The 576716-nt window shown below is 43.5% G+C and overlaps 5 protein-coding genes and 2 non-coding genes across 7 annotated transcripts; 3 read left to right on the top strand and 4 right to left on the bottom strand.

Annotated features, from left to right (window-relative positions):
- Positions 1-27660: 27660 nt before the first annotated feature.
- On the top strand, positions 27661-141797 carry Uba3 (Ubiquitin-like activating enzyme 3). The gene is made up of 10 exons (XM_080274847.1): positions 27661-27743; positions 35956-36102; positions 46733-46934; positions 48103-48250; positions 57568-57684; positions 58377-58560; positions 67863-68068; positions 109288-109392; positions 111818-111932; positions 141122-141797. The coding sequence occupies exons 2-10, from the start codon at positions 35967-35969 to the stop codon at positions 141208-141210; spliced, it is 1302 nt and encodes a 433-aa protein (XP_080130973.1). The 5' UTR covers positions 27661-27743; positions 35956-35966; the 3' UTR covers positions 141211-141797.
- Positions 141798-143785: 1988 nt separating this feature from the next.
- Positions 143786-166029, bottom strand: LOC145403196 (ADP-ribosylation factor-like protein 6). Its single transcript, XM_080275009.1, has 4 exons — positions 165989-166029; positions 148558-148930; positions 145880-146052; positions 143786-144875 (listed from the first exon to the last, which is right to left on the bottom strand). The coding sequence occupies exons 2-4, from the start codon at positions 148733-148735 to the stop codon at positions 144654-144656; spliced, it is 573 nt and encodes a 190-aa protein (XP_080131135.1). The 5' UTR covers positions 148736-148930; positions 165989-166029; the 3' UTR covers positions 143786-144653.
- LOC145403342 (uncharacterized) lies at positions 163135-163548 on the bottom strand. The gene has a single exon (XM_080275132.1). The coding sequence runs from the start codon at positions 163546-163548 to the stop codon at positions 163135-163137; it is 414 nt and encodes a 137-aa protein (XP_080131258.1).
- A 571-nt stretch (positions 166030-166600) lies between the features above and the next one.
- LOC145403343 (E3 ubiquitin-protein ligase MARCHF6) lies at positions 166601-368959 on the top strand. Its single transcript, XM_080275133.1, has 19 exons — positions 166601-166625; positions 192086-192256; positions 215031-215247; positions 215438-215579; positions 228014-228163; positions 228218-228269; positions 257421-257636; positions 260677-260845; positions 272378-272516; positions 273481-273660; positions 289489-289640; positions 290141-290324; positions 328260-328377; positions 328417-328500; positions 329280-329437; positions 330085-330219; positions 358512-358646; positions 366475-366714; positions 368747-368959. Exons 1-19 carry the CDS (start codon positions 166601-166603, stop codon positions 368957-368959), a joined length of 2880 nt encoding a protein of 959 aa, XP_080131259.1.
- Positions 368960-400306: 31347 nt separating this feature from the next.
- On the bottom strand, positions 400307-540643 carry LOC145403344 (uncharacterized). Its single transcript, XM_080275134.1, has 11 exons — positions 540593-540643; positions 523872-524610; positions 519385-519530; positions 496887-497129; positions 494806-494991; positions 474370-474589; positions 454052-454252; positions 437780-437928; positions 431138-431269; positions 409051-409155; positions 400307-400816 (listed from the first exon to the last, which is right to left on the bottom strand). Exons 1-11 carry the CDS (start codon positions 540641-540643, stop codon positions 400631-400633), a joined length of 2358 nt encoding a protein of 785 aa, XP_080131260.1. The 3' UTR covers positions 400307-400630.
- Positions 449065-449183, bottom strand: LOC145403515 (5S ribosomal RNA). The gene has a single exon (XR_013898032.1). It is a non-coding gene; the product is annotated as a 5S ribosomal RNA (ribosomal RNA).
- On the top strand, positions 537334-537452 carry LOC145403493 (5S ribosomal RNA). Its single transcript, XR_013898012.1, has one exon. It is a non-coding gene; the product is annotated as a 5S ribosomal RNA (ribosomal RNA).
- Positions 540644-576716: the final 36073 nt, after the last annotated feature.

Raw genomic sequence — 576716 nt, forward strand, 5'->3', positions numbered from 1 at the left:
TGTCCTCTCCTATGGAAGCAGAATCCCTGCAAAGTATCATCAGTTATCGTCACCGTACCTCTTCCTTGTCTACCTTTGTCACTGCAGATATACATTCCCCCCCTTCCTCACTCTCCCTTACTCCCAATCTTCCCACCTCTCCTGCACTTTCCCCTCCCATTTCTACCTCTCCAGCACTTCCTCTTTCCCTCTCTTCTGCTTCTCATTCTTCCTCTATTCAACCACCCGTCTCCTCTATGGTCTTTACGTCCTCCCTATCTTCCCCCATTTCTTCCATTCTTGATTTACCTATGCCTCCTAGATACTCTCTCCCTCAACGCCGCAGGCAGTCTCTGAGCTCTTCCCACACTTGATTTTCCACAGTTCTAGCACTCCTTCAGTGGAATATTAGAGGCTTGCGTGCTCATCGTATGGACTTTCGTTTTCTTATTTCCTCCCATTATCCTCTTCTTATCTACCTTCAGGAAACCTTTCTTCATCCTACCCTTGTTCCTATTCCTGGCAATACTTTTCTGGATCCCCTCCTACACATGACACTGCCCATCTTATCCGCAATGATGTCCCCTTTGAACCTCTTCCTATTTCTTCATCTGTCCCTCATACTTCAGCTCGTGTCTTTCTCCGTCGGTGGATCACTGTTAGCTCTCTCTGTTTCTCTCCTTCTGTTCCTATTGATTTTCCCAGCTTCGTCATGTTCCTTCATTTCCTTCCTTCCCCAATTCTTCTTGGTGACTTCAGTTGCCGACATTCTCTGACGGATGACTCTGTGATCACCACTAGGGGACGTTTATTAGAACAATTTCTTTCTTCTCAAGATCTTTTTATCCTTGACACAGGCACTCCTACTCACTTTGATCTCCGTACTCGTGCTCTCTCTTGTTTGGATCTGTCCTTTTGTTCACCTTCAATTTCTCTCCATTTTCATTGGTTGGTATTAGAAGATACCCTTTTTAGTGATCACTTCCCCATTAAACTCTCTCTTGCCTCTTCCTGTCCTCATCCTCATCCCCCTTGTTGGCAGTTCCATGCTGCTGACTGAGAGTTATTTTCTTCTCTTACAGTGCCCACGCTTCCTCGCTCATCTTTTCGTTTCCACAAGATATGTTGTCCTTTTTCCTTGTCCAGGTTTTAAGTGCTGCTCTCACTGCCATTCCCCGTGATACGCGACCGTCAACTGCCAAACGTGTTCCTTGGTGGACTCCTGCTTGTTCACGATCTCTTCGTGTGAAGCGTGCCGCTAGGAAAAGTTTTCGCCGTAAACACTCCACCCCCGATCGGATTCGTAGCCTCCTGATATTTCGCCGAGCATCCGCTGCCTTCCGTCGTACCATTCGCCAGGCTAAACGTTCTAGCTGGAGAGACTATGTTTCTTCCATCTCTGTAAATATGCCTACTGCAGCAATTTGGTCCCGACTTCGTAGATTATCAGGCAAACATATCCCACCCCAAGCCCCGGTTCTTCATATCGATTGCCAGTTTGTAGCTGATGCTTCGTTAGTTGCAGACGCTTTAGGTAATTGTTTTAGTCTCATTAGTAGTGGGTCTCATCTCTCCCAAGAATTTCGTCGCCTTAAATATGATTCTGAATCCGTACCGATTTCTTTTATGTTGTCTGCTGAGGGAGCTCTTAACGCTCCCTTTTCTCTTCGTGAATTATCGTCTTCACTCAAGTCTTGTAAGAATACGAGTGAGGGGCTTGATGGTGTTCATTGTGCTATGTTAAAACACCTCTCCTGGCCCTTATAAATCCTGGACGAAAGGTTTCATTCCTTCTAGTTGGCGTACAGCAATCATCCTCCCATTTCTTAAACCTGGTAAACCTGGACACCATCCTCAAGATTACCGTCCCATAGCCCTGACTAACTGTTTACGGTATGTAAACTGCTTGAACGGATGGTCAATACTAGGCTCATGTGGCACCTTGAGTCCTGTAGTCTTCTTTCTCCCTTGCAGTTTGGGTATCTCGAAGCATGCAGCACCTTAGATCCCCTTCTCAAACTCGAATATTTCATCCATTCTGCTTTTTCCCTCCACCAGTCGGTCATTACCGTCTTTATTTATTTAGAAAAACCCTATGTTACGGCATAGAGGTATCATATTCTTCATTGCCTGCGCTGCCTTGGTTTGCGTGGTAACATGGGTGTTTTTCTTTAGAATTTTCTTTCCCTCCGTACCTTTCGTGTCTGTCTAAGAGACCATCTTTCCCGTGTCTTTACCCAGCAAGAAGGTGTCCCGCAAGGCTGTGTCCTTAGTACTACCCTATTTGTTATTGATATAAATAGCATTGTCTCATCTCTACCCCTTTCTGTTTCGGCCTCTCTGTATGTTGATGATTTAGCTGTTTATGTTGCTGATTCAGATTTGCCTCGACTCCATTTCCTTCTTCAGTCTGCCATTGATGCAGCTTCCACATGGGGTACTACTCATGGTTTTCGTTTTTCAACCTCTAAGTCCTGTGCAGTAACGTTTACTCTTTTGCGAACCATGCCACTTACATAATATCCCTCTTCCCTACCGATCCTCTGCCACATTTCTTGGCCTCACATTTGATTCTCGGTTAAATTGGAATGCACATATCTCTTCCCTCAAGTCTTCTACTCTTCATCGTCTTCGTTTGCTACAAACGCTGTCTCATCTTTCATGGGGTGCTGATCGCGTCACACTTCTTCGTCTTCACTCTGTCTTTATTCTTTCCGAACTCGATTATAGTTGCCAGGTTTACTCTTCTGCCTCCACCCGCACTCTTTGAAAGCTGGATCCTGTTCCTCGTACTGGTCTTCGTTTAGCTATTGATGATTTTCGGTCGACTTCTGCTAGAAGTCTTTGTGCTGAGTGGGGCATTCCCCCTCTCTTATCGTCGTTCTCTTCTCAATGTCAGGTCCTATACACGTCTTCTTCAGTTCCCTACAAATAAATTACTCCGCCCTCCCAGCCTTCTTCAGCGCTCTTTTCACTCGGCCTCCCGTCTCCTTCCATTTCCCCTTCCCTTCGGGTCCTCACCCTTTCTATGTCAATTGATTTTACCTTTCCTTTACTCATCCATTGCTTCCAGTTTCTTTCCCACCCTGGCTTCTGCCTCGTGCTGTGGTCTGCCCTTCTTTTCTCTTTTGTTGTAAGTCTTTTCTTCCCTCAGAAATCTTTCACTCCCATTTTCTCGAATATGTCCTGTCACTCTTCTGTTAGGCATATCTTCAATGAAGGCTCTAAATTTTGTCATGGTGCTGGGTTTGCTGTTGTGTTCCCTGACTCCTCCTTTCGCAGTACGCTTCCCTCCATTGCCAGTATCCTTACTGCAGAGCTGTTTCTTATTGTTTTTGCTTTGAAATTTCTTCTGAGGTTCTCTTCTTCCACCTTTGTCATATTCTCCGATTTTCTCAGTGAGCTCACTTCCTTACTCACCAAGTCGCCTTCTCATCCTCTAATCACCCAGATTCAGGAGTGGCTGTTCCATCTTTCTGTCAAGAAAAAGTCGGTTCGCTTCTGCTAGGTTCCTAGCCATATTGGTATTACCGGTAATGAACAGGTTGACTAGTTGGCGCGCTCTGCTGCTTTCTCCTCTAGGGCCTCCCTCCGCTCCACACCAGCTTCTGATTGTTTTCCTCTCCTAACCCGCCGCTTCCGTGATCATTGGCAATCCTCCTGGGACCAACAGGTTCACAACAAACTTCACAGTGTTAAACCCCTTCCTTGGCACGCATCAATCCACCGCAATCGTCGATGGGAAACAATCCTTGCTCGTCTTCGCTCAGGTCATACACGCCTAACTCATGGTCATTTGATGAGTCATGATCCTCAGGCCACAATGCTCACACTGTGGCTGCCCTATTCCGTCATCTTTTTCTTGATTGTCCGTCTACATTCCAACAACGTCTTGCAGCGTTGCCCTTCCTTTCCTCACTTCGTTGGTCCCCACAACTTACTGATTTCCTAGGTGACTCTCCCACTGTTTCTATTTCCAGTATTATCACTTTTCTTAGTACACTTCATATCACACATTTAATATCATTATCTACCCCTCTCCCTTCTATCTGAGTGCCATATATAGCCATATTTTGGCTTGGTGCTAGTTTTTTTTTTTTTTTTTTTCATTATTCCTTCCTTCCTTATTATATTCGTATATCCAGGTGGCTTTATTCGGATTTGGAGATACTTTTCAGACTCGAGGGGTTAGATACAGGCTTCTTTAACCCCATCATGGAAGTGTCCCCTAGCTGAATCAAATCACCGGGAGGCCCTCAGGCACTACTTCTTTGATTTTCAATAGAATGATTACTGTTTCTGTGGCCGGAAGCTATCTGAGTGTGCCTTGCGCATTACGGAGGTTATTCTCTCGGGAATGGAAGCAAACATTCGCTTCTCATGTCCTTTGACTAATGCAAGAAAACATTTGTTTAATCATGCGTGTTCTAATGCTGTCCGCAACAAGGGGAGGGCCTATAAAAGGTACCGGAGTCAACTCACCCCTGAATCACATCTTTTTTATGTTTCTGCCCGTAATCGTGCTAAGTCTGTTCTCTGCTTGGCTAAAAATAATTTCATCCGTACTAAATGCTTTCAACTCTCCAACTCGAATTCTTCCCGCTTCTTCTGGCACCTTGCCAAAAACCTTTCTAACAACTTTACCTCATCATCCTTCCCTCCTCTTTTCTACTCTGATGGCTTTCTGTAGCTATTTCTTCTATTGATAAAGCAGATCTCTTCGCTCAGACTTTCTCCTCCAATTCCACCTTAGACAATTCCTGTGCTGTTCCTCCATCACTTCCCCCTTCTGCCTTCCTCATGGCTGACATTAAAATTTCTTCAGATGATGTATTTTCTGCCATCATTGGTCTCAATACTAACAAGGCATATGGGCCTGATGAAGTCCTTCCTGTTGTCCTCAAGAACTGTGCTTCTGTGCTTACACCCTGCCTAGGTAAACTCTTTCGCCTTTGTCTTTCAACTTGCACCTTTCCTTCTTGCTGGAAGTTTGCTCTCATTCAGCCAGTCCCAAAGAAGGGTGACCATTCCCAACCCTCTAACTATTGTCCAATTGCTTTAACATCCTGTGTCTCAAAAGTTTTAAAGCATCTTTCCTATCACAACCTTCTTTCTGATCGTCAGTATGGTTTCCGTCAGGGACGCTCCACTGGCGATCTTCTCACCTACCTTTCAGACTCCTGGTCATCCTCCTTTCGGGACTTTGGCGAAAGCTTTGCCATTGCACTTGACATCTCAAAGGCTTTCGATCGAGCCTGGCATAAATCTTTAATTTCCAAACTGTCCTCTTACGGTTTCTATCCTTCTATCTGTGCCTTCATCTATAGCTTCCTTTCTGGTCGTTCTATAGCTGCTGTTGTAGACGGCCATCGATCGTTCTTCTCCTAGATCAGAGGTCAGCAACCCTTAAAGCTAGGAGAACCATTTATTTTATAGTTTCTTAAAAATGTATTACTCTCGGAGTCGCAATAAAAAAAAAAAAGTCTCATAAACCGAAATCTGCAGTAATTCTATATCTAAACAAAACATTACGGTGATATTGTTCGATCTACTTATAGTATAGATCTTTTCAAAGTTGAATATAGTAGATCTTTTCAAAGGTGAATTAAAGATCAAATGTTGCCTTGCATGTGTTATATGATGCCTTTTTCCTGAAAGAATAAATGATTATTTATGAAGCTCCTGGAGCCGCAAAAGTGTCCTAAAAGAGCCGCATGCGGCTCCTGAGCCGCAGGTGTTCGACCTCTGTCCTAGATCTGCCAACAGTGGTGTTCCTCAGGCCTCTGTCCTATCACCAACTCTCCCTTTCATTCATTAATGATCTTCCAAGCTGTACATCTAACCCTATCCACTCCTACGTTGATGACTCCACCCTTCACCTTTCCATTCGGTTCCCGCAACGTCCATCTCAGCATTTACTTCAACAAGCAAGGGATGAGGCTATGGCACACTTAATGTCTGACTTGGCTCGTGTCTTTGACTGGGGTAAAAATAATCGTGTTGTTTTTAATGCATCAAAGACTCAGTTTTTGCACCTATCAGCCCCTCAGAACCTTCCACAGGAGTACCCACTAATGTTTAATAATATCCACCTCAATCCTGCATCATCCTTGAACATGACTGGGGTTTCATTCACTCGGGACTTATCTTGGAAAGATCATATTGCATCTCTTGTAAAATCTGCTTCCAAGAGATTGGGTGTACTAAGCTGACTCCTTGCCTTCTTTATCCCTGCACAGTTGTTGACTTTATACATTTTTATTCGCCCATGTTTAGAGTACAACTCTCATGTGTGGGGAGGCTCCCAACATACAGCTCTCCTCAACAGGGTAGAGTCAAAGACTTTTTGTCTCATCAGCTCTCCTCCTCGTACAGGCTTCCTTCAACCTCTGTCTCTTTGCCGCACTGTTGCCTCTCTATCTCTTTTCAGTCACTACTTCAATGGTTACCGCTCCTTTGAACTGTCTGTTTGCATCCCTCCACCTCTACAATGGGTGCGTAGCACCCGTCTAGCAGCTAACTCTAATCCCTTTTCTGTCCAGCTCTCTAATGCAAGAGTTAACCATTACTCCCAGTACTCCATTTATGCAGCAGGTCAACTCTGGACCTGTCTCCCTCTGTCTGTATTTCCTACTTCCTATGATCTCCAGTCTATCAAATGCATTGTGTCCAGGCATCTCGAAATGAATGGACCTTGAATTTGGCTCTCTTTTGTATTGTTTTTTTCTTGGAAGGAACTGTTTTGTGGACTCTAGCCTTTGGTTCCTTCTTCCTCCTCGCATATATATATATATATATATATATATATATATATATATATATATATATATATATATATATAGAGAGAGAGAGAGAGAGAGAGAGAGAGAGAGAGAGAGAGAGAGAGAGAGAGAGAGAGAGAGAGAGAGAGAGAGAGAGAGAGAGAAAGAGAGAGAGAGAGCCTCTGTGGTACAGTGGTAGAGTGTGGGTTTCGCACGCAGGTGAGCGCAGGTTCGCCTCCCGCCAGAGTTGTAAAAACTTTGGGAAGCGTTCACCAAGCCACTTGCTACGTTGGCGGACACAAGGGGTGCTGTGGTTGAACCAGTTAGTATGCTTCCACCCAGTCGGCTTAAGGCGGGCCGATTACACTTGGTTCACAGACTACACACACGTCCAAAGCCACTACAACACTACAATCACACTCACAAGCACTTCTCACCCTACATACAGTACAGTCTCTACCAGACAGCCTAAGCCACTGGGTAGAGATGCATTGGCTGTATCGTCCCTGCTTCGGTAGGGATAGGCCGGTCTTGCAGTGGACCTCGCCGGCTGATGATTTTATATATATATATATATATATATATATATATATATATATATATATATATATATATATATATAAGTAAGATGAACAGAAACATTTGGATCAGGAGCTTCAGGGCCCTGTGGTTATTGTCCTTGGTGTGAAGCGGTGTAGTGATGTGTGTAGTGTGATGGGAAAGCGATGTGTGCAGTGTGATGAGAAAGTGATGTGTGTAGTGTTATGGAGAAAGTGATGTGTTTTGTGATAGGAGAGAATGAAGTGGTGTGATGAGAATGTTGTGGTGTGTTTTGTGATGAGAGAATAATGTGTGTGTGTGTGTGTGTGTGTGTGTGTGTGTGTGTGTGTGTGTGTGATCGCTTAAGTCTGCTGGAGTGAAGCGCCTAACGTCTGAATCCTTCTTAGCGGGCTATTGCATGAGGTGTTATTACTCTTTTCTAACGTCCGAAAATTGTTAGTGAGAGACGGACGGGCAAAGCCGCTGCTGGAGATGCTCCTGCATCTCAAAATGCGTTATCACAGTGAGGAAGCTGTTTCTTCATCGCAGTGAGGAGGTAGTTTCCTTTTCGACCTCAATCCCAGCGTTATGAAGATCGTGTGTGTGTGTGTGTGTGTGTGTGTGTGTGTGTGTGTGCGCGTGCGCGTGCGTGTGCGTGCGCGTGCGTGCGTGCGCACGCGCTGGTTCGTTCGTTCTCTCGTGTTCAGTATTAGAGATCAAACTGGAAGGGTTAGATTGTCTTTAACCCCACCAAACTGATGACAGTATTAAAGGTTCTTGCTATCAGCAGAATATATTGTTCAAGTTTCCCCTCGTTTTCTCGCTCGTTGTTGTCTTGGGGAGGCTTCGGAGACGTCGATTGGGACCTGACGTATTGGGAGCTATAGCGGGGTACCTTACTCTGTTCTGCTCTCTCCGCACTCCTTGGGTCCCTGTCGCTCCCTTAGCTAATTTTGCGAGGCTCTTTTTCTTATACTATTGTTTCTTCCTTCCTCTTCTCCTGTTCTCGCCAGACAATGGAGGCGTTCTGGTGATGTTACAAGTCCCCGCCCTTTTTGTCATCTCAGGCGGGACTGTTGCCTCCCCACGTGTTTGCCGTGCGTGGCGTCCCGAATTTTCCCTGTGCCCCTCCATCTGGGAGTTAAGTCCACCATGGGGCAGGGTGTCGTTCCCCGTGGTGGGCAACATGTCGATGCTGCCCATTTACGCTGCGGTTTCGGATCTCCCTCGCCTCCAATCCCTTATTCAGTCCGCCATTACAGCAGCCTCCACTTGGGCTACCACTCATGGTTTTCGTTTCTCTCCCTCCAAGTCTTATGCAATGTCGTTTACCCGTTCCCGTACTATACCTCAGCCACCTCTTTATCTGTATGACACCCCTCTTCCTTATCGGTCTTCTGCAACCATTCTTGGTCTTGTCTTTGACTCACGGTTAAACTGGAATGCGCTTATTTCTTCTTTTCGTTCTTCCTCTTTTCATCGTCTTCGCCTACTTCATACTCTGTCTCATCTTTCGTGTAGCGCTGATCGCACCACGCTTCTTCGTCTCCACTCTGTCCTTATTCTATCTAAATTCGATTATAGGTGTCAAGTCTATTCTTCTGCCTCTGCCCGTACTCTTTCAAAACTTGATTCCCTTCATCATAGTGGCCTTTGTTTAGCCATAGGTGTTCTTTGGTTGACCCCGCCCACAAGCTTTTGCGTCGAATCGGGCGTTCCCCCTCTCTCCTCTCGTCGCTCTTTCCTTGCAGTTAAGTCTTGTGCACGCCTGCTTCAGTTTCCTTTTAATAAATTGCTCAGCTCCACTCTCCCTCTCTCCGCCGTTCCTTTCATTCTGCCTCTCATCTTCTCCTTCCTTTCTCCCTTCGTGTCCCTGCTCTTCTTCAGTCTGTTGGTTTCACCTTTCCACCCATTCTTCCCCTTCGTCTAGCTGTTTCTCTCTTCCCACGGCTTCTCTCTCCTCCAGTGGTCCGTCCGTTTCTCCCTGGCTCTTGCTCTCTTCTTTCTCCTGTCTGTCTTCGCCCTCAGTTTCTTGAACACGTCTTTTCACTCTTCTGCCACTCCTACCTTTACCGATGGTTCCAAATGTCGTCGTGGTGTTGGGTTTGCTGTTGTCTCTCATGAGTCTTCTTTTTCCAGTCCCCTTCCTTGTGTTGCGGGAGTTCTCACGGCAGAACTTTACACTGTTCTTTTCGCTCTGAAGTCTCTGTTTCGTTCCTCCTCCTCTTTTGTTATCTTCTCCGATTCTTGCAGTGTGCTTTCTTCTCTACGGACTCCTTCTTCTCATCCCCTTGTCACCCAAATTTAAGAGTGGCTCCTCGTTTTTTTTTTTCCTGTGCAAAAGAAGTCGATTCAGTTTTGCTGGGTCCCTTGTCATGTTGGCATTGCCAGTAATGAACGTGCAGACTCACTGGCTCGTTCTGCTGTTCTGTCTCTCACATCATCTCCTCGACCCATTCTCGCTGTTGATTGCTTACCCATTCTTATTCGCCTCTTCCTTGACCTATGGCAAACTTCCTGGGACTCCCAGGTCACCAACAAGCTTAATCTCATTAAACCCTCTGTTCTTCCTTGGTCTATTTCCACTCACCCCAATCGTCGACGAGAGATTATCCTTGCTCGTCTTCGCTTGGGTCACACCCACCTCACTCACGAGCACTTAATGAGTGGTGACCCCCCGCCACTTTGTTCACGTTGTAACTGTCCCTTGACTATCTGACACCTTTTTCTCGACTGCCCGTTTACACTTCTCAACCGTCGCTCTGCTTTTTCTTTCCTCTTGTTATTACCCCGCCCCTCGCTGTTTGCTGATTTCCTCTTACTTCTGTTCCTAATGTTAGTGCTTTTCTTTCTGCTTTGCGTGTTTTGCATCTAATTTAATTGTCCTACATTCTTTGCTGCCTTAGTGCCACATATCCTCTCTAGGCTTGGTGCTAGTTTCTTCTCACTCACTATTCATTCATTCATTTGTTCAGGTTTAATATTCATCGAACCGAAGGGGTGGGATATAGGGTTTGTTTATCATATCCCTAACAGAGGTCCCCCAAAAGCTAAATAAAATCGTATAGGTTGCAAGAATAACAACATTGGATTGAAAGGGTTAATCACTGCGAAATCTTCCTCAACTGAGGAAAATTCACAGAAGTAGTAGTCTGAGTCAAGTGAATTATGCGGCTCTGAAGGCGCGATTCCACCGGGGCAACACAGGCTGACGCTGCCACCCGGGACCAACACTCCTTCAATACCCTGTTGAGGATTCTCCCCAGTGCCATCAGAGAGCATATCACGATCTATGACCCGATGGGGGACCTTGATAAAGACGTCCAGCTGGTTAGGCACCTCCTCACCACCCACACCACCCCGCAACACATCAGCGCTGTTAGCGAGTCCCAACCCATAAACCATCACAGCCCAAACACCGGACACCCCAGCAACACTGTTCCTTCAGCACCACCCACCATGCCAGGGGCACTCCCCACAAAGAGGCACCCCACCCCTAAGGAGAACACCAACCTCATCTCCATCAGCCCTTGGGAGTTCTCTGCTTGTAGTCATCGGTGCCCTACCCATGACATACAAGAACAGCTGAAGGCTGCCTGGTGCTGATCAACCACCCAGGAGTGCTGGTCTAATCCATAGAGCATGACTGTACCGAGAACGATGCCCCCACCACCGACTACTCCGACCCGGGGGAAACAGAGCACGGTGAGGAAGACGCCCCACAGCAGCTGGATTTTTAGGACTGCCCCCACACCTCCCCACGGTTTTGAGGGTCACCTCAAAAAAAATACTGCCTCCCATTCTACGACAAGATGAGACTGAATGGGGTAAAAGCAAGGCTACTGGTCGATACAGGAATGGCCAGGTCCTGCCTCTACCACCACTTCTACTCCCGCTTTACCTCGTCGTTCGGCCCACTCCTCCCCCCTTCAGCTCATCTCTTAGACGTGGGGGATGGCCCCCTGCCCATACGTGGGGAGACCCGGGCCCTACATGCTGACACCCATCAAAATGTGTCTACTCAACATCAGTTCATTATCTTCGACTCAACCTGCCGTGCCTATGATGGCTATCTGGGACTGGACCTCATGCAGAAGCTGCACGCCAGCATTGATTGCCACAAGCAGCGCCTCCACTTCATGAAGACTACAGATCCCCCCACTCAACCACACTGCACATGCATCCCCCCCTTCCCCCCACCATGTCCTCCACCCTACCCCCTACAATCCCTAACCCCCCCACCTCCCTGCCCACCACCTTCCCTGCCATCATCGCCTCCACCCTTACCATCTCCCCCCAGCACGAGGCCTGGCTGCACCTGCACAGGCCCACTGGAAACTCCATCCTGTTTTCTCCAGCCTACCTTCAGGAGCCGCATCCACCTTCCTCCCCCCTCCCCCCTCCCCCCACCTCGGGGAAGTGTGCATCACCAACATCTCCACCACCCCCTTCACCCTACCCAAAGGATAAGTGGTTGGTGAGATGGAGGAAGCTGAGCCGTGTGCCTCACCCCCCTCGTCCCCTGTCACCCTCCCCCTTCTACCTGAACACCTCTCCACACCAAGCTGACAGCCTTCAATGCCTCCTCTTGGACTTTCAAGACATCATTTCGTCAGGACCGACAGACATCGGCCACACCACATACCTGGTACATGAGATCCACACCACAGGACCACCTATTTGCCAACTGTCTTGGAGAAAAACAAACAAACGACGGGCTTAAGAAGACTGGCAGGTCCAGGACATGCTCAATGCCAGCGTCATATCTCCATCCACCAGTCCTTGGTCCTCCCCAGTCGTCTTGGTTAAAAAGAAAGACGGCACCATGCACTTCAGTGTGGATTATAGGCGATTAAATGACGTAACCACCAAGGACACTACACCGCTTGCTGGCGCAGTGGTAACGTTCTCGCTTGCCATTTGGTAGACGGGAGTTCGCGCCTTGCTCAGGTTGCGAAAAGTTTCACTGACGAATTGGTGGTTACTGTCCTCCTTGAGCAAGGGGACGGGTGTGTGGGTGTGTGAAGATCACAGCCTTGCCCTTAGATCGGACTATATGAGCTCTCAGTTCCCTTCCGGGAGGGTAAAATGCTGATGATCACGACCATCAAGTGATCCTGACTGACCCGGTGAATTACCCCTGCCCAGGATAGATGACTCTCTCGACTCCCTGTATGGAGCATCCTGGTTCTCCAACCTCGACCTGCAATCAGGATACTGGCAGGTCCCGGTACATCCTGAAGACAGGGGTAAAACAGCATTTTCCACTAGCAACAGAAAATATTACGAGTTCAACATCCTCCCTTTTGGCCCATGCAACGTCCCATCTACATTCTCCCGGCTAATGGAAACAGTTCTTGGCAGCCTCACCTGGGAGATATCCTTGGCATACCTTGACGATGTCAATATTTTCAGCCGGACATGGGCCGACCACCTCCATCGCTTTCAACCAGTCTTCATCAGGATCTGGCAGGCAGGGCTCAAGCTCAGGCCACCAAAATGCATCCTAGCTCAACGGTCTGTCTCCTTCCTGGAAAAGTCATCTCCAAGGAAGGCATAGCACCCAACCCGGACAAGCTGCATGTGATCGCAGACCTCCCCCTACCCCGAGATGTCCATGAGGTCCGCGCCTTCATCAACCTCGCATCTTACTACCGGTGCTTTGTGAAGGGCTTTTCCATCCTACATGACATGACAAGAAAGGGCAAACCTTTTACCTGGACTAGAGATCATGTGCAAGCTTTTCACCTCATAACTCAACTTATCACAGCCCCGATCGTCGCATTCTCCAACTACACCCTGCCCTTTCACCTATACACTGATATATCCTTAGTAGCAATCAGTGCCGTCCTGGCCCAAGTCCAAGAAGGACGAGAACACATCATCACATGTGCCAGCTGTACCCTCAACAGGCAGAAGAGAACTACGCCACCACCAAACGGGAATGCCTGGGAATCATCTGGGCTTTGTACCACTTCCATGCCTAGCTGTCCAGCACCCACGTCACCATAATCATGGACCATCAGTCCCTTCAGTGGCTATGCCAGTCAGAGACCCACAATGCCCAACTGAACAGGTGGAGAGAAGCACTCAAAGAGTTCAGCTTCGACATGGCATACCGGCCAGGAAAACTACACACAAATGCCGACGCCCTATCCAGACTACCCATCAATGCCATCAGCGCTGCCCCCAGCCTCCTACAGTAATGGCAAAACAGAGATCAGCCTGGGTGGATTCCACACCAAATATTCTCTAAGCTCCACTGGCATGGCAACCACATGTTCACACACTCGGGGGACAGAGCGCTCGATCCAGACACCGCCTTGGACACCATGACCCATTTACACTCAGAGAATGGAATACATCTCAGAACTAAGAAACTACTTCAAATTTTCAACGACATGTATTGGACACCAAGCCCCTCTCACTTAGCCAAACAAGTTGTCCAGGCCTGCCGGACTAGTGCACTCGGTAAGGGTGCCACAAGGACACCTGCCCTGTCCGGCAACATCACTGCCAATAAGCCGTGGCAACTCCTATCCGTGGACGTAGTCAGACCCATTCCACCCAAATCAGGCTACAAATACATCACATCTTTCGTAGACACATACTCGAAATTCCTGATTGCCTGTCCAGCCAAAGAACACCACGCTGTTGCCGTGGCAGATGCCCTCATCCGCCACGTGTTCCCCTACTTCGGCATTTCCCAGGTCCTCCACTCAGACAACCAGCAAGGTATGGAGGGAACTTGCCGATATCTTCGGATTCAAACTCTCTCACTTCTCCCCATACTGGCCACAGGGTAATGGCATATGCGAGAGAAGCCACCGCACCCTACTCAACCAAGTATGAACCGGGATACAAGAAACACAGAACGAAGACTGGCCAGCCCATGTAAAAATTGTGCAATGGGGAATGGACACCTGCCCCCTTGAAGATGGCATTACCCCTCATGAACCAGTATTCGGAGAAACACCGCTCCTCCTGCCAGTCTGCCATCAGCTACAACCACCCGCCACCTCCCCCACGTCTGACCCCCTTCACCTCCTCAAGAGCTGACTACACCACCTACAAAACAACCAGGACCTCCAACCTGACACCACCTTCCACAGTCCTTACAAGCCCGGCGACTCTGTCATAGTGGTCCAATTGCCGGTCCCTACCAAACTGTCACCCCAATTCATGGGACCATTCACAATCATAAACATCCCCAACCCCTACCAACTTACCATTCAATACCACAACACCACCCGCACCTACCACAATCGACACATGCGTCCTTTCTGACCACCTCTGACCCCTCCACCATGCCATGCTCACCCTCCTGCCCAGCACACAGCACCACCGCCCTGCCCCCCTGACCACCCCACTGACTCATATACATGCTATTTCACACCTTTGCACTCCTCACCCTCACCCAGTCCTCCCTCCACAATCACGTCTCCCACCATACCCCCCTCCGACTCCTCGCCCTCTCCCCAGACCCCACACTCGCCTCTGGTGACCTCACCTCCCACCTCAACCATCACGGCCACACCACCATCCCCATTCCCTACACCACGTGGCCAAGACTCCACGCCACCTTCACCTGCCCTCACCCCATCACTCCCAGAACCGGACACCTCACAGCCACACGCCCCTCACCTTCATTCACTCCTCATCCCACACCCACATCCCACACCAGGCTCCACACTAGTCCCCCTTCCTTAACCACTACCACCACACTACCACATAACACAACAACCACACCGCCCAGATCAAGAACCCCCCCACCCCCAGCCACCCAACGCACCATATGGCCCAAGCTCCTTACCACCCACGCCCGTACCAACCACCACTACAACCAGATCAGGCCGCCTCTCCCGCCCACCTGCAAGATACACCCCAACACCCTCACCACCATCAACACCACCCACACGATCCTACCCCAGTTCACCCACACCCAACACCTCCCCCTGCACCCTAAAAATGCACCACACAGGATGGAAAATTCCAGTAGCCCAGCCCACCAGGACGATTAAGGTTCCCCCCCCCCCGACCTCATAAAACCCGGGGGACCTCACTCGTCTCCAGTATTCAGCCTACAGCCACCGGTCAGTCACGTTACTCCCTGCCACCTGAGATGAATATCAGACATATGCTGTGGACCTCCACCCAGGGAGACAAGCATTGACTGAAGGGAACATCACAGCTACTGCACCTCCTGCAGGAGCCAACCCATACATACACCCTGGAAATCATCTACCATCCACACCAGGAGCCAAACTGCCCAACACACCACTGGATCAAACTACTTCACCACCTCACACCCTCCCACCAGACGTCCACATCAGACACCTAACACTTCCAGCCATGGGGACGTGACTTTTTCAAACACGATGGTGGTGAAATACCCACCAAAGGGGAGACCACAGAGAGGTGTGCAGATTGGAGGAAGAAACACCCACCCCAGGAGGAGACCACGGGGAGGCATGTAAGGACCCCAAGCCAGATGGGCCCACGTCCCCCGCCACCATGCACCCCTTTGCCCCTCAACAGAGGCAGCAGGGAATACTCTGCTCCACTGCACTACACTCCAGCCGGACCAATACACGCCAGTATCAGGGTGGGACTAGTGCTCACACAGTCCCCAGTAGGACCAAGGCAACGTCCACCAGACTTGCCGAACAAGGAACGTCCACCGGACGTCCCTCACCCACAGACCCCGCAGGAAGCAGGACCATGGTAATGTCCACCGGACATGTCGGAGAAGGAATGTCCACCAGACTTGCTGAAGAAGGAACATCCACTGGACTTCCCTCACCTGCCATCCCAGGGACAAGTGGAACCACGGCAACGTCCGCAGGACTTTCCGGGAGGGAACTTGCTCCGGACTTCCCTCATCTACTACCCCTGAGGCTCCTGTCGAGCGTAGCATCGCTTGCTTGCCTTACCCTTGCAGAGGCCGAACAGGATGCCCCTCCCACTCCCCCCACACCCCTAGGGGCAGAGTCTGCTCCCCGGCAGAGTCCCTGTTGGAGAGTGTCTGGAGCAGCCCCATCGTGAGCATGGGAGTGTGCTCACTGCAGCTGGCACCTCGACGTCACGAGTCACTGTCGGACTCCCTGAGTATGAGAGGCCCCAGGCAGACCCTGATGGCCTCCCCACGCCAGCGAGACTGCAGCCCCCAGCCGTCGAGGGACACCATGAGGACTCCAGGCTGGGACCTACCCAGACCTCCCGGCAAGATGCCCACCTCCCCCAAGGGCGAGCCGCGTGCCTGCCTGCCATGTTTGGCCCCAGTCTCGAGGGCCACCACAAACACCAAGGCCCCACCAGAAGGGAGCCTCCCATTAAGCCCCACCCCACAGCCCACACTGGATGATCCACTTCGTGACCAGAGACCTGTGCCTTTCACGGGAGGGCACACCTGATGGGCTGCCTCCCACACCTGGCTGCCACATGCAACTACCTGGTCTCCCGTAGCCCAGCCCCCTATCCTTATGTACTAATATTGTATTTGTATTGTGCCATATGTACTGTGTCCTGCACTGTATATTTTTATGGTAATATACATGTAAAACTGGTTAGCCTGTGTTTGAGCCCTGTTCCTTTTGTTGCATGCTCTAGACCCAGTCCTGAAAAAGAACCCAAGTCAGCTACCCATGCTCTGAGGACAAGGAGTTAAACTCAGAGTACACAGCATAAGACATTGGTCGTTGTTCCGAGGCCAGAACATGAAGGCTTCAGTATTCCCACTACAATCACTTACTATCATCATTTGCATGTGCTGGGATTATTCTTTTCCATGAGCTCTTGAAAGAAAGCATGATGTACTGTCATTCATTCGAACACTCGCCGGTTCAGTGGTAACGTTCTTGCCTAGCATCTGCTAAAATGGGTGAAATACAAGCGTGGTGGGATGAGCCCGACACCACCACCCTAGGAGGAGAGAGTGAGGGGGTGATACCCACCCCACAAGGAGACAATGGAGGGGCTGAATTACCTGGGTGGATGTCCAGGCAACAATGGCGCATCTCCCTCGTGACCCGGTGCCCCTCTTCCGCACAGCCAGACCACCTGGCAGTGTACAGAAAAAGTACACTACTCTCCAGCAGAGGGAATGCTCACCAGAATCGGGGTGGGACTTGCAGTGGTTAGTTCCCAGGCACACCCTCAGATGCCGAGTCTTCTGGATCAGCTCCACACCTAACTGAGGACTCAGGAGGAGCCTCTAGGGTTGCTATTCCCCTGCCTAGACTGAAGGAGGACACACTTCGTCGGTGCTGTGGTGAAAGCCGAGAGAGTACGTTCGACCTCTTCCTCCCGACATTACAGGCATAAGACCTTCCCACATGGAAGGAGGGCACGCTCTGTCGGAGCTGTGGCAAAAGCCGAGAGAGTACGTCCGACCTCTTCCTCCTGATGTCCCTGGGACAGGTAACCCCAACCCGACGAAGGGAGGGCATGCTCCATCAGGGCTGTGGCGAAAGCCTACAGTGTACGGCTGACCTCTTCCTCCCGATGTCTCCAGGGCAGGAGGCCCTAGTCCTACGACAGGAGTGCCCCCACACCCCTGATCCACGTAGGAGCACAGGCAGTGCCAGATGGGGCTGCCTGACAAAAGGAGTCATCTCTGGCTCGCTCCACCGCCCTGGTGTTAGAGCAAGGTGCCACTCTTTCCAGCTTTCTCCCTGGAAGGCTGGAGTCTCTCCCCTACAGGCTCCCCACCTGAGTCTGAACCAGACAAGGCACCCCCGAGGCCCGGAATCCAGTCCCTGCAGCCCGGGCCACCCCAGACAATGACGGGCTCCACCAGGACCAGAGGCCGCAGCCCTACCCTGTCGGCCTTCCCCTGCAGCAGAGGCTGCAGTCCCTGGAGCCAGCGGGCCTCCCCAGGTGCTCGCCCAGGCCGAAGGGCCTCCCCCGCCGCAAGTGGCCGCAGTTCTCCCCTGTCGGCCGCCCTGGACCGAGGTACAGGCCACCCTTCCTTGGCGGCACCCTCCTCCCGGTTGACCCTCAGGGCGGGCCTCCACCAGGCCCTCCCCTAGACCCCAAAGACTACCAATGGCCAACAGCGTACAGCCCGACTTCTGGCCCAGAAGTCTGAAAGCCCAGCCTCCTGCAGGACCGAAATCCCAGCCTCCTGCAGGACCAATGCGGTGAGAAAGGCGCCCCAGACGCCGCCCCATTACTCCCGGACTAGTGGCAACTCCATGGGCCCCACTGTTCTGCACAGCTCCCCGGACGGCCCACCTCCCATGCCTGGCCACCACCTGGAGCTCCCTGCATAGGCCCTCTCCTCCGTGGGCCGTGGTTTCCTCTCCGCCAGAACTGTGAGTGACAGGGCTTGGATTATATACCTCCCCAGTGTTGTGAACTCTCCCTCCTTTTTCAGCAAACTACAAGTCAACCATTCTCCTGTGTTCCTCTCCCCTATCCCCATAAACAACACCCCCCTCCGTCAGTGTTCACTCCTCCTTGCTGACGAGTCGAGCCCCTGTGAATCACGTGCGGAGTGTATAACCCCAGCCTCGGGTTGAGACCCCCCCCCCTTCGGACAGGACAGACTAGGCCATTTCACTCACGTAACACAGCAATATCTCAGTACTGGAACCTCCCCCTCCTCTCCTCCCTGCCCTCGGCCCGGCCCCACAGAGAGAAAACCTCCTTACATTCAGTAAGCCCCTCGCCCTCCCCCACTTCCCCCCAGTGTGACCTACGGTATATTCTTGACCTGTGTGACGCGTATATAGAGGCTAAGTTAGCTAGGGACTGCTGTACATGTCACGCAAAGATGATGTATTAGCTAGGACCCGTCTATGTCACGCGAGCACCTAGGCTTAAGAGTTGTTCCTGTGGGTATACTGGGTTGTGTTGTATGTAAACCTCTCTGTGTTGATGTATTATCTATATTGGCGAAATATTGCCTATGATACTGTGAGGAAATAACCCAGATGTGAGACAAAGATGCTGAACTAGGTGGACAGTAATTCAGACCAATATCTGTGTAAGGCATTGTGTAATTTCGACTCTGGTCACAGAATATTGTGTGTGGAATTGTTTCTCTATTAATATATTGGTGTATTTGTTCACTCGTGGTATTTGTGTTTCCCTTCCTTGCTAGTGCTGACCCGGTCAGGAATCAAGGACCCAGAATTGCACCGTGACTGGACCAGAGAAGTCGGGACACAGAACAAGCTACATAACACTGGTGGCTTGCTGTGGTTCTTGACCCGGCGGTAAAACAGCAAGGAACGGAAATTCCGCAACCATGGTGGCCAAACCACACATCCAACTCCCAAAGTTCGACGCCGAACTCTACAATATACACACATACATGTCTATGATCAAAGCCATACTAGACATAAGCTTTGAGAATGATCGCGAAAAGATAGCAGTCACACTCCCCCACCTTGAAAAAATTGTCTTGAGCATAGCCATAAAAATAGTCCCGGAACTGAAATGGGACCAATTTCAACAAATCGTGACCCAAGCTGTCACGCCCTCCCTAGGGAAAGTCGTCGCCATCTCCCAGTTAGACGCAATAACTTACAACAGGAACTTGGACGACACCCTCATTCAAACGTGACGTCTCGTCGCCCCTACCTACCCGGAGGCAGACCCACAAACCCGGGACCAACATATGTTTAATACCCTCCTATGAATACTCCCCAGTGAGGTCAGGGAACATTTTACCATTTACGACCTGACTGGGGATATTGACAAAGATATCCAGTTGGTGAGGCACCTACTCGCTGCCCGCTCCGCGCCCCAACAGATAGGGGCAGTGAGCAGAATCCTCACCCGCAAGCTGCCCCCCAACAAGCCCGACACCAACCCCACACCCGCAGCCCCAGGAACCGCCAGCCCTTCCCCAAGCCACGCCCATCAGGAAGCAACCTACTCCCAGGGAAACGTCCAATCTCATCTCCATCAACCCCTGGGAGTTCACGGCATGCAGTCACTGCCGCCCCATACACAATATTAGAGGGCAACTAAAAGCCGCCCAGCGAAGAGCTGCTAACCAGGGGCGTCGCAAAGTGTCGGCCATTGAAGATGATCCGCCCAATGAACCCACCCCCATAGAGGCCCCCAACACCGACGAGGCAGACACAGGTGGCAAGGGGGAAGGCGCTTTACCCCAACTGGAATTTTAGGACCGCCCCCGCACCTCCCCATGGTGGCAGGGGCCACGTCACACAAGTATCGCCCCCCGGCCTACAACAAGGCCAGGTTAAACGGGGTGAAAGCTTGACTGCTGATTGACACAGGAGCAGCAAGATCGTGCCTATACCATCACTTCTACTCCCGTCATGCCAGAGCCTTCGCCCCTCTCCTCCCCACCTCGGCCCACCTCGTAGATGCAGGGGACAGCCCCCTGCCCATCCATGGGGAAACCCGGACTTTTCGTGTCCAAACTCACCAAAAAGCAACCGCACAACACCAGTTTGTTATATGTGACTCCTCCTGTCGTGCCTACGACGGGTATTTGGGGTTGGATCTGTTGCAGAAACTCCGGGCCAACATCGACTGTCACGGAAGGCGGTTGCATTTCCATAAAGCACCAAATCCACCCCCTCAAGCTCTGTGCACGTGCCACATCGTAAACTCCCCCTCTCCCCCCTCCCTCCTTCCACCCCCCACCCCTTAGAGTCGCCCCTGCACCTACCACCTCGTCCCCACCCACCTTCCCAGCTACATTATCCTCCACCGTAACCATTCCCCACCACCACGAGACATGGCTCCCTTTGCATCGACCTGCCGGCACCCACATAGTATTCTCCCCAGCTGCCCCAGCGGGCGCCATCGCCTCCTGCCTCCTTTCTTCTACCTTCCTCCCCCCACACCTGACTGCTGTCATGCGGCTAATCTCTCCGCCTTGCCCCTTACCCTCCCCAAGGGTCTAATAGTAGGCGAGATAGAAGAGGCAGAGCCCTGTGCCGTCCCCCCCTCGTCCTCTAACTCCCCGACCCTCCCCCCACTCCCTGACCATCTCTCCCCTCAACAAACCACCGACCTGTGACTCCTTCTCCTGGACTTTCAGGACATCTTCTCGTCAGGACCCACCGACATCGGCCACACCACCATCCTGTCCCACGAGATACACATGACGGGCCCCCCTATCTGGCAACCTGCTTGCCAGAAAAAACCCATGCAATGGGCAGAGGAAGACCAGCAGGTCCAGGACATGTTAGATGCCGGCATAATATCTCCATCCACCAGCCCGTGGTCCTCTCCTGTCGTCCTTGTCAAAAAGAAAGACAGGACACTGAGATTCTGCGTGGACTACTGTCGCCTGAATGATGTCACTATCAAGGACGCCACTCCACTACTGAGGATCGATGACTCCCTGGATTCACTTTACAGGGCCTCTTGGTTCTCCACCTTAGATTTACAATCAGGATACTGGCAGGTCCCTGTGCACTCAGAGGACCAACAAAAGACTGCCTTCTCTACCAGCAATGGGAAGCACTATGAATTCAACGTGCTCCCTTTCGGCCTCTGCGATGCCCCAGCAACATTCCCCCGCCTCACGGAGTCCGTCCTCAGCAGCCTCACATGGGAAATCTGCTTCGCCTACCTTGACGACGTCATCATATTCAGCAGGACCTGGCCCGACCACCTTCACCGCCTCCGCCAGGTTTTTTTCCCGAATACGTCATGCTGGGCTTAAACCCCGGTCATCAAAATGTGTCCTAACCCAGCGATCTGTCTCCGTCCTAGGACACATCATATCAAAGGAAGGCATTGCACCGGACCCAGAGAAACTTAGAGCCATAGCCGACCTCCTCCTGCCACAAGACATGCACGACATGTGTGCCTTCATAGGCCTCACCTCCTATTATTGGCGTTTCATAAAAGGCTTTGCTACCATCGCTAAACTGCTACATGATCTCACCAAGAAGGGGGAGCCATTCACTTGGACTGAGGAACGCCTACAAGCCTTCCGGATCCTCAATGACAAGCTCGTCACAGCCCCCGTAGCGGCATTCCCAGATTATACCATCCCATTCCGCCTCTACACTGATGTCTCACTGGTGGCCATAGGCACTGTACTAGCACAGGTACAAGACGGCAGGGAGCACATCATCGCCTGTGCCAGTCATACCTTCAACCAGGCTGAACGAAACTGCACAGCCATGAAGTGGGAGTGCCTCGGTATCATCTGGTCACTAGAATACTTCCGTGCATACCTGGTGGGCACCCACGTAACCATCATCACCGATCACCAATCACTACAATGACTCTGCCAATCCGACATAAAAAATGCACAGATGATCCACTGGAGGGAGACCTTGGAAGAATTCGATTTTGATATCTCGAACCGACCTGGAAAACTCCACACGAACGCAGATCCCCTCTCTAGATTCCTCGTGAGTGCCATCCAATCTGTGCCCACCCTACTGCAATGGTGGCAAGCCAAAGACCGCCCAGACTGGATGCCAACCCATCTGTTTTCCAAACTACAAAGATCCGGTGACTTGTTGTAAACCCAGTCCAGCCACATAGCCCTCGACCCTGAGGCCACGATAGACATCCTCACCCATCTCCACTCTGACAACGGGATACACCTTGGCACCAAAAAATTGCTCCAGGCATTTAATGACATCTTCTGGGCCCCACACCCATCTAAATTAGTGCAACAAGTAATCCAAGCCTGCTGAGCATACTCCCTCGGGAAGGACACCACCCATACACCAGGCCCCTCGGGTCACCTAGTGGCCAGCAAACTGTGGCAGCTGCTATCAACCGATGTGGCTGGCCCCCTTCCCCCTAAGTCAGGCTACCGCTACATCATTACGTTTGTAGACACCTACTCTAAATTCCTAGTCGCCTGTCCGGCGAAAGAACACCACACCCTCACCATCACAGATGCAATGATCCGCCACGTGTTTCCATACTTCGGGATTCCCCAAGTTCCCCACTCCGATAATGCACCTGAGTTTACAGGTAAAGTCTGGAAAGAACTATCCACCCTCTTTGAATATAACATTTCACACACATCCCCCTACTGGCCACAAGGAAATGGCACTTGTGAGAGCAGCCATCGCACTCTACTCAACCAGGTGCGCACTCGCATTCAAGCCACCCAGGACGATGATTGGTCGGCCTACATTAAAATTATACAATGGGACTTGAACACCTGCCCGCATGAAGATGGCATCACACCACGTGAAAGACTATTTAGCGAGCCGCCCCTACTGCTCCCCCTCCGCTGCCACCTCCAACCCCCCACCAACCCCACCTCCTCCGACCCCTTATCTACCTCAAGCAGAAACTCAAACACCTACAGGCCATGCAAGACCTAACCCCAGTCGACACACCGGCTAATCCCTACAAGTCTGGCGACCTCCTCATGGTTGCCACCCTACCTACCCCCCACAAATTTGCCCAACGCTACACGGGCCCTTATGAAATAGTCAACGTCCCCAACCCCTACCAGGTCACCATTAACTACCACAACACCACCCACACCTATAGAAACTGACACGTGCGATGATCCTCACTGCCAAACACACCACCATCACCGAACCGGAACTCACCCAACCTCCCCACCTCCACCCCCCCGACTCAGGAAAATTCCTACGCCTGCTACCTGTCCCCTTCCTTCTCAAACAACACCCCCGCCGCCTCTATCATCCCCACGCCCGCCACAACCCCCGTCACTCTCACCTGCACCCCCAACATCCTCACCCACCCCACAATCCACCACCACCCCTCCCCATCTCTCGGAATCGCCTTCCGTCACGCCCAGCCCCCTCCAACAATCCCCAAGTCCTGCACCTGCGCCCATCACCACCACCCCAACCCTTATCTCACCACAACACACCCCATCACGAACATCACCCTCGACGCCACCCCCGCCCGCCATGCCCCCAGTACACCCGCCTTTCAACCCTTCCTCCCCACCCACACCTGTTCTGACAGCCATCCGCACCCAATCCGGCCGCCTATCATGCCCACCCGTCCGCTACACCCACACACCCTCTCTGCCCTCCACCCCTGCCCCTACTATTGCCCCCCTTCTCCGTAAATCCCGCCATCCCCTAGAGAACATCCCAATTGCCCGCCCCACTAAGCCGATTACCTCGACATGCCCCCATAAATAAGCCAACATGCTTGCCCTCTCCAGTCTTCAGCCAGACTTCTTCCCGGCCACCCAGTCCCCACCACTCTAGATGAAAATCATTCTTGTCCTCTGGACCCCACTCCAAGGGTGCAAGCGCTGCATCCATTGCACTGACCAACTCCTCTGCTTCCTATGACAAACACCGACGCCATCAGCTCTCACCATCAGGTACTCCCCACATCTCCAGCCAAACCAGCAAACCACCCACTGGACAAATTTCCTCCGCCACCTCACGCCTGCACACCACACCGCCACCTCTGACACGTTCCAACTCCAGTCATGAGGATGTGACTTTTTAACCCATGACGGTGGTGAAATACAAGCGTGACGAGATGAACCCGACACCACCACCCCAGAAGAGAGAGTGAGGGGGTGATACCCACCCCACAAGGAGACAATGGAGGGGCTGAATTACCTGGGTGGATGTCCAAGCAACAACGGCACATCTCCCTCGCTACCCGGCGCCCCTCTTCCACGCAGCCAGACCACCCGGCAATGTATGGAAAAAGTATACTACTCTCCACAGAGGGAATGCTTACCAGAATCGGGGTGGGACTTGCAGTGGCAAGTTCCCAGGCACACCCTCAGACACCGAGTCTTCTGGATTGGCTCCACACCTAACTGAGGACTCAGGAGGAGCCTCTAGGGTTGCTATTCCCCTGCCATGACTGAAGGAGGGCACGCTTCGACGGAGCTGTGGCAAAAACCAAGAGAGTACGTCTGACCTCTTCCTCCCGACATTACAGGCACAAGACTTTCCCACATGGAAGGAGGGCATGCTCCATCGAAGCTGTGGTGAAAGCCGAGAAAGTATGTCCGACCTCTTCCTCCTGACGTCCCTGGGACAGGTAACCCGAACCCGACGAAGGGAGTGCATGCTCCGTCAGAGCTATGGCGAAAGCCTAGAGTGTACGGCCGACCTCTTCCTCCTGATGTCTTCAGGGCAGGAGGCCCTAGTCCTACGACAGGGGTGCCCCCACACCCCTGATCCACGTAGGAGCACAGGCAGTGCCGGATGGGGCTGCCTGACGAAATGAGTCACCTCTGGCTCGCCTAACCGCCCTGGTGTTAGAGCAAGGTGCCACTCTTTCCAGCTCTCTCCCTGGAAGGCTGGAGTCTCTCCCCCTACAGGCTCCCCACCTGAGTCTGGACCAGACAAGGCACCCCCGAGGCCTGGAATCCAGTCCCTGCAGCCCGGGCCACCCCAGACAATGACGGGCTCCACCAGGACCAGAGGCTGCAGCCCTACCCTGTCGGCCTCCCCCTGCAGCAGAGGCTGCAGTCCCTGGAGCCAGTGGGCCTCCCCAAGTGCTCACCGAGGCCAAAGGGCCTCCCCCGCTGCAAGCAGCTGCAGTTCTCCCCTGGCAGCCGCCCTGGACCGAGGTACAGGCTGCCCTACCTCTGCGGCACCCTCCTCCCAGTTGACCCTCAGGGCGGGCCTCCACCAGGCCTTCCCCTGGACCCCAGAGATGACCAAGGGCCAACGGTGCACAGCCCGACTTCTGGCCCTCTTCGGGCCCAGTCCCGAGAGCCCTGCCTCCTGCAGGGCCGACGCGGCGAGAAAGCTGCCCTAGACGCCGCCCCATTACTCCCGGACTAGTGGCAACTCCATGGGCCCCATTGTTCTGCACAGCTCCCCAAACGGCCCGCCTCCCATGCCTGGCCGCCACCTGGAGCTCCCTGCATAGCCCCTCTCCCCCGTGGGCCGTGGTCTCCTCACCGTTAGAACTGTGAGTGACAGGGCTCGGATTATATACCTCCCCAGTGTTGTGAACCCTCCCTCCTTTTTCAGTGAACTACAAGTGAACCATTCTCCTGTGTTCCTCTCCCCTATCCCCATACGCGACACCCCCCCTCCGTCAGTGTTCCCCCCCTTGCTGACGAGTCGAGCCCCTGTGAATCACGTGCGGAGTGTATAACCCCAGCCTCGGGTTGAGACCCCCCCCCCCTTCGGACAGGACAGACTAGGCCATTTCACTCACGTAACACAGTAATATCTCAGTACTGGAACCTCCCCCTCCTCTCCTCCCTGCCCTCGGCCCGGCCCCACAGAGAGAAAACCTCCTTACATTCAGTAAGCCCCTCGCCCTCCCCCACTTCCCCCCAGTGTGACCTACGGTATATTCTTGACCTGTGTGACGCGTATATAGAGGCTAAGTTAGCTAGGGACTGCTGTACATGTCACGCAAAGATGATGTATTAGCTAGGACCCGTCTATGTCACGCGAGCACCTAGGCTTAAGAGTTGTTCCTGTGGGTATACTGGGTTGTGTTGTATGTAAACCTCTCTGTGTTGATGTATTATCTATATTGGCGAAATATTGCCTATGATACTGTGAGGAAATAACCCAGATGTGAGACAAAGATGCTGAACTAGGTGGACAGTGATTCAGACTAATATCAGTGTAAGGCATTGTGTAATTTCGACTTGTCATAGAATATTGTGTGTAATTGTTTCTCTATTAATACATTGGTGTATTTGTTCACTCGTGGTGTTTGTGTTTCCCTTTCTTGCTAGTGCTGACCCAGTCAGGAATTAAGGACCCAGAGTTGCATCGTGACTGGACCCGAGAAATCGGGACAGAACGCGCTGCATAACAATGGGGGTTCACGCCTCGCTCGGGATGCGAAAAGTTTCAATGACGAAGCGGATGGGTACTGTCTCCCTTGAGCAAGGGGATGGGTGTGTGCTTGTGTGTGAATGTCACCGCTTTGCCCTTAGGTCGGACTATATGAGCTCTCAGCTCTTTCCCGGGAGGGTAAAAAGCTGATGATCACAACCATCACGTGATCCTGACCGACCCGGTGAATTACAAGCTCGTTCAGGTTCGATTATGCTTGTCAGATTGGCCGCCCATGCTGCACTAGAAAACAGCAGTCAGCACTGATATCGTCTGTCTTCAGGAAACCAAACTCGCAAAGGACGCCAGCTATTCACTGTTTGTAATTTAAGACATCAAATTATCAACTGCATTCCAATTACGTGTTTTCTATATCCTTACTACAACTGGACAGTTTTTATTCGGGTTAGCAGTGAAAATCTAACCCCCAAAAGATGAGCAGAGGCTACAGACCCTGTAGAATAGTCTGCGGAGGAAGCAGCACCAGCGAAGAAAATGAAATATTATAGATTGCTTATTAAAGACCACAGCCGTATTAACGTTACACATAAAAAAAAAAAAAACAGACTATATCAGTGGTGGTATATCTAAATTGTAACGACTACTTTACAACATTTATTGCATCCTCTCGGCTGCGTGGATGTGAAGGAGCGGCTCAGCGGCCTGCCATAGCTGGAGTGTAAACATTGTACAGTTTGTGTTTTCAACTGATCTGCTGTAGTTATAATAGGTACAGTCACAGATGTATCTTGGTAAACATACGTTTCACATGAAGCAGTAGAAGCACCTCACCAAATGAAGTTTTCCTGATAGTTTGTTATATTTGTATTATTTTGGGGGTGGTAAATAAACATTTCTTGGTAAATCTGTTTCCACGTTGTTTTTAGCTTATGTTCGGCCGTGACAACTCGTTTGATTCGTCAGCGTAATGGTGGAAGGAACTGTCCTAACCTGAGTGTGTAACTAAACCTAACCTAACCTAGCTTAACTAAGAAATGATAACCTAACCCAGCCCAACCTAACTTAACCTAACATATCCTCCATTTGGGAAGTAGGAAAGCAATATACACCTTTGAGTACACTGAGTAAGATTCTTCCATTGCATCAGAAACAAACAGCTGTAGGTACCCTCAATAAAAAAATCATTGGCACTTTGGGGTCGGACAGGATTTGCAATGCTTCGTCACTGGTTCAGTCGGTGGTGTTGTCATGCCTGTTTAATTCACAGAAATGATTGAGTTGCCATGTAGTACAATGTTACTGTGACAGATCGAGCTATACATCTGTAAAATGTACTGTAAGATAAAAACACAAATGAAGGATGCAAGGCGACATAATCATATCATTTCCCATAAATCATTGGCCATGTATCATAATGGCTCGCACTGAAAGGGTGCCGATACTTTTTTTTATCAAGGGTACGTTTCAAGGAACGTGATGATAATAACATGGGGGAAAGTTTTCAGCAGAAAAATACAGAAAACAAACTGGAGGAATATGAATTGGTAAGGTCTTTCTGCAGTTTTATTTTACAACTACACAATATGGAACCCAGTAAAATAGGGGTCATAGATAGTTACGCCATCAAAAAAATAGAAATTTTTCTTAAATACGATACTGTTCACAAATATGGTATATAATAGCCGAGATATTAATACCGGTACCTAAAAACCTACCTCTTCTCCTGAGCATCATATGCGTGTTTTCATATAACGGTACTGTACCCATTTACACCTGACTTTGGGCACGTGCTCCATCCTGCCTTTTTTTTGGTTTCAGCCAGTTAGAGGGGACCTGACTATATTAGCCAGTGAAATTGAACCACACTCCTACAGAGGCTAATGCAAGGGGATTCAAAATCAGTTTGAAGATAGCCACCACAGAGGATGGGTGTGTTGCTTCTTCTCTGTGCAATTTGATAATGTCCACTGCTGAGGATGGGTGTGTTGCTTCTTCTCTGTGCAATTTGATAATGTCCACCGCTGAGGATGGGTGTGTTGCTTCTTCTCTGTGCAGTTTGATAATGTCCACCGCTGAGGATGGGTGTGTTGCTTCTTCTCTGTGCAATTTGATAATGTCCACCGCTGAGGATGGGTGTGTTGCTTCTTCTCAGCAGTTTGGAAATGTCCGCTGCTGAGGATGGGTGTGTTGCTTCATCTCTGTGCAACTGTTGTGATCTGGACTATTTTACCATGATTAAGCTGTTTCATTCCAGTAAAGAAGAACCTGTGCAGTGTCTGTGTAATCAGAAGTAACAGTGTGATGTTAGGTTAGGTTAGTGTAGCTTGTTAGTGTGATGTTAGGTTAAGTTAGGTTAGTGTAGCTTCTTGGGCAACATGCTTCTGGTGTGTTTTGCTGTGTTTTGGATGATTTTTCCTTGAATTTTATTGGATTTGCTACATTCACAGGTGGAGGGGGGGAAATAGGCACAAGGAAACATTTCCAACAAAAATAAATGTCAAAATCATTCAAAACACACAAGAAAAAATTGTTGCCTAACAGTATGGGTGTATGGTGTACTTGTAGAATTTTACCCTTTCTGCTGCTCCAGGTAAAGTGTACATTTACTGTACCTGTATCTTTATAAATCCTAAATACATAGCTATTGTTGGGGAATTATTATTTTATTAGTAGCTCAGCAGCCTTCATAATCGAATTAATGATATTGAATGAAATGTTTGCCACTTTCTAGATTGAGTATAGTGACTGTTAGTTTTCTGCATTTCAGTATGACAGGCAGAAAAGTTGGAATGAACAGTGGACAAACTGCAGGAGAGCTCCGATTATCAAGTGATCAATATTCAAAAATGTTATAATAGACATTTTCTTTCATAGTTTTAAATTCATTTATGACACCCAGATTCTATCTATCTATCTATTGCCAGACACCTTAATCCCTTATACGGGGTGGCCACAAACAAATTGCCTCCACGTCACCCTGTCTCCAGCCATTTCACTGCCCTGCTCCCAAATCACACACCCCTCTCTCATATACCTCTCCCCTCCATTTCATCCTTGGCCTTCCCCTCCCTGTCTCCCCTTCCTCCTCACTCACATAAACTCTCCTCATCAGTCTCTCATTGTCCATCCTCTCTGCACAGCCAAACCACCTCAGTGTGTTTCTCTTAATGATTCCTGTCACATCCACATCCACACCACACTGCTCCTTCAGATCCTCATTTGTCAGTCTGTCTCTCCAAGTGACTCCACAGGCTCCTCTCAGATAACTCATTCCCACTGCTCTCACTCTTGACTGGTGTCCCTCCAACAACGTCCAAGCTTCACTTCCATACGTCAGAGTTGGTATCACAATACTGTCTTGTAATAACTTTTTCACATCCATGCTCACTTCCCTGTTTCTTATCACAGCCTTCAAGGACCCAGCAACCTTTCTTCCTTGTTGTACCCTTTCAAGCACTTCACCCTCCAAACTTCCATCCTTACTCATCACACTACCCAAATACTTAAATGTACTCACATTTTCCATTTCCCCATCATCCAGCCTCACTGTACATTCATTGACTTCACCTCTCTCGAAGACCATAACTTTACTCTTCCCTACATTCACCTTTAAATTCCGTTTCTTACACACTCCTCTAAACTCAACCACCAGGCCTTGCAGCTCCCCTTCGTCTTCACTTAACAACACAGTATCATCTGCAAGCAGCAGGAAAGGGAGTGTCCAAACACTGCCCTCTCTCATTAGGGCCACTCAAACATGCACTGCCCTACCTTGTACCTCTTTTATGACCCCATCCATATACAGATTGAACAACCTTGGAGACATGACACATCCCTGTTTCAGCCCAACCTTCTTTCTATCTATCTATCTATTGCCAGACGCCATAATCCCTTAAGGGTGGCCATTTGACTTTGAGTTATTGGTTTTATGGGGAGGGGCACTAACCCTCCATCAACCCACTTGTTGATACGTAGGGAGCACGTATGGGTTGGTTATATGGTTACCACCCACCGTTGTAAATGGTTTCTTGGCTTACAGGAAACCATTTGGCTTGTCACTCAATGTAAAGCCACCTGTAAAGAAAAGAAGAGCAATAAGAAGTGACAGGAAAGATGGGAGATATAGGAAGAGAGGAGGGCAGGCACAGAAAAAGAATGATAAAGGATAAGGAAGAAGTAGGCAGCACTACATCAAGTGAGTGGATGATGGTCGCCACCACCTACCATCAACATTCAAATAGAAAAATTCATTCAGTTCACTATCTACATGCACTGCAGCCTTCACCCTCATACATGCTCTTCCCAGCATTCAACAGCTTCCCATCTACTCCATATATTCTTAATGCTTTCCACAATCCTTCTCTATCCACCCTATCATGTGCTTTCTCCAAATCCATGAAGGCTGCATACAACTTCTTTCCCTTCTCTAGACACTTTTCCACTAAAGATCTAAGAATGAATATCTGATCTACACAACCTTTTCCCTTCCTAAAGCCTCCCTGTTCTTCGCCAACTAATTTCTCTGTTATTTCCCTAACTCTGTCAATAAGTATCCTACCGTATACTTTTCCTATTACACTCAGAAGATTCTGCAGAAATATAATTTGTGTAACTAAAGATTGTATATTTCATTGATGACACCCAAATTCTCCAAAAATAAGATGCTACTCAAGAGCATGAAGTTAGGTTTGTTGACCCTAGAAGTGGTGTCTTTTAGAGGGCAATGGGTTGATTTGGACTTGAAACTCATTTGTCCCAAAATTGTTCTGGTTAGTTAGGTTAGATTAAATTGAGTTAGGTTTGGCTGAATCAGATTAGGTTATGGTAAGCTGTGGTAGGTTAGGTTTTGTTTAAGTATGTCAGGTTAGGTTAGGATAAGTTGTGGTAGGTTAGGTTGGTAGGGACAAAAAAATAGTGACGGATTGACTTTGGCACCGAATCAACCTTGAAATCTGACCTGGCGTTTTGCCGATTGTTACAGCTTGTGAGTAAAACTGGTGATATTATAGTTGATACCTTTGATAATATACATTTCCGCAACTTCGTATAGCTATCACAAAGATTATTATTTTATAATTTACTGAGAAAAAAATACAGTGGTAAATTTTATTCATGGGAGCTCTCCTGCAGTTTCTTGGTTATGGAAGTGCCCTATTTCATTGGAAATTTAAGTCATCTTTCCAACCACTTCTTTAATTTAACTTCACTGTGCTGTATAATTGCTTAACTCTTACAGTACCATATTGTGAAACTTTATTTCAGTTATTCTTACTGCCTACCCTGCAGATTGTTTACAATAGGAAGTTGACCATTATCCTGAGATATTTTTTGCTGGCTGTTATGGTCATATGCTTGTTTTAAATACAAGTCCAGTGGACTGCAGGCAGAAGTTACTTATCTCCTACAGTCCACCATCTTCCATTTGGGGTATAGGGGGTTGGTCAAGGAACATCTGCATAACCAGGCAGCTGACCCTCCCAGTTATATCAGCGCCACCTCATGAATACTTCCCCTTATCAGCTCCATTTGTATAGTTAGAACAAAAGACATGGTCACTTGGGAAGTTTCTACTTGTCTGTCCGTCTGTCTCTAGCCAGACCCCTCCATCCCGTCAGGGGTGGCCACAAAGAAATTGTCTCCATGTTGCCATGTCCTCATCCATTTCACTGTTCTTCCCTCAGCTTACATCCCCCTCTTTTATGTACCCCTCCACTCCATCCTTCCATCTTATCCTCAGTCTCCTCCCCCCTCACCCCCTCACTCACATACAGTCTCCTCATTAGTCTCTAGGTTAATCCTGTTCTTCCTGATAAAACAATCAGTTAGTTACATCAAGAAATAGATAATTGCAGTAGTTTGTGTGTCAATCTACTGTACTGGCACAGGTGGGTCCCGTCATACAAGCATCTGTCACACAAGAAACTGACAATACGAGAATGGGCTGTTGAAATCCAAATTCATTGATGCTAGCACAAAAATCTGACTTTGCCATGGGGATCAGTTAACCTGATCCTATTTTTCCCATAAGCCATGTACAGGCATACCCCGGTTTAACAGTGTAATTGGTTAAGTAAAACCCCATCGTTAGGCAGGGTATCGTATATCTAGGTATTTTTAACATGTAAAGCAGTGTGGAACATTTACCAGCTTTGGGATCCTCTCAAACCAAGCCCAAAACCCACCCAAATGTGCCCTAAAACAAGTTTGAAGCCAATCTAAATGGCCCAACAGCTGTCAAGGAAGCTAATCTAAGCCTAACATCTGTAAATAACTCACTAAAACCAACAAATAAAATCTGAAAATTGTCAAATATAAGTCTGGAAACAATCAAGCTTAGTAAACTGTACCCCAAAATGACAATGTTTACCCCACTTATGGCTAAAACACATTTATCTAAGTCTAAAAACAGTTTATAAATCAACCTAAACACACAATTTTAGACTAAAATATCAAATTCAGTTTTAAAAAATCAAAACCCATAGTTAAACCGGGATTTGGCCATCATTAGGCAGTGAATGGTGGTATTTCTACTCCCATCGTTAAACTGGGGTATCGCATGTAGGGGTATTGTATGTCGAGGTATTACTGTACTCCGTTATATGAGTTTTTTCCTTCTTATTTTTCACCCTGTTATACAAGTGTTTATTATCCAAGCAGCCATCTGTTAACATATCTCACTCATAATGGGACCTGCCTGTACTTCCTAACCTGCTAAATCAGTTTGTGATTAATCCCAGTAGGTTTGTTCTCATAAAGTTGTCTTACAAAAACAACAATATTGTTTCATTGTACTGTACACATGGTAGACCAGTTTGTTATGTCCTCTAAATGTACTGCCATTTATTTATTTTTTATCCCCTTAGTAATGGCATCCTTTACCTTTGCTAGCTATACTGAAACATTGTAACTGCTGTATCAGTTTTACTTGTGCTAAACATGTGGATAATATTTGTGATGAAATAACATAGCATTACATTTGTTGTGAAAAATAGTGTTTTCTAGGTAGTAAATTTTCATCTATATCTGTCTATTGCCAGATGCCTCAATCCCATAAGGGGTGGCCACAAACAAATTGCCTCCATGTCACCCTATCCCCTGCCATTTCACTGCCCTGCTTTCAGCTCACCCCCCCCCCCCTGTCATATGCCTCTCCATCCCTCCATCTCATCCTTGGCCTCCCCCTCCCTCCCCTCCCCTCCACCTCACTCACATACATTCTCCTTGTCAGTCTTTCACTCTCCATTCTCTTCACATGGCCAAACCACCTTACTGTGTTTTCCTGATGCTTCCTATCACATCCACATCCACATCACAACGCTCCTTCACATCCTCATTTGCCAGTCTGTGTCTTCATGTGTCTCCACAGGCTTCTCTCAAATAACTCATTTCCACTGCTCTCACTCTTGACTTCTGTCCCTTCAACAAGATCCAAGCTTCACTTCCATACATTAGAGTAGGTATCACAATACTGTTATGTAGTAACTTTTTCACTTTCATGCTCACTTCCCTGTTTCTTATCACTGCTTTTGTGGAGCCAGCAACCTTTCTTCCTTGTTGTACCCTTTCAAGCATTTCATCCTCCAAACTTCCATCCTTACTCATCACACTACCCAAGTACGTGAACATCATCATCATCATCATCATCCAATCCTAAATTGCCTCATGAGGAGCGTAGGAGCCCGGGGCTAGGCAGTTGGTCCCGACATTTAAGATGAGAGTGACCAGCCTCACTCATCCCTGAGTGGCATTATGTGAGCAGTCAACCCCAACCATCCCTTGGATATAAACCTTCACTGGCTCAATCTTATTGGAGCACAATAATTACCCACTAAACCACCAGGTGCCAAAATTTGGTTATATGGTTACCACCCAGCGTAGTAAATGGTTTCCTGGTGTACAGGAAACCATTCGGTTTGTCACTCAGTGTAGAGTCACCCACAGGCAGAAGGAAGAGGAAAGAATGAAGGAAAGAAAGACAGAAGAGGGAGTGTAAAGTAATCCATAGGCAGAAGGACAAGGAAAGAATGAAGGAAAGTAAGACAGAAGAGGATGGAAGGAAAGAAGGATGGAGGAAAGGAAAGGGCAGATACCCGACAGCAGCACTACATCGAGTGAGTGGATGGTGAACGCCCCCGTCTACCACAAAGTATGTAAACGCACTCGCAATTTCCATTTCCTCCTCATCCAACCTCACTGTACATTCACTGACTTCGCTCCTTTCGAAGACCATAACTTTACTCTTCCCCTCTCATCAGGGCCACCTTAACATCCACTGCCCTACCTTGTATCTCTTATATAACCCCATCCATGTACAGATTGAACAACCATAGAGACATGATACATTCCTGTTTCAGTCCAACCTTCAAGTAGAAACATTTATTCAGTTCATTGTCGACATGCACTGCAGCCTTAGCACCCTCATACATACTCTTCACCGCATTCAGCAACTTCCCATCTATTCCATATATTCTTTAATACTTTCTACAATCCTTGTCTATCCACCTTGTCATATGCTTTCTCCAAAAAATTTATTTTCATATTAACATTATATTCTTTCTTTTCCAATGTTTCTCAAGCATACGATCTCAATAAAGGAAAAAATTATTGGAGTGTTGTTGGTTTTTCATGGTTCTCTACAAAATACAACTCCTGAATCCACTTTACACTAATAATAATGATGCCTCTCACATGACAGCAAGTTTACCTCATGCACCTTTTTCTTCACAACACAGACAATCCTTTAATGTAACCTCAACAAAAGATTTCAGGTAGAATCAGGCAGAAGTGGCCAGTTTCCTTTAGTCCACCTGGTTCATGTCAAGATAAGCCACAAGCCATAGAAGAAACAGTTTTTCTGTTTTTATATACAGGTATTCTTATTCATATTTCTGAATCCTTCCCACCTCATTAAGATTGTGACAATGATGATGGGGATGATGATAATGAAAATAATTGCTCTCAATGTGTTGTGTTGCTTACAGAGGCTTGAAGGATGCTGGACTGGGGTGAACGATGGGGTGAGGTGCGGAAGCTGCTGGAGCGGCCAGGACCTTTCACTCATCCAGACTTTGAGCCCTCACCCGACACACTCAAGATGCTGCAGGAAAATATCAAAGTTCTCATCATAGGTAGGCCCCCAAACATTATGGTCTACTGGTTTATATTTCACTTGTTTGCTAGGGATCTCCTGACTGTGCAGTAGCATATCAAAGTTAGTGTACCAGAACCATACACAGCCAGTTCTCATTGTAAGTCAGCGATGTGTTCCAAAGTGTCACAGATTTTTCCCTGCAGTTGGTGTTGTAAATTTAGAGAAACTGAAAAATCAACATTATAGTTAGCTAGCAAAGAAACCAATAATCAAATTTTCCAAAAAGTTATCCCACAGTGCACATAGGAAGTCATATGGTTTTTATGACACCACCGGCTCCATTAAGGCTTACTAAAGATTGTGGATATAGTACCTCAGACACCAGGCCACCTTATGAGTTGCTACTTGCACACAGTAGGCCCATGGTACAGGTGAAGCTTATTGATATTTGAGGTATATATTAATTTCCCACACCCACCCTCTCTTGACGTATCACAGTTTGTGGACACATATTACTGAAAACAGGCCTTGTTTTTTCATGCACCTTTGATCCTTTCATTCAAAGGACATACTTTTTATTTGATCCGTACTATCTTCAGACAATTTTATACAGTAAAGAAAACTTTTGGAATTGGATTGGTTAGGTATAGTGTCCATTGACACTTTTGCTAATAGAGGTCTTTCCTAAGCTGAATAAAGTTGTCTGAAGATGGTAAGAAGGAAATAAGGAATGCATAATTGTACTGAAAAGATTAAATACCATACACAGTAGGCATATGGTCAAGGTCAAGCATGTCCATCCTCAAGGTTCTTGATATCCCCCTCCTATGTGTTTGTGGATGCCATATCTTTGTAAGCAAGCCACCTTTTGTTGTGCAGTTTTACACACAATACACCAATAGTAAAATGAAAGCCAATCAGTATTTAAAGTTCTTAGTCCCCTGTTCTTTCACCTTATTATTTAGACTCTTCTGCATCCAATTACCAAACTCTACTATCCTTTCTCTTAGTCTCAACCTTAACATATTACCCTCCTGGTAAACTCCCCCACCTTCTTGATCTGTGAGTCCCATAATTGTCTCTCTTACTTTCACTTATCCTGCTTCACTAAGCCTCATCCTTAGTACACCATCATACCTGTACACCACCCTTACTTCAGATCAAGGATACATGCTGTGAAATTACTTCAGTATTGTGCTGTGACACCTTTCTTGACTTTATTCCTACTAATGCCAGACAGTTTTATTCATCTTAAAGGAAACCAGTCAGTAAAGAAACTAACAGTGGCTTCCATCAACACCTTTGGTTTGATGATCTCTTTGTCTTATCATTCTTGTTAATGACAGATTATTTTATTAACTTTAGAAAGGCCTTATATTGAAGGGTCTTTCCATCCAACTTCCTTTCCCTTTTGGCCCATGAAGAGCATATGGGCCTGGGGCCAGGCTTCTTATCCCTGACAATAGGAGCCCCCACAAACTCCTGAAAGTTGCCAGTGTTCGCCTGATCACTAAGGTGTGTGGGGTCACTACCCACTCAGAGCTGGTATACCTTCCTTAAATAAAATTTCTGTCGGGATTATTACTCACGCATGAAGCATTATACCCATATTATATTCATCATAGATATTTTACTGATGCTGTAAATGAGATTTACAGTGAAAAGCTCTCCATGGAGTTTGCTAAAAAGCATGAAAGCTTATTGTGTGATTTTGCATTCAGCACATATTTACCAAGTGTTATGAAAATCAGCTGTTGGAAAAATATATCATGCAGTTTGCAAAGATCGTAATCTTTCATAAGGCAAATTATGACATGATTCTGTCCATTATACACTTAAAAATAGTAAGAATTGTACAGCCGAAATCTTACAGGACCGATATCAGCCAACCTGAATTTTTAAAGGCATGATATTCCTATTGCTTTGAGAAAATGTCTCAATTCTGCTACAGTCTATTTTTCCACATATATTTTACCCACGCAGTGGACCATGACACTATGTTTTCTGGAATCATCAGGTAATTTAAAAGGCGCGGGAGTCAGGTGTGGTGTATACACACCGTCAGCGCCGCCCTGGGACCCTGGCGGTGGGCACACAAACTACGCCACGCTACCCATAAGAAAGTGCCTCCATATGAGCTCATTAGATTCATATGATCTTCGATTGTTTAAGTACCATATTTCCTTCATTTCTTATGTAAGATACAATTTCTTTATAGTCATTTACAACTTTTCCTTACATATGTACATTCACCACCTGAAAAAATGCCTTTGATCAATCCTCAGGGAACATAATAATTGCATGTAGACTGTCCCTAAACTGAGATGGATGCAACCTTCCATTTCTATTATATTTTGATAAAGAAGCCATTTTTTTCTCCAGTATTATATGTAGATAAATAAAAAAATATCCTATTTTCAGTAAAGTTACACAAAAATTGTATTATGGAGGGTAATTCAGGTTGACTCCACTTTTGCATTTTACATAAAGTTATCTGGCGAGCAATGGCATCTTTTTCCATTTTTAGGGGGTTCCTATTAAGGTGAGGATGGCCAGCCTTATTCATGCCTGAGTGGCATTATATGAGCACTAAACCCCAGTCACCCCACAGGTGTTGAATTTCACAGGACCCATCTGGCTGAAGTTCTTTAACCCACTAGACCACCTGATGTCATGTGGTCATGTGGGTGTATGGTTACCACCCAGCTTACTAAATGATTTCTTGGGTTGCAGGAAAGTGCTTGGCTTGTCATTCATTGTAGTGACCTGAGGCACCACTTCATTGAGTGAATGGATGGTGGGCACCTCAAGTTTGAAAAGTGTGCCATAAGCTGAAGTAAAATCATCAGATGACAAGAATTGAGTGAAAAAGATGTCCCTGGGCTCAGTGTTTTAAGGATTTGGGAATGATAGGCTGTACCATCTTACAATAATTCCTCATTATCTGACTTTTTGATGTTCATCTGTTATATTGAGTCAGTGGTAAATTACCAAGAGACAACCTACTGTATTTCAAATGCTGCCTTTAAAGCTATCTATCTATCTATATATCTATAACCTGACGCCCTAATCCTGCAAAGGGTGGCCGCAGACAAAATGCCTCCAAGGTGCTCTGTCACCCACCATTTGACTACCCTCCCCCCAACTCACCCCCCTCTCCCTCATATACCTCTCAACTCCATCCCTCCACCTCATCCTCAGTGTACCCCTCCCTCTCCCTCCCTCCACCTTACCTATATACACCCTCTTAGTCAGTCTTTCATTCTCCATTCTCTCCACATGTCCAAACCACCTCAGAGTATTTCTCATAATCTTCTCAACCACATCCACATCCACCCCACAACGTTCCTTCACTTCTTAATTTGTCAACCTGTCCCTCCATGTCACTCCACATGCTCCTCTCAAGGAGCTCATTTCCACTGCTCTCACTCTTGACTTGTTCCCCTCTTGCAAGGTCCATGCCTCACATCCATACATCAGGGTAGGGATCACAATACTATCATGCAGTGACTTCTTAACTTCCATACTCACCTTCCTATTTCTCATCACTGCTTTCAGTGAACCAACAACCTTCCTTCCCTGTTGTACCCTTTCACGCACTTCATCCCCCAAAGTTCCATCCTTACTCATCACACTACCCAAGTACTTGAATGCACTTACATTCTCCATATCCTCACCATCCAACCTCACAGTACATTCTGTGACTTCATTCCTCTCAAACACCATAACTTTACTTTTGTTTACATTAACTTTCAGCTTCCTCCTCGTACACAGTCCCAAATTCATTCACCAAACCTTGCAACTCCCATTCATCTTCACTCAACAATACTGTATCATAAGCAAACAGCAACAACGGAATCTTCCAAATCTCACCCTCATTCATTAGAGCCAGCCCCACATCCACTGCCCTACCTTGTGCCTCCTTTACAACCCCATCCATGTATATATTAAACAGCCATGGAGACATCACACAGCCCTGTTTCAGTCCCACATTGAGATCAAAGAACTCACTCAGCTCACCATCCACTCGCACCGTAGCCCTAGCTCCTTCGTACATACTCTTCACAGCAATCAACAATTTCCCCTCCACTCCATATATCCTTAATACCTTCCACATACCTTGCCTATCTATTCTGTCATAAGCTTTCTCCAAGTCCATGATGGCAGCATACACTTTCTTTCCCGTCTCTAGATATTTCTCCACTAAACATCTTAGAACAAATATCTGATCTACACACCCTTTTCCCTTCCTAAATCCCCCTTGTTCTTCTCCAACTAGCTCCTCTGTCATATGCCTAACCCTATCAATGAGTATTCTACCATATATTTTACCAGTCACACTAAGAAGGGAAATACCCCTATGGTTACGACATACTTCTCTCTCCCCTTTTCCTTTGAATAAAGGAACAATTATACCTGATTTCCAGTCCTCTGGAGCCCTTCCCTCTTCCCAAGCCAATCTACACAACTTCCATATCCTCTCCACAACAATCTCACCCCCATACCTCGTCATTTCACCACACACTCTATCAATTCCTGGGGCCTTTCCCAACTTGATCTTCTTCATTGCTTCCACTACCTCCGCCTTACTGATCTCTTCCTCCCTCCTCTCATCTCTTCTCTCCCAGCCATTCCCCAACCACTTATACTCGCACTGCTACCGCTCTCTACATTCAACAAATCCTCAAAGTGATCCTTCCATCTCCTCAATTTCTCTCTCTTCTCCACCAACAGTCTGTTATTCCTATCTTTCACTCCCCTACTATTTCCTCTTTCACACTGCCTTACTGTCTTTACCTCCTTCCAAAACAATTTCTTACTCTCTCTCCATTTCACACTCAGATTTCTCCCAAACTCTTCATCCACTTTCTTCTTACTCTCCTTCACTAGTCTCTTCACCTCCCTTCTCCTGCTCACAAATACCTTTCTCTTCTCTCTCTCATCTTCTCCCCTACCTCTACTCGCTAACCATTCACTATATGCCTTCTTCTTTTGTTCCACAGCTTGTTTCACCTCATCATTCCACCATGCTGTCCGTTGCACACCCTTGCATCTCCTCCTCACTCCACAAACCACCTCACACGCTGCGCCTATCTCTTCCGTAAATATCTTACATACGTCTTCCACCCCTTCCATCTGCTCGAGCTCATACCTTCCCAGTCTTTCTTCTACTATGCTCTTATACTCTGCCACTTTCTCACTGTCTTGCAAAATCTCCACTCTTCTCACAGGAGCTGTTTCCTCCTGTCTTCCCCTTTGTCTCCTCATCCATTTTCTTTGCAGCTTTACCTTGGCCATCACTAAGTGATGGTCCGAGACTCCATTCCCCCACCCTTTCCACACTCTTGCATCCAACACTTGTCTTCTCATTCGCTCATCCACACGCACGTAATCTATCATTGCCTTTTCTTTCAACAAGTTCACCATCCATCCTCGTCATTACTCTCCATGTATACCCGTGGATCATCTTATGCCGGAAGTAGGTGTTGGCTGTTGCCAACCCCCTACCAGCACAGATGTCCACCAAAGCACTACCATTCCCATCTACTTCAACTGGCACACCCCACTGACCAACCACTCCATCCACTCGTACATTCCCAACTTTGCCATTCATGTCTCCAATCAAAAGCACTCTCTCGCTCCTCTCAGATTTGTCCATACAGTACATGCTTCTACTCTCGCCCAAAACTCATCTTTCACTCTTGCCACTTGGTCCTCTGTCGGAGCATACACTTATACAATCGCCCATGCTTGTATACCTACTTTCATCCTCACCCATACAATCCTTGCACCCACTGTTCCATACTCTCTTATATTCTCCTTCCACTTCTTGCTTATCATCAGACACTCTCCCTCTCTTGCCCTCTCATTCTTATTAACTCCCGCACATATACCTAAACCATATTCCCATTCTCTCACCTTTTCACCTTTTTCCATTTAGTTTCAGTCAATCCACATATATCCACTCTTGCATCCTCAAGCACCTGAACAATCTCTCTCTCTTTCACTTCATCATTCACTCCTCTCACATTCCATGTTCCCACCCTCAGAATGTCCTTTGTCCGTTCCTTAGTCGTCAATGTATGGTCCATCCTGGTCCGAGGCGCTTTATTCGCTTGTTTAGTTAGTTCTTTTTTATGGGGTGGGGCACTAACTCACCACCAACCCTTTTAGTCGCCTCATGCGACAAGCAGGGATACTGGGGGAGTATTCTTGAAACCCCCCTACCCCCAGGGGGTAGTCAATTCTCCCCTTTTACAACATATATTTTATGATATGAAATTTTAATATTTTGGAAGACATCCATGACCCTAATTAGGACATGCTGAACTACTTATGCATTGGTAGGTTGTACACAGGCATAGACACCTCTACTAGTGGATGATGCCCTTTTCAGAGTGCTCATGCCATCTGTTGATGATATAGTTAAATTTAGGCTAGACTTATCATATTGGAGAGGGTTAAATGAAGCCCTAATAAACCCCTGAGAATGCACGAGACCTTTCCTACATTGTATAAATCAACTGGTAAAAGGAAACATATACTAAATACAGTATAAGGTGACCAGAGTCCCGCTTTTAGGCGGGACAGTCCCTCTTTTTGGACGTCCGTCCCGCTTTTTTAGCAAATTATCTTAATTGTCCTGCTTGTAGAAACTTACTGTTGCATTAGATATAACATGACCTTCTTTTATGAAATGAGGATGAATTAGAAAAATTATGCATAATCCTAACCAAGTGAAATACCGAATTATTAAAATAAAATCTGTAATGCTCACTAGCTGGTAACTGTGGTCGACCCATTCACTGTACCATATGGTATGTTCAGAGTTCGTAGGAGACGTTGTGTTTGATTAGCAGCCTCAGTTTGAGGCGTTGCGCAGCAGCGGTCGCTGTCACATTAGGCAATTTCTATCTGTCTCTCTATCTATCTATCTATGTATCTATTTGTTTCTATCTACCTATCTATTTATATCTATATCTATATCTATCTATCTATATTCATACAGACAGACAGACACACACACACACACACACACACACACACACACACACACACACACACACACAATTGAGGAAGTAAGGAGGATAGGGCCTTATAAGAAAGGGGAAACAAGACCAATGAGAGTCAAGTTTACATCAGAAAGTGTAATAAATGAGATACTTAAAGTGACCTGGAAATTAAGCAAAGAGGCGGGGATGGAAAATATTATAATAAGAAAAGATCTGAATGAAGAAGAAAGAGAAGTTTTAAAATCATTAAAGGAAGAAGTAAAGGAAAAAAATGATAAGAGGACAGAGGAAGAATGTAATACTTTTTTTTGGAGAGTATTGGATATGAAAGTAAGGAAATGGTATTTAAGGAAATAGAAGTGAAGGAAACTAGGGGGGATGGTTGTGAAAGATCAGAAGTTGAGGAAGTGGTACGGACAGAGAGTAGGAGAGAAGAGGGTATTAATAATGTCAAAAATAATTTGAAGGTGATATATACTAATGTTGATGGTTTCATATCGACAAGGATCGAAATTAATGATTTCTTGAGAAAACATGAACCTGATGTCATGTGCTTTGTAGAGACCAAATTAAGAGAAGATATTGATGTTCATTTGGGAGATGGTAAATACAAACTGTGGAGAAAAGACAGAAAAGAAAAAAAGGGAGGAGGAGTGATGATAGCAGTGAAGAACAACATAAATGTAGATACTGTGGAAATGGGAGAAGGCAGGGCTGAAGTGATATATATGAAATTAGAAACTGGAGAGAATGTTAAAAGAGATATGGCGGTAGTGTATGTTCCCCCAAAGACGAGAACATGGAAGGATGACGAATACCATGAGATGTTGTCAGATATGGCTAGCTACTTGCAAAAAATAATTGAGAAAAGCAATAATATAATTTTGGTGGGTGACTTTAATTGTAAAGAGGTGAACTGGGAGGAATGGTACTCGGGAGGCGGCGAGGATTCGTGGGGTACTATGTTATTAAATATAATAATGAATAATGTGATGACGCAGTGGGTAAAAGAAGAGACACGGTTTCGAGGTGAGGACACACCAGCAAGGTTAGATTTACTGTTCACCAAAGAACCCGATGTAATAGAATCATTGGAATATCTCTGTCCTTTGGGAAAAAGTGATCACGTGGTCATTGAGTTCCAGATGTTAATAGGAAACGTCGAGCCAAGAGACGAGCTTCATAGACAGGGAAGATACAACTTTGGCAAAGCAAATTTTACAGGATTGAGAAACTTTTTTGAAAATGCGGATTGGAGAAAATTCAGAGAAACAAGAGAGATACAGAGGAAGTGGGATATCTTTCTAGACCTCTATAATTTGAGAGTGGAAAAATTTGTACCAAGAGTAAGAGGGAAAGAAAACAGGAAAAAGGAGTGGTTTAATAGAAGGTGTATGATAGCCAAAAAAGAGAGAGATAAGGCGTGGAACAATTGGAGAAAGAGAGGTAACGACAGAACAAAGGAAGAATATAAAAGAACAAGAAACGAATACACAAGAATACGTAGGGAAGAAGAAAGGAATTTTGAAAAAGGTATAATTGACAAATGCAAGGATGAACCCAAACTGTTTTATAGATTTGTTAATGGCAAACTGAAACAAAAGGAAGGAATCACCAAGCTGAAAGTAGATGGAGAGGTCTTTAAGGATGCGGCAATGCAAGCAGAAATAATGAACAAACGTTTCCAGTCAGTTTTCACTAAAGAAAAGGAGCTTGTGGAAGGGGAGGGAGTGATTAGAAATGTTCCGGTGATGAAAGATATAAAAGTGGAGGTGCAGGAAGTGTATAAATTACTGGAAACTCAAGATGTAAGGAAAGCCCCAGGACCTGATGGAATTTCTAATTGGGTACTGAAGGAATGCAGAGAACAACTGGCGGATAAAATTCACGGCTTAATTGTATGCTCACTGGAAGAGGGGAAAGTGCCAAAAGAATGGAAGAGGGCAAATGTGGTACCAATTTACAAGGGAGGAAACAGGGAAGAACCCCTGAATTATAGACCAGTGTCTCTAACCAGCATGGTCGCAAAATTGTGTGAGAGAATCCTGAAAGACAGATGGATAAAATATCTGGAAGAGATGAATATTTTGGCTGAATGTCAGTTTGGATTCAGAAGTGGAAGGTCATGTGTTTCAAACTTGTTGAGCTTTTACTCAAGAGCGATTGATGTGGTACAGGAGAGAGATGGTTGGGTGGATTGTGTGTACTTAGACTTAGAGAAGGCCTTTGACAAGGTACCTCATAAGAGACTAATGTGGAAACTAGAATATATAGGAGGACTAAAGGGGAAACTTCTGGAATGGATGAGAGACTTTTTGAGAGACAGACAAATGAGGACAGTAATAAAGGAAAAGATGTCTGGATGGAGGGAAGTAACAAGTGGAGTCCCTCAAGGCTCAGTGTTGGCACCAGTAATGTTCCTGATTTACGTAAATGATATGGTAGATGGAGTGAACAGTTATGCGAGTCTGTTTGCTGATGATGTAAAGATCTTGAGAAAGATAGAGGTTGAGGAGGATTGTAAAATACTGCAGGAGGATTTGGATAGGATACACAATTGGAGCCGGACGTGGGAAATGAAATTTAATGTAAAGAAATGTAAAATATTGGAAATGGGTAAAAGTAGCAGGAGACCATCACTGAATTATTTTTTGGGTAATGAATTAATCACAAAAAGGAGAGAAGAGAAAGATTTGGGAGTGCTGGTCCAAGATAGTTTGTCACCAGAAAAGCACATTAACAAGATAGTTGGAGAGACTTATAAACTCTTGACTAACATAAGAGTAGCATTTCATTATATGGATGAGGAAATGATGAAAAAATTGATAGTGGCCATGATCCGCCCCAGATTAGAATATGCAGCTTTAGTGTGGTCCCCACACAAAAAGAAAGATATAAACAAGATTGAGAGAATACAAAGAACAGCAACCAAGATGGTCCCCAGCCTGACAGACCTGGTATACAGAGAGAGGCTGGAAAAACTGGATTTGCCTTCGTTAGAGGAAAGGAGAAAGAGGGGAGACATGATTGCGGTGTTCAGGACCATGGTTGGAGTAGATAAAATTGACAAAGAAGATCTGTTTGTATGGGATAAGAGAGCAACAAGAGGACACGGAATGAAATTGAAAAAGTCAAGCTGCTTGAAGGATATCAAGAAATATAGCTTTCCTTACAGAAGTATAGACTTATGGAATAGCCTGGACAAAGAGATCGTCCAGTCTAAAAACTTAAACGAGTTTAAAGTTAAATTCGACTTATTGAGAAACAGCGACGGAAACCCACGAGCATAGTACATTCCGTGTATATCACAATTAGGTATATTCTTAAATATTTGGAACGACTTAGACAAAGAGGTGGTGCATGAGAAAAACATTCATGTGTGTAAAGGTAGACTTGATAAATGTGGATATGGAGACAGGACAACACGAGCATTGCTCAATTCCTGTATACTACAAATAGGTAAATACAAATAGGCAAATAGGTAAATACACGCGTGCTCGCGCGCGTCCTGCTTTTAGGTCCAATAAATCTGGTCACCTTAACTAAATAGAACATCACCCAGATTCAAAGGATTAATGAAGACAGCCTATACTCCCCCAAATTATTTATTCACTGTGTTGTCAGTAGTACCATGCCTCATTTTCCACACAACAGGAGCAGGTGGCTTAGGATGTGAGCTTCTAAAAGACCTGGCACTGATGGGCTTTACCAACTTACATGTTATTGATATGGACACCATCGACCTCTCCAACCTGAACCGGCAGTTTCTCTTCCGAAAGAAGGACATTGGCCGACCCAAGGCAGAGGTGGCGGCAGAATTCATCAACAACCGCATCCAGGGCTGCCATGTCACTCAGTATCCTTGAAGCTGCAGGGGATTAGCCATTTGCTTTTCTTCTTCCTGGCAATTGTCTTTAATGGACATAACATGAGACTACTGTATAGATACTCTGTCCACTTTAATTTGACCTATAGATGCCATTTCTCCAACCTGAATGGTGAGTGGTAACATGAAATTAACATTAGAATATGATGCTGCTCAAAAAGGAAGTGCTGTGCATGTGGTGAGAGCCATAATATGCACTTATTTGGCCATAGTTTTTTTTTTTTTTTTTTTTTTTTTTTTTTTTTAAGTCCATCCCCTTCCTTCCCTGACCCAAAGATTGTGGAGTTGGAATCCCTACCTCCTGCAGTCAGGATTATGTCCATAATCCCATAAATATGGTGACATACTTCTATTCTGACCATGTCAGATGATTTCATCCAGCTTAGGAGAGCACATTAGTAGTGAAAGGTATTAATAAAGACTGTGCTGAGTGTTTGCTGCTCAAAAAGTCTCTCCTAAGCTGAACAAAACTGTCAGGAGGTAGCAAAAAAAAAAAAAAAAAAAAAAAAAAAAAAAAAATCACTGAAATAGTTAGGCTGCTTTTTTTTTTTACTTTGTTTTGGTGGACTTTCGCTGATCTGCCCCAAATTAGGTAGCAGTAGTTCATCAAAGATGGCTGCATAATATTGATGTTGAATATATTACATATTTTTCTTTTGCTTTTCTTCTTATTAAAATATTGGTTACTTTCAGCCAGTGGATGTCATGTTACTGTGTTTTTGCTGCCACCAGCCAATTTTATTCAGACTGGTAGAGGACAGATATATTTAACTTAAAAATGACAGTTTCGTGAATCATATTAACTACGCTAAGAAAAGGTAATAATTCATCAGCACCAAATATAATGAAGCACTTAAGCAACGTTGGGTCTGGTTAGTACTTCGATGGGTGACCGCCTGGGAACACCAGATGCTGTTGGCATCCCTACGTGTCAAGTGGGGTTGGTGGAGGATTAGTGCCCCTCCCTGTAAAACAATTAACTCTATGCCCTTGGCCACCCCGTTTGGGATACATAGCGTCTGGCAATGAATGAATGAATGAAAAACTTTTGAGTGAAAAAACATTCAAATAAGGACTAGCTATGCTCCATTCCCAGACCAAATTCCCTCATCGCCTGTCCTTAACCACGCCCTCCCAGCTACTTCAACAAGATACAGGACTTTGGTGAGGACTTCTACCGAGGGTTCCACTTGGTTGTGTGTGGCCTGGACTCCATCGTGGCAAGACGCTGGATCAATGGGATGCTGCTGTCATTGCTCTGCTATGAAGATGGCATGTTAGATCAGGTCAGTGTGGAGCAGAGTGGTGGTGGTAGTAGTAGTAGTCGCAGCACTAGGCTCATCCGAACATGAACCAAGTGGACTGCAGACTGAAGTTTCCCTCTTCCTGCAACTCACCATTTTCCTTTTGGGAGCTAGGAAAGGAATTGAGGAACATTTGCAAAGCCAGGCAGCATAGCAGCATGGTTTTATCACTTCTGCCAGAGTATAATGGTAAACCGTATTGTATATTGTATTCCCCTTGTCTGTGATGGGTCTCCTCTAAGCGAAATATTATTATTTCCTATGGTAACTATCTATGTGGTTGTGTCCAGGAATATAAGAGGAAGATTGTTGGATGTGTGAGTTTTGAGAGGGGAGGGTGGAGGTATGTGTGACCACTACCTGGTGGAGGGAAAGTTGAAAGTAGGTATGAGTCAGGTGAGAGCTAGGAGAGCTGGGTATAGTAGGGAGGTTTTGAAAGTGAGTTGGATAAAAGAGAGTAGATGGTAGAATATCAGGAGAAGTTGAAAGAGACGTGGAACACAGTGAAAGATCAGGAAAATGGCAGTGTGGAGGAGGAATGGCAGTTGTTTAAGAGTGCTGTGGTGAGGTATGCAGAAGAGGTGTGTGGTGTGAGACGAGTGGGTGGTGGTGCAAGAATGGGATGTGAATGGTGATGCGAGGAAGTAAATATGGCTGTAGCTGAGAAAAGATGTGCATGTGAAGTGTGGCTACAGAGGATGAATGAGATGTCATATGAGAGGTATAAGGAAAAGAGGAATAGGGCAAAAGGACTGTGTGTGATGCTAAACTGGCTGCAGATGAGAGGTGGGGTAGGCGGTTGACTGAGAACTTTCAGCAGAATATTAATTGTTATGTTAGGAGGTGAAGAGGGTACGAGGGGGAGAGTTTGGGAAGGAAGAGCAAGTAAAAGCAGAGGATGGAAGGATGTTACTTGAGATGAATGCAGTAAGAAAGAGATAGGCAGAGTATTTTGAAAGATTGTTAAATGTAGAGAAGGAAAGGGAGGGTGAGATTGTGACAGATGGAAGGGTGCAAGGAGTAAATGTGTTGGGAGAGTTGAATTATTCTTTGATCAGGATGGAGGAAGTGCAGGAGGCAGTAAAGGAGTTGAAAGCAGGAAGAGCTGCAGGTATGGATGGGTCAGCTGTGGAATGTCTGAGGCAAGTTAAACTGTTTATTGAGTGACAAGTAAGATTGCTGAATATGTGTATGGTGAGCGGTATTGTACCAGTTGACCCGGCAAGTGCGTGTGTAGTTCCACTGTATAAAGGTAAGGGTGATAATTATGAATGTACGAGTTGTAGGGGTATAAGTCTGTTGAGTGTTGTAGGTAAGGTGTATGGTAGTGTTGATTAAGAGAGTTAGAGAGGGTACAGATGGAGTGATTGGTGATGAGCAGTGTGGCTTTAGGAGAGGGAGGGGATATGTGGATCAGCTGTTTGCTGTGAGACAGGTGCGTGAAAAGTATTTAGCGAAAGGTAAGGATGTGTTTTGGGTGTTTGTGGATTTAGCAAAAGTGTATGATAGAATTGATAGGGAGGCCTTGTGGACTGTTTTGATTTTGTATGGATTTGATGGTAGGTTACTAAAAGGAATGAAAAGTTTTTATGTAAATAGTAGAGCATCTGTAATAGTGGAAAATACTGTGAGTGAATGGTTTCCCATGACAGTGGGGCTGTGGTATGGATGTATGATGTCACCTTGATTGTTTAGTATTTATATGGATGGTGTTGTAAGGGAGGTGAATGTGAAAGTGTTAGGTGGAGGTTTGAGTCTGGTGAATGCTGATGGTAGAGAGTGGAATCTGAATCAGCTGCTGTAGTAGTAGTAATAGTAGTTGTTCCCTAGGCAGTCTGACCGAACAGCCCCGAGTCCCTAAGGAAGACCATGGCCGAAACCGGGCTTTCCCACAGAGCTCTCAAAAAGTGTATGTTATGTTGTTGGCGTAGATGATTGTGTGCAATGCAGTCTTCTATAATGTGCTTAATAGTATGGGATGCTGTGTTGCATTCTGGACATGCATCAGTGACGGAGTCATCCAGCCTCTTCTGGTAACTGAAGAGGACTGGATGGTGCCCACATCTCAGCCTGGCCAGGTGGACCCTGTCCTCACGAGGGAGATAGGATTCGGAGGGATGGACATGAGGAGGCCGTGCATGCAGCTGTGTGTTGTCTTTAAGTGACTGAATGGAGCCGTGAGTGATTTAAGTATGAATATGGTTCTGGAAGCTGGTCTGAGGCAGGCGAGGGGGAAGAGATGACAGTATTTGTGTATGATATCGTGTGCTGGGTGTTGTTTTGATGTTCCTTGGTGTGGGTGGATGTGCTGCCATGTACAGTAGTGGATATTGTGAGTTTGTGGAGGCTGCAGCAAGAATTTGGGTGCCTCTCATGTCTAGGTGATCCTTGACTTTGAGGACTTTGGTTTCTTGATGTAGGTGGTCTGTGGGTGTAGTAGCTGTACAGCCTGTGATTATTATTAGACCCATGTTCTGTATGGTCTGTAGAGTGTTGTAGTGTGTTTTCGTGAGGTTAGGAGCCCAAGCAGAGCTTGCATAATTCGTCACTGAGCGTATATATTGTTTGTATACTGTGGTGGTGTTATCTTTGTTGTGTCCAAAGGTTGTGTGGGCAAGTGACCTCAAGGCATTGAGTCTTGATGTTATTTTATTTTTAATGTTTGTCATCGTCATCATCATCATCATCATCATCATCATCATCCAATCCTACATTGTCCCATGAGGAGCTTAGGAGCCCGGGGCTAGGCAGTTGGTCCTGACATTTAAGATGAGAGTGACCAGCCTCACTCATCCCTGAGTGGCATTACATGAGCAGTCATCCCCAACCACCCCTTGGATATAAACCTTCACCGGCTCAATCCGATTGGAGCACAATAATTACCCACTAAACCATCAGGCTCCAAAATTTGGTTATATGGTTACCACCCAGCATAGTAAATGGTTTCCTGGTGCACAGGAAACCATTTGGCTTGTCACTCAGTGTAGAGTCACCCACAGGCTGAAGGAAGTGGAAAAAATGAAGGAAAGAAAGACAGAAGAGGGAGTGTACAGTCACCCGTAGGCAGAAGGACAAGGAAAGAATGAAAGAAAGAAAGACAGAAGAGAATAGAAGGAAAGAAGGATGGAGAGGAAAGGGCAGACACCTGAGAGCAGCACTACATCGAGTGAGTGAATGGTGAGCGCCCCCACCTACTTAATGTTTGTGATGTGTTGTTTAAATGACATTGATGTATTGTGTGTTATACCAGGGATTTTGTGTGTGTGTGTGTGTGTGTGTGTGTGTGTGGAAGGGGGGGTAGAGGAGTGTTGCATAAGGTGAGGTGTGGAATGTGACTGTGTACTGCTGTCCAGTTTGTGAGAAGGGTTACTGTAGACTTGGCTGGGGCTATTTTGAACCTGTTTGTGGTGAACCATTCGTGTAATGTGTTGAGGTAAGGTTGGAGGATGTGTGCAGCTGTGTTTGCATTTTGGTGTGTACAGGTGAGTGTTGTCATGTGCATAGGAAGCTATGTGTATCTGTGGTGTGTGGTGTGTGGGTATGTCGTGCATGTATGGATTACAGGGTGTAGGGGACAAAACAGATCCTTGGAGGATGCCATTTGTGAAGTTTCTGATGTTCTAAGACTGACCGGCAAATGTTACATGTGCACATCTGCCTGCTAAATAGTTTGCCAGCCATCTTTTTGTGTTATTGTGCATGTTTGTGTTGAATATTTTGTTTGTGAGGTTGTGGCGGGGGATGGCATCAAAGGCTTTGCTAATGTCTAGTGTGACTAGGAGTGTTCTGTGTGGTGGCCTAGCTGAATTAATGCCATCAAAAACTTTCTCTGTAAGGTCTGTAAGAAGAGTGTTTGTGGAGTGTAGTGGCCTAAAGCCATGTTGTGATTGGGCTAGGGGGGTGTGAGGTGTAACTAGTAGTATCAGTCATTCAGTGACTTTAGAGGGGGTGCAGAGGAGAGTGATGGGGTGGTGTGAGGAAGGTAACGTGGGGTCTTTGTTGGATTTAGGGATAGTGATGATAATGCCATGCTTCCAGATGGTGGGTATTGTGTTGTGTGAGTAGCTGTAGTTTGGTATGTTGGTGAGTGCTTGTATGCCTTGTGGTCCAAGGTGTTTAAGGTGAATGTTGCTTATGTTGTCTGGTCCACAGGCAGATGAGTGCTTAAAGTTGTTAATGATGTGCTTCGTCTGGATGTAAGTGAAAGGTTCGTAGGCTGAGTCTGTGGGGAACTGTCTCTTACGTCGGATGATACGTCGGTCTTCGGAATGGGGGTTCAGATGGCTGACTTGTGAAAAGTGATTGATGAGAGTGTTTGCTTGTAGTTTGTTTGAGGGTATGGTGTCTGTTGTTGTGATGGCAGCGTGTGATTGTGTGGTGTTGCTGTTGGAAAGTGTGATGCTGGTTAGTGTTTTGTAGAGTTTGCTGATGTTTGTTTTGTGGTCAAGTGTTTGGAGGTAATTTTTCCAGTGTAGTGTTTGCTGTTCTGATATTGTTTATTTGAGCGTTGAGTTCTTGTATTTGTTGTACGGTGTCTTGTGTTTGGGGTCTTGAGGAGTGTCATAGTGTGTCCCATTGACCAATGAGGCCTTTAATTTCTGGTGTGAAGTTGGGGTTGTCTCTCTTTCTGTTGTCTCTAGGGATGTGTCTTTTATTTGCATTTTATATAATTGTATTGAACGTGTGCACAGCGGTGTTGATGTTTGTGATGGGTGTACTGTTTAATGTTTCGAAATGTTGTTCTGTTTCAGTTGTGAAGGCCTCCCTGTTGGCGTTCTTATAATTAGTGTATGTGGCCAGCTGGGGTGATTCTGGTTTTGATAGTGATGATTGGGAGGTGATCAGATCCAATGGTTTTGACCACTCTCTAGGATGTTGTGGGGGCAAGGTTTGGGGAACAGAAGGTGATGTCTGGGGATGATGGGAGGAAGAGGACTTTGTTTGGGATATGGGTATGTTGTTGATTACTCAGTATGAAAAGATGATCTGTGTGGGATTAAAGTACCAGCCCTCAGTCTGTGTCGGGATTGTTGACATGCCAGGCTGATGCCTCGGCGTTGAAGTCACCACCCAGGATGATGTTGGGTATGTTAATGATGTGGTGTATTTGTGGAGAGTAATTATGTGGTACTGTGGGGGACAATTAGGGGGATATGTTTGTTGGCGATTGTTATATGTGATTTGTTACCAGTGCATATTTTAAAGAAAAAGTGAGCAGATGGAGAGAACACTTTAAGGAATTGTTGAACATACAGGATGGAAGTAATGCGAGTATAAGTGGCTGGGGAATGGCTGGGAGAAGGAGGGAGGTGAGAAGACAGGAAGAAATCAGTAGGATAGAAGTTGTGGAAGCAGTGAAGAAAGTTAAATTGGGGAAAGCCCCAGGAATTGATGGAGTGTGTGGTGAAATGCTGAAGCATGGGGGAGAGATTGTAGTAGAATGGATGTGGAAGTTGTGTAGATTGGCCTGGGAGGAAGGTAGAGTCCCGGAGGATTGGAAGTCAAGTATAATTATTCCCTTGTACAAAGGAAAAAGGGAAAAAGAAGTGTGTGGTAATCGTAGGGGCATTTGTCTTCATAGTATACTGTAATAGGAAAAGTGTATGGTAGGATACTTATTGACAGAGTTAGAGAAAGAATAGAGGAATTAGTTGGAGAAGAACAGGGAGGCTTTAGGAAGGGAAGAGGTTGTGTAGATCAGATATTCATTCTTAGATCTTTAGTGGAAAAGTTTTTAGAGAAGGGAAATTGTATGCGGCTTTCATGGATTTGGAGAAAGCATATGACAGGGTGGATAGACAAGGATTGTGGAAAGTATTAAGAATATATGAAGTAGATGGGCGTTGTTGAATGCTGTGAAGAGTATGTATGATGGTGCTAAGGCTGCAGTGCGTGTGGATGGTGAACTAAGTGAATTTTTCTCTTTGAAGGTTGGGTTTAAACAGGGATGTGTCATGTTTCCATGGTTGTTCAATCTGTACATGGATGGGTAATAAAAGAGGTACAAGGTAGGGTAGTGGATGTTGGGGTGGCCCTGGTGAGAGAGGACAGTGTTTGGAAACTCCCTGTACTGTTGTTTGCAGATAATACTGTGTTGTTGAATGAAGACGAAGGGGAGCTGCATGGCTTGGTGGATGAGTTTGGGAGAGTGTGTAAGAAGTGGAATCTAAAGGTGAATGTAGGAAAGAGTAAAATGATGGTCTTTGAGAGAGGTGAAGTCAGTGAATGTACAGCGAGGTTGGATGGTGAGGAATTGGAAAATGTGAGTACGTTTAAGTACTTGAGTAGTGTGATGAGTAAGGATAGAGGTTTGGAAGGTGAAGTGCTTGAAAGGGTACCGCAGGGAAGAAAGGTTGCTGGTTCTTTGAAAGCAGTGATAAGAAACAGGGAAGTGAGCATGGAAGTGAGAAAGTTACTACGTGACAGTATTGTGATACCAACTCTAACGTATGGAAGTGAAGCTTGGATGTTGTTGGAAAGACACAAGTCAAGAGTGAGAGCAGTGGAAATGAGTTATTTAAGAGGAGCCTGTGGAGTCACATGGAGAGACAGCCTGACGAATGAGGATATAAAGGAGCGTTGTGGTGTTGATGTGGATGTGATAGGAAGCGTTATGAGGAACACACTGAGGTGGTTTGGCCACGTGGAGAGGATGAAGGGTGAAAGACTGACGAAGAGAGTGTATGTGAGTGAGGTGGAGGGGGGAAGAGGGAGGGGGAGGCCGAGGATGAGATGGAGGGATGGGGTGGAGAGGTATATGAGAGAGGGGTGTGTGAGTTGGGAGCAGGGCAGTGAAATGGCAGGGGACAGGGCGACGTGGAGGCGTTTTGTTTGTGGCCACCCCAAACGGGATTGAGGCGTCTGGCAATAGATAGATAGATAGACAGCATATTTTAATTGATTGCATATCTGTTGAGGTGTTATGTGGGGGGAGAAGTGACTGTGTGTGTGCACTAGTATCTGGGAAGTTAATGGATTTGTGTACCAGGATGCTGAGTCCACCGCCACCACCATGGGCCCGGTCTTGTTGAATGGTGGTGAAGTTATGAAATGTAGGTGTTTTTTGTGTTCTGTGTAGTTTTGTTTCTTGTAAGATGGCAATGTGTATGTTTTGTTGTTTGATGAATTGTGTGAGTTCTTGTTTTTTGGTATTTATGCCATTTATGTTTAACACCAGATGCTGTTGGCATCCCTACGTGTCAAGTGGGGTTGGTGGAGGATTAGTGCCCCTCCCTGTAAAACAATTAACTCTAAGCCATTGGCCACCCCGTCTGGGATACATGGCGTCTGGCAATGAATGAATGAATGAATGTTTAATTGAAGGATGTTTATGTTGTGTGTGCGATGTGTGTTGGCTGCTGCAGCACGGGGGGGAGGTGGTGGTGTGGGTGGAGGGGAAAGGGTAGGAGAAGGTTGTGGTGGAGGTAAGGGTTGGGGTGGATTAGGATGGGGTGGAATGGGAGAGGTTGGGGGATTGGATGGTGTAGGAAGGATTGGTGGGTTAGGCTGAGGGGTTGTGGAAGAAGTAGGAGTAGGGTTGGTGGGGGGGGGTAGTGGGTGGGAGGAAGGAACATAAGGAGCAGGTCCAGGTGTTTGTGTAATGTTTTCTGGATGGAAGTGTTGTGCAGGTGTAGTGGGTCCAGTTCTTGCAGGAACTTCACTGAACTGAACCCTTTGTCTGCTGGCTCGATGTGATAGGTTTTGAGCATGTTGGACATATGTATTTGTTGGTGGGTCTTGGATTGCTCTCAGTGTCCCTGGCTAGAAGAAGCTGTCGAGAAATGACCGCCGGGGAGGCATTTCTCGGTGCAGAAAAAATGGTGTTGTCGTACATGTTGTGCTGAGAGGTGTGGTACTTACCTGGGCAACCGAAGCCACTCCCAGGCACTCGGGCCCCGTGAGGGGCTGGGAGATTTTGCGGTGGTTTGGCCGCCATACTCTCCTCCTCTTCTCTTCAACAGCCTCTGGGGGGTAGACCCACGGCAAAGACGCCACCATTCCAGCTGCTGTTTGTGGATGATACTGCACTGGTGGCTGATTCGGAGGAGATATTGAGACACTTGGTAGAGGAGTTTGGAAGGGTGTATAAAAGAAGGAAATTGAGAATCAGTGAGAATAAGAGTAAAGTGCTGAAGTGTATGAGGTTGGTAGATGGTAGGAGGATTAATATAGTTCTGAATGGTGAGTTGCTTGAGAAGGTAGAGTGTGTTAAGTATTTAGGGTCACATGTTGCTCTTGATGGAAGATTAGATATAGAGGTGAAGTTTAGAATGATTGAAGTAGGAAAGGTGCTGGGAGGAATGAAAAAAGTGTTTAGATGTTGTTCACTTAGAATAGATATATAGAGAAGGCTGTATGAGGGTGTAATGGTACCGACTGCATTATAGGGGCTGAAACATGGAATATGGGTGTAGCAGAGAGGAAGAGTTTGAATGTAATAGAGATGAGGTGTCTGAGGAATATGTGTGGAGTGATGCATATGGATTGAGTGAGAAATGATGAAGTGCGAAGGAGAACTGGAGTTATGTGGGAAATGGCTGAACGAGTTGAACAGAAAGTGTTGCGATGGTTTGGGCATATGGAGAGAATGGATGAAGAGTGATTGGTGAAAAAGATAACTGGATCAGATGTGAGAGGTTTAAGGCTGAAAGGAAAACAACGAATAGAATGGATAGTCAGAGTGAAGTGAATGTTAGATGTGAGAGGGATGTCTATAGAGCAAGGATGAGTGGCTGTGCAAGATAGGGATGACTGAAGAGATATTGTGAATGAATAAATGGTGACGCGGCCTTGAGGGGATATTCTCCCGCAGTTGGTCTGATTAGCTGACCAGGTGAGGTGTGGGTAAGGAGATGGGTCCATTATGATGTGGCAGGGGTAAACCAACTTTGCTGTTGGGCCCTGCTGCTGATGTTGCTGCTTGCACTGTGCAGTTGACCCTTGTGTGGTGTGGTGAGGTAAGGATCTGTCTCTTCTCCCCTTGGGGCTAAGTACAAGTAAATATGTGTGTGTGTGTGTGTATACATGAGTAAATTGGGAGTATGTCATCCTATCTCGGCTACCCCCACTCTTTTGGGGAAAGCAGCCTAGGTAAATAGATAGATAGATCTGTGTATCTGGGTACTTAAAATTTATTTATCCAGATGCTTTAATCCCAAAAAGGTGGCTAAGGACAAATTACTCTTATGTTAACTAGTCCTCTGCCATCAGGCTGCCCCTCCTTCAACTCACACCACCATTACCCATATGGCTCTCAACTCTTTAACATAAACATAATATTAGCCTTCAATATGTTGCAGAGTTCAGTAATCCCACTGGTAGATGGAGGGACAGAAGGGTTCAAAGGTAATGCTCGCGTGGTGTTACCGGGCCTGACCGCCTGCATCGAGTGCACTCTTGATCTTTTCCCTCCCCAGGTTTGTGCATTTGAGCTTTGGTGCATGTGTATTACAGAAGTAGTCCTCTGATTATACCTTTGGCTGGCTGATGCCATTACATTACAGTGATGTTCAAAGATACTGTATCATAGTTGCGTACATTTATATAGCTATGTACCCTTTCCTTTGGCTTTTACTGGTTGTACAGTACTGTACAGTATTATCACAAACAGTACATTGCATGTAAATGACATTATGCTGTACTCAGTTACATCAGTTCACTGCATGGGATGGTCCTGCAGTGGTGGTTGCTTGCCTATGGTTGATGGGTCTGCTTAGCCAGACAGACTAGGGTTGATCAACAACAATAACTATGGTAGCCCTCATTTATAGTTGTTTCACTTGAAGTTTTTTCATTTGAAGCTGATGAATTGACACATGTTTTTCATTTTAAGTTGCTCATGACTATTTACAAAATTGTTTTGAAATCAGAAATTAGCTTTTTTATGAGTGGTTTCACTTTAAGTTGTATTTTTGTCTGCACACATCCTTGATATAAGTGAAGATTGGTTATGTTTAGGTCAGGAAAGGTAATAATTCTTTTAAAGTCTTTATTGACAAACTTAGCAGTATGTACTGTACACTGTTAATTAAGGACATCAACTCAGATGTCATATCTGTTGTTGGGTATTACTGATAAAGAAAATTTGTACTTATTCTCCCCTCTGCAGGTAAATTTCCCACTGTGTACGATAGCCCACACGCCACGACTGCCAGAACATTGTATTGAATATGTGCGGATCCTTCTCTGGCCTAAAGAGAACCCCTTCAATGAGGAAACACCCATTGATGGTGATGACCCACAGCACATCAATTGGATCTTTGAGAAGGCACAGAAGAGAGCAGCGGAGTATGGTGAGTCCTGATATCACGGTGCCATGAAATATTCAAATGGAAGAATCATGCCCACATTTAGAAAAGTTATTTATTGAGGAAACACAACAGTTTTGGCCTGACTGGGACCCTCCAGGTGTCTCCCCAGTAAATAAATAGGGTGGATGTGTGCTGGGGGGATGTACTGTAAATATGGTTGCCGTTATACAGTGGTAGAGATTGTATGTTTTGTTATAGATGCAGTTTTATTATATCTGGTTGATTATTGGGTCATTTTTTGCTATTGTATTGTCACCTGCATGTGAATTATGTGACAGTGGTTTTTTGTGGGTTCTGCAAAAATTTGGAAAGAAAATGGTCATCCAGTCAGTCCTTGCATTAAGTCAAGGTTGTCTGTATCTGTATATCTTTAGTCATAATCCTGGAAGGGGTGGCCACAAATGAATTGCCTCTTTGTCTTTCTGTCCCTCGCCATCAGATTGCCTTTTCTTCAGCTCACACCCCCTCACTCATTTATACAGGCAGAACATTAAATAAACAGCTTCAAGTGAGACATGGAGCCTCTATGGTACAGTGGTAAAATGTGCGTTTTCGTACACTGAAGAACGAGGGTTCGCACCCCACCAGGGTAAAAAACTTTGGGAGCGTTCTTCTGGCCACGTACTGCATTGGCGGACACGAGGGGTGCTCTGGTTGAACCAGTGTCGCACACTGTAAAGTATGCTTTCACCCAGTCAGCTTTCACGGGCCGATTACATTTGGTTCACAGACTACACACACATCCAAAGCCATTCCAACACAACAATTACACTTACAAACACTTCTCACCCTACATACAATCTCTACTAGATAGCCTAAGCCACTTGGTAGAGGTGCATTGGCTGTATCGTCCCCACTTCGGTAGGGATAGGCCGGTCCTGCAGTGGACACTCAAACAGCTGATGAGATGAGATGAGATGAAGTGAGACATGGTCCTCTTTCATGATTGATGGGTTGAAACCACAGTAACACATTAATTTCTAAATTCATAGCAATTTTATGATAACTTGCAAGCAGCTTTAAGTGAACAAAGGTGTTAATTTGTCAGTAACATAATGGTCCATCAAATTCAAGTGAAATCACCCTGGGTGGAGCAGCTGTGGTGTCCACCCAGGAGCCAGATTTGCTCCTATTTTACTGCACCTTGCCATGGGAAGGACCTTGGTCTGACCTTGGCGAGGTGGTGTATACCACAAAGGAATGTTGGATCTCTACACTGTATGTACTGTACTGTGCTTTGCCTGTAGTATTACCCCACAGAAGCAGATACTTACCTTTGGTTGACAGATCTACTCAATCAAACATACTGAGGTTAAGCAGCAACAGCCCAGTGTACATTATGATGTTTGAGAACCCACTGTACACACTAAAGTCTATGTAAGCCATGAACAACAGTGACCCAAAACATACCCATCCTAATTTTGGGGGGAAAATGGGATGATAAGGAAGATGATATGAATGATAGCCAGCCCTTTATGTTGTTCTAAACTACAACATACTTTCTGATTATCATCATCATCATCATCCAGACCTCTTTTCCCACCCTAGGGCAGGGTGAGGAGTAGCAACGTCCAGACAGCCCAAACTTGCCCGGTCCAATGGGCCATGCCTCCATTCACTCATCATTCAAGCCCCTGGAATCCTGGCTGTATCTGATATGCCTGAAACATTCACCACATTCTGTAACCTCACATAAATGTATCCGATTAAGTCAATCCGGACACAGCCACGTTAAAAGGGGTGCCAAATCCCTGATCATGCACTTCTTCTCACAACTTTCATCCAGCCAACTCGATCTCTTGTCAGTTCCCTAGCCTCACCGACTTCCAAACCTCTCTTCCTCACATACTCATCTACCATATCTCTCCACCTTCTCCTTGGCCTGCCTCACCTCCTCCCTTCTTCAAATTTGCTCAGATATACCTTTTTCACCACTCTATTGTTGTCCATTCTCTCCACATGACCATACCATCTCAGTACACTGTCTTCGATTCTGGTGTCCACCGACTTCCTCACTGCACATCTTTCACAAATCACATTATTTCGTATCCTATCTACCCTCTGTATTCCACATATGTTCCTCGGCAGTCCCATCTCCACTGCTCTTACTCTTGATTTTTAATTTTCATACCACACCATAGTCTCACATCCATATGTTAAAGTTGTCACTAACACTCCATGTAAACCTCATGCAGCTGCAACACTCAAGCCTCTGTTTCTTATCAAGGCCTTCATTGCACCAGCTACTTTTCTTCCATGTGTCATTCTACTTTCAACTTCTTTAGCACATTTTGCTCTCTTTTCTATCACTGTACCCAGGTATTTGAACTCTCGCCAATTCCAGTCTCTCTCCACCTGCTGTAACATCACACTGGGAGTCACCTTCTCTCTCTCAATAACCATCACTTTACTCTTTTCTACATTTACTCTCAAGGCACAATGCTTACAGACGTCAGGAAAACTCTGCACTAGCCTGCCAAGTTCTTGTCCGGTACTTGCAAGCAGTACTGTATCATCAGTATACAACAAATTTAAGATATTCCATCCATCACCATTCATTACCAACGCCATCCCTCTGTCCACTACTCGTGTTTTTACTTCTCTCATCACCCCATCCATATATATATTGAACAACCATGGGGACATCACACAACTTTGTCGCACGCCCACACTTATCGTGAACAATTCACTTAGATGCCCATTAACCCTTACACATGCTTCACTACCATCATTAAAAACTCTTGAGGGCACCTAGCAGCTTACCCTGTACACCGTACATGTGCGAAACTTTCCATAATCCTTCTCTGTCCACTTTGTCGTATGCTTTTTCCAGATGCATGAATGCCATAAACACCTTATGGTCCTTCTCAGAAGCCTTCTGTCTCACTGCAAATATTTGATCCATGCATCCTCTGCCACTTCTAAAGCCACCCTGTTCATCACTCACTAGGACTGTGATATCTCTGTTACTTTCGTTTTCGTTTTCGTTTTCGTTTTTAAAGGCTCCAACATGCTTGCATGTGTCGGCCTTGGTCACCTAATGGCGGCTCTCCATGCTGCACGATCCATTGCAGCCTCCCTGTTCAGTCCCTTAACCCTAAGGTCACACTTAATGACCTCGTCCCATGTCTTTCTCGGTCTACCCCTCATAACCCCACCCCCAATATTAACACTTCTCACCTTCCTCACCCAACTATCATCCCCCATCCTCTCCACATGTCCAAACCACCTCAATCTACCTCTCCTCATCACAACACCAATACACTCCAGTCCCATCCTACCTCTCAACTCTTCCATTGTAAACCCAGCCCCTCCAGGCCTTGGACGCAGGGACGCACTGCACATCCACCTAATCATTGTCATTTCTGTACGTCTGAGCCGGCAAATGTCTTCCTCCTTCACTGCCCAGGTCTCACTGCCATACAGCATTACACTCCTAACACACGCTGCATACAAACACCCCTTAGCACGTAGGGAGAGCCCCCTCAATGTCAGGAGAGGCAAGAGCTCCCTGAACTTCTTCCAACCACTTCTCACCCTAGCCACAGAGCTAGCTCCAGCCCCACCTCCAGCACACAACATGTCTCCTAAATAACAAAACTCTTCCACACACTCAAGAGATTCACCAGCAAGTTCAATTCTTTCACGTCTGACGATCTCCACCTGCTCACCCCGGCACGCCGTACACATAAAATCAGCATTATCTTGCAGTCTACCTCTGATACCACTACATCTCTTATGCACCCATTTATCACACACACCGCACAAGATGGAATTACTTCCCACGCCCTTGTGGCAAACTGCACATGGCCACTCTCCCTCGTCTTTGACAGTACCGCCACCAACCCTAGATATCATCACTTTTGTTTTATCTGCATTTACCCTTAAACCCTTTTGCCCCATACCATCTCTCCACTTCCTAAACCTTTCCTCCGCCTCCCTTTCATTCTCTGCAATCAACACCAAATCATCAGCATACAACAACTCCCACGGGAGTCCGTTTCTAAAGTCACGTGAAAGGGCTTCAAGTACCATGATAAACAACATGGGACTCAAGACTTACCCCTGATGCACACCAACATTCACGGAAAACTCATCACTCAAATCTCCATTCACTCTCACCTGGGTGTGAGCACCCACATACATGGCCATAACCACCCTAACCAGCCACTCCTCCAAGCCAAGCTTTCTCATTGCCCACTTCACCACCTCTATAGGGACTCTGTCAAAGGCCTTTTCCAAATCAACAAAAACAAAATAAAGATCCCTTCTCCTACCAATATATTTTTCCTGAAGCTGTCGAACAATGAATATTGCATCAGTGGTCCCCCTACCTGGCATAAACCCAAACTGCATCTCATCAATATTCACTCTTTCTCTAATCATACCTTCTAAAACTCTCTCCATTACCTTCATTATCTGATCTAAAAGCTTTATACCTCTATAATTCCCTCTTTCCAGGGCATCACCCTTCCCTTTATACACATTTACAATTACACTCTTCAGCCAATCATCTGGGACAACACACTCATAAATAATCCTATTTATCAGGTCAGTGACTAAACTCACCCCTATATCGCCCGAGGCCTTCAACATTTCGGCAGTCAACCCAGACACACCTGCTGCCTTCCCCACCCTCATCCTGCCTATTGCCTCACTCACAGTAGCAGTATCAATCAAAGGCCAAGGGCCAGACACTGGATCTGCTGGCTCCAAACCTTCCCTGTCCCAGTCAAACTCCTCATTCAACAACCGGTTATAATGCTCTCTCCATGCATCTTTAATATCCTCACTGTTCACCACTACCCTTCCTTCATCATTCTTCACACACTGCTCACCTATGATATCCTGATTATCCCTCTTCACCTGACCTGCCACCCTAAATATATTTTTCCTTTCCCCATGATTTAGGTTATCAAGTAATTGTCTCTGTGACTCAGACTTTGCCCTGTATACCTCTCTCCTAGCCCTACGCTTGGCAGCCAAATATTCCTCTTTGCTACCACCCTTCTTCCATTCCCGGAAAAGCCTTCTTTTCTCCTTAATTGCAGCTTCTACACCCTCATCCCACCATGAAGTTACTTTATGTCTTGGTGGTCCTCTTGTCCAGCCGCATGTTACATCAGTAACTCTCAAGAAATTGTTCTTGAGGGCTCTGTACTGTTCATTAACGCCTCTGTCTACAGCTCCCTGTTCAGCCACCACTCTCCTCAACTCGCTATAGAAGGCATCCCTTACTACTTGGTTTTTCAGCTTCCATATTTTCCTCCTAGGTACATAAGTCCTCTTTTTCATCATTTGTTCTTTAAGCACCATATCACAAATCAGTAGTTTGTGCTGCTGCACACACTCCTCACTTCCTATAACTTTAACATCCCTCACTAACCTCCTATCGGCCCTCCTAACCAGAAAATAATCTATCTGACTGCTATTTCCCCCAGACTCATACGTAATTAACCTACTGTCTCTTTTCCTAAAATATGTGTTGCACACAATCATGTCCGTTGCCTCCCCAAACTCGAGTATCCTCTCCCCTTCTGCATTCCTTAGACCATATGCACAGCCCCCATGCACTCCTTCATAACCTTGGGCTGCTTCACCTACATGACCATTTAAGTCCCCTCCCAAAATCACTATCTCATCATCCCGCATACCACCCACTAACTTTCACAATAATAATTCTTCTATGTACCTTCCCTACCACACTCAATAAACTTATTCCACGATACTTTTTGCACTCACTTCTCTGACCTTTATTTTTGTACAGGGGTACAATCACAGCCTTTTACCACTCTACAGGCACAGTTTCACTCATCCATGCATTCTTACATATCTCCAACAAGCACTTCATTCCATTCTCTCCACTACACTTAAGCATCTCTGCACACACCTCATCAACCCCAGCTGCTTTCCCATTTTTCAGCCGCTTCACAGCACTCTCCACCTGTGCGAGTGTCACGTCTCCCGGCACTGCATTCCTTCTCTGCACACCCCCAAAACCAATCATGTTTACAGCCGCTCTGCTTTCTCTATTCCCATTCAACAGGCTTTCAAAATATTCTTTCCATCTGGTCCTTATTTCATCCCCATGGGTTAATTATCTACCACCTACATCCTTCACACCATCACATTTCTTTCCGCTTTCACTTCTACATTTCCACGCCTCTTTCCAGAATAACTTCCTATTTTCGGAGTAGTTCATGGTGGATGGGGGTGCCCATCATCCACTCACTCAGTGTAGAGATGCCATATGATCTCTTCTCTGAGTGACAAGGGAAATGGTTTCCTGTACCCAGGAAACCATTTACTGTGCTGGGTGGTAACCATATAACCGGGGTTTCTGGCAGGGTTAAGTGTCCCCCAGACTCCTCTATCCAAAATCACTTAATCATGGCAGTCGTTTCAGAGAGCCTCGGAGGGCCCAATACCTGCCCAGGGCCCCAACCAAATGGGCAGAGTCGTATGGCCATGTGGAATGTGAGAGGTGTGAATGAGGAGAGCAAGAGGGTGGAAGTGGTGAATGTGTTCAAGAGTGCGAGATATGCCTTGATGGCATTGTGTGAAACAAAGATGAAAGGGTGTGAAGTGGAGGAGTGGGAGGGTGTGAAATGTGTAAGATCAGGAATGAATGGGCAAGGAAGATACAAGGAAGGAGTTGCTTTGTTGATGAATGAGGTGTGGCAGAGTGGAATGAGAGACTACAAATGTTTCAGCTCGAAGTATATGTATATCAATTCAAGTTTGAGAAGGTGAAAGTGGCAGTGATTGTAGCATATGCACTGTGTGAGGACAGGAGTGAGAGAGAGTAAAACAGGTTTTGGGTTGAGCTGGATGAAGTAGTGGGAGTAATGCCCAGGAGCTATAAAGTGATCGTATTGGGGTATATGAATGGAAGAGTAGGCACTGGTCCTGAGGATGACACAACGAGTTGTTATGGAGTACCAGGAGAAAATGATAATGGGAAGATATGTGTCAGGAGAGGAGGTTGTGCATTTGTAACCCATATTTCAAACACAAAGATGCACATAAATATACATGGTATAGAGGGAATGGGGATCGTGTTGAAAGAAGCCTGATTGATTACATGCTCGTAGAGAGCTCTATGATGAGAATGGTTGCTGATACGAGGGCCGTGGGAGAACGATGTGGAGGTCTGTCAGATCATATGATTGTAGTATGCATCAAGCTGAGAGGAGTGAGGTGGATCAGGAGAGAGAGGAGCAGTCAGGGAGAAAGACTGAAAGTTCGAAGCTGAGGATCAAAGAAATGGCAGATGATTACAAAACCAAAGCAGAGGAGGAGTTAGAATCAGCAAATTAGAATTAAATGGATCTGGACAGCCTGTGGAATGCATATAGGGATTGCTTAGGAATGCTAAAGCAGTGTATGGTGTGGCAAGAGTAACAACAAAGAAGAAAGGTATGGCATGGTGGGATGAGGAGGTTAAGAGAGCGCTGGAGGAAAAGAGGAAGAAGTGGCTGGAGTGGTTACAGTTCAGGGGTTCATTTGAAATAAGAACTGAATATATTGAGAGCTAGATATTCATTCTTAGATCTTTAGTGGAAAAGTTTCTAGAGAAGGGAAAGAAGTTGTATGCGGCTTTCATGGATTTGGAGAAAGCATATGACAGGGTCGATAGACAAGGATTGTGGAAAGTATTAAGAATATATGGAGTAGATGGGAAGTTGTTGAATGCTGTGAAGAGTATGTATGATGGTGCTAAGGCTGCAGTGCATGTGGATGGTGAACAAAGTGAATTTTTCTCTTTGAAGGTTGGGTTTAAACAGGAATGTGTCATGTCTCCATGGTTGTTCAGTCTGTACATGGATGGGGTAATAAAAGAGATACAAGGTAGGGTAGTGGATGTTGGAGTGGCCCTGGTGAGAGAGGGTAGTGTTTGGAAACTCCCTGTACTGTTGTCTTTCAGATGATACTGTGTTGTTGAGTGAAGATGAAGGGGAGCTGCAAGGCTTGGTGGATGAGTTTGGGAGAGTGTGTAAGAAACGGAATTTAAAGGTGAATGTAGGAAGAGTAAAGTGATGGTCTTTGAGAGAGGTGAAGTCAGTGAATGTACAGTGAGGTTGGATGGTGAGGAATTGGAAAATACTCGTATGAGTACGTTTAAGTACTGTACTTGGGTAGTGTGATGAGTAAGGATGGAGGTTTGGAGGGTGAAGTGCTTGAAAGGGTACAGCAGGGAAGAAAGGTTGCTGGTTCTTTGAAAGCAGTGATAAGAAACAGGGAAGTGAGCATGGAAGTGAAAAAGTTACTACACGACAGTATTGTGATACCAATTCTAACGTATGGAAGTGAAGCTTGGACATTGTTGGAAGGACACAAGTAAAGAGTGAGAGCAGTGGAAATGCGTTATTTAAGAGGAGCCTGTGGAGTCACATGGAGAGACAGGCTGACAAATTGAGGATATAAAGGAGCGTTGTGGTGTGGATGTGGATGTGATAGGAAGCGTTATGAGGAATACACTGAGGTGGCTTGGCCACGTGGAGAGGATGGAGGGTGAAAGACTGACGAAGAGAGTGTATGTGAGTGAGGTGGAGGGGGGGAGAGGGAGGGGGAGGCCGAGGATGAGATGGAGGGATGGGGTGGAGAGGTATATGAGAGAGAGGGGTGTGAGTTGGAAGTGGGGCAGTGAAATGGTGGGGGACAGGGTGACGTGGAGGCGATTTTTTTGTGGCCACCCCAAACGGGATTGAGGCGTCTGGCAATAGATAGATAGATAGGAGCACATAAAGAGACTAGTGAAGAGGAAAAAGAAGGAGGTAAATGATGATCTAGGAAGAAAAATGAATACTTTCTGATTATAAATATTGTTATATTTATATATTTATGTATCTATTTATTTTTCTATGTGTATTATTGACTATAGGCTTGATGATCATTTCCCTGAGGCCCAGGAGTCCTCCTATGTACTGTACCACTCATGTTGTTAACAATATGCTGTTGCTGGTTGATGATAGTGATGATGATTACAGTAGTGATGTTAGCCTAATGATGGTGGTGGTGGTGATACTGGTGATGGTAGTAGTGGTGGTGGTGATGATATGAGAACCATCCCTCATAATGATTGCAGTAAACAGTAACGCACTTCCTCACAGGTACCAGGGATGTGAATCACTGTTTGATACAGGGTGTGTTGTGGTTATAAACAGCAGTGACCCACAACCTACTCATCCCATTTATTAATTCAGGAAGTAGGATAATGTCAGTGATGATGATAGAAAAACGTTTATGGTGATGATGATGATGAATAGCAAATCTGGTGACAGGTATCAGTGGTGTAACGTACCGGCTGACACAGGGTGTGGTGAAGCGTATCATTCCCGCTGTGGCCTCCACCAATGCCGTCATTGCTGCCGCCTGTGCCACCGAGGTATTCAAGCTGGCCACCTCTGCGTGTACACCCATGAACAATTACTTTGTCTTCAATGATACCGATGGCATTTATACATACACTTATGAACAGGAAAAGAAGGTACGTGTAGTAGATATTCACCCCTTCACTTCAAAATATCATTTCAAATCTGGATTAAATCAGTTAGCTACATCATTGCCAAAATACAGTTAAAAATGCATGCACTTAGGCTTCCAGAATTTTCTTACCAATGCCCATTTTACACATATGAACAATAGTATTTCTCATATTGGGTTTTCTTGTGCATTTTATGCAAATGAACTGTATTTTCTGCAGGGTTTTTCATATGCATTATACATGTATGAAGATTGCCATTTTAAAAATCAAAATATCAACTACAATATGAAGTGGTTAGTGGGGGAGCTCACCATCCACTCACTCGATGTAGTGCCGCTCTCGGGTGCCTGCCCTTTCCTCTCTTCCTTCCCTCTTTTCATCCTTACTCTTCTGTCTTCCCTTCCTTCCTTCTTTCCTCTTCCATCTATCTGTAGGTGACTGTACACTGAGTGATAAGCCAAATGGTTTCATGTACACCAGGATACCATTTATTGTGGTGGGTGGTAACCATATGACCAAATTATGATGCCGGATGGTTTAGTGGGCAATTAACCTGTGGATTGCGCAATTACTGTACCATTTTTTATCCCACCCTGTGGTGTGCAAAAAACGAAGGAAATTTTTTTTTTTCTAGTTTTTGTTTATTATAAACTTGAAGATAAACATCCAGGGCATTATCTGGTGAAAAGAAAAAATCTCTCTCTCTCTGTCTTTGTGTAGGGCCATGCGTAAGTTTACGTATGGGAGTAGTGAAAAAATGAAAAAAAAAATCAATTTTTGTTGTTGTTTTTGTTAATCATAAAAGTTGGACTACAAATGTGGGCGATTGTGTTCGTGTATGCGCCAACGCAAGATCGTGCAAGCAGAGTGAGAGAAGAATTCTGGACAAATGTGGAAGTGGGCATGGAAAAGTTTGAAAGGAATGAGAGAGTGTTTTTGATTGGTGATATGAATGGTAAAGTAGAGAATATGAAGGTGGATGGAGTAGTTGGTGAGTGGGGTGTGCCTGCTGAGATAGATGAGAATGGCAGTGCTTTAGTGGACGTTTGTGCCGAGAGGGGGTTGGTGATAGCCAATACCCTCTTCAGGCACAAAATGAACCACAGGTATACATGGCGAATGATGAGAAGGGTGAGTGGTGAACTGAATGAAAGGAAGGCAGTGATTGATTATGTATGTGTGGCTGAAAGGATGTGTAGGTGTGTAATTGATGCAAGAGCATACAGTATAGAAGTTGGGGGAGTGGACTTTGTGATGGTCAGAATCAAGGTCCAAGTAAAATGGAGAAATAGAGGAAGGGAAGGACAGGAGGAAGGAGTAGATGCAAGGAGAGTGGAAAGGTTACAGGAGGATGAGAAAAAGCCAGAATATAAGAGAGAAGTGGAGGAACGATTGGGAAAATATGGATTGGAGCAGATGGGGGATGTGGAAGGTGTGTGCAAGATATTCACAGAAGAATTATGTGCAGCATGTGAGGTAGTGTGTGGGATGAAGAGAAGGAGAAAGGGGGTGCAAGGAACAGCATGGTGGATTGAAGAGGTGAGACAGGCTGTAGCACAAAAGAAAAAAGCATATAATGAATGGATGAGAAATAGGGGTGTGGAAGAAGTTGAGAGACAGAAGAGAGAGTTACTGTATATGTAGAAAGGATGAGAGAAGTGAAAAGATTAGTAAGAGAGAGTGAGAAGAGAGTGGATGAGGAATTTGGAAGGAATTTGAGTGTAAAGTGGAGGGACCATAAGAAAATGTTCTGGAAAGAGGTAAAGAGAGTTAGACAAGGTGGCAAATGAAGTTAGTAGGGGAATGAAAGATAAAAATGGTAGATTACTGTTAGAGAAGGGAGAAAAAGTGAGCAGATGGAGAGAACACTTTACAGAATTGTTGAACATAGTGAAAGTAATGCGAGTATAAGTGGCTGGGGAATGGCTGGGAGAAGGAGGGACGTGAGAAGACAGGAAGAAATCAGTAGGATGGAAGTTGTGGAAGCAATAAAGAAAGTCAAAATGGGGAAAGCCTCAGGAATTGATGGAGTGTGTGGTGAAATGCTGAAGCATGTGGGAGAGATAGTGGTAGCATGGATGTGGAAGATGTGCAGATTGGCCTGGGAGGAAGGTAGAATCCCAGAGGATTGGAAGTCAGGTATAATTATTCCCTTGTACAAAGGAAAGGGGGAATAAGAAGTGTGTGGTAATCATAGGGACATTTGTCTTCTTAGTGTAATAGGAAAAGTATATGGTAGGATACTTATTGACAGAGTTAGGGAAATAACAGAGGAATTAGTTGGAGTGTGTGGTAATCATAGGGACATTTGTCTTCTTAGTGTAATAGGAAAAGTATATGGTAGGATACTTATTGACAGAGTTAGGGAAATAACAGAGGAATTAGTTGGAGAAGAACAGGGAGGTTTTAGGAAGGGAAGAGATTGTGTAGATGAGATATTCGTTCTTAGATCTTTAGTGGAAAAGTTTCTAGAGAAGGAAAAGAAGTTGTATGCAGCCTTCATGGATTTGGAGAAAGCATATGACAGGGTGGATAGACAAGGATTGTGGAAAGTATTAAGAATATATGGAGTAGATGAGAAGTTGATGATTGCTGTGAAGAGTATGTATGAGGGTGCTAAGGCTGCAGTGTGTGTGGATAGTGAAGTGAGTGAGTTTTTCTTTTAGAAGGTTGGATTGAAACAGGGATGTGTCATGTCTCTATGGTTGTTCAGTCTCTACATGGATGGGGTTATAAAAGAGATACAAGGTAGGGCAGTGGATATTGGAGCGGCCCTAGTGAGAGAGGGCAGTGTTTGGAAACTCCCTATACTGTTGTTTGTTGTTAAGTGAAGACAAAGGGGAGCTGCAAGGCTTGATGGATGAGTTTGGGAGAGTGTGTAAGAAACAGAATCTAAAGGTGAATGTAGGGAGGAGTAAAGTTATGGTCTTTGAGAGAAGTGAATTCAGTGAATGTACAGTCCGGTTGGATGAGGAAGAAATGGAAAATGTGAGTATGTTTAAGTACTTGGGTAGTGTGATGAGTGAGGATGGAAGTTTGGAGGGTGAAGTGCTTGAAAGGGTATAACAAGGAAGAAAGATTGCTGGTTCCTTGAAAGCAGTGATAAGAAACAGGGAAATGAGCATGGAAGTGAAAAAGTTACAACATGACAGTATTGTGATACCAACTCTAATATATGGAAGTGAAGCTTGGACCATGTTGGAGGGACAGAAGTCAAGAGTGAGAGCAGTGGAAATGAGTTATTTGAGAGGAGCATGTGGAGTCATATGGAGAGACAGACTGACAAATGAGGATGTGGAGGATCGTTGTGGTGTGGATGTAGATGTGATAGGAAGCGTTAGGAGGTATCCACTGAGGTGGTTTGGCCATGTGGAGAGGATGGAGAGTGAGAGATTGATGAGGAGAGTGTATGTGAGTGAGGTGGAGGGGAAGAGAGGGAGGGGGAGACCAAGGATAAGATGGAGGGATGGAGTGGAGAGGTATATGAGAGAGGGGGATGTGAGCCTGGAGAGGTATATGAGAGAGGGGGATGTGAGCCGGGAGCAGGGCAGTGAAATGGCAGGGGACAGGGTGACGTGGAGGCGATTTGTTTGTGGCCATCCCGTATGGGATTAAGGTGTCTGGTATTAGATGAATAGATAGATTTATTATAAACTTGAAGATAAACATCCAGGGCATCATCTGGTGAAAAGAAAAAATCTCTCTCTCTCTTTCCATCTTCGTGTAGTGCCATTTGTAAGTTTGCATAGGGGCTGAGTTGTTTATGGTAATGCACGACCAGCACAGCCTGAGCTGTGGCTCGCAGTGTGACACTACCCAGCCTGAGCTGTGGCTCGCGGTCCACGGGGTAAGGCACTCCAGTCAGATTGAGCTGGTGCAGATTTATATCCAAGGGGTGGTTGGGGTTTACTGCTCGCTTAATGCCACTCAGAGATGAGTGAGACTGGTCATTCATCGTTAATGTCAGGACCAACTTTCCTAACCCTGGGCTCCTGTGTGCCTCATGGGACACCATTGGATTAGATGATGAATGAATGAATGAAAAATGTTAATTATCATTATGTTTTCTTGTGTCTGGTAGTGTAGCATATTAGCAGTACAGTATGTGTAGAGGAGGGTAGAGAGGGCCATTGAAGGAAAATGGAAGGGGTGGGGGAAGATGAAAAAATGTACTGTATATTATCTGAGGCAAGTTAAACCGTTTGTGATGTAAGAATTGCCTGGCCCTGGAGCCCAGACTGGGTTAAAAGTCAGAAGTGAGAGTAGGGTGGAGTCACCTTGGATTGCAGTATTAGTAGGAAACTATTTTGCATAAAATCTGAAATATGCTGGGTATAAAAAATTAACATCTGTTTGTTTTGTTATTTTGTTTTTGATGATTCCAAAATGCTTGCATGGTCACCTGATGGCAGCTGTCCATGCTACTTGATCTCTGGAAGCTTCCCTATTTAGTCCCATATCTCTGAGGTCACACTCAGTGACCTCATCCCAGGTCTTTTTTGGTCTACCTTTAACATTAACAGTTCTCACTGTTTGCACCCTATTATCATCCCCCATCCTCTTCACATGCCCAAACCATCTCAGTCTACCTCTCCTCATCACAGCACCAGTACACTCCAGTCCCATCCTATTTCTCTTCTCTTCCATTGTAAATGTAGCCCCCTCGGGCCTCTCACTCAGGGATGCACTGCATATCCACCTAACCTTTACCATTTCTGTACTCTCGGGCCTGCGAAAATCCTCATCCTTCACTTCCTAGATCTCACTACCATACAGCATTACACTCCTAGCACATGCTGCATACAAATATCCCATAGCACAGAGGGAGAGCTCTCTCGATGTCAGGAGAGGCAACAGTTCCCTGAACTTCTTCCAACCACTCTTCATTCTTTCCACAGAGCTAGCTCCAGCCCCACCTCCAGCACAGAATATGTCTCCCAAATGACAAAACTCTTTCACATACTCAAGAGACTCACCAGCAAGTTCAATCCTTTCACGCCTAGCAAACTCCACATGCTCTCCCCGACACACCACCCATTGAAATCAGCGTTATCTCGCAGTCTACCTCTAATACCATTGCATCTCTTATGCACCCAGTTATCACAAACACAGCACAAGATGGAATTACTGTACTTCACATGCCCTTGTTGCAAATCGGACATGGCCACTTCCCCTCTTCTTTGACAGTACCGCCACAAGCCCTAGATACCGTCACTTTTGTTTTATCTGCATTAAATTTACCCTTAAGTCCTTTTGCCCCATACCACCTCTCCATTTCTTAAATCATTCCTCCTCCTCCCTTTCCTTCTCTACAGTCAACACCAAATCATCAACGTACAACATCTCCCATGGGAGTCCATTTCTGAAGTCACGTGAGAGGGCTTCAGGTACCTTAATAAACAACAAGAGGCTCAAGACTGACCCCTGATGCATACCAGCATTCACGGAAAACTCCCCACGCAAACTCCATTCACCCTTATGTGGGTGCGGGCCACCCACATACATGGCCATAACAACCCTAACCAGCCACTCCTCGTTCCCAAGCTTTATCATTGCTCACCTCACAACCTCTTTAGGGACTCTGTCAGAGACCTTCTCCAAATCAACTAAAACAAAGTACAGTTCCCTTTTCTTTCCTATATATTTTTCCTGAACCTGTTGAGCAATGAATATGGCATTAGTGGTCCCTTTGCTTGGCATAAACCCAAACTGCATTTCATCAATATTCACTCTTTCTACAATCATACCTTCTAGAACTCTCTCCATTACCTTCATTATTTGGTCCTAAAGCTTTATACCTCTATAATTTCCTCTATAAAGGGCATCGCCCTTCCCCTTTTACACATTTACAATTACTCTCTTCAGCCAGTCATCTGGGACAACTGACTCGTATATAATCATATTTATCAAATCAGTTACTAGCCCCACTCCTGCATCTCTTGAGGCTTTCAACATTTCTGCAGTCAACTCAGACACACTGGCTGCCTTCCCCACCAGTATCCTACCTATTGCCTTGCTCACAGTAGCTGCGTCAATCAAAGACCAAGGGCCAGACACTGGATCTGCTGGCTCCAAACCTTCTCTGTCCCAGTCAAACTCCTCATTCAACAACCAGTTGTAGTGCTTTCTCCAGGCATCTTTCATATGTCCACTGTTCACCACTACCTTTCCTTCATCATTTTTCACACACTGCTCACCTGTGGTATGCCTATTCTCCCTCTTCATCTGATTTGCCACTTAAATATCATATTCTTCCTTTCCCCACAGTGAAATTTGTCAGTGAAACTTATTGTGGTTTCCCCTCTTTAGAACTGCTGTTGAGGTTAATGCAGTATTTGCAAGATAATGAAAAAAAAAAAAAAAGAAAAACTAAAAGCGTAGCATTTTTTATGGAGATTTACCCGGAGGGAGGTGATGATCCACACAGACCTATAGGCACCACCGAAGTAATAATAAGCAGGCACATAAATACACCAGTCAGTCCAAATGTTTCCTGCATTTGCTATGCTATTTTCTTGGAAGATATAAGGAAAATATTAGATTGAAAAATCATGTTTCTAAGTAAAATTCCCGGACATTAATGAATATGAATTGAAAATTTGTGGTAGGTGGGGGGTGCCTATCATCCTCCCACTTAGTGTAGTGTTGCTCTGTTTTTTAGGGTAATTATAAATCATAATAGATAGATAGATAGAGAGACAGATAGAAGCAGGGAGTCAGATGATAAGGTATTGTGTCTGCGAGAATCGAGCAATGCTAAACATGCTTACACACTCTTAACTCAAGGAATGCTTTATAGGCACACGACAGTGCCTAGTGACCATACACACACATACACACATACTCACACACAGGCTTCTAGAACTTTCCACTCACAAGGAACACACGTGATACGTCTCCTGCTACACCAGAATTTAGGAAAGAGAGGTCAGAAGGAGACAGGCCATAGAACAGACAGGTCGCAGGGAGAAGGGCTTAGCAACTTGAGAGAGAGACAGAGAGAGCAAGACAGAGAGATAGCTAGCTGGACTCTACTTTATACTCCGCTCTGTGTGAGAGACTGTTAATATTTCCAAGACAAATAAAAATAGTCCCATACTATTCTTTACCTCTCCTGTCACTACATGACAAATGGGAAAGAAGATTATCTACTTACAAGCTACTCCAATATAACAACCGCTCGCCCACAAGTCTCATATATATAAAACTCCACTACAAGTAACTACAAAGTCTTTTATGACATTTTCACAAAGGAACTACAAAGTCCTTTTATGACATTTGGTGGCAGTTTTTTATGACATTTGGTAGCAGCGAACGTATACGAACCTCGTCTACGAATCAACATTGAATTCCTACAAAATATCAAGATTGAAAACAAAAAAATACCTCTCACAACCAACAACTCGACCAGCTCCTGACAATATTCTCTCCAACCAGCCCCCTCCGTCTCCACGATCATCACGCTGATTTAGAAGTGATCACACGACGCCTTGCAAGTAGTTTAACAAAATATTGATACGATCTTGCAATTCCTATGACGAACCAACGAACTACAACCATCTACAATCAACTACAAGTAACAACTCTACGTCGTCTGTATAATCTTGTACACGCACCTACAAGTAGCGGCAGTCTTCATCCTACAACGAGTAAATCACAAGAAAAAAGGACTACGAATACCTCGAGGAAGAAAAACGGTACAAACAAACGTAGAGTGAGACACGACTCATAACTCATCTTACTCACTCGTCTTCACTCAAGTTACTCATCGCTACTCATTCACTCACCACAGCTACCAGTGTGGGAAGTCGACGTCATCATGCGTGCTTGCTGAAAAGACGCCACGTCGGTCAACACACCACCTGCAGCACCACTCACACCATTCCCACCACGGTAAAAATTAGTGAGTTACATAGTTACTTCATTTATACAATACACAGTGATAGACAATAAGCTTCTGCACAAACATATAAAACATGCTGTATAGTTACAGCTTAAATACACATACTGTACTTACTTCAGTTATCTGCATAACTCAAACACTAAATAATCACCAACAATAAATATTCTACACTGTATATATTGATTCATTTATTATAACATTTATTTACTACCAACGAGTGTTACCATTTATACCTACATAAAATACGTGTTGCATACATACAGCTATACATTATTATATCTACAAAGTGATAAAGAAAATATACCATCACAGTTACTCAGTGAGCGATTAAAATAACTGTATTAAACATTTATTAATTAAAGCTACCTAGTGGAAACATATAAATTAAGTTACAAGGTAAACTAGAGAAAAAAAAAAATGGCCAACACAAATGACGTTAGCAAGAGTGAACATCTTCGACACAATCGTGAAGACAATGATTTCCACACAGTGCTGACACACACATTACTCACGATAGGTACAAGTGAACAACAACTCAGTGTATATAGTTAATACTGTATATAGTGTATATATATATATTTTTTTTTATATAAAATAACAAAATATGGGACTATATTATATCATTTTCAGTAATACCTGTGCAATATAAACTAAACTTTAAAAAAGTATCCCAAGGAAATTAGCCAGTAATTATGCAACCATGAACAACATGGAAAAAGCGTACACAAGCGAAGAAAAACAAACTATAGAAAATCAATACATACAAAAAAAAAAAAAAAAGAAAGAAAGAAAGAAAAAAAGTAAGAAAGAAAAAAGAGAAATAGAGTAAGATCACATAACAAACAAATGAAAATAAGTGTACGTGTTACTACAAATGCCAAAATACCACATAAACTACAAACAAAAAAGCAAATTGTTGTCTCCACAAGCAAGTGGCATGACACATCATCACTATCATCGACCGCAGCATGATCGGATTCATATGTCAGGACTGCAGTTATTATAATTATGTAACGACAAACGATTGCATTATGTTACACTTGCTACAATTATGTAACTACAAACAATATGTACCATTTATGTAACAGTTGCATTAACAAGATGTAACTTTTATGTAACTTTAACTACAATTATGTAACTACAAACGATATGTAACAATTATGTAATGACAAACGATTGCATTATGTTACACTTGCTACAATTATGTAACTACAAACAATATGTACCATTTATGTAACAGTTGCACTAACAAGATGTAACTTTTATGTAACTTTAACTACAATTATGTAACTACAAACGATATGTAACAATTATGTAATGACAAACGATTGCATTATGTTACACTTTGCCAATTAACAGTTGCATTAACAAGATGTAACTTTTATGTAACTTTAACTACAATTATAAGGCCAAGACACTTATGTAACAGTTGCATTAACAAAATGTAACTACAGTTATAAGGCCAACACAATTATGCATTTCACTACAATAACCCAAGTACATACTGTATTACAGTTAAATAATTTACTTTAATGCATTTATTCAAATATGTATACAACTTGTTTAAAAGGTAATATTACTGAATAATCACTATTTACTATAAATATTATATGTATACAATATTCATACAATTATGTTACTTTTACAATATTATGTATTTCACTTAATTAGCTTATAAGTTCATTATAATGTGTATATAATATGTATTAATATGTTATGACTATTAACTGTCGATGGTACGCCATTTTCGCATGACCGAGCATATATTAGGAGTCCATATTATAATTACAAATCATAATAGATAGATAGATAGAGAGACAGATAGAAGCAGGGAGTCAGATGATGAGAAGGTATTGTGTCTGCGAGAATCGAGCAATGCTAAACATGCTTACACACTCTTAACTCAAGGAATGCTTTATAGGCACACGACAGTGCCTAGTGACCATACACACACATACACACATACTCACACACAGGCTTCTAGAACTTTCCACTCACAAGGAACACACGTGATACGTCTCCTGCTACACCAGAATTTAGGAAAGAGAGGTCAGAAGGAGACAGGCCATAGAACAGACAGGTCGCAGGGAGAAGGGCTTAGCTACTTGAGAGAGAGACAGAGAGAGCGAGACAGAGAGATAGCTAGCGGGACTCTACTTTATACTCCACTCTGTGTGAGAGACTTTGTTAATATTTCCAAGACAAATAAAAATAGTCCCATACTATTCTTTACCTCTCCTGTCACTACATGACAAATGGGAAAGAAGATTATCTACTTACAAGCTACTCCAATATAACAACCGCTCGCCCACAAGTCTCATATATATAAAACTCCACTACAAGTAACTAGAAAGTCTTTTATGACATTTTCACAAAGGAACTACAAAGTCCTTTTATGACACATTGAGTGGCAAGCTAAATGTCTTCCTGTAAACCAGGAAAGCATTTACAATGTTGGGTGGTAACTTTATAACCAACCAACACGTGTTCCCTACGTGACAGCAAGTGGGTTGGCAGAGGGTTAGTGCCCCTCCCCGGTAAATAACTAACTAAAAATACGAACAAGAAGGCTCGGGCCAGGATTGACCAGAAGGTGACGACTAAGGACTGAACAAAGAACATGGTACGGATAGCTACATGGAATGTAAGGGGTGCAAATGATGAGGTGAAAGAAAGAGAGATTGTCCAGGTGCTTGAGGGTGCAAAAGTGGATGTATGTGGATTAACTGAAACTAAATGGAGAGGTGAGAGTGTGAGAAATTGGGAGTTTGGATGGGATATATGCACAGGAGTAGGTGAGAATGAGAGGGCAAAAGAAGGAGTGTGTATCCTTGTGAGTAACAGATGGAAGGAGAATATAAGAGAGTATGGATCAGTTGGCTCAAAGATTGTATGGGTAAGATTGAAAGTTGGACTACCAATGTGAGCGATTGTGTGCGTGTATGCGCAAACGCAAGATCGTGCAAGCAGAGTGAGAGAAGAGTTTTGAACAAATGTGGAAGTGTGCATGGAGAAGTTTGGAAGGAATGGGAGAGTGTTTTTTATTGAAGATATGTAGGAGGAGGCCGTAGCACGGGCCGAACAGGGTAGTACTCCCTAGGGGAATGGGAATGCTGGTGATAGGGAGAGCTGGAACTCCTGTTTCACTAGCTATCTAACCATCCCCCTTTGCTAACCTTTTCAGTGTGACAGTAACATGGAGAGTAGACCAGCATACTCTCCCAAACATTTCCTCTAGCTATTTATGCACTACCACATGCACTTTATATTTCACACACCGCTCGCTGGTGCAGTGGTAACGTTCTCGCTTGCCAACTGGTGGACGGGAGTTCGCGGCTCGCTCAGGTTGCGAAAAGTTTCACTGATGAAGTGGGTGGTTACTGTCCCCCTTGAGCAAGGGGACAGGTGTGTGTGGTTGTGAAGGTCACAGCCTTGCCCTTAGATCGGACTATATGAGCTCTCAGCTCCCTTCCGGGAGGGTAAAAAGCTGACGATCACGACCATCAAGTGATCCTGACCGACCCGGTGAATTACAACGTATCCCACTACGTTACAGGGGTTGGCGCCAGCAAGGGCATGCGGCCAGAAAACTCTGCCCCCGCTACCTATTGGCAGACTTCTGGGGGGAGGCATGGTGGGGGTTCCGCTGGCATAGATCCTGGGTCTAGGGCGAAATGGGGCTCGGGCCTGTGCTAGAGGGTACAGGGCATTGCGGTTCCCAGGCTGCCGCTTCCGCCCAATAGAGAGGGGCCCGAACCTGGGAGTAGCGCCCCAGGAGGCTGCCCTATCAGTGGGTGTATAATGGCGGGATAGTTGCAGTGCCAAGGTCCGCTTGGAGGGTGTCCCTGCAGCTGTCCTGGCAGGGTCCCCCGAGGCCACTACCACAGCCACTGGTAAGCTGGTGGGCTAGGGGTCCCAGATCCATTGCCTGGACCTGGGACTGTGCAGTAAGTGGGGCCTGTGCTATGTCTATCCCCCTTTATTAATATTTAATACTGAAGATGATAAAACAAAATAAGTTTCAGAGCAAGCCTGAGGACAGTAAATCACCCAAGGGGATGAGGGTGGGTTCACGGAATGTGGGAAGTTTGAGGGGAAGAGCGGAGGAAGTCGTTGAGGCATTCAGTAGGAGGCGGGTGGATGTGCCGTGTTTGCAGGAAGTCCGGTACAGGGGTGGATCAGCCAGAAAGATTGTTGGGAAGGACTGTTGCTATAAGTTGTTTTGGCAGGGGGGGATAGACGGATATGGAGGTGTTGGTGTGATGGTTGCGGAGAAATGGGTGGAATATGTTATGAATGTTTTGAGAGTAAGCGATAGGATATTAGTATTGAAAATTCTGTTGGGTAGAAAGATAGCTGCGATTATATCGGCATATGCTCCACAGGCAGAATTGGATGAAGCAGAGAAAGATAGATTTGGGGATGATTTAATACGTGTAGTGGATGGTATGCGGGATGATGAGATAGTGATTTTGGGAGGGGACTTAAATGGTCATGTAGGTGAAGCAGCACAAGGTTATGAAGGAGTGCATGAGGGATGTGCGTATGGTATAAGGAATGCAGAAGGGGAAAGGATACTCGAGTTTGGGGAGGCAACGGACATGATTGTGTGCAACACATATTTTAGGAAAAGAGACAGTAGGTTAATTACATATGAGTCTGGGGGAAATAGCAGTCAGATAGATTGTTTTCTGGTTAAGAGGGCTGATAGGAGGTTAGTGAGGGATGTTAAAGTTATAGGAAGTGAGGAGTATGTGCAGCAGCACAAACTACTGATTAATGATATGGTGCTTAACCCCTACACCTCGGGCATGTTTACCAATGTTTTGTGTGTGCCGCGGGGTTACTCGGGCTCCGACACACTCTCAAAAAATATTTGCCAAAAATCAGTTATTAGTCCTAGAATATTAAAATTACATATGCTTATGACATATACCTTCAGCTTTCTCCTGGAATGTTTATTGAGCCTTCATCGGTTACCGTAGGACTTGTGGAGACCTCTGAAGTTGGGTAACGAAGTCTCCACTTTACACTTCCCGACAACCCGTAATATGATTACCACAGCCAGATATTAACACTATAAACACTACTCTATGATTTTCAAGTAGTTTGGGATCCATACTCCAAAAAAAAAAAACACTGTGAAAGCAATGAAAATTACGAGCGCGTCTGACCGTTGCACTTGCGCTAGTTCGCTCTTGGTACTCTGTCATTTATTATTCATAAAACCCCTCACACTTTATATTTCTATTACTATATAACACTTATATATATCTACAGTCTTTATCCATAAGTTTCCTTCAGTAGTATTAGTTTATTGTCACTGTAGGGATTCAATTTCTTTCAGTAAAATACGTAGCATTCACTTTCTCGTCCTGTATACTAGCACTGAGAGTGAATGTCACTTTCACCTTCACTCTCATAACTCATAGTACTCAGACATGCTAGAGTGAAACTTTCACTTTCATTACTCCTAGGGTATATACTCGTATTCTTATAATACTACTCATTTACATTTCTATTTACGTTCTCCATTTTTTTTACGTTATTTACATTTTTATTTTATTTACACTGTGTTATGCACTGTCACTTGAGGTAACTTATAAAACTATTTTCCACTGTTCACGTATATTTACATTCATTACTTTCACTTGCTGTTTACACATTATTTACACATTATTTACAATTCCACTTGCACTGTTTTACTCAATAGAAAGATCGTAGTTACTCTTTTATCAATTGTCAGCCCTTTACCTCTTTCTACACGAGGTTTAGTAGGGGGTAAAGGTCACAGGGCCCTTTGCATGGGGGTGGAAAGGCCCTGAAGCTAGCAAGAGCGAACAGACGTACCCCCACACTGGAAGATGAGAGTGAACTGTTAAGGGTGGGCCGGGGTGGAGGCCTACCTAGGGAAATCAGCACTGCCAACGTTTAGCCTCTTGACACAGCTATTTATAGCAATGAAATGATTGGCAGGAAATCTAGACAATACATTATAAATTAGGTAATTCCAGGTGAATGTAAATATCACTTAGGCTTCTCCCTTCCCTCCTGATACTGTATTTGGCAGCCAAGTGGAGGGCTAGAAGAGAGGTATACAGGGCAAAGTCTGAGTCACAGAGACTAGTACTTGATAACCAAAATCATGGGGAAAGGAAAAATATGATATTTAGGGTGGCAGGTCAGATGAAGAGGGATAATCGGGATATTATAGGTGAACAGTGTGTGAAGAGTGATAAAGGAAGGGTAGTGGTGAACAGTGAGGATATTAAAGATGCATGGAGAGAGCATTATAACCGGTTGTTGAATGAGGATTTTGACTGGGACAGGGAAGGTTTGGAGCCAGCAGATCCAGTGTCTGGCCCTTGGCCTTTGATTGATGCTGCTATTGTGAGTGAGGCAATAGGGAGGATGAAGGTGGGGAAAGCAGCAGGTGTGTTTGGGTTGACTGCCGAAATGTTAAAGGCCTCAGGCAATATAGGGGTGAGGTTAGTCACTGATGTTGTTATTTGTTGTTTAAAGATTTTCCTTTGCTGTGCAGGAGATCGGGCCTTATATTGGCCCGGTCAGTGGAGGTTTGGCTGTATGAGTAGAGTTATTTGGGGCTTAACTAGTCACTGACCTGATAAATAGGATTATTAATGAGTGTGTTGTCCCAGATGATTGGCTGAAGAGTGTAATTGTAAATGTGTATAAAGGGAAGGGTGATGCCCTGGAAAGAGGAAACTATAGAGGTATAAAGCTTTTAGATCAGATAATGAAGGTAATGGAGAGAGTTTTAGAAGGTGTGATTAGAGAAAGAGTGAATATTGATGAGATGCAGTTTGGGTTTATGCCAGGTAGGGGGATCACTGATGCTATATTCATTTTTCGACAGCTTCAGGAAAAATATATTGGTAGGAGAAGGGATCTTTATTTTTTTTTTGTTGATTTGGAAAAGGCCTTTGACAGAGTCCCTAGAGAGGTGGTGAAGTGGGCAATGAGAAAGTTTGGCTTGGAGGAGTGGCTGGTTAGGGTGGTTATGGCTATGTATGTGGGTGCTCACACCCAGGTAAGAGTGAATGGAGATTTGAGTTATGAGTTTTCCGTGAATGTTGATGTGCATCAGGGGTCAGTCTTGAGTCCCATGTTGTTTATCATGGTACTTGAAGCCCTTTCACGTGACTTTAGAAACGGACTCCCATGGGTGTTGTTGTATGCTGATGATTTGGTGCTGATTGCAGAGAATGAAAGGGAGGCAGAGGAAAGGTTTAGGAAGTGGAGAGATGGTATGGGGCACAAGGGCTTAAGGGTAAATGCAGATAAAACAAAAGTGATGATATCTAGGGTTGGTGGCGGTACTGTCAAAGACGAGGGAGAGTGGCCATGTGCAGTTTGCCACAAGGGCGTGGGAAGTAATACCATCTTGTGCGGTGTTTGTGATAAATGGGTGCATAAGAGATGTAGTGGTATCAGAGGTAGACTGTGAGATAATGCTGATTTTATGTATACGGTGTGTCGGGGTGAGCAGGTGGAGATTGTTAGATGTGAAAGGATTGAACTTGCTGGTGAATCTCTTAAGTGTGTGGAAGAGTTTTGTTATTTGGGAGACATGTTGTGTGCTGGAGGTGGGGCTGGAGCTAGCTCTGTGGCTAGGGTGAGAAGTGGTTGGAAGAAGTTCAGGGAGCTCTTGCCTCTCCTGACATTGAAAGGACTCTCCCTACGTGCTGAGGGGTCTTTGTATGCAGCATGTGTTAGGAGTGTAATGCTGTATGGTAGTGAGACCTGGACAGTGAAGGAGGAAGATATTTGCCGGCTTAGACGTACAGAAATGACAATGATTAGGAGGATGTGCAGTGCGTCCCTGCGTGCAAGGCCTGGAGGGGCTGGGTTTACGATGGCAGAGTTGAGAGGTAGGATGGGACTGGAGTGTATTGGTGTTGTGATGAGGAGAGGTAGATTGAGATGGTTTGGACATGTGGAGAGGATGGGGGATGATAATTGGGTGAGGAAGGTGAGAAGTGTTAATATTGGGGGTGGGGTTATGAGGGGTAGACCGAGAAAGACATGGGACGAGGTCATTAAGTGTGACCTCAGGGTTAAGGGACTGAACAGGGAGGCTGCAACGGATCATGCAGCGTGGAGAGCTGCCATTAGGTGACCAAGGCTGACACATGCAAGCATGTTGGAGCCTTTAAAAACGAAAACGATATGAATGGAAAAGTAGGGAATGTGAAGGTGGATGGAGTAGTTGGTGAGTGGGGTGTGCCTGCAGAGATGGATGAGAATGGCAGTGCTTTAATGGACATTTGTGCCAGGAGGGGGTTGGTGATAGCCAGTACCCTCTTCAAGCACAAAATGATCCACAGGTATACGTGGCAAGTGATGAGAAGGGTGGATGGTGAACTGAATGAAAGGAAGGCAGTGATTGATTACGTATGTGTGGATGAGAGGATGAGAAGGTGTACTGTATAATGGATGCAAGAGTATATAGAGGTTGGGGGAGTGGACTCTGACCACCACTTGGTGGTGGTCAGAATCAGGTGTATAATGGATGCAAGAGTATACTGTATAGAGGTTGGGGGAGTGGACTCCAAACAAAATGGAGAAATAGAAGATGGGAAGAACAGGAGGAAGTAGCTTATACAAGGAGGGTGGAAAGGTTACAAGATGATGAAAAAAGGGCAGAATGCAAGAGGGATGTGGAGGAGTGATTGGGGAAATATGGATTGAAGCAGATGGGGGATGTGGAAGGTGTGTGCAAGATATTCACAGAAGAAATCTGTGCTTCATGTGAGGTGGTGTGTGGGGTGAAGAGAAGACGAAAGGGGGTGCAAGGAACAGCATGGTGGAATGAAGAGGTGAGACAGGCTGTGGCACAAAAGAAGAAAGCATATGATGAGTGGATGAGAAATGGCTGTGAAAGAAGTTGAGAGATGGAAGAGAGAGTTGTATGTAGAGAGGAAGAGAGAGGTGAAAAGATTAGTGAGAGAGAGTAAGAAGATAGTGGATGAGGAATTTGGAAGGAATTTGAATGTAAAGTGAAGGGATTGTAAGAAAATATTCTGGAAAGAGGTAAAGAGAGTTAGACAGGGTGCCAAAGAAGTTATCTGGGGAGTGACAAATAAAAATGGTAGATTACTGGTGGAGAAGGGAGAAAAAGTGAGTAGATGGAGAGAACACTTTCAGGAATTGTTGAACATAGAGAATGAAAGTAATGCAAGTATAAGTGGCTGGGGAATGGCTGGGAGAAGAAAGGAAGTGAGAAGAGAGGAAGAAGTCAGTAGGATGGAGGTTGTGGAAGTGATGAAGAAAGTTAAAAGGGGAAAATCCCCAGGAATTGATCGAGCGTGTGGTGAAATGCTGAAGCATGTGGGAGAGATAGTAGTAGCATGGATGTGGAAGATGTGCAGATTGGCCAGGGAGGAAGGTAGAATCCCAGAGGATTGGAAGTCGGGTATAATGATTCCCCTGTACGAAAGAAAAGGGGAAAAAGAAGTATGTGGTAATCATAGGGGCATTTGTCTTAGTGTAATAGGTAAAGTATATGGTAGGATACATATTGACTGAGCTAGGGAAATAACAGAGGAATTAGCTGGAGAAGAACAGGGAGGTTTTAGGAGGGGCAGAGGTTGTGTAGATCATTTTTTTTTTTTTTTTTTTTAATAACAGAACGGAGGAAGGAAAAACAAATGAATAAATAAAAATAATCCATTCACCAGATTACTGGTGTCCTCTGTTCATAAAATTTCGGTAACAGTTAGACTTGAACTGCTGTGGGTTGAAATTTGGAGGGAAACAACTCTGGGGAAGCGAGTCCCAGAGAGACGCAGTTCGGGGAATGAAAGAATTCTGATAGGCAGAAGCTCTGCAATATGGCTGAGTGACATTCCAGTCATGAGCGCTACCAGATGCCCGTGTAGCATGAGGGAAGGCATGGAGAGGTGGCATCATGGACGCAACTTCGTATGAGCATATGCCAAAAAAATATCTGTAAAATAATGCAAGGGAGGCAACATTCCTTCTTACTTGCTGGGGAGGTAGTTTATTTGTAATGGCAGGGTTGTTAATGATTCTAACAGCTTTGTTCTGAATTTGGCTAGTTGTTTTAATGCAACCTCTCCACAACCATTCCACAAGGGTGAGCAGTATTCAAGCTGAGAACACACATTACTCTTATAAATTATAGCTAACTGCTCATCAGCGAAGAAGTTACGGACTCTGTACAATAATCCAAGTTTCTTTGAGGCGAATTTAGCAAGTGATCTGACATGAGAGGTCCAGCTGAGGGCATTGTTAAGTGAGATGCCAAGGATTTCAATACTTTTGGAGATGGGAATATTAGTAACATTGATGGTAATGTACGAATCTGGCAATATCTGTGTATTGGTAAACTGTATATATTTAGTTTTACTAGCATTAAAAGAGACAAGGTTGTTTTGTCTCCATTCACTGATCGTAGATAGATCTTGATTTATGGAGATGGCTGTACTGAGTTGAGAGGTAGAGATATTAGACTTTGTAAATGGGTGTCTGAGTGTGAATGAACTATATAGTGTTAGTCATCAGCATATGAGCGAATGGGATTGTGGGTGACAGATAAGAGGGGGAGGCCGAGGATGAGATGGAGGGATGGGGTGGAGAGGTATATGAGAGAGGGGGGGGTGAGCTGGGAGCAGGGGAGTGAAATGGCGGGGGACAGGGCGACTTGGAGGCGATTTGTTTGTGGCCACCCCAAACGGGATTGAGGCGTCTGGCAATAGATAGATAGATAGATAGAAATAGGGTTGGTGCCAGAACTGATCCCTGCGGCACGCCGGCGTTAATTGAGTGGAAATTGGAATATACATCATCTACTTTTACTCTTATTTTCCTGTCACTAAGATATGAAGATATCAAAGGAACAAAAGACGTTAGTCCATAGCAAAGGAATTTGGACAGCAGGGAACGGTGCCATACTGTGTCGAAAGCTTTAGAAATATCAAGAGCTACTGCATGAGTTTCTCCATGTAGATCAATTGATTGATGGATGGTATGAGTTAGGAGATTGAGTATGTCAATGGTGGATCTTTTGTGGCAAAAACCATATTGTCTATCACTAATTAAGTTGTTGGATTCAAGATGTTTAACAGTGTGCTTATTAATTAATGTTTCAATTACCTTACCAAGAGAAGTTGTGACAGCTATTGGTCTGTAATCGGGGGGGTCAGACGAACTTCCTTCCTTCGGAATTGGGTGGATATTGGCTTCTTTCCATGAATTTGGGAATAAAGAAGTACATATGCATAGTCTGAATAATTTAGCTAGAACAGAGGCAAGTTCAGGGGAACACTTTTTCAGTTGGCGGAATTCCATCTGGGCCTGGAGCTTTGTTGGTAGGTAAATTGTCTAGGATGGATTTTACGTATCTTGTCTGTATTTTAAGTGGGGCAGTGTTGGGAGAGTCAGGTTCTAGTACTGGGACATTCTGGCTGGTATCGTCTATGGTAGAGTTTCTGGCAAAGGTACTAGCAAAGATATCTGCTTTCCCATGCGGGTCATTTGTAATGTTGCCATCTGGAGATTTTAGTGGAGGAATGGAAGATGACTTGTTAAAGTTATTATTGAAAGAATTAAGAGTTGACCAGAATATTCTATTGTCATTAGGGTTGTTAAGTAGTTTTGATGCTTGCTTTTGAAGAAAGTTTGTTTAGATAGATTTAATACAGCTTTTGCATGATTTAACGTTCTCCCTATGTGTGAAGTGGGGTTGGTGGAGGATTAGTGCCCCTCCCTGTAAAACAATTAACTCTAAGCCCTTGGCCACCCCGTCTGGGATACATGGCGTCTGGCAATTTTTTTTTTTTTTTTTTTTTTTTTTTTTTTTTTTGCATGATTTCTAGCAATTTTAAATTGGGAGAGTGATTCAGATGTTTTTTATTTTAAGTAAGAGTTATATGCTAATGACTTTTGGGCTGTTGCTCTGGCACAGTTGCCATCAGACCATTTTGGAGAGTTCGATCTTTTAGAGAACTGTTGACTTGGTATGAATAAATCCATACCAGCTAGTATTAAGTCGCAAATATGGGACTGGGTAGAATTGGGATCACAAGAGAAGAAAGACTGCCATGGAATGTCAGCAAGATACTTTCTAAATCCATCCCAGTTTGCCCTATCAAAGTGCCATCGGGTCACCCTGACAGGTTCAGAACGGGGAGGTGTGGGAGGGTTAACTAATGAGGCTTTGATGAGATTGTGGTCAGAGGATCCAAGTGAGATTGTAGTCAGAGGATCCAAGTGGTGACAGTACCTCTATCCTGTATTGATCTGGAAGAATTGTCAGGAATAGATCCAAGAGATGGGCATTATGGTCAGGATTATCAGGTATTCTGGTTGGTTGCTTTATCAGTTGCGTGAGAATAAATGATTCTGCAAACAGCTCGCATTCTAGACCAGCGTTGTCAGTCCTGGCAGAATGCAATAACCATTCAACATTATGTATGTTAAAATTACCCAAAATGGTAATTTCGGTGCTAAGAGCAAGGTTAAGGTTGCTCAACTGAGTGGTTATGGAATCAGATACACTGGGTTCCGAAGAAGCATTGGGGGAACGATAAACTACACGGATATATTTGGTAATGTTTTTACAATTTAGTTTATATAATGAGTAATCAAAACTGGATGAAGTGAAGTTTAAAACAGTGTCAACTGCATATTGGGATTTGATATAAGAACAGGTGCTGCCCTTGTTATGGAAGATTGTAAGGAGATGGTAACCGGGAAAACAAAATGGAGATATATCGGTAGAGGGTGAGATTTGTGGTTCTGTGAGGAAAAGGGCCAAAGGGGATACGGACTGAAGGAAAAAATGAACTGAGTTTAAATTTGTGGTAAGGCCGTGGTTGTTGGTGAAGAATAAGGCCGCACTTTCACCTCTTCGCTGACGAGCATGGCTGGAAATAGCAACAGTCACTGCCGGCACAGTCGCTTGATGGTGACCGGGAGGACCTTGTGCCGCCAGCCTTATCCTGCCGGTGGTGGCAATCCGAGGTACCACCTCATTTGATAGTGAGATTGCAGTGGCCATTACTAAGGACAGTGAATAGAAGGTGTGATATGTTATGCACATGTAGTGTGGTGTAGACAGTTGAAGGTAGAGGTATTATGAGAGCATGCTGGCCTACTCTCTGTGTAGATATTCATTCTTGGATCTTTAGTGGAAAAGTTTTTAGAGAAGGGAAAGAAGTTGTATGCAGCCTTCATGGATTTACGGAAGGCATATGAGAGGGTTAATAGGTAAGGATTGTGGAAGGTATTAAGAATGTATGGAGTAGATGGGAAGTTGTTGAGTGCCGTGAAGAGTATGTATGAGGGTGCTAAGGCTGCAGTGCGTGGAGATAGTGAACTGAGTGAATTTTTCTATTTGAAGGTTGGATTGAAACAGGGATATGTCATGCCTCCATGGTTGTTCAGTCTGTATATGGATGGGGTTATAAAAGAGATACAAGGTAGGGCAGTGGATGTTGGAGCAGCCCTATTGAGAGAGGGCAGTGTTTGGAAACTCCTTGTACTGTTGTTCACAGATGATACTGTGTTGTTTAGTGAAGACGAAGGGGAGCTGCAGGGCTTGATGGATGAGTTTGGGAGAGTATGTAAGGAACGGAATCTAAAGGTGAATGTAGGGAAGAGTAAAGTTATGGTCTTCAGGAGAGGCGAAGTCAATGAATGTACATTGAGGTTTGGTGAGGAGGAAATGGAAAATGTGAGTGCGTTTAAGTACTTGGGTAGTGTGATGTGTGAAGATGGAAGTTTAGAGGGTGAGGTGCATGAAAAGGTACAGCAAGGAGGAAAGGTTGCTGGTTCCTTGAAAGCAGTGGTAAGAAACAGGGAAGTAAGTATGGAAATGAAAAAGTTACTACATTACAGTATTGTGATACCTACTGTAATGTATAGAAGTGAAGCTTGGACCTTGTTGGAGGGACAGAAGTCAAGAGTGAGAGCTGTGGAAATGAGTTATTTGAGAGGAGCACGCGGAATCATGGAGAGACAGACTGACAAATGAGGAAGTGAAGGATCGTTGTGGTGTGGATGTGGTGATAGGAAGCATTATTAGAAGCACATTGAGGTGGTTTGGCCATGTGGAGAGGAAGGAGAGTGAGAGACTAATGAGGAGAGTGTATGTGAGTGAGGTGGAGGGAGGGGAGAGAGAGGGGTAGGCCAAGGATGAGATGGAGGGATGGAGTGGAGAGGTATATGAGAGAAGGGGGTGTGAGCTGGGAGCAGGGCAGTGAAATGGTGGGGGGCAGGGCGACATGGATGCGATTTGTTTGTAACCACCCCTTACGGGATTAAGGCGTCTGGCTATAGATAGATAGATAGATCTGAAAATGAGAGAGGGGAAATTTTGTTAAGCTATTAAGTCTATTAGTTGCCCATCTGGTTGGTATTGGGAGAACTCGCTTTACCATGCTGTCTGTAATTACTGTACTTCCTACTCTGCAGTAGATGGGAATGCAAAGGCATCTTCTCCATCTGACCAGTTTCTGAACCTGAGATACATCTTCATTCACAACAAACTTCTCTTTTGCCCATGCCATTGACAGCTTTCTTTCAGTTTCATTTTTTTCCTTTCTTTCAGGTTCATTTTCTGTCAAAGCACATGATTAATGTAACTCACTCTCTTTCCTTCACCTGTACATTTCATTTGGTTGCCTTGCAAATATAAATATGTATGTATCATGTTATAATAAATAAATAACCATGAATCTTCTAATAACTAAGCAAAGAAAATCATAAACAAATGTGGGTGTGATGTTCCATATATGAGTGCAATGTACTGTACATTCCTAAATCTTCATGTAAGGACCATGACATGTGGAGTAGGAAGTAAATTACATCATTACATTAAAACCACTGTCACAGCATTTATGCCGTACTCATTTTCATTGTTATATCACAAGTATTCATCATCTGTAACCATATTACTGTGGTATAGAGTAGTTTCAAGACACAAGGAAGTATTAATTTACTGGTGGAAATTTTCATCAGAGGGAAGGGAAATAAAAACCTCATCCACCACCACATCATGTAGGAGGTAAACATACAAAATGGTGAGCTGTTTTGCTCTCCCACAGCACTGCCAGAGCTACTGGTTTCATTTGCATCACTGTATATACAGTAATCCCTCGATTATCCAGCGTAATAAAGCCTTCGGTACGTCTGGATATGGATGAATTTTGGATACAGGGTAATACCCTACCAGCCTATAACCTGCATATTATGTACAGTGCCCCTCCTAATTGTGGCAGCATTCTTTGGTCTTTCAGTTATTTAGACATCAACACACTAATGGGAATATCCAATAAAATGCTAGATACTGAGAAAACAATGCATAAACAACAAAAATCCACAAATACCCTACATGTGTGTACAGTACAGTACCACTTCAAATTGTGGCAGTGTTCTTCGGTCATCCAGTTATTTAGACATCAGAACATACATGGGAATATGCAGTACAGTATAATGCTAGACACTAAGAAAACAATGAATAAACAACAAAAATCCACAAATACATAAATGGAGATGAAGGTTGCAAAAAGATTCTGAATAAAGTACAGTACAGTACTGTACTGTACTTAACCCTCAAAGACCGCAAATATCCCAGCCCCCCTATCCCCAGGTCCGCAAAGAGGGTCCGATTTTTTAACTTTCACCAAGGTAAAATCTTTTGTTACAGGTTTCAAAAGCATTAATTTACATACCTGAAAATGTATGTTTCACTCTCATATGACTTAGTTACCACAATATCAACCATCAAAAAATGTCAAAAATAAAAATTGTTACCCCTTGTGTATAGAGAGAGAAAAAAAATTGCACCAAATTAAATTTTGGTCTTATAGCTCTGAAGAGCATAATTTTACACACCAGTAAATGTATATTTTTTCACTCTTGTATGTGTAATGATTACTGGACAATTGACTGTTAAAAATAAAAAAAAGTCACTCCTCACAATGAGTGAGAATGGGACATCTTTGAGAAATAACTAGATAAGGGGAAATAGGGAGGAGGAGGGAGTGTGGGGGGGCATCAAGAGGGGGAGAAAGGGAAGGAATATGTCTGCCACACACACACATCGTATATGGTCTAGAGAGGGTATGTGGGGTAGTTTTGGTGGGAGGGGACATAGAAGGCAGGATCCAAGGGGGGAAAGGGAGGTGGAGAGATGGCCTGGGGAAGGCGGGGGGGTCCCCACACCCGGAGAGGAGGCTGGATCATGCCTCCCACCACGTGATCTCTTAGTTTCCATTGGCCAGGTCCCATTACATCATAAATGAGGTGGTGCTACCTACTGCCATTTTTTGCAGGGTTGGTGATTTTTTTTTTTTTTTTACATCAGAGAAAAAAAAAATCAATGATTTCTTTTATTCATTTTATTTAATTTTTTTATTTATTTGACTTTTCTGTTTAATTATTTAGCTAATGTTTCAAAAGCAGTATAGTGAATACTGTTAACTTTATGTCCTGTCTGTCCACTGATGGTTCAGGCTGAAAGTCACTGCCTAGAATCCAGATACTGTACATACCTGTTCAAGTCCTGTCCGTACACTACCGGTACCGGTTAAGGCTGAGTTGCCAGTGGTAATGAAGATGGCATATTCCAAAGCTGATTATATTACCACACAGTGAAATCTTAAGCTGATATAATTATGACATGGCCTTAAGTGACCAGGCATAGCCTACCTATTCTTATGGCTTTGGTTTTTTATTTATGGCTTATTATTTCAGATGTACAAACAATTTCAGTACTTAGTTACACAAATGTAAAAATATTTTTTCTGTCACACAATGTAGCAGTTTTTAATGGCACCATTCTCAAAATCTGCTAACTTAGTGCTTAAGTATCTGAATATATGAATGCCAACACAGAGTTATACACAGCTTTTATAAACCTTGAGATTTTATTTTTGTTAACTTTTAGGGAAAAAAAATACAAAAATTAAAAATATAATTTTTAGCAAAGAAAAAAAAATCAACGATTTAATCATGTGATTAAATCAATTTGATTTAATCAATGCCAACCCTGATTTTTTGGTAGCCCTTGTACGATCGACAGCTATAGGACTTTTTGCGACATTTTTCGTAACTGTCGTTCAACAGCCTTAAGCCTTTAGGGGTTAACACCCAGTAAATGGTGAACAGGCGTCGTAACCTGCTAGCCTCTAGCTGGTGTACAGCAGTCTCGTGTGCTCTGGCGGCTAATGTAATCACTAGTGGTGGCTGTATCGATGCCAAAATATTGATACAGTACTTCCGATACTAACTGTTTATCTGCAAGTATCGATACTGATGGCTAGGTATCGATTACCATGAGTACTAAAATAGACTTTCCAATTAAAAGAAAATGTGTTTTAAAAAATACTATTTAATTGGGAAGTGATGATTTTAAGACATTAGCGCACTGAATGGCAGTTTTGGTGCTCATATTCCCCTAAAGTAGTGGCCATAGAATTATTTTGGCCTGGACTGAGCCGATTGAGTAATTTATTAAAGGTTTAGGTAGTTCAACAGACTGGAAAGGTACACCGTTAATTACAAAATTACAGTACACCCATACCCTGTTATCTGCCGCTTCGCTAGGCCGAACACAAGAAATAGGGAAACATTCCCATAATCCGAACAGTTTGAATGTCCGTCACCTCACTAGTCCGACACCCCGCCTCCCTAGGTTTGAAACAAGGCCCTCCCAGTCCTCCTGTCCTCCCTCCATCCCCTTTCTTCCCCCCACATCCCTCCCTTTCCCCTGCCGTCCCCATGCCCCCACCCTCCACCACCCCCACTTTGTATGCTGTCAGGCATGTCTCCCTCCTTTTCCCCCTATTATCCTCCACCACTGGTTGTCTCCATCTCCATCCCTCCATTCTCCCCCATCCCTGCTTGTCTCCTGTGTGTGTGTGTTCTTACCTAATTGTATCTCTACAGGAATGAGTCAAGCTCGTACTGTCCCGTGTATGAAACCATTTTTATCATACATATCCTTGAATTCATGAATAGTTTTGGCACACACTGCTTCATTCGGTAGTGCATTCCACTGATCAGTTGCCCTATTTGGGAAACTGAATTTCCTTACGTCTTTATCACCTCTAATTTCATGCAGTTTTTTGCAATGCACTCTTGCTGATGCCTCCCCATATGATATATATTCATTTATGACTATTTTCTCTTTCCCTGAGATGCATTTATATAGCATAATCATGTCTCCCCTTCTCCTTCTTTCCTGCAGCGTTGGTAGATTCAGTCTTTCCAGTCATTCTCCATAGCTTAGATCCCTTAAGCATGGTACCAATCTTGTGGCTGCCCTTTGCACTTTTTCAGTCTTATCTATTAGTTTTTTGAGATGAGGATTCCAGACTACTGATGCATACACCAGGGCTGTTGTGATGAATGATGTTATTATCTTCCTCATCATATCTTCATTTATATAAGTGGTCGGTGGGGGCGCTCACCATCCACTCACTCGATGTAGTGCTGCTCTCAGGTGTCTGCCCTTTCCTCTCCTTCCTCTTTTCCTTCTTCCTCTTCTGTCTTTCTTTACTTCATGCTTTCCTCATCCTTCTGCCAACAGGTGACTTTACACTCCCTCTTTTGTCTTTCTTTCCTTCATTCTTTCCTGTTCCTTCTGCCAGTGGGTGACTCTACACTGAGTGACAAACCAAATGGTTTCCTGTTCACCAGGAAACCATATACTATGCTGGGTGGTAACCATATAACCAAATTATGGCACCTGGTGGTTTAGTGGGTAATTGTGGTGCTCCAATCGGATTTAGCCGGTGAAGGTTTATATCCCAGGGATGGTTGGGGTTGTTGCTCACATAATGCCACTCAAGGATGAGTGAGGCTAGTCACTCTCATCTTAAATGTCAGGACCAACTTGCCTAGCCCCGGGCTCTTACACTCCTCACGGGGCAACGTAGGATTGGATGATGGATGGATGGATGGATGGAATGCTATTCTCATATTAGCAAGCAGTGTATACATGTTACATACCTTCTCACTGATATGATCATCTGAAGATAGTCTGTTATTGATAATTACTCCTAGGTCCTTCTCCCTTTCTGATATGTGTAGGGTTGATCTTCCTAACTTATAATCTCAATCTGGTCTTTTCTCACTTTTACCAAATTTAATTACATGACTTTTATCCACATTAAATTCCATTTGCCATTTATTGCTCCATTCATGAAGCTTGTTCAATTCTTCTTGCAGATCTTTGCAAAAATCTATGTTAGTAATTTTCCTTTGAATTTTTGCATCATCTGTAAACATATTTAGACAGCTTCCATTTCCCATGTTACTGTCTATGTCATTGATATATACTAAAACATAATTGGTGCCAGCACTGAGCCCTGTGGCACTCCACTGGTCACTTCCCTCCATGATGAGTAATTTCCCCATAATATTGTTCTCATTTCCCTTTTTCTGAGAAAATCCTGCATCCAGCAGTAGAGGTTGCCTTGGATACCTCCTTGATGGTACAGTTTCCATAAAAGTCTTTGGTGTGGTACACTGTGAAATGCTTTCTTAAAATCTAAATAGATACGGTCAACCCATCTTTCTCTTTTCTGTAATGTTTCTGTAACTCTGTCATAGTAGCTTAACAGATTAGTAACACATGATTTTCCCTTCCTAAACCCGAATTGCCTCTCTGTTATCATGCTGTGTTCTTCTAGATGTTTTATCCAAACTTCCCATATCAGCTGCTCTAGTATCTTTCTTGCAACGCTGGTCAGTAGTAGTAGTAGTAGTTGTTCCCTAGGCAGTCTGGCCGAACAGCCCCGAGTCCCTTAGGAAGGCCATAGCCGAGACCGGGCTTTCCCACAGAGCTCTCAAAGAGTGTATGTTGTGTTGTTGGTGTAGGGGATTGTGTGCAATGCAGTCTTCCATAATGTGCTTAATAGTATGGGGTGCTGTGTTGCATCCTGGACAGGCATCAGCGACAGAGTCATCCAGCTTCTTCTGGTAGCTTAAGAGGGCTGGATGGTGCCCACATCTCAGCCTGGCCAAGTGGACCCTGTCCTCACAAGGAAGATAGGATTTGGAAGGGTGGATGTCAGAAGGCCGTGCATGCAGCTGTGTGTTGTCTTTAAGTGACTGAATGGAGCAGCGAGTGATCTGAGTGTGGATATGCTTCTGGAAGCTGGTCTGAGGTGGGCGAGTGGGGAGAGATGACAGTATTTGTGTATGGTATCGTGTGCTGGGTGTTGTTTTGATGTTCCTTGGTGTGGGTGGATGTGCTGCCATGTACTGTAGTGGATGTTGTGGATTTGTTAAGGTTGCAGGAAGAAACTGGGTGCCTCTCATGTCTAGGTGGTCCTTGACCTTGAGGACTTTGGTTTCTAGATGTAGGTGGTCTGTGGGTGTAGTAGCTGTGCAGCCTGTGATTATTTTTAGGGCCTTGTTTTGTATGGTCTGTAGTGTGTTTTGGTGAGGTTAGAACCCTAGGCAGGGCTTGCATAATTCATCACTGAACATATGTATTGTTTGTATACTGTGGTGGTGGTTTCTTTGTTGGGTCCGAATGTTGTATGGGGAAGTGACCTCAAAGCATTGAGTCTTGGTGTTATTTTATTTTTAATGTTTGTGATGTGTTGTTTGAATGACATTGATGTATTGTATGTTACACCAAGGATTTGGGGGGGGGGTAGGGGAGTGTTGTTTATGGTGAGGTGTGGGATGTGATTTTGTTCTGCTGTCCAGTTTGTGAGAAGAGTCACTGTAGATTTGGCTGGGGCTATTTTGACCCTGTTTGTGGTGAACCATTCATGTAGTGTATTGAGGTAAGGTTGAATGATGTGTGCAGCTGTGTTTGAGTTTTGGTGTGTACATGTAAGTGTTATATCATCTGCATAGGAAGCTATGTGTATCTGTGGTGTGTGGGGTGTGGGTATGTCATGCATGTATAGATTAAAGAGTGTAGGGGACAAAACAGATCCTTGGGGGATCCCGTTTGTGAAGTTTCTGATGTTAGAAGACTGACCGGCAAATGTTACATGTGCACATCTGCCTGCTAAGTAGTTTGCCAGCCATCTTTTTGTGTTATTGTGCATGTTTGTGTTGAGTATTTTGTTTGTGAGGTTGTGGCGGGGGATGGCATCAAAAGCTTTGCTAATGTCTAGTGTGACTAGGAGTGTTCCGTGTGGTGGCCTAGCTGAATTCATGCCATCAAAAACTCTCTGTGTAAGGTCTGTAAGAAGAGCGTTTGTGGAGTGTAGTGGCCTAAAGCTATGTTGTGACTGGGCTAGGGGAATGTGAGGTGTGACTAGTTGTAGTATCAGTCGTTCAGTGACTTTAGAGGGGGTGCAGAGGAGTGTGATGGGGCGATGTGAGGAGGGTAACGTGGGGTCTTTGTTGGGTTTAGGGGTAGTGATGATATTGCCATGCATCCAGATGTTGGGTATTATGTTGTGTGAGTAGCTGTAGTTTGATATGTTGGTGAGTGCTTGTATGCCTTGTGGTCCTAGGTGTTTAAGGTGAATGTTGCTTATGTTGTCTGGTCCACAGGCAGATGAGTGCTTGAGGTTGTTAATGATGTGCTTCGTCTGGTTGTGAGTGAAAGGTCCGTAGTCTAGGTCTGTGGGGAACTGTCTCTTACGTCTGATGCTACGTCGGTCTTCCGGATAGGGAGTTAGATGGCTGACTTGTGAAAAGTGATTGATGAGATTGTTTGCTTGTTGTTTGTTTGAGGGTATGGTGTCTGTTGTTGTGATGGCAGCATGTGATTGTGTGGTGTTGCTGTTGGAAAGTGTGATGCTGTTTAGTGTTTTGTAGAGTTTGCTGATGTTTGTTTTGTGGTCAGGTGTTTGGAGGTAATTTTTCCAGCTTAGTGTTTGCGGTTCTGATATTTTGCTGTTTATTTGAGTGTTGAGTTCTTGTATTTGTTGTATGGTGTCTTGTGTATGGGGTGTTGAGTGTCGCTGCGTGTCTCGTTGTCTGATGAGGCCTTGAATTTCTGGTGTGAAGTTTGGGTTGTGTCTCTTTCTGTTGCCTCTAGGGATGTGTCTTTTATCTGCATTTTGTATGATTGTATTGAAAGTGTGCAAAGCGGTGTTGATGTTTGTGATGGGTGTACTGTTTAGTGTTTCGAAAGTGATACTGGTCGGTAGTTGAGTGGATCCTGTCTATTCCCTTTCTTGAATAGAGGAACAATGTTTGCTTTCTTCCAAATGTTAGGTAGTTTACCTTGACCTAAGGATTCCTTAAATATTAAATACAATGGTCTGCTTAGCTCTTCCGCACATTCATGTAGCACCCAACCTGAAATTCCGCTAGGACCATTTGCTTTTCCTTTGTCCAATTTATGTAACTACTCCTGTACTTCTTTCTCTTATATTTGTATATCTGGTAATACATGTGGGCATGCATATTCCATATCATCTCTCTCCAAATTTTTTCTTTTGTAAAAACTGATTGAAAGTTTTTATTTAGTGCTTCACAGAGATATTTTTCTTGTGTATAGATGATTCCCTCATCCATAATGGACTGTATGTTTTCTTTAACTTTGGTTTTACTCTGGATGCACCTGTAAAAAAGCTTAAGTTGATCACTACTTTTATTTACAATATCCTTCTCAGACTGTCTCTGAGCCTCCCTCCTTATCTTTGTATAATCATTTCTTGCCTGTTTATAGTTGTTATTATTCTCTCTCTGTATTGTGTCTTCTGTATCTATTCCACAGCAAGTCTCTTTTTTCTTTTGCTTTTTTACACTCTGTTAAACCATTTTCTTATTTTCATTTCTGTTGCTTTGTGCTGTGGGATGTAATTTTGGACTCTTGTTCCATAAAGATCACAGAATTTTCTATACATAATATTAAATCTTGTTCTCTAAATACCTTTCCCACTCTATTTCTAAGAAGTACTTCTTGAGGTCATAATTATTGCCCTTTTATAATTTGGACTCTATTTGTAACTCTCATTGCTGGTAACATCATATGCAATCCAGAAGGCACAATTTAATACTACATGGTCACTTTTGCCAAATGGGGGGTAATATATTGTCAGTTTCATTTTCTTGCCTGGTAAATATGAGGTCTAGTATGGATGCATCATGAAGTCCTCTTTTTCTGGTGTTTTCCTTTACATGCTGTGTTAGGAAGAACTCCTGCACATGATCTAAGAGCTTTTGATCCCGACTGCTTTCATGGCATTTTACATCTAGAGTATTCCAATTTATATTTGAATTGAAGTCTCCAGTTAATACAGTTCCTTCAGATTTCTCTTCCATTCTATGTAATAATGTTCTTAAACTCAGAATTGTACTTTCTGCCAGGTCTTCATATTTGCCTTTTTCCCAGGTGTTTGTTTTAGGTGGCATGTATAAATTTGCCACAAATAAGTTCCTTTCAAATATGTTAATTTCCAATGCAACGTATTCTGCTTGTGAGGGTATATCTAGTTTTATTTCTTTGACCTGCAGATTTTTTTTTGTTAAGATTATAGTTCCCCCTCCCTTTCATAAATTTCTGTCTCTTCTCCATATATTGTATTCCTCTACTGTAATTTTAGGGTATCATTTGGAAGTGTGTGTGAAAGGAGGAAATTGAAAGTAAATGAGAATAAGAGTAAAGTGATGAAGTGTACGAGGTTGATAGATGGTAGGGGGATGAATATAGTTTTGAATGGTGAGTTGCTTGAGGAGGTAGATTGTTTTAAATATCTAAGGTCACATGTTGCTGTGGATGGAAGAATAGATGCAGAAGTGAAGTTTAGAATAAATGAAGCAGGGAAGGTGCTGGGAGGAATGAAAAAAGTGTTTAAATGTCGTTCGCTTAGAATGGATGTAAAAAGAAGGCTGTATGAGGGTGTTGTGGTACCGACTGCATTATATGGGGCTGAAACATGGAATATGGGTGCAGCAGAGAGGAAAAGTTTGAATGTAATGGAGATGAGGTGTCTGAGGAGTATGTGTGGAGTGACACATATGGATCGGGTGCGAAATGATGAAGTGCGAAGGAGAACTGGAGTTGTTCGGGAGATGGCTGGTAGAGTTGAGCAGAGGGTGTTGCGATGGTTTGGGCATATGGATAATGAGCGATTGGTGAAAAAGATAACTAGATCTGATGTGAGAGGTGTAAGGCTGAGAGGAAGACCACGAATAGGATGGATGGACAGTGTGAAGAGAGCGCTGGATGCGAGAGGGATGTCTGTTGAGCAAGGAAGAGTGGCTGTGCGTGACAGAAATAAATGGTGAGAAATTGTGAATGAATAAGTGATGACGCAGCCCTGAGGGGATATTCTCCCGCGTTTGGTCTGATCAGCTAGTCAGGTCAGGTGTGGGTAAGGGGATGGGTCTGTTATGATGTGGCAGGGGTAAACCAGTTCTGCTGTCGGGCCCTGCTGTGGATGTCACTGATTGCGTTGCGCAGTTGACCCTCGTGCGGTGTGGTGCGGTGAGGATCTGTCCGTTCTCCCCTTTGGGGCTAAGATGCGAATGAATGTGTTTGAATGGATGAGTAAATGGGGAGTGTGTCGTCCTGTCTCGGCTACCTCCCTTTCCTTGGGGGAAGCAGCCTGGGTATATAGATAGATAGATAGTTTGATATCATTGGGGTTAATTTTGTTTCAATTAGGCAAATAATGTGTGATTACTTTTCTTTGATATAGTCTTCTATCTTTAATAATTTAGATACCATTCCATCTGTTGTACTGTACATTCCAGTACATCAGCCTAACCATCTTGTTTACATACTTGCCATAATTTGAGTCTACTACCTTCCTCCTCTCTGTTCCCTGTTGGTTATGTACCACTTTCTTACCTGCAGTCTAATTACTTTGTAAAAAAAAAGTACTCTTCTCTTCTTCTGATCTTCCCTCATTCTTTCTTTTTGCCTCCTCCCTCTTCTCTTTTAGTATTCCCAGTTCCTCTTGAGTTAGGCATCATTTTATGCATACTTTTTTAAAATCCTCTTTTTCCATGGGTTTGCATTTTTTAGTATTGCCTCCACAGTGTTCACACTCTAGAAGGTTACTTTCTGGGGCCTTGACTTATTTCTTTCATATCTCCCTAGCCTTTTGTGTTCCTCTATGTCTGTTACAGATTTCCTCTGATACATCCTGAAATATGCTCATTACATTTGCCATCTCCTTTTTGTCTCCTGAAATTTTTTTTAACCCCTTAACCGCAGGGCGTCACTTTCGTGACGCTTGGGAGCAAGGGATCATACCGCGGTGTGTTGCTTTTGTGATTCTGTGTTATTTTGAATTCACCCGGGCTTCCAAGTGGGGGCTTGTATCATCTGTCAGTACTGCCAGTGTCCAACACTAGTCAGCACTCCTAATCTCATCTGTACTCCCATCCATTGTTGACAATTTAGCCATTTCTCTCCGTTCTTGACTCCCCTCCCTACCCCCCCCTCCATTACCCTATCCTCTCGCCTGCCCGGCCGTGCTACGCCAAGTAAATCTTCCCTGGAATTTTTCACAGATTTCATCCATTGAAATAAGCCCTATGCCCTATTCTTATACCAAATAATATATACAAGAAAGAAATAAGGTAAGTGAGAGTGCCATACACCTGGAATTGGCTAATTATCACCTGACAACACCTCACGTGCACTCGTTCGCTAATTTTCGCTGTTTTTTTCCCCTTGAAATATGCCGTATAATCTATTTTCATAATAAATATACAGTAATCCCTCTAATATCCGGACGCCCAATATCCGAACATCCCCACTAACCGAACCTTATCGTCCTGGGATCAAACATTCCCAAAATGGTCCGAAAATCCAAAAAAATTGGGGAAAAAAATCGATTTTTTGCCGTCCGTAATTTGAACTTGCCGCGCGCGCCGCGTGAGAGCATTGTTTTGGTTCGTCATTCCTCTGACGTCCGATAGAGCGCCGCTGCATCCTCCCCACTTCCCGCCTGTCTCTCACCGCGACAAGACCTACGCTCTTCGCCATGGCTGCCCACGTGCTCGCTTTTGTGGTGGTGCCGTACTTGCTGCAAGGCCTCCTGCTGCTCTCTGCCCTACTCTTAGTGTGTGTGATGATGGCCCCGCCTCCTGAGAAAAGGAAGAGAGTGGTGTTGACTCTGGAGAAGAAACGGGAGATATTGGAGAAGGTTGATGCGGGTTGGTCTTCCTCTCGCATTCTCCGCGAGTTCAACCTGGCCCGGTCGACTTTGTTTGATATCAAGCGTTCCCGAGACAAGCTCATGCAGTACACGGCTGACTTCTCGTCGAGAAGCAAACGCAACGTGGAGAAGAAGGTTATGTTTACCCCCAAGTATGCAGAGATCGACCGCTCCACGTTGATTTGGTCTCGACAGCAACGTGCAGCTGGTGTGATGGTACGTGGAACGGAGCTGAAGGCTGCTGCTGAGAAGTTTGCAAGGCTTCACGACGCCCTAGACTTCAAGGCATCCGAGGGTTGGCTCTTCGCGTTCAAGTTGCGACATGGCCTTACTAACCGTAAAGCACATGGCGAAGCATTGGACGCTAACGAGGATGGAGTGGACGAGTTTCGGCACAAGGTGAAAGGCTTGATCGACAGGGAGGGCCTCACTCTCGGTCAAGTCTATAACGCTGACGAAACTGGCCTATTCTATCGCTCGGTGCCAACGAACACTCTCGCCGATGAGACGGAGAAGCGTGTACCTGGCCACAAGCTTTCTAAGGAACGGATATCTGCTTTGTGTTGTGCCAATGCTAACGGCATGCACCGGCTTAAGCCCGTTATTGTTGGCCGTGCAAAGCAGCCTCGGTGCCTTCGTGGGGTGATGGATGTCCTTCCTGTCGTATGGTACCATTCTTTGAAAGCATGGTTCACAGCTGTGATTTTCAAAGACTGGTTTCACCATCACTTCGTCAAGGAGGTCATACATTACCAGACGAAGACACTGGGAATTCCTCGCGACCAGGTAAAGGCTCTCCTTCTCCTCAACAATGCACCTGCCCACCCGTGCGACAAGGACTTGGTTGCTGAGAATGGCCGTATTAGGTGCATGTTTCTGCCACCTAATACGACTGCTCTCATTCAACCAATGGACCAAGGAGTGATCGTGGCAACAAAGCGCCTGTACCGTCGGAAGTTCCTGGACGAGGTGATGGTGGTTCTCGAGGACGAGGACGAGCGCAGGGAAGGACGTGACACTCGAGGCAAGCGGACTTTGGAAAACCTTCGCCGCTACAACATCAAGTCTGCGCTGTACAACTGGGCTAGTGCATGGAAGGAAGTCCCTGTGAAAACTCTTGAAAATGGTTGGTCTCGTCTGCATCTCGGAACAGATGTGGAGTACGATTTCCTAGGGTTTGACGTGGATGATTTCCATGCACGGCTACGTACGCACGGCGACGATGTTGATGTGGACGATGTTCGTGAGTGGTTGGACGATGACGAGGGCGATCCTGGGTATTAGACGTTGTCTGATATCGAGATCGCGTCTTCGGTTGCTGGTGTCAGTCCCGAACTTGAAGATTCCGACGACGAAGGCGATGATGATGCAGACTCCGCCCAGCAGGACACTACTCCAGCCATCCCCAAGCTGAGCGCACTCCGGGAACATCTAGAGTTCGTCCTAGACTACCTGGAACACCCGGACTGCGACAGGGAGATGGGGCCCTTGGGACTCGTGGAGGAAGTGCGTGCTTTCCGGCAGCGCATCATCAATCGCCAGAATCGTCAGTCCTTGCGTCAGTCAACGATTGACAGTTTTTTCAGGCCCGTGACCCCCGCTGTGCCAAGCCCTGGTTCCACTCCGTTGCCTCCCCAAGACAGGCCCTCATGCTCCGAGCCACAGCCCAGCACATCAGCTACAGTGGAGTCACCGCTCGACGTGAGTTTGCGGCTGTCTTCAGAGTCTTCTGTAGTCGGTACGCCATCACCACTACCCACCGATGCACCCCTTGGACGCCTGCCAGTGATACTCTCGGGCTCTGACAGTGAATAAACAGCAAGAACTTCTCCACTAGACCACACGGGAATTTTGAGTGTTGTGCAGTGAAAAAAACGGTGTGTTGTGTTAAGGTTTTCAAGTTGGGAGAAAAGACTAAGTAGAAAAGAAATTTAACGTAACTAACCTTCTTTGTTTTGGCTTTGGAAACTTAAAAAAACTTGGGAAAAGTTAATGTGCAACACTTAAATTTAATGGAACATTATTTGGACTAAAGTGAACACTGTGAAAAGAACGGACTTCTGTGTGTTAGTGACTAAGTTCAGTGGAAGACTTCAGGAAGAGTGTAGTGCAAGTGCTTCAGGAAATCGTTCTTACTGTCAGAGTCCGAGAGGAGGCGGTTATTCATCGAGGTGGCCAGGGATTTGCTGTAAGTAGCCAAAATGTTTCATGTTGTACTATTTTCCATACTATATTTACCAGAATGTTTCATATTGTATTTTTTCCCATACTATACTTACCAGAAAGTGTCATACTGTACTTCTTTCCATACTAAACTTACCTCATGCATGTGCAGTAGGAATGTGTTTTTCAGAGTTCGGTTAGGTTAGGTTCGGTTAGAGTCCATAAGTACCAGAATGTTTATTAATGTATGAACATACTTCTAAACCCACATTTTATGTGTCTATTGCATTTATTTCAGTCATTTATGTGCCTTATTGGTGTGATTTGGGTGTTAAATAGGTGCTATGCATGTCCGGAGGGAGTTGTATAGGTGTTTCTCTGTGTTAGGGTCCGTAAGTACAAGTCCATAAGCTGGGGCCCAATATCCGGACAAAACCAATATCCGAACCTACCGATGGCTCTATTGATCCGGATATTGGAGTGATTACTGTACATATATGGAGGGAAGGGAGAAGCGTAAGTGATATTTACATTCACCTGGAACTACCTAATTTATAATGTATTGTCTAGATTTCCTGCCAGTCATTTCAGTGCTATACATAGCTGTTTCAAGAGCTAACATTGGTAGTACTGAATATCCCCTAAGTAGGCCTCCACCCGGCCCTTCCTTATCAGTTTACTCTCATCTTCCGAAGTGGAGGTACGTCTGTTTCGTCTTGCTGACTTCAGGGACTTTTTCATCCCCATGCAAAGGGCCCTGTGACCTTTACCCCCTACTAAACCTCGTGTGGAAAGAGGTAAAGGGCTGACAATTGATAAAAGAGTGACTACGATCTTTCTATTGAGTAAAACAGTGCAAGTGGAATTGTAAATAATGTGTAAACAGCAAGTGAAAGTAATGAATGTAAATATACGTGAACAATGGAAAATAGTTTTATAAGTTACTTCAAGTGACAGCGCATAACACAGTGTAAATAAAATAGAAATGTAAATAACTTATAATTATTCCCTTGTACAAAGGAAAAGGGGAAAAAGAAGTGTGTGGTAACCATAGGGGCATTTGTCTTCTAAGTATAATAGGAAAAGTGTATGGTAGGATACTTATAGACGGAGTTAGAGAAAGAACAGAGAAATTAGTTGGAGAAGAACAGGGAGGCTTTAGGAAGGGAAGAGGTTGTGTAGATCAGATATTCATTCTTAGATCTTTAGTGGAAAAGTTTCTAGAGAAGGGAAAGAAGTTGTATGCGGCTTTCATGGATTTGGAGAAAGCATATGACAGGGTGGATAGACAAGGATTGTGGAAAGTGTTAAGAATATATGGAGTAGATGGGAAGTTGTTGAATGCTGTGAAGAGTATGTACGATGGTGCGAAGGCTGCAGTGCGTTTGGATGGTGAACCAAGTGAATTTTTCTCTTTGAAAGTTGGTTTGAAACAGGAATGTGTCATGTCTCCATGGTTGTTCAATCTGTACATGGATGGGGTAATAAAAGAGGTACAAGGTAGGGTAGTGGATGTTGGAGTGGCCCTGGTGAGAGAGGATAGTGTTTGGAAACTCCCTGTACTGTTGTTTGCAGATGATACTGTGTTGTCGAGTGAAGACGAAGGGGAGCTGCAAGGCTTGGTGGATGAGTTTGAGAGTGTGTAAGAAACGGAATCTAAAGGTGAATGTAGGGAAGAGTAAAGTGATGGTCTTTGAGAGAGGTGAAGTCAGTGAATGTACAGTGAGGTTGGATGGTGAGGAATTGGAAAATGTGAGTACGTTTAAGTACTTGGGTAGTGTGATGAGTAAGGATGGAGGTTTGGAGGGTGAAGTGCTTGAAAGGGTACAGCAGGGAAGAAAGGTTGCTGGTTCTTTGAAAGCAGTGATAAGAAACAGGGAAGTGAGCATGGAAGTGAAAAAGTTACTACATGACAGTATTGTGATACCAATTCTAACATACGGAAGTGTAGCTTGGACATTATGGGAAGGACACAAGTCAAGAGTGAGAGCAGTGGAAATGAGTTATTTAAGAGGAGCCTGTGGAGTCACGTGGAGAGACAGGCTGACGAATGAGGATATAAAGGAGCGTTGTGGTCTTGATGTGGATGTGATAGGAAGCGTTATGAGGAACGCACTGAGGTGGTTTGGCCATGTGGAGAGGATGGAGGATGAAAGACTGACGAAGAGAGTGTATGTGAGTGAGGTGGAGGGGGGAAGAGGGAGGGGGAGGCCAAGGATGAGATGGAGGGATGGGGTGGAGAGGTATATGAGAGAGGGGGGTGTGAGTTGGGAGCAGGGCAGTGAAATGGCGGGGGACAGGGCGACTTGGAGGTGATTTGTTTGTGGCCACCCCAAATGGGATTGAGGCATCTGGCAATAGATAGATAGGTAGATAATAAAATAGAGAACGTAAATAGAAGTGGAAATGAGTAGTATTATAAGAATACGAGTATATACCCTAGGAGTAGTGAAAGTGAAAGTTTCACTCTAGCATGTGTGAATACTATGAGTTATGAGAGTGAAGATGAAAGTGACATTCACTTTCAATGCTAGTATACAGGACAAGAAAGTGAATGCTACGTATTTTACTGAAAGAAATTGAATCCCTACAGTGACAATAAACTAATATTACTGTAGGAAACTTATGGATAATGACTGTAGATATATATAAGTGTTATATAGTAATAGAAATATAAAGTGTGAGGGGTTTTATGAATAATAAATGCCAGAGTACCAAGAGCGAACTAGCGCAAGTGCGTCGGTCAGACACGCTCATAATTTTCATTGCTTTCACAGTGCGGTTTTTTTTGGAGTATGGATCCCAAACTACTTGAAAATCATAGAGTAGTGTTTATAGTGTTAATATCTGGCTGTGGTAATCATATTACGGGTTGTCGGGAAGTTTAAAGTGGTGACTTCGTTACCCAACTTCAGAGGTCTCCACAAGTCCTACGGTAACTGACGAAGGCTCAACAAACATTCCAGGAGAAAGCTGAAGGTATGTGCCATAAGCATATGTAATTTTAATATTCTAGGACTAATAACTGATTTTTGGCAAATATTTTTTGAGAGTCTGTCGGAGCCCGAATAACCCCGCAGCACACGCAAAACATCGGTAAACATGCCCGCGGTGTAGGGGTTAATTGATCCTCTTCTATACCGGTGATTACTATAGATTTATTGATATCTGATGAATCTTTGACCAATTTTGGGTTGTTTTGGATTATTTTTTTCACTTCCTATCTAATGCTCTTTTCTTTGACTCGTGTTTCTAAGTCTCTTTCACTATTTCAGCATGCATAGTTTCCACATCATCTTTATTATAATTTTGCATCAGTTCATTCACCCGGGTTATCTTCTCAGTATCATTATTTTGGTCTCTCAGACTATTTGCTTGCCTAACTGTCTCTGTATCATTTTTGAATTCCTCCATAATACAGTACTCTCATGGTTGACAACTGTACTTGCCATTTCACTGATCTTCCTTTTAAGTGAACCTACCTCAACTGTCAGCTCATCTATTGTTGTGTCTTTCCTGTTAAATTCCTTTACTTGTTTTTCATTTTCCTCCACTGCATGCACAGTTGCTTCTTAATTCCATCCTTTTCACCCTGAAATTCCCTTTCCAATCTGTGTTTGTATGTGTGTGTGTGTGTGTGTGTGTGTGTGTGTGTGTGTGTGTGTGTGTGTGTGTGTGTGTGAGTGAGATTGGTGAGTGAGTGAGTGAATGAGTGAGTGAGTGAGTGAGAGACTAGGGAAGGGGTAGTAGGGCTGTTTGGTTTTCTTGCCTCTTTCCCTGTCCCCCAACCCTCCCCCACCCCTACTTGTCTCCCTCCCCCACCCCTGCTTGTCTTTCTCCCCATTCCCCCCTCCCTCCCCCCACCCCTGCTTGGAGCACTTCAAGGCTTGTCTCCCTCTCTCTCCCCCTGCTTGTCTGTCCACCCCTTTTTGTCTCCATCCCTCCGCCCTCCCCCATCCCTGTTTGTCTTCCAAGTGTGTGTGTGTGTGTGTGTGTGTGTGTGTGTGTGTGTGTGTGTGTCAGACTATGGGAGGGGTAGTAGGGCTATTTGGTTTTCTTGCCTCCTTCCCTGTCCACCCACCCTCCCCCAAACCCACTTGCCTCCCTCCCCCACCCCTACTTGTCTCCCTCCCCATCCCCTCACCCCTACTTGGAGTGCTGCCAGGCATGTATTGAAAATGTATCAGTTAGAGTATATTTATGGTAGGGATTGTTAAACATTGCAAATCTCTACATTTCTAAAAATTACTTTAATGTAAATTCCAGACTGTGTTTTTCTTGAAGTAACTCTAATAGCACGTGATCTCAATGCTAAGAAGAGTCAGCTAAAACAAGAAGGTAAATGTAATACAAATGGATGTCGGCTCTTACAGTTTTTAGGTGATCACCTAGATGCAGACCTGCTGGGGATGAGAGAAGCAATTCACATCAGTGGAGGGAGGCTGGATTACACCTGTTTGATGAATAGTCAAGGGTTTCCGGGAGAGTGTCAGGTTGTCACCGAAATGATGAGTGACCACTTTCCTTGGCAATAAGCATACCACTGGGAAAAAGACAGCTTAATTCCAGCAGAAAAAGAGTAGTGTTGCCAAGGGAAAAAATAGAGAGGTTTAAAGCTGATGCACGTTCTTGGTACTCAAATTATCAGCCAAACTGAAAAAAACGTGGTTATATGGTTACCAGCCAGCATAATAAACGGTTTCCCGGGAACAGGAAACCATTTGACATGTCACTCAGTGTAAAGACCATAAGGCAACACTACTGTGCATTGAGTGAGTGGATGATAGTAATTCATTCATTGCCAGATGCCATGTATCCCAAACGGGGTAGCCAACGGCTTAGAGTTAATTGTTTTACAGGGAGGGGCACTAATCCTCCACCAACCCCACTTGACACGTAGGGATGCCAACAGCATCTGGTGTTCCCAGGCGGTCACCCATCCAAGTACAAACCAGACCCAACGTTGTCATACTGTAATAAAATAGTAAGAAAGCTTAACAAGTAGTGGGTAGAAGAGTGTGTGCTTGAGGTTAGAGAGAGAGAGAGCAGTAAATTTTACTTTATTGCAGGAGGACTGTGTGGCATGCAGTCAGGTACCACAGGAACTGGAAGTGAAGGCAACAGACAAACTGCAGGACATCATAACTATGCTTAAAGAATCATTAGTATATCAGGTTAGTTTTCTTCACTCTCTACACCATAGTAGTTAGTTATACAGTATTTATTTGTTACCATAAACTGCTCATCTTGAGAGAGCTCCCTCAAATTATATAGAATCATGTGACAGTAGCATAAGTGCACAGTATACCCTCATCATACAATTGGGATGCCTTTCTGAGTTCTCACGTAAAGTTTGTGTTGTTTGCAGGCAAAATGCTACCAATACTTCGGTACCTTTGTGAGTACAAAATTTAGAATAGAGTGAGATGCTTGACAACCAGAAATATGAGTCACCCTTTCACAAACTCAGGTTTCTCTAATTTCAAAACAGTTTGCTCTGTAGATGAGACAACAGTGTCTGGGACCTCAGTCTCCTTGAAAGGCAGAAACCCAGGCTACAATTCTGTTATTCTATTGTTTTAAAAAAAAAAAAAAAAAAAAAAAAAAAAAAAAGCAGCCATCCAGTACGTGTGGTGGCTCAGGTAAGTTGTGTAACACACCTGTACAGCTACTGCAAATTGACTTAAGACCTCCCCCCACAAGGTATTAAAAAAAACAGAAATCATAGTATATCACAATGTTTGTTCATGAAATGCCATTCATTAATATGAAATCATGTTTCCCTTGTTTTTCAGGACCAGTTGGATGCATTTTGGCATGGAATCACTTAGATCTAAAGTAATCTAAGGACATTTCTTTGCACCAAACATTTGTCAGTTTAGTCCTGAGGTTGTCCAGATTGGGTGTCTTCTTCTCTGCCATGATTTTCTTCATCTTTGCACAGCAGTTTTCTATCAGATTTTGATCCTGACTTTTGCCAGGCCAGTCAAGGACCTCAATCCGATTATCCTGAAGCCATTTTGTCACCTTTCTTGACTTGTGACATGGAGTTGAATCGTGCATGAAAAATTTGCACCCATGAATAGCAAAAAGTTTAACAAATGATCTTTCAGAACTTGAATGTACTGGCCACCATTCATCATCAAGTTCTTAGGAAGAAAGCAGAGACCTCTCCTTCCCATTTCACCTGAGAAACACCCCCATACCATTACTGATTATGAGTCCTTAACAGTCGGCACCATGTAAGCAGGGTCATATCAACTACGAGAGGCAGGGCGACGAACCTTGGCAGAATGCACCTGGAACACTTGAAATGTGCTTTCATCAGAAAACATAAATTTTCTCCACTCATCCAGTGTCCAGTGTGCATACTTCATGGCAAACTGAATGCGCTACTTCTTCATGCAGTCAGTGAGAAGAGGTTTCTTGGCTGCGGTGCAGCTTGGCAAACCCAGCTCCTTCTGCAAGCGGTGTTGGATAGTTCGAATTGAGACATCTTGTAACAGCTGGGGATGGATTCTCTTCAATTCTGCTGCTGTCAGTCAAGGATTCTTGATTGCTTCCCTCCTCAGAAGCGTATCTGTACCTCTGGAAGTCGTCCTCTTCTTTCCACCACAATGCTTGTGCTCTGGTACGACATCAGGTGGCGTGCTGCGTGCTGCAGCAAGACTCTTCATGACGGTTGACTTTGCGCGTCCAATACGTTCACAAATCATGTTGATAGGGACATTATCATGCCTCCATGGAATGATACGGACCCTCTCATTCCTTGAGCAGTACTTTCCAGGCATGACAACTCCATCTGGGAACCAAACCTTCACACTCTCAGCAAGGTGCTGTCTACCACAAGAAAACTTGGGTTCATTGCATAGGACAGCCCTGCAGGGGTAATTGTTTGCCTGGGTTTGAAGGGTTAGCTTTTGCTGACAGACGAGGGTTACTCAACAACGACAGTAATGAAAGGCTTTTCGTAAGTTGAATGAAATTTTCTGATAACAGCAAGATTTAAACTGAAAAGGACAACACCAATATTCAGGGGGTGTATGGGCATTTTTTCTGGTACTTTCTTCCAACTAATAGCTTAAAAGGGCATCAAGTGATGCAGCTTACAATGAGAGCACAATGTATGAAAAAGCCTTGATTTGAAAGAGTTAATGAAAAGTAATTAGGAAAGAATGTGTAAATGGTATGAGAGAATTATACCACATATCATTGGGTGGTGCACAGATGGATATGTAGCGTATCAGGAAGATACAAGAGTTTTGGCCTGATGTGAACTTTCTTTAGGTATGAGATTCATGAAAAAGGTTCATGTTAGACTGAATTGTTTTTTCTGTTTATTTATCATTTACTCCATTTTGCCCCAGGTACATGGGGACCTGGTAGTAGGCCACTCAGTCCCAACATTTAAACCAAGATGTATCAGCTGCATCTCCCAAAGTGGCATTATGTGATCATTGAACACTATGCACCACGTCTGGTTGGAGCACTTTAAATTACTGAACCACATTTCCATATGTGAGTATAATTTTTCCCCATAGATGCTTCATGGCACAATAATATGAAGGGGCATTATTCTAAATGGTATGTTATTTCCAGATGAAGAGTCCAGGACTGCAAGCAATGATCGATGGCAAGACGAAATCCCTGTATCTCCACTCACCAGCATCCATCGAGGAGAAGTTACGACCCAACCTTAAGAAAACTGTGGAAGGTAAGTTGGTTAAGATAGTACAGTATAATTTTGTATACAGTAGACATAGTAACATGCTACAAAATCCTGTATGTGTTTGTGTGTGTGTGTGTGTGTGTGTGTCCGGCTCTGGGCATAGGCTTCACAGCCTGCTATCAAGGCCCAGCAGTCCTCCTACATACCATACACCTCTACATGTCACCACTTCGGCGCTAACACCCACTGTCCATATTGAATACATGCTAGGGCTGTCTCATACAGGACTGGTGTATTGGTATTAGCGGGGGTATTTTTACGACATGTCGGCGGGTCTTCTGGTAGCTCAGTAAAGCCTGATTTAATGAAATTCAAATCCTTAAACTGTTCCCTGCCCCAGCCGGGATTCGAACCTGGGTCCGTTAGGACTGCAGGCCACCTCTCTACTGATTGAGCCAGAGTGCATAGTGTGTTATTTACCCTTTCATTGTACTGTATTGTGATAACTTTCGTTTGCAATTTCCTGACAGTTTTTTCAGCATAGGAGAGCATTTTCATTACCATCAAAGATAAAGCAGGATCCAGAAAAAGAGAGAAGAAAGTACTCCTGCACACATACAGTATAGTACGTATGCAACAGAGTGCTTTAATTTATTATTATGCTATTTCAGTCCCATATGTATCTTTTTCATTAAAAAATTCAGTCAAAAAAACCTATAAAAATCCCATCAGTGGATTACAAGACTGGAGAGGGAAGGGAATCGTGAGCTGGTACCAAATTACTGATGTCCTGCCATATAATGTGCACTTTTTTCCCAAAAATTTTAACTCACAAGTCATCCTGTGCATTATACTACAAAGGTTGTAGTTTGGGATTGGCCTGCAGGTTAAAGTAACTGGTACCAACAAAACCCTATTCATGAGAATGGCGAAAATAGTGACGATTATATATATGAGAGTCAAAGCCACCGAGTCATTTCAATTAATTCAGTGGCCTTACTAATTGAAAATTAAGATTTAAATAATGCAGACTTGGATGAGTGTGCATTATCATAAATACACCATAAAACAATGAACTAAGCATTCTGTGGGTTTGATATGCACACACAAGGAACAATAATTGCCCTATGCCAAATGCGTTGGTAGATTTTAAACAAAGGACAGCTGATCGCATGCTATGAAATTCAAGCTGTCGGTGAAAGATTCGTATGTTTGTATATTTTCACTTTAATAATTTAATGCAAAATTATTTTCCTTCACAATTTATTGGTGGATGTTGAATATGAATAATTAGCAAATTAAATTTAGTTCTCTCACTCTCTCTCTCTCTCACACGCACGCACATACACATGCACATTTGTGCACACACACACGAGACACGAGAGTGAGAAGATGTGCCGTGCATTGCTCCACACTGCACCGGGTCAAACTTGGCCCGGAAATGGCCATACCTAAAAATTATCTTTATATGAGTCAAGCTCAGTACTAGGTCCAACTAAATAGTATTCTAATATAAAAAAAAAAAAGGAAGTTTAAGTATAAGTGTTGTTCCAACAACACAATACAACGAAGTAGGCATCAGTGCTGAACAAGGAAATCGCTGATTCATTGTTAACTGTTTTGTCTCCGACGGAGAGGAATGCAAAACTGTAAGTAGAAGCTTTCTGTTATTACCAGAAGATGTCCACCATCTTTAGCAAATCACCTTTGGAAGGAGTTAAGAAAAAGGACAAAGGTAGAAAGCAGGATAATGATTATTTCTGCAAGGAACTTGTGGAAATGGAGACGCATAATAAACTGGTAGAACGAGTGCACAAACTAGAGAAGGTTTTTCTGAGTGAAATAGATGAAATTAAAAAACAGTTGCACATGCAGAAGGAAGAATATGAAAATTTAGTAAAGGAGATTAATAAGAAAGACACAACAATTGATGAATTATCGTTGAGATACGTACACTTAGAAGGAAGATTAGTGAAATGGCAAGCACAATTGTCAACCATGAGAGTATTATGGAAGAGTTCAGAAGTGATACAGAGACAATAAGGCAGGCAAGCACTCTAATAGATCATAGTAGTGATATTGAGGAGAAGATAACCCAGGTAAATGAAGTGATGCAAAGCTACAAAAATGATGTGGAAACCACATGTGCTGAAATGGTGAAAGTAAAGAAAGACTTAGAAACAAGAGTTGAAAAAAAGAGCATTAAAAAGGAAGTGAAGAAAATAATCCAAAACGATCCAAAATTGGTCAAAGATTCAGCAGACATCAACAAATCTATAGTAATCACAGGTATAGAGGAAGAAGAAATAAGAAATAAGATTTTGAGAGACGAAAAGGAGATGGCAAATGTAATGAACGTATTGAAGGAAGTGTCCGAGGAAATCTGTAGTAAAGACACAGAGGAACACAAAAGACTAGGGAAATATGAGAGAAATAAGTCAAGGCCCCTGAAGGTAACCTTCCAGAGTGTAAACACTGTGGAGGAAATACTGAAAAATGCAAACAAACTTATGGAAAAAGAGGACTTCAAAAATGTATGGATAAAAAGATGCCTAACTCGGGAGGAACTTGGATTACTAAAAGAGAAGAGGGAGGAGGCTAAAGCAAAGAATGAGGGAAGATCAGAGGACGAGAAGAACACATTTTTTTACAAAGTACAGTAATTGGACTGCAGGTTCGAAAGTGGTACATAAACAGGAGGGAATAAAAAGGAGAAAGATAGTAGGCCCACGTCATGACAGGTATGTAAACAAGATGATTAAGTTGATGTACTCAAATGTAAATGGAATAGTATCTAAATTACTAGAGATGAACGATTATATCAAAGAAAAGGAACCACATATTGTTTGCGTAACTGAAACAAAATTAACACACCAAGGATATCAAACAATACACCAAACCTAGAGGAATACAATATATGGAGAAGAGATAGGAACATAAAAAGAGGAGGAAGAATTATAATATTAAAAAAAAAAAATCTGCTACTCAAGGAAATAGAACTAGACGTACCTTCACAGGTAGAATTGATTGCAGTAGAGATTAGTGCATCTGAAAGGAAAGTAATTGTGGCAGATTTATACATGCCGCCCAGATCAAACATTTGGGAAAAAGGAGAATATGGAGACCTGGCAGAGGAAACAATTCAAAGTTTAGGAGCATTACTACATAGAATGGACGAGAAATCTGAAAGATTTGTACTAACTGGTGATTTCAATACAAATATAAACTGGAATACTCTAGATATAAAAAGCCAGGAAAGCTGTTGGCAACTAAAGCTCCTAGACCTTGTGCAGGAGTTTTTCCTAACACAGCATGAAAAAGAAAGCACCAGAAAAAGAGGACTTGACATACCATCAGTACTAGATCTTATATTTACTAGGCAAGAAAATCTATCTATCTGTTGCCAAACGCCTCAATCCCGTTCGTGGTGGCCACAAACAAATCGCCTCCACGTCGCCCTTTTCCCCGCCACTTCACTGCCCTGCTCCCAACTCACACCCCCCTCTCTCATATACCTCTCCACCCCATCCCTCCATCTCATCCTCGGCCTCCCCCTCCCTCTGCCCCCCTCCACCTCACTCACAAACACTCTCTTCGTCAGTCTTTCACCCTCCATCCTCTCCACATGGCCAAACCACCTCAGTGTATTCCTCCTAACGCTTCCTATCACATCCACATCCACACCACAACGCTCCTCTATATCCTCATTTGTCAGCCTGTATCTCCATGTGACTCCACAGGCTCCTCTTAAATAAGTCATTTCCACTGCTCTCACTCTTGACTTGTGTCCTTCCAACAACGACCAAGCCTCACTTCCATACGTTAGAGTTGGTATCACAATACTGTCATGTAGTAACTTTTTCACTTCCATGCTCACTTCCCTGTTTCTTATAACTTCTTTCAAGGAACCAGCAACCTTTCTTCCCTGCTATACCCTTTCAAGTACTTCACCCTCCAAACCTCCATCCTTACGCATCACACTACCCAAGTACAGTAATCCCTCTAGTATCTGACGTAATAGAGCCATAGGCAGGTCCGGATAGTGGTCCTGTCCAGATATTGGGCCCCAGCTTATGGACTTGTACTTATGGACCCTAACTCAGAGAAACACCTATACAACTCCCTCTGGACATCCACAGCACCTACATATTTAAGACCCAAATCACACCAATAAGGCACATAAAAGACTGAAATAAATGCAAAAGAAGCATAAAATGAGGTTTTTGAGGTAGGTTCATACAATATTCAACATTCTGGGTACTTACAAGTCCCTGGCTCCTGAACTGGTAGTTATGGACCCTAACCTAGCCTAACTCAGAAAAACACCTTCCTACTGCACATGCATAGCACCTAAGACACAGCATATTCACACCAATAAGGGACATAAAAGAGTGAAATGAGGTGTTTGAGGTAAGTATAGTATGGAAAATACAGTAGAGTACAGTATGAAACATTCTGCCTACTTACAGCAAGTCCATGGCCATCTTGATGAATAACCGCCTCCTCTCGGACTCTGACAGTAAGAAGGATTTCCTGAAGCACTTGCAGTACACTGTTCATGAAGTCTTGCACTGAACTTAGTCATTCGCACTCAGAAGTCCGTTCTCTGCACAGTGCGCACTCTTGTCTAACGTATGCTCCATTGTAACTTAATAAGTGTTGCACTCTACACTTTAACTTTTTCCACTCTTATAACCATTATCTAAAGCAAAAACACACGTCTGTTTATGTTAAATTTAGTTCAAAAATTGTCTTTTCACTCACAACTGTAAATCCTTAACACAGTGCACTGTTTTTTTCACTGCACAACACTGTAAATTCCCGTGTCGTCTAGTGGAGAAGTGCTTGGTGTCTGTTCACTGTCAGAGTCTGAGAGTATTACTGGCAGGTGACCTAGGGGTGCGTTGCTGGGTCGTGGTGATGGCGTACCCACTGCAGACGACTCTGGAGACAGACGCAAACTCACGTCGAGCGGTGACTCCACCGTGGTTGATGTGCTGGGCTGTGGCTCGAAGCATGAGGGCCTGTCTTGGGGAGGCAACGGAGTGGAGCCAGGGCTGGGCACAGCGAGGGTCACGGGCCTGACAAACTGTCAATCGTTGATTGACGGAAGGAACGACGATTCTGACGATTGATGATGCGCTGCCTGAAAGCACGCACTTCCTCCACAAGTCCCAAGGGCCCCATCTCCCTGTCGCAGTCCGGGTGTTCCAGGTAGTCGAGAACGAACTCTAGGTGTTCCCGGAGTGCGCTCAGCATGGGGATGGCTGGAGTTGTGTCATGCTGAGAGGAGTCCTCATCATCATCGCCGTCCTCGTCGGAATCTTCAAGCTGGGTACTGACACCCGCAACTGAAGATGCGATCTCGATATCAGACAAGGTCTGATACCCAGGATCACCCTCATCATCATCCAACCATTCACGCACATCGTCCACATCAACATCGTCGCCATGCGTACTTAGACGTGCATGGAAGTCATCCACGTCAAAACCTAGGAAATCGTACTCCACATCCGTTCCGAGAAGCAGACGAGACCAACCATTTTCTAGAGTCTTGACAGGGACTTCCTTCCATGCACTGGCCCAGTTGTAGATTGCAGACTTGATGTTGTAGCGGCGAAGGTTTTCCAAAGTCCCCTGGCCTTGCGTGTCCCGTCCCTCCCTGCACTCGTCCTCGTCCTCGAGAACAACCATCACCTCGTCCAGGAACTTCCGTCATTATAGGCGCTTTGTTGCCACGATCACTCCTTGGTCCATTGGTTGGATGAGAGCAGTTGTATTAGGTGGCAGAAACATGCACCTAGTCCGGCCATTCTCAGCCATCAAGTCCTTGTCGCACGAGTGGCCAGGTGCATTGTCGAGGAGAAGGAGGGCCTTTACCTGGTCGCGTGGGATTCCCAGTGTCTTCGTCTGGTAATTGATGACCTCCTTGACGAAGTGGCGGTGGAACCAGTCTTTGAAGATCTGGGCTGTAAACCATGCCTTCAAAGAATGGTACCAGATGACAGGAAGGACATCCATCACCCCATGAAGACACCGAGGCTGCTTTGCACGGTCAACAGTAACGGGCTTAAGCTGGTGCATGCCGTTAGCATTGGCACAACACAAAGCAGATATCCGTTCCTTGGAGAGCTTGCAGCCAGGTACACGCTTCTCCGTCTCCTCAGCTAGAGTGTTCGTTGGCAAAGAGCGATAGAATAAACCAGTTTCGTCAACATTGTACACTTGATCGAAAGTGAGGCCCTCCCTGTCGATCAAGCCCTTCACCTTGTGCCGAAACTCGTCAACTCCATCCTCGTTAGCGTCCAAAGCTTCGCCATGTCGTAACTTGAACACAAAGAGCCAACCCTCGGATGCCTTGAAGTCTAAGGCGTCGTGAAGCCTGGCGAACTTCTCAGCAGCAGCCTTCAGCTCTGTTCCATGTACCATCACACCAGCAGCACGTTGCTGTCGATACCAAATCAACGTGGAGCGGTCGATTTCAGCAAACTTTTTGGGAGTAAACATCACCTTCCTCTCCACATTGCGTTTGCTTCTCGACGAAAAGTCAGCCGTGTACTGCATGAGTTTGTCTCGGGATCTCTTAATATCAAACAAAGTAGATCGGGCCAGGTTGAACTCGCGGAGGATGCGGGAAGACCACCACCCCGCATCTACTTTCTCCAATATCTCCCGCTTCTTCTCCAGAATCAATACCACTCTCTTCCTCTTCTCAGGTGGCGGGGCCATCATCACACACACGAAGGAGAGGCACGAGAGCAGCAGGAGTGCCTGCAGCAGGTAAGGCACCACCACAAAAGCGAGCATGTGGGCAGCCATGACGACGAGCGTGCACTTGCGACGAGAGACAGGCGGAAAGTGGGGAGGATGCAGGGGAGCTCTAGCGGACATCGGAGGAATGACGCGCCACGACAAAGCTGTCCCGTGCCCCGCACACCAAGTTCAAATTACGGGTGGGATTTTTTTTTTTTTTTTTTTTTTTTTTTTTTTTTTTTGAGAATATTGGATCCCGGGACGATCATGTCCTGTTAGTGGGGATGTTCGGATATTAGAGGGATTACTGTACTTAAACGTACTGTACTTACATTTTCCAATTCCTCACCATCCAACCTCGCTGTACATTCACTGACTTCACCTCTCTCAAAGACCATCACTTTACTCTTTCCTACATTCACCTTTAGATTCCGTTTCTTACACACTCTCCCAAACTCATCCACCAAGCCTTGCAGCTCCCCTTCGTCTTCACTCAACAACACAGTATCATCTGTAAACAACAGTACAGGGAGTTTCCAAACACTACCCTCTTTCACCAGGGCCACTCCAACATCCACTACCCTACCTTGTACCTCTTTTATTACCCCATCCATGTACAGATTGAACAACCATGGAGACATGACACATCTCTGTTTCAACCCAACCTTCAAAGAGAAAAATTCACTCAGTTCACCATCCACACGCACTGCAGCCTTAGCACCATCATACATACTCTTCACAGCATTCAACAACTTCCCATCTACTCCATATATTCTTAATACTTTCCACAATCCATGTCTATAGACCCTGTCATATGCTTTCTCCAAATCCATGAAAGCCACATACAACTTATTTCCCTTCTCTAGAAACTTTTCCACTAAAGATCTAAGAATGAATATCTGATCTACACAACCTCTTCCCTTCCTAAAGCCTCCCTGTTCTTCTCCAACTAATTCCTCTGTTCTTTCTCTAACTCTGTCAATAAGTATCCTACCATTCACTTTTCCTATTATGCTGAGAAGACAAATGCCCCTATGATTACCACACACTTCTTTTTCCCCTTTTCCTTTGTACAAGGGAATATTTATACCTGACTTCCAATCCTCCGGGACTCTACCTTCCTCCCAGGCCAATCTGCACATCTTCCACATCCATTCTACTACTATCTCTTCCCCATGCTTCAGCATTTCACCACACACTCCATCAATTCCTGGGGCTTTCCCTAATTTAACTTTCTTCATAGCTTTCACAACTTCTATCCTACTGATTTCTTCCTGTCTTCTCACCTCCCTCCTTCTCCCAGCCATTTTCCAGCCACTTATACTCAGATTACGTCCATCCTTTATGTTCAATAATTCCTGAAAGTGTTCTCTCCATCTGCTCACTTTTCCTCTCTTCTCCACTAGTAATCCACCATTTTTATCTTTCACTTCCCTGCTAACTTCACTTACACCTTGTCTTACTCACTTTACCTCTTTCCAGAACATTTTCTTGCAGTCCCCCCTCTTTACACTCTAATTCCTTCCAAATTCCTCATCCACTCTCTTCTTACTTTCTTTTACTACTCTTTTCACCTCTCTCTTCCTTTCTACATATAACTCTCTCTTCCGCCTCACTACTTCTTCCACGCCCCTATTTCTCATCCATTCACTGTATGTTTTCTTCTTTTGAGCCACAGCTTGTCTCACCTCTTCATTCCACTACGCTATTCCTTGCACCCCCCTCCGTCTTCTCTTCATTCCACACACCACATCACGTGCTGCACATATTTCTTCAGTGAATATCCTGCACACACCTTCCACGTCCCCCATCTGCCCCGATTCATATTTGGCCAATCGTTCCTCCACTTCTCTCTTATATTCTGCCTTTTTCTCATCCTCTTGTAACCTTTCCACTCTCCTTGCAAATACTCCTTCTTCCTGACCCTCCCTTCTGCTATTTCTCCATCTTTTTTGGATCTTGATTCTGGCCACCACCAAGGAGTGGTTAGAAAGTCCACTCCCCCAACCTCTATAAGCTCTTGCATCCGTTACACATCTTTGCATCCTTTCATTTACACACACATAATCAGTCATTGCCTTCTTTTCATTCAGTTCACCACCCACCCTTCTCATCACTCGCCATGTATACCTGTGGATCTTTTTATGCCTGAAGAGGGTATTGGCTATCACCAACCCCTTCCCAGCACAAATGTCCACTAACACACTGCCATTCTCATCTATCTCAGCAGGCACACCCCGCTCACCAACTGTTCCATCCACCTTCACATTCCCTACTTTACCATTCATATCACCGATCAAAAACTCTCTCTCATTCCTTCCAATCTTTTCCGTGCACACTTCCACATTTGTCCAGAACTCTTCTCTCACTCTGCTTGCACGATCTTGCGTTGGCGCATACACGCACACAAACACCCACATTTGTATTCCAGCTTTTAATCTTACCCACACAATCCTTGACCCAACTGATCCATACTCTCTAATGTTCCTCTTCCATATTTTACTCACAACTATACACACTCCTTCGTTTGTCCTCTCATTCTCACCAACTCCTGCACATATATTTCATCCATACTCCCATTGTCTCACAGTCTCACCTCACCATTTAGTTTGAGTTACTCCACATACATCAACTTTTGCACCCTCAAGCACCTGGACAATCTCTCTCTCTTTCACCTCATCATTCGCACCTCTCACATTCCATGTTGCAATTACCATGTCCTTTGTCCGGTCCTGGGTCGTCATCTTTTGGTCAGTCCTTGTCCGAGGCTTCTTGTTCGACTTTTTAGTTAGTTGTTTTCCGGGGAGGGGCACTAACCCTCCGCCAACCCTTTTAGTCGCCTTGTACGACAAGCAGGGATACTGGGGGAGTATTCTTGAAAAAAAACCCTACCCCCAGGGGGTATTAAATTACAACTTCAGGATTTCATATGATATAGTTAATGGTAATGAAAGTTACAAAAAGAGCCTTAACTACAAGGAGAGCAACTATCATGACCTATAGAAATACTTAGAAACAGATTGGGAAAAAGAGCTTAAAGGACAAGATTTAAATGTTATATATAGAAAAATCTGTGAACTTTATGAAACAGGAGTCCAGAAGTACATCCTGCAGCACAAAGAAGCAGAAAGGGGAAGAAAATGGTTTAATACAGAATGTAAAAATTCAAAAGAAAAAAAGGGATTTGTTAGGGAATAAATACAGAAGACACAGTAGTGAAAGGGCATATGACAACTATAAACAGGCAAGAAATTATTATACAAGAATAAGAAGGGAAGCCCAAAAACAGTTCGAGGAGGACATCATAAATAAAAGTAGTGATCAACCGAAGCTATTTTACAGGTATATCAGAAGCAAAACCAAAGTAAAAGATAAAATACAATCCATTAGAGATGAGGGAATCACCTACACACAAGAGACGGATATTTGTGAAGCACTAAATAAGAATTTCCAATCAGTTTTTACAGAAGAAAATAATTTTGAGAGGGATTGTATAGACCATGTATGTCCACACATACTACCAGATATACAAATATCAGAAAAAGAAATACAGGAGGAGCTAAGTAAATTAGACAAAGGAAAAGCAAATGGTCCTGATGAAATTTCATGTTGGGTGCTACATGAATGTGCAAAGGAGTTAAGTAAACCATTATTTTTAATTTTCAAGGAATCCTTGGGACAAGGAAAACTACCTGATATTTGGAAGAAAGCAAACATTGTTCCCTTATTCAAGAAAGGGAATAGACAAAATCCACTCAACTACCGACCAATATCACTAACCAGTGTTGTAAGCAAGGTATTAGAAAAGCTGATAAGAAAAGTTTGGGTATTATATACAAGAAATGTTACAATTCTTGTAATTGTAAAAATAATGTATGTGTGTCGAGCGCTAGTGAATTCCCAAAAGGAAGAACTGGTGCTTTTGAGAAACAAAAGGCCAGATTATTCTATCTATCTGTCTATCTATTGCCAGACGCCTCAGTCCCGTTCGGGGTGGCCCCAAACAAATCACCTCCACGTCGCTCTGTCCCCCGCCATTTCACTGCCCCGTTCCCAACTCACCCCCCCCCCCTCTCTCATATACCTCTCCACCCCATCCCTCCATCTCATCCTCGGCCTCCCCCTCTCTCTTCCCCCCTCCCCCTCACTCACATACGAGGGGTGATTAGAAAGAAATGACAGTGAGTCCATAAACTTTTATTAGCATGAAGAACTATCAAACTATGACTCACATTCCTTCAAAGTACTCCCCTCCAACCTCTATGCAGCGTTCCATTCTCTTTCTCCACTTCATGAAGCAAGCGTGGTACTCTGAAGACGGTATACTTCGGAGTTCTGAATTGACGGTCCGTGCCAAGTCTTGGATGCGATGAAATTGCTTCCCAGCGATGGCAGATTTAATTTTTGGAAACAACCAAAAGCCACAGGGAGCCAGGTCAGGAGAGTAGGGTGGGTGGGGGAGCAGAGTTATACCTTGTTGTTCCAGGTACTGCATAGTGAGGCGAGCTTTGTGGGGTGCAGCATTGTCGTGGTGCAGCAAAAGGCGAGACCGACGGCGGGTGGGTGCGGTGTTGGCCTTGTGTTCCAAGACTTGTGGAAGGACCTGGTCTGTGTAGTATTGGGCTGTGATAGTGGACTTTTCAGGCATCACATCCACGCATATTGGTCCTTGAGAATTGAAAAAGATGGTGAAAAGGCGCTTCCGGCTGCGAAATCCTTCCTTCAAAATCTGAGGTCGAGGGTCTTCATCGCCCAGCCACACCATGTTTGACTGCTTGTCACGGGTTGTGAAGAATGAAATCCAACACTCATCTCCAGTAGCAACATCTGAGAACCGTTTTGGACCATTTGGTTCAAATTCAGCAAGCCAGACACGACAAATCCTCACCCGTTCAGCCTTTTGCTCATCAGTCAACAAATGGGGTATCCATCGACAACACTTCTTCCTCAGGTGTAATTGTTCATGCACGATGTCATATGCACTCCCATAACTGATATCAAGCTCCAAGGCTAAGAACCTAAGAGTTACAGTTGGATCCTCGTCAATGATGGACCGTGCACGGACAGTTGTTGCTTCGGTCCACGGATGTCCGGGGCGTCCAGAGCGTTGTTCATCTTTCAGTTCAGTTTTTCCTGCTGTGAAAGCACGAATCCAGCGGGAAACAGTTTCCAGGGAAGGAGTAGTGTCTGGATAAACTTGTAATAATTCCCCTCGAATCTCTGTTACTTTCTTTCCCAGTTTCCACCTCGTAAAAATGTAGAACCTGCAGCCTTCTTTCGAGTAATCCATGTTTCTGGCCAGAGAGCAAAAACAAGAGTGAAGCATTCACTCACAACAATAAAACAAGAAAAGTCAGGCATACGGCGACAAGTTCAAACTCGTAAGGACAGGCAACTCTGCACTCTCCTTGCTCCCCTACCTCCCATCATTCAAGGTTTTCATGTTATAGCACGAACTGTCATTACTTTCTGATCACCCTTCGTACACTCTCCTCGTCAGTCTTTCACCCTCCATCCTCTCCACATGCCCAGATTATTATTATTATTATTATTAAATCATCTAGAAGAACACAATATGGTAACAGAAAGAGAGTTTGGTTTCAGAAAGGGAAAATCATGTGTTACTAATATGTTGAGCTACTATGGTAGAGTAACAGAAACATTACAGAACAGAGAAGGATGGGTGGACAGTAGCTATTTAGATTTCAAGAAAGCATTTGACGGAGTACTGCACCAAAGACTTTTATGGAAACTGTACCATCAAGGAGGAATCCAAGGCAAACTGTATTTTTGGATGCAAGATTTTCTCAAAAAAAGGGAAATGAGAACAGTACTAAGGGGAAATTACTCATCATGGAGGGAAGTGACTAGCGGAGTTCACAGGGCTCAGTGCTGGCACCAATTAGGTTTTTAGTATATATAAATGATATAGAGTGTAACATTGGAAATGAAAGCTATCTAAATATGTTTGCTGATGGAAAAATACAAAGTAGAATTACTAACACAGACTCATGTAAAGAGCTACAAGAAGAATTAAATAAACTTCATGATTGGAGCAATACATTGCAAATGGAATTCAGTATGGACAAGTGTCATGTAATCAAGTTTGGTAAAAGTGGAAAAAGACCTGATTGGGATTCTAAGTTAGGAAGCAAAACCCCACATACATCAGAAAAAGAGAAGGACCTAGATGTGATTATCAATAACAGACTATCTCCTGCTGACCACATCAGTGAGAAGGTACAGAACATGTATACACTGCTTGCAAATATGAGAATAGCATTCACATACATAAATGAAGGCATGCTAAGAAAGATAATAACATCATTCACCAGACCAACCCTGGAGTTTGCGTCAGTAGTCTGGAGTCCTCATCTCAAAAAACACATAGATAAGATTGAAAAAGTTCAAAGGGCCGCTACAAGATGGGTATCAAGCTTAAGGGATCTAAGCTACGAAGAAAGACTAGAAAAACTTAATCTACCTACACTGCAGGAGAGAAGGAAAAGAGGAGACATGATTATGCTATACAAATGCATATCAGGGAAGGAGAAAGTAGACATAAACGATTACATAACCTATGGGGATGCATCAGCAAGAGGACACTGGAAAAAAATGCTTAAAAAGGGAGGCGATAAAGTTGTAAGGAAATTTAGTTTCCCAAATAGGGCAGTTGATCAGTGGAATGCACTACCAAATGAACTGTGTACCAAAACAATTCACAAATTTAAGGATATGTACGATAAAAATGGTTTAAGACACGGGACAGTACGAGCTTGACTCATTCCTATAAAGGTAGAATTAGGTAAGAACAATTAGGTAAGAACACACACACACACACACACACACACACACACACACACACACACTGTAAAGTTTGAAGTGCAGGAGGTATACAAATTACTGGAAATTACCTGAAACTCAAGATGGGAGGAAGGCCCCAGGACCAGACAGGATCTGCCAAAACAGTTCATAAATTCAAGGATATGTACGATAAAAATGGTTTAAGACACGGGTCAGTACGAGCTTGACTCATTCCTGTAAAGATACAATTAGGTAAGAACACACACACACACACACACACACACACACACACACACACATAAATAAATCAGCTTAAGAGGGAGAATAAGATGTTAGAAGAAGAAAGGGACAGGATGAAAAACAGACTAGATGAGTATGAATCCAAATCAAGAATACAGGACTATCACATTAAAGAAATCAAGGAGCAACATGAGAGATGGAAGAAAATTCAGGAAGAAGGAAATGTAAATCTGAAAGAGATTGTAGAACAACAAAGCAAGGAAAGTGTGGAGAGGGAAGTCGTTAGGGTGTTGAGAAGTAGAGAATCTTTAGTTAGAGATGTAGCAGATAAGAAAAAATGTGTAATAATTTCAGGAGTTAAAGAAAAACGTATGACAGTAAGATCAGAAAGAGAAAGAGAAGAACTGAGGAAGGTTAAAGAAATAATATCATTGGTCATGGAGGAAAACAACGAAGCTCAAGAAGAGATTGAAGAGGTGTTTAGGTTAGGAAAGTACAAGGAAGGAGGGTCAAGACATTTGAAGGTAAAGTTTAAGTCCCAGGCAACAGTAAATGAAATTATCAGTAGAACATGGAAACTATTAGACAAGGAAGGATTAAAAAATGTTTGGATAAGGAGAGATGCAAATGAGGAAGAAAGCTAAGATAAAGAAGTTAGTAAAGGAAGCAAAGGTAAAAAACGAACAAAGAACGGAAGAAGAGAAGACAGTGTTTTATTGGAGAGTCATGGATCAGAAATTAAGGAAGTGGTATCGGCGGAGAGAAGGAGAAAAGAGGGTATAAAAAATATAAAAAAAAATTGGAAGGTGGCATATACTAATGTTGATGGTTTAATATCAGCAAGGCTAGAAATGAACGATTTTTTGAGGGTGCATGAACCTGATGTTATGTGCTTTGTAGAGACCAAGTTAAGAGAAGATATTGATGTTCATATGGGAGATGGTAAATACAAACTGTGGAGAAGAGACAGAAAAGAAAAAGCGGGAGGAGGAGTGATGATAGCAGTGAAGAACAACATAAATGTAGATACCTTGGAAATGGGAGAAGGCAGGGCCGAAGTGATATATATGAAATTAGAAACTGAAGAGAATAGCAAGAGAGATATGGCACTAGTGTATGTTCCTCCCAAGACAAGAGCATGGAGTGATGATGAATACCAGGAAATGTTGTCAGAGATGGCTAGTTATTTACATAAAGTGATTGAGAAAAGGAACAATATACTTTTAATGGGTGACTTCAATTGTAAAGAGGTGAACTGGGAGGAATGGGACTCAGGAGGCAGTGAAAATTCGTGGGGCACTATATTATTAAATATAACAATGAACAATGTGATGACGCAATGGGTCAAAGAAGCAACACGGTTCCGAGATGAGGACACACCAGCAAGACTAGATTTACTGTTTACCAAAGAACCTGATGTAATAGAATCCTTGGAATATCTGTGTCCTATTGGAAAAAGTAATCATGTGGTCATTGAGTTCCAGATGATAACAGGGAACGTGGAGCCAAGAGATGAGCTTTATAGGCAGGGAAGATACAACTTTGGGAAAGCAAACTTTACTGGATTGAGAAATTTTTTTAAAAATGCAGATTGGAGAAAATTCAGAGAAACAAGAGAGATACAGAGGAAGTGGGATATTTTTCTAGGCCTCTATAATTCGGGAGTGGAAAATTTTGTGCCAAGAGTAAGGAGGAAAGAAAACAGGAAAAAGGAGTGGTTTAATAGAAGGTTTATGATAGCAAAAAAAGAAAGAGACACGGCATGGAAAAACTGGAGAAAGAGAGGTAACAACAGAACAAAGGAAGAATATAAAAGAACTAGAAATGAATACACTAGACTACATAGAGAGGAAGAAACGAATTTTGTAAAAGGTATAATAGACAAATGTAAGGATGAACCCAAACTGTTTTATAGATTTGTCAATGGCAAACTGAAATAAAAGGAAGGAATCACCAAACTTAAAGTAGAAGGAGAGGTCTATAAAGATCCAGCAATGCAAGCAGAAATAATGAACAAATGTTTCCAATCAGTTTTCACCAGTGAAAAGGAGTTTGTGAAAAGGGAGGGAGTGACTAGAAATGAAGTGATAAAAGATATAACAGTGGAGGTACAGGAAGTGTATAAATTATTGGAAACTCAAGATGTAAGGAAAGCCCCAGGACCAGATGGAATCTCTAATTGGGTACTGAAGGAATGCATAGAACAACTGGTGGATAAGATTCACAGTTTAATTGTGTGTTCTCTGGAAGAGGGGAAAGTGCCTCAAGAATGGAAGAGGGCAAATGTGGTACCAATTTATAAGGGAGGAAACAGGGAAGAACCCCTGAATTATAGACCAGTGTCCCTAACCAGCATGGTTGCAAAATTATGTGAGAGAATTCTTAAAGATAGATGGATAAAATATCTGGAAGAGATGAATATTTTGGCTAATAGTCAGTTTGGATTTAGAAGTGGAAGGTCATGTGTTTCCAACTTGTTGAGTTTTTACTCAAGAGCGATTGACGTGCTACAGGGGAGAGATGGTTGGGTGGATTGTGTGTATTTAGATTTGGAGAAGGTCTTCGACAAGGTACCCCATAAGAGACTAGTGTGGAAACTAGAGCATATACAGTAGGAGGATTGAAGGGGAACCTCCTAGAATGGATGAGAGACTTCTTGAGAGACAGACAAATGAGGACAGTAATAAAGGATAGGATGTATGGATGGAGGGAAGTAACAAGTGGAGTCCCACAGGGCTCGGTGTTGGCACCAGTAATGTTCTTGATTTACGTAAATGATATGGTAGATGGTGTGAACAGTTATGCAAGTCTGTTTGCTGATGATGCAAAGATCTTGAGGAAGGTAGAGGTTGAGGAGGACTGTAAAATGCTGCAGGAGGATCTGGATAGGATACACGATTGGAGCTGGACGTGGGAAATGAAATTCAATGCTAAGAAATATATAATTTTGGAAATAGTTAAAAGTTCCAAGAGGCCATCATTGAATTATTCGATGGGTAATGAACCAATCACAAAAGCGAGAGAAGAGAAAGATTTGGGAATGCTGGTCCAAGACAGTTTGTCACCTGAAAAACATATTAACAAGACAGTTAGCGAGACGTATAAACTCCTGACTAACATAAGAGTAGCTTTTCATTATATGGATGAGGTGATGATGAAAAAATTGATAGCGACCACGATTCGCCCCAGGTTAGAATATGCAGCAGTAGTGTGTTCACCACAAAAAAAGAAAGATATAAACAAGATTGAGAGAATACAAAGAACAGCAACTAAAGTGATCCCCAGTCTGGCAGATCTGTCATACAGAGAGAGGCTAGAAAAGCTGGATTTGCCTTCCTTAGAAGAATGGAGAAAGAGAGGCGACATGATTGCAGTGTTCAGGACCATGGTGGGAGTAGATAAAATTGACAAAGAAGATCTGTTTTTATGGGATAAAAGAGCAACAAGAGGATATGGTATGAAACTGAAGAAACGAAGCTGCTTGAAGGATATCAAGAAATATAGTTTTCCTTATAGATGTACAGTAGAGACCTGTGGAATAGCCTGGACAAAGAGGTCATCCAGTCTAAAAACTTAAATGAGTTTAAAGGTAAATTTGACTTATTGAGAAACAGAGACGGGACCCCATGAACGTAGCTCATTTCCTGTATATCACAATTAGGTAAACACACACACACACACACACACACACACACGATATAAAGGTTGAAGTGCAGGAAGTATACAAATTACTGGAAATTACCGGAAACTCAAGATGGGAGGAAGGCCCCAGGACCAGACGGGATCTCTGATTGGATACTAAAGGAATGCAGAGAACAACTGGTGGATAAGATTCACGGTTTAATTTTGTGCTCACTGGAAGACGGGAAATTGCCTCGGGAATGGAAGAGGGCCAGTGTGGTACCAATTTATAAGGGAGGAAACAAGGTATTACCCCTGAATTACAGACCCTTGTCCCTGATCAGCATGGTTGCAAAACTGTGTGAGAGAATTCTGAAAGACAGATGGATAAAATATCTGGAGGAGATGAACATTTTGGCAGAAAGTCATTTTGGATTCAGAAGTGGAAAGTTGTGTGTTTCCAACTTGTTGAGCTTCTACTCAAGAGCAATAGACATGCTACAAGAGAGAAATAGTTGGGTGGATTGTGCGTACAGTAATCCCTCTACTACCCAATGTAAAATGGAGCCAAAGGCATGTCCGGAAAGTGGTCCCGTTCAGAAAGTGGGCCCCTAGCTCCTGGACTGGTACTTAAGGACCCTAACCCAGCCTAACTTTGAAAGCCACCTAAATAACTCCCTACTGGACATGCATAGCACCTATTTAAACCTATTTAAGACACTATTCACACCAATAATGGACATAAAGCATGAAATAAATGAAAAGGAACCAAAGAATGAGGAATTAGAAGTGACTGTACCTCAACCAGGGTACTTACAGCATATTTGTGGCTGGCTTTTCTAAGGTTATGGCAGTGGTGAAAATGCTCTTGAAGCATGTACAGTAATCCAATGTTGTGCGCACTTAGATCTTTGCACTGTTACTTACAATTGTTTAACACTGCACATTGTTCTTAACTGCATCATGCCAGTTTCAACTGCCAATTTACACTCAGCAGTTAATCTTTTGCACTCTAAATTCAAATTTCTTAACACTGCACAACACTGTTAATTCCCATGTGGTCTAGTGGTGAGGTATTGCAGTTTATTCACTGTTTATTTTTAAAAAATGAGTATGTGTGGCTTCCATTGCAATAGGCATCTACTCGCCATCGAAGTTAGGCCGTAACTGTTGGGAGTGTTGGTGACGGGGAAACAGAGTTGCCAGATCACAATGGCCACATTACCAAACTCCTCAATTTTCATTACCAAATTTAACTTTTCATTACCAAATTCGTAAAGCTAGCATTTATTCTTCACTAATTATATATGCAAGTGGAAATACATGTAATCACTCTTTTCATTATTAACAGCATGTTGATTATTTTCACGCTATGTTGCCTAGCAGACTAATCAGAGAAAGCAAACAATCCACCATCTCCATCCTGTGTATCCTCATGCATGTGAAAAATCCATTTGGTAATGCATTATTCTGATTCATTACCAAATGAATTTTTCATTACCAAATTGGCCCACATTTGGTAATGAAAAATACCAAATGGCAACCCTGACAGGGGAGGGGGGAGGGGGGAGGAAGGAAGGGGTGAAGGGGCCGTGGTGTAAACCAGCTGTTCGGTGCCGTGCAACAATTTCAAATTATGGGTGGGAAAAAATTTGGATTTTTTGGTGATTTTTTTCCTTTTTTGGCCGTTTTTAGGTTCCCAAGGTCCAGGCCCTTAATGTCCGGTAAGTGGGGTGTCCGGAAAGTGGGCGTCCGGAAAGTACATGGATTACTGTATTTAGATTTGGAGAAAGCTTTTGACAAGGTACCCCACAGGCCGACTAATGTGGAAATTGGAACACATAAGAGTACTGAAAGGAAACCTCTTAGAGTGGATGAGAGACTTCTTGAGAGACAGGCAAATGAGGATAGTAACAAAAATCAGGATGTCTGGATGGAGGGCTGGGTGTTAGTGCCTGTAATGATCCTGATTTATGTAAATGATATGGTAGATGGAATGAACAGTTATGCAAGTCTGTTTGCTGATGATGTGAAGATCATGAGGAGAGTAGAAGTTGAAAAAGACCATAGAATGCTAGAGGAAGACCTGAACAGGATTCATGATTGGAGCCAGATGTGGGAAATGAAATTCAGTGCAAAAAATGTAAAATACAGTATTGGAAATGGGTAAAAGTACCAAGAGAATATCACTGAATTATTTGATAGGTACTGAACCAGTCACAAAAGCAAGAGAAGAAAAGGACTTGGGAATGCTGGTCCAGGATAATTTGTCACCTGAAAGACACATTAACAAGATAGTTAGAGATGTAAAATCTCGTGACTAACATAAGAATAACATTTCATTACGTGGATGAGATGATGAAAAAATTGATAGTGGCTATGATCCTTCCCAGGTTGGAATATGCATCAGTAGTGTGGTCCCCACATAAATAGAAAGATATAAACAAGATTAAGAGAATACAGAGAACAGCAACCAAGATGTTCCTTAGCTTGGCAAATCTGTCATACAGGGAAAGGCTGGAAAAACTAGACCTGCCTTCCTTAGAAGAAAGGAGAGAGAAAGGTGACATGAATTTAGTGTTCAGTGCCAGGATGGGAGTAGAAAAAATTAACTGAGAAGATCTGTTTGTATGGGATGGAAGAGTAACAAGAGGACACAGAGTGAAACTAAAAAATCCAAGTTGCTTGAAGGATGTCAAGAAGTATGGTTTTCTATATAGATGCATAAAGCTGTGGAATAGCCTGGACAAAGAGATCATCCAGTCTAAAAACTTAAAAGTTCAAAGCAAAATTTGACTTAACTGAGAAGCAGAGACAAGACCCCACAAGCATAGCTCATTTCCTGTATGTTACAACTAGGTACACACACACACACACACACACACACACACACACACACACACACACATGAACATAGATTTATCCAAGGCCTACTTGTAGTGGTTATTTGCAGTGTAATTGCTTCCTGAAAGGTAAGAATACACACATAAGTTAGTAAATAGACTATTTATTGAGAAAAAGAGCCATTCAGACCAAGCAGTATGTTATTGTGTATGAGTGTACGGCTGAAGAATGCTCTGTATTGAACGATCTTTGTTTGGTAATGTCATGATGCCCGGGAAATTACTGAACAGCATGGTGTTCAGCTTTAACGAACATTTGGCTTCAGTGTCAAGGGCCTGGTACCAATTAGTTTGTTATATCGAGAGTTTACTACATATATATATATATATATATATATATATATATATATATATATATATATATATATATATATGCAGTATGATATATAGATAGATATAGATAGATAGATTGATCTATAGCCCGACATCCCAATCCCACAAAGATTGGCTGCAGACAAAATGCCTCCAAGTCTCTGTCAGCCACCATTTGACTGCCCTCCCCCCAGCTCACTCCCCCCTCCCTGATATACCTCTCAACTCCATCCCTTCACCTCATCCTCAGTCTCCCCCTCCCTCTCCCGCCCTCCACTTGACCTGCATACACCCTCTTAGTCAGTCTTTCATTCTCCATTCTCTTCACATGTCCACACCACCTCACTGTATTTCTCCTAATTTTCTCAGTCACATCCACATCCACCCCACAATGTTCTTTCACTTCTTCATTCACCAACCTGTCCCTCCATGTCACTCCACATGCTTCTCTCAGATAACTCATTTCCACTGCTCTCACTCTTGACTTGTTCCCCTCTGTAGTCTATTTGATTGACCTGCTCAGCTAAGATGCATGGGACGAGTAGGGTGTGTTTGAATCGTGGCTGCTGATTGGCTGCTGATGATTTAAATCAACACCTCTTCTTATTATAACATATATATATATATATATATATATATATATATATGTGTGTGTATATATATATATATTTTTTAACTGCCTGCAATACAAGCTGCCAGTTTAAATATGGAATAATTTTTGAAGCTGAAGAGGTCAAAATTAGCTTTAAAAGTTTACTGTTATCAAAGAAAATTAAAGTTGATTATAAAGTTTCATAAAACGATGAGTGATGTTTGAAAAAGTATCCACCCACGGTGTACATTCACGTCTAGATGTTGCACTGTATCCACACACACAGTGTACGTCTGCGTCCGCATGTTGCTCTATAATATTCACCCATGGTGTACACGTACTTCCGCGTGTTGCACAACAGTACATGCCTGCATTTACATCAATGACGGTGGCCAATCAGCAGCCATGTATCAGACACACCCTACTGGCTGCATACATCTTCACTGCACACGTCAATCAACATCAGTCAAATAGACTATAGCAAGGTCCATGCCTCGCTTCCACACATCAGGGTAGGGATCACAGTTCTATCATGCAGTGATTTTTTAACATCCATACTCACCTCCCTGTTTCTCATCACCCCTTTTAGTGAACCAACAACCTTCCTTCCCTGCTGTACCCTTTCAAGCTCTTCATCCCCAAAACTTCCATCCTTACTCATCACACTACCCAAGTACTTTAATGCACTCACATTCTCCCTATCCTCACCAGTCAACCTCACTGTGCATTCTGTGACTTCATTCCTCTCAAACACCATAACTTTACACTTGTTTACATTAACTTTTAGATTCCTCTTCTTACACACTGTCCCAACTTCATTCACCAAACCTTGCAGCTCCCATTCATTTTCACTCAACAATACTGTATCATCAGCAAACAGCAACACTGGAATCTTCCACACCTCACCCTCATTCATTAGAGCCACCCCCACATCCAATGCCCTACCTTGCACCTCCTTTACAACCCCATCCACGAGTATACAGTAATCCATTTTATATCCGACATGATTCAGCCAAAGACGTGTTCAGAAATTGGGCCCTTCTGGATATTGGGCCCCTGCCTCCTGGACTGGTACTTGGGGACCCTAACCCAGCCTAACTCAGAAAAACACCTACATAACTCCCTACTGGACATGCATAGCACCTATTTAAGACCCTATTCACACCAATAAGGGACATAAAAGAGTGAAATAAATGCAAAGGAACCAGAGAAAGAGGTTTTGGAGGTGAGTGGGGAAAATACAGTACACTATCAAACATTCTGGGTACTTACAACTAGTCTGTGGCCATCTCGATGAATAACCCGCCCCCTTTCAGACTCTGTCAGTAAAAGGGTGCACCTGAAGCATCTACAGTAATCAAGTCTTGCACTGCACGTAGTCATTTGCACTCTAAATATAAATTTCTTAACACTGTGCATTCTTTTCCCACTTGTGCGCTATTGAACTTTCCTGTAACCAGTGTTGCACTCTGCACTTAACTCTTTGCACTCTGAACTCTAATTTCTTAACTCTGCGCATTCCTTTCTCAGTTGCCTAAATTCCTGTGTGGTCTAGTGGCAAGTTCTTGCTGTTTATTCACTGTCAGAGTCCGAGAGTAGCGTGTCGCCGGGATGTGGTGATGGACAACCCACTGCAGACGACTCTGAAGACAGGCGCAAACTCACGTCCAGTGGCGACTCTACCATGGTTGATATGCTAAGCTGTGGTTCGGGGGTGGAAGGCCTGTCTTTGGGATGCAGTGGTGTGGAGCCAGGGCTGGGCACGGCAGGGGTAACAGGCCTGAAAAAACTGTCAATCATTGATGGACGCAAGGAACGACGATTCTGGTGATTGATGATGTGCTGCCCGAAAGCGTGCACTTCCTCCACAAGTCCCAAGGGCCCCATCTCCCTGTCGCAGTCCGGGTGTTCAAGGTAGTCCAGAACGAACTCTACATGCTTCTGGAGTGCGCTCAGCCTGGGGATGGCTGAAGTAGTGGCATGCTGAGAGTTGTCTGCATCATCGTTGCTTTCCTCATTGGAATCTTCAAGCTGGGTACTTGTACCTGCAGCTGAAGATGCAATCTCGATATCAGACATGATCTGATACCCAGGATTGCCCTCATCATCATCCAACCGCTCACACACTTCGTCCACATCAACATCGTCGCCAGCCACACGAAGACATGCATGGAAGTCATCCACATCAACGTAGAAAGTCGTGCACCACATTGACTCCGAGAAGCAGACGAGACCAACCACTTTACAGAGTCTTGACAGAGACTTCCTTTCATGCACTGCCCCAGTTGTAGATGGCAGACTTGATGTTGTAGTGGAGAAGGTTTTCCAAAGTCTGCTGGCCCGGAGTGTCCTGTCCCTCCCTGCACTTGTCCTCGTCCTCGAGAACAACCATCGCCTTGTCCAGGAACTTCCGACAGTACAACCTCTTCGTTGCCACGATCACTCCTTGGTCCATTGGTTAGATGAGAGCAGTTGTATTTGGTGGCAGAAACACGCACCTAATGCGGCCATTCTCAGCCACCAACTCCTTGTCGGATGGATGCGCAGGTGCATTGTTCAGAAGAAGGAGGGCCTTTACCTGGTTGCGTGGGATTCCCAGTGTGTTCATCTGGTAATGGATGACCTCCTTGATGAAGTGCTAGTGAAACCAGTCTCTGAAGATCTTGGCTGTGAACCGAGCCTTCACACCCCACGAAGACACCGAGGCCGCTTTGCACGGCTAACAGTAACAGGCTTGAGCCGGTGCATGGCGTTAGCATTGGCACAACACAGAGCAGATATCCATTCCTTGGAGAGCTTGCGGCCAGGTACACGCGTCTCCATCTCTTCAGCTATAGTGTTTGTCGGCAGCAAGCGATAGAATAGACCAGTTTCGTCAGCTTTGTAGACATGACCGAGAGTGAGGCCCTCCCTGTCGATCAAACCCTTCACCTTCTGCCAAAACTCCTCTACTCCATCCTCGTTGGCCTCCAGAGCTTCGCCATGGGCCTTACAGTTGGTAAGGCCATGCCGTAACGTGAAAGCAAAGAGCCAACCCTTGGATGCTTTGATGTCTGGGCATCGTGGAGCCTTGCGAACTTCTCAGCAGCAGCCTTCAGCTCTGTACCACGCACCAGCACACCAGCAGTACGTTGTTGATGATACCAAATCAGCGTGGAGCAGTCGATTTCTGCAGGCCTGGGAGGGTACATAACCTTCCTCTCCACGTTGTGTATGGTCTTCGATGTGAAGTCAGCGGTGTACTGGGTAAGTTTGTTGCGGGATTTCTTGATATCAAACACTGTAGAGCGGGCCAGGTTGAATTCACGGAGGATGTGTGAGGTTCACCATCCCACATCCACCTTGTCCAATATCTCCCTTTTCTTCTCCAGAGTCAGAACCACTCGTTTCCTCTTCTCGGGCAGTGGGGCCATCATCACTTACACAAAGAAGAGGCAGGAGAGGAACAGCAGAACCTGCAGGGGGTAGGGCACCACCATGAAAGCGAGCACGTGGGTGGCCATGGTGACGAGCGTGCACTCATGATGAAGTACGGGCGAAAAACGGGGAGGATGCAGGTGCGCTGTAGCGAAACTACGCACCAAAACACAGCTGGTCCATGCTGCGCGCCAGGTTCAAATTACAGGGGGAAAAAAAGTCGTATTAAAAAAAAAAAAATTGTTTTTTGGGCAGTTTGGGGGTTACGAAGTCTTGGGTCGAAAATGTCCTTAAATTGGGGTGTCCGGGAATTGGGCGTCCGGATATTACAGGGATTACTGTATTAAACAGACATCACACATCCCTGTTTCATGTCCCACCTTTAAATCAAAGGACTCACTCAGCTCACCATCCACTCACATCGTAGCTCTAGCTCCCTTTTACATACTCTTCACGGCACTCAACAATTTCCCCTTCACTCCATATATTCTTAATACCTTCCACATACCTTGCCTATCTACCCTGTCATATGCTTTCTCCAAGTCCATGAAGGCAACATACACTTTCTTCCCCTTGTCTAGATACTTCTCCACTAAGCATTTTAAAACAAATATCTGATCTACACACCCTTTTCCCTTCCTAAATCCCCCTTGTTCTTCTCCAACTAGCTCCTCTGTTGTATGCCTAACCCTATCAATGAGTATTCTATCATATATTTTTCCAGTCACACTAAGAAGGCAAATACCCCTATGGTTACCACATACTTATCTCTCCCCTTTTCCTTTGTATAAAGGAACAATTATACCTGATTTCCAGTCCTCTGGAACCCTTCCCTCTTCCCAAGCCAGTCCACACAACTTCCATATCCACTCCACAACAATCTCACCCCCATACCTAAGCATTTCACCACACACTCCATCAATTCCAGGGTCCTTTCCCATCTTGATTTTCTTCATAGCTTTTTCTACTTCTGCCCTCCTGATCTCTTCCTCCCTCCTCTTATCTCTTCTTCTCCCAGCCATTCCCCAACCATTTATACTCGCACTGCTCTCACTCTCTACGTTCAACAAATCCTCAAAGTGCACTTTCCATCTTCTTATTTTCTCTTTCTTTTCCACCAACAATCTGTTATTCCCATCTTTCACTTCCCTACTGTTTCCTTGTTCACACTGTCTTACTTCTTTACCTCCTGCCAAAACAATTTCTTACTCTCCCACCATTTCACACTCAGATTCCTCCCAAACTCTTCATCCACTCTCTTCTTGTCTCCTTCACCAATCTCTTCACCTCCCTTCTCCTGCTCACATATACCTCTCTCTTCTCTTTCTCATCTTCTTCCCTACCTATACTCACTAGCCAGTCATTAAATGCCATTTTCTTTTGTTCCACTGCTTGTTTCACCTCATCATTCCACCATGCTGTCCCTTGCACATCCCCGCATCTCCTCCTCACTCCACAAACCACCTCGCATGCTGCGCCTATCACTTCCATGAATATCTTGCCTACTTCTTCCACCCCTTCAATCTGCTCTAACTCATATCTTCCCTATCTTTCTTCCACTATTCTCCTATACTCTGCCATTTTCTCACTCTCTTGCAACTTCTCCACACTTTTCACAGGAGCAGTTTCCTCCTGTCTTCCCCTTTGTCTCTTCACAGTACATACAGTAGATAGATACTACAGTCAAGTCGCCTATGGCACGGACTTCTATGCCACGGTTTTCTATGACACGACAAGGTGACAGACTCCCCCAAAACGAACCACGTGCATAAACTACCTATGGCACGGGTGTGGCAAGGTTTGAAACGCGCTGGCAAATTCCCCTGGCAGCACACTCCCCTGTTAGTAAACAAAGAAGGTGGCGACCACTTCAGTTCAGTATTACAAGTGCTTCAACTGTGGACTTTTTTCTCTCCTATGAGGAGGTTAAACTTCACCAAATTCATTGTGTTAAGTAATGAAACATTAAAGATTCATTGGGTATTGTGACTAGTTTATAGGTTTGTTCGTAAAACCGCTTTGAACAGGTTAGTGACGAAGCACCTATCTCTGAGCTAAGATGAAGTATAATGCCTCCCATCATCATCATCATGTATATAAGAATGATTATTAATGTGTTAAATGTGAGTTTTGTCAACACTTGAGCATACAGACTTTATCAAATAAACTTCTTCAATCAGCGCTTGACCAGGCAGCCTTTGCCATCTTTAATGTTTTGGTCGATCAACTGATCTGTGTCAACTTGACCGAGCCTTTTTTCGCTCGATCTGCTGCGCATGGTATTGCCCAAGTAGACACAAGGCTGATCACCCTCCTGTCTATTGTGTCTGTTGTTACATGTGACTGATTGCTTGATTGTGTGCGTGTTTAAAGTGGGGAAAAATGGGGAAAAGTGGGATGAAAATGGGGACTTTGGGCGAATGTCCGGAACCAAATTCCATTTTTCCCATAGGCTTAGTTATTTGTGTGGCACAGTTTTCTGTGGCACAGGCACGGTCCAGAACCAGTTAGCTGTGTCTTAGACGACTTGACTGTGTATATATATATATATATAAATATAAATATATATATATATATATATATATATAAATATATATATATATATATATAAATATAAATATATATATATATATATATATATATATATAGTTATGTTTCATTTAGTTTTTGAAGGTTCCAACATGCTTGTATGCGTTGGCCTTGGTCACCTAATGGCGGCTTTCCATGCTGCTTGATCTATGGCAGCCTTCCTGTTGAGGCCCTTAACCCTGAGGTCACACTTAATGACCTCATCCCACATCTTTCTCGGTCTGCCCCTCGCAACTCCACCCCCAATATTAACACTTCTTACCTTCTGCACCCATTTATCATTCCCCATCCTCTCCACATGCCCAAACCATCTCAATCTACCTCTCCTCATCACATCACCAATACACTCCAATCCCATCCTATCTCAATTCTTCCATCGTAAACCCAGCACCCCCAGGCCTTGCACGCAGGGACGCACTGCACATCCACCTAAGCATTGTCATTTCTGTACGTTTGAGCCTGTGAATATCCTCTTCCTTTACTGCCCAGGTCTCACTACCATACGGCATCACACTCCTAACACATGCTGCATACAAAGATCCCACAGCATGTAGGGAGAGTCCTCTCAATGTCAGGAGAGCCAACAGCTCCCTGAACTTCTTCCAACCACTTCTCACCCTAGCCACAGAGTTACATCCAGCCCCACCTCCAGCACATAACATGTCTCCCAAATGACAAAACTCTTTCACACACTCAAGAAACTCACCAGTAAGTTCAATCCTTTCATGCCTGACAATCTCAACCTGCTCTCCCCGACACACCGCACACATAAAATCAGCATTATCTTGCAGTCCACCCTTAATACCACTACTTCTCTTGTGCACCCATTTATCACAAACACTGCACAAGATGGAATTGCATCCTATGCCCTTGTGGCAAATTGCACATGGCCACTCTCTCTCTTCGTTGACTGTACCGCCACCAACCCTAGATATCATCACTTTTGTTTTATCTGCATTTACCCTTAAGCCCTTGTGCCCCATACCATCTCTCCACTTCCTGTATATGTATATACTGTATCTATGTATATATATATATACAGTAAGTATGTGTATGTATGTATGTACAGTAATCACTTGATTATCTGGACATCCACCATCCGTACAGTCCATTATCCCTACGCTGTGATCTGGCTGTATTAAACCATTAATCGTACATTTTTAAAAAATATCTTGACAAAATTCTCGCCACCGGGGTGAAATTTTGGCTGTGGGAGCATTTCTTGTCCAGCTGGGCTAGAATAGCCCAGTGGCACTGCACCACCTGGCTCCGTAATTCACCCAGCGTCCACTAGAGGCCCCCTCAGTTGTTCTCATTTCCCTCATGACACCCACTGAGTAAGCATCTCTGTGAAAGTTGTCATGGCGGTGCACATGATTGCTTTTGGTGTGATTTCCTACCTGCTTCAGGCATTGCTGTTCCTCACATGCCTCCTCCTAGGGTCTGTGATGATGGCCCCTTCACCAGGGAAAAGAAAGAGGGTAGTGTTGACATAGAGTCATGGAGCTAGCAGGTTATTCTGCATGACACCCTGTGAGGAGTTGTGAGTGTTACCTTAATTTTAGTCTAGCTGACTGTACTGTTTCTTGATTTTATTCTAGCCTCCTGTATTGTTCCATGATTTTATTCTGTTTTATCAAGATTTTATTCCATTTTACCATAATCCGGACAAATCCACTTTCCGGACATGCCTTTGGCATTATTATGTTGGATAATTGTGTGATTACTGTAAATAATATATACTGTATATATATAGATAGATAGATGGATGATGTAGATAGATATTTTGCCTTGTTTGCTACCCCATCATACCAAAAGATAAGAGATTAAAAAAAGAATGCATATGTATTGCAGTTTTCTCCTGATTATAAATGAAAGAGTTTGAAGACGGTTTGTAAGTAGGTGCTTACAAAAGTAATGTAAAATATAGTGTATTGAATGTAAATGAAAACAAAATAGAATAAGAAAACCTAAATATAAATTGTTTTGATGTGGTGTTACAGAGCTGGGCCTTTGTAATGGCATGGAGGTGGCAGTAGCTGATGTCACCTCACCATCGACTGTACTCTTCAAAGTAAAAATCAAGATGTAGGCCACACCCAGCGCAACTGTATGCAAATGCCAGTTATTTATCATTGCCACTTATGTGATCTAGCCTAACCCTAGAGTGCTGCTGGTAGGGCTGTAAAAGAGTTGGATGTTGGATGAATGAAATTGTGATCTGAATATTATTTAAAACTTGTTTTAATATATGCACTGGACCAGTTTAGAGAGAAAACCGAATTAATCCCAAAAGAACAACTGGAATCTAGAATATTATTATGGTTACTAACAAACACTTTTCTTTAGGTAAGTGCACCTTGCCCTAATAGGAATTTTATTAAAGCTATGGTCAGACAGTTTTATTCAGTTGAGGTAAAAACCCTGCTTTTACAGATGGTTAAGCTGCTTTCATATCTAGTAATGAAGCATCAAGGAATGCATAGCAGTGCACTAATAACACAGAGCATTTTCCCAAAGATCCAGATGTAGGGAGGTGACACTGAAATCAGATGTCATCAGTGTTGGTGTGATTGTTGAAATTTAGAAGTTTTAGTTATGATGAATAAGTTTAATGTCCTCTTGTATGTTTTGTTTATTTCTGAATCTAAATATTAGGTATAAGAGTCAATTAAATTATAATCCTCATCTGGCTTTCTTCAATCGCCTGTCCTTGTATAATGTTAATTACTGGTACTGCTGGAGATTTTTGACAAGTGACCATCTTCTGTTCATCTTTTAGTACAGTGATGTCCTCAACACCTGTAGCATTGATAAAGGTCCTCAATACTGGATATACCTTTTTGTATTGCCTTTATAAGGTAATAGAGGTTTATCTAGTGCAGATGATTTACATGAACACTACAGGTGTTGACGACATCAATGATGGTGCCAAACTTAGTGAAATGAAGTAGTGTAATTTCACAAGCTGGTTTTCTCAGTCATGCCCTGATTATAGTGTAGGTACATAAATCTGGGAAGAAACAAATTGCCAACATCATAAAGTGGGGTAGAGTGCATGGTATGAAGGGTTGAGCATAGATTAACATCAAGAAGAGCATGTGGTCACAAAGTTCTACGCACCAACTAAAATCTTAAAATAGGAGCAGTGCCTTAGCTGCTCAAAGAAAAAGAGTAAATGGTGTAAAAACTGCACCAAACATTGAAGGTAATTAAGATTAGTATAGCAAACTAAGCTTTATTATGCCAACTGGACGGAATGTTGTCAGATCAGGTAAGTTAAGGTATAACTGTATCACAATTTCCTAAGATACAAGTACTTTACCAGTAAATGGACGGATTGTGTAAGCACATTAATCCAAGGACACAGTTACATGAACAATACAAATCTGAATATTATACTCCAGAAGCATCCATTTTCTTAGCTGCTGGTATTGACTAAAAAATAACTTTTAATTTGTATTGTTTTGCATGGGCTATTTTCTTGGGAATGACGATTATGATATTTCAGTTGGATATAAATAAACATCAATAATGACAAGCATTTCAGTACTAACTGTGACTCTGAAACGAACATTTGATGATACAATAATCTTTGTGCATCCTGTCTGTGAGATAAGATACAGATAAACTTAAAATCATAAACAGTGAGGTTGAAATAAATATACAGTGATTCAAAACTAAAACTAATAAACAGTGTGCCTGAAAAACATAGTCTACAATATTAAAGCTCCACATAAAAGTACATTACTGGTACAGTAACTTCAAAATTTACACTTAGCTACATAGAAGCATCTTTCCTTGTTATAAATTATTAAACAAGTAGAACAGAACTGTACTAAGTACTGTACTGTAATCATTATATGCGTGGATCACAAGTGTTGTCAACCATGAACTGAGGTAAATGATGACTAGATGTTTTATCACTGAAGCTGCAGTCACAAGCACTGTATGTCTATCGGCATGATAATACAGTACAACAATGTTCTTCATTAACCCTTATGGACACCTGGACATATCTCTGCATTTAGGAATTTCCTTTCTTAAAAACAATCAGCTACAGGTTTTTCATTGGGGATTTGGTGAAAACAGAAAAAAATTATTTTTAAAAATTATTTTTTCACAAAATACATACAAGTTACATGACACGGGTTATTTTTCTTTGGTGGGAAATATACAAGTCCTCACAAAAGTTACAGAGTTACATACAAGCATAAAACTCCTCAGTATTCCAAGGATCTGCAAAACCCAGCACTAAAATGAACACATTTCATCATTTTATGCCAAAAAATTATATCCCTCTGGGTGAAAATTGGTGAAACTGATTTATTAAAATACACTTCTGAAGGTGGTTATGTCATTCTTAGCTTGGAATAAAAAAAAATAAATAAATAAAAGTATATCCCCAAGTTTTAAGTCTAGCAACAGACATCACTATGGACTGGGCTGGTGGTGTGCCAATGGGTTAACAACTCCATAAAGCAATCAGACGACTAGAAAGGCAGATGACTAGAAAACAATACAGAAAAAAAAAAATCCATAAGCTATATATTTAATGTTTGGTGACAACATTATTGCTTGGCACAGCAGCATACTGCAGTCAACAAACTGGAATGTACTTAGAAAACAGACTTGTCCTCTGTATTTGAAGAAAAAAAATATATGTAAACAGAAATAATATGAAATTAATGTCAATATTCTGGTAGGTATACTAAACCTGTAACAATAATATCCAGGATGATTACGAATATAACCTTTTAAACTAACATGAACTACGGTGATGCAAATTACAACTCAAACCTGTGCATATATGAGGCAGTTGGAATGTTGTTCTGTGAATACTGAAGCAGCTGTAACAGGAAGGGTCTCTAAAAATGAAGGTTTAATCCTTTTAGTCAAATGACATATATTTTACCTAATTTTTGCTATCTCCAACTGATTTTATTCACATTTGGAAAGATTTCCAGAACTGGAGGGGTTAGACATAATATTCACTGAACACTTCACAAGTAGAAGTCTTTCCTAACATGATTAAAATTTCCTGGTTGCCTGAATAATGTGAAAAATACATTAATCATGGCAACAGTAAATGAATGCCACAAGCCAAGTTTTCTCTATAAAGCCCTGCATTACCTATAATCACTACTTCATCCCTGAAGATCAATGGAATGTCAAAAAGATAAATATAGAAAAAATATTGTTCCTACCCCATGACTGAAAGATGGAACCTTAAGCACTACATTAAGACTTACAGCATTTTTTTTTTTCCTTCACTGAGATGGTCTTATTTTTTAAATTATTCTTGCAACCTTCTGATTATTTTGTCCACCTCGGGGGAGACTTTTTGAACTGGATTACATCACTTTCAATGACCCCTTTCCATATGAGAGGGCTTTCTAAAGTTGAATAAGACTCAATAAATGACAAAAGTCACCTTAAAAAAAAAACAAAAAAAAAAAAAAAAAACAAAAGATTCAGGTGAGTGTGACAGGGATGAAGAATGAAGGGAAAGGTGGCTCACTCCCTGCCACAAGCTTACTTGTTGTTGTTACTAAAATTTTCTTTGATTTGATTGGTGAGCCACTCTACCCCTTCATGGAGACCATCCCCAGTGATGGCATTTGAAGCGGTGATGTGCCAGGGTTTGTCAGAGATGCGCTCCAGTCCCAGTGCACTTGACACCTTCACGCTACTCACGGCCTCACGCATGTCCATCTTATTAGCAAAGAACAGGATAGGTATGCGCCGGTTGCGGATCTGAAGGGTAATATGAGCAGTTAGTAGCAGCTTGGTAAAACACAGAGCTGTTTCATACAGCCTACAATCATTCTGGCAACAGTGAGTTTTATGTATCAATCCCTGACCTTTAAAATTCTGTACTGTAAAAATATGGAACAGACTGATAATTTAGTTTAGAAAAACTTTCACAACTATAGTTCAACACAGTGAAGATCTGTTACTGTATTAGTTACACAGTACTACCCTCACTACTTTCGAGAAATTATTTGCCTTATATAACCATATTATGGCACCTGGTGGTTGAGTAGGTAATGAAGGCACTCCAATCGGATTGAGTCTGTGTAGGTTTATATCCAAGGGGTGGTTGGGGTTTTTTGCTCACATTATGCCACTCAGGGATGAGTGAGGCTGGTCACTCTCATCTTAAATGTCAGGACCAATTTGCCGAGCCCTGGGCTCCTACACTCCTCACGGGGAAACACTGGACTAGATGATGGATATACAATATATGGTGCACCATGCAGTTTGAAATATGGACTCATGGCAATACTTTGCCAAGAAGTGAAAGTTAAGAAATTAAAGGCCATAACATGCATAATCAAGTATAAGTCAGTACGGTATGCTGTTGCTGTTGTGACCCTAGGATCTTTGGATGTAAACCCAATGGAGTGCAGAAAATGAGTCACTTCAGGCAGGCATTGCCAAGGACCACTTGTTGAGTTTATGCTGAATGATAGTCCTGTATGTGATGTGAGGTGCACAAGGTGAATTAATATACTGCGGTGTGCAGGGCTTCATTACAATGGGACAATGGTGGACTATCTGCAAGATATATTTTATACTGTGAGAGTATGGTGCATGAGGTGGGTCTGTGTGTTGTGGTGTTGGGGGCTGCATTACTGTGAGAGTGTAGTGGATTATTCATGAAATGTATTTTGTGTTACTATGGAAGCACAGAAGGGTAATGGCTGCACATCAGTCTGACTAGGTGCAGTCATGTATCTCTGTGATGAGCAGTATACCTCAGGGTGTTGCAGCAGGATATCCAGCTCATCTTTGGCCACCACAAGCCTAAGTTTGTCACTGGAGTCCACCACAAAAATGATCCCCTGGCAGTCGTGGTAGTAGTGCTCCCACAGGCTGCGGTACCGACCCTGTCCTGACATGTCAAACGCAGTGAACCCAACATTTCGTGCTGAAACACAAATGGATCATTTACAAAGGGTAAAAATGGAAAGTACTGAATGTGATATTATATAACTTTTTGTACATTACCATTAACTTCATGTAAAATTTCTTACACAACACATCTTAAAAAAAAAAAAAAAAAAAAAAAAAAAAATCAGATACAAACTACAGTATAACTGTGCACCAACCCACTTTGGAAGTTTAAGCTATACCAAAATCATCTAAATGATGTGAGTCAAACAAATGAAAACTGCCATTCAACTGATGAGTGAGATGTTCCATCTGTAGGTGTATTACTGGGGTGGGGGGGTGGGGACTTTACAGGGAGGTGTAAAAAAGGTATGTAGATATAAACACCAATGTATACAAGATACTCAATGATCTGCTGTTCATGGATGCTCATCAGAATGGTCAAAGAGGGTGAGCTGTTTGTTTTCTGATAAAAATTTGGCTGATCAGGGCTACAGTACTGTACAGGTATATTGTACAGTATCATTAACTCACAGCTCCCACTGATTTCATTTTATTCTTACCATCTGCTGATGATATCTTTAAGCTTAGCTATACTTTAGGACATTCTATTGTTGCTGGAGAGGTTTAATATAGCCTTAAAAAAAACCCTTCAGTAAGTAAGGCATGTCCAAAATTGAATAAAATAGTCTGACAGTAGCAGGAATAAGCTGAATGTCATCATTCAGACTGAAGGGTTTAATGACCATGGCTGTACTGTACAGTAGTAGGTGTTTTTGCTCTTGTGGTCCCTAATACAATGGCATGCAAACCCAAAATTCCTGTAGGTGTATCACTACAATGCACTTGGTTGCACATGAAGTTCACAGATGATAAATACAGTATGTATTAGGTACAGTACAATGCTGCTTAGCATATCTACAGATAATTTTTCAACTTCCATATCAGTGCATAAAAATAAATCCATAGTGGTAAATACTGTATACAGTGACTGATTTTACATAAAAAGTTGTATTAAGCTTAGCATGGGTTCTGTGCCAGCATCACTAAAGCCTCTACAGTAGCAGGCTGTCAACAGCCCTACTACTGACCAAATACTAAATTTACAAATTTCCATTGCCGTAAAGAAGCTGCAGCAGTGCTACTGTACTTGTACAACCACATAGTCATAATTTTAGACATTAATGACTGGTAATTGTCTGCACTGATGAATAAAGGCAAGAGTTTTTCTCTTTTACTTGCTCTTCCTGACTTATCCTTCAATTTTTATTGTATAACAAATGCCTGGTAAAGACTTGTTCTGCAAAATGACCACTGCTTTCTGAACCTAAAGGCATTTGTTTACCAGTGAGAGCAGTTGCCAGGGTCTTTAAATTTAAAACTACAGTCAACAGTGATAATTTCTGTCAGATAACCAGTTCACTGTTCACTCAAAACAGTGACATTAGTTTCAGATATACGAGATAAAAAACTGCACTGTATAGTGTACTTCCATACAGTAAGCAATTCATGCAGCATGATGTGTCACTCTGGTCTCTGCATGAAGCTCAGTGGCAAGGATATACTTGCAAGAGTTACTGTACTCACACACAATTCCTTCTGAACAGTTACATAACGCACACATCTCGCAGGTCATGCAACAAATAAAAGCATGACTTAATAGCTATGTCTTATTACTACTGTGGTGTATATGATAAGCTTCTATATTTACCATACATATTAACAAGATGTAACACTATACAGTATCAGTAAACAGCTTCAACTGCAATGTACTGTATTGCAATGGCGGTGACCCCTATGTAGGAATTTAAAGCACACCGATCTATATGGTGACTAATAACTATTTCGTTAAGAACCTGTAACATAAAATATGAAAGAGATATTTGCAGTGATGGTATTGAAAGAAAGACAGGGGTGAGTTCCATAATAATATACTTTTACCATTTCAGAAATGTATACAGCACAACAGATTCCTGGCTGCATGACATGTAATTTGACTAATGCTGAGGACTTTTGCCGGAAATGCAGATGATAGTATGGATGAAAGTCCTTGACACTGCAGCTTGACTGCTGCAGTTTGGCCTGACCTGTGGAACTGTTAATGTATGTGTACTTACAATAATTCATTTAAAGGCTGCCTTTTGGCGGGCCTCCACTCAACGTCGTCACTTCCTATCCTCAGAAATGAGTCATAACTCGGGTGCCGATGGCCCGACTGGACTGGAAATTGTTTTATTCTCCATGTTAGAGAAAATTAACAGTGTGTTGCTCTAACAAAAATCTGCACTACAAGCGACATTTTTGCTATGCTACGGTAACAAACAAACAAACATACAGAAATTGGATCATTATAATATACAGCTGATAGATTCTACTCCAGCACAACAGAAACTGGGTGGATATACAGTTGGGATGATGATGTAGATAAAATACTAAAATGCAATAGTGTGTTGTCATACAGTTCACTGTATAGTGTTTATGAATGGTAGTGTATTAAACCACTAAAATACTGAAAAAACAATAATGCTTTGTCAGTACTTACCCTTAAACTTTTCCACATTAAACCCCACAGTAGGCACAATGTCTGTGGTCTTCTGGTCCTCTGACTTAAAGTGATTAAGCATGGTGGACTTGCCAGAGTTGTCCAGGCCAATGACCAGCACACTTGCCTCACGCTTCTTCAGCCCAAGAGCAAAGGCCAGCTTATCAAACATTCCCATTGTGTGGGTATGTGTTTTTTCTTTTACTTTTTTTTTGTTTGTCTTTTGTTTTAAAATCTGAAATTAAAGGAAGCTGATCTTTTCCTGATATTCATCTAAAACACCGTGTAACTTCTATCTTGACTGGTGTAACACTACAGTGCAACTTCAGAACTTAAGCCTCTTCATTTTGGATCTTGTGACAAACTGTTAAACCTGTAAAAAGAAAAAAATGGTACCGTACTTCACATTTTTTCATAATGAGTGAAAAATGGTGACAACAGTGAAAACCTGGTACATTAATATATCGGTACCCAAAGAATCCAATATATGCCTTTTTGTACACGTCAGATTCAAAAAATTGTCTTATTGGGCATAATTTGTATCAGGTGACACAATACATCTGCTATGAGCACTACTACTGTAACACTAGATGGCTGGTTTCAAACATTACTGTATACAATGTTACATCATTGCAATTATTAACCTGAATGACTATTCTTCATCCACTTTCCAATCCTTTATGTCTCCTCAGGAGCAGACAGCCTATATCTGGTACAGTAATTACTTGATTGAGCCAGTAAGGGTTTATATCTAAGATGTGGTTTGAATTTATTGTTCACATAATGTCAAACAAGCACAAGTAAGGCTGGTCACCCTTGCCTTAAACACTGGATGATGGATCATAATTAAAATATTGGAAAAAATCTTGAGCTCTGTACATTGTTACTATGCAATGTTCAGTATAACTTGTTGAAACATTTAAGTGGAAAGTGTAATGCACCTGCATAATGTATGAACACTAACCCCTTCACCATCAAGACACATTTTTGTCGTTGTGGCTTGGGATATTCTGGATAAAAACATATCGGAGGACAGAAATCTGGTTACCTTAGCCAAGCCCTCTCAGAGATCTACTGCTTAGATTGAGATTGCATTTGTGCTGGGTGAGTGAAATGCATGAGGTTAGTATATGTTATGGGGTGAGGGATGCAGCAGAGCTGGGACCAACTCAGATTAGTAGAACCAAATATGCTAAGTCTCAGTGTCTGTTTTCTCATTCTTATGTCCTCACTTCTCCTCTCTAAACCTGAGACTAGATCAGATGAGCGGATGTACTGTAGTTCCGATGGAATTACTTTACCAGAGTAGACTACGAGTAATATAATGGTAGCTGCCACAGCTGGACCAGGCCAGATTTCTGGAATTAGTCTGGGTCAGACTTTCACTGTCTGATTCCAGCTCTAGTGAGGAGCTGCATTACAGTGGGGGCTGAGTATTGAGTTTGTGAAATGTAATTTCTGTTCGTATGGTACTTAAATAGAGGTGAAGTGGCCACAACATAGTTTGGTTTGGTAAACTTTTGTCTCTCTGAGAAGGGTAGCTTCTGTGAGATGAATAACTGGTGGGACTGCAATGAGGATGTTGTTACTGGCAAATAGTTTGGATGGCTGTGATGAACCTGTGTTTGTGCAGTTTTAAGGTGAGAGATAGAGAAGCGATGTTTCCGAGGCATTCTGTGTAGTGTAAAGAAGTTAATATTTGTCTGTTTGAGTTGGGAAACAGAACTCCAAACAACTGCAAAATGGGATGAATATTGGGCTGATTTAACATGTAGAGTATACAGATGCATTTCAGAGCCTTGGGTTTCCCCCCGAAACAAGTCCTAAACCCATCCAAATGAGTCCAAAAACTAATTTCTTGCTAACCTAAACCTCTAATGGCTTTAAAACAAGCTAACTGAGCCTAAAAGCAGTTTATAACTCACCTAAACTGAAAAATAAAATCTGAAAATCATCAAAAATATGTTTGGAAAATGTCAAACTTAGTAAACTGTACCCCAGAATGACAATGTTCACCCCACCTATGACTAAAACACATTAATCCAGTGTTTCTCAACTGGTGGTCCATGGTAACTTTTTGGGTGGTCCACAGGATATTCACTATATTTGGTATTAAGCTGGAAATTGGTGCATATATTTTCAAATTTATTGAAAATGCAGTACGAAAAATTTTATCAAAATAAATAATTGTCCATTCATTTTCTTGTATTATTCCTATTTATGAATTATTTTTCAAACCACAATGTTTGATGTCTGTGCTTTATTTATCATTACTCAAAAATGAAATGGTCCACAAAATTTTTTTAATTGGGCTGGTGGTCCGTGGCCTGAAACGAGTTGAGAACCATTGCATTAATCTAAGTCTAAAAACAGTTTATAAATCAACCAAAACACAAAATTTTAGTCTAAAACATGATCATAATCGGTAAAAAAAAAAAAAAAAAGTTACACTGGGGTTAGGCCATCGTTCATTGGGGTAAGGTGGTATTTCTACCCCCATCACTATGCTGGGGTATCACATCTAGGGGGGTATCGTATCTCGGGGTCTGCCCGTACAGTAAAGTCTCAATATAACTGACTTCAATATACAGTACCAGAATTCACTTTCATCGGAGTCGAGGAGCCGACTGGACTAAATTTTTATACAGTAATCCCTTATTTATCCGGATATAATAGAGCCAAAGGTGTCCGGGTAATGGCAACATCTGGCTAATGAACACTATTCCCCTACTATACCCAGACCTCACCTACAGTATGCGGTACCTAACCTATACCTAACCTATTTGTACTGTATTTGTACAGTGCCTCTGTTTACTTTGGCAGTGTTTTCTGGTCACTCAGGGATATTTAGAAATCAAAATACACAAGGGAATATCCAAAGTAATGCTAAACATCAAGAAAACCATGCAAAAAAAAAAAAATCAATGAAAACCAAAAAACATCCTACCTATACACTATTGTATGTATAGTACCCCTCCTAATTTGGGCACTGTTTTCAGGTCAACCTGCCATATTTAAACATCAAAACACACATAGGAATATCCAAAGTAATGCTAAACACTAAGAAAGAAAATAATAATTAAAAAAAAAAAACACTGAAAACCAAAAAACATCATACCTATACACTACTGTGTGTACAGTTCCCCTCCTAATTTTGGCACTGTTTTCCTGTCATTCTGCCATACTGAGACATCAAAACACACACAGGATTATCCATATTATTGCTAAACATCAAGAAAACAATGCATAAATGGCAAAAAAAAAAAAAAAAAAATTCCACATCCAATTATGCCATCAGAAATTGGGTATATTGGTATAAATGGAATACCATCATCTTTGCTGCTTTTTATACTATAAGATAATAAAAACAATTAAAACTGATAAGTAAAAGTACAGAAATACAGTGAGAATAAAGTATTGAGGAGTAAAACACCTTCATACAACTTCCCATCGTCCTAGTGTAAAATTTTGCCAGCACCCTCGAAGAGTTAGGCATATGTCTAGATGCAGAATTTCATGAGCTTTCTCATGGATTTTGTGGAATTTTGATACAACCAATAGTAGCTGAGTAAAAAAAAAACTTTAAAAACTCACAAGTCTTTGTCATCACCATGGAGGGGGGTACGGGGTGGGGGGAGCCAGGAAGTGAGGGGGAGAAGTGAGGCCGTGGTCAAGATTTTCACCCTTCTGTCATGAAGCAGATGGGTACTTTCACCATACATTTACTCGTGGCTTGCAGTCTGTTAGACGCCCAGTGGCCATGAGGAAACACAACTCCCAGTGACCGGGCGATTTTGGACGTTCGGTAGAGAGGCGGACAGCCACTGTCACCGAACATGTACTCGTGGCTTGTGGTCTGTTGCAATCTCAGTTGCAGTTAGGAAAGACTTAGCCCAGAGACCATGCGACCTTGGACATTCGGTGGGGATGTGTACAGCCATTTTGACACCACTTGTGGGTAACAGTCGTATTGCTTGGGTGCTGGAGGTTTGTTTGGGGTGACTGGATGAGTGCATGACTTTGACCGTTCAGTACATTGGCGGACGGATATTTCAACTCTGGTTGTGGGTTATGGCCTACTTCCCACTCACGGCTTGAGCCCAGTGGCCAAGATACCGAATGTTTGAACATGCCAGCTGGCCGGTCAAAGTTCTCGGGGACTTTTACATCCAGATAATAGCAAGTAAATTCGGATAATGGTTTATCAGAGCCAAGGCCCAGCATCTGGATAATAAACACGTCTGGATACTGTATGTCCAGATAAATGAGGGAATACTGTATGTCAGAAAAAGTCTGATAAAGCCAGAAGCAGTCTGGACTGGCTGACCACTTCAGCTATACAGTATTCACCACAATAAGGTAAATAAAAGACATGATTATCAGTGTACAGTACAGTATTTTTATATATATTATACCATTTGATTACTGCTGTGAATGTATAATACAGTGCAGTACTGCAATGGTGCTGAAAACAGTTTAAAAAACCATTGCTGCAATCCAGACTAATGTCTGCTATGTTGGAAAAAGTCTGGGTTAGCAGGGGTAAGTCCAGATGTCACTATTATTGGACTTTTGCTTTTATCAGAATGGCTTGGACCCCAATAACAATGAGTCCTTGATAAATGAAAACCCGAAGTACGAATTTTCGATGTTACGAAAGTGATGAGTATAGGACAAATTCTACAATGTGAAAGTATCTGTCTCAATGATACAAAAAGCGATACAAAAGGAAATACGAAAAATTCAAAATGGGCGCTCACTTACGACGAGGAAACGAACTAACTACTCCCTGGTAAACAGTGTTTCGCACGCTTCTCAGTTGAGTCCACGGTTTTGGGACAATTCGCCGTCAGGTCGATTCCCCATCATTTATTTACATATCAGTTTATTTAGCAAGCATATTAGTTTTCAATTTATATGAGTTATAAAGATGATGGTGGTTTATTCATTTTATAATAAATGTAAAATATGGCATCAAATAGTTGGTATTAACAGAAAAAAAATATAAATACTGTACGTTGAAATGTGAATCAGGTGACGTACGATGTTTCACTTCATCATACATAAGGCTACATATGAGATATTGGCATTTATATAAATGCCTAAAAAACTCAAGTCAACGATCAACATACTCTAAAATTATACAAATAATCTTCATATTACGGGCCATTTTCACAGTCGTCCCCAATGCAGTCCCCGACAGCCTATGGTACTTGCCTCCGAACGCACATTTTCATTTTCACAGTCGTCCCCAACCAGCCTTCTGAGGTCTCTGTTGGGAACAGCATTCGGGACGGCCCGAATAAATTACTGGAACATTCTTGGGGGACCTTTAGCCTCCCCAACAGACGGTCCCGAAAGTAAAAAAGTAAAAGACTAAATTACATGAAACATATTTTCATTATTCTATCTATCTATCTATTGCCAGACGCCTCAATCCCGTCTGGGGTGGCCACAAACAAATTGCCTCCAAGTAGCCCTGTCCCCTGCCATTTCACTGCCCTGCTCCCAACTCACACCCCCCTCTCTCATACACCTCTCCACCCCATCCCTCCATCTCATCCTCGGCCTCCCCCTCCCTCTTCCCCCCTCCACCTCACTCACATACACTCTCTTCGTCAGTGTTTCACCCTCCATTCTCTCCACATGGCCAAACCACCTCAGTGTGTTCCTCATAACGCTTCCTATCACATCCACATCCACACCACAACGCTCCTTTATATCCTCATTCGTCAGCCTGTCTCTCCATGTGACTCCACAGGCTCCTCTGAAATAACTCATTTCCACTGCTCTCACTCTTGACTTGTGTCCTTCCAACAACATCCAAGCTTCACTTCCATACGTTAGAGTTGGTATCACAATACTGTCATGTAGTAACTTTTTCACTTCCATGCTCACTTCCCTGTTTCTTATCACTGCTATCAAAGAACCAGCAACCTTTCTTCCCTGCTGTACCCTTTCAAGCACTTCACCCTCCAAACCTCCATCCTTAATCATCACACTACCCAAGTACCTAAACGTACTCACATTTTCCAATTCCTCACCATCCAACCTCGCTATACATTCACTGGCTTCACCCCTCTCAAAGACCATCACTTTACTCTTCCCTACATTCACCTTTAGATTCCATTTCTTACACACTCTCCCAAACTCATCCACCAAGTCTTGCAGTTCCCCTTCATCTTCACTCAACAACACAGTATAATCTGCAAACAACAGTACAGGGAGTTTCCAAACACTATCCTCTCTCACCAGGGCCACTCCAACATCCACTACCCTACCTTGTACCTCTTTTATTACCCCATCCATGTACAGATTGAACAACCGTGGAGACATGACACATCCCTGTTTCAACCCAACTTTCAAAGAGAAAAATTCACTTAGTTCACCATCCACACGCACTGCAGCCTTCGCACCATCGTACATACTCTTCACAGCATTCAACAACTTCCCATCTACTCCATACATTCTTAACACTTTCCACAATCCTTGTCTATCCACGCTGTCATATGCTTTCTCCAAATCCATGAAAGCCGCATACAACTTCTTTCCCTTCCCTAGAAACTTTTCCACTAAAGATCTGAGAATGAATATCTGATCTACACAACCTCTTCCCTTCCTAAAGCCTCCCTGTTCTTCTCCAACTAATTGCTCTGTTCTTTCTCTAACTCTGTCAATAAGTATCCTACCATACACTTTTCCTATTACACTAAGAAGACAAATGCCCCTATGATTACCACACACTTCTTTTTCCCCTTTTCCTTTGTACAAGGGAATAATTATACCTGACTTCCAATCCTCCGGGACTCTACCTTCCTCCCAGGCCAATCTGCACATCTTCCACATCCATTCTACTACTATCTCTCCCCCATGCTTCAGCATTTCACCACACACTCCATCAATTCCTGGGGCTTTCCCCGATTTAACTTTCTTCATTGCTTCCACAACTTCTATCCTACTGATTTCTTCCTGTCTTCTCACCTCCCTCCTTCTCCCAGCCATTCCCCAGCCACTTATACTCGCATTACTTCCATCCTCTACATTCAACAATTCCTTAAAGTGTTCTCTCCATCTGCTCACTTTTTCTCCCTTCTTCACTAGTAATCTACCATTTTTATCTTTCACTCCCCTGCTAACTTCACTTCCACCCTGTCTTACTCTTTTCACCTCTTTCCAGAACATTTTCTTACAGTCCCTCCACTTTATACTCAAATTCCTTCCAAATTCCTCATCCACTCTCTTCTTACTCTCTCTTACTAATCTTTTCACCTCTCTCTTTCTTTCTACATATAACTCTCTCTTCCGCCTCTCAACTTCTTCCACGCCCCTATTTCTCATCCATTCATTGTATGCTTTCTTATTTTGTGCCACAGCCTGTCTCACCTCTTCAGTCCACCACGCTGTTCCTTGCACCCCCCTCCATCTTCTCTTCCTTCCACACACCACATCACATGCTGCACATATTTCTTCTGTAAATATCCTACACACACCTTCCACGTCTCCCATCTGCTCCAATTCATATTTGCCCAATCGTTCCTCCACTTCTCTCTTATACTCTGCCTTTTTCTCATCCTCTTGTAACCTTTCCACTCTCCTTGCAACTACTTCCTCTTGTCTTTCCCTTCTTCTATTCCTCCATCTTACTTGAATCCTAATTCTGGCCACCACCAAGAAGTGGTCAGAAAGTCCACTCCCCCAACCTCTATATGCTCTTGCATCCATTACACATTTCGCATCCTTTCATCCACACACACATAATCAATCATTGCCTTCCTTTCATTCAGTTCACCACCCACCCTTCTCATCACTCGCCATGTATACCTGTGGATCATTTCATGCCTGACGAGGGTACTGGCTATCACCAGCCCCCTCCCAGCACAAATGTCCACTAACGCACTCCCATTCTCATCTATCTCAGCAGGCACACCCCACTCACCAACTATTCCATCCACCTTCACATTCCCAACTTTACCATTATTTCAATACTATATCCATCCATCCATCCGTCATCCAATCCTACGTTGCCCCAAGAGGAGTGCAGAAGCCCAGGGCTAGGCAGTTGGTCCTGACATTTAAGATGAGAGTGACCAGCCTCACTCATCCCTGAGTGGCATTACATGAGCAATAAACCCCAATCACCCCTTGGATATAAATCTTCACCAGTTCAATCTGACTGGAGCACAATAATTTCCCACTAAACCACCAGGTGCCAAAATTTGGTTATATGGTTACCACCCAGCGTAGTAAATGGTTTCTTGGTGTACAGGAAACCATTTGCCTTGTCACTCAGTATTGAGTCACCCACATTGATACCCACTATAATATTTCTGGGGTAAAAAACACACCCAGTATTGAAAAAATATATACGTTTGTGTATTTTTAGGAGACTTTCTACTATGTATCCGAATGCTAGCCTTTCGCAGACTGGTGGAGGCTCCACAACAAACGGACCCGAAAAAAACACAAGAATCATTGTTTAATGCATATTTTCGTGAAAATTCTAATATCTGATGCCCGATGTAAAAACTGATGTAGCTAACACCCCATTTAGAAAAGAAAATGTTCATGTATTAATAGTATATATCTGTTAATAACCCACACCATCACTCATTAGACGTTATTCATGTTACTTCATGGTTATTTTTACTTAAGCCTTTTTTACAATACTTAGCATTCATCAGGATTCAGTTTACTTCCGATTTCAAGTAGGAGCGTTGTGAGGTTGCCGTTAGTTAGCTCTTCATTCCAATGACGTTTCCTATTCGTTATTTTTCCTGCATTCTTACGAATATCTTCACTCCTGAATATATTAGTATGAACTGAATGAAGTGGATTTTCCAGCCATGTTATTAATCACATTCATTACATTCCAATTTCTAAATATTCTCTTCGTATGGAAAGTGTTTTCACCACCCAGAACTACCAACCCTACCGCATCAACACAGACAGACTTCCCCAAGTTAGTAAGCTCCCGAAAGCCATTCGGAGCAACTGTGAAACCCAAAGGTGCTTTGGGTTCGGGCCCGACACATGTTCAGGCCCAAAAGGTTAGGGACGACTGTGAAAACGGCCCTAAGTCTACATTCTCAGCTAATCAATCTCAACTGATTGCATCCAAAAATTACAATAAAAATTACTGAAGACAGCTATGGGAGATGCCAGATTATAATTCAAAGTCGACTACGGCGCGGCAGAAGCAAGTTAATTATTGACTACAAGGGCAAATTATAAATAACATCCAAAACCTATGCTGTTGAATGAACACAGACCTTTACAGTTCCCCATGAAATTAGTTATTATAGTATTAATCAATTAATATTAAAGTAATCCCTCTAATATCCGAACGCTCAATATCCGAACATCCCCACTAACCGGACATAATCGTCCCGGGATCCAATATTCCCAAAATGGTCCGGAAAAAAAAAAAAAAAAAAAAAAAAAAAAAAAATCCGCCCGTAATTTGAACTTGGCGCGGGCGGCGCGGGACAGCTTTGTTGTGGCGCATCATTCCTCCGACGTCCAATAGAGCGCCGCTGCATCCTCCCCACTTTCCACCTGTCTCTCGTCGCGAATGCACGCTCGTCGTCATGGCTGCCCACTTGCTCGCTTTTGTGGTGGTTCCTTACCTGCTGCAGGCACTCCTGCTGCTCTCGGGCCTCCTATTACAGTAGTATGTGTGATGATGGTCCCGCTGCCTGAGAAGAGGAAGAGAGTGGTGTTGACTCTGGAGAAGAAACGGGAGATATTGGAGAAAGTAGATGCAGGGTGGTCTTCTTCCCGCATCCTCTGCGAGTTCAACCTGGCCCGATCTACTTTGTTCGATATCAAGAGATCCCAAGACAAACTCATGCAGTACACGGCTGAATTCTCGTCAGCCGTGTACGGAGGAGGGGGTGAGTTGGGGGGAGGGTAGTCAAATGGTGGGTGACAGAGCGACTTGGAGGCGTTTTGTCTGTGGCCACCCTTTGCGGGATTAGGGCATCGGGCTATAGATAGATAGATAGACCCTTCTCTATCATTTTACCTTGTTATTTTCGCAATATACTGTATGTTGCTGCCTGTCTGTCATGAGTGTGGGAAAGTATGATATTTTCTGCCTGGGTAAGGAAAAAAGGGTACAGCTGGATGTTTCCCAACACTTTACACTGTCAGAATTGCGAGACTACCTGCCATTCGCACCTCGCATGAGCTGATTAGCAGGAAGGGAAGGAAGTTCTTTCCACCCAAGAAAGCATCACGTGAACACAGAAAACTATCCTGTTATGCTTGTAATAGGCAAAGAATATGTAAAATGATTCAAAACAATGCAACAAACCTGAGCAAATTGGTAAAGATACCAAACAAAAACGAATTTTTCTTTTATTTTCATGTCTTTTTTGTTTATGCCTGTGTTTATTTATGATCGTAAACAGGGTGGCTGTGTGCATTTTGAAAGGGAGGAAAAAGATGACATCTTCTGTCTGGGTCGAGATAATGGGCGTAACTATGTGGGTTTAGGCATGACAATGAGTGAAAAAATCATACATCCACTCGTCACAGCAGATGGTGAACTGACAGTGACAGATGAGGTGTGACAGCGTGAAGGTCAGTCTCATGTCCCGGATGTTCGTTCACTTCTCAAAAGTTTTCACAGTTTTCTACAAGTCGCACTGCATCGAATGATCCAAACCATTACAACAAACCTGAGCAAACAGGTAAAGATACCAAGACAAAAATGTATTTTTCACTTATTATCATGTCTTTTTTGTTTGTGCCTGTATTAATTCATAATTGTAAACGGGTGGTTGTGTGTGTTTTGCAAGAGAGGACAAAGATGATATTTTCTGCCTGGGTCGAGATAATGGGTGTAGTTGTGCTTGTTTGGGCATGGCCAGGAGCGAAAAAATTGAAAATCCACTCATCACAGCAGCAGGCTCTGAACTGCTTGATAAGGTGTGTGGAAGTGTAGTGTAGGTCAGTCTGAAGATGTTCAGAACATTCGTTCACTTCCCCAAAATTTTTGCAGTTTTTATAGGCCTCGCTCAAACGAAGCCTGTGGCCATTTATCGGCTAAACGTCATTTGATGCCGGCGGCCATTGACGGGTTAAGCTGCAATATCTAGAAATTCATAGGATCAGGGGCTTGTTTGAGTGACTGTTAGTTCTAGATAGCTCTCTATGACTCTTGTCTTCCACTGATATTCTTTGTTCTAAACTGTACTACTGTAAAACAGTTCCCAATTACTCATAGGATACCTGGCTACCTACAACTTTTAAGGCATACAACAACACTATGCAGTTTTGTCAGCAAAATCAACTGTACCAAGGTCAGTTCCAACATAGGGTTTCTTTAAAGAAAGCTTACCTATGTTTAGTGAGTAACAAGATGATACCTCTTGTAGTGTTCCATCTCCTAGACCTGTGTCAAACACTTATTTGCCTAATACATTCATCACACCTGGACTTGAAACTGGCTATTATGGGTCCATTCTAGTCATTTATTACCCTACCTGCAAACCAGTTTCCTTTCACTGCTGCCCTCCAGCAGGCTGGTTTAGACAATTTAATGTCTCTTAACTGGTTAGGGTTCTTCCGGAAGAACTAGGAGAAGGGGATGTCCTCATATCCATGGAGTAGTTTACAAATTTCTATCTTCATATGGTATGATACTGTAACTACATTAAATGTGTTATTAATTTTGTTGTCCTACACTGCATTCTTTCTAGTACAGTAAGTAAATGTCTTGAATCAGATGTGGAGATCAGCACCGCATCCTGTAATCCAAAAATGGTCATATGAGGGACAAGTAAAGTGGAAGTACAATCTTCTTGTTCGGGAAATGTATATTTCTTTTGATTATCCCAAGTCAGCTGTTGACTTTTTCTGCAACCTTTGTAACATGTCAAAAATTTTAGGTCACAAGAGACCAGCATGCCAAGGACTTTCTCCAGACTAGATCTGTGTAAACTCAGCCTTCTAGCTTTTACTCTCACAGTGCACTGTCTGCATATTTTTGCATTAAGGGTGAGCAGCCATTTCTTGCTCAATACTTCCAAGTTCTTGATGTTTCGGCAGTGCTTCGATATCCACTTGGGTGATTATAACTTCACGGTTCTCTGCATCATCTGCAAAGAGACTGGCAGTAGATTCCAAACAGATGTTAAAGTCAATTTTTAAACGGTACATGATGAAGAGGACTAGGCCCAATACCAATCTCTGAGGCACAACACTATGACCGGCAACCAATCTGAAATCTGCCACTCACACTGACCATGTGGAACCTGACAAATAAGGAATTCTTGATCCACTCCAGGATTCCACCTCCTATTCCCATGACTTTTAACTAACATATCAACCTCTGGTGAGGAACCTTGTTGAATGCCTTTTCATATTCCAAATAGTTCATATCAATACAGCTTTGGTTGTCTACCGTACTGCATTTACAGCATCATTCAAGTAACATGTCTGTGAAATAACTGCTTTTGTTCCTGAATCCATGTGGATCATTTAAGAGGATACGGTATCTTCATGTGGGTGCCTTATGAGCTACATATCTATCTATCTACGGCCAGACACAATAATCCCGTAAGGGGTGGCCATTTGATTTAGAGTTACAGTATTTGTTTTACGGGAAGGGGCACTAACCCTCCACCAACCCACTTCCTGACATGTAGGGAGCACGTATGGTTACCATCAAGCATTGTAAATGGTTTCTTGGCTTTCAGGAAACCATTTGGCTTGTCACTCAATGGAAAGCCACCTGTAAATGAAAGAAAAGCAATAAGAAGTGACAGGAAAGATGAGAGAAATAGGAAGTGAGGAGGGTAGGTACAGAAAAAGAATGATAAAGGCTAAGGAAGAAGTAGGCAGCACTACATCAAGTGAATGGATGATGGTCTTGGTGTATTATGTTCCATCACTTTTGAAATGATGTTGGTCAAAGACACTAGTTAGAGAGTCACTTTTTGGTGTAATGTTGGCCCTCTTCCAATCAAGGGGAAGTTCACCTGTTGCTATCAGTGAATGAAATATGTCCAGTAGCAGATCACATACACATGGATGTGCTTTAAGAACTAACTACTAGGGATATTCCATCTGGTGCAGGTGTCTTGTTTGTTAAGAGTTCATCTAGTCATGCTTCACAATGTCTCTGTTTACTTTTACTGTTCTTCTTTGTACTGCCTGAAAGGTTACAGCTGAAACTGGAGTAGGCTGAGTATTGCCCTCCCTAATAAATATATTGTTGATGGCTTGATTCATGACTTATACCATTTCCAGGTCATCTTTGGTTAAGGTTCCTTATTCATGTACGGTAGTCAAATGAGTTATAGTCAAATTTTTTGTTACAGATTAAATGTGCACACAGAAATGTTTTGCATCTCTTGTTGAGTGTAATGCACTCTCTTCTCCTAGGCTAATTATGGTATATCTGCTAGGTGGTGGTGACCATCATCCACTTACTTGATGCTGCACTGCCTATGTCTTCCTTTACCTTTAACTATCATTCTTTTTCTGTGTCTGTCCTCCTCTCTTCCAGTTTCTCCCATCTTTCCTGTCACATTTTATTGATCTTCTTTCCTTTTCTGGTGGCTTTACATTGTGTGATATGCTTAATGGCACTTCTTCCTTCACCTTATCATTCTTTTTCTGTCTATCCTCCTCTCTTCCAATTTCTCCCTTCATTCCTATCACTTTTTATTATCTTTTTTTCCTTTTCTAGTGGCTTCACATTGAATGACAAGCCGAATGGTTTCCTGTAACCCAGGAAACCATTTACAGCACTGGGTGGTAACCATATAACCAACCCATACATGTTCCCTCTGTGTCAAGAAGAGGGTTGGTGGAGGGTTAGTGTCCCTCCCTGTAAAAGAACTATGTAACTCAAATACAAGGGACAAGCTAAGCCTAGATAGATCGTATAGCCCTGTTAGGGTTATAGGAGTGATATCCCTCTCAGCAAAGGCAGCTACCCAGATGGGGCACAAACTCTTGACCTCATAGTCTCAAGTCAAAAGCTCTACTACTGAGCCACCCTGCTCCCCAAACTCGAATACAAACAGTCACCCCTTACAAGATTATGGTGTCTGGCTATAGACAGAAATACAGATCCTCTCACAACCCCACTAACTACGAGTATGTTTCTTATACTGGTAGCATAATTTTAATTATCCTATGCTGTAACTAAACTGGTTTGATTTTTATACCTAATATTTCAGTAGTGACAATGGATCCCTTTGGTAAACTTTGGCTTACCTATGAATGCTTACCTATGAACAGATAATGGGGAATTAAGAAGTTGACTTCTTGTGTTGATCCCCACCTCTTAAGATTTGTCAGCCAGTACTACATCCCTATTATTGACATGTTTATCATAACGGCTTTTGAAGGTGGCTATTGTAGGCGTGCTTACCACACTCTCTGGGAGTGCATTCCAAATGTCTATAATCCAGATGGCGAACCAGTTTCCTTTCAGGGATGTTCGCCAATGGTCTGGTTTTGCTAATTTCAGGGAGTGTCCTCGCAGATTGTTGGTGTTCTTCTTAAAGAATCTGGAATACGGGACATCCTTGAAGCCATGCAGCAGCTTATACGTCTCTATCATGTCCCCCCGACTCTTCTTTCTTGGAGTGTCTGGAGACCTAGTTTCTTGCATATATTTTCATAGGGCATGTGTTTTATATTTGGCACTAGTCTTGTCGCCCTTCTTTGGATCTTCTCGAGAGTCTGGATGTCCCTCGTCAGGTATGGGGACCAACACTGAGCCCCATAGTCCAAGCTTGGATGCACAAAGGAGAGGTAGAGTGGTACCAGTACTTCCTTGCTTAGTACAGTGAAATTCCTCTTGATAATTCCCAGGTGGCTGTTGGCCTTGGCTGCAACTTGGGCCACATGGGCTGACGGTTTCAAGCTGCTTGACACCAAGATACCGAGGTCCTTTTCCTGCGCTGACTTCCTTAGCGTTGTCCCGTTCAGCTGGTAGTCCACTTGGGGGTTGTTATGACCAATGTGCATTGATGCACATTTGTCAACATTAAACTTTAGAAGCTATACGTCGCTCCACTTGTTTAGTCGCTCCATATCTCTCTGAAGGGCTTGAGCATCTGCATCTGTCTTGATGGTGGCATAAATCTTGGCATCATCGACAAACAAGCTCACCGTTGACTCGAGGTTGATCACTAGGTTGTTAACCCGCCCCGTCCCGGAGACGTGAATTCACGTCCTCACATGATGTGCACTCATATCCCAAAAATGTAAATTAACGCGGCAACATTGCAAGGTCCCTAATTTGCACAATTTTCAATTTAATTTGCACAATTTTCAATTTTCGCGAGTGATTTTTGGCACGTATACACGGGACACTTTCCTCTACAAGATGCCAGGCAGGGACAATGCCTTACCCAGCATGACCTCCTCCCCCCCCTGCATGCCCTTTTCTCAGCAATTCACCTGTTATCAGTGACCTGGCCAGTAAAGCCATGTCATGCCACGGTACGAAATTCAGGGCCAGAGTGATTCCCCAATCGATGACAATGTGGAGGACAAACATTAGAGGAAGAAACAGTCAGAAATGATGATCAGGTAATGTGGCAAAAAAAAGGTCAGGAATCGTGATGAGTTAGTGAGTGAAACAATGCTTATAATGCCTATATTACCATTTGAAAACCAATATACTCTCGTACTACATATAAATTCGTACCAAATAAATAAATAAATACCGTTTATGAGTGGTGTGGAATAGTTTCCTCCCATAGAACTCGTTTTCTTTGCAGCCAGCCTGATAGAAAACCCTGTAAGGTAAGGAGGTACTCCTATCTGGACTGAGTATTTTAAACCTCAGGTGAGTGATTTCTCTATGAATTTTCGATGTTTCTCACCGAAAGCGGATGTTTGAGCAAAAAAAAAAAAAAAAAAAAAAAAAAAAAAAAAGGTCCAAAAATGTCGGGACTGGGGCGTACCACTGGCCAGAAAACGTCAGGATGGGGGGGGGGGGTTAATATACACAAGGAATAATACTGGCCCCAACACCGACCCCTGAGGGACCCCATTCAGCACAGGTAACCAGTCTGACATAGAACTACGAATGGTCACTCGATGGTGCCTCTCCGACAGAAAGCTCCTGATCCAATCCAGCATGCTCCCTCCTATGCCTAGTTCTTCAAGCTTGGCCAGCAGTCTCTCACGGGGAATGCGGTCAAAGGCCTTCTCACAATCCAAATAGTTGACACTGACACAATCCCCATTGTCTACAGCATTGTTCACATCATCAAGGTAACATAGCAGATTGGTGATGCAACTCCTATTGTTTCTAAAACTATGTTGTGCATCTGTTAAAAGGTGATTTTCATGGAGGTGCTCTATAATTCCCTTTCTAATGATGGCTTCTAACAGTTTTGATACTATGCTGGTTAGCGACACCGGTCGGTAATTAAGGGGATCCATCCTACTGCCCTTCTTGCAAATAGGTGTGATGTTAGCCATTTTCTAGTCATTCGGAACATCTCCATTCTCCAAGGAGGCTTTTAAGATATCTAACAGTGGGTCACATAAACATTCTGCAAATTGTTTTAGAACCAGAGGTGACACCCCATCAGGTCCTGGTGCTTTACTTGGGTTCAGTTCCCGTAATCGTTTCTTAACTTCCTATCTTGGGTCCATGATAAGTACCGTTTGGAGCAGGAGTTGGTTGGGTGGTGTCTTCCCTTACAAACACTCTGTTAAAGGCAATTCTAAAAATCTATCTATTGCCAGACGCCATAATCCCGTACGGGGTGGCCATTTGACTCTGAGTTATTTATTTTACAGGGAGGGGCACTAACCCTCCACCAACCCACTTGACACGTAAGGAGCACGTATGGTTTGGTTATATGGTTACCACCCAGCGTTGTAAATGGTTTCTTGGCTTACAGGAAACCATTTGGCCTGTCACTCAATGTAAAGCCACTTGTAACGGAAAGAAAAGCATTAGGCCTAAGTAGTGACAGGAAAGATGGGAAGAGAGGAGGGCAGGCACAGAAAAAGAATGATAAAGGCTAAGGACGAAGTAAGCAGCACTACATCAAGTGAGTGGATGATGGTCGCCACCACCTACCACTAATTCTAAATACTGTATGTATACTTAAATGTATGTACTGAAATGACATAGATCTGAAGATAACAATGGATGTTAATGCCTATATTTTTCGACAAGGTGTCTACCTGTATATTGGTGTAAAGGTTACCTTCACAATGGATCTAAGCTACCGAATACAACCTACAAAACCAATGGTCAGTCTCTTGGCTGTCAGGTATCGATTACAAAACTCAAAGCGTCTAGCGTCAACGTTCAATGCCAATCTGGAGTTTTACCCTTCAATGCATTTTAAGTCAATAAAATAATTTTGTAAAATTTAAGTATAATTCAAATAACGTGATAATACATAACCTCACGAGCTTGTTCAGAAAAATAACGTACGACCTGAGGTGGTGCGTCGTCTGCAGGGAGTGTAAACAAACACAGCTGGCACGCGACAGATCAAGTGATGGGAAGTGATGCCACAACCCCTCGCTTGCATCACCTTAGCCAGCCATACACTGGATAGGATTTTAAAAGATGCTTGAGTAGTTGTTGTAACTGTGCATGCTTGTGGCATTTGTAGTAATTTCATTGTTGCTGAAGTTATGTAAGATAATTTTAGATATGATTTTCGATCAATCACTTTAACCGTTAGCAGATAGGAGACGGGTAATCTTGATACACCATTAAATTGCTGAATATAAATGTCAAAATTCATATTCCTCTTTCTGATTGTTTACATTTGTGCAAAGAAAAATGGCAAGTGCAAAAAACTGACCGCGATACTCGAGAAAGTTCTGTACGAGGTTATGCTAATCAGTGTATACTCACACATACCAGCCAGTTAATTTTAGGGCCAGACCTAAATTGTACGGGATAACTTTACTGTGAGCAATAAAAATACAATTCAAGCGCAACACAAGAGTTTGAAGTACATGTGGAGGCGGTAGGGGGGTGTGGTAACAGTGGGCGCTGCTCTCTTGTTTGTTATGTGTTGACGACAGGGCGAAAATGGAGGAGGACTCTCAAAATCAAGGTACAGCTTTAACCCGGTTTTTCCTTCTCTCAGGGCACTAGGTTCCTTGGGGCCGTCGTTTGCCTCTGGTGTGCTGAGTAGGGTATGATCTGAGAGTCGTGGTGGCGTGAGAGATGCCTGGTAGTGTGGTAGGGTGTGTGTCTTCTGCAACCTTGACTTCCTTTCCTACTTGAGATGAAAATCCATCCCACTAACTCACTGCATATATTATTTATATATTTGGCATTAGCTACGGATGGTTATATACGACATTTTTGTAATATGAACTGGTGAGAAAATAACTATTTGCTCAATGCAAAGTATCAACACTTTTTCAGAAATTATGCATAATGTTCCTCCCCATGATGATGGTTACAGGTCTTTTTGGTATTTAGTTTATTTAGCTTAGAAGGTGTTGTTATCAACCAGGCCCAAGTGGAATAGAATCCTTTGATACAAAACAGGCTTTGTGGCACATGTAGCTGCATATTACATAAAATTTAACAGCATTTTTTGAAAGGGACACATTGCAAGCTACCACAATTACATTTTTGTGAAAATTTCCTCATTTCACAAGTACTGTACTGAATGTCAAAAAAAAAAAAAAATAAAAAAAAAAATAAACCAGGTAAGCAAATTATATCAAACTACAGTACTTTGCCCACCTAATCTAAGGCACACATGGGTATTTTTGTAATCAGCCACCATAGCTTGCACATGGCAAAGCTGATGGAGTAGGCAGGATGGTAGTCAGACCATCTGTAGCAATTTTTAACATATTGGACTATTAACATGAGAAAACATTAAAAGTACTGGTAGATGTTCCAGTTAGGTTGTTGGGATGTGTGATTTTTTTTCGTGAGACCATATTGTAGTGGGTGGGGACATTCATGATCCACCCACCTAGTGAGGCCTAGTTGTACTTTGTTTTTAGGGTAGCTCTACATTGAGTGGCAAGCTAAATGATTTCTTGTAAACCAGGAAAGCATTTACAGCACTGGGTGGTAACCTTATAACCAACCAACACGTGTTCTGTATGTGACAGTAAGTGGGTTGGGGGAGGGTTAGTGCCCCTCCCCGGAAAACAACTAATTGAAAATATGAACAAGAAGCCTCGGACCAGGACTGACCAAAAGGTGACGACTAAGGACCGAACAGAGGACATGGTATGGATAGCTACTTGGAATGTAAGGGGTGCAAATGATGAGGTGAAAGAGAGATAGTCCAGGTGCTTGAGGGTGTGGAAGTGGATGTATGTGGATTAACTGATACTAAATGGTGAGGTGAGAATGGGAGTATGGATGGGGTATATGCATGGGAGTAGGTGAGAATGAGAGGGCAAGAGAAGGAGTGTGTATCCTTGTGAGTAACAGATGGAAGGAGAATATAAGAGAGTATGGATCGGTTGGCTCAAGGATTGTGTGTGTAAGATTGAAAGTTGGATTACAAATATGGGCGATTGTGTGCGTGTATGTGCCAGTGCGTGGATGGGGTATATGCATGGGAGTAGGTGAGAATGAGAGGGCAAGAGAAGGAGTGTGTATCCTTGTGAGTAACAGATGGAAGGAGAATATAAGAGAGTATGGATTGGTTGGCTCAAGGATTGTGTGTGTAAGATTGAAAGTTGGATTACAAATATGGGCGATTGTGTGCGTGTATGTGCCAGTGCGAGATCATGCAAGCAGAGTGAGAGAACAGTTCTGGATAAATGTGGAAGCGTGCATGGAAAAGTTTGAAAGGGATGAGAGAGTGTTTTTGATTCGAGATATTAATGGAAAAGTAGGGAATGTGAAGGTGGATGGAGTAATCGGTGAGTTTTTTTTTTTTTTTTTTTAATGTGAGGAAGAAGGAACCAAAGGCCGTGAACCCGCAATTATTGTTCCTTCCAAGAGAAAAACAAAATAGAAGAGAGAGCCAAATTCAAGATCCGATCATTTCGAGATGCCTGGACACACTGCGTTTGAAAGACTGGAGATCCTAGGAAGCAGGAAATACAGACAGAGGGAGACAGTTCTAGAGTTGACCTGTTGCTTAAATGAAAGACTAGGAGTAACGGTTAACTCTTGCATTAGAGAGTTGGACAGAAAAGGGATGAGAGTTTTTTGTTAGATGGGTGCTACGCGCCTGTCGTAGAGGTGGCGGAATGCATGCAGACAGTTCAGAGGAGCAGTGACCATTGATGTAGCGATAGAAAAGAGATAAAGATGCAACAGTGCGACGAAGAGACAGAGGTTGAAGGGAGTCAGTAAGAGGAGGAGGGTTAATGAGATGAAAAGCCCTTGACTCCACCCTAATGAGAAGAGCTGTATGTGGGGAGCCTCCCCACACATGAGAGTTGTACTCCACACAGGGGTGGATAAAACCCCTGTATAGAGTCAGCATTTGTGCAGGGGTAAAGAAGGAGCGGAGGCGGCTTAGTGCACCTAATCTCTTGGAAGCAGATTTTACAAGAGATGTAATATGATCTTTCCAAGATAAGTCCCAAGTAAATGATACCCCGAGCATGTTCAAGGATGATGCAGGATTAAGCTGAATATTATTAAACATTAGTGGGTATACCTGCGCAGAGCTGGGAATAGCACCGCTATTAGAAGCGGCGCTACATAGCGCCGCTACTATTTTAATAGCGATGGTGGTAACACCATTACTTTTTTTAGCCAGTAGCGGAACTGAGAGCGCCGCTACTTTTTGGCTGTACTCACGCGTTACTGCGCTCCTCGCTACTCACGCGACAAATACAGGTCTGGAGTTGGTGAGTACATACAGATATGCCGACAGTTTGGTTGCATTTATTAATGACGAAAAATAATACTTTCGTCAATTCTGTCAATTAAGGATATCAGCTAGATGTAGGCAATGCTAAAACACACACACACACACACACACACACACACACACACACACACACACACACACACACACACACACACCTACCTCTAACTATCCCCGTCTCTAACTCCCGCTCTCTCCCTCACTCTCTCTTTCAGACTAATTCTTACTCACTATGTTATTATTTCTTACTTTCATTTTAAGGTAATGGAATGTGGTTGAGAAGATTAGGAGAAATACACTGAGGTGGTTTGGACATGTGGAGAGAATGGAGAATGAAAGACTGACTAAGAGGGTGTATGTAGGTGAGGTGGAGGGAGGGAGAGGGAGGGGTAGACCGAGGATGAGGTGGAGGAATGGAGTTGAGAGGTATATGAGGGAGGGGGCGGTGAGTTGGGGGGAGGGTAGTCAAATGGTGGGTGACAGAGTGACTTGGAGGCGTTTTGTCTGCAGCCACCCTTTGCGGGATTAGGGCGTCGGGCTATAGATAGATAGATAGAAAAGACATTGCTATTGTATAGCATTTAAAAGAAAGCCCCTGTTCATTTTTACTTTCGTTTTCGTACGTATCTTAAATAGGTATCACTGAAAATATTATAAAGCTGTATAATATGCATCAATGGTAGGCCACCTTTTTTGGCCTTTTATTTACGTACAAGTATGTTACTTTCAGTAGGTATACTAGGTTACAATGTAAAAGAACATTTTTAACATTATACAGTAAATAGCTTTTTCCTGTACCTTCGGCTCTAAGCTTCATTAAAGTGACACCGACATGTATATTTTTTTTTTTTTTTTTTTAATTTTCAATATAAGTATATACTGATATTACTGGTACACAACATAATCACTCAGACTGACTAATATTATCAAAACAGTATATAGTGTATTGCTGTATCACTGCTTTTTGTTAACCTTTCCTTCGTGTACCTTTTTCCTATCCAAAGTAGCGGGAGCGGGAGCGATGCTACATTTCGTATCAAGTAGCGAAACCAGTAACGCGGCTACTTTTTTCAAGCTAGTAACGGGAATAGGAGCGCCGCTACTTTTTATTAGTAGCGTTCCCAGCACTGTACCTGCGGAATATTTTGTCGGGTTGATAGGTGTAAAAACTGAGTCTTTTATGCATTAAAAACAACCAGATTATTTTTACCCCAGTCAGAGATACGAGCCAAGTCAGACATTAGGTGTGCCATAGCCTCGTCCCTTGTTTGTTGAAGTAACCGCTGAGATGGACGCTGCGGGAACCGAATGGATAGGTGAAGGGTGGAGTCATCAGCTTATGAGTGGATAGCGTTAGATGTACAGCTTAAAAGGTCATTGATGAATAAATGGAAGAGAGTTGGTGATAGGACAGAGCCCTGAGGAACACCACTGTTGATAGATCTAGGAGAAGAACGATGGCCGTCTACAACAGCGACTATAGAACGTCCAGAAAGGAAGCTAGAGATGAAGGCACAGATAGAAGGATAGAAACTGTAAGAGGGCAGTTTGGAAATTAAAGATGTATGCCAGACTCGTTTGAAAGCCTTTGAGATGTCAAGTGCAATGGCAAAGCTTTCGCAAAAGTCCTGAAAGGAGGATGACCAGGAGTCTGAAAGGTAGGTGAGAAGATCGCCAGTGGAGCATCCATGACGGAACCCATACTGACAATCAGAAAGAAGGTTGTGATAGGAAACATGCTTTAAAATTTTTCTATTAAGAATTGACTCGAAAACTATTGAGATACAGGATGTTAAAGCAATTGGATGATAATTAGAGGGTTGGGAATGGTCACCCTTCTTTGGGACTGGCTGAATGAAAGCAAACTCCCAGCAAGAAGGAAAGGTATAAGTTGATAGACAAAGGCAAAAGAGTTTGCCTAGGCTGGGTGTAAGCACAGAAGCACAGTTCTTGAGAACAACAGGAGGGACTCCATCAGGCCCATATGGGGTGTGCCTGCTGAGGTGGATAAGAATGGCAGTGCTTTAGTGGACATTTGTGCCAGGAGGGGGTTGGTGATACCCAGTACCCTCTTCAGGTACAAAATTATCCATAGGTATACATGGTGAGTTATGAGAAGAGTGGGTGGTGAACTGAATGAACGGAAGGCAATGATTGATTATGTGTGTGTGGATGAAAGGATGAGAAGGTGTGTAACGGATGCATGAGTATATAGAGGTTGGGGGAGTGGACTTTGGTCAGAATCAAGGTCCAAAGGAAATGGAGAAATAGAAGTAGAGAATAACAGGAGGAAGTACAGTAGTTCATGCAAGGAGAGTGCAAGTGTTGCAAGAGGATGGAAAAAAGGCAGAATGTAAGAGGGAGGTGGAGGGGCGATTGGGTAAATATGGATTGAAGCAGATGGGGGATGTGGAAGGTGTGTGCAAGATATTCACAGAAGAAATGTGTGCAGCATGTGAGGTGGTGTGCGGGTTGAAGAAAAGACAAAAGGGGGTGCAGGGAACAGCATGGCGGAATGAAGAGGTGAGAGAGGCTGTGGCACAAAAGAAGAAAGCATATACCGTATATAGTGAGTGGATGAGAAACGGGGGTGGAAGAAGTTGAGAGATGGAAGAGAGAGTTATATGTAGTGAGGTGAAAAGCGTAAGAGAGAGTAGATAGAGAGTGGATGAGGAATTTGGAAGGAATTTGAGTGTAAAGTGGAGGGAATGTAAGAAAATGTTCCAGAAAGAGGTAAAGAGAGTTAGACAGGGTGCTAAAGAAGTTAGCTGGGGAGTGAAAGATAAAAATGGTAGATTACTAGTAGAGAAGGGAGAACAAGTGAGCAGATGGAGAGAACACTTTAAAGAATTGATGAGCATAGAGAATGAAAGTAATGCGAGTGAAAGTGGCTGGGGAATGGCTGGGAGATGGTTGGATGTGAGAAGAGAGGAAGAAATCAGTAGGATGGAAGTTGTGGAAGCAATGAAGAAAGCTAAAATGGGGAAAGCCCCAGGAATTGAGGGAATGTGTGGTGAAATGCTGAAGCATGGGGGAGAGATAGTAGTAGAATGAATGTGGGAGATGTGGAGACTGGCCTGGGAGGAAGGTAGAGTTGTGGAGGATTGGAAGTCAGGTATAATTATTCCCCAGTACAAAGGAAAAGGGAGAAAAGAAGTATGTGGTAATCATAGGGCCATTTGTTGTCTTAGTGTAATAGGAAAAGTATATGGTAGGGTACTTATTGACAGATTTAGGGAAATAACAGAGGAATTAGTTGGAGAAGAACAGGGAGGTTTTAGGAAGGGCAGAGGTTGTGTAGATCAGATATTCATTCATAGATCTTTAGTGGAAAAGTTTCTCAAGAAAGGAAGGAATTTGTAAGCGGCCTTCATGGATTTGGAGAAAGCAAACCGGTATGACAGGGTGGATTGTGGAAAGTACGGTATTAAGAATATATGGAGTAGATGGGAAGTTGTTGAATGCCTGAAGAGTATGTATGAGGGTGCTAAGGCTGCAGTGCGTGTGGATAGTGAAGTGAGTGAATTCTTCTATTTGAAGGATGGATTGAAACAGGGATGTGTCTTGTCTCCATGGCTGTTCAATCTGTATATGGATGGGGTTTTAAAAGACATACAAGGTAGGGCAGTGGATGTTGGAGCAGCCCTAGTGAGAGAGGGCAGTGTTTGGAAACTCCCTGTACTGTTGTTTGCAGATGATACTGTGTTAAGTGAAGACGAAGGGGAGCTGTACAGCTTGGTGGATGAGTTTGGGAAAGTGTGTAAGAAATGGAATCTAAAGGCGACTGTAGGGAAGAGTAAAGTTATGGTCTTCGAGAGAAGTGAAGTCATCAAATGTACAGTGAGGTTGGATGAGGAGGAAATGGAAAATGTGTGTGTGTTTAAGTACTTGGGTAGTGTGATGAGTAAGGATGGAAGATTGGAGGGTGAAGTGCTTGAAAGGATACAACAATGAAGAAAGGTTGCTGACTCCATGAAAACAGTGATAAGAAACAGGGAAATGAGCATGGAAGTGAAAAAGTTACTACATGACAGTATTGTGATACCAACTCTAATGTATGGAAGTGAAGCTTGGACCTTGTTGGAGGGACAGAAGTCAGGAGTGAGAGCAGTGGAAATGAGTTATTTGAGAGGAGCATGTGGAGTCACATGGAGAGACAGAATGACAAATGAGGAAGTGAAGGAGCGTTGTGGTGTGGTTGTTGATGTGATAGGATGCGCTAGGAGAAACACATTGAGGTGGTTTGGCCATGTGGAGAGTATGGAGAGTGAGAGGCTGACGAGGAGAGTGTATATGACTGAGGTGGAGGGGGGGAGAGGGAGGGGGAGGCCACGGATGAGATGGAGAGATGGAGTGGAGAGGTATATGAGAGAAGGGGGTGTGAGCTGGGAGCAGGGCAGTGAAATGGCGGGGGACAGGGCGACATGGAGGCAATTTGTTTGTGGCCACCCTTTATGGGATTAAGGTGTCTGGCAGTAGATCAATAGATGGACCTTTTTTTGTTTGTATTTAAGTGGTAGCAGTATTGCAAATGCTTTGGTTTTGAATTGGGTTGTGATTAAGAAATAGCATTTACACACAAAAAATTACCATTGAACCATATATGAAGTATAGGGTACCTTAGCTACCATATGAAGTCAACAAAAGTCAGTTGCCAGATAATGACTTTCTGTATTTTGGTATCCCTTTCATTTGATGACTTTCTTAGATTTTTTTTTTTTTTTTTTTTTTTTTTTCCACGTTGAGGTATTAAAAAGAAAACTGATAACTCTGAAGAGGCTGATTGAAGACAGTTGTGCTGGGCAGAATCATATGACATTAGTTGAAATAGCTTACCTACTCTAAGCTTATCTAGGCTAGTTGGAAATGAAAAAAGAAAAAATCTAAAAGATAGATAGAGGCTAAAGGGATTATTTTGATGTTTCTAACCCCTAAAGCCAGGGGACGTCTCCCCCTCCCCCTTGCCCCCACAAATTTATTTTAGCTTGAATCGGGGCTGAAGGAATGTCACACTGGAGAGGTTGATGAATTACTATCTATCTCTGTATTACCAGATGCATTAATCCCATGAGGGGTGACCACAAATAAAAATTGCCTCCTTAATTACACTTCCCTCTCTCACTTATGTATCTCTCCATTCCAACCCTCCACCTCTTCAGCTTCTGCCGTCTTCTATCCCCTTCTACCTGATTTACACACCTGGTACACTCATCTAGTCAGTAGCCCATTCTTGATCCTTTCCACATGGCCAAACCATAACTGAGTATAGCATTTCTCCTTGTGCTTTACGAGCGCATCCGCTTCAACATATAACACTCCTATACTTCTTTTTTCTGTCTGTCTGTCTATCGACATATGTCATCATGCTCCCTTCAAGGACTCATTTCTTCTTCTTGTAGTAATGAAAGGATTGGTAAATGCTGTAAATAGCGCTTAGCTATAGTTTGTAAAGTCTGTAGTTAGATAAATAAAGTCATCTGGAGAGAGCAATGATAGAGTATGACCTAGCTATATCATCAGTGGTTGGGAAGAATTAAGAGAGAGCTTTTTTTCTGCAAGAGGGATTGTTTGGCACTTGTGTTTTGTGTGTTGCACTGTAAGGCTATGAAAGATAGGATGCAAAAGAGAAGGATACAAGGTCTGTTTAGAAAGTATCCTACCTAAGGCTTTAAAAAATATTAATAGCTAACCTGTTGAGGTAGGATATTAAATGCCCTCAAAGTAGACCCCTTTAGACTTGACACACATAGCCCAGCATTCTCTCCACTGTCTGAAACATTTTTCAAAGTTGGTGTGTATCTCTTGGAGGTGCTTTGTCGCATTCGTCATGATCTCTTCTTTTGGATAAAAGTTGCTAAAGACATGCTGGAGTGTGCAAATCACGATCCAGACTTTCTGAAGACTGTTATCACTGAAGATGAGCCTTGGGTGTATACGTACGACCCAGAAACCAAAGTGGAAGCATGCAGGGTAGCCTCTGCCAAAAAAGTACAACAGGTCTACTGTAAGGTGAAATGCACTCACATGTTGGCAGTTTTTTTTCGACTACCATGGTGGTGTGCATCACAAATATGCACCAGAAGGTCAGACCAGGTTATTCCATGCAAATGTCAGCCTTTAGTGTCAGTCTCAGAACTGATAAAAATACATAAATTATACTGTACAGTACATCATTTTAAAGCTTAAACATTGAATCTTATGAATCTGGAAAGAAAAAGTTTATAAAACTGACTACTGAGAGGGAGGCATTGACAAATGTCATACCATGTCACTGAAGAAATATTCATGCTGAAATTGGTGATTTTCTTATCATCATTGACCCGAGTATGTATATGTTTGGAATGCTGTCATTGACTTTTATTGAAATAGCATCTAATTGAGTTGTAATTGTCACTACAATTGTTTACATTTATTTTGTGATCAGACCGTGGCACTACCTTGAAGTGGAAGTACTGTACTTCAGGAGTAACATAATGTGATGTTTTTGTAACACTTTACCCATACACAACTTATGAATTGGAGAAAACTAACATAACTTTATATTATAAACAGGCATCCTAGTACAGTAAAAGCTCAATTAACTGGAATGCATGGGGATTCTTCCATTCTGGATATGGAATTTTCTGGATAACCGAATGTTACTCCTAGAAATTTTCTGGGAGGTCAAACAAATGAAATAGGACCAAACTTGGGATGTTACTTTATTTCATAAAGTACATTATTCACTATTAGATACAGTAGAGGTACCGGTACACTACAATACACAAAAAAAGACAGCAAGAGAAATTGTACAGGACTGAACACAAACCAGCAAACATTACCAAAAATTATTTAAAGAAAAATGTAGCATAATGTTACAGGCCAAAATAATTTTGGAAACTTAGCTGCATACACTACTTTATCCTGTACTGTACAGAACTAATCAAGAATTATAGGGCGGTTTGAATTGGCAACAACCGATATCCGGAATATTTTCGACCCCATGCCAGATCAAATTTGTGTTCCGGTTATACAGAGTGCCAATGCATCGGATGCCGGTTAATTGAGCTTTTAATGTACCTTACTAATGTAGCCCTATGATATCACGGAAGAGACTCTGGTAAGCCATGTGCTTCGTCACATGCTACATGCATAGCATGAGGAACATTGTCGGAAAAAGATTATGTAACGTTTCTCACGCACAGCATTAAGCAAGATATCACCACAGTAATGCAGTTACAGTGAATTCAAGGTGAGATGGGTGGGTATGGTGGGAGGGCTGGGTAGGTTGATGTGATGGATGGCATTGTTTGATGAGCAGGGTGGGTGGCATTCGTGGGTTGGGAGGATGGGTGGCTGGTAGGTGGGCAAGATGGGTTGTCGGAATGTGTGGGTCGTCATGATGTGTGGTGACATGGTGGGTTGCCAGGATGGCTGAGAAGATTGTGTGGCCGGGGTGCTCTGCATGGGTAGTTGTTTTGGTGGGTTCAAGGTGGGTAAGTGAGTGGGTAGATTTGTTGGGTGGCATTGTTAGATGAGCTTAGTGGTTGGCATTTGTGGGTGGGCAGGGTGGATGGCTGAGATCAGTGTGTTTGGTGGGTTGCACAGGTGGGGGGGAAGGGTGATTGTTGGATGGGTTGACTAACCAGGTGGATGGGTGGGTATGTGGCTCGCCACATGCAAGGCTGGAGTGGGACTTTTAATGCTAATAGTCTTATAACTTGTCACTATTATTTAGATTTTAGTATATCTTTTAGAAGACAAATACCTGTAAATATTTTGAATAAAATTCTGTACAGCAGAGTCACTCAATTTGAATCAGGTAATCCATCCATCCAACCATCCAATCCTGTGTTGCCCCATGAGGAGTGTAGGAACCTGGGGCTAGGCAAGTTGGTCCTGACATTTAAGATGACAGTGACCAGCCTCACTCATCCCTGAGTGACATTACGTGAGCAATAAACCCCAACCATCCCTTGGATATAAACCTACACAGGCTCAATCCGATTGGAGCACCTTAGTATCCCACTAAACCACGAGGCGCCATGAGTTGGCAATATGGTTACCATCCAGCGTAGTAAATGGTTTCCTGGTGTACAGGAAACCATTTGGCATGTCACTCAGTGTAGAATTACCCATAGGCAGAAAGAAGAGGAAAGATTGAAGGAAAGAAAGACAGAAGATGGTGTGTAAACTCACCCATAGGTAGAGGAAAAAGGAAAGAGTGAAGGAAAAAAAAGGCAGAAGAGGAAGGATGGAAGAGGGGAAAGGGCAGACACCCAAAGCAGCACTATATCGAGTGAGTAGATGGTTAGCTCCCCTACCTACAAAAAAAAAAAAAAAAAAAAAAAAAAATCAATATGATTACAATACTTCTCACTGAACTGAAGGTGGATGTATACCGTATGGGTAATAATACACCTAATAGTAGAATGAAATATATTACATACAGCAAGATTTGAGAGAGAGTGAGGAAAGTCTCTGATCCATCAGCCTAACAAATCGGAGGTTTTGTGGGGGTAAGGAGAGGGAATTGGGGAGTGGACGTGTGAGATTAACGTTCCCTCTGGTGGCGGACTACCTTGTCCCCATATTAACATTCATGACTGTACTGGTTCATTATACAACCAAGAAGTTGTTTAAACTTTATGGACTGCAGTCATTGAGTCAGTGCCTGAAGAGGGCATGATCAAAGTTACTGTAATTACCTTAGAAAGAGGTCATCAGCAGAGTGGGTCATATTCAGTTTCATTTCCCTGACAACCCAGACAGAGTTGAGATAGCAGAGGACATGGTTGTACAGGCTTTGCCAACTCCTCAAGTATCAAGAAGGTACATACATTCTAGGATGACTTTTCCGGAAACTCCTCAGTCAGCTAGTCTGCGTTGATATTATATTGTTGATATCACTTGAATATGTTTATGTCACTTAAACAAGAATTGTCTTTTGGTTGGTTCATTGATTCATTTGTCATCTACTTCAGTGTTGCCCCATGAGGAGTGTTGGAGCCCAGGGCTAGGCAAGTTGGTCCTGATATTTAAGATGAGAGTGACCAACCTCACTCATCCCGGAGTGGCATTATGTGAGCAATAAACCCCACCCACCCCATGCATATAAACCTGCACCGGCTCAGTCCGATTGGAGCGCCTTAATTGCCCACTTAACCACCAGGTGCCATAATTTGGTTTTATGGTTATATGGTGGTGGCCAGAATTAGGATCCAAGTAAGATGGAGAATTAGAAGAAGGGAAAGGCAAGAGGAAGGAGTAGTTGCAAGGAGAGTGGAAAGGTTACAAGAGGATGAGAAAAAGGCAGAATATAAGAGAGAAGTGGAGGAACGATTGGGCAAATATGAATTGGAGCAGATGGGGGACGTGGAAGGTGTGTGCAGGATATTTACAGAAGAAATATGTGCAGCATGTGATGTGGTGTGTGGGAGGAAGAGAAGACGGAGGGGGGTGCAAGGAACAGCGTGGTGGACTGAAGAGGTGAGACAGGCTGTGGCACCAAAGAAGAAAGCATACAATGAATGCATGAGAAATAGAGGCTTGGAAGAAGTTGAGAGGCAGAAGAGAGAGTTATATGTAGAAAGAAAGAGAGTGATGAAAAGATTAGTAAGAAGAGAGTGGATGAGGAATTTGAAAGGAATTTGAGTGTAAAGTGGAGGGACTGTAAGAAAATGTTCTGGAAAGAGGTGAAGAGAGTAAGACAGGGTGGAAGTGAGGTTAGCAGGGGAGTGAAAGATAAAAATGGTAGATTACTAGTGGAGAAGGGAGAAAAAGTGAGCAGATTGAGAGAACACTTTAAGGAATTGTTGAACATAGAGGATGGAAGTAATGCGAGTATAAGTGGCTGGGGAATGGCTGGGAGAAGGAGGGAGGTGAGAAGACAGGAAGAAATCAGTAAGATAGAAGTTGTGGAAGCAATGAAGAAAGTTAAATTGGGGAAAGCCCCAGGAATTGATGGAGTGTGTGGTGAAACGCTGAAGCATGGGAGAGTGATTGTAGTAGAATGGATGTGGAAGATGTGCAGATTGGCCTGGGAGGAAAGTAGAGTCCCGGAGGATTGGAAGTCAGGTATAATTATTCCCTTGTACAAAGGAAAGGGGAAAAAGAAGTGTGTGGTAATCATAGGTGCATTTGTCTTCTTAGTGTAATAGGAAAAGTGTTTGGTAGGATACTTATTGTCAGAGTTAGAGAAAGAACAGAGGAATTAGTTGGAGAAGAACAGGGAGGCTTTAGGAAGGGAAGAGGTTGTGTAGATCAGATATTCATTCTTAGATCTTTAGTGGAAAAGTTTCTGGAGAAGGGAAAGAAGTTGTAAGCGGCTTTCATGGATTTGGAGAAAGCATATGACAGGGTGGATAGACAAGGATTGTGGAAAGTATTAAGAACATATGGAGTAGATGGGAAGTTGTTGAATGCTGTGAAGACTATATATGATGGTGCGAAGGCTGCAGTGCGTGTGGATGGTGAACTACCATAAGTGAATTTTTCTCTTTGAAGGTTGGGTTGAAACAGGGATGTGTCATGTCTCCATGGTTGTTCAATCTGTACATGGATGGGGTAATAAAAGAGGTACAAGGTAGGGTAGTGGATGTTGGAGTGGCCCTGGTGACAGAAGATAGTGTTTGGAAACTCTCTGTACTGTTGTTTGCAGATGATACTGTGTTGTTGAGTGAAGACGAAGGGGAGCTGCAAGGCTTGGTGGATGAGTTTGGGAGAGTGTGTAAGAAACGGAATCTAAAGGTGAATGTAGGGAAGAGTAAAGTGATGGTCTTTGAGAGAGGTGAAGTCAGTGAATGTACAGCAAGGTTGGATGGTGAGGAATTGGAAGATGTGAGTATGTTAAAGTACTTGGGTAGTGTGATGAGTAAGGATGGAGATTTGGAGGGTGAAGTGCTTGAAAGGTACAGCAGGGAAGAAAGGTTGCTGGTTCTTTGAAAGCAGTGATAAGAAACAGGGAAGTGAGCATGGAAGTGAAAAAGTTACTACATGACAGTATTGTGATACCAACTCTAACGTATGGAAGTGAAGCTTGGACGTTGTTGGAAAGGCACAAGTCAAGAGTGAGAGCAGTGGAAATGAGTTATTTAAGAGGAGCCTGTGGAGTCACATGGAAAGACAGGTTGACGAATGAGGATATAAAGGAGCGTTGTGGTGTGGATGTGGATGTGATAGGAAGCGTTATGAGGAACACACTGAGGTGGTTTGGCCATGTGGAGAGGATGGAGGGTGAAAGACTGATGAAGAGATTGTATGTGAGTGAGGTGGATGGGGGAAGAGGGAGGGGGAGGCCGAGGATGAGATGGAGGGATGGGGTGGAAAGGTATATGAGAGAGGGGGGTGTGAGTTGGGAGCAGGGCAGTGAAATGGTGGAGGACAGGGCGACATGGAGGCGTTTTGTTTGTGGCCACCCCAAACGGGATTGAGGCGTCTGGCAATAGATAGATAGATAGATAGTTACCACCCAGCATAGTAAATGGTTTCCTGGTGTACAGGAAACCATTTGGCTTGTCACTCAGTGTAGAGTCACCCATAGACAGAAGGAAGAGGAACAAATGAGGGAAAGAAAGACAGAAGAGGAAGGATGATAAGAAGGACGGAAGATAGGAAAGGGCAGACACCCGAGAGCAGTACTACATCGAGTGAGTGGATGGTGACTGTCTCCACCAACCACTTTCTTGTTATTATATGTAAAGTTTATTGTGGAAATTTCACATCAGTACAGTACACATTTCTTTTATGTTTATGATGCTTACAATTACTGTAACCATATTAAGAGTTGATTGTATAATTGTATTTAAAAACAAAAAATCGTACAAGTAACGTTTCTCACTTTTCTAGTAGTGTGTGTGATGGGCACATTTTCCTTAACAGCACAACAGTTATTAGGAATAATCAAATTTGCTGGGTGTGGTTATGATCCTTGTCTCTTGACGTATTATTGATATGAAGCACTCCTTGATTAAACAAGTAAACTCACAGACATGCTGAAATTACTTATGCAATGAGCAAGAGAGGACTGCATCGCGGTTATGTTCCTCTTGCATCTTTTGAAAATCTATATAACATCAACATTAAAACATGTAAAAAAATCCAGCATGATAGTGTTAAGGGTTGGTAATATAGCTTGCAAAAGCCATTTGTTTATATTGCATACTTTTGCAGATATAACAGAGTAAAGTAGTTCAGTAACTTTTCTCCAAATGTAACGATGGAATGACCTGACCGTCAACAAACATTACTAACTTGACATTATCCGTCATCTTTGCGATGCAGTTCAGCAGAAGAGACCAGACCTTTGGAAAGCAGCAAGTTGGAAGCTGTACCATGACAATGCCCCTGCCCATTCTTCACTACTGAGTCAGAAATTTTTGGCCAAGCACAACATCCCGGAGGTCCAGCAGGCTCCATGCCCACCAGACATGGTTCCATGCAACTTTTGGTTATTCCCCAAGCCCAAAGCTCTGCTGAAGGGTTCCCATTTTGAGATGAGAGAAGAGATCATGATGGATTTGACGAAGCGCCTGCAGGAGGCACCGAAAACTGACTTTGAAAAATGTTTCAGGCAGTGGAAAGGATGCTGGACTGTGTGTGTCAAGCTAGAAGGGGCCTGCTTTAAGGGGGATTAGTGTCATAGCTCAACAGGTTAGCTATTTATTTTTTTTAGAGTCTAAGGTTGCATACTTTCTGAACAGACCTTGTATAGTGGGATGGGGATGAAATGACAATGATCTGATGTACAGTCGCCAAACCCTCCACCTGGGCCACCTAGCTACGAGAGGTGGGTAACGGGTGCTGGCATCAGTGTATCTGTTTGTTTGTGTGTACATGCTCGACGAAAATTCAGATCATCAACTTTTTTCGTCCGTAGTGAACCCCCGTCAGAATCAGAGTTCATCCCATAGATGGCTGGGTACGGAGTTGGGTGGGGAGAAAAATGTCTCAGGAGTAATGCAGCTCTCCCATCGGCTCAGCCAGTTGCATGAAACTGGTCACATGGAAGATTGTTGTGTGCCACAGGTTGCATTGACCAAGGCCAAATAAATGACTATATTAGTTTTATAATAAGATAATTTACGGTATATAATATTATGATATAAATATATACTATTATGCATAATACAATAATATACATTATATTATACAGTATTTATTTGGCCTTGGTCCGTGCAACCTGTGGCACACAACAATTCCATGCAACCAGTTTCCTGCAACTGGTCGAGCTGGTGGGAGAGCTGCTTAAGAGGGGAGCTTGGCATAGTGCAGGCCAGGGCAGGTGCCAGACGGGGGGAGGGGGGGCTACATTACGTTATTCATTCCACCAGTGATAATAATTGCCGAACTAGTTTCCGAGATCCATTAACATTCTACTAAGTTTCTGAATTCATAACAATACTAAACATTTGATTTTCTGTGTTGTTTTTACGTTGTTACCATAACACGTTAATGTACTATTTACTGGAATCGCTCCAACCCTTTCTTCCTCTCACTCTCTCCTTATATCAGTAATTCCATTTCATAGGATTATCACTTGATACCATTATCAGTTTAGGTTGAAGAGAAATGCATTTACCTAACATATACATCCAGTTATAAGTAAGATTTCCTGCCATATTCACATCATGAATGTCACTGACCAATAAACATTAGGATGATGTTCAAACACTGTTAATGGTTGCTTATTTCCTCGTTGGTAGTACTTCAAGTAGATGTTTTTATGTGTTCTGTGGTGCACCACGAAGAGGTAGGAGGTTAAAATACTGTCATCTCAACAGACAAAGAGTTTATGCATACTGTTGTCGAATGTGGCTGTTATATCAGCTATGATAATGACCTACCGTATCATATTTCACATGACTATGGTCATTTCAGCACACCTTTATAGTCCATTCATCTAACGAATGACTGAATTACGCATTACAAGGAAAATTGATTGTGAGCGGTGCCGCTTATGTGTAAGGTCACACACATTTACACACTCATCGATTATTCACCGAACAACATTATTTCACATTATAGCAAGATGAAGACACCATCTTTCCATCACAGTATGCAAAAGTGTCCAGTCATTTTAACCACAATTGCTATTGATTCATGAACTGTTGGGACATTTATATCACCATTGCCTGTGTGGTTGGTAAATGCAACATAACAAACATGAAATTATCATTATAGGCTGGAACACTGATATATCTATCTATCTATCTATCTGTCAATCTAGATAGATGGATAGATTGATAGATATATACATATACCTATATATGTACATATATATATATATATATATATATATATATATATATATATATACAGTATATATATACAGGTATATATATACACTCAACCCCCTGCTATCATGCGTTCAGCTATCACGCATATCTGCTGTCACGCACACATCAAATGCACAACCATTCATGCTATCACGCACCCCAAGAATGCTATCACACGTCGAGTTTGAAGACAGGCTAAGTGAAACTTATTCAAACGGCACTTCATACGAGGTTTGCAGAGGATACAATGGTTAATCGGAACGGTAACTTGGTAAAATTCCCGATTATAGCACGAGCATTTGGAATGCATCTGAACGGATTCCTGCCGAGGACATGACGGGCAAAACAGTGACCAAAACCCATTCGGCTCGAAAGAATATATCGTACTACTGCATTGAAATTTAGCCTAACACTGAATACTTATTAATATTGTATTTTAGAATAAATATCAATCGTTTTGAAACCTTTTTAAAGAGTTAATATTTCTTATGCCGAAAAAATTGTGATATCGATAATCACGTGTTTACAACTGAGACGGGGCTCTGACAACAACGTGAGGAACGTGTGTGATAGTGTCCAAGTTTTGTTCCACTTAAATGTTCCTCAGCCATTCGTGATATAAGGTACCATGTGATACCCCCTTTAGCTGTGGACACTAAAGAAATGGAGACAGCCAAAGAGATCTGGCGGCAACTAAGCCACTCCCAAGCCTCGGAACCCATCAAACCATCCAAAAGTAATCCTTATAAATGTTTGATGGCCTTTTATGTTGTTTATTTATTCATTATACTGTTATTATTAATATAATAATGCTTTATTTCATGTTAGAGGAGAGATTTGCAGGAAATCGTAGGCATAAAGTGGTTAAAAGTTAGAAAAATGGGCCACCGAAAAACCAATTATAAATTTTCCCATTGATTGTTCAGTTCAGCTATCACGTATTCAGCTATCACGCGTGATTCCCGTGACCAATTAGGCGTGATAGCAGGGGGTTGAGTGTATATGTATATATATCCATCATCCAGTCCTACATTGCCCCATGACGAGCGTAGGAGCCCGGGTCTAGGCAGCTGGTCCCGTCATTTAAGATGAGAGTGACCAGCCTCACTCATCCCTGAGTGGCATTACATGAGCATTCAACCCCATGAGCAATATATATATATATATATATATATATATATATATATATTGTATATATATATATTATATATATATATATATATATATATATATATATATATATATATATATATATATATATATATATATATATATATATATATATATATATATATATATATAATATATAATATATTTTTCTGTCATTCTTTGAGAGTCGCCATGTATCCCAAACGGGGTGATATTATATATATATATATATATATATATATATATATAATATATAATATATTTTTCATTCATTCATTGCCAGACGCCATGTATCCCAAACGGGGTGATATTATATTTATATATATATATATATATATTGGCTCCTGCTGGTTAAGTGGGTAATAAAGGTGCTCCAATCAGATTGAGCCGGTGAAGGTTTATATCCAAGTGGTGGTTGGGGTTTATTGCTCACGTAATGCCACTCAAGGATGAGTGAGGCTGGTCACTCTCATCTTAAATGCCAGGACCAACTTTCCTAGCCCCGGGTTCCTACGCTCCTCATGGGGCAACGTAGGATTAGATAATGAATGGATGGATGATATATATATATATATATATACTGTATATGTATATCTATCTATCAATCCATCTATCTATTGCCAGACGCCTCAATCCCGTTCGGTGTGGCCACAAACAAATCGCCTCCACGTCGCCCTGTCCCCCGCCATTTCACTGCCCTGGTCCCAACTCACACTCCCCTCTCTCATATACCTCTCCACCCCATCCCTGCATCTCATCCTCGACCCCCCCTTCCCTCTCCCCCCCTCCACCTCACTCTCATTCACTCTCTTCGTCAGTCTTTCACCCTCCATCCTCTCCACATGGCGAAGCCACCTCAGTGTGTTCCTCCTAACGCTTCCTGTCACATCCACACCACAATGCTCCTTTATATCCTGTACAGTCATGGACATTGAAAGCTGGACACTCGGGGGCTGAGCTGATAGTTTCTTTTTCCTTTTCAATTTTTCCACTAAATCTTCGTCCATATGAACCATACCCCCCCATCCCCTTCCTTCCCTCACCGTCCTAACCATATGACCTGGTAAGGCTGGTTATTCCCAAGGGACAAGTTGTCACTCCTCATCTCTCTCTCTCTTCCCTCTAAACCCCTGCTTCCCTCCTTTCTTGTCTCCCTCCTCCCTTCCCCATCTACCCCCCCCCTCTCTCTCTCTCTCTCTCTCTATTTCTTTCTCTAAACCCCTACTTCCCTCCTTTCTTCTCTCCCTCCCCCCCCGTCTCTCTCTCTCATAAATATATAGATATGTGTGTGTGTGGTGTGTGTGTGTGTGCGCGTGCAATCACTACCATGACTAATGGTATGCTCTAAATTGTAAAGTAAAGATGAGGAGAAATATTGTGGAATCTTTGGCGAAAATTGTGGCAGAAGGGTGTAGGCACGTATGAAGGTGGACGTTAATTGGCCCGCAGGGAATTAATGACAGTTCCACATGCTGATGTCTTGAAAGGACTGCCTGCAGTTGTTCTCTATAAATATGTTCCAATGTTTTATTTATTTTATAATACTTAAATCACAGTAAATGCAAAATGCATTGACATTATTATTCACTCGTACAGAACCTTGAGAGAGAGAGAGAGAGAGAGACAGACAGACAGACAGACAGACAGAGAGGGAGGGGCTGGTCTTTCCCAGGGGACAAGTGGTCACTCCTCACCTCTCTCTCTCTCTCTCTCTCTCTCTCTCTAGCATGCAGACCTAAACTTAAAAGGAGTTGCCCAGCATAGGCCAACCGGGCTACTGCATGTGTTCTCTTTCAATATGTTCCAGTGTTTTATTTCTTTTTATAATACTTATTTCACAGTAAACGCAGACTTTGCACTAACACGATTCACTCCAACAGAACCTTAGAGAGAGAGAGAGAGATGCGTTTATGAAGAATGAAGATGAGCTTCTCAGGTGTGTGTGTGTGTGTGTGTGTGTGTGTGTGTGTGTGTGGTGATAGCCGAGTAGCCTAGGGAAAAGGAGGGTTGGGATAAACGGGATGGGGGGTGGGGGAAAGGAGTTGTGAACGAAGAGTGACGGACAAGGTGAGGGAAAAGAGAAAATATGACATTTGCCTCACCTCACCTGTCCAGATTTCTCTGTCCATGACTGTACATGTGTTTATATATATATATATATATATATATATATATATATATATATTTATACTGTACTGTATATGTATATCTATACAGTATATTGTATATATATATATATATATATATATATATATATATATATATATATATATATATAAACATACACACACACAGTAATCCCTCTACTATCTGACGTAATAGAGCCAAAGGCATGTCCGGAAAGTGGTCCCGTCCAGATAGTGGGCCCCAGACTCCTGGACTTGTACTTAAGGACCCTAACCCAGCCTGACTTTGAAAGCCACCTAAATAACTCCCTACCAGACATGCATAGCACCTATTTAAACCTATTTAAGACCCTATTCACACCAATAATGGACATAAAACATAAATGAAAAGGAACCAAAGAATGAGGAATTAGAAGTGACTGTACCTCAGCCAGGGTACTTACAGCATGTCTGTGGCCGCCTTCTGTAAGGCTGTGGTAGTGGTGAAAATGCTCTTGAAGCATGTACAGTAATCCAGTGTTGTGCTGCACTTACAGTAATTCTTTGCACTGTGAGTTATAATTTTTTAATACTGCACATTCTGTTAATTGCACCACGCCAGTTTCAAATGCCAGTTTGCACTCCACAGTTAATCTTTTGCACTGTAAATTCTAATTTCTTAACACTACACGGCACTGTAAATTCCCGTGTGGTCTAGTGGCGAGGTATTGCCGTTTATTCAATGTTTATTCATAAAAAACGAGCACATGTGGCATCCATTGTGATAAGCATCTACTCGTGATCGAAGTTAGGCAATAACTTTTGGTGAGGGGGCAGCAGGGTTGCCAGATCACAACTCGGCCACATTACCAGACTCCTCAATTTTCATTACCAACTTTAACTTTTCATTACCAAATTCGTAAAGCTAGCACATATTCTTCACTAATTATGTATACAAGTGGAAGTACATGTAATCACTCTCCTTATAATTAACAGCATGTTGATTATTTTCATGCTATGTAGGCTAGCAGATTAATCAGAGAGAGCAAACAATCCACCATCTCCATCCTGTGTATCCTCATACATGTGAAAAATCCATTTGGTAATGGATTATTCTGATTCATTACCAAATGAATTTTCTTTACCAAATTGGCCACCATTTGGTAATGAAAAATACCAGATGGCAACCCTGACAGGGCAGGGGGGAGGGGGGAGGAAGGATGGGGTAAAGGGGCTGCCGTGTAAACGGCTGTTAGGCGCCATGCGGCAATTTCGAATTACGGGTGGAAAAAAAATTTGTTTTTTTATTTATTTATTTATTCTTTTGGCCATTTTTAGGTTCCGAAGGTCCAGGCCCACAATGTCCAGTAAGTGGGGTGACTGGAAAGTGGGCGTCTGGATAGTATGGGGACTACCGTGTATGTGTATATATATATATATATATATATATATATATATATATATAGGTAGATAGATAGACGTTGGGTCTGGTTAGTACTTGGATGGGTGACCGCCTGGGAACACCAGATGCTGTTGGCATCCCTACGTCAAGTGGGGTTGGTGGAGGATTAGTGCCCCTCCCTGTAAAACAATTAACTCTAAGCCCTTGGCCACCCCGTCTGGGATACATGGCGTCTGGCAATGGATGGATGGATGGATAGATAGATAGATAGATAGATATTTATGTATATACAGTATATATATATATATATATATATATATATATATATATATATATATATATACAGTATATATATTATATACTGTATATATTTTTTATCCCACGAATGTAGGCGCTTTACCATCCGTAACCGAGGCCCGGGGTGCGAGGATATGTAATGTTGGTTGCTGACTGGCTGCTACTGAGACCTAAGTCATAAGATAAGGGTTTGGTGTTTAATAGGAGAAATTCATCCCTCCTGACAGGGGTGGAACCACGTCACACGGATCGGCTGGCGGAAGCATCACCCACAGTACTATTTCACACCAGTATCTATTTGTCTACCGTAAGGGTCGGTCACACGACGGTTCTTCCCCTCAGTATTCAGTAGATTATTTTTAGCCATGGGTTTATCATGTAACGCTGAAACAATAATACATTTATTCTATCTATCTATCTATTGCCAGACGCCATAATCCTGTACGGGGTAGCCATTTGACTCTGAGTTATTTGTTTTACAGGGAGGGGCACTAACCCTTCGCTAACCCACTTGACACGTAGGGAGCACATATGTTTTGGTTATATGGTTGCCACCCAGCATTATAAATGGTATAAATATGCAATATATGTAAAGATTCGGTATTTTTTATTATTTTACTTATTGTTTTCAATACTTGCATTATCCAATACTTTCAAGAATTTCCTTTGAACTTCTAACTGCTAAAAATTGTCGACTGAATACTGGGATTAACTCTGACTGAGGTTCACTACAGGAGACAAGAGCAAGAGTTGAGGATCCGAACTTTTGTCGACCGTGTTCACACGAACAGATAGATACACTGTTGCCAGCACCTGTTACCCTCCTCTTGCAGCTAGGTGGCCCAGGGGGAAAGTTTGGCGACTGTACATTGAATTGTAGAGTAAGGCTGAATGACAGGACATTTTTAGAAGGGCCAGGAAGACAACTGGGAGTGGGAAGCATCAGGAAGGCAGTAGAAAAGAGAATAGTAAGATGGTCTGCACATGTTGAGAGGGTGGAATCAGGAAGTTGGGTGTGGAGGTGTGGAAGTGTAGTTGTGCTCAACCATCTACAGAGGCAGACTGAGGAAAACATGGGATGAGGTGGTGTTCACTGATCTTGGGTCAAATGTATTATTAGAGAGCCAGCATTGGGCAGAGCAATGTGGAGGAATGTTGGCAGGTGAACCTGTCTGACCCATATTACATGGAAAAAACAGACATAAAACTGATACAGTAGCTACTGATAATAGTTTTTGTGAGAGAGTTTGCAAAAAAATCTGTAGGAGTGTGGCAGTACCGGAGGAGTGGAAGAAAGCTGTGATTGTGCCCATGTACTAAAGTAGCTGTGACTGAAATGTGCAAAAATTAACATGAAAAAAAAAGCTGCTGAGTATTGTGGGTACTGTATATAGAATCTGGTAAAATAAGGGAGGGAAAAGCGGGTCTCAAAATATCTGCTGAGTACTGAAATGAACAGGGAAGCTCCCCAGAGTAGTGGAGAAATCATATATTTTTAGTAAGATAGGTACAGTGTCGTAGTGGATAATACATGTGAGAAGAACTGGAAGGTTTTATGGCATTTATATATCTGGAAAAAGCACATAAAGTTAAGAAGTAGGGATTCTGAAGGTATCGATATTATGTACAAGTAAGTGTGCTGTGGAAGATTTGATAAATGCTCAACAAAATTTAAAAATGTTAGTTAATGTGAAACATGCAAGAGGTGAATGATAAGTAAATGAGTCACTCAGTTTCAGTTGGTGTGAGACTAGGTTGTTTAATGTCCTTATGATTGTTTAATACAACACACTGAAATCTGAAGTTTGGTTCCAAGGGCTCCATGGAAAATGGAATATTTTGGAAAGTTAAATCATAATGATAACTATGTGGAAAAATGTAGTAAATACTGAATAGTTGTCAAGAATACTGTAAACAGTAAAAACAGTGAAATAATTTAGATGAGTGAATTATTGTCTGCTGTTAAACATGCCAGCAAAAGAATACCTACCGGTATGTTATCATCAAATATTTATTGATCATTTGAGGACATGGCATAACAGCACCCTTCTGTAGCATGAGAAAGTATTTGGGAAGGTGGAGTTTTTTGGAAATCAGGTGTTTGGATTTGGGACTTTGTACTACAGTATATATGGAGTCAGTATGATTGACAGAGTTAGGAAAATAACAGAGGAATTAGTTGGAGAACAGAGAGGTTTTCATAAGGGAAGAGGTTGTGTAGATTACATATTCTTCCTTAGGTCTTTAGTGGAAAATTTTCTAGTGAAGGGAAAGAAGTTGTATGTGGTCTTCATGGATTTGGAGAAGGCTTATGACAGAGTGGATAGACAAGGAATGTGGAAAATATTAAGAGTATATGGAGTAAATGGGAAGTTGTTGAATGTTGTGAATGGTGTGTATGATGGTGCTAAGGCTGCAGTGCATGTGGTTAATGAACTGAGTGAATTTTTAAAAATCTTAATATTGGATTGAAACAGGGTTATGTCATGCCTCCATGGTTGTTCTCTCTGTATAATATATGGATGGGGTTATAATGTTTGGGCAGTGGATGTTGGATTGGTCCTATTGAGAGAGGGCAATGTTTGGAAACTTCCTGTACTGTTGTTTGCAGATGATACTGTATTAAGTGAAGACAAAGGGGATCTGCAAGGCTTGGTGAATGAGTTTGAGAATGTGTGTCTAAGAAATGGAATCTAAAGGTGAATGTAGGGAAGAGTACTGAATGTACAGTGAGGTTTGATGATGAGGAAATGGAAAATGTGAGTGCATGTAAGTTCTTGGGTAGTGTGATGAGTAAGGATTGAAGTTTGGAGGATGAACTGCATGGAAAGGTACGACAAGGAAGAAAGGTTGCTGGTTCTTTGAAAGCAGTGATAAGATCAAATAGGGAATTGAGCATGGAAGTAAAAAAGCTGCTGCATAATAGTATTGTGATATTAACTCTAATGTATGGAAATGAAGCGTGGACCTTGTTGGAAGGACACAAATCAAGAATGAGGGCAGTGGAAATGAGTTAGCTACTGGTACTGGAGAAGAGCATGTGGATTTACATGGAGAGACAGACTGACAAATGAGGAAGTGAAGGAGCATTTTGGTGTGGATGAGAATGTGATAGAAGGCATTAGGAGATATACATTGAGGTGGTTTGGCCATGTGGAGAGGATGGAGAATGAGAGACTAACAAGGATAGTGTATGTGAATGAGGTGGAGGGGGAGAAGTTGAAGAGGAAACCAAGGATGGGATGAAGGGAGGAAGTAGAGAGGCATATGAGAGAGGGGTGTTTAAGTTGGGTGAGGGTAATGAAATGGCCGAGGATAGGGTGACTTGGAGGCAGTTTGCTTGTGGCCACCCCATACAGGAATAAGACATCTGGCTATAGATAGATAGGATTATATGGATTGCATATTCTGTATAGTGATGTTTGGCATGCCATTGCAAAGGGCCGAGAGACCGTTCTTTGTTTAGTGTGAATTAGGATGATGATGATTGATGTCTTACAGATATATGCCGGGTGTGTCGGTGTGAAGGGACGGGTGACCGGCCTCTGTTCCACCCTTGCATCTGTACTGGCAGTATCAAATTCATCCACCAGGACTGTCTGGTGCAATGGCTGCGCTACTCTCGCAAGGAATACTGCGAGCTCTGCAAACACCGCTTCCACTTCACACCAAGTTAGTATCTCTTGCATTCATGCCAGTTTCATATCTGTTATATTTATTCATATAGTATGTGTTATGGTTCTCCACAGATTAGTATGGTATGGTATCTTTTACATTTTTTCACAAGTTAGGACTGTATGTCAAGTTTATTCGCAGTGAGTATCATGTGTCATTTGCAAGTTAGTACTGTATCTGTTGCGTTATTCACAATTTAGTATCTGTTGCGTTATTTGCAAGTTAGTATCTGTTGCATTACAATGTATTTGCAAGTTTGTTTCTGTTGCATATATTCACATTGTAATATTTAGGTTCACATAGTAGTATTGAGCTCTTGCATTTATTCACAAGTAATAATTTGCTGCATTTACTCGCCGGTTTGTATCTCTTGTGCTGATTCAGTAATTAGTAACTGTTGCACCGATTCACATGTTAATAACTGTTATGTTCATTCCCCAATTTGCATTCTGCATGTACAGTAGTTACAATCTGTTACAGTAAATCTTTGAGTTTTAATTTCTTATCAAGATTGTGTCTGTTGCTTTCATTATTTAAGTGTTCATTTCAGTGAGTTAATATCTGTTGCATTGATTCACACCAAGTTATTATCTGTTGTGGCAGTTTCTCCTTTATTTATTTATTTTTTATTTTTTTATTTATTTTTTTTAACTTCACAACCCTTTGAGATTCAAATGACTATTTCGATCGTCATTTCAAATCCAACCTCAGAGATTCGGATGACGCTTTTAATCGTCATTTTAAGAAACTTCTGTAAAATATTCACCATAAATAACATTTATGCATCATAACAAAGAGGCTCGAGCATGATGTCATGGAATGGTTGCTTTATGGGTGGCGGTACTGCACAGCTGGTCTGACTCATAGCTTTGTTTCTTTATAACTTTATTTTTGAGTATTTTTCTACAGCAAGGTATAAAATTTTTGGTTTTTGCCTAACTTCAACTTGTCACTTTGACTTTTTATTTTCTTTGTTTTCCTTTTATGAACATACTGCGATAAAGTACAACCATTCAGCTTCAAAATAACACCACAACCAGCATCCTATCATAAAAAGTGTATTTACACTGACTGATCAAAGAAAAACATCACGAAACGAATATGCGGCCGAGACTAAAACAAAATTGTGCATCTCTTTGTGCTTTAGGAAGGGAAGAGGTTGTGTAGATCAGATATTCACTCTTAGATCTTTAGTGGAAAAGTTTCTAGAGAAGGGAAAGAAGTTGTATGTGGCTTTCATGGATTTGGAGAAAGCATATGACAGGGTGGATAGACAAGGATTGTGGAAAATGTTAAGAATATATGGAGTAGATGGGAAGTTGTTGAATGCTGTGAAGAGTATGTACGATGGTGCGAAGGCTGCAGTGCGTGTGGATGGTGAACTAAGTGAATTTTTCTCTTTGAAAGTTGGGTTGCAACAGGGATGTGTCATGTCTCCATGGTTGTTCAATCTCTACATGGATGGGGTAATAAAAGAGGTACAAGGTAGGGTAGTGGATGTTGGAGTGGCCCTGGTGAGAGAGGATAGTGTTTGGAAACTCCCTGTACTGTTGTTTGCAGATGATACTGTGTTGTTGAGTGAAGACGAAGGGGAGCTGGAAGGCTTGGTGGATGAGTTTGGGAGAGTGTGTAAGAAACGGAATCTAAAGGTGAATGTAGGGAAGAGTAAAGTGATGGTCTTTGAGAGAGGTGAAGTCAGTGAATGTACAGCGAGGTTGGATGGTGAGGAATTGGAAAATGTGAGTACGTTTAAGTACTTGGGTAGTGTGATGAGTAAGGATGGAGATTTGGAGGGTGAAGTGCATGAAAGGGTACAGCGGGGAAGAAAGGTTGCTGGTTCTTTGAAAGCAGTGATAAGAAACAGGGAAGTGAGCATGGAAGTGAAAAAGTTACAACATGACAGTATTGTGATACCAACTTTAACGGACGGAAGTGAAGCTTGGACGTTGTTGAAAGGACACAAGTCAAGAGTGAGAGCAGTGGAAATGAGTCACTTAAAGAGGAGCCTGTGGAGTCACATGGAAAGACAGGCTGACGAATGAGGATATAAAGGAGCGTTGTGGTGTATGTGATAGGAAGCGTTATGAGGAACACATTGAGGTGGTTTGGCCATGTGGAGAGGATGAAAGGTGAAAGACTGACGAAGAGAGTGTATGTGAGTGAGGTGGAGGGGGGAAGAGGGAGGGGAAGGCCGAGGATGAGATGGAGGGATGGGGTGGAGAGGTATATAAGAGAGAGGTGTGTGAGTTGGGAGGAGGGCAGTGAAATGGCGGGGGACAGGGCGACTTGGAGGCGATTTGTTTGTGGCCACCCCAAACGGGATTGAGGCGTCTGGCAATAGATGGAGAGATAGATCTCTTTCCTTTCACTGTACTGCACAACGAAATGCAAAAATTACCATAATCTATATATCATTGTAAAGGTAATTTATTTTATTTTTGCCTGGTTTAAAACAAATTTACATATCTTTACTCATTATTTTTTGCCGAATATTTTTCTGCGGCAAGGTATAGAATTTTTGCTTTTCGCCTAACTTCAACTCATCATTTTGACATTGTATTTTCTTTGTTCTCCTTTTTTGAACATACTACAATAAAGTACAACTATTCAGCTTTAAAATGACACCAAAACCAACATTCTCTCATGAAAAGTGTATTTACACAGAGTGATCAAAGTAAAATACCGGGCCCCCAAGATGTGGGTCAGCGTGAGTGGCTGACTTTGGCACGGACATAATCTGCCCGGCCCAAAAACCTGATAGGGTTAATACAATATCTGTTACTCTCGTTTACTTCATTTTTCTCTACTAAGTTAGTATCCAGTATCTGTTGCTTTTATTTCACACCGCATTAGTATTTGTTGTTTTTATTTGCCCTAGTTTTCGTTTACACCGAAGTTCATTATTGAGAACATGTACTTCTTTACCATTTAACTATTTAAGGATTTTCCCATCTGACTGAATCATCATGCCTAAATAAAAAAAAAAAAAGGGCTCCACCATTGTGGTGAAGGTTCGTATATATACAGTAGCTGTTGATCTTTTAGCTTTTTATGAGTCTTTCAAGTGATTAGAAAGCTCTGGCATTAGCAAGAATAAAATCTCAGACTTTAATCAACACTGTGAATGGGTAATGTTAAATGAGAGTGTATTTTTATGTGTACTAAGTTGTGCTCTAATTTACGTTCTTGTATCTGTTTATTGACAATCCTCTTTTATGAAATTATTTTATTGCACTAGATTGTATTTACTGTCATCCGATTTGTAGAGCTTGGTTATTGTTGGAAAGTTCTGTCTGTCTGTCTATCTATCTATTGCCAGACACCTTCATCCCCTGAGGGATGACCTCAAACAAATCTCCTCCATGTTGCCCTGTCCCCCACTATTTCACTGCCTTCCCCCCAGCTCACACCCCACTCATGTGCCTCGCCACTCCATCCCTACATCTCATCCTCGGCTTCCCCTTCCATCTCACTTGCATACACTCTCCTTGTTAGTCGCTCGCTCTCCATCCTTCCACATGACCACACCACCTCAGTGTGTTTCTCCTATTGCATTTTATCACATCCACACCACAACATTCCTGGACTTCCTCATTTGCCAGTCTGCCTCTCTCCATGTAACTCCACATGCTCTTCTCAAAGAACTTATTTTCACTGCTCTTACTCTTGACTTGTGTCTTTCTAACAAGGTCCAAGTTTCACTTCCATACATAAGAGTTGGTATCACAATGCAGTACTATCGTTCAACGACTTTTTTACTTCCATGCTCACTTCTGTACAGTATTTTGTATCACTGCTTTCAAAGAACCAGCAGCCTTCTTCCTTGTTGCACCCTTTCAAGCACTTCATCCTCCAAACTTCCATCCGTGCTCATCACACTACCCAGGTACCGTTAAACACTGTAACTTCGGACAGCGCCCAAACATCGGACGTTTTGCGAAAAAATTTAATAACTGAAGTTTATTGGAAGAGAGTGCGATATTTGCAAAAAATATTGATATGGGTAGGTAGGGTAATCTTTAAAGATTATTATGTATAAGTCCTATTAAACTAGCTAGAATATGAGTGGGTGAAAAAAATTTATGAATCAAATGGTAAAAAAATCGACATTTTTTAACCCTGCAAAACTTTGTTCACACAGAACAAACAGTTTCAGTTGTAAGAACATAATTAGTACGATTATATGTGGAAAAGTGTTGTAAGTACTGGGCAGTAAACTATTTTAAAATATATACATGCATCATCTTGCTATGATTCTTTTAATGAATATCTATTTTTCAAAAAAAAAAAAAAAAAATCCTAAATTCGGACAGACAAATTACTGGAAAAATACAGACAATAGGTGTGTGTGTGTGTGTGTGTGTGTGTGTGTGTGTGTGTGTGTGTGTGTGTGTGTGTGTGTTTTACAAGCACAGGCCTCATAGGAAAATGTGTGTGTGTGTGTGTGTGTGTGTGTGTGTGTGTGTGTGTGTGTGTGTGTGTGTGTGTGTGTTTTACAAGCACAGGCCTCATAGGAAAGTGTGTGTGTGTGTGTGTATGTGTGTGTGTTTTGCAAGCACAGGCCTCTTAGGGAAGTGTGTGTGTGTGTGTGTGTGTGTGTGTGTGTGTGTGTGTTTACAACCACAGGCCTATTTGGGATGTTTGTTTCTGTGTGTGTGTGTGTGTGTGTGTGTGTGTGTGTATGTATGTGTGTGTGTGTGTGTGTGTGTGTGTGTTTGTGTGTATAAGACTAAAGTGTGTAGCTCGTTAATACATTCCATGGTGCCTTCATAAATGTGCCTGTGTGTGCATGTGTCTATTGATTTGTGTGCGTGTTAGTGGGTGTGTGGGTGTCATTGGAACCAGTAAGTAGTGTTTAACATTATATTATGTTATTTCAGTATGCATTTGTTGAGTCAGTGAGGTAGCTACTTGATAATTAAGTGAAGTTTTGTTTAGGAAAAAGAGATCAGTTCCCCTTACAGTTTGGAAAATGTGCAATGCATTTTATATAATTTTTTCTTCTGAAAAAGTTTCTGAAGAGTTCTTAGTTATATTTATGGCCAGATTACCTCACTACAATGTGATATGATGCATCTTAATGTGATTTCAAATTATGAGCTCAAAAAAGAAGATATGTTTGGATATTTCCCTTTATATATGTATAACTTGGGCCACGAGTGCCCAGTATTTTTTTTTACATTGTTTAAAAAACTTTAAAGTGTCCGAAGTTTGGCCAGTGTGTCCAGAGACAGGTGCTATTAACCATTCTCATGTTTAAAGGGCAAATACTTGGATGTCCGAAGTTTAGAAGATCTGTCCGAAGTAAGGAAATTTGTTCCTAACTTCGGACACTTGAAAAAAAACACACGAGTTTAGCGTGGTTAATTTTTTTTATTATATAGATTCAGTAGGTACTGTCCCTGGCTACCACATGACACCAACAGGGATAAAATTGCACCATTTTACACAGAGTTATTCGTTAAAACACATAAAAAATGTCCGAAGCAAGGGTGTTTTATGGTACTTAAATGCACTCACATTTTCCATTTCCTCATCATCCATCCTCACTGTACATTCAGTGACTTCATTTCTTTCAAAGACCATAATTTTACTCTTCCCCACATTCACCTTTAGATCCTGTTTCTTACACACTCTCCCAAACTCATTCACCAAGCCTTGCAGTTCCCCTTCGTCTTCACTTAACAACACAGTATCATCTGCAAACAAGAGTACCGAAAGTTTCCACACACTGCCTTCTCTCATCAGGGCCACTACAACATCCACTGCCCTATCTTGTATCTTTTTTATAACCTCATGCATATACAGGCTGAACAATCATGGAGACAAGACACATCCCTGTTCCAAACCAACATTCAGATCGAAAAATTCACTCAGTTCATTATCCAGACGCACTGCCACCTAAGCACCCTCATGCATACCCATCGTGACATTGAACAACTTCCCATTTACTCCATGTATTCTTAATATTTCCCACATTCCTTGTCTATCCACTCTGTCATATGCTTTCTTCAAATCCATGAAGACCTCATACAACTGCTTTCCCTTCACTAGAAACTTTTCCACTGAAAACCAAAGGTTGAATATCTGATCTGGGGATGTTGATTTGTGTTATAACTCATGATTCTCCAGTTCAATCCATTCACTACCAGAGGTTCCTTCCTGGCTTAATAAAGCCATTGGGCTGAAGCATGGGAAAAAAAATCATATTGTTCGTATCGTTTATAAGGGCACCAACATGCTTTCATGTGTCGGCCTTGGTCACCTAATGACAGCTTTCCGTGCTGCTTGATCTTTGGCAGCCTCATTGTTTGGTCCCATATCCCTGAGGTCACACATTATTGCCTCATCCCAGATCTTTTTCGGTTTGCCTTTCACATCCCTGTTCCTTGATGTTTACGCTTCTCACACTTTGCACCCAATTGTCAACCTCCATCCTCTCCATATGCTAAAACCACCTCCGTCTGCCCCTCCTCATCAGTACCAATACACTCCAGTCCCATCCTTTCCCACAGTTCTTCGGTCGCAAGCCAAACCCCTCCCCAGGCATTGCATTCAAGGATGCACTACATATGCATCTAATTATTGTCATTTCTGCTCATTTGAGCCTTCAGATATCCTCTTCCTTTACTGCCCAAGTCTCACTACCATACAGCATTTCACTTCAGACACATGCTGCATACAAAGATTCCTTAGCACGGAAGGAGAGCCCTCTCATTGTCAGGAGAGGCAGCAGCTCCCTAAACATCCTCCAAGCAATCCTTGCCCTAGCCACAGAGCTAGCACCAGCCCCCACATCCAGCACATAGCATGTGCCCCAAATAGCAAAACTCTTCTACTGTACACAGTCACGAGACTCACCAGCAAGATCGATCCTTTCATGCCTGACAATTTCCATATGCTCTCCTCGACACACTGCATACACAAAATCAGTATTATCTCACAGTCTGTCTCTAATACCACTATTTCTCTTATGCATCCACTTATCATAAATACTGCAAAATATGAAGCTTTCCACAGCCATGTGGCATAGAGAGTTGGCCTGCAGTCCTAATGGACCCAGGTTCAAATTCCCCCTGGGGCAAGGAACAGGTTAAGGATTTGAATTTCATTAACCCGCCCCATCCCGACATTTTCTGGGCAGTGGTACGCCCCAGTCCCGACATTTTCTGGGCAGTGGTACGCCCCAGTCCCGACATTTTTGGACCTCTCTCTATTTTTTTTTTTTTTTTTTTTTTTTTTTTTTTTTTTTTGCTCAGACATCCGCTTTTGGTGAGAAACATCGAAAATTCATAGAGAAATCACTCACCTGAGGTTTAAAATACTCAATCTAGGTACGAATACCTCCTTACCTGACTGGGTTTTCTAACAGGCTGGCACCAAAGAAAACGAGTTCTATGGGAGGGTAACTATTTTATCCACTTATAAACAGTATTTATTTATTTACTTGGTACGAAAATATATGTAGTACAAGAGTATATTGGTTTTCAAACAGTAATATAGGCATTATAAGCATTGTTTCACTCACTAACTCATCACCATTGCTGACCTTTTTTTGCCACATTACCTGATCATCATTTCTGACTGTTTCTTCCTCTAATGTTTGTCCTCCACATTGTCATCTATTGGGGAATCACTCTGACCCTGAATGTCTTTATTGGCCAGGTCACTGGTAACAGGTGAATTGCCGAGACAATGGCTTGCAGGGGGGGGGGGAGAGGTTACGCGGTGTAAGGCATTGTCCCTGCTTAGCATCTTGTAGAGGAATAGAGGAAGGTGTCCCATGTATACGTGCCAAAAATCACTCGCGAAATCACTTGCGAAAATTGAAAATTGTGCAAATTAGGGACCTTGCAATGTTGCCGAGTTAATTCACGTGTCCGGGATATGAGTGCACATCATGTGAGGACGTGAATTCACGTCTCCGTGACGTGGCGGGTTAAAGCAGACTTTACTGATCTACCAGAAGACCCTTCAACATGTCGTAAAAATACTCCCTCTAATACCAATACACTAGTCTTGTATGAGACAGCCCTAGCATGTAATCATTATGGATGGTGGGTGTTAGCGCCAAAGTGGTGACATGTGGAGGTGTATGGATGGAGGAGGACTACTGGGCCATGATAGCGGGCTGTGAAGCCTATGCCCAGAGTTGGACGCATTAAAAAAAAAAAAAATGCACATGGTCACTCTCCCTCAGCTTCGATAGTATCGCCACCATCCCTGGTTATCATCACTTTTGTTTTATCCACATTTACTTACTCTCAAACACTTGTGTCCCATTCCGTCTCTCCACATCATACATCTTTCCTATGCCTCCCGTTCTTTCATTGTAGCCAGCACCAAGTCATCAAAAGTTACTGGAGCCAACCCACCCCTGAGTATCATCTCTCTTATATTTCTGCTCGGAACCGTGCTTTAGTCTGTTCTTCACTGTGCTTAAAATAATTTGTACTAAATATTCTGAACTCTCCAACTCTATTTCTTCTTGCTTCTTCTGACACCTTGCCAGAAACCTTTCTAAACTTTATCTCATCATCCTCCCTCCCCTTTTCCACTCTGATGGCTCTGTAGCTATTTCTTTTACTGATAAAGGAGAACTCTTCTCTTAGACTTTCTTCTCCAATATCATATTAGATGATTCCAGTGCTGTTCCTCCATCACTTTCCCCCTCTGACTTCATCATGGCTGACACTAAAATTTCTTCAGTTAATGTATTTTCTACCATCACTGGCCTCAGTACTAACAAGGCATATGGGCCTGATGGGGTCCCTCCTGTTGTCCTCAAGAACTGTGCTTTTGTGCTTTCACCCTACCTAGGTAAACTCTTTCGCCTTTGCCTATCAGCTTTTATCTTTCCTTCTTGCTGGAAGGTTGCTATCATTCTTCGTGTCCCAGAGAAGGGTGACCATTCCCATCCCTCTATTGCCCAATTGCTACAACATCCTGTGTTTCAGAAGCTTCGGGTCTATTTTTAACAAAAACTGGGAGCTGTTGCCTCCCCTGATACTGAGAAGGCTCTCCCTCTGTGCTAAGGGATCTTTGTATGCGACATGTGTTAGGAGCGTAATGCTATATGGTAGTGAGACCTGGGCAATAAAGGAAGAGGGTATTTACAGGCTCAAACAAACAGAAATGGCAATGATTAGGTGGATGTGCAGTGCGTCCCTGAGTGCAGTGGTGTGGAGGGGCTAGGTTTATGATAGCAGAGTTGAGAGGTAGGATTGGACTGGAGTGTATTGGTGGTGTGATAAGGAGAGGTAGACTGAAGGGCATGTGCAGAGGATGGGGGATGATAATTGGGTGCAGAAAGTGAGAAGTGTTAATGTTGGGGGTAGGGTAGCGAGAGGTAGACTAAAAAAGACCTGGGACGAGGCAATTGAATTTGGCCTCAGAGATAAGGGACTAAATAGGGAATCTGCCAGAGATCAAGCAGCATGGAGAGCTTCCATTAGGTGACCAAAGCTGATGCATACAAGCATGTTGGATCCTTCAAAAATGAAACAAAACAACACGATCTTTCCTATCACAACCTTCTTCTGGTCATCAGTATGGGTTCCGTGAGGGAGACTCCACTGGCGAGCTTCTTACCTACTTTTCAGGCTCCTTTTCATCCTCCTTTGGGGATCTTGGTGAAAGCTTTGCCATTGCACTTGACATCTCAATGGCTTTTGATTGAGTCTGGCATAAATCTTTAATTTCCAAACTGCCCTCATACAGTTTCTATCCTTCTGTCTGTGCCTTCATTTCTAGCTTCCTTTCTGTTTGTTCTGTAGCTGCTGTTGTAGATGGCCACCATTCTCTTCCTAGAGCCATCATTGGTGGTCCTGAGGGCTCTGTTGTATCACCAACTCTTTTCCTTTTATTCATTAGTGACCTTCTAAGCTGTACATCTAACCCTATCCACTCATATGCTCACCATTCACTTCTTGCAGTGTCCATCTTAACAGTTACTTCAACGAGCAAGGGATAAAGCAATGGCACACCTAATATCTGACTTGGCTTATATCTCTGATTACGAAAAAAGTAATTTTGTTGTTTTTAATGCATCAAAAACTCAGTTCTTAGATCTGTCAGTGTGACAGAATCTTCTGCACGAGTACCCTTTATTTTTTAACAATTGTTACATAGCCTATGATTTCATCATCCTTTGTGTAATTTTTAACGCACAGTGTGCTGCATGTTTGATCACGAGCGTGTTCTGCCTCAGTTCCCCCCTTCTACCGTTATAGTAGAGTAAGTCGTCCTCTCTGTTGTTCAGTGCGGGATTTTCAGCTCTTTGTCCCCATGGCTTCATTTGCGCGTCCTTCTTACAAGTTGTATCAAGCTCTCCTGGCCCCTATATAATGAGCTCAGTCTCTGCATCATTGCCACTTAGATCTGCTCCTCATTTTGTTCACATCTCTGTCCTCCCCTGTACAGATATTATTATTGTGAGTGCTCAAGAAATCTCCAAACATCTAGCAGCTGTGTGTAATTTGAGTATAACTGTTGTATTTTTTTTCTTGTGCTGTGTAGCATAGGGTTAGTTCTTAGGCCTAGTGAGGTCTTTGTGATTAATGTTGGGTTTTATGTCAGTCATTTTTGATAATAGTTTGTATCTGTAATAATTTATCTTGCATTAACTGAGCATTACCAGGTGTATTGTCATTTTATCAGGGCTGACTTAGATAAATTTACTCTTGCTAATTTCGTGTTAATAGAGGCTATTGCAGTTAACCATATATTTAACCTGTTTATTTGCCACTACATTATCCTTATGAGTCCTGAATGTATTGTTGTTAGTTTGAGCATTAAACTTTAACTTGTAATTTTACCTAACTCTTTTGTTTTGAACCTGGAACTTTACGGGACAGTAGTGATTTTTAGTATTCTCACTTAAAGTGTACATTATCTTTCTCTGTTCCGTAACATAAATTTGGCGACCTCTTATCAGGATATTCAGGATATTATCATAAGGATATTGCTTGATATTTTGTGACTGTTCTATCTATCTTTATACCTAGGCTGCTTCCCCCAAGGAAAGGGAGGTAGCCGAGACAGGACGACTCACTCTCCATTTACTCATCCATTCAAACACATTCATTCGCATCTTAGCCCCAAAGGGGAGAACGGACAGATCCTCACCGCATCACACCGCACAAGGGTTACTTATTAATTATGTCTACTATTACTACACTTGATGAAGCCAAAGATTTTTTGTCAAATGTGCAAACAGTGTGTGATGTAGAAAACAGAACAAAGAATGAACTTAAGCTTGTTGCTCAACAATTGGGAATTGTTGTTCGCTCTCATCATTCTAAAGATCAAATTGTTGACATGATTAATGAAAGCTTGTTTAATGTAACTCCTCCAAATGAGCAAACGCAGATTGAATTAGCTAAGTTACAGCTAGCCCTGCAGGAGGCCCGTGCTAAGGAGGCTGAGTTTCACGCACAAGTTGAACTTGCTAGGATTCAGGCAGACCATGAGTATCGCATGAAACAATGTGGAACTGGATCATCTAGCTCTGATGATTTTGATGTGGCTAAAAATGTTAAACTTGTCCCTCCTTTTAATGAATCTAATTTAACAAAGTATTTTCAGTTGTTTGAGAGGGTAGCTACAGGTTTTAATTGGCCTAAAAAGTATTGGCCAGTACTCCTTCAAACTGTTCTCACCGGTAAAGCTCAAGTAATTTATGCATCTTTGCCTCAGGATCAATCTGATAATTATGATGTAGTTAAGAGCTTGATTCTTAAGGCCTATGAGCTTGTTCCTGAAGCCTATAGAGTAAAATTTAGGACAACTTACAAGCAAGATAAGCAATCCCATGTTGAGTATGCAAAAATCAAAGAAGATCTGTTAGAGCAGTGGTTAAATTCTAAGAATGTGGATTCTGATTTTGACAAATTTAAGCAGATGATTTTGCTGGAGGACTTCAAAAGATGTATTAGTAAAGATGTAAGCCTATATCTTGATGAGAAAAGGATAGATAATTTGTCTGATGCTGCAGTTTTAGCTGATGAATATGTTCTCACTCACAAGAGATATTCTAGAGAAAAAAGGAAAGCTGAGAGTAAGTACGTTGCCTCTACTCAGAGTACAGGTAACAGGAAAGAGAATAAAGATGATGTTTCTCAGGAAGTAAATACCAGCTTCACCTCTAGATTTCAGAAAAGTAAATGTACATATTGTAGTAAGCTTGGTCATACTACGGAGAGATGTTTCAGGAGACAGTGTGATGTGAACAAAAAGGAGTCTTTAAATATTCAGTCAATTGGTCTAGTGTCCACTCTTGAGAGTTCCCAGAATTCTTTAACTGAGTTAACTGAACCTGCTTTGAGGGGTAACTTAAATTCTCATGATGGAGCTCCTCTTTTGAGCAGTAACGTGGGTGACACTCTCAAGAGTTCATGTGCTAATTTCCTGTCTGATGGTTTTGTCAGTCCTCTGGACAGTAATGACAGGAAATCAGTTAAAATATATCGTGATACAGGTGCTTGCCAATCCCTTATGCTGACCAGTGTTCTAGGCTCTAATGTTAATTCCTCTGATGAAACTGTAATCTTACAAGGTGTAGGGAATAATTACTTCTCTGTCCCTCTGTGCAGAGTGAATTTAGAGTCTGGTTTTGTTAATGGTTCCGTTATGGTTGGGTTGGTTGAGACACTCCCAATGTCAGGTGTAACTTTCTTACTTGGAAATGATATTGGTGGAAGTCAAGTGTGTCCAGCTCCTCAGTTGTCTAGTGAGCCAGTGGCTGTGTCCCAGGATTGTGATGTCCCTGATGTGTTCCCTGCATGTGCTGTCACTAGGGCTAAGTCTAAAGTTACTGGTGATTTAGAGGATAATGATGATGATGATGTTATCCTGGCTGACACTTTTCTTGCTAATTTGGACCACTCACCAGATGAGGCAGTACCCCGTAGTGTTGATAATTTGTCTCGTCAAGAGTTGGTTGAGTTGCAGGTTGCTGACCCTGAGTTGAAAGGTCTAGCTAACTCTGCTTACAGTGAAGAAGAGTCAGCCGGTGCTTCTACTTGTTATTATGTAAAGTCAGGAGTACTTATGAGGAAGTGGAGACCCCCAACAGCATCAGCCGACTGTGAATGGGAGGTTGTACATCAAGTTGTCATCCCTCGTGTTTGTAGGCAGGATATCATTAGAGTGGCTTATGATTCCAGTTTGACAGGACACCTTGGAGTGAGGAAGACTGTGGCACACATTTTGAAACACTTCTACTGGCCAGGTATCTTCAGGGATGTTTCCTGGTATTGTAAGTCTTGTCACACCTGTCAAGTTGTGGGGAAGTGTAATCAGACCAAAAAGGTTGCACCTCTAGTTCCCATTCCTCCTTTTGAGGCGCCTTTCACCCGTGTGTTGGTGGATATTGTGGGCCCCTCTTCCTAAGACTTCTTCAGGATTTTCTTATGTGTTGACCCTGATTGATATGGCTACTCGTTATCCTGAAGCCATTCCACTTAGAAATATCTCAGCAAAGAACGTGGTTAAGGAAATGCTAGGGTTCTTCACAAAGTTTGGTCTGCCCAAGGAGGTACAGTCAGACCGGGGAAGTAATTTCATGTCGAATGTTTTCAAGCAGTCTCTGAAAGAGTTGGGCATCACCCAGATCACGTCTTCAGCTTACCATCCCCAGACCCAAGGAGCGTTGGAGAGATATCATCAAACACTCAAATCGATGCTCAAGAAATACTGTTTGGAACATCAGAAAGACTGGGATAAAGGTCTTCCATTCGTTGTGTTTGCCGCAAGAGAATCTCCAAATGAATCACTGGGCTTCTCACCTTTTGAACTACTGTTTGGCCATGAAGTAAGAGGACCCTGTAAGTTACTCAAGGAATGCTGGCTGTCGGAGGAAGATGACGTCAACCTGCTGGAGTATGTGATGAAGTTCAAAGAACAGCTGTCCACTGCTTTACAGCTGGCGAGAGAGAATTTAGGAGCTGCTCAGGAGAAGATGAAGACTTGGTATGATAAGAAGTCCAGGTTATGCCACTTTCAGCCAGGAGATCAGGTTTTGATTCTGCTACCAGTTCATGGGCAACCTCTTCAAGCCAAGTTTAGTGGCCCTTATTTCGTGGAGAAGAAACTCAGTGATGTCAACTATGTCATCGCCACACCAGATCGTAGAAAGAGCAAGCAACTATGTCACATCAGCATGCTAAAGTTATATCACAGGCAGGACGAAAATAATCCAGTCTGCACTGTAGCTGTTCCACCCGAGTCTGCAAGTGAAGCTCTCCCATGCAGTATGAGCGTGAGTGATAGTTTGGGGAAGAATCCTGATATCATGAATGATCTCCAGACTAAGCTTTCTCATCTACCTCCCAAGGAAAGGCAGGAGTTTTCGGCATTACTGCAGGAGTACCCGCAAGTGTTCCGTGCCACTCTAGGAAGAACCACTGTGTTGATGCATGATGTCGATGTTCGAGATGCAAAGCCAATTAAACTGCCTCCTTACCGTGTGAACCCAGTGAAAGTTCCTCTCATCCAGAAGGAGTTTGGCTACCTGTTGGACCACAAGATGATTGAGCCCTGTCAGAGCGAGTGGAGTTCTCCTGTCACTCTGGTCCCTAAGCCAGGTGGGTCACAGCGGCTTTGCATCGACTACAGACGTGTTAATCAGATAACCAAAACAGACACTTACCCTCTCCCTCGCGTGGAAGATTGCATAGACAAGATCGGAAAGGCTAGGTACATAAGTAAGTTTGATTTGTTAAAGGGATACTGGCAAGTACCTATGACTGAACGTGCTAGGGAGATCTCATGTTTTGTAACACTAGGAAAGACTTTTGCATGTTCTGTAATGCCAGATACAGATTGTTTTAGAGGAATAAGAAATTTCCTTTGTAAATTTCTTTTTTCTTTGTGGGGAGGTGTTACATAGCCTATGATTTCATCATCCTTTGTGTAATTTTTAACGCACAGTGTGCTGCATGTTTGATCACGAGTGTGTTCTGCCTCAGTTCCCCCCTTCTACCGTTATAGTAGAGTAAGTCGTCCTTTCTGTTGTTCAGTGCGGGATTTTCAGCTCTTTGTCCCCATGGCTTCATTTGCGTGTCCTTCTTACAAGTTGTATCAAGCTCTCCTGGCCCCTATATAATGAGCTCAGTCTCTGCATCATTGCCACTTAGATCTGCTCCTCATTTTGTTCACATCTCTGTCCTCCCCTGTACAGATATTATTATTGTGAGTGCTCAAGAAATCTCCAAACATCTAGCAGCTGTGTGTAATTTGAGTATAACTGTTGTATTTTTTTCTTGTGCTGTGTAGCATAGGGTTAGTTCTTAGGCCTAGTGAGGTCTTTGTGATTAATGTTGGGTTTTATGTCAGTCATTTTTGATAATAGTTTGTATCTGTAATAATTTATCTGGCATTAACTGAGCATTACCAGGTGTATTTTCATTTTATCAGGGCTGACTTAGATAAATTTACTCTTGCTAATTTCGTGTTAATAGAGGCTATTGCAGTTAACCATATATTTAACCTGTTTATTTGCCATTACATTATCCTTATGAGTCCTGAATGTATTGTTGTTAGTTTGAGCATTAAACTTTAACTTGTAATTTTACCTAACTCTTTTGTTTTGAACCTGGAACTTTACGGGACAGTAGTGATTTTTAGTATTCTCACTTAAAGTGTACATTATCTTTCTCTGTTCCGTAACACAATGTTCAGCTCAATCCTGCATCATATTTAAACATACAAGACATGGGGTTTCATTCTCGCGGGGTTTATCTTGGAAAGATCATATTACCTCTCTTGTAAAATCTGCGTCCAAGAGATTATGTGTGCATTGCCGACTCCATGCATTCTTTACCCCTGTACAGTTGTTGACTTTATACATGGACTTCATTCACCCATGTAGAATTTCTCATGTTTGGGGCGGCTCCCTACATACAGCTCTTCTCAACAAGGTGGAGTCAAAGGCTTTTTGTCTAATTAATTCTCCTCCTCTTACTGGTTCCCTCAAACTCTATCTCTTCGCTGTACTGTTGCATCTTTATCTCTTTTCTGTCGCTACTTCAGCGGTCAGTGCTCCTCTAAACTGTCTGCTTGCATCCCTCCACCATTACGGTGAATGCGTAGCACCTGTCTAACAACAAACTCTCATCCCTTTTCTGCCTAACTCTCTTATGGAAGAGTTAACCATTACTCCCAGTCCTTCATTTATGCAACATGTCAGCTCTGGAACTGTTTCCCTAAGTCTATTTCCTACTGCCTATGATCTCCAGTCTTTCAAGTGCGGTGTGTCCAGGCATCTTGAATTGAATGGATCTTGAATTTTGTTCTCTGTTATATTGTTTTTTTTTTTTTCTTGGAGGGAACAATTTGCAGGCTCCTGGCCATTGATTCCTTCTTCTTTGCATAAAAAAAAACAATCAACACACATAATCTCCCATGGGATTCCATTTCTTAACCCTTAAAGTACTAATAGGATCGATCGATCCATTTCCAGAATTTTGCTAGATGTCGAATATGATCGACAGAGGAGCCTTTGTATAAAAAAAACTGCGGACACTAGGCATCGGCCCAATTGTGATGTATATCGATGCAAACCAATGAGAACTAAGTCCTGCGTAGGGAGAGGGGAGGATCTGGGCCCCTACCCATGGTGGGGGGGGGGTGATTCCCCCACCACCTTCTCGCCACCTTTCTCTACCCCAATACCTCTGTTCCCTCTCCCACTCCCTCCCCTCTGACCTTCTGCCCCCTCCCTCCCCCTCCCCCACCATCCTTTATCATGTCACCGTGGTTCCTCCCCCCCTTTCTGCCCTTCCCTGTCTCCTTAGGGAGGGTTAGATCCCCCGTACCCCTCCTCCACACCCATGTACTCCCTCTCTGCCTTTCCTCTTTGTCTTGTGGTGTCTGTCTCCCACCTCTATACCCCTGTACCACCCCTCCAGGCCTCTCCCCACCCCCCATCTGTAGTATGCCATCTGCTTCCCCCCCCCTGTCTAGAGTATCATACGTCATTATTACCATTCATGTCGTGTGTGTTCATTCAGTACCAGATTATTGTTTGTGTAATTGCATACACCGATGCATGAAACATAGAATGTGTGTTTTTTCATGTTTTTAAATGAATTTCCATGTTTTTTCATGTTTTTTTTTTTTTGGGGGGGGGGAAGCATGTTACTGGCACAATGATGTAGCTGCCAGAGTTTTTTTTTGCGTATGTTTATCCTTTTGATGTATTTCTTTGTATTTCTTTGTACTCTTTGTTTATCAAAACGTATGATGTCATTCTCTGCGGTGCAGAGTTACACAGGTATGAGGGGAGGGAGGGTGGGGAGGGGAGAAGTGTTGGGGGGGGAAAGGGTATTGGGAGTGAGTGAGGAATGCCGACATAATTATTTTGCATGCTGTTGTTTGGGGGGGGGGGAAGCTGGAAAGTTCTGAAGGGGGGTAGGGGAGGAGGAGGGGTAACTAGTTATTTTTTCTCTTGAAATTCTTATAGCTTCTTGATTTAACAGCTCTGAAGGGAGGGGATGGGGGAAGGGGGGGAGGGTAGAGGGGATGGTGGAGTGTGAGTAACACCAAGAAAATGATTTTGCATGCATTGTCTTAATTTCTTTTTTATTTTGACAGCTACACAGCTATGAGGGAAGGGTACGGGGGAAGGGAAAGTGGGGAGGGGAGAAGTGCTGGGGGGCAAGGGTGTTGGGGGTGAGTGAGGAACATCCATCCATCATCCAATCGTTTGTTGCCCCTTGAGGAGCGTAGGAGCCCTGGGCTAGGCAGTTGGTCCTGACATTTAAGAGAAGAGTGACCAGCCTCACTCATCCCTGGGTGGCATTGTGTGAGCAGTAAACCCCAACCACCCCTTGGATGTAAACCTTCACCAGCTTAAACTCCGATTGGAGTTTAATAATTACCCACTAAACCACCAGGCACCAAAATTTGTTCATATGGTTACCACCCAGCATAGTAAATGGTTTCCTGGTGTACAAGAAACTATGTTGCTTGTCACTCAGTGTAGAGTCACCCACAGGCAGAAGGAAAAGGAAAGAATGAAGGAAAGAAAGATGTGCATGCTGTTGTTTGAAATAAATAAAAATTGAGCTGGGAAATTCTGAAGGGTGGGGGTAGGGAGGAGGGGGGTAGGAGGGAGGGGGAGAGGGGGAGGGGAGGAAGAGAGGGGGGGGATGATGGGAGTGGGTGAGGAAGGTAGTGGGAGGGGAGGAATGAGGGAGGGATAGGGTGGGAGTTCATAGAAAACTGGAGTTGCCCTGCCTGGAAGGTTAACTTTTTTCAACTTTGACAGGCTATAGCTCATGAACCAGTTGGTCTAACATGCTCTGGTTTGTGGTATAAGGTGTGTAAATTCAAGCTCTAAACATTGGGCATAAAACTTTTTACTTCTGTAAAGAGTCAAAAAATCGGTTCCATATACAGGTTTTCGGGGAAGTTTGGTTGATCAGATTGCATATCCTAGAGGTTAAATCACTTAAGTGACATGAGAGAGCTTTAAGCACCAATACAAACAATAAGGGGCTTATGACCGACCCCTGTTGCATGCCAACATTCAAAGAAAACTCATCACCCTAATCTCCATCACTCCCACCTGGGTGCAAGCACCCACATACATGTCATAGCCACTTTGCCCAGCCACTGCTCAATCCCAGGCTTTCTTATTACCCACATCATCATCTCCCCAGAGACTCTGTCATAGGCGTTTTCCAACTCAACAAAAAGTACAGATCCCCTGTCATTCCTATATATTTTTCATGAAGCTGGTGGGCAGTGAATAGGGAATCAGTGGTCCCTTTGCCTGGCATGAACTCAGACTGCATTGCATCACTCTTTCCCTAATCATACCTTCTAGAACTCTTTCCATTATCTTCATTATTGGGTTTAAAAGTTTTATGTTTGTATAATTTCCTTCAGAAATGGACACTCTTGGGTGATGTTGTATGCTGAAGATGTGGTGTTGATTGCAGAGAATGAAACGGAGGTGGAGGAAAGATTTAAGAAGTGGAGAGATGGTTTTGGCCACAAGGGCTGAAGAGTAAATGCAGATAAAACAAGAGAGATGGTATCTAGGGCTGGGGGTGATACTGCCAAAGAAGAGGGAGAGTGGCCATGTGCAATCTGTCACAAAGGCGTGGAAAGTAATTCCCATGCTTTTGTGGCAGAGTAATTCCATCATGTGCAGTGTTTGTGGTACGTGGGTGCATAAGAGATGTAGTGGTTTTAGAGGATGACTGTGAAACAATGCTGATTTCATGTGTGCATTGTGTGAGGGAGAGCATCTTGAACTTGCTGGTGATTCTCTTTAGTGTGTGGATGAGTTTTGTTATTTGGGGGACATGTTATGTGCTGGAGATGGGGCTGGAGTGGCTAGAATGAAGAGTGGTTGGAAGAAGTTCAGGGAGCTGTTGCCTCTTCTGACACTGAGAGGGCTCTTCGTCTGTGCTAAGGGATCTTCGTATGCGACGTGTAATGCTGTATGGTAGTGAGACCTGGGCAGTAAAGGAGATGGATGTTTGCAGGCTCAAACATTCAGAAATGGCAGTGATAAGGAGGATGTGCAGTGCGTCCCTGAGTGTGAGGTCTGGGGGGGGTTAGGTTTATGATAGAAGAGTTGAGAAGTAGGCTTGGACTGGAGTGTATTGGTGTTGTGATGAGGAGAGGCAGACTGAGATGGTTTGGGCATGTGGAGAGGATGGGGGATGATAATTGGATGCAGAAAGTGAAAAGTTCTAATGTTAGGGGTAGGGTAGTGAGAGGTAGATTGAAAAAGACGTGGAACGAGGTCATTGAATGTGACCTCAGGGATTGGGACTAAATAGGGAAGCTGCCAGAGATAGAGCAGCGTGGGGAACTGCCATTAGGTAACCAAGGCCAACACATTCAAGTATGTTAGAACCTTCAAAATGAAATGAATTTCCTCTTTCCAGGACACCGCCCTTCCCCTTGTACACATTTACAATCACACCATTCAGCCAGTCATCCGGGACAACACACTCAGATATAATCACATTTATCAAATCAAAAACTAACCCCCTCCTATATCTAAGGCCTTCAGTATTTCAGCAGTCAACCCTGACACACCTGCCAATTTCTCCAACTGCATCCTGTCTGTTGCTATGCTCACAGTAGCAGCATCAATCGAAGGCCAAAGTTATCATCTTCACTGTCCACCACCATCTTTCCCTCAGCGTTTATCACTCACTGTTCACTTAGTATATCCCTGTTTTTCCCTGTCATCTGACTTGCCACCTTAAATACCATATCCTTCCTTTCTGTATTATTTAGGTTATCCAGTAAAAGTCTCTGATACTCAGATTTGGCCCTGTATACTTTGTTTCTTCCACTATGCTTGGTAGGCAAGTATTCTTCTCTGTTACCACCCCTCTTCTGTTCCCAGAAAATCTTTTTTCTCTTTCACTGCAGTTCTTACACCCTCATCCCACCACCATGTTACCTTTTGTCTATGAGGGCCTCTTGTCCATCCACACACACTGAATCAGTAACTATCATGAGGTAGTTCTTGAGGGCTCTGTACTGTTCATTTACATTTCTGTCTACAGCTCCCACGTAAGCCACCACTCTACTCGTCTTACTATAGAAGGCATCCCTCACTGCTTCGTTTTTCAGTATCTATATTTTCTTCTTAGGTGCAGAGGTCCTCTTCTTCACCACCCACTCCATAAGCACCATGTCATGTATCGGTAATTCGTGTTGCTGCACACACTTCTTGCTCCCTACAACTTTAACAACCCTCACCAACCTCCTATCAGTCCTCCTGACCAGGAAATAGTCGGTCTGGCTACTGTTTCCCCCAGACTCATATAATCAGCCTACTCTCTTTTCCTAAAATGCATGTTGCACACAGTCATGTTCATTGCCATCCCAAATTCGAGTATCCTTTCCCCTTCCACATGCCTCATACCATATGTGCATCACTTATGTACCCTTTCATATCCTTGAGCTGCTTTACCCACATTACCATTAAATCCCTTCCCGCAACTACAACCTCATCATCCCCCATACAACTTACCACATGTATCAAGTCATCCCAGAATCTACCTTTTTCTGCATCATCATCATCCAAGCCATCCTGTGGAGCATATACTGATATAAATGAAGTTATGAGTTTACCAAACTATTTTCTCTGCTATAGTTCTTTCATTCACTCTTATTACATCCATAACACATTCCACCCATTTTTCCCCAACCAGCACACCCACACCACCATAACCACCTACACTTCCCTGCCAAAATTGCTTGTACGTACAGTCCTTCCTGGCAACCATTCTGGCTGATCCTCCCGTGTAGTGTACAGTATATATTGGCTATTTACTAAAATGATGTATTCTTCCAGTTTACTAAAGTAAATGATGTGTGCATCTGTAATTTTATTAGTCCATGGAGAGGACATTCTCCTTGGAAGAGAGAACCATAATTGGCAGGATTGACCCTTCTTTGTGCTGATGTTCTACAAATGAGGGTCAGTTTCAAAGTGGTCAGTGTTCCAAAATGGTGATTTTGAGTTATACTGTCCAATGGTTTCCTGTGGTCTGAGACTACTGTACTGTATATCAGTGCAATGCAGTATATCTCTGCATTTACCTTACCTCTATAGTGCTACTTAGCAAGAGCCACGCTGACTGGGTATGTTTACATATTACCACTATCCTCACCATCATTAAGAATGTTATGATTGTTAAACACCCTGTTCACATTACATTACTTTTGGGCTTCCATGGACCCCCCCCCCCCCCTTTTTTTTTTTTCCCCCCTTGACAGAAACTTTTGAGTTGGGATCATACACATTTTTTTGTGGCACATTCACATTAAATTTGGCACTCTTAATTTACCAACCAAAACATCATCATCATCATCATTGTTGGTCCTGTCATTGAAGACGAGAGTGACTAGCCTCACTCATCCTGGAGTGGCAGTATGTGAGCAATAAACCCCAACCACTTCCTGAATGTAGAAACCTGCACAGGCTCAATCCAATTGGAGCACCTTAATTACCCACTAAACCACCAGGCGCCTTAATTTGGTTATATGGTCACTACCTAGCATAGAAAATAGTTTTCTGGTGCACAGGAAACCATTGGCTCGTCACGGTGTGTAGAGTCACCCATAGACAGAAGGAAGAGGAAGGAAAGAAAGAAAGGAAGACAGAAGAGGAAGGAAGGAAAAAAGGAGAAGATGAAAGGGCAGTCACCTGAGAGCAGCACTACATTGAGTGAGTGGATGATGAGTGTCCCTACTGACCACTAAATATACAAAATTTCACGGAAATCTGGGAGAGAGGGGGCATCAGGGAGCTGTCGAAGATGAAAGGGCAGTCACCTGAGAGCAGCACTACATTGAGTGAGTGGATGATGAGTGTCCCCACTGACCACTAAATATACAAAATTTCACAGAAATCGGGGAGAGAGGGGGCATCAGGGAGCTGTCAGACGTTTTTTTTTTGTTTTTTGTTTTTTTTTTTTCCTGAAACTATCTTGGTTGATAGGGCAAGACTTCAGATATTTTGGGGTTTATTTGTATACTGATAATTCTGTTAATTTCTGAGATGTATAAAACACAAACTTCAAACTCGTTTTTCTCAAAACTGTGGTTTAGGATAATAGCCACTTGGAACTTAAAAGCCTCAGGTGGGGAAAGGGTGTCCATGGGAAGAGTGATGCACATAATAGTTAAAGTGATGTAGTGGCTATACCGTATTTGTGCTTTTTTGAGCCTGTATGTGTGCCTACGGTTTATTTAATGATTTTTTTTCTTTTTTTTTTTTTTTTTTTAGTTTACTCTCCAGACATGCCCAAGCGATTACCAATAGCAGACATTTTGTCTGGCCTGGCACGAAGTATGGGTACAGCGGTGCGATACTGGCTACACTACACTCTGGTGGCAGTGGCCTGGCTTGGGGTGGTGCCTCTCACGGCATGCAGAATATATCGTTGCCTCTTCACTGGCTCTGTGTCGTCTGTACTAACGCTGCCCCTTGACATGCTTTCCACGTAAGTGGCCTGTTGAACTACCCTGTTGAAGAATAAAATCATCTGGAGGTAGCAGGAATAAACCAGTGGAATACTTCATCTGAAGCTAGAAATTTCCCATACATTATTTTACATAAAATTGTTCCATAATTAAGTGGATAGAGTACAGGAGTTACTATATCTTTCTTAAAGTTTGTCACTTCCTCTTCAGAGACAACCTGGTGTCAGACATTTTCCATGGTTGCTTTGTGGTGACGTGTACCTTGAGTGCATTTATCAGTCTGGTGTGGTTGCGGGAACAGATACTTCATGGAGGAGGACCAGACTGGCTCGATCAAGATATCCAGCATGAGGTATTACCCACAGATGTCACATTCAGTAGTCAGTAACAAGCATATGTGTGATTGACAAGGAAAGCACCGAACAGATATTCCTCTTGTTCTGCCTTTACATTTCACCTTTTGTTTCAAGGTATTTTACAGTGCCATGGCTTGTATAAATGAAGAATTGCTGTTGGGGAAATGCAACAGTTTTGGTTGAAACTGTTGTATCATCACAATTTAAAAAAAATGTCATATGTGAGTTTAATATTTCCAGTTTACCTCCAACTGATGAAAAGGTTTTATATTAGAAAATATCAGATTTTTATAAGAGTTTTTTGTAAAATTCTGAAATTCATAATAGTCATCCAATTTTTGATACACTGGAGTAATTGGTCAATATGGTCTTCAGTAGAATTTTCAGATGTATTGCAAAAAGTGCCTTTGCTTGATGCACTTACTAGCAACTAGGCCAGTCATGCTCATGGCAGCCAAATCATCTTGTCAGAGGATATCAGTCTGAATCAGACTAATCAGACTCACAGTGTCAGCTAGTTGATCCCAGATGGTTAAGTGCAAAACTGTTAATAATGTTTGTCAGGGTTGGGAGTTTTGTTACTTACATACTGTACAATGAAGTCAGCATGAGTAGCTTAGTAGATACTGGAATTACATGCTCATCATGTTCCCCACTAAGGATGGGATGGGATGAGATGAGATCCACAAACAAGGAAAGAGGAAGTGATCAAATAAAACAACTTAATAACTTCTTAAGCTCGAGAATAGTTTTTTCATATACAGTATATATTATTCATATTTCCCCCTAGCAGTTTCATTTAACATAGGAGAAACTTTTTGAACTGGTGGACTCAGGTACTGTCTTCATTAACCCCTTCATTATTAGCAGATTATGCTAAACTGAATAAAATTGTTTGGTAGTAATACCATTGGACTGTATATTAATATATATATATATATATCTATTGCCAGACGCCTCAATCCCGTTTAGGATGGCCACAAACAAATCGCCTCCAAGTCGCCCTGTCCCCCGCCATTTCACTACCCTGCTCCCAACTCACACCCCCCTCTCTCATATACCTCTCCACCCCATCCCTCCATCTCATCCTCGGCCTCCCCCTCCCTCTTCCCCCCTCCACCTCACTCACATACACTCTCTTCGTCAGTTTTTCACCCTCCGTCCTCTCCACATGGCCAAACCACCTCAGTGTGTTCTTCATAACGCTTCCTATCACATCCACATCAAGACCACAATGCTCCTTTATATCCTCATTCGTCAGGCTATCTCTCCATGTGACTCCACAGGCTCCTCTTAAATAACTCATTTCCACTGCTCTCACTCTTGACTTGTGTCCTTCCAACAACGTCCAAGCTTCACTTCCGTACGTTAGAGTTGGTATCACAATACTGTCATGTAGTAACTTTTTCACTTCCATGCTCACTTCCCTGTTTCTTATCACTGCTTTCAAAGAACCAGCAACCTTTCTTCCCTGCTGTACCCTTTCAAGCACTTCACCCTCCAAACCTCCATCCTTACTCATCACACTACCCAAGTACTTAAACGTACTCACATTTTCCAATTCCTCACCATCCAACCTCACTGTACATTCACTGACTTCACCTCTCTCAAAGACCATCACTTTACTCTTCCCTACATTCACCTTTAGATTCCGTTTCTTACACACTCTCCCAAACTCATCCACCAAGCCTTGCAGCTCCCCTTCGTCTTCACTCAACAACACAGTATCATCTGCAAACAACAGTACAGGGAGTTTCCAAACACTATCCTCTCTCACCAGGGCCACTCCAACATCCACTACCCTACCTTGTACCGTACCTCTTTCATTACCCCATCCATGTACAGATTGAACAACCATGGAGACATGACACATGCCTATTTCAACCCAACTTTCAAAGAGAAAAATTCACTTAGTTCACCATCCACACGCACTGCAGCCTTCGCACCATCGTACATACTCTTCACAGCATTCAACAACTTCCCATCTACTCCATGTATTCTTAACACTTTCCACAATCCTTGTCTATCCACCCTGTCATATGCTTTCTCCAAATCCATGAAAGCCACATACAACTTCTTCCCCTTCTCTAGAAACTTTTCCACTTAAGATCTAAGAATGAATATCTGATCTACACAACCTCTTCCCTTCCTAAAGCCTCCCTGTTCTTCTCCAACTAATTTCTCTGTTCTTTCTCTAAGTCTGTCAATAAGTATCCTGCCATACACTTTTCCTATTATACTAAGAAGACAAATACCCCTATGATTACCACACACTTCTTTTTCCCCTTTTCCTTTGTACAAGGGAATAATTATACCTGACTTCCAATCCTCCAGGACTCTACCTTCCTCCCAGGCCACTCTGCACATCTTCCACATCCATTCTACTACTATCTCTCCCCCATGCTTCAGCATTTCACCACACACTCCATCAATTCCTGGGGCTTTCCCCGATTTAACTTTCTTCATTGCTTCCACAACTTCTGTCCTACTGATTTCTTCCTGTCTTCTCACCTCCCTCCTTCTCCTAGCCATTCCCCAGCCACTTATACTCGCATTACTTCCATCCTCTACATTCAACAAATCCTTAAAGTGTTCTCTCCATCTGCTCACTTTTTCTCCCTTCTCCACTAGTAATCTACCATTTTTATCTTTCCCTCCCCTGCTAACTTCACATCCACCTTGTTTTACACTTTTCACCTCTTTCTAGAACATTTTCTTACAGTTCCTCCACTTTACACTCAAATTCCTTCCAAATTCCTCATCCGCTCTCTTCTTACTCTCTCTTACTAATCTTTTCACCTCTCTCTCTCTTTCTACATATAACTCTCTCTTCCGCCTCTCAACTTCTTCCACGCCCCTATTTCTCATCCATTCATTGTATGCTTTCTTCTTTTGTGCCACAGCCTGTTTCACCTCTTCAGTCCACCACGCTGTTCCTTGCACCCCCCTCTGTCTTCTCTTCCTTCCTCTCACCACATCACATGCTGCACATATTTCTTCTGTAAATATCCTACACACACCTTCCACGTCCCCCTTCTGCTCCAATTCATGTTTGCCCAATTGTTCCTCCACTTCTCTCTTATACTCTGCCATTTTCTCATCCTCTTGTAACCTTTCCACTCTCCTTGCAACTACTCCTTCCTCTCGTCTTTCCCTTCTTCTATTCCTCCATCTTATTTGAATTCTAATTCTGGGCACCACCAAGTAGTGGTCAGAAAGTCCACTCCCCCAACCTCTATAAACTCTTGCATCCATTACACATCTTCGCATCCTTTCATCCACACACACAAAATCAATCATTGCCTTCCTTTCATTCAGTTCACCACCCACCCTTCTCATCACTCGCCATGTATACCTGTGGATCATTTTATGCCTGAAGAGGGTATTAGCTATCACCAACCCCCTCCCAGCACAAATGTCCACTAACGCACTCACATTCTCATCTGTGTCAACAGGCACACCCCACTCACCAACTATTCCATCCACCTTCACATTCCCAACTTTACCATTCATATCACCAATCAAAAACACTGTCTCATTCCTTCCAAACTTATCCATGCACACTTCTACATTTGTCCAGAACTCTTCTCTTACTCTTCTAGCAAGATCTTGCGTTGGCGCATACACACACACAATCGCCCACATTTGTATTCCAACCTTCAACTCTACCCACACAATCCTTGACCCAACTGATCCATACTGTCTTATGCTCCTCTTCCATCTTTTACTCACAACTATACATACTCCTTCCTTTGCCCTGTCATTCTCACCTACTCCTGCACATATACCCCATCCATACTCCCATTCTCTCACACTTTCTTCTCTCCATTTTGTTTCAGTTATTCCACATACATCCACTTTCGCACCCTCAAGCACCTGGACAATCTCTCTCTCTTTCACCTCATCATTCGCTCCCCTTTCATTCCAGGTTCCAATAACCATGTCCTTTGTCTGGTCCTTGGTCGTCATCGTTTGGTCAGTCCTTGTCCGAGGCTTATTGTTTCTTTTTTTTAGTTATATATATATATATATATATATAGTTGTTTCCTTAGACCTGTATGAACATGGACGTAGTGGACTCTAGACTGAAATTGTCCTTCTGCAGTTCACCATCCTGCATTTGAGGAATAGGGAGAATGCTGAGGGACATTTGTATCTATCATTGCCACAGCATGGATGTATCCCTCTTCTTACAGTGATGCCATAATGTCCATAGGGTCAAGTAAATAGAGTACAACAGTAAGTTCTTGCTATGATACCAATTAAATTTTTTTTTTTTTTTTTTACTACCGTAATCAGGCGGAGCTGGGGACCGCAAACGAAAATTCACATCCGCAAACGTGGATCCGTAAACTCAAACCATTACCGTCCGCAATTGCAAATCTGCAAACTTCTTGAAATTTGCGGTTCTGCAAATGCAAACGCAAACCATTTGTATCTCTCTCGGTACCATGGCATCAGTTTCATTTTATTCTGGATACCATTAATGGATTTTATTAAGTTTAGGATGATATTTTTCATAATTAATGGGTTAAAAATCATCTCTAGTTACTTATCCACCACATTTATATCTGTATTTACTCTGTTATGAATAACAGTAGGTGACATTATGAAGTTTGGAAATTGTCTGTAGTACTGAATGGGATATATAAAATTATAGTAAAACTAAAATATATTCTGTATTTTAAATATTATTATATTAGTATATTAGACTGTTTTTACAATAGAACAAGGGTAAATCATTCACTGTTGTAGATAAATGAATTAAATTATTACACTTCACAGCTCACACTTGACAAGCTGACACCAGTCCACCCCTGTTCCTTGGCTCTAACCTCTTCAGTCACAGTCTGAATCCTCCAACAGCTGAGACAACTCCATCTTGAACAGGTCCAAATTGCCCTTCATAAAAACAAACTGCTCAAAGCTCTTAGAGGTCAAGCAGGTTTGCGGGCAGGTTTGCTTTTGCAGAAGTGCTTCCGCAAATGCAGAACCACAAATATGCATAAAATTTGTTGCAAATGTAAATCCACAAACAAAATCACACTTCTGCAGTTGCAGAAGTAGCAGTTAGTGGCGGTGATTGAGGAAGTGCCCAGCTCTGTACACAAGTTCACATAAAATCACTGGAAAATTGTCCTATTCCATGGCTATCTGCAGAGCTGTTTTGCCATTATACCCCAGTGTACAGTACCATAACAGTTGTTTGGAAAAATCTGTGGCATTTACAGTACAGTAAACTCCCAATTATCTGGCATAATAAAGCCAAAGGCCTGAAATTCCAGCTTATGCAAATGTCCTCCTAGGGGCGCCTAACCCCCAGCCCAATAACACTTATCTACTGTCTGACCCCTACAAAATGTTTTAAAATGTCAGCAAGCAGCAAACAGACGGTCTTAAAAATAAAATACTGTAATGTACCGTTAAATGTGCTTCAGTTTTATGTACAGGTGCAACTTCATTTTGACAATGGGGATAATATCAAAGTCCCCCCAGCCGGGAGACCTGCTTTCATTCACCTGGCAGTACGTGTGCTGTATAACGCACATTGTAAACACTGTAAATTGTCAAATATCAGCTAAAGACGTTCCTAATATTGAAATATTTTATGTTCTGTGAAGTACACTGTAATCTTATGTATAGAAACACATTTCATTTCTATGGTGGTGGTGGAGGTGATGGTGGTTGAGTTGATGTAGACATTACTGGAGAATACTGTGCAATAACACCCAAAATAAACAGTCAAAGCATCAAAAAACGGAAAGAAAACATGAATAAAATGAAGCGTGCTTCACTACTGGGCTGTACTGTGTACACCATACTGTACTTTATTTTATCAAAATTCCAACTGGGCTGTACTGTGTACACCATACTGTACTTTGCTTTATCAAAATTCTAGCACTCTGCCACACAAAACACGACAAAACTTCCGTTTCGTAGTAGCAAGGACAAACTTCACTTGGGAAGAAGCTGTTTTATAAATGATTTTATATATTGTGTTAATGATTCTTTTGTAGCATGGTTATTTTGCTTTGTAAAAAAAACACAGTTTTATCAAGTAGTGGTTGGTGGTGGCGACCATCATTCACTTACTTGATGTAGTGCTGCCTAATTCTTCCCCAGCCCTTATCATTCTTTTTCAGTGCCTGCCCTCCTCTCTTACTCTTTCTCCCATCTTTTTTGTCGCTTCTTATTGCTTTTCTTTCCTTTATAGGTGGCCTTACATTGTGTGACAAGCCAAATGGTTTCCTGTAAGCCAAGAAACCATTTACATCGCTGGGTGGTAACCATATAACCAAACCATATGTGCTCCTTACGTGTCAACATGTGGGTTGGTGGAGGGTTAGTGCCCCTCCCCATAAAACAAATAACTCATAAGTCAAATGGCCACCCCTTACGGGATTATGGTGTCTGGCAATAGATAGATAGATAGATTTTTGTTTAGTAACATTATTTAATCGACTTTTCTTTCCAGTACTCTTTCATAGGTGCCTTAGCAGAATCCAACAGTCACTTGTACAGTGCAGCAATGTACACTTCAGAACACTAAGCTGTACTTACTAGAGGGGAGAGGAGAGGGGGGGGGGTAGCAGTGCGATGTGTCAGAAAGCCATAGTAGCACTAGAAGGCCAGCCAGGTTTAGGAGGGAACCCCATTGCGACATTGCCATTTAATAATAATAATGTTTTGGAAAAGACATAGAGGGCAGTGTAGGTTCGTTTGAATATTGGCACCATAGCAACAAAGGAATACAATGGAGAGTAAAAGAACTTCCACATTCCTGCTGCCAGCCAATGAAAACTTTGCATTAGAATTCTCCCACCCCAGCCTTTGCCAATCAAAACTCTTCTACTACTCCCAACCACTGCATCTCCCCTCCCTGCCCACCACTAAACACCCCGTGAGCTACTTGGCCCACCAACCGTAAATCCTCCCTCATTCCCTCCCTCCTTCCCTCAGCACTCCACCCCTTTCATATTACAGTACATATACCGTATAACCCTAGCTTTTTTATGGGTTTATTTATTTTCTTTTTTTTTTTTATGTGGTTGTGGTAGGAGGTTTGATGACAACAACTGTCTGATGCAGGAAAACAACGTAAGTTTAGCCAGAAGAAAGGGTCCTTTGTGTCAGATAGTGTCAAAGATTTTATGCTTTCTCGTTTAGCCAGAAGATAGGGTCCTTTGTGTCGGGTAGTGTTAAAGATTTTATGCTTTCTGCCGGATACCATTTTAATTCAACTGTTAGCTACATTGAATAATGTCATATGCCAGGTAGTGCCGAGATGGATAATCGGGAGTTTACTGTATTATATTTACTGTTCAGTAGGGTAATTGCACCAAGTTTTTGCTACTTTTTCATTAATTGTTAATGTTGCAGAAACTGCAAGTGTGATTTGCCTCAGTTTGGTGCCCCAAGGTATAGGTATATGTATGAGAAAATTTTACTGTGAAAACAGAGTTGCCGCACAAAGTATTAACTTCATTGATGTGCAGGAAAACATGATAGTGCAGGTGCCGAGTGCTGTGGGGCAGTCGCACCAGTCTACATAAAATTATTTTCATGCATAAATGCTATTTGCCAGTGGCATTTAAACCTTCAGGCAAACACTAAACATTGCCGAGAACAGAACATGGTGAGATATTAGAAAATCCTACAGTGCTGAGAACAGAACACGTGAAATATTTGTGAATCATGTTGCATACACAGAATCAATGTTGAATCTAATGAAAATGTATTGACAGCATCAGAGAGTACAAAATTTAGCTTACAATGAGACCCTTGGCACCAAAAATGTATTTAAATATGAGTCTCCCCTTTACAAACTCATGTTTCTCAAGTTTCAAAACAATCTGCACTGTAGATGTGACAGCAGTGTCTGGGACCTCAGGTTTCATGAGAATCAGAAACCCAGGTTCCACATTCTGTGATTCTATTTACAAAGAAAGCAAACACCCCACCCAATGTTTTCAGGCTCATTCGTGTAACACACTATATAAAGATAGTCTTTGCCATGCACTCTGCCTGGATAGTACACTAGAACATAATCACCCTTTTCCTGTCCTTCACACACCACCTCTTTAGTTGAGTGTACTGGTCATGACATTGTCATCATCTGATGTGTCCAACAATGTTTCCTTTTTTTGGGGATCATGCAGTTCACTGTCGGATGAATCATGCTTAGGCGCAGTTGTTTTGGCACGAGGCTTCTTGTGACAGTGTTCCAGAAGTTGATGCATTTATGTCATCAGTGGTCATACTTTGGCCTGGCCCTACCTGGATTCTCTTGGCTTGTGCTCTTTATGGTTTGACTGCAGCATCCTTCCAAAGCTTTCTCAGGTGTTCAATCGCCATGAGGTTGACAATTTTCTCGGGTGATTGAGCTGGTGGCTTTGTTTTGAGTTTTGCTATGATGCAGTTCCTGTTGGGAGGGTATATACCACATGTAGTGTATGAGCAAGTTACTGCTTGAATTTACCTGTAAGTGAACAAAACTCATTAGCTAGTTGTTTTCAGTGTGTGAAATATGTTTACAACAGCTATTATCACCATTACATGCTGTAATGTCATGTTGGCAGTTACCCCAAACAACATTGGCACACTTGCCCTCTTGGTGCATATAAGGGATTGCATGCTATATTCTCAAACTTAGCTATAAATTCACATACAGTAATCCCTCGATTATCCAACACAATAGAGCCATAGGCTTGTCCAGAAAGTAGATCCATCCAGATAATGGACTTCTCCTCTGACCCCCCTTCGTACATAACCTAAATTTAAAAGCCATTGTAATAGGCCACTACAGTACATCATACAACACTTGTTTCTGTTGTTTAACACTACTCTGTTTGGTCAAGCAGACCTCTAAGCTACTGTCAAGCAATTACTGTGGTCAGGCATGGAAAACAGTATTTCTCTAAGATGCGGGAAGTCGACCATCCTGCATCAGTCTTACCCTAGATCTCCTGCATCTTCTCCAGAGTCAGTACAGTAATCCCTCCAATAACTGATGTAATAGAGCTAAAGGCATGTCTGGAAATTGGGTTTGTCTGGGAATTGGGAAAATGCCTCCTGGACAGGTACTTACGGACCCTAACTCAGCCTAACTCAGAAAACCACCTACATAACTCCCTACTGGACGTGCATAGCACCTATTTAAGACCCTATTCACACAAATAAGGGACAGAAAGCATGAAATAAATGAAAGGGAATCAGAGAATGTGGAATTAGAAGTGGGTATGGAAAATATTTAGCAGTGTTCAGGGTATTTACAACACGTCCATGGTCATTACGAAGATTACCCTGCCACCTCTAAGGCTCTGGCAGTGGTGAAAATGCTCTTGAAGCATGTACAGGAATCCAGTGTTGTGCTGCACTTAATCCTTTGCAATGTGAATTATAACTGTTTAACACTGCACATTCTGTTCTTACTTGCACTACGCTAGTTGCAACATGCCAGTGTTGCTCTCAGCACTTAATCTTTTGGTCTCTGAATTCTGATTTCATAACACTGCACAAAACTGTAAATTCCCATGGGGTCTAGTGGCGAGGAATTGCAGTTTATTCACTGTTTATTCACAAAAATGAGCTTGTGTGGCAGCCATTGTGACGAGCATCTAGTCAGGATGGTAGTTAGGCAGTAACTGGGGAGGGGAGGAAGCAGGGGGCCACCCTACTACAGTGGGGCACCAATTTTCGCGCCTAATTGGGTCCAAAAATAATTCGCGAAAGTGGAATTAGCGAAAGTTGGGGCATTGTCTTTATGGCAAAAAGGCTAATTGGTTCCCGGTTATCCTAAAGTAACATCAGATTTTCATTTTCACTTGCAGTACAGTACATCAAATCACTATTTTACATTGCATTGTGAGATACAAACAACTATCTTTCTTTTCATTTCATTATTATACTGCCGTTTCTTCACTCCAACACGATACTCTCTTTTAGCCTTGGCCTTTCCTCCCGACTTTGAATGTCCCGGCCACTTTTTATCACCACCACTGCCTCCCGGCCCTCCCCCCACACCACCAGGGTCTCCCCCCACACCACCAGGCCCTTTCCCCACACTACCAGGTATAGTAGAGGCCATTGAACCGTGAGAATCCTACACAATGGCGGGAATGGGTGGACAGAGTGTTGACATGACGTCATTCAAGATGGCGGTGGGTTGCGGGCGGGCGGTGCAGGAAATTCAAAGTTCAAAATATTGTCCCAAACCCAAAATTTGTGCGCGAAAATCGATTTTTTTCAAGCGAAAGTGGAAGTTAGGGAATATTTGGTGCATGCCGCGAAAGTGGATTCCGCGAATCCTGCTGTAGCGAAAGTTGGTGCACTACTGTATGCACAAAAACACAACTGTTCGGTGCTGCGCGAAGTTCAAAGTACAGTTGATTTTTTTGGGGGGAGGGAGGGGTTCCGAAGGCCCAGGCCCATAATATCTGGAAATTGGCGTGTCCGGGAATTGGGCGTCCAGTTATTGCAGGGATTACTTGCCCTTATCCATTTCCTGGTGGAAGGGCCATCATTACACACCCTAGGAGGATGCATGCAAGGAATAGCAAGGCCTAAAGCAGGTAGGAAAGAACCACAAAAGCTACTATGTGTGCCGCTGTAACAACTATCCAAGAAGAGCTGTTCATTACGTGGTTGCTGGGCAGGAACTGGGAACAACCGAGGGGGTCTGTAGTGGACGCTGGGTGAACTACTGAGCCAGACAGCACTGCGCCACCAGGCTATTCCTGCCCGGACGGGAGAAAATGTTCACGTGGCCACTCGGATGCAAGCATTTTTTCCTGGATAAAGTGGAAAACTGTACATATAATGCTTTAATACAGCCAGATCACAGCAGTCGGGTAGTGGATCGTTCGTATAATGGACATCTGGATAATTGAGGGATTACTGTAATTGCCGTATTACAGTAAAGCTCCAAGTTTAGCAACATCTCGTTAGCGGTTTCGTGGTTAGCGGTGGCCTGCAAATATTCCCAAACACCAGGTTTTGTGCGAAAACCCCTCCCTTTGTGGCAAGAAAATGTAAACAAACCGCGTGCATGGAAAACGATTATCACTTGTTCGCCACCATTGATACAGAAGAGATGCAGCACAGGATGGATGTGTTGCGTGGAGAGACGGAAGCAGCAGAGGCAGAGGAGGGTGAAGGTGCCAGAGGTAGCGGGGTGCAGTAGCCTCACCACCTGCCTCGGAAATTTCTGTACACCCCATCTCTTTCATTAAGCACGTCACTCCAGCCTTCCAAGTGAGTTTCCCTGCGTATTATGTACTTTGTATTAATACTATAGGCCTTCTGTTTTATGAAGGCAGTTTGGGTGGGGCTGCCTGAGACCTCACACCGCTAGCTCAGTTGCCACATCGCTGCCACACACGTGCTTCTCTCTCTGTCTCTCTCTCTCCCTCTCTCTCTCTCTCTCTCTCTCTCTCTCTCTCTCTCTCATTTATATTAACTAAGTTTATAGGCTTGTTTTTTCTCCATGGTGGGGGACTGACCGAGCATGACTCGCACATGCATGGCGTGTTTTTTTTCCATGGCGTGGGACTGACCAAGCATGACCCGCACATGCATGGCTATCCCTCGTGTTACTCCACTTGACAACATCGCAGACACAACGCTGACAAGTCTTATTGGATTTATACTGTACTATAGATTTTTTATCAAATTACATCTATGCAGAGTATTTAAAATTCATTTATAAGTAGTTACTAGCTTAAAATAGGAGAGAGAGAGAGAGAGAGAGGTGAGCAGGAGTAATTACTGTACATTGTGGCAGTGGTGATTAGGCAATTGAACTAGCAGTGTGAGGTCTCAGGTGGCCCCACCCAAACTGCCTTCATAAAATAGAAGGCCTATAGTTTCTTTTTAGGTGTGAGCAATAAATTTTACATTGCATAAATGGGTTTTAGATGCAGTTGGCATGGGACCTGGAACCAGTTAGCCTATTTCCCATAGGATCAATGCCCCAGTTGTAGTAGCGGTACTATTCACAGAACCAATATGGCGCAAAACTTGGGGCTTTACTGCATACCTGGTACTGTCCACAGTTATTGACAGCATTTTTCAGTGTGCAGGCAGTTTTATTAATTTAGCACCAAACATTAGCATTTCCAGCAAATATTTTTGTAAACAATTGGTAATAAAGATTCTCCTTTGAAAAGATTACGTACCGTACCGGTAATAATCGTGTAACAGGATGAAATTTAGAAATTTTGTTGAACATTGAGTAGTACATAAATTCCAGATGGCTGTAATTTATTATATACTAGATAACAGATTGGCAACCACTTGTAAACTAGACATTTTCAGGTAATTGGTGCAATTATCCTGGACTTGGCATGATTACTCCTCTTTAGAGCATTATTATATGGTCTGTGAACCAAGGTAGATTAATGGTTTTCTTTATCTTTATTGGTATTTGCAGCATGAACCTCCAGGAAACTTTGGCCTGATAAACCAAGGTAATGGACAAGCAGGTGGGGTACAGGCAGCCAATGAAAACGCTTTGCCACCCATAGAAGCGGCCAATGAAAATGCAGATATGATAATTGGAGCCGCAGCTGCCAATGAGAATGTCCTGCCACCCCTAGATGGTGGAGGGAATGAGAATGGAGAGATGATCCATGAGCCTCCTCATCAGGAAGTGGCTCCCATCCCACCTAATCAAAATTTGCCAGAAGGTTAGTTGTACTGTATGTCACACATTCATATGTTTGCCTGTGTCAATAGGTATGTTTGTGCATATTTCAGAGTCTTCTCTGTCTGTCTTTTTTTTTTTTTTTTTTTTTTTTTTTTTTTTTCCACCAAGGGGGATATGGTTTACTCTGTGTTGGTTGGTCTGTCTGTTCATTTGTCTGTTCGTTAGCAGGATTACTAAAAAAGTTATGAATGGATTTTGACTAAATTTTGTGGAAGGGTGGGTCACGGGTCAGGGAAGAAATTATTATATTTGGGGACGGATCAGGGTTCGGATCTGGAGTATCCCGCACAATATCTCCAAAAGTTCTCAATGAATTTCAGTGATATTTTGTGGGAAGGTGGGCCATGGACCAAGAAAGAATTGATTAAATTTGGGGGTGGATCTGGATCCGGATCCTGTATCCATGGATCGGGATCTTGGATTACTAGAAAATTTGTGAAAGTACTGTATTTTGATGAAATTTTGTGGAAGAGTGGGCCATGGGCCATGGAAGAAATGATTAAATTTTGGGATGGATCTGAATCGGAATCTGTAGTGTCTCACACAATGTCTCCAAAAGCTCTCAATGAATTTCAGTTAAATTTTGTGGGAAGATGGGCGATGGACCAAGAAAGATTTGATAAAATCTGGGGGCAGATCCAGACCCAGATCCTATATCCATGGATATGGATCCAGGTCCAGATCCGAATTCTACATCCATGGATCCGGATCCGTTTTAATGGCAGTGGCATTGGTGGAGGTATGCACTCTTAGAGTGTTTTATAGTTATTAATATTATTATTATTATTATTGTTATTATTAATATTATTATTTCCACGTCTACCAGTTTCTGCATTGGATAGCAACCATATACAGTACTCAGCAAATGGATACGTGATGTTTTATCGTGTTAAGTTTGCATCAGCCAGGTTTTGCTCATCCATCCATCCATCATCCAATCCTACATTGCCCCATGAGGAACATAGGAGCCCTGGGCTAGGCAGCTGGCCCCGACATTTAAGATGAGAATGACCAGCCTCACTCATCCCTGAGTGGCATTACATGAGCAATCAGCCCCAACCACCCCTTCATAACGATTGAAATCCAGGGGGTGTTTATGGTTAATTTCCTGCATGATACTGCGTTTCGTTTCGTTTTGTTTTTAAAGGCTCCAACATGCGTCAGCCTTGGTCACCTAATGGCGGCTTTCCATGCTGCACGATCCATTGCAGCCTCCTTGTTCAGTCCCTTAACCCCGAGGTCACACTTAACCCCTCTGTGAGGCAATTCGGAATCCGCAGACGTGCCCCTGGAAGCAAAAGTTTCGGGAAATTTGACATGTCATATTTTTATGATTTATGTGTTTGGGATGATGGATAATGATGAAATATCAATAAAAATAATAAAATAAATATATTTTACCTACCTATTACTGAAGGTACAGCCGATGAATGCAGTATGGATAATCCATGAGGAAGCCACAGAACATAAATAAACTACTTTTTTCCATCTGGTGCTTTCATTTATAGTTTGAACAGAACATTCTTTCCTTATTAGAAAAACTTATTTCTTGCCTCTGTGTACAATTATTTTCAAAACAGAACTTGTTTCCATATTCAAAAAATTGTAATTTCAACTTCTGATCTTTACTTATGCTACCAGTAATCAGAACAGAACTTATTTCCTCTCATTCAACAAAACTTTTCTTCTTGTTCTTATAGTTTGAACAGAGCATTCTTTTCTTATTAGAAAAACTTATTTCTTGCTTCTGTGTACAATTATTTTCAAAACAGAATTTGTTTCCATATTCAGAAAATTGTAATTTCAACTTCTGAACTTTACCTATGCTTCCACTAATCAGAACAGAACTTATTTCCTCTCATTCAACAAAACTTTTCTTCTTATTATCCATTACTTCTGTTTGGCTAGAACTTAGCAAGTGAGTGGCAGTCACGCCAACACTCAAAACATAGTGCGACACCACATTCTTTGCACCATGTGCTCACTCAGTTGTTCTTCCACAGCTTTCTCACAGAATGAAGGCAGACATGACATGATCTCTGTCCAGTCTTTCGGCTATGTGCTGGAGGCAGCTTTTGTAGATAGTGCCTATTGGCGAATCCCGATGCAATAAGTCTGTCAGCAACTTGATCAGAGTGGCGTCCAGGACGGTCTTTGTTCAGTGTGCCATACTTGGTGAGCAGTTGTCTCACCACTTCCAGAACAAAGTGCCTCTGTGACTTCTTTTGGGTTTCTGCCTTGTACATATGGTAGGCATTCAGCGTTGACAAATCAACCATATGAAAAAATAACTTCTTGTACCATTTTATGGTACGTCTGATACACTTCACAGTACCAGTTTGGGCATCCGACTTGCCAACAAGTGTCATATTTTTTGTGTAATCAGTTACTACGTCCAGTTTGAGGATTGGTTCTTTTGTTCTATAATTCACTTTTCCTGATGGAATCAAGTTTCCACGATGGAAGGTGCTCAGCATACAAACCTCCCGTTTATCTGTCCATCTGACGCACAGCAAAGGATCACTTCTGTAGCGCTCACAGGTTCCTCGAGCACTACGTCCTCCAAACTTTGGAAGATATTTCCTGTTCTTCCAGACTGTCCCACAACTACCAGTGTTATGATCATGAAGGAAACTACACAGGGCTGGGGAAGTATACCAATTATCAGTATACAAAACATGTCCCTTGTTCAGAAATGGTGCCATCAGTTTTTTTACCACAGAGCCAGAAAATCCTAGGGGATCTCTTGCAGGTACATCAATATCAGTGCCAGTGTACACTGTAATGTCTAACACTATGCCAGTTAGGCAGTCACAAATAACAAAAATTTTTATTCCAAATCTGTGTCGTTTGGAGGGAGTGTATTGCTTGAATATCAAAGTCTGCCACGGAACAGAATGAGACTTTCATCAATAACAAGTTTCTGATAGGGTGCAAAGAAGGAGTGAATACGTTCCCTTATCTCTTCTATTACTGGACGAACCTTCCAAAGGCGGTCATCAGTACTGGGATGGTTGTTGTCTGTGAAATGAATAAATCACATGAGTAGCTGGTACCTGTCCCTGGGCATGTACTTGGGAAAATATTAGAGTATAAATCAGAGGATCTTGGTTCCAGTAGTCATGAACATTTTGCTTCTTTACTTGTGGCATCAGAAGAGTGAGTGCAAGAAATGTGTACATTTCAGGTACACTGGTATCATACCAACGTTTCATTTTAATGTGTAGAGAAAATGGATGTTTGTCCTTCATGAACTGATAGTATCTGTTGGTTTCTTGTACCAAATAATCAAGAATTTCACCTTCAACAAACAGGAGAAAATACTCCATTTCAAAACTGTTTTTGTCTACACCAGCAGCCCTTGTCACTCCACTGTGAGTTGCATCAAATCTATAGCAATTTGGTATGAATCTATCACCATTTCCCCAGATAAACCCAGATCCATCAGCACTACCAGTACCACCAGGCCTACGGGGAGGGTCACACACCTTGGGGTCATCATCATCATCATCATCACTTAGGTCTGAATCATCATCACTCTCGTCACTCACGGGAATAAATCCATCACTGTCACTGTCTGCCATCCCCTCACTGTCACTACCACTCTCCTGGTCATCGCTATCGTACTCCACACCTGGTGATAACTTATGTTTCACGCCAATACTACTCACTGATACCCCAGAGGTTGATGGAGTTTGTGTATCAATGGCTGAAAATCCTTCAAAATCGGTGATGTCATGCACTTCCCTCTCTTCACCGAGTCTATTAGTCACTTCAGAGTTCTCCAAATTGCTGTCCAGTTCTGCCATCTCATTTGAAGCCTGTGCTGAGGACAAAAAATGAAGACTTCCCTCTAACTCCATGATATACACAATCGTTTTTTTTTTTTTTTTTTTTTTTTTGCGAGGAAGAAGGAACCAAAGGCCATGAGCCCGCAGTAACAGTTCCCTCCAAGAGAAAAACAAAATACAATAGAGAGCCAAATTCAAGATCCGATCATTTTGAGATGCCTGGACACACTGCGTTTGAAAGACTGGAGATCATAGGCAGGAGGAAATACAGACAGAGGGAGACAGTTCCAGAGCTGACCTGTTGCATGAATGAAAGACTGGGAGTAACGGTTAACTCTTGCATTAGAGAGTTGGACAGAAAAGGGATGAGAGTTTGCTGCCAGACGGGTGCTACGCGCCCGTCGTAGAGGTGGAGGAATGCAAGCAGACAGTTCAGAGGAGCAGTGACCATTAAAGTAGCGATAGAAAAGAGATAAAGATGCAACAGTGCGGCAAAGAGACAGAGGTTGAAGGGAGTCAGTAAGAGGAGGAGAGTTAATGAGACGAAAAGCCTTTGACTCCACCCTATTGAGAAGAGCTGTATGTGGGGAGCCTCCCCACACATGAGAGTTGTACTCCACACAGGGGCGGATAAAACCCCTGTATAGAGTCAACAATTGTGCAGGGGTAAAGAAAGAGCGGAGTCGGCTTAGCACACCCAATCTCTTGGAAGCAGATTTTACAAGAGATGTAATATGATCTTTCCAAGATAAGTCCCGAGTAAATGAAACCCCCAGCATGTTCAAGGATGATGCAGGATTAATCTGAATATTATTAAACATTAGTGGGTATACCTGTGGAAGATTTTGCCGGGTTGATAGGTGTAAGAACTGAGTCTTAGAAGCATTAAAGACAACCATATTATTTTTACCCCAGTCAGAGATATGAGCCAAGTCAGACATTAGGTGTGCCATAGCCTCATCCCATGTTTCTTGAAGTAACTGTTGAGATGGGCGTTGCGGGAACCGAATGGAAAGGTGAAGGGTGGAGTCATCAGCGTATGAGTGGATAGGGTTAGATGTGCAGCTTAGAAGATCATTGATGAATAAAAGGAAGAGAGTTGGTGATAGGACAGAGCCCTGAGGAACACCACTGTTGATAGATCTAGGAGAAGAACGATGGCCGTCTACGACAGCAGCTATAGAACGACCAGAAAGGAAGCTAGCGATGAAGGTACAAATAGAAGGATAGAAACCGTAGGAGGGCAGTTTGGAAATTAAAGATTTATGCCAGACTCGATCGAAAGCCTTTGAGATGTCAAGTGCAATGGCAAAGCTTTCGCCAAAGTCCCGAAAGGAGGATGACCAGGAGTCTGAAAGGTAGGTGAGAAGATCGCCAGTGGAGCGTCCCTGACGGAACCCATACTGACGATCGGAAAGAAGGTTGTGATAGGAAAGGTGCCTTAAAATTTTTTTATTAAGAATTGACTCGAAAACTTTTGAAATACAGGATGTTAAAGCAATTGGACGATAGTTGGAGGGTTGGGAGTGGTCACCCTTCTTTGGGACTGGCTGAATGAGAGCAAACTTCCAGCAAGAAGGAAAGGTACAAGTTGACAGACAAAGGCGAAATAGTTTGCCTAGGCAGGGTGTAAGCACAGAAGCACAGTTTTTGAGAACAACAGGAGGGACCCCATCAGGCCCATATGCCTTGTTAGTACTGAGGCCAGTAATGGCAGAAAATACATCAACTGAAGAAATTTTAATGTCAGCCATGAGGAAGTCAGAGGGGGGAAGTGATGGAGGAACAGCACCGGAATCGTCTAAGGTGGAATTGGAGGAGAAAGTCTGTGCGAAGAGATCTGCTTTATCAGTAGAAGAAATAGCTACAGAACCATCAGAGTAGAAAAGAGGAGGGAAGGATGATGAGGTAAAGTTGTTAGAAAGATTTTTGGCAAGGTGCCAGAAGGAGCGGGAAGAATTCGAGTTGGAGAGTTGAGAGCATTTAGTATGGATGAAATTATTTTTAGTAGAGCGAAGAACAGACTTAGCACGATTCCGGGCAGAAACGTAAAGATTATGTGATTCAGGGGTGGGTTGGCTCCGGTACCTTTTGTAGGCCTTCTCCTTGTTGCGGACAGCAATAGAACAAGCGTGATTAAACCAAGGCTTTCTTGCGTTAGTCAAAGGATATGAGAAAGGAATGTATGCTTCCATGCCCGAGAGAATAACCTCCGTAATGCGCAAGGCACACTCAGATGGCTCACGGCCATGGAAGCAATAATCATTCCAGGGAAAATCAAAGAAGTACTGCCTGAGGGCCTCCCAGTCCGCAGCTCCAAAATGCCAGAGACGACGTTTCCCTGGAGGGTCCGCAGGCCGTACTGGAGCGATAGGACAGGTTAAGGTAATAAGGTTGTGATCGGAGGAGCCCAACGGAGAGAAAAGATTAACAGAGTAAGCAGAAGGATTAGTTGTGAGGAAGAGGTCAAGTATGTTGGAGCTCTCTCCAAGGCGGTCAGGGATACGGGTAGGGTGCTGTACAAGCTGCTCTAGGTCATTAAGGATAGAAAAGATGTAGGCTTGTTCACCAGGTGGATCCGTGAAAGGAGAGGAGAGCCAAAGGTGGTGGTGAACATTGAAATCTCCAAGAATGGAGATTTCAGAGAAAGGAGAAATGGACAGAATGTGTTCCATCGTAGAAGTAAGATAGTCGAAGAATTTTTGATAGTCAGTAGAATTAGGGGATAAGTAAACAGCACAGATATATTTAGTCAGAGAATGACAGGAAAGCCGAAGCCAGAGAGTGGAGAATTCAGAGGAATCAAGTTCAGGAACACGAGAGCAAGATAAGTCGTTGCGTATGTATACACAACAGCCACCTTTGGCTTTGAAATGAGTATAGAGAAAGTAGGAGGATACAGAAAAGGGTTTGCTGTCAGTTGCCTCAGACAGCTGAGTCTCCGTTAGAAAAAGAAGGTGAGGTTTAGAGGAGGAGAGGTGGTGCTCTACAGAGCGAAAGTTAGATGAAAGGCAGCGAATGTTGCTCCCTAAACCCTGCGTGTGTGCAGACGTGAAAAAAAATCGGCCACATGTACTGTTATTATAGCATATTTTTGAGGCATTTTAGGTATATATTTGTTTGTAGAAAATTATTTTATGATTTATGAGTCATTTTTAGGTAATTATTTGAGCATAAAATGCGAAAAAAAAAAAAAAAAAATCCACCCCAAAACCCGGTACATTTGTACCAGAATGATTGTTTACAAATGACGTCAGAGCCCAGACCACTCTGAGTACAACATGGAAGGTGGGGGGTATCAAACGAAGACACCCGTTGCCTGAGGCTCTTTTACTCATAAGAGCCGACCCGATATCCATCAAGAGAACCCGTCTTGAGACCTGACCCGGACTTAAAGGGTTAAAGACCTCGTCCCTTGTCTTTCTCAGTCTACCCCTCATAACTCCACCCCCAGTATTAACACTTCTCACCTTCCTCACCCAATTATCATCCCCCATCCTCTCCACATGTCCAAACCGTCTCAATCTATCTCTCCTCATCACAACACCAATACACACCAGTCCCATCCTACCTCTCAACTCTTCCATCATTAACCCAGCCCCCCCCAGACCTTGCACGCAGGGATGCACTACACATCCACCTAATCATTGTCATTTCTGTATGTCTGAGCTGGCGAATATCCTCCTCCTTTACTGCCCAGGTCTCACTACCATACAGCATTACACTCCTAACACATGCTGCATACAAAGACCCCTTAGCACTTAGGGAGACTCTCTCAATGTCAGAAGAGGCAAGAGCTCCCTGAACTTCTTCCAACCACTTCTCACCCTAGCCACAGAGCTAGCTCCAGTCCCACCTCCAGCACACAACATGTCTCCTAAATAACAAAACTCTTCCACACACTCAAGAGATTCACCAGCAAATTCAATCCTTTCACGCCTGACAATCTCCACCTGCTCCCCCCGACACGCCGTACACGTAAAATCAGCATTATCTCGTAGTCTACCTCTAATACCACTACATCTCTTGTGCACCCATTTATCACAAACACTGCAAAAGATGGAATTACTTCCCATGCCCTTGTGGCAAACTGCACATGGCCATTCTCCCTCATTTTTGACAGTACCGCCACCAACTCTAGATATGTTTTATCTGCACCAACTCTAGATATGTTTTATCTGCATTTACCCTTAGAGCAGAATAACAGGTTACTCACCTTGATTGTATGGACTGAGTAGCTTTGTCCCAGGCACATGCACTCCAGATGGGATAATAAATGATTGGATGATGGATGGATGGGTTAACACCCTTTTCTGTTTGGCAGTATCAAAGTCAGCAAGGTAAATTCGAGATGTGTTGTTGTGCAAAGCTTGACCATCTGTTTTGCCATGTGTTGTAGGGAAAGTTACTTTATTAGGAACTAAACCCACCTTTATCAATAAGAGTTAGAGTAGCCTGTCCCCACCTTCACATGGTGCACATTGTTAGTACACTTACTGTCTGTGCAAGTGGAACCAGTGGGGAGGGTGCTACATAACATCTAGCAATTTTTGTTTTCTTTTGTTCTTTTTTCTTCCTTGTCATAATTTCAACATTAGTGGTGCTGAGGATTGCCCAGGCAGCTTATTGTCTAGGCATGGTTGTTCAGACTTAATGCCTGAGATGCAGAAAGTCTGTTGCAAAGTCAGTCAAAGCCCCTGAACTGTTAGCAGTGTGGTAATTAGAGACTTCACCAGATCCTGTTTCAGAAATCTGCCACTAGGTTTGCTTCTGTCGCCCAGCCCTAATGTGGGGTAGGCACTGGAAAAGTAGCCAGTGCGTAATTTCTCTTTAATTTTGACACAAAGTTAAACACCTCAAAACATATTTTACTCATCAAATTACCTAGATGGCATGATATACTACAAAGAAATTACAATATGGGAGCCCTTTGATTATATGTAATGTATTATAAGTGTCATTTTGTAAACTCAGCTTTTGTCAGTTTACTCATCTCTGTAAGCAGAACATAGAGACAAAACCTAGGCAATTCTACTAGAACCATCCATAAAGCAAGATAACAGTGATTAAAATATTTGTCATTCGTTAGTATCCACAAACGAAAATAGATGCGTAGTCGCATATTTAGCAGCACCTTTCGATATGCTGCCCTGCCTGACATACAACTTTTCCAAACAATACAGACCTACTGGATGTCTTGGTCATCCTAGTAACCAAAGTCTAACACAAATAATTCTTTTAAATGTTTCCCTGGCTCCATTGCACAGTTTAGTAAGTTTACACTTCAACTCCTCGTACTCTGTTATGATTATAGTGTTGTACTGCACTGCCGTTTGTGTGGATTAATATGGCTGATTCACCAACTAAGCAATCGTTCAGTACATTATTTTCTGTGGAACTGCTTACTTCTTTAAAGCATGCTAAACACACACATCAGAAGTCCTGAAGGTAATCTCCTTTTACTCACTGCACATGATTTATTCAAAAATATGTAAATAGACAGCACACTATTTTAGTCCCCACGCTAAGATTCTCTGAAAGCCTGGTTATTCTTTCTTTACAGGTATATAGTTGCTCATGATTGAATAGGAAAAAATATTCCTATAAATAGCAGTATTATTATAAACTTAGGTACAATTTCACAGGTCTTTAAAACCCCGCAAAAATATTTAATCAAGGCTGGACGACGCTAGACCACCTTGTGGCAGACCTCTGAAACAGGGTTTGGTGAAGCCTCTAATTGGCATCATGTCACATATGTATCAATTGAGGACAGTGATTACAGTTATATGTCAAAGAGGCAGCCCAGAATCCAAGGGTACTATGTTAGCTGTAAAATGGGTACTGCTGGAGCAGGTATGGAGACAGATTGTGAACAGAGTTGAGGTGGTTTTGAGAGATGTTCTGGAGTTTTATGGAGGATATATCTTCAAAGTTGAAAGCTTTGTTAGATAGAACCAGCGCTGCTGAGGCAACTTCCCATGAACTGTCGACATCTTTGCTGACATCTTAAAGCAAGAATTGTAGTACAGTGGAGTCTCCTATATTGCGGCTTTATGAGACTGAGCACACACCTTGATTTGAGAATTCCACAAGTTAGAAATAACTAAACCTAGGGGGGGAATTTACTCGGGGGTCTGTCATCTAAAAAAAGTGGCCCCCACACCCCCAAATCTACAGTACATCAAACTGGTCACCTGAAAATGAAAATAGTAAAGCGTAGAGAATGGAAGTAATGCGAGTATAAGTGGCTGGGGAAGGCTGGGAGAAGGAGGGAGTGAGAAGACAGGAAGAAATCATTAGGATAGAAGTTGTGGGAGCAATGACGAAAGTCAAATTGGGGAAAGCCCCAGGAATTTCATGGAGTGTGTGGTGAAATGCTGAAGCATGGGGGAGAGATAGTAGTAGAATGGATGTGGAAGATGTGAAGATTGGCCTGGGAAGAAGGTAGAGTCCCGGAGGATTGGAAGTCAGGTATAAATATTCCCTTGTACAAAGGAAAGGGGAAAAAGAAGTGTGTGGTAATCATAGGTGCATTTGTCTTCTTAGGGTAATAGGAAAAGTGTTTGGTAGGATACTTATTGTCAGAGTTAGGGAAATAACAGAGGAATTAGTTGGAGAAGAACAGGGAGGCTTTAGGAAGGGAAGAGGTTGTGTAGATCAGATATTCATTCTTAGATCTTTAGTGGAAAAGTTTCTTGAGAAGGGAAATAAGTTGTATGCGGCCTTCATGAATTTGGAGAAAGCATATGACAGGATGGATAGACAAGGATTGTGGAAAGTATTAAGAATATATGGAGTAGATGGGAAGTTGTTGAATGCTGTGAAGAGTATGTATGATGGTGCTAAGGCTTCAGTGCTTGTGGATGGTGAACTGAGTGAATTTTTCTATTTGAAGGTTGGGTTGAAACAGGGATGTGTCATGTCTCCATGGTTGTTCAATCTGCACATTGATGGGGTTATAAAAGAGGTACAAGGTAGGGCAGTGGATGTTGGAGTGGCCCAACTGAGAGAGGATAGTGTTTGGAAACTCCCTGTACTGTTGTTTGCAGATGATACTGTGCTGTTAAGTGAAGACGAAGGGGAGCTGCAAGGCTTGGTGGATTAGTTTGGGAGAGTGTGTAAGAAATGGAATCTAAAGGTGAATGTAGGGAAAAATAATGATGGTCATTGAGAGAGGTGAAGTCAGTGAATGTACAGTGAGGTTGGATGGTGAGGAAATGGAAAATGTGAGTACATTTAAGTATTTGGGTAGTGTGATGAGTAAGGATGGAAGTTCGGAGGGTGAAGTACTTGAAAGGATACAACAAGGAAGAAAGGTTGCTGGTTCCTTGAAAGCGGTGCTAAGAAGCAGGGAAGTGAGCATGGAAGTGAAAAAGTTACTACTTGACAGGATTGTGATACCAACTCTAACGTATGGAAGTGAAGCTTGGACGTTGTTGGAAGGACACAAGTCAGGAGTGAGAGCAGTGGAAATGAGTTACTTAAGAGGAGCCTGTGGAGTCACATGGAGATACAGGCTGACAAATGAGGATATAAAAGAGTGTTGTGGTGTGGATGTGGATGTGATAGGAAGCGTTATGAGGAACAATGAGGTGGTTTGGCCACATGGAGGGTGAGAGACTGACGAGGAGAGTGTATGTGAGTGAGGTGGAGGGGGGGAGAGGGAGGGGGAGGCCAAGGATGAGATGCTGGGATGGAGTGGAGAGGTATATGAGAGAGGGGGGTGTGAGTTGGGAGCAGGGCAGTGAAATGGCAGGGGACAGGGCGACATGGAGGCGATTTGTTTGTAGCTACCCTGTACGGGATTAAAGCGTCTGGGAATAGATAGATAGATAGATATTTAAATGGGCATGAACGGTATTGTACGTTTCTTACCTGACTGTGACTGACGACATTGCTTGCATATATCTTGAATTTGGCTCTCTATTGTATTTTGTTTTTTTCTTGAAGGGATCTGTTATTGCGGGCTCATGGCCTTTGGTTCCTTCTTCCTCGCATAAAAAAAATATATATATGTATGTATATATACAGTAATCCCGCATATTTCGCGGTAGTTACGTTCTTGTAACCCCCGCGAAAATTTAAATTCGCGAATACTCTATTAACAATTGAATCTTGCACTCGTGTCCACCATGCTGCCCATCACACAGTCCACGTCCATACTGATTGCAAGACAATTCGCCGTCAGACAATTCCCCGTCAAAACATGGACGATTCCCCTTCAGAACAATTCGCAACCTGGACGATTCCCCGCCATTCTATAAATATACTAATCAATACTTTGATAAATATACTTATTATTAATTAATCAATACTTTAATAACTATATTTCAGGGGGATCCAGAAAAGTCTATGTTCAGTAGCGTAGGTTCTGGATATTATTTATTAGTTGCACCTTTAGTCAATAATTAACTTGTTTCTTCCTCGCTGTAGTCGCCTTTGAATTATATTCTAGCGTCACCCATAGCTATCTTCATTAATGAAGGCGAATTATCTTGTGTTTGTTGTGACTGCGAATTGTTCCGAAACCTCCATACTCATCCCTAAATACCTTCTTACAAGATTGAAAGCACATACTTCATTATGATGGAAAAACGTAAACACAGTACTGTAATACACAATTATCTACACATTTATTCACAAAACAGTACAAAATGAAAAGATGCATTAACTGGTGATAGCAAACACTCGCACGGTCGCTTCTTAGCTTGTCCAGTAACACAATTTTCTCTGCTAAGGTCATAACTTTTCTTGATCGTTTTGTCACTTTGGAGTTCTTACTAATTGTATTATTAGCCTTTGGTGAGGCTGGCTTACGTCCTGGGGCCATGTGGAAAGCAAGTGGGAGGCAAGAGGCTCATATCATAGTACGGTTACAAGAACACCAGACACGTGAGCCAGTCAGGCGTGGACTGAGGATTGTGCGGGGCAGAGAGCAGTGTTGCCATACCCAAACAACGAAATTATGCTAGGCCAGTGAAAAAATTATGCTAGATTGAGCAAATTTGTTCCAAGTAAAAAATGAATTATGCTAACTTGAAGCTAAATGATAAAATTCTATACATATTCATGCTGTATATTAATTATGTACTGTTTACTACGAAAATATTAAAATAACCTACATACAGTAAGAGGGTAAATATCGGTTTTCTGCCCATACTGCTTTTTCCCACGAAACTTACGTTTTTCTGATGGATTTTGATGTGATTCATTCGATTTTGAGCATCACTTCCGTCGGAAATAACCAGATTTTGAGATATGACCCCCCCCATCCCCCTGCAACAATGGGGGATCTTTGGGGAATTGGGGGTTATAGGGAGGGGGGGAAACACAGAAAATGGTCATTTCCCACTGAAATGAAGCTGAAAATCGAATGAATCATACCAAAATCCATCGGAAAAACCTAGGTTCCATGGGTAAAATACAAAGCTCAAATTTATCCTAACCAAACCCAACCGAACCAAACCTAACCGAACCTAAAACCTAACCTAACCTAAAACCTAACCTAACCTAACCTAACCTAATCCAACCTAACCTAACCTAATCCAACCCAACCAAGCCCAAACTGAAAGTAACCAACTATTCAAACCTTACATCTTCTTACCTTATTCGTTTCTCTCTCTCTCTCTGATTTGTAGCTTTTATAAAATTATTCCAAAAATATTCCATTCCATTCTAAATTATGCTAGAATGATGCTAAAACTTCTAATATGCTAAAAAATATTCCAGACTCAAAAATTTTATCAAAATTATGCTAAAAGAATAAAATTATGCTAGATATGGTAACACTGGCAGAGGGGCCGCGGGAAAGGGACAGAGGGTGGCGTGAGTTTACCACGCTACAATTGGAAGTTGCGGGAATTTCAAATTTTTTGTTTTCTGTATATACAAGGATATTTTAGTTGAACTTATTAATGCTAAGAAAATCCGCGAGAGGGCAAAACCGTAGACAAAAAATCCGCAAAAAATGCGGGATTACTGTATATACAGTGGGCTCGCATAGTGCACGAGAGATTGGGCGGTGCATGAGCTCGCGCACTGGGAATTCGCGTACTAGGAATACATAATCTTATGGGAATAATTACATATGGGCGGTACCCCCTCATACCTGGACATTTTTTGGCCCTTAGAGACATAATAAAGGTCATATGTTTCAGACATTGTACTAAAGCCATAGCTACAATAACAAAAATATGGGTAGTCACCTAAACAACAGTAAACAACAGGCCTGATGACCTTAAATAACAAGGGTTCCGAGGCGCGGCAACACTTCCAGCGCCGCACTCCCCACCGCACCTCCCACCGCACCAACTCTTCCCTCCGCAGACTCCTCTTGATCACCTTCCCCAGGAGCATCCAAGTCATTCACTTCGGCCATAAACCCTTCAAAGTCCAATGCTGACACTTCTGACATTGCATCCTCTTCATCCTCAACAGGATCAGGAGCAGACGATGTCGATGGTTCTGCTATTTCACCAACTTGAGCCCGCTGTGTGTAGCTTGTTATGAGCGTCTGTCTTCTGCTTATTTCTTCCCTGTGCTTGTCTGTGTAGAAATGGAAGAGTTTGTCGATACCAACCAGAAGTTCCTCCATTCTTAGGTTGCTCACTTCCTGTGCCTTCACCTCTTCCTTGAGCTTATCCACAGTAGCAAGGATCTTGCTAATGTTTGACATACACAGCTCAGTCCTGCCTTCCATCACACTAGGCTGCTCAACTTGACTCTGTCTGGCGTCGGGCTCTGCGTCAGCCTCGTCTATCCGTTGCAACACTTCCTCGGGAGGCTGTTCCTCAGTAGCAGTGTGCACTTCTTGTATGTCCGCCAGTGTAACGTCCTTGAAACCTGGTACAGCTTGTGCTGCTGTCAGTGTTGCTGCCTCAGCATCGGCCAGTGGTTGAATGGCCGTCTCCTGGGTGATGCACAGGTGAGGCACGAGCATTCGCCATGCATGGTTCGCCGTTGCAGGTGTAATCTGGTGCCAGGCTTGAAGGAGAAATTCAACTGTGTCCTTCACCGTAAAGTTACGCCAAAATGCCTCAACAGTCATGGTATCTGTGGTAGGTCGGGATAGAGGTGCTGGTGGAGATGGAACGGGAGCAGATGCCTCATCAAGGTCTTCGTCGTGATCTTCTTGTAGGGCATGAAGCTCCTCTTGTGTCGGTCTTCCTGCGTAGGTAGTCGTACACTTCCTTATGGTAGAAGTGCTTCACTGTGGCGATTAGTTCTTGATCAAGTGGCTGCATTAGTGATGTTGTGCGGGGCGGCAGAAACACAACACGACAATCCTTGTGAAGATCTTCCAGGTATGGAGGGTGACTTGGTGCGTTATCAAGCACAAGGAGCATCTTAAATGGAATGCCCAGTTCCCGACACTTGGCTCTCGCATCAGGGACACACCGCCTCGTTAACCAGTCTGCCATAATGTTCCCGGTCATCCAACCATTTACGGACTTATACCAATACATACCACTTGTATCCATGTTCGTGAGGTTTTTGTAGCACCTTGGATGTGAAGCTGTGTGTACAACAACTGGCCTCATCTTGTGGCTCCCAGACAGGTTTACAGCGAACATTACCGTCATCTTACACTTCTGGAGCTTGCGACCAGGGGCTTGTTTCTGTCTTTTAGCAATGTAAGTTGATTTTGGCATGGCCTTGTAATATAAGGACGTTTCATCGATGTTGTAGATCTGGTCCTTGGTGTACTGTCTCTCTTCAATAATCGTTTTAAAATTGCAGGATAGTTTCTCACGGCCAGCTCATCGGCAGAGGGACGTTCACCAGACAATTTCACGTAACGGAGTTCCTTGTGCTTGAGAAAACGGTCCAGCCATCCAACCGATGCCCTGAACGGTTTTTCCACTTTTAACCTTCAAGATGCAGCCTTGTAAAAGAGCTGGGCTTGGTTCTGAATAAATCTTCCATTGAGTGGAACACCTTCCTTTTCTTTCCGCATTGTGAAGGTGGCAAGATAGCGCTCCATTAATATCATAGCACGATTTCCCACCCGTGAACGGCTGTCTAGGTCAGAGACACCGTACGTCTTCACTACAGCCTTTATAGCTTCACGGTTCTTCCACACAGTTCTCACTGTAGATTCAGCCAGTCCCAGGGTTCTCCCGATAGCCGTGTTTCCTTGACCCTTCTCCTTCATCTTAATTATCTTTAACTTGGTGGCGTGCGTCAGAAGTTTCTTTACTCTTGGGGTTGGAGCCATGATGCAGCAAAGTACAGGCAGCACAAAAAACACCACACGTTGTACACAACAGGTTAGTTGTAGAGAGCGGATCCGCACAGTGCACGAGCCGGGACTGTTATGGCGTGCCCGCTCCCTTGTACCCCAAGCTGCGCAGTAGAATGCCCGGGAATTTCTGCGCATCAACATGACGACACGTGACGCACTGTGTGAGGGGTGGTCGCGCACTAGTAGAAAATGGCATTTTTGAGCCACTCCTTGCCTCTGCCTCGCGTTCTGTGCGGTAAACTCGTGCATTAAAGGGTTTTGGGTTATGATTTTTGGATGCGGCAAGCATTTCATTTTGTTTCATTAGTTGTAAATATACATTGGACATAAGCAATAACAGAGTTATTTTATAAACATTACTGTGGCTCACCTAAGGTCAGACATAGCAGGACTTGCAGGAAGTGAGAGGAGGCAGGTGAGGAGTGGAGTTAGTTGGAAGATGCGGGTGAGGAGAGAGCAGCGGGCAAGTCAGGATTTTCGAGAGAAGCAAGCTGAACAGATGTGGCTGAAGGTTCAGCTAAGGAGGTTGAAGGCTCAGCATAAGAGGTTGAAGGCTTAGCATAGGAGGTTGAAGGCTTAGCATAGGAGGTTGAAGGCTCAGCAAAGGAGGTTGAAGGTTAAGCAAAGGAGGCTGAAGGCCCAGCATAGGAAGTTGAAGACTCAGCATAGGAGGTTGAAGGCTCAGCATAGAAGGTTGAAGGCTGTGGTTCGTCTAATTTCGTTTCCACCCTCGGGAAAAACATCTTGATTGACGACTGGGAAGCATTCTTCTTTTTCTTGTCAAGGATGAGTGGATAGCAGGCCAGAGCATCATGCACAGCAGCACAGACTCTGCCAAACCGGTTGGCATTCAGACCTTTTTCTTCAAAGGAAGAAAGCCCTTTCTCTGTTATTCCAAAGGCACCTGTTAACCTCTCGACAGTCATTTTCCTGCATTTATCAGCCATATTAAATGGAGTGGAAGTACTAAAAGCACAATGAGCAGCAATCCTCTCTACTCCATGTGAACAAAACAAAAACAAAAGATGGCAGATTAGCCCCCTAGCACCCACACTGCCGCCTAGTGACCCACCTCGCAACTACTGTCACCTGCCACCTTCAAAAGCGGTCACAACTGGCGGCTACAAGCTTAATTAGTTTTTCGTGGTTATGTTCGTACCTGTGAAATGTTCGTTACTTTTTTTCATGTTTGCATCTTTGAAATGCTCAGCTCTTGAATGCTCATAAGTTGAGGTATGTCCGTACAGGTATTTTTTTTGTTTTTTCCACTCGCTTCTTGCAGTCACAGTTCAACAGTTAACCATCTGTGTTGCATATGTACCAAAATTACTTAACCCCTAACAGGCGGACAACGTTACGTAACGTCCGTGCGTGAGGAGGCGGGCGACATTACGTAACGTCTGTGCATGAGGAGGCGGGCGACGTTACGTAACGTCCAGCCATTTTCAGTCCTAAATTATTGGTGAAACTGGGTGATAAGGCATCCTTGTCACCTATTGTCCTGCCCTCTACTCTCCCAAGCCTTGAAACGAGTAAAATAGAATACACATAATACAGTAATCCCTCCAATATCCGACGTAATATGGCCATAGGCAGGTCCGGATAGTGGTCCTGTCCGGATATTGGGCCTCAGCTTATGGACTTGTACTTATGGACCCTAACTCAGAGAAACACCTATACAACTTCCTCTGGACATGCATAGCACCTATTTAAGACCCAAATCACACCAATAAGGGACATAAAAGACTGAAATAAATGCAAAAGAACCATATAATGAGGTTTTAGAGGTGAGTTTATACAATATTAAACATTCTGGGTACTTACAAGTCCTGACTCCTGGACTGGTTTGAACCGCCAGTTTGCAGTCCACAGTTAATCCTCTGCACTCTAAATTCTAATTTCTTAACACTGCACAACACTGTAAATTCCTGTGTGTTCTAGTGGCGAGGTATTGCAGTTTATTAACTGTTTATTCACAAAAAACACCTGTGGCTGCTATGAGCATCTGCTCTCGATCAGAGTTAATCTGTGACTGTTGATGATGGCGGGATAACAGAGTTGCCAGATCGCAATGGCCACATTACCAATCTCTTCAACTTTCATTACCAAATATAACTTTTCATTACCAAATTCATAAAGCTAGCATTTATTCTTCACTAATTATATATACAAGTGAAATACATGTAATCACTCTCCTTATAATTAACACCATGTTGATTATTTTCACGCTATGTAGGGTAGCAGATTAATCAGAGAGAGCAAATAATCCACCATCTTCATCCTGTGTATCCTCATACATGTGAAAAATCCATTTGGTAATGCATTATTCTGATTCATTACCAAACAAATTTTTCATTACCAAATTGGCCCACACTTGGTAATGAAAAATAACATATGGCAACCCTGACAGGGGAGGGGGGAGGAAGGAAGGGGTGAATGGACCATGGTGTAACAGCTGTTTGGCGCCAGGCGGCAATTTCAAATTACGGGTGGGAAAAAAGTCAGATTTTTTCGAATTTTTTGCAGTTTTTGGCCCATTTTGGGAATATTGGATCCCAGGATGATTATGTCCGGTTAGTGGGGATGTTCGGATATTGGGTGTTCGGATATTAGAGGGATTACTGTATATAAGTTGTAGTGTTATAATTGTTCAAGTAAAATAGTATATACGTACGTAAATTTTATTGTTATAAGTGTTCAAGTAAAATAGAAAACACATACATAAGATTTTGAAGACAGTGAATAGTGTAAAGAATGCATAAATAATAAATATATTGTTTAGTGGTGAAGAAAAAGCAAATGATGAATAGTTTGCTAGCCTCACCCCAGGCACACCTGGTGATAAGCTGCCTGCCCACCCTCCTCCCTCACTCCTCCCCTCCTCCTCCCACAGCCACCAGAGACGTATTACTGCACGTATAACACCTCTTGCCTTCGTTATTCATGCATTTTTCATCAATTTTTGCATGTTTAGGCTTATTCCTTGATGCTTTTATTTCTCTGAAAATATGCTGCCCCACATGGTCGTATAATTGGTAGGTTGCCCACCCATAAGGGTTAACTTGAGATCATGACTTTGATGTAATATAGGTGGAATCATCGCACCTGTTTGGTAAAGACATACCTAATTGAGTCCGTGATGGTGGACAGCTTTGGCTTTCTTCTCACTGCCATCAATCCTCTTTATTACATCTAACTTTTGGGTGTAAGGTAACATTGGCTTCTTCATCCTCTTCTTTGAAAAAGTTGTAGGCTTAGAAGGAGTTTGATCAGCCATGGCAACACTGGGCAGGCGGAGGAAGCATGGAGGGGGGGGGGGGAACTCATAAACCACACCGGAACCACACGCTAACAACGGAAAGAAGACAGTGCTCATAGCCGAGTTCTGGGGCATCAAGTTTGCACATTCTTCATGCTTGGCATGGGAGGGAAACTCTGTGGTTGACTTATAACAAGTGCCATGCGTGAATATGATTGGTTTAGTAATTGCCATGCTTGACTATGATTGGCTTATACCCTGTTAGACGTGCGGGCATGAGGTAATGGTGGCGCATACAATAATCCCTCCACTATCCGATGTAATAGAGCCAAAGGCATGTCCGGAAAGTGGTCCTGTCCGGAAAGTGGGCCTCTGCCTGCTGGACTGGTACTTATGATCCTAACCCAGCCTAACTTTGAAAGCCACCTAAATAACTCCCTACTGGACACGCATAGCACCTATTTAAACCTATTGAAGACCCTATTCACACCAATAATGGACATAAAGCATGAAATAAGTGAAAAGGAACCAAAGCTTGAGGAATTAGAAGTGACTGTACCTCAGCCAGGGTATTTACAGCACGTCTGTGGCTGCCTTCTCTAAGTAGTTGGCAGCGGTGAAAATGCTCTTGAAGCACGTACAGTAATCCAGTGTTGTGCTGCACTTAATTCTTTGCACTGTGAGTTATAATTGTTTAACACTGCACATTGTTCTTAACTGCACCATGCCAGTTTTAACCGCCAATTTGCACTCCATAGTTAATCCTTTGCACTCTAAATCCTAATTTCTTATCACTGCACAACACTGTAAATTCCCCTGTGGTCTAGTGGTGAGGTATTGCAGTTTATTCGCTGTTTATTCACAAAAAATGAGCACGTGTGGCATCTGTTGCAACAAGCGTCTACTCTCGATTGGAGTCAGGCAGTAACTGTTGATGAAGGGGAAACAGAGTTGCCAGATCGCAACAGCCACATTACCAAACTCCTCAATTTTCATTACCAAATTTAACTTTTCATTACCAAATTCGTAAAGCTAACATTTTATTCTTCACTAATTATATATACAAGTGGAAGTACTTGTAATCACTCTCCTTATAATTAACACCATGTTGATTATTTTCATGCTATGTAGGCTAGCAAATTAATCAGAGAGAGCAAACAATCCACCATCTCCATCCTGCGTATCCTCATACATGTGAAAAATCCGTTTGGTAATGCATTATTCTGATTCATTACCAAATTAATTTTTTCACTACCAAATTGGCCCACATTTGGTAATGAAAAATACCAAATGTCAACCCTGACAGGGGAGGGGGGAGGACGGAAGGGGTGAAGGGGTCGTGATGTAAACAGCTGTTCCCTGCCACGCGACAATTTCAAATTACGGGTGGAAAAAAAAATTCCATCCATCCATTGCCAGACGCCATGTATCCCAAACGGGGTGGTCAAGGGCTCAGAGTTAATTGTTTTACAGGGAGGGGCACTAATCCTCCACCAACCCCACTTGACACGTAGGGATGCCAACAGCATCTGGTGTTCCCAGGCGGTCACCCATCCAAATACTAACCATTTTTTTTATTTTTTTTTTTTATTTATTTTATTTTTTTAAAAGGTTCTGAAGGTCCAGGCCCACAACGTCCGGTAAGTGGGGTGTCTGGAAAGTGGGCATCCGGATAGTACGGGGATTTCTGTATTATGCGAGGCATCAGAAGAGTGTCGCTTTTGAGGCTGCATTCACGAATTTTTTGTAATTGCCGCGAGTTACTGATATTACAAACTGTTACATGATGTTGTTGCATATTATGAATCTGCCATTTAGGATTGTATGATTTATGAGATTCCACTGTAGTTGTGGAAGGAAAGGAATGATCCCATCAACAATTTGAGTCATGAGAGAACAGAACATTCCATCTTTCACTGATAGGTCATGCTGCTGTACAGGTGTACAAAAAAGTATCATTACTCAGGGGTCCGATAGATATGTAACGAACACTATGATGGCTGCTGTCTTCGAAGGGTTGATACATTCATATCAATGCATTTATTACCTCAGACACAGGAAATGCCTCTTGTATCCCATGCAAAACCAACATTTTTGGATATGCAGGGGTACCAACAGTTTCTAAGCCCCCTGCCTGTTTTTCCTAAACCATCGTCGCTTGTCATATTGTTTAGCACAGCGTTGTAACTATACTTTTTTTGTACGGTTGTACATCCCCAAGGTTGAATAATGAGTTGCCATTATAGATAAGGAAACTGATTTCTGTTGAATCTTAGAGGGCAGCTCATAGCTCAGTTTGCAGTTATCAAAAATTCATTTAATGTTGTGTTTTGATACTGTTATCATCATTATTATTATCCCATTCCTATTTTGTACCTAGAATTTGACATGTTAAAATCCACAGACAGTGAAAGAGAAAGAACATAATTAGGAGAAGTATCAAACAATATACCCAGCAAAAGGTGCATGACAATTCACACCTCAGTCAAGGTTTCAAAATTCTGTCTCCACCGCAGAAGCAAAACAGGGTGCAATATTAATTTTTATATTTTTAATATATGAGGCCCCTAATAACATAGTGTACCGAGCGCCACTGCAAGTGAAACCGAGTTAAGTATACCACTATGTAGCCCAAACTCTCTTTGATGTGGAGAGCAACTACGAGGTACAGAAAGCAACTGGCATTAGGGTCCAAATTCCCCTTCTGTAACATGGTCTTACTGCCTACTTCACCTCAGTGCGTCAACAAGCTTTCATGCTGGTCACAGCATGTACCAACTGCCTCCCAGCAACGTGTTGTCTGGTGTTACCAGATACAATACTAGCATTTCTTTATGCTCACAGCCATGCATTTTTTCATAGCATTATTAATTATTGTACCATTATTCTAACATAATGGAATATTTTAGCATAAAATTTCATGATTTTAAGGGTAAGTTAGCCATAATGTACTGAAAATGGGAAAGGCAGAGAGCTCAGCAAGACATTGGCAACTGTGATCTGGGAATCTGTCGCGACGTGACACAGTTTTTTGTTTACCAGCTGGCCTAGAACACTGCCTGGATTAACTGGTTATTTTCAGAGCTGTTTTAGTGTTTTTTCTTATTGTCTCGAGAACATGAGTGACTCTAGTAGTGAGCAAAAAGCTGTTGGTCCTTCTCATAACAGAAAAAGAGCTTACCATTATTCCCAAATGGCTAAAATCTGGCTAAAATGAAAGATTTCCTTTTTTATAATAGTGTTTAATTTCTGAAAATAGTATTGCATACATCTGTTTTGCTTTTGTAAACATATTCCATTGGTATCTTTGGTTGGTTTGATGGTTAAAAATGCTTACTGAGAGTACGTCTTGTCTCAATAAACACACTGGAGAAAAATGCAGCTATTGTTGTACCATTTAGAATGCTACTAATTTCTCTTCTACCAAGATTAGCATGACATGAAAGTACGAACTTCAAGCTAAAATATAAAAAAAAGCACAAAAAAATATTCACTAGTTCCAAAGTTATGGCATTTTGAAAGTTACGCAACTTTAACTGCGTTTTTCTCTGTTTTCAACATGTGGCGTTCGGTACACTATGTTATTAGGGGCCTCATGTGTGTGTCATATATATACGGTAAAAGTCCTATTATTCGGTAGACCCAATATTTCAGCAGTTTTGAGAAATGATCCCATTTACGAAAGTCTTTGATTGTTCGGCAGATGTCCGAAATCATCTTGGCAGTCTAGGAAGTGTTATCTGTGACTTGTAGGCCTACTGTTTCAATATACTTTTTTTTTTTTTTTTTTTTTTTTTTTTTTTTAAATAACAGAACGGAGGAAGGAAAAACAAATGGGTAAAAAAAAAATAATCCATACACCAGATTACTGGTGTCCTCTGTTCATAAAATATCTAACCGTTAGACTTGAACAGTTGTGGGTTGAAATTTGGAGGAAAACAACTTTGGGGAAGCGAGTATATGTTCGCTAGTTTATATATTTTTCAGCTTCATTTACAGTACTGCATTGATTACAGTATTGCAAAGTATCTTACGGTGCAGTAACCACCCCTCCAAATTGGCGAGGGTTACGTTCCAGGCTATCTATCTATCTGTCTGTAGCCCATCCCCCTAATCCCGCAAAGGGTGGCCACAGACAAAATGCCTCCAAGTCACTCAGGCACCCACAATTTGACTACCCTCCCTCAAATACACCAGTCCTGTATGAGACAGCCCTAGCATGTATTCAATATGGACGGTGGGTGTTAGTGCCGAAGTGGTGACATGTAGAGGTGTATGGTATGTAGGAGGACTGCTGGGCCTTGATAGCAGGCTGTGAAGCCTATGCCCAGAGTCGGACACATTTAAAAAAAAAAAAAAAAAAAAAAAAAAAAAACCTCCCCCCTCCCTCATATACCTCTCAACTCCATCCCTCCACCTCATCCTGGGTCTTCCCCTCCCTCTTCCTCCCTCCACCTCACCTACATACACCCTCTTAGTCAGTCTTTCATTCTCCATTCTCTCCACATGTCCAAACCACCTCAGTGTATTTTTCCTAATCTTCTCAACCACATCCACATCCACCCGACAACATTCTTTCACTTCTTCATTCATCAACCTGTTCCTCCATGTCACTCCACATGCTCCTCTAAAGTAACTCATTTCCACTGCTCTCACTCTTGACTTGTTCCCCTCTTGCAAGGTCCATGCCTCGCTTCCATAAGTCAGGGTAGGGATCACAGTACAGTACTGTCATGCAGTGACTTCTTAACTTCCATACTCACCTCCTTATTTCTCATCACTGCTTTCAGTGAACCAACAACCTTCCTTCCCTGTTGTACCCTTTCAAGCACTTCATCCCCCAAAGCTCCATCCTTACTCATCACACTACCCAAGTACTTGAATGCACTCACATTCTCCATATCCTCACCATCCAACCTCACTGTGCATTCTGTGACTTCATTCCTCTCAAATACCATAACTTTACGCTTGTTTACATTAACTTTCAGATTCCTCTTCCTACACACTGCCCCAAATTCATTCACCAAACCTTGCAGCTCTCATTAATCTTCACTCAACAATACTGTATCATCAGCAAACAGCAACACCGGAATCTTCCAAATCTCAACCTCATTCATTAGGGCCACCCCCACATCCACTGCCCTACCTTGCACCTCCTTTACAACCCCATCCATGTATATATTAAACAGCCATGGAGACGTCACACAACCCTGTTTCAGTCCCACATTGAGATCAAAGAACTCACTCAGCTCACCATCCACTCGCACCGTAGCCCTAGCTCCTTGTTACATACTCTTCACAGCACTCATTAATTTCCCCTCCACTCCATATATTCTCAGTACCTTCCACATACCTTGTCTATCTATTCAGTCTTAAGCTTTCTCCAAGTCCATGAAGGCAGCATACACTTTCCCTGCTCTAGATACTTCTCCACTAAACATCTTAGAACAAACATCTGATCTACACACCCTTTTCCCTTCCTAAATCCACCTTGTTCTTCTCCAGCTAGCTCATCTGTTATATGCCTAACCCCATCAATGATTATTCTACCATATATTTTTCCAGTCACACTAAGAAGGCATATACCACTATGGTTACCACATACTTCTCTCTCCCCTTTTCCTTTGTATAAAGGAACAATTATACCTTATTTCCAGTCCTCTGGAACCCTTCCCTCTTCCCAAGCCAATCTACATTACTTCCATATCCACTCCACTACAATCTCACCCCCATACCTCAGCATTTCACCACACACTCCATCAATTCTTGGGTCCTTTCCTATCTTGATCTTCATTGCTTCCACTACTTCCATCCTACTGATCTCTTCCTCCCTTCTCTCATCTCTTCTTCTCCCAGCCTTTCCCCAACCACTTACACTTGCACTGCTCTCACTCTCTGCGTTCAACAAATCCTCAAAGTGCTCCTTTCATCTCCTTAGTTTCTCTCTCTTCTCCACCAACAATCTGTTATACCTATCTTTCACTCCCCTACTATTACCCCTTTCACACTGCCTTTCTTTACCTCGTTCCAAAACGATTTCTTACTCTCCCTCCAATTCACACTCAGATTCCTCCCAAACTCTTCATCCACTTTCCTCTTACTCTTCTTCACCAATCTCTTTACCTCCCTTCTCCTGCACACATATACCTCTCTCTTCTCTCTCTCAACTTCTAACTCTACTCGCTAGCCATTCACTATATGCTTTATTCTTTTGTTCCACAGCTTGTTTCACCTCATCATTCCACCATGCTGTCCCTTGCACACCCTTGCATCTCCTCCTCACTCCGCAAACCACCTCACATGCTGTGCCTATCTCTTCCGTGAATATCTTACGTACGTCTTCCACCCCTTCCATCTGCTCTAACTCATACCTTCCCAATCTTTCTTCCACTATGTTCTTATACTCTACCATTTTCTCACTGTCTTGCAATTTCTTCACTCTTCTCACAGGAGCTGCTTCCTCCTGTCTTCCCCTTTGTCTCTTCAACCATTTTCTTTGCAGCCTTACCTTGGCCATCACTAAGTGATGGTCCGAGACTCCATTCTCCCACCCTCTCCACACTCTTGCATCCACCACTTGTCTTTTCATTCGCTCATCCACACACACATAGTCTATCATTGCCTTTTGTTCAACAAGTTCACCATCCATCCTTCTCATAACTCCATGTATACCTGTGGATCATCTTATGCCAAAAGTAGGTGTTAGCTGTTGCTAACCCCTTACCAGTACAGATGTCCACCAAAGCACTACCATTCCCATCTACTTCAGCTGGCACACCCCACTGACCAACCACTCCATACACTCATACATTCCCAACTTTGCCATTCATGTCTCCTATCAAAAACACTCTCTCATTCCTCTCAAACTTGTCCATACATGCTCCTACACTCACCAAAACTCCAGGCTCCCTTGCTAATTCTTGAAATTCGCTAATTCTTGACACCATCCTGAAAATGACATTTACCGGTAATTGCGTAGCCCAAGAACCACTGATACTGTAATGCATTACCCTTAAATAACGTTGCTTGTAAAATCTTTTTCCCCGTTGTTTTTAGCTGTCGACTGTGACAACTCTTGTACTGTACTTTGATTTCTCAGGATAATGGTGGCAGGGACTGTTCTAAGTGTTTCATCGTAACCTAACCGCTTTTAACTGTATCTAACAATTTAACCTAACCTAACGTAACCTAAAGTTGGAAAAATACATAAAATAAACTGGAAGAATATGAATTCGTATGGTCTTTCTGATGAAAGTTAAGCGTACATTTAGCGCTCATTCTTTGTTTAATTTTTGTGTTTATATGTGAATGAGAGAGTATTGATGCAAACAGTAATGTACTCCATTAACCCCTTAATAATCTCCGGCATTGAACAACCCTTTACAGTACCGGTGTCAGTGACGTTGAGTTATTGTGAGCTATAAAAAACTGTGAACAATTATGAGAAGGACGAAGGTCACTGGTATGTTTATGCGACTCTACACTACCATTCCAAGCAGTCAGGCGGTCGCTTAATCTTAGATGTTTTTGCCTGTTTGGTAATTGCACCATAACTTTATCAATTCTTCCGTGAATCATAACGAATCATAGCATGGGTTTAGGAAGCTAAATAACAAATTGCTAGGTGTGCCAGATGATTCTCTTCACATCTTTAAGAAAAATAAATTGATTTCAGAAGAATGGAAGAAATCTACTCAATGTACACAAAGATGGATTAAATTTCTTCCATTTAATTTTCCTAAAGATATGAAGAGAATCATCTGGTGCACCTAACAATGTGTTTTTTAGCTTCCTAAATTCATGCTGTGATTCGCTATGATTTACAGAAGAACTGTTAAAGTTACGATGCATTTACCCAATGGGCGAGAACATCTGAGATTAAACGACCGCATGACTGCTTGGAATGGTAGTGTAGAGTCGTGTAAACATACCAGTGACTTGTTCATGATTTTTTATAGCTCACACTTATGCTACATCACTGACACCGGTACTGTAAAGGGTTGTTCGATCCCAGGGGTTATTAAGGGGTTAATGGAATACATTACTGTTTGCATCAATACTCTCTCTTTCACATACACACTAAAATGAACAAAAGAATGAGAGCTGAGTGTACGTTTAACTTTCCTTACCAATTCATATTCCTCATGTTTATGTATTCTTCTGACTATTTTATTTTGTGTTTGGAGAGAATACTGTATACAGTACTCACTCCAAACACACTTGTAATAATATAAGTAGTGATGACAATGTTCACCAATACAGATGATGTACCGAGCGGTTAGGTAATATTCTGTTTCATTTCGGCCATCCTGGACGTGTTATCTGTGACTTGTAAGCCTACTGTGTCATAACACTTGTATATGTTCACTAATTTATATATATTTCAGATTCAGGTATACTACTGTATTGATTACAGTATTGTACAGTGTACAGTACTCTCTCAAAACACATTTGTAATACCATTAATGGTGATGACAGTGTTCACCAGTACATATAGGGTACTGAGTGGGTAGGTTTTTCGATTATTCAGCAAATCCAGAGTCTCAGCATCAGCCTGGTCCCATAGATGCTGAATAATAGGACTTCTACTGTATGTGGAATACAATCATTGCATTGACTACTGAGTTAAAGCAAGGAATGCACATGTAACATCTGAGTATCCCAGCAGTCTTTTTTAGTGCAAGCATCAGACCAGTTTAGCAAGCCCAATCCCTCCTGGTTGCATGTAATAAGGCCATAAGGGTAAGCTAGCTCATGAATGAACAGTGGATAACAACAGCTTGGAGGGGTTAGAGGCAGTAGCTAAATGTAACCTTAACCTCTGTAGCATGGTGACATCCTTTTATATTATAGTAAACCCTCGCCATACCAAACTCCGGTATAGCGGATATCAGATTTAATGGACACCAGAAAACTTACTAGACTTTTTTCAGCTGTTAACGAATCATGTCTGTTAAATGGGGCATAATGGGTTACAATACATGCCCTTTTTACTCCAACCTGGCTTGAAATTTCTCTCTTCCCATGATGATTGCTGAGTTGTAATAACAGATTATAGTATTACTGTACTAGTCATGAAGAACTGCTATGACAAGGATGTGAAATAAGCCTCAAAAGGGTGAAATTATGGGCCAGGTTTAGTGTATAATGGATATAGTTTTCGTCTTTAGTACTAGAGTATGCTATTGTACTCATTTATTTTCAGTTATGTGCTAGAAATTCCACCTCAGGTTCCATGGTTATAATGGACTTTTGACTTTAATGGACCTGGCTTTCCCCCAGTAGCCCATTATAGCAAAGGTCTGCTGTGTATTTTTACTGATACTTGATGAGTAGGTCAGTTTAGGTGAACCCCATAGTCCCGTAGGGTATTTTATGAATGTGTTCTCCAATCCATCCAGTTTGAGAAGTGTCCAGAGCTGAATAAAGTTGCCCAGAAATAGCAAGAAAAAAATAAAGTGTTCAATGGATTGAAGGAGTTAAAGGTGATATTAGATAATTTGAGGAATGTGCCTGATGGTCTGATGGTTAGAATGTCCCAGTCAGAGCAACACCTTTTCATATGTGTGAGACCCAAGAGATGACTGGAGGTTTTTCTATCATAAAATGCAACCAAGAGGAGTAGACTGGTCAGTGCATCACTCCTCAGATATGCCAGACTAGTATAGTTTAGCCTCAGTCCCCTACGCCATGAAGGGGGGTGAAAGTAAATTAGCTGTTATCGTTTGCAGTCTTTGGATCAGTGAGCTGAAGTGGTTAAGGGTGCTACAACAGAAATATCTTTTGGCTGTGTGGATTAAGGATGATACCAATATACCAATGCCAATTTTTCAGGCAATGAGGGTGAGCTAGTTCATGAAGGTGCTGGGGGTAACAACAACTTGGATGGTGGTGCAGCAGCTGATGACCTGAACTGGAATCCCATTGAGTGGGACCGCGCCGCCGAAGAGTTGACCTGGGAGCGCCTGCTAGGGCTGGATGGATCATTGGTCTTCCTTGAACATGTCTTCTGGGTTGTTTCGCTCAACACCATGTTTATATTGGTCTTTGGTAAGTGTGGATGTATGGATGGTGTATAGTGTCTTAAATCATGCCTATAGTGTAGTTACAATCAAAAGTTCTCCAACACTTCCCTTCCAGCTGTAGCAGTGGAAAGTGTTACATGGAACATTTGTGTAATTGATGCATTTTCTATGAAGCATACAGCAAAAGAATATGAGAAGAAAAGATATTCCCTGATGTTTGGAAAGGCTGTAATATATCCCTCCAGTTTAAAAGTCACTTCAGAACTTAATAACATCATTAGGAAAACCCACTGCTTTCAGTAAACGCACCTTCTGTATGTGGGAATATTTCTTTTAGTCATTACTGCCTTCAACTGAAGTCAGAGAGTGATGTAAACCAACCACCCTTTTTGTTTCAAGGGACTGTAGTTCAACTCTCAGTCTTAATAGGTGGGCTCATTTTAAGATAGCAGCTATCATGGCTGAGCCAGGATGTTGGTGCTTGCCATCTGGTGTGTCCAAGGATGAGTGTTAAATTTATGTACAGTACACCCTTGACTTACGACAGACGTGTGTTCTTCGGTTTTGTGACATTAACCCTTTCATGCACAGAGTCCAATCAAGTCATTAAATACCATCCTGTACAACGCACCATGATGCACATCGTGTCAAACAAAGGAGGACACAAGTTTCCTGCCAATGTGTGATATATATATACAGTATATATATATTTTACCCACTTCATGTCATGGTGCACTTTACAGGTTGTTAAACAGTCTAGCAACTCAGACCACCTGCGCCTGAGAGGGTTAAGGAGTTTGTTACATTATGGAGTCTTTATTTCTACTGAATTAAAAAAAAAAAAAATGTTCAAACAACATCCATTTCCCTTACCTCCCTTCCAGCATTTTACCAAATGAATAATTACTCAACATTTGATTATTGATAACAGATTATTTAGTCATGTTATGGCAGTGTTGAAGACATATAAAATATTAAAGCTGGAATAAGTTTGTCAGCTGGAGCATACAGGCACCTCCCAGTTGCAGTTTTCATCTGTGTCCAATCACCAATGTGTTTGGTAGTATTTTAGCCTTTTGTTACTTTTTAGTTTCTTCCCTCCCCTCCCTCCCTCCCTCTCTCTCTCTCTCTCTCTCTCTCTCTCTCTCTCTCTCTCTCTCTCTCTCTCTCTCTCTCTCTCTCTCTCTCTCTCTCTCTCTCTGGTTACTAAGCTTAATTATCTTGAGTGATGTGGTAGGTGGGGGCACTCACCATCCACTCACTCAATGTAGTGCTGCTCTCGGGTGTCTGCCCTGTCCTCTCCTCCCTCCTTCTTTCCTTCCAGCTTTCCTATCCTTCATTCTTTCCTCGTCCTTCTGCCAATGGGTGACTTTATACTCCCTCCTCTGTCTTTCATTCCTTCATTCTTTCCTCTTCCTTCTACCTGTAGGTGACTCTACACTGAGTGAAAAGCCAAATGGTTTCCTGTACACCAGGAAACCATTTACTATGCTGGGTGGTAACCATATAACCAAATTTTGTGCGCCTGGTGGTTTAGTGGGTAATTATTGTGCTCCAATCGGATTGAGCCGGTGAAGGTTTATATCCAAGGGGTGGTTGGGGTTTATTACTCACGTAATGCCACTCAGGGATGAATGAGGTTGGTCACTGTCATCTTAAATGTCAGGACCAACTGCCTAGCCCCAGGCTCCTACGCTCCTCATGGGGCAACGTAGGATTGGATGATGGATGGATGGATGGGAAATTGGACCAGGTTTTTCAATTAATTTTTTGTTCATACCCTAAAAGCTGTTGTTATCCTCAAGGTTAGGATCATTCTTCCTGCTTCATATCCAATAGCAGTAAAAACACTTTGCTCTAAAAGAACAAATGATTAGAATGCACATAGCTGGTCTTTCACTCAGTGTCTTTTTTACCTTTGTTTTTAATGTTATATTGCCTGTAAATAATGTAATGTGCGATATACGATGCTGTTTTTCACGTGTTGTTTGGTTGGAGCTGGAGTGGGACTGAGTTGTAATTTCTGACAGGAAAGATACACAAATTGCAAACATCTGGTACTTGCACAGCTATTCACTCAGTGTCTTTATCCACACTCTTTTAATGTTATGTTGTCCAGTAGTGATTTGCAATGTGATGTCAGGTACCTGAACAACCATTCACTTTCATCTTGTCTTTACTTTGGTGAAACTTCAGTGTAAATACGAATACCATATGAGTGTAACCCGAATAATTTGTAGCTTTTATGTCATAAATCTGAATCGTCACAAAAAGAGCCATCATAACCCAAGGGTTTACTGTATTGCACATTACTGTATTATTTAGAGACCTTGTGCATGGTTGATGGCTGCTCTTTTTAGGTGGCAGGAGGAATTGACTTAGTCTTTTGCCTAGCCCATATGGCTGATCATGGACAGTGACACTTGCCATCCTGTGGGTCATGAATCAAGTTACTGGGTCCTTACCAGAGAAGGGAAAAGGAGGCAAAATGATGATGATGATGGTAATTATTTTTGTCTTTCATCACCATCATCATCCTGAATTTATTTGCTACCTTAAAAAAAAATAATAATAATAATTGATTTAAAAAAAAAAAAAAAAGTCATCACACTGAAAGAATTAGCTCCATGACTGCAGGGATTGAAAGGCACAGGCCTGTCTGGTGCAGGGATATTTCAGTTACCATAAATGGTAAGTGTACAGTTACTTCACGTGTAACCACCTGAGAATGAGTGTGAGAGTACCAGTACTCTGCCCATAGGCAGGGATTTGTGTCTCTGGTTTCAGTTGAACATAATAGTGAACTTATGTTTATTAAAAAGAAGAGTTTCAGCCTACACCTGATCCCTCTTATGAATAGGTATGGAGTATATTCATATATGTACTGTTCAGTGAGGTGAGGGGGGAGAGAAATGGAAGGGAAGTTGAAAGGGTGTGGAAGTGGAAGGGAAGGAGGAGAAGTAGCAGCATTAACTGTAGGAAATTGGGAGAATGGGAGAGAAGAGAGGTAAGGGAGATATGGGTAGAGAAAGACATATGCACACATCAGTGACTTATCTCCACAGCATTTTGCCCATACCACATCGGCCATTTCACCATTGTGGGGTTCAAGCTGAAAGGGTGGGTGTCGGCATCGCATTTTGAGGGGTTGTTGACAGCGCTGTGTGGCTACTGTGTGGTCGGACTCTGTCTTGTCCTTCTGCACACTCTGGCAGCCATAATACGACTCAACAGGTCTGTCTCTAATCATGTTTAAACTTAAGCAACATAAGCTAAATGAACTACATCCTAACCTAACCTAACCTAACGTGGACACTACAGTACCACACAACTTAGCAGGTCTGCATCAATCCACATCATAGCCTAACGTAACCTGACCTGATCTAACAACTTAAATTGGCAACCATCACAACTATGTATGTCCATCTTAAACCACACTATAATCTAACCAGGGTGGACATTTTAAGTTACCTAAAATTTATCCCTTTTGCATTAGGTCATACTGTGATATATATTCATTTAATAAACACTTACCTCCTGACAGGTTGGTAGAGCTACATATCATTTATTGTGTCAGATTCCAATTCTTATCATTTTACCATATAAAGTAATCATCAGATGACATCATGTTACAGTACTTTATCCTTAATTTTACCATATGATTTTAGTGGAGATTTTTCAAGCAAAAGTAGTTAGATGCAGTCATATGATTTTAGCAGAGATTTTTCAAACGAGTTGTTAGATGCAGCCTTCATAAGCTCCTCCACCATGAGAATGGTCTTGTAGGCAGAAAAATATACAGTATTCCCCCATTTGTTTATCATAATTCACCTAAAGCCCTTTCAGATAATGCTGTACTACTTTCCCCCCCCCACCCCTCTGCAAGGTGTATAACTCCTACAAAACCCTATACAGGTCTCCATGTCAATCCACAAAACCTGTCTCAATGCCAGTTTTCTGATGGCCACCTTTATACAGTCATTCCCTGTTATCACACATAATTGGCATCGCATGTGATAACAAAAACTTGTGAAAAGGAGGGCCCAGAACTTAAGGGATTTATCCTAATTGGTCCCAATCACCCAAGAGCCAACCCCAGTTTTCCCTATTACCGCAATTTAGGCCCAATAAATTCATTAATAATATTATGACAAGTACAGGAAACAGGAGGAGGGTTAGTGCCCCTCCCCAGAAAACAACTAACTAAAAAAACAAACAAGAAGCCTCGGACAAGGACTGACCAAACGATGACGACCCAGGACCGGACAAAGGACTTGGTAATGGGCACATAGAATGTAAGAGGAGCGAATGATGAGGTGAACGAGAGAGAGATTGTCCAGGTGCTTGAGGGTGCGAAAGTGGATGTATGTGGAATAACTGAAACAAAATGGAGAGGAGAAAGTGTGAGAGAATGGGAGTATGGATGGGGTATATGTGCAGGAGTAGGTGAGAATGAGAGGGCAAAGGAAGGAGTATGTATAGTTGTGAGTAAAAGATGGAAGAAGAGCATAAGACAGTATGGATCAGTTGGGTCAAGGATTGTTTGGGTAAAGTTGAAAGTTGGAATACAAATGTGGGCGATTGTGTGTGTGTATGCGCCAATGCAAGATCGTGCTAGAAGAGTGAGAGGAGAGTTCTGGACAAATGTAGAAGTGTGCATGGAAAAGTTTGGAAGGAATGAGAGAGTGTTTTTGATCGGTGATATGAATGGTAAAGTTGGGAATGTGAAGGTGGATGGAATAGTTGGTGAGTGGGGTGTGCCTGCTGAGATAGATGAGAATGGGAGTGCGTTAGTGGACATTTGTGCTGGGAGGGGGTTGGTGATAGCCAATACCCTCTTCAGGCATAAAATGATCCACAGGTATACATGGCGAATGATGAGAAGGGTGGGTGGTGAACTGAATGAAAGGAAGGCAATGATTGATTATGTGTGTGTGGATGAAAGGATGCGAAGATGTGTAATGGATGCAAGAGCTCATAGAGGTTGGGGGAGTGGACTTTCTGACCACTACTTGGTGGTGGCCAGAATTAGGATTCAAGTAAGATGGAGGAATAGAAGAAGCGAAAGACGAGAGGAAAGAGTAGTTGCAAGGAGAGTGGAAAGGTTACAAGAGGATGAGAAAAAGGCAGAATACAAGAGAGAAGTGGAGGAACGATTGGGCAAATATGAATTGGAGCAGATGGGAGACGTGGAAGGTGTGTGTAGGATATTTACAGAAGAAATATGTGAAGCATGTGATGTGGTGTGTGGAAGGAAGAGAAGACGGAGGGGTGTGCAAGGAACAGCGTGGTGGACTGAAGAGGTGAGACAGGCTGTGGCACAAGAGAAGAAAGCATACAATGAATGGATGAGAAATAGGGGCGTGGAAGAAGTTGAGAGGCGGAAGAGAGAGTTATATGTAGAAAGAAAGAGAGAGGTGAAAAGATTAGTAAGAGAGAGTAAGAAGAGAGTGGATGAGGAATTTGGAAGGAATTTGAGTGTAAAGTGGAGGGACTGCAAGAAAATGTTCTGGAAAAAGGTGAAAAGAGTAAGACAGGTTTGAAGTGAAGTTAGCAGGGGAGTGAAAGATAAAAATGGTAGATTACTAGTGGAGAAGGGAGAAAAAGTGAGCAGATGGAGAGAACACTTTAAGGAATTGTTGAACATAGAGGATGGAAGTAATGTGAGTATAAGTGGCTGGGGAATGGCTGGGAGAAGGAGGGAGGTGAGAAGACAGGAAGAAATCAGTAGGATAGAAGTTGTGGAAGCAATGGAGAAAGTTAAATCGGGGAAAGCCCCAAGAATTGATGAAGTGTGTGGTGAAATGCTGAAGCATGGGGGAGAGATAGTAGTAGAATGGATGTGGAAGGTGTGCAGATTGGCCTCGGAGGAAGGTAGAGTCGTGGAGGATTGGAAGTCAGGTATAATTATTCCCTTGTACAAAGGAAAAGGGGAAAAAGAAGTGTGTGGTAATCATAGGGGCATTTGTCTTCTTAGTATAATAGGAAAAGTGTATGGTAGGATACTTATTGACAGAGTTAGAGAAAGAACAGAGAAATTAGGTGGAGAAGAACAGGGAGGCTTTAGGAAGGGAAGAGGTTGTGTTGATCAGATATTCATTCTTAGATCTTCAGTGGAAAAGTTTCTAGAGAAGGGAAAGAAGTTGTATGCGGCTTTCATGGATTTGGAGAAAGCATATGACAGGGTGGATAGACAAGGATTGTGGAAAGTGTTAAGAATATATGGAGTAGATGGGAAGTTGTTGAATGCTGTGAAGAGTATGTACGATGGTGCGAAGGCTGCAGTGCGTGTGGATGGTGAACTAAGTGAATTTTTCTCTTTGAAAGTTGGGTTGAAACAGGGATGTGTCATGTCTCCATGGTTGTTCAATCTTTACATGGATGGGGTAATTAAAGAGGTACAAGGTAGGGTAGTGGATGTTGGAGTGGCCCTGGTGAGAGAGGATAGTGTTTGGAAATTCCCTGTACTGTTGTTTGCAGATGATACTGTGTTGTTGAGTGAAGACGAAGGGGAACTGCAAGGCTTGGTGGATGAGTTTGGGAGAGTGTGTAAGAAACAGAATCTAAAGGTGAATGTAGGGAAGAGTAAAGGGATGGTCTTTGAGAGAGGTGAAGTCAGTGAATGTACAGCAAGGTTGGATGGTGAGGAATTGGAAAATGTGAGTACGTTCAAGTACTTGGGTAGTGTGATGAGTAAGGATGGAGGTTTGGAGAGTGAAGTGCTTGAAAGGGTACAGCAGGGAAGAAAGGTTGCTGGTTCTTTGATAGCAGTGATAAGAAACAGGGAAGTGAGCATGGAAGTGAAAAAGTTACTACATGACAGTATTGTGATACCAACTCTAATGTATGGAAGTGAAACTTGGACGTTGTTGGAAGGACACAAGTCAAGAGTGAGAGCAGTGGAAATAAGTTATTTAAGAGGAGCCTGTGGAGTCACATGGAGAGACAGGCTGACGAATGAGGATATAAAGGAGCGTTGTGGTGTGGATGTGGATGTGATAGGAAGCGTTATGAGGAACACACGGAGGTGGTTTGGCCATGTGGAGAGGATGGAGGATGAAAGACTGAGGAAGAGAGTGTATGTGAGTGAGGTGGAGGGGGGAAGAGGGAGGGGGAGGCTGAGGATGAGATGGAGGGATGGGGTGGAGAGGTATATGAGAGAGGGGGGTGTGAGGTGGGAGCAGGGCAGTGAAATGGCGGGGGACAGGGCGACTTGGAGGCGATTTGTTTGTGGCCACCCCAAACGAGATTGAGGTGTCTGCCAATAGATAGATAGATAGTGGGAACACACACAGTCTTGATTAGGATAAGAGAAAGTTGTGGTAGGTGGGGGCACTCACCATCCACTCATTTGATGTAGTGCAGCTCTCGGGTGACTGTCCTTTACTCTCTTCCTTCCTTTTCCTTCTCATTCCTCTTCAGTCTGCGGGTGACCACATTGAGTGACAAGCCTGTACACCAGGAAACCATTTACTATGCTGGGTGGTAACCATATAACCAAACTATGGTGCCTGGTGGTTTAGTGGGTAATCAAGGCACTTCAGCTAGATTGAGCTTGTGTAGAATTATATCCAAGGGGTGGTTGGGGTTTATTGCTCATACAGTATAATGCCACTCAGGGATGAGTGAGGCTGGTCACTCATCATAAATGTCAGGTCCAACTTGCCTGGCCCTGGTCTTCTGCATTTCTCATGAGGCAACACAGGATTAGAAGATGATGATAATGATGATAAAAACGGCTGAATAATGAGAATATTTAATCTCTTACTGGATACACCTACCTTTTCAAACCCTTGACCAGCCACTTATCTTACCCCCAAGTGTAGACTCATTAAGGTAAATGTACAGTTTAGTTGAAGTAACAGAAAGACCTTACCAGTTATATTCTTATTTACAAATTGTTTTCCATTTATTTTTTTTATTACAGTATTTTAATGTCTTAAGTGATTGCTACATGGTGATTTTGTTTCCCTATCGTTTTTATCCATGTTTTGTTTACCCAACATGTGTTGTTTCTTGAGCGTAATGGCAGATACGTAAAAGCTACTCAGCTATACCAATATTCATAAGTTTTCATTTCGGCATGTTTGGTTAAGTTACCATTGGTTAGGTTTGGGTAGATTATGTTAGATTGTGGTCAAATAAGGTTAGTTTAAACTCATTTAGGTTAGGTTTGGTTAAGTTAGGTTAGGCAAGGTTGAGTGGTTAAGTTAGGCTGATTGATTAGGTTAGGTTATTTTTTGGGTAGATTAGGTTAGGTTATAGTGTTTTGTTAAGTTTGACAATTTTTGGTTAGGTAAGATGATTATGTAAGGTTAGGCAAGTACGTTGATCCCTTGGTTATTGTGTTTAATTGGCCCTGAACATGATAATGGAATTGCTGGATGATGAAAACATAGACCATATAGGATTTATCCTAATTGGTACCAGGTATTCCAAATGCATGCCCAAATTTTCCCCTTTATGGCAGTTTTGACCCATTAAACCCATACATCCAATACATACTGTTATAGTAAGTACCAGAAGCATCCATAGGCATAGTTAGGTTAATAGAAAGTGATGAAAAAACACAATAAGTAAGAAACATGTACCATAGACTTGAGATAAGCTTGAGGTAAGGGGTTCTGAGGCATAGAGGATGGTCAGTTACAGTCGCAGTGCACGACTCTGAGGTTGTCATTATTGTACCCTGGCAACCTTCCATTCAAAAGTGCGTCCAATTTCGTATCATATTATACATGAATCATATTATGCACGAATACGTTATGTACAAATATTATTATCTGTTTATCTATCTGTTGCCAGGTGCCACAATTATTATACACGAACATATTACAGTCAACCCTTAACATCCGCATTTTTAACATACACGGTTTTAAATATCCGCAGATGGATATAACATAAACAGTTTTAAATATCTGCAGGTGGATACAGTACCGGGGCTGGATTCTCTAAAGCATTTTATCTGTTCACTGCAAATGTAACATTATCCTAGGCACACTTTATGGCTGTTTTGGTGATGGCATTATCCATTGAATCAAATATAACACTCTTCCTTTTGGCCACTTCATTTATTAATGCCATTAATTCATCAGGGGAAAGGTTAGAACGGGCTGGGAGTATTTATTTTCTTCCATGTACCTTTGATGAGCTGGTCTAAACCGGTTTCCTGCCCTCCCCCCCTCCCTCTCTCTCTCGTAAATAATACGAAACAATACACACCCAAATCGCACTGAAATCATACAAGAGTGGCTGCTTATTTTATATTATATTGTGAATTACTGTGATAAAATACAAGTGATTTTGTGATATTTTTGCAGTAATCAGAGAAATCATATTGCTAAATGCATTTGCTAGCGAACATTTTTGTGGTTGCAAATGGTACAGCAATGCTATGAAATGACTCATGACTTTATATCAATCAGCTTTATAAAAGTAATTGGTAATAAAAGTCATTCATGAAGTTTGATAAAGTTTGTAATGATTTTCCTCACATCATTACTGTTCTGCTATAGTAAAATGTAAATTATGGAATATCGTAACAGAATCATAGGAGACATGCTAGAAGTGTTTTATTTTTATTATTATTGCAATTACTGTGACGAGGTAACATGGCTGTAACCCTATTTTGTATGGAAAAAGTCTTGTGGTTTGGTGGAAATTTCCACCTCCATGCGTCAGTCAAAACACACCTTGTATTCTCTCAAATTGTTCTCTGTGCTTGGAGCGCCTATGGACGTGGAGTTTATTGCAAATGACAGGAGAAAGATTGGTGTTTGTCTAACAAAAATTTTAGCTCTCAAGATTAACAATAAGTGGGTTATCGGAACGTGGAATGTAAGGGGAGCGAATGATGAGGTGAAAGAGAGAGAGATTGTCCAGGTGCTTGAGGGTGCAAAAGTGGATGTATGTGGAATAACTGAAACAAAATGGAGGGGAGAAAATGTGAGAGAATGGGAGTATAGATGGGGATTATGTGCAGGAGTAGGTGAGAATGAGAGGGCAAAGGAAGGAGTATGTATAGTTGTGAGTAAAAGATGGAAGAAGAGCATAAGACAGTATAGATCAGTTGGGTCAAGGATTGAGTGGGTAAAGTTGAAAGTTGGAATACAAATGTGGGTGATTGTGTGCATGTATGCGCCAACGCAAGATCGTGCTAGCAGAGTGAGAGAAGAGTTCTGGACAAATGTGGAAGTGTGCATGGAAAAGTTTGGAAGGAATGAGAGAGTGTTTTTGATTGGTGATATGAATGGTAAAGTAGGGAATGTGAAGGTGGATGGAATAGTTGGTGAGTGGGGTGTGCCTGCTGAGATAGATGAGAATGGGAGTGCGTTAGTGGACATTTGTGCTGGGAGGGGGTTGGTGATATCCAATACCCTCTTCAGGCATAAAATGATCCACAGGTATACATGGTGAGTGATGAGAAGGGTGGGTGGTGAACTGAATGAAAGGAAGGCAATGATTGATTATGTGTGTGTGGATGAAAGGATGCGAAGATGTGTAATGGATGCAAGAGCTCACAGAGGTTGGAGGAGTGGACTTTCTGACCACTACTTGGTGGTGGCCAGAATTAGAATTCAAGTAAGATGGAGGAATAGAAGAAGGGAAAGACAAGAGGAAGGAGTAGTTGCAAGGAGAGTGGAAAGGTTACAAGAGGATGAGAAAAAGGCAGAATACAAGAGAGAAGTGGAGGAACGATTGGGCAAATATGAACTGGAGCAGATGGGAGACGTGGAAGGTGTGTGCAGGATATTTACAGAAGAAAAATGTGCAGCATGTGATGTGGTGTGTGGAAAGAAGAGAAGACGGAGGGGGGGGTGCAAGGAACAGCGTGGTGGACTGAAGAGGTGAGACAGGCTGTGGCACAAAAGAAGAAAGCATACAATGAATGGATGAGAAATAGGGGCGTGGAAGAAGTTGAGAGGCGGAAGAGAGAGTTATATGTAGAAAGAAAGAGGGAGGTGAAAAGATTAGTAAGAGAGAGTAAGAAGTGAGTGGATGAGGAATTTGGAAGGAATTTGAGTGTAAAGTGGAGGGACTGTAAGAAAATGTTCTGGAAAGAGGTGAAGAGAGTAAGACAGGGTGGAAGTGAAGTTAGCAGGGGAGTGAAAGATAAAAATGGTTGATTACTAGTGGAGAAGGGAGAAAAAGTGAGCAGATGGAGAGAACACTTTAAGGAATTGTTGAACATAGAGGATGGAAGTAATGCGAGTATAAGTGGCTGGGGAATGGCTGAGAGAAGGAGGGAGGTGAGAAGACAGGAAGAAATCAGTAGGATAGAAGTTGTGGAAGCAATGAAGAAAGTTAAATCGGGGAAAGCCCCAGGAATTGATGGAGTGTGTGGTGAAATGCTGAAGCATGGGGGAGAGATAGTAGTAGAATGGATGTGGAAGATGTGCAGATTGGCCTGGGAGGAAGGTAGAGTCTTGGAGGATTGGAAGTCAGGTATAATTATTCCCTTGTACAAAGGAAAAGGGGAAAAAGAAGTGTGTGGTAATCATAGGGGCATTTGTCTTCTTAGTATAATAGAAAAAGTGTATGGTAGGATACTTATTGACAGAGTTAGAGAAAGAACAGAGAAATTAGTTGGAGAAGAACAGAGAGGCTTTAGGAAGGGAAGAGGTTGTGTTGATCAGATATTCATTCTTAGATCTTCAGTGGAAAAGTTTCTAGAGAAGGGAAAGAAGTTGTATGCAGCTTTCATGGATTTGGAGAAAGCACATGACAGAGTGGATAGACAAGGATTGTGGAAAGTGTTAAGAATATATGGAGTAGAGGGGAAGTTGTTGAATGCTGTGAAGAGTATGTACGATGGTGCGAAGGCTGCGGTGCGTGTGGATGGTGAACTAAGTGAATTTTTCTCTTTGAAAGTTTGGTTGAAACAGTGATGTGTCATATCTCCATGGTTGTTCAATCTTTACATGGATGGGGTAATAAAAGAGGTACAAGGTAGGGTAGTGGATGTTGGAGAGGCCCTTGTGAGAGAGAATAGTGTTTGGAAACTCCCTGTACTGTTGTTTGCAGATGATACTGTGTTGTTGAGTGAAGACGAAGGGGAGCTGCAAGGCTTGGTGGATGAGTTTGGGAGAGTGTGTAAGAAAAGGAATTTAAAGGTGAATGTAGGGAAGAGTAAAGTGATGGTCTTTGAGGGAGGTGAAGTCAGTGAATGTACAGCGAGGTTGGATGGTGAGGAATTGGAAAATGTGAGTACGTTTAAGTACTTGGGTAGTGTGATGAGTAAGGATGGAGGTTTGGAGGGTGAAGTGCGTGAAAGGGTACAGCAGGGAAGAAAGGTTGCTGGTTCTTTGAAAGCAGTGATAAGAAACAGGGAAGTGAGCATGGAAGTGAAAAAGTTACTACATGACAGTATTGTGATACCAACTCTAACGTATGGAAGTGAAAGACTGACGAAGAGAGTGTATGTGAGTGAGGTGGAGGGGGGATGAGGGAGGGGGAGGCCGAGGATGAGGTGGAGGGGGGATGAGGGAGGGGGAGGCCGAGGATGAGGTGGAGGGGGGATGAGGGAGGGGGAGGCCGAGGATGAGGTGGAGGGGGGATGAGGGAGGGGGAGGCCGAGGATGAGGTGGAGGGGGGATGAGGGAGGGGGAGGCCGAGGATGAGGTGGAGGGGGGATGAGGGAGGGGGAGGCCGAGGATGAGATGGAGGGATGGGGTGGAGAGGTATATGAGAGAGGGGTGTGTGACTGGGAGCAGGGCAGTGAAATGGCAGGGGAGAGGGCGATGTGGATGCGATTTGTTTGTGGCCACTCCAAACGGGATTGAGGTGTCTGGCAATAGATAGATAGATAGCCATCTGCAGATATTCAAAACTGTGTATGTTAAAACCACAGATGTTAAGGAATTACTGCACTGTATTTTATCCATAATAATATTAATATCCTATGTGTATATCAAGCACAAATATGGGCATTACAATTTGTATACTGTAAATGAAAAAATATTTTCATTCATTTGACCCTGATTATGCTCTTCATGGCTGAAAGGTCCTGGCCAGTGAAAACAGCTCGCTTGTATGATGATGTCATGGTGTGTTGTGCTGGGCAGATGCTTAAATGAGGAATGTTTGAGTGCATGTGTTTATGACTCTCACACCTGGTCCAGCTCAGGCATGCAATGATGATATTTTGAGCCGAAAAATGTGCTAGAACAGAAAGAGTGCAGATTATAATCTTACATCAGTAATGAAAGCCGTGATAGCAAAGTACACTATAACCAGAGTATGACTGTACATTCATTATATGATTCTTACACAGCCACTTATGTTAACATGATTTTAATAATTGAAAATGTGTTTTCATTACACATATTCCACCATAAGCCTGTTCTATCTGCATTGAATGCCTCTTCAGTTACAGGCACTAAGAATATTGTTATTTATTAAAAGTGAAATGTGTAGATGGAAATCAGTAGAGCTAAAAGCATGTGACTAGCTACCTAAGTTATGTAACACAAAGGAGACAGGCTGGTATGAAATGCTCCCATATTTACATAAACATTTTATTATTTTCCACAGAAGGAACTACAGTTGCTAAGAATATTTTCATTTTTATTAAAAGTGAAGGATCTCTATCTATCTATATCCTGACGCCCTAATCCTGCAAAGGGAAGGAGAGAAGGAATAATCAAGAGCTTGGCTATCTGTTATATATTTTTTTTTTTTCTTGGAGGAGACAGTTTGCTGGCTCCTGGCCTTTGGTTCCATCTTCCATGAATTAAAAAAAAATAAATAAAAATTTATAAATTGGCTTTATGGCACTAAGGCTAGCATTGAAGTGGTTTTGGTGTTGAAGTGGCTTGGTGATGAACATATTTGGTGTTAGAGCACAGGGAGGAAGAGAGAAAAGGTCAGTGTCAGTGACAGGTCCTTAAACTATCCATGTCATAAAACCAAATGCCTAATCTGATAGAAGTAGAGGGAAAAATAAGGACTAGAAGAAACAAGCAAATATCAAGAAGAGAGATGGGACAAAGGAGAAGGAGAGCACAGTAAGGAAAGAAAGAGTCTAGGGAAAAAGGCTCCTTTTAGTTGGCTGTTATGACCAGCAGGGATACTGGGAAAGTATTCTTTCCTCCCCCTTCCCTGGGAGGGGGGCCACATGCTTGCATATTTATATAAACAGTTTATATTATTTTCCACTGAAGAGATACAGGCACTAAGAATATTTTGCCATTTAATAAAAGTGAGAGTGATGTGCATAGGTGAATATGAGTTGAATCCAAAGCAGGCGATGAGCTAAGTAAGGTACCTAATGAAGGAGACAGACTGGCGCAATGTGCATATATACAGTACTTACACATTCTATTATTTTCCAAAGAAGGAGCTGCAGGCATGCACAGCACAAAGGTAAGGAGGTTTAACCTCTGTGCAAGCTCTTACATCAATGAAATGTAAAAACTCCATGACGAACTTAATGCAGACCAACACTAGATGACTTACTGTCTGAGACTAAGGTGGACTAAGCAACAGCTTTTGTTTTGGTGGGCATTGCCAGTGGCATGGGAGTGTTGCAAAGACTAGTGAGCGGTTTGAAAAATTCAATTCTGCGCCCTCTTAGTTAATGCAATAAAAAATGGATATCACCTTAAATCAGCCACATTTTTTGTGCTGTCGGCCAGTGCAGCATCGGATGTATGGGGGAGCACTGTAGTCAGATATCAGCTAGAACAAAATTTAAAGGAATTCACTAGCTGGAGGACTTAAAAGGCATGGTTGTACTGTGTATGGTAATTATTTTATTTGCCGCAGGTCAAAACGTGTGCTGGGACTTTGCTATGTAGTAGTGAAAGTGGCTCTACTCAGTGTTGTGGAAATTGGCGTCTTCCCTCTTATTGGTGGATGGTGGCTCGACATCTGCTCTCTCTCACTGTTTGATGCTACACTTAAGGTATTTTGTTAATTATAGTTTGGCAGTTTCATAAATATTAAGTTTGTGGTGCATTAATTGTACAGGTTCTTGGACAAGCATTTCCATTGTACTGGGCCTGCATTCTGTAATTGTTGTGTTCAAACTGGAGCAGATCAAAATAGATTTTGTAACACTGATTAAATGTATACATTTCATCATGGCATTCTGTTACTAAGCACATTCTTAGGCCTTTTGATACAGGAGACATAAAGTTCGTTTCATTTCGTTTATAGTGGCTCCAACGTGCTTGGATGCATTGGTCTTGGTCAGCTAATGGTGGCTGTCCATGCTGCTCGATCTCTGGCAGCCTCCCTGTTCAGTCCCTCATCCTTGAGGTCACAACCTCACCCTACAACATTCACACTTCTTACTTTTTGCACCCAGTTATCATCCCCCATCCTCTCCACATGCCCAAACCAGCTCAATCTACCTCTCCTCATCGCAATACCAACACACTCCAGTCCCATCCTTCCTCACAACTCTTCTATCATAAACCTGGCCTTCCCAGGCCTTGTGGTCAAGAGTATGTTACACATCACACTGGTCTGCTAGCTTATTTCAATGCATGCAAAGATGCTAGAGAGAGTTATCTTCATGTGGTGACACTGAGTTATGTAAATGTCCCTCAGTTTCCCTCCCTGTCCCCTGAAATGAGGATGGTGGTCTGCAGGAAAGAGCATCTTCAGCTTGCATTCCATTGGGTTCACATCCGGATGAGCATGGGACCACAACAATAGCAGCAGCAACAACAAATCTTATCTTTTGTCCCAAAGGTTACAAAGAAACTGATATTACCTATTGTGCTTCTTTAAATGAAATATAATTTGCTTCTGCTTCTGGTATTCTGTAGTTATTTTTATTTGTTTTCCACTTACCATTGCCATATTGTTTTATTAATGATTTCTTTGAGGAAACAAACCTTCATCATGTCTGTCACTGGCAGGACCGTGAAGTGAGTTTCAAGGCAGCTCCAGGAACATCCATGTTCATCCACTGGCTGGTTGGAATGGTGTATGTCTTCTACTTCGCCTCCTTCATCCTGCTGCTAAGAGAAGTGCTTAGGCCAGGAGTACTGTGGTTCCTTAGAAATCTCAATGACCCAGACTTCAATCCTGTACAGGAGGTTAGTTATCCCAGCCACAATAGCAACTCACAGTCATTTTCATTATTATTATCATTATCATCATCATTGTTATAATTATCATCATCATCATCATCATCATCCTATTTCATATCAGGCTAATTTTATTGTCTTGTCCATAACACAGGGGCCTGAGGGTAGGTTATTCATCCAGGCACATACCACCAATAACCAATCACTGTTGCACTCCCTCACCGATATTGAACAACTCAAACATCCCCCTACTCTTACGAATAATAATTTACTATCATTTAAACTTTGCTGCATTCAGCAGTTTGCCTTGCACATTGTACATGCATAAAATCAGTTTGTACTGCATCCCTTGGATAGTGCAGGAATTCCTCACTTAATAGTGCAGGTGTGTTCAAAGAATCTTCCCATTTAAGTGAATGTCATGTTCCTTTAGGAATGAGTACCAGCATTTTCTCAGATATTAAGAAATCATATCCAGGGCTGCTAATGTGTTTCACATTTTATTTCATGTGACTGGGTATATACTTCTAGTAATTTGGCAGGTTAGAGAAATGTATTGTGTATTAAGATAGTTGATATAGTGATAGAAATGTTTGTGGAGTTGTATTAACACAGACCCATCTCTGCTTGTCCTGTTGGCTTAACAGTGAACAGGAGAGTGTTTTGTGAAGGGTATTTATGATGCTGGAAATGGTTGCTGATACGAGGGCTTTGAGAGGACAGTGTGGAGGTCTGTCAGATCATATGATTGTGGTATGCAAGATCAAGCTGAGATGAGTGAAGTGGACCAGGAGAGAGAGGAGCAGTTGGGAGAAAGAGTGAGAGCCAAGAAGATGAGGATCAGAGAAATGGCAGATGAATGCAGGACCAAAGTAGGGGAAGAGTAGGAATCAGTGGATTGGAATGAAATGGGTCTGGACAGCCTGTGGAATGCATATAGGGATTGCTTAGTTAGGAATGCTAAAGCGGTGTGTGGTGTGGCAGAAGGAACAACAAAATAGAAAGGTACGGCATGGTGGGTGGGATGAAGAGGTTAAGAGAGCATTGGAGGAAAAGAGGAAGAAGTGACTAGATGTGGTTATAGAAAAGGGGTTCAATTGAAATAAGAACTGAATGTACAGTATTGAGAGCAAGAAGCACATAAAGAGACTAGTGAAGGGGAAAAAAAAGGAGTTAAATGATCTAGGAAGGAAAATGAATGCAAATTACTCTGTAAAATGAAAGTTATTATGGAAATGGATGTGACAGCGGAAAGAAATGTGAAAATGTGAAGGATGTAAGTGGTAGGTTCATAACTCATGGGGATGAAGTAAGGATCAAATGGAAAGAATATTTTGAAAACCTGATGAATGAGAATAGAGTGGAGCAGCAGTAAACATGATTGCTCTTGGGGGTGTGCTGAGAAGGAATGCAGTGCCAGGAAATGTGACACTGGCACAGGTGAAGAACGCTGTAAAGCAGCTGAAAAATGGGAAAGCAGTTGGGGTTGATGAGGTTACGCGGAGATGATTAAGCATAGTGGAGATAGCAGAATGAAGTGCATGTTGGAGATATGTAAGAAGGCATGGATGAGTGAAACTGTGCCAGCAGAGTGGAAAGTGTTTGTGATTGTACCTCTGTTTAAAAATAAAGATGAACGAAATGAGTGCAAGAGTTATCATGGCATAAGCTTACTGAGTGTTGTAGGGAAGGAATATGGAAGAATTATTATAGAGAAAGTAAGAGAGATATCAGAAGTCCTAGTGAGTGATGAACAGAGTGGCTTTAGGAGTGGCAGAGGATGTGTGGATCAAATATTTGCAGTGAGACAGATAGTGGAGAAGGCTTGTGAGAAGGACTATAAGGTGTTTATGGCATTTATGGATCTGGAAAAAGCATACAACAAAGTAGACAGAGAAGGACTGTATAAGGTTTAGCGCATTTACAGTATAGATGGTAAGATGCTAGTTGCTGTCAGGAGTTTTTATGATGGTAGTGAGGTATGTGTAAGGATAAATGGGCATCTAAGTGGATGGTTCATGATCAGTGTGGGTGTGCAACAAGGTTGTGTGATGTCCCCATGGTTGTTCAATATGTACTGTATATGGATGGGGGTGATGAGAGAAGTAAAAACATGAGTAATGGAGAGATGGATAGCACTGGTAATGAATGGTGATGAATGGAATATCTCAAATTTGTTGTGTGCTGATGATGCATTTCTACTTGCAAATAGTGGACAAGAACTTGGTAGACTAGTGCAGAGTTTTGCTGATGTCTGATTTTCGTGGCTTGAGAGTAAATGTAGAAAAGAGTAAAGTGATGGTAACTGAGAGAGAAGGTGACTCCTAGCATGGTGTTTCAGTAAATGGAGAGACTAGAAATGATGATAGACTTCAATTAGCTGGGTACAGTGATAGAAAAGAGAGGAAAATGTGCAAAAGAAGTGGAAAGTAGAGTTACACAAGGAAGGAAAGTAGTTGGTATTATGAAGGCCTCGACAAGAAACAGAGGCTTGAGTGTTGTACCTGTGTGAGGCTTACGTGAAGAAGTGTTAGTGCCAGCTTTAACATACGGATGTGAGACTATGGTGTGGCATGAAAATGAAATGTCAAGAGAGAGCAATGGAGATGGGACTGCTGAAGAATGTATGTGGAGTACAGAAAATGGACAGGATATGAAATAATGTGATTTGTGAAAGATGCGGAGTGAGGAAGTCAGTGGACACCAGAATCAATGAGTGTACTGAGGTGGTATGGTCATATGGAGAGAATGGATAACAACAGGGTGGTGAAAAAGGTATATCAGAGTGAATTTGAAGAAGGGAGGAGGCGAGGTAGGCCAAGGAGGAGGTGGAGGGATATGGTGGTTGAGTGTGTGAGGAATAGACGTATGGAAGTCAGTGAGGCTAGGAGACTGACAAGAGATTGAGTTGGCTGAATGAATGTTGTGAGAAGAAGTGCATAATTAGGGATTTGACACCCCTTTTTAACATGACAGCATTCGGATTGACTTGGATACATTTATGTGAAGCTACAGAATGTGGTGAAAGATTTTGGCGTATCCGATAGAGCCAGGATTCTGGGGGCTTGAATGATGAGTGAATGGAAGTGTGGCCCATTGGATTGGGCAAACTTGGGCTGTCTGAACATTGATACTCGTCACCCTGCAGTAGAGTGGGAAAGAGGTCTGTGTGATGATGATGGTGATGATGATGATTTTTTATGTAAAATGTGTTGAAGTGAAAGTCTAATAAATTAGGAATTACTGTGCTGTTACTAGATCCATCCATCCATCATCCAGTCCTATGTTGCCCCATGGGGAGTGTAAGAGCCCGGGGCTAGGCAAATTGGTCCTGTCATTTAACCCCTAAAGTACTAATCTCATTCATTGAGCCTTTTGTGCAATTTCTTAAAAGGACGAGCAACGCTGATCATGCAACATCCACAAAAAATTGGCGGCAGCTGGCTCCACCCCGGCTGTGACATAGATGGCTTGTAACCAATCAGAACTAAGTGTTGGACACACTGGAGGGGGGACCCAGGCCTGTACCCACGCAGTGGGGGGTGTACCCCCCACCTCCCTCTCACCACGTCCCTTTACCTCTACCTTGTTACTACCCTACCTCCCATCATTCTTACCACCACCACCACCACCACCCCTCCCACACCCTCTTCATGCATCCCCCCCTCCCATGTTGATCCCCCCCATATCCCCCCCCCAGTCATCTGGGGGGAAAGTATTTCCCCCCCTACCCTCCATCCATGTCCCTGTACTCCACTGGGGCCCTTTGTGTCTGGTGGTGGTTTCCTCCCATCGCTCCATCCCTATCACCCCCTCTTGGCCTTACCACCACCACCCCCCACCACCCACCCCAATCCCTCCCCCCTCCACCCCCTAGCACGCTGTATCTTTACGTCCCCAGCCTCGAATATTTTGCGCATTTTTTACGCTTTATGGCGCGTGTTTTTTAATCATTGCCTGTAATTTATTTGTGTTTTTGCTTACAGATATGCACACCACAATTTTTTAGCTGTCTTTATTTGAAACCCACTCAAAAAAGAAATTTTATTTTCCTTAGCTAGACTTCACAGCTAAGAAGGGAGGGGAAAGGAGGGAGGGGAGGTTAGGCAAGGGGGGGAGGGAAGGGGAGGAGAGAGGAGGGGAGGGAGGGGACTGGAGGTATGGGGAGGGAAGAGAAGGGTAGGATAATTTTTACTTTTTATCATATTTTTAGGTGGGGGCGCTCACCATCCACTCACTCGATTTAGTGCTGCTCTCAGGTGTCTGCCCTTTCCTCTCCTCTCTCCATTCCCTCCTTCCTCTTCTGTCTTTCTTTACTTCATTCTTTCCTCGTCCTTCTGCCTACGGGTGACTTTACACTCCCTCTTTTGTCTTTCTTTCTTTCATTCTTTCCTCTTCCTTCTGCCTATGGGTGACTCTACACTGAGTGACAAGCATAATGGTTTCCTCTACACCAGGAAACCATTTACTACACTGGGTGGTAACTATATAACCAAATAATGGCACCTGGTGGTTTAGTGGGTAATTACAGCACTCCAATCGGATTGAGCCAGTGAAGGTTTATATCCAAGGGGTGGTTGGGTTACTGCTCATATAATGCCACTCAGGGATGAGTGAGGCTGGTCACTCTCATCTTAAATGTCAGGACCAAATTACAGTACATAGCCCCGGGCTTCTACTCTTCTCATGAGGCGACGTAGAATTGGATGATGGATGGATGGATGGATCATATTTTTATTGGGGGGGTTCATGAACATTTTCCCTAGCTAGATTTGACAGCTCAGCGGGGAGGGGAGGGGGGAAGGGAAAGGGGAAGGAGAGGTTAGGTAAGGGGAGAGGAGAGGAGAGGAGGGGAGGAGGGAAGGGAAGAAAAGGGGAGAGGAGGGAAGGGAAGGGATTGGAGGTATGGGGAGTGGAGAGGAGGGGAGGATAATTTTTACTATTTATCATATTTATTGGGGAGGTTTGTCACCATTTTACAGTCACTACTCATTTTATGAAGGGGTTACGTGAGGTCATACCTTATCGGATACCGATTTTATCGTAAATCGGGAGATTGAAACATTATAAAAGGGGGGTTACGTCAACTCAACTTCCCAAAGTCACCTAACCAAGACTGAACCATACTGTAAATGATAACCCACCTTCATTCCTTCCTGTGTTGGTCCAAGTCGTCCCCCCCGAGGCTTGGGGACAGCCTGTGCTTACTGGCACTAGTGGTCAGCCTCTGAGTCAGACAGGAACAGGTTAGGGGGAGGAGAATCTGGTTGAGTGCAGACTGGTGAGGTTGGTGAGGCAGTCAAGCAGCTGATGGATGGTCTGGGAGAGATGGTGGTGGGGGTTCTAGTGGCACCTGGCTTGAAGAAGGCAGTGATGCTGGCCTGTAAGGCTTGCCTCCGACGTCGGTCAAGGAGCTCACAATACACCAGTAATACCTGATTGACCTGGTAATGGGCATGGGAACTCCTGGTGGAAATTGGATCACGTTCTCCCATTTGCTTCATAAACTCGTCAGTGCCATTAATGAACTGTGTGATGAAGGTGACTGACAGTTCACGCCGTGGCTGTACCTCCAGTTCATGCACTGTCTCATGTGCCCTCTGTTCTTGAATTTGGAGGAGCTCCTCATTTAACATTTCTTCTGAGTGGCTCTGTAGCAGTTCCTTGACATCTTCCCCATCAACCTCATGGAAGCCTGCCCTGTGAGACAGGGACAGAATTTGCCCACGGATATCTGCAACAGGTGATGCTGGAGTGTGAGAGGAAAAGCCAGGGAAGGATTGCACACACTCAGGCCAAACTTTTTTCCAAGCCGAGTTGAGTGTCTGTGGCATCATCTCCTTTCAAGGCAACACTATGTTGTCAATGGCTGCCTTGATGTTGTATCCTTTCCAAAAACCCCTCACCATCACCACGGCGTCTGTATCTATGGCCCGCACCTTCCATGGTGAGGCGGAGGTAACGTGCCTTAATGGCTGCAATCACACCCTGATCCATCGTAGTCAGGTGGCATAGCGATATTTTTGTTACTTGGCCGATAAAAGCAACAAATTTGGTATGAAGCTTCCTTAAGGTCTAACAATGACTTTTAGAAGGGGTGCCCTCCAGAAAATGTAAAAAAATATATAGGTACCCTATATTGAAGGTGGAAAAATGGCATTTTTCTAAGATAATAAAAATTGTGATTAGATGATACTGGTGGAAGATACATAAAATTTTATACCACACTTCTGAAAGGAAAATAGATTTTACATCTATTTTGTTCTATGCTTTTTTGATCCGATTCACCGTTTATGAGATAATGAGTTTTTTTTTAGTTTTTGAGGTAGTTTTTTTTAATTGTAATAAAACTGTATTGGTTAAAGATACATTAAGTTTGAAACCACTTTTAGAAAGGAAATTAAATTTTTGCATCTTTTTTATTCATGACACTTTTTTTATCTGATTCTCTGTTTATGAGATGTTGAGGGTTTTTTAGGTGTTGAGTAAATATTTCATAAAATTTTCCCATTTTAAAGATCAGAATGAGAGGGCAAAAGATGGAGTGTGTATAGTTGTGAGTAAAAGATGGAAGAAGAACATAAGAGAGTATGGATCAGTTGTGTCAAGGATTGTGTGGGTAAAGTTGAAAGTTGGAATACAAATGTGGGTGATTGTGTGCATGTATGCGCCAACGCAAGATCGTGCAAGCAGAGTGAGAGAAGAGTTCTGGACAAATGTAGAAGTGTGCATGGAAAAGTTTGGAAGGAATGAGAGAGTGTTTTTGATTGGTGATATGAATGGTAAAGTAGGGAATGTGAAGGTGGATGGAATAGTTGGTGAGTGGGGTGTGCCTGCTGAGATAGATGAGAATGGGAGTGCGTTAGTGGACATTTGTGCTGGGAGGGGGTGATAGCCAATACCCTCTTCAGGCATAAAATGATCCACAGGTATACATGGCGAGTGATGAGAAGGGTGGGTGGTGAACTGAATGAAAGGAAGGCAATGATTGATTATGTGTGTGTGGATGGAAGGATGCGAAGATGTGTAATGGATGCAAGAGCTCATAGAGGTTGGGGGAGTGGACTTTCTGACCACTACTTGGTGGTGGCCAGAATCAAGATCCAACTAATATGGAGAAATAGAAGAAGGGAAAGACGGGAAGAAAGAGTATTTGCAAGGAGAGTGGAAAGGTTACAGGAGAATGAGAAAAAGGCAGAGTATAAGAGAGAAGTGGAGGAACGATTGGGCAAATGTGAATTGGAGCAGATGGGGGACGTGGAAGGTGTGTGCAGGATATTCGCAGAAGAAATATGTGCAGCATGTGATGTGGTGTGTGAGATGAAGAGAAAACAGAGGGGGGTGCAAGGAACAGCGTGGTGGACTGAAGAGGTAAGACAGGCTATGGCACAAAAGAAGAAAGCATACAATGAATGGATGAGAAATAGGGGCGTGGAAGAAGTAGAGAGGCGGAAGAGAGAGTTATATGTAGAAAGAAAGAGGGAGGTGAAATGATTAGTAAGAGAAAGTCAGAAGAGAGTGGATGAGGAATTTGGAAGGAATTTGAGTGTAAAGTGGAGGGACTGTAAGAAAATGTTCTGGAAAGAGGTGAAGAGAGTAAGACAGGGTGGAAGTGAAGTTAGCAGGGGAGTGAAAGATAAAAATGGTAGATTACTAGTGGAGAAGGGAGAAAAAGTGAGCAGATGGAGAGAACACTTTAAGGAATTGTTGTTGAACATAGAGGATGGAAGTGATCCGAGTATAAGTGGCTGGGGAATGGCTGGGAGGAGGGAGGTGAAAAGACAGGAAGAAATCAGTAGGATAGAAGTTGTGGAAGCAATGAAGAAATTGGGGAAAGCCCCAGGAATTGATGGAGTGTGTGGTGAAATGTTGAAGCATGGGGGAGAGATAGTAGTAGAATGGATGTGGAAGATGTGCAGATTGGCTTAGGAGGAAGGTAGCGTTCCGGAGATTGGAAGTCAGGTATAATTATTCCCTTGTACAAAGGAAAAGGGGAAAAAGAAGTGCGTGGTAATCATAGGGGCATTTGTCTTCTTAGTATAATAGAAAAAGTGTATGGTAGGATACTTATTGACAGAGTTAGGGAAATAACAGTGGAATTAGTTGGAGAAGAACAGAGAGGCTTTAGGAAGGGAAGAGGTTGTGTAGATCAAATATTCATTCTTAGATTTGTAATGGAAAAGTTTCTGGAGAAGGAAAAGAATTTGTATGCGGCTTTCATGGATTTGGAGAAAGCATATGACAGGGTGGATAGACAAGGATTGTGGAAAGTATTAAGAATATATGGAGTAGATGGGAAGTTGTTGAATGCTGTGAAGAGTATGTATGAGGGGGCTAAGGATGCAGTGCATGTGGATGGTGAACTGAGTGAATTTTACTCTTTGAAAGTTGGGTTGAAACAGTGATGTGTCATGTCTCCATGGTTGTTCAATCTGTACATGGATGGAGTAATAAAAGAGGTACAAGGTAGGGTAGTGGATGTTGGAGTGGCCCTGGTGAGAGAGGGTAGTGTTTGGAAACTCCCTGTACTATTGTTTGCAGATGATACTGTGTTGTTGAGTGAAGACGAAGGGGAGCTGCAAGGCTTGGTGGATGAGTCTGGGAGAGTGTGTAAGAAACGGAATTTAAAGGTGAATGTAGGGAAGAGTAAAGTGATGGTCTTTGAGAGAGGTGAAGTCAGTGAATGTACAGCGAGGTTGGATGGTGAGGAATTGGAAAGTGTGAGTACGTTTAAGTACTTGGGTAGTGTGATGAGAAAGGATGGAGTTTTGGAGGGTGAAGTGCTTGAAAGGGTACAGCAGGGAAGAAAGGTTGCTGGTTCCTTGAAAGCTGTGATAAGAAACAGGGAAGTGAGCATGGAAGTAAAAAAGTTACTCCATGACAGTATTGTGATACCAACTCTTAACGTATGGAAGTGAAGCTTGGACGTTGTTGGAAGGGCACAAGTGAAGAGTGAGAACAGTGGAAATGAGTTATTTAAGAGGAACCTGTGGAGTCACATGGAGATACAGGCTGACAAATGAGGATATAAAGGAGTGTTGTGGTGTGGATGTGATAGGAAGCGTTAGGAGGAATACACTGAGGTGGTTTGGCCGTGTGGAGAGGATGGAGGGTGAAAGACTGATGAAGAGGGTGTATATGAGTGAGGTGGAAGGGGGGAGAGGGAGAGGGAGGCTGAGGGTGAGATGGAGGGATGGGGTGGAGAGGTATATGAGAGAGGGGGGTGTGATTTGGGAGCAGGACAGTGAAATGGTGGGGGACTGGTCGACGTGGAGGCGATTTGTTTGTGGCCACCCCAAACTTGATTAAGGCGTCTGGCAATAGATAGAATAGATAGATAGATTATCATAATAGGCATTACATGGAATGGAAATTGCATTCTGTACTGTGATATTTTATTATTATTATTATTATTGAATCATCCATTAAAAATACATATTTTCACAAAAAATGTACTAGACTAAACTTTTATACAAGGAACTACAATCATTGTAGGGAAAGAACTTAATTTTTTTTTATGTAATTGATGATGTTTATGAAAACTTGTTGAAATCAATTCAGTATCTCCCACAGCAACTAATAGGAAATTCCTGCACTATATCTCCCAGTGCCATCAGCCTCTCCTCTTTAGACTGTCGTCCTATTTATCTAATACATTTGCACTTACAAAGTGGTGAACAATCTAGATTTGCTTTAACACACTTGCAGATGGAGCAGTCCTCTTTGCAGGAGCATTTGATCAGTTCCCTGCACGGTCTGGACACATCTGGAATAGTCTTCTAAACTGGTACCCATGACACACATACCTTGGTCCAGGCAAATTCCTGTGGTGAAGAAACCACAAGCTGTGTTTGTCTGCTCGTCGTCCAGATTCCTGCTTGATACACTGCACGGTGGACATGCTGCAGGAGCACATCTCTGGTGAGTGGCAGTCTGTCCATTGCACGATTCTTCTGACAAAAGAACTCCCTTCTTGTTTCGTTGACTGAACTCAAAGGGCTGGTTCTGTCATGCAGTATGACAGTCAATCTCTCTAGCTTCTTGAAATGTTCGTCTTCAACATCCAGCAACTGGAAGGGATGACCAGTGAGATACACAGATGTCTCTGTCATGTCTTCATGAACCTGCCAAGCCTGCCAAAGTGACTTCTTACCCTTGCCATTGAAGGCAGAGGTTGTGACGCAACCTGAAAATGCATGGAACACAGGTAATGGTCGTGATTTTGGCTCACTGAGGCTTGCACAAATGGAGTTTATGTGGTAAAACCCGTAGTTTTTGCCCATACTAAAGGCTACCCATATGTTAACCAAAGGACAAGTCGCAATCAGGTCATGAAATATGCCTGCAAGGATGACTATAACATCTGTGTCTATAGTACGCACTTGAATATTCTTTGCTTCATACTCCAATGCATGCACTACATGTACCACTATTTGGGTGTCCACCTCCTCATGATCGCAGTTTTGCATGGGGGTGCTGGCACCGATAGACTCCACAGTTTCCCCTGAGGTGACATATACGGCTTTGGCTGGCGGCCTCTTGAACTCTTTAATTTTAGCAGTCAAAAAGGAAAACAGCTGCTCCTTGTTTGTTGGGTCACGAAGGAAGTCCATCCAATTACCTGGCAATTTTGTCTTGCTTGATACTTTCCCGAATTGTGGTCCATGTAGTGCATGCATTGGAGCATGGAGCAAAGAATATTCAAGTGTATACTGTAGACGCAGACATTATAGTCATCCTTGCAGGCATATTTCATGACCTGATTGTGACTTGTCCTTTGGTTAACATATGGGTAGCCTTTGGTATTGGGAAAAACTACAGGTTTTACCACATAAACTCCATTTGTGCAAGCCTCGGTGAGCCAAAATCACAATCATTACCTGTGTTCCATGCATTTTCAGGTTGCGACACAATCTCTGCCTTCAATGGCAAGGGTAAGAAGTCGCTTTGGCAGGCTTGGCAGGGTTATGAAGACGTGACAGAGACATTTGTGTATCTCGCTGATCATCCCTTCCAGTTGCTGGATGTCGAAGACGAACATTTCAAGAAGCTAGAGAGATTGACTGTCATATTGTATGACTGAACCAGCCCTCTGAGTTCAGTCAACGAAACAAGAAGGGAGTTCTTTTTTCAGAAGAATCATGCACTGGACAGACTGCCACTCACCAGAGATGTGCTCCTGCAGCATGTCCACCGTGCAGTGTATCAAGCAGGAATCTGGACGACCAGCAGACAAACACAGCTTGTGGTTCCTTCCCCACAGGATTTTGCCTGGACCAAGGTATCTGGGTCATGGGTACCAGTTTGGACGACTATTCCAGATGTGTCCAGACCGTGCAAGGAACTGATCAAATGCTCCTGCAAAGGGGATTGCACCATCTGCAAGTGTGTTAAAGCAAATGTAGATTGTTCACCACTTGTAAGTGCAAATGTATTAGATAAATGAGGCCATTAGAGGGAAAACCAGGTAAGCGCCAAAAAAAGAAAACAGATAAAAACGCTGTTAAAGTTTGTGTACTTTAAATATGACAACTTTTCAACCAATGAAGATATTCTGCTCTTGTTCTTTTTTTCCATGTAGCCTAATTCATCTACTTTTCTGTAATGTTACTCAGACGCTGATAATTAGTGGTATTTTAAATGAAAAAATTCAATAACATCTTCTTTCTCCTCTAGTTAGACAACAATCGACGACAAAGTAGCAGTACTTTTACCCATAATATGTGTTATTGTAGGTCAGCTATAAGATATTGAGACTGAAAATATGTCAGTAGGTAAGTAAGGACATGTGCCTTTATGGTGGTGTCATAAGAAAAAGCTTGGTGGTATGTGTCGAGCCACGCGATTGGCGCGTCTTGCAGCCACCTCCTGCTGTATGGTGCTCGCCTGGTTTTCCCTCACTCTTAGCCTCACATACATGTGGCTTACAATAAGTGCATGTTTTGACATGAATACTATGGTAAAATCACCTTAACTCAAGTAGGAAAACCAGACATGATGTTGGTTGCCAAGGATGCAATACTTGGGAGAAGAAAATACTAAGCCAAAATGGACCTAATGGCAATGTCATGGAGTGGTTGGGTATCAATAGCAGTACGGTCACTCACAGCCCTTTAAAAATCGTAATTTTCCACCAACTTAGGGACATCTTTTTCACTTAAACCCTTGGTGTAGTGGTAGAAGAGGATTTGGGGAATAAAGTGGTATATGTAACTCCGTTTCTGGCCAGGTTGGTGCTTACCTGGTTTTCCCTCCAAGCGCCTCAAATAGGACAACGGTCTAAAGAGGAGAGGCTGATGGCACTGGGGGATATAGTGCAGGCATTTGTCTATTAGTTGCTGTGGGAGATACTGAATTGATTTCAACAAGTTTTCATAAACATCATAATTTACAATAAAAAAAATTTAAGTTCTTTCCCTACAATGATTGTAGTTACTTGTATAAAAGTTTAGTCTAGTACATTTTGTGTGAATGTATGTATTTTTAATGGATGTTTCAATAATAATAATAATAATAAAATATCACAGTACAGAACGCAATTTCCTTTCCATGTAATGCCTATAATGATAATCATCTTTAAAATGGGAAAATTTTATGAAATATTTACTCAGCACCTAAAAAACCCTCATTATCTTGTAAACAGTGAATCAGATAAAAAAAGTGTCCATCAATCCATCATCCAATCCTACATTGCCCCATCATGAATAAAAAAGATGGAAAATTTAATTTCCTCTCTAACAGTGTTTCAAACTTAATGTATCTTTAACCAATATAGTTTTATTACAATTCAAAAAAATTAACTAAAAAGCAAAAAACCTCATTATCTCATAAACAGTGAATTGGATAAAAAAAGTGCATAGAACAAAAAAGATGTAAAATTTATTTTCCTTTCAGAAGTGTGGTACCAAATTTTATGTATCTTCAACTAATATCGTCTAATCACGATTTTTATTATCTTAGAAAAATGCCATTTTTCCACCTTCAGTATAGGGTATCTATATATTTTTTTACATTTTCCAGAGGGCACCCCATCTAAAATTCATCATTAGACCCTAAGGAAGGCTCACACCAAATTTGGTGCTTTTATCAGCCATGTAATGATAATGGCAAAATTTGCCGCTAAGCCACCTGACTATTGGTTGTAGGACAGAGGTGGTGTTTGGCGGTAAAAACATCACATCAATGTTGTCTGCCCATTCCTGCATGACTGGAGAGGGGCTGGGTTCATTGTCCACCAAGAGAAGGAACCGATTGGCCAAATTGCATCGGGAGGCATACTCCATCAGTGACCCCGACAGATAGCCAGAGATGTAGTTCTGGCAGAGGCTGATGGTAAGCCATTGGGTTGGCAATCCAAATAACCCCCAGTTTTTCCTTGACAAACCCAGCCAAGGCCCTTGGGTTCTCCCAGTGATACGCCATAAGGGGCTTCAGCTTTAGGTCTCCCTTGGTGTTAGCCCCAAGCAGGAGTGTAACTCTATCCTTTGATGCCTTGAAACCTGGCACCTTCTCCTCTTGAAAGATGTAGGTCTTCTTTGACATCCTTTTCCAAAATAGCCCAGTTTTGTCAAAGTTAATCATCTGTTTGGGGCTATATCCCCCTCTGGTGATTCACTGTTGCAGTAGGGCGAGGAAACTGGCAGCGGCCTCAACGTCTGCACTCGCTGCGTTGCTGTACAGGGTCAGTCTCTTAAGGCCAGCCCGGTTCTTGAAGCGGACAAACCACCCCGGTCCTTTGGCTTCTCCACAGCCGTCTCCCTTACCATCTCCCACAGTGAAAGGGCCTTGGTGGTGATGATGGACATTGAGAGCGGTGCCTTTCGTCAGGTCTTGTCCTGCACCCAAGCTGCAGGAGGTGCTCCATTTCCTCCATACAGGGATCCCTGACCTTGGTGATCCTCTTGGCCCTCAGTGTGGAAGCAGTCTCACTTGCTGCAAGTACTGCCGCTGTATTTTTCAGGACAGTTGAGACAGTCGACTGGGGGAGCTTGAGGGAATTGGCAATCTTGCTGGGTCTTTGGCCATACCTGTTCCTCCTAACAATGCCCAACTTAACATCTAGGGAGAGTGAACACCTCATCCTCTTAGGCTGGTCATCATTGCCCTCACTCACCTGACACTTCTTACCACCTCCCATAGCACTGTGGCACCCACCTGCACCACCCGTAACACCAACCTTAGCACTTGGGCCCATACCTGCACCACCCTTAGCACTGGGGCCCATACCTGCACCACCCTTAGCTCTGGGGCCCATACCTGCACCACCCTTAGCACTGGGGCCCATACCTGCACCACCCTTAGCACTGGGGCCCATACCTGCATCAATCTTAGCACTGGGGCCCACACCTGCACCACCCTTAGCACTGGGGCCCATACCTGCACCAGCCTTAGCACTGGGGCCCACACCTGCACCACCCTTAGCACTGGGGCCCATACCTGCACCAACCATAGCACTGGGACCCACACCTGCACCACCCTTAGCACTGGGGCCCATACCTGCACCAGCCTTAGCACTGGGGCCCACACCTGCACCAACCATAGCACTGGGGCCTACACTGGCACTGTCCTTACCACTGGGCATAGAAATCCATAGGACAGTAATTCAACAAAAGAAACAATATCACACCAGTACAAGTAGAGTTACTCACGTACAGTAAATCGTTGCAACAACACAGTACAGTACAGTAATCACACTTGCATATAATTGGCCTGGTGCTACACGAAGTCTACTGTAGTACAATGTTTGGCTGAGAGGTGACGATAACGGGGGCACACATAAGTTGAAAAGACAGGGCTTTGAAAGGTTGGCGGTACCTGAACCATAACAGTGCATTTTCACTCCAGGGCCACCATCTTGCGTGTGCCTGACGCTCTCCGATGACAAACTCGTTATAGCAGAAAATTTATCGTAAATTGGATTTGGGGGTGGAACTTTTCTATTATCATTGTAGCGAATTATCTTAAACTGAATCATTGTAAAACGAGTAGTGACTGCATTTTTTCTAAGCACATTACAGTGGTTTACAACATCTATACATACCAAAAAAATTTATTTTGGTGATTTTAGTACATATTTTTGTGAAGAAAACAGGTGCGAGTGGCGTATTTTCTTTCTCGCCAGGGCTGTGACGGGTCCCTATTATCAACTCTGATGGGCCAGAACTCGGTAACTTTTGGGTCTAGGAGGGTGGGGTTTGCATTTTCAGGTGTGTAAATTCAAGCTCCATAAATCTGGTGTAAAACTTTTAACCTTTGAGAAAGTTGAAAAATAGACCTGTTTTTGTGTCCTGGGGGGTAGTTGAGGCTGGAGAACTGCGTACCCTAGGGGTTAAGATGAAAGTGACCTGCCTTACTTATCTCTGAATGACATTATGTGAGCAGTAAACTCCAACCATCCCTTGGATATAAACCTACACAGGCTCAGTCCGATTGGGGTTCCTTAATTACCCACTAAACCACCAGGCACCATAATTTGGTTATATGGTTACCACCAAGCATAGTACAGTAAATGGTTTCCTGGTGTACAGGAAACCATTTGGCGTGTCACTCAATGTAGAGTCACCCACAGGCAGAAGGAAGAGGAAAGAATGAAGGAGAGAAAAACAGAAGAGTGTAAAGTCACCCATAGGCAAAAGGAAGAGGAATGAATGAAAGAAAGAAAGGCAGAAGAGGAAAGAAGGAAGAGAGGAAAAGGCAGACACCCAAAGCAGCACTACATTGAGTGAGTGGATGGTGAGCGCCCCCACCTACCACCATACGTGAATGAAGATAAAACATTACTTCACATATTTTACCATATGTAACAAGTTAATGTACGTATATGTTATATGTGGGCAGATGATCCACCTCCCCATTGTGCGGCACACGAGGCGATTCCTGGCATCCATGGTGATCTTTGGCTCCACTGTACTGCTCATGCTGTGGCTCCCCATCAAGATTATCCATGCACTTTGGCCTGCTTTCTTACCCTACCATATCACTCTATCCAGGTTTGTCTTCATCCTGTTCTTCAAAGCATTCCTCTTCTGATATATCACAATGTAGATTTGTCTTCATCCATTTCTAAAGCAGCTTTATAGTGAATGAGGAGTAACTTGTGGTGGAAATGTTAATGTAAATTCAACAACTTAATAATGAGGCAACTATCAGTGAAACAGCTTTAACCCATTCATCCCAGGGATATCTTTTTCACTTTATTTTAGCCATCTGGCAGCTTTCATTAGCCTAGGATGATCTTGTCAACTGATAGGGTTTGATATACAGTAACAAAAATAAATCTTATCAATACAAGAGGCCTTTCCTAACTTGAATTGCATGGTAACCACAAGAGTAAAAGGATTTCACCAAGATTCAAGAGTTTAAACAGCTTCATTGTGAAGCAAAGGTAACTTTAATGAAAAAATAGTTGTTAAATCACCAGGAGCTTAATAGTAAGACAGCTGTTAGTGAAACAGCTTTAAATGAGGATTTACTACTTTTGTTATTGCAGTGACACCCCAGTCAGTGAGCTGTCCCTGGAATTGCTGCTGCTACAAGTGATACTGCCAGCACTCCTGGAGCAGGGCCACACTCGGGTCTGGCTCAAGCTGCTGGTGCGACACTGGTGTGCTGCTGTCTCTCATGTCCTGGGCTTGCGCTCATACCTCCTCGGGGATGTGCCGCTTGATGCTCAGGTAGGTCCATGCATGGGAAATCATTGGGTCACGTACTCAAGAGATGTGGAGGGTTTCAAGCATTTTTTTCTTAATGATTTTCCCTTGTACATTATTTATTTTTCTGTAACATCAATATAGTTTGTACATGCAGTTTATTATCCAAGAGAACACTTACATACCCAGTACCCTGTCCAAAAATAAGCCAGTAAGAAAGAAGTGCTAGGGAGCTTCCATAGCTGGCACGACTACATGCCCTAGTTATACAGTATGCTAGGGATATATTCGATAATGTCACTCCATTTTTCACACAGCTGGTGCTGTAAACTGGAGGAAGCTGGTAAATCAACTTTATAGATAGCAGTGGAACTTCAATAGGCAATCTGTTTGTAGTTTACTGTGAACTTTATTACAGAAAGGGACATAAAAGAGGCAACAAATAATTAAAATTCATGTACTTCAGTGGATCTTGATTTGACGCTGAAATTTCTTCGTGAAAAACTTGTTGCAGACTTTCCTAGTACTTTCTTTGATTTTCCCTAGAAAGATTATTGCTTCCATGGCCGAGAGCCATCTGAGTGTGCCTTGCGCATTGCAGATATTATTCTCTCAGGCATGAAAGCATACATTCCCTTCTCATACCCTATGACTAATGCAAAAAAAAACTTGGTTTAATCACGCTAGTTCTAATGCTGTCCACATCAAAGAGAGGGCCTGCAAAAGGTACCAGAGCCAACCCACCCCTGAATCTCATCTCTTTTATATTTCTGCCTGGAATCATTCTCCTAATAATAATTTCATTCGTACTATCTGCTCTGAACTCCAACTCGAATTCTTCCTGCTCCTGGCACCTTGCCAAAAACCTCTCTAACAACTCCAACTTATCATCCTTCACTCTTCCTTTTGATAAAGCAGAACCCTTCACTCAAACTTTCTCCTCCAATTCCACCTTAGATGATTCCGGTGCTGTTTCTCCATCACTTCCGTCCTCTGACTTCCTCATGGCTGACATTAAAATTTCATCAGTTGATGTATTTTCTGCCATCACTGGCCTCAATACTAACAAGGCATAAGGGCCTGATAGGATCCCTTCTGTTGTCCTCAAGAACTGTGCTTTTGTGCTTACACCCTGCCTGAGTAAACTCTTTCGCCTTTGTCTGTCAACTTGTACCTTTTCTTCTTGCTGGAAGTTTGCTCTCATTCAGCCTGTCCCAAAGAAGGGTGACATTCCCATCCCTCTAACTATCCCCCAATTGCTCTAACATCGTGTACTTCAAAAGTTATTGAGTCTGTTCTTAACAAAAAAAATTTAAAGCATCTATTGTATTACAACCTTCTTTCTGATCGTCATTATGGGTTTGCTAGGGACACTCCACTGATGATCTCACCTACCTTCCAGATTCCTGGTCATCCTCCTTTTGGGACTTTGGCAAAAGCTTTGCCATTGTACTTGATATTTCAAAGGCTGTCGATGTAGTCTGGCATAAATCATTAATTTTCAAACTGCCCTCATACAGTTTCTGTCCCTTTGTCTGTACCTTCTTTTATAGCATCCTTTCTGGTCATTCTGTAGCTGTTGTTGTAGATGGCCACCATTCATCTGCTAGAGCTATCAGTTGTGGAGTTCCTCTGGGCTCTGTCCTATCACCAACTCTCTTCCTTTTATTCATCAGTGACCTTCTGAGCTGCATATCTAACCTCATCCACTCATACGTTGATGACTCCTCCCTTCAACTTTCCACTCGCATCCTGCAGCATCCGATTCAAAAGTTACTTCAACAAACAAGGAATAAGGCTGTGGCATGCCTCATATCTGACTTGGCTCATATCTCTGATTGGGGTAAAAGTGTAGTAATCTTGTTATTTTATAATGCATCAAAAACACAGTTTTTACACCTGTCATCATCATCATCATTCGGATCTTCTTTCCCACCCTAGGGCAGGATGAGGAATAGCAACATCCAGACAGCCCAAGTTTACCCAATCCAATGGGCCACGATTCTATTCCCTCATCATTCAAATCCCTGGAATCTTGGCTTTATCTGATGTGCCAAAATCTTTCACCACATTCTGTAGCTTCACATAAATGTATCCTGTAGAGTCAGTCCGAATGCTGTCACGTCAAAAAGGGGTTCCAAACCCCTGATCATGTGCTTCTTCTCACAACATTAATCCTGCCAGCTCGATCTCTTGTCAGTCCCCTACCCTCACCAATTTTTGTACCTCTCCTCCTTACACAATCATTCATTATATCCCTCCACCTTCTCCTTGGCCTACCTTGCCTCCTCCCTCCTTCAGATTCGCTCAGATGTACCTTTCACTGCTCTGTTGTTATCCATTCTCTCCACGTGACCATACCATCTCAGTACACTGTCTTTGATTCTGGTGTCCACAGACTTCCTCATATTTTTCACGTATCACATTATTTCTTATCCTGTCCACTCTCTGTACTCCACATACATTCCTCAGTAGTCCCATCTCCACTGCTCTCACTCTTGACATTTCATTTTCATGCCACACCATAGTCTCACATCCATATGTTAAAGTTGGCACTAACACTTCTTCATGTAAGCCTTGCACAGGTGCAACACTCAAGCCTCTGTTTCTTATCAAGGCCATCTTAGCACCAGCTACTTTCCTTCCTTGTGTCACTCTACATTCCACTTCTTTTACATATTTTCCTCTCTTTTCTGTTACTGGACCCAGGTATTTGAACTCTCTCACTAATTCCAGTCTCTCCATTCTCTGTAACATCACGCTGGGAGTCACCTTCTCCCTCAATTACCATCACTTTGCTCTTTTCTGCATGTACTTTCGAGGTATGACGCTCAAAGACATCAGCAAAATTCTGCACTAGTCTATCAAGTGCTTGTTCGGTATTTTCCAAGTAGCATTGCATCATCAGCATGCAACAAATTTGAGATATTGTATCCATCACCATTCATTACCAACACCATCCCTCCATTACTCATGTTTTTTATTTCTCTAATCACCCCATCCATCTATATATATATATATATATATATATATATATATATATATAATTATAGAGGTATAAAGCTTTTAGATCAGATAATGAAGGTAATGGAGAGAGTTTTAGAAGGTATGATTAGAGAAAGAGTGAATATTGATGAGATGCAGTTTGGGTTTATGCCAGGTAGGGGGACCACTGATGCCATATTCATTGTTCAACAGCTTCAGGAAAAATATATTGGTAGGAGAAGGGATCTTTATTTTGTTTTTGTTGATTTGGAAAAGGCCTTTGACAGAGTCCCTAGAGAGGTGGTGAAGTGGGCAATGAGAAAGCTTGGCTTGGAGGAGTGGCTGGTTAGGGTGGTTATGGCCATGTATGTGGGTGCTCACACCCAGGTGAGAGTGAATGGAGATTTGAGTGATGAGTTTTCGGTGAATGTTGGTGTGCATCAGGGGTCAGTCTTGAGTCCCATGTTGTTTATCATGGTACTTGAAGCCCTTTCACGTGACTTTAGAAACGGACTACCGTGGGAGTTGTTGTATGCTGATGATTTGGTTTTGATTGCAGAGAATGAAAGGGAGGCGAAGGAAAGGTTTAGGAAGTGGAGAGATGGTATGGGGCAAGAGGGTTTAAGGGTAAATGCAGATAAAACAAAAGTGATGATATCTAGGGTTGGTGGCGGTACTGTCAAAGACGAGGGAGAGTGGCCATGTGCAGTTTGCCACAAGGGCGTGGGAAGCAATTCCATCTTGTGCTTTGTGTGTGATAAATGGGTGCATAAGAGATGTAGTGGTATCAGAGGTAGACTGCGAGATAATGCTGATTTTATGTGTACGGCGTGCTGGGGTGAGCAGGTGGAGATTGTCAGACGTGAAAGGATTGAACTTGCTGGTGAATCTCTTGAGTGTGTGGAAGAGTTTTGTTATTTGGGAGACATGTTGTGTGGTGGAGGTGGGGCTGGAGCTAGCTCTGTGGCTAGGGTGAGAAGTGGTTGGAAGAAGTTCAGGGAGCTCTTGCCTCTCCTGATATTGAGAGGGCTCTCCCTATGTGCTAAGGGGTCTTTGTATGCAGCATGTGTTAGGAATGTAATGCTGTATGGCAGTGAGACCTGGGCATTGAAGGAGGAAGACATTCGCCGGCTCAGACGTACAGAAATGACAATGATTAGGTGGATGTGCAGTGCGTCCCTGCGTCCAAGGCCTGGAGGGGCTGGGTTTACAATGGAAGAGTTGAGAGGTAGGATGGGAGTGGAGTGTATTGGTGTTGTGATGAGGAGAGGTAGATTGAGGTGGTTTGGACATGTGGAGAGGATGGGGGATGATAATTGGGTGAGGAAGGTGAGAACTGTTAATATTGGGGGTGGGGTTATGAGGGGTAGACCGAGAAAGACATGGGACGAGGTCATTTAGTGTGACCTTAGGGTTAAGGGACTGAACAGGGAGGCTGCAGTGGATCGTACAGCATGGAGAGCCGCCATTAGGTGACCAAGGCCGACACATGCAAGCATGTTGGAGCCTTTAAAAACGAAACGAAACGATATATATATATATATATATATATATATATATATATATATATATATATATGTACAGTAGAACCTCTTTGGTCCGGACCCCTTTAATCCGGATTTCTGTTAATCCGGACAAAATTTAAAAATAATAAGCTCCAAAAATATGTTGAAAGTAATTCTAAAGTCATTTTCAGTATCGGCGCGGAAAGCAATTGTCATTCGTTTAGTCTCGGATCACGCTAGGTCGCAACATGGGCGCCTGTTTAAACACACACTAGCATTCGTTCCATCAACTAGTTCACCAACCATTTATATTTTTACGCTGTATTTCAAAAGTTAATCCTCCTTACCATGCCCCTTAATGCAAGTGTAGCTTCTGTAATGAATAAAGGTGTTAAAAGGAGGAGTTTGCTTACAAAAAAATGGGTCTGAATATTCTGCAGTGTTTAGTGATTACTGTAGGTTATTTTTTGTACTTAAATGTGCTTTACTTGTACATCAACCATTAGCTTCTTGCCCATATGGGTGTTATCAATATGCCAAAGATGACAATGTATTTTTTGCCTACATAAGTATTATTTTTATTCCAAATATTACAGTTAATTAATTAATTTATTTTTTTGCCTACACAGGCCTTAGTCACTTACTACAATTTAAAATGTAGGCTAGTTTCTTGTCATGGCCTTACCTGTAAATTATGTAATACAAAACTATCGTACATGATTAGTTTTGTTATTTTAGTACCGGTATCCTTTCATCTTTTGCAGTTACGTAGGGTTGACATATGCCACATATGTTAATAATTAACAAACATACCATATGTGGATAGAGTTTGGTATGAACTGGAGATTACCCTGATGGTCCGGACAATCTGCTAATTCGGACAACCCTTCCCCCCATATAGTCCGAATGAGAGAGGTTCTACTGTATATTAATCATCATCATCATCATCCAATCCTACATTGCCCCATGAGGAGCGTAGGAGCCCGGGGCTAGGAAGTTGCTCCAGACATTTAAGATGAGAGTTACCAGCCTCACTCATCCCTGAGTGACATTACATGAGCAATAAACCCCAACCACCCTTTGGATATAAACCTTTACTGACTCAATCCGATTGGAGCTCAATAATTACCCACTAAACCACCAGGTGCCATAAATGGTTATATGGTTACCACCCAGCGTAGGAAATGGTTTCCTGGTGTACAGGAAACCATTTGGCTTGTCACTCAGTGCAGAGTCACCCACAGGCAGAAGGAAGAGGGAAGAATGAAGGAAAGAAAGACGGTAGAGGGAGTGTAAAGTCACCCATAGGCTGAAGGACAGTTACTGGGAGTAACGGTTAACTCTTGCATTAGAGAGTTGGACAGAAAAGGGATGAGAGTTTGCTGCTAGACGGGTGCTACACGCCCATCGTAGAGGTGGAGGAATGCATGCAGACAGTTCAGAGGAGCTGTGACCATTAAAGTAGCGATAGAAAAGAGATAAAGATGCAACAGTTCGGCAAAGAGACAGAGGTTGAAGGGAGTCAGTAAGAGGAGGAGAGTTAATGAGACGAAAAGCCTTTGACTCCACCCTATTGAGAAGAGCTGTATATGGGGAGCCTCCCCATATATATATATTTATATTTATATATATATATATATATATATATACTGTATATTATATATTTACAGTATATATATATACAGTAAAAGTCCCATTATTCGTCATCTATGGGACCGGGATGGTGCCGAGAAATTGGATCTGACGAATAATCAAAAACCTACCCACTCAGTATCTTAAATATATTGGTGAACACTGTCATCACCACTTACAACTGTGTTTGGAGACAGTACTGTATACTGACAATACTGTAATCAATACAGTACTATACCTGAATCTGAAATATATATATAAATTAGTGAACATATACAAGTGTAATGACACAGTAGGCCTACACGTCAGATAACACTTCCTGGATGGCCGAAATGATACGGAATATTACCTATCAGCTCAGTACATCATTTGTATTGGTGAACATTGTTATCACTACTTGTATTATTACAAATATGTTTGGAGTGAGTCCTGTATACAGTACTTTTTCCAAACACAAAATAAAATAGTCAGAAAATTACATAAAATAAAATGGAGGAATATGAATTGGTAAGGTCTTTCTGATGAAAGTTAAACGTACATTTAGCGCTCATTCTTTTGTTCGTTTTTTTGTTTACATGTGAAAGAAAGAGTATTGATGCAAACAGTATTGTAGTCCATTAACCTCTTAATAACCTCTGGCATTGAACAACCCTTTACAGTACCGATGTCAGTGATGTCGAGTTAGTGAGCAATGAAAAAACTGTGAACAATTATGGGAATTGAGCAAAGGTCACTGGTATGTTTACACGACTCTACGCTACGATTCCAAGCAGTCAGGGGGTCGTTTAATCTCAGATGTTTTTGCCCATTTGGTAAATGCACCGTAACTATGTAATTTCTCCCGTGAATCATAGCGAATCAAAGCATGGGTTTAGGAACCTAAATTATTCATTGTTAGGTGTGCCAGACAATTATCTTCACATCTTTAAGAAAATGGAAGAAATTTAATCCCTCTCTGAGTAGGTAAAGTTTCTTCCATTCCTCTGAAATCAATTTATTTTTCTTAAAGATGTGAAGATAATCGTCTGGCTCACCTAGGAATGTGTTATTTAGCTTCTTAAACCCATACTATGATTCGCTATGAGCCATGAAAAAATTGATAAAGTTACGGTCTATCTATCTATCAATCTATTTATAGCCCGACGCCCTAATCCCGCAAAGGGTGGCCGCAGACAAAACGCCTCCAAGTCGCTCTGTCACCCACCATTTGATTACCCTCCCCCCAACTCACCCCCCCTCCCTCATATACCTCTCAATTCCATCCCTCCACCTCATCCTCGGTCTACCCCTCCCTCTTCCTCCCTCCACCTCACCTACATACACCCTCTTAGTCAGTCTTTCATTCTTCATTCTCTTCACATGTCCAAACCACCTCAGTGTATTTCTCCTAATCTTCTCAACCACATCCACATCCACCCCACAACATTCCTTCACTTCTTCATTCGTCAACCTGTCCCTCCATGTCACTCCACATGCTCCTCTCAAGTAACTCATTTCCACTGCTCTCACTCTTGACTTGTTCCCCTCTTGCAAGGTCCACACCTCGCTTCCATATGTCAGGGTAGGAATCACAATACTCTCATGCAGTGACTTCTTAACTTCCATACTCACCTCCCTATTTCTCATCACTGCTTTCAGTGTACCAACAACCTTCTTCCCTGCTGTACCCTTTCACGCACTTCATCCCCCAAAGTTCCATCCTTACTCATCACACTACCCAAGTACTTGAATGCACTCACATTCTCCCTATCCTCACCATCCAACCTCACTGCACACTCTGTGACTTCATTCCTCTCAAACACCATAACTTTACTTTTGTTTACATTAACTTTCAGATTCCTCCTCCTACACACTGTCCCAAATTCATTCACCAAACCTTGCAGCTCCCATTCATCTTCACTCAACAGTACTGTATCATCAGCAAACAGCAACACCGGAAGCTTCCAAATCTCATCCTCATTCATTAGAGCCACCCCCACGTCCACTGCCCTACCCTGCACCTCCTTTACAACCCCATCCATGTATATATTAAACAGCCATGGAGACATCACACAACCCTGTTTCAGTCCCACATTGAGATCAAAGAACTCACTCAGCTCATCATCCACTCGCACCGTAACCCTAGCTCCCTCGTACATACTCTTCACAGCACTCAACAATTTCCCCTCCACTCCATATATTCTTAATACCTTCCACATACCTTGCCTATCTATTCTGTCAAGCTTTCTCCAAGTCCATGATGGCAGCATACACTTTCCTTCCCTTCTCTAGATACTTCTCCACTAAACATCTTAGAACAGATATCTGATCTACACACCCTTTTCCCTTCCTAAATCCCCTTTGTTCTTCTCCAACTAGCTCCTCTGTCATATACCTAACCCTATCAGTGAGTATTCTACCATATATTGTACCAGTCACACTAAGAAGGCAAATACCCCTATGGTTACCACATACTTCTCTCTCCCTTTTCCTTGTATGAAGGAACAATTATACCTGATTTCCAGTCTTCTGGAACCCTTCCCTCTTCCTAAGCCAATCCACTCCACAACAATCTCACCCCCATACCTAAGCATTTCACCACACACTCCATCAATTTCTGGGGCCTTTCCCAACTTAATCTTCTTCATCGCTTTCACTACTTCCGCCCTACTGATCTCTTCCTCCCTCCTCTCCTCTCTTCTCCCAGCCATTCCCCAACCACTTATACTCGCACTGCTCTTACTCTCTACATTCATCAAATCCTCAAAGTGCTCCTTCCATCTCCTCAATTTCTCTCTCTTCTCCACCAATAATCTATTATTCCTATCTTTAACTCCCCTACTATTTCCCCTTTCACACTGCCTTACTTTCTTTACCTCCTTCCAAAACAATTTCTTACCCTCCCTCCATTTCACACTCAGATTCCTCCCAAACTCTTCATCCACTTTCTTCTTACTCTCCTTCGCCAGTCTCTTAACCTCCCTTCTCCTTCTCACATATGCCTCTCTTCTCTCTCTCATCTTCTCCCCTACCTCTTCTTGCTAACCATTCACTATATGCCTTCTTCTTTTGTTCCACAGCTCGTTTCACCTCATCATTCCACCATGCTGTCCCTTGCACACCCTTGCATCTCCTCCTCACTCCACAAACCACCTCACATGCTGCGCCTATCTCTTCGGTGAATATCTTACATTCGTCTTCCACCCCTTCCATCTGCTCTAGCTCATACCTTCCCAGTTTTTCTTCCACTATGCTCTTATACTCTGTCATTTTCTCACTATCTTTGCAATTTGTCCACTCTTCTCACAGGAGCTGCTTCCTCCTGTCTTCCCCTTCGTCTCCTCTACCACTTTCTTTTGCAGTTCTACCTTGGTCATCACTAAGTGATGGTCTGAGACTCCATTCCTCCACACTTTCCATACTCTTGCATCCAACATTTGTCTTCTCATTCGTTCATTCACACACACGGGTCGCCGACAGAGACGGACCTCTTCCAGGATCGTGGGGAAATAATCGCTGAATCACCGACGAAAGGAAGCTGAGCCTAATTGTGACTATCAATGAGTGCATGAGTGGTGGTCCTGTCGGACAGTAATAAATAAAAAACCGCGGTCTCGGTCATAAAAGAGACAAGATAAAATAAAAACTGTCTCCATATGGTTGAATCATGGAGGAAATGGATGGTGCATTGTTTACGATCAGTGAGAAAGAATTTGAGGGCTTTTGTGAAGAGGATGTGGGAAAAGGAAGTATTAAGTTGAACCAGACAAGAATAGCAGGTGTAGAGAAAACAGCGGAGAGGAATGTCCAGGAGATAAAAAAGGTATGGGCAGTAATTAAAGAGTTACAGGAACGGACCATAGAGCAAGAAAACGAGATCAAAAGTTTAAGGAGTACACTGGAAAAAATCTGTACACGTAGTGACGAACAAGAAAAGGAAGTTACTGAATTAAAAGTGAACAATGAATCAGCCTCAAATGAAATAAAACAGCTTAAGAGAGAGAATAAGAGGTTGGAAGAGGAAAGGGACATGATGAAAAGGAAACTAGATGAGTATGAATCCAAATCAAGAATACAGGAAGAGCACATTAAAGAAATCAAGGAGCAACATAAGGGGTGGAAGAAAATTCAGGAAGAGGGAAATGTAAATTTGAGAGAGATTATAGGCCAACAAAGCAAGGAAAAAGTGGAGAGGGAAGTCGTTAGGGTGTTGAGAAGTAGAGAATCTTTAGTTAGAGATGTAGCAGATAAGAAAAAATGTATGATAATTTCAGGAGTTAAAGAAAAACGTATAACAATAAGATCAGACAGAGAAAGAGAAGAACTGTGTAAAGTTAAAGAAATAATACCAATAGTCATGGATGAAAACAACGAAGCTCAAGAAGAGATTGAAGAGGTGTTTAGGTTGGGAAAGTACGAGGAAGGAGGGGCAAGGCCATTGAAGGTAAAATTTAAGTCCCAAGCAACAGTTAATGAAATTATCAGTAGAACATGGAAATTATCAGACAAGGAAGGGTTTAAAAATGTTTGGATAAGGAGAGATGCAAATGAGGAAGAAAGAGCTAAAATAAAGGACTTAGTAAAGGAAGCAAAGGTAAAAAACGAACAGAGAACGGAGAAAGAGAAGACAGTGTTTTATTGGAGAGTCATGGATCAGAAGTTAAGGAAGTGGTACCGGCAGAGAGAAGGAGAAAAGGGGGTATAGAAAACACCAAAAATCATTGGAAGGTGGCATATACTAATGTTGATGGTTTAATATCGGCACGGTTAGAAATCAACGATCTTTTGAGGATACATGAACCTGACGCTATGTGCTTTGTAGAGACCAAGTTAAGAGAAGATATTGATGATCGTATGGGAGATGGTAAATACAAACTGTAGAGAAGAGACAGAAAAGAAAAAACAGGAGGAGGAGTGATGATAGCAGTGAAGAACAACATAAATGTAGATACTGTGGAAATGGTAGAAGGCAGGGCTGAAGTGATAAATATGAAATTAGAAACTGGAGAGAATAACAAGCGAGATTTGGGAGTAGTGTATGTTCCCCCTAAAACAAGAGCATGGAGTGATGATGAATACCAGGAAATGCTGTCAGACATGGCATGTTATTTACAGAAACTGATTGAGAAAAGCAACAATATAATTTTAATGGGTGACTTCAATTGTAAAGAGGTGAACTGGGAGGAATGGGACTCAGGAAGCGGCGAGGATTCGTGGGGCACTATATTATTAAATATAGCAGTGAACAATGTGATGACGTAATGGGTCCAAGAAGAGACAAGGTTTCGAGGAGAGGACACACCAGGAAGACTAGACTTACTGTTTACCAAAGAACCCGATGTAATAGAATCCTTGAAATATCTGTCTCCTATTGGAAAAAGTGATCATGTGGTCATTGAGTTCCAGATGATAACAGGGAACGTGGAGCCAAGAGACGAGCTTTATAGACAGGGAAGTTACAACTTTGGGAAAGCAAATTTTACAGGATTGAGAAAATTTTTTGAAAATGTAGATTGGGGAAAATTCAGAGAAACAACAGAGATACAGTGGAAGTGGGATATTTTTCACGACATTTATAATTCGGGAGTGGAAAAATTTGTGCCAAGAGTAAAGGGGAAAGAAAACAGGAAGAAAGAGTGGTTTAATAAAAGGTGTATGATAGCAAAAAGAGAGAGAGACACGGCATAGAACAATTGGAGAAAGAGAGGTAAGAACAGAACAAAGGAAGGATATAAAAGAACTAGAAATGAATACACAAGAATACGCAGAGAAGAAGAAAGAAATTTTGAAAAAGATATAATAGACAAATGTAAGGATGAACCCAAACTGTTTTATAGATTTGTTAATGGCAAACTGAAACAAAAGGAAGGAATCACCAAACTGAAAGTAGGAGAGGTCTATAAGGATGCGGCAATGCAAACAGAGATGATGAACAAACGTTTCCAGTCAGTTTTCACTAATGAAAAGGAGTTTGTGGAAGTGGAGGCAGTGACTAGAAATGTTGTGATAAAAGATATAAAAGTGGAAGTACAGGAAGTGTATAAACTACTAGAAACTCAAGATGTAAGGAAAGCCCCAGGACCAGATGGAATCTCTAATTGGGTACTGAAGGAATACAGAGAACAACTGGCAGATAAAATTCACAGTTTAATTGTGTGTTCTCTGGAAGAGGGGAAAGTGCCTCAAGAATGGAAGTGGGCAAATGTGGTACCATTTTATAAGGGAGGAAACAAGGAAGAACCCCTGAATTATAGACCAGTGTCCCTAACCAGCATGATCGCAGAATTGTGTGAAAGAATTCTGAAAGATAGATGGATAAAATATTTGGAAGAGATGAATATTTTGGCTGATAGTCAGTTTGGATTTAGAAGTGGAAGGTCATGTGTTTCCAACTTGTTGAGTTTTTACTCAAGAGCGATTGACGTGCTTCAGGAAAGAGAAGGTTGGGTGGATTGTGTGTATTTAGATTTGGAGAAGGCCTTTGACAAGGTACCCCATAAGAGATTAATGTGGAAACTAAAGCATATAGGAGGACTGAAGGGGAACCTCCTAGAATGGATGAGAGACTTTTTGGGAGACAGATAAATGAGGACAGTGATAAAGGATAAGATGTCTGGATGGAGGGAAGTAACAAGTGGAGTCCCACAGGGCTCGGTGTTGGCACCAGTAATGTTCCTGATTTACGTAAATGATATGGTAGCTGGAGTGAACAGTTATGCAAGTCTGTTTGCTGATGATGCAAAGATCATGAGGAAGGTAAAGGTTGAGGAGAATTGTAAAATACTGCAGGAGGATATGGATAGGATACACAAATGGAGCCAGACGTGGGAAATGAAATTCAATGCAAAGAAATGTAAAATATTGGAAATGGGTAAAAGTACCAAGAGGCCATCATTGAATTATTTGATGGGTAATGAACCAATCACAAAAGCGAGAGAAGAGAAAGATTTGGGTGTGTTGGTCCAAGACAGTTTGTCACCTGAAAAACACATTAACAAGACAGTTAGAGAGACGTATAAACTCCTGACTAATATAAGAGTAGCTTTTCATTATATGGATGAGGAGATGATGAAAAAATTGATAGTGGCCATGATTCGCCCCAGGTTGGAATATGCAGCAGTAGTGTGGTCCCCACACAAAAAGAAAGATATAAACAAGATTGAGAGAATACAAAGAACAGCAACCAAGATAGTCCCCAGTCTGGCAGATCTGTCATACAGAGAGAGGCTGGAAAAGCTGGATTTGCCCTCCTTAGAAGAAAGGTGAAGGAGAGGCAACATGATTGCTGTGTTCAGTACCATGATGGGAGTAGATAAAATTGACAAAGAAGATCTGTTTTTATGGGATAAGAGAGTAACAAGAGGACACAGGATGAAACTGAGGAAGCCAAGCCGCTTGAAGGATATCAAGAAATATAGTTTTCCTTATAGATGTATAGACCTGTGGAATAACCTGGACAAAGAGATCGTCCAGTCTAAAAACTTAAACGAGTTTAAAGCTAAATTTGACTTATTGAGAAACGGAGACGGGACCCCACGAGCGTAGCTCATTTCCTGTATATCACAATTAGGTAAATACAGTTAGGTAAATACACATGTAGTCTATCATTGCCTTTCATTCAACAACTTCACCCTCCATTCTCCTCATTACTCTCCATGTATACTGGTGGATCATCTTATGATGAAAGTAGGTGTTGGCTATTGCCAACCCCTTACAAGCACAGATGTCTACTAAAGCACTACCATTCCCATCTACTTCAGCTGGCACACCCCACTGACCAACCACTCCATCCACTCGTACATTCCCAACTTGGCCATTCATGTCTCCAATGAACAGCACTCTCTCGCTCCTCTCAAACTTGTCCATACATGCTTCTACTCTCTCCCAAAACTCATTTTTCACTCTTGCCACTCGATCCTCTGTTGGGGCATACATACATACAATCGCCCATGCTTGTGTACCTACTTTCATCCTCACCCATACAATCCTTTCACCCACTGTTCCCTACTCTCTTATATTCTTCTTCCACTTCTTGCTTATCATCAGACATACTCCCTCTCTTGCCCTCTCATTCTCATTGACTCCCGCACCTATTCCTAAACTGTATTCCCATTCTCTCACCTTTTCACCTTACCATTTAGTTTCAGTCAATCCACATATATCCACTTTTGCATCCTCAAGCACCTGAACAATCTCTCTCTCTCTCTTTCACTTCATCATTCACTCCTCTCACATTCCATTTTCCCATCCTGAGAATGTCCTTTGTCCGTTCCTTAGTCGTCAACGTATGGTCTGTCCGGGTCCGAGGCGCTTTATTCGCTTTTTTAGTTAGTTCTTTTTACGGGGTGGGGAACTAACCCACCACCAACCCTTTTAGTCACCTTGTACGACAAGCAGGGATACTGGGGGAGTATTCTTGAAACCCCCCTACCCCCAGGAGGTGCATTTACCAAATGGGCGAAAACATCTGAGATTAACCGACCGCCTGACTGCTTGGAATCGTAGCGTAGAGTTGTGTAAACATACGAGTGACCTTCGTTCCCTCCCCATAATTGTTCAGTTTTCTTTATAGCTCACACTAACTTGACATCACTGACATCGGTACTGTAAAGGGTTGTTCAGTGCCGGAGGTTATTAAGGGGTTAATGGGATATATTACTGTTTGCATCAATACTCTTTCTTTCACATTAAACACAAAAACGATTAAAAGAATGAGTGCTAAATGAACCTTTAACTTTCATCAGAGAGACCTTAGCAATTCATATTTCTCCAGTTTTATTTTAAGTATTTTTCTGACTTTAGGTTAGGTTAGGTTTGGTTAAATTATTAGGTACAGTTAAACTCAGTTAGGTTAGATTTAAATGGGACAGTCCATTTCACCATTATGCTAAGGAATAAAAATACTAGAGCTGTCACAGCCGTATAGCTAAAAACAAAGGGGAAACTGATTTAACAAGCAACATTTATTTATGGGTAATGCATTACAGTATGAGTGGTTCATGGGCTACGCAATTACCGGTAGATGTCATTTTCAGGAAGGCGTCAAGAATGAAAACATTTCAAGAATTAGCGGGGGGCTTGGAACGTAACCCTCGCTAATTTGGTGGGGGTGGTTACTGTACTGTATGATACTGTGCAGTATTGTAATCAGTACAGTACTATACCTGAATCTAAAAAAATATAAAAAGTAGTGAACATACAGAAGTGTAATAAAACATTAGGTCTACAAGTCACAGATAACACTTCCTGGACTGCCGAGATGATTCCAGACATCTGCCGAACAATCAAAGATTTTCATAAATGGGACTATTTCTCAAAACTGCCGAAATGTCGGATCTACCGAATAATCAGCCGCCGAATAATAGGACTTTTACTGTATATATATGCACATATACAGTGGCAGTTTGCCACAAGGGCGTGGGAAGTAATTCCATCTTGTGCGGTGTGTGTGATAAATGGGTGCATAAGAGACATGGTGGTATCAGAGGTAGACTGCGAGATAATGCTGATTTTATGTGTATGGCCTGCCGGGTGAGCAGGTGGAGATTGTCAGACGTGAAAGGATTGAACTTGCTGGTGAATCTCTTGAGTGTGTGGAAAACTTGCTGGTGAATCTCTTGAGTGTGTGGAAGAGTTTCGTTATTTGGGGGACATGTTGTGTGCTGGAGGTGGAGCTGGAGCTAGCTCTGTGGCTAGGGTGAGAAGTGGTTGGAAGAAGTTCAGGGAGCTCTTGCCTCTCCTGACATTGAGAGGGCTCTCCCTACGTGCTAAGGGGTCTTTGTATGCAGCATGTGTTAGAAGTGTAATACTGTATGGTAGTGAGACCTGGGCAGTGAAGGAGGAAGATATTCGCCGGCTCAGACGTACAGAAATGACAATGATTAGGTGGATGTGCAGTGCGTCCCTGCATCCAAGGCCTGGAGGGGCTGGGTTTACGATGGAAAAGTTGAGAGGTAGGATGGGAGTGGAGTGTATTGGTGTTGTGATGAGGAGAGGTAGATTGAGGTGGTTTGGACATGTGGAGAGGATGGGGGATGATAATTGGGTGAGGAAGGTGAGAAGTGTTAATATTGGGGGTGGGGTTATGAGGGGTAGACCGAGAAAGACATGTGACGAGGTCATTAAGTGTGACCTTAGGGTTAAGGGACTGAACAGGGAGGCTGCAATGGATTGTACAGCATGGAGAGCCGCCATTAGGTGACCAAGGCCGACACATGCAAGCATGTTGGAGCCTTTAAAAACAAAACGAAACGAATATATATATATACCTGTATATGTATATATATATATATATATATATATATATATATATATATATATATATACATACATATACACAATAATCCCTCCAATATCCGATGTAATAGAGCCAAAGGCATGTCCGGATAGTGGTCCTGTCCGGTTATTGGGCCCCAGCCTCCTGGACTTGTACTTATGGACCCTAACTCAGGAAAACACCTATAAAACTCCCTCTGGACATGGATTGCACCTATTTAAGACCCAAATCACACCAATAAATGACATCAAAGACTGAAATACAGTAACCCCTCCAATATCCGGATCAATAGAGCCATCGTTAGGTTCGGATATTGGTTTTGTCCGGATATTGGGCCCCAGCTTATGGACTTGTACTTACGGACCCTAACACAGAGAAACACCTACACAACTCCCTCCGGACATGCATAGCACCTATTTAACACCCAAATCACACCAATAAGGCACATAAATGACTGAAATAAATGCAATAGAAACATAAAATGTGGGTTTAGAAGTATGTTCATACATTAATAAACATTCTGGTACTTATGGACTCTAACCGAACCTAACCTAACCGAACCTAACCGAACTCTGAAAAACACATTCCTACTGCACATGCATGAGGTAAGTTTAGTATGGAAAGAAGTACAGTATGACACTTTCTGGTAAGTATAGTATGGGAAAAAATACAATATGAAACATTCTGGTAAATATAGTATGGGAAATAGTACAACATGAAACATTTTGGCTACTTACAGCAAGTCCCTGGCCACCTCGATGAATAACCGCCTCCTCTCGGACTCTGACAGTAAGAACGATTTCCTGAAGCACTTGCGCTACACTCTTCCTGAAGTCTTGCACTGAACTTAGTCAATAACACACAGAAGTCCGTTCTTTTCACAGTGTTCACTTTAGTCCAAATAATGTTCCATTAAATTTAAGTGTTGCACATTAACTTTTCCCAAGTTTTTTTAAGTTTCCAAAGCCAAAACAAAGAAGGTTAGTTACGTTAAATTTCTTTTCTACTTAGTCTTTTCTCCCAACTTGAAAACCTTAACACAACACACCGTTTTTTTCACTGCACAACACTCAAAATTCCCGTGTGGTCTAGTGGAGAAGTTCTTGCTGTTTATTCACTGTCAGAGCCCGAGAGTATCACTGGCAGGCGTCCAAGGGGTGCATCGGTGGGTAGTGGTGATGGCGTACCGACTACAGAAGACTCTGAAGACAGCCGCAAACTCACGTCGAGCGGTGACTCCACTGTAGCTGATGTGCTGGGCTGTGGCTCGGAGCATGAGGGCCTGTCTTGGGGAGGCAACGGAGTGGAACCAGGGCTTGGCACAGCGGGGGTCACGGGCCTGAAAAAACTGTCAATCGTTGACTGACGCAAGGACCGACGATTCTGGCAATTGATGATGCGCTGCCGGAAAGCACACACTTCCTCCACGAGTCCCAAGGGCCCCATCTCCCTGTCGCAGTCCGGGTGTTCCAGGTAGTCTAGGACGAACTCTAGATGTTCCCGGAGTGCGCTCAGCTTGGGGATGGCTGGAGTAGTGTCCTGCTGGGCGGAGTCTGCATCATCATCGCCTTCGTCGTCGGAATCTTCAAGTTCGGGACTGACACCAGCAACCGAAGACGCGATCTCGATATCAGACAACGTCTGATACCCAGGATCGCCCTCGTCGTCGTCCAACCACTCACGAACATCGTCCACATCAACATCGTCGCCGTGTGTACGTAGCTGTGCATGGAAGTCATCCACGTCAAACTCTAGGAAATCGTACTCCACATCTGTTCCGAGAAGCAGACGAGACCAACCATTTTCAAGAGTTTTCACAGGGACTTCCTTCCATGCACTAGCCCAGTTGTACAGCGCAGACTTGATGTTGTAGCGGCGAAGGTTTTCCAAAGTCCGCTTGCCTCGAGTGTCACGTCCTTCCCTGCGCTCGTCCTCGTCCTCGAGAACCACCATCACCTCGTCCAGGAACTTCCGACGGTACAGGCGCTTTGTTGCCACGATCACTCCTTGGTCCATTGGTTGAATGAGAGCAGTCGTATTAGGTGGCAGAAACATGCACCTAATACGGCCATTCTCAGCAACCAAGTCCTTGTCGCACGGGTGGGCAGGTGCATTGTCGAGGAGAAGGAGAGCCTTTACCTGGTCGCGAGGAATTCCCAGTGTCTTCGTCTGGTAATGTATGACCTCCTTGACGAAGTGATGGTGAAACCAGTCTTTGAAAATCACAGCTGTGAACCATGCTTTCAAAGAATGGTACCATACGACAGGAAGGACATCCATCACCCCACGAAGGCACCGAGGCTGCTTTGCACGGCCAACAATAACGGGCTTAAGCCGGTGCATGCCGTTAGCATTGGCACAACACAAAGCAGATATCCGTTCCTTAGAAAGCTTGCGGCCAGGTACACGCTTCTCCGTCTCATCGGCGAGAGTGTTCGTTGGCACCGAGCGATAGAATAGGCCAGTTTCGTCAGCGTTATAGACTTGACCGAGAGTGAGGCCCTCCCTGTCGATCAAGCCTTTCACATTGTGCCGAAACTCGTCCACTCCATCCTCGTTAGCGTCCAATGCTTCGCCATGTGCTTTACGGTTAGTAAGGCCATGTCGCAACTTGAACGCGAAGAGCCAACCCTCGGATGCCTTGAAGTCTAGGGCGTCGTGAAGCCTTGCAAACTTCTCAGCAGCAGCCTTCAGCTCCGTTCCACGTACCATCACACCAGCTGCACGTTGCTGTCGATACCAAATCAACGTGGAGCGGTCGATCTCTGCATACTTGGGGGTAAACATAACCTTCCTCTCCACGTTGCGTTTGCTTCTCGACGAGAAGTCAGCCGTGTACTGCATGAGCTTGTCTCGGGAACGCTTGATATCGAACAAAGTCGACCGGGCCAGGTTGAACTCGCGGAGAATGCGAGAGGAAGACCAACCCGCATCAACCTTCTCCAATATCTCCCGTTTCTTCTCCAGAGTCAACACCACTCTCTTCCTTTTCTCAGGAGGCGGGGCCATCATCACACACACTAAGAGTAGGGCAGAGAGCAGCAGGAGGCCTTGCAGCAAATACGGCACCACCACAAAAGCGAGCACGTGGGCAGCCATGGCGAAGAGCGTAGGTCTTGTCGCGGTGAGAGACAGGCGGGAAGTGGGGAGGATGCAGCGGCGCTCTATCGGACGTCGGAGGAATGACGAACCAAAACAATGCTCTCACGCGGCGCGCGGCAAGTTCAAATTACGGACGGCAAAAAATCGATTTTTTTTTTCCAATTTTTTTGGATTTTCGGACCATTTTGGGAATGTTTGATCCCAGGACGATAAGGTTCGGTTAGTGGGGATGTTCGGTTATTGGGCGTCCGGATATTAAGGTGATTACTGTAAATGCAAAAGAACCATAAAATGAGGTTTTAGAGGTGAGTTTATACAATATTAAACATTCTGGGTACTTACAGCAAGTCCCTGGCTCCTGGACTGGTAGTTATGGACCCTAACCTAGCCTGACTCAGCAAAACACCTCCCTAAGCACCTAAGACCCTATTCACACCAATAAGGGACATAAAAGAGTGAAATGAGGTGTTAGAGGTAAGTATGGAAAATACAGTACAATATGAAAAATTCTGGATACTTACAGTAAGTCCCTGACCATCTTGATGAATAACCCGCTTCCTCTCAGACTCTGACAGTAAGAAGGAGTTCCTGAAGCACTTGCAGTACACTGTTCATGAAGTCTTGCACTGAACTTAGTCATTTGCACTGAAAATTCCAATCTCTTAACACTGCGCACTCGTGTCTTACTTGCGTTCCATTGTACCTTAATGAAATAAGTGTTGCATTCTGCACTTAAAGTTTTTCCACTCATAAAACCATTTTCTAAACATAACACACACTAGTTAATTTACGTTACATTGAAAGTCAATTAAATCTTTGTCTTTTCACTCAGAACTCAAATTCCTTAACACTATGCACTGTCTTTTTTTTTTTCACTGCACAACACTGTAAATTCCCGTGTGGTCTAGTGGAGAAGTTCTTGGCGTCTAATCACTGTCAGAGTCTGAGAGTAGCACATGCAGGTGACCTAGGGGAGCGTCGCTTGGTCATGGTGATGGCGTACCCACTGCAGACGACTCTGAAGAGAGGCGCAAACTCACGTCGAGTGGTGACTCCACTGTGCCTGATGTGCTGGGCTGTGGCTCGGAGCATGAGGGCCTGTCATGGGGAGGCAATGGAGTGGAGCCAGGGCTGGGCACAGCGGGGATCACGGGCCTGAAAAAGCTGTCAATGGTTGATTGACGCAAGGAACGACGATTTTGACAATTAATGATGCGCTGCCTGAAAGCGTGCACTTCCTCCACAAGTCCCAGGGGCCCCATGTCCCTGTCGCAGTCCGGGTGCTCCAGGTAGTCCAGAACGAACTCTAGGTGTTCCCGGAGTGCGCTCAGCTTGAGGATGGTTGGAATAGTGTCACGCTGAGAGAAGTCCGCATCATCGTCGCCGTCCTCGTCGGAATCTTCAAGCTGGGTACTGACACCTGCAGCTGAAGATGCGATCTCAATATCAGACAATGTGTGATACCCAGGATCGCCCTTGTCGTCATCCAACCACTCACGCACTTCGTCCACATCAACATTGTCCCCATGCGCACGTAGACTTGCATGGAAGCCATCCACGTCAAAACCTAGGAAATCATGCTCCACATCCGTTCCAAGAAGCAGACAAGACCAACCATTTTCTTGAGTCTTGACAGGGATTTCCTTCCATGCACTGGCCCAGTTGTAGATGGCAGACTTGATGTTGTAGTGGCGAAGGTTTTCCAAAGTCTGCTGGCCTCGTGTGTCCCGTCCCTCCCTGCGCTCATCCTCGTCCTTGAGAACAACCATCACCTCATCCAGGAACTTTCTTCGGTACAGCCTCTCCGTTGCCACGATTACTCCTTGGTCCATTGGTTGGATGAGAGCAGTAGTATTAGGTGGCAGAAACATGCACCTAATGCGCCCATTCTCAGCCACCAACTCCTTGTCACACGTGTGGGCAGGTTCATTGTCGAGGGGAAGGAGAGCCTTTACTTGGTCGCGTGGGATTCCCAGTTTCTCTGTCTGGTAATGGATGACCTCCTCGACGAAATGGCAGTGGAACCAGTCTTTGAAGATCTGGGCTGTGAACCATGCCTTCAAGGAATGGTACCAGACGACAGGAAGGACATCCATCACCTCACGAAGACATCGAGGCTGCTTTGCATGGCCAACAATAAGGGGCGTGAGCCGGTGCATGCCGTTAGCACTGGCACAACACAAAGCAGATATCCTTTGCTTGCAGAGCTTGCGGCCAGGTACACACTTCTCCGTCTCCTCGGCTAGAGTGTTCGTAGGCAAAGAGTGATAGAATAAGCCAGTTTTGTCAGCGTTGTAGACTTGACCGAGAGTGAGGCTCTCCCCGTCGATCAAGCGCTTCACCTTGTGCCAAAACTCGTCTACTCCATCCTCGTTGACGTCCAAACCTTCGCCATGAGACTTACGGTTGGTAAGGCCTTGTCGTAACTTGAACGCAAAGAGCCAACCTTCGGATGCCTTGAAGTCTAGGGCGTCGTGAAGCCTTGCGAACTTCTCAGCAGCAGCCGTCAGCTCCGTGCCACTCACCATCACACCAGCAGCACGTTTCTGTTGATACCAAATCAACGTGGAGCGGTCGACTTCTGCATACTTGGGAGTATACATCACCTTCCTCTCCACGTTGCGTTTGCTTTTCGATGAGAAGTCAGCCATGTACTGCATGAGTTTGTCGCCGGATGTCTTGATATCAAACAAAGTAGATCGGGCCAGGTTGAATTCATGAAGGATGCGTGAGGTAGACCATCCTGCATCCACCTTCTCCAGTATCTCCCTCTTCTTCTCCAGAGTCAAAACCACTCTCTTCCTCTTCTCAGGCGGCAGGGTCGTCATCACACACACGAAGGAGAGGCAGGAGAGCCTGCAGGAGGTAGGGCACCACCACAAAAGCAAGCACGTGGGCGGCCATGACAACGAGCGCACGCACACAACAAGAGACAGGCGGTAAGTGGGGAGGATGCAGGGACGCTCTAGCAGACGTCGGCGGAACAGCGCACCAGAACACAGCTGACCCGTGCCATGCGCGCCAACTTCAAATTACGGGCGGGAAAAAGTCAGATTTTTTCGAATTTTTTGCGGTTTTTGGCCCATTTTGGGAATATTGGATCCCGGGATGAAAATGTCCGGTAATTGGGGATGTCCGGAAATTTGGCATCGGGATATTATGGGGATTACTGTAATTCAAGTCTATTGGAAGAGAGTGCGATATTTGCAAAAAATAATGATATGAGTGGGTAGGGTAATCTTCAAAGATTATTATGTACAAGTCCTATTAAACTAACTTGAATATGTGTGGGTGAAAAAAATTTATGAATCAAGTGGAAAAGAACTGGCATTTTTTAACCCTACAAAACTTTGTTCACACAGAACAAAATTTTCAGTTGTAAGAACGTGATTAGTACGAGTATGTGTGGAAAAATGTTGTAAGTACTGGGCAGTAAACTATTAGCAAGAGAGAGTAAGAAGAGAGTGGATGAGGAATTTGGAAGGAATTTGAGTGTAAAGTGGAGGGACTGTAAGAAAATGTTCTGGAATGAGGTGAAGAGAGTAAGACAGGGTGGAAGTGAGGTTAGCAGGGGAGTGAAAGATAAAAATGGTAGATTACTAGTGGAGAAGGGAGAAAAAGTGAGCAGATGGAGAGAACACTTTAAGGAATTGTTGAACATAGAGGATGGAAGTAATGCGAGTATACGTGGCTGGGGAATGGCTGGGAGAAGGAGGGAGGTGAGAAGACAGGAAGAAATCAGAAGGATAGAAGTTGTGGAAGCAATGAAGAAGGTTAAATTGGGGAAAGCCCCAGGTATTGATGGAGTGTGTGGTGAAATGCTGAAGCATGGGGGAGAGATAGTAGTAGAATGGATGTGGAAGATGCGCAGATTGGCCTGGGAGGAAGGTAGAGTCCAGGAGGATTGGAAGTCAGGTATAATTATTCCCTTGTACAAAGGAAAGGGGGAAAAAGAAGTGTGTGGTAATCATACGGGCATTTGTCTTCTTAGTATAATAGGAAAAGTGTATGGTAGGATACTTATTGACAGAGTTAGAGAAAGAACAAAGGAAGTAGTTGGAGAAGAGCAGGGAGGCTTTAGGAAGGGAAGAGGGTGTGTAGATCAGATATTCATTCTTAGATCATTAGTGGAAAAGTGTCTAGAGAAGAGAAAGAAGTTGTATGTGGCTTTCATGGATTTGGAGAAAGCCTATGACAGGGTGGATAGACTAGGATTGTGGAAAGTATTAAGAATATATGGAGTAGATGGAAAGTTGTTGAATGCTGTGAAGAGTATGTATGATGGTGCTAAGGCTGCAGTGTGTGTGGATGGTGAACTAAGTGAATTTTTCTCTTTGAAAGTTGGGTTGAAACAGGCATGTGTCATGTCTCCATGGTTGTTCAGTCTGTTCATGGATGGGGTAATAAAAGAGGTACAAGGTAGGGTAGTGGATGTTGGAGTGGCCCTGGTGAGAGAGGATAGTGTTTGGAAACTCCCTGTACTGTTGTTTGCAGATGATACTGTGTTGTTTAGTGAAGACGAAGGGGAGCTGCAAGGCTTGGTGGATGAGTTTGGGAGAGTGTGTAAGAAACGGAATTTAAAGGTGAATGTAGGGAAGAGTAAAGTGATGGTCTTTGAGAGAGGTGAAGTCAGTGAATGTACAGCGAGGTTGGATGGTGAGGAATTGGAAAATGTGAGTACGTTTAAGTACTTGGGTAGTGTGATGAGTAAGGATGGAGGTTTGGAGGGTGAAGTGCTTGAAAGGGTACAGCAGGGAAGAAAGGTTGCTGGTTCTTTGAAAGCAATGTTAAGAAACATGGAAGTGAGCATGGAAGTGAAAAAGTTACTCCATGACAGTATTGTGATACCAACTCTAATATATGGAAGTGAAGCTTGGACGTTGTTGGAAGGACACAAGTCAAGAGTGAGAGCAGTGGAAATGAGTTATGTAAGAGGAACCTGTGGAGTCACATGGAGAGACAGGCTGACGAATGAGGATATAAAGGAGTGTTGTGTGGATGTGGATGTGGATGTGATAGGAAGTGTTATGAGGAAGACACTGAGGTGGTTTGGTCATGTGGAGAGGATGGGGGGTGAAAGACTGATGAAGAGAGTGTATGTGAGTGAGATGAAGGGAGGAAGAGCTCGGGGAGGCCGAGGATGAGATGGAGGGATGGGGTGGAGAGGTATATGAGAGAGGGGGGTGTGAGTTGGGAGCAGGGCAGTGAAATGGCGAGGGACAGGACGACGTGGAGGCGATTTGTTTGTGGCCACCCCAAACGGGATTGAGGCATCTGGCAATAGATAGATAGATAGAATATTGCTCTGACTGTTTTAATGAATATTTCTTTATTTTACAGAATAAATTCCTAAATTCGGACAGACACATTACTGGAAAAATACAGACTATAGATGTTTGTGTGTGTGTGTGTGTGTGTGTGTGTGTGTGTGTGTGTGTGTGTGTGTGTGTGTGTCTTTGTGTGTCTGTTTGTATCTGTGTGTGTGTTTTACAAGCACAGGCCTATTAGGAAAGTGTGTGTGTGTGTGTGTGTGTGTGTGTGTGTATTTACCTATCTGTATTTACCTATTTGTAGTACACAGGAATTGAGCAATGCTCGTGTTGTCCTGTCTCCATATCCACATTTATCAAGTCTACCTTTACACACACGAATGTTTTTCTCATGCATCACCTCTTTGTCTAAGTCGTTCCAAATATTTAAGTATTTACCTAATATACCTAATTGTGATATACACGGAATGTATTATGCTCGTGGGTTTCCGTCGCTGTTTCTCAATAAGTCGAATTTAATTTTAAACTCGTTTAAGTTTTTAGACTGGACGATCTCTTTGTCCAGGCTATTCCATAAGTCTATACTTCTGTAAGGAAAGCTATATTTCTTGATATCCTTCAATTAGCTTGACTTTTTCATTTCATTCCATGTCCTCTTGTTGCTCTCTTATCCCATACAAACAGATCTTCTTTGTCAATTTTATCTACTCCCACCATGGTCCTGAACACCGCAATCATGTCTCCCCTCTTTCTCCTTTCCTCTAACGAAGGCAAATCCAGTTTTTCCAGCCTCTCTCTGTATGACAGGTCTGTCAGACTGGGGACCATCTTGGTTGCTGTTCTTTGTATTCTCTCAATCTTATTATAAATGCTACTCTTATGTTAGTCAAGAGGTTATAAGTCTCTCCAACTATCTTGTTAATGTGCTTTTCTGGTGACAAACTATCTTGGACCAGCACTTCCAAATCTTTCTCTTCTCTCCTTTTTGTGATTAATTCATTACCCAAAAAATAATTCAGTGATGATCTCCTGGTACTTTTACCCATTTCCAATATTTTACATTTCTTTACATTAAGTTTCATTTCCCACGTCCGGCTCCAATTGTATATCCTATCCAAATCCTCCTGCAGTATTTTACAATTCTCCTCAACCTCTATCTTCCTCAAGATCTTTACATCATCAGCAAACAGACTTGCATAACTGTTCACTCCATCTACCATACCATTTACGTAAATCAGGAACATTACTGGCGCCAACACTGAGCCTTGAGGGACTCCACTTGTTACTTCCCTCCATCCAGACATCTTTTCATTTATTACTGTCCTCATTTGTCTGTCTCTCAAAAAGTCTCTCATCCATTCCAGAAGTTTCCCCTTTAGTCCTCCTATATATTCTAGTTTCCACATTAGTCTCTTATGAGGTACCTTGTCAAAGGCCTTCTCTAAGTCTAAGTACACACAATCCACCCAACCATCTCTCTCCTGTACCACATCAATCGCTCTTGAGTAAAAGCTCAACAAGTTAGAAACACATGACCTTCCACTTCTGAATCCAAACTGACATTCAGCCAAAATATTCATCTCTTCCAGATATTTTATCCATCTGTCTTTCAGGATTCTCTCACACAATTTTGCCACCATGCTGGTTAGAGACACTGGTCTATAATTCAGGGGTTCTTCCCTGTTTTCTCCCTTGTAAATTGGTACCACATTTGCCCTCTTCCATTCTTTTGGCACTTTCCCCTCTTCCAGTGAGCATACAATTAAGCTGTGAATTTTATCCGCCAGTTGTTCTCTGCATATTTTCAGTACCCAATTAGAAATTCCATCAGGTCCTGGGGCTTTCCTTACATCTTGAGTTTCCAGTAATTTATACACTTCCTGTACCTCCACTTTTATATCTTTCATCACCGGAACATTTCTAATCACTCCCTCCCCTTCCACAAGCTCCTTTTCTTTAGTGAAAACTGACTGGAAACGTTTGTTCATTATTTCTGCTTGCATTGCCGCATCCTTAAAGACCTCTCCTTCTACTTTCAGCTTGGTGATTCCTTCCTTTTGTTTCAGTTTGCCATTAACAAATCTCTAAAACAGTTTGGGTTCATCCTTGCATTTGTCAATTATACCTTTCTCAAAATTCCTTTCTTCTTCTCTACGTATTCTTGTGTATTCATTTCTTGTTCTTTTATATTCTTCCTTTGTTCTGTCGTTACCTCTCTTTTTCCAATTGTTCCACGCCTTATCTCTCTCTTTTTTTGCTATCATACACCTTCTATTAAACCACTCCTTTTTCCTATTTTCTTTCCCTCTTACTCTTGGTACAAATTTTTCCACTCCCAAATTATAGAGGTCTAGAAAGATATCCCACTTCCTCTGTATCTCTCTTGTTTCTCTGAATTTTCTCCAATCCGCATTTTCAAAAAAGTTTCTCAATCCTGTAAAATTTGCTTTCCCAAAGTTGTATCTTCCCTGTCTATGAAGCTCGTCTCTTGGCTCGACGTTTCCTATTATCATCTAGAACTCAATGACCACATGATCACTTTTTCCCAAAGGACAGAGATATTCCAATGATTCTATTACATCGGGTTCTTTGGTGAACAGTAAATCTAACCTTGCTGGTGTGTCCCCACCTCGAAACCGTGTCTCTTCTTTGACCCATTGCGTCATCACATTATTCATTATTATATTTAATAACATAGTGCCCCACTAATCCTCGCCGCCTCCCGAGTACCATTCCTCCCAGTTCACCTCTTTACAATTAAAGTCACCCACCAAAATTATATTATTGCTTTTCTCAATTATTTTTTGCAAGTAGCTAGCCATATCTGACAACATCTCATGGTATTCGTCATCTTTCCATGCTCTCGTCTTTGGGGGAACGTACACTACCGCCATGTCTCTCTTAACATTCTCTCCAGTTTCTAATTTCATATATATCACTTCAGCCCTACCTTCTCCCATTTCCACAGTATCTACATTTATGTTGTTCTTCACTGCTATCATCACTCCTCTTCCCTTTTTTTCTTTTCTGTCTTTTCTCCACAGTTTGTATTTACCATCTCCCAAATGAACATCAATATCTTCTCTTAATTTGGTGTCTACAAAGCACATGACATCAGGTTCGTGTTGTCTCAAAAAATTATTAATTTCGATCCTTGTCGATGTGAAACCATCAACATTAGTATATATCACCTTCAAATTATTTTTGACATTATTAATACCCTCTTCTCTCCTACTCTCTGTCCGTACCACTTCCTCAACTTCTGATCTTTCACAACCATCCCCCTTAGTTTCCTTCACTTCTATTTCCTTAAATACCATTTCCTTACTTTCATATCCAATACTCTCCAAAAAAAAGTATTACATTCTTCCTGTGTGTGTATGTGTGTGTGTGTTTTACAAGCACAGGCCTATTAGGAAAGTGTGTGTGTGTGTGTGTGTGTGTGTGTGTGTGTGTGTGTGTTTTACAAGCACAGGCCTATTAGGAAAGTGTGTGTGTGTGTGTGTGTGTTTGTGTGTGTGTGTTTGTGTTTGTCTATGTATGTGTGTGTGTGTATAAGACCAAAGTGTGTAGCTTGTTAATACATTCCATGGTGCCTTCATAACATGGCTGTGTGTGCGTGTTAGTAGGAATGTGGGTGTCATTAGAACGAGGAAGAAGTGTTTAATATTAACTTATGTCAGTATGCATTTGTTGAGTCAGTGAGGTAGGTACTTGGTAATTAAGCGAAGTTTTGTTTAGGAATAAGAGGCCAGTTCCTCTTACAGTTTGGGGTATATGCAATGCATTTTTATATAATTTTTTCGTCTGAAAAAGTTTCTGCATAGTTCTTAGTTATATTTATGGCCAGAATAACTCATTACAATGTGATATGATGCATCTTAATGTGATCTCAATTTATGAGGTCAAAAAATATATTTTTTTGGATATTTCTTTTTTTGTATGAATAACCAGTGCCCTATATTTTTTTTTTACATTTTTAAAAAACTTCTAAAGTGTTCGATGTTTGGACAATGTGTCCAGAGATGGGTGCTATTAACCATTCTCATGTTTAAAGGGCAAATACATAGATGTCCAAAGTTTGGAAGAGCTCTCCGAAGTTAGGAAATTTGTTGCTAACTTCGAACACTTGAAAATGAAAAAAGTACACACTTTTTTTTTTTTTTTTTTTTTTTTTTTTTTTTTTTTTCCAGAACGGAGGAAGGAAAAACAAATGGAGAAAAAAAATAATCCATACACCAGATTACTGGTGTCCTCTGTTCATAAAATATCTGTAACAGTTAGACTTGAACAGTTGTAGGTTGAAATTTGGAGGAAAACAACTCTGGGGAAGCGAGTTCCAGAGAGATGCAGTTCGGGGAATGAAAGAATTCTGATAGGCAGAAGTTCTGCAATATGGTTGAGTGACATTCCAGTCATGAGCGCTACCAGATGCCCGTGTAGCACGAGGGAAGGCATGGAGAGGTGGCACCATGGACGCAACTTCGTGTGAGCATTTGCCAAAAAAATATCTGTAAAATAATGCAAGGGAGGCAACATTCTTTCTTACTTGCAGGGGAGGTAGTTTATATGTAATGGCAGGGTTGTTAATGATTCTAACAGCTTTATTCTGAATTTTGTCTAGTTGTCTTAATGCAACCTCTCCACAACCATTCCACAAGGGTGAGCAGTATTCAAGCTGAGAGCGCACATGACTCTTTTAAATTATAGCTAACTGCTCATCGGCGAAGAAGTTACGGACTCTGTACAATAATCCAAGTTTCTTTGAGGCGGTTTTAGCAAGTGATCTGACATGAGAGGTCCAGCTGAGGGCACTGTTAAGTGAGACACCAAGAATTTCAATACTTTTGGAGATGGGAATATTAGTAGCACTGAAGGTAATGTACGAATCTGGCAATATCTGTCTATTAGTAAACTGTATATATTTAGTTTTACTAGCATTAAAAGAGACAAGGTTGTTTTGTCCCCATTCACTGATTGTAGATAGATCTTGATTTATGGAGATGGCTGTATTGAGTTGAGAGGTAGAGATATTAGACTTTGTAAATGGATGTCTGAGTGTGAATGAACTATGTAGTGTTGAGTCATCTGCATATGAGTGAATGGGATTGTGAGTGACAGATAAGAGATCATTAATATGAACCAGAAATAGGGTTGGCGCCAGAACTGATCCCTGCCACACGCCGGCGTTAATTGAGTGGAAATTCGAATATACATCATCTACTTTTACTCTTATTTTCCTGTCACTAAGATAAGAAGAAATCAAAGGAACAAAAGACGTTAGTCCATAGCAAGGGAGTTTGGACAGCAGGGAACAGTGCTATACTCTGTCGAAAGCTTTAGAGATATCAAGAGCTACTGCATGAGTTTCTCCAAAAAGTCAGTTGATTGATGGATGGTATGAGTTAAGAGATTGAGTATGTCAATGGTGGATCTTTCGTGGCGAAAACCGTATTGTCTATCATTAATTAAGTTGTTGGATTCAAGATGTTTAACAATATGCTTATTAATTAAAGTTTCAAATACCTTACCAAGAGAAGATGTGATAGCTGTTGGTCTGTAATTGGAGGGGTCAGACAAACTTCCTTTCTTCGGAACTGGGTGGATATTGGCTTCTTTCCATGAATTTGGGAATAAAGAAGTACGTATGCATAGTCTGAATAATTTAGCTAAGACAGAGGCAAGTTCAGGGGAACACTTTTTCAAAACAATTGGCAGAATTCCATCTGGACCTGGAGCTTTGTTGGTAGGTAAATTGTCTAGGATGGATTTTACAAATCTTGTCTGTATTTTAAGTGGAGCAATTTCGTGAGAATCAAGTTCCAAGTACTGAGACATTCTGACTGGTATCATCTATGGTAGAGTTTCTTGCAAAGGTACTAGCAAAGATATCTGCTTTCCCACGTGGGTCATTTGTAATATTGCCATCTGAAGATTTTAGTGGGGGAATGGAAGATGACTTGTTAAAGTTATTATTGAAAGAATTAAGAGTTGACCAGAATATTCTATTGTCATTAGGGTTGTTAAGTAGTTTTGATGCTTGCTTTTGAAGAAAGTTTGATTTAGATAGATTTAATACAGCTTTTGCATGATTTCTAGCAATTTTAAATTGGGAGAGTGATTCAGGTGTTTTTTATTTTAAGTAAGAGTTATATGCTAATGACATTTGGGCTGTTGCTCTGGCACAATTGCCATCAAACCATTTTGGAGAGTTTGATCTTTTAGTGAATTGTTGACTTGGTATGATTAAATCCATACCAGCTAGTATTAAGTCACAAATGTGGGACTGGGTAGAATTGGGATCACTAGAGAAGAAAGACTGCCATGGAACATCAGCAAGATAATTTCTAAATCCATCCCAGTCTGCCCTGTCAAAGTGCCATCGGGTCGCCCTGACAGGTTCGGAATGGGGAGGTGTAGGAGGGTTAACTAATGAGGCTTTGATGAGATTGTGGTCAGAGGATCCAAGTGGTGACAGTACCTCTATTCTGTATTGATCTGGATTATTTGTCAAGAATAAATCCAAGAGATGGGCATTATGGTCAGGATTATTAGGTATTCTGGTTGGTTGCTTTACCAACTGGGTGAGATTAAACGATTCCGCAAACAGCTCGCATTCTAGACCAGCGTCGTCAGTCTGGGCAAAATGCAATAACCATTCAACATTGTGTATGTTAAAATCACCCAAAATGGTAATTTCATTGCCAAGGGCAAGGTCAAGGTTACTCAACTGAGTGGATATGGAATCAAATACACTGGGTTCCGAAGAAGCATTGGGGAAACGATAAACTACACAGATATATTTGGTAATGTTTTGGCAATTTAATTTATATAATGAGTAATCAAAACTGGATGAAGTGAAGTTTAAAATAGTATCAACTGCATATTGGGATTTGATATAACAACAGGTGCCGCCCTTGTTTCGAAAGTTTGTAAGGAGATGGTAACCGGGAAAACAAAATGGAGATATATCGGTAGAGGGTGAGATTTGTGGTTCTGTGAGGAAAAGGGCCAAAGGGGATATGGACTGAAGGAAAAAATGAACTGAGTTTAAATTTGTGGTAAGGCCGCGGATGTTGGTAAAGAATAAGGCCGCACCGTCACCTCTTCGCCGACGAGCATTCCCGGAAATAGCAACAGTTGCTGTTGGCACAGTCGCTTGATAGCGACCGGGAGGACCCTGTGCCTCCAGCCCTACCCTGATGGTGGTGGCAATCCGAGATACCACCTCATTTGATTGTGAGATTGCAGCGGCCATTACTAAAGATGTGAATAGAAGGTGTGATATGTTATGCGCATGTAGTGTGGTGTAGACAGTTGAAGGTAGAGGTATCATGAGAGCATGCTGGCCTACTCTCTGTGTAAATGAATGCACTGAAAATGTTCAGAAAAGGGAAATGGTCAGGATCAAGTCCTGGGGGCTGGTGAAACGGGAGCTCCAGCTCTCCCTGTCACCAGCTTGCCATCAACCTCGGGAGTACTGCCCTGTTCGACTGGTGCTACAGTGGCTAATTTTATTTATTATATGGAGGTACTGTCCCTGGCTACCACATGACACCAATAGGGATAAAATTGCACCATTTTACACAGAGTTATTCATTAAAACATAAAAAAAATATCCGAAGTTAGGGTGTTTTATGGTACGGTAGGAGACTTATTGACAGAGTTAGGGAAAAAACAGAGGAATTAGTTGGAGAAGAACAGGGAGGCTTTAGGAAGGGAAGAGGGTGTGTAGATCAGATATTCATTCTTAGATCTTTAGTGGAAAAGTTTCTAGAGAAGGGGAAGAAGTTGTATGCGGCCTTCATGGATTTGGAGAAAGCATATGACAGGGTGGATAGACAAGGATTGTGGAAAGTATTGAAAATATATGTAGTAAATGGGAAGTTGTTGAATGCTGTGAAGAGTATGTATGAGGGTGCTAAGGCTGCAGTGCGTGTGGATAGTGAACTGAGTGAGTTTTTCTATTTGAAGGTTGGGTTGAAACAGGGATGTGTCATGTCTCCATGGTTGTTCAATCTGTACATGGATGGGGTTATAAAAGAGATACAAGGTAGGGCAGTGGGTGTTGGAGTGGCCCTAATGAGAGAGGGCAGTGTTTGAAAACTCCCTGTACTGTTGTTTGCAGATAATACTGTGTTGTTAAGTGAAGACGAAGGGGAGCTGCAATGCTTAGTGGATGAGTTTGGGAGAGTGTGTAAGAAATGGAATTTAAAGGTGAATGTAGGGAAGAGTAAAGTGATGGTCTTTGAGAGAGGTGAAGTCAGTGAATGTACAGTGAGGTTTGATGAGGAAATGGAAAATGTGCGTACGTTTAAGTACTTGGGTAGTGTGATGAGTAAGGATGGAAGTTTGGAGGGTGAAGTGCTTGAAAGGGTACAGCAAGAAAGAAAGGTTGCTGGTTCCTTGAAGGCAGTGATAAGAAACAAGGAAGTGAGCATGGAAGTGAAAAAGTTATTACATGACATTATTGTGATACCATCTCTGACGTATTGAAGTGAAGCTTGGATGTTGTTGGAGTGACGCAAGTGAAGAGTGAGAGCAGTGGAAATGAGCTATTTGAGAGGAGCCTGTGGAGTCACATGGAGAGACAGAGTGGCAAATGGGGATATGCAGGAGCATTGTGGTATGGATGTGGATGTGATAGGAAGTGTTAGGAGAAACACATTGAGGTTGTTTGGCCATGTGGAGAGGATGGAGAGTGAGAGACTGACAAGGAGAGAGTATGTGAGTGAGGTGGAGGGGGAGAGAGGGAGGGGGAGGCCAAGGATGAGATGGAGGGATGGAGTGAAGATGTATATGAGAGAGGGGTGTGTGAATTGGGAGCAGGGCAGTGAAATGGCGTGGGACAGGGTGACGTGAGGCGATTTGTTTGTGGCCACCCCGTATAAGGGATTAAGGCGTCTGGCAACAGATAGATAGATAGAGTGTACATATTCATTCATTCATTCGTCATCCAATCCTACGTTCCTCCATGAGGACTCCTACGCTCCATGAGGAGCGTAGGAGCCCGGGACTAGGCAAGAGTGATCAGCCCTACTCATCCGTGAGTGGCATTACGTGAGCAGTAAACCCCATCCACCCCTTGGATGTAAATCTTCACTGGCTCAATCTGACTGGAGTGCCGTAATTACCCACTAAACCACCAGGCACCAAAATTTGGTTATATGGTTACCACCCAGCATAGTAAATGGTTTCCTGGTGTATAGGAAACCGTTTGGCTTGTCACTCAGTATTGAGTCACCCACAGGCAGAAGGAAGAGGAAAGAATGAAGGAAAAAAAAATACAGAAGTGGGAGTGTAAAGTCACCCGTAGGCAGAAGGACAAGGAAAGAATGAAGAAAAGAAAGACAGAAAAGGATGGAAGGAAAGAAGGATGGAGGAAAGGAAAGGGCAGACACCCAAGAGCGGCACAGTGAGTGGATGGTGAGTGCCCCCACCTACGTATTTCTTATGTTTCCAAAAGTCCCTCCCAATAGTTAAAAAAAAACAATAGTCCAAAAGACCCCTCAGTCCCCTACAATTTGGATAATGGGACGTTTACTGTACTTGGGGTTTTATTCTCTTGGGATTTATCTGGAAAAGATCATATTACCACTGTTGTAAAATCTGCTTCCAAGAGATTATGTGTGCTAAGCCAACTCTGTGCCTTCTTTACCCCTGCATAGTTGTTAACTTTATACACAGATTTTATTTGCCACTATGTAGGGTACAACTCACGTGTGGGGAGGCTCCCCACATACAGCTCTTCTCATGGAGGTGGAGTCAAATGCTTTTCGTCTTATTCATTGCCCTCCTCTTACTGGCTCCTTTCAATCTCTGTCACTTTGTCACACTGTTGCATCTTTATCTATTTTCTATCACTGCTTCAATGGTCATAGCTCCTCTGAACTGCCTGCTTGCATCCATCCACCACTACACCGGACACATAGCACCCGTCTAGCAAGACTCTCTCATCCCTTTCTTGTCCAACTCTTTAATGCAAGGGTGAGTTGACCGTTACTCCCAGTTCTTCATGAATGCAACGGGTCAGTTCTGGAACTGTATCCTTCTGTCTGTATTTCCTGCTGCCTATGATCTCCAGTCTTTCAAATGTGATGTGTCCAGGCATCTCAAATTTAACGGATCTTGAATTTGGCTCTCTGTTATCTTGTTTTTGTTTTTTCTTGGTGGGAAGAATTCCCCTACCATTTGAATTACAGAACATTTACCGTACTTGGGGTTTTATTCTCTTGGAATTTATCTGGAAAAGATCATATTGCCACTCTTGTAAAATCTGCTTCCAAGAGATTATGTGTGCTAAGCCAACTCCGTGCCTTCTTTACCCCTGCATAGTTGTTGACTTTATATACGGATTTTTTTTGCCCCCTATGTACAGTAGGGTGCAACTCACATGTGGGGAAGCTCCCCACATACAGCTGTTCTCAACGAGGTGGAGTCAAATGCTTTTCGTCTCATTCATTGCCCTTCTCTTACTGGCTTCTTTCAATTTCTGTCACTTTGTCACACTGTTGCATCTTTATCTATTTTCTTTCACTTCTTCATTAGTCATAGCTCCTCTGAACTGCCTGCTTGCATCCATCCACCACTACACCGGACACATAGCACCCGTCTGGCAAGAATCTCTCATCCCTTTCTTGTCCAACGCTTTAACCCCTAAACCGCGGGGTTGTTTTTGCCTGACTTGCGTGTCTCGCGGGCAGATTCGTGCTCCGACAGACTCTCTAAAAATATTTGCCAAAAATCAGTTATTAGTCCTAGAGTATTATAATTACATATGCATATGGCACATACCTTCATCTTTCTCCTGGGATGTTTGTTGAGCCTTCATCGAGTACCGTAGGACTTGTGAAGACCTCTGAAGTTGGGTAACAAAGTTTCCACCTTACATTTCCCGACAACCCATAATATGATTACCACAGCCTGATATTATCACTAGAAACACTATTCTATGATTCTCAAATAGTTTGGAATCCATATTAGAAAAAAAAAAAGCACTGTGAAAGCAATGAAAATTACGAGCGCGTATGACCTTCCCACTTGCAATCATTCGCCGCTGGTGTTCTGTCATTTATTATTTATAAAAACACCTACACTTTATATTTCTATTACTATATAACACTTATATATATCGACAGTCTTTATTGATAAGTTTCCTTCAGTAATAGTAGTTTATTGTCACTGTAAGTATTTAATTTCTCTTTCAGTAAAATACGTAGCATTCACTTTCTCATCCTGTATACTAGCGTTGAGAGTGAATCTGTCACTTTCATTTTCAGTATCATAACTCATAGTATTCATACATGCTAGAGTGAAACTCTCACTTTCATTACTCTTAGTATATATATATATACTCATTCGTATACAGTATTACTACTCATTTACATTTCTATTTACATTCTTTATTTTATTTACATTATTTACATTTCTGTTTTATTTACACTGTTATGCAGTCACTTGCAGTAACTTATAAAACTATTTTCCACTGTTCACATATATTTACAGTCATTGCTTTCACTTGCTGTTTACTCATTTTTTACATTTCCACTTGCACTGTTTTACTCACCAGATAGATCGTAGTCACTGTCTATCATTTTCATTGACAAATTAGCCAGTTCACGTTCCACAGCAGTCACTTAGCCCTTTACCTCTTTCCACATGAGGTTTAGTAGGGGGTAGAGGTCACAGGGCCCTTTGCATGGGGCTAAAAAGTGGCGGAATTGGACAGGCGCGAATCCGACGTGCTTTCACCTTGAAAGACGACAGTACACAATACAATGTGGTGGCCTTCCTAGGGGGAGTGCAATGCTGCCAATGTCAGCGGGGTGACAGCTGCTAATAAATACGCTATGAAATGATTGGCAGGAAATCTAGACAATACATAATAAATTAGGTTGTTCCAGGTGAATGTAAATATCACTTAGGCTTCTCCCTTCCTTTCTTATAAATATTTTTATTACGAGAATAGATTATAGGGCATATTTCAAGGGGAAATAAACAGCGAAAATTAGCAAACGAGTGCACGTGAGGTGTTGTCAGGTGATAAGTAGCCAATTCCAGGTGTATGGCACTATCACTTACCTTATTTCTTTCTTGTATATATTATTTGATATAAGAATAGGGCATATGGCTTATTTCAATGGATGAAATCAGTAGAAAATTCCAGGGAAGATTTACTTAGCATAGCACGGCCGGGCAGGCGAGAGGAGAGGGTAATGGAGGGGAGGTAGGGAGGGGAGTCAAGAACAGGGAGAAATGGCTAAATTGTCAACAATGGATGGGAGTACAGATGAGATTAGGAGTGCTGACTAGTGTTGGACATTGGCAGTACTGATAGATGATACAAGCCACCACTTGAAAGCCCGGGCGAATTCAAAATAACACGGAATCACAAAAGTGACACCCCGCGGTATGATCCCTTGCTCCCAAGCGTCACGAAAGTGATGCCCCGCGGTTAAGGGGTTAATGCAAGGGTGAGTTAACCGTTACTTCCAGTCCTTCATGTATGCAACGGCTCAGTTCTGGAACTGTATCCCTCTGTCTGTATTTCCTGCTGCCTATGATCTCCAGTCTTTCAAAAGCGATGTGTCCAGGCATCTCGAATTGAACGGATCTTGAATTTGGCTCTCTGTTATCTTGTTTTTGTTTTTTCTTGGTGGGAAGAATTTCTGGGCTCCTGGCCTTTGGTAGCTTCTTAAAAAAAAAAAAAAGAAAAAGAAAGAAAAAAATCGATAAGCTTTCTGTATTCAACATATGAGACATATCGTATTGAAGGGGATAAATGAAAGCTATATCTAGACTTTCCAGTTCAAAATGTCTTTAAAGCTTGCCTAGATGTAGCTGAATGAGTTGAAAATGTGTCTTTTTATATATATATATCAGAATTTTTTGGTTGTGATGATGGTAATAATTTATTGCATAGGATGTAGATGTAGTGATTAGTGTGGTGTTGGTGTAAGTTTCATGTGTATGCTAGAACTGTATGATGATGATGATGATGATAATGTAACTCTTATGTGTATGTCAGAACTTGATGATAATGATGATGATGATAAATGTAACTTTTATGTATGTGTCAGAACTTGATGGTGATGATGATAATGTAGCTTTTATATGTTTGTCTGACCTGGATAATGATCATGATAGTGATGTAACTTTTATGTGCATGTCAGAAGTTTATGATGGTAATGATGGTGATTATTTATTACAGGGTGGAGGTGTAGTGATTGGTGGAGACACTGGTGGAGGAGAGGGTGGTGGAGCAGGAGGGCCAGTGGAGGCAGAGGATGGGCCAGGAGAGGGGCTAGGGAATCCTGTGGTGGGTGGGGGTGGAGGTGGGGGTGGTGGTGGGGGTGGGGCAGGGCCAGGGGCGGGGGGCGGCCCAGGGGATGCACTAGCAGGAGGACTTGGAGCAGCACATCAGGCATTACTACAGCGGGATGGACCGACAGGTATGGCCAGAGTTCAATACCTATAACCTTTGCATAAAGCAGTACATGTACGAGATGAAGTTTTGTAATGCGTATGTTATAGATTTAGTTTTACACAATACAGGGATTGCTTTATAATCTTAGCTGAACCATTATGAACCTTCTGCTCTTCTTGTAATACTTTTTTTTTTTTTTACCTCTTCTTCTTCAAGTTTATTTTCTACTGCATTTGAATTCTCAGATAGTCCTCCTTGTATGTCAGGGCTTTGTTCCAAAATATCACAGCTACTATCCATACAGCTGGTAGTGTAAAGTGGGAGAAACTGACATCAGTTTTATAGGGAGCGAATTTTTAGTAATTTGCTGCTGATTGAATCCTTTCAGTCTCATGTCTTTTTTTCTTTTTTTTTCCAAAGATGATTAAGTTTAAGAAGGTCCACTAATTGGAAAGGGGTCGATCAAAGAAGGCTCTATCTAATCTCTTCATTTGAAAAACTCTAAAGCGAATTTTTAGTAATTTGCTGCTGATTGAATCCTTTCAGTCTCATGTCTTTTTTTTTTTTTTTTTCCAAAGATGATTAAGTTTAAGAAGGTCCACTAATTGGAAAGGGGTCGGTCAAAGAAGGCTCTATCTAATCTTTTCATTTGAAAAACTCTAAATTGAATTATTTTTTCTGGTGGTAGCAAGAATTAAAAAAATGATGTCATTGGAATGAAGGGGTTTATAGCAAGAAAAGAAAATTAAAATGGGTTAATTATAGTGAGGACTTACTGTATTAAGTGCTGTTATCTGTGCACAGGGTTCCAGGCTTATGTGCGTCCAAGGTGGTTTGGAGTGCGTATCCTTGGTCTGGTGGTGATGATGTGCCTCAGTCTTACGGCTGCATCCATCCTGTGCCTCACCTTACCTGTTCTAGTTGGCCGCCAGTGCATGTACCTTGCTCTTGGGGACACTAAGGTATGACATTGTGCCACATTGATGAAACTACTCAAAAGTTTTTTTTATTTCAATGATATGCAGTATTTAGCCTCATTTGAAAATGTTTAGCCCATAGTGCTTATGAGTGCATTATTTTGGTGGATTTCAGTTTTCCTTCTTGTTTCAGATGATATATTTCTGTAATTATCTTATTAAGAGACACTGCTTTTGTACCATTTCATCCAGGTTAATGGTCATGTAGTTGAGTGCCATTGTCAGAATGATACCCAACCATGTGTGTGTAAGCTTGATCCTGAGAGGTGACAGGTGGTGTATTAGTCATGTAATATAGGAATGGAAGAGACTGGTTCTCTCTCTTTAACCCCTTTAACATAAGTTTTTTGTTTTCCATGCCATCTCCATACAGTATTTTTCATCTCTGAAAGATCTTTTTTAACTGGAGTGGTTAGGGATGTTAGGGATACTCTTAGCTTTCAGTAACCCCTTCAGCAAGGAAAGGCATTGATAAGTTAAATATAACTTCAGGGGTATTAAAAAAAAAAAAAAAAAAAAAAAAAAAAAAAAAAAACATGATTGGAGTGATGGAGTTATATGTACTGGAATACAGTAATCTAACCCCCACACCTGGAAGGGAAGTGGCAATTAGTATTTTATGCATCCGTCAGGTGCATGAACTTTACACTGGTGCTTGTGGGCTGTACCTGTGCCTGCTTGGTATCCGCGGCATAACCCTCCTGGCTTCATGGGTGGTTCTCGGCTGGTCTCAGGTCATCCTTCGCCTCCACCAGTGGGGTGTTATGGTAAGCAATTGTTTTATTTTTATCACCACCATCATCATCATCATCATCATCTGGACCTCCTTTCCCACCCCAGGGCAGGATGAAGAGTGGCAGTGTCCAGACAACTTAAACATGCCCAATCCAATGGGCCACACTTCCATTCACTCACCATTCAAGCTCCTGGAATCCTGGCTCTATCCGATACGCCAAAAACACCTACAGTGGAATCTCAATTTTCGACAGTTTAGAATTCGATGAATCAAATTTCGATGCATTATGGAGTGGTCTGCCTACCTTACTTTTCGATGCAAAGTCACATATTTTGATGCTTTCTGGACCAGACTCCAACCAAAACAAGTAGATAATATTTTTGATGCGAACCAAAATGCTAGAAGTGAAGGAAAATTATAAGAAAAAGTATGAACCTAACCTAATATCGTATGTGACATGTGCTCTCAGGGCCAGACTCCAACCAAAACAAGCAAAGATAATATTTTTGATGTGAACCAAAATGCTAGAAGTGAAGGAAAATAATAAGAAAAAGTATGAGCCTAACCTAATATCATATGTGACATGTGTCAAGAAGAGAAAGAAAATCTATCAATCTATCGATCTATTGCCAGACGCCTCAATCCCGTTTGGGGTGGCCACAAACAAATCACCTCCAAGTCGCCCTGTCCCCCGCCATTTCACTGCCCTGCTCCCAACTCACACCCCCCTCTCTCATATACCTCTCCACCCCATCCCTCCATCTCATCCTCGGCCTCCCCTTCCCTCTTCCCCCCTCCACCTCACTCACATACACTCTCTTCGTCAGTCTTTCACCCTCCATCCTCTCCACATGGCCAAACCACCTCAGTGTATTCCTCATAACGCTTCCTATCACATCCACATCCACACCACAACACTCCTTTATATCCTCATTCGTCATCCTGTCTCCCCATGTGACTTCACAGACTCCTCATAAATAACTCAATTCCACTGCTCTCACTCTTGACTTGTGTCCTTCCAACAATGTCCAAGCTTCACTTCCATACGTTAGAGTTGGTATCACAATACAGTAACCCCTCCAATATCCGGATCAATAGGGCCATAGGCAGGTCCGGATAGTGGTCCTGTCCGGATATTGGGCCCCAGCTTATGGACTAGTACTTACGGACCCTAACTCTGAAAAACACCTATACAACTCCCTCTGGACATGCATAGCACCTTTTTAAGACCCAAATCACACCAATAAGGGACATAAAAGACTGAAATAAATGCAAAAGAACCATAAAATGAGGTTTTAGAGGTGAGTTTATAAAATATTAAACATTCTGGGTACTTACAAGTCCCTTGGTCTTGGACTGGTTTGAACCGCCAGTTTGCAGTCCACAGTTAATCCTCTGCACTCTAAATTCTAATTTCTTAACACTGCACAACACTGTAAATTCCTGTGTGTTCTAGTGGCAAGGTATTGCAGTTTATTCACTGTTTATTCACAAAAAACAAGCACCTGTGGCTTGCACTGTTATGAGTATCTGCTCTCCATCGGAGTTAAGCTGTGACTGTTGATGTTGGTGGGATAACAGAGTTGCCAGATCGCAACAGCCACATTACCAATCTCCTCAACTTTCATTGTCAAATATAACTTTTCATTACCAAATTCGTAAAGCTAGCATATATTCTTCACTAATTATATATACAAGTGGAAATACATGTAATCACTCTCCTTATAACTAACACCATGTTGATTATTTTCACACTATGTAGGGTAGCAGATTAATCAGAGAGAGCAAACAATCCACCATCTCCATCCTGTGTATCCTCATACATGTGAAAAATCCATTTGGTAATGCATTATTCTAATGCATTACCAAACGAATTTTTCATTACCAAATTGGCCCACACTTGGTAATGAAAAATACCAAATGGCAACCTGACAGGGGAGGGGGGAGGGGGAGGAAGGAAGGGGTGAAGGGACCATGGTGTAACAGCTGTTTGGCGCCAGGCGGGAATTTCAAATTATGGGAGGGAAAAAAAGTCAGATTTTTTTCGATTTTTTTGCAGTTTTTGGCCATTTTGGGAATATTGGATCCCAGGAGGATTATGTCCGGTTAGTGGGGATGTTCGGATATTGGGCGTTCGGATATTAGAGGGATTACTGTACTGTCATGTAGTAACTTTTTCACTTCCATGCTCACTTCCCTGTTTCTTATCACTTCTTTCAAAGAACCAGCAACCTTTCTTCCCTGCTGTACCCTTTCAAGCACTTCACCCTCCAAACCTCCATCCTTACTCATCACACTACCCAAGTACTTAAATGTAGTCACATTTTCCAATTCCTCACGATCCAACCTCGCTGTACATTTACTGACTTCACCTCTCTCAAAGACAACATCATTTATTCATACAGTATATGAAGCATACGATAATATGGTTCCGAGACAATTCACCGTCAAATCAATTCGCCCGTCAAAAATTCCCTGTCAGAGCATGGACAATTTCCCGTCAGGACAATTCGCACCCTGGACGATTCCCCGTCATTCTATAAATATACTTATTATTAAATAATCAGTACTATAATATCTCAAAGATATAACAAGAGAAATTGAAGGAAGAGAATCAATGGTAGAAATACTAAAACAAAATGAATTATAGGTGGAAGCAAATACTGTACAGTAGGCAGAATACTGAAACGAAGAGAAGTACGGTAATTATGAATATAAGGAGCAACATAGAAATGAACAATAGAGATTGAGAAAAAAAATAGTCATGTTGTTTAAGGACAAGAGCTCCTGGATGGGAGTAGGCATCAACAACAACAAGCCATGTGCAAGGCGATGCTCTGTTGTCGGCAGCCATCTTGTGACTGTCCTGCCAGCAGCCAGCCCTCTACAGCCAAGTGCTGCACTTTCAGCCTGTACCTTCCATATGTGGACATGCATTTCACTGCAATTTAGTTGTATGTATTTTCTTACTATTTTCATCGCACCTTACCTGTTTCAAGATGGCAAGCAAGAGTGGTTCTTCGGGTAGCAGTAGCAATGGACGAGAGCAGCCTGGCATCTCTAAATCTTCGCAGCCAAAGGAGAAATGGCAATACAGGAAAGGACAGAAATACACCAAGTATACACTTGCTGACAGTATGGCAATACAGTGCAGAACTACAGTAACTTGACCACAATTTTAGTTCATAAAGTTTACAGGGGGTGTGGGCAAAAAATAATGATTTTAGGTAGTTTGATTCGGAGGCCCCGGACCCAAACTAATTTTTTCTATAAGACGTTCAGTTTAAATTTCAATGATCTGAATTTTGCGGTGATTTTTAGGTACATATGCGCTTCGAAATTTGAAATTCCACTGTACCACGTTCAGCAGCTTCACATAAACGTATCCAATAGAGTCAATCCGGACGCTGTCACTTTAAAAGGGGTGCCAAATCCCTGATCATGTGCTTCTCCTCACAATATTCATCCAGCCAGCTTGATCTCTTGTCAGTCCCCTAGCCTCACCGGCTTCCAAACCTCTCTTCCTCACACACTCATCCACCATATCCTTCCACCTTCTCCCTGGCCTACCGTGCCTTCTCCCTGCCTTAGATTCGCTCAGATATACCTTTTTCACCACTCAATTGTTATCCATTCTCTCCACATGACCATACCATCTCAGTACAGTCTCTTCAGTTCTGGTGTCCACAGACTTTCTCACTCCACATCTTTCACGGATCACATTATTTCATATCCTATCCACTCTCTGCACTCCGCATACATTCATCAGCAGTCCCATCTCTGCTGTCACCCTTGACTTTTCATTTTGGTGCCACACCATAGTCTCTCATCCATATGTTAAAGTTGGCACTAACTCCTTCATGTAAGCCTCGTGCAGCGGCAACACTCAAGCCTCTGTTTCTTATCAAGGCCTTCATTGCACCAGCTACTTTCCTTCCTTTTGTCGCTTTGCTTTCCACTTCTTTTGTACATTTTCCTCTTTTTTCTATCATTGTACCCAGGTATTTGAACTCTCTCTTCAGTTCCAGTGTCTCTCCATTTGCTGTAACATCACACTGGGAGTCACCTTTGTATTCAATAACCATCACTTTACTCCTTTCTACATTTACTCTCAAGGCACAGTGCTTACAGACATCAGCAAAACTCTGCATTAGTCAACCAAGTTCTTGTCCAGTATTTGTGAGTAGTAGAGTAGTACTGCATCATCAACATACAATAAATTTGAGATATTCCATCCATCACCATTCATTGCCAACACCATCCCTTTCTCCATTACTTGTGTTTTTACTTCTCTCATCACCCCATCCATATATATATATTAAACAACCATGGGGACATCACATCATCATACAACCTTGTCGCACGCCCACTGATCATGAACCATTCACTTAGATGCCCATTTACCCTTCCACATGCTTCACTACCATCATAAAAATTCTTGATGGTACCTAGCAGCTTTGTTATTAATTTATTATTTAAACCATATAGCCAAACTATGGTACCTGGTGGTTTAGTCGGTAATTTAGGCACTCCAGCCGGATTGAGCCTGTGTAAGTTAATATCCAAGGGATGGTTGAGGTTTATGGCTCACATAATGCCACTCAGGGATGAGTGAGGCTGGTCACTGTCTTCTTGAATGTCAGGACCATCTTGTCTAGCCCTAGGCTTGTACACTTCTCATGGGGAAACACAGGATTAGATGATGATGATGATGATGACAATTATTACTATTATTATTTGGTGGTAGATGCGGCACTCACCATCCACTCACTTGATATAGTGCTGCTTTGGGTGTCTGCCCTTTCCTCTTTTCCGTCCTTCCTCTTCTGTGTCCTTCCTTCATTCATTCCTCTTCTGCCAACGGGTGACTTTACACTCCCTCTTCTGTTGTCCCTTCCTTCACTCTTTCCTCTTCCTTCTACTTGTGGATGACTCTACACTGATTGACAAGCCAAAGGATTTCCTGTACATCAAGAAACCATTTACTACGCTGGGTGGTAATCACATAACCAAATTATGGCACCTGTTGGTTTAGTGGGTAATTGAGGCACCTCAATCGGATTGAGCCTGTGTAGGTTTACATCTAAAGGGGTGTTTGGGGTTTATTGCTTACATAATGCCACTTGGGGATGAGTGAGGCTGGTCATTCTCATCATAAATGTCAGGACCACCGTGCCTAGCCTCGGACTCCTATGCTCCTCTTGGGGCAACATAAGGTTGGATGATGGATGAATGGATTATTATTATTATTATTATTATTATTATTATTACTACAGTAATCCCTCCAAGGTTCGACATAATAGAACCCAGCAATGTCTGGGACTTGGTCTTGTCTGGGACTTGGGAAAAATGCCCCTGGACAGGCACTTATAGACCCCAACTCAACCTAACATTGAAAGCCACCTAAATAACTCCCAACCGGACATGCACAGCACTTATTTAAGACCCTGTTCACAGAAATAATGGACAGGAACCATAAAATAAATGAAAAGGAACCAGAGAATGTGAAATTAGAGGTAAGGAAAATATTTAGCAGTGTACAGGGTACTTACGACACGTCTGTGGCCGTCGCGAAGATAACCCACCTCCTCTATGGCTCTGACAGTAGTGAAGGTGCTCTTGAAGCACGTACAGTAATCCAGTGTTGCACTGCACTTAATCCTTTGCACAGTGAATTATAATTGTTTAACACTGCACATTCTGTTCTTACTTGTGCCATGCCTGTTGCAACATGTCAGTGTTGCACTCTTCGCTTAATCCTTTGCACTCAGAATTCTAATTTCTTAACACTGCACAACACTGTAAATTCCCATGTGGTTTAGTGGCGAGGTATTGCAGTTTATTCACTGTTTATTCACAAAAACGAGCACATGGGCAGCCATGGCGACGAGTGTGCAGTCACGACGTCAGGTAGGCGGGACATGGGGAGGATGCAGGGGCGCTTTAGTGGACGTCGCCGGAACTAGGCACCAAAACACAGCTGTTCGTCACCGCGCAGCAAATTTTGTGTAGGGATTAACACATTTGGGGGGGGGAGGGGCAGATGTCCGGATATCATAGGGAATAATCCGAGACTTGGACTAATGGACCCAAGTCCAAAATGTCCGGGACATGGGGTATCCGGGTCTTAAAGGGATCAGTTTATTATTATTATTGTTATTATTCTCTCCATCTGTGTATTGCCAGACACCTCAGTCCTGTAAGCGATGGCCATAAACAAATCACCTCCCTGTTGCCTTGCCCCCTGCCATTTCACTGCCCTTCCCTCAGCGCACACCTCTTCCTCCCATATACTTCTCCACTCTATCCCTTCATTTCATCCTCAGCCTCACCCTCTCTCTCCCCCCTTATATCTCATCCTCAGCCTTCCCCTCTCCCCCTTCCCTCCATCTCATCCTCAGCCTCACCCTGTCTCTCGCCGGCCTCCACCTCAGTCACTTCTTGTTAGTCTCTCGTTCTTCATTCTTTCCACATGGCCAAATCACCTCACTATTTCTCCCAACACTTTCTGTCACATCCACATCCGTACCACAATGCTGCTACGCTTTCTCATTTGTCAATCTGTCTCTCCATGTAACTGCTCATGCTCCTCTCAGATAACTCATTTCCACTGCTCTCACTCTTGACTTGTGTCCTTCCAGCAACGTCCAAGCTTCACTTCCATACCTTAGACTTGGAATCACAGTGCAGTACTGTCATAAAGCGACTTTTTTACTTCCATGCTCACCTCCTTGCTTCTTATCACTGCTTTCAAAGAACCAGCAACCTTTCTTCCTTATTGCACCTTTACCAACACTTCATCCTTCAAACTTCCATCCTTACTCATCACACTACCAAATACTTAAATGAACTCATATTCCATTTCCTCATCATCTGACCTTTCTGTACATTCAGTGACTTCATTTCTCTCAAAGGCCATAACTTTACTCTTCCCTACATTCACCATTAGATTTCGTTTCATATGCACTCTCCCAGACTCATTCGCTAAGCCTTCAGTTCCCACTCGACATCACTTAACAATACAGTATCATCTGCAGACAACAGTACAGGGAGTTTCCAAACACTGCCCTCTCTCATTAGGGCTGCTCCAACATCCACTGCCCTACCTTGTATGTCTTTGATGACCCTATCCATGGAGACATGACACATCCCTGTTTCAATCCAACATTCAGATAGAAAAATTCATTCAGTTCGCTATTCACCCGCACTGCAGGCTTAGCACCCGCGTACATACTCTTCATACATTCAGCAACTTCCCATTTACTCCATATATTCATAAAATTTTCCACATTCCTTGTCCATCCACTCTGTCATATGCTACCTTCAAATCCATGAAGGCTACATACAACATCTTTCCCTTCTCTAGAAACTTTTGCACTAAAGACTTAAGGATGAATGTATGATCTACTCTGCACAACCTCACCCCTTCCTAAAACTTCCCTGTTCTTCACCAACTAATTCCTCTGTTATTTCCCTAACACTCACAGTAAGTATCCTATCATATACTTTTCCTAGTACACTAAGAAGACAAATGCCCCTATGAATACCACACACATCTTGTTCCCCTTTTCCTTTGTATAGGGGAATAATTAAACAGTACTTGACTTCCAATCTTCTGGGACTATACCTTCCTTCCAGGCCAATCTGCGCATCTTCCATTTCCATTCTACTACCATCTCTTCCCCATGCTTCAGCATTTCACCACGTACATCAATTCCTGGGGCTTTCCCCATTTTGACTTTCTTCATTGCTTCCTTAACTTCCATCCTACTGATCTCTTCCTTCCTTCTCACCTCCCTCTTTCTCCCAGCCATTCCCCAGCCATTTTTAGTCACATTACAAAAGTAATGTGACTAAACAACTAACTAAAAAAACAAACAATAAGCCTCGAACAAGGACTGACCAAACGATGACGACCAAGGACCGGACAAAGGACATGGTTATCGGAACGTGGAATGTAAGGGGAGCGAATGATGAGGTGAAAGAGAGAGAGATTGTCCAGGTGCTTGAGGGTGCGAAAGTGGATGTATGTGGAATAACTGAAACAAAATGGAGGGGAGAAAGTGTGAGAGAATGGAAGTATGGATGGGGTATATGTGCAGGAGTAGGTGAGAATGAGAGGGCAAAGGAAGGATTATGTATAGTTGTGAGTAAAAGATGGAAGAAGAGCATAAGACAGTATGGATCAGTTGGGTCAAGGATTGTTTGGGTAAAGTTGAAAGTTGGAATACAAATGTGGGCGATTGTGTGTGTGTATTCGCCAACGCAAGATCGTGCTAGAAAAGTGAGAGAAGAGTTCTGGACAAATGTAGAAGTGTGCATGGAAAAGTTTGGAAGGAATGAGAGAGTGTTTTTGATCAGTGATATGAATGGTAAAATTGGGAATGTGAAGGTGGATGGAATAGTTGGTGAGTGGGGTGTGCCTGCTGAGATAGAGGAGAATGGGAGTGTGTTAGTGGACATTTGTGCTGGGAGGGGGTTGGTGATAGCCAATACCCTCTTCAGGCATAAAATGATCCACAGGTATACATGGCGAGTGATGAGAAGGGTGAGTGGTGAACTGAATGAAAGGAAGACAATGATTGATTATGTGTGTGTGGATGAAAGGATGCGAAGATGTGTAATGGATGCAAGAGCTTATAGAGGTTGGGGGAGTGGACTTTCTGACCACTACTTGGTGGTGGCCAGAATTAGAATTCAAGTAAGATCGAGGAATAGAAGAAGGGAAAGATGAGAGGAAGGAGTAGCTGCAAGGAGAGTGGAAATGTTACAAGAGGATGAGAAAAAGGCAGAGTATAAGAGAGAAGTGGAGGAACGATTGGGCAAATATGAATAGGAGCAGATGGGAGATGTGGAAGGTGTGTGTAGGATATTTACAGAAGAAATATGTGCAGCATGTGATGTCGTGTGTGGAAGGAAGAGAAGACGGAGGGGGGTGCAAGGAACAGCGTGGTGGACTGAAGAGGTGAGACAGGCTGTGGCGCAAAAGAAGAAAGCATACAATGAATGGATGAGAAATAGGGGCGTGGAAGAAGTAGAGAGGCAGAAGAGAGAGTTATATGTAGAAAGAAAGAGAGAGGTGAAAAGATTAGTAAGAGAGAGTAAGAAGAGAGTGGATGAGGAATTTGGAAGGAATTTGAGTGTAAAGTGGAGGGACTGTAAGAAAATGTTCTGGAAAGAGGAGAAAAGAGTAAGACAGGGTGGAAGTGAAGTTAGCAGGGGAGTGAAAGATAAAAATGGTAGATTACTAGTGGAGAAGGGAGAAAAAGTGAGCAGATTGAGAGAACACTTTAAGGAATTGTTGAACATAGAGGATGGAAGTGATGCGAGTATAAGTGGCTGGGAGAAGGAGGGAGGTGAGAAGACAGGAAGAAATCAGAAGGATAGAAGTTGTGGAAGCAATGAAGAAGGTTAAATTGGGGAAAACCCCAGGAATTAATGGAGTGTGTGGTGAAATGCTGAAGCATGGGGGAGAGATAGTAGTAGAATGGATGTGGAAGATGTGCAGATTGGCCTGGGAGGAAGGTAGAGTCCCGGAGGATTAGAAGTCAGGTATAATTATTCCCTTGTACAAAGGAATAGGGGAAAAAGAAGTGTGTGGTAATAATAGGGGCATTTGTCTTCTTAGTATAATAGGAAAAGTGTATGGTAGGATACTTATTGACAGAGTTAGAGAAAGAACAGAGAAATTAGTTGGAGAAGAACAGGGAGGCTTTAGGAAGGGAAGAGGTTGTGTAGATCAGATATTCATTCTTAGATCTTTAGTGGAAAAGTTTCTAGAGAAGGGAAAGAATTTGTATGCGGCTTTCATGGACTCGGAGAAAGCATATGACAGGGTGAATAGACAAGGATTGTGGAATGTGTTAAGAATATATGGAGTAGATGGGAAGTTGTTGAATGCTGTGAAGAGTATGTACGATGGTGCGAAGGCTGCAGTGCGTGTGGATGGTGAACTAAGTGAATTTTTCTCTTTGAAAGTTTGGTTGAAACAGGGATGTGTCATGTCTCCATGGTTGTTCAATCTGTACATGGATGGGGTAATAAAAGAGGTACAAGGTAGGGTAGTGGATGTTGGAGTGGCCCTGGTGAGAGAGGATAGTGTTTGGAAACTCCCTGTACTGTTGTTTGCAGATGATACTGTGTTGTTGAGCGAAGATGAAGGGGAGCTGCAAGGCTTGGTGGATGAGTTTGGGAGATTGTGTAAGAAACGGAATTTAAAGGTGAATGTAGGGAAGAGTAAAGTGATGGTCTTTGAGAGAGGTGAAGTCAGTGAATGTACAGCGAGGTTGGATCGTGAGGAATTGGAAAATGTGAGTACGTTTAAGTACTTGGGTAGTGTGATGAGTAAGGATGGAGGTTTGGAGGGTGAAGTGCTTGAAAGGGTACAGCAGGGAAGAAAAGTTGCTGGTTCTTTGAAAGCAGTGATAAGAAACAGGGAAGTGAGCATGGAAGTGAAAAAGTTACTACATGACAGTATTGTGATACCAACTCTAACGTATGGAAGTGAAGCTTGGACGTTGTTGGAAGGACACAAGTCAAGAGTGAGAGCAGTGGAAATGAGCTATTTAAGAGGAGCCTGTGGAGTCACATGGAGAGACAGGCTGACAAATGAGGATATAAAGGAGCGTTGTGGTGTGGATGTGGATGTGATAGGAAGCGTTATGAGGAACACACTGAGGTGGTTTGGCCATGTGGAGAGGATGGAGGGTGAAAGACTGACGAAGAGAGTGTATGTGAGTGAGGTGGAGGGGGGAAGAGGGAGGGGGAGACCGAGGATGAGATGGAGGGTTGGGGTGGAGAGGTATATGAGAGAGGGGGGTGTGAGTTGGGAGCAGGGCAGTGAAATGGCGGGGGACAGGGCGACTTGGAGGCGATTTGTTTGTGGCCACCCCAAACGGGATTGAGGCGTCTGGTAATAGATAGCTAGATAGATTACTTTCGTTCTCTGTGTTTAACAGTTCCTGAAAGTGTTCTCTCCATCTGGTCACTTTTTCTCTCCTTTCCACCCTCAGTATACCATTTGTATCTCTTATGTCTCTACTAACTTCTTTATCACCCTGTCCAACTCACTTTACCTCCTTCCAGAACATTTTCATACATATCCTCGACTTTACACTCAGAGCCCTTCCAAATTCCTCATCTACCCTCTTCATACTCTCTCTTACTAATCTTTAACTTCTCACTTCCTCAATACATATAACTCTTTCTTCTGTCTCTAATCTTCCTGTCCCTCTGCTCTCCATCCACTCACTATATGCTTTCTTCTTTTGTGCCACAGCTTGTCTCACCTCTTCATTCCATCATGCTGTTCTTTGCACCCTCTTACGTCTTCTCTTCACTCTACACACCATCTCACATGCTGCACGGATTTCTGTTGTGAATATCTTGCATACATCTTCCACCACCCTTAACTGCTCAACATCATATTTACCCAATTCCCCCCCCCTCCCCCCCAACTTCTCTCCTGTTTTCTGGCTTTTTTTTTTTTTTTTTTTTTTTTTCCCCATCCTCATGCAGCCTTTCTACCCTCATTGTATGGACTACTCCATTGCACTTGAACCTTGACTTTCACCACCACCAAGTGGTGGTCAGAAAGTCCACTCCCGCAATCTCTGTATGCTCCTGCATCCATTATATACCTTCTCATTCCGTCATCCATACACACATAATCAATCGTTGTCTTCTGTTCATTCAGTTCACCACCCACCCTTCTCATCACTCGCCATGCATGCCTGTGGATTATTTTGTGCCTACAGCTACCGCAGATTGACTTAGGACCTCCCCTCACAAGGTATTAAAAAACAGAAATCTTAGTATATCACAATGTTTGTTCATGAAATACCATTCATTAATATGAAATCGTGTTTCGCTTGTTTTTCAGGACCAGATGGATGCGTTTTTGCATGGAATCACTTAGATCCCTAAAGTAGTCTAAGGACATTCTTTTGCACCAAACACTTGTCAGTTCAGTCTTGAGGTTGTCCAGATCGGGTGTCTTCTTCTCTGCCATGATTTTCTTCATCTTTGCCCAGCAGTTTTCTATCAAATTTAGATCCGGACTGTTGCCAGGCCATTTGAGGACCTCAGTCCGATTACACTTAAGCCATTTTGTCATCTTTCTTGACTTGTGACATGGAGCTGAATCGTGCATGAAAAAGTTGCACCCATGAATAGCAAAAAAGTTTAACAAATGCTCTTTCAGAACTTGAATGTACCGGCCACCATTCATCATCAAGTTTTTAGGAAGGAAGTACAGACCTCCCCTTCCCATTTCACCTGAGAAACACCCCTATACTGTTACTGATTGTGGGTGCTCAACAGTTGGCACCGTGTTAGCAGGGTCATATCAACTACAGGAGGCAGGGCGACGAACCGTGGCAAAACGGACCTGGAACACTTGAATTGTGCTTTCATCGGAAAACATAACTTTTCTCCACCCATCCAATGTCCAGTATGCATACTACTTGGCAAACTGAACGCCCTGCTTCTTCGTTTGGTGAGGGAGAAGCGCTGTCTTGGCTGTGGTGCGGCTTGGCAAACCCAGTGTTGGATAGTTTGAATTGAGACATCTTGTAACAGCTGGGGATGCATTCTCTTCAATTCTGCTGCTGCCAGTTGAGGATTCTTGATTACTTCCCTCTTCAGAAGTGTATCTGTACATCTGGAAGTCGTCCTCTTCTTTCAACTGCCATGCTTGTGCTCTGGCACGACATTAGGTGGCAGGCCTCATGCTGCAGCAAGTCTTCGTGACAGTCGACTTTGCGCGTCCAGTACGTTCACAAAAGCGTGTTGATAGGAACATTATCCTGCCTCCATGCAATGATATGGACCCTCTCATTCCTGGATCAGTACTTTCCAGGCATGACAACTTGAGTTGAGGAAAATAACAGGGCAAACAGTAATGCGTACGAAAAAAGGGGGAGGTGCAAACTCGGAGCAGCGGTAACATATACTCCCACTCTCGCTTCTGGGCATGCACTGACGTGCTGAGTGTTTCACCACCTCCTGCCAACAGCAGAGGAGTTGTCAGTTATTTCTTGCCCCCAAAATTCACTTGGCAGAGGTGGAAACACAAAGCAGAGACAGACAACTCTCCCATAGAAATTATGCGGGTGGGTCCTAAGTCAATTTGCGGTGGGTGTAAAAAGGGTATTGGCTCTGCTCTTTGCACAGTTGTCCACTAGAGCACTGCCATTCTCATCCACTTTTGCAGGCACACCCCGCTTGTCAACCACTCCATCCACCTTCACATTCTGTACTTTCCCATTCATATCTCCAGTCAGAAACACTCTCTCATTCCTCTTAAACTTTTCCATGCACACTTCTGCATTTGCCCAAAACTCTTCTTTCACTCTGCTTGCATGATCTTGCATTGATGCATACACACACACATTCGCCCATGTTTGTTATCCCACTTTCAGTCTTACCCACACAATCTTTAAACCAACTGATCCATACTCTCTTATATTCTCCTTCCATCTCTTATACACAGCAGTACATACACTCTCTTTTTTCCTCTCATTCTCAGCTACTCCCACCATATACCGTATCCATACTTCCACTGTCTCACATTCTCACCTCTCTATTTAGTCTCAGTTAATCCACAGCTGTCCACTTTGCACCCTCAGGCAGCTTGATAATCTCTCTCTCTTTCACCTCAACATTGGCACCCCTTACATCCCCTATTGCAATCCGAACCATGTCCTTTGTCCGGTCCTTGATCGTCACCTGTTTGTCTGTCCTAGTCTGAGGCTTCTTGTTTGTATTTTTAGTTGTTTTCTGGGAAGGGGCACTAACCCTCTGCCAACCCACTTGTTGACATATAGGGAACACGTATTGGTTGGTTATAAAATTACCACCCAGCATATTAGTTGGTTTCCTGGTTTATAGGAAATCATTTGGACTGCCACTCAGGGTAGAGCTTCCCCAAAGTAGAGTACCACTACACCGAATGGGTGAATGATGGGCAGTGACAAGGGTGTGTATTGCTCCTATGACTATTCATTTTGTTAGATGGGATTATGAGAGGGTTACAGTTTTAGGGTAGGAATGATAATGAATGGTGAGGAAGGGAGTACCAATACAGTAATCCCCGTACTATCCGGACGCCCACTTTCCGGACACCCCACTTACAGGACATTTTGGTCCCGGGGTTCAATACCTGTATTCCCAAAATTGGCCAAAAAATGGAAAAAATTAGAAAAAAAATCCGATTTCCCCCCCCCAATAATTTGAACTCGGCGCATGCGGCGCGGACCAGCTGTGTTTTGGTGCGTAGTTCTGCCATCATCTGCTAGAGCGCCCCTGCATCCTCCCCACTTATCGCCTGTCTCATGTGAGTGCACGCTCGTCATCATGGCCGCCCACGTGCTCGCTTTTTTGGTGGTGCCCTACATCCTGGAGGCTCCGCTGCTGCTCTCCTGCCTCTTGTTAGTGTGTGTGATGATGGCCCTGCCGGCTGAGAAGAGGAAGAGAGTGGTTTTGACTCTGGAGAAGAAGAGGGAGATATTGGACAAGGTGGACGTGGGATGGTCAACCTCATGCATCCCCTGTGAATTCAACCTGGCCCGATCTACTTTGTTTGATATCAAGAGTTCCCGCAACAAACTCATGCAATACACGGCTGACTTCTCGTCGAGGAACAAACACAATGTGGAGAGGAAAATGATGTTTACTCCCCGGCATGCTGAAGTTGGCCACTCCACATTGATTTGGTATCGACAGCAACATGCTGCTGGTGTACTGGTGCGTGGCACGGAGCTGAAGGCTGCTGCTGAGAAGTTCATAAGGCTTCACGACGCCCCAGACTTCAAGGCATCCGAGGGTTGGCTCTTTGCTTTCAAGTTACGACGTGGCCTTACCAACCACAAGTCTCACGGCGAAGCGTTGGACGCCAATGAGGATGGAGTAGAGGAGTTTCGGCACAAGTTGAAGGGCTTGATCGACAGGAAGGGCCTCACTCTCAGTCAAGTCTACAATGCTGACAAAACTGGTTTATTCTGTCGCTCTTTGCCAACAAACACTCTAGCCGAGGAGACGGAGAAACATGTACCTGGCCACAAGCTCTCCAAACAACGGATATCTGCTTTGTGTTGTGCCAGTGCTAACGGCATGCACCGGCTTAAGCCTTTATTGTTGGCCGTGCTAAGCAGCGTCGGTGTCTTCGTGGGGTGATGGATGTCCTTCCTGTCATTTGGTACCATTATTTGGTTCACAGCCCAGATCTTTAAAGACTAGTTCCACCGCCATTTCGTGAAGGAGGTCATCCATTACCAGACGGAGAAACTGGGAATCCCGCGCGACCAGGTAAAGGCCCTCCTTCTCCTCGACAATGCACCTGCCCACCTGTGCGATAAGGAGTTGGTGGCTGAGAATGGGCGCATTAGGTGCATGTTTCTGCCACCCAATACTACTGCTCTCATCCAACCAATGGACCAAGGAGTGATTGTGGCAACGAGGAGGCTGTACCGAAGGAAGCTCCTGGACGAGGTGATGGTTGTTCTCGAGGACGAGGACGAGCGCAGGGAGGGACGGGACACACGAGGCCAGCAGACTTTGGAAAACCTTCGCCGCTACAACATCAAGTCAGCAAACTACAACTGAGCCAGTGCATGGAAGGAAGTCCCTGTCAAGACTCTAGAAAATGGTTGGTCTCGTCTGCTTCTTGGAACGGATGTGGAGCATGATTTCCTAGGTTTTGATGTGGATGACTTCCATGCAAGTCTACTTATGCACAGGGATGATGTTGATGTGAACGAAGTGCGTGAGTGGTTGGATGATGATGAGGGCAATCCTGGGTATCAGATCATGTCTGATATTGAGATCGCATCTTCAGTTGCAGGTGTCAGTACCCAGCTTGAGGATTCCGACAAGGACGGCGACGATGATGCGGACTTCTCTCAGCGTGACACTACTCCAGCCATCCCCAAGCTGAGCGCACTCTGGGAACACGTAGAGTTCATTCTTGACTACGTGGAACACCTGGACTGCAACAGGGAGTTGGGGCCCTTGGGACTTGCGGAGGAAGTGCGCACTTTCAGGCAGCGCATCATTAACTGCCAAAATTGCTGTTCCTTGTGTCAATCAACCATTGACAGCTTTTTAAGACCCATGACCCCTGCTGTGCCCAGCCCTGGTTCCACATCATTGCCTCCCCAAGACAGGCCTCCATCCTCCGAGCCACAGCCCAGCACATCAGCCACGGTGGAGTCACCACTGGACGTGAGTTTGCGCCTCTCTTCAGTGTCGTCTGCAGTGGGTAGTCCATCACCACGTCCCAGTGATGCACCTCTAGGCCACCTACATCAGCTACTCTGAGACCCTGGCAGTGAATAAACAGCAAGAGCTTGCCATTAGACCACACAGGAATTTACAGTGTTGTGCAGTGAAAAAAAACAGTGGTAGTGTTAAGAAATTAGAATTCTGATATATATACATACATACTGTATATATATACAGTAGTTGGGGGCACTCACCATCCACTCACTTGATGTAGTGCTGCTCTCAGGTTTCTGCCCTTTCCTCTCCTTCATCCTTCTTTCCATCCATCCTCTTCTGTCTTTCTTTCCTTCATTCTTTCTTCTTTCTTCTGCCTGCGGGTGACTTTACACTCCCTCTTGTGTCTTTCTTTCCTTCATTCTTTCCTCTTCCTTCTGCCTGTGGGTGACTCTACACTGAGTGACAAGCCAAATGGTTTCATGGTCACCAGGAAACCATTTACTATGCTGGGTGGTAACCATATAACCAAATTTTGGCTCCTGGTGGTTTAGTGGGTAATAAAGGTGCTCCAATCGGATTGAGCCGGTGAAGGTTTATATCCAAGGAGTGGATGGGGTTTATTGCTCACACAATGCCACTCAGGGATGAGTGAGGCTGGTCACTCATCTTAAATGCGAGGACCAACTTTCCTAGCCCCAGGCTCCTATGCTTCTCATGGGGCAACGTAGGATCAGATGATGGAAGAATGGATATATATATGGCCACGTACTGCATTGGCGGACACAAAGGGTGCTGTGGTTGAACCAGTGTCGCCTACTATAGAGTATGTTTGCACCCACTCAGCTCGTGCGGGCTGATTACTCTTGATTCACAGGCTACACACACACATCCAGACCCACTCCAACACTACAATTACTCTTACATGCACTTCTCACTCTACATACAATCTCTGCCAGACAGCCTAAGCCACTTGGTAGAGATATATTGGTTGTATCGTCCTGACTTCAGTCGGGATAAGCCAGTCCTGCAGTGGATACTCATACGGCTGATGATGATGATGATATATATATATATATATATTTATACAGTATGTATATCATCATCATCATCATCATCATCATCATCATCATCAGCCTTTGAGGTCCACTGCAGGACCGGCCTATCCCTACAGAAGCAGGGACGATACAAGCCAATGTATCTCTACCCAGTGGCTTAGGCTGTCTAGTAGAGATTATATATATATATATATATATATATATATATATATATAAAGTAAATAAATAAATAAAAAATACTGAGCAAATTTGCTTTATTCATATTCATGAACCGTATATAGATATATATATATATATATATATATATATATACACACACATACACTGAGCTGGGCACCCTGTACACGAAAAGTACCATCGGTACCGGTACCAGTACTTGCCTAAAATTGTGGTGTCACTACTGGTACCGGTACAAAAAAAAGAGCGGTACTGAGTACTGACTAGGTACTCGGTTCATGAATATGAATAAAGCAAACTTGCTCAGTATTTTTTATTTATTTATTTATTTTTTTTTACCACACTGACGACCCAGAGACCAGTCTTGTCAACAGAGCCGGACCTGAGGAGAGATGAAAGATGTTGTCAGACAACTGTCACAGTCACATTAACCATGGGATGACTAGAGCATAAGGTTTTGCGACTGTTCAGTCCTTTACTTTCAATACATAGATCACTAAACTTTAACAGACCACTGTAATTCGCATTCTTATACACTTAGTGTTTATCAAAATAAACACAATTTTATGACATCATGATGTCATTACATGCACAATAATCTGATTAATAATTACGCAGTGCACTTTAGTTTTCGTTTCCAGTGTTGCCCTTGAGGAAAATGAGCACTTCAAAATGATAGTCACTGAGTCCTGGCCGTTTTGGTTTGAGCATGTCCTTCCCCAAAGGAAACAGACATTCCACAGCAGCACTGGATGTTATTGGTGTGTTATAAGTTACAAATAAGTCTCTGAAAACCTTGCAAGGAAAGCAGCCCTTGTTGATTTAATGTTTCTGGGGTTTCTCCCAAAATTCCTTTACCAGCTTTATCCCAGTCTCCCTTTTCTTCCTCCCTTATACATAGAGGGGTTTGAAAAACTCTTCCTTGACATCCTGCTCGTTATCATCATCATTGGTGCTGTTCTCCGCGTCCTCTAGCTTGCTCTCCAGTAGTGACACCATCTTCTCCACCCTCCTCTTCATTTTCTGTGTCGTAGGAGGCAGACTCAGGTAACCACGCCAACCATGATAGCTTAAATTGGAGATGAAAGGCAGCAGCACGCAGGCAGTCATTGTCCTCGAAACGATGACGGAACCTGCCTTCCACACCCCCAATCACTGCGTTCACTAGAGGCTAGCACACCGTCAGATCGGCGCTTTCCTTCACCTCTTTTAATTTCTTTAGGCACATGGCCAGGGTCGGCAGCAGCACTTCCATGTAGGCCTTCTCCTCACCTTTTATTTGTCACACAATGCATGAATAGAGATAAATTAAATGTACTGGTACCAAGTACCGACAAAATATACTTAAAAATGTACCGTCGGTACCAATTCCGGTACATGAAAAAAGTAGTCACAACTGCTACCGGTACTCGAACTGTAACTCGGTACTTTTGTACTTCGGTACTGCCCACCTATATACAGTAATCACTCCAATATCCGGATCAATAGAGCCATCGGTAGGTTCGGATATTGGTTTTGTCCGGATATTGGGCCCCAGCTTATGGACTTGTACTTACGGACCCTAACACAGAGAAACACCTATACAACTCCCTCCGGACATGCATAGCACCTATTTAACACCCAAATCACACCAATAAGGCACATAAATGACTGAAATAAATGCAATAGACACATAAAATGTGGGTTTAGAAGTATGTTCATACATTAATAAACATTCTGGTACTTATGGACTCTAACCGAACCTAACCTAACCGAACCTAACCGAACTCTGAAAAACACATTCCTACTGCACATGCATGAGGTAAGTTTAGTATGGAAAGAAGTACAGTATGACACTTTCTGGTAAGTATAGTATGGGAAAAAATACAATATGAAACATTCTGGTAAATATAGTATGGAAAATAGTACAACATGAAACATTTTGGCTACTTACAGCAAGTCCCTGGCCACCTCGATGAATATCCGCCTCCTCTCGGACTCTGACAGTAAGAACGATTTCCTGAAGCACTTGCACTACACTCTTCCTGAAGTCTTGCACTGAACTTAGTCACTAACACACAGAAGTCCGTTCTTTTCACAGTGTTCACTTTAGTCCAAATAATGTTCCATTAAATTTAAGTGTTGCACATTAACTTTTCCCAAGTTTTTTTAAGTTTCCAAAGCCAAAACAAAGAAGGTTAGTTACGTTAAATTTCATTTCTACTTAGTCTTTTCTCCCAACTTGAAAACCTTAACACAACACACCGTTTTTTTCACTGCACAACACTCAAAATTCCCGTGTGGTCTAGTGGAGAAGTTCTTGCTGTTTATTCACTGTCAGAGCCCGAGAGTATCACTGGCAGGCGTCCAAGGGGTGCATCGGTGGGTAGTGGTGATGGCGTACCGACTACAGAAGACTCTGAAGACAGCCGCAAACTCACGTCGAGCGGTGACTCCACTGTAGCTGATGTGCTGGGCTGTGGCTCGGAGCATGAGGGCCTGTCTTGGGGAGGCAACGGAGTGGAACCAGGGCTTGGCACAGCGGGGGTCACGGGCCTGAAAAAACTGTCAATCGTTGACCAACGCAAGGACCGACGATTCTGGCGATTGATGATGCGCTGCCGGAAAGCACGCACTTCCTCCACGAGTCCCAAGGGCCCCATCTCCCTGTCGCAGTCCGGGTGTTCCAGGTAGTCTAGGACGAACTCTAGATGTTCCCGGAGTGCGCTCAGCTTGGGGATGGCTGGAGTAGTGTCCTGCTGGGCGGAGTCTGCATCATCATCGCCTTCGTCGTCGGAATCTTCAAGTTCGGGACTGACACCAGCAACCGAAGACGCGATCTCGATATCAGACAACGTCTGATACCCAGGATCGCCCTCGTCGTCGTCCAACCACTCACGAACATCGTCCACATCAACATCGTCGCCGTGCGTACGTAGCCGTGCATGGAAGTCATCCACGTCAAACCCTAGGAAATCGTACTCCACATCTGTTCCGAGAAGCAGACGAGACCAACCATTTTCAAGAGTTTTCACAGGGACTTCCTTCCATGCACTAGCCCAGTTGTACAGCGCTGACTTGATGTTGTAGCGGCGAAGGTTTTCCAAAGTCCGCTTGCCTCGAGTGTCACGTCCTTCCCTGCGCTCGTCCTCGTCCTCGAGAACCACCATCACCTCGTCCAGGAACTTCCGACGGTACAGGCGCTTTGTTGCCACGATCACTCCTTGGTCCATTGGTTGAATGAGAGCAGTCGTATTAGGTGGCAGAAACATGCACCTAATACGGCCATTCTCAGCAACCAAGTCCTTGTCGCACGGGTGGGCAGGTGCATTGTCGAGGAGAAGGAGAGCCTTTACCTGGTCGCGAGGAATTCCCGAATTCCCAGTGTCTTCGTCTGGTAATGTATGACCTCCTTGACGAAGTGATGGTGAAACCAGTCTTTGAAAATCACAGCTGTGAACCATGCTTTCAAAGAATGGTACCATACGACAGGAAGGACATCCATCACCCCACGAAGGCACCGAGGCTGCTTTGCACGGCCAACAATAACGGGCTTAAGCCGGTGCATGCTGTTAGCATTGGCACAACACAAAGCAGATATCTGTTCCTTAGAAAGCTTGCGGCCAGGTACACGCTTCTCCGTCTCATCGGCGAGAGTGTTCGTTGGCACCGAGCGATAGAATAGGCCAGTTTCGTCAGCGTTATAGACTTGACCGAGAGTGAGGCCCTCCCTGTCGATCAAGCCTTTCACCTTGTGCCGAAACTCGTCCACTCCATCCTCGTTAGCGTCCAATGCTTCGCCATGTGCTTTACGGTTAGTAAGGCCATGTCGCAACTTGAACGCGAAGAGCCAACCCTCGGATGCCTTGAAGTCTAGGGCGTCGTGAAGCCTTGCAAACTTCTCAGCAGCAGCCTTCAGCTCCGTTCCACGTACCATCACACCAGCTGCACGTTGCTGTCGATACCAAATCAACGTGGAGCGGTCGATCTCTGCATACTTGGGAGTAAACATAACCTTCCTCTCCACGTTGCGTTTGCTTCTCGACGAGAAGTCAGCCGTGTACTGCATGAGCTTGTCTCGGGAACGCTTGATATCAAACAAAGTCGACCGGGCCAGGTTGAACTCGCGGAGAATGCGAGAGGAAGACCAACCCGCATCAACCTTCTCCAATATCTCCCGTTTCTTCTCCAGAGTCAACACCACTCTCTTCCTTTTCTCAGGAGGCGGGGCCATCATCACACACACTAAGAGTAGGGCAGAGAGCAGCAGGAGGCCTTGCAGCAAGTACGGCACCACCACAAAAGCGAGCACGTGGGCAGCCATGACGAAGAGCGTAGGTCTTGTCGCGGTGAGAGACAGGCGGGAAGTGGGGAGGATGCAGCGGCGCTCTATCGGACGTCGGAGGAATGACGAACCAAAACAATGCTCTCACGCGGCGCGCGCGGCAAGTTCAAATTACGGACGGCAAAAAATCGATTTTTTTTCCAATTTTTTTGGATTTTCGGACCATTTTGGGAATGTTTGATCCCAGGACGATAAGGTTCGGTTAGTGGGGATGTTCGGTTATTGGGCGTCCGGATATTAGAGGGATTACTGTATATATATATATATATAAGATAGATATACTTACTGGTAGTTTTGTGTGAAGTACTTCTGTATTTAAAAAAGATTAGTAAGAGAGAGTAAGAAGAGAGTGGATGAGGAATATGGAAGGAATTTGAGTGTACAGTGGAGGGAATGTAAGAAAATGTTCTGGAAAGAGGTAAAGAGAGTTAGACAGAGTGCCAAAGAAGTTAGTTGGGGAGTGAAAGATAAAAATGGTAGATTACTAGTGGAGACGGGAGAAAAAGTCAGTAGATAGAGAGAACGCTCTAAGGAATTGTTGAACATAGAGAATGAAAGTAATGCTAGTGTAAGTGGCTGGGGAATGGCTGGGAGATGGAGGGATGTGAGAAGAGAAGAAGCAATCAGTAGGATGGAAATTGTGAAAGTAATGAAGAAAGTTAAAATGGGGAAAGCCCCTGGAATTGGTGGAGTGTGTGGTGAAATGCTGAAGCATGGGGGAGAGATAGTAGTTGAATGGATATGGAAGATGTGCAGATTGGCCTGGGAAGAAGGTAGAGTCCTCGAGGATTGGAAGTCCATCCATGCATCCATCCATCCATCATCCAATCCTACATTGCCCCATGAGGAGCGTAGGAGCCCGGGGCTAGGAAGTTGGTCCCGACATTTAAGATGAGAGTGACCAGCCTCATTCATCCCTGAGTGCCATTACATGAGCAATCAACCCCAAGCACCCCTTGGATATAAACCTTCACCGGCTCAATCCGATTGGAGCGCAATAATTACCCACTAAACCACCAGGGGCCAAAATGTGGTTATGTGGTTACCACCCAGCGTAGTAAATGGTTTCCTGGTGCACAGGAAACCATTTGGCTTGTCACTCAGTGTAGAGTCACCCACAGGCTGAAGGAAGTGGAAAGAATGAAGGAAAGAAAGACAGAAGAGGGAGTGTAAAGTCACCCATAGGCAGAAGGACAAGGAAAGAATGAAGGAAAGAAACACAGAAGAGAATGGAAGAAAAGAAGGATGGAGAGGAAAGGGCAGACACCTGAGAGCAGCACTAAATCAGGTATAATTATTCCCCTGTACAAAGGAAATAGGGAAAATGAAGTATGTGGTAATCATAGGGGTATGTGTCTTCTTAGTGTAATGGGAAAAGTATATGGTAGGACACTTATTGACAGAGGAAAATAACAGAGGAATTAGTTGGAGAAGAACAGGGAGGTTTTAGGAAGGGAAGAGGTTGTGTAGATCAGATATTCATTCTTAGATCTTTAATGGAAAAGAGAAGGGCAAGAAGTTGTATGTGGCCTTCATGGATTTGGAGAAAGCATATGACAGGGTGGATAGACAAGGATTGTGGAAAGTACTAAAAATATGTGGAGCAGATGGGAAGTTGTTGAATGCTGTGAAGAATATGTATGAGGGTGCTAAGGCTGCAGTGCATGAGTAAATTTTTCTATTTGAAGGTTGGATTGAAAGAGGGATGTGTCATGTCTTCATGATTGTTCAATCTGTATATGGATGGGGTTGTAAAAGAGATACAAGGTAGGGCAGTGGATGTTGGAGCAGCCCTAATGAGAGAGGGCAATGTTTGGAAACTCCCTGTACTGTTGTTTGCAGATGATACTGTGTTGTTAAGTGAAGACGAAGGGGAGCTGCAAGCCTTGGTGTATGAGTTTGGGAGAGTATGTGAGAAATGGAATCTAAAGGTGAATGTAGGGAAGAGTAAAGTTATGGTCTTTGAGAGAGGTGAAGTCAGTGAATGAACAGTGAGGTTGAATGAGGAGGGATTGGAAAATGTGAGTGTGTTTAAGCACTTGGATAGTGTGATGAGTAAGGATGGAAGTTTTGAGGGAGAAGTGCTTGAAAGGGTACATCAAGGAAGAAAGGTTGCTGTTTCCTTGAAAGCAGTGATAAGAAACAGGGAAGTGAGCATGGAAGTGAAAAAGTTACTGCATGACAGTGTTGTGATACCAACTCTGACGTATGGAAGTGAAGCTTGGACCTTGTTGGAGGGACAGAAGTCAAGAGTGAGAGCTGTGGAAACGAATTATTTGAGAGGAGCATGTGGAGTCACGTGGAGAGACAGATTGACAAATGAGGAAGTGAAGGATCGTTGTGGTTTGGATGTGGATGTGATAGGAAGTGTTAGGAGAAACACACTGAGGTTGTTTGGCCATGTGGAGAGGATGAAGAGTGAGAGACGAATGAGGAGAGTGTATGTGAGTGAGGTGGAGGGGGAGAGAGGGAGGGGGAGGTCAAGGATGAGATAGAGGGATGGAGTGGAGAGGTATATGAGAGAGGGGTGTGTGAGCTGGGAGCAGGGCAGTGAAATGGCGGGGGACTTGGTGATTTGGAGGAAATTTGTTTGTGGCCACCCCTTATGGGATTAAGGCAACTGGCAGTACATAGATAGATAGATAGACTTCTGTATTAAAAAAAAAAAAAAATCCCCCAAAATAGAAGTTATGGTAGTAAGGTGAAGCAAGGATTTTGGAGGATTAATGAGTGAGTGATTATGTAGCTCATTTTACTGTGCATGTTGTTGATAGTTCCTGGACTTTCACACACTCTTTTTCCATGTGTTAGGATCATGTCTCACTTCAGTTTTAGATAGGAAAATAGATCAGCGTGATGATAATACATTTATATTTATGTTATAGACGCGATTGACTATTCTTTCACTCTATGGTAGCTCTCCTTGTGGCACTTGGATGATGATGGTAACATACTGGAAGAGTTCAGGCATATCCCAGTTTAACGATGCAGTTGGTTGACTAAAAACCCATCGTTAGGTGGGGTATAGGATGTTTTTTTGAGCCTTGGGTTCCTCCTCCCCCAACCAAGTCCTAAACCCACCCAAATGAGTCCAAGAACAAGTTTCAAGCCAATGTAAATGGCCTAACAGCTGTAAAAGCAGCTAACCTAAGCTTAACACTTGTAAACTAGAATGGCACTCAGTAGAGCCCATACCTCCGCCATCAACATCCATGCAACATTCACTGAAAAATTTATGAAAATGTTGAAAAACGCCGTATCTCTCAATGTTAAAGAAAGTGAAAATAATTCTTGGATCCGCACCTTTATCCGGATCCGCACCAAAATTTAATGAAGCCAATTCTGTGCCAGGGCCCATTCTTCTACCAAGTTTTGTGGAAATCCGTCCAGTAGTTTTTGTGTGATTTTGCTCACAAACCAACCAACCAACAAACAAATGGACAGGGGTGAAAACATAACCTCCTTGGCGGAGGTAATAACCCGCACAAATAAACAAACCAACAAATAAAATCTGAAATTTATCAAATCCTAGTCGGGAAAAATTCAAGCTTAGTAAACTGTACCCCAAAATGACAATATTCACCCCACCTGTGGCTAAAACACATTAATCTAAGTGTAAAAACAGTTTATCTATCTATCTATATACCTAGGCTGCTTCCCCCAAGGAAAGGGAGGTAGCTGAGACAGGACGACACACTCCCCATTTACTCATCCATTCAAACACATACATTCGCATCTTAGCCCCAAAGGGGAGAACGGACAGATCCTCACTGCACCACACAGCACAAGGGTCAACTGCGCAATGCAATCAGTGACATCCGCAGCAGGGCCCAACAGCAGAACTGGTTTCCTGCCACATCATAATAGACCCATCCCCTTACCCGTACCTGACCTGACTAGCTGATCAGACCAAATGCGGGAGAATATCCCCTCAGGGCTGCGTCATCACTTATTCATTCACAATTTCTCTCCATTTATTTCTGTCACGCACAGCCACTCTTCCTTGCTCAATAGACATCCCTCTCGCATCCAGCGCTCTCTTCACACTGTCCATCCATCCTATTCGTGGTCTTCCTCTCAGCCTTACACCTCTCACATCAGATCTAGTTATCTTTTTCACCAGTCGCTCATTATCCATTCTCTCCATATGCCCAGACTATCGCAACACCCTCTGCTCATCTCAACCAGCCATCTCCTGAACAACTCCAGTTCTTCGCACTTCATCATTTCGCACTCGATCCATACGTGTCACTCCACACATACTCCTCAGACACCTCATCTCCATTACATTCAAACTTTTCCTCTCTGCTACACCCATATTCCACATTTCAGCCCCATATAACGCAGCCGGTACCACAACACCCTCATACAGCCTTCTCTTTACATCCGTTCTAAGCGAACGACATCTAAACACTTTTTTCAAACTTCACTTCTGCATCTATTCTTCCATCCACAGCAACATGTAACCCTAGATATTTAAAACACTCTACCTCCTCAAACAACTCGCCATTCAAAACTATATTCATCCCCCTACCATCTACCAACCTCGTACACTTCATCACTTTACTCTTATTCTCATTTACTTTCAATTTCCTCCTTTCACACACCCTTCCAAACTCCTCTACCAACTATCTCAGTCTCTCCTCTGAATCAGCCACCAGTGCAGTATCATCTGCAAACAGCAGCTGCTTCAGATTCCTCTCTCCACCATCAACATTCACCAGACTCAGACCTCCACCTAAAACTCTTGCATTCACCTCCCTTACAACACCATCCATGTAAATATTAAACAACCAAGGCGACATCACACATCCCTGTCGCAGCCCCACTCTCACGGAAAACCAATCACTTACAGCATTTCCCACTCTTACACACACTCTACTATTTACGTAAAAACTTTTCACCCCTTTTAGTAACCTACCATCAAGTCCATACAATCTTAAAACAGTCCACAAAGCCTCCCTATCAATTCTATCATACGCTTTCTCTAAATCCATAAATGCCCAAAACACATCCTTGCCTTTCGCTAAATACTTTTCACACACTTGTCTCACAGCAAACACCTGATCCACGCATCCCCTCCCTCTCCTAAAGCCACACTGCTCATCACCAATCACTCCCTCTGTACCCTCTCTAACTCTTTTAATTAACACTCTACCATACACCTTACCCACAACACTCAACAGACTTATACCCCTAAAGCTAGTACATTCATACTTATCACCCTTGCCTTTATACAACGGGACCACACAAGCACTTGCCCAGTCAATTGGCACCATACCTTTCACAAAGCACACATTCAACAGTCTTACTAACCAGTCAACAATAGTCACTCCACCACCCTTCAGGCAATCCACAGCACACCCATCCATACCTGCAGCTTTCCCTGTTTTCATCTCCTTTACTGCCTTCTCCACTTCCTCCTTTGTGATCAAAGAATCATTCAACTCTCCCAACACATTTATTCCTTGCACCCTTCCATCCGCCACAATCTCAGCCACCCTTTCCTCCTCTACATTTAACAATCTTTCAAAATACTCTGCCCATGTCTTCCTTACTGCATCCATCTCAATTAACATCCTTCTATCCTTTGCTTTTACTCGTTCTTCCTTCCCAGACTCTCCCATTCGCACCGTTTTCACCTCCATCCAAAACATTTTCTTATTCTGTTGAAAATTCTCTGTCAGCCACCTACCCCACCTCTCATCTGCTGCCACTTTAGCATCACATACAGCCCTTCTTGCCCTATTCCTCTTTTCCTTATACCTTTCATATGACATCTCATCCCTCCTTTGCAGCCACACTTCATATGCATGTCTCTTCTCAGCCACAGCCATACTCACTTCCTCGCACCACCATTCACTTCCTTTTCTTACACCACCACCCACACGTTTCACACCACACACGTCTTCTGCATGCCCCACCACAGCACTCTTAAACAACTGCCATTCCTCCTCCACACTGCCATTTTCCTGATCTTTCACTGCGTTCCACTCATCTTTCAATTTCTCCTGATACTCAATCTTTTTCTCTCTTTTATCCAACTCACTCACTTTCAAAACCTCCCTGCCACACCTAACCCTCCTAGCTTTCACCCATCTCTTACCTACTCTTAACTTTCCCTCCACCAGGTAGTGGTCAGACATACCTCCACCCTCCCCTCTCAGAACTCTTACATTCAACAATCTTCCTATTACATTCCTAGACACATTCCTAAACACACAATTTTAGTCTAAAATATCATCAAAATCTGTAAAAAAAAAAAAAATCAAAACCCATCATTAAACTGGGATTTGGTCATTATTTGGCAGGGTGTGGTGGTATTTGTACCCTCATCGCTAAGCCAGGGTATTGCATCTAGGGGTATTGTATATTGAGGTATACCTGTATTTCTATCCCCATCACTATTCCAGGGTATCGCATCTAGGGGTATGGTAAATCGGGGTTTGCCTGTACTTGTAGATGCACATTTTTTTGTGTATTTTTATTCTGTATTTGCACTAATGCAGATATTGTAATTTACTAAACATACTTACTTTGATTGATCAGGGTGTGAAGGCAGTGATAGCATTGGTGGTAGTGGCGGTGGTGGTGCCACTGATGGTGGGGGTGTTGATGGAGCTTGTTATTGTCATCCCGTTGCGGGTCCCTCTCCACCAGACTCCTATACTCTTCCTCTGGCAGGTGAGTCTGCTTTACCCCTCATCACCCCTGCAGTATAGTTACATCAGTTTTAGTTTCTTTTTGCTGGCTCAAGACAGTTTTATTCAGCTTGGGAAAGAGTTCTTGTTAACAGCAATGTCCAACATTTTCAGCTTATAAAGTCTCTTCTAATTCGAACAAAATACAGCAATCTCTCAATTATCCGGACGCTCTGTATCCGGTCATGCTTCATAAACAGGCGTTGGGCCTTGGCTCCATTAGGTCTGTATCTGGATTTATTTTGCCTGTACCCAGGATTGGCAGCTGGCAGGCCTACAAAGTAAAAAATGTCCATTGGGTGGTTCACTGGCCTCTCTTTCCATTTATTGGTAATAGACTATAACCCACAAGCAGAGCAAACAAGGCTGTCTGGCTCCCTACTGCATGGTCTAAGTCCCCCGGCCCCCCTGATCACCGGTTACATACCAGCTATGTGTGTGTTATAGACCGTAACCCACAAGCTGAGCAAGAATGGCTGTCCAGCTCTCAACCAAATGGCCAAACTTCACTGGCTTCCCTGATCACTGGTTACACACTGGCAGCATGCATGTGTTACAGACCATAAACCACAAGCTGAGCGAGAATGGCTGTCTGGCTCCCAGCCAAATGGTCAAAGTCCGCCAGCTGCCTGGATTAGCCGGAAACTCCTGGCCATGCACGGTCATCCACCTCCTAACTGAATGGTTAAAATCGCATCGCCGTCTGGATTGCTCGGGCACTCCTTATCCCCATGATGTACGGGGACCCAGTGTTTCTGCCACGTTGTGACAATTGCCTGGGTGAGCAAAAAGGATCCTTGTGCTCGTAGGTCACTGTGCAGCTTTATGCATGTTTGCTTATAGAGAAGTGTGGGTACAGACATGGTAACGCCATACACTCCCCAGCGATACCGCACCTCAGTTCCCGCCTCTGTCTGTCTGCGTTTGGACATGCTTGGCTGAGATAAAACAATGGCTGTTTCGATTGTTGTGTTTATGGTGGTGTCCTACATTCTACAGGCCTCAATCTTCCTCTGTGATGGTCTCGTATGTGTGATGATGGCTCCACCACCACCCGAGAAACAGAAGAGGAGGGTTTTGACTCTGGAGAAGAAGTATGAGATATTGGGCAAGGTTATCAGTGAGCTGGCCAGCTTCATGCATTCTGCCTGAATACCATGTGACTTGGCCCGTTCAACCATGTTTGATATCAAGAAATCATGGGACAAGCTGACTCAGTACAGACAGGACTGCGGTGATACTGCCCAAAGAGGCAACCGGAAGGTGATGTCCCAGCCTAGCACCACCACGCCAACATTGACCAGTCGACTTTGGTTTGGTTCCACCAGCAACAAGGTGCCAGCATGCTTGTACGTGGGACCAAGTTAAAGGCTGCAGCCGAGAAGTTTGCATGCCTACACAACATGCACGACTTCAAGGCATCCAAGGGTTGGCTCTTGCGGTTCAAACTTTGGCATGGACATACCGGCTGTAAGACACATGGTGAGGCTTTCGATGCGGCAGCGGAGGATGTTGAGCCATTTCACCAAAAAGTGCAGCGCCTGATCAAAAAGGAGGGCCTTGCTCTCAGTCAAATGTACAGTGCTGAAGAAACTGGCCTGTTCTACTGCTTCTTGCCCACCAACACCTTGGCAGAACGGTTGGAGAAGACTCTGCCTGGTCGGAAGATGTCCAAACAACATGTCTTGGTGTTATGCTGTGCCAGTGCTAACGGCATACTTCGCCTCAAACCCATTATTGTTGGGCGTGCAAAACAGCCATGTTGTCTCCGTGGGTTAAAGGATAGCCTGCCTGGTGTGTGGTACCATTCTGTGCAAGCCTGGTTCACCTCAAAGATCCTCCGAGATTGGTTCCACTGACACTTTGTTAAGGAGGTTATCTGTTATCAAATGGAGGAACTTGATATCCCACATGACCAGGCGAAGACTCTCCTGATCCTCGACAATGCCCCTGCACATCTGTTGGAGAAGGATTTGGTTGCTGATAATGGCTATATTGGTTGCATGTTTCTGCCACTTAATATGACTCTTATCATACAGCCGGTGGACCAAGGTGTTATCGTGGCAGCCAAGAGACTGTACCACCGGAGGTTCCTTGACGAGGTGATAGTGGTGCTTGAGGACGAGGAAGGGGTTGACATTTGGGGAGCAGACCTTGGAGAATCTACGGCCTTACAACATGAGATCTGCAGTGTTCAACTGGGCCAGTGCTTAGAAGGAAGTTTCCATCAAAACCCTGGAAAGTGGTTGTTCTCATCTCCTTCAGGGATGAGTGGCCTTGCCCAAATTTGAAGGATTTGATGCAAATGATTTCCACCTTTGTCAACAAAACGCAGGCGAGGATGTGTATGTTGATGACACGAGGGATTGGTTGGATGATGACAGCAGTAATCCAGGTAATCAGACATTGTCTGATGAGGAGATCGCTATATCTGTCTGTGCAGGGCCAACAGAGGTAAGTGATGAGGATGAGGACAAGAACCCTGACACTGGGCACCCCGCCACTCTGTCTCTTTCGTCTTGGTGTGCTACTGGTCGGCATTAAGCAGGTGCTTGAATATGCTGAGCACCCTCATTGTGACAGGGCGTTGGTGCCACTCAGAATGACAATGGATCTGCGGGCAGTCAGGGTGCTGCCATCCTCCAACAGAATCGCCGCGCCTATTGTCAGACGAAGATCGACCCCCTCAAGCCTGCCACCCCCATGAGCTGCTGCTGCCGCCACCGCCGCCACCACCGCTCTTGCTGTTGCTCCTGCTGCTGCTCCTCTACCTCCGCTGCCGCCGCCGCCTCTTCTTCTTCTTCTTCTTCGACCCACCCACAACTGAGCACATTGACAGCCAATGAGTCGCTGTTAGATGTGAGCTTGCGGTTGTCTGTGGTCTCCTGCGGTGGGTAGGGCTCCATCACCTTGCTGCACATCCCCGCTCATTGGCCGGCTTCAGCAGATGGAGGAGGAGGAGGAGTTCTTTGATCATTGCTAAATTACTGTGTTAGCCACTAGAGCACACGAGATACCTGTACACCTGCTGGAGCATTGCGGTTTACGATGCCTGTTTGCCATGCACTAGGTCGTAAGTACTGTGGATTTTTTTCTAATTTTTATTGTATATGCATTGTTTTCTTAGTGTTTAGGATAATATTGCATATTCCAATGTGTGTTCTGACATCTAAAAACAGCCAGAAGACCGCAGAACACTCCCAGAGTTAGGAGGGATACTGTGCATATAGGAATGGTTTTTGTGTTTTTTTGTTGTTTATGCATTCCTAGGATTATACTGAATAGTCCATTGTGTGTTTTGATGTCTAAAAACAGCCAAAAAACTGCAGAACACTGGCAAAATCAGGAGGGATACTGTGCATATAGGCTGGATTAGGGTCCAGGGTTGGGTATAGGAAGGGTATGGATACAGTCGAGGATATTGCTCTGTATCCGAACTTTGCCCCTATCAGGATATGCCTTTGTTTTGTTGGATAATTGGTGGATTACTGTAATTTGAGAGCCAGCAAAAATAAAATGGAAAATGTGAAGTTATAGTGAAAGGGGTAATTGTTGTACAGTAATAACCACTCCTACACATAATTCTTCACACGTAATATACCTTCCACTCACGTAGTCAGTACCTCATGCATCACCTTACACACAAACACATCCAGATGTCTCATACATATCCCCCACATACCATTCCACCACAGAATATAACACTTGAGCAGTTCACCATGCCCTCACTGAAATGCAGCCCCACACATCACAACACGCTCGCCTCATGCCTCTCACTCTCACAATGCAAAGTACAGCTCTCAAACAATCAACTTTGTCCTCGCTAATGCAGCCCCTCGCACTACATCATACTTACTCACCTCATACGCCTCAATCTTACAACATGGACATTCCTTTAACATAACCCTGACACTTGATTCTTGGGAGCAGTCAGCTGTAGTTGCTAGATCCCTGCAGCCCACTGGGTTCATGTCTAGATGAGCCTGGGGCCACAGCAACAGTGACAGTAACAACAATAACCATATTTCATACTTTGTAAAATCCCACATGCTGATCCAATGCTATACTGTTTTCTATACTTTAACGCTTTGGCTGCAACCTAGAATTTCTTGGTCATTCCCTTGGATGTGGCCAAGTCCTTGAAAAATGAAAGTGCTAATTATGACTTTGTTGCTACTTTTCCAATAGGAAATGGCCGTGAAGTTTCCCTTTTTGTATTGTGAGTATGGTAAAAAATGCACCTCTCTGTGTGAAACTTGTCATTTCTGAGGAAATATAAGAAAATAATTAATTTTTGCTATTGTCTAATTTTGCAGTTATGACAGGGTTTTTCGCTTGTATATATGCACTAGACACATGTACTCTACACTGTTTTTTGTCACATGAAAGAAGTCAAAACATGCTGTATTTATATGAGAAAATTGTCATATTCTGAGAAAAAATTGTATGTGTGTATGCTCCAACAGAGGACCGAGTGGCAAGAGTGAAAGATGAGTTTTGGGCGAGAGTAGAAGCATGTATGGACAAATTTGAGGAGCGAGAGAGTGCTTATGATTGGAGACATGAATGGCAAAGTTAGGAATGTACAAGTGGATGGAGTGGTTGGTAGTGGGGTGTGCCAGCTGAAATAGATGGGAATGGTAGTGCACTGGTGGACATCTGTACTGGTAAGGTGTTGGCAATAGACAACACCTACTTTCGGCATAAGATGATCCACCGGTATACATGGAGAGTAGTGAGAAGAATGGATGATGAACTTGTTGAACGAAAGGCAATGATAGACTGTGTGTGTGGATGAGCGAATGAGAAGACAAGTGTTGGATGCAAGAGTGTGGAGAGGGTGGGGGAGTGGAGTCTCGGACCATAACTTAGTGATGGCCAAGGTAAAGCTGCAAAGAAAATGGATGAGGAGACAAAGGGGAAGACAGGAGGAAACAGCTCTTGTGAGAAGAGTGGAGAATTTGCAAGATAATGAGAGAATGGCAGAATATAAGAGCATAGTGGAAGAAAGATTGGGGAGGTATGAGCTAGAGCAGATTGAAGGGGTGGAAGAAGTATGTAAGATATTTACAGAAGAGATAGGCACAGCGTGTGAAGTGGTTTGTGGGGTGAGGAGGCGATGCAAGGGTGTGTAAGGGACAGCATGGTGGAATGATGAGGTGAAACGAGCAGTAGAACAAAAGACGAAGGCATATAGTGAATGGTTAGCGAGTAGAGGTAGGGGAGAAGATGAGAGAGAGAAGAGAGAGGTATATGTGAGCAGGAGAAGGGAGGTTAAGAGACTGGTGAAGGAGAGTAAGAAGAAAGTGGATGAAGAGTTTGGGAGGAATCTGAGTGTGAAATGGAGGGAGAGTAAGAAATTGTTTTGGAAGGAGGTAAAGAAAGTAAGGCAGTGTGAAAGGGGAAATAGTAGGGAATAATAGATTGTTGGTGGAGAAGAGAGAGATATTGAGGAGATGGAAGGAGCACTTTGAGGATTTGTTGTATGTAGAGAGTGAGAGCAGTGTGAGTATAAGTGGTTGGGGAATGGCTGGGAGAAGAAGAGATGAGAGGAGGGAGGAAGAGATCAGTAGGGCAGAAGTAGTGGAAGCAATGAAGAAGATCAAGTTGGGAAAGGCCCCAGGAATTGATGGAGTGTGTGGTGAAATGCTTAGGTATGGGGGTGAGATTGTTGTGGAGTGGATATGGAAGTTGTGTAGATTGGCTTGGGAAGAGGGAAGGGTTCCAGAGGACTGGAAATCAGGTATAATTGTTCCTTTATACAAAGGAAAGGGGGAGAGAGAAGTATGTGGTAATCATGGGGGTATTTGCCTTCTTAGTGTGACTGGTAAAATATATGGTAGAATACTCATTGATAGGGTTAGGCATATGATAGAGGAGCTAGTTGGAGAAGAACAAGGGGGATTTAGGAAGGGAAAAGGGTGTGTAGATCAGATATTTGCTCTAAAATGTTTAGTGGAGAAGTATCTAGAGAAGGGAAAGAAAGTGTATGCTGCCTTCATGGACTTGGAGAAAGCTTATGACAGAATAGATAGGCAAGGTATGTGGAAGGTATTAAGAATATATGGAGTGGGGGGAAATTGTTGAGTGCTGTGAAGAGTATGTACGAAGGAGCTAGGGCTACGGTGCAAGTGGATGGTGAGCTGAGTGAGTTCTTTGATCTCAGTGTGGGACTGAAACAGGGTTGTGTGATGTCTCCATGGCTGTTTAATATATACATGGATGGGGTTGTTAAGGAAGTGCAAGGTATGGCATTGGATGTGGAGGTGGCTCTGATGAATGAGAGTGAGATTTGGAAGATTCCGGTGTTGCTGTTTGCTGATGATACAAAATTGTTGAGTGAAGATGAATGGGAGTTGCAAGGTTTGGTGAATGAATTTGGGACAGTGTGTAGGAGGAGGAAGCTGAAAGTTAATGTAATCAAAAGTAAAGTTATGGTGTTTGAGAGGAATGAAGTCACAGAATGTACAGTAAGGTTGGATGGTGAGGATATGGAGAATGTGAGTGCATTCAAGTACTTGGGTAATGTGATGAGTAAGGATGGAACTTTGAGGAATGAAGTGCGTGAAAGGGTACTGCAGGGAAGGAAGGTTGTTGGTTCACTGAAAGCAGTGATGAGGAATAGGGAGGTGAGTATGGAAGTTAAGAAGTCACTGCATGATAGTATTGTGATCCCTACCCTGACATATGGAAGCGAGGCTTGGACCCTGCAAGAGGGGAACAAGTCAAGAGTGAGAGCAGTAGAAATGGGTTACTTGAGAGGAGCATGTGGAGGGACAGGTTGACGAATGAAGAAGTGAAGGAACGTTGTGGGGTGGATGTGGATGTGGTTGAGAAGATTAGGAGAAATACACTGAGATGGTTCGGACATGTGGAGAGAATGGAAAATGAAAGACTGACTAAGAGGGTGTATGTAGGTGAGGTGGAAGGAAGGAGAGAGAGGGGTAGACCGAGGATGAGGTGGAGGGGTGGAGTAGAGAGGTATATGAGGGAGGGGGGGGGTGAGTTGGGGGGAGGGTAGTCAAATGGTGGGTGACAGAGCGACCTGGAGGCGTTTTGTCTGCAGCCACCCTTTGCGGGATTAGGGCGTCGAGCTATAGATAGATAGATAGATAGTGTAATTTTGCAGTGATGATGAGATTATTTACTTCAGGTAAAGTTTTTCACATGTATATATGCACTGGACACATGGACACTGTTTGTTGTCACATAAAAGATATCAAAACTTATGTGTTTGTACAAAAACAGCAGATGTGTTGACAGAAAGTTTTTGCTGGCAGTGGACTATAGTTGCCTGATGCATCTTGAAGAATAATTAATAGGGTGACTACAGTTGCCTCATGCAGTCAAGGGGTTAATTCCAGTATTGGTGATGTTGTAGGAGCTGCCTAGCATGGGCCAACTAGTCTACAGTAGCAATCATCTCTTCTTATGTTCTTATGTTATCTGCACTAAGAACAAATAGCATTAAGTATCAGAACCATTCTGTAGTACAAAATCGTATGTATATTACTTTTTCTGTACCGTTTAGTTGCCTAGGAAAGTTTTCCACCAGCAAGTAGAGTTGTTTAGCATTAGCCAGAATAAAATAGGTAACTTGTTTAGGTGTTAAATTAAGATCATTTTTTAACCTTTTGAACTTTTAAGGCTTTCTGATGGTGAATATGAACATTTGATGTTATCCAGAGGAAAGCAGATGAATTGTCCCCTTTACTACAGTGGTTCTTAATGATCATAGATGTCTTGAACATCAAATTCTCTACAGGTGCAAAGCCCATGTTATTAGAAAATATAATGTCTGTAATTTTTAGGACTGGGCCCTTGGGGTTCTGTACACCAAGATCATGTGTGCATTGGTGATGATGGGTCCAAACTGGTGGCTGAAAACCAACCTGGAGCACATCTACCTGGGCGGCGTGCGTGGTCTGGACTTGAATCTTCTGGTGGGGCAGACGGCACTTCCAGTCATCGCCTGCCTTGGGGCCTGCCTCACTGTCCCATATGTTACTGCACATACCATTGCTCCACTTGTTGCCCCACCCAGTGCTCTTGTGAGTTGGCCTTTTGTAGTATTCTCTGTATAATGTTTTTACTTCTGTATTCTCCCTTGGTGGTGGAAAGGGATGCCTTCATGCGGTAGCACATACTATAACTGGCTAACTCCACTTACTTGTTGATGTACCTCATCTCACACCATATCCCTCAAAAAGGAGATGATGTACTGCAGGTTAATGGCATTATCTACCTGCAGTCCACCAGGTTCATATCCAGATGATCCTGGGGTAACAGTAACAAAAGTAACAGCATTTAATAGTTTTTGTCACTCCTCCTAGTCTCCCATGTATAGTGTCATCATTTTTCTCAGTCTCTGTTATAGCATAATTTCTCAGTTTTCATTATATGTTAGCATAACTTGTTTCAGTCTTCATTATCTGTTGGCATTGCTTATTGTCCATGGTAAGTTTTCATCAGTCCTCTTAATCTGCATTGTAAGTTGTCATCATTTCTTTCAGTCTCCTTTGTATGCCATCAGCACTTTTTCCTGGCTGTGTTGCAGGTTGTCTTCACTATAGCCTGACTAATCTTATCTGACAAACATCCGTAACCTCCTTCAGCTAAGTTAATGGCCAGTTGTAGTAAGATTGGATGTTGCACAGTGGAGTCAGAATCTGTAAGCCGCAGATTTGTAATCCGCGGTACTTTGCCCGACCAGTTCCTATTTTTTTTTATTCTGCGAAAACATATGGAAAATTGCGGCTCCTAGGTTCCAAGTGGCTCATTTCTGAGGAGATTTATACTATCCAGGCACCCTTGATGTATTCTGCAGCTGATAGCCAGTCACAGACAACCTAGACCCAGCAACCAATCACAGCCCAGCCCTGGTGGCAAGTGTGCACACTACAGCTGCCATTTTTTGTTTACCTCCTGTCCCACCAACCGCCAGCGACATGGTTCTCCCGTGAGTTCTGAGCACTACCCAGCCTTTTTTATGTCAAGGTTACCTCTACCTGGGCTCTGTTATGGATGGCCCCAATCCCCCAAGGCCACATTCGACCCACCTGAGTTCAAGAAGAAGGCTCCTTTCAGTTAAATTCATGCATTGAACTTTTCTAATATTGTCTATTTGTGTTTGCTTTTGGCTAGTTTGGCTAGGTAGATGTAGGTATTGTGCTGTAGGATGGTTCCACGAGGGCCCAGACTAAATATCCTTTTTTCATGGTTCTTAACTTTGTAAACGACGGATTTCATAATCCATGGGTAGGTACCAGTTTCTAATTGCCGCGAATGAGGCGACTTCACTGTATTTTACTAGTATCCAAAGAGACTCATTCCTGCCACATAACTAAGACTTACCAAACTTGTTAATTGCCAGTTGTAAGATTGGAGGATGTATTTGACTAGTAACCGTAGAGACTTATTCCTGCCACATAACTAAGACTTATCAAATTTCACGTAGCCATGACTAAACATTCAAATTGTATGTGTGGTCTAGTTCCCTCAGATGAAAACAAACAAGATATAGTATCAGTCTTCATTGTAAGTTTCATCATTTCTCTCAATCCCAGTTGTAAGGTGTTGTCACTCCTTTCACAGTCCATTGTATTCTTGCATCACATCTATTTGGTTCCATTGTCAGTTGTCTTCACTAGTGTCATTCTTCCATGATTTTTCATCATTTGTTAGTCTTACCACTCCTCTCAGTTGCCATTTAAGGATGAAAGTTTTCTCAGCTGCATAAAATCATCTGTTGTAACAAACAATACAGTACAAGCACATCATCAGACAGACACGACAAAATCATAAAAGATGCAAAAGTTCACTGATTCATTCAGATGCCTTTGTGGTGTGGAGGTAGAAGTCATACATTGGTTAAGGCTGTGTATCACTGTGCTGCAGAATGACTCCATGAGGAGGCTGGAGTTTTTTCTCATGCAAATGCTGCCAGGGACATAGGGTTGTCTCTTACTGCTTTAATTATCTCAGTTGTGGGCTGTTCCAGAACCTGAAAAGGCTAATGTGGATTGAATGGTGGTTGGGTGGATGGCCGTTACCATTTTACAGAATTACTCATTAAAATTTCAGATTCTGGTCGAACGTCGAATCTACCCAGCACTACTTGTGATTACGTTGTTGTCAAGCCTGATCATCATGCAAGTGGTGCAGTTCACACGGCTGTATGAGCACATCAAGAATGACAAGTACCTGGTGGGTCGGCGTCTTGTTAACTACGACCACACCTCCTCCCAGTCTCTTCCCCAGCACCAGGACTCAGAGGTCTCCCCGTTTGTCAGGTGAAATCCCATAAAACAGTATGTGATAATTATGTACCAGGGAGACTCTAAGCTTGTTGGCCTGGGGCTCCTGTTGACTGTGTGTTGTCTGAAAAAGTTGTCATGTATAGGCTGTAGATAAAAGGTGTGTTTGCAAGTTTGATTAACAGTTCATCATCATGATTAATTTTAAGATGATAGTATTGTGGTTTCCAGTTGACATAGAATGCACTCACTCATCCCCATTGCATCCCCTGAGTGACAGGTGTCAGTGTTACATCAGGGAGTCATCCATGATAGGCAGTACCAACAGTGGACACATATCCCAGCATGCAAGAAGAATCACACATTGTTTTCATTCTACTGATTAACCATTCAGCCATCATTGGTGCATTTGTAATTTTCTTCAGGCTAAAGTCAGATCTCTGTATGCAGGTGGGGGAGTTTCTAGCAGTCCAAAAGATTTCAGCCATCATGCAATGTAGTGGTTAGAATCTTCATTTGAAGTGACAGCCTTCCATATGTGCAATTCCCAGTAGGTGACTAAAGGCTTTCTGATCATGCAATTCCACCATGGAAAGTAGGATGGTCTTATACCCTTAAATGTATTGAACTAAGGTAGCTTGACCTCAGGCCTCTTTCCCTGAAGTGGGGGAGGGGAGAATAATGATTGGCTGTTACTGCTACCTAAAGTTAAAGAAGATAATTTTCAATCCTTTAACTGCTAGAATTTTCCTTAGCTGAACAAACCTGGCTTTTGGTAGTCTAAGTAAATTAGCAGTGGATCTGTGAAAGGCCAGAGGGTTCAGATCATTATAGATTTTACCAGCACTGAAACAAAGAGTAAACATGCAAAACAGTAACAGTTTATTTGTTTATTTATTACCAGATGCTGGCTCTTAATAATTAATTAATGGCAACTATTTTTCAAGCCTTATTATTTCTAGACGTATATTGGATGTGAAATAGTTTGACCATGATAGTTTCTTCTTTTATACTAGGACCAGTGCCCCTTGCTGATGTACGCAGTTCAAGGTGAATATGGCTTCTTTAATGCTTCCATTTGTTAAGTTCTTTCTCATAAAGGGAATTGGATGGAATGATATGACATAATGGGTTGAGCAGTTCTTTTTACTTTACAGTTCATGTTAAAATTATTGAAATAGTTGCAAATACGGGACACACTCTGTATTTCGACTTAAGCAATGTTTGTTATAATACCAAGATAAGTTTTCAGTCTTTTGTCATTTTTCTATCATACATCATAGGTAATGACATGAACAGCCATATATATATATATATATATATATTATCCTTTCACCTCATTCTTAATCATTATCTTATTTTGTAATCAGTAATATCCATTTGTTTTGTAGTAGGTGGAGAGAATATAGATTCAAGTACGTGAACTTTTAAGTGAATAAGATGCTTAGTTCTGAGCTGTGTCATTTACTTCTTAGTACATATAATATTTCTTCCCTTGGAAAAATGTGAGGTGACATAATTGATATTGGAGATTATAACTTATATAAAATCTTGCGGATAAAACACATAGAACCAACAATAGCCAACAGTGTCACGGTAAAAGTATATAGTATTTTATTATTTTGGTTCATATGGTACCATAACATTTATCATCACTGAAATTGGCAATTAGATGAACATTATCAACTAGGGATATCAAGTTATGGAATTTTTAAATTATGCAACTGCTCCTCATTACCGTATTACTGAATGATGCTGACTTTATTTTTTGCTAATTTGTTAATGCAGCCTATCAAAATTCCCTCTGGAAATAGATCAGCTCGATCAGTACTCCCTCGTCTCCCCTGGCATATTTCTTGAGTAACCTTTTCAGTACAGTGACAGCTTTTAAAGGTATATTCTTGCTGACATAAGATAATTGTATTCAGGTTAGGGGAGACATTTGCTGATAGAGAGGTTAAATATAGCCTTCATTATTCCCATGAATACAAGTGTTTCTAAGTTTAATCTTATGAAGGTAACAAATGTAAGCTGTACAAAAAAAAGGCATAAGCAGATTGTAGAGGTTAATTGGTACTCTGCACGGACTGAATACTGTACTTGTTATTCCATATATTGTTTTATGACCTGTTCATTACAATTTTTATGATTTTTTATTCACTGCCTGGGGTTAGAGTGAAGAAACAGATTATAATGATTCATATGATCTTAGGTGTTTTTTGACCATAATTTGAATATCCTTAATTTTATATATATATATATATATATATATATATATACAGTCACTGCTCACATAACCCGCTTTATGAAAATTCCGCGTTATACAGCCATATGTTTACATGTTAAAGTGTTTCTTGGTACCCAAGCCAGCCCCGACTTCACCTTTTGGGGCAATTTTCCGGAATTATTCTCAGGATATTTACCTACCTAAAAATGACTTCAGTACCCGTAAACACTGGAGGATTCCTCAGCTTGAATTGAAGAGTTTGTGTGTATTTATAGGGTTGATTGGAACTTCTTTCCTCTCCCGTCGGCTGCAGTACATGACCAGGTACTTTTCCATCATAACAAAAGCTGGGTCAGACGAATAGTTGACTTGTTGACTTGGCACTTTTTGGTGATGGCACAATGGGATGCTTTCAAAGCTAGTATTCCGGTAGGTGTCACCACAATTGGGACAGACACATTCCCCGTGCTGTTTAAAAAACATATTTTTCTTTGTTAAATATCTGCACTGTTGTGTGAAACTGTGAATCATAGTAATGTCATATACCGTAATATAAATAAGACAAATAGAACACGTATATATCTATCTATCTATCTATCTATCTATCTATAGCCCGACGCCCTAATCCCGCAAAGGGTGGCCGCAGACAAAACGCCTCCAAGTCACTCTGTCACCCACCATTTGACTCCCCTCCCCCCAACTCACTCCCCCCTCCCTCATATACCTCTCAACTCCATCCCTCCACCTCATCCTCGGTCTACCCCTCCCTCTCCCTCCCTCCACCTCACCTACATACACCCTCTTAGTCAGTCTTTCATTCTCCATTCTCTCCACATGTCCAAACCACCTCAGTGTATTTCTCCTAATCTTTTCAACCACATCCACATCTACCCCACAACAATATAAACAATTCATGCTACAATATATATATGTGTTCTGTTTGTATTATTTATATTACAGTATATGAAATTACCATGATTCACAGTTTACACAACAGTGTAGATATTTACAGTATTCATTCATTCATCCATCCATCCATCCATCCATCCATCATCCAATCCTACATTGCCCCATGAGGAGCATAGGATCCCGGGGTTAGGCAAGTTGGTCCAGACATTTAAGATGAGAGTGACCAGCCTCAATCATCCCTGAGTGGCATTACATGAGCAATCAACCCCAACCACTCCTTGGATATAAACCTTCACCGGCTCAATCCGACTGTAGCTTCGTAATTGCCCACTAAACCACCAGGTGCCAAAATTTGGTTATATGGTTACCACCCAGCATAGTAAATGATTTCCTGGTGTACAGGAAACCATTTGGCTTGTCACTCAGTGTAGAGTCACCTACAGGTGGAAGGAAGAGGAAAGAATGAAGGAAAGAAAGACAGAAGAGGGAGTGTACAGTACTCGTCAGAAGTATTCAGCGTTGTCCGCCGGGCGCGCAATACTTATGGCCCAAAAAGAATCACCCATTTTTGGGGGTAAGAATTGAGCCACAAGTTTGAGCTCCGAGCATGACGTCACGGTAGCCTGAGGCCTTCCGACACGCTGGTTGGTTCCCGCCTCAGTCGCCCACGGGCTGCCTGAGAGAGAGGAACTCCGCCGAGTGTCCCTCTCAAATTGCGCCATTTTTTACCGAGTGTCCCGCAGTTTTTTGGCCTTTAAAACTTTGTTATGGCACCTACCCGTGAACTATCGAGTGAAATCATATCCCAGATCATTGCTCTAAAGGAGGCAGGCCACCAGACAAAGGAAATTAGTGAATTGGTTGGTGTGGCACGATCGACAGTGCGTCGTTGGTGTGCGCGGTTTTGGGAGGAAAATAGTGGTGAAGTTCTCACAAAGAAACCGAGGTCTGGTAGGCCTAGGAAAACTTCCCCAAGGTTTGTTAATGTTTTAAAACGTGCAGTGGAGTTTAATCCTCGTGTGAGTGCAAGGAAAATTAAGGAGAGCAACCCAGAAGTGTTTGGTGAGGTGTCAGTGAGAACAGTGTCTCGTAGGGTGCATGAGCTTGGTTACACAAGTCACAGGCCTGTGAAAAAGCCTCTTCTCTCTAGCAGCCAGGGAATTCGTAGGCTTGCCTTTGCTAATAAATATCTAACCTGGGGTGAGGAGCAATGGTTGTCAGTGTTGTGGTCTGATGAGGCAACGTTTAGTGTTACCTGTAACAGAGGAGCACGCAAAGGTAGTGACCCACTTGACCCACGGTATGTTGAAAGCACAGTTAAACATCCTGATTCACTCATGGTATGGGGTTGTTTCTCAGGGAAGGGTTTGGGGAAGCTTGTTGTACTTCCCAAGAACCTCAGAGTGAATCAGGATGTTTACCTGGAGCTTCTGTGTGATCATTTACCAGACTCCTTCGAGCTAACAGGTGCACGAGTGTTTCAGCAGGACGGTGCACCTGCTTACAAGGCCAAATCGGTCACCAATTGGCTTCGTGACTGCGAGGTATCATTCATGACAGACTGGCCAGGAAATAGCCCAGACCTCAACCCCATTGAAAACCTCTGGTACCTCGTAAAGAAGAGTCTCCAAGGGAAAGACGTGAGCTCTCTGCCCAAGTTGGAAGCCGCCATTCGTGACTCCTGGGACAAAATACCCCTCCAGCACCTCAGGAGCCTCGCCCTTTCACTTCCAAGACGTCTCAGGTCCGTGAAGAAACGTAAAGGCTACCCTACGAAGCACTAAAGGTAAATAAAATGCATTATTTATATGTTTTTTCAATGTTGAAAGGTTTGTTTCTCAGGAGGGACGCAGGACGCTCTATACTTCTGATGAGCACTGTAAAGTCACCTTCAGGCAGAAGGATGAGGAAAGAATGAAGGAAAGAAAGACAGAAGAGGATGGAAGGAAAGAAGGATGGAGGAGAGGAAAGGGCAGACACCCGAGAGCAGCACTACATCGAGTGAGTGGATGGTGAGCACCCCCGCCTACCACGATTTAGATATTTAACAAAGAAAAATATGCTTTTTAAACAGTGCGGGGACTGTGTTTATCCCAATGGTGGTGACATCTACTGGAATACTGGGCTTTTCAGAAGCACTCCATTACGTTCTCCTCTCTCCTTCCTCTTGATCATGTCAGGCTTCTGCTCCTGGGTCAAACTCTTCTGCTGTCTTGCTGAGTCACGGTAGCGCGGCATGGTTAGGCTGGGTCAGATGGCCAAAAAAAAGAGCAAAGTTAACACACAGGACGTGTGGAGGCAGAGAGCGGGGAGAGGGTTGAATGGAATGGCACAGAAATCAGGGTTGCCAACTCACATTTTCAAATGTTGCTACGCTCGTGCCTATAAGTTGCTAAAATATCGCTAACCATTCGGTCAGATGTTGCTGATATTACTCCTCCCTTCCCCACATTTTTGTAATCAAGTTATAGCAATTTTTCTGCACAATATTGATGAAATAGGTCAATATTAATCAATAGGTCAAACATGGCCAGAGTTCCCTCCACTTTTTGTGCTTCACCAAGTCTCTTAAATAGGAGAACTGTGTGTCGCACTCTACTAAAAGGCTCTGCAGCTTTCGTACTTTTGTGTTTCTGTGTTTCTCAAGGTCACACAGTTTTGCAAAGTACACTTACAAATTTTACAAAATCCATTTCTGTCATCTCCAGGGACCTTGAGAAGCCAGTGTTTGTACTTTTCTTCTTTTAGCCATGCATTTCTAAATTTCTGCAAATATTGTGGCTTGCCCATTTTTAAGTAAATCCAAGCACTTTCTTCTGGGCTCATAGTAGACTCATGGCTGAGTGTGTTGTGTGCACTGTGTACGTCTAATATGTACTGAAGTTTCGTAAAGACATGTCCTGTATGGATGCTGGTGCCACTTCTTAAATAAAGTTAAACAGCTTATTTCTGTTATATTATGCTCATCACAGATTGTTAACAGAAAATTGTTTGGCATTTTTTTTCTAAGTCATACCAGATGTACTGAGCACTGCCATAAGTACCAAATCTCATACATGCATTTTAGTACCTAGCAAAATTGGCATAACCTGTAGCTTGGTCTGGGCAAACTGCCAAGAGGCTGGGAGGACCAGGGGATACGTCACGGGCAGATGCAACGCGCGCTAAGACTAAATCTGCCCGCATTTTGTTTTTTACTGTGTTTTGACCAGGTGTCTCACCTAGTGACTAAATATTCCATAATTTTTGGCCTTAGGCCAAGTTTTCACTATCATAGCAGTGTAGTACATTCTTTTAAGAAATGGGCAATTTCTCCACCCACGTAATATTTGTAAAAATCACATTTTGACCATATCTTGGACTCGAAAAAAAGGACCGTGCTATGACTGTTTCTGCGCTTTCTGATCTTGCGTTATGTGAGAGGTGACTGTATATATACAGTATATATATATATATATATATATATATATATATACTGGGTATATATCCATCCATCCATCATCCAATCCTACATTGCCCCATGAGGAGTGTAGGAGCCCAGGGCTAGGCAAGTTGATCCTGACATTTAAGATGAGAGTGACCAGCCTCATTCATCCCTGAGTGGCATTACGTGAGCAATAACCTCAGCCATCCCATGGGTATAAACCTACACTGGCTCAGTCCAATTTGAGCACCCTAATTACCCACTAAACCACCAGATACCAAAATTTGGTTATATGGTTACCATCCAACATAGTAAATGGTTTCTTGGTGTACAGGAAACAATTGGCTTGTCACTCAGTGTGGAGTCACCCACAGGCAGAAAGAAGAGGAAAGAATGAAGGAAAGAAAGACAGAAGAGGGAGTGTAAAACCACCTTCAGGCAGAAGGATGAGGAAAGAATGAAGGAAAGGAAGGCAGAAGAGGATGGAAGGGATGAAGGATGGAAACGGGCAGACACCCGAGAGCAGCACTACGTCGAGTGAGTGGATGGTGAGTACCTCCACCTACCACAAGCTATATATATCTATATCTATATCTATCTATCTGTCTATCTATATGAATACCATATTTAAATTGGGCTTATTACAGTAGCATCTTCTTTATAACACAGCATATTCCCTCACCCTAAACCCTGTGGGGTTCTCAGAGGGGGCAGTAAGAGAATGGCTGTTATCACTAATACAGTTTTTATAATTGGCATTGTGTGACACACATTTCTTTGATAAAGTCTCTGCATAACAAACACATTAGGCAAGTAAGAAATTCAACCAGCTTCTGTCATACAGTAGTAGCTAACTCTAAGACACTGTAAAGATAAAAAGAGTTTACAAAGTATAATCATGTTATTCATTTGTTATTATTGTGGTGGGGGTGCTCACTATCCACTCACTTGATGTAGTGCTGCTCTCAGGTGACTGCCCTTTCCTCTGTTCTTTTCTTCCTTCCTCTCCTGTCTCTCTTTCCTTCATTCTTTCCTCTTCCTGCTGTCTGTGGGTGACTATACACTGAGTGATAAGACAAATGGTTTCCTGTACCCCAGGAAACCATTTACTACACTGGGTGGTAACCATATAACCAAATTATGGTGCCTGGTGGTTTAGTGGGTAATTAAGGCACTCCAATTGGATTGAGGCTGTGCAGGTTTAAATCCAAGGAGTGGTTGGGGTTTATTGCTCAAGTAATGCCACTCAGGGAAGAGTGAGGCTGGTCACTCTTATCTTAAATGTCAGGACCAACTTGCTTAGTCCCGGGTTCCCATTCTCCTCATGGGGCGACATGGGATTAGATGACGGATTGATGGATGGATTTATTCATATAGCATCTGCTATAGTTCTCCACAAATCAGTACAGTATGGTATCTTTTCTATTTATTCACAAGTTAGTAAGTTAAGTTTATTTGCAAGTGAGTATCTTGTGTTATTCACAAGTTAGTATCTGTTGAGATGAGTGAGGCTGGTCACTTATTTTAAATGTCAGTGCCAACTTGCATAGCCCCGGGCTCGTATGCTCCTCGTGAGGCCACACAGGATTAGATGATGATGGTGATGATGATGATGAAGACCTTGTTTAAAGCTAACTCGTTTCCCATCCTTCTTGGCTGTTAAATCCTCAGTAAATTAAAGGACAACTGCTTATTAAAGTTCCATTGCTAGCCGTGAAGATGATTTGCCAGTTATTCAATTTACTATAACTTTTATGTAAAAAGTTTTGACATATAACAAGGACTGCCTGGAAATTTTATCCCAGTTTAATGTTTACTTTGGCTGGTTCAAGAGTGCACCGCTCCTTGATGATGAGACAATATCCATATCATTTCCGATCATTTACCTGTTAAAGCTATTTCACATGATGAGTCCAGATTTCACATTGCTGCAAATTGTTCAAGTACTAGAAATATATACTGTGTGTGTGTGTGTGTGTGTATATATATATATATATATATATATATATATATATATACATACATACATACAGGTCTCCCTCGTTTTATGTTGTATCGTTTTACAATATTTTGCATTTACGATCCTTCTTCTTTAGTACCAAGTGTTCATTTTATGATTGAGCTCCCTCGCATTTACGATTGGGCATGTAGAAATCCCGCGCTCAAAGGCAGATCAGCTGAGAGTTGCGTGGCATACCCGCCCCACCCACACAGTTTCCTGCGCTTTTGCCAGTCTCACCCGCATGCTCGTTCAGCATACAACCTCTGTGCGTCTGTGTGCATCAGTGCCCAGGATATTACTATTTCTCCTGTTCTTTATATTTTGCACCCCTAGTGCCACCACCGTGATGTGTTGTAAACGCCCTGCAACATCTGGTGCTGGTGATATGAAGCCAAAGAAAGCAAGAACGTCCTTAACCCTGGAGTCTAAGCTTAATATTGTGAAGTGGCACGAAGCAGGTGAGGGGGCAAACTCCATCGCTCATTCCATGAGTCTTGCACAGTCGACTGTATCGACTGTTATAAAGCATGCTGTCAACATTAAAAAAGCCGGGGAGACAAGCACGACTCTACAATACATAAAACATCATCATTATTATTGCATATTAGATCACTTGTATGGGTCTGGGGTTCCTTATACACGAGTCCAGGAACGCATCCCTATTTTTCCCATTAAACCTTAATTTCGCTTTACTGTATTTCGGTTTACGATTGCCTTTCTAGGAACGCATACCAATTGTAAAACGAGGGAGTCCTGTATATATATATATATATATATATATATATATATATATAATGTACAGTATATGTATTATGTGTCAGATTTTGGATATGGATTTGAAAGCCTGTTCCCTATACATTATATGTATTATGTGTCAGCTTTTGGATATGGATTTGATAGCCTGTTCCCTGAGGCTCAGCAGTCCTTTGTGCCACACACCTTGACATGTCACCAGACCAGTACTGATACCCACCTTCAGTATTGAATATATCCTTGGTTTGTCTCACTCAGGACGGATACCAGCAGAGATGTTTTTATGACATATTGGTTGATCTTGGGAAAGATCAGTAAAGTCTGTTATGATGAAATTCAAGTCATCAGACTGTTTCCAAGCAAAGCCAGGACTCAAACTGGCACAGTTTCAGACAGCTGACCACTTCTCTAACCATTTGTCCCATATGACAGTTTCAGCCCAGTGTCAGGCAGAGGGTCCAGGTCAGGAAAAGTTGTGTCCTTACATACAATAAGCATAGTTTTAGTTATGCATGTGTGATTGTTCCTTCTTGTGACCCATTGGTTTAGTTCAGATGCTGCATTAATTGACCAAATTATGTCCACACGTGGAAATAATGTTATCGTGAAGATGTAAAAATTTTGGCTCAACTTGAACTTTCCTCAGATATGGGTGTGTCGGTCAGGCCGAGGCTGTTGTGTCATTCTGTTAAAGAACATTTCCATAAGTGGGCATACTTCTACTGTTTGAGTAATTCATGGCACTGTGATATCAAGATATATTGCACTAGTTACTCATATGAAAAATGTTGTTGTTTGGTACAAGAAACACATGACCAAGTGGTTTTGATGCATTATTTACAGGTGGGATCCATTTTTCAAGCATGCAGTTCCCCCCCACCCCCCCTCTCCCCACACACATGCACCAAACTGATGTCTTTCAATATGTGCACGATAAGTGCGAGATAACTCTTCAAGAGCAAACATAGTGATTGCAAACAGTCTCATGGCTCACACAGTTTGGGATGTGGGGGTGTTAAATCATGGCTCACACAACTTGGGAGGGGGATGTTAAACATGGGGCTTCATTTCTTTTCTGATTCATAACCCTAAAGAGACCAGACACTGCTGAAAATCTGTTTATCCTTTGTGTACACACAAGAGCTTGAGTTTCTGTTCACTCTTACCCCTGTATCTGGCTGCAGGAAAGTTGTAGCCAGGGTTTCACATCAAAATTTTGTTGTCCAGTATTAAGGTAGTAGTTTGAAGTTTTGCTTGAGTATTGTTGGTTGTCATCTTACAGAACTGGACCATTCGCATAGCTTCAGTACTCACTGATGGTTGCATGAAATCCAATAAGTCAAGGTTATGATGTAGGATTGAGTCTCTTGGGTTACTTATGAAACCACCTCTCCAGTGTCAGCACACTTGGCTGTCAGCTGACCTGAAAAAGGTTAGAGATCATTGTCAGGTTTGAAAAGTGTGCTATACCTGAGGAGCAGTGTGTGATGTTACGGCTACTTGTGTAGTCTAGAAAAACTTTGAACTACCAACATCAGGCCATCATTCAATGTGAAACCATGACTGTGACACCCCTTTAACCAGTGCAGAGATAGAGAGTGAACAGAAACCATGACTTACATGTGTATATAAGAAATGGGAGTAGGATGATGGATAGAGTTTTGTGGTAGGAATTTTCATCTAGTCATCAAAGATATGTGGTATTGTCATTCTGTACAGTAGGTTGATGATGCACTGGCAGTTGAGATTATATTATATGATTATTTCATCCACTTCCTTTTTCCAGAAACTGGTATTTTCACTGTTTCTGCCTTGTTACTGAAGCATGTTTTCAGCACTCATATTAGGTATTTTTATCATGTTAAGTGTATAAAATCAAGAACATTATTTAAAATGTTAAGAAGCAAACTTGCATTATTATTCACTGACTAGGTGCTGTTATTGATACATGCAGTGAATTATCATTTATATTTTGCAAGATGCTGATACTGTTAAGAATCACCACTTTTTTCCAGTTGAGAAACTTGTTGCAACCCCAGGTTTTTGCATATTAAATCAGGGGAGAATCTGCTCTTTGTCATCATGCAATAAGGTGCAGTCCGTGTAATGATTTGTAATTTAGTGTGAATATAATAGTGCCAACTTACAGCTCATAGTTATCTGGTCATGAGACACTTTACAGCTCTACCCCATCAGTCCAATGACAATTGGTAGGTATTGGTAACCACCAACCACTCATTTGATGATATGTAGTGCTGCCTATTTTTTCCTTCACCTTTATCATTCTGTCTCTTTGTGTACACTCCTCTTTTCCAGTACAGTATCTCCTTTCCTCCTATCACTTTTTATTACTCCTTCCACTTCAGGTGGCTCCACACGGAGTGACAAGCCTAATGGTTCCAGGAAACCATTTACAATGCTGGGTGGTAACCATATTACCAGATAATGGGATGGCATGGAGCCTGCTGTGGTGTCCCTGATAGGTGGGTGGAGCACCACAAATGTGGCATCCATCCAAGAACCAAACCTCAATAATTTTCCTCGCATCAACAGAATATCAGTTCAATGCATGGGACTGCCCTTCAAGGGTGATTGTTTACCTGTGGTTGATGGGTCTGCTTGGCCAGACTGGTGCTGATCAACAACAACATGTCCAGTGACATTTGCTATTTTATTCAGGCTGCTGTGAGATGATTGTGTTCAAGTTTGGAAGGTCGTTTATTAGTGAAAGAGGTTTGTGAAACCTGTATCTAATTAAAAAATCACCATTATGGTGAACAGAACTGTCATGAGATAACAACACTAAAATGCAAAATATCTCATCAGAGTGAAGCAGTTAATACACAATGTACATCTGCATCATTACTTACCATATGTATGGCCTGATCTTACAATGTTAACCCCATCACTCTGATGATGTATTTTTAAGTTTGTTTGCACCATAGCCAGCCTACCTTGACATGTTTAATGGAAGGGGTCAGTGAAGGTTGTATATAGCCCTCCAGCTCAAAAAAACTCTACTACACAGAGTAAAATTGTGTGGAGGTAGCAAGAGTAAGATAAAAAATTTGTTTAGGGATTGAATGGGCTAAGAATTGATCAAGAGTGCCAGCATCAAACTGACCACACAAAATGATCCATACTGACACACTTGTAATCTTAATCTCACTGGCTAAAGCTTCCCAGCTCCCCATCCTTGGCGATTTAATTTGCTCAGTATATCTTATCATCGTCATCTGTTTGCAGCATTTCATTGCCAGCATCGATTGTAAGATTAATACAGAAGACAGTATAAATCTGCCGTATACAGAAATTACTGGTTAGGAAGAGGTACTGGGGAGCCTCCTTAACCAATGAGAGCATAGGCCTCAGTTATAACGTTTCATTCCATAGTCATTCGCTATCACATCACATGTTCTTCCAAATCATCCTTATGTCTCATTCTTGATTAGCTGATGTAGTTCAAAAACTTTAGCCTGAGGATTTTTTCCTGTCCTTCCAGGTGATTATAGTCATCGTAGGGGTAACTGTTCAACCTGGAGGAGTTAAATAGTACTGTACCTTAAAGGGATCTCCCATAGGATGAATGTAGTTGCCTGGAAGCAGCAAGAATAATATGGAAAATGTGTCATTGGACTGAATGGGCCAGTATCATGTCAACAACAGACAAATTCACATTGACATAGTTGTAAAACTTCATTCCATAACCATGCACCAGAACACCTGGAGCTTAGGAGTGATTTAGATACCATAACAACACAGACTCATCTATATAATCCCATTGCTTCATTGTTGGTTAGCTTCCTTAGTTATTTGAAAATCCGGATGTCAAGAGTATCTCATTTAAATCCTTGTCACAAGTCTTGTTTTTGTATTTATTTTTTCTATCAAGTCTACAGTGAATTGCAGAAGTTTGCCCATTAAAGTGCCATTGCTACCTGTATAGCAGATTTATCCGTTTCCTTAAATGTACAGTAGTTGTGTGGAAAAAGTTGTAATATACCGGTATTTGGAAAATATCCTAGTCTTACAGTGAAGACTGTTGGTAATTTGCCTCCTAATAATATGAAGACCATCCAGCCTCACCAGTTTAAAAAGTCTTCTAACCTGAATAAAATTCTTTAAAGTTGCAAGATTAGAATAAGAATACAGTACTGTATATCATGGGTGTGAAGTGGCTACCCCAAAACTTAGTTCCTGCCATTGTTTTCTGATAACCACATTAGCACACATGTACAGGATAGCCATTATTATATACACCATTATTGTTTGCAAGATTCAGGAATGGTATCCACATGAAGTACAGTTCTGTACAGTAAGGCACCAGGTTTTGCGCCTAATAGGGATGATGAAAAGTGCTGCCAAAGTTGATTCCGCCAGAGTTGGGGCATTGACCTTGTGGGAAATAAGCTAATAGGAACTGGGTTCGTAAGTAACCCCCCCCCCCCACATATTTCCTACTTTAAATACATCCTAAAGTTACCTGAAATGTTGCTATTAACACATTAAATCATAAAGTACAGTAACTTTAAATGTACAATACAACATAAAAACATCATGAAATACACGTAAATACAGTATGTATTGGCAGTATTACTTACACGGGTAACACACACACTCCCTCCATTCAAACCTAACACTCACCAGAAAGACCAGGGTGAAGGGCTGAATGGACTCAATGCTAGGGGTTATCCAAGGCTTTGGGTAGGGCTAGTTGGCCCCACCACTGCCTCCAGTACCGTTTCCATAATCACTATTCCTTTCTTGTTGCACCCATTGATGCAGCACATTCTCATTCATACTTGCATTTTTTCACCTCCTTGTGGTAGTCACACTTGGCCTTCCCTTTACTACCTGCCATTCCATGTTCACGCATTCATACGCCATTTCTACTATCACCTGGTCCACCTCCGGCTCCACTTGAAGCACAAGGTGACATATTTTCGTCAGTTACTAATCAAGGACGTGAGAGTTTAACACTTGACTTGCGGACACACTGAACATGTGCGGGAAACAGGCCAAAACTGAGTGTTGGTGCTGGTGTTGCTGTGGCAAGAATCCAAAACTTGTGCTGCAGGAGGACGCGAAAGTGCGTTGTCACGAATGTGCAGTCACAGGAGTACAGCATTTGATGGCTACCGCCAAAGTGCTATTTTGCCAACCTGGATGCCATGAAACCTGGTGCCTTACTGTACTGTTATTTATAAAGATATACAGTACAAGTATGGACCTGTACCTAGTTTATAATTACACATGAAACTTGAAACTTTTTGAAATTTTCACATGGAGAAATGCTTTACTGCTATAGTTGGGCATGAAGTGTAACGAAACATGCATTCATGTATCCAAAAAATCAGTCACCTCATGGACTAATCCATGTGGATTTCTCTCCCCGATAAAAATGGAACCTAAAGGTAAAGGGTACTAAGGAAAGGATAGAAAAGGCTTTCCTGCATAAACTCATCTGTTTAAAGTTATCTCATGTGATTTACTGGAGGAACAGTGAGGAAATGGTACTTGAAGAAATGCTTGTTAGTGCTGCCATCTCCTGTACTTTACTAGAGGAAAAATGTGTAATTGGTACTCATAGAAATGCTTATTAGTACTGCCATACCTTTGGTGATGGGATGGTGATCAAATATGTAATCTCTTAAGTAGAAAAAATTAGTATTTTGAAATACAGGTGCACTGGACTTATAAATACTTTATTAGTATGGCATATACAAAGTACAGTAAACGAATTACACATGTCCAAGCCAGTGTAATTAGTTGAAAGATTAAGAGCATTCACTATAGCTTCATTTGTTGGTTAAAGTAGATGTATTACTGTATTGAAAATGTGATCACATAAATTGTGGTTTATCTTGAGTATAATTCCTCCTTTGACTGTTGATTAATCAGTACGGTACAAACAAATGCAAGAAAAATGTTACTTGAACATTGAAAATGAGAATTCAGTGCACATAATGAGTTATCACTTGTTATTAATAGTTTCACATATTCAAGCAATGCATTTTTAAACTGCTCAGAGTTTTTAAATGAAGTACCCTTTCACAGTACAATACAGTATTTTGTTCACATGAGTGACTTGAAATTTTCTTTTCTTTTGACAACTGATGACTTCAGTTGATTTCAGTTCATGTGCAATTCTGCTGTCACATGGTACAGTATTTTTCCCTCTAGGATACCATGAAATACCATAACTTTTGCTGGTTATATTTTAGTATTACACTAAGTGTGTTCACTAAATATCCCTGTACCATTAAATTGTCATTGTGACATAATACACCTCAACATAGATTTACAGCTGATACATATGTTAGATGAAGTTCAGGTATGTTGTATTCTGTGGAGTCTTGGTCAGTTGAGGAGATTATTATTATACTATCTAAGCCTTGGAGTTTTTAAGGTGAATTGTGCTTATGTTTCCTTCATGTATCATGTCTCAGTAATGTTAGCATCACTGTACCATATCCTCCACTGTTGACTTGTTTACAAGTATTGTAGAGATCTTTAGGTTTCTGTGAAACCTTATGCAAGTATAAATGTACTGATTACGAATGTCTGCACTTCATTTTGCAGTTAGAGGTAGAGAAATTAAATTTTATTTTACTTTTGCAATGGATATGGCAGTCTGGGGAATTCCAATTAATATTGTATGGTAACATTTAATGATCCATAAATTAATTTTGACTTGCATTTGTATACTGTTGTGTAAAGAGAACTAAAACATTGTTCTCTCTGCTGCATATTCTCTTTCTTCTTTCATCTTCCAAAGTAGTTCTCCCCATACACCTGGTCACATTTTTTCACTGCACAGTTTTCTTTTTGATACACACAGCCTGTTCCTTGCTCTCTACTGCCCCCTTCTTTCTCTAGTCCTTGCCATCCCTCTTGTGTACTCCATGCTCTCCCTTCTCCCTCCTTTATTTTTTTTCCCTTCTTCCTCTACTCTGTGCCCTTTCCCCTCTCTCCTCTGCTTCATTCTTTCCCTCCTCCTTCCTATACTTTTTCTTCTCCCCTCTTTCTATTTCACCTTTCTCCCTCCTTTATTTTTTTTTCCCTCCTTCCTCTATTTTATGCTTTTTCCCCTCCCTCCTCTGCTTCATTCTTTCCCTCCATCATCCTCTACTCTTTCTTCTCCCCTCTTTCTAGTTTGCCTTTCTTCCTCATTTACTCTTCTTCCATCCTTTACTCCTTCATCTCCCTCCTTCCTCCTGTACTACTTTCTCACCCCAATGTCTCTCCTACTCCTCACTTCCCCTACCCTTCCTTCTTTCCCCCTTCCTCCATTCTATGTTGTCTTTCTCCTATTTCTCCGTCTCGCATCCGCCAACCACACCACCACCCTCTTCCTTCCAACCCTGTTTATGCGTACCCCATATTGTCTTGATTTCACAGTGCTGTAAGCTGTTCATCTGCAATAATTATTCTCACTTATGGGAATTTTTAAATTCCGAAACTGATGTGTCTTCTGAATAAACTACTTTTTCACTTGGTACATTTTTTCCTTACTCCATTTGTCCCTGCCTACCTCACCTTATCTTATCCAAGACTTCCTCCCTATCCCTTAGCCTCTGAATATTTTCTTTTGCCACTTTATGTCACATGGTATCCTCCTCATATGCAGACTTCACTATTAGCAGTATCCATATCTTCTCAGTTCATCTTTTGTATAATTTCCCACTACTTCCTCTCAACCTAACCTCCTGACATCTCTTCTTACTCAGTCCCCTCCTGTCATCCTTTCAGCCTGAGGCTCTTCACCTCACCCCTGTCTCACTCTGCTGCTCACCTCCTTTTTTCACCCCCTATACCCCCACCACTCCCCATCCTTTCATGCCACTGTCCACCCCTCTTCCCACCCCAGCCTCACTCATTCCCCACCCCAGATGCCCCTACCTCCATTCTCCTTCACACCATTTCCTGCCCCTTCTCCTAACCCCAGCCTGTCTTCACTCTTTCCCCCAACCCCAGTTGCCCATTCACCCCAGACAGCCACCCATCCATCTAGCCAATCCCTTACATTGTACCCCTAGTGACATCTTCCTATCAGTTACTTCTATACCATGTACATATTCAGATGTAAATACCATTATATCATCTGCTTTAGTGGAGAATGTAAAAATGCCTTTCTCTATCAAATACATGTTTACTATTTTTTAATGTGGTTTTATTTATACCCTTTTATGATATTAATAATAAGCAGGCTGATTCTTATCCAGCAGGCGTATGTGAAGCACAATGATAAATAAAAATACAGTACAAAAAAACTGTCTACACATAGCTAGGACTGTGAGTTGGATTCAGGATTTTAAGGGCTTGAATGATTTATGGTTGAATGACCCATATCATTGGGCATGTTGATATTGCCCCCACTTTTGTACGTTCTCATTCCTTGTTTACTGGATCCTGCCCCACTCAATCCAGATGTTAAAAATGGTGAGAGTTATAATGATTTATATCCCTTTTTTTTTTTTTTTTTTTTTTCCGGGCATAGGCTTCACAGCCTGCTATCAAGGCCCAACAGTCCTCCTACATACCATACACCTCTTCATGTCACCACTTCGGCGCTAACACCCACCGTCTATATTGAATACATGCTAGGGCTGTCTCATACAGGACTGGTGTATTGGTATTAGCGGGGGTATTTTACATGTCGGCGGGTCTTCTGGTGGATCAGTAAAGCTTGATTGTGTTAAGGAAGGGATGGAATAGAGGGGGTAGATTGATAAAATTTAAAAACACCTGTGTGGAGGTAGCTGAGAGGTTAATGTCTAAGTATGAAGCAGCTGGCGTATTAGAGCAGAGCTTGAATCCTGATTTTTGCAGCTGACCTTACTTTTCTCATGTATTCATTACCCCTTTGTCACCTGGTAGTTAAAGTGAGTATGAATGGTAACACCTTGGAGAGGTAACTGTAGAACAGCAGGGAAGATGGTGCAGTGTCCTTTTATCCCATAATAGGGAGTGTGCCTGGGTGAGCATTATAGTTCCATGTGACAAGCCAATGTGACACTAAGGCACAGAAAGGTAATGGTCAAAAGGGAACATGTAAAATTAACACTGACATGCTGCAGATAGGTAGGTGGATATTATATACTGTACTGGAAAGGACATTAACCCCTGCATGGCTGATTCCTTGTCAGGTAGTTTACCTTCCCTGAGCCATTGTTTTATAGCCAATATAAACAGCACCTCATGTGAGGCTTATAGCCTGGCAAGTGCAGACCTTCATTGTGCCCAATATGAGGTCTGCCGGTAGGCAAGGGTTAATGTCACCGACAAAGGACTTAATAGGAAAATGAAGGAAATTCACGTATAACGTCTGATGTTGGGGGTTCAGCAAAATCAAACCAAAAGTGGGAAGAAATTGTTTGTTATAGAGCAGGGGACAGTTGGAGAAGTGTATTTGAGACATAGACGTGACTGAGTTTGAACAAATAAGGAGCTGATCATTGGTCAGAAGTTGACCGTAAGTATATTATGACTATTACACGATAAGCAAGTACAGTTTCTCAGAACTTGTTTTTGTGTCCAGGGGAGGACCATGTAGAGACACTGTTTCACAGAATAGTTTGTTGTGTGGCCCACTGGCTTGTGACCAGAAGGACTGCCAATTTCGTGTCAGTAAAATTTAAACATATGCTGCGTACTCGGAGGTCAACTCCTTGTCCTCAGAGCACGGGCAACTGACTTGGGTTCTTTATCAGGACCGGGTCCAGAGCATGCAACAAAAGGAACAGAGCTCAAACACAGGCTAACCAGTCTTACACGTACATTACCACAAAAAGATACAGTGCAGGTATCAGTCTTGTAATAGAATTAAAATGCCAGGAATAGTGACTGAGGGCAGCACGACACCCCCGGGAGGAGCCTACGGAGGGGCAGACAGAGCGTGACCCGACCCCGGGCGACAGGAACATAAGTCCACCCGGGCCGCGCGCCCCTGTGAACCGGAACTCGCCCGCCGCCACCATAGCAGGAAAAGGAGACTACCTTGCAGGCAAGCTGACCCTTGACAGGATCGGGGTGGAGCTACTTCCTTAGATTCAAGCAGCACCCCAGCAATGGCCAGAAGCTGCGCCCTTTTTGAGACGGCCAGTAGCCACTCAGCCTTTCAGGAGATGGCCGGTAGCCACTCGGAAGGCCTCCAGGAGACAGCCGGTAGCCACTCGGAAGGCCTTCAGGAGATGGCCGGTAGCCGCTCTGCCCTTCAGGAGACGGCCGGTAGCCGCTCTGCCCTTCAGGAGACGGCCGGTAGCCACTCTGCCCTTCAGGAGACGGCCGGTAGCCACTCTGCCCTTCAGGAGACGGCCGGTACCGCTCCCCCTTAAGAGCCATGGCCTGTAGCCGGGCTCAGGTGACAGCTGGTAGCCGTGCCCTTAAAAGGCCATGGCCTGTAGCCGGGCCCCACGGCAGGAGACGGTTGGTAGCTGCTCCCCCAGCAGGTGCTGCCGTACCCCCCTACAGGAACCAGCGATGGCTGGTAGCCGCACTGGGGAGAGAAGGGTACGTCCCCTCTCCTCCTGTAGTTGCCTCAGAGGACAGGACACAGGAGACGGCAGGTAGCCGCGCCTACAGGCAAGTGATGGCTGGTAGCCGCACTTCGCTTGCAACCCTGTCAGGGAGTCGGGCCCAGGCGACGGCCGATAGCTGCATCTACGACAAAGGGACGGCCAATAGCTGCCCTCATTTCGTTGCCCACGGGAACCCAGGGACGACCAGCAGCCGCACCGGGGAGGAGCACCAAAGCCCCTCGCCCCCTGTGACTCCACTAAGAGAGAGCATTCTGACATCAGACCTGCCAACCGGTGGGGGCTTGGACAACCCTACTGTCCACCACCAGCGAGGCAACCTTCAGGAGGAAGGCCTCAGCCTCGAGGATCCGTGGAGAGGCCCTGTACTAACTCCAGGGCTATTCTCTGTGCAGCTGGCTCCAGAGGGACTCTACCTGATGGACTCTGACAGAGGCCTATGCCGCAGCCCACTCCTGACGGTGTCCCCAACGGCAGGAGACTGCAGCCGACAAGCCCCCGAGGCCGCCCCCAGGACCCCCGGGCGAGACCTCTCCCCATCCCCACGAGTGATCCCTTGGCCACAGGATACGGAGGCCCATAGCAGAGCTCAGCCCTTTTCAGGAGCCAGGCTGTGAGCTCTCCCGCTGCCTCCCGCCAATGCCGCCACCCTACCCAGTCCTGTCAGTGAGTGACAGTGGAAGTGCAGTGGCAGTGAAACAGTGACACAGACATCAGGCAGTGTGTTAGAATACTATAGGGAAATTAGGACCAAATTTATCAGTGTTACAGTACCGGAAGTATAGACAAAGAGTGAAACAGTGACCTAAAACATCGGGCCGTGTGTTGGAATACTAGAGGGAAACAGCCCAAATTCTATCAGTGTCACAAGACCCCAACGGTGAGACAGTGACAGTGCAAGAGAAGCTGAACAGTGATTACGGTGACTTGAGTGAATGTGTAACTCGGCTCTAGTAATATAATACTTCCGTGACATAAGACCAATAGCCACGCTACCTCTTCCAACCAGTGTAGATTTCCCTCAAAGCTACTAAAATACACACCTCCGCCACCGCCGGACCGATGAGAGAGCACTTTTGGACTCTGGCAGCAACCAAACCTTCTGTACAACCCAGTTGGCAAGCAGGGTGAGGGGCACCAGGGAAAACTACATGGGTAACACTATAGACACTATAACTCGGATGATGGTGCAGCAAACTGAGCAGATAGACTTAGCAGTTAGCAGCGGGCGTTGCCGTAAACTGAACTGGAAGATATCACTGCCTGGATGATTGTCACTCAGCTACTCCCTGCAACGCTGAAGGACTCAGTAGCCTCTGTACAGGACACGGCACGATGGAGTCATTTGATGGGAATAGAGCCATTGAACACGTACGAAGGTGAGGTGCAACTTGGTCTTTATCCACCACAAGCATTGACGCCCTTGGAGGTTGGGGCCGGGAGCAGTGGAGAACCTTTGCAATGAGGACACCGCTAGGATGGACCATCAGCGGACCTGTTTGACCTCGTGCTGAGGTGGAAGACAGACCAGATGAGGCAAGATGTGTGGCTGTAGTCGACTGCAACTTTCAGGAAACACGATTGGCAGAGCAAGTGCGACAGTTTTGGGAACTGGACGCAAGTTACCTGAAGAAGGGAGATGGCTTATCCGCTGAAGACAATAGGGTGATAAATTGTGGTCGGACACAACGACAAAGGTGATGGGACATTACCAACTCCCTATACCATTCAGATGAAATCCGCCCAAGCTCCCAGACAAGAAGTTGGGATTGAGGAGGTTAGAGGTCCTGAAGAAGAGGCTGCTCAGGGACCCGCCCTTATGCCGGCGCTATGCAGAAGAGATGCAGCTGCTGGTAGACGAAGGTTATGCCGAATCAGTTCCCGATAATGAACTTCACACAAGGCCTCACATGACTTGGCATCTGCCACACCATCCGGTGTTAAACCCGAACAAGCCCGGAAAGGTGCACATCATATTTGACTATACAGTACAGCACAGTGTGGGTCGGTATCTTTAAACAGCCAGGTACTACAAGGGCCTAACCTGAATAACAAACTGCTGGGGGTACTCCTTCGGTTTCGCCAAAGGATCAGTGGCCCTCATGGAGGACACAGAGGCTATTCACCAGGTCAAAGTAGCTCCGGAACACAGGGACGCCCTACGATTTCTTTGGTGGCCGGAAGATGTACAGTGGACTCCCTAGGCATATTAGATGACGGTACACCTTTCAGTGGAGTCTGGAGTCCATCATGTGCTTCGTATGCCTTAAAACGAAACTTCCTAGATCACAGAGATGTATGTCCTGATGACTTGGTGGGTGCCCAGCAAAAATTTATGTGGGCGACCTGCTTGTTTCAATGCAGCCCGCTGACGAAGGATTAAGAATGGCAGAACAACTGCGGCACAACACCTCACTGGGGGTTTCAGACTCACCAAGTGGGCAAGCAACAATAAGGAAGCACTTGAATCCGTTCCCAAATCAGAAGGGCACAAGGGAGTAAAGGAGATCGATCTAGAATGCAAACCTCTCCCTGCAGAACGAGCGCTTGGAGCAAGGTGGGACCTAGAGAAGGACCAAATGGCGGTGGTCATCAAGCACTTTGAGTATGAAGGATTAACTAAAGGGAGGGGCCTCTTGTGCATAATCAGCTCAGTGTATGATCTGCTTGGATTCCTTGTGCCATTCCTCATTCGCGCCGAGGTCATCTTCCGGAATGAAGGCATAAGGAAGAAAGGGTTGGGATGAGGCTATATCTGGCAGCAATGGGGTATGGTGGGACGGAGACTGATTGACCCGGTGTTAAAGGGTGTCATATTTGTCGCCGAGTCAATTTGGAAGGAGTCACTGCAAGGACAAGCTGACCTCCCTGCTGACAGGGTATGCGTGGTGAAGGCACTGTTCACGCATACTGGAGTGGACTGCTTTGGGCCATGCACTGCAAACCAGGGTAGGAAATGGGTGAAGCGGTGGGGTTGTCTGTGCGCTTGTCTGAACTCGAGAGCCATACACCTGGAGATTCCCCGACAGACTAGATGCTGACTCTTTCCTCGATGCAATGACACGCTTCTCGGCAAGGAGGGGTGTACCAGAGCGCATTCGTTCCAACAATGGAACAAACATGATTAGAGAAGATAAGGAACTCTGGGCTGCAGCTCTCAGCTGGGAAAGAGATGACAAGGACCACAATGCATTGTTACAGGTGGGAATTGAGTGGGAGTTCAACCCACCAAATGCATCGCACATGGACAGTGTCTGGGAATGACAGATCCGGACAGTCAGGAAGATCTTGCGAGCGAGAGTAGGTGCGCAAGTTGTGGACAATGAGCGACTCCACACACACTTCTGTGAAGTGGAGAAGATAGTTAATGGAAGGCCCATCACCCTGACCTTCAGTGATGTCAGCTACCTCGAAGCACTTACTCCACCACATATGCTGCACCCTAAGACAGTAACCCTCTGCCCGTTACGAGGTAAAGCCGAAGAGCCTATAATGGACATACACCGGAAGAGTTGGAAGCACGCACAGTTCCTCTGGAAGCAATGGTTGCAGGTGTACCCACCATCCTTACGACAACGCCAGATGCAGTTCAAGTGGTTGCGTAATTTCCAAGTAGGGGACCTGGCATTGCTGACGGATTGGAATGTACCTGTAATCACTGGGTTCTGAGAAGACTGGTAGAGGCGAATCCTGGTGACGATGGTGTGGTGAGACACGTGAAGGTCAGGACGTCTGCACGCAAATCCTAACCTGCTGTGCAAACAAGCTGTGTCTGCTGGTAAGGAGCAGCGAGTGAAAGGGTACATGGTATTTGGTCTTAACCGACTAATGGGGGTAGTCTTACTGCATCTAACGTGGTAAAAGGAGAGAAACAGAGAGAGAGAGAGAAAGCAGGGGGGAGACAGAGAGAGTGAGTGCAGGAGAGAGAGAAAAGGATGCTTACGCGATGTTTACACGGTTTTATATATGGTCACGTAAGCATAACATCCATCAGTGTGGCGATAACGAATACCAGGCCTTAGAATAAACGCTATGGGGGAGTGTGGGTGAGTGTGGGTCAGTGTGTGGGTAGCCGGGAACAAGTGAGGGTTAAGGGACTGTTGATTCTGTGGATTTACTAGACAGGGACTCTAAAGGGTGGAGTTCAGGCACAATGTGTGACTCCACGACCATCCTGTGAGGGTGTCATCGCTGTGATGATATTATGCCCGTGAGGGACTAGTGTTGTGTACTTCACACCCCTACCCACACACTGATACTGTAAGATGAAAATTGGACCCGCCGCAAGTGAGTTGCCCTTGCCTACTTTTAAAAGTACTTATTAATCTGCACGTGGTTGATGTCACGACATAACCCGATTATAAATGTAGGAAAGCAAGGACAAGAATTTAAAGCGATACGTGTATACGAAGTAAACTGTGGTATGACACAGCATATTGGTAGAGTAAAATTGCAATTCCAGGTATGACCGAATAAATAGTCGAGTCCAGCTGGGCGGGTATCATTACCCCGTTTCCCCCTCCATGAGTGCAGGTGCCTACAATATATATATATATATATATATATATATATATATATATATATATATATATATATATATATATATTGCCAGACGCCTTAATCCCGTACGGAGTGGCTATAAACAAATCGCCTCCATGTCGCCCTGTCCCCCGCCATTTCACTGCACTGCTCCCAACTCACACACCCCTCTCTCATATACCTCTGCACTCCATCCCTCCATCTCATCCTCGGCCTCCCCCTCCCTCTCCCCCCCTCCTCCTCACTCACATACATCCTCCTCGTCAGTCTCTCACCCTCCATCCTTTCCACATAGCCAAACCACCTCAGTGTGTTCTTTTCTAACGCTTCCGATCACATCCACATCCACACCACAACGCTCCTTTATCCTTTTTTGTCAGCCTGTCTCTCCATGTGACTCCACAGGCTCCACTTAAATAACCTATTTCCACTGCTCTCACTCTTGACTTGTGTCCTTCCAACAAGGTCCAAGTTTCACTTCCAGACGTTAGAGTTGGTATCACAATATTGTCATGTAGTAACTTTTTCACTTCCATGCTCACTTTCCTGTTTCTTATCACTGCTTTCAAAGAACCAGCAACCTTTCTTCCTTGTTGTAGCCTTTCAAGCACTTCAACCTCCAAACTTCCATTCTTACTCATCACAATCCCCAAGTACTACCTCCCCAACAAGTAAGAAGGAATGTTGCCTCCCTTGCATTATTTTACAGATATTTTCATGGCAAATACTCAGACGAAGTTGCATCCACAATGCCACCTCTCTATGCCTTCCTTTGTGCTACACGGGCATCTGGTAGCGCTCATGAGTGGAATGTCACTCAACTATATTGCAGAACATCTGCCCATCAGAATTCTTTCATTCCCCGAACTGCACCTCTTTGGAACTCGCTTCCCCAGAGTTGTTTCCCTCCAAACTTCAACCTACAACTGCTGAAGTCTAACTGTTAGATATTTTACGAACAGAGGACATCAGTAATCTGGTTTATGGATTTTTTTTTTCGTTTGTTTTTCCTTCCTCTTTTCTATAAAAAAAAAAAAAAAAAACATCCCATGACCATACATAGACAGGAAGTCAAGACAATAGGACGAAATGAAGTGCGATTGATAAGACAACCAGCCTCTCTAGGTATCGGTAGGGCATGCACAAAGTGCCATAAGTTTGGGAACGTTTGGGATGCCCAAAGCTCATTGTACAATGCTAACGTCTTAATCAGGTTGTCCTGATTAAGAAAATATGGAGTAGATGGGAAGTTGTTGAATGCTGTGAAGAGTGTGTACGATGGTGATAAGGCTGCAGCGCGTGTGGATGGTGAACTGGGTGAAATTATCTCTTTGAAGGTTTTCTCTTTGAAGGTTGGGTTGAAACAGGGATGTGTCATGTCTCCATGGTTGTTCAATCTGTACATGGATGGTGGTAATAAAAGAGGTACAAGGTAGGGTAGTGGATGTTGGAGTGGCCCTGGTGAGAGAGGGCAGTGTCTGGAAACTCCCTGTACTGTTGTTTGCAGATGATATTTTGTTGAGTGAAGACGAAGGGGAACTGCAGGGCTTGGTGGATGAGTTTGGGAGAGTGTGTAAGAAACTTAATCTAAAGGTGAATGTAGGGAAGAGTAAAGTGATGGTCTTTGAGAGAGGTGAAGTCAGTGAATGTACAGCGAGTTTGGATGGTGAGGAATTGGAAAATGTGAGTACATTTAAGTACTTGGGAAGTGCGATGAGTAAGGATGGAGGTTTGGTGGGTGAAGTGCTTGAAAGGGTACAGCAGGGAAGAAAGGTTGCTGGTTCCTTGAAAGCAGTGATAAGAAACAGGGAAGTGAGCATGAAAGTGAAAAAGTTACTACATGACAGTATTGTGATACCAACTCTAACGTATGGAAGTGAAGCTTGGACATTGCTGGAAGGACACAAGCCAAGAGTGAGAGCAGTGGAAATGAGTTATTTAAGAGGAGCCTGTGGAGTCACATGGAGAGACAGGCTAACAAATGAGGATATAAAGGAGCGTTGTGGTAATTCACTGGGTCGGTCAGGATCACCTGATGGTCGTGATCGTCAGCTTTTACCCTCCCGGAAGGGAGCTGAGAGCTCATATAGTCCGATCTAAGAGCAAGGCTGTGACCTTCACACACACACACACACACACACACACACACACACACATACACATCCCCTTGCTCAAGGGGGACAGTAACCACCCACTTCGTCAGTGAAACTTTTTGCAACCTGAGCGAGGCGCGAACTCCTGTCTACCAGATGGCAAGCGAGAACGTTACCACTGCACCAGCGAGCGGTGTGGATATGGATGTGATAGGAAGCGTTAGGAGGAATACACTGAGGATGGAGGGTGAAAGACTGACAAAGAGAGTGTATGTGAGTGAGGTGGAGGGGGGGAGAGGGAGGGGGAGGCCGAGGATGAGATGGAGAGGTATATGAGAGAGGGGGGTGCAAGTTGGGAGCAGGGCAGTGAAATGGCGAGGGACAGAGCGACGTGGAGGCGATTTGCTTGTGGCCACCCCAAACGGGATTGAGGTGTCTGGCAATAGATAGATAGATAGACTTCTTTAGGTCATGATACTTGCCCTTTTTGTAACTTCGGTTTTTTTAGTAACTTTCATTACTGCTTACTAATTCATGTGCAGTCCTTAACCCCTTAACCACGGGCTTGTTTTGCTTTCTCTTGCAGCTCCTGCAGACATATTCGCGCTCCGACAGACTCTCTAAAAATATTTGTGAAAAATCAGTTATTAGTCCTAGAATATTAAAATCACATATGCTTATGGCACATACCTTCAGCTTTCTCCTGGGGTGTTTGTTGAGCCTTCGTCGAGTACCGTAGGATTTGTAGAGACCTCTGAAGTTGGGTAACGAAGTCTCCACTTTACACTTCCCGACAACCCGTAATATGATTACCACAGCCTGATATTATCACTAGAAACACTATTCTATGATTCTCAAATAGTTTGGAATCCATACTAAAAAAAAAAAAAAAAAAAAAAAAAAAAAAAAGTGAAAGCAATGAAAATTACGAGGGCGTATGACCTTCCCACTTGACATCGTTCGCCACTGGTGTTCTGTCATTTATTATTCATAAAAACACTCACAGTTTATATTTCTATTACTATATATCACCTACATATATCTACAGCCTTTATCCATAAGTTTCCTTAAGTAATAGTAGTTTATTGTCACTGCAGGGATTCAATTTCTCTTTCAGTAAAATAGGTAGCATTCACTTTCTCGTCCTGTATACTAGCATTGAGAGTGAATGTCACTTTCACCTTCATTCTCATAACTCATAGTATTCATACATGCTAGAGTGAAACTTTCACTTTCATTACTCCTAGTATATATACTCGCATTCTTTTACCACTACTCATTTACATTTCTATTTACGTTCTCAATTTTATTTACATTTCTATTTTATTTACACTGTTATGCCCTGTCACATGAAGTAACTTATAAAACTATTTTCCACTGTTTACTTATATTTACATTCATTGCTTTCACTTGCTATTTACACATTATTTACAATTCCACTTGCACTGTTTTACTCACCAGAAAGATCGTAGTCACTCTCTATCAATTGTCAGCCCTTTATCTCTTTCCACACAAGGTTTAGTAGGGGGTAGAGGTCACAGGGCCCTTTGCATGGGGCTAAAAAGCGGCGGAAGTTAGCAGGAGCGAATCCAACGTACTTTCACCTTGAAAGATGACAGTAAACTGATATTGGTGGGCTGGGGTGGCCTACCAAGGGAGAATTCATTACTGCCAACGTCAGCCTCATGAGAGCTGCTAATATATAGGTATGAAATGATTGCCAGGAAATCTAGACAATACATTATAAAATAGGTAGTTCCAGGTGAATGTAAATATCACTTATGCTTCTCCCTTCCCTCCTTATATGTATTTTTATTACGAGAATAGATTATACGGCATATTCCAAGGGGAAATAAACAGCGAAAATTAGCAAACGAGTGCACGTGAGGTGTTGTCAGGTGATAATTAGCCAATTCCAGGTGTATGGCACTATCACTTACCTTCTTTCTTTTTGGTATATATTATTTGGTATAAGAATAGGGCATAGGGCTTATATCAATGGATGATATCAGTGGAAAATTCCAGGGAAGATTTACTTAGCGTAGAATACAGTGTGGTGGCTTGCAATAATTAGGTAGTTCCAGGTGAATGTAAATATCACTAAGGTTTCTGCCTTCCTTTCTTATATATATTTTTATTACGAGAATAGATTATACGGCATATTTCAAGGGGAAATAAACAGCGAAAATTAGCGAACGAGTGCACGTGAGGTGTTGTCAGGTGATAATTAGCCAATTCCAGGTGTATGGCACTATCACTTACCTTATTTCTTTTTTGTATATATTATTTGGTATAAGAATAGGGCATAGGGCTTATTTCAATGGATGAAATCAGTGGAAAATTCCAGGGAAGATTTACTTAGCATAGCACGGCCAGGCAGGCGAGAAGAGAGGGTAATGGAGGGGAGGTAGGGAGGGGAGGCAAGAACGGGGAGAAATGGCTAAATTGTCAACAATGGATGGGAGTATAGATGAGATTAGGAGTGCTGACCAGTGTTGGACATTGGCAGTATTGATAGATGATACAAGCCACCACTTGAAAGCCCAAGCGAATTCAAAATAACACAGAATCGCAAAAGTGACGCCCTGCGGTATGATCCCTTGCTCCCAAGCACCACGAAAGTGACGCCCCGCGGTTAAGGGGTTAAGTTACAATTTAATACTGTATGGTCGCTTTTGCGAAATGGAGGGTGATACATTATGTTGTCGATATCATTATCTTTCCTAGCAAATCTATCTATCTATTGCCAGACGCCTTAATCCCTAATACAGCGTGGCCACAAACAAATCGCCTCCACATCACCCTGTCCCCCGCCATTTCACTGCCCTGCTCCCAGTTCACACACCCCCTCTCTCCTCTCTCATATACCTTTCCACTCCCTCCCTCCATCTCATCCTTGGCCTAGTAAATATAACATCTAATAATGATGGATCTTCTAGTCCTCGTTTTCTGGTATTTTCCTTTATATTTTGTGTTAGGAAAAACTACTGTCCAAGATTGAGCTTTTGATCCCAACATCTTTCATAGCTTCTTACATCTAAAGTACAGTAAGTCTGGAGAAAAATCAAACAGTAAACTGTACCCCAAAATTACTGGGTTCACCCCACCCATGATTATAACGCATTAATCTGAGTCTTAACCCCTTAACCGCAGGGCGTAACTTTCGTGACGCTCGGGCGCAATGGATCATATCGCGGGGCGTCAATTTTGCGATTCTGTGTTATTTTGAATTCTCCCTGGCTTTCAAGTGGTGGCTTGTATCATCTATCAGTAGTGCGTGTCCAACAATAGTCGGCACTCCTAATCTCATCTGTACTCCCATCCACTGTTGACAATTTAGCCATTTACCCCCGTTCTTGACTCCCCTCCATTACCCTCTCCTCTCGCCTGCCTGGCCGCACTGCGTTAAGCAAATCTTCCTCGGAATTTTCCACTGATTTCATCCATTGAAAAAAGCCCTATGCCCTATTCTTATACAAAATTATATATACCAAAAAATAAAATAAAATAAAAATAAGGTAACTGACAGTGCCATACACCTGGAGTTGGCTAATTATCACCTGGCAACACGCCACGTGCACTTGTTCACTAATTTTCCCTGGTAATTTCCCCTTGAAATATGCCGTATAATCTATTCTCGTAATAAAAATATATATAAGAAAGGAAGGGAGAAGCCTAAGTGATATTTACATTCACCTGGAACTACCTAATTTCCTGCCAATCATTTCACAGCATATAAATTAGCAGCTGTCACCAGCCTGACGTTGTCAACCCTTGGCGGCCCCATATCCGCCTCGTCATTTAATTCAGTGTTGTTTCTTGAGATGAAAGCACGTAGCACTTGCGCCTCTCCATTTCCACCGCTTCTAGAGGGCCCTGTGACCTCTACCCCTACTAAACCTCGTGTGGGAAGGGGTAAAGGACTAAATGACTCTGCTGTGCAGCATGAACTGGCTAATTTATCCATGATAATGATGGACAGTGACTACAATCTTCTGGTGAATCGTGTGATAAGCCAGTGGAGGAAATGGTGATAAACTACGAGTGCTTCAGTGTCCCAAGTTCATCCTGGCTTCAAGGGAAAGGAGCCCTTATTTACTGGAAGTGACAGTGTATAACATAGTGTAAATAAAATAGAAATGTAAATAATTACTAATATAAGAATATGAGTACAAATACTTGGAGTAACGACAGTCAAAGCTTTGCTCTCTACGCTAGTTTACTGAATGAGAAAGAGCCTGGAGTGAAAATAAATTACTATTACTGAAGGAAACTTATGGATAAATACTGTATGTATATATATATATATATATATATATATATATATATATATATGTGTGTAATAAAGTAATAGGAATATAAAGTGTGAGTGTGTTTATGAATAATAAATGAAAGAATACCAGTGGGGAACGAGCGCAAGTGGGAAGCTCGTACGTGCTCGTAATTTTCATTGCTTTCACAGTGGTTTTTTTTTTTTTTTTGGTGTATGGATTCAAACCTACTTGAAAATCACAGAATAGTGTTTCTAGTGATAATATCACGGTGGTAATCATATTACGGGGTGTCAGGAAGTGTAAAGTGGAGAATTCGTTACCCAACTTCAGAAGTCTCCACAAGTCCTATGGTACTCAACGAAGGCTCAAGAAACATCCCAGGAGAAAGCTGAAAGTATGTGCCATATGCACATGTAATAATAATAAGCTAGGACTAATAACTGATTTTTGGCAAATATTTTTAAAAAGTCAGTCGGAGCGCGTCTATCCTCGCGGGACGCGCAAGGAGCGCAAAAACATCACCGCGGTGTAGGGGTTAAAAACAGTTTGTAAATCAACCTAAACACAAAATTCAAGTCTAAAATATTAAAATTGGTTCAAAAAAACAAAACCCATCAGATAACCGGGGACTGGCCATTGATAGGCTGGGAAGGGTGTTTATTTTTTCACATCACTAAGGCAGGGTACACTATAGCAATGGATCATATAGCAGGGAATACCTGTACATACATACAGTATATTGGTCGGTGGAGAAAGGCAGTTAGAAATACAGCCATGTAGACAGATAGATGAGTATATTTAAATCCTCTCATCATCCTACCTGGCGATGGTTCAAGTTCCATAACCACTGACCGAGCACCGAATGCCCCTGTACAGTACATCTCAACTTCCTGAGACAGAAAGGTAAAAACAGATATATAGACAGACATATATTTAAAGCCTGTGAACATCCCTAACTTGTAAATGCTCTAGTACCATAACCACCTATGGAGTGCTGGAAGTCTCTGTACACTTGAACCTCCTGGTGTGACGTGGCGGGGGAAGGCAGGGAGGAGGAAGGCAGCAAATCACCACGGCGTAGGTAAGGCACAAGGGTACTCAAGCTGTACTGCTTATTGATGATTGCTTTTTTGATGCTCTGTAAACAGATTGTGGTTGCCATTACAAATTATGATTGTTAATGAGTGTTTTTAGGTGATACACTAATTAACTTGTGGCACATTTTACTGGACATGCTATTTGAGTTTTTAAATTTTTGTGCTCTCTTTGATCATAACCTCCCCCCTCCCATCATCTTCAATGCTTTGCTTCCTACTAGAACCCCTTCCCCTGACAGGATATCCATAACAACAGTACCTCCAGGTCTCTCTCTCTCTCTCTCTCTCTCTCACCATTGTACTATTCCATTTTCTTTAACGTTACACACAAATGTCTCTTCCAATATTACTCAGTCTCGCTTTCAAAGATACTGCCTGAAATCTTATCTAGCTATATTCATTCTTTGTATATCCATACCAATCAATGTAATTCTTTTTATCCAAGATTTCCCCACCATACTTCCATCACCCTTTAGCTAATTCCAAAGGATCCAAAATTTCTCTTACTATTTACCCTATTCATCCTGTTTACATCCACAGCTATTCAGGAAAGTTCATTTCTACAGCTTGTTACCTATAAGGTTTTTGTATCACTCAGAGTCCTGGTATTACTCCCTTATAAAATCATTGAGTGGTAGGTGGTGGCGACCTTCATCCACTCACTTGATGTAGTGCTGCCTACTTCTTCCTTAGCCTTTATCATTCTTTTTCTGTGCCTGCCCTCCTCTCTTCCTGTTTCTCCCATCTTTCCTGTCACTTCTTATTGATTTTCTTTCCTTTACAGGTGGCTTTACATGGAGTGACAAGCCAAATGTTTTCCTGTAAGCCAAGAATCCATTTACAACGCTGGGTGGTAACCATACAACCAAACCATATGTGCTCCCTGCGTGTCAACAAGTGGGTTGGTGGAGGGTTAGTGCCCCTTCCCGTAAAACAAATAACTCCAAGTCAAATGGCCACCCCTTAAGGGAGTATGGCGTCTGGCAATAGATAGATAGATAGATAAGAGCAATGGCAGTAATACACTTTCATGCAGGGTCCTCATCATCATACTAACTGTCCTATCACTCCAATTACTTTCCACTACTAAGATGATTTCTCCTCAACCTTACATTCCACTGTCATGCTTAAGTTATATTATACAGTAGTTCTTAAATATCTGTAATTAACAGCCTCCTAAAATACCTTACCACACATCTGTACTGTAATTCGTAGTTCATCCTGACTCCTCTTTCCCCTACACTGCAGGCTAAAATTTAAGGTCATATTCGTTCAAGTATACTGACAAAATCCCTCATAGTGAAGGGTTCAGGACCTATCTGTTTGAATTAATTTTGTAAAATGTTATCTTTTGGTTTCTATCCTTGCAACAATATGACAAATTTATTTAGCTCAGAAGAGGCCCCTCACAGTGAATGCATTCACTATGAGAGAACTTGTCCCATAATTACTGCTACTTACGTCTGTACGAAAGGGTGAATTATCTAAAACATTATTGTGGTAATGCCTTTTTTATATATAATGAAATCCTTAGCATTAAATTCTTCTCACAACCAAGCTATATTATTCAGCTGAGGGGTACCTGTCACAGTGGAGGGAATTGAAATAATCTCCCTTAACTCCTTCAGTATGCGTAGGTGGGGATGCTCACCATACACTCGATGTACAGTAGTGCGGCTTTAAGTATCTGCCCTTTCCTCGCTTCCTTCTTTCCTTCATTCTTTGCTCTTCCTTCTGCCTACAGGTGACTTTACACTCCTTCTTCTGTCTCTCTTTCCTTCATTTTCTCCTCTCCCTTCTGCCTGTGGGTGACTCTACACTGAGTGACAAGCTAAATGGTATCCTGTACACCAGGAAACAATTTACTATGTTGGGTGGTAACCATTTAACCAAATTATGGCACCTGGTGGTTTAGTGAGCAATTATAGCACTCCAATCGGATTGACCTGGTGCAGGCTTATATCCAAGGGGTGGTTGGGGTTTATTGCTCACATAATGCCACTCAGGGATGAGTGAGGCTGGTCACTCTCATTTAAATGTCAGGACCAACTTGCCTAGGCCTCCGCTCCTCATGGAGCATTATAGGACTGGATGATGGATGAATGAACTCCTTCAGAAGGATGATCCTTACCTTTTGGTTATATCCACCCAAGTTAACATCAAGGTGGCCAAGTGGTAGGCACTTCAAGTTGTGATGCTGCCACCCTGACATATGCCAAAGTTTGAACTCAGGTGCAGGAAGTTGGCACCACTCAACTCAGGTGTCCATCTACTCTGAAAGCACTGTACCTATGCTAATAACTATGGAAGGTAGGTAACTGTGGTAACGTGGATAATACAGTAGCCAGGACAATGGGTGTAAAACATACCATTGGCTCAAAGGCCTATATTACGGAGATATTCTTGAAATACAGCATAGTGTCCAATCACCTCCACCAGCGATTCACCATAGTGCCCCCGGAAACTCCCAGACACCCCCACAAGGACCCCATGGAGGAGCAGCAGCAGCAGCACACCGAGACTCGGCGCAACAACAGCACAAGTCAGCCCGGGCCATACGCCCCTATGACTCGGAGCCCTCCCGCCGTCGCCATAGCAGGAATCCTGCACTACCTTCCGGGCGAGGTTCCACCAATCCATCTTGGAGTGGAGCTGTCTGTCCAGCTCCTACCAGTGCCCCTAAGGAGTTGGCCTGTAGCCACTCCTGGCTTCTTCAGGAGTGTGCCAGTAGCCTCTCCGAAGGTGTCTTCCCTCTTGGGACGGCCGGTAGCCGCCCACTTCTCGCTAAGGAATCGGCCAGTAGCCGACCTGAGGGTACTAAGGAGACGGCCTGTAGTTGCTCCTGCCTTTGTCAGAAGGTGTCCTTCCGGAGACGGCCTGTAGTTGCTACACACCCCCTCCTGATGGACTCGCCCTGCAGCTGCTCCCACCTTCATCAGAAGGCCAGTAGCCGCTCTGAAGGTGTTGCCCTCGAGTCGGCCTGTAGCCACTCCACATCCCTCCTGCAGGAGTCGGCATGTAGCCGCTCCCGCCTTCGTCAGATGGCCGCTAGCCGCTCCGAAGGTGTTGCCCTCAAGTCGGCCTGTATTCGCTCCACACCCCTCCTGCAGGAGTCGGCCTGTAGCCGCTCCCTCCTTCATCAGACGGCCGGTAGCCGCTCCGAAGGTGTCCCGAGGTGCGCTGGTAACCACTCCCCCTCTCAGGCCATGGCCAGTACCCAGGCCTCGGCGCCCTATGGTCGTGCCCTTGGGAAGCCACGGCCAGTAGCCGGGCCCCACAGCCGGATGCAGCCGAGAGCAGCCCCGCCAGCCCAGTGTGAGCCGAGTGTCCTGACCCCCAACGAAGAGGATGTAGGAGAGTACTGGAGAGGCCCTATAGCCTCCCCCGGCCTCTGCTCCCTATGACTGGCCCTGGAGAAGACCCACCTGATGGACCCTGACACAGACCAGTGCCGCAGCACCTCCCTGACGGCACCGCCTGGCTCTGGGGGCCGCAGTCCTCGGGGACTCCAGGCCCTCCCCAGCACACCCGGGCAGGACCTCCCTACACCCCGACGGCGGAAGACCTCTACCTCCAGCCGAGACCTGAATGAGAGGTTCAGGGAATTGTTCGGCCTCAGTCCTGAGGGCCATACTCCTGTTCTTAGCCCGGAAAGCACAGGCCCCTTCGCCAGCTGCAGCCCAAGATGAGAGAAGATGCCCCTGCGTGTAGTCCTGTGCCCTCTCGCACGACCTCCCCTGGCGGTGCACCTGTCCCGGCAGAACTGTCGCCGGCGTGTCTCCCCGCCGCACCTGCCGCCCAGTGACTTATGAGACAGTGATTGGACCCTTAATGTAGTGTAACAGTGACAAGGTGATAAAATGCATTCATAGTACCAGACCAAGTCTATCTATCTATCTATTGCCAGACGCCTCAATCCCGTTTGGGGTAGCCACAAACAAATCGCCTCCAAGTCGCCCTGTCCCCCGCCATTTCACTGCCCAGCTCCCAACTCACACCCCCCTCTCTCATATACCTCTCCATCCCATCCCTCCATCTCATCCTCGGCCTCCCCCTCCCTCTTCTCCCCTCCACCTCACTCACATACACTCTCTATGATGGTCTAATATACGACAGGGCGGAACAGTGAATAACCCATGCAGAATCTAAGTGATAGTGAATAAGACCCATGTGCAACACCCCTCATAATGTAATAAGAGAAATACCCGAGCCATGGAGTTTGTATTAATAATTTACCAAAAGTCCCTTGCTCTCAGAAAATAATAAATTAAACACGCTATCAATAACCTCTGCCTCAAACTACCATAAATACAATTAGACCCCAGTCCCTTACACCCTCCCCTAGTGAGCCTTATCTCTAACTCCTCCACGTGCACAGAAACCTCGGACTATATTGACATAAGAGAAACACCCATCCCGCGGAGCTTGTATCAATAATTAACCAAAAGTCCCTTGCTCTCAGAAAATAATAAGTTGAATGTGCTATCAATACCCTCCGCCCCATACTACCATGATTACAATTAGACCCCAGTGCCTTATGCCCTCCCCTAGTGAGCCACACCAATAACTCCTCCACATGCACAGAGACCTTGGACTGTACTAATTTTGCACACTCCGCCTCGAGTGTCATTGCAAGTGCATACTACCACAGTATCCTGCGAAATACTGATTGTCTAGTTATAAGTGTTTGTAGTTGACCACATATTGTGTTGTAACATCTGCGTTGTCCCTTGTCTGACTGTGCAATACCCGTGTAAAGGTTTTTGCCTGGAGTTTTTGTGTCCTGCCTCTCTCTTATTTGTGCTAAACCCTGGTCTCGAAAGAGGCCCCCGCTACACGTTAGGTGTTCTAGGAACGAGAATTCGAGCCTTAAACACCTAGCATTACAATTCTAGTTTAGTAAATTATTATACAAAATGTACTGTGTAATTACTGTATACCATCTCATAACTCATTTAAATCTGATGGTGCTGTGGGGACCTGCAAGGGTTTTTTAGACCAATATATAATAAAGTTATTGCTCTATAGGACTCTGCTATCTGGGGGTGACATGCATATTTGTGAATAGCAGGAGAGCAATGTACACCTACAATAAGCCCAGGGCTCGTATTCTTGTAGGACTAGAATGCTTTCATGCACCACTTCCCTGGTAATATACTTAATATATTACATCTTGACATACTGTTATATGTTACTACAGTACTGTACTAGCTTTTCAACCTATGGACTGCAACATCCCTCATGTGGGGGTGTCTCATAAAGCTGCAACATTCCTCTTATGGGTGAGATTTTCAACAAAGCACCAGACAGGTTCTAGAAGATTCAGCATGACACAAAATTTATGGAGTAATAGGGCAACTGGTAGCTGTCATTCCCATCCCCTATCCTGAGCACAGTTGCTAAGTTGTACCAGCAATAATGACCCAAAAGTACGCAATTCGTAATGCATTTTCCACACTATTATCACCCCAGGAAAGGCAGTCGTGCATAAAAATTGTTTAGAATAACATAAAATTAAATGTAAGGTCAACAGGAGGTAATGGAACAAAAGCAGGGTGGTAAATAAGCTCATACTGCAACGTGCAGAAGGACCTGGCCCGAGATTCACAAACAGATGCTGGGCGACAGCGCCGCACGACGTCGTACGGGAGTCAACGATCACCCCTCAAGGGCGATTCACAAACGCTGTATTTTGCTCCCTTCCAAGTCTCTTCCGTAGCGAGCAGGGATTTTTCTGGGGAAAATTTACTCGACCAATCAGCAGCCACTGATCTATCACGTGACTGAATTTAAACAGACCACACCCTCCCCCATTCTCCTCCCTTCCTCCTCCTTCTCTCCCTCCCTCTTCCCACAAAACAAGTACATACTGTACACAAATACGTACATATGCTTTTACGCAAGTGATTATGTACGTACTTAAGGACAAATGTATCCCAAGGCAGAATAAGGAATTTACGTACAGTCACGGAAAATTCCGCATTACCCACCTCCCGAAGCACTGGTGTGAGACGGGTGAATGTGAAGCAGCAGCCAGACCTCATATGTCTGGTAACTGTGAGTGTGAAGGAGGGCAAGGCAGGGGATTGGGGACAGAGAAGGGTTTAGTGACAGTCTGGGAATCATGTGTAGGTGTGCAATGTATGACTTGGATGGTGTGTTGGAGTTAATTTAGCATGGACAAATGATATTTATATGAAAAAAAAAGTAAATGTCTGTAGTGTTGTCAGGAAAGTTATTGAAGTTTGAGAGTTCGGACAGAAGTTTGAGTGCTTTCATTCCTTCTCGAGTTTAACATGAGACGTTTCCCCACGAGATATTCATAATGATATATGTATACTTTTGTGCTGAAAGCAAAATCACTATATTCTCTCTCTCTCTCTCTCTATGTATACATGTAAATGCGTATAAATTTGTTTATTTATTTATCCTCTGTCGTCCCACTGTAAACATCTGCCTGCAAACATTTTCAGTGTTATTCTGGTAACTATTCATCTCGAACTTCAAGTCAAGAGTAGTGTGTAATAATAATAAAAAAATATTTATATGAGCGATGAACAGGTTCTTCGTTTTCCCATAGAAAGAATGACGAGAGAAGTTCTAATTATAAGATCAGTCTCTGTAACTATCATTCCTATCGAATATTACAAAACGAAGCCATAGAAGCATACCTTTAACAGTAAACATGTATTGATACTGTGACGTGAGCAACTGTCCAAATCCTCCCACCCCCGGCAACCCTCCCTCCTACTCACAGTTAACAGACATGAGGGGTCTGGCTGCTGTTCCGTGCCTGTTCGTTGACCACCAATGCTCTGAACAGTGGGTAATGCGGAACTTTCCCTGACTGTACATATGAATATAAGTATTCACGTAAGTACATACGTACCTGAATACTTACATAAGTACGTACAGTACTTATGTACGTACGTCAACGCATGTAAGAAAGCACTTACGTACGTAAGTGAATGCTAAAATAAGTAGGTACGTGAATACTTACGTACGTGAATACTTACGCAAGTACGTACGTATGTATGTACCGTCGTAAGCACGTACATACTTGCGTACGTGAGTATGTACATGAATACGTTAGTACGTACATAGGTGCGTACGTAAATACATGCATAGGTGTGTACATAAGTAAGTATATATGTACGTACGTAAGTACGTACATGGATGCATTCGTAGGCATGTACATACGTTCATACATAAATACATGCATATGTAATTACGTTAGTACTTCCGTACGTGAATACTTACGCAAGGACATACGTATGTACGTACGTCCGTAAGCAGGTACATACGGGCGTATGTGAGTACGTACATAGATAAGTACAGTACATGAATGCGTTAGTACGTACATAGGTGCATATGTAAATATGTGCATGGGCATGTACTTAGGTACGTATACGGGTGCATACGTAGGCACGCATATACATAGACACATAAATACATGCATACGTAAGTACGTACGTAGATCCAGACGTATGTACACAGGTGCGTATGTAAGTATCATACGTACATAGGTTCGTGTACATTCCCTTTATGTCGCACATCTCACAATTGTTTTGGTCGGGGGTCATGTAATCGATACAATGTGCCTCTATTTCCAAATCACGATCCTGTAAGGAGATGCTACGACACAAATGGCGGCCGACACAGTTTGTGCATGCCATTGTAACGCCGAAAGGGAGCGGCGCGACCGGTAAGGGAGGCGCCAAGAGCGTGCAACCGTTTGTGAATGATTCCGGGCCCTGGCAACCCACTTGGCGAGCAGGGAGATTGGCAAAAGCCTGTTTACAGCCTCTTGTCTGCCCCAATACACATTACTCTCTCTCCCTCTCTCTCTCAAGGCATAGTTTTCATGATGCTCTGTCATTTCTGACCCAATACACATTACTCTCTCTCTCAAGGCATAGCTTTCATGCTCTGTCATTTCTGACACCTGTTTCTTCAAAACTACGTTGATTTCAATGTAAAAAAAAAAAAAAGTCCACGGGTAGCTGCATCATGCAATTTCCTACCCACTGATGTACATTTAAGGGAAATCTGTAAGTGTGACCAAAATTGCCATTTTGCTGCATCACGGGGATGTCTGCTTGACCTCTTGCTGCAGCCCACCAATAATAACAAACAATATACAAATACCATCCAAAAACATATTAGCCTACTAGATATGGAAAGAAGCTAGCATGGAAAAAAATGCCATGAAGCTTTCTTACTTGTTCAGAATACGAGCCCAGGTGTCAATAAAAAAACACAACAACCATCCCACCTTCAAAACAAGATTCTCCAGCTCAGCTCCTGTGAACCCTTCTGTCCTCTTTGCCAGCTCTTCCAAGATGTCTGATGATTCTAGTTCCATTTGTCTTGTTTTCACCTGCAAATTAGTTAACTCTCTCAGGATTTTACGACTTTCTCAGCTACATAAAATTATCTGATGTCTGTTGGGATAGAATACTACAGGATTCTGATCATGAAAGGGTTATGGTACTAATATTAACACTCTCAGGCTCTTATGACACTCAGCTGATAAAATTACCTGGCATCAGAAGAAATGAATTATCAGAGTTGTCTCAAAGATTATCGGTAAGTACCATGGTAACATTTTTATTTACACCGATGGCATTCAAGGGATGGACAGGAGGAAGTACTTCATACAAGGAGGGTGGAAAGGTTAGAAGAGGATGGAAAAATGGCAGAATATAAGAGGGAAGTGGAGGAGTGACAGGGTAAATAGGGATTGGAGCAGATGGGGGACGTGGAAGGGGTGTGCAAGATGTTCAAAGAAGAAATCTGTGGAGCATATGAGGTGGAGTGAAGAGAAGACGAAAGGGAGTGCAGGGAACAGCATGGTAGAATGAAGAGATGAGAGAGGCTGTGGCACAAAAGAAGAAAGCATGCAGTGAGTGGATGAGAAACGAGGGCATGGAAGAAGATGAGAGACAGAAGAGAGAGTTATATATAGTGAGGAAGAGAGAGGTGAAAAGATTAGTAAGAGAGAGTAAGAAGAGTGTGGATGAGGAATTTGGGAGGAATTTGAGTGTAAAGTGGAGGGAATGTAAGAAAATGTTCTGGAAAGAGGTAAAGAGAGTCAGACAGTGCCAAAGAAGTTAGTCGGGGAGTAAAAGATCTATCTATTTATCTATCTATTGCCAGACGCCATAATCCTTAAGGGGTGGCCATGGACTTTGAGTTATTTGTTTTATGGGAAGGGGCACTAACCCTCCACCAACCCACTTGTTGACACATAGGGAGCACGTATGGTTTGGCTATATGGTTACCACCCAGCATTGTAAATGGTTTCCTGGCTTACAGGAAACCATTTGGCTTGTCACTCAATGTAAAGCCACCTGTAAAGGAAAGAAAAGCAATAAGAAGTGACAGGAAAGATGGGAGAAATAAGAAGAGAGGAGAGCAGGCACAGAAGAAGAATGTTAAAGGCTAAGGAAGAAACTGGCAGCACTACATCAAGTGAGTGGATGATGGTCGCCACCATCTACCACAATAAAAATATTAAATTACCAGTGGAGAAAGGACAAAAAGTGAGCTGGTGGAAAGAACACTTTAAGGAATTGTTGAACGCAGAGAAAGTAATGCGAGTGTAAGTGGCTGGGGAATGGCTGGGAGGTGGAGGGATGTGAGAAGAGAGGAAGAAAAAGTAGAATGGAAGTTGTGGAAGCAATGAGGAAAGTTAAGATGAGGAAAGCCCCGAGAATTGATGGAGTGTGTGGTGAAATGCTGAAGCATGGGGGAGAGACAGTAGTAGAATGGATGTGGAAGATGTGCAGATTGGCCTGGGAGGATGGTAGAGTCCCGGAGGAATGTTGGTCGGGTAGAATTATTCCCCTGTACAAAGGAAAAGGGATAAAAGAAGTATGTGGTAATCACAGTGGCATCAGTCTTCTTAGTGTAATAGGAAAAGTATATGGTAGGATACTTACTGACAGAATTAGGGAAATAACAGAGGAATTAATTGGAGAAGAACAGGGAGGCTTTAGGAAGGGAAGAGGTTGTGCAGATCAGATATTCCTTTGTAGATCTTTAGTGGAAAAGTTTCTAGAGAAGAGAAAGAAGTTGCATGCAACCTTCATGGATCTGGAGAAAGCATATGACAGGGTGAACAGACAAAGACTGTGGAAAGTATTATGAATATATGGTGCACATGGAAAGTTGCTGAATGCCGTGAAGAGTATGTATGAGGGTGTTATGGTTGCAGTGCGTGTGGATAGTGAATTGAGTGAATTTTTCTATTTGAAGGTTGGATTGAAACAGGGATGTGTCGTGTCTCCATGGTTGTTCAATCTGGATATGGATGGGGTTATAAAAGAGATACAAGGTAGGGCAGTGGATGTTGAAGTGGCCCTTGTAAGAGAGGGCAGTGTTTGGAAACTCCCTGTACTGTTGTTTGCAGATGATACTGTGTTGTTAAGTGACGACGAAGGGGAGCTTCAAGGCTTGGTGGATGAGTCTGGGAGTGTGTGTATGAAACAAAATCTAAAAATGAATGTAGGGAAGGGTAAAGTTATGGTCTTCGAAAGAAGTGAAGTCAGTTAATGTACAGTGAGGCTGGATGAGGAGGAAATGGAAAATGTGAGTGCATTTAAGTCCTTTTGTAGTGTGATGAGTAAGGAAGGAAGTTTAGAGGGTGAAGTGCTTGAAAGGGTACAACAAGACAGAAAGGTTGCTGGTTCTTTGAAAGCAGTGATAAACAGAGAAGCAAGCATAGAAGCGAAAAAGTTACTACATGACAATATTGAGAAAGTCACTACATGACAGTATTGTGATACCAACTCTAACATATGGAAGTGAAGGTTGGACCTTGTTGGAGGGGACAGAAGTCAAGAGTGAGAGCAGTGAAAATTAGTTATCTGATAGGAGCATGTGGAGTCACATGGAGAGAGAGACTGACAAATGAGGAAGTGAATAAGCTTTGTGGCGTGGGTGTGGATGTGATAGGAAACGTTAGGAGAAACACACTGAGGTGGTTTGGCCATGTGGAGAGGATGGAGAGTGAAAGTCTGACAAGGAGAGTGTATGTGAGTGAGGTGGAGGGGGGGGAGAGGGAGGGGGAGGCCAAGGATAAGATGGAGGGATGGAGTGGAGAGGAAAGGAGGGTATGAGCTGGGAGCGGGGCAGTGAAATGAAGGGGGACAGGGTGACATGGATGCGACTTGTTTGTGGCCACCCCTTACAGGATTTAAGGCGTCTGGCAATAGATAGAGATAGCATTCAAGACCAGACATCTAAACTGCAGTCTCCGGAATTTAATACGAATGTATGTAATTAGATTGCAGGAGTTTTATCATCCAATACTGGTAAGATGACAGTGAAATTGGGGTAACCATACTGAATGCACTGGCAAGTAACACAACAGCATAACCTGGGTGTCATGATGTTGCCCCTTATGTCATGCAGTTTGTGCTGATGCTGAAGTAGGGAAGGTTGGTGTCCATCTGTCTCTCTGAAATATGCTATTCCTAAAGATCCAAGAAAGACACCAGTTATCATGCCAGGCTCTGATGTGGTCATCACACTTCTCTAACTGGTCAGTATCAACACAAAATGCAACTACCGTATAAAAATGCGACTATACCATCATTGAAATGCAGCTCCATATATCACAATACTGTAATCACCTCTCATAATACACAGTACTGTACTTTCATTTGTTAATAAAGGCTCCAACATGCTTGCATGCATCACCCTTAGCTACCAAATGAGGGGTCTCTAGCAACCTCTCTATTCAGTCCTGTAACCCATACCACCCTAACAACGCGTGAAGTGGGGTGACTTCGAATGATTTTTACCAATTCTAAGTCGTAACTCGGCATGTTAAGCTTTAACAAAATTATTTCTTGCATTAATGTGTGGCTTAAGAATGAAGCTTTATGGTGAGACAGGCGAAAAAAAAATTCAGGTCTGCTTATATTTAAAAAAAAAAAAAAAATTTATAATGCAGTCCGAAGTCATAATCGATGTGTGGTGACTTAGGACTGGGGTGGGGTGACTTCAGACAGTCAATGCTTTTGCCCTTTAAATGGGAGTGCGTGTATTTGGCGATGGCTTCGGACACTGCTGAGGTGACTTCGGACACTGACGGAGGTTTTTAAAAAAAGAAACTGTGAAAAACATATTTTTGTAACCCGTATAGGACTAAATAAAGATTATAATTTATTTTGTACTCCTTTTCTCACATTGAACACATACTATGTGTGTTTTGAAATAATGCCATGTAAGTGTTTATCACAATTGAATTCTGGTACACAGAACGTGTAGGAACTATTCTAACTTTAAAAAATATATGATTTTTAAAATGCAGCATAGTGCCCCCTGGAGCACCCAGCCACCCCCACAAGGAATACAGCATAGTGCCCCCATGGACTCCAAGACACCCCCACAAAGAGCCCACGGAGGAGCAGCAGCAGCGCGCCGGGATTCAGTGCGACAATAGCCTAAGTCAGCCCGGGCCGTGCGCCCCTATGACCCGGAGCCCGCCTGCCGTCGCCATAGCAGGAATACTGCACTACCTTCTGGGCGAGCTTTCACCAACCATTTAAGGGGCAAAGCTGCCTATCCAGCTCCTGCCAGCACCCCAAAGAAGGCTGTAGCCACTCCCGCTTTCCTCAGGAGACGGCTTGTAGCCACTCAGAAGGTGTCTTCCTCTTTGAGACGGCATGTAGCTGCTCACCCCTCGCTAAGGAATTGGCCAGTAGCCGACCTGAGGATAATAAGGAGACGGCCTGTACCGCTCCCACCTTCGCCAGACAGCCTGTAGCCGCTCCGAAGGCATTTCCCCAGAGAAGGCCTGTAGCCGCTTGCCCCTCACTAAGGAGATGGCCTGTAGCCGCTCATGCCTTCATCAGATGGCCTATAGCCGCTCCTGCCTTCGTCAGACGGCCTGTAGCCACTCCGAAGGTGTTCTTCCGGAGACGGTCTGTAGCCGCTCTAAACCCCTCCTGAAGGAGACAGCCTGTAGCCGCTCCCATCTTCGTCAGACGGCCCGTAGCCGCTCCGAAGGTGTTCTTCCGGAGACGGTCTGTAGCCGCTCTAAACCCCTCCTGAAGGAGACGGCCTGTAGCCGCTCCAAAGGCATTCCCCCAGAGACGGCCTGTAGCCGCTTGACCCTCACTAAGGAGATGGTCTGTAGCCGCTCTGAGAGTAATGAGGAGATGGCCTGGAGCCGCTCCCGCCTTTGTCAGACGGCCTGTAGCAGCTCCAAAGATGTTCCCCTTGAGACGGCCTGTAGCCGCTCTACACCCCTCCTGCAGGAGACGGCCTGTAGCCGCTCCCACCTTCGTCAGACGGCCTGTAGCCACTCCCAAGGTGTAGCTGGGACTGCTGGCTGACATACACCCTCTCACGCCATGGCCAGTAGCCATGCCCAGCCAATAGCCGGGCCCTACGGCAGGAAGTGGCCAAGAGCCACCCCGCCGCCCAAGCTTGACACCTGTTCCCTGACCCCCAGCGCAGAGGCCGTACAGGAGTATTGGAGGGGTCCTATAGCCTCCCCTGGCCTCCGCTCCCTACGACTGGCTCTGGAGGAGACCCACCTGACGGACCCTGATGCAGGCCGGTGCCGCAGTCCCCTCCTGTCGGCGCCACACAGCCCTGCGGACCGCAGTCCTTGGGAACCCCAGGCCCTCCCCAAAATGCCCGGGCGGGAACACCCTACACCTTGACGGCGGAAGACCTCCCCCTCCGTCAGGAGCCTGAACGACCGCTCCAGGCAATTGTTCGGCCCCAGCCCTGAGGGCCGCACTCCTGTCCCTAGCCCCAAGAGTTCGGGCCCCTTCGCCGCCAACAGCCCCGGACGAGAGCAGACGCCTCTGCGCATGATCCCACGTCCCCTGAGCACGGAGACTCCTGGTGGTGCCCAGCCCCGTCAGTTGTGGAGCTGCGAGGCCCTTCAGCCACACCCTTGGCGCCGGAAGAACTATAGTGCCTGTGACTGTGTAATGATAGTGATCCAATAGTGGCGAGGTGGAATAGTGAACTTACAGCAATAGACCAAAAGTCGGAAAGAGAATCAGACGCAGTGAAGGACTATACAGTGATATGACCAATACCAGGGCTGTGGAGTAAGTAACGATAATTGACCAAAAGTGACCCTATAGCAGAAAATAACAAAGTGAACACACTACTGTCAAACTCTGCCTCATAGTACCATAATCATAATTAGACTCCAGTGCCTTACACCCCCCCCCCTTGTGAGAAATGGCCCTAGCCTCTCCATGCACGTAAAGACCCTGGACTATACTAAATTAGAACATTCCGCCTCGAATATTGTTTCAATATATTTTCCCGACAGTATCCTGTGAGATACTGTTCACCCTACCCAGTTATAAGAGTTTATGATCACCCAGAATATCGTGTCTGTAACATCTGCTATTTTCCCTTATCTGACTGAGTAATACATGCGTAAGGTTAATGCCTGAGATTTTGTGTCCTGTCTCTCTCTTATCAGTCTAAGCCTCGGTCTCAAAAGGGACCCCACTACATGTTAGGTGCTTTAAGTGTGGGAAGCCGAACTTAAAACACCTAGCATTATACTGGTGGACAGCACTGGTTCTTGACCCGGCCATACGAGAAAGGTAGTCAGGAAATACCGGAAAAATGGCAACCAAACCGCACACGCAAATGCCTAACTTCGACACAGAACAGTACGATGTTCACACATATCTGGCGATCATCAAACCTTTACTAGATATCAGTTTTGAAAATGACCAACAAAAGATTGCAGTCACACTTCCACTGTTGGGCAAAGCAGCGGCTAATATAGCACCAAAAATCGTTCCGGAGCTCACCTGGCAAAATTTCATGAAACTCATGATCCAAACCATCATCCCATCATTGGGGAAAGTGGTGGCACTATCCCAACTGGATAGTTTGACTTTCGATGGGAATCTAGATGATACCCTAATCCGGGCAAGATGCCTGGTCACCGCTGCCTACCCGGAGGCAGATGATGAAACCCAGGACAACTCATGTTTCACATGCTCCTCAGGATTCTCCCTGGTTTCATTACAGAACATTTTATAATATATGAATCGACGGGAGACCTGGATAAAGAAATCAATTTAATGAGACGCTTTCTAGCCGTCCACACCACCCCTCAACGCACCGGCGAAATCAATCAATTCCCCACGAATCTGATTGCCATCAACCTGTGGGAATTTTCTCCTTGCTGCCACGAATGCCCAATCCACGACATCCGTGAGCAGCTAAATGCTGCCTGGTGCAGCAAAACGACATAAGGGCACCTACAAACCTCCCCACCATATGCCGATTGACCCAAGCCTCAGGGAAAGAGAATACCAAGGAGAAGGCACAGAAGGCACCTTCCCCCCCATTGCCCCCGCATCCCACCGTAATGACGGGGGCCACCTCACATCTCCCCCAGTCTACAACAGGGGGAAACATTATGTTTCCTTTTCCTCTCCTCTCATTATCTCTTCTGCTTTACCTTCCCCTATTTCTACTTCTATTCCTAACCTTCCCATCTCACACACCACTTTCTCCACCACTATCACCTCCCCCCTTCCTATTCCCCCTCAACACAAAGCCTGCCTTCCCCTTCACAGGCCTCCTAGAACCCTTACCTCATCTTCCCCTAACCTACTTCCTAAAACCTCCTCCTCCTGTCTACTGCCTTCCACCTACCACCCTGCACCACCTACCACCATCACTTCATCATCACTCGCCTTCCTTGTCAACATGGTCAACTCATTCGCCTTCCCTATCACACCCTCCTCCTCCTCATCCTCACCCACCTCTCTTTCCTCGCTCACCTCCCCTGCCCCACCCTCAACCTCACCATCCCCACAGACCCCCAGCTCATCCCCAATAACCTCACCAGATGCCTCGCTGCCCACCACACCCCGCACCTCACCACCCACCACTCTTTCACGAGCTCAGCCCCCTGCTACCACCTGCACCACCCCATCACTGAACATCCAGACAACACCGCGAGGCCGCACCTCCCCACAACCACCGGCTCCTTCTCCCCCCACACCTCACCCCACCTTCCCTCGCCTCCGACGACACACACCACCCGCCACACCCCACTCCTCAGCCCCTGCCAAGCCACCACAGTTCCAGCACCACACACCGCCCTCCACCACCCCCACACCCACACCATCCCCTGACTTCGCACCCACCGCCCACCCCACACCGTGAGCACAGAACCCTGCTACCGCCCAAACCGCCCCACCACCAAACACCGGGATGGCGCCACAAGACAGCACTCCCTCCTCACCTACACCTCAAGCCACCTCACCTGTCACCTCACCACCGCTACTGACCTCCAGTGCCAGATCACCCTCACACATCACCCACCTCAAGCCCCACCACCTTGCTCATGCCCACCATTGAAGCGCCATCCAAAACTACCCCACCCTGATACACCACTTCCACCGCCACGCCACAAATAGCCACAGCATCAAAGGGCCATGCACTCACCTCACCACTCACTCCCACCCTAAAACCTGCCCTCACCCGCTCTGGCCCCCTTCCACCCCCACCTGCAAGACACACCACCCCCTCCCCAATCTCAACTCCGCCTTCCCCACCGCTGCCAACCCTCCCCCTGACTCCTACGATTGCTGCACCTCCCCCCTGCCGCCTCTCTCCCCCTCCCACTTCCCCGCCGCCTCCACCTCACCTCCCGTCATGCCGCCTCACACCTCACCTGACAACTCACCAACGCCACCAGCTCCCTGCCGCTCCCCCACCTCCTCACCACCCGCCACCCCCTCTCCCACACCCAGCGCTGCGTATCCCGCCCACGCCCCCACCCCCTCCGACCCACTGCACCTCCACACCCCCACTCCTCGCTCCCCACGCCCAACCTCAATCACCCCCCACCCAATTACACCCACCCGACGCGCCTCACGCCCACGCCAACCCCGCACGCCCATATCACCACCTACACCAACTCTCAAAACAACCACCACCCGCTCTGGCTGCCTCTCCTGCCCACCTGCCCGATATGCCCACTCCCCCACCCCACCCGCCTCGCTTCAAAAGCACACTCCCACCCCTGCCCTAAACCATCTCACCCTCATGCTACATCAAGCCCAAATCCCAGCCATCTATACTCCCCAGAGACACTACACTGCATTACCCCGGCACAAAATCTGACCCCTACCTTCCGTCTCAAGTATTCAGCACCACACCACACCACACCACGGGCAACAACTTCCAACATGAGGATACAACGAGCTGTATGGGCGCCATCACTCGGGCACAACCAACGAGTCCGAGGACCACACCACCTCCTCCAACTCCTCCACTGCCACGTCCACCCTCTTCCTCACCTGTGACGCAGAGTGGGACAAGAACACCGCCACCACAGCCTGGCACGCCCTCCTCCGACATCTATAGCCGATCTACATCACCCACAATATGCAAGTCTACCACCTCCAGTCATGGGGACGTGACTTTTTCCCAGCGGACGGTGGTAAAATGCAGCATAGTGCCCCCTGGAGCACCCAGCCACCCCCACAAGGAATACAGCATAGTGCCCCCATGAACTCCTGGACACCTCCACAAGGAGCCAATGGAGGAGCAGCAGCAGCGCGGCAGGATTCAGTGCGACAATGGCCTAAGTCAGCCTGGGCCACGCGCCCCTATGACCCGGAGCCCGACCGCCGTCACCATAGCAGGAATACTGCACTACCTTCCAGGCGTGCTTTCACCAACCAGCTAAGGGGTGGAGCTGCCTATCCAGCTCCTGCCAGCACCCCAAAGGAGACGGCCTGTAGCCATTCCTGCCTTCCTCAGGAGACGGCCTGTAGCCACTCTGAAGGTGTCTTCCTCTTTGAGACGGCCTGTAGCCGCTTGCCACTCACTAAGGAATCGGCCAGTAGCCGACATGAGGGTAATAAGGAGATGGCCTGTAGCTGCTCCCACCTTTGCCAGATGGCCTGTAGCCGCTCCGAAGGTGTTCTTCCGGAGACAGGCTGTAGCCGCTCCAAACCCATCCTGCAAGAGACGGCCTGTAGCCGTTCCCACCTTCGCCAGACGGCCTGTAGCCGCTCGCCCCTTGCTAAGGAGACAGCCTGTAGCCGCTCTGAGGGTAATGAGGAGACGGCCTGTAGCTGCTACAGCCTTCGTCAGACAGCCTGTAGCTGCTCCGAAGGTGTTCCCCTTGAGAAGGCCTGTAGCCGCTCTAAACCCCTCCTGAAGGAGACGGCCTGTAGCCGCTCCCACCTTCGTCAGACGGCCTGTAGCCGCTCCGAAGGTGTTCCCCTTGAGACGGTCTGTAGCCACTCAAATCCCCTCCTGAAGGAGACGGCCTGTAGCCGCTCCAAAGGCATTCCCTCAGAGACGGCCTGTAGCTGCTTGCCCCTCACTTAGGAGACAGCCTGTAGCCGCTCCCACCTTCGTCAGACGGCCTGTAGCCACTCCCAAGGTGTAGCTGGGACTGATGGCAGACATACACCCTCTCAGGCCACGGTCAGTAGCCGGGCCTTGGCGGCCAGTAGCCATGCCCGGCCAATAGCCGGGCTCTATGGCAGGAAGTGGCCGAGAGCCACCCCACCGCCCAAGCTTGACGCCTGTTCCCTGACCCCCAGCGCAGAGGCCGTACAGGAGTATTGGAGGCGCCCTATAGCCTCCCCTGGCCTCCACTCCCTACGACCGGCTCTGGAGGACACCCACCTGACGGACCCTGATGCAGGCCGGTGCCGCAGTCCCCTCCTGTCGGCGCCACACAGCCCTGGGGACCGCAGTCCTTGGGAACCTCAGGCCCTCCCCAGAACGCCCGGGCGGGAACACCCTACACCTTGACGGTGGAAGATCTCCCCCTCTGTCAGGAGCCTGAACGACCGCTTCAGGCAATTGTTCGGCCCCAGCCCTGAGGGCCGCACTCCTGTCCCTAGCCCCAAGAGTTCGGGCCCCTTCGCCGCCAACAGCCCCAGACGAGAGCAGACGCCCCTGCGCATGATCCCGCGTCCCCTGAGCACGGAGACTCCTGGTGGTGCCCAACCCCGTCAGTTGCAGAGCTGCGTGGCCCTTCAGCCACACCCTTGGCGCCGGAAGAACTATAGTGCCTGTGACTGTGTAATGATAGTGATCCAATAGTGGCGAGGTGGAAGAGTGAACTTACAGCAATAGACCAAAAGTCGGAAAGAGAATCAGACGCAGTGAAGGGCTATACAGTGATATGACCAATACCAGGGCTGTGGAGTAAGTAACGATAATTGACCAAAAGTGACCCTATAGCAGAAAATAACAAAGTGAACACGCTACCGTCAAACTCTGCCTCATAGTACCATAATCAAAGGCTTTTCGTCTCATTAACTCTCCTCCTCTTACTGACTCCCTTCAACCTCTGTCTCTTCGCCGCACTGTTGCATCTTTATCTCTTTTCTATCGCTACTTTAATGGTCACTGCTCCTCTGAAGTGTCTGCTTGCATTCCTCCACCTCTACGACGGGCGCATAGCACCCGTCTGGCAGCAAACTCTCATCCTTTTTCTGTCCAACTCTCTAATGCAAGAGTTAACCGTTACTCCCAGTCTTTCATTTATGCAACAGGTCAGCTCTGGAACTGTCTCCCTCTGTCTGTATTTCCTGCTGCCTATGATCTCCAGTCTTTCAAACGCAGTGTGTCCAGGCATCTCAAAATGATCGGATCTTGAATTTGGCTCTATATTGTATTTTGTTTTTCTCTTGGAGGGAACTGTAAGCGGGCTCATGGCCTTTGGTTCCTTCTTCCTCGCATTAAAAAAAAAAAAAAAAAAGACTCCAGTGCCTTACACCCCCCCCCCCTTGTGAGAAATGGCCCTAGCCTCTCCATGCACGTAAAGATCCTGGACTATACTAAATTAGAACATTCCACCTCGAATATTGTTTCAATATATTTTCCTGATAGTATCCTGCGAGATACTATTCGCCCTACCTAGTTATAAGAGTTTATGATCACCCAGAATATCGTGTCTGTGACATCTGCTATTTTCCCTTGTCTGACTGAGTAATACATGTGTAAGGTTATTGCCTGAGTTTTTGTGTCCTGCCTCTCTCTTATTTGTCTAAGCCCTGGTCTCGAAATAGGACCCCGCTACACGTTAGGTGCTTTAAGTGTGGGAAGCCGAACTTAAAACACCTAGCATTACAATTTTCTTTGTGCAATACATGTAATGATGCCTTGAAAATGTAAGGCACACCTGTGACATAACTTCTTATAAAAATAAAATGTAATATTCTTGAGATAAAGCAAATAAATCTTAATTAGGTAAATATAAGCATCACAAGTAGCACCAGACTTAACACATTACAGCCTGAGTAATTTATGGCTCATTGTGCCATTTTGCTATAGTAATGATATGCAAAATTAAAGCCCGTATATTAAACAAATATTTGTACCACATGATTATCACATTTCTTATTCATCCCCTTCTTCTGCACCTATTAATCTATACTTACTGATCATGTTGAGCATCATTACCCAATAATTCTCTCTCTCTCTCTCTCTCTCTCTCTCTCTCTCTCTCTCTCTCACACACACACACACAGGCCAGCTATTGACATCCACATTGAATATCATACGACATTTTCTGTCAAGTGTTGGCTCTGGCAATATTTGAACAATGTCATCCTTGCCTACATCACTGTAATCATCTATGGTAATGTTAATGAACACATCACGTATTCCACTGACATGTTTAAGAAAATGCACGTGGATAGGAGGTTCAACATGTACAATGACAGCTATATAGTATTTCTGTTTTCTATTACCATCAAAGGGAACTTTAACAATAACCCAATTAGAAGGGGCAAGATTGCCTACCACCCCCTCACTACCACTATTCTTGACCAGTAGAGGAACTCCTGCCTTGTTTTCTAGTACCGGTGAGGCTTCAATTTGCAGAGGGTTGTCAGGTGAGTCTTCAGCTTCTGGAGGGTCATCAGGTGAGTCTTCGGTGTTGGAACTGGCCCGACCACTGTCTGTGGATCTGGCAAAGCTGCTACCACCACTTGTAGATGGTTGGTTTTGCAGCTCTTTGGGATCATTCTTGTGATCACTTGCTAAAACTGCCTCTAAGAAACTTGGGTTATTGTACAAAGTCCGTAACTTTTTCGCTGATGAGCAGTTGGCTATATTTTATAAGAGTCATGTGCGCTCTCACCTTGAATATTGCTCACCCTTGTGGAATGGATGTGGAGAGGTTGCATTAAAACAACTAGATAAAATTCAGAACAAAGCTGTTAGAATTATTAACAACCCTGCCATTACAAATAAACTACCTCCCCTGCAAGTAAGAAGGAATGTTGCCTCCCTTGCATTATTTTAGATATTTTTTTGGCAAATGCTCGGACGAAGCTGCGTCCATGATGCCACCTCTTCATGCCTTCCCTCGTGCTACTCGGGCATCTGGTAGGGCTCATGACTGGAATGTCACTCAGCCATATTGCAGAACATCTGCCTATCAGAATTCTTTCATTCCCCGAACTGCATCTCTCTGGAACTCGCTTCCCCAGAGTTGTTTCCCTCTATATTTCAACCCACAGCTGTTCAAGTCTAACTGTTACAGATATTTTATGAACAGAGGACACCAGTAATCTGGTGTATGGATTATTTTTATTTTTATTCATTTGTTTTTCCGTCCTCCGTTCAGTTAAAAAAAAAAAAAAAAAAAAAAAAAAAAAAAAAAGTGCTGATGTACCAATACTACAACCAGGTGGGACATTCAGACACTTCTTTGTAGTGTTTTTGGGTGTTTGCTCTGTTGTACTGGAACTGCAGCCATACCTTATTTCACGGAGCATGCTTATTACTGAGGTATCAATGGCTTGGGCCGTCCTGATTTCAGTAGTTCTGGAATCCTGTGACGAACTTCGATCATCAACCGGAAGTCTGGAAATTGCTTGCTGGGGATCCAATGGATAGATACCACATTTTTTAAATCCACTCTTAAGGTTTGTGTTAACTGTCACATTGACTTTCTCCATTAGTTCGCGAAGCAATGCTGGGAAGCTGTCTTTAGACAGTGAAGTACGCAGCCTGCCAGTTACACTCTTCTTGAAGTCCTCTAACACCTGCCATCAATAAATCTTTAGGGGTCTGAAAACTGCAACGTCCAAAAGTTGTGTGAGGTGTGTGGAATTAGGTGGATGGAGTACAAAAGATATGTTGTTTTCTTCATAGGATTTAATAACACTTGCTGTGAGATGACTGGCAAGATGATCTCCGATCATGCCAACTCTTCCTGTTTTCTCACGAGCGTAAGGCAGGATGATCTTGTAAAACCAGTCCTCGAAATATCCAAATTCGAACCACCCACTCTGCAACTGGTTATATCTCGCTCCAAGTGGACCACCCTCAGTCCACATGTCATAGAGATGCAGTGCCTTATAAACGACATAAGGCGGCAGCAGGGTCTCTGATGCTGTCCTGGTAAACACAACTGAGATGGAAGACTTTGTTGTATTCTTGATCCTCTCTGGGTACTTTGTTCCTCTTTTAACTAATACTTTCTTCTTCCTTGGGTCATCAGTTAGGATGGTTTCATCATACAGTGGGGCACCAATTTTCGCGCCTAATTGGGTCCAAAAATAATGCGCGAAAGTGGAATTAGCGAAAGTTGGGGCATTGTCTTTATGGCAAAAAGGCTAATTGGTTCCCGGTTATCCTAAAGTAACATCGGATTTTCATTTTCACTTGCAATACAGTACATCAAATCACTATTGTACATTGTATTGTGAGATACAAACAATAAAAACTGTACAGTACACATTATATGAGGAGAAACATACCACAGAGACCAGGTTGAGGTGTTTAATGGATGTTGGGGGTAAGTATCCGAGGCACGTGGCGGGCTTATTTAGCCACGCCAGACGTATTGGCGCCACCTCTTGCTGCCTCACTACCACTCATACTACGCACTGTCGATTCTGGGATGTTAAATATACGGCAGATTTCACTGTTTTTTGCGCCCTTGTCCATGTGCTCAACTATCTTCCTTTTCATTTCATTATTATACTGCCGTTTCTTCACTCCAACACGATACTCTCTTTTAGCCTTGGCCTTTCCTCCCGACCACTTTTTATCACCACCACTGCCTCCCGGCCCTCCCCCCACACCACCAGGCTCTCCCCCCACACCACCAGGCCCTTTCCCCACACTACCAGGTATAGTAGAGGCCATTGAACCGTGAGAATCCAACACAATGGAGCTAGCACGCTCGTACACAATGGCAGGAATGGGTGGACAGAGTGTTGACATGACGTCACTCAAGATGGCGGTGGGTTGCAGGCGGGCAGTGCAGGAAATTCAAAGTTCAAAATATTGTCCCAAACCCAAAATTTGTGCGCGAAAATTGATTTTTTTCAAGCGAAAGTGGAAGTTAGGGAATATTTGGTGCATGCTGCGAAAGTGGATTCCGCGAATCCTGCTGTAGCGAAAGTTGGTGCACTACTGTAGTTAATTATGTTGTCCAGTGGAACCCCATCCAGTGTTGTTTTCAGATTGTTGTAGTATTCTCTGAGGGTTCTTTCTGACACTTGGGCCCTCAGATGCTTTACATTTTCTGACACATGTCTGGTGAGGATAGCCCTGAGACGAGTCAGAAATGACCGACACCATTCAACCCCTGGAACGTTGTTCTTAAATTTTACTGCTTTCACTCCCTGTCTTTCCAAATATGCCTTTACCAACATGTGAAGGTCCAGGAAATCAAGCAGAAAACCCCACTTGCTCAATGTAATAATTCTGTCACAAAGGTATTTCTCTTCTACTGATGACAACACAGTCTGTCCACCAGCTGCTTTGGTGTGCTTTCCCTTTAGATAGTCATATAAGGTACTTTTACTTAAGTTCCATTTTGTAGCTGCCTTATGCACATTCAGGTGTTTTTTTTCAATGTCATCTTTGGCTTTTTTTATGCGGTCTTTTTCTACTTTGCTAGTATAGTTCCTCTTTTCACTTTGCACTTTTGGGACATATTTTCTTGGCATTTTGCTTCTTGTAAAAGAAAGACAACTTTAATGTACAGTAATTTCACCTACAGCAGTAATGCACAGCAAGCATCCCCTAAATCATGTCAACATCTGTCGCCTTACATAGTTAAGGTTTCTTAACCCCTTAACCACGGGGCATCACTTTCGTGACGCTCGGGAGCAAGGGATCATACCACGGGGTGTCACATTTGTGATTCTGTGTTATTTTGAATTCACCCGGGCTTTCAAGTGGTGGCCTGTATAATCTATCAGTACTGCCAGTGTCCAGCTATACTCAGTTCTGCTAATGTCACCTGTACTCACATCCACTGTTGACAATTTTGCCATTTTTCTCCTGTCCTTGACTCCCCCCTTCCTTACCTCCCCTCCATTACCCTCTCCTCCCACCTGACCAGCTGCGCTGCGCTACACAAATGCTGGACGGATTTTTCCACTCATTTTATCCATTGAAATGTGCCCTTTGCCCTATTCTTAAACAAAATAATATATAAAAGAAAGAGAAAAGGTAAATGATACTGCCATACATCTGGAATGGGCTAATTATCACCTGGCAACACCTCACGTGCACTCATTTGCTAATTTTCCCTGTTTATTTCCCCTTGAAATATGTCGTATGACCTGTTCTCATAATAAAAACATACGGTATATAAGAAAGGAAGGGAGAAGCCTAAGTGATATTTATATTCACCTGGAACTACCTAATTTATTATGTATTGTCTAGATTTCCTGCCAATCATTTCATAGCGTATACATTAGCAGCTGTCACCACGCTGACACTGGCAGCCCTTCACTGCCCCTACGCAACAGCATTCAGTTTACTGTCATCTTTCAAGGTGAAACCACGTTGGATTCGTGCCTGTCCAATTCCACTGCTTTTTAGTCCCATGCAAAGGGCCCTGAGACCTCTACCCCGACTAAACTTCATGTGGAAAGGGGTAGAGGGCTAAGTGACTGCTGTGGAATGTGAACTGGCTAATTCATCAATGATAATGATGGACAGTGACTATGATCTTTCTGGTGACTCTAAAACAGTGCAAGTGGAAATGTAAATCATGAGCAAATAATGTGTAAACAGCAAGTGAAAGCAATGAAGGTAAATATAACTGAACAATGGAAAATAGTTTTTTAAGTTACTGCAAGTGACAGTGCATAACATAATGTAAATAAAATAGAAATGTAAATAATGTAAATAAAATAGAGAACGTAAATAGAAATGTAAATAAGTAGTAATATAAGAATACGAGCATATATGCTAGGAGTAATGAAAGTGAAAGTTTCACTCTAGCATGTATGAATACTGGGAGTTATGAAAGTGGGTCTGTTATGATGTGGCAGGGGTAAACCAGTTCTGCTGTCGGGCCCTGCTGCGGATGTCATTGATTGCATTGCGCAGTTGACCCTTGCGCGGTGTGGTGCGGTGAGGATCTGTCCGTTCTCCCCTTTGGGGCTAAGATGCAAATGAATGTGTTTGAATGGATGAGTAAATGGGGAGTGTGTCGTCCTGTCTCGGCTACCTCCCCTTCCTTGGGGGAAGCAGCCTAGGTATATAGATAGATAGAGATGAAAGTGAAAGTGACAGACTCGTTCTCCACACTAGTATACAGGACAAGAAAGTGAATGCCACGTATTTTACTGAAAGAGAAATTGAATGCCTACGGTGACAATAAACTACTATTACTGAAGGAAACTTATGGATAAAGACTGCAGATATATATAAGTGTTATATAGTAATAGGAATATAAAGTGTGAGTGTTTTTATGAATAATAAATGACAGAATACCAGAGGGGAACGAGCGCAAGTGGGAAGCTCGTACGTGCTTGTAATTTTCATTGCTTTCACTGTTTTTTTTTTTGGAGTATGGATTCCAAACTATTTTTTATTTTACAGAATAGTGTTTCTAGTGATAATATCAGGCTGTGGTAATCATACTATGGGGTGTCAGGAAGTGTAAAGTGGAGACTTAGTTACCCAACTTCAGAAGTCTCCACAAGTCCTACGGTACTCGACGAAGGCTCAAAAAACATCCCAGGAGAAAGCTGAGGGTATGTGCCATAAGCATAAGTAATTATAATATTCTAGGACTAATAACTGATTTTTGGCAAATATTTTTACAAAGTCTTTCAGAGCGCGAATATCCTCGCGGGACACGCAAGGAGTGCCAAAACAACCCCGCGGTTTAGGGGTTAAGAAGGAGGCAAGTGACAGATGTTGTCATGACTGAAAGGATGCTTGCTGTGTATAGTTACATAGAAATACTGTCTGAGTGCGTCTGTGTCTGTGCATGCACACTCACAGGTTGGAAGCTATATTTTTTCCTTTCCCTGTCCGAAGGCACCAAGTGTCCGAAGTAACCCCATTAAATCTAGAAAAAGAAGATTATTTCCTGTTGAGCCTGTGGACCTTGAACTACAGACACTGAGGCCAAAGTAACTGTACTGTATGTATGGTATCGCAAATGTTTTTGCGACATTCTGGCGATGGTCACATGTCTTCACACCTTCCCATCCATTACGCTCAGTAGAAGTTTGACCGATACAAAAAAGCATGCCTTTTTTTATGACGTATTCAATGAATATTTACACAAATTGTGTAAATGGGATTACATTATTATTTTATCTAAGTTGTGGCTACAACATTCCTCTTCAATAATACTCATATTTTTTTCACAACCAGATTTTCATTTCTCTATTTTAATTGGTTTACATTTTTTCCCGAAATGTCTGATGTCGTCCCCAAGTCTGAAGTCACCCCACTTTACGGTAAATATACGTCCCTTTCAAAAACGCTGATGACATAGATTTATGTCCTACTACGCTGAGAAGTCATTGCATGTAAATGAAGTAAAATGGAAGATAATATCATATCTTGCTAACTTCAGACATTTCTCCACTATGCTTACAACATTGATTTAAGCGCGGGAAGCAAGTGAGTCTTCGCAGGCTCACAGCTGCTCTGCTCTGTCAGTAACCTTGAAGCTTTCAGAGGTCGACTGGCACCAACCTGACTCCATGCAATCAACTTTCTGGCTTTGGTGATTACTTTTATTAGTGCCAACGCCAACGCAAGATCGTGCTAGCAAAAGTGAGAGAATAGTTCTAGACAAAAGTGGAAATGTGCAAGCAAAAGTTTGGAAGGAATGAGAGAGTGTTTTTGATCAGTGATATGAATGGTAAAGTAGGGAATGTGAAGGTGGATGGAATAGTTGGTGAGTGGGGTGTGCCTGCTGAGATATATGAGAATGGCAGTGCGTTAGTGGACATTTGTGCTGGGAGGGGGTTGGTAATAGCCAATACCCTCTTCAGGCATAAAATGATCCACAGGTATACATGGCGAGTGATGAGAAGGGTGGGTGGTGAACAGAATGAAAGGCAGGCAATGATTGATTATGTGTGTGTGGATGAAAGTATGCGAAAATGTGTAATGGATGCAAGAGCTTATAGAGGTTGGGGGAGTGGACTTTCTGACCACTACTTGGTGGTGGCCAGAATTAGGATCCAAGTAAGATGGAGAAATAGAAGGGAAAGACAAGAGGAAGGAGTAGTTGCAAGGAGAGTGGAAAGGTTACAAGAGGATGAGAAAAAGGCAGAGTATAAGAGAGAAGTGGAGGAACGATTGGGCAAATATGAATTGGAGCAGATGGGGGACATGGAAGGTGTGTGCAGGATATTTACAGAAGAAATATGTGCAGCATGTGATGTGGTGTGTGGTAGGAAGAAAAGACGAAGGGGGGTGCAAGGAACAGCGTGGTGGACTGAAGAGGTGAGACAGGCTGTGGCACAAAAGAAGAAAGCATACAATGAATGGATGAGAAACAAGAGTGTGGAAGAAGTTGAGAGGCAGAAGAGAGAGTCATATGTAGAAAGAAAGAGAGAGGTGAAAAGATTAGTAAGAGAGAGAGTAAGAAGAGAGTGGATGAGGAATTTGGAAGGAATTTGAGTGTAAAGTGGAGGGACTGTAAGAAAATGTTCTGGAAAGAGGTGAAGAGAGTAAGACAGGGTGGAAGTGAGGTTAGAAGGGAGTGAAAGATAAAAATGGTAGAGTACTAGTGGAAAAGGGAGAAAAAGTGAGCAGATGGAGAGAACACTTTATGGAACTGTTGAACATACAGGATGGAAGTAATGTGAGTAAAAGTGGCTGGGAAATGGCTGGGAGAAGGAGGGAGGTGAGAAGACAGGAAGAAATCAGTAGGATAGAAGTTGTGGAAGCAATGAAGAAAGTTAAATTGGGGAAAGCCCCAGGAATTGATGGAGTGTGTGGTGAAATGCTGAAGCATGGGGGAGAGATAGTAGTAGAATGGAAGTGGAAGATGTGTAGATTGGCCTGGGAGGAAGGTAGAGTCCCGGAGGATTGGAAGTCAGGTATAATTATTTCCTTGTACAAAGGAAAAGGGGAAAAAGAAGTGTGTGGTAATCATAGGGGCATTTGTCTTAGTATAATAGGAAAAGTGTATGGTAGGATACTTATTGACAGAGTCAGAGAAATTAGTTGGAGAAGAACAGGGAGGCTTAAGTAAGGGAAGAGGTTGTGTAGATCAGATATTCATTCTTAGATCTTTAGTGGAAAAGTTTCTAGAGAAGGGAAAGAAGTTGTATGTGGCTTTCATGGATTTGGAGAAGGCATATGACGGTGGATAGACAAGGACTGTGGAAAGTATTAAGAATATATGGAGTAGACGGGAAGTTGTTGAATGCTGTGAAGAGTATGTATGACGGTGCTAAGGCTTCAGTGCGTGTGGATGGTGAACTAAGTGAATTTTTCTCTTTGAAGGTTGGGTTGAAACAGGGATGTCATGTCTCCATGGTTGTTCAATCTGTACATGGATGGGGTAATAAAGGAGGTACAAGGTAGGGTAGTGGATGTTGGAGTGGCCCTCATGAGAGAGGATAGTGTTTGGAAACTCCCTGTACTGTTGTTTGCAGATGATACTGTGTTGTTGAGTGAAGACAAAGGGGAACTGCAAGGCTTGGTGGATGAGTTTGGGAGAGTGTGTAAGAAATGGAATCTAAAGGTGAATGTAGGGAAGAGTAAAGTGATGGTCTTTGAGAGAGGTGAGGTCATTGAATGTACAGCGTGGTTGGATGGTGGGGAATTGGAAAATGTGAGTACGTTTAAGTACTTGGGTAGTGTGATGAGTAAGGATGGAGGTTTGGAGGGTGAAGTGCCTGAAAGGGTACAGCAGGGAAGAAAGGTTGTTGGTTCTTTGAAAGCAGTGATAAGAAACAGGGAAGTAAGCATGGAAGTGAAAAAGTTACTACATGACAGTATTGTGATACCAACTCTAACGTATGGAAGTGAAGCTTGGACGTTGTTGGAAGGACACAAGTCAAGAGTGAGAGCAGTGGAAATGAGTTATTTAAGAGGAGCCTGTGAAGAGACAGGCTGACGAATAAGGATATAAAGGAGCATTATGGTGTGGATGTGGATGTGATAGGAAGCGTTATGAGGAACACACTGAGGTGGTTTGGCCATGTGGAGAGGATAGAAAGTGAAAGACTGACGAAGAGAGTGTATGTGAGTGAGGTGGAGGGGGGAAGAGGGAGGAGGAGGCCGAGGATGAGATGGAGGGATGGGGTGGAGAGGTATATGAGAGAGGGGTGTGTGAGTTGGGAGCGGGGCAGTAAAATGGCGGGGGACAGGGCGACGTGGAGGCGATTTGTTTGTGGCCACCCCAAACGGGATTGAGGCGTCTGGCAATAGATAGATAGATAGACCTTATATTGATGTATTAGGCCCATTTAGCCAGAGAAAAAATCTAAAATTGGTTCACAAGAGCCACTCTGCTCTCTACCTAACCTCGAAGATTTCAGAGGTAGAGTAGCACCAACCTGAATTGATTCAACCAATTATCTTGCTTTAGTGATTATTTTTATTAGTGCCAGGAATCTTGTATTGATGTATTAAGTCCATTTAGCCAAAAGAAAAAAATCCAAAACTGTCAACATAGACGGATATAATTTTTTTTTTTTTCTTCCCCCAGCGTGGTACAAGTTAACCAAGGTCATGTCACACTCATGGCCTCATCCCAGGCCACTTCAACATACAGTAATTAATAATCTCTTGGAGAACCAAATCAAATGGCTGCTGGATTTCTGGAGTCCACTGGGTTCTCACCTCACTAAGCTATGGATTATAACAAGTACAGTACAGTATACTACTGTACTAAGTTTGATGATAATAACAAGTATGCTACTAACTTTGACTATGTTGAGCCAGACTTTAGGGATGATAACAATAACAAGTACAGTATACTACTAACTTTGATGACAATAGCAAGTATACTACTAACTTTGACTACAGTATGTCCAGCCAGACTTCATAGTTTGGCAACAGGATTTCTGCAGTTCACTGGGTTCTCGTCTCAATAGGCTATGGACTATAACAACAAGTATACTACTAACTCTGAGTATGTCCAGACGGGCTTCATAGTCCGGCAATGGGATGTAAACAAGACGATCAAATCTTCCGGGCCGCAGCAGTGCAGGGTCCAGCCGTCTGGGGTGGTTGGTTGCGGCGCACAACAGTACACCATCCTGTGGGGATAAAACTATCAATAATGTTATTTCATTATCACAGGAGGGAGAGTGGACATGTGCAGTTTGCCACAGGGGCATGGGTCTGTAAGTCCATCTTGTGCAGTGGTTGTGATAAGTGGGTGCACATGAGATGTAGTGGTATTAGAGGTAGACTGCGAGATAATGCTGATTTCATGTGTGGCAGTGTGTTAAGGAGAGCAAGTGGAGACTGTCAGGTGTGAAGGGACTCATCTTGCTGGTGAGTCTCTTGAGTGTGGAAGAGTTTTGTTACTTGGGAGACATGCTGTGTGATGAAGGTGGGACTGGAGTTTTCTCTGGGACTAGAATGAGGAGTGGTTGGAAGAAGTTGAGGGAACTGTTGCCTCTCCTGACACTGAGAGGGCTCTCCCTTCATGCTAAGGGATCTTTGTATGCAGCATGTGTTAGGAGTGTATTGCTGTACTATATGGTAGTAAGACCTGGGCAGTAAAGGAAAAGAGTATTTGTGGGCTCAAACATACGGAAATGACAATGTCCTTGAATGTAAGGCCTGGGGGGGGGGGGGCACAATATCTCCTAAACCCATCACGGATTTCCACCAAACATCTGTCAGTGATGCAGTATGAGGTGATGATGAGCTAATTAGGTCAGTTAGGTCAAAGGGTCAAAGGTTAAGGTCATATTGGGTCAATTTAGTTTATCCATATTGGTGCAAAACCTCTTGAACCCCTTGATGGATTCTGACCAAAGTTTTGTTGGTGATACTGTATGAGGGGATGATGAACTGATTAGGTCAGCAAGGGCATGGAGGTTGTATGGCAAGTCTGTGCGCAAGGCTTAGCAGAAGCATATTGAGAGGTGCTTTTGCAGCAACGGCTCTGGGTCCCAAGTTCTTGGCCATTTCTTTAGTCAAAGACCGGATATATGGATGTCAAAAGGAAAGGGGTTTGATGAAATACAGGTATACAAATTTCTGGATCGATATCTACTGAGCTTAAGCAGTAACAAGCACCAGTAAAGACAGCATGGAAAATTCACATTTAATTAATCCTCTAATAAGGTATATTGAAGTCACAGTCACATTAGGGTTAATGATGACCTAAATCTACCACTTGAACCATGTCACCAGTATTGCAGAGGTGGCAGTTAAGATGGCAGCCCCGCCCAAGTCACCACTACAGTTCATCCAGGAAACCCTAGGGGTGATTTTCATCCTTTTGCATCCTAATATCTGTAGCTCAATGGCAAACCTAAAACAACACAGAACTACAGCTCTATATCCTTTCTATAACACTGTTTTGTGGCTATCATCATCATATATTCTAGTGTTAATTTCTTGTTAAATCTATGCATCCAAAATGGGGAGATCAAAATTTCAGGTCAGAGTAAAGTGGACAGAATATATCTAACAACAGTAAATATTGTGATACATTACAGTATATTACATGTACAATTATGATGATTTACAGTATCTCTACAAATAATCCTTTAACTTCTGGGATTTTTCTCAAATGAACAATATCATCTGGTGTTAACCTATATACATGTTACAGATGTATATGGAGAAAGACTTAACAGAGATTGTTTTTGAGGAATTTAACAGCTACAACTTCTTTCAGTTACACAAAATATTGCCTTATCAGCCCCATAATAATGTGTGTGTGTGTGTGTGTGTGTGTGTGTGTGTGTGTGTGTGTGTGTGTGTGTGTGTGTGTGTGTGTGTGTGTGTGTGTGTGTGTGTGTGTGTGTGTGTGTGTGTGTTCTTACCTAATTACCTAATTGTTCTTACCTAATTGTATCTTTACAGGAATGAGTCAAGCTCGTACTGTCCCTTGTCTTAAACCATATTTATCGTACATATCCTTAAATTTGTGAATTGTTTTGGCACACACTATTTCATTCGGTAGTGCATTCCATTGATCAATTGCTCTGTTTGAGAAACTGAATTTCCTCACGTCTTTATCACCTCTCTTCTTATGCAGTTTTTTGCAGTGTCCTCTTGCTGATGCTTCTCCATATGTTAAGTAATCATTTATGTCTATTTTCTCCTTTCCTGATATGCATTTATATAGCATTATCATGTCACCTCTTTTCCTTCTCTCCTGTAGTGTTGGTAGATTCAGTTTATTTAGTCTTTCTTCGCAGCTTAGGTCCCTTAAGCTTGGTATCCATCTTGTAGCGGCCCTTTGAACTTTTTCAATCTTGTCTATATGCTTTTTGAGATGAGGACTCCAGACTACTGATGCATACTCCAGGGTTGGTCTGATGAATGATGTTATTATCCTTCTTAGCATGTCTTCATTTATGTATGTGAATGCTATTCCCATATTTGCAAGCAGTATATACATGTTCCGTACCTTCTCGCTGATGTGGTCAGCCGGAGATAGTCTGTTATTGATAATCACACCTAGGTCTTTCTCTCTTTCTGATGTGTATAGGGTTTTATTTCCTAACTTACAATCCCAATCAGGTCTTTTTCCACTTTTACCAAACTTGATTACATGACACTTGTCCACATTGAATTCCATTTGCCATGTACTACTCCATTCATGAAGTTTATTTAATTCTTCTTGTAGCTCTTTACAAGAGTCTGTGTTAGTAATTCTCCTTTGTATTTTTGCATCATCTGCAAACATGTTCAGATAGCTCTCATTTCCAGTGTTACTGTTTATATCATTTATATACACTAAAAACATGATTGGTGCCAGCACTGAACCCTGTGGTACTCCAATAGTCACTTCTTTCCATGATGAGTAGTTTCCTCTTAGTACTGTCCTCATTTCTCTTTTTATGAGAAAGTCTTGCATCCAACAAAACAGTTTGCCTCGAATTCCTCCTTGATGGTACAGTTTCCATAAAAGTCTCTGGTGTGGTACTGTGTCAAAAGCTTTCTTGAAATCTAAATAGATACTGTCCACCCATCCTTCCCTTTCCTGTATTGTGTTTGTTACTCTGTCATAGTAGCTCAACAGATTAGTAACACATGATTTGCCTTTTCTGAAACCAAACTGTCTTTCTGTTATCATACTGTGTTCTTCTAGATGGTTTACCCAAGCTTTTCTTATAAGTTTTTCTAATACCTTGCTTACAACACTGGTCAGTGATACTGGTCGGTAGTTGAGTGGATTTTGTCTATTTCCTTTCTTGAATAAGGGGACAATATTTGCTTTTTTCCAAATATCAGTTAGTTCACCTTGACTCAAGGATTTCTTGAAAATTAAAAATAATGGTTTACTTAACTCCTTTGCACATTCTCGTAATACCCAACATGAAATTTCATCAGGACCACTTGCTTTTCCTCTGTCTAATCTACTTAACTCCTCCTTTATTACTTTTTCTGCTATTTGTATATCTGGTAGTATGTGTGGACATGCGTGTTCCACATAGTCCCTCTCAAAATTTTTTTCTTCTGTAAAAACTAATTGAAAATTCTTATTTAGTGCTTCACAAATATCTTTCTCTTGTGTATAAGTGATTCCCTCGTCCGTAATGGATTGTATTATATCTTTTACTTTAGTTTTGCTTCTGATATAGCTGTAAAACAGCTTTGGTTGATCACTACTTTTATTTATTATATCCTCCTCAAACTGTTTTTGGGCTTCCCTCCTTATTATAGTCGTTTCTTGCCTGTTTGTAATTATTATATGCCCTTTCACTATTGTGTCTTCTGTATCTATTCCACAACAAATCTCTTCTTTCTTTTGATTTTTTACATTCTGTATTGAACCATTCTGTACTTTCTTATCTGTTCCTTTGTGCTGTGGGATGTACTTCTGGACTCCTATTTCATAAATTTCACAAAATTTTTTATATACAGCATTTAAATCTTGTCCTCTAAGCTCATTTTCCCAATCAACTTCTAAGAAATACTTCTTTAGGTCTTGATAATTTCCCTTTTTATAGTTTAGGCTCTTTTTGTAACTATCATTGCTGTTTACTATGTCATATGCTATCCTGAAGTTATAATTTAGTACTGCATGATCGCTTTTGCCAAGTGGAGGGTGATATATTAAACTGTCAATATCATTTTCTTGCCTTGTAAATATTAGATCTAGCACTGAAGGTACATCAAGTCCTCTTTTTCTGGTGGTTTCCCTCACATATTGCGTTAAGAAAAACTCGTGTACAAGATCCAGGAGCTTTTGGTCCCAACAGCTTTCTTGGCTATTTATATCTAGAGTATTCCAATTTATATTTGTATTGAAGTCCCCAGTTACTATAATTCTTTCCGATTTCTCTTCTATTTTATGTAGCAATGATCTTACACTCTGAATTGTACTCTCTGCCAAGTCCTCATATTCGTCTCTTTCCCATGTGTTTGATCTGGGTGGCATGTACAAATTGGCTACAATTACTTTACCTTCAGATGTGTCGATCTCTACTGGAATCAGTTCTACTTGTGATGGTATATCTAGTTTTATTTCCTTGACTTTTAGATTTTTCTTAGTTAATATTATAATTCCTCCTCCTTTTTTTAAATATGTCTCTTCTCCATATATTGTATTCCTCTAAGTTTAGTATGTCATTGAATATCCTTGGTGTTAATTTTGTCTCAGTTAGGCATATTATTTGTGGTTCATTTTCTCTGACATAATCATTCATCTCTAGTAATTTAGATACCATTCCATCCACATTTGAGTACATCAACTTTATCATCTTGTTTATATACTTGTCATGACATGGTTCTACTACCTTCCTCCTTTTTCTTCCATCCTGTTTGTGTACCACTTTCGTACCTGCAATCCTATTACTTTGTAAAAAAAAATTTCTTCTTCTCCTCTTCTGATCTTCCCTCATTTTTTGTTTTTGCTTCCTCCCTTTTCTCTTTCAGTAATTCCAGTTCCTCTTGTGTTAGGCATCTTTTTATCCATACATTTTTGAACTCCTCTTTTTCCTTAAGATTCTTTGCATTTTTTAGTATCTCTTCCACAGTGTTTACACTCTGGAAAATCACCTTTAAAGGTCTTGTCTTGCTTTTCTCGTATTTCCCTAACCTTTTGTGTTCCTCATGTCTTTACTACAGATTTCCTCTGATACTTCTTTCAGTAAGCTCATTACATTTGTCATCTCCTTTTTGTCTCTTGTGATCTTGTTTTTAACTTCTTCCTCTTCTATACCAGTGATTACTATTGATTTGTTTATCTCTACTGAATCTCTGACTAACTTTGGATTGTTTTGGATTATTCTTTTCACCTCCTTAATGCTTTTTTCCTCCACCCTTGTTTCTAAGTCTTTCTTTACTTTCACCATTTCAGCATACGTGGTTTCTACATCATTTTTGTAGCTTTGCACAGCTTCATTCACTTGTGTTATCTTCTCCTCAATAACACTGCTCTGGTCAATAAGACTGCTAACTTGCCTAATTGTCTCTGTGTCATTTTTGAACTCTTCCATAACACTCTCGTGATTGACTACCGTACTTGCCATTTCACTCATTTTCTTCCTAAGTGTACTCAATTCCACTGATAGTTCACTGATGGTTGTGTCTTTCTTATTTGCTCCCTTCCTAGTTTTTCTATTTCTTCCTTTTGCAAATGCATCTGCTTCTTTATTTCATCAATTTCATTTTTGAAAGCCATTTCTAGTTTGTTTACACGTTCAACCAGTCTATTGTGAGTCTCTACTTCAACCAGTTGGTAGAAATCATCATTTTGCTTTTTACCTTTATCCCTTTTCTTTTCCAAATTTGTTTTACTGAAGTATGTATCCATTTTGCAATACTTAAAGTGCAAAGCATGTGCTTACAATCTCCATGTTGTTGTAGTCTAAACAAACCTCAGAGATGACTCAGCGTATTCTTTCGTCTTGGTTCTATTTCCTGTATGAACAAGTCTTGTTTAAACTTATTTTTTTTTCCTTTTAATAATGAACAATCATTTAGTCTAACCTGATACTGAGCTTGACTCATACAAAGATACTATTTAGGTAAAGCCACTGGCCGTGATGATTTGGTACGGAGCGCCGGTGTCACACGTCCGCCTAGATTGAATCCCTCTGTGTGTGTGTGTGTGTGTGTGTGTCCAACTCTGGGCAAAGGCTTCACAGTCTGTTGGCAAGGCCCAGTAGTTCTCCTACATTCATACACCTCCACATGTTACCACTTTGGCACTAACATTCTCCATCCACTCTGAATACAAGCTAGGGCTGTCTCATACAGAAATGGTGTACTGGTATTAGAAGGGGTATATTTATGACACACTGGCGGGTTGTCCAGTAGATTAGTAGTCTGCTTTAATGAAAATCCAAATCCTTAAACTGTTCCTTGCCCCAGTGGGGATTTGAGGCCTGGGTCCACTAGGACTGCAGGCCAACTCTCTACTGATTCAGCCACCGCCTCTCCCTCTTCAACCTGAGAACATCTTTTTCATTTTGTCCTAACTAATATCAAATGATTTAATTCACCTTAAGCATGACTCCTTGTACTGAGGAGGTTAATGAGACTGTAAAGTATATAACCAGTCCATATCAAAGTCTATCCTGCACCCCATAAAACTGTCAGGTGATAGAAAGAACAAAATGAAAAAATACCTGTGCTGCTGCAGTTACAGATGAGAGAAGTGTGGCTCCCTGAAAACTAGCAATGCCCTGGTCTGCCCCATCCATGGCCTGTAGCAGTTCGTTCAGGAGGCTAATGCTGGTGCCCCTCGTCCCACCATCACGACGACCAAATATTCCATCTGATGATGAGACACAACAGTACTCCTGTATCCAGTTCCATATTTCTCCTTGTGAGGTGTAACAACCACTCCCTCATCACCATCCCTTAAACTGATATATACATCCATTAAAACACCAACATGCCCCCAATACGAATAACACAAAGACAGCACTGGACAACTGTTACTCCCATGTCCATATTTCACTCCAGCAAAGATGAATTAATAGCATAACCTAAATGAAAGATCTCTGGGAGTGTCCCTAGGCTGTGGCCACTTCTTGAAAGCTGCAAGGTTCCTATGAAGGTAGACCTGAAGCAAAAAAACAAACAATACCTAATTAGGACCTGGAGCGATGACATCTTCGCTGTGGGTCTACCCCCCGGAGGCTGTCGAAGCAGAAGAGGAGGACAGCATGCCAAACCACCGCAAACTCCCCCGGCCCCTCACAGGGCCCGAGAACCTGGGAGTGGCTTCTGTCACCCAAGCAGGTACCACATCTCTCAGCACAACACATACAACAACATCAATTTTTCTATACCGAGAAATGACTCCCCAGCGGTCATTTCTCGATGACTTCTCTTAGCCGGGGACATTGAGAGCAATCCAGGACCCACCAACAAATACATATGTCCAGTATGCTCAAAACCTATCACGTCGAGCTGACAAACAAAGGGTTCAGTTCAGTGCAATTCCTGCAAGAACTAGACCCATTACACCTGCACAACACTTGCATCCAGAAAACATTACACAAACACCTGGACCTGCTCCTTCCCCCCACCCACTAACCCTCCAACCAACCCTACTTCTACTTCCTCCACACCTCCTCAGCCTAACCCACTGATCCTTCCGACACCATCCAATCCCCCAACCCCTCCCATTCCACCCCATCCTAATCCACCCCAACTCTTACCTCCATCATAACCTTCTCCTACCCCTTCCCCTCCACCCACACCACCACCTCCCCCTCATGCTGCAGCAACCAACACACATCGCACACACAACATACACATCCTTCATTTAAACATAAATGACATAAACAATATAAAACAAGAACTCACACAATTCATCAAGCAACACAACATACACATCGCCATCTTACAAGAAGCAAAACTACACAGAACACAAAAAACACCTACATTTCATAATTTCACCACCATTTGACAAGATCTGGTCAACGGCGGTGGCGGTGGACTCATCACCCTGGAACACAAATCCATCAACTTTTCAGATAGCAGTGAACACACAAAGTCACTTCTCCCCTCACATGACGCCACAACAGAAATACAATCAATTAAAATTCGTGCTGGTAACATATAACAATCGTCAACACTCATTCTTCCCCAATCGTCCCCCACAGTACCACACAATTACTCTCCACAAATACACCACACCACTAACATACCCAACATCATCCTGGGTGGTGATTTCAACCCCAAGGCATCGGCCTGGCACGTCAACAATCCTGACACAGACAGAGGGCTGGTACTACAATCCCAAACAGATAATCCTTTCATACTGAATAATCTCCATCAACACACCCATATCCCACACCATGCCCTCTTCCTCCCATCATCTTCAGACATCACCTTTTGCTCCCTAAACCTTGCCCACACAACATCCTGGACAGTGGTCAAAACCCTTGGATCTGATCACCTCCCATCCCTCCATCTCATCCTTGGCCTTCCCCTCCCTCTTCTCCCCTCCACCTCACTCACATACACTCTCTTCATCAGACTCTCACCCTCCATCCTCTCCACATGGCCAAACCACCTCAGTGTGTTCCTCATAACGCTTCCTATCACATCCACATCCACACCACAACGCTCCTTTATATCCTCATTCGTCAACCTGTCTCTCCATGTGACTCCACAGGCTTCTCTTAAATAACTCATTTTCACTGCTCTCACTCTTGACTTGTGTCCTTCCAACAACGTCCAAGCTTCACTTCCATACGTTAGAGTTGGTATCACAATACTGTCATGAAGTAACTTTTTCACTTCCATGCTCACTTCCCTGTTTCTTATTACTGCTTTCAAGGAACCAGCAACCTTTCTTCCCTGCTGTACCCTTTCAAGCACTTCACCCTCTAAACCTCCATCCTTACTCATCACATTACCCAAGTACTTAAGCGTACTCACATTTTCCAATTCCTCACCATCCAACCTCGTGTACATTCACTGACTTCACCTCTCTCAAAGACCATCACTTTACTCTTCCTTACATTCACCTTTAGATTCTGTTTCTTACACACTCTCCCAAACCCATCCACCAAGCCTTGCAGCTCCCCTTTGTCTTCACTCAACAACACAGTATCATCTGAAATAATACACCTACCACTATAGTGCATGTGGGGATGCAATAAAAACAACATATGTTCATGTTTAAAACCTTGGCTAACAGCCCAGATTGGGGGATGCAAGGGGTGTACAAAGTTTGGCAGTAGACAGGAGGACAGTACTGTAGAGGAGTTGAGCAGAGTATAACAGAAGGACAAGAGGGGAATAATTAAACAGAAGCATTCCTCTTCTTAATACTGATAATGGAAAGTATATTACAGTATTGTATACTGGATGTACTGTATACTGGATGAATCAGACTAAAAACAAAACATTTTTTTTTATGCAAGGAAGAAGGAACCAAAGGCCAGGAGCCTGCAAATTGTTCCTTCCAAGAAAAAACAAAAACAAAACCACAGACAGCCAAATTCAAGATCCATTAATTCTGAGATGCTTGGACACACTGCATTTGAAAGACTGGAGATCATGGCAGCAGGAAATACAAACAGAGAGAGACAGTTCTAGAGGTGACTTACTGAATACATGAAGGACTGGGAGTAATGGTTAACTCTTGCAGTAGAGAGTTGGAGAGAAAAGAGATGAGAGTTTGTTGCTAAACGGGTGCTACATGCCTGCCGTAGTGGTGAAGAGATGTAAGCAGACAGGTCAAAGGAACAGTGACCACTGAAGTAGCGACAGAAAAGAGACAGAGGTTGAAGGAAGCCAGTAAGTTAAGGAGAGTTAATGAGACAAAAAGCCTTAGACTCCACCTTGTTGAGAAGAGCTGTATGTGGGGAGCCTCCCCACACATGAGAGTTGTACTACACAGGGGCTAATAAAAGCCATGTATAAAGTCAATAACTCTGCATGGGTAAAGATGGCATGGAGTTGGCTTAGCACACCTAATCTCTTGGAAGCAGTTTTTAGAAGAGAGCCCCGGGCTCCTACGCTCCTCATGGGGCAATGTAGGATTGGATGATGGATGGATGGTAATATAAACTTTCCAAGATAAATCCCAAGAGAATGAAACCCCATGTATATTTAAAGATGATGCAGGATTGAGCTGGATATTGTTAAAAATTAGAGAACACTCCTCTGGAAGATTTTGTCAAGCTGACAGATGTATGAACTAAGTTTTTGATGCACTAAAAACAATATTACTTTTACCCCAATCAGAGATATAAGCCAAGCCAAACATTAGGTGTGCCATAGCCTCATCCCATGTTTGTTGAAGTAACTGCTGAGATGGACACTGCAGGGGGTGAATGGAAATGTGAAGGGTGGAGTCACTGGCATAGAGTGGATATGGTTAGATGTACAGCTTAGAAGGTCATTCATGAATAAAAAGAAGAAAGCTGGCAATAGGACACAGCCCTGAGGAACACCACTACTGATGGCTCTAAGAGAAGAACAAAGGCCGTCTACAACAGTGGCTACATAACAACCAGAAAGGAAGCTACAGATGAAGGCACAGATAGAAGGATAGAAACTGTAAGAGGGCAGTTTGGAAATTAAAGATTTATGCCAGTCTCGACTGAAAGCCTTTGTGATGTCAAGTGAAATGGCAACTCCTGTTTCTTATCATGGCCCTTCTACAATGGAATACAGTATACGTGGTTATGCATCCCATCGTCCTCCCTTACAATACCTCATATCTATTCATGATCCTCTTCTTCAAGAAGCCTTCCTCCATACTTCTGTTCTGGGTTTAACTTTTCTCAGTTTTCCTACTCCTTCTTCTGCTGCTCTTCTTATCTGCAACACTGTTCTGTTTGAGCCCCTTTCTGTCTCTTCCTGCATCCCTCATGCTTCCGCCCATCTTTTATTTTTTTTTGTCACTGAGTCATTGTCTGCTCTCTCTTTTTCTCTCCTTTTCCTTTTGATTTTTCTGCCTTTTCCTTCTAACTTTATTCCCTTTCTCCCTGATTCTCCTTGGAGATTTGAATTGCTGTCATACCCTTTGAGGGGACTCAGTGGTCACCCCCAGGGGTCGCCTCTGAGAACAGTTTCTACTTCCGATCTCTTTCTGCTCAATGCTAGCTCTTCTACTCATTTTGACCTTCGTACTCGTTCCTTTTCTTGCATCGATCTGTCTTTTTGTTCTCCTTCTATTGCCCTTGACTTCCACTGGTCTGTTCTTGATGACTCTCTTTTCAGTGATCACTTTCCTATTAAGCTTTCTTTTATTTCTTTCTGTCCTGTTACTCGTCCTCCCCGTTGGCAGTTTCATGCTGCTGACTGGGGTTTGTTTTCCTCTTACAGTCCCCCTTTTACCTTCTTCCTCTTTTTGTTCTCCCCAAGAGTTGCTTTCTTTTTTTCTTGGCCCTGGTTTTAAGAGCTGTCCTCACTACTATCCCTAGAAATACCAGACCTCCTACGACCAAAACTGTGCTGTGGCAGACACCTGAATGTAAGCATGCCCTCCGTGTTCAATGTGCTGCCTGGAAAAGCTTTCATAGACGACAATCTACACCAGACTGTACCCATACTCTCTTACTATTTCAACGTGCATCTGCTACCTTCCGTCATACTATCCGTCAAGCCAAATGTCGCAGCTGGATGTCCCTTGTTTCTAACAATTCGGCGGACACTCCCGTTGCAGAACTTTGGTCTCGTATCTGTGGAATCTCTGGTAAGCATATCCTGCCTCAGACTCCTGTTCTTTCTTTGGATGGTTGTTCTGTAGCTGATGCTTCCTTGGTTGCTGAAGCTTCAGATAGTTACAGCCAAAGCTCGATTATCCAGGTTCAGATTATCCAAGTTTTGGTATATTCAGGCTGTGACCGAATGGTTCAGTGGTACATTAATTCATAGAATTATCCATACAATAATTCCATTTTAAACAAAAAGCATCCAGTTGCTAGCGAGTAAGCCATGGGTAAATGAGCCTGAGTCTACCCCCCATCCACGCCTCCTGCTCACAACTCGATCACAAGGGTGGTTGGGTGAAGTTTGGTGATGTGACTGATAACCTAACCAAACCTAGCTCAACTACCCAATAATTTAACCTAACCTAACCTAACCTGGGCTCCAGCTGGGAAACTGGGAAATGAAATCCACCTTTGAATATGTTGAGTAAGTTTCTTCCATTATGCCGGAAACAATCGTAGGTATGGCTTAAAGAATGTCATGATAAGGAAGGAAAACTTTCAGCATGAGAAGATAATTTACCACCCTCAAAATAGTCAGAAAAAAACAGAAAACAAACTAGAAGAGTATGAATTGAACTGGTAAGGTCTTTAGGCTGTATGCTTAGACAAAAATTTATGAGTCTCACAATTTTAGGGCATGAAATAGAACAAAAATTTTTGCTAATCAGAAAAAAAAAACTTTATCCCATGTGCTCTCATAAGTTCGCATTCAGTTCCACGTTCTTTGTTCGATATTGCACTTCCTAACACACTGCGGACCAACTGAGCATATACTTATTTCTGCTCCTTAAAGAAAAGTGCACATTTACTTCTCATTCTTTTGTTCATTCTTATGTGCATGTGTGAAAGAAAGAGTACTGATACAAACAATATATTCCATTAATGCCTTCATAGCTGCTGGCCTTCAACAACACTTTACTGTACCGGTGTCAGCGATGTTGTGTTAGGGCGAGCTATAAAAAACTGCGAACAATTATGGAAAGGATACGAAAGTCACTGGTATGTTTACACAACCCTACTCTATCATCCCGAGCAGTCAGGCAATCACTTCATCCCAGATGTTTTTGCCGATATGTTCACATGCCAATGTAATAGGCAGCCTAATTTTATTAATTCTTTCACGATTCATAGCAAATCACAGGATGGGTTGAGGGGGAGGGGAATGCCAGGTGCACCAGACAAGACTTTTCACATCTGTAAGAAAAATAAATTGATTTTAGAACGGAAAAAACGGTCCAGGGGCCGGCCACGGGAGCACGCAAATTTCTGAACTCACGGCCACTGAGGGGGCTGAACATAAACTTCACTTTAAGCAGTAAAAGCAACTTACCAAATCAGTTCCTCCTGATACTCTGTTATATTTTTCTGATTATTTCTGGGTCGGTAAATAAAAGTTTCTTAATAAATCTATCTTCCCATTGTTTTTAGCTATTCTGCTGTGACAACTTGTTTGATTCGTTAATGTACTGGCGGAAGGGACTGTTCTAACCTAAGTGTTTAACTAAATCTGGTCTAACCTAGTTTAACTGTACCTAATAACTTAACCTACCCTAGCCTCCAGTTGAGAAACTGGGAGACGAAATCCACCACTGAGTACGATGAGCTTCTTCCACTGCGCTGAAAACGATCATAGGTACGGCTTAAGGAACATGACGATAATAACGGGGAAATTTTACAGCAAGAAAAAGTAATTTACCAAACTAAAAACAGTCAGAAAAATACAGACATAAGCTGGAGGAATATGAACTGAATTGGTAAAGTCTTTCTGCTGCTTCAATTGTACATTTACCGGTAAATAAAATCAGTCTAACAGTACTGTACTTGTGTTTTTTTTTCTGCCATATTAATCGTGACTTCAGACTATCAAGGCACCTCTTCACACCACATAGCCTGGATCACTGGGTTAACTCTGTATTATAGCCTTGTAAGAACAGGGTCCCACCTCTACCCTGATTTTCACCGTATTAAATCTCTTTCCGAATCTGTCCTCTTCCCTTTACTTCATCTGCCAAGGGGGCTATTAATGCTCCTGTCTCTCTCTGTGAGTTGTTGTCCACATTTCAGCTGTGCAAAGATCCCAGCAAGGGTCTCGGTGGTATTCACTATAGTATGCTTGTTTCCCATACACCAGGAAACCATTTACAGTACTATGCTGGGTGGTAACCATAACACCAAATTTTGGCTCCTGGTGGTTTAGTGGGTAATAAAGGTGCTCCAATCGGATTGAGCCGGTGAAGGTTTGTATCCAAAGGATGGTTGGGGTTTATTGCTCACGTAATACCACTCAGGGATGAGTGAGGCCGGTCACTTTCATCTTAAATGCCAGGACCATCTTTCCTAGCCTGGGGCTCCTACGCTCCTCATGAGGCAACGTAGGATTAGATGATGGATGGATGGATGGATGCTGAAACATCTCTCTTCCAGTGCCATGTCTTTTCTTTTGGTCCTTTACAGCAGGATTTGGTCTGATGGTTTCTTTCCTCCTGCATGGTGTGTGGTGGTCATCCTACCATTTCTTAAGCCTGGTAAAACCGGCCACCTTCCTCAAGACCACCGTCCCATAGCTCTGACCGTTGTTTATGTCAACTGCTTGAACGTATGATCAATTGTCCACTTATGTGGCACCTTGAATCCCCGTCTTCTTTCCCCCTTACAGTTCGGATATAGAAAAGCTCATAGCAGATCCCCCCCTTCATCTGGAGTATTTAATCCATTCTGCCTTTTCCCTTTGCCGGTCTGTCATTGTTATATTTTAAAATTTGGAAATGGCTTATGATACTACATGGCGATATATTTTTTGTTGTCTTCATTCCCTTGTTCTTCGTGGTAACACTGTTTTTCTTCAAAATTTCCTTTCCCACCGCACCTTCCATGTCCGCCCCAGTGCCCATCTCTCCCGTGCCTTCCCCCAGCATGAAGGTATGCCCCAGGGCTGTGTCATCAGTACTACCCTTTTTCTCATTGCCATTAACAATATTGTATCTTTCCTGCCTCCCACTGTTTCTGCCTTTCTGTATGTCAATGATTTTGCTATTTATGCTGCAGATTTGGTTCTCCCTTGTCTCCAATCTCTTATTCAGTCTGCCATGACAGCAGCCTCAACTTGGGCCACCACTCACAGTTTTCATTTATCCAAGTCTTATGCATGTCGTTTACCCGTTCCCGTACTACACCTCAACCAGTATGACACCCCTCTTCCTTATCGATCTCCTGCAACCTTTCTTGATCTTGTCCTGTGACTCTCGGATAAACTGGAATGCGCACGTTTCTTTCCTTCGTTCTTTCATTCTTCCTCGTCTTCACTTACTGTAAACTCAGTCTCATCTTTTGTGGGGCACTGATCACACCACGCTTCTTCGTCTCCACTCTGTCCCCATTCTTTCTAAACTCAGTTATGGGTGTCAAGTCTATTCTTCTGCCTTTGCCTGTACTCATTCGAAACTTGATTCCCTACATCATACTGGTCTTCGTTTAGCCAAAGTTACCTTTTGGTCAAGCCCAATCACAAGCCTTTGTGTCCAATCAGGCATCCCCCCCCCCCCTTGTCATTCTCTCCTTACAGTTACGTTGTATGCAAGTCTGCTTCAGTTTCCTCCTAACAAATTGCTCTGCCCTCCTCCCTCTCTCTGCCATTCTTTTCAATCTGCCTCTCCTCCTTCCTTTCTCCCTCCATATCCCTGCCCTTCTCCAGTTTACTGGTTTCAACTTTCCACCCATTCTTCCTCTTCGTTCTGTTTCTTTCCCCCCCAGGTTTCTACCTCTTCCAGTGGTCTGTTCTTCTTGTCTCCCTTGTTCTCGCTCTCTTCTTCCCCCTGTTGTTTTATGCTCCCTTTTTCCTGAACACATGTTTTCTCACTCTTCTGCTACTCTGACCTTTACCGATGGTTCCACATCTCTTCGCGGTGTTGCTCTTGCTGTCGTCTCCCTTGAGTCTTCTTTTTCCAGTTCATTTCTTCCTGTTGCGGGTGTTCTCACAGCAGAACTTTAAGCTATGCTCTGAAGTCTCTGTTATGTTCCTCGTCCTCCTCTTTTATTACCTTTGATTCCCGCAGTGAGTTTTCTTCTCTATAGGCCTCTTCTTCTCACCCCCTTGTCGTCCAAATTCAAAAGTGGTTCTTCCTTTTTCTGTGCACAAGAAGTTGATTCAATTTTGCTAGGTCCCTGGTCACACTGGGATTGCCGGTAATGAACATGCAGACTCGCTGGCTCATTCTGCTGTTCTGTCTCTCACGTCTTCTCCTCGACCCATTCCTGTTCTTGATTGTTTTCCTATTCTTACTTGCCACTTCTTTAACCTCTGGCAAACTTCCTGTGATTCCCAGGTCACCAATAAGCTTCGTCTCATTACACCTTCTGTTCTTCCTTCGTCTATTTCCACTCACCCAAATCGTCAATGGGAGACTGTCCTTGTTCGTCTTCACTTGGGTCATAACCGGCTCATTCATGGTCAATTAATGAGTGATGACCCCCACCACTTAGTTCAAGCTATAACTGTCCCTTAACTCTCAGACCTTCTTCTTGACTACCCACTCATACTTCGCGAACATCGCTCTGCTTTTCCCTTCCTCTCACTATTACCCCATCCCTCGTTGCTTACTGATTTCCTTGGTGATTCTCCTACTTTTTCTATTTCTAATATTACTGCTTTTCTTTCTCCTCTGCATGTTCTGCATCTAATCTGATTGTCCTCCATTCTTTGCTGCCTTAGTGCCACATTGCCTCTCGAGGCTTGGTGCTTGTTTTTTCTCTCTATTCATTAATTCATTCAAATGCAATGGCAATGCTTTTGCCAAAGTTCCGAAAGGAGGATGATCAGGATTCTGAAAGGTAGGTGAGAAGATCACCAGTGGAGTGTCCCTGGCAGAACCCATACTGATAATTGGAAGAAGGCTGTGATAGGAAAGATGCTTTAAATTTTATTTTTTTATAACAGACTCGAACACTTTTGAAACACAGGATGTTAAAGCTACCAGGCAATAGTTAGAGGGATGGGAATGGTCACCCTTCTCTGGGACAAGCTGAATGAGAGGAAACTTCCAGTAAGAAGGAAAGGTACAAGTTGACAGGGAAAGACAAAAGAGTTTACCTACACAGGGTGTAAGGACAGAAGCACAGTTCTTGAAGACAAAAGGATGGACCCCATCAGGCCCATATGCCTTGTTAGTATTGAGGCCAGTGACAGCAGATAATACATCAGTTGAAGAAATTTTAATGTCAGCAATGATGAAGTCTGAGGGGGGGAAGTGATGGAGGAAGAGCACCGGAATTGTCAAAGGTAGAACTGGAGGAGAAAGCCTGTATCAAGAGTTCTGCTTTATCAGCAGAAGAAACAGTTACAAAGCCATCAAAATGGGAATGAGGAGGGAAGGATGATGAGGTAAAGATGTTTGAAAGGTTTTTGGCAAGGTGCCAGAAGGAGTGTGAAAAATTCAGGTTTGAGGGTCCAGAGCATTTGGTACGAATGAAATTATTTTTTGCAGAGCGAAGAGAAGACTTGGCACAATTCCGGGCTGAGACACAAAAGAGATTTGATTCAGGAGTGGGTTGGCTCCAGTACCTTTTGTAGGCCTTCTCCTTGTGGACAGCAATAGAATAAGTGTGATTAAACCAAGTTTTTCTTTGCATTAGTCATAGGATATGAGAAAGAAATGTATGCTTCCATGCCCGAGAGCTGCCACTTCTTGGGAGGGTCCACAGGCCTTACTGGAGCAAAACCACTGTACCTCTGAAACAATATGGGTTCTTTTGTTTTAGTTTGCTTAAATAACAATGATTAGATGAAGTGTAGTGCTTCCTTGAATGCAAGGCCTGGGGAAATGAGGATTATAGCTGAAGAGTTGAGACAATGGATGGGACTGGAGTGTAATGGTGTTGTGATGAGGAGGGGTAGATATTGATGGTTTGGGCATGTGGAGAGGAAGATGAGAAGTGTGAACATCAGAGGCAGGGTTGCAAGATGCAAACCGAAAAAGGCCTGGGATAAGGTCATACAGCGTGACCTCAGAGATAAGGTACTGAATAGGAAGGCTGCCAGAAATCAAGCAGCATCCACTATAAGCTGACCAAGGCCGATGCATGCGAGCATGTTGGAACCTTTATTTTTTCATTCATTCATTGCCAGACACCATGTATCCCAAACGGGGTGGCCAAGGGCTTAGAGTTAATTGTTTTACAGGAAGGGGCACTAATCCTCCACCAACCCCACTTGACACGTAGGGAGAACGTTATGCCAACAGCATCTGGTGTTCCCAGGCAGTCACCCATCCAAGTACTAACCAGACCCAACGTTGCTTAACTTCGCTGATCGGACGGGAAGCGGTGTACTGAACGTGGTATGGCCGTAAAATATCTACTTATATTACAAACGTGATATAGCTGTGCTCCAGTTTGGGGCTTGCTAATAGGTGGTTTCTCCTTCATAAACAAGCTGCCTACATTACAATCCCACTTAACAACCATTAACATCAGCAACCTATTAATATGTCACACTTGGACCTCCAATCTTTTCGTCATCATCATCTAAAACACAATAAACATTTGGACTCCTTTAAACACAGTAACACAATATTAATGTCACACTTGAACTTACAATATTTTAAACCCATGTCCAGCCATCTTTAAATAAACAGATCTTTATTCTGTCTTTTTTGCTCAATTTCTCCTGAAAGGACACATTTCTGCAGATTTTAGGTTTTCTTCATCTCCTCCTCTTCCTCTTCTCTCACTAAAAAGTCCTGAGTGGTTACCTTTTTCACAGTTCGGCTGCCTAAACTACACTCCCACTCAACAACCAATTAACCCTTTCAGTCTGCCAATAGATTTTTCATTTTTTTTTTTTGACCTCCAGATACATTTAATCAGCTTTGGAGAGACTTATCACACTGGAGAGGTTAAATACAGTCTTCATTAACTCCTTCACAGTGAGGAGATGATCAACAATCCCTTGAATTCAATTATGTATTTTGTGTTTTTTTCTTGCTTACCCTGGATGATGTCAAGTTCAGGATATACCACTTGTAATACACTCTTATGGCAAGCTATATGATGCCCCTCGAATTTGAAAAGTGCCTCAGAAACTGAAAAATTTTGCCTATAGATAAGAGTATACCGGTAATAGAAAAAAATACATCATCGGAGTGATGGTTTTAAGCATCACAAAATCATCTGGCAGGAACAGCAGTAAAAAAATAAGTTTCATTCATTCATTCATTGCCAGACGCCATGTATCCCAAACGGGGTGACCAAGGGCTTAGAGTTAATTGTTTTACAGGGAGGGGCACTAATCCTCCACCAACCCCACTTGACACGTAGGGAGACACAGGATTCGAACCAGCGCTTGCAACTGCGTGATTACAGCAGCTTACCAAGTGAGCTATTTAGGCTATTTGGGATTAAAGGACTGAGTAAGTCCCACAAATGTCAACACCAGCCATCAGGATTTGTGGTAATACTGCTGAAGATCCCAGTCGCTGATCTTGAACTCCGTGGAGGGGTTCAGTATGGCCACGGAGGCAGAGGACGGCGATGGGGGCTCCTCCACCAAGCCACTGCCATTGGAAACCTCGGCTAGAACCTCCTCTTGTGTTGCCACATTTTCCACATCCTTGTGTTTCCCTCCGAGGGTTATAGGGAGGATGGTGGTGGCAGAGTTTTCCGATTCCTCGCATTTTCCTCCAAGAGTTATGGGGAGGATGGTACTTGTGGTATTTTCTGTATCCTCACATTTTCCTCCAAGGGTGATGGGGAGGACAGCAGTGGAGTTTGAGTCTTCGAGGATGGCAGTGGTTGTTGTTGTGGAGGGGCAATCATGATTGTAATCACGATTACATGGCAGTTAACTGCAATCATATTCAAATGCGTTGGAATTTTGTGTAATTATAATCAAGACAATGTCATGTAATCATAAATTATTACATTACCTGTGTAACTGCCCAATGTCTGGTTTGGTTCCTGGATGGATGTCACACTGCATCACTCCACTCACTTCACAGGAGCACATGAGCTCCACATCACCCCATTATATGGTTACCACCAAGCATTATAAATGGTTTCCTGGGTTATTGGAGACCATTAGGCTTGTCACTCAGTGTACAGCTAAATACAGTGAAAGATGTGTAACAACAAGAGACAGGAAAGATGGGAAAAATAAGAAAAGTGGATTGAAGACAAAAAAAAATGATGAAGGCAAATGAAAAAGTAACAACACTACATCATGTGAGTGGATGATGGTCACCACCACTTTTGTGTGTGTGTGTGTGTGTGTGTGTGTGACTCATAGGCTTAACAGCCCGCTCCCAAGGCCCAGTAGTACTCCTGCATGCCATACACCTCTACATGTCACCATTTTGGTGCTAACACCCAGTCCATACTGAATACATGCTAGGGCTGTCTCATACAGGACTGGCGAAATGGTACTAGCAGGGATATTTTTACGACATGTCGGCGGATCTTCTGGTAGATCAGTCGTCAAATTTTTTGAAATTCAAATCCTTAAACTGTTCCCTGCCCCAGCGGAGTTTTGAACACAGGTCCGGTAGGACTGCAGGCCACCTCTCTACCAACTAAGTCACTGCCTCCCCCTACCACTACATAGGAGGGTAATGTAGGGAACGTATGTAATGAACCAAACTTTATTCTTGACCAGTTTTGCCTATGAATTTCTTCAGATGAAACTGGTTGCAATGTGTCACTAACTTGTGTTTCTTTATATCACACCTATAACATTTTTAAAATCACAAAAGGCATCCTTCTTCTCCTTTTTGACCTATTAATTTCATCAGTGAAGTGTATAATGGCCTGGGCAAACCAGGCAGCATGGATGTTAACTGCAATTTCATGTATGGTTGCAGGTGGCCATGTATTTGGGCATAGTACTCTATACAGTAATCCCTCAATTATCCAGAGGCTCAGTAAATGGACATTAGGCTTCGGCTCTATTAGGTCCGTATCCTGATTTATTTGTCCATAACTGGACATAAAAGTTCTGGCACTGGCAGCTGGCTGGCCTACAAAGTAAAAAAAAAAAGTCCGTTGGGTGGCTTGCTGACCTCTCTGTTCACGTGCAGGTAGTAGACCATAACCCACAAGCTGAGCTAAAATGGCTCCCCGGGTCCCTACCAAATGGTGAAAGTCGTCTGGCCGCCAGGATCACTCATAATGTACTGCCACCATGGGAGTAATACCAACCACAACCCACAAGCTGACTGCAAATACCCATCCATCTCCCCACCGAATGGCCAAAGACGTCCGGCAGCCAGGATCACTCATAATGTACAGCCAGTATGTAACACCTCCCGCAACCCACAAGCTGACTAAAAAGGCCATCAGCCTCCTCACCAAATCGTGAAAGTCCTCCAGCCAGCTTCACTTCTCTTCCCTCCCCTTCTCTCCTCCATCTCATTCCACATTCCCCACAGCCAGGGTCTAGGCTTATCTCCCTCCCCTCCCTGTTCCTAAGTCCTACTCCATCACCATGCTGACAACCAGCCACCAGTGAGTTTTTAGAATTTTTGGTGACTTATTTGAATACTATCGGTCATATCAAAATTCCGCTAACACCACGAGAAAGTTCATGAAATTCTGCATCTAGACATGTGCTTAGATCTTGCACAACATGGGCAAAATTTTGCACTAGGATGTTAGGAAATTATTTGAAGGTATTCTTTACTCTGGAACAACTTTATTCTCACTGCATATCTGTACTTTTACTCATCAGTCTTGTGTGTTTTTATTAGCTTTCCTTATAGTATAAACACCAGTGAAGACGATGGTACAGTATACAATTTATACCAATATACCCAATTTCCAGTGGCATATTAGGCTCCACCCCCCCTCGGAAGCAGCCATCACTCGGTGTCCCAGAAACTTAACTGTTTTTGTAACCATTTTCACTGACTTTTTTTTGTGGATTTTTATTGTTTATGCACTGCTTTCTTAGTTATATTGGATATTCCCATTTGTGCTTTGTTGTCTACATGGCTGAAAGACCAAAGAAGACTGCCCCAATTATGAGGGGTACTGTGCATTATAGATATGGTATTTGTGGATTTTTTTTTTTTTAATGCATTGTTTTCTTAGTGTCCAGCATTACACTGGATATTCCCATGTGTGTTATGATGTCTAAATAAATCTGAAAGACCAGAGAACACTGTCAAAATTAGAAGGGGTACTGTACACATAGGTAGGATTTTTTTTTTTTTTTTTTTTTTTTTTTTTTTTTATAATGCATTGTTTCCTCAGTGTTTAGCATTATTCTGGATATTCCAATATGTGTTTTGATGTCTGTATATGGCAGAATGACCGAAGAACACTCCCAAAATTAGGAGGGATACTGTGCATAAACTTTTTTTTTTTGTGTGTGTGTGTGCAGTGTTTTCTTAATGTTTAGGATTACATTGCAATGTGTTTTGATGTCAAAAAACAGCTGGGAGACCGCAGAACACTGCCAAAAATAGGAGAGGTACTCTACTGTACATATTGGTAGGGCTTTTTTGGTTTTTGTTTATGCACTATTTTCTTAGTGTTTAGGATTATACATGTAATGCAAATTCCAATGTGTGTTACAATGTCTAAAAACAACTGAAAGATGCTGAACACTGCCAAAATTGGGAGGGGTACTGTACAAATAGGTTGGGTATATATAGGCTATGGGTACAGTAGAGAGCATTGGTCCTTATCTGGACATTGCTCCTATCCAGATATGCCTTTGCCTCTATGATGTCGGATAATCCAGGAATTACTGTACGTTTGTGAAACGTAGTGTTAGGTGGGGAAGGTGCAACATTTTAAAGATTTCCTTGAAAAACAAATCCCTCCAACTCGCGCTGAATGGGTTAAACAAAGCATCTTAGCTCTCTCCTAACTTAACAGTCTCATTAATGAAGAGAACAGTGGACTGTATGAGTCAGGTAGCATAGAAGACAGAGGGAATGGATTTCTTATACTCCCCAACAACAAAAGTTCCTTGGAAGTGAAAGGGTTGAGGAAGGACATACCTGACCCCAAGTCCAAAAGTCTAAGTTGCATAGCCAAAACTGCTTGGAAGCAGCAAGTCTAAAATAAAAATGATATCCTTAGGCCAAAGGGATTACCTCTGTGACTGGTTAAATTTCTCTCAAGTGAACAAAAGTGCAGTGGTAGTTTAAATGAAATTCCTGGATATATCAATACCAGAACATGTATTACACAGAACATCCTAGCTCTTTCCCAACCTACCAATTTCATCAATGAAGAGTACAGTGGGCTGGGCAAGGCGGGCTGCATGGAAGAGTGCTGCAATACGTTTCTCAGATTCCCCAACATACGGAGACAAGAGGTGGGAGGCGTTGGCTGAGAGGAAGGTGCACCCTCTGTTGGCTGCCAGGGATGCTACCAGGCGGGTCTTTCCACATCCTCGTGGACCATACAGCAACACACCTGAGTAAGCCAAACTTACATATCATTTTTCTGTGTGAAATATTTCGAAGATGAATGTAAATCATGTAAATATTATTGATGGATGGTTTTGGAGCTGTAACTCAGGAAAAAATGTACAATGCTGGGCAGTAAATATACAGCCAGAGCACAAGGTGAGGTACAGTCTACTATGGTGCCCCTGTTAACTGGGTGGAGATGTAAATGCAGCATCCACATGGAACCAAACCTTCACACTTTTCCCCGTACCTCACCATGGTGAGAAGCTGTCAACCACAAGGGAACAGGTTTACTGCATGGAATGGCACTACAGAGGCAGTCAATTGCCTGTGGTTGATGGGTCTGCTTGGCTAGGCAGACTGGGGTTAATCAACAACAACAATCACACGTCACTTATTTTTTCAATGTGATTCATACCATCTATGTACACTGCTCTACCCATTCATCAATAAAGTTTATTCATCCACAACGTTGACAAATTGTCTTTCTTAATTTTTCTTAAAAGAGAGAAATGAACACTTGTACAATACTAGCTTAATCATCATCATCATCATCATCATCTGGACCTCCTTTCCCACCCTAGGGCAGGGCGAGGAGTAGCCATGTCCAGACAGCCTAAGTTTGCCCAGCTCAATGGGCCATGCTTCCATTCACTCATTATTCAAGCCCAAGGACTTCTGGCTCCATCAAACTGACCAAAAAAATTTCACCATGTTCTGTAGCTTCACATATACCAATCTGACAGATTCAATACAAACCCTGTCACATTGAAAAAGGGTGCCAAATCCCTGGTTATGCATTTCTCCACACAAAATTTGTCCAGCCAGCTCGGTCTCTTGTCAGTCCCTTAGCCTCACTGACTTCCACACCTCTCTTCCTCACACACTTATCCACCATATCCTCCCACCTTCTTCTTGGCCTATCTTGCCTCCTCCCTCCTTCAAATTCACCCAGATATACCCTTTTCACCACTTTATTGTCAGCCATTCTCTCCACATGATCATACCATCCCAGTACACTCTCTTCGATTCTGGTGTCAACAGACTTCCTCACTGTTTATCTTTCATGAATCACATTATTCCATATCCAGTCCACTCTCTGTACTCCACATACATTCCTCAGCAGTCCCATCTCCACTGCTTTTACTCCTGACTTTTCATTTTCATGCCACACCATAGTTTCACATCCGAATGTTAAAGATGGCACTAACACTCCTTCACGTAAGCCTCACACAGCTGAAACACTCAAGCCTCTGTTTTTTTAACAAGGCCTTCATAGCACCAGCTACTTTCTTTAGCTGTGTCATTCTACTTTCCACTTCTTTTGCACATATTCCTCTCTTTTCTATCACTGTACCCAGGTATTTGAACTCACTTACCAATTCCAGTCTCTTTCCATTCACTGTAACATCACACTGGGAGTCAACTTCTCTCTCAATAACCATCACTTTACTATTTTCTATATTTACTCTCAAAGCACAATGCTCATGGATATCTGCAAACTCTGCACTAGTCTACTCAGCTCTTGTCCGGTATTTGCAAGCAGCACCGCATCATCAGCAAACAACAAATTTGAGATGTTACATCCATCACCATTCATTACCAATGCCATCCCTCTCTCCATTCGCATGGTTTTACTTCTCAACACCCCAACCATATATACACTGAACAACCATGGGGACATCACACAATCTTGTCACACACCCACACTGCTCGTGAACCAATCACTTAGATGCCCACTTACCCTTACACATGCTTCACTACCATCATAAAACCGCTTGATGGCACCTCAGCTTACCATCTACACTACTAGTTTAACCCTTTCAGGTCTCCTGGCCACTATAGTGACTTTCTTGGTAGGGGTCTCCTAGCCACTCCCATGGCAGCATGTTTGGGCATGAATGAAAACTGCTGCGTGAGGCTGGTGAATGAAATAAGGATACGAGCCGCTCCCCAGAGCCCTCTCCTTCTACCAGGCATGTGCAGATCACAATATTTTAAATAGTCTGGGAAGAGCTAATCATGGTGGGGGGTTGGATTGCACATATTGGTTTTATTATTGGTTTTATTATTTATGTTGATCTGGCAATATTTTTTACTGTTTTGGTATCAGACAGTTCATTTAGCAAAAGAATATTGTTTGCAATGTATTTTTACTGCTCTGGAGGATACATAGCTCTCACATCCCTCCTCCCTTTCATAACCCCCCTTCCTCCACCCCCCTATCTCCCACTAATTCCCCACCCCTCTACCTCCCACCCTTCCACCCTTGACTCTCCCTCCAATTCCCCACCCCCTACTTCCTCCACCCTCCTACTTCCCACCGATCCCTCACCCCCCTACCTTCCACCCTCCACTCTCCCTCCAATCCCCCACCCCCTGCCTCCCGCCTACGCAAATAGCTGCCGCGCCACAGGCAAGCAAGAGATTTCACGTTGTATGTCTCAATATTTATTTATTTCCTGGGTGTTAGAGTGTCTGATTGAAGGAAAATAATTAGACTTATGATTTTAGGTTTCTAAGGTTGTTTCTGTAGCCATTTATACATGTACTTCGTATCATGCATTTATTTGTTACCAGGCGGACATACAAGTGCAGCGAGAGTTGCCTTTTTCATTGACAAATGATTGTTAGTGCCTCCTTACTTTTTCTGATTTATATTTCATGAGTTTCCACCCCAAACGGGATTGAGGCGTCTGGCAATAGATAGATAGATAGAGTTTCTCGTATTTCCTGGTTATACTTATAACATCGTCAATGTTGAGAAATAATAAATATTTGATCACTGTCTCTACTGCTGCCTGTAAGTACACAGGATGATACAGTTAGCAACAATAAAATAAACATACATACATACAAAAGGCAAGTACGTAGGCTTACCCCCATGGCCTCACCCCCACAGCCTTGGACAGAACTAAGCAAAATAAGAGCAAAGTAAAATAAATTAGTCAGTAGTAACTAGAAAGTATGTGATAGTTTAACTGGATCTTATAACTGTTTAGTTTATTTTTTGTAAAGAAAACATCTCAAGAATCATTCACAAATCACGTCAGATACAATGTACATACATTAGTGCACTGTTTTTTATGGAAAAACATGGAAACAAACAAAGCAATCATGTCACCTATGCACTAAGAAATCACCTACCCACTGAGACGGCAATACTCACCATGTTACCACACACCACTTGCTATGCAACTTCCCATCATTTTTGCAGCACTTGTAATGTGAGTAGAGCTCTTAATATTTTTTTAGGCAGATGTGTATTACTTCCTGGTGCATGAATGATATTTTTTTCTTTATTTGCAAACCAGGTATACATGGCGAGTGATGAGAAGGGTGGGTGGTGAACTGAGTGAAAGGAAGGCAATGATTGATTATGTGTGTGTGGATGAAAGGATGCGAAGATGTGTAAAGGATGCAAGAGTGTATAGAGGTTGGGGGAGTGGACTTTCTGACCACTACTTGGTGGTGGCCAGAATCAATGTCCAATTAGAATGGAGGAATAGAAGAAGGGAAAGACGAGAGGAAGGAGTAGTTGCAAGGAGAGTGGAAAGGTTACAAGAGGATGAGAAAAAGGCAGAGTATAAGAGAGAAGTGGAGGAACGATTGGGCAAATATGAACTGGAGCAGATGGGAGACGTGGAAGGTGTGTGTAAGATATTTACAGAAGAAATATGTGCAGCATGTGATGTGGTGTGTGGAAGGAAGAGAAGACGGAGGGGGGTGCAAGGAACAGCGTGGTGGACAGAAGAGGTGAAACAGGCTGTGGCACAAAAGAAGAAAGCATACAATGAATGGTTGAGAAATAGGGGCGTGGAAGAAGTTGAGAGGCGGAAGAGAGAGTTATATGTGGAAAGGAAGAGAGAGGTGAAGATATTAGTAAGAGAGAGTAAGAAGAGAGTGGATGAGGAATTTGGAAGGAATTTGAGTGTAAAGTGGAGGGACTGTAAGAAAATGTTCTGGAGAGAAGTGAAAAGAGTAAGACAGGGTGGAAATGAAGTTAGCAGGGGAGTGAAAGATAAAAATGGTAGATTACTAGTGGAGAAGGGAGAAAAAGTGAGCAGATGGAGAGAACACTTTAAGGAATTGTTGAACGTAGAGGATGGAAGTAATGCGAGTATAAGTGGCTGGGGAATGGCTGGGAGAAGGAGGGAGGTGAGAAGACAGGAAGAAATTAGTAGGATAGAAGTTGTGGAAGCAATGAAGAAAGTTAAATCGGGAAAGCCCCAGGAATTGATGGAGTGTGTGGTGAAATGCTGAAGCATGGGGGAGAGATAGTAGTAGAATGGATGTGGAAGATGTGCAGATTGGCCTGGGAGGAAGGTAGAGTCCCGGAGGATTGGAAGTCAGGTATAATTATTCCCTTGTACAAAGGAAAAGGGGAAAAAGAAGTGTGTGGTAACCATAGGGGCATTTGTCTTCTTAGTATAATAGGAAAAGTGTATGGTAGGATACTTATAGACAGAGTAAGAGAAAGAACAGAGAAATTAGTTGGAGAAGAACAGGGAGGCTTTAGGAAGGGAAGAGGTTGTGTAGATCAGATATTCATTCTTAGATCTTTAGTGGAAAAGTTTTTAGAGAAGGGAAAGAAGTTGTATGCGGCTTTCATGGATTTGGAGAAAGCATATGACAGGGTGGATAGACAAGGATTGTGGAAAGTGTTAAGAATATATGGAGTAGATGGGAAGTTGTTGAATGCTGTGAAGAGTATGTACGATGGTGCGAAGGCTGCAGTGCGTGTGGATGGTGAACTAAGTGAATTTTTCTCTTTGAAAGTTGGTTTGAAACAGGGATGTGTCATGTCTCCATGGTTGTTCAATCTGTACATGGATGGGGTAATAAAAGAGGTACAAGGTAGGGTAGTGGATGTTGGAGTGGCCCTGGTGAGAGAGGACAGTGTTTGGAAACTCCCTGTACTGTTGTTTGCAGATGATACTGTGTTGTTGAGTGAAGACGAAGGGGAGCTGCAAGGCTTGGTGGATGAGTTTGAGAGAGTGTGTAAGAAACGGAACCTAAAGGTGAATGTAGGGAAGAGTAAAGTGATGGTCTTTGAGAGAGGTGAAGTCAGTGAATGTACAGCGAGGTTGGATGGTGAGGAATTGGAAAATGTGAGTACGTTTAAGTATTTGGGTAGTGTGATGAGTAAGGATGGAGGTTTGGAGGGTGAAGTGCTTGAAAGGGTACAGCAGGGAAGAAAGGTTGCTGGTTCCTTGAAAGCAGTGATAGGAAACAGGGAAGTGAGCATGGAAGTAAAAAAGTTACTACATGACAGTATTATGATACCAACTCTAACGTACGGAAGTGAAGCTTGGACATTGTTGGAAGGACACAAGTCAAGAGTGAGAGCAGTGGAAATGAGTTATTTAAGAGGAGCCTGTGGAGTCACGTGGAGAGACAGGCTGACGAATGAGGATATAAAGGAACGTTGTGGTGTGGATGTGGATGTGATAGGAAGCGTTGTGAGGAACACACTGAGGTGGTTTGGCCATGTGGAGAGGATGGAGGGTGAAAGACTGACAAAGAGAGTGTATGTGAGTGAGGTGGAGGGTGGAAGAGGGAGGGGGAGACCGAGGATGAGATGGAGGGATGGGGTGGAGAGGTATATGAGAGAGGGGGGTGTGAGTTGGGAGCAGGGCAGTGAAATGGCGGGGGACAGGGCGACTTGGAGGCGATTTGTTTGTGGCCACCCCAAACGGGATTGAGGCGTCAGGCAATAGATAGATAGATAGACTTCTTTTTTTTTTAATGAGTCTCTCAAACGTGACCTTGGGACCTATTTGAGACCTGAAAGGGTTAATAATACACACACACACACACACACACATATATATATATATATATATATATATATAGTAATCCCTCCACTATCCGAAGTAATAGAACCAAAGGCACGTCCGGAAAGTGGTCCTGTCCGGATAGTGGGCACCAGCCTCCTGGACTGGTACTTATAGACCCTAACCCAGCCTAACTTTGAAAGCCACCTAAATAATTCCCTACCGGACATCCATAGCACCTATTTAAACCTATTTAAAACCCTATTCACACCAATAATGAACATAAAGCATGAAATAAATGAAAAGGAACCAAAGAATGAGGAATCAGAAGTGACTGTACCTCAGTCAGGGTACTTACATCACATTTGTGGCTGCCTTTCTAAGGTTTTGGCAGTGGTGAAAATGCTCTTGAAGCACGTACAGTAATCCAGTGTTGTACTGCACTTAATTCTCTGCACCGTGAATGATAATTGTTTAACACTGCACATTGGTCTTAACTGCACCACTGCAGTTCTAACCGCCAGATAAACTGCCAATTTGCACTCCACAGTTGATCCTTTGCACTCTAAGTTCAAATTTCTTAACACTGCACAACACTGTAAATTCCCATGTGGTCTAGAGGCGAGGTATTGCAGTATATTCACTGTTTATTCACAAAAAACGAGCACGTGTGGCTTCCAGTGCGATAAGAATCTATTCACAATCGAAGTTTGGGTGTAACTGTTGATATCGGAGAAACAGAGTTGCCAGATCACAACAGCCACATTACCAATCTCCTCAACTTTCATTACCAAATTTAACTTTTCATTACTAAATTCGTGAAGCTAGCATTTATTCTTCACTAACTATATATACAAGTGGATATACATGTAATCACTCTCCTTATAATTAACAGCATGTTGATTATTTTCATGCTATGTAGGGTAGCAGATTAATCTGAGAGAGCAAACAATCCACCATCTCCATCCCGTGTATCCTCATACATGTGAAAAATCTGTTTGGTAATGCATTATTCTGATTCATTACCAAACGAATTTTTCATTACCAAATTGGCCCACATTTGGTAATGAAAAATAACAAATGGCAATCCTGACAGGGAAGGGGTGAAGGGGCGATGGTGTAAGCAGCTGTTTGCCACCGCGCGGCAATTTCAAATTCTATCTATTGCCAGATGCCTCAATCCCGTTTGAGGTGGCCACAAACAAATCGCCTCCAAGTCGCCCTGTCCCCCGCCATTTCACTGCCCTGCTCCCAACTCACACCCCCCTCTCTCCGATTTTGGGGGGATTTTTTTCTTTTTTTGGCCATTTTTCAGTTCCGATGGTTCAGGCCCACAATGTCCGGTAAGTGGGGATGTACGGAAAGTGGGCGTCCGGAAAGTAGAGGGATTACTTATATATATATATATATATATATATATATATATATATATATATATATATATATATATATATATATATATATATATACATAAATGACTTCTAAACAACTTCTTGAATCACCAAAGCTAAACAGGAACGGATCTTGGATAATTAGGCCTCTACAATAATGATAACGCTGGACTGTATTCTTTCTTTTTTTTTTTTTTTTTTTTTTTTTTTTTTTTTTTTAATGCATGGAAGAAGGAACCAAAGGCCAGGGTCCTGCAATTTGCTCCCTCCAGGAAAAAACAAAACACAATAACAGCAAGCCCAATTCAAGATCCATTCATTTCGAGATGCCTGGACACACTGCGTTTGAAAAACTGGAGATCACAGGCAGCAGAATTAACACGGGGAGACAGTTCCAGAGTTGACCTGTTGCAAACATGAAGGACTGGCAGTAGCAGTTAACTCTTGCATTAGAGTTGGACAGAAAAGGGATGAGAGTTTGTTGCTAACTGAGTGCTATGTGCCTGCCATAGTGGAGTAGTGATGCAAGTAGACAGTTCAGAGGAGTGGTGACCATTGTAAGGAGCGACAGAAAAGAGATAAAGAAGCAACAGTGCAATGAGACACAGGTTGAAGGGAGCCAATAAGATGAGAGTTAATGAGATGAAAAGCCTTTGCCTTCACCCTGTTGAGATGAGATGGCTGTGGGGAGCCTCCCCACACATAAGAGCTGTACTCTACACAGGAGCGAATAAAACCCGTGCATAAAGTCAACAACTGTGCAGGGATAAAGAGGGTACGGAGTTGGCTTAGCACAACCAATCTCTTGGAAGCAGATTTTACAAGAGAGGTAATATGTTCTTTCCAAGATAAATCCCGAGAGAATGAAACCCCACATATGTTTAAAGGTGATCCAGGATTGTGCTGGATCTATCTATCTAATACCAGACACTTTAATCCCATATTGGGTCGCCACAAACAAATCACCTCCACGTCACCCAGTCCCACGCAATTTCACTGTCCTACTCCCAATTCACACCCCACTCTCTCATATACCTCTCCACTCCATCCCTCCACCTCATCCTTGGCTTTCCTCTCCCTCTCTCCCCCTCCACCTCACTCACATACACTCTCCTCATCAGTCTCTCACTCTTCATCCTCACCACATGGCCAAACCACCTCAGTGTGTTTCTCCTAATGCTTCCTATCACATCCACATCCACACCAAAACGCTCCTTCACTTCCTCATTTGTCAGTCTGTCTCTCCATGTGACTCCACAGGCTCCTCTCAATAACTCATTTCCACTGTTCTCACTCTTGACTTGTGTCCTTCCAACAACGCCTAAGCTTCACTTCCATATGTTAGGGTTGGTATCACAATGCTGTCATGTAGTAGCTTTTTCACTTCCATGCTCACTTCCCTGTTTATCACTGCCTTCAAGGAACCAACAACCTTTCTTCCTGGTTGTACCCTTTCATGCATTTCACCCTCCAAACTTCCATCCTTACTCATCACACTACCCAAGTACTTAAACATACTCACATTTTCCATTTCCTCATCATCCAACCTCGCTGTACATTCACTGACTTCACCTCTCTCGAAGACCATAACTTTACCCTTCCCGACATTCACCTTTAAATTCCATTTCTTACGTACTCTCCAAAACTCATCCACCAAACCTTGCAGCTCCCCTTCATCTTCACTTAACAACACAGTATCATCTGCAAACAGCACTACAGGGAGTTTCCAAACACTGCCCTCACTCATTAGGGCCGCTCAAACATCCACTGCCCTAACTTGCATCTTACCTATAACCCCATCCATATACAGATTAACCATGGAAACATGACACATCCCTGTTTCAACCCAACCTTCAAATAGAGAAACTCACTCAGTTCACTATCCACACACACTGCAGCCTTAGCACTATCATACATACTCTTCACAGCATTCAACAACTTTCCATCTACTCCATATATTCTTAATATTTTCCACAATCCTTGTCTATCCACCCTGTCATATGCTTTCTCCAAATCCATGAATAAACAGAGGAGAAGGGCAGGAGGAAGTAGACCATACAAGGAGGGTGAAATGGTTGCAAAAGGATTAAAAAAGGCAGAATGTAAGAGAGATGTGAGGGAGCGACTGGACAAATATGATTTGGAGCTGATGGGGGATGTGGAAGGTGCAGAATGTAGGAGAGAAGTGGGGGAGCAACTGGACAAATATGAATTGGAGCTGATGGGGGTGGTGGAAGGTCTATCTATTTATCTACTGCCAGATGCCTCAATCCTGTAAGGGGTGGCCACAAACAAATCACCTCCATGTTGCCCTGTCCCCCACCATTGCACTGCCTTGCTCCCAGCTCACATCCCCTTCCCTCATATACTTCTCCACCCCATCCCTCCGTCTCATCCTTGGCCGCCCCCTCCCTCTCCCCCCCTCCACCCCACTCACATACACTCTCTTTGTCAGTCTCTCACACTCCATCCTCTCCACATGGCCAAACCACCTCAAGGTGCATCTCCAAACGCTCCCTATCACATCCACATCCACACCACAACGCTCCTTCACTTCCTCACTTGTCAGTCTGTCTCTCCATGCGACTCCACATGCCCCTCTCAACTAACTCATTTCCACTGCTCTCACTCTTGACTTCTGTCCCTCCAACAAGGTCCAAGCTTCACATATTCACAGAAGAAATCTGTGCAGCATGTGAGGTGGTGTATGGATTGAGAAGACAGAAGAGGGTGCAAGGAAAAGCACGGTGAAATGAAGAGATGGGACAGGCTGTGACATAAAAGGAAGCATATATATAGTGAGTGAATGGGAAGCAGAGGCATGGAAGAAGCTGAGAGGCAGAATAGACGTTATATGTAGAGAGAAAAAGAGAGGTGAAAAAGATTACTGAGAGAGAGTAGGAAGAGAGTGGATGAGGAATTTGGAAGGAATTTAAGTGTAAAGTGGGGGGAATGTAAGAAAATGTTCTGGAAGGAGGTAAACAGTAAGACAGCATGATAAAGATGGTAGTAGGGGAAGATAAAAATGGCTGATTGATAGCGGAGCAGGAAGAAGATGTGAGCAGATGCAGAGAAGAATTTCAGAAACTGTTAAACACAGAGAAGAAAAGTAATGAGAGTATAAGTGAATAGAAAATGGCAAGCAGAAGGAGGGAGATGAGAAGGGAGGAAGAAATCAGTAGGATGGAAGTAGTGGAAGTAATGAAGAAAGTCAAAATGGGGAAAGCCCCAGGAATTGATGGAGTGTGTGGTGACATGCTGACCCACAGTGGAGCAACTGTTGTAGAATGGATATGGAATGTAAGCAGATTGGCTTGGGAGGAAGGCAGAGTCCTGGAGGATTAGAAGTCAGGTATACAGTACTTACTTCCCTGTAAAAAGGAAAAGGGGAAATAGAAGTGTGTGGTAATCAAGGGGGAACTGGTCTTCTTAGTGTAATAGGAAAAGTATACAGTAGGACACGTATTGAGTTAGGGAAATAACAGAGAAATTGGTTGGAGAAGAACAGGGAGATTTAATGATGCTGTGTAGTTGTGTAGATCAGATACTCATCCTAACGCCTTCAGTGGAAAAGTTTACAGAGAAGGGAAAGAAGTTGTATGAGGCCATCATGGATTTTGTGAAAGCACATGACAGAGTGGACAGACAAGGAATGTGGAAAATATTAAGATTATATGGAGTAAATGGGACGCTGTTGAATCCCGTGAAGAGTATGTATGAGGGCGCTAAGGCTGCAGTGCACGTGGATGGTGAAATGAGTGAATTTTTGTATCTGAATGTTAGAATGAAATAGGGATATGTCACCTCCATGGTTGTTGAGCCAGTATAAGGATAGGGTTATAAGAGATATAAGGTAGGGCAGGGATGTTGGAGAAGCCTTAATGAGAGAGAGCAGGATCTGGAAACTTTCTGTTCAGTTGTTTGCAGATGACACTGAATTGTTCAGTGATGATGAAGAACTGCAAGGCTTGGTGAATGAGTTTGGGGGAATGTGTAAGAAACAGAATCTAAAGGTGAATGCAGGGAAGAGCATAAGTTGTGGTTTTTGACAGAAATGAAGTCACTGAAAGCACAGTGGGGTTGGAAATGGAAAACGTGAGTGCATTTAAGTACTTGGGTAGTGTGATGAGTAAAGGTAGAAGTTTAGAGGATGAAATCCATGAAAGGGTACAACAGGGAAGAAACATTGCTGGTTCTCTGAAAGCAGTGACAGGAAATAGGGAAGTGAGCATGGAAGTAGAAAAAATTATATTCATTCATTCATTCATCCATCATCCAATCCTACATTGCCCCATGAGAAGCGTAGAAGCCTGGGGCTAGGCAAGTTGGTCTTTACATTTAAGATGAGAATGACCCGCCTCACTCATCACTGAGTGGCATTACGTGAGCAATAAACCCCAACCACCCCTTGGATATAAACTTACACAGGCCCAATCCGACTGGAGCACCATAATTACCCACTAAACCACCAGGCACCAAAATTTGGTTATATTGTTACCACCCAGTGTAGTAAATGGTTACCTGGTGTACTGGAAACCATTTGGCTTGTCACTCAGTGTAGAGTCACCCACCAGCAGAAGGAAGAGGGAAGAATGAAAAAAAGAAAGACAGAAGATGGAGAGCAAAGTCACCCGTAGGCAGAAGGACAAGGAAGGAATGAAGGAAAAAAGACAGAAGAGGATGGAAGGAAAGATGGATGGAGAAGTGGAAACGGCAGACACCCGAGAGCAGCACTACATCGGGTGAATGGATGGTAAGCGCCTCCACCTACCCTATTTTATTTATGTATATATACACACACACATATATATATATATATATATATATATATATATATATATATATATATATATATATATATATATATATATATATATATATATATATACATATATACAGGATATATATATATATATACAGTGCGAGAAGGCCGTAGCACGGGCCGAACAGGGTAGTACTCCCGAGGGAAATGGGAATGCTGGTGATCGGAAGAGCTGGAGCTCCTGTTTCACTAGCTATCTAACCATCCCCCTTTGCTGACCTTTTCAGTGTGACAGTAACATGGAGAGTAGACCAGCATACTCTCCCAAACATTTCCTCTAACTATCTATGCACTACACCACATGCACTTTACATTTCACACAACGTATCCCACTACGATACAGGGGTTGGCGCCAGCAAGGGCATGCTGCCAGAAAACTTTGCCCCCGCTACCTAGTGGCGGACTTCTGGGGGGGGGGGGGTTCCACCGGCATAGATCGTGGGTCCAGGGCGAGATGGGGCTCGGGCCTGTGCTAGAGGGTACAGGGCATTGCGGTTCACAGGCTGATGCTTCCGCCCAATAGAGAGGGGCCCGAACCTGGAAGGAGCGCCCCAGGAGGCTGCCCTATCAGTGGGTGTATAATGGCGGGATAGTTGCAGTGCCAAGGCGCGCTTGGAAGGTGTCCCTGCACCTGTCCTGCCAGGGTGCCCTGAGGCCACTACCACAGCCACTGGTAAGTTGGTGGACTAGGGGTCCCAGATCCATTGCCTGGACCTGGGACTGTGCAGTGAGTGGGACCTGTGCTATGTCTGTCCCCCTTTATTAACCCACCCCATCCCGACCACTTTTCCACCACTGACTCCCCCCAATCCCGACCATTTTTGAAGTAAATTTTTTTTGGCTCAAACCTCCGCTTTTGGTGAGAAAAATCGAAAATTCATAGAGAAATCGCTCACCTGAGGTTTAAAATACTCGATCCAGGTAGGAGTACCACCTTACCTTACAGGGTTTTCTATCAAGCTGGCTGCAAAGAAAACAAGTTCTATGGGAGGATAACTATTCCACACCACTCATAAACGGTATTTATTTATTTATTTGGTACAAATTTATATGTAGTACGAGAGTATATTGGTTTTCAAACGGTAATATAGGCATTATAAGCATTGTTTCACTCACTAACTCATCACCATTCCTGGGCCCGTACTTATAAAAACTACATCATAGTTAGGTGAAAGTCATAAATGTGAGACTTAAGGAGCACCTCATCATAACTAAGTCGAGACTTTGTTAGGTCGAAGTCACAAGCTGCTGAGTTAGCGGTTGGCGCTGCGTAGCACTTCAGAGTTTCGAAAAATGAAGAAAAATCTAAGAAAACAACAGAGAAAAGATGCTACAAAAAATAAGAAATTACTACGATATTTTCTTAAATGTTTTCAGGGTAAAGTAAACAGATTAATGTCATTTTTGAGGAATTATTAATTTACCACTTTGTGTTGTGGACGAGGACATGTTGCCTCTCCACACCACCCTGTAAACAAACACCACCACCGCCACCCAAGCATGGAGAACTCCAACAGTGTAACAAGCAAACGTTCCAGAAAGCAAAATTGGACCCCCGATGCCACATATAAGCTGGCACAGTTGTATCTTGAGAACATACACGTGCTGAAGGGGGTTAAAGCCTTGTTTCTTGCCGTTGGTCTTGTTAGTGTCTCCCGCACCAAATCGGTCACAAAAATTATGCCTGCACGGTCCAAACGATATCTCTTGACCAGTTCTGCATCACTTAGCTCGTTAAGCACATCTTTCCTTTCACGAAAACGTCTTGGTTGGCGCTGGCGATTTTGTTGTTGTGGTGCGGCGGCCATCTTTACTGTTATGATCGAGTCATAAGCCGCGTCCGAAGCGCTATAACCACTCGGGAGGGGTCTTAAACTATGACTCAGTTTAAGTCGAACATAAGGACTTATGACTCGCTCCTATGAATTTAGGACAGACTTTCGCCTTATGACTCAGTCTTAGTGTTTATAAGAACGGGCCCTGACCTTTTTTTCCCACATTACCTGATCATCATTTCTGACTGTTTCTTTCTCTAATGTTTGTCCTCCACATTGTCATCGATTGGGAAATCACTCTGGCCCTGAATTTCGTACTGTGGCATGACATGGCTTTACTGGCCAGGTCACTGATAACAGGTGAATTGCTGAGAAAAGGGCATGCAGGGAGGGGAGGTCATGCTGGGTATGGCATTGTCCCTGCCTGGCATCTTGTAGAGGAAGGTGTCCCGTGTATACGTGCCAAAAATCACTCGCGAAAATTGAAAATTGTGCAAATTAGGGACCTTGCAATTGATTCGCGTTTATGTACGTCGACAGGATTGGCAGTGACAAAACGTGTGGACATTAATTCACGTCGACGGGACGCCGCGGGTTAATACTGAAGATGACAAAACAAAATAAGTTTCAAAGCAAGCCTGAGGACAGTAAATCACCCTGGGGGATGTGGGTGGGTTCATGGAATGTGGGAAGTTTGAGGGGAAGAGCGGGGGAAGTCATTGAGGCATTCAGTAGGAGGTGGGTGGATGTGGCGTGTTTGCAGGAAGTCCGGTACAGGGGTGGATCAGCCAGAAAGATTGTTGGGAAGGACTGTTGCTATAAGTTGTTTTGGTAGGGGGGGACAGACGGATATGGAGGTGTTGGTGTGATGGTAGCGAAGAAATGGGTGGAATATGTTATGAATGTTTTGAGAGTAAGCGATAGGATATTGGTAGTGAAAATTCTGTTGGGTAAAAGATAGCTGCAATTATATCGGCATATGCTCCACAGGCAGGATTGGATGAAGCAGAGAAAGATAGATTTTGGGATGATTTAATAAGTGTAGTGGGTGGTATGTGGGATGATGAGATAGTGATTTTGGGAGGGGACTTAATTGGTCATGTAGGTGAAGCAGCACAAGGTTATGAAGGAGTGCATGGGGGATGTGCGTATGGTATAAGGAATGCAGAAGGGAAAAGGATACTCGAGTTCGGGGAGGCAACGGACATGATTGTGTGCAACACACATTTTAGGAAAAGAGACAGTAGGTTAATTACATACGAGTCTGGGGGAAATAGCAGTCAAATAGATTATTTTCTGGTTAGGAGGGCCGATAGGAGGTTAGTGAGGGATGTTAAAGTTATAGGAAGTGAGGAGTGTGTGCAGCAGCACAAACTATTGATTTGTGATATGGTGCTTAAAGTACAAATGATGAAAAAGAGGACTTATGTACCTAAGAGGAAAGTATGGAAGCTGAAAAACCAAGTAGTAAGGGATGCCTTCTATAGCGAGTTGAGGAGAGTGGTGGCTGAACAGGAAGCTGTAGACAGAGGCGTTAATGAACAGTACAGAGCCCTCAAGAACAATTTCTTGAGAGTTACTGATGCAACATGCGGTCGGACAAGGGGACCACCAAGACATAAAGTAACTTGGTGGTGGGATGAGGATGTAGAAGCTGCAGTTAAGGAGAAAAGAGGGTTTTTCCGGGAATGGAAGAAGGGTGGTAGCAAAGAGGAATATTTGGCTGCCAAGCGTAGGGCTAGAAGAGAGTTATACAGGTCAAAGTCTGAGTCACAGAGACTTTTACTTGATAACCTAAATTATGGGGAAAGGAAAAATATGATATTTAGGGGGGCAGGTCATGTGAAGAGGAATAATCGAGATATTATAGGTGAGCAGTGTGTGAAGAATGATGAAGGAAAGGTAGTGGTGAACAGTGAGGATATTAAAGATGCATGGAGAGAGCATTATAACCGGTTGTTGAATGAGGAGTTTGACTGTGACAGGGAAGGTTTGGAGCCAGCAGATCCAGTGTCTGGCCCTTGGCCTTTGACTGCTACTGCTACTGTGAGTGAGGCAATAGGCAGGATGAGGGTGGGGAAGGCAGCAGGTGTGTCTGGGTTGACTGTCAAAATGTTGAAGGCCTCAGGCGATATAGGGGTGAGTTTAGTCACTGACCTGATAAACAGGATTATTTATGAGTGTGTTGTCCCAGATGATTGGGTGAAGAATGTAATTGTAAATGTGTGTAAAGGGAAGGGTGATGCCCTGGAAAGAGGAAATTATAGAGGTGTAAATCTTTTAGATCATATAATGAAGGTAATGGAGAGAGTTTTAGAAGGTATGACTGGAGAAAGAGTGAATATTGATGAGATGCAGTTTGGGTTTATGCCAGGTAGGGGGACCACTGATGCCATATTCATTGTTCGTCAGCTTCAGGAAAAATATATTGGTAGGAGAAGGGATCTTTATTTTGTTTTTGTTGATTTAGAAAAGACTTTTGACAGAGTCCCTAGAGAGGTGGTGAAGTGGGCAATGAGAAAGCTTGGCTAGGAGGAGTGGCTGGTTAGGGTGGTTATGGCTATGTATGTGGGTGCTCACACCCAGGTAAGAGTGAATGGAAATTTGAGTGATGAGTTTTCCGTGAATGTTGGTGTGCATCAGGGGTCAGTTTTGAGTCCCATGTTGTTTATCATGGTACTTGAAGCCCTTCACGTGACTTTAGAAACGGACTTCCGTGGGAGTTGTTGTATGCTGATGATTTGGTGTTGATTGCAGAGAACGAAAGGGAGGCAGAGGAAAGGTTTAGGAAGTGGAGAGATGGTATGGGGCACAAGGGTTTATGGGTAAATGCAGATAAAACAAAAGTGATGATATCTATGGTTGGTGGTGGTACTGTCAAAGACGAGGGAGAGTGGCCATGTGCAGTTTGCCACAAGGGCGTGGGAAATAATTCCATCTTGTGCGGTGTGTGTGATAAATGGGCGCATAAGAGATGTAGTGGTATCAGAGGTAGACTGCGAGATAATGCTGATTTTGTGTGTACGGCGTGTTGGGGTGAGCAGGTGGAGATTGTCAGACGTGAAAGGATTGAACTTGCTGGTGAATCTCTTGAGTGTGTAGAAGAGTTTTGTTATTTGGGAGACATGTTGTGTGCTGGAGGTGGGGCTGGAGCTAGCTCTGTGGCTAGGGTGAGAAGTGGTTGGAAGAAGTTCAGGGAGCTCTTGCCTCTCCTGACATTGAGAGGACTCTCCCTACATGCTAAGGGGTGTTTGTATGCAGCATGTGTTAGGAGTGTAATGCTGTATGGTAGTGAAACCTGGGCAGTGAAGGAGGAAGATATTCGCCGGCTCAGACGTACAGAAATGACAATGATTAGGTGGATGTACAGTGCGTCCCTGCGTCCAAGACCTGGAGGGGCTGGGTTTAAGATGGAAGAGTTGAGAGGTAGGATGGGACTGGAGTGTATTGGTGTTGTGATGAGGAGAGGTAGATTGAGATGGTTTGGACATGTGGAGAGGATGGGGGATGATAATTGGGTGAGGAAGGTGAGAAGTGTTAATATTGGGGGTGGGGTTATGAGGGGTAGACCAAGAAAGACATGGTACGAGGTCATTAAGTGTGACTTCAGGGTTAAGGGACTGAACAGGGAGGCTGCAAAGGATCGTGCAGCGTGGAGAGCCGCCATTAGGTGACCAAGGCCGACACATGCAAGCATGTTGGAGCCTTTAAAAACAAAAACAAAAAAACATATATATATATATATATATATATATATATATATATATATATATATATATAAATATATATATATATATATATATATATATATATATATATATATATATACACACACAGGGTGTGTATTATGGAAACAAACAACACATAAACTACTAAGTGAGACTGATATAAAAACAATAGGAAATCAGTCTTCACACCATCATTCTTTCCAATTTTCTTGAGACTGTCAGATTGTTTTAGTAACCTTCAGGGAAATCACTAGTCATGAAGGGATGATGAAGACTGGTACTGACTCCCTTCAGTCTAGTTCATTCCCAAACTGAATACATTTGTTTGGAGAATGCTAGAATAAAACAAGGGACATCATCATACTGAAGTGGTCACTTACTTCACAACAACGTCTCTTCAAAGCTGAATATATAAAGCAGCATCAACACACTGGAGGAGTTAATGGAAATTATTTCTACTCCCATAACTATAAAGGTTCTCTCTCAGTCCCTTCAATCCAATGTGTACAGTGCACCCCCACACAATGCAAACTCACACAGTGTGAATCACCTACAATGCAAGGTAAACCCAGAAAATGCTTATTTTATCGAATGCGAAATCTGAGAATCGAACTTCCCAACATGTGAATCAGCTGTATGATTCCAGGGCAAAAATGGACTTCCCTCCATTACCATGAATGTCAGGCTGGACAATGCGAGTCAGTCACGAAGGCAGGTGACTGGCAACGAGCCAGATTCAAAGTGGCGGGCAGCTGGCATGCTATCTGCATGCCATCTACCGACCTTCCTGGGTAAGCAGACAATTCTCCTTCATACTGTCGTGAGAACATGTTGTACCTTGCATCCTGTGGTCCGTTTTAGCATCATTGCAGTACCCACTTGTTCATCATGGTCTCTGCTGTCGACTTTGAAGGCTTTATGGCACCTCCAGGAGACCTCAGCAGTGACAGTGAGAGTGACAACAGGGTGCCCTGTCCCACGGGGCAAGAGTAGATGCCCCGAGCCATGGATACCCACCGCCCTCCCTTCTTAACAAGCCCATGGTGTTCTATTTGTTGGTCCAACTAGAAGTACTATTAAACAATGTATTAGCAGGTAGGTGGGGCGCTCACCATCCACTCACTCGATATAATGCTGCTTTGGATGTCTGCCCTTTCCTCTCTTCCTTCCTCTTCTGTCTTTCTTTCCTTCATTCTTTCCTCTTCCTTCTGCCTATGGGTGACTTTACACTCCCTCTTCTCTCTTTCCTTCATTCTTTCCTCTTCCTTCTGCCTGTGGGTGATTCTACACATAGTGACAAGCCAAATTACTTCCTGTACACCAGGAAACCATTTACTAAGCTGGGTGGTAACCACATAACCAAATTATGGTACCGGGTGGCTTAGTGGGTAATTATGGCACTCCAATCGGATTGAGCCTGAGTAGGTTTATATCCCATGGGTGGTTGGGGTTCATTGCTCATGTAATGCCACTCAGGGATGGGTAAGGCTGGTCACTCTCATCTTAAATGTCAGGACCAACTTGCCTAGCCCCGGGCTCCTACCCTCCTCATGGGACAACATAAGATTAGATGATGGATGGATGGATGGAATTAGCAGGCTAGAGTATGCTGGAAGGGGACCTGGAGACCAAGTCCTAGGTGGGATGTCCACCATACACCATTTTTCCCAAAAGTTCTTTGGTTCACACAATAAGAAATTGTGGAGTGCGCGGGTTTCTGCCACCCATAAACTTGCACTGTGTGAGGATGCACTGTACTGATATAGCAGACCCTCATTATAAAATGAACCTATATGCAATGAACTGCTTATAGAGTACAATGATGAAAAGTTAGGATGTTTTTCAATACTGCACTGTATATGACCAAAAACTGGCTTATGAGATCATGATCCCATCCGAAATTTCACTGGTCAATATATCATCACTATTTATGCTTATGCAATTGCCCACATGCAGGTTTACAGTCATCTGTTTGTTCCAAAATGGCCTTTGCACTCATCACAGATGGGTGTGTTAGTGTTCAGTGATGGAACAACAGTGTGGTGTTGGAATGCAAGCAGTATATAAGTGAAGTTCAGAGAAGTGAAGTAATTGCCAGTTTAGGTAAGCTAGGAACTTCTGACTTATGTTGGGTGGTAAGCAGCAAGAGAAGTGCAGTGAAGTGAAATAACTACCAGTTTATGTAAGTTCAAGACTTGGTTTTAAATTCTGTTGTGTGGATGACCCTTGGACAGAAACATACCCACACTGCATCCATGTTAGAATTGACTCAGTATATGACATACTATTAAGTGATGGATTTTGTTAAAGGCATTCTCACTGTAAAGCAAAGGCATGCTGTATTTCTCATTTAATTCTTGCAGTCATCAGATAATTTTATTCTGGTTAGGAGAGTTCCTTAGCAGTGAAGGGATAAATGAAGGCTACATCTAACCTTCCCAGTTCCTACAGTCTCCCTGATGTTGAATAAGAAAAGTCTGAAGGTAGCATGAATAAAAGGGAAAAATCATCAGTGGACTGATGGGGTTACACAGAATAAAATTATTTAGGTATCTGTAAGAAGCAAACTAAAAAATTAAAAACATGTCATCATACTGATAATTCAACAACACTAGTCCTCCCTTTCACCTTTTGGCCTGCGCAGTTTCAAAGCTTTGTATGCAGTGACAAATTTTGTGTGCTGGTCAAAGATCTCCTCCAGTTCCCGCTTCACCTTGCTCAGTCCCCCAACATCCACACTGGCCTGGGGTCGTGTAGTGATGAACTCAAGGGTCTTGTGAATGCTGGGTGTGATCTGGCCGGCATGGGCGAGTAACAGGTGGCCAATCTCATCAGGGTCTTGCCTTATCTGTACAGTTCTGGGTGTATGAGAACTAGAGGGATTGACCAAAATCCTTGCACTGTGGTGTTAGGCTCCTTTAGATATGAACCCTGCAGACAGGAGGCTGAAGATACCTGTATCTTTTTTCTGCAGTCCACCATCCTCCTTTTGACAAAATGGGAGGGAGCTGAGGGACACTTGTTTAAATAGGCAGCACACCATCCCAGATATATCGGTGTCAACACATAATGGCATTACTCTACAACACTGAAGAAAGATGTGAAAGGCAGAGATAACATCTGGATACTGGACCAGGGTAAACAAGCAGCCAATCTTATCAGGGTTTTGTATTATCTATAAAACATTTTGGTGTGTACAAAAAAAAGGACTGTCCAAGATATGAAGAGCCGAGATGACTAGTATACTGGGCTTGTTAAGTAAATACAATAAAACTGTTTTTGTTAAACAAGCTTTTGCGTAATGTTTTTCAATAAAATGCTGTTAATCAACGCAAGGGTACTGGGGAGAGAAACCTTTACATTGTGGTACTGACATAACAAATGTCCCTCAACTACTCCCTTTTCCCTGAAGGGAGGATGTTAGACTGAAGAAGGGCAAATATAACCTGCAGTCCACTGGGTTCTTCTCTAAATGAGACTGGGCCCACAACAACAGTGTTCAAAAAAGGAAAGCTTTTCATATAATACGTTATTAAGGTATTCATTATAATCAGATCAGAAGGTCAAAGGTGTCTCTTCTTATCACAATCTGTACAAGTTTAGCCCACCACACTTTCAAAGTAGGTGGGTTGATAATCCATCAGTGAACTACAGACACCATCCCTTTCCCACACATAAGGATTCCCCTACACCCTCACTTCCTCAGTACTCACAACTCACTCACATCACCACCACATCGATCCCCTTATAAGTCATTCAAGTACTCTAAAGCAATGATTTATGGCATCAAAAAGATCAATATATGAACAGTGATAGGAACAATAAGTTAATTAACAGTGTATCTGAAGAAAGTGATGAACGAGGAGCCTGAACAGGAGGCGGGATTTTGGAAGATGGGAGTGGAGATTATGATGCAATGCCAACACCTACTGGCACCATCCTGCCCACATAACAGCTGACTGTGAGCTATACACAGTTAGATGGAGATTATTTCCTATCTAGTTTTTATGTATCTGACACTACAGGTTGAAGCTCACTACAAAAGGAATCTCAGGACCAGCCCTGCCGTTAAATCTAATTTTCCATTAAATCCACCGCAGCACTGGAAATATCCAGCAAGGTTGTTTACAATAACATTCTCAGTATAATACATTCTCAGTACCAGGTAACTCTTTCAGCACAACAGTTTGCTTTTATTTTTTCCTCAAGAGAAATTTCTATCACTTGGAATCCCTGCCTCAGTGCTATTTTAAGAGCCTCAGGAGTCCCTCTTAGCAGCAGATGAGGAACATCTAATCATGTTCCACTCGGTCTCACATCCTGGGAGACTGTATCAAGCAATCAAGTTCTATTAAATCTAGTCAGTGTCAGTCAAATTTGTTGTTAGACTCAGATCCTGACTTTTTTTGTAAGACAATCGCTGTTTTCTGAGCTTGTTACATAAAGTCCTATGTCCCACAATTGTCACAAGGTTACATAAAAATGGAAAGCTGTAACTCCACCTCTTTTATGACGTACAGTAGATACTCAATTTAACGAACACTGATTAAGCGGATGCCCAAGATAACAGAATTATTTTTTTCCCGGTATTTCTGCCCAATTTAACGGAAAATTCCCATTAAATCTAGCACAACTCCATTAAGGAAATTCCATACACAAAAATGCATTTCTGGGGGTACTGATTATGGGTTCAGACTGTTGCAAGCAGCACTGAGTTAGCATAGTCTGCTAGGTTTGGACTGCCTTCAAGGATTTAGTAGTGAATAGCTTGAAATACCAGGAAATTTTCCTTTATACTGAGCCTTGGTTACGGGGCTCAATTTAGCGGAAAATTCGAGATAATGGAATGGGGGTGGGCTGAACTGGTTTGTTAAAATGTGCATCTACTGTAAATGGTTCCTAGCCAATGGAAACTAAGAAATCCAGTGGTGCGAGAAATAATCTGATCTGACCCCCTCCTCCGGCCATCTCTTCGCCTCCCTCTGCCCCATTGGAATTTGCCCTCTGTATCCCCTCCCACCCAAACTATCCTCCATACCTTCTCTAGAATGTAATGGCTGTGTTTGGCAGGCATATTCCCTCCCCTTCCCCCCCTCCTCAAGCCCCCCCAAACTCCCTCCACCTTCCTATTCCTCCTTACTTCTCATGGACATTCAATTCTCACACAATGTGAGAAGTGACTTTTAAAAAAAAATTTGATGGTTGATTGTGCAGTAACCATTAGACATAGAGGGTCATCACCATCATCATCCAGACCTCCTTTCCCACCCTAGGGCTTGGTGAGGAGTAGGAACGTCCAGACAACCCAAGTTTGCCCAATCCAATGGGCCATACTTCCATTCACTCATCATTCAAGCCCCCAGAATCCTGACTCTATCTGATACGTCAATAACATTCACTACATTCTCTAGCTTCACATAAATGAATCTGACAGAATCAAACCGGACACTATCATTTTAAAAAGAGGTGCCAAATCCCTGATCATGCACTTCTTCTCACGACATTCAATCAGACAGTTTGATTTCTTGTCAGTCCCTTAGCCTCACCAATGTCCTTACCTCTCTTCCTCACAGACTCATCCACCATATCCCTACACCTTCTCCTTGGCCTACCTCACTCCTCCCTCCTTCAGATTTGCCCAGCTGTACCTTCTTCACCACTCTATTGTTATCCATTCTCTCGACATGACCATACCATTTCAGTACACTCATTGATTCTGGTGTCCACAGACTTTATCACTCCGCATCTTTCATGAATCACATTATTTCATATCTTATCCACTCTCTGTACTCCACATAAATTCATCAGCAGTCCCATCTCCATTGCTCTCAGTCTTGACTTTTCATTTTCATGCCACACCTTGGTCTCACATACATACGTTAAAGTTGGCAATAACACTCCTACGTGTTAGTCTAGTGCAGCTGCAACACCCAAGCCACTGTATCTTATCAAGGCCTTCATAGCATCAGCTACTTTCCTTCCTTGTGTCACTCTACTTTCCACTTCTTTTGCACATTTTCCTCTATTTTCTATTACATGTACTGTACCCAAGTACCGTACCTGAACTCTCCCACCAATTCCAGTCTCTCTCCATTCACTGTAACATAACACTGGGAGTCACCTTCTCTCTTAAAAACCATCACTTTACTTTTTTCTACATTTACTCTCAAGGCACGATGCTCACAGACATCAGCAAAACTCTGCACCAGTCTACCAAGTTCTTGCTTGGTATTTGCAAGTAGTAGTGCATCATCGACATACAACAAATTCAAGATATTCCATCCATCACCACTCATTACCAACACTATCCGTCTCTCCATTACTCATGTTTTTACTTCTCTCATCATCCCATACATATATATATTGAACAACCATGGGGACATCACACAACCTTGTCGCACATCCACACCGATCTTGAACCATTCACTTAGATGCCCATTTACCCTTACACATGCTACACTACCATCATAAAAACCCTTGACGGCACCTAGCAGTTTAACATCTACACCGAACATGTGCAAAACCTCCCACAATCCTTCTCTGTCTACTTGGTCGTATGCTTTTTCCAGATCCATGAATGCCATAAACACCTTAGTCCTTCTCACAAGCCTTCTCCACTACTGTCTTACCGCAAATATTTCATCCACACATCCTCTGCCACTCCTAAAGCCACCCTGTTCATCACTCACTATGACTTCTGATATCTCTCTTACTTTCTCTACAATAATTCTTCCATAAACCTTCCCTACCACACTCAATAAACTTATGCCACAATAATTCTTGCATGCACTTCACTCACCTATATTTGTCTACAGAAGTAAAATCACAGCCTTTTTTCACTCTGCTGGCAAAGTTTCACTCATCCATGCCTTCTTACATATCTCCAAGAAGCGCTTCATTTCGCTTTCTCCACTACACTTGAGCATCTCTGCATACGCCTCATCAACCCCAGCTGCTTTCCCATTTTTCAGCCACTTCACAGAGTTCTTCATCTGTCTGCATGTCACGTTTTTTGGCACTGCATTCCTCCTCTGCTCACCCCCAAAACCAATCATGTTTACAGCGGCTCTGCTCTCTATTCCCATTCACCAGGCTTTCAAAATATTCTTTCCATCTGGTCCTTACTTCATCCCCATGGGTTAATAATCTACCACTTACAACCTGATGACATATGAGAGGGAAATATACATTTTCTGGTGTGTAAAGTTAAGCTCTTCAAATCTATAAAACCAAAATTTACTTTGGGGCGTTTTTTTTCTCTCTCTATATGCAAGGGGTAACAATTTTTATTTATGACATTAGCTGACAGATGATATTGTGGTAACCATTAGTTATATAAGTGAAATGTACATTTTCTGGTGTGTAAATTCAAGCTCTTGAAATCAGTCAGAAAATTTTTATCTTGGTGAAAGTTAAAAAATTGGACCCTTTTGCAGTTCCGGGAGGAGGTGCACAGGATCTGCATACTTAAGGGGCTAGATCTTGAAGTCCTGTAAATCCAGTTCTGTTAAATCGAGGTTCAACCTGTGGTCTGTCTCCTCCTTTCTTTTACCAAGACAACGTGTTCTGGATTACCGTCACTTATTTTTTCATGGACCAATATCAAATCAAACAGAGAGTGAAACAAATGCTTTTGTTTTGTTGTGGATGCTATGTTGTCATATTCAACTGCAAAGCAATGGAATGGCACCAACAGTGCTGAAATATATTCATTCTTTGCTTTATGAAAAAAAAAAAAAAAAAAAAAAAAAAAAAAAAATCACATCTGCCTGGGTTCCCAAAGTACTATGCATGACATGGGAGAAGTTTGTGCCACTTTTTAGGTTTTAACAATTTAACAACAATTCTCAATCGGACAGATGCGATTCAATGTACAGTACAAAGCTGAAGTTTCAATGACATTTCAGAAAAGAACTGTTTTGTTTTTAATTATTTAGAAAACGAGTGACTGATGAATCTCTAGTAGTTTTCAAAAACTTGCTATCATTCAAACAATTCATTAGAACAAAATGACTCAGATCTGGTCTAAAACTTTATGTCTTTTGAATACAACTCTCTAAAGTACACTGTCATGACAACCAACATTTCACCCAAATCCATTCATCCATCCATCATCCAATCCTACATTGCCCCCTGAGGAGCGTAGGAACCCGGGACTAGGCAAGTTGGTCCTGACATTTAACCCTTAGACTTATCAATAACGACCTGGGTCGTCATGTATTTGTCAACCTCTGACGTCAGTATGACGACTTTGCCCATCATCCGATGTAAGTTCTAAAGAAATATTTAGGGAGTTGTCATTTTTGTTGGATGACGGGCAAAAGTGGGCAGAGCTAAGCCTGCCACAGCTGGTGTGTGTGTGCTCACTTGGTTTCTTGGCTCAGTGTGGTGTAAGGTTCCTCACAGGTAGGATATACACCTCTTGACCTCCCGCTGAACACTTATGCTCCTTTTTCTCGCATATATATGCGGCGTTATTACTGTATTTAAGAAAATACAACAAATAATGCATTATTGGAAAGGAAATTTATTCTGCTACATACTGATGCAAAAAATATTATTACTTCTTGATTTTTTTTTTTTTTTTTTTTTTTTTTTTTTTGGCAAATATCTTTTTAAGGACAGTGTAAAACTTTAGCATGTCAGCGAACTTCTACTCACTTTTTTTGCATTTTGCATATATTGTCTTTTTGGACAATGTACGACAGAGCAAAACTCTTCATCTTCAAAATAAGACCAAAGTAGCCTTTCTATGTTGAATAGTAACTTTCTTACGGGCATTAGAAGTAAAATATCTCTATGCAACTGTTCTGGAAACGCTCGTGTGAGAGTTACGCGCACAGCCAGAATTTACGCTCCTCCCTTCACAGGATAGGGTTAAGATGAGAGTGACCAGCCTCACTCATCCCTGAATGGCATTACGTGAGCAATACACCTCAACCATCCCCTGGATATAAACCTTCACTGGCTCAATCCGACTGGAGTGCCATAATTACCTCTAAACCATCAGGCGCCATAATTTGGTTATATGGTTACCACCCAGTGCAGTAAATGGTTTCCTGGTGTACAGGAAACCATTTGGCTTGTCACTCAGTGTAGAGTCACCCATAGACAGAAGGAAGGGTATAGAATGAAGGAAACAAAGATAGAAGGGGGAGTGTAGAGTTACCCGTAGGCAGAAGGACAAGGACAGAATGAAGTAAAGAACGACAGAAGAGGAAGGACAGAAAGAAGGAAGGAGGAAAGGAAAGGACAGACACCCGAGAGCAGCACTACGTCAAGTGAGTGGATGGTGAGTGCCCCCACCTACCACTAACAATCCACTTAAAGTGTCTGGTGCTGCTGTGAAAAAACCACAGACCCATATATTGGAATGGGACACATTCTAAATTATACTTTAACAACTGCCGTATGAGTCCGCTTCTCTGCCAATGCTCCATCAAAACGTGGTGACTGAGCTATGTACTGTAAGAAAATTTTTTTGGCTATAAAGTGGAAAGCTAGAAGGGAAGTAACAATGCTCACAACATTATACAAAGGCAGTATGGCTGACTGTGGCAAATGAGACTACAGAACGTATGACCCTAAACTAACTTGATATTGTTCTAAAAAATAATATCATCATCATCTGGACCTCCTTTCCCACCCTAGGGCAGGTTGAGGAGTAACAACATCCAGACAGCCCAAGTTTGCCCAATCCAGTGGCGTACTGAGGGGGGGGGGGGCCATGTGGCCATGGCCCCCCCTTTTGCAAATATATATATATATATATATATATATATATATATATATATATATATACACACTTAAAAATGACTTTAGAATATGCTAAATTTATGTCGTATACCCATTCCATATGGCCTCAACATGATCATAAAATTGACCAAAATGCAAAATTTTCTCTGGGGGGAGGGGGGGCTGTAAGCCCCCCCCCCAGCCCCCCAGCAGTAAAGGCGCCCAACGCGTTGCCAAAGTTAAGGGCTGCATAGTAAAAAAAAAAAAAAAAAAAAAAAAAAAAAAAAAAAACTTTCTGGGTATGCCACTGGCCCAATCCAATGGGCCACGTTTCCATTCACTAATCATTCGAGCCAGGGAATTCTGGCTCCATCTGATATGCCAAAAAACTTTCACTACATTCCGCAGCTTTACACAGATGTATCCGATACAGTCAATAATAGCCATCATCATCATCTGGACCTCCTTTCCCATCCTATGGCAGGGTGAGGAGTAGCAATGTCCAGACAACCCAAGTTTGCCCAGTCCAATGGGCCATGACTGGGCAAACTTGGGCTGTCTAGACACAGCTACTCCTCACCCTGCCCTAGGGCAGGAAAGGAGGTCCGAATGATGATGATAAGGACGACTATCATTGACTCTATCGGATAAGTTTATGTGCAGCTATGGAATGTGGTGAAAGATTTTTGGTGTATCATATACAGCCTGGATTTCGAGGGCTTGAATGATGAGTGAATAGTAAAATAAAAAAACAAAAAAAATTAAACATATAATAAATAAGTAAAGAAAGAATTAAAAACTTTTTCTATTTAGCTGATGTCACTACAAAGTGAAGACATAATAAGAACACAAAACAAAAGCAGGTTTCTCATGATGGTGTGTTCCAACTCGTTTCGTTTTGTTTTGTTTTGTTTTTTAAAGGCTCCAACATGCTTGCATGTGTCGGCCTTGGTCACCTAATGGTGGCTCTCCACGCTGCACGATCCATTGCAGCCTCCCTGTTCAGTCCCTTAACCCTGAGGTCACACTTAATGACTTGTCCCATGTCTTTCTCAGTCTACCCCTCATAACCCCACCCCCAATATTAACACTTCTCACCTTCCTCACCCAATTATCATCCCCCATCCTCTCCACATGTCCAAACCATCTCAATCTACCTCCCCTCATCACAACACCAATACATTCCAGTCCCATCCTACCTCTCAACTCTTCCATCGTAAACCCAGCCCCTCCAGGTCTTGGAGGCAGGGACGCACTGCACATCCACCTAATCATTGTAACTACCATACAGCATTACACTCCTAACACATGCTGCATACAAACACCCCTTAGCACATAGAGAGAGTCCTCTCAATGTCAGGAAAGGCAAGAGCTCCCTGAACTTCTTCCAACCTCTTCTCACCCTAGCCACAGAGCTAGCTCCAGCCCCACCTCCAGCACACAACATGTCTCCCAAATAACAAAACTCTTCCACACACTCAAGAGATTCACCAGCAAGTTCAATCCTTTCACGTCTGACAATCTCCACCTGCTCACCCCGACACACCGTACACACGAAATCAGCATTATCTCGCAGTCTACCTCTGATACCACTACATCTCTTATGCACCCATTTATCACACACAACGCACAAGATGGAATTACTTCCCACGCCCTTGTGGCAAACTGCACATGGCCACTCTCCCTTGTCTTTGACAGTATTGCCACCAACCCTAGATATCATCACTTTTGTTTTATCTGCATCAACCCTTAAACCCTTGTGCCCCATACCATCTCTCCACTTCCTAAACCTTTCCTCCGCCTCCCTTTCGTTCTCTACAATCAACACCAAATCATCAGCATACAACAACTCCCACAGGAGTCCGTTTCTAAAGTCACATGAAGAAATATGGCAAACCATGAAGAAGTATGGCAAACCAACCCAGGATGGTAGACTGTAGCACCAGCTGACCAGGGCAGTACTCCCAAGGTGGATGGAAAGCTGATGACAGGGAGTGCTGAACCTCCCGTTTCATCAGCCCTTGGGACTAGTTCCTGACCATTCCCCTTTGCCGAATTTTTCAGCGTTTCAGTAACAGAGAGTAGGCCAGCATGCTCTCTAATACAAGTTTCTCTATTAACACCAAACTACATGCACAGTACATACTACACTTCCTTTTCCAAAATCCAAAAAAATTATGGCATCCCTAAACATAGCCTCGCAGTACCTGGGGGGGGGGGGGACCATAAATGCCCCCACCATCTGCCCCTCACCCGGTGATGACTCGAGCTGCCTGGAACCACTGTCTGACTCACTTCTTCTTCATTTCTGCAACATTCGCAGCCTTTCCTCTAACTTTCGCTCTGTTGAGCGCCACCTTTCCTCCTCTAAACCTCACGTTCCTTTCCTAACCGAGGCAACTGACAGCAAACCCTTTTCTATATCCTCCTACTTTCTTTATACTCATTTCAAAGCCAAAGGTGGCTGTTGTGTATATATAGGCAATGACTAATCTTGTTCTCATGTTCCTGAACTTGATTCTTCTGAATTCTCTACTCTCTAGCTTCGGCTTACCTGTCATTCTCTGACTAAATATATCTGTGCTGTTTACTTATCCCCTAATTCTACTAACTATCAAAAATTCATTGACTATCTTACTACTATGATGGAGCACATCCTATCCATTTCTCCTTTCTTTGAAATCTCCATTCTAGGAGATTTCAATGTTCACCACCATCTTTGACTCTCCTCTCCTTTCACTGATCCACCTGGTGAACAAGCCTACATCTTTTTTATCCTTAATGACCTAGAGCTACAGCACCCTACCCGTATCCCTGACCACCTGGGAGAGAGCTCCAACATACTTGACCTCTTCCTTACAACTAATCCTTCTGCTTATACTGTTAATTGTTCCACTCTGTTGGGCTCCTCTGATCACAACCTCATTACCTTACCCTGTCCTATCACTCCGGTATGGCCTGTGGACCCCCCAAAGAAAAGTTGACTGTGGCACTTTGAAGCTGTAGATTGGGAGGCCCTCAGGCAGTACTTCTTTGATTTTCCGTGGAATGATTATTGCTTCCATGGCCGGGAGCCATCTGAGTGTGCCTTGCGCATTACGGAGGTTATTTAAGAGGAGCCTGTGGAGTCACATGGAGAGACAGGATGACGAATGAGAATATAAAGGAGCGTTGTGGTGTTGATGTGGATGTGATAGGAAGCGTTATGAGGAACACACTGAGGTGGTTTGGCCATGTGGAGAGGATGGAGGGTGAAAGACTGACGAAGAGAGTGTATGTGAGGTGGAGGGGGGAAGAGGGAGGGGGAGGCCGAGGATGAGATGGAGGGATGGGGTGGAAAGGTATATGAGAGAGGGAGGTGTGAGTTGGGAGCAGGGCAGTGAAATGGCGGGGGACAGGGCGACTTGGAGGCGATTTGTTTGCGGCCACCCCAAACGGGATTGAGGCGTCTGGCAATAGATAGATAGATAGATAGATAGATTCTCTTGGGCATGGAAGCATACATTCCTTTCTCATATTCTTTAACTAATGCAAGAAAGCCTTGGTTTAATCGCGCTTGTTCTAATGCTGTCCGCAACAAGAAGAGGGCCTAAAAAGGGTATCAGAGCCAACCTACCCTGAATCAAATCTTTTTTATGTTTCTGCCCAGAATCGTGCTAAGTATGTTCTTCGTTCTGCTAAAAATAATTTCATCTGTACTAAATGCTCTCAACTCTCCAACTCGAATTCTTCCCGCTCCTTCTGGCACCTTTCCAAAAACCTTTCTAACAATTTTACCTCATCATCCTCCCCTCCTCTTTTCTACTCTGATGGTTCTGTAGCTATTTCTTCTACTGATAAAGCAGACCTCTTCGCTCAGACTTTCTGCTCCAATTCCACCTTAGATGATTTCGGTGCTGTTCCTCCATCACTTCCCTCCTCAGACTTCCTCATGGCTAACATTAAAATTTCCTCAGCTGATGTGTTTTCTGCCATCACAGGCCTCAGTACTAACAAAGCATATGGGCCTGGAGTCCTTCCTGTTGTCCTCAAGAACTGTGCTTCTGTGCTTACACCCTGCCTAGGTAAACTCTGTCGCCTTTGTCTATCAACTTGCACCTTTCCTTCTTGCTGGAAGTTTGCTCTCATTCAGCCAGTCCCAAAGAAGGGTGGCCATTCCCAACCCTCTAACTATCATCCAATTGCTTTAACATCCTGTATCCCAAAAGTTTTCGAGTCAATTCTAAATAGAAAAATTTTAAAGCATCTTTCCTATCACAACCTTCTTTCTGATCGTCAGTATGGGTTCTGTAAGGTACGCTCCACTGGCGATCTTCTCACCTACCTTTCAGACTCCTGGTCATCCTCCTTTTGGGACTTTGGCAAAAGGTTTGCCATTGCACTTGACATCTCAAAGGCATTTGATCGAGTCTAGCATAAATCTTTAATTTCCAAATTGCCCTCTGACCGTTTCTATTCTTCTATTTGTGCCTCCACCTATAGCTTTCTTGCTGGTTGTTCTATAGCCGCTGTTGTAGACAGTCATCGTTCTTCTCCTAGATCTATCAACAGTGGTGTTCCTCAGGACTCTGTCCTATCACCAACTCTCTTCCTCTTATTCATCAGTGACCTTCTAAGCTGTACATCTAACCCTACCCACTTGTACGCTGATGACTCCACCCTTCACCTTTCCATTCAGTTCCTGCAACATCCATCTCAGCAGTTACTTCAACAAACAAGGGATGAGGCTATGGCACACCTAATGTCTGACTTGGCTCGTATCTCTGACTGGGGTAAAAATAATATGGTTGTTTTTAATGCATCAAAGACTCAGTTCTTACACCTATCAACCCGACAAAATCTTCCACGGGAGTACCCACTAATGTTTAATAATATTCAGCTTAATCCTGCATCATCCTTGAACTTGCTTGGGGTTTCATTCACTCTGGACTTGTCTTGGAAAGATCATATTACATCTCTTGTAAAATCTGCATCCAAGAGATTAGGTGTGCTAGGCCGACTCCGTTCCTTCTTTACCCCTGCACAGTTGTTGACTTTATACACGGGTTTTATCCACCCCTGTGTAGAGTACAACTCTCATGTGTGGAGAGGCACCCCACATACAGCTCTTCTCAATAGGGTGGAGTCAAAGGCTTTTCGTCTCATGAACTCTCCTTCTCTTACTGCATCCCTTCAACCTCTGTCTCTTCGCCGCACTGTTGCATCTTTATCTCTTTTCTATCGCATCTTCAATGGTCACTGCTCCTCTGAACTGTCTGCTTGCATCCCTCCACCTCTATGACGGGCGCGCAGCACCCGTTTAGCAGCAAACTCTCATCCCTCTTCTATCCAACTCTCTAATGCAAGAATTAACCATTACTCCCAGTCCTTCATTTATGCAACAGGTTGACTCTGGAAATGTCTCCCTCTCTCTGTCTGTATTTCCTGCTAGCCACAATCCCCAGTCTTTGAAACGCAATGTGTCCAGGCACCTCGAAATGATCGGATCTTGAATTTGGCTCTCTCTTGTATTTTGTTTTTCTCTTGGAACTGTATTGTGGGCTTGTGGCCTTTGGTTCCTTCTTCCTAGCATTTAAAAAATAATAAAAAAATTAAAAAGATGAGACCTGGATGTGCTGAGGATGTGGAAAAAGTATCCCAAACAGATGAGACTTGCATGTGCTGGTAGTATTTAACCTGCTTCAGACTGCATTATCTGCAGTGACTACACAGCCTGCCACTACCCTGTACACCCACTAAAAAAATTATTGGCACTCCTTTAGCATGATAAATATGACACATCAGACAAAAGATCTGAAAACAAACTCCTGAGTTAACTTGCCAGATTGGTATCCCTGATCTGCTGAGCCTTAGGCATGTATTCAAGGCGGCATCAGAGCACTGCTTACTGAGCAATTTGTTTTACTTATCAATTATCACTGTTTTCAGGGGACATAAACACTTTACGTACTGTATCGACATAGCTTTCATAAAAGTTATACATGAGGGTGTTGATGTGTAAAGTGCAGAAGAAATTGCTATCTAAGAAGTGTTACAAAAGAATCCAAAGCCATTTAAATATGAGTCCTAGGTGCGAGTTTTGTAGTGAGTAGGCAGCGCTGTCATTTTGGTGTGGAAATTGCAATTTCTTGCACACTGAAATATAATTTTGCGTATTTAGATGTACAGTACAGTAGAACCTCTTTGGTCCGGACCCCTTTAATCCGGACTTCTGTTAATTCGGACAAAATTTAAAAATAAGAAGCTCCAAAAATATGTTGAAAGTAATTCTAAAGTCATTTTCAGTATCGGCGCGGAAAGCGATCGTCATTCGTTTAGTCTCGGATCACGCTAGGTCGCAACATGGGCGCCTGTTTAAACACACACTAGCATTCGTTCCATCAACTAGTTCATCAGCCATTTATATTTTTATGCTGTATTTCAAAAGTTAATCCTCCTTACCATGGCCCTTAATGCAAGTGTAGCTTCTGCAATGAATAAAGGTGTTAAAAGGAGGAGTTTGCTTACACAAAAATGGGTCAGAATATTCTGCAGTGTTTAGTGATTTATTTTTTGTACTTAAATGTGCTTTACTTGTACATCAAACATTAGCTTCTTGCCCATATGGGCGCTATCAATATTCCGAAGATGACAATGTATTTTTTGCCTACAGTTTTATTTTTATTCCAAATATTACAGTTAACTAATTAATTTATTTTTTTGCCTGCACGGGCCTTAGTCACTTACTACAATTTAAAATGTAGGCTAGTCTCTTGTCATGGCCTTACCTGTAAATTATGCAATACAAAATTATCGTACATGATTAGTTTGGTTATTTTAGTATCCTTCCATCTTTTGCAGTTACGTAGGGTTGACATATGCCACATATGTTAATAATTAACAAACATACCATATGTAGATAGTTTTTGGTATGAACTGGAGATTACCCTGATGGTCCAGACAATCTGCTAATTCGGACAACCCTTCCCCCCGTATAGTCCGAATGAGAGAGGTTCTACTGTATTATGAAACTACCATTTGCACGTTATCTTGAGCTATTATTTAAACTGAAGTGTGTTGTTCAGTAGGCTGAATGCTTACAGAAGACTGCTATACTACATACCTACTTCTTTGCCACTGAATCCCTGAGGATGTTTTGGAATACGGTACTTTCAAGTTAGGGACGGACATAACAAACTATGAAACTTTCCCTAAGGGAAAATGCAATGAGGTCATATCTATGGGTGATGTTCATTCATTTCATCTAGCAAAATTTTTATAAAATTTTAGGTTATCTCTTTTGTCTTAATGGCATTATTAATAGGGAATACTACAGCTCACCATATTTTCCAAAACATTTCTTTGCAGTTAGTACATTACTGTAGTGGTGATTTCCTGTCATGGGTTGTGAGACTGCCAATTTGTCCCTGGTTAATGTAATGGTGTAGTATAATCGAAGAAGAAAAACCTAGTGCTACGACCGGCTGCAATGCAGGCACATTGGTGTTAATGAAGGTAAAAGACAGGCTCTATTAAAGGCCTGGCTCCTGTTACAGAAGATTTCCATTAAAAATATGTTTAGTATAAAAAACAGAAGATTAAAAGAAAATGGCTGATAAGAGAGAAAAGATATTAAAGACTGGTACTAAGGAGGGAATAATAAAACTTAAAATTCCTAAAGAGGAAGGATGTCGAAAGAACACGAGAGAGCTCACAGATATAATACTGTGGTATAGTTCTTTGGAAGCGGATGTGTTCAGTCGAGTTTGCCATCAACCTATTCTTTAAATGCTAATGGTGACTGTCACTGTATCACAACAAGTTAGAAAATCCTAAGGTGGTAACCTCAGATACAATGGGTGCCACGCAGAATGATAGCACTTTAATTTCCTTTCATATTACTTAGTGGATAATACTTTCTTTCCTTTGAGCATAATGTCCTTTGCTATGGATTATTCATAATACACAACATGAAGCTACGGGAGTTATACTATATCTGGAGAGAGAGAGAGAGAGAGAGAGAGAGGGAAAGAATAAGGGGGGGGGGAGGAGCAGAGATACAGAGGGAGGGGGAGAATCAGGTGTACCATTACCACGTTTGAGCCAGTGAGAGTTGCAAAAGGTATCAAAGCCTAGGGTTTTCATTTTGTTTCATTTTTAAAGGCCCCAACATGCTTGCATGCGTTGGTCTTGGTCACCTAATGGCGGCTCTCCATGCTGCACGATCCACTGCAGCCTCCCTGTTCAGTCCCCTAACCCTGAGGTCACACTTAATGACCTCGTACCATGTCTTTCTTGGTCTACCCCTTATAACCTCACCCCCAATATTAACACTTCTCACCTTCCTCACCCAATTATCATCCTCCATCCTCTCCACATGTCTAAACCATCTCAATCTACCTCTCGTCATCACAACACTCCAGTCCCATCCTACCTCTCAACTCTTCCATCGTAAACCCAGTTCCCCCTGACCTTGCACGCAGGGATGCACTACACATCCACCTAATCACTGTCATTTCTGTACGTCTGAGCCGGTGAATATCCTCCTCCTTTACTGCCTAGGTCTCACTACCATACAGCATTACACTCCTAACATATGCTGCATACAAAGACCCCTTAGCACATAGAGAGAGTCCTCTCAATGTCAGGAAAGGCAAGAGCTCCCTGAACTTCTTCCAACCACTTCTCACCCTAGCCACAGAGCTAGCTCCAGCCCCATCTCCAGCACACAACATGTCTCCCAAATAACAAAACTCTTCTACACACTCAAGAGATTCACCAGCAAATTCAATCCTTTCACGCCTGACAATCTCCACCTGCTCACCCCGACACGCCGTACACATAAAATCAGCATTATCTCGCAGTCTACTTCTGATACCACTACATCTCTTGTGCACCCATTTATCACAAACACCGCACAAGATGGAATTACTTCCCACACCCTTGTGGCAAACTGCACATGGCCACTCTCCCTCATCTTTGACAGTATTGCCACCAACCCTAGATATCATCACTTTTCTTTTATCTGCATTTACCCTTAAGCCCTTATGCCCCATACCATCTCTCCATTTCCTAAACCTTTCCTCTGCCTCCCTTTCGTTCTCTGCAATCAACACCAAATCATCAGCATACATCTCCCACGGGAGTCCGTTTCTAAAGTCACATGAGAGGGCCTCAAGTACCATGATAAACAACATGAGACTCAAAACTGACCCCTAAGCACGCCAACATTCATGGAAAACTCATCATTCAAATCTCCATTCACTTTTACTAAGGAGCGAGCACCCACATACATAGCTATAACCACCCTAACCAGCCACTCCTCCAAGCCAAGCTTTCTCATTGCCCACTTCACCACCTCTCTAGGGACTCTGTGAAAGACCTTTTCCAAATCACCAAAAACAAAATACAGATCCCTTCTCCTACCAACATATTTTTCTTGAAGCTGTCGAACAATGAATATGGCATCAGTGGTCCCCCTACCTGGCATAAACCCAAACTGCATCTCATCAATATTCACTCTTTCTCTAGCCATACCTTCTAAAACTCTCTCCATTACCTTCATTATCTGACCTAAACTCTTTATACCTCATTAATTTCCTCTTTCCAGGGCATCAACCTTCCCTTTATACACATTTCTTCAGCCAATAATCTGGGTCAACACACTCATAAATAATCATATTTATCAGGTCAGTGATTAACCTCACCCCTATACCTCCTGAGGCCTTCAACATTTCAGCACTCAACCCAGACACAGCTGCTACCTTCCCCACCTTCATCCTGCCTATTGCCTCACTCACAGCAGCAGCATCAATCAAAGGCCAAGGGCCAAACATTGGATCTGCTGGCTCCAAACCTTCCCTGTTCCAGTAAAACTCCTCATTCAACAACCAGCTATAATGCTCTCTCCATGCATCTTTAACATCCTCACTGTTCACCACTGCCCTTCCTTCATCATTCTTCATACACTGCTCACCTATAATATCCCGATTATCCTTCTTCATCTGATTTGCTACCTTAAATATCATATTTTTTCTTTGCCCAAGATTTAGGTTATCAAGTAAAAGTCTCTGTGACCCAGACTTCGCCCTGTATACCTCTCTTCTAGCCCTACGCTTGGCAGCCAAGTATTTATCCTTGCTACCACCCTTCTTCCATTCCCGGAAAAGACCTCTTTTCTCCTTAACTGCAGCTTCTACATCCTCATCCCACCACCAAGTTACTTTATGTCTTGGTGGTCCTCTTGTCCAACCGCATGTTACATCATTAACTCTCAAGAGATTGTTCTTGAGGGCTCTGTACTGTTCATTAATGCCTCTGTCTACAGCTCCCTGTTCAGCCACCACTCTCCTCATCTTACTATAGAAGGCATCCCTTACTACTTGGTTTTTCAGCTTCCATATTTTCCTCCTAGGTACATAAGTCATCTTTTTCATCACTCGTTCTTCAAGCACCATATCACAAATCAACAGTTTGTGTTGCTGCACACACTCCTCACTTCCTATAACTTTAACATCCCTCACTAACCTCCTATCGGCCCTCCTAACCAGAAAAAATCTATCTGACTGCTACTTCCCCCAGACTCATACGCAATTAGCCTACTCTCTGTTTTCCTAAAATATGTGTTGCACACAATCATGTACGTTGCCTCCCCAAACTCAAGTATCCTTTCCCCTTCTGCATTCCTTATACCATACGCACATCCCCCATGCACTCCTTCATAACCTTGTGCTGCTTCACCTACATGACCATTTAAGTCCCCTCCCAAAACCACTATCTCATCATCCCACATACCACCTACTACACGTATTAAATCATTCCAAAATCTATCTTTCTCTGCTTCCTTCAATCCTGCCTGTGGAGCATATGTTAATACAATTGCAGCTATCTTTCTACCAAATAGAATTTTCACTACCAATATCCTATTGCTTACACTCATAACATTCATAACATAATCCACCCATTTCTCTCCAACCATCACACCAACACCCCCATATCCGTCTGTCCCCCCCTGCCAAAACAACTTATAGTAACAGTCCTTCCCAACAATCTTTCTGGCTGATCCACCCCTGTACCGGACTTCCTGCAAACATGCCACATCCACCCACCTCCTACTGAATGCCTCAACGACTTCCCCCGCTCTTCCCCTCAAACTTCCCACTTCCATGAACCCACCCTCATCCCCCAGGGTGATTTACTGTCCTCAGGCTTGCTCTGTTTTGTCATTGTCAGTATTAACAAAGGGGGACAGACATACCACAGGCCCCACTCATTGCACAGTCCCAGATCCAGGCAATGGATCTGGGACCCTTAGCCCACCAGCTTACCAGTGGCTCGGGACACCCTGCCAGGACAGCTGCAGGGACACCCTCCAAACGCGCCTTGGCACTGCAACTATCCCGCCATTATACACCCACTGATAGGGCAGCCTCCTGGGGCACTACTCCCAGGTTCGGGCCCCTCTCTATTGGGCAGAAGCGGCAGCCTGGGAACTGCAATGCCCTGTACCCTCTAGCACAGGCTCATGCCCCAGCTCGCCCTGGACCCATGATGTATGCCAGCGGAACCCCCGTCACGCCTCCCCCCAGAAGTCCGCCACTAGGTAGCAGGGGCAAAGTTTTCTGGCCGCATGCCCTTGCTGGCGCCAACCCCTGTAACGTAGTGGGATACGTTGTGTGAAATGTAAAGTGCACGTGGTGTAGTGTATAAGATGGTTAAAGGAAATGTTTGGGAGAATATGCTGGTCTACTCTCCATGTTACTGTCACATTGAAAAGGTCAGCAAAGGGGATGATTAGATAGCTGTTAAAACATGAGCTCCAGCTCTCCCTATCACCAGCATTCCCAGCTGATAATTATTTTAGTGGGTGTACCACCAACACTTCTTCCTACTTCTCCCTTTCCTTCTCGTCCAGAAACAAAACCTCTACATTTTTCACCACACCCCACCGTGAGGCGGCGCTGTTATTTGCAAGGGAACATTGGTTCACATGCAGGCTGGCCATGCAGGAGTGGATGCTTGCCTGTGGCTGATGGGTCTGCTTGGCCAGACAAACTGAGGTTGATTAAGAACAACAATTTCTCTGCTGGCTATGGAAATGTAAAATATGTGAAAAATCTGCACATAACACAGGAAAAACACACCAAGACATATGAAGAACACACCAAGACAAATAAAGAACACAAGAAATATGAAGAACACACCAAGACAAATGAAGAACACAACAAGACAAATGAAGAACACAAGACAAATGAAGAACACAAGACAAATGAAGAACACAAGACAAATGAAGAACACAAGACAAATGAAGAACACAAGACAAATGAAGAACACACCAAGACATATGAAGAACACACCAAGACAAATGAAGAACACACCAAGACATATGAAGAACACACCAAGACAAATGAAGAACACAACAAGAAAGATGAGGAGGGATACTCTCAGATGTCTGAGGAGCAGTGAAAAATATGGACAGCAGGGTATAACACTAGCAGGGAACTGTTAGTAAACTTTTGCTAGTAACAATGCTTCATAAGGTTTAAACTAGCTATTTTAGCGAGAACAAAAATAAAAGTTTGCGATAGGTGGGGGCGCTCACCATCCACTCACTCGATGTAGTGCTGCTTTCGGGTGTCTGCCCTTTCCTCTCCTCCATCCTTCTTTACTTCCATCCTCTTCTATCTTCCTTTCCTTCATTCTCTCCTTGTCCTTCTGCCTAAGGGTAACTTTACACTCCCTCTTCTGTCTTTCTTTCCTTCATTCTTTCCTCTTCCTTCTGCCTGTGGGTGACTACACTGAGTGATATGCCAAATGGTTTCCTGTACACCAGGAAACCATTTACTACGCTGGGTGGTAACCATATAACCGAATTTTGGCACCTGGGTAGTTTAGTAGGTAATTATTGCACTCCAATCAGACTGAGCCAGTGAAGGTTTATATCCAAGGGGTGTTGGGGTTGATTACTCATGAAATGCCACTCAGCGATGAGTGAGGCTGGTCACTCTCATCTTAAATGTCGGGACCAACTGCCTAGCCCCAGGCTCCTACGCTCCTCATGGGGTAATGTAGGATTGGATGATGGATGGGTGGATGGATGAAAAATAAGAGTGAATGTAAAGTGAACAGATGTATGTTGACTCTGCCAGAACTCTGCTGTTGCCTATTCTACGTAAGTCCTTCTATCTTATTATTAATGAATTCTACCCAACCCTCTCAAACAACCGGAAGCTGGATGATAACGAATACAATAATGATGAAGAAAATTATCAGCATTATATAATACTGTGTGATGATGGTGATGATGCAAACCAATGATGATAATGACACCAACAATCCACTCCCCCTCACCTGATCTTCTCTGGTGGCGAGGTCCATTCGTGTTGCCTGAACCAATGCATGAAGGTCGGCCCCAACAAAACCCGGGGTGTTGTGGGCGACTTTGTCAATTGCAGGGTGGTCTGGGGGCAGAAGGTCAGATGTGTGCACTTGCAGGATGCTACATCGGTCACCAGCAGAGGGAACACTGAGTAAGATCTGTGGAATACAAGGATATTATATATTGTCTGCCTTATAAAGTTCTGCAGGCTATAAGGATATGTTAGCATCTTCATCTTAAGCAGGATCTACATGGCATGACTGTGTTATTGCTTGTCCATCTTCAGTAGGATCTGTGAGATATGACTATACTGTTGCACACCTTATCTTGGAGTATATGTTCAGCATTTTGTAGCCCATTTCCCATAGTTCAGTAGCAGAAAAAAACAATACTGTAGCTTTACATCCCCTGCACAGAAATTTTTATAATATGCACCTTATAAAAGTGCTATTCTCATATTACAGTTTATCATTCTTGATGGAGGAATGATAATTTTAACCTGCAGCATGCCAGAAGACTTTGGACCCTCATGAAGCAGTGGTGCCGGCCAATTTTTGATTTTTTTTTTTTTTGGCTAGATAGGTTAGAAATAATGAGAAAACATGGAGAACAACCATAAAAGTACTCATAGAAGCCATTTAGGTCAATTTTGAGGTCGATTCTCCCTGAGCAAATGGCTGAAAATTTTTGGAGTAACGCACACAGACTTTATCGGCCGCCGCCGACACCCACTGAGTTGAGGTATCATATCGTTTTCTTCATCAGTAACTATGCTATTCAGGCCAAAGACACTCTTGGTGGGTATATAGATGATCTAGGAAGGCCTAGAGAGGCGCAGGAATATCCTAGCTGATTTTTCGGCACCTAATTTGAATTTTTTAATTTTGGCAAATATGTACATCAAATTTCCGAAGTACATGTATGTCAATGGCACTGTTCATGCATGTAGGGGCCGATGTACATGTACGTCACTGGCACAGGGCGGGTTACGCCACATTCAAGTGGACAGAATATTGTAGTGTCTTTGGTATATAATCCATGGCCAGTTCATAATAACTGGAACTCATCACCCAGTTCCACTCCTTGAAGTATTGCCTATTCAACACTCATTTCACAAATCTAGAGTGAGTTCTCACTGTAAGTTGCCATTTCATTTTTTTCAAACCCGTTCTGTATGAGAGGACTTTCCAGAACTTAATGAAACTGTCTGGGAGTCGCACAAATAATATCTAACCCTCTGTGCTTTGGCTACTGTTAGATGATTTTACTAGGACCTGGAGAAACCCAGGGCACCAAAAATATTAAAAGTATTTCAATACAATTCATTCATTCATTCATTCATTGCCAGATGCCATGTATCCCAAACGGGGTGGCCAAGGGCTCAGAGTTAATTGTTTTACAGGGAGGGGCACTAATCCTCCACCAACCCCACTTGACACGTAGGGATGCCAACAGCATCTGGTGTTCCCAGGCGGTCACCCATCCAAGTACTAACCAGACCCAACGTTGCTTAATTATCTGGGGAAAAAAAGAAAAAAAAAAAATCATTTTATTTCTGCTAATGACTGATGATTTTATTCAGCTCATAGAAACTTGTCATGGCCAAGGGGTTAAGAAGATGTTTTCATCCTGAAAGGATTAATCTATACTGACACTTTCAGGACTCTATCATTCATTCTCAACTGACTAAATCATCCTGAGTTAGCTGAATTAGAATACTAAAATTGTTCTGATCATGAGAAAGTTAATGATGACAGTATAACATTCTCAGGTTCCTACGATGCACTTTCAGCTGAATAAAATCATCTGTCACAAGCTGGAACAAAATGCTAGAGTTGTCCTGATCATGAGAGTTAATGGACATTGTCTAACCTGTCCAGTATGAGAGGCCATACCTAAGTGGAATATATTAACAGTTAATCATTTTTTTTTTAAACCCATTCAGTATGAGAGGCCACTCCAATGTTAAATAAGAATGACAGGATATTGTTTCTATCCCACTCAGTGTGAGGGTCACTCTTGTTAAGTTGAACACAATAACCTTCCACTTTACCTCTACTTCCAAACGACCAGACCTCCTGACGGCATGATCAAGATTATAGGGTCTATTTGTGGCAGCTATCAGCACCAGGTTGGGACAATGGTGACACTTGTCCATCTCGAGTACCACCTGTGTCGTGAGAGTGATGGCTGCCTGTGCGGTATTGGTGGTTCGCGCTGGGCACAGGGAGTCTATCTCATCAATGAACAGGATACACGGGCCCTCATCACTAAGGGCTCTTGCTCTTGCAGCCACCTGGAATGAAGGGATGGGATATTAACAGGATACAAAGAATTTCTTCCCTTCTTCACTAGAGTCTCTTGCTTTCTCAGCACCTGGAGTGAAGGCAAAATTGCAACCTGACAATGCCATAATACCTTCTTTGAAGTATACTGGGGCCTAAGGTTAGGCCATCACCGCACAGTACATTTAGGGGTTGAAGAACAGGCTGTTTCCCCTGATGGCATTCCATGATCACTAAATCTCCTGGGGACTGAGCTTACATGCACAGCTAAACCGTCAGTCTGACTGGAAGCTCTAACCACCAGACAACAAAATAAAGGCAAGGGATATACAAAGAATACAGGGAACCTATTTACTCAGACCACATGCTCTCCTTGCTACACTGAGTGGCAAGACAGACATGTTAATCATAACCAATGTCAACATCTTACCAGCATGGACTCCCAACTGCTGAATATAACTGTCTTGCATTGCCCGCAATTTAATACTTCATATCAGTCTTAGACGGGAAAAGAAAGACCATGATGATGATCTTATGTCACTGGTCAAAGGACTGACTATTGGAGGTAAATGGCTAGCATGTGTGTGCAAAGCCAGACATGTGACGTGGAGATAGGATTCTAGGGACTTGAATGAGTGTGTTGTCCACTACACTGCTCCCATGAGGGTGAGAACAATAGTAGCCACAGACTATTTCCTAGTCAGGAGAGCCGACAGGAGGGATGTTACAGTTACAGGGAGCGAAGAGTGTGTGCAGCAACATAAATTAATGGTAATGTGACACGGTGTCAAGAAGAACGAAGTGAAGTGATAGACCTATGCATCCAGGAGGAAAATACTGAAGTTGAAAAACCAAGCAGTAGAAGAGGTCTTCTATGAATCGTGGCTGAACATGGAGCTGTTGACAGAAGTATTAATGAGCAGTACAGAGCTCTCAAGAACATTCTCTTCGGAGTTACAGATTCAGTGTGCGGATGGACAACGTGCGCACCAAGATACAGTATAAGCTAAACATGGTGGTGAGATGAGGATGTAGAAGCCAAATTAAGGATAAAATATTGCCAGGAATGCAGAAGGGGTGGTAACAGAGAGGGATACTTGGCTGCCAAGCACTGGGCCAGAAAGAGGGTATACAGGGTAAAACCTGAGTCTCAAAGACCCTCACTGGATAGCCATAATAGTGCTAAAAGGAAGAATGCAGCATTTAAGGTGGCAAAATAGATGACGAGAGAAAACAGGGATGTCATGGGCAAACAGTGTGTGAAAAATGATGAATGAAAGGTAGTGGTGGAAAGTGTAGATATTAAAGCTTGGAAAGAACATTACAATTAGTTGCTGAATGAGGAGTTTGACTCGTATAGGGCATTGTATCATATCATTTACAAAGGCTCCAACACACTTGCATGCATCAGCCTTGGTCACCTAATGGCGACTTTCCACACTGCTCGATCTCTGGCAGCCTCTCTATTCAGTCCCTTGTCCCTGAGGTCATACTCTATTACCTCATCCCACGTCTTTTTTGGCCTGCTTTTCGCAACCCAACCGCTGAAATTCACACTTCTCACTTTCTGCACCCAGCTGTCATCCTCCATCCTCTTAACATGCACAAACCATCTCAATCAACCCCTCCTCATTACAACTCCGATACATTCAAGCCCCATCTCTCCTCTCAACTTTTCAATCACAATCTTATCCCTCCCCCAGGCCTACACATCCATCTAAACATTGTCATTTCTGTACATCCTTACTGTCCAGATCTCACTGGCATACAGCATTACACTCCTAACATAAACTGTATACGAAGATCCCTTAGCAAGGAGGGAGAGCCCTCTCAATGTTAGGAAAGGCAACAACTCCCTGCACTTCCTCTAACCACTCCTTACTCTTGCCACAGAGCAAGCTCTAGCCCCACCTCCAGCACAAAACATGTCCCCCAAATAACGAAACTCCTTCACACACTCAAGAGACTCTCCAGCAAGGTTAATGCTTTCATGCCTGACAATCCCTATATGCTCTCCCTGACACACTGCACACACCAAATCAGAATTATTTTACAGCCTATCTCTAATACTAATATGTACATCTCTTATGCACCCATTTATCACAAACACTGCATAAGTTACTTCCCACACCCTTGTGAACTGCACATGGTCACACTCCCTCTGCTTTAACAGTACCACCATCAGCCACAAATAAAATCACTTTTGTTTTATCCATATGAGGGTAGGCTGTAGCACCAGCCAATTAGGATGGTACTCCTGAGGAAAATGGGAGTGCTGGTGACAGGGAGCTGAATTCTTGTTTCACTAGCCATTTGATATCCTAACCATCTCTCTTTGCTGACTTTTTCAGTGTGACACTAACATGGAGAATAGACCAGCATACTCTACCAAACACTTTCCTCAAACTATCTTATGTACTCTACATGTGCTTTACATACTACACAACATACCCCACAACATCACAGGGGTTGGTGCTAGCAAAGGCATACAGCCAGAAAAGTCTGCCCATGCTACCTATGGTATGACAACTCTAAGCTGGCAGCTAGAGTGTGGCACGAACCTCTGTACAGTGTTGCTATGTTTCCCAAACCTGCAATGTGAAACGGCTGTTATATACGTAAAAGGCATCACAAATAAGATAAACACATATGAATACAATGTTAATGTGTGTATTATAATATAAGAAAGAAGAGTAAACTTATTATGCATAAAATGTTTATGTGGCAATACAGAAACATGGCATAAATATTTTAAAGTGTTGCTAAAAAAAAAAATGTAGTCACTTTTATTGGCTTTTACCATATTTCTGGGGTGGTTAATAATGTCACAATTATGATTACAAGATAATGTGCCGGAATATATGTAAAAATATGCCAATTTCTTAGTAAAAAAAAAAAAATTAAACCCTCGTGAGCGGCAACACTCACACAGACCCAGTCTGACCCGGCCAGAGCTTCTTGTGTCACTTTCCTTTGTGTCCTTGACTCAGACAGGATGGTAACATATGTAAAACAATACTAAATATTCTTAAATATAATTAGATATAATACAAACAATTAAAAATTGATAGCATAAGTTTATAACAGTCACTCATAAAAGAAACAAAATTCCCCAGGGTGACGCACATCTCCCCCCAGGAGAGAGAGAGAGAGAGGGGGGGGGGGGATCGCAGATATGCAAAAAGTAGCAACAAGGTAAAGAGGTTTGCGTCACACCCTAGCTGCCAGTTTAGAGTTGTTAGACCATAGCGGCAGATCTGAGGGAGGCACAGTTTTGGGGCTAGGACAGAATGGGGTTCGGATGTGTGCCACAGGGTATTGGGCATAGCAGTTCGCAGGCTGTTGCTTCCTCTCTATAGAGAGTAGAGAGGGATCTGAATCTGGGAGTAGTGCCCATGTAGGCTACCCTATCAGTAGGTGGATAATAGTGGGGCAATTACACTGCCACAGCATGCTTGGAGGGTGTCCCAGTATATGTCCTGGCAGGGTACCCTGAGGTCACTGCCACAGACATTGGCCATGGCTGGGCTATGGGTCCTAGGTCCCAGGCCTGGACCTGGGAATGTGTAGGTGGGAGGGCCATGTGATCAGTCTCTTTCTTTGTTTACTAAACTTACGACAATGAGACGAAAAAGGAATTAAAGCAAGCTTGTGGAAATCAAATCACCCATGGGGCTCAAAGTTGCACCGTGGAATGCAGGTAGTTTTAAGAGTAGAGCATGGGAAGTACGGTAGTAGAGACCCTGAGTAGGAAGTGGGTTGATGTTGGCTGTGTACAGGAATTCAGGTTCAGGGGAGGATCAGCTGGAGTGATTTCTGAGAGGGACTGTAGATATAGGCTATTCTGGCATGGAAGTGTAAATGGATATGGTGATGTGGGTGTGTTGGTTAAGGAGAAATGGGTGGAAGGTATCGTGAATGTAATGAGAGCAAATGAAGGATCACAGCAGTGAAAATACTGTTTGGTATACTCATTATTTCAACTGTATCAAGCAAATGCTCCACAGGTTGGCTTGGATGTAGAAAAAGATTGATTCTGAAATAACTAGATGTGTGTGGTTGGTGGTATGGGGGATGATAAGATTTTAGTTTTGAGTGGGGATTGAAATGGTTGTGTGGGTGATGCAGCTCAGGGATATGAAGGGGAACATGGGGGATGAGCATCTGGAGTGAGGAATGTGGAAGGAGAAAGGATACCTGAATTTGGGGAGGCAATGAACATGACTGTGTACTACAAGCATTTTTGAAAAAAAAAAAAAAAAACTGATTATATATGAGTTTGGTGGTAATATTAGCCAGATTGACTATTTCTAGGTCAGGAGGGCTGATAGGAGGTTGATTAAGGATGTTAAAGTTATAGGGGAAAAAAAAAAAAAAAAAAAAAAAAAAAAAAAAAAAAAAAAAAGTAAGAGATGCCTTCAACAGTGACATGAGTAGAGTGGTGACTGAACAAGGAACTGTTGCCAGAAGTGTTATTGAACTGCACAGAGCTCTCAAGAAGAATCTCTTGAGAGTTAATGATTCAGCATGTGGATGGACAACAGCCCCACCAAGACATGATGTAACATGGTGGAGGTGGGATAAGGGTGTAGAAGCAGCAGTTTAAGGAGAAAAGAAGTTTTTTGAGGGGAATGGCAAAGGGGTGTTAACAAAGATGAATATTCAGCTGCCAAGTGTAGGGGCAGATAGGAGGCATACAGGGCAAAATATGAAGTCTTAGAGACCTTTACTGGATAACCTAAAATAGCACTGAAAGGAAGAACATGGCATTCAAGGTGGCAAATCAGATAAGTAGGGAAAACAAGGATATCACAGATGTAAATATGTAAAGAATGATGAAGGAAAAGTAGGGGTGTACAGTGAGGATGTTAAAGATGCTTGGAGAGAACATTATAACCTGTTGCTGAATGAGGAGTTTTGCAGGAACAGGGAAAGGTTAGAGTCAGTGGGTCCAGTGTTTGGCCCTTGGCCTTTGATTGATGGTGCAACTGTATGCAGGGCAACAGGCAAGATGCAGTTTGGGATGGCAGTGGGTGTCTGGGTTGACTGCTGAACGCTGAAAGCCTCCCCAGATACAGGAAAGGGTTTAGTTTCTGATTTGATAAATCTGATTTTATATGAGTGTGTTGTCCCAGATGACTGGCTGAAGACTGAGATTGTAAATGTGTGTATGGGAAAGGTGATGCCCTGGGAAGAAGAAATTATTGAGGTATAAAACTTTTGGACCAGATAACAGAGGTAGTTGGGAGAGTTCTAGATGGTATGATAAGGGAATGTGTGAATACTGATGGGATGCAGTTTGAGTTTATGCCAGGCAAAGAGACCACTGATGCCCTATTCATTGTCCATCAGCTTCAGGAAAAATATACACTCAAACCTCGATTTATGGGACCTCCATTTAAGGTATTTCGGATTTAAGAGACTCCATATTCTACCTGACAAATGGACAGGACCATTTTAAAAATCCGCTGCTTGAAACATTAATATGTTTCTTTATATAGTACTGTACCTGTAAAATAATATTCATAATTCATAATCAAATAATATTCATAATTCATAATCATATAAATATATAAGTAAAACAATCACTGCATTTCATAATAATATTGTCTTTATATGCAGTAAAACAATGGACATTTTCAAATACGGGACATTTTCAAGTAATGGACAAGTTGATTCCCCATTTAGTCCCTTAAATTGAGGTTTGAGTGTACAGGAAAGAAATGGGAGCTGTACTTTGTTGTTCGCAATTAGGAGAAAACCTCTGATAGAATCCCCAGGGAGGTGGTGAGCTGGGTAATGTGAAGGCCTGGACTTGAGGAGTGGTTGGTTTGAGTCATTATGACTATATATTTGGATGCTCACACCCACCTAAGAGTGAATGGAGATTTGAGTGAACTTTTTCCATGAATGTTGGCATGCATCAGGGGTCAGCCTTGAACCCCTTATTGTTTGTCATGGTGCTTGAAGCTCTCTCACGTGCCTTCAGAAATGGACCCCATGAAATGTGTTGTATGCTGAACTTGGTGTTGACTGCAGAGAATGAAAGGGAGACAGAGGAAAGATTTAGGAAATGGAGAGACGGAATGGTGCAGGAGGGTTTGTGAGTAAATGTGGATAAAACAAATATGATTTAACCTATGGCTGGTGGCAGTACTGTACTGTCAAAGCAGTACACAGTAAGTGTGGCCATAAGCAGCTTGCCACAAGGGAATGGGAAGTAACTCCATCTTTTGAAGTGTTTGTGATACACGGGTGCATAAGAGATGTAGTGGTATGAGAAGCAGAAAGTGAAATAATGCTGATATCATGCAAGCAGTGTGTTGGGGCGAGCATAAAGAGAGTGTCAGGCATGAAAGAATTGATCTTGCTGGAGAATTTCTTGAGTGTATGGAGGAGTGTTGATATTTAGTGGACATTATGTGCTGGGGGTGGGGCTGGAGATAGTTCTGTGGCTAGGGTAAGGAGTGGTTGGAGGAAGGTCAGGGAGCTGTTGCCTCCTAACACTCAGAGGGCTCTCCCTTTGTGCTAGGGAGCCCTTATATGCAGCAGCCGTTAGGAGTGTAATGCTGCATGGTAGTGAGACCTGGACAGTAAGGGAAGAAATTATTCGTAGGTTCAAATATACAAATATGACAATTATTAGATTGACGTGCAGTGTGTCCTCGAATGAAAGGCCCAGGGGGGCTGGATTGTGACTGAAGAGCTGTGAGCAAGAAATGTTTTAATGTTGTGATGAGGAGGAGACAGACTGACATGGTTCAGGCATGTTGAGTGAATGGAACATGACAACTGGGTGTGGAAGGTGAGAGGTAGGAACATCAAGGGCTGGGTTGTGAGGCAAAAAAATAAATAAATGAAAATTGGGACAAGGTGATACTGTGAGACCTCACTGAGATGGGACTGAATAAGGAGACTGCTAGAGATTGGGCACTGTGGGAATCCACCATTAGGTGACCATGGCTGATGCATACAAGCATGTTGGTGCCTTTATACACGAAATGAAATGAAACGAATGCTGCTCACCTGTTCTCTCATTCTCACAAATGAATTTTTTTTTCCATATTTTCTGGAGTCTACCTTCACTGTCTGTAGGTGGGGAAAAAGAAATGGATGATGATGATAAGGACACTGTGTGTATGTCACAGATGTTGCAGAGAGCTACAGTAATTCACTGCCAACCATGGGTTCACTAACCACGGAATTCACTAATACTGTACATGGTAATATATTTGTATACCAAATCACCTATCGTGGGGCTGTGGTTCACATACACACAGTCTACAGTCGCTGCCAACAGGTGGCAGCAACATTCTCCCATGCTAGCTGCTTTCCTGCCTGCCAGTTTTTCTGTGTCAACAAAATGACTCTTGCTAACCTCCTCACTGACACAGATCTCTTCATGGAGGAAAGTCTAAAATTCAAGCATGGATGAGACACATTATTTGCTAACCTTAGCAAAGTCTTGCTGATTTCCTCATTGACAAAGATCTCTTCATGGAGCAGAGTCTAAAATTCAAGCATGGATTAGACACATTACTGGCTCCATACAAACACATGCAGAAAAATCAGAATAAAATGATGCAACTACAGTAGTCACCAATAATGTCTAATTGGTGCCAGGTAAACGCCGTTATTAGTGAAAATGTTATTTGCGACATTAAAAGTAATCCCTGTACTTTCCGGATGCCCACTTTCCAGACACCCCACTTACCGGACATTGTGGGCCTGGACCTTCGGAACCCAAAAATGGCCAAAAAAAGAAAAAATCTATCTCTCTATCTATTGCCAGACGCCTCAATCCCGTTTGGGGTGGCCACAAACAAATCGCCTCCAAGTCGCCCTGTCCCCAGCCATTTCACTGCCCTGCTCCCAACTCGCACCCCCCTCTCTCATATACCTCTCCACCCCATCCCTCCATCTCATCCTCGGCCTCCCCCTCCCTCTTCCCCCCTCCACCTCACTCACATACACTCTCTTCGTCAGTCTTTCACCCTCCATCCTTTCCACACGGCCAAACCACCTCAGTGTGTTCCTCATAATGCTTCCTATCGCATCCACATCCACACCACAACACTCCTTTATATCCTCAATCGTCAGCCTGTCTCTCCATGTGACTTCACAGGCTCCTCTTAAATAACTCATTTCCACTGCTCTCACTCTTGACTTGTGTCCTTCCAACAACGTCCAAGCTTCACTTCCATACGTTGAGGTGGTATCACAATACTGTCATGTAGTAAATTTTTCACTTCCATGCTCACTTCCCTGTTTCTTATCACTGCTTTCAAAGAACCAGCAACCTTTCTTCCCTGCTGTACCCTTTCAAGCACTTCACCCTCCAAACCTCCATCCTTACTCATCACACTACCCAAGTACTTAAACGTACTCACATTTTCCAATTCCTCACCATCCAACCTCGCTGTACATTCACTGACTTCACCTCTCTCAAAGACCATCACTTTACTCTTCCCTACATTCACCTTTAGATTCTGTTTCTCACACACTCTCTCAAACTCATCCACCAAGCCTTGCAGCTCCCCTTCGTCTTCACTCAACAACACAGTATCATCTGCAAACAACAGTACAGGGAGTTTCCAAACACTATCCTCTCTCACCAGGGCCACTCCAACATCCACTACCCTACCTTGTACCTCTTTTATTACCCCATCCATGTACAGATTGAACAACCAAAATCCGATTTTTTCCCCACCCATTATTTGAAATTGCCACGCAGCGCTGAACTGCTGTTACACCATGGACCCTTCACCCCTTCCTTCCTCCCCCCTCCCCCCTCCCCTGTCAGGGTTGCCATTTGGTATTTTTCATTACCAAATGTGGGCCAATTTGGTAATGAAAAATTCGTTCGGTAATGAATCAGAATAATGCAATACCAAACGGATATTTCACGTATGAGGATACACAGGATGGAGATGGTGGATTGTTTACTCTCTCTCTGATTAATCGGCTAGCCAATACAGCATGAAAATAATCAACATGCTGTTAATTATAAGAAGAGTGATTACATGAATTTCCACTTATATATATAATTAGGGAAGAATAAATGCTAGCTTTACAAATTTGGTAATGAAAATTGAGGAGTTTGGTAATGTGGTCGTTGCGATCTGGCAACTCTGTTACCCCATCATCAACAGTCACAGCCTAACTCCGATTGAGAGCAGATGCTTATTGTAATGGAAACCACGTGTGCTCGTTTTTTATGAATAAACAGTGAATAAACTACAATACCTCGCCACTAGACCATACAGGAATTTACTGTGTTGTGCAGTGTTAAGAAATTAGAATTTAGAGCGCAGAGGATTAACTGTGGAGTGAACACTGGCAGTTGAAACCAGTCCAGGAGCCAGGGACTTGTTGTAAGTACCCAGAATGTTTAATATTGTATAAACTCACCTCTAAAACCTCATTCTCTGGTTCTTTTGCATTTATTTCAGTCTTTTATGTCCCTTATTGGTGTGATTTGGGTCTTAAATAGGTGCTATGCATGTCCAGCAGGGAGTTAGTTGTATAGGTGTTTTTCTGAGTCAGGGCAGGTTAGGGTCCATAAGTACTGTACAAGTCCAGGAGGCTGGGGCCCACTTTCCGGACGGGACCACTTTCTGGACATCCTTTTGGCTCTATTACATCAGAAAGTGGAGGGTTTACTGTACATGTATAAAGGGTTTATTGGTGCTGCCACTCCAGGACTTTTATCCAATTTTCCCACCCAGAGCCCTCCTATCACTTTTCTTTAGCTGAAATAATAAGAGTAGTCAATAAATCATCATGAGTAATATAAAACTCACCTTAAAGGAGTTATGAGGTGTTTGGTATGATGATTGTTTCGAGGCTTGTGCATGGACGCTACTGCAGCATACCCCCAGACCTCTCGCTGGCCTTGTCCCCACCCCTGCCTCTCACACCAGGGCCACCCAGTTCCATTAACACTTTATCAAACCCCATAAAGTCAAAATTTTCAGGAAAGTCCTCAATGTCATCACCTACTCAACCCTTCTCTGTTGTTCTTCATCGGCAGGCTAGCTTTGTGGAAGAAAGTGAGTGGTGAGTGACTGATGGCAGGCATTCACTCAATCGTGATACTGTTTCTGGTATTCTCTTGAAATCTGATTTAAAAGTCCAATCATTAGTCATTAATTCTGATGGCTGCTCTCTCTCTGTCTCAGCAGAGTTGAGTTGTGGTCGGAGTGTCGACCAGGCATGTTTAACCCCTACACCGCGCGCATGTTTACCAATGTTTTGCATGTGCCGCGGGGTTATTCGGGCTCAGACAGACTCTCAAAAAATATTTGCCAAAAATCAGTTATTAGTCCTAGAATATTAAAATTAAATATGCTTATGGCAAATACCTTCTGCTTTCTCCTGGTATGTTTATTGAGCCTTCGTCGGTTACCGTAGGACTTGTGGAGACCTCTGAAGTTGGGTAACGAAGTCTCCACTTTACACTTCCCGACAACCCGTAATATGATTACCACAGCCAGATATTAACACTATAAACACTACGCTATGATTTTCAAGTAGTTTGGGATCCATACTCCAAAAAAAAAAAAACACTGTGAAAGCAATGAAAATTACGAGCGCGTCTGACCGTCGCACTTGTGCTAGTTCACTCTTGGTACTCTGTCATTTATTATTCATAAAACCCCTCACACTTTATATTTCTATTACTATATAACACTTATATATATCTACAGTCTTTATCGATAAGTTTCCTTCAGTAGTATTAGTTTATTGTCACTGTAGGGATTCAATTTCTTTCAGTGAAATACGTAGCATTCACTTTCTCGTCCTGTATACTAGCATTGAGAGCGAATGTCACTTTCAATTTCACTCTCATAACTCACTGTATTCAGACATGCTAGAGTGAAACTTTCACTTTCATTACTCCTAGGGTATATACTCATATTCTTATAATACTACTCATTTACATTTCTATTTACGTTCTCTATTTTATTTACGTTATTTACATTTCTATTTTATTTACACTGTGTTATGCACTGTCACTTGAAGTAACTTATAAAACTATTTTCCACTGTTCACGTATATTTACATTCATTACTTTCACTTGCTGTTTACACATTATATACAATTCCACTTGCACTGCTTTACTCAATAGAAAGATCGTAGTCACTCTTTTATCAATTGTCAGCCCTTTACCTCTTCCCACACGAGGTTTAGTAGGGGGTAAAGGTCACAGGGCCCTTTGCATGGGGGTGAAAAGTCCCTGAAGTTAGCAAGAGCGAACAGACGTACCCCCACACTGGAAGATGAGAGTGAACTGATAAGGGTGGGCTGGGGTGGTGGCCTACCTAGGGAAATCAGTACTGCCAATGTTTAGCCTCTTGACACACCTAATTTATAGCAGTGAAATGACTGCCAGGAAATCTAGACAATACATTATAAATTAGGTAGTTCCAGGTGAATGTAAATATCACTTAGGCTTCTCCCTTTCCTTCTTATGTGTATATTTATTACGAAAACAGATTATACGGCATATTTCAAGGGGAAATAAACAGCGAAAATTAGCGAACGAGTGCACGTGAGGTGTTGTCAGGTGATAATTAGCCAATTCCAGGTGTATGGCACTCTCACTTACCTTATTTCTTTCTTGTATATATTATTTGGTATAAGAATAGGGCATAGGGCTTATTTCAATGGATGAAATCAGTGAAAAATTCCAGGGAAGATTTACTTAGCGTAGCACGGCCAGGCAGGCGAGAGGATAAGGTAATGGAGGGGGGGTAGGGAGGGGAGTCAAGAAAGGGGAGAAATGGCTAAATTGTCAACAATGGATGGGAGTACAGATGATATTAGGAGTGCTGACTAGTGTTGGACATTGGCAGTACTGATAGATGATACAAGCCCCCACTTGGAAGCCCGGGTGAATTCAAAATAACACAGAATCACAAAAGCGACGCCCCGTGGTAAGATCCCTTGCTCCCAAGCGTCACGAAAGTGACGCCCTGCGGTTAAGGGGTTAATGGTTGCCAATGTTGGATTAATCCAGGCTTTGACGAAGAAATTTACGGCCTGTTGAATGTTATACTTCTTCCAGAATGCAGCAACAGTCATAATGTTGGGGGTTGCAGGTATGCCAGGTGGAGCAGGTGAGTCACGTGGGGCTGTGGAGGTGTAGGGGGAGGCAGATTGTGAGTCAGGTGGGGCAGTGGAGGTGGAGGGGATGGCGGCAGGCAAGTCAGGCGAGGTGGCAAGGGGAGGATCATCCATCCTCCTCACTACCGCTCACATTTTCAGCAATTTCCTTTATCTCTTCTTGTTTGTCTGTTTCATTCCTCATCTTGTTATGGACATATCTGCAGTATAACAACTTGGCATTTGCAAAATAAACGTTATTCAGGTGAATCCAAACGTTATTATAAAAACTGGGTATCTATTCTAACTTGCCGAAAACGTAATTGTCAAAATCGTTATTGGTGTGATCCTACTGTATCTAATCTGTGCTACTTCAAGCCATCATCCAAGTCACTTGATAGTGGTCCCCAGCCTTCCACCATCGCAGTACTCTAGCCAGCTGATAACCTTCATAATTCTAAGGTGTACAGCAAAATCACTTTCTACCATATCTTCGTTTAACTGTTTACGATTACATCTGGTACAGTGTAAAACTGTGCAGTAAAGACCAGAAAAACAGTACAGTAAGACCTCGATATAACGGACTTCAATAGACCGGAATTCGCTTTTATCAGAATTGAGGAGCTACCAGACTAAATTCCTATAAATCGGAAAAAGTCCGATAAAGCCAGAAGCAGTCTGGACTACCTGACCACTTCAGCTATGTTCACTACAATAAGGTAAATAAAAGACATGTCTATCAATGTACAGTACTTTATTATTATATTCATTATACCATTTGATTATTCCAGTGAAAGTATAATACAGTACAGTACTGCAGTGGTAGTGAAAACAGTTTAAAATTGTTGGTGCAATCCAGACTAATGTCTGATATATCGGAAAAAGTCCGGGTTAGCAGGGGAAAGTCCACTTGTTGCTTTTATCGGAATTTTGCTTTTTTCAGAATGGCTTGGGCCCCAATTAGTCTGTTACAGTGAGGTCTTTCTGTACATATTTTTCATGTTATACCCCTTTTACCTTTGACCAATGTTTCCCTAACCCTATTTTCCCCATTTAAAGTTAACTTCACCAACCACAGTTTTCCCCACAGTTGGCTGGGGATTACTGTAAAATGAACTCAAAGTTACATATATAAAAAAAATCAAATCAAATCAGTCCATTGATTAAAAACTGCACACACAAAATTTTTCATAAATACTGTAAAGTAACTTTACCTTGTCTCATATGTGAAGAGTTACATAATATGCATGAAGAATGACTGAACGGAATATACAGTAAATGAAAGTGATAGGTGGGGGCGCCCATCATCCACCCACTTAGTGTAGTGGTACTCAGTTTTTAGGGCAGCTCTATATTCAGTGGCAAGCCAAATGATTTCATGTAAACCAGGAAATCATTTACAACACTGGGTGGTAACCTTATAACCAACCAACATGTGTTCCCTACATGGCAACAAGTGGGTTGGCGGAGGGTAGGTGCCCCTCCCCGGAAAACAACTAACTAAAAATAAAAACAAGAAGCCTCTAACTAGGACTGACCAAAAGGTGACAACTAAGGACTGAACAAAGGACATGATATGGATTGTGACGTGGAATGTAAGGGGTGCAAATGATGAGGTGAAAGAGAGAGAGATTCTCCACGTGCTTGAGGGTGCAAAGTGGATGTATGTGGATTAACTGAAACTAAATGAGGAGGTGAGAGTGTGAGAGAATGTGAGTATGTGCAGGAGCAGGTGAGAATGAGAGGGCAAAAGAAGGAGTGTGTACTGTTTTGAGTAACAGATGGAGGGAGAATATAAGAGAGTATGGATCTGTTGGTTCAAGGATTGTGTGGGTAAGATTTAAAGTTGGACTACAAATGTGGGCAATTGTGTTCATGTATGTGCCAAGATCATGCCAGATTGTGCAAGCAGAGTGAAGAAAGAGTTCTGGACAAATGTGGATGCGTACTGTACATGGAAAAGTCTGAAAGGAGTGAAAGTGTTTTTGATTGGCAATATGAATGATAAAGTAGGGAATGTGAAGGTGGATGGAGTAGTTGGTGAGTGGGGTGTGCCTGCAGAGATAGATGAAAATGGCAATGCTTTGGTGGACATTTGTGCCAGGAGGAAGTTGGTGATAGCCAATACCCTCTTCAGGCACAAAATGATCCATAGGTATACATGGTAAGTGATGAGAAGGGCGGTGGTGAACTGAATGGACAGAAGGCAATGATTGATTATGTGTGTGTGGATGAAAGGATGTGAAGATGTGTACTGGATGCAAGAGCATATAGAGGTTGGGGGAGTGGACTTTCTGATCACCACTTGGTAGTTGTGAGAATCAATGTCCAAGTGAAATGGAGAAATAGAAGAGAAGGACAGGAGGTAGTAGTATATGCAAGGAGGGTGGAAAGTTAAATGAGGATAAGAAAAAGGCAGAATATAAGAGGGAAGTGGAGGAGCAAATGGGTAAATATGGACTGGAGCAGATGGGGGACGTGGAAGGTGTGTGCAAGATATTCCTGGAAGAAATCTGTGCAGCATGTGAGATGATGTGTGGGGTGAAGAGAATGAAAGGGGATGCAAGGAACAGCATAGTGGAATGAATAAGTGAGACAGGATATGACACAAGAGAAGAAAGCATATAGTGAGTGGATAAGAAACAGGGGCATGGATGAAACTGAGAGACAGAAGAGAGAGTTATGTGTAGAGAGGAAGAATGAGGTGAAAAGATTAGTAAGAGGGAGTAAGAAGAAAGTGGATGAGGAATTTGGAAGGAACTTGAGTGTCAAGTGAAGGGAATGTAAGAAAATGTTTTGGAAAGAGGTAAAGAGAGATACAGGGTGGCAAAGAAGTTAGTCGGGGAGTGAAAGATAAAAATGGTAGATTACTATTGGAGAAGGGAGAAAAAGTGAGGAGATGGAGAGAACAATTTAATGAATTGTTGAACACACAGAATGAAAGTAATGTGAGTATAAGTGGCTGGGGAAGAATGGCTGGGAGACAAAGGGATGTGAGAAGAGAGGAAGAAATCAGTAGGATAGAAGTTGTGGAAGCAATGACAAAAGTCAAAATGAGGAAAGCCCTGGGAATTGATGGAGTGTGTGGAGAAATGATGAAGCATAGGGGAGAGATAGAAGTAGAATGATGTGGAAGATGTGCAGATTGGCCTGGGAGGAAGGTAGAATCCAGGAGGACTGGAAGTCAGGTATAATTATTCCTTTGTACAAAGGAAAAAGGGAAAATGAAGTGTGTGGTAATCATAGGGGCATTTGTCTTAGTGTAATAGGAAAAGGATACTTATTGACAGAGTTAAGGAAATAACAAAGGAATTCGTTGGAGAAGAACAGGGAGGTTTTAGGAAGGGAAGAGGTTGTGTAGATCAGATATTCATTCTCAGATCTTTAGTGGAAAAGTTTCTAAGGAAGGGAATGAAGTTATACGCGGCCTTCATGGATTTGGAGAAAGCATATGACAGGGTGGGTAGACAAGGATTGTGGAAAGTATTAAGAATATATGGAATAGTTGTTGAATGCTGCGAAGAGTATGTATGAAGGGGCCAAGGCTGCAAGTGCATATGGATAATGAACTGAGTGAATTTTTCTACTTGAAGATTGGATTGAAATAGGGACGTGTCATGTCTCCATTTTTGTACAATCGGTATATGGACGGGGTTATAAAAGAGATACAAGGTAGGGCAGTGGATGTTGGAGTGGCCCTAATGAGCGAGGGCAGTGTTTAGAAACACCCCGTACTGTTGTTTGCAGATGATGTGTCGTAAAGTGAAGACGAAGGGGGAGCTGCAAGGCTTGGTGGATGAGTCTGGGAGAGTGTGTAAGAAACGGAATTTAAAGGTGAATGTAGGGAGGAGCAAAGTTATGGTCTCCGAGAAAAGTGAAGTCAGTGAATGTACAGTGAGGTTGGATGAGGAGGAAATGGAAAATGTCAGTGTGTTTTAGTAACTGGGTAGTGTGATGAGTAAGGATAGAAGTTTGAGGGCGAAGTGCTTGAAAGGTACAAAAAGGAAGAAAGGTTGCTGGTTCCTTGAAAACATTGTTAAGAAACAGGGAAGTTAGCACATGACAATACTGCGATACTAACTCTAACATATGGACGTGAAGCTTGGACCTTGTTGGAGAGACAAAAGTCAAGAGTGAGAGCAGTGGATATGAGTTATTTGAGAGGAGCATGTGAAGTCACATGGAGAGACAGACTGACAAATGAGGATGTGATGAAGCACTGTGGTGTGGATGTGGGTGTGATGGGAAACATTTGGAGAAACACACTGAGGTGGTCTGTCTCTATGGACAGGATGGAGAGTTAGAGATTAACAAGGAGAGTGTATGTGAGTGAGGCAGAGGGGGGGGGAGGAAGGGGGAGGCCAAGGATGAGATGGAGGGATGGAGAGGAGAGGTATACGAGAGAAGGGGGTGTAAGCTGGGTGCAGGACAGTAAAATGGCGGGGGACAAGGCAACATGGAAGCGATTTGTTTGTGGCCACCCCTTATGGGATTAAGGCAACTAGCAATAGACAGATAGATAGTATCAGCAAAAAATGAGGTACTGTAATGAATAATTCCTATCCTCCAAACTGTGTGAAGTACTTTGACATCGACACCTCAGTAACAGTCCATTTCTTGAACCACTAATCTCCATTACTTACATCTTTTCTATTACTGCACCTAACATGAGGAGTCTAGAATACAAGTGGCAAATATGCCAAAATCAGGTTTTGAGATATGAGTGTTTAAAGTTTGGAAACCTTTAACCCTTACACCGCGGGCATGTTTACCAATGTTTTGCGTATCCCGCGGGGTTATTTGGGCTCCGACATACTCTCAAAAAATATTTGCCAAAAATCAGTTATTAGTCCTAGAATATTAAAATTACATATGCTTATGGCAAATACCTTCTGCTTTCTCCTGGGATGTTTGTTGAGCCTTCGTCGATTACTGTAGGACTTGCGGAGACCTCTGAAGTTGGGTAACGAAGTCTCCACTTTACACTTCCCGACAACCCGTAATATGATTACCACAGCCAGATATTAACACTATAAACACTACTCTATGATTATCAAGTAGTTTGGGATCCATACTCCTAAAAAAAAAAACTGTGAAAGCAATGAAAATTACGAGCGCGTATGACCTTCCCACTTGCGCTAGTTCGCTCTTGGTACTCTGTCATTTATTATTCATAAAACCCATGATGTTCCGGAAGCGATCCCTGGCCATGTACTTATTGAAGGTGGGTGAGGGTAGTAAGGGGTCCATGGACCAGTATTCTTCCAACTCATGCTTCTTTGAGTGTGGCATGAGAAGCATGAGGGCAAAGAACACATACAGCTCCTGCATTCCCAGCATGGACCACTGTTGCATCTTGGCTGCACCTGTACCACTTGCAGCATGTTGTGATTCATACCTGTTGGTCTCATCACATATGTGCCAAGGATTAAGTGCAGAGTGCTACTATACACTGGTGAGTTTCAAGTGTAGGGCAAGTAAGAAAAGAATGTTCAGTGTTAAGAAATCAGAATTCAGAGTGCAAAGGCTTAAGTGCAGAGTGCAACACTGGTGAGTTTCAAGTGCAGTGTAAGTAAAAAAAGAATGTGCAGTGTTAAGAAATTACAATTCAGAGTGCAAAGGATTAAGTGCAGTGCAACAATGGATTACTGTATGTACTTCAGGTGCACCTTCGTACTGTCAGAGTCTGAAAGGAGGAGGGTTAATCTTCGCAACAGCCACGGATGTGTTGTAAGTACCCTGTACACTGCTAAATATTTTCCATACTCACTTCTAAATCCTCATTCTCTGGTTCCTTTTCATTTATTTCATGCTTTCTGTCCCTTACTTGTGTGAACAGGGTCTTAAATAGGTGCTGTGCATATCTGGTAAGGAGTTATATATGTGGTTTTCAGAGTTAGGCTGGGTTAGGGTCCATAAGAACCTGTCCAGGAAGCACTTTCCCAAGTCATGGACAAACCCAAGTTCCGGACATACCTTTGGCTCTATTACGTCGGGTCTTGGAGGGATTACTGTACCTGACTTCAAATCCTCCAGGACTATACCTTCCTGCCAGGACAATCTGCACATCCTCCACATCCACTCTACTACTATCTCTTCCTCATGCTTCAGCATTTCACCACACACTCCATCAATACCTGGGGCTTTCCCCATTCAAACTTTCTTCACTGCCACCACAACTTCCATCCTACTGATTTCTTCCTCTCATCTCACATCCCTCCTTCTCCCAGCCATTCCCCAGCCACTTACACTCACATTACTTTCATTCTCTATGAATATGACTATATATCTGTAACATAAAGGTATAACACAGCTTTATATGTGCAAAAACGTTTCATTCACCATAGAAGTAAAAACAGCTGTCTATCCTGTTCCCAAGCAGCCTTGCTATATTGAACTTTGGTTGTAAAACATTGTAATTTGTGTATTTACAAGTGCTACCTTTTTATATTATTTGTGGAGGTAATTACAGGTTAGTTAGAGTGCATGATTAATGATGGTAGTCGTCTGATATTGTGCTTGAGTCAAGGCAGTGTGAGGAAATTCCGTAACAGGTGTGGAATATGACGGGGTTCTTTTAGGATAAATGAACTGATGTGAACATTCATTGTATTTTATGTTTTCGTCAGTGAATGAAAGAATAGAGTTTATTGACTTCATTTGTGGTTTTAAATTCATAAAATATTAAAAACAGTGTTTATATTAGTTTACTGATACATATTTATCAACAAAGTTGAGATGGCCTCGTGGTTTGAAGTCACGTTTTGTTAAGATGGGGTTTTGTTTTCTCTTTTCCTGTATCATTCTTTGTACATAAAAGAAGAAAGTAAAGGATGATGAGCAGTACTGAATAGATTCTGAAAGGTGAGTGTTGTATCTAAGTGATAGTGGCTCATATCAGTCACGTTTTGTCAAGAAGGGGCATTGTTTTCTTTTTCCTGTACCATTCTTTGTATATAAAAAAAGAAACCAAAGGCTGATGATCAGTAATGAATAGATTCTGAAAGGTGAGTGTGTATCTGTGTGGTAATGGCCCTTATCAAGAAACCTTACTGCAGTCTTGGTTGGGGCAAACTTTTTTTTCACAGAACTGCCCTGCCAGAATTAGGGTGCGTCTTTCACAATGCTGCGTCTTACATGCCGCGAAATACGGTAATTAAATGCTAAAGGTGTAAAAAGCAGTGGCATAGAGATGTAACCCACAGAAAAATACAGTAATGCACAGTAAATTTCCAATAATATACAATACATTGGGCTAATAACATACACACATATTACTATACATACACTAGGTATTACTACAATAAAAGCAGTCTTATTTTAGGTTTATAAAGTGCAATAAAGTTGGGAAAAAACTCCTCATTCGATGCATCACGCGAGGGTGTAAGGGAGCACAGTAGCAGAGGAGGAAAGGAGGAAGGTGGAGGGAGGGTGGGGAATTTCCAGAGGGAGGGAGTGTAGAGCATGGAAATATCACCTTTATCTGCACATTCAAGTAGGAAGAAGTGTTGAGGGTTACGTCTCTCGGCAGCCAAGCCAGAGAGGTCAGGTGAGTAGAAGGGGGAGGGGGCAGGAGGGGAGTCACTGCTACAGCCAAACCTCACCTCCGTGCTCAAGTGGCAGTACGAAGGGTGGAAAGAGTGGGATACGTCACATAAGGCATCGACTGAGGAGGTAGGCAAAGGAAGAGAGAGGAGCTGGGATGGTCTTGGAGCAGGTTACATCAAGTAAGATGTGGGAAAATTTGAATGCAGTTTTTTATTGCAACTGCTCTACCGGGCTTTTTTGGCCAAGGTGTCAAAGTAGCGCAAACCCCCACAGGGCCATTTAGGATGTTACGGGTCAATGTTATTATTTTTCCTGTTTTTCTCTACCAGTAACATACGACTGTTTCCTTTCATAATACTTCTGTCTTGAATTAAACAAAATACCAGTGAGAGAAGCCAGCCCAACAAGGGTGATCAAATTTCCATATGGGACAGATGTCTTTTATAATGACTCAGCAGTCTCATAAGCCAACCTCTCTCCAATATATTGCTTTGCTAGTCAGTGAGTAGATGGCAAGTAAAGTGATCATGATTGCCTTTCAGAAGGTTAGCAGGCAGTTCACCAGTGATCATGCTAACTTCTGACTGGGTGAATGCTAGGCACTCAATTGCTAAACAGCTAAAATGCTGTAATTTCAGGTGGTATTGTTTAATGTTGCAAATGTTTTTCCCGTTTTTCACTGACAGTAATACCGTATAAGACTGTTTCCTTCTATGATATTCTTGTCTCGAATGAAACAAATTATCAGTAAGAGAAGCCAGCCTAATAAAGGTTACTGAATTTCCATATGGGACAGACGTCTTTTATAATGACTCAGCAGTCACGCTAGCCAACATCTCCAATATGATCCCCTTACTAGTTAGTGAGTGGATGGCAAGGGAAGCAATCATGTTAGCATGTTGGAGTAGGGTGTATGCTAGATGCTAAATCACTGAACTGCTATACCGCTAAACCCCTAGACCATCACATGGCCAGTTGTAAACAAACCCTGAGTGTTCTGTTCATGAACTTGGGTGTTTCTAATCATAATATCTGAGTATATACACAAGTGAATGTAACTTTTTACAATAAATCAAAGGTTTTTATACTCTAGAAAATACCTGTGACTGCCAAGCAGTGAGATGATCATCTGTATTAGTGATTCTTCTAAATGGAGCCAAGCAAACCTGTCTAGTCTGGCCTCCAGGACGCATGGGGAAATTTGAAGGTAATTTTGAGACAAAAAAGTGCATCTTATACTCCACGAAATATAGTATATCATGCCTTTTAGTAATCTAGTCAAAGTGAAATCAAGAACAACTGGGTACTGTTGATACAATATATATTTCCATTACTATCAATCACGTGCTTTGAAACTCATTCCCACTTTATATTACCAGCTGCATCTATTGTCCTATCTATCTATTTATCTATCTATCCATCTCTCACAATCCTGATGTGTTGAGGATTTCATGAACCTTTTCTATCACATACAGCCGCTGTTGTTGCTGTACCACCCCAAACAGTCTAATTAAGCAGACTCATCAACTGCAGGCAAGAAACTGCCCCTGTAGGGTCATCCCTTGCAGTGAATCAATGTTCCCAAGTGGATGACAGCACTTCACCACAGCAAGGCAAGGGGATTATGGTAGAAGTTTGGTTCCTAGGTGGACACTGCATTTGTGTCCCTCCACACAGTTAACAAGGGCACCATAGTAAACTCCATGTCACCCCATTATAAATTATTACGTGCATTAATAAAAACCACTGGGCTTGTCACTCAGTGTAGAGCTACCTGAAGTGGAAATAAAAGTAATAAACAATGGCAGGAAAAATGAGAGAAGTAGGGACAGAAAAAGACAGATAGAAAAATAATGAGTGGCATGATGGACGAAACAGGCACCCTTACATCAAGTCAGTGGATGATGGACACCCGTACCAACCATCACATATACAGCATATTACATCACATAAAAATTGACATAAACACTATACACATGTATTGTAATTTTCTATTACAGCATGTTGCACAAGAAAATGTGCATTTAAAATAACCAGTACCAGTAAACTCTGAGTACCGTAATGAAATCTTTCCAGTCAGTCATGTCCTTTTGCAGTTTACAAAGACTGTCTATTCAGCTTAAGAAAGCCCCCTGGCAGAAACTGTGATAATGAGGGGTATATCATACCTTTCCAGTTCAAACAGTCTATCCCAGGCAGAATGAAAGCATCTGAGGATAGCAAGAATATACCCCCCCCTAGTTCAAAAAGTCAATCACAAGGTGAATAAAATCATCCAGAGATACCAAGAATAAAATAAAATAAACATCAGTACAGTGAATGTCTTAACTACCAAAACTGTGTGGCTCTGCCTAACATCGACATCCAAATCATTTACTGATGCATCGGAAGCATAAAGGCATGGGGCTTGGCTACACAGTAAATGGTGGCTAAGGCCAAGCTACTCTAGTCCAGATAAGAAACTGACCTACACCCTGGCAGCATTTTGCAAGATACAGTAGTAGAATCTCCTGTTACCCCTAAGATATGAATCAGAGTGCATAAATTGTACCGTACCTTACAGTTTATTCTGGCCAGAGAGCTCTACCACCAGACTACAAAGCTACTCACCTTGGCAAAGTTTCGTTCAGAATGTCCTGGGTGTGGACTGGTGATGTTGACAGCAGCAGTGGCCACCAGGCTGGCTCCTGTCTCTACACACACCTGTCGCACTACAGACGTCTTACCACAACCAGGTGGACCCACCAGCAACACACCTGTTTATGTTTAGACTTTACCAACACCTTCACAAAGGTCCTCCTAAGTTGAATAAAATTATCTGGTGTTAAGAAAAAGAAAATTATTGGAGAGAAGAGGTTAAGCTACAGACAAAATACTGGTAACATTTTTGCTCCTTTCAAGTAGCTTGTGATTCATTACACAGTTGCTCTCATCAGAAATTAATACTGTATAATGGTATCATTTATTGCCTAACTTAAAAGGGATTTCTTTTCATATAACTAACTACCTGACTCACATCACACAAGGATGTCTGAAGTTAATTTCTGCTGCTGACTGTACAGAAGACTTTTATTATCTGATGAACTAGATGAAATGAACAGGTTATACTGTACAGCACAATAACGAAAAGTTAGAACCCTTTTCCGATATATGATAGGATTTTCACTTCTATGATTACGATCCTGTCCGACCCCTCACTAGTTGAAATATGATTGCTATATTTGCTTATACAATTGCCCTCACACAAGTCTACAGTCATCTGTTTGTTCCAAGATGGCATTTGCTATCATCATTATTGGGTATGTTAGTGTCAATGATGAAACATGAGTGTGGTGTTGGAGTTAATGCTGCAAGTTCAGTGTAGCATGTGAAATACTGTACTGGTAACTACCAGTTTAGGCAAGTTGGAAACACTGTTCTTAGACTTACCAGTATTTTTTATGGTAAGCAGCAAGCAAAGTGCAGTGAAGTGAGGTAACAACCAGTTTAGGTGAACTGGAAACTTGTTTTTAGATTCTGTTGGACCAGGGACCCTTGGTCAAAAAATGTATGCACATTTAATTCATGTTACAATTAACTTGATGTAGGTACCGGTACAATGAGGTGTTATGCATTGGGTTTTTTAAAAAATCCATCCTCATCATAAAATGAGGGCGTGCCGTACAAGGGTTCACCATCAGTGGTGGAGTTGTAACAAGGATGTGTGATGTCTCCAGGGTCATTTAATGAGTTTATGACAAAGACTGAAGCAAGATTTATGAAAAATGGGGTAAGTTGGAGGTAAGTGGTGTGGGATAGAATATCTTAAATCTGCTCTCATGTGTTTACACAACCTAACCAATATTTAGTGCCCTTTATTTACTGAACTGTCTTCCTCATGCAGCCTTCCCCTCTGCTTATAACCTCCAATCTTTTAATTCATTTGTGTCCATGGTCCCTTAAAAAGAATGGAATTGGGCATTTTCAAAAGGCAAACAAACAACTGTAGATCAAAGAGCTTCATGACTATAAGCCAAAGGGTGGTGGGTAGTATGACATTCTAAGAACGGTATTCCTCTCACCAAAATCCCACATGCATCAACCCTGGGAAGCAATGGGCCTAATACACATACTGACAAATCCACTTGTTTCTTGAAATATAATGAGTATCAGGACTCTTGAAATGAATGAACTATGATACTATACTAACTTTCTATTATTAATCTTTCTTTGGACGGGACAACCTTTGCTGACTCTTAGATTATTTTTTCTCCCACAAACAAAATAATCCGAATCCTATTTACCAGACAAAACGGGCAGAGCTGTTTTCATTTCTGAAGGCTCCAACATGCTTGCATGTGTCAGCCTTGGTCACGTAATTGCAGCTCTCCATGCTGCTCGATCTGTGGCAGCCTCCCTGTTCAGTCACTTAACCCTGAGGTCACACTTAATGACCTCATCCCACGTCTTTTTCAGTCAACCCCCATGCATCCCCACTCCCAATATTAACGCTTCTTACCACCTGCACACAATTTTCATCCTCCATCTTCTCCACATGCCCAAACCACCTCAATCTACCACTCCTCATCACAACACCAATACACTCCAGTCCCATCCTACCTCTCAACTCTTCCATTGTAAACCCAGTCCCCCCATGTCTGGCACACAGGGATGCGCTACACATCCACCTAACCATTGTTATTTCTGTACGTCTGAGCCTGCGAATATCCTCTTCCCTTACTGTCCAAGTCACACTACCATACTGGATTACACTAACACATGCTGCATACAAAGATCCTTTAGCACTAAGGAATAGCCCTCTCAATGTCAGGAGAGGCAACAGCTCCCTGAACTTCTTCCAACCATTTCTCACCCTGGCCACCAAGCTAGCTCCAGCCCCACCTTCAGCACATAACATGTTTCCTAAATAACAAAACTCATCCACACACTCAAGAAACTCACCAGCAAGTTCAATCCTTTCATGCCTGACCATCTCCACCTGCTCTCCCCAACACACCGCACACATAAAACCAGCATTATCTCGCAGTCTACCTCTAATACCACTACATCTCTTATGCACCCACTTATCACAAAGACTGCACAAGAAGGAATTACTTCCCACGCCCTTGTGGCAAATTGCACATGACCGCTCTCCCTCTTCGTTGACAGTACTGCCATCAACCCTAGATACTATCACTCTTGTTTTATCTGCATTTACGCTTACGTTCTTGTGCCCCATACCATCTCTCCACTTCATAAATCTTTCCTCAGCCTCCCTTTCATTCTCTGCAATCAACATCAAATCATCAGCATATGTTATCTCCCAAAGGTGTCCTTTTCTGAAGTCACGTGAGAGGACTTCAAGTTCCATCATAAACTACAAGGGACTCAAAACTGACCCCTGATACACACCAACATTCATGGAAAACTAAGTATTCAAATCTCAGCTGGGTGTGAGCACCCACATACATGGCCATAACCACCCTAACCAGCCACTCTATCCCAAGCTTTCTCTTTGCCCACTTCACCACCTCTCTAGGGACTCTGTCAAAGGCCTTCTCCAAATTAACAAAGTACAGTTCCTTTCTCTTTCCTATACATTTTTCCTGAAGCTGTCAAACAATGAATATGGCATTAGTGGTCCCCTCGCCAGGCATAAACGCAAACAGCATCTCATCAATATTCACTCCTTCCCTAATTATACCTTCTAAAACTCTCTCCATTACCTTCATTATCTGATCTAAAAGCTTTATACCTCAATAATTTCCTCTTTCCAGGGTATCACCCTTCCCCTTGTACACATTTACAATTACACTCTTCAGCTAATCATCTGGGACAACACACTCATATATAGTCATATTTATCAGGTCAGTGACTAACCTCACTCATATCTCCTGAGGCCTTCAACATTTCAGCAGTCAACCCAGCCACACCTGTATTTATCAGGTCAGTGACTAACCTCACTCATATCTCCTGAGGCCTTCAGCATTTCAGCAGTCAACCCAGCCACACCTGCTTCCTTTCCTAAATGCATCCTGCCTATTGCCTCACTCACAATAGCTGCATCAATCAAAGGTCAAGGACCAAACACTGGATCTACTGGTACCAAACCTTCCCTGTCCCAGTCAAACTTCTCATTCAACAACCAGCTATAATGCTTTCTCCATGCACCTTTAATATCCCCACTGTTCATCACTACCCTTCCTTCTTCATTCTTCACACACTGCTCACCTATAATATCCTGATTATCCCTCTTCACTTGATTCGCCACCTTAAATATCATATTTTTCCTTTCCACATGAATTGGGTTATCAAGTAAAAGTCTCCGTGACTCAGATTTCACCCTGTATACCTCTCTTCTAGCTCTACGCCTGGCAGCCAAGTATTCCTATTTGCTACCACCCTTCTTCCATTTCCAGAAAGGCCTTCTTTTCTCCTTTACTGCAGCTTCTATACCCTCATCACACCATCATGTTACTTTATGTCTTGGTGGGCCTCTTATCCAACCGCATACTGCATCAGTAACTCTCAAGAAGTTGTTCTTGAGGCCTCTGTACTGTTCATTAACGCCTCTGTCAACGGCTCCCTGTTCAGCCACCACTCTCCTCATCTCGCTATAGACAGCATCTTTTACTGCTTGGTTTTCCAGCTTCCATATTTTCCTCCTAGGTACATAAATCCTCTTTTTCATCACTCGTTCCTTAAGCACCATGACACATCAATAATTTGTAATGCTGCACACACTCCTCACTCCCTGTAACTTTAATATCCCTCACTAACCTCCTATCAGCCCTCCTGACCATAAAATAATCTATCAGATTGCTATATCCCCCAGATTCGTATGAAATCAACCAACTCTCTCTCTCGCTCTCTTCCTAAAATGTGTGTTGCATACAATCATGTTCACTGTCTCACAAAATATAAGGATAAAGATACATAACTAATAGCAAGGCAGCACAAGTGCAAAATAATTATTGTTCCATGAAAACAGACCACATATCCATTAATTTGTTACAGTATTCAAACCTTTGAAATTTTCCATTCCACCTATGAAAAATTTTCCACTTTTATTTTTCTCTCATTAACATGCCAACAATAATAACACCGTACCATCTTACCAGAAGGATAAGAGACTTTAACATCCTCAAACTGCTGCCATCTCTCCCACGGTTCACTGATGATCCTGCGAAGATATCCCAACACTCTATCCAGTCCCCCAAGGCTCACTGTGTCCTTAACCATCAGTTGCCGCCAGTCCTCGCTCTCCACACTGCTCACCACAATTTCTGTTTGTTTTGTAGCTACACACACAACTGGCATTTTCACACTGCAACTTTCAACAATGATTTTCGATATACCCAGCAGTTGAGCCAAGGGATTGCTCTGGCAGTGTATGATGCATTTGTCTACAACCCCATACAACCTCAGTAGGTCAAGCAGAGATGCCTTAAAGCAGTCCTTGTTTTCTCTGTATTTTTGGACATTTTCTACTGAATTAAAAAGCACAGAGACATTTAGCTTCTCAGGATTTATAGTCTTTAATGGTGCAACATCCTTCGGAGTCAACTTATAATTTCCCTTTATACCAGATGCTTGACTGTCTGATTCTGTTACAATTACACAGTTATAAGCCACCACCTGGTAACCCTCACCACAAAAGGAATTGGCCACAGGGAAAGTTCTACATATGAGGGAAATATTGTCACATATGGTAATTTTAACATAGCCACCAACTGCAGCATGGACAATATGGTGAAGTGGTGCTGGCAGCAGTGCCTTCTGAAGGTCAACAGTCCCACAGCTCTTAACACACGATACAACCACACGTTCCATTATGATCACACCTAATCTGAAAATCTGAACAAAATTTAACACACATGAGTCTACCCCTGTATACACAAGGTTGAGTAGAAAGAAAAAAAAAATGTAGTATTATATCCATACATTTAAACAGTATATGGTGGCAGTTACAGCTATCTCTCAGCTACTTTATTTACAATGCAAACTGAATTACAACCAGGCTTTCATGTTTGCAGGCCTCAAGTAAAACATCTATCTGCTACTGGCAGATTGACCATTTCAAAGAAACCTGCCCTACAACAGAATACAAAAACATTATGTAGGTCAAGCTACTTCTGGCCACTTAGCCAGTCATTAATGATATCCAAAAGACCTTACAACACAAAAATCTTCTGCACACACACACACACACACACACACACGAGCAGCCGGAGAGAGAGGTCGTCCCAGGCATCGCTCCTAACCTTGAGTAGTTTCAGGAATTTTGTCTGTCCTGTCTCCTAGGGTCTTTCTATAAATTTAAAATAATGAAAGTTGGTAGACTACCAAAAATGTAAAGATTTGTTGGCAATAGTATACATGAATGTTTGTGGCTTATTCGGTAACAGCTGTTTAGGTACTTTACCGGTACGTTAAAGATGGCCGAAAATGTAAACAATGAGGGAATGGAATTTCAAGGATTTGATGGTAATACTAATGTCATGGACCTGGTGAAAACATTAATTATGAGGATTAGTGAACTCGAAAAAAAGTAGAGAATCTAGTGATAAAGGATGTGTCAGGAAATATGGAAACCACCATACAGAGTCTAATCCAGTCCAACGAAACAGCCAATGAAGAGATTAAGAATTTGAAGAGGGAGAATGTTGAACTGAGGAGGAAACTTGAAGAGAGTACTAATAAAACGGAGAAGGTGAGTAATGTACTAGAAGAACACAAGGCAAAGTGGGCACACGTAGAAGAAGAACAGAAAGAAGTGGTCAGCTTAAGAGAGATCATCCAGGAAGAAAGGGAAATGAACAAGAAAGAAATGGAAGAAAATGTAGTGAAAATACTGAAGAAAAAAGAGAAAATAGTGAGAGAAACTGTAGAAAGGAACAGATGTGTGGTAGTATTTGGAAACAGGGAAGAGGAAGAAAAGGTTAGGTTCGCAAGACTCGAGAAAGACACGAACATGGTGAGAGGAATATTAGGCAAGATTGACCCCGAAGGAGACAAGTGGGTAAAAGAAATTGAGGAAGTAAGGAGGATAGGGCCTTATAAGAATGGGGAAACAAGACCAATGAGAGTCAAGTTTACATCAGAAAGTGTAATAAATGAGATACTTAAAGTGACCTGGAAATTAAGCAAAGAGGCGGGGATGGAAAATATTATAATAAGAAAAGATCTGAATGAAGAAGAAAGAGAAGTTTTAAAATCATTAAAGGAAGAAGTAAAGGAAAAAAATGATAAGAGGACAGAGGAAGAACGTAATACTTTTTTTTGGAGAGTATTGGATATGAAAGTAAGGAAATGGTATTTAAGGAAATAGAAGTGAAGGAAACTAGGGGGGATGGTTGTGAAAGATCAGAAGTTGAAGAAGTGATATGGACAGAGAGTAGGAGAGAAGAGGGTATTAATAATGTCAAAAATAATTTGAAGGTGATATATACTAATGTTGATGGTTTCATATCGACAAGGATCGAAATTAATGATTTCTTGAGAGAACATGAACCTGATGTCATGTGCCTTGTAGAGACCAAATTAAGAGAAGATATTGATGTTCATTTGGGAGATGGTAAATACAAACTGTGGAGAAAAGACAGGAAAGAAAAAAAGGGAGGAGTGATGATAGCAGTGAAGAACAACATAAATGTAGATACTGTGGAAATGGGAGAAGGCAGGGCTGAAGTGATATATATGAAATTAGAAACTGGAGAGAATGTTAAGAGAGATATGGCGGTAGTGTATGTTCCCCCAAAGACGAGAGCATGGAAGGATGACGAATACCATGAGATGTTGTCAGATATGGCTAGCTACTTGCAAAAAATAATTGAGAAAAGCAATAATATAATTTTGGTGGGTGACTTTAATTGTAAAGAGGTGAACTGGGAGGAATGGTACTCAGGAGGCGGCGAGGATTCGTGGGGTACTATGTTATTAAATATAATAATGAATAATGTGATGACGCAGTGGGTCAAAGAAGAGACACGGTTTCGAGGTGAGGACACACCAACAAGGTTAGATTTACTGTTCACCAAAGAACCCGATGTAATAGAATCATTGGAATATCTCTGTCCTTTGGGAAAAAGTGATCACGTGGTCATTGAGTTCCAGATGTTAATAGGAAACGTCGAGCCAAGAGACGAGCTTCATAGACAGGGAAGATACAACTTTGGCAAAGCAAATTTTACAGGATTGAGAAACTTTTTGAATTTGCGGATTGGAGAAAATTCAGAGAAACAAGAGAGATACAGAGGAAGTGGGATATGTTTCTAGACCTCTATAATTTGGGAGTGGAAAAATTTGTACCAAGAGTAAGAGGGAAAGAAAACAGGAAAAAGGAGTGGTTTAATAGAAGGTGTATGATAGCCAAAAAAGAGAGAGAGAAGGCGTGGAACAATTGGAGAAAGAGAGGTAACGACAGAACAAAGGAAGAATATAAAAGAACAAGAAACGAATACACAAGAATACGTAGGGAAGAAGAAAGGAATTTTGAAAAAGGTATAATTGACAAATGCAAGGATGAACCCAAACTGTTTTATAGATTTGTTAATGGCAAACTGAAACAAAAGGAAGGAATCACCAAGCTGAAAGTAGATGGAGAGGTCTTTAAGGATGCGGCAATGCAAGGAGAAATAATGAACAAACGTTTCCAGTCAGTTTTCACTAAAGAAAAGGAGCTTGTGGAAGGGGAGGGAGTGATTAGAAATGTTCCGGTGATGAAAGATATAAAAGTGGAGGTGCAGGAAGTGTATAAATTACTGGAAACTCAAGATGTAAGGAAAGCCCCAGGACCTGATGGAATTTCTAATTGGGTACTGAAGGAATGCAGAGAACAACTGGCGGATAAAATTCACAGCTTAATTGTATGCTCACTGGAAGAGGGGAAAGTGCCAAAAGAATGGAAGAGGGCAAATGTGGTACCAATTTACAAGGGAGGAAACAGGGAAGAACCCCTGAATTATAGACCAGTGTCTCTAACCAGCATGGTCGCAAAATTGTGTGAGAGAATCCTGAAAGACAGATGGATAAAATATCTGGAAGAGATGAATATTTTGGCTGAATGTCAGTTTGGATTCAGAAGTGGAAGGTCATGTGTTTCAAACTTGTTGAGCTTTTACTCAAGAGCGATTGATGTGGTACAGGAGAGAGATGGTTGGGTGGATTGTGTGTACTTAGACTTAGAGAAGGCCTTTGACAAGGTACCTCATAAGAGACTAATGTGGAAACTAGAATATATAGGAGGACTAAAGGGAAAACTTCTGGAATGGATGAGAGACTTTTGAGAGACAGACAAATGAGGACAGTAATAAAGGAAAAGATGTCTGGATGGAGGGAAGTAACAAGTGGAGTCCCTCAAGGCTCAGTGTTGGCGCCAGTAATGTTCCTGATTTACGTAAATGATATGGTAGATGAAGTGAACAGTTATGCGAGTCTGTTTGCTGATGATGTAAAGATCTTGAGGAAGATAGAGGTTGAGGAGGATTGTAAAATACTGCAGGAGGATTTGGATAGGATACACAATTGGAGCCGGACGTGGGAAATGAAATTTAATGTAAAGAAATGTAAAATATTGGAAATGGGTAAAAGTACCAGGAGACCATCACTGAATTATTTTTTGGGTAATGAATTAATCACAAAAAGGAGAGAAGAGAAAGATTTGGGAGTGCTGGTCCAAGATAGTTTGTCACCAGAAAAGCACATTAACAAGATAGTTGGAGAGACTTATAAGCTCTTGACTAACATAAGAGTAGCATTTCATTATATGGATGAGGAAATGATGAAAAAATTGATAGAGGCCATGATCCGCCCCAGGTTAGAATATGCAGCGGTAGTGTGGTCCCCACACAAAAAGAAAGATATAAACAAGATTGAGAGAATACAAAGAACAGCAACCAAGATGGTCCCCAGTCTGACAGACCTGTCATACAGAGAGAGGCTGGAAAAACTGGATTTGCCTTCGTTAGAGGAAAGGAGAAAGAGGGGAGACATGATTGCGGTGTTCAGGACCATGGTGGGAGTAGATAAAATTGACAAAGAAGATCTGTTTGTATGGGATAAGAGAGCAACAAGAGGACATGGAATGAAATTGAAAAAGTCAAGCTGCTTGAAGGATATCAAGAAATATAGCTTTCCTTACAGAAGTATAGACTTATGGAATAGCCTGGACAAAGAGATCGTCCAGTCTAAAAACTTAAACGAGTTTAAAGTTAAATTCGACTTATTGGGAAACAGCGACGGAAACCCACGAGCATAGTACATTCCGTGTATATCACAATTAGGTATATTCTTAAATATTTGAAACGACTTAGACAAAGAGGTGGTGCATGAGAAAAACATTCATGTGTGTAAAGGTAGACTTGATAAATGTGGATATGGAGACAGGACAACACGAGCATTGCTCAATTCCTGTATACTACAAATAGGTAAATACAAATAGGTAAATACACACACACACACACACACACAAAGGTTTCACAATGGAAAGATATGACTAGTGGAATGTCCCACGGCTCTGTCTTGTCTGCAATATTGTTCCTGATATACATAAATGATTTGCCAGAAGGTCTGAACGGTTACATGAGTACTATATTCTCGCAGATGATGCTAAAATCGTGAAACATATTAAATGCTGCTACCGTATTGATAGTTATAAGGAGCCAGACTTAGGAAATGGAGTTCAATGCCACAAAGTGTCATGTGTTACAAATGAGAGTGAGTGAAAAATGACCAAAATGGATATATAAAATGAGCAATGAGTTAGTAAGCAAAAGAAATGAAGGGAAGAACTTGAGAGTGATTATATAAGATGACCTGTCACCAGAAAAGCATATAAACAGAATCATTGGAGGCACATATGGATTACTGACCAACATGAGAGTGGCTTTTAGTTACAGTATATGGACAAGGAAATGCTGAGGGAGTCGATAGTGTCCATGCTAAGACCAAGACTAAAACATGCAGCTGTGATATGAAAAAACATATTGATAAACTGGAGAAGGTACAACAGATGGCTACAAGGATGATATCATGCTTAAGAGAACTGCTATTATACCCAGTACCATGCTTAACCCCTTAACCGCGGGGCGTCACTTTCGTGACGCTTGGGAGCAAGGGATCATACTGCGGGGCGTCACTTTTGCGATTCTGTGTTATTTTGAATTCACCCGGGCTTTCAAGTGGTAGCTTGTATCATCTATCAGTACTGCCAATGTCCAACATTAGTCAGCACTCCTAATATCATCTGTACTCCCATCCTTTGTTGATAATTTAGCCATTTCTCCCCGTTCTTGACTCCCCTCCCTACCTTCCCTCCACTACCCTCTCCTCTCGCCTGCCCGGCCATGCTACGCTAAGTAAATCTTCCTTGGAATTTTCCACTGATTTCATCCATGGAAATAAGCTCTATGCCCTATTCTTATACCAAATAATATATACCAAAAAGAAATAAGGTAAGTGAGAGTGCCATAAACCTGGAATTGGCTAATTATCACCTGACAACACCTCACGTGCACTCGTTCGCTAATTTTCGCTGTTTATTTCCCCTTGAAATATGCCGCATAATCTATTCTCGTACTAAAAATATATATAAGGAGGGAAGGGAGAAGCCTAAGTGATATTTAAATTCACCTGGAACTACCTAATTTATAATGTAGTGTCTAGATTTCCTGCCAATCATTTCACTGCTATATATTAGCAGCTGTCAAGAGGCTGACGTTGGCAGTAATCCATTTCCCTAGGTAGGCCACCCCGGCCCACCCCTATCAGTTCACTGTCATCTTCCAAGGTGAAGGTACGTCTGTTTGCTCCTGCTAACTTCAGACACTTTTTACCCCCATGCAAAGAGCCCTGTGACCTTTACCCCCTACTAAACCTCGTGTGGAAAGAGGTAAAGGGCTGACAATTGAAAGAGAGTGACTACAATCTTTCTGTTGAGTAAAACAGTGCAAGTGGAATTGTAAATAATGTGTAAATAATGTGTACACAGCAAGTAAAGCAATGAATGTAAATATAAGTGAACAGTGGAAAATAGTTTTATAAGTTACTTCAAGTGACAGTGCATAACACAGTGTAAATAAAATAGAAATGTAAATAATGTAAATAAAATAGAGAATGTAAATAGAAATGTAAATGAGTAGTATTATAAGAATACGAGTATATATACTAGGGGTAATGAAAGTGAAAGTTTCACTCTAGCATGTATGAATACTATAAGTTATGAGAGTGAAGGTGAAAGAGACATTCACTCTCAATGCTAGTATACAGGACGAGAAAGTGAATGCTACGTATTTTACTGAAAGAAATTGAATGCCTACAGTGACAATAAACTACTATTACTGAAGGAAACTTATGGATAAAGACTGTAGATATATAAAAGTGTTATATAGTAATAGAAATATAAACTGTGAGTGTTTTTATGAAAAATAAATGACAACACCAGCGGCGAACTAGCACAAGTGGGAAGGTCATACGCCCTCGTAATTTTCATTGCTTTCACAGTGGGGCTTTTTTTGGAACATGGATTCCAAACTATTTGAGATTCATAGAATAGTGTTTCTAGTGATAATATCAGGCTGTGGTAATCATATTACGGGTTGTCCGGAAGTGTAAAGTGAAGACTTCGTTACCCAATTTCAGAGGTCTCCACAAGTCCTACGGTACTCGATGAAGGCTCAACAAACACCCCAGGAGAAAGCTGAAGGTATGTGCCATAAGCATATGTGATTTTAATATTCTAGGACTAATAACTGATTTTTGGCAAATATTTTTGGAGAGTCTGTCGGAGCGCGAATATGCCCGCGGGTGCCACAAGAAAAAGCAAATCAAGCCCGCGGTTAAAGGGTTAAGGGAAGTGATATTGGATGATGAAAGAACAAGAGGTCAAGCATTGAAAATGAGGAAGAGCAGATGCCAAAGTGGTGTTAATAGGTTCAGTTTCCAAAACAGAAGTATAAGTACTTGGAACGACTTAGACAAGGAGGTGGTGAAAGCGAAATGCATCCACGTATTTAAACCTAGACTGGATAAAAGTTTATGTGGAGCCAGGACAATATGAGTTTAGCTCAATTCCTGTATACTATAAATAGGTAAATACACACACACACGCGAGAAATTTGAAAGAATTATTTTACAATAACTGGAGATTTTAACCCGCTGCATGCCAGCTATCTTTAGCCCTATTGGTCACCTCTGTGCTGGCCATTTTTTGATCTTTTTTTTATTGGCTGAAATGATAGATTTTGATGTGAAAACAATGAATTTCACCATTAAAATACTCACCGAAGGTCAGAAATGGGTTTTATTGAGTCCTGCATACTTGTATACAGGTATTCCCGTTCTCTTACGTTCGCCAGGTAGGTGAGAAAACCGTTTTCTATATAAGGGAGACTCAGGCATTTATGTTCGGAAGGTATAGTAATGTTCAGTACACTTATTACTGTACTTCAACATCTGTCACAATTTGCGTGTCTCTCTCACTGTGAATACATTGTCTTACACTTACTTGAAGATAGGTATAACCTGACTTCACTATAAATGGTCGTGGCACTTCCAAGAAGGTATTTACAGCTTGACATCACTATGTACAGTTCTTACACTTACAAGAAAATATTTACAACCTGATTTTACTATGTATAGTCCCTACACTTAGGTGAAAATATTCACAACATGCCTTCACTATGTACAGCACTGGGTGAGGCGTACAGGCAGAGTGAGGCAGAGCGAGTGTGAGGGGGGAGTGAGTGTGTGTATGGCCTTGACCGCCTGAGGCATGATAGAGGAATAGTTAACGTATATGCCTGCCAATTTTTACCCGCAAAAACTTGAGCAACCATGCAGTATTAAATTGTAACTTCAGGATTGCATGATACACTTAGCTAGTTGTAATTAAAGTTACAAAAAGGGCCCAAACCACAAAAAGGGCAATTATCATGACCTAAAGAAGTAGGGTTGTGTGGGGTCAAATGGGACGCGGGGCCAAACAGGCCATTTTGTCGATATTTTTACACTTTCCATATTTTCTCCAATTTCAGATTTTCTAAAACTGAAAGTTAATAGCTCATTTGAAAGCTCTTTTAATGTAGATTTGTAATATGTAAACCAATTTTAGAACTTTTTGAAAACATGCCAAAAATGATGATTAAATAGAACAAAAAAATGTGAAAATTTCAAACATGAAAATTTCACCTCCAAAAATTTTGGTGTCTATCAAAAAGTACTTAAGCTAAAACAAGAATGTAAAAAATAGTGTATACCACAAAGTGTTGGCTTTATGTGCAAAAAAAGTCATTTGTCTATCTTCATTAGATTTTGAGTTATTAAGATTTTAGTAAAATGGGGTCAAATGGGCCACCTCATATTTTTTCTCCAGATTTTTATCTCACTTGCATAACCTAGTCAAGCAGTTCTTTGGGAACCTAGAGTATTGATAGCAACTCTAGCGATGAAGAGGAAACAACAGTTAGGCCTAAAGTGAAAGTGGAAGACCTGAAAGACGGTGCCACATTTGTTATTGTATTCTACGAAGGCTCATATTTCCCTGGGCGAGTTATGAAGGTTAAAAAGACCGGCGTTGAAGTCAGCTGTATGACAAGGAGCAACCCGAAGGTCTGAAAGTGGCCTGAACGTCTAGATCTTCATAAGTATGTACTCGAAGATATCATCTCTATCATCCAACCTCCAGCAGCTTGTGGCAGTCATGGCCTGTGTAGTGTGCCTGAGGTTGAAAAATACTGGAATGCCTTAATAACAGTAGTACTGTATGTCCTTGTAAATAGGTGATTTATATATAAATCATTAGTGTAATGTTAGAATATAGCAGAAATAAGTGTAGAATTAAGTTCAGTGACAAAAAAAAAAACAGTTACAGTGCAAAATTTTGTGTATTATGGGTAGCTGAAAATAAGGACTAAAAAAACATCGAGCATCACTTCAGCTTAATGGGCTGCCACGTGCCAAACAAACTGCAAAAACAGGAATAGCCACAACCATAGCGAAGAGGAGTTCCTGTCCTACAATTTGATATATGGTTACACGAAATTAATTATTACCAATACATGTTAATACATTTTAAAATTGTGGACCGTTTGACCTCATCATCTGCAGGGTCAGACGGGCCACACCTACCTCAGTTTGGCAAAAAAAAAAAAAATTTATATATAAAATTTTTCATTTTGAATCATGTCTCATTTTATAGCCAAAAGGTGTAGCCTAATGTTCTGATGCAAGTATAAAACTTTCAAATTTCAACTTACTTTTTATGTGGCAGCCAAAAAAACAAAAAAGGTGTCCTGTTTGACCCTGCATGACCCTACTTTACTGAACTAGATTACTGTAGGAAAGGAGCTTAGAGGATAAGATGTGTATGCAGTATATAGAAATTTTTGTGAATTTTATGAAACAAGAGTCCAAAATTATATCCCTCATCACATCACAAAGAAACAAATAAGGATAAAGAAATGGTTTATTACAGAATGTAAAACAGTAAAAAAAGAAGAGAGATTTGTTGTGGAATAGATAGAGGACACAATAGTGAGACAGCATAAAACAACTATAAACAGACAAGAAATGATTACCTGTATACACAGATGAGGAGAGAAGCTCAAAGACAGTTTGAGGAAGACATTAGAAATAAAAGTAGAGATCAACTGAAGCTGTTTTACAGCAACATCCGGTGCAAGACTGAAGTTAAAGATAAAATACAGTCCATCATGGATTAGGAAATAATCAATATCCAAGAAAAAGATATTTGTGAAGTACCGGTACCTAAAATACTCCAATAAGTTTTTACAGGATAGAGCAGATTTGAGAGAAATAATAAGGAACATGCATGCCCACACATTCAGTAAAGTATTAACATATACGAATATCAGAGCAAGAGTTGTACAAAGGAAAAATGAATGGTCCTGACAAAATTTCAAGCTGGGTATTATATGAAAGTGGACAGCCTGTGGAATGCATATAGGGACTGCTTAGTTAGGAATGCTAACGTGATGTGTGGTGTGGCAGGAGTAACAACAGAGAAGAAAGGTATGGCATGGTGGGATGAGAAGGTTAAGAGAGCAGTGGAGGAAAAGAGGAAGAAGTGGCTAAAGTCGTTACAGGATAGGGGTTCAGTTGAATTAAGAACTGAGTATATTGAGAGCAAGAAGCATGTAAAAAGACTAGTGAAGAAGAAAAAGGAGGAGGTAAATGATGATCTAGGAAGAAAAACAAATGCAAATTACTCTGAAAATGGGAAGTTATTCTAGAAAGAGGTGCAGAAATGTAGATGTGAAAGCGGAAAGAAATGTGATTAAGTAATGCAGGTGGTAGATTATTAACCCATGGAGATGAAGTAAGGACCAGATGGAAAGAAAATTTTGATGGCCTCATGAATGGGAATAGAGAGAGTGGAGTGGCTGTAAACACGATTGGTTTTGGGGGTATGCAGAGAAGGAATGCACTGCCAGGAGACATGACACTCGCACAGGTGAAGAGTGCTGTGAAGCGGCTGAAAAATGGGAAAGCAGCTGGGGTTGGTGAGGTGTATGTAGAGATGATTAAGTGTAGTGGAGAGAGTGGAATGAAGTGCTTGTTGGAGATATGTAAGAAGGCATGGATGAGTGAAACTGCGCCTGCAGAGTGGAAAAAGGCTGTGATTGTACTTCTATACAAAAATAAAGGTGAATGAAGTGCTTGTAGGAGATATGTAAGAAGGCATGGATGAGTGAAACTGTGCCTGCAGAGTGGAAAAAGGCTGTGATTGTACCTCTATACAAAAATGTATAGAGGTACAATGTGAAGTGAGTGCAAGAATTATCGTGGCATTAGTTCATTAAGTGTAGTAGAGAAGGCATATGGAAGAATTATCATACAGAAAGTAAGAGAGACGTCAGACGTCCTAGTGAGTCATGAACAGGGTGGCTTTAGGAGTGGCAGAGGATGTGTGGATCAAATATTTGCAGTGAGACAGATAGCATAGAAGGCTTGTGAGAAAGACCATAAGGAGTTTATGGTATTCATGGATCTGGAAAAAGCATACGACAAATTAGACAAAGAGGGATTGTGGAAAGTTTTGCGCATGTACGGTGTAAATGGTAAGCTGCTAGGTGCCGTCAGGAGTTATTATGATGGTAGCGAAGCATGTGTAATGGTTGATGGACAGCTAGGTGAATGTTCATGATCAGCGTGGGCGTGCGACAAGGTTGTGTGATGTACCTATGGCTGTTCAATATATAAATGGATGGGGTGATGAGAGAAGTAAAAACACAAGTAATGGAGAGAGGGATGGCACTGGTAATGAATGGAATATCTCAAATCTGTTGCATACTGATGATGCAGTACTGCCTGCACATACCAGACAAGAACTTGGTAGGCTAGTAGTTTTGCTGATGTGTGCGTGCCTTGAGAGTAAATGTAGAAAAGAGTAAAGTGATGGTTATGGTGAGAGAAGGTGACTCCCAGGGCGATGTTACAGTGAATGGAGAGAGACTGGAATTGGTGAGGGAGTTCAAATACAGTACCTGGGTACAGTGGTAGAAAAAAGAGAAAAATGTGCAAAGGAGGTGGAAAGTATACACAAGGAAGAAAAGTAGCTGGTGCAATGATTGTCTTGATAAGAAACAAAGGCTTGAGTGTTGCAGCTGCACAAGGCTTACATGAGGGAGTGTTAGTGCCAACTTTAACATATGGGTGTGAGACTATGGTGTGGCATAAAAATGAAGTGTCAAGAGTAAGAGCAGTGGAGGTGGGACTGCTGAGGAATGTATGTGGAGTACAATGGGTGGATAGGATACAAAATACCAAGCGTGTCATAAATGATTTATGACAAGACTAATTTAAATCAGTCATAAATGTCATAAATATATAACATTCCAAGTTTCCAAAAATATGTATCAAATCATGTATACTTGAAAAATTATGAAAATTTACCAGTATATAAAGCTCTGTTTCATGCTGTCCCACAATACCATAGCTATATTCAGAGTGTCAGATAAGGACAAATAAAGTAACGTGTCATGTATTTTGGTTTGATTATACTTGGCCAAGAATTCAATGCACTGTGACAGACATAAATGAAACAAAACCATACAATCATACATGCATAAATTATAATGGCTGCTCCTTAAAAGATAAAAGTAAATATTTCTGATTAGATGGATCAGTGATAAAAATTTTTATATTTTTTGTAGTCTTAATAAATTATAAATTCTATAATTCTCTATTCTTTCTGAAATTAAAATTTTATTATTATTCCTGAAGATTTTAAATAAAAAGAATAAATGTTTAGATTTAGGGTACTGTATTGTAACATATATCTTAATTTTTATTCTAGAACATTTTTCCTTTTAATAACTACAATGATCAACTGTAACTGGTTTGTTATGTTTATATATTATGTTTACTGAATGGTTGTTAGTAAATATACATATTTTTTGCTGGATTATACAACTCATAACTTTTCATGTTCATCCTATTAGGCCTACTGTATAAGTTAAAAATATATAATATATTAATACATAAGAAATAAACATATGCTAGGCAATGCATTGATTTTAAGAGAAAATGAGTAAATAAAACTTTGTGAAATTATGCATGACCAACGGCCATACCACGTTCAGTACACCGCTTCCCGTCCGATCAGTGAAGTTAAGCAACGTTGGGTCTGGTTAGTACTGGGATGGGTGACCTCCTGGGAACACCAGATGCTGTTGGCATCCCTACGTGTCAAGTGGGGTTGGTGAAGGATTAGTGCCCCTCCCTGTAAAACAATTAACTCTAAGCCCTTGGCCACCCCGTTTGGGATACATGGCGTCTGGCAATGAATGAATGAATGAAATTACGTATGTACTGTAATATTTTTTTATATTTAGGAGGAATACACTGAGGTAGTTTGGCCATGTGGAGAGGATGGAGGGTGAAAGACTGACGAGAAGAGTGTATGTGAGTGAGGTGGAGGGGGGGAGAGGGAGGAGGAGGCCGAGGATGAGATGGAGGGATAGGGTGGAGAGGTATATGAGAGAGGGGGGTGTGAGTTGGGAGCAGGGCAGTGAAATAGCAAGGGACAGGGCGACATGGAGGCGATTTGTTTGTGGCCACCCCGAATGGAATTGAGGCGTCTAGCAATAGATAGATAGATAGATTATGACATTTATGGCATTTATGACACGAAAATTGTGTCAAAAATTGCTGATTTAAATCATGATTTAAATCACTGTTTTAAATCATGATTTAAATCACTTTTAAATCACTTGATTTAAATCATGCCAACCTTGCAAAATACAGTAATGTGGTTCATGAAAGGTGTGGAGTGAGGAAGTCAGTGGACACCAGAATCGAAGACAGTGTACTAAGCTGGTATGGTCACATGGAAAGAATGGATAACAATAGAGTGGTGAAAATTGTATATCTGAGCAAATCTGAAGAAGGGAGGAGGCAAGGTAGGCCAAGGAGAAGGTGGACAGATATGGTGGATGTGTGTGTGAGGAAGAGAGGTTTGGAAGTCGGTGAGGCTAGGAAACTGACAAGAGATCGAGCTGACTGGATGAATGTTGCGAGGAGAAGTGCATGACCAGGGATTCTGGCACCCCTTTTTAACGTGGCAGCATCCAGATTAACTCAATCGGATAAGTTTATGTGAAGCTACAGAACGTGGTGAATGTTTTTGGTGTATCCAACAGAGCCAGGATTCCGGGAGCTTGAATGATGAGTGAATGGAAGCGTGGCCCATTGGATTGGGAAAATTAAGGCTGTCTGGACATTGCTACTCTTCACCCTGCCCTTGGGTGGGAAAGGAGGTCTGGATGATGATGATGATGATGTAGCCTAAAAGAGTTAAGCGAGCCAATATATTTAATATTCAAGGAATCCTTAAGTCAAGGTAAACTGCCTGATATTTGAAAGAAAGCAAACATTGTTCCCCTATTCAAGAAAGGAAACTGACAAAATGTACTCAACTATCAACCAGTATCTCTGACCAGTGTTGTAAGACATTACAAAAGCTGATGTGAAAAATTTGGGTAAACCATGTGGAAAAATACAATATGATTACAGAAAGACAGTTTGATTTTTGAAAGGGAAAAAACATGTGTTACAAATCTATTAAGCTACTACGATGGCATTGCAGAAACACTACAGAAAAGGGAAGGATGGGTAGACAGTACCGTATCTATTTGAATATTAAGAAAGCATATGAGAGTACGATGCCAAAGATTATTATGAAAATTGTACCATCAAGAAGGAATCCAAAGTAATCTGTACTGCTTGATGCAAGATTTTCTTAGGAAGAGGGAAATGAGAACAGTACAGGCATACCCCAGTTTAATGATGCAGTTGGTTAATTAAAAATCCATCATTAGGCAGGGTATCGTATCTCGGGGTAGATTTAACATGAAAAGTATGGGGATGCATTTTTGAACCTTGAGTTCCCCCCCCCCCAACCAAGTCCTAAAACCACCCAAATGAGTCCAAAAACATGTTTAAAGCTAATCTAAATGGCCTAACAGCTGTAAAAGAAATTAACCTAAGCCTAACACCTGTAAATAACTCACTAGAGCCAACAAATCTGAAAATCATCAAAGATAAGTCTGGAAAAAATCAAGCTTAGTAACCTGTATCCCAGAATGACAATGTCCATCCCACCTATGGCTAAAACATTAAGTCTAATAACAGTTTGCATCTAGGGGTATCATATACACTCAAACCTCGATTTAAGGGACTAAATGGGGAATCAACTTGTCCCTTACCTGAAAATGTCCCTAACCTGAAAATGTCCCTAACCTGAAAATGTCCAATGTTTTACCACATATAAAGACAATCGTATTATGAAATGCAATGACTGTTTCACTTACTTTTTTTGTGATTATAAATATTATTTTACGGGTGCTGTATTAAGAAATATATTAATGTGTATAACCTAGACGTTACATACAATTTTTTGAATGGTTTTGTCCACTTGTCAAGTAGAACATGGAGTCCCTAAAATCCAAAGTCCCTTAACTGGAGGTCCCTTAAATCGAGGTTTGAGTGTATCAAGGTATACCTAAGGAGAGATTTCTCATCATGGACAGAAGTGACTAGTCGAGTCCCACAGGGCTCAGTGCTGGCATCAATTATGTTTTTCATATATATAAGTGACATTAACAGCAACAATGGAAGCGGACGCTACCGTATCTAAATATGCTTGCTGATGATGCAAAAATTCAAAGAAACAAACACAGACTCTTGGTGAGAGTTACAAGAAGAATTACATAAGCTTCATGCATGGAGCAACAGATAGCATATGGAATTCAGTGTGGACATGTCACGTCATCAAGTTCGGTAAAAGTGGAAAAAGACCAGATTGGGATTATAAACTAGGAAGTTCAATCCTACACACATCAGAAAAGGAGGACCTACCGGTAGGAGTGATAATAACCATCTCCAGCTGACCACATCAATGCACATCAATGAGAACGTATGGAACATGTATACACTGCTTGCTAATATGAGAATTGCATTTACATAATGAAGACATGCTGAGAATGACAATTATTCATGAGACCAACCTTAGAGTATGTATCAGCAGTCTGGAATCCACATTTCGCAGAACACATGCAGTAGGTGAGATTGAAAAGGTACAAAGGGTTGCTACAAGATGGGCACCAAGCATAATGGATCTAAGCTATGAAAGAATAGAAAAATTGAACCTACCAGCATTACAAGCGACAAGGAAAACACATAATCATACTATGTAAATTCATCACAGGGAAAGAGAAAACAGACATACCTTATTTTACGCCATATACTGCCCACCGGCATATGATGCGCACCCATGATCTGGCAAATGGTTGAAAAAAAAAAAAAATTATAACAAAACCTGGGAGCCCGAGCTGGTACCTTCTTCAACAAGCATGTGGTCTAGGTCCATGCTAATCAAGGCTAGTCTGCACCAATAGCTTAAGATAGCCTTATTTTTATTGTAGTCTATGATGAAAAATTAACAATAAAACTCAGCCATGGTCCAAGGCTTGGGAAGCCTAAAGATTTATTTCGGTTCGTCAGCTAACGCTACTACGGTGTTCAAATGACAAGCCAGCTGAGCTGCTGAGCTCAGACTCGCAGACTTTGGTAGGGTCAGGTGGGTGATTGAGTTCATCGTACATCACAGCAAATTATCGTACATGTTTACTTTAAAATGATTTTTACCACCAAAAGGCACAAAAAATATCCTAAAATGACTCACTTAGGATCGATAATAAGAAGAGGATGAGAAGGTTGCAGGTTTCAGATACCGAAACATTATAAACAAGCAACGTATGACCACTGTGTGCTGGTTCTGATCGTACCGTAGCAAGGGCTAGGCCTAACGTTAGATCTAACTAAAGTGCTGAATAGTCTTACTAAGGGCAGCCCAACACCCCCAGAAGGAGCCTATGGAGGGGCGAATAGAGCGCGACTTGATTCCGGGCGACAGGGACATAAGTCCGCCCAGGCCGCGTGCACCTATGACACGGAACTCGCCCGCTGCCGCCATAGCAGGAAAAAGAGACTACCTTCCGGGCGAGCCGACCGCTGACAGGATCGGGGTGAGGCTATTGCTCTAGCTACAGTCAGCACCCCTGAGACGGACGGTAGCCACTCAACCCTCCTACAGGAGATGGCCTGTAGCCACTCTGAAGGTACTCAGGAGGCGGCCAATAGCCACTCCCACCTTCATCAGGAGACGGCCAGAAGCTGCTCTGAAGGTGCCCTAATAGAGACAGCTGGTAGCTGCTTGACCCTCCTACAGGAGGTGGTCGGTAGCTGCTCTGGAGGTAATCATGAGATGGTCAGTAGCCACTCCCGCCTTCGTCAGGAGATGGCTGGTAGCCACTCTGGAGGTAATCAGGAGAAGGCTGGTCGCCGCTCCTGCCTTCATCAGGAGATGGCCGGTAGCTGCTCTGAAGGTGCCCTCGAGTTGGGCTGTAGCTGCTCCCACTACACAGGCCACAGCCAGTGGCTTGGCCTTAGCGACGGCCGGTAACCGCACCCCTAGAAGGCCACGGCCAGTAGCCGGGCCCTACGAGAGGAGACGGCTGGTAGTTGCTCCTCCATCAGGTGCTGACTCCCCTCCATGAGACTACTACCCAGAGGGAGGCCCCAGCCTGTAGGACTACTGGAGAGGCCCTGTGACCACCACCAGGCTCTTCTCACTACAGCCAGTCCCCGAGAGGCCTCGCCTGACGGACCCTGACGGAGGCCGATGCTGCAGCCCACTCCTGACAGTGTCCCCGACCACCGGAGACCGCAGCCCGCAGGACCTCCAGACTGCACCCAGGACCCCTGGGTGGGACATCCTACACTCCAATGCTGGAGACCTTTCTCCTACGTCAGGCGCCTGAGCAAGCAATTCAGGCAGCTGTTCGGCCCCAGCCCAGAGGGCCAGACTCCAGCCCCAAGCCCTGAGAGCACGGGGCCCTTTGCCACCCACAGCCCCGGACGAGAGTTGTGTTGGAGGTGGGTCAGGCGGTGTTTGAGGTGGTGTAATGGGTCTGTTGTGGGGGTTGAGGTGGGGGGTTGCAAATGCTGCCGAAAGGGCAGGAGGAGGGGTGTTTCCCTGAACACTCGCTCATATGGTGAAATTCCGTCCACTCAGAGGCAAGAGTTGATGCCCCATTGCATGATTTTTACATGGGCGGGCCAGTCGTCATTTTTAGTGCTTCTATCTGGGTGTGGAGCTGATTCATCAGTGTGCGATGGCTGCGTTCACATACGGCATTTCCTTGTGGCCAGTAATGGGATGAGTTAGAGATATTAAAACTGAAGATATGGGCAAGCTCCTCCCAGATCTTACTGGTGAATTCGGGTGCATTATCTGAGTGGATCGCTTGTGGGATGCCAAAGTAGGGGAACACGTGCCGAAGGAGGACGTTGACCATTGCAACAGCATGGTGTTCCTTCGCTGGGCAGGCCACAACGAATTTGGAGTACATGTCGATGAAAGTGATAACATACCTATGGCCTGATTTTGGAGGTAAGGGTCCCACCACGTCAATCGCCAACAGCTGCCAAGGTTTGTGGGCGGTAATATGGCCTGACGGACCTGTGGTACGGGTGATGTCTTTACCGATGGCGCAGGCACGGCAGGTTTGGATAATTTCCTTGGCAAGGGTGGAAGGATTTGGCACCCAGTAGGTGTCACTGAAGACCTGCAATAGTTTTTTCGTACCCAGGTGAATACCGTTGTGGGTGTGCAGGTGTTGTAGGGCATCGAGGGCGGTGTCAGGGGCTAGCAGGATATGGCCTGACAGGGTAAGTAGGTGGTCGCCCTGGCGATACAGTTTCTTGAAAAGGTGCTGGGGGATCCAAGGGAGTTGCTGTTTGTGATGCCACTGCTGGAGGAGGTCTGGCTCCGGCTGGGCGGCATGGATGGGAAGCCAAGAGAGGGCGTCCGCATTGGTATGGAGTTTGCCGGGGCGGTACGAGATTTCATAATTGAATTCTTCCAGGGTTTCGCACCATCAGATGAGCTGGGCGTTGTGGGTGTCAGACTGCCGCAACCACTGGAGGGACTGGTGGTCAGTAATGATAGTGACCTGGGTCCCAGAGAGGTATGCCCAGAAGTGCTCAAGTGCCCAGATGATGCCTAGGCACTCTCTCTTGGTGGCGGCATAATTCTTCTCCACCTGATTTAGGGTACGGCTGGTGCAGGCGATGATGTGCTCACAGCCCTCTTGGACTTGCGCTAGCACAGCGCCGATGGCAATTAGGGAGACATTGGTATAGAGCCGGAATGGGAGGGCATAGTTGGGAAAGGCCACGATGGGGGTGGAAACGAGCTTATCTTTAAGCTGTTGAAAGGCAGCTCGTCTCTCATCTGTCCAGAGGAATGGTTCCCCCTTACGGGTCAGGTTGTGGAGTGGTTTAGCAATGTGGGCAAACCCCTTCACAAAATGGCGGTAATAGGACGTCAAGCTGAGGAAGGCCTGGATCCCATGGATGTCTTGTGGTGGGGGTATGTCTGCGATGGTGCGGAGTTTGTCTAGGTCAGGAGATATGCCTGCCTGGGAGATGACATGCCCCAGGAATGAGACGGTTCTGGCAGCTAGGACGCACTTGGTGCACCAGAGTATGAGGCCTGCCTGACAGATCCTGGTGAAAACCTGGCAGAGGCACTGCAGGTGGTCGGCCCAGGTCTGGCTGAAAACGATGACATCGTCCAAGTACGCGAGACAGATCTCCAACATGAGACCGCTGAGGACGGATTCCATTAACCTGGAGAAGGTGGCAGGGGTGTTACAGAGGCCGAAAGGCAGAGCATTAAACTCATAATGTTTCCTGTTGCTGGTCGAGAAAGTGTTTTGCCTCTGTCCTCCTGGTGCACAGGGACCTGCCAATACCCAAACTGGAGGTTGAGGGTAGAGAACCAGGAGGCACCGTATAGGGAATCCAGGGAGTCATCTATATGCGGGAATGGAGTGGCATCCTTGGTGGTTATGTCATTAAGCCGGTGGTAGTCAATGCAGAACTGCATTGTGCCATCCTTTTTCTTCATGAGGATGACGGGGGAGGACCAGGGGCTGGTGGAGGGGGAGACAACTCGGCTTCGATCATCTGTACATGGCGGTCTTACTCTTTCCGTTGTTTGAGGTTCTTCCGTCGGGATGGCTGTGGAATCGGTGGGCCCGTAATATGAATCTTGTGAGCCAGGTAGGTGGTGTGTCCGAAGTCAGCTGGTCCTGCTGCGAACAGATCCTGGAAATCCAGGAGTAAGCAGCGGAGGGTGTCTGATCGGTGCAAGAAGAGATGATCAGGGATAGGCAGCAGGGGGGCGGGGAAGTGGGAGGGGGAGGGGGTGCAGAGCTTGGCTTCCTCCATCTCTCTGATTATGAGCCTTTTAGGGAGGGTGAGGGGCGAGGGGGCAAGGTTGGCAATCTGGACTGCCGTGTGATGCAGGGGAAGGAAAGTTGGGGGCAGAAGGCAGGCCAAGAGGGTTCCGGGTGGCAGGAGTGGGGAGAATAGGACAGAGGGGTCAGAGGGCTGGTTGAGGGGCACCCAGGCTTCATGGTGAGGGGGAATGGTGACAGCGGAGGAAATGGTGGCAGGAAGAGAAGGGAGGGGAGGAGGAAAGGGGGGTGGCAGAGTCTTCCGGCCGGGGCTGGGGCATGCAGATGCAGACGGCCCGAGGGGGGAGGGGGGAGGGTAATTGACGGAACTGGAGCTGCAGTTGCGGCAATCTATGGTGGCTCCCAACTTCTGCAATAGGTCCAACCCCAGGTATCCATTGTAATTGTGACAGGAAGAGTCGAATATTATGAACTGGTGTTTTGTTGACACTGGTTGATGAGTGTCGACTCTCAGGGCCCATGTTTCCCCACGGATAGGGAGGGGGCCATCCCCCGCATCCACAAGGTGAGTAGCCATTGGGTGGAGCGGGCCAAAGGTCGATTTGTGACGGGAGGAGTAGTGGCTATATAGGCAGGATCTGGCCGCTCCCATATCGACCAGAAGTCTGGCTTTCACCTCGTTCAGCTTCATCTTATCGTAAACTGGGGGGCGATATTTGGGGGAAATAGCCCCCGCCACCGTGGGAAGGTGTGGGGGTGGTCCTAAAATTCCAACTGTCTGGGGCCCTCCTTCTTCTTGCTCTGGCTCCTGTTCCCCGGGGTCGGTCTCCTCCACAGGTGTGGGTTCGTCTTCTGTTACCTCATCCTCTAGAGAGGAAACTTTCCATTGGCCTGCGGTGGCAGTTTTCCATCGTGCAGCTTTTGATTGATCTCTGATATCATGCAGTGGGCACCTGGAGCTGCACGCGGAGAATTCCCAGGGATTCACTAACATGAGGTTGGGGTTCTCCCTGTGGCTGGGGTGTGCCCTAGGAGGGCTGGGTGCTGGGGTGGGGCTGGTATGCGACATAGACGGGATGTGGTTTGACTAGAGGAGCCAGAATCTTTGTGGGAAACTTCCTTACCACGTTCAGGGAAACACTCCTCCTCCTGCCCTTTCGGCAGCATTTGCAACCCCCCACCTCAACCCACACAACAAACCCATTACACCACCTCAAACGCCGCCTGACCCACCTCCAACACAACTGGACCTCAGCCCCAACACTGCCTCCAACCCCTATAAGCCGGGTGACACAGTTATGATAGCCCAGCTCCCCATCCCTGACATGCTCGCGCCACGTTTCACAGGACCCCACACCATAACCCCTATCAGGTAACTGTCGAGTACCACGGCACTCCTTGCACCCTCCGAAACTGGCACGTGCGCCCCTTTTGCACTACTGTCCCCACTGCTCTGGCCCCACACCCCATCCCGCCCTCTACTCCCACACCACCCCCTCCCACCACCTATGACTGCTACATCTCCTCCTCCCCCTCTCTCCCTCCCTCCCCCTCCCCCGCCGCTTCCACCCCACCTTCCATCATGCCGCATCACACCGCACCTGGCAACCCACCGACACCACTAACACCCCGCCGCTACCCCACCTCCTCACTACCCACCACCCCTTCTCTCAGGCCCAGCTCCGCGCGTCCCACTCCCACCCCCACACCCCCGCCCCCGCAACTCCCAGCCCACTGCCCGCACACACCCCCACCTCCACCTGCACCACCCACGGCCCCATGACACCACTACCGACTCACCCCAAACCCCGCTCCCCATGCCGTGCCACCCACACCTCTGCCACCCCATGGCTGCCCTTGCGTACCCCACGCACCTCACACACACCAACCCCACACACCCACATCACCACCCACACCCACCCTCAAAACAACCTTCACTCGTTCCAGGTGCCTCTCCCGCCCACCCACCCGATACACCCACTCTCCCATCCCACCTGCCTCGCTGCAAAATCACACCCCTACCCCTGCCCTAAATCATCTCACACTCATGATACACCAAGCACAAATCCCAGCCACCTACACTCCCCAGAGACACTACACCGCATTACCCCGGTATAAAACCCCACACTCACCGTCCATCTCCAGCATTCAACACATCCCAGCACCACAGACAACAACCAGCTCCATGAAGATTCAACGAGCTGTATGGGCACCATCCCTTGGACGTAACCAGCGAGTCCAAGGACAACACCACGTCCTGCAACTCCTCCACCACCTCATCCACCCTCTTCCTCACCTGCGATGAGGAACAAGACGAAAACTCCACCACCACAACCTGGCACGCCCTCCTCCAACACCTACAGCCAGTCTACACCACCTACGACACCAAAATTTACCACCTCCAGTCACAGGGACATGACTTTTTCCCAGCAGACGGTGGTAAAATGCAGTATAGTACCCCTCAAAGTGCCCAGACACCCCCACAAGGAGTTCGCAGAGGAGCAATGACAACGTGCCGGGACTCGGAGTGACAACGGCTTAAGTCCGCCCGGGCCACGCACCCCTATGACCCAGAACTCACCCGCCACCACCATAGGAGGAATACTAGATTACCTTCCGGGTGAGCCTTCCTCAACCAGCTTCGGGGTGGAGCTGTTTCTCCAGCTCCTGCCAGCACCCCTGAGACGGCCTGTAGTCGCTCACCCCTGGCTAAGGAGATGGCCTGTAGCCACTCTGAGGGCAATAAGGAGATGGCCTGTAGTCGCTCCCGCCTTTGTCAAGAGACGAAGGTGTCTTTCTTGATACAGCCTGTAGCCGCTCACCCCTCGATAAGGAGACAGCCTGTAGCCGCTCCCGCCTTCGTCAGGAGACGGCCTGTAGCCGCTCCGAAGGTTTTCTTCCTGAGAAGGCCTGTAGCCACTCAACCCTCCTGAAGGAGGCGGCCTGTAGCCGCTCCAGCCTTCGTCAGGAGACGGCCTGTAGCTGCTCTGAAGGTGTCTTCCCTGAGACGGCCTGTAGCCGCTCACCCCTCCTGACGGAGATGGCCTGTAGCCGCTCTGAGGGTAATAAGGAGACAGCCTGTAGCCACTCCAAAGGTGCCTTCCCCGAGATGGTCTGTAGCCACTCACCCCTCCAGAAGGAGACGGCCTGTTGCCACTCTGAGGGCAATCAGGAGACGGCCTGTAGCCGCTCCCACCTTCGTCAGGGGATGGCCTGTAGCTTCTCACCCCTACTGAAGGAGACGGCCTGTAGCCGCTCCGAGGGTAATCAGGAGACGGCCTGTTGCCACTCCCGCTTTCAACAGGAGATGGCCTATAGCCGCTCCGAAGGTGTCTTCTCTGAGATGGCCTGTAGCCGCTCAACCCTCCTGATGGAGATGGTCTGTATCCGCTCTGAAGGTGCCTTTGGGTCTGCTGGTAGCTGCTCACTCCCCCAAGCCACGGCCAGTAGCCAGGCCTTGGTGACAGCCGGTAGCCGCGTCCCCAGGAGGTCATGGCCAGTAGACGGGCCCTACGGCAGGAGACGGCCTGTAGCCGCTCCTCCGTCTGAAGCTGATGCCTGTTCCCCTACCCACGACCAAGAGGGAGCCTCGAGCCTAGAGGAGTACTGGAGAGGCCCCTTGGTCTCCCCCGGCCTCTGCTCCCTACAACCGGATCTGGAGGAGATCCGCCTGACGGACACCAAAGCAGACTGGTGCCACAGTCCCTTTCTGACGATGCCACCAAGCCCTGGGGACCGCAGCCCTTGGGAACCCCAGACTGCCCCCAGGACTCCCGGGCGGGAACTCCCTACACCTCGACATTGGAGATCTTCATCCTCCGTCAGGAGCCTGAATGAAAGGTTCAGGCAATTATTTGGCCCCAGCCCTGAGGGCTGTACTCCCATCCCCAGCCCAGAGAGTGCGGGACCCTTTGCCACCAACAGCCCTGGACGAGAACGGACGCCCCTGCGCGTGATCCCGTGGACTCTGGATATAGAGGCCCCTGGCGGAACCCAGCCCCGTCAGTAGCGGAGCTGTGACACCCCACCGCCCTTGTACCTGACCGCCACGACGCCCGGACCCGAAAGGAGTGACAGTGATAGTACAGTGTTTGTGACTTAGTAATATAAAGGCAGAACAGTGAGCTAACCCTCTAATAAAAGTCAGTGATAATACCAAAGTGGTGGAGTGAGTAATAGTGACATTGTAACCACAAATACGGCCACCCAGTGAGAGTCGAGTCTATCAGAGTGAATAGGCTAACACCAGAATATACCTCCTGATACTAAGACCATATTCAGACCCCAGTGCCAATGAAACACCAGCAAGGAATAACAGTAGTAACTCCACGAATATAGAAAACCCGGACTTCCCATAATTAATAACATTCTGCCTCAAGTGCTATTCACTGAGACCCGAGCAGTATGCTGCGCGATACTGATAACCCATATCTAGACGTAAGAATTGTAATTGCCCAAGTGTATCTGTATCAGTGACATCTGCTCGTTCCCCTGTCCATCTTAGTAATAGGCCTACATGTGAAAGGTTGTTGCCTTGAGTTTTTGTGTCCTACCTCTCTCCTATTTGTCTAAGCTCCGGTCTACAAAGAGAGCCCCGCTACACACTAGGCGTTTACGGGGCGGGAAGCCGGACCTAAAACACTACTCCTCTTCCTAAAAACACTAGCGACTGAGCGGGGTCCTCTTTCCGGACCAGAAGTAAAGCACCAACAAAGGAACAGGACATAAAAACTAGGCCGTATACCTTAACACATCTATTGCCTTAATTCTAAAACCGTTACAATATGATAGAGTGATATTTGAGATACAGGATACAGGGACGCAGAGTTAGGCTTTGATAGCACAAAATACAGTTGCACTTAACACACGATATGATGCATGTATACCAATGTCTTTAGTTATATATACGTAGATACCCGTCTTTCATTCAGACCCAAAATATATATACACACGATAACAAGGGGAATACACAAGATTAAGGTCTGGGGGAGGAATATTACTATAACGAAGATAGGGTGCGGATCACGACACTCGGCTCAGTTACCTAGTCGCGGCGACACTTTACACAGACTTTTGGTTCTCCCGCGCACCATGATCGTCATTCACAATTACGGGAAGTTCCTTGATTCTGGGCAGGTGATATTACTCTACTTATTATTATTAAATATTTTCTACTCTATTGGGTATGTAATTCTGTTGGGTTAATAACAATAGCCACTGGTTTTATAGGGATCACACTCTGTCACTGTCCACTGTTCCTCTTCCTCGGGCTTATTTTCGGTCTAAGGGGCGTCACTAATTTACCCGTGTTTCCTGGGTTGATTCGCTCTGTCACTGTTCGAGGGGGAGGACCTCAGGGGGACTCTGCCTGTAACAGGCAACACACTACCCGCAGGGGAGTCACTGCCCGGGTCCGGGCCGTCGGTGAATTGCAGGGAGGCCCTCCTGTCTGGGGGCCTCGACCTGAAGGGAGACCCTTACCTCGGGGTCTCGTCGGTGCGGTGCAGGGAAGCCCTCCTGTCTGGGGGCCTCGACCTGAGAGGTGGCCCTCGGGACTGGGGCCAAACAGCTGGAGGAGGCGGGCCTGACATCAGCGGCTCCGCGGGGTGAGGGAGCCGGAGTTGCCCTCGCTTGTAGTCTGCTGGGCTCGCCTGGGGGTCCTGGGAGTGCTGTCGTCCGCCAGGGGACGCGCCGTCAGGGTTGGACTGCGGCCTCGTCTCCTGCTGGTGCCTGTGAAAGACAGAGATTTCCCAGGAGTGGGAGGCAGGTCCAGTCTCGGACTTTGCCTCCACTCTGGTGACACCTCCGGGGCAACACTCCCAGGTGGTGTCGAGCAGTTCCCGCAGGGGAACGCAGTAGGTGGAGTATACACGGAGCCCGTGTCCTCTCCTACATACAGGGAGGGAAGCACAGAGGCGACTCTCTCTCCTGGGTCTGTCACAGCTATGGCTCCAGGTCTTTTTACCCTGGGACCCACTTTTAGCTGTTTACTAGGGCCTCCTGCCCTTGGAGTGGCTGAGGGTACTGAAACCTCGTGGCACACTAATGGGCCTCCTGCCCTGGACGTGGCCGAGAGTACTGACACCTCGTGGCGCACTAAAGGGCCTCTTGCCCTGGACGTGGCAGAGGGTATTGACACCTCGTGGCACACTGAAGGGCCTCCTGCCCTGGACGTGGCAGAGGGTACTATGGTCCTTTCACCGCAAGAAGTCCGTTCAGGGTGGGGCCCACCTGGTGAATCACCTCTAGCGATGCTGCCAAATCAACCGTAGTACATGCCTCTCTCTCTCTTATTTCCCATCTATGTGCTATTTGAAATTGTTTTTTTATATTCTGTATATAGTAAAGGAAGCTATATAGTACATTGAGTAGCACTTTTAGAATTATAACAACGATTTGAATGAATTCTATGACACGTGGCAGTGCTTTTTTCCCATGTTGCCACGCCATAGAGTTGCCAATTTGACCACCAATTATCGGATTATCACTCTCTCCCTACCTACCCCCATCCCACCTGTTTCTCTCTCTCTCTCTCTCTCTCTCTCTCTCGTCAATATAACAGAAAGTTCTGATGACGAAGAAGATTATAATTAAAGATCAGAGAGAGGATTAGGCCTACAGGGGAAACCTCTTAAAAATAAAACGCGCCTAGACTTTTACCTCATAAGTGGTGTGGAAAAAAAATTGAAAATAAATAATAAATATATCCAATATATATATATATATATATATATATAGAGAGAGAGAGAGAGAGAGAGAGAGAGAGAGAGAGAGAGAGAGAGAGAGAGAGAAACAGGTGTGATGGGGGTAGGTAGGGAGAGTGATAATCCGATAATTGGTGGTCAAATTGGCAACGTCGCACTCGGGGGAATTCCAACTTCTGCCACACCCTGAACGGACTTCTTGCTGCGAAAGGACCATAATACCTCGTGGCACACTAAAGGGCCTCCTGCCCTGGACGTAGCAGAGGGTACTGATACCTCGTGGCACACTAAAGGGCCTCTTGCCCTGGACGTGGCAGAGGGTATTGACACCTCGTGGCGCACTAAAGGGCCTCCTGCCCTTGAGGGGGTAACTATGGCCGTCGCCAAAACGTTACTTGGGACTGAATCCTGTTCAGTCCCACCCCACTGCTGGCGATGGTTGTCCCGCCTGCAAGGTCGTTGCCGATCCTTGTTCACCTGGTGTCGGGGCAGTTGCGGGGAAAAGGGACACAGGTCAGTAGTGGGCGGGTGACCCTCTTGCCCTGGGTCATTAGCCCCCCCGTTGTGTCTTCCTGGGGTGGTGGTGTGGTGGTGGCCCGGTGGTGGGGTGGGGGGTGGCGGGGGGGGGGTCCTGTGGCAGGCATTTTACCACCGTCTTTGTAGAAAAAGTCACGACCTCGTGACTGCAGGTGGTAGGTGGTGGAGGTGGACGTCTTGTGGGCCGGGGTGAGGTGTTGTAGGAGGTTTGCCCAGTGGTGGGATATGTTGTTCATCTCCCGATGGGGGTTGAGAGAGAGATGGATGGAGGATGGATGGTCTGTCTGGCGTAGGAGGCGGAGAAGGTGGGGTGTCCGCCGGATCCTGATGGGTGGCTGGTCGCGAGGGAGCCAGTGGACTCTGGTAACCCTCATCGTGGTGGTTGGTGCCTGGTGAGGAGACAGTAGCTGTATGCTGGAGAGTGATGGGGGGTAGGTGCTTTTATGGGGAATGGGTCTGTGGGAGGAGCATTTCACTTTGGGGAATTGGGATTTGGGAGGATTCCATCGTGCTTGGTGGAGAGGGAGGGTGATGGGAGAGGTGTTTGGGGGAGGAGGGGTTTGTGGTGGTGGGTGGCGGGCTGGGCGTGCACTGGGGGGTGGTGTTGGAGTGTATCTGGATGGTGGGCGTGAAAGGCGGCCTGATCTGGTAGTGGTGGTGGTGAGTGTGGGTGTGGGTGGTGAGGGTGGTTGTGCACATGGTGGTGGTGAGGGCGTGCGGCTGTTGGGGGGTGAGCCGGGTGGGAGTGCGGTGTGGCGTGTATAATGGGCATGGTCGCGGGGGAGGGGGAGGGTGTTTGATGGGGTAGGTAGGGGAGTGGTGCGGGTGCAGGTGGCAGGTGTGTGAGAAGTGAGGTGTGAGGAGGTGGCGGCTTGAGGCGGTGGTGGTGAGGTAGGTGGTGGTGGGGACGTGGTGTGGGAGGTGGTAGGAGGATGGGTGGTAGAGAGGGGTGTGGGAGGCGGTGAGTGGGTGGTGGTGCTGGGCGGGGGTGGTGATGTGGGCGGTGGAGGTGGTGAGTCGGGACCAGGTGTTATGGGGGGTGGTGTGGTTGTTGGTGAGGTGCTGGGTGGGGGTGAGAAGGAGTAGGAGTAGGAGTCTGGGAGGTAATTCTCAGAAATGTCTGTGTGGCCAGGTGTGCGGAAAGAGGTGCGGGGCGCGCGGGTGTGGGGGTGGTCATTGTTGGGTGGGTGGAAGGGTCGCACGTGGCGAATGTGATACGTGCGTTGTTGGCCTTGCTGATTTATGATTACTTGATAGGGGTTGGGGACTCGGGTTATGGTGAAGGGGCCAATGAATCGGGGTGAGATCTTCTTTGGGATAGGGAGGTGTGCCACGACAACGGATTGGCCAGGTTTGTATGGGTTGGTGTGGTTGGTGTCAGGCGTAAGGTCCTGTTGCGTTTGTAGGTGGTGGAGGTGGCGTTTGAGGTGGTGGAGAGGGTCAGTAGTGGAGGGCAGGGTGGGTGGCTGGAGGTGGTGGCGGAGGGGTAGGAGAAGCGGGGTTTCCCCGAAGACTCGTTCGTGTGGTGTTATGCCGTCTTCTCGTGGGCATGTGTTTAGGCCCCATTGTACTATCTTGACATGGGCAGGCCAATCTTCATTCCCTGTTTGCATGATGCAAGTGCAGACCTGACTGAGGAGGGAGCGATGACTTCTTTCACAGATGCTGTTGCCTTGGGGCCAGTAGGGGGATGAGTGGGAGATGTGGAACCTGAATATTTTTGCTAACTCTTGCCAGACTTTTCCTGTGAACTCTGGTGCATTGTCCGAGTGCAAGGCCTGGGGAATGCCAAAACATGGGAATACGTGGCGAGTTAAAGCATCTGCGATGGATACTGCACTGTGATCTTTTGCGGGGCATGCGATGATGAATTTGGAATAGACATCCACGAAGGTGATTATGTATTTATATCCTGTTTTGGGCGTGAGAGGGCCGACGACGTCGAGGGAATGTAGTTGCCAGGGTTTTGTTTCTGTTATTTTTCCTGAGGGGCCGGGTGTGCGGGTGATGTCTTTCACTAAAAGCACAAGCGCGGCAGGATTGTATAATGTTCTCGGCGATGGGGGAGGGGTTTGGTGTCCAGTACATGCCACTGAAAACTTGGACGAGTTTCTTAGTGCCCAGGTGAATGCCATTGTTGGCATGAAGGTGCAGCATGGTGTCGTGGGCGGTGGTGGGGCTTAGGACGATGTGGCCGTTGGGGTCGAACAGGTGTTCGCCGTGCAGGTGGAGTTTGTTGAAAGTGTTTGGCGGGATCCAGGTAGGGCGTTGCTTATCGTGCCACATTTGGATAAGGTCCGGTTCTGCTGAGATGGCGTTGATGGGTAATCGGGAAAGGGCGTCGGCGTTTGCGTGGAGCTTGCCTGGATGGTATGATATCTCAAAGTCGTATTCCTCAAGAGCTTCTCGCCATCGTATGAGTTGTGCGTTGGTGGTGTTGGACTGGCGTAACCACTGTAGGGATTGGTGATCGGTAATGATAATCACATGGGTGCCTGAGATGTACAAGCGGTAGTAATTGAGTGACCAGATAATTCCCAGGCATTCACGTTTGGTGGCTGCGTAATTTCTCTCTGCAGGGTTTAAGGTGCCGCTGGCACAGGCGATGATATGCTCGTGGCCGTCTTGGACTTGGGCAAGGACAGCCCCTATGGCAAGGAGTGAGACGTTGGTATATAGACGGAAAGGCAGGTTGTAGTCTGGGAAGGCGATGACTGGGGCGGAGGTCAGTTTGGATTTGAGGGTGGTGAATGCGTTCTTTCTGGGTTCTGTCCAGACGAAAGGTTCTCCTTTCTTGATGAGGTCGTGCAAAGGTTTGGCGATGTCTGCAAAACCTTTCACGAAACGCCGGTAATAGGAGGTTAAACCTAGGAAGGCTCTGGTTTCGTGCACATCGCGGGGTAGGGGAATGTCGGCGATTGCACGCAGCTTGTCGGGGTCGGGAGAGATGCCCTCTGCATTGATCAGGTGTCCGAGGAAGGAGACTGAGCGTTCTGCTAAAACACATTTTGTGGGTTTTAGTTTGAGCCCGGCCTGGCGTATATGCTGGGATACCTGTTTGAGACGGTGGAGGTGGTCGGCCCAGGTGTGGCTGAAGACGATGACGTCGTCTAGGTAAGCCAAACAGGTTTCCCAGGTGAGTCCGCTCAGAACAGATTCCATGAGGCGGGAAAATGTGGCGGGGGCGTTGCAGAGTCTGAAGGGAAGGACGTTAAATTCATAGTGCTTCCCGTTTGATGTTGAGAAGGCGGTTTTGTGTTTGTCATTGGGGTGGACTGGGACTTGCCAATAGCCTGATTGCAGGTCTAGGGTAGAGAACCATGTCGATCCGTGGAGGGAGTCTAGAGAGTCGTCGATCCTGGGTAGTGGTGAAGCATCTTTGATTGTAACGTCGTTCACTCTGCGGTAATCGACGCAGAAACGCATGGTTCCATCCTTCTTTCGCACGAGTACCACAGGTGAGGACCATGGGCTAGTGGAGTTTGAGATGACACTGGCATCGAGCATATCCTGGACCTGCCGGTTTTCTGCCCATTGTTTTTTTTTTTTTTTTTCGGCGTGATGGTTGGCGAATGGGAGGTCCTGTAGTATGAATCTCACGGCTGAGATAGGTGGTGTGGCCAAGATCGGTTGGGCCGGCGGAGAATAGGTCCTGAAAGTCCAGGAGTAGTTGGTGGAGGCTGTTTGTTTGGGAAGGGGATAAACTTGATGGTAGGTTGGGGAGGGTGGGGTGATTGGGGGGTGGTGCTGAGCATGGTTCTGCTTCTTCTGTATCGCCAAAGATGAGTCCTCGTGGCAGAGTTATAGGTGTTGTGGCGAGGTTTGCGATACGGATTTGGTGGGCGTGGGGGGGAAGGAAAATGGGGGAAACTAGACAGGATGATAGGGGTCCGGTGGGTATGGATGGTGAGAAAAGGACTGATGTACCTGAGGGTCTGGTGAGTGTCACCCAAGCTTCGTGGTGAGGTGGAATGGTAATAGTGGAAGTAATAGTGGCAGGGAAGGAGGGAGAGGGGGGGTAGTAAGGGTGGAATGGGAGATGGGGGTGGAGGGGGATGAAGTGAGGCATTGAGTGAGGCTGGGGTGGGGTTACATGTACAGGTGGGTTGGGGCAGGTGAGTGTTGTAGGGGGGGGGGGCGGTGTGGGGGTGGTGGTGTTGTTTTTCGTTGTCCTTCGTTGTTGTTTTTTTTTTCCTTGTTGATGGATGCTTGGTTGGGGCAGGCTGGACTGAAGTGGAGGCGACGCTGATGACAATCGATGGTCATGTGGAGTCTCTGCAGGAGGTCCAGCCCAAGGTATCCGTCATATTGATTACATGTAGAATCAAATATGATGAATGGGTGGTTGGTAGAGACTCGTTGGTGAGTGCTGGTTTGTAGGGCCCGGGTTTCCCCATGGATGGGTAGGAGGCCATCCCCTGCGTCTACGAGGTTGGCTGAAGTGGGGAGGAGTGGGCTGAATGCTGAGGTGTGGCGGGAGTAGAAATGGGAGTAGAGGCATGACCTGGCTGCTCCCGTATCCACCAGTAGTCTTGCCTTGACTCCGTTTAGCCAAATCTTGTTGTAGACTGGGGGTCTGTAGTTGTGTGAGGTGGCCCCCGCCACCGTGGGGAGGTGCGAGGGCGGGCCTAAAAATCCATCTGCTGAGGATGGGTGTGATCGTCGTGTTCGTCGTCATCTGGTCCTGGGTAGAGTAGTGGTGGCGCGTCGTCTTCCTGGGCGGCGGCGTCTAACGAGACTTTCTTACGCCCCTGGTGGAGATTCCTGCGCCTGCTTGCCTTGAGTTGCTCTCTTATGTCGTGCAGGGGGCAGGTGCGACTGCAGGCCGTGAATTCCCAAGGGTTTATGGTAATTAAGTTGCCTTGTTCCTTGGGCTTTGGGCGCTTCTTTCGTGGGTAAGCCCTGGGCACTGTAGGAGGCGGCTCTGTAGGCGGCTGGTGAGGCGGCGGCTTAGGTTTTGGTGGAGGGTTGTGACTTGTGGGGAATCTTGTTACTGCGTGAAGGGGTTGTGGTGTGGGATGGGCGGCGAGGAGACGTCTGACGAGTTGCAGGTCCTGATCCATGTCCCCTGAGGGATCATAGATAGAGAAGTGCTCCCTGACTGTGCTAGGGAGAATCCTCAGCAGAGCATTAAATGTGTGAATATCCCGAGTATTCATTGCTGCCTCGGGATAAGTGGCGCTGACGAGGAGCTGAGCCTGGACGAAAGTGTCGTCTAGGTTACCGTCATAGGGGAGGGCGTCGAGCTGCGAGAGAGCGACAACTCTGCCCATGGAAGGCATAAAAGCCTGTTTCACAATTTGCGTGAACTGGTCCCATGTCAGTTCTGGGACGACTTTTGGTGCGACAGTGGCGATTATTTTTCCCAGGTTAGGTAGTGTGACCGCAATTTTTTCCTTGTCCGAGTCAAACCCTATGTCTAAGAGGGGTTTAATCATATCTAAATACACATCAATGTCACACTGGTCCGGGTTGAATTTCGGCAATTGAATGTGCGGTTTGGTTGCCATTGTGCAAGTTTCCTTTTTCGTTCCTCCGTGCTTTTACTCGGATCCAGAACCACCGCTTGCCACCAGTATTATGCCGAGTGTTTTTAGGTCGACTCCTCGTCCTAAAAACACTAGCGACTGAGCGGGGTCCTCTTTCCGGACCAGAAGTAAAGCACCAACAAAGGAACAGGACATAAAAACTAGGCCGTATACCTTAACACATCTATTGCCTTAATTCTAAAACCGTTACAATATGATAGAGTGATATTTGAGATACAGGATACAGGGACGCAGAGTTAGGCTTTGATAGCACAAAATACAGTTGCACTTAACACACGATATGATGCATGTATACCAATGTCTTTAGTTATATATACGTAGATACCCGTCTTTCATTTAAACCCAAAATATATATACACACGATAACAAGGGGAATACACAAGGTTAAGGTCTGGGGGAGGAATATTACTATAACGAAGACAGGGTGCGGATCACGACATTCGGCTCAGTTACCTAGTCGCGGCGACACTTTACACAGACTTTTGGTTCTCCCGCGCACCATGATCGTCATTCACAATTACGGGAAGTTCCTTGATTCTGGGCAGGTGATATTACTCTACTTATTATTATTAAATATTTTCTACTCTATTGGGTATGTAATTCTGTTGGGTTAATAACAATAGCCACTGGTTTTATAGGGATCACACTCTGGCACTGTTCACTGTTCCTCTTCCTCGGGCTTATTTTCGGTCTAAGGGGCGTCACTAATTTACCCGTGTTTCCTGGGTTGATTCGCTCTGTCATTGTTCGAGGGGGAGGACCTCAGGGGGACTCTGCCTGTAACAGGCAACACACTACCCGTAGGGGAGTCACTGCCCGGGTCCGGGCCATCGGTGAGTTGCAGGGAGGCCCTCCTGTCTGGGGGCCTCGACCTGAAGGGAGACCCTTACCTCGGGGTCTCGTCGGTGGGGTGCAGGGAGGCCCTCCTGTCTGGGGGCCTCGACCTGAGAGGTGGCCCTCGGGACTGGGGCCAAACAGCTGGAGGAGGCGGGCCTGACGTCGGCGGCTCCGCGGGGTGAGGGAGCCGGAGTTGCCCTCGCCTGTAATCTGCTGGGCTCGCCTGGGGGTCCTGGGGGTGCTGTCGTCTGCCAGGGGACGCGCCGTCAGGGTTGGACTGCGGCCTCGTCTCCTGCTGGTGCCTGTGAAAGACAGAGATTTCCCAGGAGTGGGAGGCAGGTCCAGTCTCGGACTTTGCCTCCACTCTGGTGACACCTCCGGGGCAACACTCCCAGGTGGTGTCGAGCAGTTCCCGCAGGGGAACGCAGTAGGTGGAGTATACACGGAGCCCGTGTCCTCTCCTACATACAGGGAGGGAAGCACAGAGGCGACTTTCTCTCCTGGGTCTGTCACAGCTATGGCTCCAGGTCTTTTTACCCTGGGACCCACTTTTAGCTGTTTACTAGGGCCTCCTGCCTTTGGAGTGGCTGAGGGTACTGAAACCCCGTGGCGCACTAATGGGCCTCCTGCCCTGGACGTGGCAGAGGGTACTAACACCTCGTGGCGCACTAAAGAGCCTCCTGCCCTGGACGTGGCCGAGAGTACTGACACCTCGTGGCGCACTAAAGGGCCTCTTGCCCTGGACGTGGCAGAGGGTACTAATACCTCGTGGCACACTAAAGGGCCTCCTGCCCTGGACGTGGCAGAGGGTACTGATACCTCGTGGCACACTAAAGGGCCTCTTGCCCTGGACGTGGAAGAGGGTATTGACACCTCGTGGCGCACTAAAGGGCCTCCTGCCCTTGAGGGGGTAACTATGGCCGTCGCCAAAACGTTACTTGGGACTGAATCCTGTTCAGTCCCACCCCACTGCTGGCGATGGTTGTCCCGCCTGCAAGGTCGTTGCCGATCCTCGTTCACCTGGTGTCGGGGCAGTTGCGGGGAAAAGGGGCGCAGGTCAGTAATGGGCGGGTGACCCTCTTGCCCTGGGTCATTAGCCCCCCCGTTGTGTCTTCCTGGGGTGGTGGTGTGGTGGTGGCCCGGTGGTGGGGTGGGGGGTGGCGGGGTGGGTGGTCTGGCGGCGGGTATTTTATATATATATATATATATATATATATATATATATATATATATATATATATATATAAAAGCCTGTGTGTGTGTGTGTGTGTACACAAATATATGGTAATGTAAATGGGAGGAAGAAGGCTAATCTGATTAGAGAAGAGCGATGAAACTTTAATGTCCAGATGTCGGCTGGTCCTGCCGCGAACAGATCCTGGAAATCCAGGAGTAAGCGGCAGAGGGTGTCTGATTGGTGCATGGAGAGATGGTCGGAGATAGGGGGCAGGGAGGTGGGGAAGTGGGAGGGGGAGGGGGCGCAGAGCTTGGCTTCCTCCATCTCTCCGATTATGAGCCTTTAAGGGAGGGTGAGGGGCGAGGGGGCAAGGTTGGCAATCTGGACTGCTGTGTGATGCAGGGGAAGGAAAGTTGGGTGCAGAAGGCAGGCCGAGAGGGTTTCGGGTGGCAGGAGTGGGGAGAATAGGACAGAGGGGCCAGAGGGCTGGTTGAGGGGCACCCAGGCTTCATGGTGAGGGGGAATGGTGACGGCGGAGGAAATGGTGGCAGGAAAAGAAGGGAGGGGAGGAGGAAAGGGGGGTGGCAGAGTCTTCCAGCTGGGGCCGGGGCGTGCAGGTGCAGACGGCCCGAGGGGGGGGGGGTCGGGTAATTGACGGAACTGGAGCTGCAGTTGCGGCAATCTATGGTGGCTCCTAACTTCTGCAATAGGTCCAACCCCAGGTATCCGTCGTAATTGTGGCAGGAAGAGTCGAATATTATGAACTGGTGTTGGGTCGACACCGGTTAATGGGTGTCGACTCTCAGGGCCCGTGTTTCCCCACGGATAGACAGGGGGCCATCCCCCACATCCACAAGGTGAGTAGCCGTTGGGTGGAGCGGGCCAAAGGTCGATTTGTGACGGGAGTAGTGGCTATATAGGCAGGATCTGGCCGGTCCCGTATCGACTAGAAGTCTGGCTTTCACCCCGTTCAGCTTCATCTTGTGGTAAACTGGGGGGCGATATTTGGGGGAAATGGCCCCTGCCACCGTGGGAAGGTGCGGGGGCGGTCCTAAAAATCCAACTGTCTGGGGCCTCCTTCTTCTTGCTCCGGCTCCTGTTCCCCGGGGTCGGTCTCCTCCACACGTGTGGGTTCATCCTCTGTTACCTCATCCTCTAGAGAGGAAACTTTGCATTAGCAGTTTTCAGTTGTGCAGCTTTTAATTGATCTCTGACATCGTGCAGTGGGCACCTGGAGCTGCACGCGGAGAATTCCCAGGGATTCACTAAGATGAGGTTCGGGTTCTCCCTGTGGGTGGGGCTCCGGTGGGTGGGGTGTGCCTTAGTCGGGCTGGGGGCTGGTACGGGGCATGGGCGGGACGGGGTTTGACTGGAGGAGCCAGAATCTTTGTGGGAAACTTCCTTACCACGTTGATTTGTTGGGGTGCTGAGTGGGAGGTCAGGAGGTGCCGTATCAGTTGAACGTCCTTATCCATGTCTTCAGTCGGGTCATGGATCGTAAAGTGCTCTTTGACTATGCTGGGGATCACTCTCAGAAGAGTATTAAAGGTGTGTTGCTCCCGGGTTTAATCATCTGCCTCCGGGTAGGCAGCAGTGACCAGGCGTCTTGCCTGGATTAAAGTATCGTCTAAGTTGCGATCAAAAGTTAAACTATCCAGTTGGGATAGCGCCACCACTTTCCCTAGTGATGGGGTGATGGCTTGGATCACGAGTTTCGTGAAATTCTGCCAGGTGAGCCCCGGGACGATTTTGGGTGCTATATTAGCTGCCGCTTTGCCAAGCAGTGGGAGTGTTACTGCAATTTTCTGCTTGTCATCCTCGAAACCGATATCTAGCAAAGGTTTAATAATTGCCATGTATGTGTGAACATCATACTGTTCGGGGTCGAACTTAGGTAATTGCACATGCGGTGTGGTTGCCGTTTTCCAGTATTTCCTGATTACCTCTCTCGTATGCCCGGGTCAAGAACCACCGCTGTCCACGAGTGTAATGCTAGGTGTTTTAGGTCTGGCTTCCCATCCCATAAACGCCTAGTGTGTAGTGGAGCTCTCTTTCTAGACCGGAGCTTAGACAAATAGGAGAGTGGTAGGACACAAAAACTCCAGACAACAACCTTACACGTGTATTACTAAGTTGGACAAGGGAACAAGTAGATGTCACTGATAGAGATATACTTGGGCAATTACAACTCTCATGTCTAGATATGGGTTATCAGTGTCATGCAGGACACTGCTCGAGTCACAGTAGCACTTGAGGCAGAGTGTTTTTGATTATGGGAAGTCCGGGTTTTCTATATTCGTGGAGTTACTAATGTTATTCCTAGCTGGTAAGTGTTTCATTGGCACTGGAGTCTGAATATGGTCTTAGTAACAGGAGGTATATTCTGGTAGTAGCGTATTCACTCTGATAGACTCGACTCTCACTGGGTGGCCGTATTTGTGGTTACACTGTCACTATTACTCACTCCACCACTTTGGTATTATCACTGACTTCCATCAGAGGGTTAGTTCACTGTTCTGCCCTTATATTACTAGGTCACAGACACTGTACTATCACTGTCACTCCTTTCAGGTCCAGACATCGTGGCGGTAAGGTACAAGGGCGGTGGGGTGTCACAGCTCCGCTACTGACGGGGCTGGGTTCCCCTGGGGGCCTCTATATCCAGAGGCCATGGGATCACGAGCAGGGGCGTCTGTTCTCATCCAGGGCTGTGGGTGGAAAAGGGTCCCACACTCTCGGGGCTGGGAATGGGAGTACGGCCCTCAGGGCTGGGGCCGAATAACTGCCTGAACCTTTCGTTCAGGCTCTTGATGGAGGACGAAGATCTCCAATGTCGAGGTGTGAGGAGTTTCCGCCTGGGAGTCCTGGGGGTGGTCTGGGGTTCCCAAGGGCTGCGGTCCCCAGGGCTTGGCAGCACCATCAGAAAGGGGCTGCGGCACTGGTCTGTGTTGGGGTCCATCAGGTGGGACTCCTCCAGATCCAGTTGTAGGGAGCAGAGGCCAGGGGAGACCAAGGGGCCTCTCCAGTACTCCTCTAGGCCCGAGACTCCCTCTGGGTCGTGGGTCGGGGAACAGACGTCAGCTTCAGACGGAGGAGCGGCTACAGGCCGTCCCCAGCCATAGGGCCCGGCTACTGGCCGTGGCCTCCTGGGGGTGTGGGTACCGGCCATTGCCAAGGCCCGGCTACTGGCCATGGCCTGGGGAAGAGAGCAGCTACCAGCAGACCCAAAGGCACCTTCGGAGCGGCTACAGGCCGTCTCCTGGTTCCCCTCAGAGTGGCTACAGGCCATCTCAGGGAAGACATCTTTGGAGCGGCTACAGGCCATCTGCTTCAGGAGGGGTGAGCGGCTACAGGCCATCTCCTTCAGGAGGGGTGATCGGCTACAGGCCGTCTCAGGGAAGACACCTTCGGAGCAGCTATAGGCTGTCTCCTGACAAAAACGGGAGCGGCTACAGGCCGTCTCCTTCTGGAGGGGTGAGCGGCTACAGGCCGTCTCAGGGAAGGCACCTTTGAAGCGGCTACAGGCCGTCTCCTTATTACCCTCAGAGCGGCTACAGGCCGTCTCCTTCAGGAGGGGTGAGCGGCTACAGGCCGTCTCAGGGAAGACACCTTCGGAGCAGCTACAGGCCATCTCCTGATGAAGGCGGGAGTGGCTACAGGCCGTCTCCTTCAGAAGGGTTGCGTGGCTACAGGCCTTCTCAGGAAGGACACTTTCGGAGCGGTTACAGGCTGTCTCCTAACGAAGGTGGGAGCGGCTACAGGCCGTCTCAGGAAGGACACCTTCAGAGCGGCTACAGGCCATCTCCTGACGAAGGCGGGAGCGGTTACAGGCCGTCTCCTTATCGAGGGGTGAGCGGCTACAGGCCGTCTCCTTATCAAGGAGTGAGTGGCTACAGGCCGTCTCCTATCGAGGGGTAAGTGGCTACAGGCTGTCTTCTTATCGAGGGATGAGTGGCTACAGGCCGTCTCCTTATCGAGGGGTGAGTGGATACAGGCCGTCTCATGAAAGACACCTTCAGAGCGGCTACAGGCCGTCTCCTTATTGCCCTCAGAGTGACTACAAGTCACCTCCTTAGCGTATATGTATATATATATATATATATATATATATATATATATATATATATATATAATATAATATATATATATATATATAATATAATATATATATATATATATATATATATATATATATATATATATATATATATATATATTCATACACACGAGGTGCTACCCAAAAGTTCAAGTAATTTGAATATTGTAGGAAAATAAGTTACCTTACCATTAAGGTGGTTCAGCCAATAGAAGAGGATGGAGAGTGAGAGACTGATGAGGAGAGTGTATGTGAGTGAGATGGAGGAGGGGAGAGGGAGGGAGAGGCTAAGGATGAGATGGAGGGATGGAGTGGAGAGATATGCGAGAGGGGCATGCGAGCTGGAAGCAGGTCAGTGAAATGGCGAGGGACAAAGCGACATGAAGGCGATTTGTTTGTGGCCACCCCTTACGGGATTGAGGCGTCTGGCAATAGATAGATAGTTAGACAGACCTCCTAGTTCTCACTGTCGCCATCGAAGTAGTCCCTTTGGGCATGTATACAGTGGTTCCAGCGTTTTTTTCCACGAGTCCATGCATCCCTGGAAGGCTTCAGGTGTGATTTTTGTTTTTTAAATGCGAGGAAGAAGGAACCAAAGGCCATGAGCCTGCAATAACAGTTCTCTCCAAGAGAAAAACAAAATACAATAAAGAGCCAAATTCAAGATCTTGAGCACCCCCGATTCTGTCTGGATCTCCTCAGTCGAATCAAATCAACACCCTTTCAAGTCATAATTTTAGCTTGGGAAACAGAAAAAAGTCGCAGGAGGCAAGGTAAGGTGAATAGAGTGGGTGGGGAATGACTACTGTGTTATAGTTGCACGACTCTGAGGTTGTCATTATCGTACCCTGGCAACCTACCATTCAAAAGTGCGTCCGATTTTGTATCATATTATACACGAATCATATTATTATGCACGAATATATTATACACGAATATTATTATACACGAACATATTATACAGGAATCACATGCGTCTCATATTATACACGAAATCAGACGCACTTTTGAGTGGTAGGTTGCCAGAACACGATAATAACAACCTCAGAGCCACGCGCCGCGACTATAGTGGAAGCTGCAAACTGCTGGACAACAATTGATGTGTGGGTGGGGGCGTTGTCATGATGCAGGACCCAGTTGTTGTTCTTCCACTGTTCTGGACGTTTGCAGCGGATGTTCCCCCTCAGACGCTGCAAAACTTCACAGTAAAACTTTCCACTGACAGATTGACCGGTTGGGACGAATTCCTTGTGAACAAATCCCTTGGGTATATAAGAAAACAATCAACATCGACTTGACATTTCTGTGCCATTGGTCCACCATTGCAAAACCGTAAAACCACCTACACACCCCGATTTGGGTCATACGGGCCCCATTATATCTACGGAGTGTAACTGCTGAGGCTTGTGGGCAGTTATGCTTCCTGATGGGCCGGGAACGCGGGTGGCATGTTTTCCTAATGCACAGGCCTGGCAGGACTGGGTGACTTGTTTAGTGGGGTTGGGGGCCCAGTAAGTGTCACTGAACACCTGGAAGAGCTTCTTGATACCTAGGAGGATCACATTGTTGGAGTGAAGGTGTCTCATGGTATCCAAGGCGGTATCTGGGTCGAGAATAATGTGCCCCGATGGAGTGAACAAGTTGTCGCCCTGCTGGCGGAGTTTGGCAAATAGATGGGGCGGAATCCAGGGGGGGCAGTCCTTGCCGTGCTACTGCTGGAGGGGTTCTGGCTCACATCGGATTGTGCGGATCGGCAGGCGTGAGAGTGTGTCGGCGTTAGTGTGTAGTTTGCCAGGGTGGTAGATCTCGTAGTTGAATTCCTCCAATGTCTCCCTCCATCTAATGAGTTGGGTATTATGGGTGTCAGACTATCATAACCATTGGAGCAACTGGTGGTCCGTGATGATCGTAACATTGGTTCCGGATAGGTAGGCCAGGAAATGCTCCAAGGCCCAGACGATGCCTAGGCATTTTCGCTTGGTGGCAGCATAGTTCTTTTCGGCTTGGTTATGGGTGTGGCTGGCGCAGGCGATGATGTGCTCTTGTCCTTTCTGGACTTGTGCAAGGACAGCACCAATCGCGATCAGGGAGATGTCGGTGTATAATCGGAAGGGTGTGGTGTAGTCGTGGAGGGCGACGACAGGGGCAGTTATGAGTTTGTTCTTAAGTTCTTGAAAAACAGCTCTTCACTCATTGGTCCAAGCTCAGGGCTCTCCCTTCCGGCTCAAGTCATGGAGGGGTTTGGCGATATTGGCGAACCCTTTTACGAACTGTCAATAGTACGAGGTAAGCCCCAGGAAGGCATGGACCTCGTGGACATCTCGTGGAAGGTGGAACTCCACAATGGCGCGAAGCTTGTTGGGGTCGGGTGAGATTCCGTCTTTCGAGACGATATGTCCCAGGAAAGCAGCACTCCATGCGGCTAGGACACACTTGGAAGGCCGGAGCTTGAGGCCTGCCTGGCAGATGCGTTGAAAAACTTTCCTGAGGCGCTCAAGGTGATCAGCACATGTCTTGCTAAAAGTGAGGACGTCGTCCAGGTATGCTAGACAGATTTCCCAGGTGAGGCTACTCAGGATGGACTCCATCAATCGGGAGAAGGTGGAGGGGCATTGCAAAGTCCAAATGGCAGAACGTTGAATTAGAAATGCTTTCCATTACTTGTGGAAAATGCTGTCTTCCCTCTATCGCCGGGGTGTATGAGGACCTGCCTATACCTTGACTGAAGATCCAGGGTAAAAAACCAGGAGGCACCCTGCAGGGAGTCGAGGGAGTTGTCGATCCTGGGAAGTGGAGTGGTATCCTTGATGGTAAAGTCATTGAGGAGGTGGTAATCCACGCAGAATCGCAAGGTACCGTCCTTCTTTTTGATGAGGACGACTGGAAAGGACCAGGGGCTGGTGAAGGGTGAAACAAAGCCGGCATCGAGCATTTCCCGGATCTGCCAGTTTTCCTCTGCTCGTTGTTTTGGGTTTTTCCATTGGGATGGTTGGCAGATAGGCAGTCCCGTGGTGTGTATTTCGTGCACCAGGTAGGTAGTGTGGCCGATGTCCGTAAGTCCTGATGCAAGGAGGTCCTGAAAGTCCAGGAGATGGCGGAGAATGTCGGCTTGGTCGGGTGAGAGATGCTCAGTTATGGGGGGCAGTGAGGTGGGGGAGGAAGGGTGGTGGTGATGCATGGCTCTGCCTCTTCCATTTCTCCTACCACAAGCCCCTTAGCTAGCATGAGGGGGGGTTGTGGTGATGTTGGCGATTCTGACCGCCACAATGTGAGGGGTAATGAAAGTGGGGGATAGGAGGCAGGCCGAGAGAGTTCCATGCGGCAGCACCGGGGAGAATAGGATGCATGTTCCGGTTGGCCTGTTCACTGGCAGCCATACTTCGTGATGAGGGGAATTGTGATGGTGGTGGTAGTGGCGGGGAAGGTGGGGCGAGCAGGGGGGATGGGGAGGGGGGATAGGCAGGCAGTGTGCAGTGCTGGGGAGGGGCAGGGGAGGGTTTGCAGGTGCACAGGGGTTGTGAGGGATCGGGGAAGGGGACTGGTGGCTCCTCAAACTGGAGTTGCCACTTGTGGCAGTTGATGGTTGTTATCAGTTTCTGTAGGAGGTCCAGTCCCAGATATTCATCGTAGGTGTGACAAGCCGAGTTGAAAATTATGGCTTTATGTTGGGAGACTTTCTGGTGGGTGTCAGTGCATAAGGCCCGGGTTTCCCCACTAATCGGTAGAGGGCCGTCCCCCGCATCTACGAGATGAGTTGACGTAGGGAAAAGCGGGCCAAAAGCCAATTTATGACGGGAGAAAAAGTGACTGTAGAGGCACAATCTGGCCGCTCCTGTATCGACCAGAAGCCTCACTTTAACCCCATTCAGTCTCATCTTATCGTAGACTGGGGGGGCGATATTTCTGAGAGGTGGCCCCTACCACCGTGGGAAGATGCAGGGGTGGGCCTAAGAAATCCAGCTGTTGTGGGATCTTGTCTTCCTCCACCTCTGTTTCCTCAGGATCAACATCTCCGGCTGGTGCGGTGTCGTCCTTGGGGCCCTCGTTACCCAAAGATGATACTATACATTGGCCTAGGGTGTTTAGTTTGCGCCGGGCTGCTTTTGAGTTGTTCCTGGATGTTGTGGAGTGGACACCGGTGGCTGCACGTGGAGAACTCCCAGGGGTTGATTGTAATTAGGTCTGGTTCTTCTTGTGAGTAGGGTGCTTATTTGTGGGGTGTGCCCTAGGTGGGTTGGGTGTTGGCGTAGGGTTGGTGTGGGTTGTTGGTGGCCGAGGTTTGTTGAGTGGGGCTGGTTTATTTGTAGGAAACTTGCTCACTACATTGATTTGTTGAGGGGTGGAGCGGGAGGTCAGGCATCACCGTATCAGCTGGACATCCCTGTCCAGCTCTCCCATAGGGTCATGTATGGTGAAGCGCTCCTTGACCATACTTGGGAGAACTCCGAGGAGGGTATTGAAAGTATGCTGTTCCCGGGTTTCAGCGTCTGCTTCCGGGTATGCAGCTGTGATGAGCCGCCTGGCCTGGATAAGAGTGTCATCTAGCCTCCCATTGTAAGTTAGGCTGTCCAGCTGGGACAGTGCCACCACTCTTCCTAGAGAGGGTGTGATTGTTTGCACCACTATTTTAGTGAAATTCGCCCATGTTAGTTCGGAGACAACTTTGGGCACGATACTGGCCGCTGCTTTGCCCAAAAGTGGTAGGGTGACTGCGATTTTCTGTCTGTCATCTTTGAAACCAATACCTAACAGCGGCTTGACTATGGATAGGTACATGTGGATGTCGTAGTGCTCCTGGTTGAATTTGGGCAATTGTATGTGCGGTTTTGTTGCCATTTTGATGATTTCCCTGTTTTGCTCCTCTCTGCATTCTGCCCAGGTCAAGAACCACTGCTGTCCGCCAGTGTTATGCTAGATGTTCTTAGGTCAGCTTCCTGTCCTAACAACACCTAAGGTATAGTTGGGTTCCCTTTCTAGACCATAGCTAGGACACAGTGTGAGAGGAACAGGGCATAAAAATACTGGACAACTACCTTACACGTATATTACCAACTTCCTTAATACAGGGCAGACAGACAATCTCACAAGACACTATACAAAGGCAAAGCTCGGACTGGCAGAAATATTACAGCTATCACACAGGATGCCAGCAGTCTCGAGAGTAGGTACTTAAGAGGAGTTGAGATTACACTTTGATCTAGGGCTGCATATATTTTATAGTAGTTATGTACGTGTCCAGTGTTACACTGAGTGGAGTATGATGGTTCAGCACTGTTTATGTCTCATCACACATTCAGTGGAGTTAAGGTATTTAAGCACTATCACTGGTGTTCTATACACTGATTGTTAACTTTCACTTTCACTCCACAGGCATTGAAGTCACAGTCATAGTAGGTATGTGGGGCTAGGGAGTGGGCCGACTTAGGGAGGCCAGAGGCTCACAGGTGTCGGCCCAGCATCATTAGAGTCCCTTCAGGTGTCCTCTTGTCTAGGGGCCACGGGACTACTGTTAAGGCGTCGTCCTCCGGGGTGGGCTGCTGTTGGGAGTGGTGAAGGGTCCCGAGCTGGCGGGACTGGGTACAGGGGTTTTGCCCTTGGGACTGAGGCCAGATAGCCTCTGCAGGCACTCCTGTAGGCGCCCGGTGAGGGAAGGGCACCGCTCCTCCTCAGGACTGGAGAGGTTGCGCCCTGGGGTACTAGGGGCACCACTGAGAGCCTGTCTGCTGCGGTCTCGCTCCCGCTGCTTTGCCATCAGGGTAGGGCTGCGGCGTTGCTTGCGGCAGGAGTCCGACAGGCGCTGGTCTCCCTCTGGTGCCGGCTGGACAGAGTGTAACCCCGGGGATGACACAGGGCCTCTCCATCAGTCCTCTATATGGAGGTTCTCCTTCTGGAGGCTGCCTCAGTCTGGGGAGTTGGAGGTGGGACTTACTCTGCCACTGGTGGGGTGGCTCAAGCAGGGGTCTTCCTCAGGTTGTGAAGTCACAGGCGGCAAAGGACTTTTATGATGTCCCTCCCTGGCGTGGTTACCAGCTGTCGCCAAGGTCCCTTGGGCAATGGGAGGAGGGCGGCTACAGGCCATCTCTTTCCCGTCAGCGCGGCAATCGGCTGTCACTGGGGCCAGACTTCCTGATGGGACCGCAAACAAAGTGTGGCTACCGGCTGTCAACTGCCTATGGGCGTGGCTACCGGCTGTCAACTGCCTATGGGCGTGGCTACCGGCCGTTGCCGAAGTCCCGTATGAGGGGCGACGTGTAGGCGAGGGGCGGCTACTGGCTGTCCCCCGTCTACTGGTGCAGCTGCCGGCCGTCACCAGTGTCGTGCCCCTCGAGGCAACTGCAGAAGGAGAGAGGGCATACCCTTCTCTCCCCACATGCGGCAACCGGTCGTCATGGCTTCTGCAGGTGGGGGTGGGCAGCACTATGAGCGGCTACAGGCCGTCTCTCTATGTGCGCGGCTACCAGCCATCACTATTGCACGGCTACAGGCCACTGCTGATGCGGGGCTTCAGGCCATTGCAGGTGCACGGCTACGGGCCGTTGCTTTAGTTAGGCGGCTACCAGCCATCACTGGGGTGCTGACTGGAGCTAATTCATTAGCTCCACCCCAATCCTGGCAAAGGCTGGATCGGTTGGAGGGTAATGCACCTGGACTGAGATGTTCACGCCGGGTGCACTCTGTGGAATAGGGGAGCAGGTCCATATGGGACACATGCCCATATCGCACAGATGTAGTGCATGCCCTGCCTACCCCTCTGTTGTTGCCTCCTGGGGGTGTTGTAATGCCCTCTGTTAACACAGCTGTTATTTCAATAATAATAATAATAATAAAAATTTTAAAATAATAATAATCTGGCTTTTTGTTTCTTAACCCTTTAACCGCGGGCATTGTTTTGCCCCGACTGGCCTCTCCCGCAGGGGTTCCAGCCAAAATGTAAACAAACTTTAAACCTTTATAACTCTGAACAGAATAAATCTAGAGCAAAAAATAAGGTACCATTAGAAAGTACTAACCTTCGGCTTTGCAATGATGTAGGTTTCATAATTTCGTTGACTATCACTGGATGGGCAGTGCCATTAGAAGTGAGCGATCTAAAATCACTATTTTTCGCTCACACACCATTACCAAATGCCAACCTCATTCTGATAATAATACTATAAACATATATGAACACTGCACATACAATAAACACCCACTCTGTGTTCACTGAGGCAGGTAAAAGGCACTGTAATTGCCCGCACTTCACTGCCACATCAACGGTGTTGTAATCACTATTTTTCGCTCACACACCATTACCAAATGCCAACCTCATTCTGATAATAATACTATAAACATATATGAACACTGCACATACGATAAACACCCACTCTGTGTTCACTGAGGCAGGTAAAAGGCACTGTAATTGCCTGCACTTCACCGCCACATCAGCGGTGTTGTAATCACTATTTTTCGCTCACACACCATTACCAAATGCCAACCTCATTCTGATAATAATACTATAAACATATATGAACACTGCACATACGATAAACACCCACTCTGTGTTCACTGAGGCAGGTAAAAGGCACTGTAATTGCCCGCACTTCACTGCCACATCAGCGGTGTTGTCAATCACATAGCTGGAAAGATACTGATGCGTGTTGGTCAGGGGTGGGGTGGGGGGCCCGGGGGGTGGGAGGTGGGGGCCCGGGGGGGTGGGAGGAGGGAGGTGGGGGTCAGCTGGAGTGAAAGAACTTAATAGCTACTCTCCTCTGAAACAATTGGTGCACAGAAAAAACGCGCGGTATTCAAAATATTCACAAACATTCGAGAATGACACCCGCGGTTTGGTCCAGTTTTTGCAATGTCATTCTGGGATGACACCCGCGGTTAAAGGGTTAATAGCGCCAGTTCTTCCATAGGGAATTCAGTAGCGCTCGACACATATACATTATTTTTACAATTACAAGAATTGTGACATCTCTCATATACAATACAAGCTTCATCAGTAAAACAAAGTATGAAAGTGGCAATAATTAAACCCTATAATCATCTGCCATAGTACCTCTCATCAGGTCATAGCATTTTGAAGAATGAAAGGCTTTCAGCTGTCTCTTAAAGGATTCAACAGCAGAGAGTTGTCTCATGGACTATGGCAATCTATTATATAATCTAGGGGCTCTATACACAAAAGAACGATCAGAGAAAGATGACTGGTGAATGACTCCCAGCTCCTCAAGACGAAAGTAATCATCTTCAATACATAACATTACACCTGGGTGTGCTGATGGGAGTTTTAACAATTCAGCAAGATACTTCAGTTCACCAAACTCAAGAACCTTGAATGTAATAAGACAGTTTAAATTCAATTCTAGCATTTGCTGGTAACCAAAGACTTATGTTAGTATATTATTTGGAAGACCAAACTGTGGTGAATTACAGCAATCGACATGAGACAAGACCACTGCATGGACCAATGTTATGAGGCAATGTCTATTCAGGAATTTTCTCACAAAGCACAAATTTCTGATATGCAAGTTACACCCTCTGACTCGATTAATAACTTCTTTGTAATTTAACGTTGAATTAAAATTCAATTTTTAATTAATAAACCATAATTGCATCAAACATTTAAACTATGAATTTAACCACTTTCATCTGGTTACTTCTTATTATCTCTATTTCAGTCAGTGTCACAGAGCATTTTGAAACCAGATTTAATATATATACAGCTTTTATTAACCCCTTAAAAAACAGCAAACTTCCTAAGCTGAATAAAAATCATGTGGTGGTAACAAGAATAAAATACTGTATACATTATTGGGTTCATGGAGGTAATACAATATAGTAAAACATACAAATGGGGGGTTGACTTAAAAGGAGGACTTCTCTAACCTGTAGAGGAAACTCAAACTTCATGCCTGTTTAAAATTTTTTAAAATCCTATAATTACACACACACACACACACACATATATATATATATATATATATATATATATATATATATATATATATATATGAACAAAAGCTTCACGAAAAAACAGAGAACAGGCTATGAACAAGAGGCTGCCTAATTAAGCACACTCCATGTTTATCTAACTGCACTCCACACTCACCATGCCTTAAATCAAGGTGGACCCTATGTACACAAGTGACAAAGGCCACATATTTCTTTGGGATGAGTATCACAACACAAAAAAACAAGTGACTTGCTAATACACACACTTCAATTTCTGTAAACTAATGCCAATGTACAGTTTATTCTCAGTAAAATTATGCTAATGCACATACTTCCTTTCAGTATAGCAATGTCAATACATGTCCTTCACTTCTGGTAAGGCTATGATGATGGATATGTCACTTTCAGTAAAGGCCAACCTACTTTCTTCAGGCTGTCAAATATGGCTTTACATACCATTTGCCTCTTCAGTACAATGCCCTTTACAGTGTATTTTGTTTTTACTACTATTTCCTATAAGTTCATTCATTATTGCCATCAGAAGCATAAGGTATATAGTCCAGACATTCAGTGTGAGAATAATCAGATGCTTGCCTCTCAGGAGTTTTGTATTATCAGTGCAAAAACAACATCTATCTCTTGAATTTAAACCCTAATAGGTCACACTCAGTTGAAGTGTCTTAAGAAAATGGACCACCAGGCATCCTTTGTCTTGCAACTGATATACAATTTTATTGAGGTTTGAGGAAATCTCTCATAGTGAAGGGATAAATGCAAATAATAATCTATACTCCCTTCACTACAAATGTCCTGCTTCAGCTAAGTAAAATTTTCTGAGAGTAACAAGAACTTAACTGAATACTGTAATGGATTCCTAGTGCCAAGTATCAATGACCATCTGGCACTAATTCAAAGCAAAACATATCTCTCTATCTATTGCCAGATGCTTTAATCCCGTAAGGGATTGCCAAAAACAAAACGCCTCCATGTCACCCTGTCCCCCACCATTTCACTGCCCTGCTCCCTGCCCACACTCCCCTCTCTCATATACCTTTCCACTCCATCCCTCCATCTCATCCTTGGCCTCCCCCTCCCTCTATCCCCCTCCACCTCACTCCCATACACTCTCCGCAACAGTCTCTCACTCCTCATCCTCTCCACATGTCCAAACCACTCAACGTGTTTCTCCTAAAGCTTTCTATCACATCCAATCCACACCACAATGCTCCTTCACTCCCTCATTTGTCAGTCTGTCTCTCCATGTGACTCCACACGCTCCTCTCAAATAACTTATTTCCACTGCTTTCACTTTTGACTTGTGTCCCTCCAACAAGGTCCAAGCTTCACTTCCATATGTTAGAGTTGGTATCACAATACTGTCACCAGTAACTTTTTCACTTCCACGCTCACTTCGGTTTCTTATCACTGCTTTCAAGGAACCAGCAACCTTTCTTCCTTGTTGTATCCTTTCAAGCACTTCATCGTCTAAACTTCCATCCTTACTCAACACACTATCCAAGTACCTAAACACACTCACATTTTCCATTTCCTCCTCATCCAATCTCACTGTACAGTCACTGACTTCATTTCTCTTGAAGACCATAACTATACTCTTCCCTACACTCACCTTTAGACTCCACTTCTTGCACACTCTCCCAAACTCATCCACCAAACCTTGCAGCAAACATTACATGACTAGCAATGAAACAGAAATGGGAGAGAAGAAAAAGAGAACGACAAGAAAAGGTAAAAACATAACACAAGGACAAGACACTATGTAGATAATATACAACTCTGAAATTCACTAAAACCTAGGAGAGAAAGTATAAAACAAAATGCCATGCAGATAATCAATATGAGTTAAAAACTTGACACAAGTCAAGAGTGAGAGCAGTGGAAATGAGTTATTTAAGAGGAGCCTGTGGAGTCACATGGAGACAGGCTGACGAATGAGGATATAAAGGAGCGTTGTGGTGTGGATGTGGATGTGATAGGAAGCGTTATGAGGAACACACTGAGGTGGTTTGGCCATGTGGAGAGGATGGAGAGTGAAAGACTGATGAAGAGAGTGTATGTGAGTGAGGTGGAGGGGGGAAGAGGGAGGGGGAGGCCGAGGATGAGATGGAGGGATGGGGTGGCGAGGTATATGAGAGAGGGGGGTGTGAGTTGGGAGCAGGGCAGTGAAATGGTGGGGGTCAGGGTGACATGGAGGCGATTTGTTTGTGGCCACCCCAATCGGGATTGAGGCGTCTGGCAATAGATAGATAGATAGAGTTAAAAACAGCATTAGACTGTCCACAGAAATAATCACTTAAAATATCTGCTAAAAAGGAGGATGACCAAGACAATATAGAAGAGGAAAAGACTGGTGATGAACTGTACTGCAGTAAATGTCCTCTCATTCAGCAGCTGGTCTTACAGTATTTCCAGTCTTTCGGCTGTTTTCATAAGTAGTCCCATTACGAATGTTCTCTGCTCTTCCAGCATATATGCTGAACCGATCAGCCAATTTGGCGCTGCTGGTGATAAATCTAGCACTTCTCACAATAATATAGTGCCAATAAATAGTAGATTTTCTTCTATATCTAGCATGTTTTGAAGTCCAATTTAGCACAAAAGTTTTAACAGTTCACCTACAGCTTAGTGTGTTTTAAAGTCGAGCTTAGTGATTTTGAAGATTTCTGCTTGCCAACTATGCATGTGCCATCAGCCATCATGACTCGAGTGTGTCTGGCTTTGTGAATGGAACCTTTCGAAAGTTTGGAAACCTTGTCGTGCTGTTTTACGGTCATTCTCTTGTTCTCGTGTTGCGCTATGGCCTCTACCAGTGGAAAGCGTACTTGTGCTGTGAAAAAATGCACCCATAAGGTGCTGACTTTCACCAAGAAGACTGAATTACTGAAAAAATGGGACTCTCCATTATCCTAAAAAAAGGATAATGGAGAGTTCGGTGTGAGCTCTTCCACCATTTACGACCTTAAGAAACAGAAGGCTGATGTAGTGCTAGGGTTGACCAATAATACTTGCCAGACACTGTGATTGCATTGAGGTGACCAACCATGATTGCTAGAAACTTTCTGGCAGGCTTTCCCAATCATTCGGCAGTTTCTGCTCTTTTGGCACCTGCTTGGTCCTGCAGATCCCGAATGAGAGGACTTTTATGGTATAAAGATGGAGGGAAAAAAGGAAGGAAGGAAGGAATAATGAAGAACTTGCACTAAGCCATAATATGGGTATATGGCACTAAGGCAGAAGGGAGAGAGGAAAATAATATTAATGTTGTGAAAAGCAGTAAGAAAAGTGATAATACTGGATACAGAAACAGTAGGAGTCACTTAGGAAATCACTATGCTGTGGGGGATGATGTTGAAAGGAAGGAAAGGGGAAAGGAATAGGAATAATTAAAATCTACCACCAGGAAGCAAAGACCATATGGCATTAAGTTTAGAAAAGAGAGAGTCAGTAAAACCAGATATGGGAAATCGCAAAAAAAAGAGGAAATTACTATAAAAACAAGAAATCATAAACTAAAAGAAAAGGAATGAAGAAGCAAAAACAAACTAAATACAAGTAAAAAAAAAAACTGGGATAGGATAAATACATTAAATGTGCCACAGAAAAGGTCTGGGACCCACATAACACACCTACCCAAAATGGGAGGCAGCCCAAATAAAAAAAAAAAAAAAGGAAGCAATGATGACGGATAGCCCCATAAAGAGGGCAATCTAAAAGTATATGACAAACAGACAAGGGGGTGTCACAATTCGGACAGATTTGAGGAGAATCCCTGGACGTTAAATGGCCATGGGTGAGACAGGTATGGCCAGTCTGTAGATGGGCCAATGCAGTCTCCTAACAACAGTTTTGATGGCAAGGGCTGGACCAAGGAACAATGGAAGGCTTATCAGCATGAGGGTTGGCATTTGTAGCCAAGGACCAGCAAGGCTGCCACTGTGACAAAACTTTGGAGAAGGCAGGGAAGAAGTCAGTAACAAGGACAGAATGGAAAGGTCGGCAAGGTGACTGAACAGCAGCACGAGCTAAGGAGTCGACACTTTCAATGCCTGAGATACCAATGTGACTAGGCACTCAACAAAACTGTACAGACTTGTGCTTGACAGACACCCAGAACAGACATTCTAGGATCCGCAGAACTACAGAGTATGATCAAGAGGCTGAGAACAACAGAAGAAGGGCACTGAGATAATTAAAAATGAAACAAATGGCATTGATGGATGGGTAAAAGCCTGCCACACATCAACTAACAAAGCATAAAGTTCAGCAGTTGAAATGGAAGCCAAGAAAGTACACTGTACTGTATTTGTAAGAGTAGTCAGG

This window comes from Coenobita brevimanus, chromosome 60 (assembly GCF_032717465.1).
Source record: "Coenobita brevimanus isolate Jiangsu-jjx chromosome 60, ASM3271746v2, whole genome shotgun sequence".
Taxonomy (NCBI): Eukaryota; Metazoa; Arthropoda; class Malacostraca; order Decapoda; family Coenobitidae; genus Coenobita; species Coenobita brevimanus.

Bases quoted from the DNA above. Each gene is read 5' to 3' on its own strand.
- Uba3 (XM_080274847.1), top strand. From the start codon at position 35,967: ATGCTGGACTGGGGTGAACGATGGGGTGAGGTGCGGAAGCTGCTGGAG. The intron at 36,103-46,732 runs GTAGGCCCCCAA...TCCACACAACAG, and splicing joins TATCAAAGTTCTCATCATAG to GAGCAGGTGGCTTAGGATGT. The intron at 58,561-67,862 runs GTGAGTCCTGAT...ATCTGGTGACAG, and splicing joins GAAGAGAGCAGCGGAGTATG to GTATCAGTGGTGTAACGTAC.
- LOC145403196 (XM_080275009.1), bottom strand. From the start codon at position 148,735: ATGGGAATGTTTGATAAGCTGGCCTTTGCTCTTGGGCTGAAGAAGCGT. The intron at 146,053-148,557 runs GTAAGTACTGAC...TTTGTGTTTCAG, and splicing joins TAATGTGGAAAAGTTTAAGG to CACGAAATGTTGGGTTCACT. The intron at 144,876-145,879 runs GTATACTGCTCA...ATTACCCTTCAG, and splicing joins TCCTGCTGCAACACCCTGAG to ATCCGCAACCGGCGCATACC.
- LOC145403342 (XM_080275132.1), bottom strand. From the start codon at position 163,548: ATGCACATTGGTCATAACAACCCCCAAGTGGACTACCAGCTGAACGGG.
- LOC145403343 (XM_080275133.1), top strand. From the start codon at position 166,601: ATGGAGGAGGACTCTCAAAATCAAG. The intron at 192,257-215,030 runs GTTAGTATCTCT...TTTTTTTTTTAG, and splicing joins CCGCTTCCACTTCACACCAA to TTTACTCTCCAGACATGCCC. The intron at 366,715-368,746 runs GTGAGTTGGCCT...TTAAAATTTCAG, and splicing joins TTGCCCCACCCAGTGCTCTT to ATTCTGGTCGAACGTCGAAT.
- LOC145403344 (XM_080275134.1), bottom strand. From the start codon at position 540,643: ATGGACCTAGACCACATGCTTGTTGAAGAAGGTACCAGCTCGGGCTCC. The intron at 497,130-519,384 runs GTGAGTAGCTTT...CCTTCATTCCAG, and splicing joins CTGAACGAAACTTTGCCAAG to GTGGCTGCAAGAGCAAGAGC. The intron at 494,992-496,886 runs GTAAAGTGGAAG...TGTATTCCACAG, and splicing joins CTGGTCGTTTGGAAGTAGAG to ATCTTACTCAGTGTTCCCTC.